Raw genomic sequence first — 537,662 nt, 5'->3', positions numbered from 1 at the left:
CTCTGAGGCTAATTCTTTCTCCATATGCTTGCTATTAGTCCTACTCTGTCATTATTTTGGGAATGAGTAACTAATGATGGAATTTCTGGCATCTCTTGAAGATGGATTATAGGGGAGTTTCCCTTCCATCACCCTTTACCTTTCTACTTGGCAGACTGCACTCATCTGCCATTAACCTAAGCCAGGAGGTGAGGCTGGCTTTCCCATCATTATGCACTGGCCTTGAGGTGTATGCTTAACTGAATGAAATGAAACCAGCCAGCACTTCGTGCCATTCTACGAGTGAACCCTACTCCCAGTGTAGTCCCCCAAGCATGAAAGATTAGGAATGGTCAATCAGGCTGCCTCAGGGGGCTTATCGTGTTCCTTCCTTTCTGTGCTGCTAGCCAGAGGAGTTTGTCTAATGGGATCTGTGACATTTGTGGTTTTAAATGATGCGATTTAAAGAGCTACATCAATGGGCCGGGCAGAAGGCCAGGATGCAAAGTATTCTCACCAAATCCCAGCCCAGATCGTTGCCCAGCTCAGGACTTTGTCTGTGAGAAGGAAAGCCTGGCTTCCCATGTAACTAAAAAAATGGACATGGGATCTGTGTGTGGCTTGCCCTCTGTGCCATGAGGATTGAGTTTGAATGGTGAAACCCTTGTGACGTCTTGCCCTTATCCAAGCTTATCTGTCTCCTTGTCCATCTCTTCAGAGTCCTTTAAGGAAAGTCAGTTTAATTTGATAAACTTGTACAATCTCAAGTGGATAATAAACATTCAATGAATGTGTACCAGGCACTGTGATAGAAGACGATGATAACAGCTAGGTTGCTTAAAGCCATACCTCATCTAGTAAAAAATTACATTTGAACAAGAACCTTGAATGCCCAATCCAATGAGTGACTAAAGTGGAAACTTCATGCACGTAGCCACAGGGGTGGGCTGGTCAGAGGAAGATTATGTGTAGGTACGTGTGTGTGTGTGTGTGTGTGTGTGTGTGTGTGTGTGTGTTGATTTCGAGAGCATTTTGACTCCTTTAAGAATACCACTTTTAGAACTTCCTAATTTTAATGTAGTAACACTAATCTTTCCCAGAAAGGTCCAGATCTTGAGCCTCCTGCAAGGGACCTCAAAGGTCATCTAGAATAATCCCCTGTCCAGTGAAAAAGCCCCCTTGACAATATCCTTGTTAAGTGATTGTTCACTTCATGAGCACCTCCACTGATGAGAAACTCACCACTTTCTCACCTTCATGGTGAGTGCTGACATTCAGCAAACGCTGGTTTATGTCCCGCTGAAATCACCCATCTACAGCTTCTATTCCATGGCCCTAGATCTGCTCTCTAGAGCAGTATTGAGCAAAGCTCTCCTTTCTTCTATATAACAGTCCTTCACGTGTTTGATTTCAGCTCTCAGGTTTCTCTCTGCCCCCAGGAGTCACCCCTTCTCTAGAATTATAAGCATCCTAGTGGTCTGATTCTAGTTATACTGTACTTCGTTCTTCTTAAAGTTTGCTGCTCAGAAATGAACACGGTTCTCTAGAATGGTCAGGCCAAGACAGATTACACTGTCGCTGATTTTTTCTTCATTTCTCATTCAGCAAGATCAAGACACCATAATATCTTGTTTCAAAAGGCACTTTAGACCATCCTGCGTAGTGGTGTGTTTGTAGTATTATGCTTTTCATTTGTATAAATCTTATCAATCCAATAATTTCATTAATTTAGAAATAATAAATTAACATGAAGCACTTATCATGTGCCAGATATTGTGTGTGCTTCACATACATTATTTAAATTATTCCTCACTTTCAGGCAGTTACCATTATTATCTCCCACCTCACAGATAAGGAACCTGAGGCACAGAGAGGTTAAGTAATTTGCTTAAGTTCACATAGCTAGGAAGTGTTGGGAAGGGGTTAAGAGCCAAGCTTCTGACTCTAGAGTCCACATTCTGAACTGCTTCAATGAAGGTAGATTATTTTGTATGCTCCATGATGCTTATAATAGTGCCAAGAATAGTAGATATTCGATGTTTCAGTTTAATACTTGTTATGCAACTAGTATTTGTCATGGCCAGAACACTTGGCGGTAGGGAATACAGATATACATATATAAATGACATAGCCCTTGTCTTTAAACATTTCCAAGTCCAGAGGGAGGGATAAGAATGAAAATAAGTTAAATGTACTATGGTCTGATACGGAGTCTAATATATAGTAGGCACACTATATAGTAGGAGGAAGTGTTTAACTCTACCTGGGGAGAAAATTGAAGAGAAATATTTGAGCTATGTCTTAAAGGGTTGGTAAGAGTTTGCTAGACAGCAACGTAAGGATGGTCATTCTAGATGACGGACACAGCAGGTGCTCAGGTGTGGGTATATAAAACACAATGGTATTTTATTTTTATTGGAGTATAATTGCTTTACAATGGTGTGTTAGTTTCTGCTGTATAACAAAGTGAATCAGATAAACATATATCCCCATATCTCCTCCCTCTTGCGTCTCCCTCCCACCCTCCCTATCCCACCCCTCTAGGTGGACACAAAGCACCGAGCTGATCTCCCTGTGCTATGTGGCTGCTTCCCACTAGCTATCTGTTTTACATTTGGTGGTGTATATAAGTCCATGCCACTCACATCGTCCCAGCTTACCCTTCCCCCTCCCTGTGTCCTCAAGTCCGTTCTCTACGTCTGCGTCTTTATTCCTGTCCTGCCCCTAGGTTCTTCAGAACCATTTTTTTTTTTTAGATTCCATATATATGTGTTGGCATACGGTATTTGTTTTTCTCTTTCTGACTTACTTCACTCTGTATGACGGTCTCTAGGTCCATTTACCTCATTTTAATAGAACATTGGCTGTCTTTCTATTCTTCAAAACTCTCAAGCACGTGATCACCTTGGGACCTTAGCGCATGTGGTTGGTTCACTGCCTATAATACTCTTCTACTAGACCTTCAGTTTCCTTCTTATCATGTAGATTTCAGATCAAATGTCATCTTTTCAGTAAGCCTCCCAAGAACACATTTCTAATGGAGCAAGTCCCTTCATGTCACCCTCTTCTTATCATACAGACTTGATTTTCTTGAAGAACTTATTACTATTTGAAATACTCACATTTTTGTTTATTGTTTTAACATCTAGTTCCCCCAAACAAAATGTAAACTCCATAGTAGCAAGAACCTTATCTGTCATGTTTACTACTCTATATACAAAACCTGGCACGTAGTAGGCTCTCAATAGATACGTATTAAATTACTACATGAAACAGTGGTAAGGATAGAGATGGGGGAATGCTCTGTCAGTAGAGCTCTGCTTTTTCTTTTCTGTTTTTTTTTTTTCCACAACACACGGCATGCGGGATCTTAGTTCCCTAACCAAGGACTGAACCCATACCCGCTGCGTTGGAAGCATGAAGTCTTAACCACTGGACCGCCAGAGAAGTCCCAAGCTCTACTTTTTCTTGTATGTTTAACCTCCTCCCCTCCATGCAGCCAAGTGCTTAGGCAAGAAGCCACCCTTTCACCTCAAGGAAAGAGACTTAATTAGTCTAAGACTAAGTCAATATTGGTAATTCCATTTCTTTGGGCAGTGATTTACCTAGATTTGAGCAGTTGGTACAATTCTACCCAATGAGATGTACTAGAGGGCTTCTGGGAAAAGTTACTTTGTTCTTAAAAAGAGATGTAAAAAAAAGAAATATTTCCCCTTTTTGCCTCTGAATGTTGTCATTTGCATGTGACACCAAAGACTTTGGTAGCCATCTGGGGACTATGAAGAGAGCCAACCTAAAAGATGCAGCCTCCACATTGAGAATGGCATAAATTGGGTCCTTTGTGATGTCTTTGAGCTATTGAATTAACCAATCTGGGAGCTGCTCAACCTCTAGACTTCTAGTTGTGTGAGATGAAAACCCCTTTTGTTAACCCACTTTTAGGCATGCTTTTCTCTTACAAGAAGCTGAACACAACCTAAGTGATAGCATTTTCTGGAAAATTACCAAAATTAAACCACAAACAAATAGAAAACCTGAGCATATTAATAACCATAGAGGATATTAAAATAGTTTGAAATATCTACCAATTAAAAGTCATTCGCCTCAAGAGACACCAAGGAAAGCACAGCAGAGGGAAGGAAATAAACGGGTCCTTGATGACATATTGTGTTGTAGGATCAAGCTTCACCTGAAGCCAGTCAGCCTGTGGACTTCTCATTCATGCATACTTTGGAGATATTGTGGGTTTGGTTCCAGGATTCCACAGTAAAACGAATATTGCAATAAAAGATACTGAAGAGATGAGACCTTAAGCCTTGAGAAGAGTGAGCAAATGTAGGACCTGTGGACTAATGACTGGAGATTGGTTCAAGATGGCAAAGTAGAACTCCCTCTTTCGAGAACACCGGAATCACAACTAACTGCTGAACAATCATCAACAGGAAGACACTGGAACTCACCAAAAAAGATACCCCACATGCAAAGACAAAGGAGAGGCTTCAGTGAGACAGTAGGAGGGGCACAATCACAATAATATCAAATCCCATAACTGCTGGGTGGGTGACTCAGAAACTGGAGAACACTTATATCACAGAAGTCCACCCACTGGAGTGAAGGTTCTGAGCCCCATGTCAGGCTTCTGAGCCTGGGGGTCTGGCAATGGGAGGAGGAATTCCTAGAGATTCAGACTTTGAAGGCTAGTGGGATTTGACTGCAGGACTTTGACAGGACTGGGGGAAACAGAGACTCCACTCTTGGAGGGCACACACAAAGTAGTGTGTGCATTGGGACCCAGGGGAAGGAGCAGTGACCCCATAGGAGACTGAACCAGATCTACCTACTAGTGTTGGAGGTCTCCTGCAGAGGTGGGGGGTGGCTGTGCCTCGCCGTGAGGACAAGGACACTGGCAGCAGAAGTTCTGGGAAGTACTCCTTGACATGAGCCCTCCCAGAGTCCACCATTAGCTCCACCAAAGAGCCCAGCTAGGCTCCAGTGTTGGGTTGCCTCAGGCCAAACAACCAACAGGGAGGGAACCCAGCCCCACCCATCAGCAGACAAGCGGATTAAAGTTTTACTGAGCTCTGCCCACCACCAGTTCCTCCCATCAGGAAACTTCCACAAGCCTCTTAGCCTCATCCACGAGAGGGCAGACAGCAGAAGCAAGAAGAACTACAATCCTGCAGCCTGTGGAACAAAAACCACATTCACAGAAAGATAGACAAGGCATAAAGGCAGAGGGCTATGTACCAGATGAAGGTACAAGATAAAACCCCAGAAAAACAACTAAATGAAATGGAGATAGGCAATCTTCCAGAAAGAGAATTGAGAATTATGAGAGTGCATATGATCCAGGACCTCGGAAAAACAATGGAACCAAAGATCGAGAAGATGCAAGAAATGTTTAACAAAGACCTAGAAGACTTAAAGAACAAACAAACACAGATGAACAATACAATAAGTGAAATGAAAACTACACTAGAAGGAATCAATAGCAGAATAACTGAGGCAGAAGAACGGATAAGTGACCTGGAAGACAGAATGGTGGAATTCACTGCTGCGCAACAGAATAAAGAAAAAAGAATCATAAGAAATGAAGACAGCCTAAGAGACCTCTGGGACAACATTAAACTCAACAACGTTCACATTATAGGGGTCCCAGAAGGAGAAGAGAGAGAGAAAGGACCCGAGAAAATATTTGAAGAGATAATAGACGAAAACTTCCCTAACATGGGAAAGGAAATAGGCACCCAGGTACAGAAAGCACAGAGAGTCCCATACAGGATAAACCCAAGGAGAAACACACTGAGACACACAGTAATCAAATTGGCAAAAATTAAAGACAAAGGAAAATTATTGAAAGCAGCAAGGGAAAAACAACAAATAACATACAAGGGAACTCCCATAAAGTTAACAGGTGATTTCTCAGCAGAAACTCTACAAGCCAGAAGGGAGTGGCATGATATACTTAAAGTGATGAAAGGGAAGAACCTACAACCAAGATTACTCTACCAGGCAAGGTTCTCATTCAGATTCAATGGAGAAACCAAAAGCTTTACAGACAAGCCAAAGCTAAGAGAATTCAGCACCACCAAACCAGCTCTACAACAAATGCTAAAGGAACTTCTCTAAGTGGGAAACACAAGAGAAGAAAAGTCCCTACAATAACAAAAACAAAACAATTAAGAAAATGGTCATAGGAAGATACATATTGATAATTACCTTAAACGTGAATGGATTAAATGCTCCAACCAAAAGATACAGGCTTGCTGAATGGATACAAAAACAAGGCCCATATATATGCTGACTACAAGAGACCCACTTCAGACCTAGGGACACATACAGACTGAAAGTGAGGGGATGGAAAAAGATATTCCATGCAAATGGAAATCAAAAGAAAGCTGGAGTAGCAATACTCATATCAGATAAAATAGACTTTAAAATAAAGAATGTTACAAGAGACAAGGAAGGACATTATGTAATGATCAAGGGATCAATCCAAGAAGAAGATATAACAATTATAAATATATATGCAACCAACATAGGAGCACCTCAATACATAAGGCAACTGCTAACAGCTCTAAAAGAGGAAATCAACAGTAACACAATAATGGTGGGGGACTTTAACACCTCATTAACACCAATGGACAGATCATCCAAACAGAAAACTAGTAAGGAAACATAAGCTTTAAATGACACAAGAGACCAGATAGACTTAATTGATATTTATAGGGCATTCCATCCAAAAACATCAGATTACACTTTCTTCTCAAGTGTGCATGGAACATTCTCCAGGATAGATCACATCTTGGGTCACAAATCAAGCCTCAGTAAATTTAAGAAAATTGAAATTATACCAAGCATCTTTTCTGACCACAACACTATGAGATTAGAAATGAATTACAGGGGAAAAACATAAAAAAAACACAAACACATGGAGTTTAAACAGTACATTACTGATTAACCAAGAGATCACTGAGGAAATCAAAGAGGAAATCAAAAAATACCTAGAGACAAATGACAATGAAAGCACCATGACCCAAAACCGATGGGTTGCAGGAAAGCAGTTCTAAGAGGGAAGTTTATAGCCATACAAGCCTACTTCAAGAAACTAGAAAGATCTCAAGTAAACAATCTAACCTTACACCTAAAGGAACTAGAAAAGAAGAACAAACAAAACCCAAAGTTAGCAGAAGGAAAGAAATCATCAAGATCAGAGCAGAAGTAAATGAAATAGAAACAAAGAAAACAATAGCAAAGAACAATAAAACTAAAAGCTGATTCTTTGAGAAGATAAACAAAACTGATAAACCATTAGCCAGACGGATCAAGAAAAAGAGGGAGAGGACTCAAATCAATAAAATTAGAAATGAAAAAGGAAAAGTTACAACAGACACCGCAGAAATACAAAGCATCCTAAGAGACTGCTACAAGCATCTCTATGCCAATAAAATGGACAACCTGGAAGAAATGAACAAATTCTTAGAAAGGTATAAGCTTCCAAGACTGAACCAGGAAGAAATAGAAAATATGAACAGACAAATCACAGGTAATGAAATTGAAACTGTGATTAAAAATCTTCCAACAAACAAAAGTCCAGGACCAGATGGCTTTACAGGTGAATTCTATCAAACATTTAGAGAAGAGCTAACACCCATCCTTCTCAAACTCTTCCAAAAAATTGCAGAGGAAAGAAAACTCCCAAACTCATTCTATGAGGCCACCATCACCCTGAATACCAAAAGCAAAGATACTACAAAAAAAGAAAATTACAGACCAATATCACTGATGAATATAGATGCAAAAATCCTCAACAAAATACTAGCAAACAGAATCCAACAACACATTAAAAGGATGATACACCACGATCAAGTGGGATTTATCTCAGAGATGCAAGGATTCTTCAATATATGCAAGTCAATCAATGTGATACACCATATTAACAAATTGAGGAATCAAAACCACATGATCACCTCGATACATGCAGAAAAAGCTTTTGACAAAATTCAACACCATTTATGATAAAAACTCTCCAGATAGTGGGCATAGAGGCAACCTACCTCAACATAATAAAGGCCATATACGACAAACCCACAGCAAACATCTTTCTCAATGGTGAAAAACTGAAAGTATTTCCTCTAAGATCAGGAACAAGACAAGGAGGTCCACTCTCACCACTATGATTCAACATAGTTTTGGAAGTCCTAGCCATGGCAATCAGGGAAGAAAAAGAAATAAAAGGAATACAAATTGGAAAAGAAGAAGTAAAACTGTCACTGTTTGCAGATGACATGATACTATACATAGAGAATCCTAAAGATGCCACCAGAAAACTACTAGAGCTAATCAATGAATTTGGTAGTGTTGCAGGATACAAAATTAATGCACAGAAATCTCTTGCATTCCTGTACACTAATGATGAAAAATCTGAAAGGGAAATTAAGGAAACACTTCCATTTACCATTGCCAGAAAAATAATAAAATACCTAGGAATAAACCTACCTAGGGAGACAAAAGACCTGTATGCAGAAAACTATAAGACACTGATGAAAGAAATTAAAGATGATACCAACAGATGGAGAGATATACCATGTTCTTGGATTGGAAGAATCAATATTGTGAAAATGACTCTACTACCCAAAGCAATCTACCAATTCAATGCAATCCCTATCAAATTAGCAATGGTATTTTTTACGGAACTAGAACAAAAAATCTTAAAATTTGTATGGAGATACAAAAGACCCTGAATAGCCAAAGCAGTATTGAGGGGAAAAAACAGAACTGGAGGAATGAGACTCCCTGACTTCAGACTATACTACAAAGCTACAGTAATCAAGACAATATGGTACTGGCACAAAAACAGAAATACAGATCAATGGAAAAGGATAGAAAGCCCAGAGATAAACCCATGCACCTATGGTCAACTAATCTATGGCAAAGGAGGCAAGGATATAAAATGGAGAAAAGACACTCTCTTCAATAAGTGGTGCTGGGAAAACTGTACAGCTACCTGTAGAAGAATGAAATTAGGACACTCCCTAACACCATACACAAAAATAAAGACAAAATGGATTAGAGACCTAAATATAAGACCGGGCACTGTAAAACTCTTAGAGGAAAACATAGGAAGAACACTCTTTGACATAAATCACAGCAAGTTCTTTTTTCATCCATCTCCTAGAGTAATGGAAATAAAAACAAAAATAAACAAATGGGACCTAATGAAACTTCAAAGCTTTTGCACAGCAAAGGAAACCATAAACAAGATGAAAAGACAACCCTCAGAATGGGAGAAAATATTTGCAAACGAATCAATGGACAAAGGATTAATCTGCAAAATATATACACAGCTCATGCAGGTCAATATTAAAGAAACAAACAACCCAATCCAAAAATGGGCAGAAGACCTAAGTAGACATTTCTCCAAGAAGACATACAGATAGCCAAGAAGCACATGAAAAGCTGCTCAACATCACTAATCATTAGAGATATGCAAATCAAAACTACAATGAGGTATCACCGTATACCGGTTAGAATGGGTGTCATCAGAAAATCTACAAACAACAAATCCTGGAGAGGGTTTGGAGAAAAGGGAATCCTCTTGCACTGTTGGTGGGAATGTAAATTGATACAGCCACTATGGAGAACAGTATCGAGGTTCCTTAAGAAACTTAAAATAGAATTACCATATGACCCAGCAATCCCACTATTGGGCATATACCCAGAGAAAACCATAATTCAGAAAGATACAGGCACCCCAATATTCATTGCAGCACTATTTACAATAGCCAGTTCTTGGAAGCAACCTAAATGCGCATTGACAGATGAATGGTAAAGAAGATGTGGTACATATATACAATGGAATATTACTCAGCCATAAAAAGGAACGAAATTGGGTCATTTGTAGAGACGTGGATGCATGTAGAGACTGTCATACAGAGTGAATTAAGTCAGGAGGAGAAAAACAAATATCGTATATTAATGCATATATGTGGAACCTAGAAAATGGTACAGATGAACTGGTTTGCAGAGCAGAAATTGAGACACAGAAGTAGAGAAAAACTTATGGACACCAAGGGGGGAAAGCGGCAGTCATGGGTGGTGGTGGTGTGATGAATTGGGAGATTGGGATTGACATGTATACACTGATGTGTATAAAATGGATGACTAATAAGAACCTGCTGTAAAAAAAAATAAGTTAAAAAAAATTACGTAAAAGTCATTCACCTCAAGTGGTTTCATATTTGTATATAGAATTTAAAAAATGTAAATGGTTATCTTGATATTAAAACTATTTTCAGATTATAGAAAAAGGAAGAACACTCCTCAATTAATTCTACAGAGCTAGCATAATCTTTTATTTTTTACATCTTTATTGGAGTATAATTGCTTTACAATGGTGTGTTAGTTTCTGCTTTATAACAAAGTGAATCAATTATATATATACATATGTTCCCATATCTCTTCCCTCTTGCGTCTCCCTCCCTCCCACCCTCCCTATCCCACCCCTCCAGGTGGTCACAAAGCACCAAGCTGATCTCCCTGTGCTATGCAGCTGCTTCCCACTAGCTATCTATTTTACATGTGGTAGTGTATATATGTCCATGCCACTCTCTCACTTTGTCCCAGCTTACCCTTCCCCCTCCCCATATCCTCATGTCCATTCTCCAGTAGGGTCTGTGTCTTTATTCCCGTCTTACCCCTAGGTTCTTCATGACATTTTTTTTTCTTAGATTTCATATATATGTGTTAGCATACGGTATTTGTCTTTCTCTTTCTGACTTACTTTACTCGTAGGATAATCTTAGTGCCAAAACCTGATAATGATACTCCAAAATGAAAACTATAGACCAATTTCAACCCTGAAAATAATTCTAAAAATTCTAAATAAAATATTGGCAAATGAAAAGCAGAAGTGAATTGAAGAATAATACATTATGACCAAGTGGAACTTATCCTAAGCGTGCAAGCAGGGTTCAATATGAGAAAATTTCCAATACATTTAGTAAATAAGTCAACCACTTAAAGGAATGAAAACATGATTATATCAGCAGATGAAAAAAATTGATATAATTCAGCACCTATTTATTTAAAAAACTAAGTAAAATTGGAACAGAAGTAAACTACCTATACACAAAAGACTATTTACCTCAAATCAATAATAAATATCATAATAAATTGTGAAATACTGGACCCACTACCATTAAAATCAAGAATGCCATTATCAGCTCTATTATTCAGTTTTAAGGTTATGACTAATGTAATAAGAGAAGGATGTGAAAATATTATAAACATTTAATACAGGAGACAAAATTACCTTTATATGCAGATAATATAATGTATAATAGAACACCCAAGAAAGTTTACAAAAACCTGTTAAAACTAAGAAGAGACTTTGGTAAGGTCACATATGCAAGAAAAAAATACAAATATCAATAGCTTTAAAATTTTATAGCAGTAATAATCATCATCACTCAGAAAGTAAAAAGGAAAAATTCAGTGCAGAATAGTGACAACATCTTAAGACATCCAGGAATAAATTTACCTAGAAAGGAACAGGATTCACGTAAAAGAAGTTAATGAAGGATAGAATAGGGAAGTACACTATGTTGCTGAATAGAAAGGTTCAACCTAATAAAAGTATAACTTCTTCCCAAATTAAGAGATAAATTACAAAAACTATCCCATTTGGGTTTTATATGCACTTGGGAAAAAATTAAAGTTAAATGAAAGGATAAATTATAAAAAATTCTACAAAAATTTTGATTAAGAAAAAAGGGACATTATAAAAATTGGCAGAGTAGGGAATTTCAAAAACCCATCTCTCCACTAATGCAACGATTAACCTAGCAAAACCCATCAGTTCAACCTTTTCTGAACTCTGGAATCTAATAAAAACTTATAATAAGTAGTGCTAAATGAAGAAAGAAGCTACTACATTTTGGTAAGAGAGTTTGTGGCATTTTTACTGAACTGCCTACCATCCCCCACTCCTTAGCTTGGGGATAGCCATGGGGACAGTGGCTCAATATATTCCTAGTGTGGCTTGCTGGTGCTGGGAGGGGGAAAATATGGATTTTGTTCTCAAAGAATTGTGATTGTATGTTTTGACTGGTCAGTACATAGGTATTGAATTTCTTTGTGGAAAAAGAGGAATCAGCTCAGAGGATTGCCTTTTTTTTTTTTTTTACACCTCTTGGAATTTTCTCAGAGTTGGAGTAGCCTCCCCAGCAGTGTTAGCCAAATGCAGAACAGCAGATTTGAGAAAGTAGAAGAAAGAATTAATGAAACTGAAGATATATACATTGAAATTTTCTAGTCTGAGGATCAGAAAATAAAAAAGAATGAAGAGAAATGAATAGGACATCATAAGTATGTGAGACACTATCAAGTATACCAACAGATGCATAATGGGAGTCCTAGAAGGAGAGGAGAAAGAGAAAGTGGCAGAAAGTATATTTGAGGAAATAATGGCCAAATACTTCCAAAATTTGAGGAAATACATGAATCTACATCTCAAAGAAGGTGAACAAATTCCAAGAAGGTTAAACTCAAAGAAATTCCACACCAAGACACATAATCAAACTGTCAAATGACAAAGATAAAGAGAGAATCAGGAAAGCAGAGAGAGAAGCAACTGGTCACAGACAAGGGATCCTAATAAAAATTAACAGCCAATTTCTCTTCAGAAACCATGGAGGCCAGGAGGCAGTGGGTTGATATATTTAAAGTGTTGAAAGAAAAAAAGAAAAACCTCTCAACCAAAATTTGATATCCTGCAAAACTACCCTTTAAAAATTAAGGTGAACTTAAGACATTCCCAGATAAACAAAAGCTGAGGAAGTTCATTGCCAGTAAACCTGTCTTATAAGAAATCCTAAATGGAATCCTTCAGGCTAGATAGTAATTCAAAGTCATATGAAGAAATAAAGAACACGGGTAGAGGTAACTACATAGCTAAGTATAAAAGCCACTATTATTGTACTTTTGGTTTGGAAGTTTTCTTTTTTTTCTTTATGATTTAGAATACAAATACATAGAACAAAAATTATAATTCCATGTTAATGGGCACACAATATATAGAGATGTAAGTTGTGACAATAACAACATAGAGGAGGAGGGATGGAGCTGCATAGGAAAAGAATTTTTTATATTATTGAAGCTAAGTTATTATTAATTCAAACTAGCTTGCTATAAACTGAAGATGTTAATTGTAATCCCCAAAGTAACCACTAAGAAAATAACTAAAAACATATATAGAATAAGAAATGAGAAGTGAATCAAAATGATACACTACAAAAAATCAGACACAAAAAAAGGCCATAATGAATTGAGGAACAAAAACTATATATAAGACATATGGAAAACAAATAGCAAAATGTCAGAAGTAAGTCCAGTAATTATAGTTTGAAGGATTTGGGGGAGGGCAATGGACGTAATGGTGTCCTATTTTGATATGTTGGTGTTTGAGGTGTTTATTATTTTTCTGGACATCAGGAAGGAGAGATCCAGTCAGCATGTGGAGCACAGCATTGGGATCTGGTGATATAGAATTGGGAGTCATCAGCATATTGATCAAAGGTTCTCCACACTGGCTGCACATTAGAATCACTTGAGGAGCTTTTAAAAACCACTCATGCTTCGGTCACAATACCCCCCACCTCTCCCCACATACACACTGACATTTAAAACAGATCCCCAGGTGAATGCAACATGCAGCCAAGATTGAGTACCATCATTATAAGTGGTAACTGGAGCTGTTAGGAGTGGATGTGATTATCAGGGAAAGTGCACTAAGATGAGGGGAACTACTTAGAGTGATAAAGGGTCTAGATCTCCACTGTCCGGTACAGTAGTCACTAGCTACATGTGGCTCTTTAAATTTAGATGAATTAAAATGAAATAAAATTAAAATTCAGTTCTATAGTTGCATCAGGTACATTTCGAGCACTTAATAACCAGAGGTGACTCATGGCTACCATATTGGACAGCACAGATATAGAACATCTTCATCATTACAGGAAGTTCTATTGCACAGTGCTGGATGACCCAAATATCTCTTCCACCTCTAAAATATCTGTAATACAGAGAATTCTTCCAAATTCTGGATAGAAATATACAATATCTATGTTAAAATATGGGTACTTTCATTTGCATAATGCATTTTGATGGCTATGGGCACATGGTGTTTTTATTTTTGTAAGGTCTTCAACTCTTTTTCACTTCTCTTCAAAGTCCAGGGAAGTTATGTAGATCCGCTGGCAGCTGGATTAAATCAATGCTTTTCATTTTCTCTAGAGTGAAGACACAAGCGAAAAATATATATTTGTCTCCCTCAAGTCACTGAGCTACATGGGAGAGTTTAAATCTGTTGTTCAACACTCTATCACATTGTCTGCATGATGTTCCTTGAAGTAGTCAAGGGAAAGGAAGAATGGGATGACACTGATTACAGCAAATAATATGCAGCGTAATTGGTTAAAAGTCTTGCATCTGATTATTAGTCTTGGGGTTGGCTTTCATCCCAGATCCCATAGGCTATGAGAAATGAGTGTCCCCTTTCTGTTACCCCTGCACTTTGGAATCTAAAGTGGCAATGTTCACATAGGAGCTTATTGACCAAATCCTCTTAAAATGGGGCAGAGGGACTTCTTTACAAGTTTTTTATGCTAACAATTAGGGAATATAGGTGAAGAGTACACAGGAGTTCATTGGACTGTTCTTACAACTTTTCTATGTGTCTGAAATTATTTTAAAATAGAAATTGCAAAAAATTTACTTAAACCAGCAAATCATGAATTCTCATAAAAAATCAAACAATGTGGCTTAAGATAAGGAAAAATTTCCAGTCTTCCCCCTCATGCATTTTAAATGAGTTCATCTTTTATGTACATTTTCTATCCAGTTTTCTTCAGTTAATATTTTGTAAGAATTCCCCACACATCATTATCTGTAATAACACTTTTTAAAACTCCTGCCCTTCCCACCACCAATTTCCCTCATGGGGAAGTGGCTCTGCTAGGTGACACTGACACAGTATGTTTCATGCCATCATATGTTAAAATATCATGTTAAATGGCTACATAATATTTCATTGGGTCAGATCAGGTATACCATAGTCTCCAGTTGGGGATACTTAGGTTTCTTCCATTTATCTCTACTGTTATAAATAAAGTGGTGATAGATACTTTTGTACATAAAGATTTATATATATATATTCAAGGTTATTTGCTCAACTTCTCAGAAGTCAAATTACTGGGTCAAAAGCCAGGAGCATTTTTAAAGATACATACTGCTGAACTTCTTTCTAAAATTGTTTTAGTAATTTATCATCAGTGGTTTTCTAAAGGGAAAGAAAACATCAGAAAGCACAAGAAATAGAAATGGACCTCAGATTTCTCATGTATAATGTATAATTGATGATCCAAAGTTACCTCTCACATATTCTAAAATTCTCACATAGTGTAACAAATGGGTAATGTGTCATGAATGAAGTGCAGTTTGGATGTTCCAATAGATGTTACTTTCATTTTGGAAGGAAGAAAGTTTGGGGAACCCTTCAACTGATGGTTTGGCATTCTCCATAGTAACAGACATCAAAGGCTATATGAACATTTGTCCATCTCTCTGTTTCAGAGCAGGACTTTATTAAATGGGTCCAAATTTTACCTGTTAGTTTTTTTTTTCATTTCTTAAGAAGCGAGGAGATCAGTGCCTTGAGTATAGCTGGTACTAATTAAAATTGTAAAGATCAAGTTTAACTGGAATTATTGTGAGGTGGTTAGGAAAGATATGCAGAAGAGGTAGAACCCGAGCTGAATCTTAAAGGCTGGGTGGGATTTAGACAGGCAGATGTGGGAGGCGGGAGAATACCTCTGTTATATATCGGGTGGGGATAGAAGCCAAGGGTGGGAATTGGCACTGTCTTGGGCATGGCCGTATTTGGGAGGAGAAAGAAGTATGTAGGAGTAGGTAAACTGGACTCGTTTGTTGGCGGATATGAATATATGGTTGAGAAGCTAGGACTTGATCTTATGGGCATTGGGGAGTCAGTCTAGGTTCTTAAACAGAATGTGATCAAGAAAGCTGTATGTTATAAGGTGACTCCTATGGCTGTACAAATGGTAAATTAGAGTAGGAGAGAATGGGACTATTTCCATAAGATAATGGAGTCCCATGTATCAATAGATTGCTGGCAGTCAAATGGAGAAGAAGAGAAGAATTTTAGAGTTATTTCAAAGGAAGGAAAAACAGGACTTGGTAATGGATAGACTTTAGGAGGTGAGGTATAGAAAAACCTCAAGATGAGATCCAAGTTTAAGCCTTAGTGACTAGAAAAGTGGCAGTGCTGCTATCCATGTGATTGAGGAAGGCTCTTCACTAGGCTGGTTACTAGGGCCGTGACATTTTCATGGTAAACTGAGTTTCTGTCAAACATATCCTATTTCTTCATGACTTCCATTTTACTTCAAAGATGCTTATTTTGCCTTCTTCTTGGTCTTCATCTGGCACTGGCTCTTATTTTAACTTTCTCTGTCCCAGAAGGTTTTGCCAAGTAATCTTAAGTGCATAAATGTACTCAAGAAGTTCTGCTGAGTATCCCCTTATAATGCAATCTCCTTCAGTGTGACTGTTTTGTAACTTTCTCCTTTTGCATATTGGGATCTATAAGACCAAGTCACCCTTGTTGTTACCGAGAGGGTTTTACTTTTGTACAAGGATCTATTTCCTGAAAAGTTGATTAGTTCTCCACCTCCCTGCTTGTCCCAGCATACAAGATTAGGACTTGAAATGTTACAAGAGTACAATTTCAAAACAAAAGATGAAAATTGTCAGGGAACTTACCTGGAAATAATGGTACATACCTATATGTGTAAAATGGTGCCGTTTAAAGAGTAGTGTCCTGGGAATTAGGAGACCTGGATTCTAATCTCAGCTCTTCCACTAATTTGAAGTATGAACTTGAACAAGTCACATTTCCTCTTCTTTGTGTCTGTTTCCTTTTCTGTGAAATAAGGAAGACAAAGACAAAAAAAGTGATTTCTAAGATCAATGCCAGCCCTAAAATCAACTATGTATTAAAACAATAAATGTTTACATAGTATTAGCCACATTTATGATACTTAGAGACCACTGGGTTAGATACAGCGTCAAGTGAGGGGCACATTTATCAGTTAACCATGTGTTTACTCCATAAAGATAGGACAAGAGGATGATTCAGGCTAAAAGAAAGGAAGTTTGAGAAAATTACTAGTTTGGTCTGTTTTTATAGATGAAATAAACTAGATAATCCAGATTGAATCACCTCTTCCTTTGACATTCGGGTCAGCCCAATACTATATGTCTGTATGCCTAAGGTAGAATAGAATAGGACCCAAAGATGGGGTTCCTCTGATTTTCTGAGGTCTGTGCCCACAGCGTCTTGAGGGCTGATTCCCAGAAATAACAGTTATACTGCTGAGAGCCATCTTAATGAGTCCTCATGGTTTCCATCATAAGGGAACCAGCCCAAGACCGTTCTTCTAATAGAGATTCCAAAGACTGTGTTGTTAGAAGAGGGTTTTCCTCCATTGTGCCCCTTCCAAGAACTGACTATTGCCAGAGTATCTCTATTGCCTGTTAATGATCCCCTATGGCTTTGTCATTTACAATTTAACCTTAGTGCTCCTCAGATCTGGATAGCAGATCACCTGGAAATCAGGATGCTCTCTGTGAACCCTATAAAATATTTCCATAAATTTAATCTAACTTCTTAAAGAATTTGCATCCATTACCTCAAGATGCTCTGAGCACCATGTAAATAGAGGAACATGCTAACACATACTAAAGCTCTGCTCAGCAAATCCTTCATCTCCTTACTCAGCTCAAGCCCTGTTCTCTCGTGCTGTCTGTTCTCCCAGCTACCCATTCTATCCACACCTTGCTCTCTGGATTAAATGCTAATGTGAACTGTGTTCTTTTTGGCTGCCAACTTCTTTTCAGAATTTTCTGCCTCCAAGACTGCCTCAGGTTGCAATTACCCTGTCTTACATCTCCTGCCCTTTCCCCCACCTATTTCCCTAGTGGGAAAGTGGCTTTTACAGGTGGGATTGAGACAGTGTGCTTCATACCATCATATGACTACAGGGAATTTTTGCTAGCAGTTTAAAGTGCAGACCTAATTATATGAGCACAAATGGATAAAAGCAAGCCATTGATGACACCTGATATGCTTTCCTAGGTGTTCTTTTGCTACAGGTTAATTTGTTATGCTATCTGCCAGCAGTCACTAAAGGATTAAGAGGAATTTGTGACTGAAAAACTTGAAATGGAGAAAATTCTCCCCATGGATTAAATTGTTTCTGCAAATCAATAAATGACTGCCACAGATTGATTTTTGTAGCATAACACCTTGGTGCCACCTAAAGAACATCAGTGATTTGTGGAACCATAGTGTGATGAACATCAGTTGATCAGAACACTTTTTTAGTGTTATTTGTGTAACTAGTCATCCTATACTACTTATACTAAGCAGTTCTGTAAGTTATATTTTCAACTTACTGTGCAGTGTGGGACTTTTATTTATCCTCAAATTTCCTCTAATACTAGTATCCTGATTAAAAAGGTCCCTCTTGGCATTATCTCTCTGAGATGAAATGTGTCTCTGAGTCAGGAGGCTATTAAGCTCTCCCTTTAGTTTAATGGTCCCTGACATCTATCTAAGGTTTTATGATTACAAAGTTCTTTTACATACATTATCTCATTCAATTCTTTCACTTACCCTTGCCTATTTCACAGAGCTGTTACCTTTTTAACTAGATGAATATTTTCTAACACCACAGAAATTAATAATTTGCTCTAAAACCCATGGATTAGTAAATGGCAGAGACAGGATTATAACCCAAGTCCTCTGATTCCATGTTCTGTGCTTTCCCCACTTCTTGGTCCATTCAGTGTAAAATGGAGAAATGAAGGAATACTCTATGAAATACATTGATTAAAGCAAGACCCTTCATGTGAATTTTACCTCTGCATTCCATCCCAGGGCTGTACTTCACATTGTTTTTGAGAACAGAGCCACCATGTTTCAGTTGAGCTTCATAGAGGATTCTGCCCTTGGGCTCTTTATCAAGTTGGACCATGTTTATAAACCTTTTTAGTGACAGAAACCTTCCTCTTTGCTGTGGACTGAATTATGTTCCCCCAAATTCATATATTGAAGCCCTAACCCCCAAGGTGACTGTATTTGGAGTAAGGAAGTAGTTCAGGTTAAATGGGGTCATGAGGGTGGGACCCTGATAGGATTGGTGCCCTTATAACAAGAGACATCAGGGAGTTCTCTTGCTGTCTCCACTGTCAGGATACAGTGAGAAGGCACCACCTGCAAGCCAAAAAGAAAGCTTTTGCCAGACACCCAACTGGCCAACCCCTTGATCTTGGACTTTTCAGCCTCCAAAGCTGTGAGAAATAAATTTCTGTTGTTTAAGTCACCCAGTCTGTGGTATTTTGTTATGGCTGCCCGAGCTGACTAAGACATCCACTTTGGTTTCTTCTTAACTCGGAAAAAATTTAAAAATCTCAAAAAGACATTCACATTCCAATAGCTGTGCAGATGGGGATAGGTAGATTCTACGTATTTCTTTCTGGAGTCATACATCTAATACTAGACTCCACTCATGGTAGGCATTGACAAGTTGCCCTGGGTATAGGGTTAGGAGGAAATGAGGAGGCTTTATTGGGTGACTTAGGGGAGTGATACTTTATTTTTTTTATTGTGGGAGGGAGTCAGTACTGTCTGTCCCTTGAAACTCCATGTAGTTGACTGGGAATTTGCAAGGCATGCTTGGTGGAAGGGCCTAATAGCTTTGTACAGGAATTGTTGATTTATAGTGAGAGGGGCTTGATCTTGCTTTCAGCACTTTTTTTAAAAATTAAAGTATAGTTGAGGTACAATATTATATTAGTTTCAGGTATATAACTTAGTGATTCAGTATTTTTATAGATTATATTCCATTAAAAGTTATTATAACAAAATAATGGCTATAATTTCCTGTGCTGTACAATATATCCTTGTTGCTTATCTATCTTATACATAATAGTGTATCTCTTAATCCCATACCCCTATCTTGCCCCTTTCCCTTTCCCTCTCCCTGATGGTAACCTCTAGTTTGTTTTCTATACCTGTGAGTCTGTTTCTGTTTCCTATATACATTTGTTTGTTTTATTTTTTAGATTCCACATATAAGTGATATCATACAGTATTTGTCTTTCTCTGTCTGACTTATTTAACTGAGCATAATATTCTCTAAGTCCATCCATGTTGCTGCAAATGGTAGAATGTCATTATTTTTTATGGCTGAGTAATATTCCATTATATATATATATATATATATATATATATATATATATATATATATATATATATAGCACATCTTCTTTATCCATTCATCTGTTGATGGGCACTTGGGTTGCTTCCATGTCTTGGCTATTGTAAATAGTGCTGCTATGAACATTGGGGTACATATATCTTTTTGAATTAATGTTTTTGTTTTCTTTGGATATATACCCAGGAGTGGAATTTCTGGATCATATGGTAGTTCTATCTTTAGTTTTTTTAGGAACTCCATACTGTTTTCCACATTGGCTGCACCGCTTTACATTCCTACCAACAGTGTACAAGGGTTTTGCTTCTTCTACATCCTCACTGACATTTGTTATTTGTGGTCTTTTTGATGATAGCCATTCTGACAGGTGTGGGGTGGTATCTCATTATGATTTTAATTTGCATTTCTCTGATTAATAGCAATGTTGAACATCTTTTCATGTACATGTTGGCCATATGTATGTGTTCTTTGGAAAAATGTCTGTTCGGGTTTTCTGCCCATTTTTAAATTGGGTTGTTTTGTTTCCTTGATGTTGAATTGTATGAGCTGTTTATGTATTTTTTTAACATCTTTATTGGAGTATAATTGCTTTACATTGGTGTGTTAGTTTCTGCTTTATAACAAAATGAATCAGCTATACATATATCCCCATATTTCCTCCCTCTTGCATCTCCCTTGTTTATGTGTTTTGGATATTAACCCCTTTTTGGTCATATCATTTGCAAATATTTTCTTCCATTCCCTAGGTCATCTTTTCATTTTGTCGATGGTCTTCTTTCCTGTGCAAAAGCTTTTAAGTTTAATTCAGCCCCATTTGTTTATTTTTGCTTTTATTTCTTTTGCCTTAGGAAACAGATTCAAAAAATATTGCTACGATTTATGTCAAAGAGTGTTCTGCCTATGTTCTCCTCTAGGAGTTTCAGGGTTTCAGGTCTGGTTTTGGTATCATATTTTACATCTTCATGTCTGTTCCTTCACTCTTTATTATAGTTATAGATGCTTTACAATTTTTCCTTTAGTCTTCCTACTACCATATTTAAGCAGTTGATCCTCAGCCTTTATATTTGTCTTTATGAGTGGGATTTTTCCTTTCCTATAGTCTCTTACTTTTTTTTAAATTAATTTATTTAATTTATTTACTTTTGGCTGCATTGGGTCTTCATTGCTGCACAGTGGCTTTCTCTAGTTGCAGCGAGCAGGGGCTACTCTTCATTGTGGTTTGCGGGCTTCTCATTGCAGTGGCTTCTCTTGTTGAGGAGCATGGGCTCTAGGCGTATGGGCTCAGTAGTTGTGGCACGTAGGCTTCAGTAGTTGTGGCTCGTGGGCTCTAGAGTGCAGGCTCAGTAGTTGTGGCACATGGGCTTCATTGCTCTTCAGCATGTGGGATCTTCCCGGACCAGGGCTCGAACCTGTGTCCCCTGCATTGGCAGGCGGATTCTTAACCACTGCACCACCAGGGAAGGCCCTATAGTCTCTTCTTATTATAGCCTTTTCTTTTCCATGTAGTGAAGACTCTAACATTTCTTTTAGAGTAGGTTAATATTAACTCTTAGTTTTTGTTTCTCTGAGAAGTTCTTTATCTCTCTTTCAATTCTAAATTATAATCATGCTGGGTAGAGATTCCCAAGTTGCAGGTTTTTCCCTTTCAACACTTTACATATATCATGCCACTCCCTTCCATCCTGAAAAGCTTCTGCAGAAAAAATCAGCTGATAACCTTATGGGAATTCCCTTGTATATGACTGTGTTTCTCTTGCTGCCTTTAGAATCCTTTCTATATCTTTAACGTTGCCATTTTAATTATGATATGTCTTGGTGTGGGTCTGTTTGGGTTCATCTTGTTTGGGACTCTCTGTGATTCCTGTACCTGGATATCTGTTTCCTTCTTCAGGTTTGGGGAGTTTTCACACATAATTTCCTCAAATACATTTTAATCCCCTTCTCTCTCTCTTCTCCTTTGGGACCCCTATAAGGTGAATGTTGGTAGACTCAATTTTTCCCAGAGATTTCTTAAACTGTTTTCATTTTTAAGATTTGTTTTTTTCTTTTTGCTGTTCTGATCGGGTGATTTCCATCATTCTGTCTTCCAGATCACTTATGCATTCTGCTGTATCACTTAGTGTGCTATTCATTCCTTCTAATGTGTTTTTTTTCGGTTATTGAATTCTTCATTTCTGATTGGCTCTTTTTTATAGTTTCTAGTTTCTTGTTAAAATTCTCACTGTGTTCATCTATTCTTTTTCCTAATTCAGTTAACATTCATATTACCAATGCTTTGAATTCTTTATCAGGTAAATTGTTTGTTTCTGTTTCATTATTTGTATTTTCAGGGAGTTTTTCTCTTGCTCCTTCATTTAAGAGCAGTTCTTCTGTCTTTTCATTTTGCTTAAGTTTCTCTGCCTCTATGAATTTAGGTAAAACAGTTACCTATTGTGGTCCTATGTGGGATCATCCTTATACACATTTGGTTGTACAGGAGTGTTTTTGCCAGTTTCCAGTTAGCTTTCATTGAGAATTGTTCCACGTGTGGATATAGTTTTGATATGTTCAAGGGTGGGAGGTGAGCTCCATATCCTCTTACTCTGCCAACTTGATTGAACCTCTGCTCTTAGTACTCTTCCTCCTCAAAGGTGTTAAAAAGATTGCATATATTCTACATGTTTATTAGTGAGCTATTGTACATCAATAATTTATAATTTTATTTTTTAATCCTGAGAAAAAATATTATTTTGAACTGAAATAAAAAATGATAATTTCATGACAAACCTGGTTTCTGATAGCAAATTCTTCCTCATTTTTCTCTGGCTTCTCATTACAGTATTTCTTTTCTTCACTTACATGAACCACTGGACATTCCTAGCTTTGATATATGGTTACTATTGTAAAGGTATTTTATTTTATTTTGTAAAGGTATTTTAAACGTTTGAAGTTTATGGATGGTTTTGTTGTCATTTTCTTCTTTCATTTGTTTTCCCTAATATAAGAATGTTCTTTAGGGGATGGGCAATACAGACTGGTCAGCAGCTCATATAGTGTTCTCTGCTAGTATTGTAGGTAGTCAGTCCAAGATAGGAGAAGCTACTGGCTAGTCTTTTATGCAGTCCCACATGCAGATACACTGGAGCTGACCTTCTGAAAGACTGAAAAAGGCAGTTTGGGAGGATATTTGTACTTTCCCTTTTTTATTTCTCTCTCAAATCTAACCCCACTACCTGTGCTAAGCACAGAGCCTATGGGCCAATGTCACAGAGCCTTTTTCTCACTTAGCTGCCTGACATCCATAAAGGTGTTAGCTGATTAAAAGGCTTAATGTATTACCACTAACAGGAAATACCTTGCCATTTTGAAAGGGGATTCTTAGAAATTGAAAAGACTTTAAGACCCATACTAATGAACTTTTAATGATGTAATTTTGAGGATAGCTGTTTTTATTCTTGAGAGGAAAAGGTTTGCTTTATGTACAATATTTGTTAGGGTGGCCTAACACCCTTGGTGAGCAGGGAGGTTGCACACCTGTTCCTAGGTAGATGAATTCTGCTCCTTGCACACCGCTTTATAGTGATGCTTTCACAGTGATTCTAATCTGTCTTTTTCATAGTGATAGAGGCAGTAGTGTACTGCAGATGGCTCATACTATCTCACTAGAACTGATTGTTAAATTATCAGGAATTTTTAAAGCTGGTTTTTAAATATAGCTATTATTAAAAGTTAAATTATATCAACTTACAATTAAATAAATTATTTTAAAAACAAATTATTACTTAAAACTCATCACTTCTTAGTTACTTTACTATATTTTAGTGTAATCTATACTCTTGAGGATATTTATATCTATTTTATCTCAATGGTGGAACTATTACACATTAGTAGCTTAAAATTGGCCATAGTGAGAGTATTTACACCACCACGCAAATTGGCAAAATGCTATAAAACAGGGCTAGATTTATTGTTTTGTTGATGGTCTAAATTTAAATGATAACTAATTATACTTCAAGTAACTGGAAAGAAAAAGAAATGATGGAGAAAATGTTAATAATGCAGATTAAACTTAAAAATATGTCATGCAGGGACATCTACTTCTGGCCAAAATGTAATAACAGGGGCTGAATTTGACCTTGCACTTGAAGCAACCAAAAGATGAGATGAAACATATGACACAATGGTTTTCAGGTCTCTGGACATCAGCAGTGAAGGACAGTTATCTCTGAAGATAAGAAACAAGTGAGGAGAATTCTATGATTGTCCAAGATTACTGCCTTCAGAGAGTTTCCAGTCCATAGTATAGGGAGAGGAAACTGAGGCAGAGCCTGGTAGACTCCCTGTGATGAGATAGAGATAAGAGTACAGGGAAAGCAAGGCAGCTAGAGATCACAGGATAGAGTACTGGTCAAGAGAGAGAGTTCCAGAGAAAGAGAACTCCAAATATATGCATAGGGTTCTCCATAGGTATTGAGGAGAACACTGATCAGTACATGTATATAAGAAGACAATTCAAGGCTGGAGAAAGAACCACCCGAAAGGTTGATGGAACATTACCTGGTGTTCACACAGAGAGGGGAATAGATCCTATTGCTACTATCCAGACTGGAAACCTTCATATATTATGGGGCACTGAGGAGAAAGGTCTTACCTTGGTAATGAGAAATAATTAGCCCTAGACTAAACAAGTCTCCGATACCATATAACAAATTTTAAAAGCAGGACTAGAAAGGATCATTCTGTTTCGGTGTATACTACCTGTGTCCCTAACAAAGCGGAAGAATATTTATAGGAGTATGATAATAGCCAGCATGGGAGAAGCACTTCTGGCATGATGGTGTAAGAACCTCTGAAAATATGATCATCCATAAAATCAATGAGAACACTGGCAAAAAAAAAATGTTAAAAGTGACATGCTCTAGAAATTAATCAAAGGCTTGCAACAATTTGAGGAGTATTTATTCCAGAAAAACAGCTAAATCTCGATAGGAACAGAGAGCATTTTACTTGTTCTAGTCCCATTGCCCATTCTCCACATTTACAGTAGCCTTGAAAACCTGCAACCTCAGAACTGCAGTAACTGAAAAAGTCAGCAGTATAGTAGTCATTACAGATGACAGAAGGGGTTTGGAGCTCACCAAATGCCCATCCCCAGAGAATTGTCACTATTTGATCTGCCTGGCAAATCTCTGGGAAAACTCCATTCTCAGGATTTGCCTTTATCTGACCTTACTTCAGGGCTTTCTCAGTGAGGAAAGCCCTATCCCCAGGCTGTCAAAAAGATATCAGCTGCGATTGTTTAACACTATATTTCCCTGAGTTAGTTCGGGCAAACAAAAGACTGATCAAAAACTCAAATGTAAAATACGGGGAATGAGATGTCCATCGGGGTCTTTGAAGATCTCCGAAATTTTTCTCAGAATCTAAAAGGTGATACACATTCAGTGATGTGTGTATGCCCAGAAAAGACCTGAGAAAAGCCTACCCACTCACATAAGACTGACCTTGAGGCTCTGCACAACTAGGAAGTAAAGGTTAAGGCATAATTGTTAACTGCCTCCCATGGCATTGAAGGCTTGCCCCAGCACACACAGAGCCCTATGGCAAAAGCTGGGAGAATTAGTAGTTCAAAGCGTTTAAGGAAACCTCTAATTATTAACTGACCACTAAGCTAACTGAGCATAGACTTCAGTGGACACATACAACATAGAATACAAACTTTACAGAATTAGTCCAGGAAATTCACTAAATAAACAAACAACAGCAACAAAAAAACAAGAAAAAACAACAGCATCAGACACTGGATAGGGGAGTAATATAATTTTCACAGCTGTCGAAAAATATTATTTGAAATGTCCTGTTTTCAAAAAAAATTTCTAGACACGCACAGGAACAGGACAGTATGGCCCATATATAGGAAAAAAACTACTCAATAGAAAATATCCCAAAGGAAGCCCCATAATTGGACTCCTAGACACAGACTTAAGTTGGCTATTATAAACATGTTAAATACACTAAAGGAAAACATGTCTAAAAATTAAAGTATGATAACACTGTCTTACCAAACAATATCAATAATGAGATAGAAATTAAAAAAAAAACAGAAAATTTGAAGTTGAAAAGTATAGTAACTGAAATGAAAAGTCCACTAAAGGGGCTTAACAGCAGATTTTGAGCTGACCAAAGAAGAATCAGTGAACTTGAAGGATAGGTCAATTGAAATTATCCAGTATGGAGAACAGAAAGAAAATAAAACATGTGGAAAAGTGAACAGAGCCTCAGAGACTTGTGGGACACCATCCAGTGCACCAACTTACACATAATGATAGTCTCAGAAAGAGAAGAGAGAGAAAGGGGCAGAAGAAATATTTTAAAATAATGACCAAAAATTTCAGAAATTTTATGGGAAAACATCACCCACATATCCAAGAACCTCAACAAAATTCACATAGAATAAACTGAAAGAACCTAGACACACCACAGTCAGAGATCAAAAAACAAAGAGAATCTTGAAAGCTACAAGAGAGAAGCAATCCATTATATAAAGTTCCCTCAATAGGATTAACAACTAAAGTATCATCAGAAAGAACTGAGGGACCTCCCTGGTGGCACAGTGGTTAAGAATCCACCTGCCAATGCAGGGGACATGGGTTCAATCTCTGGTCCAGGAAGATCCCATGTGCCACGGAGCAACTAAGCCTGTGTGCCGCAACTACTGAGCCTGCACTCTAGAGACTGCAAGCCACGACTACTGAGCCTGCATGCCACAACTACTGAAGCCCATGTGCCCTAGAGCCCACGTGCTGCAACAAAAGAAGCCACCGCAATGAGAAGCCCACGCACCGCAACGAAGAGTAGCCCCCGCTCACTGCAACTAGAGAAAGCGTGCACACAGCAATGAAGACTCAACACAGCCAAAAAAAAAAAAAAAAGAGTTGAGGTCAGAAGGTAGTGGGAGATATACTCAAGGTGCTGAAAGAAAAAGACTGTCAACAAAGAATGCTATATACGGCAAAACTATCCTTCAAAAATGAAGGAGATATGAAGACATTCCCAGATGAACAAAGACTGACTAGACTTGCTCTAGAAGAAGTAATAAAGGGATTCCTTCAGGCTGAAATAAAAGGATACTACACAATAACTAGAATGCTTATGAAAAAAATAAAGAACGCCAGTAAAGGAACTATATAGGTAACTTAAAAAGATACTACAAATGTAGGTTGGTTGTAACTCTTTTCTTCTCCTTTTTGATTTATAACATAAGTTCATAAATCAATGATTTAAAAATGTGTCCATGAACATTCTCCAGGATACATCTATCTTGGGTCACAGATCAAGCCTTGGTAAATTTAAGAAAATTGAAATTGTATCAAGTATCTTTTCCAACCACAACGCTATGAGACTAGATATCAATTACAGGAAAAGATCTGTAAAAAATACAAACACATGAAGGCTAAACAATACACTACTTAATAACGAAGTGATCACTGAAGAAATCAAAGAGGAAATAAAAAAATACCGAAAAACAAATGACAATGGAGACACGACGACCCAAAACCTATGGGATGCAGAAAAAGCAGTTCTAAGACGGAAGTTTATAGCAACACAATCCTACCTTAAGAAACAGGAAACATCTCAAATAAACAACCTAGCCTTGCACCTAAAGCAATTAGAGAAAGAAGAACAAAAACCCCCAAAGTTAGCAGAAGGAAAGAAATCATAAAGATCAGATCAGAAATAAATGAAAAAGAAATAAAGGAAATGATAGCAAAGATCAATAAAACTAAAAGCTGGTTCCTTGAGAAGATAAACAAAATTTATAAACCATTAGCCAGACTCATCAAGAAAAAAAGAGAGAAGACTCAAATCAATAGAATTAGAAATGAAAAAGGAGAAGTAACAACTGACACTGCAGAAATACAAAAGATCATTAGAGATTACTACAAGCAACTCTATGCCAATAAAATGGACAAATTCTTAGAAAGGCACAACCTGCCAAGACTGAACCAGGAAGAAATAGAAAATATGAACAGACCAATCACAAGCACTGAAATTGAAACTGTGATTAAAAATCTTCCAACAAACAAAAGCCCAGGACCAGATGGCTTCACAGGCGAATTCTATCAAACATTTAGAGAAGAGCTAACACCTATCCTTCTCAAACTCTTCCAAAATATAGCAGAGCGAGGAACACTCCCAAACTCATTCTACAAGGCCACCATCACCCTAATACCAAAACCAGACGAAGACGTCACAAAGAAATAAAACTACAGGCCAATGTCACTGATGAACATAGATGCAAAAGTCCTCAACAAAATACTAGGAAACAGAATCCAACAGCACATTAAAAGGATCATACACCGCGATCAAGTGAGGCTTATTCCAGGAATGCAAGGATTATTCAATATATGCAAATCAATCAACGTGATACACCATATTAACAAATTGAAGGAGAAAAACCATATGATCATCTCAATAGATGTAGAGAAAGCTTTCAACGAAATTCAACACTTATTTATGATAAAAACCCTGCAGAAAGTAGTCATAGAGGAAATTTTCCTCAACATAATAAAGGCCATATATGACAAACCCACAGCCAACATCGTCCTCAATGGTGAAAAACTGAAAGCATTTCTACTAAGATCAGGAACAAGACAAGGTTGCCCACTCTCACCAATCTTACTCAAGATAGTTTTGGAAGTTTTAGCCACAGCAATCAGAGAAGAAAAAGAAATAAAAGGAATCCAAATCGGAAAGAAGTAAAGCTGTCGCTGTTTGCAGATGACATGATACTATACATAGAGAATCCTAAAGATGCTACCAGAAAACTACTAGAGCTAATCAATGAATTTGGTAAAGTAGCAGGATACAAAATTAATGCACAGAAATCTCTGGCATTCCTATACACTAATGATGAAAAATCTGAAAGTGAAGTCAAGAAAACACTCCCATTTACCATTGCAACAAAAAGAATAAAATATCTAGGAATAAACCTACCTAGGGAGACAAAAGACCTGTATGCAGAAAATTATAAGACACTGATGAAAGAAATTAAAGATGATACAAATAGATGGAGAGATATACCATGTTCTTGGATTGGAAGAATCAACATTGTGAAAATGACTCTACTACTCAAAGCAATCTATAGATTCAATGCAATCCCTATCAAACTACCACTGTCATTTTTCACAGAACTAGAACAAAAAATTTCACAATTTGTATGCAAACACAAAAGACCCTGAATAGCCAAAGCAATCTTGAAAATGAAAAATGGAGCTGGAGGTATCAGGCTCCCTGACTTCAGACTATACTACAAAGTTACAGTAATCAACACAGTATGGTACTGGCAGAAAACCAGAAATATAGATCAATGGAACAGAATAGAAAGCCCAGAGATAAACCCATGCACATATGGTCACCTTATCTTTGATAAAGGAGGCAAGAATATACAGTGGAGAAAAGACAGCCTCTTTGATAAGTGGTGCTGGGAAAACTGGACAGGTACATATAAAAGTATGAAATTAGAACACTTCCTAACACCATACACAAAAATAAGCTCAAAATGGATTAAAGACCTAAATGTAAGGCCAGAAACTATCAAACTCTTAGAGGAAAACATAAGCAGAACCCTCTATGATGTAAGTCACAGCAAGATCCTTTTTGACCCACCTCCTAGAGAAATGGAAATAAAACCAAAAATAAACAAATGGGACCTAATGAAACTTCAAAGCTTTTGCACAGCAAAGGAAACCATAAACAAGACCAAAAGACAACCCTCAGAATGGGAGAAAATATTTGCAAATGAAGCAACTGACAAAGGATTATCCCTAAAATATACAAGGAGCTCATGCAGCTCAATAACAAAAAATCAAACAACCCAATCCAAAAATGGGCAGAAAACCTTAATAAACATTTCTCCAAAGAAGATATACAGATTGCCAACAAACACATGAAAGAATGCTCAACATCATTAATCATTAGAGAAATGCAAATCAAAAGTACAATGAGATATCATCTCACACCGGTCAGAATGGCCATCATAAAAAAAATCTAGAGACAATAAATGCTGGAGAGGGTATGGAGAAAAGGGAACCCTCTTGCACTGTTGGTGGGAATGTAGATTGATACAGCCACTATGGAGAACAGTGTGAAGTTCTACTTGTAGTTCTACAAGTAGAACTATGATATGACCCAGCAATCCCACTACTGGGCATATACCCTGAGAAAACCATAATTCAAAGAGAGTCATGTACCAAAATGTTCACTGCAGCTCTGTTTACAATAGCCCGGAGATGGAAACAACCTAAGTGCCCATCATCGGATGAATGGATAAAGAAGGTGTGACACATATATACAATGGAATATTACTCAGCCATAAAAAGAAACGAAATTGAGTTATTTGTAGTGAGGTGTATGGACCTAGAGTGTGTCATATAGAGTGAAGTAAGTCAGATAGAGAAAAACAAATACTGTATGCTAACACATATATATATAGAATTTAAGAAAAAAAAATAAAGGTCATGAAGAACCTGGGGTAAGACGGGAATAAAGACACAGACCTACTAGAGAATGGACTTGAGGATATGGGGAGGGGGAAGGGTAAGTTGTGACAAAATGAGAGAGTGGCATGGACATATATACACTACCAAATGTAAGGTAGATAGCTAGTGGGAAGCAGCCGCATAGCACAGGGAGATCAGCTTGGTGCTTTGTGACCACCTAGAGGGGGTGGGATAGGGAGGGTGGGAGGGAGGGAGATGCAAGAAGGAAGAGATATGGGAACATATGTATATGTATAACTGATTCACTTTGTTATAAAGCAGAAACTAACATACACACACACACACACAAATGTGTTCATGGCTTAATAACATATACATATGTATTTTGTTTGACAATAATAATGAAAAGGAGAGTGGAGGGAACAGAAGTATGTTGGAAGAAAGTTTGTATTACTGTTGAAATTAAGTTGCTACTAATCCACGTTAATTTTTTAAAGTTAAGATTTAAATCCCTTATAGCAGCCACCAATAAAATAACTCAAAAATATAGTAAAAGACACAAAAGAGAATTTAAGTGGTAGACTAGAAAATATCTATTTAACACAGAAAAGGCAATACTGGAGGAATAGAGGAATAAAAAAGGTATGACATGTGGAAAACAAATAGAAAAATGACGGACATAAACTCTACTTTATCAGTAAATACATTAAATGTAAATGCATTAAATATTTCAAATAAAAGGCAGTGATTGGAAGAATGGAAAAAATCTAACCATATGCATTTTAGATTCAAAGACACAAATAGATGAAAAATAAAGGGTTAAAAAAGATATACCATTGCAAATAATTATGAAAACCAGCTGGAATGGTTTTACTTATATTAGATAAAATAGGCTTTAAAACAAAACATGTTACTAGAGAGAAAGTGGGACATTTTTTAATGAAAGGGTCATAAAGATAGAGCAGTTATAAACATATATATGCCTAATAACAGAGCACCAAAATACATGAAATAACAATTGTCAGAAATGAAGAGAGAAATATAAAATTCAACAATCATAGAGTTATTAATACTATACGCCACATTCAATAATGAATAGGTCAAGGAGGAAGAATATCAACAGAGAAATAGAACATTTGAATAAGCCTAAAGACAAACTAAACCTAAAATAACAACAACAGCAGAATGCACATTTTCACAAATGCGTATGGAGCATTATCCAGGACAGACCATATACTTGGCCATAAAACAAGACTCAATAGATTTAAAAGGATTGAAATCATAAAAACTATGTTCTCCAAGCACAATGGAATTCAATTAGACATCAATAGAAAAGGAAATTTGGGAAATTCACAAATATGTTGATACTTAACAAAACATTCCTAAGTAACCTATGGGTCAAAGAATAAATCATAAGGGAAATAAAATATCTTGAAATGAATGAAAATGAAAATATAACATGCTGAGATAAATGTAATACTCAAAGGAAATTTATAGCTATAAGCAACAATATTATAAAAGAAGAAAGATCTCAAATCAATAACCTAAACTTCTACCATAAGGAACTAGAAAAATAAGAGGAAATAAACACAAAGGAAGCAGAAGGAAGAGAATAATAAATATTAGAGTGGATATAAATAGACAATGGAAAATCCATTGAGAAAACAAACAAAACCAAAAGTTGATTCTGTGAAAACTTTAACAAAATTGACAAACCAAACATTTTGAGAATAATTAACACCAATTCTTCACAAAAATAGAAGAGGGAACACTTTACAACTCATTTTATGAGGTCACTATTAACCTGATACCAACACCAGACAAAGACATCACAAGAAAGGACACTACATAATAATATCCCTTAGGAATATGAAATACTAAGAAAGTGAATTCAGCAACATAGAAAAAGGATTATATACCATAACCAAATGGGATTTATCCCAGGGATGTAAGGTTAGTCTAACATATAAAAATCAATAAATGTAGTATACCATATTCATAAAATGAAGATCAAAAGGCACATGAACATCTCATTAGTTGCAGAAAAAGCATTTGACAAAATCCAACACACTCTTATGATAACAACACTCAACAAACTAGGAATAGAATAGAATGTGCTCAGCTTGGATTGGGTGTCTACAAAAACCAACCAACCATGGCTAACACCACATTTAATGATGAAACGCTGATGGCTTTCTCCCTAAGGTCAGAAAAAAGACAAGATTTTTTTTCACTTCTATTTCACATCATACTGGAGGTTCCAGCCAGGGCAATTAATTAAGCAAGAAAAAGAAAAAATAGATTGTAAAGGAAAATGTAAAACTATCTATATTCATAGATGACATGATCTTATATTAAAAAACTCATAAGGAAGCCTCACACACAAAATTATTAGAACTAATAAACAAAACCTGCAAGTCTGCAGGATGTAAGATCAATACACAAAATCAATTGTATTTCTATACATTAGCAATGAACATTCTGAAAAATGAAATTAAGAACACAATTCCATTTATAATAACATCAAAATAATAAAATACTTAGGAATAAATTTAACAAAACCTCAAGAAGTGTACACTAAAAAACACCTCTGAAATAAAGACCTACATGAAAGGAAATATATACCATGTTCATAGACAAGAAAACTTTATATTAAGATGCCAATGCTTCCCAAAATGATCAACAGATTCAATGCAATGCCTATCCAATCCCAGTTGGCTCTTTGTAGAAAATGATGAACTCATTCTGAAGTTTATGTGGAATTGCAAGGGACCTAGAATACCCAAAAACATCTTGAAAAAGAAGAACAAAGTTTGAGGACTCACTCTTCTTTATTTCAAGCCTTACTACCAGGCAACGATAATTAGAATTATTGTTACCATAATTGTGGTACCAGCAAAAGGATGGACATATAAATCAATGGAAAAGAGTTGTAACTCCAGAAATAAACCATGTGTCTCTGGTAAATTAATTTTTGACAGAGATGTCAAGACCATTCTATATGGATAGAATAGTCTTTTTTAAAATGACTTTGGGACAACTGGAAATTAAAAAAAAAACAGCTCAAAATGAACCAAAGACCTAAATGTAAAGGCTAAAAGCATAAAATTCACAGAACATAAAATAGGGGTAAATCTATATAGCCTCGAATTTGGCAAAGGATTGCAGAACAAGCAACAGCAGGAAAAATAGATAAGTTAGACTTTGTCAAAGTTGAAAATTTCTATGCTTCAAAGGCTGCTACCAAGAAAGTGAAAAGATAACCCACAGAATGGGAGAAAATATTTGCAAATCATATATCTGGTAAGTGATTTGTATCTAAAATATATAGACCACAAAACTCACTAATAAAAAGACAAATAACCCATTTAAAAAATGGGCAAAAGACTTAAATAGATATTTTTCCAAAGAGGACATGCAAATGGCCAATAAGCACATGAATAGATGCTCAACATCACTAGTCATCAGGAAATGCAAATCAAAAGAACAATGAGATACCACTTCCCATCCACTATGATGGCTATAATCAAAAAGTAATATAATAAGAAGTGTTGATCAGGATGTGGAAAATTCAGAATCTTCATACACTGCTGTTGGGAATGTAAAATGGAGCAGCCACTTTGGAAAACAATCTGACAGTTCCTCAAAGGGTTAAAAATAGAGTTACCATATGATCTAGCAATTTTACTCCCAGGTATACACTCAAGAAAAATGAAAACATATGTTCACACAAAAACTTGTACACGAACATTCATAGCCGCATTACTCATCATAGCTGAAATGTGGAAACCACCTACATGTCCATCAACTAATGAGTGGATAAACAAAATATGGTTATAGCTGTACTATAAAATATTATTCGGCCATAAAATGAATGAAGTACTGATACATGCAACAACATGGATGAACCTTGAAACATTATGCCAAGCAAAAGAACCCAGTCAAAAAATACCACATAATATATGATCCCATTTTTATGAAATGTTCCGAAGAGGCAAATCTACAGAGCCAGAAAGTAGATTAATGGTTGCTTAGGGCTGAGAGAGATGGGGGACTTGGCAGATGGTAGCTAAAGTGTATGTGGTTGCTTTTTGAAGTGAAGAAAATATTCTAAAATTTACTGTAGTGATGGTTGTACATATTTGTGAATATATTAAAAAACAGTTAATTGAATACTTTAAATGAGCGATTTGTATGCATACCATATATTAATTATATCTCAGGAAAGCTATTTTAAGATATAAGTTAAGTATAGATATTGCAGATATAAAAAAGAAACAAATTGAACTTCTAGCAATGAGAAGTACAGTGTCTCAGGTGAGTACTACACTGTATGAGATAAATGGTGAAGAAGAAGGGATAAGATTATGAAGAAGAAAACATTAGTTAAATTGAATACACAGCAATAAAACTATCCAAACTAAGACTGTCATCAATGAGCCTGGACAGACAACTGTTGAGAAATTCATCTGCCCCTCACCTAAGACGTGGCTTCTCGTTCCAATTGTGCAGAAACATATATTGGGCCAATCTTCTAACTTCTCTGACCCTCAGTTCTCTCTGTATAAAGAAGACTTGTAAATGTCCATCAAGAGAGAAGTAGATAAAGAACATGAGGTACTTTCACACAATGGAATATTGAACTGCAGTTAAGAGGAATGATGTAGATCTCAAAACAATGCTGAATGAAGAAAGTCAGATGCATACTGTATGATACTTTTTAAACAAGTTAAAACACACAAAAATAATACTACATGTTTTTATGTATGTAGAAGTATCAAAAATGGTCTGAAAGGAAAATCCATAAACTAGTAATAGTTCATTCCTTTGAGGGGAAAGGGAGGGCACAAGGAGGTGTCCCAGATTGGGAGGAGGTCATCAGTTTTATCTGTAATGTTCTCTAAATTTTAAAAAAAATTAATTATTAATTTTTTATATTTGCTAAATAATTTTCTGAAATAAAATATATATATATATATATATATATATTTTAAGTGGAGAGGGTTAGACTAGGTAGTCCCTAAGGTCCATTTAAGCTCTAAATTCTGTGGCTGTAAGATAAAAGGAGGAATTCAGTAGTGGAAGGTTGCAACACTCAAAATTCTCATGGGATGGGGCTTCACACTTTTCTCTGGGATAAATGGTTTATATTTAAATGGCCCTGAGACAGGGAGATAAACAAGATGACCTCTCGGACCTCACTTTAGCTAAAATTTCCCCTGGGAGATCAGAGCAGACCACCTTTAAGATTTATTCCAACACTGAGTATCTATGAAAACAAGTGAAGATGGACTCAGCTCTCTTAAATGATTCATCGCTTTCTGGACTCCTGCATAAACTATGTCCTGCCTTTAATGTAGGAGTTGAGGATCAGAAGTGCTTGACTACCAGATGTCCTGTTACAGAGAGGTCAAATTGTCTTGGATATTTCCCCACCATGGAATACTTCTATCTTTTGAAAGGAAAATCAAGGGAAAATGTTTTCCCTGCACAATTTCCTTCTTTTGCTTACTTTTCCTTTTACACTAACTGTTGCTGCTAATAGAAACTGCTCTAAGCTGAATTTCTTTATCTTTGATGAGTAGACGAGGGCTTGTCTGAAATTAAAAGACCCAGACATCTGATTGCCACTTACTGTGGTAAAAAGACAGAAGAACTAATTGGCAACTACTCTCTCACTCCCATCACTTGTCTGTCTCTTTCCTCTTTCTTGTGTCTCTATCTCTTCTAGGTCGGAAGTGCAGGGCCGTTAGATACCTTCAACCCTGAACACTGGGGATACTCTCTTTTCCTGTATACCCACTGAATTTGCTACACTCATTCCTGCCTCTAACCCAGTAGTCATCCCAGCGACTAGATGCATTTGGAATACTTCTTCCTTCTCTGGGCCCATGCCCAGTTGCTCCTTCAAAAAGCCTTTTCTGACCACTTCAGTGCACAGTGACCTCTCTTTCCTGTACTCCTGTGGCATAACAGCTGTACTATTTAAATTAATCCTTATGTTACACTGTTTCGAATTATCTCACCACTTAAACAATATTTATTAATCTTCTTTGCTCATCATCCCATTTCATCAATAGGGCTGGGAATTGGATGGATGGGTGATAGTGAACAAGGGCAGTGGTCTATTAGGGCCCAGACGTTCACATAATCCTCCATCACTCCCAGTATTTTCTTCCCATTTAGAGTGGAAATGTTAGGTTAACATATGGGTGGAGGACACACATGAGCAAATGAGCAAAGCTGATAGATAAGTCGAGTTGATAAAGAAAAGCCCTTTAGGGCTACTATGCATCATTTTCTAAGAACTTGGTGGCAATCTATCACTTCTAGATTCATTCATCAAATAAATAGGTAGGGTATGTTTTATTTAAAAAGTGAATTTAGCTGCTGACTGGCTCTGCTACCTTTGTCATAGCCTAGGAATGTCTCTACTGGGTAAATTAGAGATTTTTCAAAAGCTTATAAATGCCAAACTTATTTTTCCTAATACACAGAAGCCCAAAAGGATGCCTAGGGTTTCTGTCTATCTGATGAATAATCTGCATCTTTTGGGTCTAAAAAAGAAGAAATCAATCAATACAGCTGATTTCTTAGATTAGCTGTCTAACTCAGAGAATTTACCATAACTCTTCTTAGTTTAGTTAGCCCGGATGTCAGCCTGAAGTTGAAGTTGAGCATTGAGAATCCCAAGTCACAGGTCAGCAAATTGCGACACTAATCAAATTAACCTAGTATATTAGGGACAGAGATAGTATGATCATTGGGCAAGGAGAGCCTTTCCTAAGTTACTGCCTTGAACATTCAAAAAATAATTTGTGCTTGGGGATGGGGTAGAGGGCTGATAGGAGTTGGGATGAAGGCTTACAAAGGGCATGGAAACTTTAGGGGGTGATGGATATGTTCATTATCTTCATTGTGGTGATGGTTTCACATGTGCATGCATATGTCAAAACTAATCTAGTTGTACACTTTAAATATGTGGTATTTACTGTATTTAAATTATACTTCAATAAAGCTGTTAAAGATAATTTGATGATAATAAATTTTTAAAAATTGTACACTCATTGAGATAAATTCTTATAGGGCATAATTTCCACTTTAACCCCTATGGTTAATAAAGTTGGCTTTGGAGTTGGAGAGGCCTGTGGCTTTGTCATTTATTAGCTGAGTGACTTTGAGGAGTTTTTCTAAACCTCTCTGAGTCTCAGTTTCCCATCTGAAAAATACAGATTGTAATGAGAGCATTTAATTCATACTTTAAGGATTAAATGAGATAATGCACGGAAAACATTTAGTACAGTATTGAGCATTAATTAAGCCTTAAAGAAATGACAATGGTTAGTTTACCTGTAAATGTGATATTAATCTGGTCTTGGGTGAAAGCATACAAAATCACCAACAGATTCCTAAAGCAGTTTATTGATGGCAGTCGATCAGCTACTTTTATTAGATCCTCACTTGTGGGCAGATCCTCATAAATGAAACTGCTGGGAAGTGAAAAGGTAATCAAATCAGGCCCCCTGACCTCAGTGAGCTGATACAATGAATGGGAGAGATGGGATACGTGCTTGAATGAGATTGTACCAAAGATTAGATGAGATAATGCATTTTTACAATATAGTAAGCATTGAACAAAAATGTAAGCAAGTTCTATCGTTAGATCTCTAAATCTCAGGGTTCTTTTTTGCTTTTGTTCCCACACATTTCTTTCCACTATATCGATGGGAGATTTCCATAGAAGAATCCTAGGGCAATTTCACTAACCAAAATGCTCCTGATTTGCCTGGCAGTGTGTCAGGTTCTCAGCAGTCCTGATGATTTCTGCCCTTTTGAATTCCACTTAACCATTCTAGTGGGTAATTAGACCTAACACTTACATGGTGCTTATAACACAATACTTTGTGTCAAACAATACAGGACATTTTAGAGAGTACTCCCTGCCCCAAATCTTGCTGTGCCTGGGTGTATTAGCTTGGGCTGCTATAACATAATACCACAGATTGGGTGGCTTAAACAATAGACATTTATTCTCTCAAATTTCTGGAGACTGGAAGTCCAAGATCAAGATGCTGGCTGATTCAGTTCCTGGTGAGGACCCTCTCCCTGATTTTCTAGGCAGCCACCTTCTCACTGGGTCCTCACATAATGGAGAAAGGAAGCAAGCTCTCCAGTATCTCCTCTCATAAGGACAGTAGTCCTGTCATGAGGGTTACCCCTTCATGATCTCATCTAACCTTAATCACCTCCTAAATGCCTCATCTCCAAATATCACAGTGGGGGTTAGGGCTTCAATATATGAATTTGGGGGGGCACAGTTCTGTCCATAGCACCAGGCTACCAATTTATGTTCAGTATCAAGTAAATGGAAAGAGCAATCTTGCAGGTTTTCTGGGCCAAATCTTTGAGTCATCTAGCAGTTAGGATTCCTGCTTTGCATGCATGTGGTCCAGCTTTGACTCTTGGTGTTGGAATACTGGCCTGGTAGAGAGGCTGTGGAGTGGAGCTGTTTGAGCTCAGACTCTTGAGCAGAACTTCCTGAGTTTGAAATATAGCTTTGCTACTTATCAGCTGTGAGACTTCAAAGAACTTAATTATCCCCTCTGTTTACTCATCTGTGGGATGGAGATAATACCATACAAACATATCTTATTGGATTGTGGTGAGGATTCAATGAGTTCAGAAAGTGAAGAGCTTAGAACATAGGAAGCATTTCATAAATGTTAGCTATTCTTATCCATTAGAAGGCAACCTTGAGAGCAACAGCGAGCTCTACCCACCACCAGTCATCCCCATCAGGAAACTTGCACAAGCCTCTTAGATAGCCTCATCCACGAGAGGGCAGACAGCAGAAGCAGGAAGCACTAAAATCCCACAGCCTGTGGAAAAAACCCCACATACACAGAGAGATAGATAAGACAAGATGAAGGCAGAGGGCTATTACCAGATGAAGGAACAAGATAAAACCCCAGAAAAACAACTAAATGAAGCGGAGATAGGCAATCTTCCAGAAAAAGAATTCAGAATAATGATAGTGAAGATGATCCAGGATCTCGGAAAAAGAATGGAGTCGAAGATGGAGAATATGCAAGAAATGTTTAACAAAGGCCTAGAAGAATTAAAGAACAAACAATCAAAGATGAACAATACAATAACTGAAATGAAAACTACACTAGAAGGACTCAATAGCAGAATAACTGAGGCAGAAGAACTGATAAGTGACCGGGAAGACAGATGGTGGAATTCACTGCTGCGCAACAGAATAAAGAAAGAATGAAAAGAAATGAAGACAGCCTAAGAGACCTCTGGGACAACATTAAATGTAGCAACATTCGCATTATAGGGGTCCCAGAAGAAGAAGAAGAGAGAGAAAGGACCCGAGAAAATATTTGAAGAGAAGATAGACGAAAACTACCCTAACATGGGAAAGGAAATAGCCACCCAAGTCCAGGAAGCACAGAGAGTCCCAGGCAGGGTAAACCCAAGGAGAAACATGCTGAAACACATAGTAATCAAATTGGTAAAAATTAAAGATGAAGAAAAATTATTGAAAGCAGCAAGGGAAAAACAACAAATAACATAAAAGGGAACTCCCATAAGGTTAACAGCTGATTTCTCAGCAGAAACTCTACAAGCCAGAAGGGAGTGACATGATATACTTAAAGTGATGAAAGGGAAGAACCTACAACCAAGATTACTATACCTGGCAAGGATCTCATTCAGATTCGATGGAGAAATCAAAAGCTTTACAGATAAGCAAAAGCTAAGAGAATTCAGCACTACCAAACCAGCTCTACAACAAATGCTAAAGGAACTTCTCTAAGTGGGAAACACAAGAGAATAAAAGGACCTACAAAAAAACACCAAAACAATTAAGAAAATGGTCATAGGAACATACATATCAATAATTACCTTAAACGTGAATGGATTAAATGCTCCAACCAAAAGACACAGTTTTCCTGAGGGATACAAAAAAAAGACCCATATATATGCTGTCTACAAGAGACCCACTTCAGACCTAGGGACACATACAAACTGAAAGTGAAGTGATGGATAAAGATATTCCATGCAAATGGAAATCAAAAGAAAGCTGGAGTAGCAATACTCATATCAGATAAAATAGACTTTAAAATAAAGAATGTTACAAGAGACAAGGAAGGACACTACATAATGATCAAGGGATCAATCCAAGAAGAAGATATAACAATGGTAAATATTTAGGCACCCAACATAGGAGCACCTCAATACATAAGGCAACTGCTAACAGTCTAAAAGAGGAAATCGACAGTAACAAAATAATAGTGGGAGACTATGACACCTCATTACACCAATGGACAGATCATCCAAACAGAAAATTAATAAGGAAACACAAGCTTTAAATGACACAATAGACCAGATAGATTTAATGGATGTTTATAGGGCATTCCATCCAAAAACATCAGATTACACTTTCTTCTCAAGTGCACACGGAACATTCCCCAGGATAGATCATATCTTGGGTCACAAATCAAGCCTCAGTAAATTTACGAAAATTGAAATCATATCAAGCATCTTTTCTGACCACAGCACTATGAGATTAGAAGTGAATTACATGGAAAAAAACGTAAATAACACAAACACATGGAGGCTAAACAGTACGTTACTAAATAACCAAGAGATCACTGAGAAAATCGAAGAGGAAATCAAAAAATACCTAGAGACAAATGACAATGAAAACACGACGATCCAAAACCTATGGGATGCAGCAAAAGCAGTTCTAAGAGGGAAGTTTATAGCCATACAAGCCTACCTCAAGAAACAAGAAAAATCTCAAATAAACAATCTAACCTTACACCTAAAGGAAGTAGAGAAAGAAGAACAAACAAAACCCAAAGTTAGCAGAAGGAAAGAAATGATGAAGATCAGAGCAGAAATAAATGAAATAGAAACAAAGAGAACAATAGCAAAGATCAATAAAACTAAAAGCTGGTTCTTTGAGAAGATAAACAAAATTGATAAACCATTAGCCAGACTGATCAGAAAAAGAGGGAGAGGACTCAAATCAATAAAATTAGAAATGAAAAAGGAAAAGTTACAACAGACACTGCAGAAATACAAAGCATCCTAAGAGACTACTACAAGCAACTCTATGTCAATAAAATGGACAACCTGGAAGAAATGGACAAACTCTTAGAAAGGTGTAACCTTCCAAGACTGAACCAGGAAGAAATAGAAAATAGGAACAGAGGAATCACAAGTAATGAAATTGAAACTGTGATTTAAAAATCTTCCAACAACCAAAAGTCCAGCACCAGATGGCTTCACAGGTGAATTCTATCAAACATTTAGAGAAGAGCTAGCACCCATCCTTCTCAAACTCTTCCAAAATATAGCAGAGGGAGGAAAACTCCCAAACTCATTTTATGAGGCCACCATCACCCTGATCTGATACCAAAACCAGACAAAGATACTACAAAAAAAGAAAATTACAGACGAATATCACTGATGAATATAGATGCAAAAATCCTCAACAAAATACTAGCAAATAGAATCCAACAGCACATTAAAAGGATCATACACCATGATCAAGTGGGATTTATCCCAGGGATGCAAAGATTCTTCAATATATGCAAATCAATCAGTGTGATATACCATATTAACAAATTGAAGAATCAAAACCACATGATCATCTCAATACATGCAGAAAAAGCTTTTGACAAAATTCAACACCCATTTATGATAAAAACTCTCCAGATAGTGGGCATAGAGGCAACCTACCTCAACATAATAAAGGCCATATATGACAAACCCACAGCAAACATCATTCTCAATGGTGAAAAACTGAAAGTATTTCCTCTGAGATCAGGAACAAGACAAGGAGGTCCACTCTCACCACTATTATTCAACATAGTTTTGGAAGTCCTAGCCATGGCAATCAGAGTAGAAAAAGAAATAAAAGGAATACAAATTGGAAAAGAAGAAGTAAAACTGTCACTGTTTGCAGATGACATGATACTATACATAGAGAATCCTAAAGATGCCACCAGAAAACTACTAGAGCTAATCAATGAATTTGGGAAAGTTGCAGGATACAAAATTAATGCACAGAAATCTCTTGCATTCCTATACACTAATGATGAAAAATATGAAAGAGAAATTAAGGAAACACTTCCATTTACCATTGCCAGAAAAATAATAAAATACCTAGGAATAAACCTACCTAGGGAGACAAAAGACCTGTATGCAGAAAACTATAAGATACTGATGAAAGAAATTAAAGATGATACCAACAGATGGAGAGATATACCATGTTCTTGGATTGGAAGAATCAATATTGTGAAAATGACTATACTACCCAAAGCAATCTACCGATTCAATGCAATCCCTATCAAATTACCAATTGCATTTTTTACAGAACTAGAACAAAAAATCTTAAAATTTATATGGAGACACAAAAGACCCCCAATAGCCAAAGCAGTCTTGAGGGAGAAAAGCAGAGCTGGAGGAATGAGACTCCCTGACTTCAGACTACACTACAAAGCTACAGTAATCAAGACAATAATATAGTGGCACAAAAACAGAAATATAGATCAATGGAAAAGGATAGAAAGCCCAGAGATAAACCCATGTACCTATGGTCAACTAATCTATGAAAAGGAGGCAAGGATATACAATGGAGAAAAGGCAGTCTCTTTAATAAGTGGTGATGGGGAAACTAGACAGCTACATGTAAAAGAATGAAATTAGAACACTCCCTAATACCATACACAAAAATAAACTCAAAATTGACTAAAGACCTAAATGTAAGACTGGACACCATAAAACTCTTAGAGGAAAACATAGGGAGAACACTCTCTGACATAAATCACAGGAAGATCTTTTTTGATCCACCTCCTAGAGTAATGGAAATAAAAACAAAAGTGAACAAATGGGACCTAATGAAACTTCAAAGCTTTTGCACAGCAAAGGAAACCATAAACAAGATGAAAAGACAATCCTCAGAATGGGAGAAAATATTTGCCAACGAATCAATGGACAAAGGATTCGTCTCCTAAATATATAAACAGCTCATGCAGGTCAATATTTAAAAAAACAAATAACCCAATCCAAAAATGGGCAGAAGTCCTAAATAGACATTTCTCCAAAGAAGACATACAGCTGGCCAAGAAGCACATGGAAAGCTGCTCAACATCACTAATTATTAGAGAAATGCAAATCAAAACTACAATGAGGTATCACCTCACACCAGTCAGAATGGCCATCATCAAAAAATCTACAAACAACAAATGCTGGAGAGGGTGTGGAGAAAAGGGAACCCTCTTGCACTGTTGGTGGGAATGTAAATTGATACAGCCACTATGGAGAACAGTATGGAGGTACCTTAAAAAACTTAAAATAGAATTACCATATGACCCAGCAATCCCACTGCTGGGCGTATGCCCAGAGAAAACCATAATTCGAAAAGATACATGCACCCCAATGTTCAGTGCAGCACTATTTACAAAAGCCAGGTCATAGTAGCAACCTAAATGCACACTGACAGATGAATGGATAAAGAAGATGTGGTACATATATACAATGGAGTATTACTCAGCCGTAAAAAGGAATGAAATTGGGTCATTTGTTGAGACATGGATGGATCTAGAGACTGTCATATAGAGTGAAGTAAGTCAGAAAGAGAAAAACAAATATCGTATATTAACGCATATATGTGGAACCTCGAAATGGTACAGATGAACCAGTTTGCAGAGCAGAAATTGAGACACAGATGTAGTGAACAAACGTATGGACACTAACAAGGGAGAGCCGTGGTGGGGTGGTGGTGATGGTGTGATGAATTGGGCGATTGGGATTGACATGTATACACTGATGTGTATAAAATGGATGACTAATAAGAACCTGCTGTATAAAAAAATAAATAAAATTCAAAAAAAATAATAAGAAGGCAAGCTCCATGAAGGTAGGGATTTTTTTTTTGCTTTGTTCACTGCTCTGTCTTAAGCACACCGAAGAGCACCTGGTACATAGAAGGTGCTCAGTAAATATTTGTTGAATAAATGAATAAATTTTTACTTCCTTTCTTTCACACCTCATATTCAATCTATTCTACTTTCATAATATAGCTACAATTTAACCAGTTTTCACTGCCTTCTCTGCTACCATCTGGTTAATATCTTCCACTTCCTTTCACTTGAATGATCACAACAGCATTCTAACTTGAATTTTAACAGCATTCTAATTCACTTTTTTTTTCTTTACCCTCCAAAACCTGCCTCCTTGCTCCCTGCCCAGAATCTTGTCTTCAAACAGCACTCAATGTGATCCCTTTTAAACATGCTGCTCCTCTCCTCAAAACCCTCCCGTGACTCCCAGTTCATTCACAGCAAAGGGCAAAATTTTTACCTGATCTGCTCTTACCTACCTCTCTGATCTCATCTTCTACTACTTTCCCTCTTGCTTGTTGTATTCCAGGCACATTGCAATAGAATAGAATTTCTGTAACACACCAGGCACATGCTCCTGCCTCAGCATCCTCGTACTTGCTGTTCCTCCTGCCAGGAATGCTCTTCTCCAAGATATGCCCTTAGTTTAGTTCCTCACTTCCTTCAGCTCTCTGCTTAAATATTGCCACTAGAGAGACCATTTCTGATCATTCTATATAAAGCAGCATCCCAATCCCTAGCATGCCCTAACCACCTTACTCTGATTTAGTTTTCTCCATAGCATTTATCATCACCTGACATATTTAGTATGTGTTGATTAGTCATTGTCTGTCTCGCCTCATCAAAATGTCATCTCTAACATGGAAGGTACTTGGACAGTTTTGTTCACTGCTACATCACCAGTGCCTGGACAGTGCTTGGAATATTTTGATTCTTCAATAATTATTTGTTGAATGAATGGATAATTGGTCTTTAAAAAGTAATGCCCCTCGCTGGAGTCTTCTTACTCTAAGGAACAGTTTATATTCTATATAACCGCATTCCAGGGCCAGCTATATTTGCCTTTGGTTACTGGAGAGTGGGAAAAATAAATCTTTTCTTGATAAGATCAGTTTGGTAGGCAAAATATAGGAAAACATGGGGTTCATGGGGGGAGGAAATATTAACAAAAGGCCTTGGGGATGAAAATTTGGAGGGGCAATGATCCTACTGTGGCACCACTCTTCCTAACTATGAGCCTAGTTAAAACCTTGCCAGCATGAGGCCAGAAGTACTGAGGGTCAGCTCCCTTTGGCTGTATTTAAAAATCATTCTGAAGAGTCTGTTCCATTATTTTTATAAAATCACATCTTTCAAAAGACTCAAACTGTTAATGGTGCTTTCTGGGAAATTTTTTTTTTTTTGACAGAGGAGTATGGGTGCAAAGGAAGGGACAAGCAGGCGTGTATATAACTCTGTATTACTAATTACATAGAGCAACAATTAGCTTTTTAAACAAGAATGCTTTTCTATTCTGACTTTTTTCCCCTTGGGGGTGAAACCTTGGAAAATAACAATTGATGACAACTCTTTCTATTGTATTTTAAAAAATTGATGGCATTCTAACTTAAAAAAAATCTTTATGGTGGGCAAGCGGCAGGAAAATTTTAAACCTAAAAGCTATTGGCGAGGTTACTGAAGCTTCAGATTATTTAAGTTTGTTGCAGCTTCAAATAAAATGTTTGATTCATAGATCTTTGCTTGGGGCTGTGAATTTATGCTCTGGAGAGGAGGGGACTTAAAAATTAGGAAGTCTCTGGTCTTCCCATCTATGTTAAATCCATAGAATCAGATGAGTCACAATGAGCTGTGGGGAGAAGGGGGAAGCTCTCTGCTTTTAGAAAGCACAAGTCCACCAGAACTCTCTGAGCCTCTTCTTGGGGTTTTGCACACAGTGGCTAACAGTCAGGGAGCAGCGCTAAGCTGCCAGACTGAGCAATTCAGGGCAGAGCCTTCAGCTTCTTTGCTTTTGACCCAAATTGTAACTACTGAGGAGGAGAGGCAAGTTGCGGCTGCCCAGAACTCAGGCTTGGGGGTGAGGATGGGGAAAGCAAATAGGGCCAACTGTTTTCTAAACCTGACCTCACCTGAATGCTACTTCCTAGATGTCCAGGAAATGTCCTTGAGTAGTAGACATCCCATAACGCAGATACAGCTTCCCCTGCATCCGGCAAGACTGTCAGTGTGCCTTGTGTCACCATTTTCTCCACTGATTGGCACCACTGTTCTTTAGGCCCAGTGCCTATAAAGTGTGTTTCTGCTCTTCTCAGCAGCTCCTTTCCCATTGTACACCCAAATATACCTCCTGCTCTTTCTTTCTGATTGCCTAGACCATGGAATTAAAAAGACAAACAAACCAACCCAAACCACTTAGCTTTGAAGCCGCCTGTTGCTTTGATTTTCAACACAGAGCTCACTAGAGAGTTGAGGTGTACGTGGTTCCACTACTTGTAGTACCATGTTTCAAGACTCTTAGACTCTTGTCAGCGTGTTTTTCAAATCTTCCCCCAATTAGACAGGTACACGGCATGTCTTGAAAACGTCAAAAAGTGAGTAGACAACATGCTTTAAATACTCCTTCATTTGTTTTAATATAATTAGGTTTGGGAGCCAGCAGTCAATCAGAGTGTCTATGTGTAGCATTTTGGAAGCAGGAAGAAATTGGAAATAGAACCATTGTGACTCCATTCTAATCAGCTTGAATGCAAGCATAATAATTCCTCTACTGCAAAGAGCTCAGTGGGAACCAGTTGTTCTAAGACCCCTACAAACAGAGGATGTTGATAGCTGCTCCGTCTCCCTTAGGACATGAGTGAGACTAGGGACTAATTATGTGCACGTTCATTTCAGAGAGAGTGTATGGGTGCCTACTATTAGTCAAGCAAGCACTGGGCAAGGTGCTGGCATATAGTGGTGAGCAAAAACAGATGTGAGGCCTGCTTTCTTGGAGCTTCTGATCTCACGGGTGAGATAGACATTAATTACATAATTACATAAATGAGTATATAATTATAAACTGAGATAAATATTCTGAAGGCTAGAAACACAGTTCTAAGGAAATATACACTCTAGCAGGGAGTTAATGAAGGCCTCCTTGAAGAAATAGCGCTTAAACTGAGATTTGAAGGGTCCGTCGGCACGAATGAGACAGAAAAAAATTGTATTCCAGTAGAAAGAATACCAGGCTCAAGGTGCTGTGACGGACTAGAAACGAGGTCAGGGTGGCTGCAGTCCAGACTGCAAGGGAGAGGTGGGAGATGAAGCTGGAGAGTTTGATGGGGCTGTTTCTCAATGGAGGTGCCATTGGCTTTGGGGCAGGACAATTCTACATGGGGGTGGGAGGTGCTAGTTTGCATATGCAAGGTTGCAGGAAGTTTAGCCTCCCTGGTCCCTGCCTACTAAATGCCAAACTGTCACCTTGGTATTTATGACAACCCCAAATTCCCTAAACTTCCAAACACCTCCTAGTTAAGAACTGCTGAATGAAGGGCCTTCTCGATCATTTAAGGATTTAGGGTTTTGTCCTACAAGCAAGGGGAAAACAATGGGAAACAGTTTAAGCAGAGGAAGAAACGAAAGTGATTCAATTTATATTCTGAAAAGATCATTCTGTAAATGCATATTACTAAGTGAAAGTAGCCAATCTGAAAAGGCTACCTCCGGTATAATTCCAGCTATATGGCATTCTCGAAAAGACAGAACTCTGGAGATAGTAAAAAGATCAGTGATTGCCAGAGGTTAGTGGGGAGTGTTTCAACAGAACACAAGATTTTTCGTATGATAATATAATGATAGGTACACGTTATTATACATTTGTCTAAATCTACAGAATGTACGGCACTGAGAGTGAACCCTAATGTAAACTATGGACTTGGGTGGTTATAATGTGTCAACGTAGGGTCATCAATTGGGGGATGTTGGTTATAGGGGAGGCTGTACGTGAGTCAGGGGCGTATGGGAAATCTTCGTACCTTCCACTCAATTTTGACGTGAACCTAAAACTGCTTTAAAAAATAAAGTCTATTTTTTTTTAAAAAAAGCAAAGGAAGCCCAGAGGATCACTGTCATAATACTGAAGGTAGGACATGAAGATTTGATTCAGATATACACTTGGGATTTAAAAGGAGAAAGTCAGTCCCTTTAAAAACAGATTATTCTGGCTGAAGTGCAAAAAATGGAGGGTTTTCCCAGAGACCCTCTCTGACAAGGTTGTTGTTAGAATGCAAAGGCTGCCTGGGGTGGGTGGTAGAGGGGATAATTGGGCAAGATCTCACCAGATATTAATAGTAAAGTTTGAATGCATTTGTAATAGCAACTATTTATTGAGCACTTAATACATGCCAGGTTTATGATTTACATACATTATTTTATTTCATTGTGATAACCCTGCGAAGTGTTATGAGATTCATATATTACAGATGAGAAAATGCAGCGTCAGAGTTTAGTGACTGACAGCATGCAGATTATGATGATCTACAACCAGAGGAGGGTAATTGAAGTGTACATAGCGGGAGGAAGAAGAACACGGCAGGTCACTGTGAGATACCTGAAACCGAGTCAGCAATATGGCTGAGTAGACTGGAACAAAGGCATGGTGACTTTTAGAACCACTCAGCTCTGTCTGTAATAATTACAACAAACAACATTAGTAGCTAGTATTGATTGAGAGCTTTAGGCCAGGCACTGTGCTTAGAGATTTGTTTCTATTATCTCATTTAGTTCTTACGCCGGCCTTATGAGACAGGCACTGTTGGTATTCGCTCTTTACAGATGAGTATACTGAGGATCAGAGAGGTTAAGACATTTGCCCAGAGTCATACAGCCAGTAAGTATAGAATCAGGACCCTAAGCCAGGTCTGTCTGACTCTAAAATGTGAGCTGTTAACCATTCTGCTACAGTTAGTTAATGGTAAAGCCATCCCCAATTCTGGAATGGGTGGAATTTGTATGGGATGTATGGACGCTTAGACAGAGGCCAGATAACAGTAGGCCAGGCTGAGGAGTTTGAGTCTGATTCTAGAGACACTGGAGAGCCAGTAGACATATTAAGGCATTATTATTGATATTAGCAAAAAATCTCTGGCAATAAATATTCTGTGTGAGATGCGTCTAGATGGGGAGAGACAGACAGGACTGGCTACTTAATTGGCAGGTCCACTGCAGAATGAAAGCGTACAGGTAGCATGCTCATGAGGCCAGCCCTGGAGATGGGAAGATAGTCAAGAAGGTAGTGCATAGCAGAGGGGGCGGGGTACGGATAAAGTCAGGGACTGGGGTGGTGGTAGAGGGGATAGAAAGAAAAGAACGAGTGCAAGCCTCATTAGGAAGGAGAAGCAACACAATTTCATGAATGGTCCTCTCTCTTTCACACCCCCATATTCAGTGACAACTCTGACATCAAGTCTGGATGACTGAATGGAAGGATCAGGATAGAGGAGCTGATTTGAGACAGAGATTGATAAACTTGCTTTGGAAACCTACGCAGTTCCACCTGCACGCTTGGTGTTTAGGTGAGTATGAATGTTCTTAATTCACGCTAGATGTTGTCCCGTAAGGGACTTGGTTTCTCGCTGAGTCATGAAGCTATGTTTTGCTTCCCTCCTGAGAGAGGTTTATTTAAAGTTTGTTCCTGGGAGCTAGAGGTGGGCAAAGTAAACTCTCCTCCAATCTGCTTTCTTGGGACTAGAAAGGGAGTTCCTTCATGGATTAGAGTGAGAGGGTACACAGCAGAACTTCTCCCTCCTTCCATGCCTAAGAGTCTGTGTGGATCCTGAAGGTCATTCCAAGTACAAGAGGATGAGGCAGTGTAAGATTTGTGACCTTGACGCACAGCATCCCCTATGTTCTCAGCATTTACTTGGCCCTGTTCCCCTTACTCTGCCCCTTAGGACACAGAGGCACTCTAGGTGATCCTTGTCCCAAATGAAAGCCTTTGAATGGTTCCATAGCTGGTAGCCTTGCTCTCCAACCAAGTCACTCTGACCAAGGGACAGTCTGGATCCACAGAAATGAGAGAGGTCTCAGTCTCAGTGTAGCCTGGCAGGTTTACCTGTTGACTAGTGCTCGGGCAGCTCCACATTAAAGAACCAGAATGGAGGAGTCCACTCAGCATGGCCTAATCATCTGGGTGGTAGGGAGACCTAAGGGGAGAGGAATTTCAACAAATAACCACTGTACGTCCTACTATTCATTCCCTGCCTGTCTCCTGTTCATGAAGTGTCTGGCAAATGGTACCCTACAAAGAAAGTAGGCCCTCCACTCCATCCAAGGTGAAACCCACCAAACACATGGTCATGTATGAGTTTATCCTGGTGAGGAGGGCCTGGGTTGGACATAAGTGAGGAGATGGGTGCCTTGGTGATGATGTGAGTGGCAGTGGCCCACCTCCTCCGTGATCCCCAACCTGCTAGGTCCTTGGCCTGCCAAGTAACTCACAATCCTTTATACCTACTTCCAAATGAGAGATAAAAGATTGATGGGGACATGCAAAAGTCACCTCCTTTTGCATGGACCCCACTGTATTTTAGGTACAGAGAAGATAGCTTTGGGGACAAACAGAAAGTCCCCCATTTGCCACTTAGTGGTTATGTGACCTTTAAGCAGTTACTTAACTTCTCGGAGTCTCAGTTTTCTTCATAATAATAAATACATAATAAAGTCACTATGAAGATTAAATGAGTTAATACATGTAAAACACCTATAATGGCGTCCGGTACAAATCAGATGTTTGATAAAGGGGAGATTCATCTTCATGTTAATGATAGAAGCTGCGTGGTTAGGGTGTGTGCTTAGTACAGTCACCACAAGCTGAGAGTCTGGGCTGTAAGCCTTCCCAGGGGACCTGCCTGTCACTGCCACAGTCAATGACCTTGGCTCATTCAGACCTTTAAAGGGCTTTCTTGTTCCTTCCGATCTGGATGCTTTGCTGTCACCTTGTTCTCTCAAGTGATGCCGCAAGGTGGGTGAGCTGAACACAGACTTCACTGACTGGTGTCAGAGCCACGATGGGGGCAACTTTGAGTCTGGACACCCACTCACCAGGGGCCTCGCTCGTTAATGGGGGAGCCTCTGCTCTGGCGGAAGAGGGCCTTGCTGCTGCCCATCAGCTTTGACTTGGGGTTAAAGAAGTCAGATTGGGGGCCAAACCAGGGAGGAGGTAACGACTATCTTCAATGTAGGCTTGTTTGTTCTTGTGGGGCCTTGCCGCCCCCAGGTAGCCAGTATTTTCACATGAAATCCCTGGCTACTTAGGGGTCCTCCTCATGGTCATTCTCAGGCCTGTCTCTCCTGGGCAACTCTGGCAGCCATAGACAGTTCCTAAACTCCCTCCCTCACCTTCACAACTTGCCTGTTTAGGGAGCCAAACTCTCAGGGCTCTTCTTTGACTATGATAACGTGCTTTGGGCCTGGGTGTTCATGACCAATGGTAACTATATTACCCCTGCCAAGTTTTATTCACAACTCAGGAAGGGCTTTGGATACCTCAGAAGAGGGATCAGAGTATGAACTCTGACTCAGCAGGGCAAGGGGGAGACATTTTAGAGCAGATGTCTTTAGTGCCCCCCAATGCAAGCCTTACTGCAAGTGGCTGTACCTTTAAGTAAGACCTCTGACCTTCCCTCTGCCCCAATTCACCCCTTAGAAAGGTCTTACTTCCAGAGGCATGATATTCTAGTAGTTCAGGGAGTAGGCTGTGGAGCCAGACTGCCTGGTTGAATCTCAGCTGTCCCACTTACCAGCTCTGTGACCTTGGGTGGGTTACATCATCTTTCTGTGCCTCAGGTTCCTCATCTGTAAAATGGGTTTAATAACTCTACAGATTGCACAGGGTTGTTATGAGAATAATGGATGCGTTACTATGTGCATAGCGCCTAGAACAGCGCCTGCCACATGGTGAGTGTTACATAAATGTTTGTGAAATAAACGTGGAACCAGAGAAGCCTGGCAGCCAAACTTCCTACCTGGGAGAGGGCCAGCCAGCCACCCACTTCCCTCAGGGGAGAGCATGAAGAGTGTCCAGGCTGGAAACAGAGTGGCCTTAGTCCTCTACAGCAGGGATGTGCCACTGTCCCCAATTTGACGAGGGTAAAAGACAGGCTCCGTCTAAGGAGGCAGTGGGGGGAAAACGATGAGTCTGATTCTAACATCAGCTGAGATGAGGCTGCCTTTGGGAAACCTCCACCTGGGAAGGTGCCTCCAATTTCTCCTTTGATTCAGCGGCCGTTAATCCCCTTGGCTTCCGGGACCAAGGGACCTAAACTACCGGTGTCTGAACAAGTCAGAATGTATCTAATCTGGTGGGTGTAAAACCCAGCAGCCACTCAAGGAAGGTGGAAGTGGTAGGGCCCTGTGGGATATGCATATATTTTTATAATGAAAGGGTTGCAGGTGTCATGATGACAGAGATCAGCTCTATGAAACAGCCCGTTGCCGTCGGTCGGAGGCTCGTGGAATCTCAAGGAGCATTCTGTTCCGCACGTCGGCCTCCCTTTGGCTGTGCTGAGCTCCTTCAACATGCCAGGCTCCTCCAGGGAGGGTTGAGTGTGCCACTGGCCTCCTATCCATGAGCTGGCTGGAAGGAAGGGAGCAGGGCCAGGTGGGTGGTATTTTGAAAAAAAAGGAAGGTAGTATTTTGAAAAAGCAACTCAGAAAGTATGGGGATCTCAGTAGGTCACTCAGCCAGGAAAAGCTCATTTTACATTATATTCAATTTAGCACTTGCTTAAACATTGGGGGATTGCTGTTGTTTTCCTGTGCAAATCAGTCATTTCTCCACAGTATCAGACCTTCCATGAAATGAGGCACAGGCTCGTATATTAGGTTGAATCATATAACTTTGGTGGGTTTATTGGTTAAATGGTCAAATGTTGCAATTTTGTATGATTCCGCCTGCCATTTCTGGGCTATGCCTCACAGTACCTGGTACAGAGCTCTGTATGTAGCAGGTACTTGTCAAACCCGTTATTTTGTTTGATTAAGTTGCAGGCTGCCAGGATCTCACAACTCCCTTGAATTTCACATGCAAAGGTAAATCAGGATAATAATATCCCCACTCATTGACTGAGCACTTAAGATTGTGTTGGGTTCGAAACTGGGTGCTTTACATAGTCCATTGTCCTATTTTTTTAAAACTTTTTATTTTATATTGCATTGTCGTATTTAGTGAGGAGAACAACTTTATGAAGCCGGTGTTATGGTCTCCCTTTCACACATGAGTCTGTGGCTCAGAGATGTTAAGTGGCCTAAGTCCACACAGCTACTGTGGAGCAGGGATTCGCATCCCTGGCCAGCTTCTTCCCACTGCCCTAGCTCTTTTCACTATTTTCCTTCCTTCCTATGATGTTTTCCTTGACCCTTTGTTATATTTTTCACCTTCTAATGTTTAAGGGCCATTGAGGGGTTCACCCAGCCCTGCAAGCCTAATGAGCTCAGTGGCTTCCCCAGTCATTTGCGCATGTCTCCCAGCTACTCCAAGCAGCTTCCTGCCACAATGAGAGACCGCTGTGTACTACGCAGACAATGGAAAGCGATAAGTGGGTTGGGGTAATGTTTAATCAGGTGGTTGCTTGCCCCATATTAATGAGTAAACCACCTCCTATAGTAGCAGTGGTAGTGTTGGTAGAAGTAGTCATTTACTGGGTACTGGAAATTGATCAGCATATAGAGGCTACAGAAGAGTTTGTGTTTGTATGGTTGTATCTTTACAGAAACTGTCTGGGTCACTAAACGCTCTCAATATCGAAGTGCAGATCTTTAAACAAAATATTTTAGATGTCAACAGAGCCCTTGGAGAGCTTGTAATCAGAATCCCTCTCCTCCATTTCATAGCTGAGAAATCCGAGGCTAAAGTGGGAAGTGCTTTGCTCCAGGTCAAGAGGCTAGTTTAAAGGCAGAGCCAGGACCCAAACTCAGATATGTCTGACTTCACAGTACCCTGCCTCCTCCAGCACTATTACCCTTGGTTTACAGGTACCCAGATAAATATTTATCGAGCACCTGACGTGTGCCAGATTTTGAGTCAGAGACGTTAGTTGGTTTCCGTGGGGTCACACTGCAAGCACACATCAGGGTTTAGAAGCCCAGTCTCCAGTGTATCCTCCCAGCCACAATGCCAGCTCTCATCGCAGCCCTGCACCTCAGCATTTTCCAGCGCAGTTCTGAGAAGGGGGTGATTGAGGGCTAGATAGGCAAGCTCCTTGGTGAATACTTATTGATGTGATAAAAAGGAAAAGTCGACTCTTCCTTTGAGGATCAGTTGAACGAACTCACTAGAGCTGTGCTTCTCAAACTTGAGCCTGCAACAGGGTTACCTGGAGAGCTTGTTACAACACAGATTGCAGGGCCCCACCCCTAGAGTTTCTCATTTACTAAGACTAGAATTACATTTCTAATAAGTTTTAGGGGCCACAGATCGAGAACCACTGTTCTAGTCTATAAAATGGGTATGATAATGCTTGACTTGGTTCCTCTCTAAGGGTCATCTCAAAGTTTTAGTTGAGAATGGTTTTGGACATCAGACCTCAGTTTTCTCCATCATTTTGAACGTGCAGGAACAACTTCCAAATCATATCTGCCCTTATCCTTTTTCAGAGCGTTGTGGAAGAAGTTGGAAAGAAATATGAGGTCATTTAGTCTAGCCTTCTGCATCTAAGCTGGAATGTGCCTAACCTAATCCAGATACGTGCCTGGAGCCTCCTACTTCTTTTGTTCATTTATTCCTTGAATGACTATGACCAGCACCTCTCTGTCTGGTCCTGTGAACTAATCATCTCTTTATCTTAATTCTTCCCCTTGGATGTTTGCCGGTGGTTGTTCCCAGGGGATTTACCTGCTCTGGGCTGTGTGGGCCTAATGCCTATTGTAGTGCTTGACGCATAACAGCACTCAATGTGCATTAGCTTCCTTGCCTACAAACTGGTAATACGTCCCCATTACACAGGAGCCATCCTGGCTCCAAACCAGGGCATTGACCAGGAGAGAACTGAAAAGGGAAAGTCCTCCAGGTGACAGTCTACCATATATTTCTGTAAATGGTGGTTCTCAGCCCTGGTTGTACATTAGAATCATCCGGATAACTTTTAAAACATTATGTTGCCTGGGCCCTACATCAGACCATCTGAGTTCAAACCTCTGCAGCCAGGGTCCAGCCTTCAGTAACTTTAGAGCTCTCCAGATGATTCTAATGTGCATCTAAGGCTGAGAACCTCTGTTAAAACCAAAGCCACTTTTCCCTTCACTCGGCCTTCTTGCCTTTTTAAGCAGAGTTTCAGAAGGGATTCAGTAAAGGAGTGGTTCTGAAACATTAGTGAGTGGGCATCAGAGTTACTGAGTCCCACAGACTTCTGACCTCACTCCCAGAGATTCTGATTGTGTAGCAGCGGGGTGCCCCCTGGGAATCTGGATTTCTAAGATCCCCCGTGGTGTGGGTGCTGCAGACCATTGGTGTTCAGGGAAGTGACACAATTCTCTTCATCTAGTACCCCTTACCAGACAGTTGTGATGTGTGATTTTTTCTTTACCCTCAATCTCCATGATAATTTTCCAGCACTGTAAGCGTGTGCACACCCACACAGCTGTGTTGGGGAGCGCGACACCAAAGTTACCAAGTGTCCGCTTGCAAAGACAAGTGAAAGACAAAGGAGCACATGTACTCTTGGGTAATGCGAGGCAGCTAGCAGCTGAGGAAAGAGTTAAATCATTAGGTTGTTTATCTTGATTCAGTTGCCTCCATCTCCACCTGCCATGGTTAGAACTGTCTTCTACCATTTAAAGAGAAACAGGTTCATTGTTAAAGCATGAGGGTAAATTAGAGATCACAGGCAGCAAGAAAGCAGAACAAAACAAATCATAAGCCATTCCTAATCCAGGGCAGCAGACCAGAAAGAAGAATGTTTTGGGTTGTTTTTGAATATCTCAGTCAGCTTTAGCTAACACTGCCCAGTGCTTACAAGCTTAATTATTTGCCACAAAGATGGGGGAGGGGTGGATAGCTAGCTAGGGATGATGAGGTTGGGAGGGAATTGGTTAGTCACTCTGTTGGCTCAGAATGACTGGCAACACAGCTCCCGCATTTGCCATCCATTCCCTCTTCTCTCCTGGATCAGAGACAAGAACAGAGGCGACAAATTAGTCCAACAGCCTCGAGACACCAATTAGATTATACCTTGCAGGGAAGCACCTCTGGGAGGTTGGAGTGTGTGTGTGTGCACGCATGTGTCTCCCCCAACAATAACAACTTTATTAGATATTCAGTCTTTCTTACTAAATATTCTCTTGCACAGCCCAGAGTAGGGATGAGTGGGCATAACTGCTGGCCTAGCTAGGGGTACTCAGAATTCAGGGTTGGAGGCTCAATCCTGATACCTTTTCTCTTCCTGGCTCCACATCCTCGCAGGTCCCTTCCCTCAGAATGACCACCAGCTCACCATTTTGAGAGCTTGGTCCAACCTAACCATGTACTTCTCAGGGCTAAGCTTTTGCTGTGTGTGCATGTGCGTGTGTGTCTGTGTGTGTGTGGAGAGGGAGGTGAAGATGTACTACAGCTTGTCGACCCTCTAAATTCAGACTCCTTGGATTTAAATCCCAACTGTACATTCTATTAGCTGTATTACCTTGAACAAATCACTTCACCACTCTAAGCCTCAGTTCTTACCTTTAAACAAGGGATAACAAAAAGAGCCTAATATAGAGAGTTGTTGTGAGAGTTAAGAAGTAATCCATGTAAAGCACTTAGCTTGGCACATTATAAGGACTTAATACATGTCACCTGTTGTTATCATTATCATTACTTTTATGGAAGAAAAGAGAGACTTCTGGGGCAAGCAGAGAAGCCCACAGCGGTTGGCAACATGACCTAAATGTCTGGGGCACTGTAAAACCAGTATTTTGGCGCCCCAGGATAGACTTTTCCTTGGGTGATTGCTGTTAACACTATGGCCGAATGAAGCTGACTATTTAACAGGGTCTGACGTGTAAGATACTCTTGGGAAAAGGGGTTTAGAGAGTAACAATTCCAAGCAGAGAAAGGACTGGGCAGGATTTGCTTATGAGTGACCCTAAGTAGGGAGAGGCAGAGCTGACAGAGTGGATCAGTAGACAGTGAGCCTAATTCCATGGGCCTTTCTTCTTTCCCTGTCCACACTCCAGCAGTGTCTGAAATACCTGCAGTTCTCTGGGAATGGTCCACTTTCCTCTCTCTGGCCTTTGAGCAAACTCATTCTTCTCACACTGCCTGTTCTTTGCTTATGCTAGCCCCTCATCCTGGAACACCCTTGTACCCACCATTCACCTGGTTAACATGATTGTCTCCCTTGTTTTCTCCCTTTCCCAATCTAAGTTCAATGCCTTGCCTTCACGTTTCCACAGCCTAACAAGTTATCACTGTGCATCATAGTATCAAGTAGATGTGCTGTCCAGTACAGTAGCCATGAGCCACATGTGCTTACTGAGCACTTGAAATGTGGCTAGTCTGGAATGAGATATGTTGTAAGTGTAAAATACAAACATTAATAATTCTGTATATTGATTACATGTGGAAATCATATTTTGGATACCTTGGGTCAAATAAAATATATTAAAATTAATTTCATCTGTTTTTTATCTGCTCTTCTAAAGGTGGATACTAGAAAATTTAAGATGACAAATGTGGCTCACATAATACTTCTGTTGGACCACCCTGCACTGGACTGTCAGGTCCATGAGGGCAGATGCCTTGTCTGTCTTGCTTATCATGGAATCCCCATTGCCTGCCACAGAGTAGTGCTCCCTAGATATTTCTAAATAACCAAATGAAGGAATTGATCTTGTATCTGGATTTGCATTGAACCCCGGAACTTTAGCTAGATGCGTGGAATCATCTTGGATTTATTTTTCCATTCCTCCGGATGACCAGGTATTTAATTCACATTACTGGATTTCATGTCTTTAATTTCACTGATGACAGGAAGTTGTGGCTGTGGCTAAGTGATGTAATGTTGCTCCACTTACAGATTTATTATCTGTAAATCCTGCTCACGTCTGTTCAGAGAAAGTGATGTGAAGAAGAGGAAATAATTCACAAGCTAAGGGAAATTTAAAGCAAAAAAATTAATGGAGAGGTCAACAGGAGCCAAGACTATGTGGCTAAAAGAACTTGTATTAGTGTTGTACTGCTGTATTAAAACTTACTACGAACTTAATGGCTTAAAACAACATAAGCTTATTAGGCAACAGTTTTTGTGGGCCAAAAGCCTGGGCACAGCATGGTTGGATCCTCTGCTCAGGGTCTCACTGCACTGAAATCAAGGTATCCAGTCAGGGCTGCCATTTCTCATCTGGGCTAAGGGCCTCTTGTAATTCCATTCAGGTTGTTGGAAGAATTTGGTTTTCTTCTGGGTGTTGCTGGTTGGGGGCTGCTCTCAGTTCCTAGAGGCTGCCCACAGTTCTTTGCCATGTAGCCCCCAAAGGCAATTCACAAGATGAATGTTTGCTTTCTTCCAAGCCAGCTGGAGCATATCTCTCTTCTTTCTCATCAGCCAGAGAAAAGGCTGCTTTTAAAGGGCTCATGCAATTAAGTCAGCACTACCCAGATAATCATCCTATCTTAAGGTCAGCTGATTTGGGACCTTAATTACATCTGCAATACCTTCACAGCAGTACCTACTGATAGATTAGTGTTTTATTGAATAATTGGGGGAAGGTGTGTATGCACCAGTGGGGAATCTTGGGAGCCCATCTTAGAATTCTGCCTACCGCAAGACCTCAGACAAGATCCTCCGCTGCTTCAGTGAGAATAAAATTGTGAGCAGAAACTTTGAGTTTACAGAAGAAGCCAATGCCTTTAGAGCTGGAGAAGGCCTATTTAGGAAGTGGCCACAGGACCTGTGGAAGGGACTCTGAAATCAGGAAATGTCGGCACTGGAAGGCGTGTTGAAGATAATATAAAATAACCCTCCTGTTTTACAGTTGAGGATACAGAGGCCCAGAGAGTGGAAGCCTTTTGGGAGCCGTCACTGCAGCTACCTCATGTCCCCTCCGTAAAATCTGTTGACTGTCGGAAGGGCTGGCAGATGGAACATTTGAAATCCGGTAAGATTAAAACCTCTCCTCCAAACTAACTTTCTCCCTTTTCCCGTGATTACCTGTATTCTGAAACAACTGACAGCCTAAAAACACTTGTATTTTTTGGGTTTTAGATAAATAAGTTTACTTTGTATTTAACAATGCAGTCCTCCTCTCATTCATATCTAACACTGAATGTACTGGTTGTTAATGTTATGAATTGTGCTAAATTTCCTGATTTTCAGATGTATATTTTTCTTTAAACCAATTGTTTAAGAGATGAGGAATTTGGGCAAAGAAGTGACTATTTCTCATTCAGAACAAAGTACAGTGATGATGGAATTATTTGAGAGCAGACTTTTAAGGGGAGGGATGTAGAGGCTCTGGGCCATTGAGGGCAAACAGTCTTGACAGCTTCGGATGGAAATAACCTTTGAGCCTCAAAGTCCTCTGTTCAGCTCCTTCCCCTGCCCCCAGCCAAAGGATCTGATAAGGAACACAGAAGGGAATGTAAAACCCCTGGGATCTCAAAGGAACATTACCTGAGTGACATTCTTAGGCCCAAATTTTAAAAATTCACACATACCATTTGTTCCTCCAGTGCTGACAGTACACTATCAATGTGATGAGATGAGCAAGTATTACTTTTGCAGAGGCAGAAAAAAATAAAAATGGAGTCTCTTGGGACTTTGTCAAGGACTGAATTTAAAGGTACAGCTGCCTCCTTTATTTCTTACCTTTGGATTTGGGCTGGAGCCCGATTCAGATCCCTGTCAAATCAGCTTAGGTTATTTATTGAAAATGTTTCCTTCTCATTGTTCATGTTTCCAGGGGTTCAGGCACTGAGGATAATTTTTCTACTGCAAAATAATCAGTAACCTGACTGCAGCTGACTTTTCCCACTCGTAACAGCAGTCAATTCTCAACTCTCCAGGGGATGTTTATCTAGTTGCCTGATGCTTTGGGCTACTTGCTTGATGACTTCCATTGGCTTCAGGTCTTCGCAGTCTTTATCCTCCCTATTACCATCTCCACCACAGGGTCACAAGAGGATAGAAGGAACTGGCAGAAAATCAGTTTACTTTCTTTTTGTTTGAAGCTTTAAGGAAAGGACTAGTAGGAGCTGGGCTAGAAACAAAGTATTGATTCTAATGGTCTGTGGGGAATTATGTCACGTCTCGCTTTCTCTTGTTCTCCTGTCTGTCCCATCCTTACATATAAATGAGAACTGACTTAGTGAATTCAAGAAACCCTTTGGATCTGCAATATTAAAGGGTGTCCGCTGTGCCAACCCACACAGCAAAGGTGATAGGCAGGTAAAAAACAATAAGAAGAAAACAAACAAAAAACAATACCGAAAAACCTCCAGGTGATCAGTATAGGTGCTTCTATCTAATTAACTCCTTATAGGCAAGTCAAAACTGAAGGTTCTCCACCAACCAATGGTAAAGTAGAATATTCATAAATGTCACCACTCATACAGATATGAATGAATTTTTGCATTCATCTTTTTTTGCATTAATGTTTTTGCATTCATCTGTACTGTGAAACTGCCCAGACCTCAGGGTTCCCAATTCCAAACTGAGTAGGGATAGAAGTGCAGACTCTCAGTCATATGCTATTGAATGAATCTTTCACTACCACCACTATCCTCCTGTCCCCTCTTGGTGCCTCCATGCAGATGTGGAATCTAAAGGGAATATGAGCTACTGAAGAGTCAAGATGATTGAATATACCTGCTCCAAGGACCAAGGCTACTGCATATGCTGTGCTTGTGACCATGTTTCATGCACATAGGATGATTAATAAAGAAAAAGAGTCCCCCATAAGGACACTAGGGGACAAGGGCCATGGAGTCAAAAGAATGATTTTCATATTTTAAAGAACTACTTACTAACTTATTGACCTTGCGTAAGTCATTGACACATCTTGCTGGGAAAACTGAAGTCTACGAAGGTTAGGAATACCTATTCTGCATCTCCCATAGGGTTGTTGTGAGGAATAAGTGAAATAATTATGTGAGCATGCCTGGAACTTAATGACTATTCAATAAATATTTGTAGATTCTGAATGATGGACCTCAGGGGTCTGGCTTCACGAGGCCCAGGAGCTTGATGAATAGAGCTTAGGTGTACATTTTGGAGTAGATAGAAGTCCAAGAAATTAGTGAGGGAAGATACTGTATTTATACTGTAAGAATTGGATGTTCTAAGCCACACTCAGATTTCCATTTATCCCAGTCCTCAGTCATATTTGATGGAGAATAGAAATAATTTTCTAAGACTCAGATGCTCCATTAAACCATTAAAGTGCAGGCAGAGAAGAAAGAACTTCTGGTTACAGTGAAAAGCTGATTCTTCACGTGTGTATGAGGAAAGATCGAAAGTCCTACTTACCAGGCTCTCCCAAAAGCACGTTAGGAATCTCACAGAAAACAAGCTTTATGAGAAAGGGGATTTTTGTGTGGTTTTCTCACTGCTGTATATCTAGTGCATAGAAAAATAGCTGGCACGTAGTAGGAACTCAATACATGTGTTGAATGAATGAATAAGTACTCTCATTCATCATTCAAGATAGGACATTGTAACCAATACCTATATATTACTTTGTATTGTAATTGTCATGGAGTGGGACTGTGGAATCTAGAAAAGGCATGGGGATGAGAGAAAGAGAAGTTTATGGTAGTCCCAAAATTATAACCACAAAAAGAAATTAGGTTGGTAAGGCTTTCCAACTTGGCTCAAGTTTTCAGGAAAAGAGAAAAAAGTGTTAATTGCCATGGGATTTACTGGAAGTAATATTTCACTGGAGCAACATTAACGATGAAATTTACCAACAGCAAGACTAGCATTTTCTACCATTTGTGTAGTCTGATTTCAACACAGTGAAGCCCTCCATGAAACCCATCCTTGGGGGCTGAGGAAGATTTGTTACAAACAGGACTTAGATACTTAAAAATTCTTTACTATCTTCTTTCTTCTTGGCCTTGTCTTTGCAGTTCTCCTACCTGTCCCTGAAACCTGTTCCCAACCTCCAGCCTCTGGTGGGTTTCTCACAGTCCTTGGCAGGCGCTTCTGACAAGGATCCTGGTTCTGTGACATATGGCCATATTGGTACTAGAACGGCCAGATCCTGGTGAGCAGGTCCTAGGCTCCTGTGAAAAAGTCTAAAAGGTTTCCTGTCAGAGACAGAAGTTGTCTGGTTTCTTCTTGTCTCTGGATCCTTGTGTCAGCCTCTCCTATTCTGACTCCTTCCTTGGACTTGCCTTGCCATCTAGCTTCTGGACTCTTCTGTTGATTACTTTCCTGGCTCCGCTCTGTTATTTTATTCTGACCTTCAGTTTCCGTAAACTCCCTGGAAGTGGACTATTTTCTTGACGTGTCCCTATATTTTGGTTCTACAATCTACCTTAATCTACAGCTATAGTTCCATGTTTTTCTGTAGATCATGGCTCCTTTGCCTGATAACCCTTGATACCCCAAACCCTGCCTAAGCTCCAACAGAGGGGAAAATGCAAGGTAGGACCAGTCCGAATAAAAGATAATTTGCAAAGGGAGTGAGGGCAGTTTCAACTAGTGATTTGACATCTTCCCCCTATTTAAAGACCTAGGGACATGGTTTCCTCAATCTCTAGAAATCTCTTCCATAGGAATTCTGGTCTCGGAAACGTCATTCAATCTAGAAGTTCTTAAAAAAATGAACCCTCCTTTATTGGAGATGCTGGTCCATCTCTGAGCAGAAAGGAACTGATGAATCCCCAAGTCCTATTTCCCCAGATGAGGTAAGAGTTTCCCCCATCCCTGCTGTGATGGTTAATTTTGTGTCAACTTGACTGGACCACGGGTGCCCAGGTATTTGGTCAAATATTATTCTGAGTGTATCCGTAAGGGTATTTTTGAATGAGATTAACATTTGAATCGGTAGACTGAGTAAAGCAGATTGTCTTCCCTAATGTGAGTGGCCCTCATCCAATCCGTCGAAGGCCTGAACAGAATAAAAAGGCTGACCCTCCCCTGAGGAGGAGAGAACCCCTCCTGCCCAACTACTTGAGCAGGACGTAGGCCTTTACCTGCCTTTAGACTTAAACTGAAACGTTGGCTCTTCTTGTGTCTCAAGACTGCCCAGCTTTTGGACCAGAACTTAAACATTGGCTCTTCTGGTTCTCAGGCCTTTGGACTTGGATTGGAACTATACCATTGGCTTTCCTAGGTTTCCACCTTGCTGACCCATCCTGCAGATGTTGGAACTTCTCAGGCTCTATAATTATGTGACCCAATTTCTCATAACCTCCCTCTCTCTCCCGTCTCTCTCCCGTCTCTCTCCCGTCTCTCTCCCGTCTCTCTCCCGTCTCTCTCCCGTCTCTCTCCCGTCTCTCTCCCGTCTCTCTCCCGTCTCTCTCCTGTCTCTCTCCCGTCTCTCTCTCTCTCTCTCTCCCCCCTCCTCCCTCTTCCCCCCTCCCCTCTCCCCCTCTCCCCCTCTACACACACACACACACACACACACACACACACACACACACCCTTAATTATCTTACTGTGTTTCTTTCTCTGGAGAACCCTGACTAATATATCTGCCCTTCCACATTGGCTGCTCCATGAAGAACAAGAGAAAAGATGGAAGAAAATTTCAAGCAGTATTATCATACTTGAGAAAATATTTCAAATCAGGGTGATTTTGGAGAAAGGAAGCCTTATTAAGAATTAAGAGACCGAAGTTGTAATCCTGATTCAAATAATTTATTTGTGGCGTGACTTTCAATACGTCATCTCCCTTGTATTACTCCCATTTTATAGTGAGATAAACTGTTGTAATGAACACGCACCCTACACCTATACTATAGGTTGTTCTAATGAATGCTCAGTGCATACCGATGCCATGGTTATGCTATAAAAAGTCAAGCAACTCAATCATTGTTACTGAGCAATAATATCAACTCCCAATATATTTTTTTACTTTTAACCAAGAACAATTGGTTATAATCTTTTCTGATGCTAATTATACCAAAGGCAACGTGAATCCCTTGCTTTGTTTTGTGTCCTTTAAATAGAAATAGAGATACAATGTCTCCTAGGAAGAATGGTTTTTGTGACCATGACAATTCAACAGAATTACGTGCAGGAAATGGGTACCCAGATATTATGAAAAAAGTCTAGCCACACATAATCAAAAAGCCCTGTAAATTATGGTATATCAGTATATGGGCTAAGATTTGATATTTTATTTCCGAGCTTGCTGTTGGAGATAAAAGCAAGAATTAGCTGATCGTGCCAATTGTCGAAACGGCAGCTTATTAGGGCTCATATCAAAGCTGAATCCTCCAGTACTGATGCCAGTATGAAAGGACCAATAGGAAAAGATTCTGTCAGAATAGGAATAAAAAAGTTTTCTGAGTAGGAGACATAGGTCCACAAGGAATGGCTGGAAAAACATTCCTGATGCATCCGTGTCCCTTCACCTTTACTCACGACTGTACCTCTGCCAGGATGCCCTCCTCCTTCCAACTCATGAAACCCTCCCCAAAGGCCATAACCCAGTTTAAGTCCAACCTCCCTTAGGAAGCAGCCCCATATGTACCACAGGCCCCTGTGATTGTGCCCACCCACATAATTTTTCTCCAGCACTTATTTGGCATTTAGCAACAGCAGAAATACCGCAAGGCAAAATGTATTCTCCTCTCTTCAGTACTTCATGACTTGGCTAAACACTTGCAGCAAAACCTTGGACGGATTGCTGGATGCATCTGGACCTCCATTTCTTCATCTTTGAAATGAAAAATTTGGATCCGAGCTGTGGTTTTCAGTCTTTCTTTTACTTATGAAACCCTTTCTACTAATAAAATCTGTAGAACTCCAATATACAACATTGAGACAAAAAAGGGAGTTTCTTTCAAAAAAATAAGCCTGTGGATCTAGAGCCTTCTGTGTGCAAAAAATCCCCCTATGGTCCTTCTTAATGTCAGTTTGAGGCCCTTCTGTGGAACCCTTGAAAGCTCTATGAAAGAGTGTGAAAACCACTGAACTGTATGACCGCTAAAGAACCTTTCCAGCCTCTGTAGTGTATGTTTCTATGTGCACATGTGGAGTCTTGGCTGGACTGCAAGCATCTTGAGGGCAGTGATCATGTACGTCATTGGGTCTCTAGATTTCACATTGTCTGTGGAGAGAAGGTGCTACATTAAGATATGTAGGCCAAAGAGGAGCATGAACTCCCCTGGAGGCATTTGGTCTTCTGTTCAGTAGTCTGAAGAAGTTTTTGCCTATTTCTTGGACTAGGGAGATGGACTCAGTAAGCTACCACACTCTGTCCTTAACCTTGAGACTTTGAATCTGCCCTTTAAATAAGCTTCCCTAAGTTTTGGCCTCCTAGAAGCTCTACCCGTGGTAGTATTCATAGATTGCTTGATTTACTAGGTAACGACAATTCAAGGCTCCTTGGACTCACATCTAACTGATGTAATTTGAGAGGTAGATAGATCTTATTTCCTTTAGGAGAAGAGGAGTGTATGTATGTGTATGTACCACACGTATACACATATGTGAAGTTTTTTGTTATGTTTCATCTTTCAAAGCAAAGGGATCAAAGCTTAACTAAGTTGCTTTGAAAATAGGAGAAAATGCCCTCAGCCCTGAAAGTAGACTATGTTGATATTTCAGACCAAATAACAAAATTCTCTTTTCTAGGTCCCCTTTTATGATTACTTTAAAAATATTCCATACCAAAGAATTCATCATCGTATCTCTGAATATAGGTTGATTCATTGTATCAATATAGTGACTACTGTATACTCATGTTACTTGCATAGTCTAATTATTCTATACATATAAAATCAGAGGCTTACTCTCAGAGAGAATAAACCTTAGAAAATGCCAACAAGGGGGACTTCCCTGGTGGTCCAGTGGCTAAGACTCCGTGCTCCCAATGCAGGGGGCCCAGGTTCGATCCCTGGTCAGGGAACTATATCCCACATGCATGCTGTAACTAAAGATCCTGTATGCTGCAACTAAAGAGCCCGCATGCAGCAAGGAAGATCCTGCACACGGCAACGAAGATCTTGCATGCCACAACTAAGACCCAGCGCAGCCTAAATAAATAAATATTTAAGAAAATGCCAACAAGGAATTATATAGAATCTCCATCCTAGGTGCTGGGCTTAAGTCATTCTAACATTAAATAAACTAGTTGACCTCTTGAAGTCTCTCAAATAGCCTAATGTCCATGACTCTTCTTACTAGCAAAGGCTGTGACTTGTCCTTCAGCTTTAGTGATTAGTTTCATGTAAGTTTAAAACTGGAAGGGATAGTCGAGCCCACACTCCTCCATTCACTATATGGGAACAGGCCCAGAAAGATGGTGTGCTAGTTAGCAGAAAAGCTAGGGCTAAACTCAGTGTTTCTAACTTTTAATTTGTATTTTCCACTGACAAAAGCCTCTTATCTTTCAACTTTTAAATTGAGCCATATTGATAGGAGCCTACATAATGTAATGTAGGGGACCCTTAAATGGTAATTTGAATGAAAAGAAATGTAGAATAATGATTCATTTTCATGACAGTCTCAGCTTTAAAAGGAGTCCCTTTCTGTAAAATAGGGTAGAATTTTATGTAATAGGAAGAGGGAGGGAATGAACATTTATGAGTTGTTGACTATGTGCTTGGCATTGTGCTAAGCACTTTACATGTATTTATCTTGCATAATACACATAACAACCCTACAAGGTAAGTATTATTCATTATAAGTGAGAATTCCAATTCTCAGAAGGAAAGTGACTTGCCTAAGGTCCATAGCTAGTGAGATCTGGGCATTGAACAAACATCTGTATGGATCTATACCCACATTCTGTTTTTTTTTTTTTTGCGGTATGCGGGCCTCTCACTGTTGTGGCCTCTCCCATTGCGGAGCACAGGCTCCAGACACGCAGGCTCAGCGGCCATGGCTCACGGGCCCAGCTGCTCCGCGGCATGTGGGATCTTCCCGGACCGGGGAACGAACCCGTGTCCCCTGCATTGGCAGGCGGACTCTCAACCACTGCGCCACCAGGGAAGCCCTATACCCACATTCTTATTAGTCACTATAGCATTCTGAACCCTAGAACCTCCTGAGGAGGATAAGAAAACCATTACTCTTCTTGTTCAAATGATTTCATTGTTATTCATTCCCCAGCTGAGCTTCCTTTTGCTCATGGGATGTGGATACCTTTGGTTTCTTATGGGGCCAATAGAAAGGGCAAGGATTCTGGGATGAAATTGTTCAGCATCCTTTCTGTCATTCTGCTGATCTCTCTGCGAGGAATAAGCTTTTATCCCTCCTCATGCAGGATGTTTTACCAGGTGAAAAAGCATTGCTTTGAATACTCGTCTTCATCACCTGGTATAGTTGTTTTGGTATCTTTTGTAATTGAAGGTTTGGTTTATTATCCTTCTTCATCAACCAACTCTAATTACTTTTTTTGGAGGGGGAGTGAAGTGGGAGGGAGAAGTCATCTGTAATTTGATTGAAAAAAAATAACTAGCATCAAGTATCTACTGTGTGCTGGCATGTGCTGGGTACTTTGTATCTACCTCACTTAATCTTCACAATAATCTTTCAGAGTTATATATTCACATTTAAGAGAAAGGAAAACCGTGGTTTGAAATGGCTAAGTAAATAACATGAGGTCACATGGCTATTAAGGGGCAGAGTTGGGATTTGAACTCAGGTCTATTTCACTCTAAAATCCAAGGTCTTGGACTTCCCTGGTGGCACAGTGGTTAAGAATCCGCCTGCCCATGCAGGGGACACGGGTTCAAGCCCTGGTCCGGGAAGATCCCACATGCTGCGGAGCAACAAAGCCCGTGTGCCACAACTACTGAAGCCCACAAGCCCTAGAGCCTGTGCACCGCAACTACTGAGCCCACGTGCCATAACTACTGAAGCTTGTGTGCCTAGAGCCTGTGCTCTGCAACAAGAGAAGCCACCACAAATAAGAAGCCCGCACACCGCAACGAAGAGTAGCCCCCGCTCGCTGCAACTAGAGAAAGCCCACGTACAGCAACAAAGACCCAGTGCAGCTAAATAAATAAATAAAGTCCAAGGTCTATTCTACTATAATACTCAACCTTCATTTAAAACACAGTTATTGCCTTCTACAAGTATCTAGGCAAGCTGAGAAATCTCAGTCTTGCTCAATTATCTCTCAGTCCTGGCTCCCCATCTCTGAAGTTTTCCCTGCAGTCGAATGAACACAATCTACCACCTTTTTCAGAAAGAAAAAAAATGCAGAAAGCACAGCTTCCTGACATGGACTTGAAGGATTATTTCCTGTTTCTTCCTGCCCCTGCCCTGAATGAAAGGTCTGGATATACCTCTCCTGCCTCTAGTCAAGTCAAGGACAGGCACCTGGGTGTGTCATCTTGGCTACAAAAAGTCGATGGCATTTTTATTGTCATTTTAACTACAAGCATTTCCTCTAACCTCCTGTTTCCAATTCCTGCATCTGCTAATTGACTAATTTTGTTTTCAGTTTTCTGAAGCTTGTATATTCTTAATTATGTTAATAGGGTTAAACTATTTAGAAGATTAACATTTAAAACACATACTGGGCACCAGCAAAGTTTTAAAAAAATAATTTATTGAGGTACAATTCACATAACATAAAATTAACCATTTTAATGTGAGCAATTCAGTGGCATTTAACACATTCTCAATGTTGGGCAACTAACACTTCTACCTAGTTCTGAAACATTTCCATCACTACAGAGTAAAACCCCTAATCCGTAAAGCAATTTCTCGTCATTTGCACGCTGCCACCTCCACCCCAGCCCCTGGCAAATACCAGTCTGCGTTCTGTCTCAATGGATTTACGTATTCTGGATATTTCATACAAATGGAATCATAAAATATGTGACCTTATTTTTGTCTGGCTTCTTTCACATAGCATAATGTTTTCAAGGTTCATCCACACTGTAGCATTTATTAGTACTTCATTGCTTTTCTATGGACAAGTGATATTCCATTGTATGTATATACCACAATTTCTTTATCCATAAATTCCGTTGGTGGACATTTGGGCTGTTAACACCTTTTGACTGTTGTGACTAGTGCTGTTATGAACATGTGTGTACATATACTTGCTTTGGGACCTGTTTTCGATTATTTTAGGTATATACCTAAGGATGGAATGTAGGTTTATATAGCCATTCTGTTCTCTGTTTAACTTTTAGAGGAAACACCAAACTATTTTCCAAAATGGCTGAAACATTTTACATTCTCATCAACAGTGTACAAGAGTTCCAATTTCTCCACATTTGCCAACACTTCTGATTCTCCTTTTTATATTATGAGGTATCCTAATGGCTGTGAAGTTCCTTATTGTGGTTTTGAATTTCGTTTCCCTAATGACTAATGATGTTAAGCATCTTTTCATGTGCTTGTTGTCCGTTTGTTTATCTTCTTTGGAGAAATGTATATTCAAGTCCTTTGCTCATTTTAAATTGGGTTTTTATCTTTTTCTTGTTGACTTGCAATAGTTCTCTATATATTCTGGATACAAACTCTTATTTGGTATATGATTTGCAAACACTTTCTCTAATTTTGTAGGTTATCTTGTCCACTTTTTGATAATGGCCTTTGATGACATAAGTCTTTAATTTTGATGAAATCCAGTTTATCCATTTTTTCTTTTGTTGCTTATATTTTTTGTATAATATCTAAAAATCTTTGTGAAAGTCAAGGTCATGAAGATCTACCCATATTATTTCTTCTATGAATTTTTATGGTTTTAGCTCTTATATTTAGATTGTTGATCTATGTTGAGTTAATTTCTATATATGGTGTGAAATAAGGATCCAGTTTCATTCTTTTGCATGTGGATATCTAGCTGTCCCAGCACCATTTGTCGAAGAGACTATTCTTTTTCCATTGAATGGTCTTGACATCATGTCAAAAATCAGTTGGCCATAGATGGTTTATTTATTTATTCATGTTTGATAATTAAAACAAACAATTTATTGTGAAGGGTTATAACATGTATCAGTAATGACAGTACTATGTAACATATGATAATAATAGCACAAAACAGGGCCAAGGTATAAATGGAATTGTATTGCTGCAAGATACTTACTTTATCCATGAAGTAGTACAATATGTTTTTAATTTGCATTTTTTGCAGTTTTTATTGAAGTATAGTTGATTTACAATGTTATATTAGTTTCAGGTATACAACACAGTAGTTCATTATTTTTATAGATTATATTCTATTTAAAGTTATTATAGAATATTGGCTATATCCCCTTTGCTGTATATTATATCCTTGTATCTTATTTATTTTATACCTAGTAGTTTGTACCTCATAATCCCCTTCCCCTATCATGACCCTCCCCTCACCACTCTCCCACTGGTAACCACTAGTTTGTTCTCTGTATCTATGAGTCTGTTTCTGTTTTGTTATATTCATTTGTTTTATTTTTTAGATTCCACATGTAAGTGAAACACAATATTTGTCTTTCTCTGTCTGACTTACTTCACTAAGCATGATACAGGTACATACATGTTGGAAATGGCAAATTTTCATTCTTTTTTATGGCTGAGTAATATTCCATTGTATGTTTGTGTGTATGTATTTATCATATATCAATCACATCTTCTTTATCCATACACCTATTGATAGACACTTAGGTTGCTTCCACATCTTAGCTATTATAAATAATTCTGCTATGAACATTGCATTGCATGTATCTTTTTGTATTAGTGTTTTCATTTTCTTCAGATACATACCCAGGAGTGGAATTGCTGGATCATATTGTAGTTTTATTTTTAATTTCTTGAGGAAACTTTATACTGTTTTCCACAGTGGCTGTACCAATTTACATTCCCCCAACAGTGAACTAAATTTTCCCTTTCTCTACTTTCTCACTAATATTTATTATATTTATTTTCTTTTTGATAATAGCCATTCTGAAAGGTGTGAGGTGATATTTCATTGAGGTTTTGATTTGCCTTTCCCTGATGATTAGTGATGTTGAGCATCTTTTCATGTGCCTGTTAGCTATCTGTATGTCTTCTTTGGAAAAAATGTCTATTCAGGTCTTTTGTCCATTTTTTAATCGCATTGTTTGGTTTTTTAATATTGAGTTGTATGTGCTCTTTATATATTTTGGATATTAACTCTTTATCAGATAAATCATTGGGAAATAACTTCTCTTGTTTAGTAGGTTGTCATTTTATTTTTTTGATGGTTTCCTTCACTGTGCAATGCTTTTAAATATAATTAGGTCCCATTTGTTTATTTTTGCTTTTGTTTCCTTTGCCTGAAGCAATAGATCCAAAAAATATCGATAAGACATGTCAAAGAGTGTACTGCCTGTGTTTTATTCAAGGAATTTTATGGTTTCCAGTCTTACATTTAGGTCTTTAATGCATTTTGAGTTTATTTTTGTATATGGTATGAGAAAATGTTCTAATTTCATTCTATTATATGTAGCTGTCCAGTTTTCTCAACAGTACATATTGAAGAGACTGTCTTTTCCCCAATTGTATATTTTTGCATCCTTTGTCATAGATTAATTGATAATATGTGAGGGGGGTTATTTCTGAGCTCTCTATTTTGTTTCCTTGATCTATGTCTGTTTTTGTGTCAGTTCCACACTGTTTTGATTACTGTGGCTTTGTAGTATAGTTTGAAGTCAGGGAGCATGATATCTCCAGCTTTGTTCTTTTTTTTCTCAAGATTGCTTTGGCTATTTTCAGTCTTCTGTGGTTTCATACAAATTTTAGGATTATTTGTTCTAGTTCTGTGAAAAATGTCATGGGTATTTTGTTAGGGATTGCATTAACTTTGTAGATTGCTTTGGATAGTATTTTTTAATGCATGTTCCTTTATATTTTATTTACCGTAAACATTAAGAGAATACAGCAAACACTGGAGAAAGACTTTTTAATAATTTTTGATATAAAGTTTAAGATTTAAAATTATGATTGCTACACCCACCCACCCCAATTCAACATGCAGGTATCATTTATTTCCAGATACAGAGATTCTAGAGCATTGCACTCACTTGATAGTTTTATAACAGTATCCTTGCCCTGTAACTTAAAACAATTTCACAAACTGTGTACAATCGTGGTATACTACCATCATTCAGAGAGTTCCCCCAAATGAATATATTCACGCAATATTACATTAACATTTAAGTTTTTACAACATCATCTTCATAAGCCAAACCACAAAAACCCAGGTTCTAGTTTTAAATGTGTTTATGAAGACTGCTGCTGAGCTCAAAGCATGCAGATGTTCATGACCACCTAGATGACGCTGGATATTGAAACTTCTTCAGTAGGTCCAATGATGCAATTTTTCACTCATCCCAGGTATCTCCATATTTGTTTACTTTGACTTGGGCAATATGATCAGTAATACCAGTGGGAGTAGATTCATTCATAGAAGCACTGAATGGAGTTGGCTCATAATGAGGAAGCATCTCTTTTTCTATGTTGTCTGCTGCTGGCGTTGTCACAAAAGATAAATGACCCCTCATGTTTGAGTCATATTTTGACTTCTGAGAATAGTGCCCAGTTGGTGGAGATCGTCATGCCTGTCCTGATCGTAAAGCTTCTCCAAGAGGGGAATTCTCAAGATTCTTTAACTTCTCTTGGCAAGTTTTCACATAGGAAAGCTTTCCAGCAAAGTATCCCATGATGCAAGCAAATATGTTTAGGAATGGAACCATATTTGGGATGACCTGAAAGGATTCATCTGGACCAGAAGCTTTCATCATTGCCTTCTGCAAAGACTCTTCTTTCTTCCTCTGTTGGAATGTAATCAGCCCTTATGTGGGGAATTGGTCTTGGAACTTCTGCATTTGTCTCTTGAAAATCAGCCCTCCCATTCATCTTTCCTCCAAATGACACCAGTGGGTGAGAGCACAGCAAACCTTGGTGACCAGGGGCAGAAGGCCCAGAGGGGACCCGAGAGGGCTCAGTGGGGATGGGAGGGCAGGAGACACGCAGGACCACAGCGGAGTTGGGGGGTGGGGAGCAGTCAATGACACGACCGCCTAGAAGTCACCCAGATACAGGCTCAAAATGACCATGACCCAGAAGCACTGGTGATGTATGGGAGGAAATCGCTTTGGATAGTATTAACAATATTAATTCTTCCAATCCATGAACATGGGATATCCTTCCATTTATATGTATCATCTTCCATTTCCTTCATCAATGTCTTATAGTTTTTGAAGTATAGGTCTTTTACCTCCTTGGCTAAGTTTATTGCTAGGTATTTTATTCTTTTTGATGGGATTGTAAATGGGATTGTTTTCTTGCATTTTCTTTCTGATAGTTTATTATTAGTGTATAGAGTACCTTGCAACTTTACTGAATTCATTTATTAATTCTAATAGTTTTTTGGTGGAGACTTTATAGCTTTATATATATCACATTACTTTTAGGGTAGGTTTAGTATATTTATCTTTCCTTCAATTCTGAATGATAACCTTGCTGTGTAGAGTAACTTAGGTTGTAGGCTTTTTCTTTTCAGTGCTTTAAATATATATGACACTACATTCTGGCCTGCAAAATTTCTACTGAACAATCATCTGATAACCTTATCAGGGGGTGTTCCCTTATATGTGAGTCTTTGTTTTTCTCTTGCTGCCTTTAAAATTCTCTTTATCTTTAACTTTTGCCATTTTAATGATGATATATCTTGGTGTGGGTCTCTTTTGGTTCATCTTGTTTGAGACTCACTGTGTCTCCTGTACCTAGATATCTGGTTCAAGAAGTTTTCAGCCATAATTTCATCAAATACATTTTCTACCCCTTTCACTCTTCTCCTTCTGGGACCCCTATAATGCAAATGTTAGTACACTTGATGTTGTCTCAGAGATCCCTTAAACTATTCTCATTTTTTCAAAATTTGTTTTTCTTTTTGCCCTTCTGATTGGGTGATTTCCACTATTCTATCGTTCATATCACACGTTTTATTCTGTATCATCTAATCTGTTAATTCCCTCCTGTGTATTTTTCTTTTCAGTTATTGTATTCTTCAGCTCTGACAGTTTCATTTTTATATTTTCTAGTTCTTTGTTAAAATTCTCACTGTAAGCATCTATCTAGCATTCTTCTTCTTTTTTTTTAAATTTTTGGCTGCGTTGGGTCTTCGTTGCTGCATGCAGGCTTTCTCTAGTTGCCGTGAACAGGGGCTGTTCTTCGTTGTGGTGCGTGGGCTTCTTATTGCGGTGGCTTCTCTTGTTGCGGAGCACGGGCTGTAGGCGCATGGACTTCAGTAGTTGTGGCACACAGGCTCAGTAGTTGTGGCACATGGGCTTAGTTGCTCCATGGCATGTAGGATGTTCCCGGACCAGAGCTTGAACCCATGTCCCCTGCATTGGCAGGCAGATTCTTAACCACTGTGCTACCAGGGAAGGTCCCTATTTAGCATTCTTATTACTATTGTTTTGAACTCTTTATCTGGCTAATCTGGGCTGCCCAATATATAGCTTGAATCTCTTGCTCTGCAGGGAGGAGCCTTGAGTCCGTGATATCCCTTCCTCTTCTGGGTCCCCCACTAGGGGTGTGGGCCCCGACCAGATCACTTCTCCCTTCCTACCAGACTCCATGTGGATCTTTCTTCACAGCCTTGGCTTAGAAAAGACAGCCTGCTAGCCAGGTCTATTTCAGCGAGAGTCACTCTACACATAATTGTAATCTTCATGTGTTTGTGAGGGGAGGTGAGCCCAGCATCCTCCTATTCTTTCATCTTGATCTTGAAGTCTACATGGTCTGTTCTGGACTCTTAATTCTATTCCATCGATTTGTATGTTAGCTCTTATGCCAGTGACATGCTGTATTGATTACTGTAGATTTGTAGGGAGTTTTGAAATCAGAAGTGTGAGTCCTCTAACTTTGTTCTTCCTTTTCAAGATTGTTTTGGCTATTTAGGACCCCTTGCAAATCCACATGAACTTGAGAATTGGCTTTTCCATTTCTGCAAAAAAAAAAAAAAAAAGGCTGCTGGAGTTTTGATAGAGATTGCACTGAATCTGTATATCCCGTTAAGGCAGAACTGACATATTAACAATATTAAATCTTGTAAACCATGAACACAGAATGTATAGAATGTCTTCCCATTTATTGAGGTTTCTTTTAATTTCTTTCAGCATTTTTAAAAAAAGTTTTCAGTATATGTCTTTCACCTCCTTGGGTAAATTTATTCCTGGATATTTTATTCTCTTGACCAATATGGTAAATGGGGTTATTTAAATAATTTCCTTTTTGGATTCTTCATTGTTGGTGTATGTCGATTTTGCATCCTGACATTTTGCTTAATTTCTTTATTAGCTTTTCTGCATCAATTGAGATGATGATGTGGTTTTTCTCCTGCTTTCTTTTAAGTTATGTTTACACTGATGGATTTTCTTGTGTTGAACCATTCTTGCATTTCTGGGATAAATCCCACCTGGTCATGGTATATAATCCTTTTAATATGCTGTGTATTCAATTGGCTAGTATTTTGGTGAGGATATTTGAATGTATATTCATAAGATATATTGTTCTGTAGTTTTCTTGTGATGTCTTTATCAGAGTAATGCTAGCCTCATAAAATGAGTTAGGGAGCTTTCTCCTATTTTTTTTTTGAGAAGTTTGAATTAGTGTTAATTATGCTCTAAATGTTTGGCAGAGTTCACCAGTGAAGCCATCAGGTCCTGAATTTTTCTTTGCTGAGATGTTTTGCTTTATTAGAAATTCAATATATTTACTGTTCAGAATTTCTATTTCTTCTTCAGTCAGTTTTGGTAATTTGTAAGTTCCTAGGAATTTGTCCATTTCATCCAGGTCATTTTATTTGCTGTGATATAGTTGTTCATGGCATTCTCTAATAATCCTTGTTATTTCCGTAAGGTTGGTAGTAATGTTCCCATTTTCATTTCTGATTTTAGTTCTTTGTATTATTTCAACTTTTTCTTTGTCAGTCTACCTAAAGGTTTGTCAATATTGTTCTTCTTTTCAAAGAACCAACTTTTGGGCTCTTTGATTCTGTTATTTTTCTGTTCTCTATTTTGTTTATCTCTACTCTAATCATTATTATTTCCTTTTCTCTGCCAGATAGGCATTTACTTTGCTCTTATTTCTCTAGTTCTTTAAGGCATAAATTTATGTTATTGATTTGAGGTTTTTCTTTTTTTTAATGTAGGAGCTTAGAACTATGATTTTCTCTCTTAACAATAGATTCCCTCAGAGGTGGTTTCTGTCTACTTCTTTTCTCCTGTGAATGGGCCATACTTTCCTCTTTCTTTGTGTATGCTGTAACTTTTTGTTGAAAATTAGACATTGAATATTATAATGTTATGCATCTCAAGAAACCAAATTATTCCCCTTCTCTAGGATTTGCTCTTTTTGACTGTGGAAGGCTGTAGTTGTCCATTTGTTTAATTACTTTTCCAAACTATTTTTGCAAAGACTGTATTCCTTGTCATGTGGGTTCAGTGAAGTCTCTGTTCCTTCAGTTAGTGTTCAACTAATGTTTTGACAGAGATTTCCTTTAACTCCAGAATACACACACATGGGGCACACACCCCAATAGTTAAAAAAGCCAAAAACCCACCTTTCCCAGTCTATGAAGATTGGTTCTATGCTGGGACACTCTTTCAAAACTTAGCTAGACTGTTTATAACTCTGGCTTAGCCTTCACTTCCTGCTTACACTGAGCTCAGAGATCAGCCAGAGGTGAAAACTTAGGGTCTTCTTAGGTCTTTTCTGAATGTGTGTCCCACTCTGGGAATGTGTATGGCTTTCTAGATTCCCCAGTGTACATGGGTGCTTTTGAATGTCCTACTTCCCAAAAAAATCTCTCTCCCCAAATATCCTTTCAGGCTTTAGGCAGTCTATTGTTTTTCAGACTACAATCTTTTGCCCCAGGTGTGTGCAGGGTTTTCATTTGCCTTACAGTGTTTTGGGGCAAAGTCCACCATTTTACTGTCCTGAGTGATTTCTGAGTTAGGTGAAACAGAGACGAGTGCCTTGCATCAGTCCTTTCAGGAAGCCCATAGACAGTTTAGAACAGATAAACATAATAAGTCTCAGATAAGGTCTGCTCTGCTCCCTCTAGAACCAGGGATTAGGGTCTCACACAAGAAATGGGAGTTGCTGTCTTCAAAACCACTGCTGAGCTAGGGAGGGGGTGGAGCAAGGGCAGTAAAAATGCCACATAGCTTTCTTACCATATGGAAGTTGATTTTTTCCCTTGATTCAGTGCATTCTTGGTTTCTGTAAATCTTTGACTGTTTTCCAGATTTCTGACAAAGTTGATTATGACTTTCTGCTGGTTTTCAATGTTTCTGAGAAGGGACAGGAGTTTGGAGCTGCCTACCCTGACAATTTGCTGATGTCACTCTCACCAATGAAGTTTTAACTGGGTCACTGAATCCAGGGCTTGTCCTGGAATCTTGGCTTAAGACACTTCTCTCCAGAGAGCCTTAAAAAGAACCCTGACCTCTGTATGTCTTCCCCACATAGGACTTCTTGCTTAGACTTAGGCCTAGTGGATACCCATGGGCATTTGAATGTTGATGGGTGGTAGGAAAAGATTCCCACCATGCTATGTAATACCTCTGGTATCTAGGTTTACCTTAGTGGTCCTTTTCTCTCAGTCCATACTTACCACTTTCTGCAGTTCACCTACTGTCCTAGTCTGGACTCCTTAATACTGAAGGCTGAGATCCCTCAAAGGCTACTACTCCTGTTGCTTCTCTAATTCCCCTCCCCACCCCTGCCACCAAAGTCTAAATAAAGAAAAAAAAAAGAATCAGATTTGCTTTATCTGGCTTGCACTGGCTACTTCCTCTGGAATCTGACCTTTTTACTTACTGGGAAATTCATGCCAACTTTCTTTTGCCATCTTGACTTTATCATTTTTCCCCCTAAATCTTTCCTGCAGTATTGCCCTCCCTTAGAGGTACTTTTTTAGTCACGATAGTAGCTCTTAGAATTCAGCCATACAATTTCCTCTCCATCTCAATTCTCTCTCCCTCTGCTCTGGGCCCATTATTCTCACCCTTTTCCAAAATCTCTGAACTATACCTTACAAATACAGGTAGCTTCCATTTCTTTGGCATTTTCAGAAATGTATGTTGTGGACCTGTCAGATAAATTGTCAAAGCTGCAGTTGCTGCAGGCAAAATGGAAACTAAGTACTGAGTATACAGATGAGTAATCATACCAATTGCCTTGCAATCTAATTGGATGAACATTCTACTGCAAAGATGCATTGTGGGTAATTTGCTTTTACTTTGGAGGGGGGGTATCTATATTTGCACCAGAATTTTTATTGGAAATTTACTGCTAATATAAGAATGAGGGCACTTTATGACTCCTTAGAAGCATACAAAATATGCAATTAAAAATAAAGATCCCCCTTTCTTTCCAAGAGTTGTAAAACTTGGCAAAAATAGGAACATGTATTTTTCCACTGCAAAAAGGAGCGTAAGATGCAAAATCATCATCTTTCACCAAGAGGTGACCAAGGCTGTAAAAGATAAGGTCAGAATGATATAGAGTGAAACCACAACACATGGAACTCTTAAAAAAGGATCTTTCTGGATGGTAGAGTTTTCTGGAGTTCAAAAGTTACTCTTTGCATCGCAATGATTTTAAGTTAATCATTTTGGATAAAACGTTTTCTAACGTGTATTGCACACTTCTTTGCCTCCTTAAGCAGAATATACTGAATATAATTTCATCTTTTCTCTATGACTCTGGGTGCATGCTATGATTTTCATCTTCTCACTGTGCTGTATCCAGTGATACCCTCAGGGCCTATTACAGGCTATAAGAATATTTGCTCCAACACTAAATGTTCCCAGACTGCAGAGAATTATTTTGTCAGCTTTTTCCTAGTTTTTTTTTCCTCTCTGTCCCCTTGCTCTAAGTATTCTCTTGTCTTTGTTTGAACATCCACTGTCTAGCATTTGACATGACGTTCCTAATCTTTGGTAGCACCGGAGATATCCAAACTTGGTTAGAATTATACGAAAAATACAGGTGTATAGATTCTGAATCAAATCCTATCTAGGTTCGCCTTAAGGGAAGCACACACATTAAAATGCATGGATATGATGCTCAGATATCCTCTTTGTTTTGTTCCTGGTTCTTAGCTGCGTTATAGGTAAGTGATGTTGCTGAGGTTGTAAGGTGAGGTTGGGAAAGGTGAAGGGTCACTTTTTACAGTAACATTCAAGTTACTACAAAGCCAGGAGGTAGTTGACAGTGTGCTTCCCGTTGCACTCCACTGTTCTAAAATGATACCCCTATTATTGCACCTTTCAGAGAAATATATTAAAGTCATAGCTGAGGTCCATAATTTAAGCATATCATTGGGTTGTACCTCATTCCCACAACCTCAGTTTCTGATCTCATGAACACCTTATACCTAATGCCCAGGACTCTGAAGGCTTTAACCCATGGGTCCTGCAGATGCAGGAGTTAAGGTAGACAGCAAGGGTCAGGGTAGAGCCCCTTTTATTGTTTACTTTTGCATGAAAAGACACAATTCTGGTTTGATCACATCCATAGATTTGAACATTGCAACAGAGATGATTTCTAACTCGGCAACTCCTCTTTGGGAGATTGGATGAAGAATAACTGTGATAGGAGTTTTCACTTATGTTTGTAGTGAAAAAGACATGTGCAGATCCTTTTGACAAAGCCAAGGGGCTTGTTCAATTCTTTTATCTATCCCAAAGCTGCAGGGAGCCTCTGTTACTGTCACGCAGAGCTTAAAATCAACTGGAAAAAACAGGGACAGTGAAAACAGCAGATCTGTGCTGAATCACGTTTGGTAAGGAGCATTCAGATGTTAGTAAGTCCTGTGTCTGCCACTTAATTGGATCAGTGATTTATTTTATCCCAGCCTCTAGACCCAAATCATTTTTTATGAAAAATAAAAATAGCCCAATGTGACCTTGCCATTCACCTGAGTCCGGAGTATCTTGGAGGGAAGGCAAGCACAGGCAAGGTTTTCACTGATGTATCTGCTCATACACTGCTTCCCTAATTACAATCCTTTATGGGGGACCAGATGGCCATTAATTAAAGAGGCTCTCCAAATAAGAGACCCCAACGTACAGAACCTTCTTGTGCTCTACATCTAGCAGATGCTCAGTCTAACTAGCCTCAGTTATAGAATCCAGGGTTATAGGGTACTTCCCTTTTGGGTAGGAGATACAGAACATAGAGATGGCCCAGAAAGGAGGGCACATCACATAAATAAATCCTTATTACCCAGTGGGGCATCCACTGAGGAACCGTCAGCACCCAGCTCTTTTGTATGTCTTCCGATGTAATGAGAATTCATATGTATTGATATGTACACACATGATCCTGAGGCAAAGTTGGTTCCCCAGTTTCCTTCTAAATCATCAAAGGAAGCTTAATTTACATTCAGTGTGACAACTGTGCTAAATGTTACTTTAAAAAATCAGTTTCAGCTAATTCACAACTTCTTTATTAGCTAGACTCTTTGATGAACTAGAACAATCCATTTCCAGACTCTGACAGATAATTCTATTTTCATTAGGTAGATGGCTAGTTAAGATCAGACACTTAAAGAACAAACTGATAAATATTCCTTTCACACGTGGAAAAGTTCAATGATATCAGTCGGTTGGAATGTGACCCTTTCTTGCCTTGTCCAGACATACTTTTGGGAGATCAACTGATATGCAATGAGGAGAAGGATAATGGGGGATTACTGACATTATTAGTCTGTCTGTGCACAGCTGGAGAAAGCTATGATATATACTCTGGTAACAGAAAAAGAATATATATGGTGACAAGAGACTTGGTTCCAGGCCCAGCTCTTCCATTAAATACCCACATGACCCACAACTCAGTTTACCTACCGCAAAATTATGATGTCTACCCTTATATATCTCACAGGTTTATGAGAAGATCTTAGTTTGGGCTTCCCAAGCTAAACAAGGATTCAAGTATAAGTAGTTTGTTTGAGAATAGAAGAATGGGGCGGTGAAACAAGGAAGGGAAGAAAGCAGCGATTAAAGGTAGCATGATCAAACTAGCTACCACAGAGAGTGACTAGGGCTTCAGCCTTGAGGGGAAAGTCTGGGAGGCAGTGTAAGACATCTGCTTCAGAGTGATCCCACCTGAGGGGTGAGGCGACACCAACTCCTGTCAGTCTTTGGTTGAGGGCTGTTAACACCTCGGTACGTCCTACCTGACACACAGGTTGGTAAAGTGGGCTTCACTATCCAGAGAAAATCCTCAGTGAAAGAAATGCAGGTGCTGGCAGTAGGGGAGTTGGGGTAGGGTAGCATGCTCTGAAGTGGTAAGAGTAAAGAAGTGTAGGCATGATAGCATCTGCTACATTTGGTACAAGGGTATAAGTGAATGTATTTTTTTTAACATCTTTATTGGAGTATAATTGCTTTACAATGGTGTGTTAGTTTCTGCTTTATAACAAAGTGAATCAGTTATACATATGTTCCCATATCTCTTCCCTCTTGCGTCTCCCTCCCTCCCACCCTCCCTATCCCACCCCTCCAGGCGGTCACAAAGCACGGAGCTGATATCCCTGTGCTATGCAGCTGCTTCCCACTAGCTATCTATTTTACGTTTAGTAGTGTATATATGTCCATGCCACTCTCTCACTTCGTCCCAGTTTACCCTTCCCCCTCACCGTGTCCTCAAGTCCGTTCTCTACATCTGCGTCTTTAAGTGAATGTATTTTGTATTAATAAAAGTTCTTAGTAATTATAAGCGTTAGAGTTCTAGGTACCTGCTAATACCCATGAAAGTGATGACAAAAAGCCATATGGCTGGAAAAAATGGAAATGATTGTAATCATAACTTCTATCGAACACTTACTATATGTCAGATATCATGACATGTTTTAAATACGTTGATTCATTTAATCCTCTTTATGAGCTAAATATTGTTATTATCTCTATCTTATAAGACTGAAGTTCAGACAGCTGACATAACTCACTCAAGGTCACAGAGCTATTAAACTGCAGATCTGGGATCTGAACCCTGGCAGTCAAACTATGAAGTCCATACTCTTTTTTTCTTTTTAACAAATTTATTTATTTTCACTTTTGGCTGTGTTGTGTCTTCTTTGCTGTGCATGGGCTTTCTCTAGTTGTGGCGAGCGGGGGCTACTCTTCGCTGCGGTGCGCGGGCTTCTCATTGCGGTGGCTTCTCTTGTTGTGGAGCGTGGGCTCTAGGCGCACAGGCTTCAGTAGTTGTGGCACGCCAGCTCAGTAGTTGTGGCTTGCAGGCGCTAGAGCGCAGGCTCAGTAGTTGTGGTGCAGGGGCTTAGTTGCTCTGAGGCATGAGGGGTCTTCCCCGACCAGGGCTCGAACCCATGTCCCCTGCATTGGCAGGCGGATTCTTTTTTTTTTCATCTTTATTGGAGTATAATTGCTTTACAATGGTGTGTTAGTTTCTGCTTTATAACAAAGTGAATCAGTTATACATATACATATGTTCCCATATCTCTTCCCTCTTGCGTCTCCCTCCCTCTCACCCTCCCTGTCCCACCCCTCTGTGTGGTCACAAAGCACGGAGCTGATCTCCCTGTGCTTTGTGGCTGCTTCCCACTAGCTATCTATTTTACATTTGGTAGTGTATATATGTCCATGCCACTCTCTCGCTTTGTCACAGCTTACCCTTCTCCCTCCCCATATCCTCAAGTCCATTCTCCAGTAGGTCTGTGTCTTTATTCCTGCCTTACGCCTAGGTTCTTCATGACATTTTTTTTCTTAAATTCCATATATATGTGTTAGCATACGGTATTTGTCTTTCTCTTTCTGACTTACTTCACTCTGTATGACAGACTCTAGGTTGGCAGGTGGATTCTTAACCACTGCGCCACCAAGGGGAGCCTCTGAAGTCCGTACTCTTAAAAGACTATATCCTACCTACAACCCTTGGGATAAGGGGCAGAGCAGCCTCTCTGGTGACATTTAAGATACCGTTTCCTTTAATTTTTCATTTATAACCAACTGCCTCAGCTGGTAAAGAGGATTTAAGATATCTTGCTGACGTTTTGTTTGCTGGTTTCTGGACCAGTGCCTTGAATATGACAGGAACCTCTGATCTATTTTTTACAGGTTACATTGCATAGAGCTCTGTAAAGGGAAAGAAATCAACTTGTTTTATGAACATGGCTCTCCTTACTGCAAGAAGATATTTTATAGCTTGACTCTTTCTCTAGTTCTCAATGGTCTTAGGCAAGCTGACCAATTTGGAAAATACTTTTTGTTTCACCTGTCACTTTATGGACAGTGGGGTGATTACATAAATACAATCAAATAAACTAAGCTTAATTTGAATGTCTCAATCCACTCAGGAGAAGCAGCATGGGGAAACCAGAGTGTTAAGGATTAGAAAATAATTCTCTATGTGCAGCCTATGGTGAAGCTGACAGATGCTCACTGAAGGTATGACAAGTGCATATCTTATCTTAAAATTGTCTTCTGCAAGGACTTTGGTATAAGCCTTCTTACTGCTGCCCATGAAATGACAGTGTTGCAGTCAAGTTTCCCAAACGATGTGACAGCCATTAAATGCATGATCCATGGGAGGGGAAGGTAAATGGCATTGAACATTTGGAGGAACAGTAGAAGGTGCCGCATTGGGCCTGGGTACTCTGATGTTATTGACGGGCTGTGCTCAGTTGCTCCAAGAGGTAAGAATACTGTTCCTTTAACTCTCTTCCCCACCTGAAACAGCATCTTCAGTTGTCTCTTCTGTGCATGTATCTATCATCCTCTGAGACTAACCATACCAAACAGAACTCACCATCCTCCAACTCTTTTTGGGCTGCTGTTAGTGCTTTCTTCTCCTTGGCTCAAGGTCATGGTCCCTCCTTTTTCTCCTCTTCTCATGGCTTGACTCTCTTCAATTCCCCACACCTGGCTTCTTCTCTGTAACTAATCCTAATTGCAGACCTTCTCTGACCTAAGCCTTCATTCTTACTTCGAGAGCCCAGTCTGCATACTGAGACAGCGAAAAGTATTATAAGCCAAACATCTTTTCTAAACTCTCTGCCTTTAAGACCATACATGATATAACTTGGCTATATTTCTCCATCCTGATTTCTGCTTTATCCAGGCAAGTCCCTATTCTGACCTGCAATCCTACCAGGTTCTCACCTCTCTGCCTTTGTGAGCCTTATTCATTCCACCTGAACTATTCTTGCCTCTTGTATCAATGCACGCTCATGTAAAACCTATCCAACTTTTAAGTTCTTCTCCATGAGACCTGCCTGTCTATCATAATCCACGATGCTTCATACTATCTGCAATCACTCTTTTCAATAGGTACTTATGTATACATTATATTTATATTATAGATACGCTTCATTTACGAATCTCATCTCAAGTGAATTGTAAACCTCCTGAAACAGGAACTGTAGCTTACATTTCTCCTGAGTTCTCACAATTCCTAGCAGAGTGGCAAGTCTAGACAGCCTCACCATTAAGGTTGGTGAGAACCTGGACGTTGTTTACTACGATGTGCCAGTATATCTGTGATGCAGCCATTGAATATTTCTTTATAAAAAACACTTAGGGCTTCCCTGGTGGCGCAGTGGTTGAGAGTCCGCCTGCCGATGCAGGGGACACAGGTTCGTGCCCCGGTCCGGGAAGATCCCACATGCCGCGGAGCGGCTGCGCCCGTGGACCATGGCCGCTGAGCCTGCGCGTCTGGAGCCTGTGCTCCGCAACGGGAGAGGCCACAACAGTGAGAGGCCCGCGTACCACAAAAAAAAAAAACAAAAACAAAACACTTAAATGTGTGGGGTTTTTGATTTGCTGTTTTGGTGTGACCTTAAGTTTGTATCACTTGGCTTGGGAAAAAAAAGACCCCATCTGTGGCAGAAGGTAATATGTGGTTGTTGCCGGTAGTTAGAGATTTGCTAAGGAAACTCATCACATGTAAATTTTAAGTTACACTAAGCCAGAGGTTAGTTACCATTGGAAATATCTGCTAGGAGGACGGATGTTGTTGTTTTCCATAGACTGAATATTTGTGTCCCTCCAAATATTGAAACCTAATGCCCAATGTGACAATATTAGGAGGTGGGGAGTTTGGGAAATCATTAGGTCATGACAGTAAAACCCTCATGAATGGGATTAGTGTTCTTATAAAGGAGACCCCATAGAGCTCTCTAGCCCCTTCTGCCATGTGAGGACACAGTCTAATGTCTGTGGATGTTTTGTTGGATGCCTATGAGCCAGGAAGTAGATCTTCACTAGACTCAGGATCTGCTGATGCCTTGATCTTGGACTTCCTGGCTTACAGAACTGTGAAAAATAAATGTCTGTTTATAAGCTACCCATCTATGGTATTTTGTTATAGCAGCCCTAACAGACTAAAACAGTATATTTTTAGGACTAGATTGAAAATTTACCTCATTCTTATAGTAAGAAAAGCTATGGGGCTCTATGCTTTCAGTAATAACACATTGTTGTTTGATTTTCTGCTAAGAAGCGGAAAAGATAGAGATAGGAAACTCAAAAGGAGAAACTGTCTTGCCTACTCTTTTCTCATTCGAGAAGTTCTTTCCTTGAAATCTTAGAAAGTGCAAAAGAATAAAAGCTGTTTCCACCTGAGAAAAAGAGCCCGTAACTCTTTTATTGGTAAGGCAAAGAGAAATCCTGAAGCCCTGTACTAGTCAGGAAGGAAATTTGATTTAAAAATAAAGATTCAGAGTGAAGTAAAGTGGAAAATTCTAATTATGTCTGAGAATAAGACCAAGATTTAGTTAAACTGTAGTTGATAACAGGGATTATTTCAAAAGACAAGAAATTATATATATAGATATATTTCATTTTATTTAAATGATTTTGTGTACCTGATCTTTAAGCATATCTGAACATACTACTTAAAATAAAATAGACCAGCAAAGTGTAATATTTTTTCTAAAATGTAAAGTCCTAGAAATCAACAATTTTTGTTGTAGTCTAAGGTAAGCATACCTAACAGTTTAAATTTGATCATTCAAACCACTTACCCAAGGGTCTTACTGCCACCTGTTGTTCATGAATGTAAATTACATGAAAAGTGCCTGAAGGGTATTTGAGTCTCTTGAGGGTTGAACTTACATGTAAAGTGACATTGGCCATCTATATTGACATCTCAGTAGCTATGGGTCCTAACTTTATAAGAGATCTGGATATGTAATTCTCAAATGAGATAATATTTAGACGAGACAATTGTGGCAAGAGGATGAAGGCTTAGATTTTATCCAGCTTGGGAAAATCACTTCTCAAACCTCAGTTTCCTCATCTATAAAATGAAATGACGATAATGCCCTTGCGTACAGAGGTGTTGTGAGAATCCAACTGGAGACTATTGTGTGAGAAAGTTTTATAAAACTGTATATAGCATATGCCTACTCAGTGCTGCCTATGTGTAATGGTGAATAGCAGGTGAAACAATGTTGTCATGGGCTCAATGAATATTAAAAGGCTACAGTTTGCCTTCTCATGCTGGATTGTCTCCTTTTGTTTCCCTTGTGCTGTTCCAGTATCTTGGGAGACTCTATGTGTTTGCCTACCCCAAACCTCTCAGCATGATATGAGATTTTTCCCAGAATCCTCCCTAACCTAGAAACTCCACCTAATCCCTCATGATTATACAGAGTCCACAGGGCCTTTCACTATGTTTTCTGGAGGAAGGGGAAACAGGTCTCTATCCTTCCAGGCCATAGTTAATTAAAAAGAGGAGTTAGAAGCCCTGGATTCTTGCCCCACCTCTACCAGTCTCTCACCATGCAACCTCTTATAAGTGACTGATTTAACTTCTTTATGCCAGTATTTCCTCATCTATAAAATGGAAATAATAATTTTTACCTGCTTCACAAGGGTGGTAGGCTGATAATAGCCCTCCCCCCTCCAAAAAATATCCATACCCTAAACTCTGGAACTTGTGAATGTTACCTTATATGGCCAAAAACCAGGGGAAAAAAAACCAACAAAACACCACCACCAACAAAAAGAAGAGTCAGATGTGATCAAATTAAGGATTCGAAGAAATTATCCTGGATTATTTGGCCCTAAATATAATCATACATATCCTTATAAGAGGGAGATTTAATAATACACACAGAAAAGGAAGAGGTAATGTGACCACAGAGGCAGAGATTAAAGTGATGTGGTTAAAAGTCAAGGGATTCTGGCAGCTTCCAGAAGCTGGGAGAGTCAAGGAATAGAAGATTCTCCCCTAGACCCTCTAGAGGAAGTGTAACCCTGTCAACACCTCGATTTCAGCCCAGTGATTTTGATTTCAGACTTCTGGTCTCCAGAGCTGAGAGAGAATAAATTTATGTTGTTTTAAACCACCAAGTATGTGGTAATTTGTTATAGCAGCCACAGTAAACTAAAATAGGGAGTATGAAGATTAAAAGCTCCTGGTGCATAGAAAACAACCAATGAATGTTGAACTGAATTCAAATAAAGTGACAGATGTGGAAAACACGAAGTGCTATACATCTGTAAAGGGTAGTCATCATAATTTGATTTTGGGTCCCCTAAATGTTGGCCCTCAGGAATTCATATTTAGTGAGTGAAGACATTGCTCCAATGATGCTGGGTTGTTTAAAATCAATGGAGGCAGTTGAGAAAATATAGGTAGAAGGCAGTTAACTATCCAAATTATTGATGTGAACCCTGGAGTGGTGTCCTGTGTATTTAGACTCATCTGATCCATTAGGTTTGGAAAATATAGTCTGTGTGGTCTCCCAAGAGTTAATGTCCAGGATCTCTAACTGCTCTAATTTCTAGGGCAGTGGTTCTCAATTGGAGGTGATTTTTTGCACCCCGCCCCCCCAGCCCCGCTCAGAGAACATTGGTAATATCACAATATATTTTTGGTTGTCACAATTTTGGTGGGGGAAGCTACTGGCATCTAGTGGCTGGGGGCCAAGGATGGCTAAACATCTTACAATGTACAGGACAGTCCTCTACAACAAATACTTATCTGGCCTAAAACTTTAAGAGTGCCGAGGTTGAGAAATCCTGCTCTGGGGGGAGAGAAAACTAGTAGCAGCCTAACTCATTCCCTCTGTTTTTTGATTTATTTCTTCTCGGTTAGAAAAGAGGAATTTTAAAACAGTTTGTTCAGGACTTCCCTGGTGGTGCAGTGGTTGGGAGTCCGCCTGCCAATGCAGGGGACACAGGTTCAAGCCCTGGTCCAGGAAGATCCCACATGCCGTGGAGCAACTAAGCCCGTGCGCCACAACTACTGAGCCTGCGCTCTAGAGCCAGCGAGCCACAACTACTGAGCCCACGTGCCACAGCTGCTAAAGCCCATGCACCTGGAGCCCGTGCTCCGCAACAAGAGAAGCCACCGCAAGGAGAGGCCTGCACACCACAACGAAGAGTGGCCCCCGCTCGCCGCAACTAGAGGAGGACCGTGTGTAGCAATGAAGACCCAACGCAGCCAAAAATAAATAAATAAATTTATTTAAAAAATACAGTTTGTTCAAGGCTGTGGGATTTGGTGGGATAGTGAGCCCATCAGACCCCTTCTCTGGATGGCTTTGCTTCTCTGGACGGTTTACAGTCAGAAGAAGGAGAAGTTTTGGAGCTCTTTGCAAAGCTCTTAGTGCAAGGAGCAGTTCTCCTGGGAAGAGGAGCTGAGCCAGAGCTTGGTATTTCCCTCCATACCAGGGCTTGGATCAGTAGCTTAATTCCTGACGGCCTGCAGGTGATCATGCTCTCACAGTCACCAGGGCCCCCATATATTATTTAGAATCAGAATGTTTGTTTATGTTCCTAGACAAAATGGATCTGGCAGTCCTGTTGCACTGCAGTAAAAGGTTAGAGCTTACATAAGCCAGATAAAGGCAAAGTCAAGGTGACTCTATTTTATGTATCACATTAACATAGAACTGTAAATCCTCGGGGCACACTTCAGGAATCCAAGGAAGTCGTGGCTATCTGCCTAGAAAAGGGAAAAGATGCATGCAATTTAGAGAAATAACGTAGATAACGAGAACTGTGTAGAGCCTTGGCATCTCTCCCATCTGGAGTTTACCTCTGTTGTGGAGCAATCTGTAAAGGAATTGCGGCAGGACCAAGTTGGATGGACCAACTGTGTCCACTTCTCTCTTTCTGCTTTTGGTTCCCCTATACTAACCAGAAGGTACTTATATTATCATTGCTCCATTTTTCCTGATGTTCGAGAGTTCAAAAAAAGTGCAAGCTAGGTCTTTCCTTGGCTATCCAACCCACTTTGACAATGAATTGCTCCACTAGACAATTAGCTTTGTGAGGGCAGGGACCCTTGTCTTACTTCTTTATTGAATCTTCAGTGCCTAGCATGGTGTCTGGTGCATAGTAGGTAATACAAAAAATACTTGTTGGATAAATGGATGAATGAACTCTCAAGTTTTTTTTTTTTTTTTCCTTTCTGCAACTGAGGTCCATATTCTCTGATTTGCATCTTTGGTGGAGTGATTGGCCAGATGACCTATATCCATTCACAAATATCTGTTGAGTGTCTCCTTGAAAGTGTGTTTTAAACTTAATCATACATCAGAATCTTGTGGCAGGCTTGTTAAAACACAGATTGCTGGGCCCCAGCCCCAGAGTTTCTGATTTACTTGATCTTGGCTTGAGAATTTATATTTCTAACAAGTTCCCAGGTGATGCCAGTGTACTCTAAAGTTTCCAGAGGTGGGGAGGTACTTTGAGAACCACTGCCCCTAGGTTTATGGTATGGTTATGTGTAGCTGACCCGATCTGGTCACAGCTGAGAACACAATGCTATTGATTAGCTCTTCTGGTGGAGAGGAAACAGCATGAAGTAACAATAAATGTTCAACCTTACAAATAATGTTTTAAATGCTAACTAAAAAATAATGTGAGCCCCCTGGCCCAAGCAGATTGGTAAAGAAAAAGGAGACTATTCAATATAAGCAAGAGAGTGGGTACTTCATACTTTACTTGGGGGAATCTACTTTGGCGCAGCCTTCTCCTCATTGGCTATTTTCTTTCTTATCCTTCAGATCTGAGCTTAATTGCCCCTTCCTTAGAGAAGCCTTCCATGCTTGCCTAATCCCAAGAAAGATTTTTCTTTTCCTTCATAGTGTTTGATGTTATAAATCCCTATAAGTATTTATTAATGTTTTTACTGGTTTAATGCCTCCTGTCCCTACTATACTATCAATCCCTGGAAGATTGGGTCCATATCTATTTTGTTCATTGCTCTACCTCTAGCACCTAGCACTATGTCTGGCACCTAGTAGGACCTCACTTCCTCAATTAATATCTGTTGCTCAGTGCTGTTTGTAGTTGAGGAACATTGTAAACAATTTAAATGGCCAGCAATAGGTAGGTGGTTAAAAACATAAGGTACATCCAGTCAGTGGAGTGTTTAGCATCCACTAAATATATTATAGAAATTTATCTGTTGACATGTAATGATGTCAAGAAATATGGGGGATGATAAAAGCAGGTTTCAAAACAGCAATCTGGCATAATTTGGGGAAAAGAAAGATTTCTCTTTGACTCTAAGATGCCATGACTGTAAGACACATCATCTATATGATAACCCTAACCATGTTCATGAGGGAGGCACTACCACATCAACTGTGAACATCCATTGGGAGATAGGGCCAAAGTCTGGAAACATTAGCGTGTGAAATGTCTCGACCTGCTTTTGAGTCCTGGCTCTGCTGAGTAACCTTGGAAGATACACATAATCTTGCTCTTTTTCATTTGTAAAATGGAGATGGTCATACCTACCTCAATTGTTCAGAAATGGCATGGTGCATGTGAAAGTTCTTTGCAACTGTGAACTGCTCTTCAAATGTGAATTGTTATTATTAGTGCACGTTCAGCAGCCACATTTCATCTTGCTTAAATAGTGCCAGGTACCAAGGGACTGCCTTGTATTAATGTCATTCTTGAGTGCTTTTTCTGATTTGAGTTAGAAATTATGCCTTTCTTTGTATGGTGTGTAATCTATAAAAATATCGAATCACTATGTTGTATACTAGCAAATAATATAATATTATTCATATTATAAAAAAGAATAAATACCATAAAAAGGAAAAAGAGAATAAATAAATTTAAAAAGGAAAAATAAAAAATAGAAAAAGAATAAATGCCATACAAGGAATCTTGAAAAAACAAAACAAAAAGAAATTATGCCTTTTGATGCCCCCTAATCCCTGCAAAAATCTATCTGGAAGCACCACCAACTGCAGGGGTCACCAGAGCAGGAACTGAGAGAGAGAGAGCATATGTTATGGGCTAAAAAATATTTTTAATTGTGAATATAGCATTATTGGGGACTGAAGTATAAGTGTACAAAGAGGTTGTCTGGATATATGACTTGGTTTAGCGATTCAGATCATTCCAAAAGAACTTGAGATGCTGTGGGCACAACGGTCAAATAAATTGAACAAAAGAAAAAGGAAAATGCCATATATTTTACTACTAGAGTACTCAGAAATTCACAACATATATTCGAACATTAAAGGCTATGGGAAGTCCTGCAGTAAAGGTGCCTGTTTATGTTTGTTTATTCCAGCATTTTCCAGACAAATTTGACTTTTTCCCCCTTGTAACACTTGTTAACATTCTAGATGAACACATACTGGGCAATATTGCCTTAGGTGATTATCCCAGGAATAACTGGTCTCCCGTTAATGATACGATGTAAAAGAAACAAAGTAACAATTAATGCCCTGGCTCTGACTCTCATGAGTGGCAATATTGGTTTTATGAAAGCAAAAACAAATGACTGGGTCTGAGCAAATGTATGTGTGTGAATTGAGGCAGAGGGAGAACAAGGACCGTGTGTGGGTTTGTACATATTACTGAAAAATCTCTGGAATTAGCAGGGGCATTGATAAGAACATATAGTTCAGATATTTATATTGCTACATGCAAAAACTGAGACCAGAGAGGAAAAGTCACTCGCTTGAGACCAACATATATCCCACCTACCACCTACCACTTTAGTTTTTCCTACTATGCCATGTTGCTTTCTGATGTTCCCAGGTGGAGAAGAAAAGGGTTACAAAAGAGTGGAAGAAACATTATTTTTCCGTGTTTAACAGTACTTTGTAGGGTAAAAAAGAGTTTGTCATTTGCTATTTGAGTTTCATAGAGCCCCCATTAGGGAGCAAGACAGGGGTTACTCTGTACAAATTCCTAAGTGGGTCAAAAATCTGAATAGGTGAACTGACTTGCCTAAGAGCCCATGGTTAGTAACAGGCCTAGGACTAGGACCCAAGTGGGCTGCTTATTCTGTTTGCCACCTCAGCCCATATACCCCATATCCATTCTCTGCCCTGCGCTGTGCATTTACAGACTAACTCCAGCAGAATATATAGCGTAGGTCCTTTGCTGGCTGGTTTCCGGTTGGATCAGCCAATGGGAGGTTGCTGCAGAATACTTCAAGGTGGGAGGAGATAGAGCTCAGGATATTCCTTCTCTGCTTCTTCTCTATTTGGTGCCATGACCCCAGCTTCTGGCAGGCAGCTCCCCCTTCAAGTTTCTAGTACTATTTCCTCCTCTTATTTCTTCACCTTTAGGGGTGACAGTGGAGTTCTGGTGTTGCTAGTCTCTGGGTACCTCATCATCCCTTTATCCACTCTCTTTATTAGAATTTCTCTGAATATCTGGGGTGAATTTTGTTTCCTGCTGAGACCCTGTCTGACACAGTGTGTCGTGTCAACTCAACATCCACTGTTTTTCCCCTCCACCTTCTGCCTCAGTAACATGGGAGCAGGGACTAGAGATATTTTCTAAAGCAATATTCATGTGCTCCAAAGATGATAGAAATAGACACAGAAACTGAACACTCAGGAGAAAGTATGCTTTTGCATTGCCCCACCTGATCTTGGAGCCAGTTTTGCCAGGGAAGCATTTTTTTAAAAATTGTGGCTAAATACATGTAACATAAAATTTACCATATTAACCTTTATAGATGTACAGTTCAGTAGTGTTAAGTACATTAACCTTGTTATGCAACCGATCTCCAGAACTCTTTTCATCTTGTAAAACCAAAACTCTATACCCATTAAACAATTCCCCATTTTCCCCTCCCCCAGCCCCTGGCAACCACCACCATTTTAGTGTCCCCATGAATTTGACCGCTCTAGGTACCTCTTATAACTGGAATCATACCATATTTGTCCTTTTGTATCTGGCTTATTTCATTTAGCATAATGCCCTCAAGGTTCTTCAATGTTGTAGTATGTGTCAGAGTTTCCTTTTTTTTTTAAGGCTGAATAATATTCCACTGTATGTATATATCACATTTTGTTTACACATTTATCTGTTGATGGACACTTGGGTTGTTTCTACCTTTTGGCTGTTATGAGTAATGTTGCTATGAACATGGATGAAAAAAATATCTTTTCAATACCTTGCTTTCAATTCTTTTGGTAATATACCCAGAAGTGGACTTGCTGAGTCATATGGTAGTTCTATTTTTAATTTTTTGAGGAACCTGCATATTGTTTTCCATAGTGGCTGCACCATTTTGTATTCCCACCAACATTTCACAAGGATTCCAGTTTCTCCACATCCTTTGCAATACTTGTTATGTATGTATTTATTTATTTGATAATAGCCATCCTACTGGGTGTGAGGTGGTAACTCATGGTGGTTTTGACGAACATTTCTCTAATAATTAGTGATGTTGTGCATCTTTGCATGTGCTTGTTGGTCATTTGTTTACCTTTAGAGAAATGTCTATTCAAGTCGTTTGCCCAATTTTTTTTTTTTTTTTTTTTGCGGTATGCGGGCCTCTCACTGTTGTGGCCTCTCCCGTTGCGGAGCATGGGCTCCGGACGCGCAGGCTCAGCAGCCATGGCTCACGGGCCCAGCCGCTCCGTGGCATGCGGGATCCTCCCAGACCGGGGCACGAACCCCTGTCCCCTGCATCGGCAGGCGGACTCTCAACCACTGCGCCACCAGGGAAGCCCTGCCCAATTTTTAATAGGATTGTTAGTTTATTTTTATTATTGAGTTGTAGGAGCTCTGTATTCTGTATATTAATCCCTTAACAGGTATATTACTTGCAGATATTCTCTCCCATTCTGTAGGTTGCCTTTTCACTGTTGATTGCATCTTTTAGATGCATAGAAGTTTTAAATTTTGATGTAATCCAGTTTATCTCTACTTTTGTTGCTTGTGCTCTTGGTGTCATATCCAAGTAATCATTGCCAAATCCAATGTCATGAAGTTTTCGATGTTTTCTTCTAAGAGTTTTATAATTTTAACTCTTACATGTTTAGGTCTTTGATCCATTTTAAGTTAATTTTTGTATGTAGCATAAGGTAAAGTTTCAATTTCATTTTTTGCATGTTGATATTGAGTTTTCTCAGTGCCACTTGTTGAAAGACTGTCCTTTCCCCATTGAATGGTCTTGACAGCCTTGTCAGAAATCATTTGAGCATATATATGAAGGTTTATCTTTGGGCTTTCTATTCTATTCAATTGGTTTATGTCTTTCTTTATGTGCCAGCGAAACTTTTATGGAGAGCTCTAAATAATTTTTATTTTTTTAGTATGGTGCTGGCTTCCCTCACCGTTTGAGGTATGGGGTGGGGTAGCAGCAACTGAGTCAGGGGAGGAATCAGGTGGTAATACCAGGGAATGTGAAGAAAACCTGTTAGCTAATGGCAACATTAACAGTAGTGTACTCAAGCAGAAAGCAGTCTAACTGGAGAAACAAAATGGGCAACTTTGCAAAGGAGCTCACTCATGGGTACAAATCCTTTAATGGTTCAAATTCCAGAAGCTGACATTTAAATCAACTTTGGAAACTTGGTTTGCATTTTCCTGTAGAAAGAAGGCATGCATGGTGCCTTCCTTCTAAAGCCAGATCATAAAAGACAATTTAACCCAGGATATGTTTGAAATAGTGGCTATTAGTAATAAAAAATATGATAGGCTGGAATACCATTTTACTCTTTGAAAGACAGTAAATGGAGATAATACTTTGTTTGGTGTATTTTGAAGGCTAGTCCTGGAGTAAAAACAACTTGAGTTTGAGGATCAAAGAGGAGATTGGTGAAGACTTGGAGAGTCTGAATGAACCTTGCCAGACTGTGGAGCAGAGTGATAAGGGAAGGACTTTGAGGTGAGGTAAGTGTCCTTCTTTCTAGCTTGTATGACTTAGATTCTTTGAGCTTCTACTTCCTTATCTATAAAATGGTAATAGTAGTACCTGTGTTTTGGGAGATTAAATGAAATTCTGTATGCTTAGCACGTATCATAGTACTTGGTCCATAGTAGGCACTTAATAAACACTGTTCCCTTACATTTAAAGGGCTTTAGAAGTTAATGGCACCAGTTCTGATGCTGATGTATCCATAGCGCCATCCCTTGACCCCATTATTTAAAGTTATTAGAGGAATGACTAGTTAGAGCTATATGGCTGAGTGGTGGAGAGGTTTTTTTTCTGGTATAACAGATCAAGAGCTGGCCTAGAGAGGAGATATAGGAAGGGGGTGGAAGATAGTGTATGTGTGTATGAAAGAATTTCCTGGTGAGACTACGTGGAGGAAAATGGGGAGTACTTTAAGCGCACACTTTCCCTGAGGTTGGAGAAAGGATATGGCAGGTGAGGGGACATAGCACCAGGTATGTGTCTTTCCATATATGAGAGTGCTTAATGTACTTAATAAAACTGTTTTTAAGTAACCCATTAGCTCACATGTACTGAATTAGCTCACATGTATCTAACTTATAATGTATCTAATTGTTGTACTAGTTACAATTTTACCCAAATCTTAATAAAGCAGACCTGGCCTGGCTGCCATTTGGTAGTACTCTATGAGTAAACGGTTTAGGTGGATACATGCACTTAAAAAGTATTGCAAGTTCCACATTCTTCAAATTTGATTTTTGTTTTCATTCACTGGAATGCTGAGCTGATCTAAAATAGGTGAGGTTTGACTGTGGTACAAAGAGATTACAGCTGGAGGTGATGCGGGACTATAAGGTAAGCAGGGTGGGGAAGAAGAATATGGGGAATACCTCCTGGAGGCTATGTGTTTTGAGCTGGGCCTTGAAGAGAGTGATGGGGGATGAATCATCAAGGGATTGGAATGTCCTGTTAAAAAATGCTAATGGGAGATGTGTGGGTTGGCTCAATAAAATATCTTAGCACACCAAGATGAGATGGGTGAGGTGAGGGTGCTAGAGGCTGGACTAAGGCACATGGATTTAACTCAGAAGGCCATAGGGTACCACTATGCAATATTGCAATAGGGAGTGACAGGATGTGGGTAAAAATACCATATAACCATGGTCATGGCCATGGTTTACTTTGGTGATTCTCAAACCTAGCTTGAGAAATACAGATGCCCAGGTGGCATCCCCAAAAATTCTGATTCAAGGGATAGGTCTGAGAAAGGTGGGCATAGGGAGTCAATGGTGACATGTGAGACGGACGAGGTTCATGGCCAGAACTAGGGATCAAAGTCCAGAAACCTGCTTGTGTCCAAAGTCTATGAACATAACCACCACTCGTGTTGACAGTTCTCATATTGTTGCCTCTTCCTGGGATACCTTTTCTCTCCATCTCCTTGAAAATTCTGCCCATTATTCAAGGCCCAACTCAGCTGTACCTTTCCCTGAGAAGCCCTCCCTGGTCCATGTCTCCCTCCCAACTGCTGTGACCTCTCCTGTGATTAGTATGAGACAGGATATGAAGAGACCATAGGACTAGATTTCAGAAGGGAATTGGAGGAACTCAGCCAATCACAGGACATGATAATAAGGGAAGGATCTGAAGGGCAGAATGGAAGTTACAGAACAAGAAGAGGTTGATGATATCATCCTCATTCCTTCATTTATTCTTCACATTCTTGAAATGTATTGGAGCTTGTGTGTGTCTGCTTATGTGGAATTACAGATTATGTTTTCTAGTTTTAATCAACCTAAAACAAAAAGAGCAAATAGTTTAAAATTTTTCCTGCAAATAAACCAGGGATTAAGGAGAAACATACTGTACACACAAGAGAACAATAAGAAAATGGCAGAACTAAAGCCATTCTGCTCCTAGAAGGTTCTATTCCTAGAATAAGCTTGTTGTCAGTCATATCACCAAATCAAAACAGCAACAATCTATAATTAATAAACTGATGAGAAGTGGGCCAAAAAAATTTGCCAAAAGTCTTTGTGAAGTATCTTTTTTTGGGTTATGACAGCCATTAATACCAAGAATTGAAATAATTGAACTTAGAATTGGAACTTCAGATAGCTAGAGAATGAAGAATCAAACTAAGATTTAACAAAGTTTATTAAATCACTTGCTCTCTGTAAAGGCATGATTTTACTACTTTTTTTGGGGGGCAGAGCAAAAAGATTTTGGAGTATATTTATACAGTATTTTAAAACATGGTCAATTTCATCTTTTTTTGGTACACTTTCAGATTTCTTTTTTGTGTTGTTTTATAAGATACACAATGTAGTAGTACAGTAGCACATTTAATTATAAATATAACTTGAAAACCATTGCATTAAGCAACTACATAGTTTCAGTGAGGAGCACGGGGAAAGGTTACTACCCATTGAAAGGGCTTTTTCTGCCCAGAGACACAGAAGAGGCAACCACCAAACTGAGCCTATTTTAGGATTGGGAGAGGGTTCAAGAATATTGGGGTAGAGCAGGGAGTGGTAGTAATACCTGAGAGAGGTGGGAGCCATGGAGATGGGGCTGATGCTAATCCGTATTGTGTCTTTGTATAAATTTTAGAAAAAGGTACACCTTCCTCCAAGCAGACGCAGCCCATACCAGGGTTCATGGCCCCCACCGGTGGGCACTCTCGTGCAATGCATAACCTGCACAACTGTATACAGTGGCCCTGCATGAGAATACTTAATAAGTGGCAGATTCACTTAAAAAGCCTCCCCAAGTGATCCTTTTATTTTTATTTTATTTTTTACTGACATATAGCTGATTTACAATGTTGTCTTACTTTCTGGTATACAGCAAAGTGATTCAGTTTTTTATATATATATATACACACACACATATATATTCTTTTTCATTATAGTTTATTACAGGATATTGAATATAGTCCCTTGTGCTATACGGTAGGACTTTGTTGTTTATTTGTTTTACATTGTAATTTGTATCTGCTAATTCCAAACTCCTAATTTATCCTGCCCCCACGTTTCTTCTTTGGTAACCAAAAGTTTGTTTTCTGTGAGTCTGTTTCTGTTCTGTAAATAAGTTCATTTGTATCATTTTTTTTAATTCCATATATAAGCGATATCATATGATATTTGTCTTTGTCTGGCTTACTTCACTTAGTTTGATAATCTTTAGGTCCACCCACGTTGCTGCAAATGGCACTATTCTTTTTAATGGCTGAGTAATATTCCATCGTGTATATGTACCACATCGTCTTTATCCATTCATCCGTTGCTGGGCATTTAGGTTGCTTCCATGTCTTGGTGATTGTAGATAGTGCTGCTGTGAACATTGCGGTGCATATATCTTTTCAAATTAGGGTTTTCTCTGGCTATATGCCCAGGAGTCTTCCCAAATGATTCTGATGACCAGCCGAAGTTATGAACTACTAGCTTACATAATACTATGTTTACTTATTTATTGTATAAACTTTGTAGGATTCTTAAGAGAAATGCATTTTAAAAACTGGTCTATAATTCTGACATCTCACTAAACTTGCCTTGCCACCAATGCGTTTGATTTAGGGAATGTTTATAACCAATGATCTGGCTGTGTGACCCTGGTTTAATCACTTTCCTTCTCTGAGCCTCAGTTTCTTCAGTTATAAAATGAAAGAGTTGAACTAGATGATCTAGAAGGTCCTTTCCAGCCATAGCACCGTATGTTCAATGCATTTTGCTGCTTATCGATGCATGAAAATTCTCTGACAGGCAGCCTGTGTAGCTACATTTTACTGGCTGGCTTTGGCTCATTTTCCTGAGGGCTGAAGGCATATGTTCACTTTAACTCTGTTTTTAGAGAGGGGCCATTTTTACCATTAACTGCACTGTCTTCCTCTTGCAAGCGTCTAGCAGGCATCTCTAAAGTAGGGTTGCAGTACAGGCAGCATTTACAGCCAACCAGAACGGCAAGTACAATTGTTTGATTATCCTTCATATAACTATACGCTTAATTGAATACCATATTTACTCCTATATCTTGTAAATTATTCAAAAACTTTTCTTTCCTGCCTGCTCCAGTAGAAAGCTGTGAAGCCGAAGGTCTAGCTTCAACAATTTGGAAGCTTGATCAGAGCAGCTAAAGATCTGTGAAAAGTGGTTTTTGAGCTTTTTCGCTTTCAGTCACAAAGTGTCATCAGATCTCCTTTAGATGCTCTGCCCAAACTCTCAGAAGAGTCTCTGCTTCAGCTGACAAGCAATAAACCCTAATTGGAAGGCAAAAATATAGTGGGAGAAATAGTGCTTTCTTCTCAAAACTGGGGGAGGGGAGGGAAATGTGGGCAGATAGGCAAACAAGCCAAGGAAGTTTGGTCTTCCCAACAGTGACATCTAATACTTATAACCAATTAACTAGTTGTGTGATCTTGGAAAAATGACTTCCACGCTCTAAGCCCCAGTTTCCTTAGTTGTAAAATAAGTTCATTTGAGTTCAAGGAGCTCAAGAAATGTACAGAGCACAATCAGAGGAATTTTTTCACTTATTTTATTATTATTCCTGGAGACAGAAACATGACCCTCTCTTCAGGTAATTCAGGCTTCATATGGTTCAAGCTTTTCCCTGAACTACCAAACCTAGTCACCTTATTTTAAAAACAGAAATATATGCTAAGATTTACATAGCTTATATTGGTTTCATATTCCTATGTGCCTAACCACTTTGCCAGAAATTCAATTCTCTTCAGCAACAATTAACACCTATTTCCAGTCCATAACTAACTTGTCCATAATTGAGATGCCCCCCACAAATAGCTAATCAGTCTTTCAAGGTGTATTCAGGGAGCTAGTGATTGGTTAGACCAGAGGCTTTAAAGCAAGTTTAGTGGACAACTGAATCAGTTGGGGAGCTTATTAAAATTGAAATTCCCGGGCCCCACTACCACAGATTCAGCTCCAGGGGGTTTGGGTAGCACTTAGGAATCTAATATTTTAACATGCACTCCAGATGACTTCACTACAAGTGATCAGTGGTCCAAAATTGGAGAAACACTTCACTTGAAAGATGGTAATGGAGAGAGGCTATCACCTAATGGTAGTCCCTGCTTTCCATTTCTCTGGCCCCTGGACTATCTTGTTTCTGCCCCTCATGCAGTGTCTTTGTGAGAGAAGCAGGGACGGTGATAGCAAATTCTGTTTTCTTCAGGTTCAAAGAGGTGATGTGACTTCTCCAGAGGCCGCAGCCAGTGGAGAAGGAACAGTACTGGAGTTTCCTCTCCCAGCTTGGAGCTGATCTCCTAGGCCAGACTTCTTAGAGCAATCTTACCCTAAGATTGCTTCTTACGTTCTTCAGCATAAGAACAGGCCAGGATGGAAAGCAAGCCAATGCAATAACGTTAGTCCTTTTACCTACTAGCTGGCCTGGGTAATTCCATTGACCAGTTAGGTTTGATGGGGAACAAAATGGAACCATTGATAAATAACACATTGCCCTCAGATGCTGGCTGCAGCTTTCACTGCTAAAGGATGATCTCTACTGTCCTCTGGCAGCTGGCGTGAGCAGATGAACTGGGGGCAGGAGCCTTTGATTCCACAATTTTGGTCTCGTGGAGTTAAGGCAGCATGGAAAGGATGACTCTTAGTCTTGGGCACTAAGAGAACCTAAGGCATATGTTGGATACCATACCCATATACCAAGATTTAGGTAAAAAAGAAGCATCAACTGATCTTGAATAAAAGTTGTGCTACCAAAAAATGCTTGAAAAATCTATGATATCATCCCACCGCCTCATTTTACAGATGAGCCAACTAAGATCTAGAGAGCAGACATGACTTGTTTAAGATCTCTTCAAACTTTTAAATATTCAGCATTGATTTCAATTGTTACTCTTAAAATAGCTTTTAAGAGGAAAGTGTATTAATAATAGCTAATCTATTTGAGTATTCATTGCATATTCTATGTGCTTCGTATTTAATCCCGACAGCAAAACTGTAGGGTAGATAGTGTTATTACCATCCTCATTTTATAGATGAAGGAACTAGGCACAGGGAAATTAAGCACATTGCCCAAGGCCTCACAGATAGCCTTAGAGTTGTGATTAGAATGCTGAGAGTCTGACTCCAGAAACTATGAGCTTAACCAGTACACATCCTGCCTCTCAAACACAAGCGGTAGGATTACCAAAATAATCTTCATCAAACTCTCCCCATCCTGTCAATTCCCGGCTCAAAACCCACATTGGATTCTGCTTGCAACAATACTGAATCCTGACTAGCTTCACTGCTGTTTGAGGAATTCCAACCATGTTGAAATGAGAACCTCAACTCACCAACCACAGCTTGCATTACTACTCATGGACTCCATCATCTCTCAAACCCATTTTGTTTTCCTGGGTGGTTTTTTTTTAAATTTTTATTGGAGTAGAGTTGATTTACAATGTTGTGTTAGTTTCAGGTGTACAGCAAAGTGAATCAGTCATACATATATGAATACATATATCCACTCTTTTTCAGATTCTTTTCCCGTATAGGTTATTACAGAGTATTGAGTAGAGTTCCCTGTGCTATACAGTAGGTCCCTATTAGTTATCCATTTTATATATAGTAGTGTGTATATGCCAATCCCAATCTTCCAATTCATCCCTCCCCCCTCCCCAGCTGGTTTTTTTTTAGCATTACTAAAATGTGTTTGGTACTATTCTATGCACAACACCTGGAATGACCTCTGGCCTCTAAGAAACGTTACATCTAAAGCATCTCTGCAGCTGCCCTGGGCAGCACAGCTTCTCGTTGCATACTATTATTTTAGTCGCTACGGCCTCTGCCACATGATGCAGTTCCATTTCTAGGACTGTTCAAATTAGTGATGTAAAACCCATTTAAAGACTGTGGTTCAGGGTATTCACCCAGTGGACAAGGTACCTATCTGGACTTCCTGAATTATCTCATGCTGTAGTTTAAAGGATGGAAGGCTAAGAAGGTGAGAAAAGAGAGCCCCACGACCATGCCAGTGATTTATTTTGCTAACTCTAAAGCTCCACACCCATCCCTACCATCAGAAGCTCAGCCTAAAGTGACTGTTTCTTGGAGTTTTCACGTGTGTTGATCTCAGAACAGGGCCAAGCTAGGGCAGTAGCTCCATACTGTCCAAAATGCCAGAATCGCTCTCCAGAAAATAGCTAGAGACAATGTTGATGGTGAATGAAAGAAATTTTATGGAGAAGTTTCAGTTAAAGGAGAACCATGCAAAACTTTTGTCCTGGAGGACAGAATAAGGAGAGTGGTATTAAGGTGTGAAAATTAACTTTTACTGAACCTCATTAAGAATCTGATCCTTAGGGACTTCCCTGGTGGTCCAGTAGTAAAGAATCCGCCTTACAATGCAGGGGACGTGGGTTCAGTCTCTGGTCAGGGAACTAAGATCCCACATGCTGCACGGCCGCATGCCACAAATACTGAGCTTGCGCACCTCAACTAGGGAGCCCGTGTGCCACAAACTACAGAGCCCACACAATCTGGAACCCGAGTGCCACAACTAGAGAAGAGAAAACCCACACGCCACAACTGGAGAGAAGCCCATGCACCACAATGAAGAACCCTTGTGCCACAACGAAAGATCCCACATGCCTCAAGGAAGATCCTGTGCGCCGCAACTAAGACTCGACACAGCCGAAAATAAATAAAATAAATAAATAATAAATCTATACTGGGAAAACTGGACAGCTACATGTAAAAGAATCAAATTAGAACACTCCCTAACACCATACACAAAAATAAACTCAAAACGGATTCGAGACCTAAATGTAACACTGGACACTATAAAACTCTTAGAGGAAAACATAGGAAGGACACTGTTTGACATAAATCACAGCAAGATCTTTTTTGATCCACCTCCTAGAGTAATGAAAATAAAAACAAAAATAAACAAATGGGACCTAATGAAACTTCAAAGCTTTTGCACAGCAAAGGAAACCATAAACAAGACGAAAAGACAACCCTCAGAATGGGAGAAAATATTTGCAAACGAATCAACGGACAAAGGATTCATCTCCAAAATATATAAACAGCTCATGCAGCTCAATATTAAAAAAAAACCCAATCCAAAAATGGGCAGAAGACCTAAATAGACATTTCTCCAAAGAAGACGTACAGGTGGCCAAGAAGCACATGAAAAGCTGCTCAACATCACTAATTATTAGAGAAATGCAAATCAAAACTACAATGAGGTATCACCTCACACCAGTTAGAATGGGCATCATCAGAAAATCTACAAACAACAAATGCTGGAAAGGGTGGGAATGTAAGTTGATACAGCCACTGTGGAGAACAGTATGGAGGTTCCTTAAAAAACTAAAAATACAATTACCATATGACCCAGCAATCCCACTACTGGGCATATACCCAGAGAAAACCATAATCCAAAAAGACACATGCACCCCAATGTTCATTGCAGCACTATTTACAATAGCCAGGTCATGGAAGCAACCTAAATGCCCATCGACAGATGAATGGATAAAGAAGATGTGGTACCTATATATAATGGAATATTACTCAGCCATAGGAAGGAACAAAATTGGGTCATTTTTTAGACGTGGATGGATCTAGAGACTGTCATACAGAGTGAAGTAAGTCAGAAAGAGAAAAACAAATATATTAACGCATATATGTGGAACCTAGAAAAATGGTACAGATGAATCGGTTTGCAGGGCTGAAATTGAGACACAGATGTAGAGAACAAACGTATGGACACCAAGGGGGGAAAGCAGTGGGGGGATGGGGATGGTGGTTGATTGGGATTGACATGTATACACTGATGTGTATACAATTGATGACTAATAAGAACCTGCTGTATAAAAAAAACCCCTGACATCTATGTTGATAAAAGAAAACAAATGTCAAATAAAGAAAGGGCAACCTGACTTTTCCGTGAACCTATTACAAACTGTACCGTGTGAGACGTACAAATCAAATTGCTCCTGATACTATGTTTCTTCTCCTTTTGGCTTCTTAGTGTTGTGACAGTACCAGGGAGATAGAGACTAGTTTGACTTTCAGAATCCTATGCAATTTTACTGGCCTCATGTTATTTATATAGATGTTGCTATCACAGAAGTAGGTGATATCTAATTAAACCTTAAAGCAAAGTGGAAAAAAAAGAAAAGAAAAATAATAAATCTAAAAAATAAATAAATAAAAAGTAAGTGACCATAAAATTAAAAAAAAAAAAGTATCTGATCCTTAAAGAGTTCTGGTTGATTTGCAACATTAAGTACAGCATGACCAAATACTCTACTTGAAAGCCATTGAGGACTCATCAAGCCCATCCCACTTCCCTTCTAGTCCTAACTAGGGGCAGGAAATGAGGTACCCAAAAGTTGAGTCCCAACCTTAGAAACCTATGTTTAGCCAGCGTGTAGTTTTACAAAGTTTTGAATTTAAGTCCTTTGGTTGAGCACATCCTTTCCCGATCACCACAATTCTCACCACTCCCAATTGTCCTGTATCCAACCATTCTACACACTTAACGTTATCTGCCTCTGGCCCCTGAAGACATTTAAATTTACAACCCCTGCCAAACTACTTCAGAGTGATGAAATTATATACTGTATAGGGAGGGGCATCCACCCAGAGCCATATACAACCATTCAGAATTTGAAGCAAGAGGGAATAAAAGATATTACTTTTACAAATTCAGGCAAGATTGTGAATAATACTCATAATATGTCTTTTGAAGGATTTAAGATCTAACATTTTCCAATGTTGATACACTGAGGGTGTTCCTATCAGTGTAATATATTTAGCAGAATCAATTACTTGGACATTAATATATTTGAAATAAAGAACCTTATCTGAGGCCCTGTGTCAAAGACATTGGTGCTTTCTGATTCCTGTGTTTAGATGAATTGATCACCCTAGTTTAGCTCAGTGGTTCTCCACTGGGGGTGCCCATAAACATATTAGAACTTCCCAGGGGAAGTTCCCACAGTAAATTATGCTGTGCAATGAGATGTGTTGCTGATGGGAGGATGTTGTTTGTATGAATGGTATAGGGGTAAAAAAAAAATGGTTGTGAATCAGTGACAAAGCCTATTTTGAAAGGCTTCACAAGAAAGAGTTAGTTTGTTAGCTGCAATTTGCTTTCTCTCTAAGTTCATGCCTCTATAGTTCCCCTGTGAAGTGGAGAAGGTGAAAACCTGTCTTTCTTGGTTTTCTTACTTTGTGGACTCAGATGAAGATGCTTGATGACTTAATCTTGGTTTTCCCTGGACTCTCCAACAATGGACCATTTCCCAGACCTTAATGTTCTATTTCCTCTTTAGAAACCTCCTTCCATTAGTGAGAAAACATTTGTTGGGTTAACTCCATCCTGATTTGTGTCTGATTCAGCTTGTAAGCCATCAAAGCTGCTCTACAACTGTTTATTAATTAAGCACCCACAGGGTTTCTTGGACTGTACTGAGTAAGGCAGAGCGGTTCAGGAAGCAGGCTCCGGAGTCTCTGGCATTTGGTTTCAGGTTAGGACTGTAGTCCCACACTCACCAATTTAATCTGAGTCTTCCAAGGAGGCCAGGGAGGAGCAACATTTCCTAAGGCAGCTAATAAATGGCTCTCTCTCTTTCTCTTTCTCTCTCTTTCTCTCTCTCTCTCTCTCTCTCTCTCTCGCACACATACCCACACTCTAATGTTCGAAACCTGAGTGTGTGTGTCTGTGTGTGTGTGTGCACGTGTGTGCATATATGGGCTCTAGTGGTGGTTAGGACCCCAACAGGGATGAAATAACAGGAGAGGGAGGGAAAGACAGAGTAAAGGAAAAAGTCCAGAAGCACGTTCTTCTTGTGCCAGGCCATCTCCGTGTTTTTTCTCTGCACTAATCCACGGTCTGTAAGGAAGCCGAAAACTAACTCCTAACTGGAAGTTACTGAGAGTTTTGAATTAGTTCTTCTGACTAAAACCAGGAACAGTTTATCCCAATGATATAATGGTTTGATTTTCCTTTGTAAGTTACAGTCATCTTTCTCTTTCTCCTATATATCTTTCTCCTAAATGTTTTTTATAGGCGTTCTTTATATCTCCAGGCCATTCCATTTAATCAGCAAGATATATCTGCCTTCTAGACTTGGAATTCAATTGTATTGTGGCTGAGATAACCAACTTGTTTTACTTTTGCCCTGCTTCATTTAGACTGCTTCGATGCTGCCTGACAGAATTTCCCTCCCAGAGCAATAAGATTTCTGATTGTAAATACGCTGTTATAAAAATAACTGAAAGAAATGTTTATTGCCTTCCTATCCTATACAAGGCAATGTGTTATTTGCAGGGTGTGGAGTGAGGGTTGGATAGAAAGAAATACAGAACTGAGTCCCTGCTCTCAAGGAGCTTAATCTACTTGGGAAGAGAAAAAAATGTATAGACAGAAAACCATGGCTAATACTAATGTAAGGGAATTATTTAGACTCAGGGAAGGGAGCAGTCATCAAAGACTACAAAGGCTAGCAAAGGCTTTAAAATGTCTGGTACATACTAGACATGCAATATATTGGGTTGGCCAACCCAATATATTTGTTGGGTGAGGTAGACTTTGAGCTAGATCTCGAAGGATGGGTAATATTTAGAGAGGTAGTTTAGAGCAGGAACTATATATTTTTTAAATTTTATTTTTTTATACAGCAGGTTCTTATTAGTTATCCATTTTATACATATTAGTGTATACGTGTCAGTACCAGTCTCCCAATATATTCTTGATTGAATACATGGTACAGGCAAATGTGGGGGAAGCATAGGTTGTGCCGGGGGAAACTGCAAGTAGCTGTTTTTCTAGAGTGAAGGGTTTATGGAGGAGATAACACTGAAAATGTGGTTAGGGCCACCTAAGGAAAGGCCTAGGAGGCCTGGGAGAGGAGTTTGAGCTTTATCCTGTACACCTTGAGGAAGCACTGGAGGTTTTGAGCAAAGGATAATGTCGAGGGAGGATGAATCTGGTGACAGTGTGCAGGATGGAGAGACTGGAGGCAGTTGGACCAGCCAGGAGGCTACCGCATGGTCTGGACAGGAAGTGATAAGGGCTGTAACTAGGCTAATAGTGGGAAAATGCAGTAAGATATGCAGCAACACCACGTAGAAGATAAATAAACTGGGCTTATTGACTCGATTTCACCATGTGGGGCAAAGGAAGGGTGGAAGGTAAGATGACCCAGGCTTTTAGTCCATGAGACTGAAGAACGGTGGTGGCATCACCGGAAATGTTTTCTCTGCTTAGAAGTTGTTTATTGATGTCTTAGGCTAGTTTGCAAAAGGACAAGTCTCAGGCTGTTTAAGTCCATTTCATTTTGTTGTATTGTGGGAATCTGGGGCTTGAGGAGACCTAGAGATTCTAGACTGGCATGTTTGAACTCTGGACTGTAGGCAGGGCCAACCAAAATTATGACATTAATTTCACTGTGTCCTGATTCACCTTTCTTGCTATTTCATTCAGATCGCAAGTCTGTTGGCTTTATCCAGGCTTACCTTTTATGGGCTGAAGAACTCTTATTCATTGGCATGTCTTCCTCCTTCCTCACCTGTGCAGTACTGTCTCTGCTTGATATTAGCACGTCTTCATGCTCATTTTTGGCTTTTGAGAACTATAGACATCTCAGGGATTGATGCTTGCTCCTTTTTTAAAATGCACCTGAAGGCAGCAGCCCTAGAAAATTAATGACGCCTTAATTTTTATTTTATTAATTTAAATAAAGGAGCCCTTCTGCCTGTAGAGCAGGCACAGAGGCACAGGGAGATTGGGTTTTTTTTTTTCCCTTTCCTTACAGGGGCTTGGGTTCAGTAGTGTATGCCTGAATGAATTCCTTGTAGCAAAAGAGATACTGGAGGAAGATATATGAAAGATTAAAAGAATAATGTCAGGTAGTGTAAAAAATAGACTTAGCATTTTAAGTGCTTACTTATGCCAAAGCCATTTATAAAAATTTAGTTTGTTGACAAGCCAACATACTCCCCACCCTACCCCAAATATACAAACACTTCAAAATAACAAAGTTCCACGGTCACTTCTTTCATATATAGGAAAGTAAATGGAGGCGGAGTAAAAATATCACTTTTGATTGGAACAATGATAGATTGTAAAGTACAGTCCAAGGATCTGGGTGCTTGAAATTATGATCTATTTCACCTACAATGCAATATATTTTTAAAGACATTTTCATACTCTTTAGCTCATTTCATTCTCAAAGCTTTCTGGTGAAATACGTCAGCTAAATACCATTATTTCCCAGGCAACAGAGAGGATAAATTACTCAAAGTCACCAAGCAATTTACCATCAACGCCCTTTTTCTTTCTTTCTTTTTTTTTTTTATTTTCCTCAGAAGAGAAAAAGCTATTGCCAGGCTTTGCTCTGGGCCTCTAGTCAATGAGTCATCAGGGGCAGGGGACAACTGGAAGAAAGATGAAGCCCCTTCTGTAATGGAGAGTCCATGGAGCACTATGGGCTTCCACTATGGCAGCCCATACATCTCAGACAGCTAGCTTTGGAAATGGGAAGGAAGTGCCCAGGGTCTCTGGCTCAATGCCCTCAGAATGGGAGCCAACCCTCTGCTTTGTCCATATCAGTGATTGATTTTCCTTAATCATCTAGAAATGTTGTATGGGAATAATCCCCCTACTGAAAAGTTTAGATAATGGGGTCATAGAAAAGCAAGCCGTATCTTTTCATCTGAAGACCTAGAGAGTTCCCTTTCAACATAGGATGGATCAAGTTATGTTCTGGGTCATTTTAAAAAAGATCAGTCACACTCACACACATAGTTTCTATGACTGAATTGTATAGCCATGAATAGCAAATCTAATCTCTTTCTACTTTCCTCCTGAACTTAGGTGTCCAACTGCCGACTGGGCATCACCACTGGTATGTAATCCCTTTACACATACCTCAAACGTAACAGATCTAATACCAAATTCATCACTACTCCCATCTTCATCTACCACACATATTTTATATTAGTCTTTGGCAACACCATCTATGCAGTTTCCCAGGCCAGGAAAGTGGGAGTCATCCTTGAATCCCCCTTTTCCATCACTCTCCCACATCCCATCACCAAGTGCTGTCAATACAGCCTCGAAAACGTTTCTCACGTCCATTCCCTTCTCTCTATTCCTATAGATGTTGTCTGAGTTTGGGACATTGCCATCACTCTATTGGACTCTTGTAACCTCCTATTGTGTGATCTCCCTGACTTCATGCTCTTCTCTGTCATTCACTCAGTGATTATGAGGTTTCCAGAACACAAATCTGATCATATCTTTCCCATACTTAAGAGTTTGCTGATTTTCCTCTGGCTATAGGATCAAGTTTGAATTGATCAGTAGGCCTCTACCTAGCTATCCAGAGGTATCTTTCTGCTACTCCCACTCACATATCCTAGACTCCAGCCACACCAGACGACTTGTCCCCAGCACATTGCTAACTTCCCTCATGCTTTTTCTTTGCCTGGGATGCTGCCACCTGACACCTGTTCTCTGCTTGTGAATACCTACTTCTCCTTCAAGTTGCAGCTCAAATGTTACCTCCCCTCTCAGTAGCTCTCCCTGTCTTCGCCAGGCAGAACGAAACAGTCCTGCTTCTGTGCTTTCCTGGTCCCAGAGTTGTCTGTAATTCTGTCCATACATTGAAAATAGCTGCTGTCTCAAGGTATTGCAGTTATTTGTTTTTCCACAAATAAAACAAGCTTGGGGGTAAGGAGATGGGTCTTATCTACTTCTCCCCCAACCTAAACATTTGCATAGTATTTGGCATTTAGTTGGTTTTCAGAGAATACTTATTGAATCTGTAATTCATGAATAACTTCATTTAATCATTGAGCCCCTATGTTAGGCCCTAGGAATTTGGCAGTGACCCAGCAACGCCTGGCCTGGCCCTTATGGAACCCACCATCAATGCTTAGACTGGTAGAGGATGCCCACAAACAACTATAGAATTCCAGCAAAACATAGCAGGTGTACAGTTTGAATTTCAGCTGTCAGGAAGCATAACACAGAGGTTAAGAGCATGGTCTCTTCTCTGGAATTGGGCTAGCCTGGGTTCAAATCCTGATTTTTTTTTAAACATCTTTATTGGAGTATAATTGATTTACAATGGTGTGTTAGTTTCTGCTTTATAACAAAGTGAATCAGTTAGACATATACATATATCCCCATATGTCTTCCCTCTTGCGTCTCGTCTCCCTCCCTCCTGGAGTATAATTGCTTTACAATGGTGTGTTAGTTTCTGCTTTATAACAAAGTGAATCAGCTATACATATACATACATCCCCATATCCCCTCCCTCTTGCGTCTCCCTCCCACCCTCCCTATCCCACCCCTCTAGGTGGTCACAGAGTACCCATGTGATCTTCCTGTGCTATGCGGCTGCTCCCCACTAGCTATCTATTTTACATTTGGTAGTGTATATATGTCCATGCCACTCTCTCACTTCCTCTCAGTTTACCCTTCCCCCTCCCTGTGTCCTCAAGTCCATTCTGTACATCTGCATCTTTATTCCTGTCCTGCCCCTAGGTTCTTCATAACCATTTTTTTAAGATTCCATATATAAGTGTTAGCATATGGTATTTGTTTTTCTCCTTCTGACTTACTTCACTCTGTATGACAGACTCTAGGTCCATCCACCTCACTACAAATAACTCAATTTCGTTTCTTTTTATGGCTGAGTAATATTGTATTGTATATATGTGCCACATCTTCTTTATCCATTCATCCAGTGATGGACACTTAGGTTGTTTCCATCTCCGGGCTATTGTAAATAGAGCTGCAATGAACATTGTGGTACATGACTCTTTTTGGATTATGGTTTTCTCAGGGTATATGCCCAGTAGTGGGATTGCTGGGTCATATGGTAGTTCTATTTGTAGTTTTTTAAGGAACCTCCATGCTGTTTTCCATAGTGGCTGTATCAATTTACATTCCCACCAACAGCGCAAGAGGGTTCCCTTTTCTCCACACCCTCGCCAGCATTTGTTGTTTGTAGATTTTTTGATGATGGCTATTCTGACCGGTGTGAGATGATATCTCATTGTAGTTTTGTTAAATCCTGAGTTTACCATATACTAGCTGTGTTGCTTTAGGCAATTTATCTAATATCCTGCTTTCCTCATCTGTAAAATGGGAAGTATCATAGTCTTTACATTACAGGGCTGTTATGAAGATTATATGAGTTAATATTTGTATAATAGTATCTGGCATAAAGCAAGTGTTTAATAAAATAAATTAAACAAATTCTAGTGGAGAGTACAAAGAACTTTAAATTGCTTGGCTTGAGGGCCAATGTGGCCGGCTTGTTCCCTCTTTACCAAGTGTGATTTTTACCTCTGTGTAATGACTGTCCCCATTCCTGTCACTTTAGGTGCAGGGCTTATTTGGGAAAAGAAAAGAGGAAGGTATGGTGGGAATGCCCGTGCAGGGTGGAATGCACAGCCCAGCATCCTGCCACTCTCTCTACTTCCCTACCTCACACACTGGGAAGCTCAGCCTTGCTTGGGGCCAGTCACCTCTCTGGGGCTGGGGCTGAGTCATGGGGTCCTGAAAAGCGGGCCTTAGGTACCTCTCTGTCCTATCACCAGTCTCACCTCTTTTCCATCTCTTACTGGAGGTAGCTCATCCCTGCCTGCTGTCCTCACAGAGAAGACTGTGGCGCCCCTTGGGGCTTTGCAGGCAGACATTTTTGCAGGGTTCTCAGCCTCTGGCCAAATGGAGTCCTTGGCCCCAGCTATTCCTTCCGCTGTCACCTCTGTTCCTCTGACTGTCACCCTCGTGGGGCCTTTGATCCCAGTAGTGTCAGGGATGGGGAAGGGAGAGAGAGAAAAAATAGCTAATAGTCTCAGTAATTATTTATATATTGCTTTATTTCCTGAGACAGCTGTTTTGCCATGTTGCTGGAATGTGTGTCTGTGGTCTCAGATTTGGCAGGCTAATTATGTCACTGCTTCAATGACTCCAGAGCCATGTCTCAGAGGTCGACCTAATTGTTTCTGCCTCCCTAGCTTGTGCCAGGGGTGTTATGTCTGTCTGGAGGTTGTGGCCAGAAAGACATGTAGTCTCAAGAACCTCTGCCCATTGCCCACCTCCTCTGCTCTGGGATCAGAGATCTTAAGACCTACTGCTGGCCCCTGGGAGAGCTGGTAAACTCCCCTTTTGCTGGAGAAAGACTGAGAGATGAAGCATGGCAGGTGCATGACATGCTCCACTTAACAGCAGAGGGGCTGGGAGGCACGCCAGTTGCATCTCGTCTGGTCATTAGCTGTCAAGGTCACTGCACCCTTAAGCCTCCCTTGGGAGGTTCACTGGGTGCCTTTGGTGCTGGAGTCCTAATAATCCCTTATGTCTGGGTAGGGATTTCTAAGCATGTTCATACACATTATTTCTTCTTACAGTATAATCCGGTGAGGTAGATGGTATTATCCTCCCATTTTACAGGTGAAAAAACTGAGGCTTAGAGAGGTTAAGAAGTTAGCTGATAGCATGGGAACCCTGACCTTTGCATTCAAATCCGTGCTCTTTTTAACCTTCTAGGGATGTCTCTTCAGTCCTTCCTGTCCCTCCATCCCCAGACAGGGTACAGATGAGTTGCTTTATCAGCCTACCCTTTTTGTGTCCCTCTCTCTGTTTATCATGTCTTCTCTGCTGTTCCCAGTGCTCTCTAGCTGTACAGGAGGCCTGAGCAGTGTCCTGTAGTTTAAATCTCCCTCTTCCCCCCTCCCAGAGAGAGAAAGAGCTGGAGAATCTGATTCCTACTACTGAGCTGATGCCTGATCCTTGGTAGCAGGCCTTGTAGGCAGGTCCTAGGGAGTTCATCTTTGGAATAAGGACTGAGGCTTACAGGAACAATGCTGACCTGCTGGAGGTTCAGATGCCAAGGTCGGCTGGTAGTGGGGATAGGAAAGTATTTCGAGTATGAGGACAGCTGGAGCCCGCTATTTCCAAATACTGTTCGGTTGCTACAGGAGTTAGGAGAAGGCTGTGAAGTTCTCGCTTCTGACATCTGCCTGAAAGGGGCTCAGTCTGTGCTGCTGCCTTTCTGGCTGGTGAGCAGCAGGGAAGCACACACATCAGCAGTCTCCACTGCTGGGACCAGATGGGACCCTCTCTTCTGGGTAGAGGACCTACTGCTCCCAGAGGACATGAGTGGGAAGAGCCCTGGCTTGGGAGTAGAGGGGTCTTGGGTTCTCATCCCTGGTTTGCCATTGCTTCATTGGATAAAACGCCTTTACCTCTCAGGTCCCTTTTCCTGTCTGTAAAAATGGGGTGATGCTCTTTCAAACAGAAAATGAGCATCTGGGTGGTACTGTATACTTTCCACACACTGTATTTTGTTTAATCGGCAAGTTTGCTTTAAACTGAGGATGAGGAAGCAGGCTCAGGGAGGTATGTGACTTGCCCAAGGTCTTATGACCTGTAAGTGGTAAAGCCGAGGTTCAGGCTTAATTTTGTCGGCAGTCACACTTCAAATCTTTATATGTTACATGGGGATGAGGATGATGGGGGAGGAGGCGGAGGAAGCTAACGAATGCTTATCACAAGCCAGGCTCTGTGCTAAGCACCGTTATTTCATCCTTACAACAACTCTGTAAGAACAGTACTACTCTTATCTTCATTTTACAAATGCTAAGAGCTGAGGCCCGGAGTGGTTAAGTGTCCTCTTTAAGGTCATAGTGCTGGTAAGTGGCAGAGCTAGTGCTTAAATTCCTGACCCCTAGGGTAGTGCTCTTCACACTATACTAGTCTACTTAAAAGGCTAGATAAGAAAGTGCTCTGGAAATATACGGTGCTATCTGAAGGCCAGCTGGTCCCCTCCATCATGTTATCAGACCCACCGATGTGCCTGGCAGCCTCTAGGGGAACACATACTTGTCTGGGCCCCAGGCCAGAAGGTCAAGGTAGGATGGGGACGTGCCTTCAGGAGACTCACTTTCTCCAGGCTCGAGCTCTCTGAAGGTAGTGTGGCACAGAATCTTGAGAACTACCCTGTTGTAGTGTCAGCTGACTGCACATCTCAAGGGGGCCTAGTGGGCACCTGTTTGGGAGCACGCGTTGTTCCATTTCTTCCTTGCCACCTTGACTCCTGGCCAAAGCATTTGTTTCCTGTATCTCCGGCCTCTTCCAGCAAGTAGGGACACACGTCTCCTTCCCCGACCCCTGCTCTGTCTTTAGTTTGTCCAGACAGGAGTTGGTCTGTGAGCCCTGTCACTTTACCTCTGGAGTCTCAAGGGAACCAAACCTAACTGCTGTAGTATTTTATTTGGATCCATGTCAGGACACCATAAAGCTTGCATCCTGCCTCTTGCAAATTAAAAGGGATTCTATCGCTGGGCTCTTGGAGTCCTGATCGGTACTCAAGCTACCTCTGGCACTAGCCCTCACCCTTCAGCAGTACCACTCCCTCTCCGAAAAGTCACAGTTTACGTTCCTCCTCCGAGTTTCCAGCCTACCGTCTGTCTCTTATCACGTTGCAAAGAGATTTCAGGGAAGAAAATCTAGAAATGTCTGGGGAGGCCGTGCCATTGTGCAAATTCGATGCCAAACCAGGCAGGATGAAGTTGAGCAAGCTGCAGGGCCTGCTAATAAGATAGTGGTTCCGAGGACAGGCTGGTGCGGGATCAAGTGGTTGCCAGGGGTGGTGCCGCATTTTCCAAGTCTTTCAACCCATCTGCAAATCCTGACCCAACTCAACTCTTCCTTTCCTAGATCTCTTCTCCCAGACTTTGAAATACCTCTAGAGAAAGTTACATGACTGTGCAGATTGGTGCCGCCACGTTCTGATTTTCCGAGCTAGGCCGAGCCTCCAGTGCCATTCCACACACACCTCCCTTTTGCATCTCCTGAGTCTACTTCCTTTTGAAAGTCCCACATCCAGGGATCCATCCTGTCCCACTGCCCCCTGCCTCACAGCAGGAGAGCTTGTCTCCTGCCTCACAGAAGAAAGGGTCTTTGAGATATGAACTTCCACCACTCCACGGCAAATCTTATATTTGTATCTAACTTTATTTTCGTTTTTCAGCTGTTCCCACGCCTTTCTAAGGCTAATCTCCCCACCCCTGCTTTTGGTCCTCCACCTCCTACCTCCACAGTGTGTTGTTCCATTTCTTTTCTCCCATATGCTCAGTCTTCTTCACCCAATTCTCCCCTTCTCAGCCCTTGAATGTGTTTGCGTCTCTCCATCAAAAATAAGAATCCCCCCCCCACCCCAGCTACTTCCTTCCCCATTCTCAACTCTGCTGTGAAAATTCTCAAAATCATAGCTTCCATTTGTTTAGTCTTCATCTCCAGTTTGGCTTCTGTCTCCGTGACGGATTTCTACCACATCACAACATTAACAGCAGCTCACATTAAGTTCTAAATATGAACCAGGCACTGTTAGGTACTTTATACAAATTGTCTTATTTGATCCTCGCAACAATCCTATGAGGTCAGTACTATTATAATCTCCATTTTACAGACGGTGTTGGTTAGAGCTTCTAAGTGACTTGTACAAGGTCACATAGCCTAGTGAGTGGTAGAGCTGGGATTTAAATAGAGGTGATTTGACATTAGAGCCCATTCTTTAACTCAGGGGCCCACAAACTTGTTCTGTAAAGGCTTAGATAATAAAGGTTTTAGGGTTTGCATGCCATATAGTCTACTGTTCAGCCCTGCCATTGTGGTCTGAAAGCAGCATAGAGGATATATAAAAGAATGAGAGTGACTGCATTCCCAATAAAACTTTATTTATGGACACTGAAGTTGAGTTGCCTATAATTTTTACATGTCATGAAATCTTCTTCTTCTTTTGACTTTTCCCCAGGCATTTAAAAATGTGAAGATCATTTTTAGTTTGCAGCCCATACACAAACATGTGGTAGGCCAGATTTGTCCCATGGTTGTGGTTCGCTGACCTCAGCTCTAGCCATTACATTATTCAGCGCTCCTCAAACTGTCAAATCCAATGGTTACAGCTCTCAGTGCTGATAATACACACCCCCTTTCTTTCTCCCCCCATGATTTTGAAGGCAACACTTACTTCCAGTTCTCCTACCTTTATGATCTCTTAGCCTCTTCGGAAAGCTTCCTTTCTCCCACCTACCTCTCAAATGTTGGCATTTCCAAGGATTAGTAGTTAACTTATTTCTTTGTTTACGCTACTCTGCTAGAATAATTGATTCTAGTTCCATGACTAACACCTGCTGTTAACATAGTAGCTCAGCGCATGGGCTTTGGAGTTTTGCTTGCCTGGGTTTAAATCCTGGCTCTAATAGATACTGCTTGTGGTACCTCATAGGTTTGTCATGAAGGTTAAATGATTCATTATTAGGAAAACTCTCGCAACCATGCCTTTAATGTAGTGTATATTTAATAAAATAGTTGTCATCATCATCGTTATCACTATGATGGGATGTTGATTTCCTAATCTATGTCTCCAGCTCAGACTTCTATTTTGAGTCCTAGACCCACATATCTAACATCTGTACTTGGATGTCCGCTGGCACCTTGACCTCAACATGTCCCACACCTAACTCATCATCTCTCTCCTACCCCTGTATCCCCTCACCCTAACCTGCTCTTTTCCCTCCATCATTCCTTGTTCTTCTTAACAGCAACACTGTTCACTCAGTCGCTTAATTGAGAAAACTGGAAGTCCAGTTTCATGTTAGAAAAAAATGACATGAAACATCTAGCTTTAAAGTGAAGATGAGACTGAACATTTTAAATCTCTCCTTAGTTGGGACTGGAGATTAACTATGTGGTTGATTTGAAAAAAGTTTTCCTCTCTTCCCTTTCCTAATCTTCTCTTCACTCCTGTCAGATGTATCTCCTCTCTCTCCCTTAACCTTGATGTGCCAATTTCTAACTCCTCACTTTGATCACATGATTCCTCTCATCTGAAATGCATCCCCCCATATATCTCCAAATGTCATCCATCGTTCAAGGGCTAAAACACCCAAGAAAATTTCTTCACCTCTCTAGTCAATAAAATAAGGTATATTTTGGAACCAAGAGCTTATATTTTTAAATCGAATGTCATTATTACATATTCCATACTTTATAATGCTCTCTGTCACAAGTCTCAAAATCATATTGTTTCATCGGGATTATAAGCATCTTAAGTTCACAAGGCATAGAATGTTCTTCCTCTGAATTGTCCATGATGCTTGGCACAGTTATCCTTTTGCCTTCCACCACTCTTTCTCTGGCGCCTCTCCTTCCAGTTAACGTGGACCATCAGGTTCTACTTTATCTGCTTTTCCCCCTCTTCTGACTTTCTTCCTTAGACATTGTAAATCTACTTTTTAGAGATAAAATTTTTATATGTATATCTATGACTTCCCAGATTTTCATCTCATTTCCTAACCTCTCTCTTGAGCTCCATTCCCACATCTAAATTTCTTGGTGGACATTTTTACAAGGATGCCTTGTCTGGCTTCAAACTTAATACTATATCAAAATCTCAATTCATCATCTTCCCATCTCACCCCACCTTCACATTTCCTTATGGCATCATCATTCTCTGTTACCTGGACAAAACTTGCAGTCATCTTTGACTACCTTCATCGCGTATATACAACAGTTCACCATAATATATTTACTGTTCCTTATGGTGTCTTTCACTGCCCCGCCTTTCCAGGCCCACTACTACAGTAACAATAACAGTAATAAAATCTATAACCGTTAACATGGATCAAGTGCTTGCTGTGGCCAGGTACTGGGCTAAGTACTTTATATGTATTAACTCATTTTATCCTCATATCATTCCTATGAGGTAGGTCTTCTTAGTATCCTCTTCATAGACGAGAAAACTAAGGCTCAGTGTGGCAGAGCTAGAATCACATCACACTGGGTTTGGACTCAGATTCAATACTCAACCACAGTGTCACTTACTCCTCATGCCTGGATTTCTATAATTGCTTCCTAACCAGTATGCCTGCCGTTGCTTGCTCCTCCACCAATCCTTCCTGTATACGATTTCCAGGATAATCATCCCCAAACATTGCTATCATTATTTCATTTCTTATCTCAAAATCCATTGCTATCTCTGTTTCATACATTAAATTAAATCTAGCCACATCCTAACGTATAAAGCTCTCCACAGACCTACCACAACCTAATTTCCCAGTTCTGTCTCTTAGATGTGCCTGCGTAGATTTCCATGAATGGATTAAACCACAGCATCCTACTCAGCCATACCACAGTTTTACTTCATCCAACTCACTCCTGATCATGTTGTAAGCTCCTAGAGGGAAAGGGTGGGCATGCGCATTTGTATCCCACAGTGCCTTCCACCTAGTCCACACTCAGTGAACATCTGTCAAGTGATTTGACAGTAGGGGCTCAGTTAACCCTTGGAGGATTTGACTGTTTAATTACTACTTAACACTCTCCTCTTTCTTTCCTCCCCATTCGCTCTCTCAGTTTTCTCTTCGCTGCTGTAATTATCCTATGACAAACGTGAAAATCCTCTTTCCTGCGGTGCTAGGAAAACCTTTACTTATCCATTACCACTTCATCAGCTCTTTCCTTGATTTAGCCCCAAACGTACCTTTCTTTATTGCTTGGTATTTATTAGACTAAATGGTACCAATCTAGGAAATGTTTCTGGGGATGACCACTTTGTGAAGATGTCAGCACAGTCTATAGCATCAAGTGGCTTTTGAGGTATAATATTTTATGTAAGCTGCAGACTTTCAGGTGATGTTCAGTACTGGCCAGGGCCCCTGAGCCACTGTATCTAAGAGATGGCAATGGAAGTGCCAACTGGGAAGCTCAGTTCCAAATCCAGATGTCATAAATCCCCAGATGTTCTTGCATCACAGAGAGAAAGCATTCCCATTTTTATTGGATTTTTAAGTTTTTCTTTGGATCCCTGTTGCTTTCCGGGCATTGCCACAGATTTGGTACTACAATGCCAAAGGGTAGCATAGAGTTCCCTAATAGTTCAGGAAGACCAAGGTTTTTATGTTTAGGCAGAGATTCATTTCTTTATAAGGATTATTTATAATATCTGGCCAGTGGTTCCAATAATTCAAAGCACTGTTTATCAAACTTTTTGACAGTAACCCACAGCCAAAAAAAAATTTACATAGGATCCAACAGACACACAAACGTGCACATACTCACACATACATTCACCACACACTCACACGCACAGACTCACACACATACGGTACTGAACAAAAGTTTCATGAAACAATGTTTACTCTTACTACATGTGATTCACATTTCTCTCTTTTAATCTATTTTATTTAAAAATAGTGGTGATGAACTACTAAACTGATTTCACAGTATATTAATGAATCATTGCCCACATTTTGAAAAACACTGGTTTAAACAAAAAAAGGATGATAAGATGTTCCATTTTGTGCTATGAGAAGGCAAGTATATACTGCATGCAACTGATATGTTGGGAAGAAGCAGTTCTTAAGTTACAATGTCCATAGCAGGGATAACAGAAATAACTAACTGTGGCGTATTGATTTTGTTATCAGTTTTACTCAATTCTTTGTTTAAACCAAACTTGTCATCTTTTTCTCTGCCTGTTGATATATTACATTCCACCCAGCTATATGGTAGTCTGTTTCAGTGTTTACAACTATGCAAAAGTTCCACGTTCTTTTGCAAGTTAGATGGAAAGCTGTGTCAATTTTTAAAAGATTATTTATAAATAAGACATTGGGCTTATTTATACTAAAATATGATCCCCTTGTTACTCTGTGGGGTAATGATAACTATATTTCACGAATTTTTAATGCTTTTTCTCCCAGTGTGCACTGTGAACACTTCTCTCCTTTCTCTATCTCCCTCCCCCACCCCTCCCCTCTTGTGTTTGTGCTTCCTGGAATTCCAGGATTCTGGAATGTTCAGATAAAATTGGTGGGATATACAAAAATATTGAGGCATTAGGGTTATATGATGTACAGAGTATTCAGGTGAGCACCATAGGGTCAGTGGGACTATAAAGCGGTATAGAAAGTGGGCGTGGTCACCAATTGCTTGCATAACTGATTGGCCCGAAGATTTGTCCCTTAACACAGGTGTTAGTTCTTCCAAAGTTGTGTTGTGTTGAGAATGCAGCAAAAGGACAAAATGGATTTGGGCTGTAGCTTGAGAGGTTTTGTTATGATGTAGAAACCTTTCTGCACGTCAATTCATAGTTTCTTACATTTTCATTCAGAAGTTCTAGAGGGGAAAACATAAAATGAGGCAGGGGTGATGGCAACCAAGTAGATGGGAAACAGTGGAAGCGAGGCTTGTCACTGAATACCCTTTTATATATTTTGATTTTCAAACAATGGGCATAAATTATCTATTCAAAAATTTAAATAAAAAAGAGAAAACACGAACCAAAATAACAACAAACAGCAACAAGGAAAACAAAAATAACAATCGAAAGAGCTTTCTGATAATGAGCAGGCATTATAACGCAAGCCAAGGGGAAAATGCAGGATTTGGAGGAAGAGACACCTATGTTCCCATTGTGCCTCCACCGTTTACTAGCTGTACAATATCAGGCATACCACTTAACTTGCCTGATCCTGTTTCCCCATCTGTTAAATGGGAGTAATAACACCTATCATTTAGAGACTGTAGTGAAGATTACTTAAGATAATGTATTTGTAGCACTCAACACATAGAAGATTATGGTAGGCAACGTAATGGCCCTGTAAATATGTCAGCACATCCCCAGAACCTGACAATGTGTTAGGTTAAGGTTGCTAATTAGAATGCCTTAAAATAAGGAGATTATCCCGGATGATCCAGGTAGGCCCAGTATGATCACGTGGGCTCTTAAAAGCAGAAGAGGAAAACAGACAGAGATGCAAAGGAAGAAGAGGCAGGAGAGATTCAACTTAAGGCTTTTACACTGAATACAGAGAGAAGTGGACATGGGGAAAGTTCATATGTTTAGTTTTTTAAATGATAAGCTGCATGAATTGTCCCTACATGCCCAGTAGGTAGTTGTTTATTTTCAAATGACTTTCTGATGCTTTTTGGGATAAGCTCTAGCCAGTGCCTCTCAAACTTTAGCATACAAAAAAAAATCACTGGGGGATATTCTTAAATGTCAGATTCTAATTCGGTAGGTCTGAGGAAGGGTCTGAGATTCTGTATTTATAAATAGCTACCAGGGGATGGTGGTGCTACCACTGTGGGGACCACACTTGGAATAGCAAGGCCTTAGCCCACTCATTCTAGCCTCTTTCCTGTCCTTGTGGTATTCTCCCTATAATGTGAAAGTTTTTCATATCATTCTTCTGGGCTGTAATAGACATGTCTTCATTGGTATCTTTTCTCAGATCCTAAAAGAAACTATGGTGGGATTAATGGAAACCAGGCATCAGGGCTATAGAATGGAGGCAGGAAACAGCCTCCCTGCAAACCTTCCTCCTTCTCATACTTTACTATGAAAATCATCTGCCTTCTCTTTTCTATTTCCTTTGTTTTAATTTTTCAGGAAGTGTGTGTGTGTGTGTGTATGCATACATATTTGTGGGTGCCGATTCTGAGTATACAAAGCCTAGACCATAGTTACTAGATTCTACCAGCTTCCGTTCCTCAAAGCTAAAAGCGAGCAGCAGAGACTGGGTTTTGTAGATGTCTTGCTGTTGGTGGTGGGAGCCATATCAATCAGATAGGTGTGAGCAGCTAAATCTTTGTCATGTTTAATTCTGCCCTCCACCTGAATATACTGGCTATAGGCATATGCCATGTTTTCTTAGCAAGATAGGTGTGTGTGTGTGTGTGTGTGTGTGTGTGTGTGCGTGCGTGCGTGTGTGCGTGCACACGCGCACACGCGCTGGGGGCAGATGGTGGGTGAGAAGGCAAGGCACAGAGATATGGCAATAAACATATAAGTATGAATATATAAATACGGGATGGAAGTAGAGGTCTGTGATCTTGATAAACTTGGCCTTTGTTACCTCTTAATTTTTTGGAAAGATCTTCAGAGAGCTTTAGGAAATATATTCAGTACCAGCAGGCAGCCCTGGGTTGGTTCTGTCACTAGCTGGTTCTATGTTTTGGGGAAGTCATTTCTACTCTCTGGGCCTCAATTTCTTTATAGGAGATATGAGGGGATTGGACCCTGCCAAGATCCCTGCTTATTTCCTACCATCAGCTCTTTCCTTGCCCTTGCTAAGGCAAAAAGCTGGGGCAATTGCGTGGGCTACCAGCATCAACTCCACACTGAGTGATGGACAACCAAACCTAGGGAACTTGCAGAGTTCCCTGACCCAGCGAACTGCAATTTTTGCTTTGTCCCACCAGCTTTTATTATTGTTATTTTTTAAATGATCTCTTCTTGCTCAGTTGAGTATGGTATACATGTTTGCTCATGAGACCACAGCTGGGTCATTCAGGACTCCTTCCTTGCTATTGGGATGGGTTGGTTGGTCTCACTGGACAAAGGGCTTGAGAGATCCACCAACAGAAGTGAAGCTATGTGAGTTTAGAAAGGATGATACTATGGAAACCTCAGCTACTAAGCTCTGGACTCAGTGGCGAGCCTCAGCTTAGCCCTGGTCTGGGGTTGATTAGCTACAACTTCTGCCTAGAATGAGGCATCATTTCTGTCTGCAGGCTGCAAACTTTGTCGTACCCCTCCCCAGAAATCTGGAAACTAGCCAGGCCGGATCAGGCCGGTGGCACAGGGCACTCTGGGGAGAAAGGTCCTGCTCCTCTTATTCCCCACCAGCTCACAGGAGGCTTCTGAACGACTTTGTGTACTTAGCTGAAAACAAGAAACTTTGGCAGAAGTAAAGCAGGCAGAAATATTTTGGTCCCTCTCTTTCAGTGATGGAGTCATGGCAAAAGACAAAGTAGAATATTTGGAAGCAGGCTGGAGGGCAATAGCATGACATGTTTGAAATTATCCATTCGATCATTAAGCACCTGAATGGCTCATAGATTGGAATTGAATATGCCAAGGAGTGAAATGCGATGGCAAAAGTGAAAATGTACTTCAGTGCTCCCCATTCTCAGGTTCTAAGGAATTCTCTCACTGTTTGCAGTGTTTACAAGGCAAATTGTAGGCAATTTTAGGGTGCTTCACTTCTTAATCAATTTCCTGGACTAATTCCATCCCCAGCCGAAGCAAAAGAAAGCAAACACCTGGATGGTTTTCTTTCCGTGTTTCAAAACATCTTTGGGTTCTGTCCTATCCTTTTCCTCTTCATCCCCACTGCATCTGTAATTTTCTGGCCTGGCCTTCTCTAAGCACTGTGGTTCTATGTGTCATTCTGGTTTCAGTTGTTAATTCTAGAAAGAATGGACTCATAGTGCTATAGCTCTTATAGCTGGTAGAAATGGCAGATGTTATCTGGTCCAGGTCTCTGCGTTAGAGCATACACTAAAGCCAGGTGAATGTGTGTCAACACAGCTGAGGACTACATGGCTCTGTATCCCTGAACTGCCCATCTCCTTGTCCCCTGAGGAACCGTGGACCAGGACCCACTGCAGCAGCCAGATACTCACATCACCAAGAACAGAGCAAAGACCTATACTTTAGGCTTCATGCCTGTTGACACTTTCAGTCCTTCCCCTAGTATGAAGCTGCTGATTCTTTCCTACCTGTCTGCAACCTGGTCTTTGCTATTTATGGGAAAGTGTAATTTTAACCTAAGAAGATATTTGCTTATGACTGCCTAAAAAAGTAACAGAACAGGCACCTTTTCAGTTCCTATTGAGTAATCCTTGTTCTCTCCTCTCGGCAGTGAGCATTAGAACGAATTGCCTGATGCAACATAAACAGTTCGCTTAATGCAAAATCTGTTTCTCTCATTTGCTGAGTTGGAAAGAGGTAATTCATTGTATTTTGGTAACATAATAATAAATAGGAAGTTTAACAGAGGGGCCTGGATGCTTTGGAAACACAAATTCAAATACTCCCCACTCGGCTACAGCAGCACAGAGCCCAGATTGTATGGAGTTGATCTGAGTTCTAGAAAAAATACATACACACCACATATATTACAACTTTATGAAAGCAGTGTCACACTCTATCTATCTGCCTCTCTGTCTATCTATCTATCTATGGTAAAACTTATCTATCTATCTATCTATCTATGGTAAAACTTCATGAAAACATCATCTTCCAGGGACCAAAACAGATTTCAAGTGGCATTCAGTTTTTCCTTCAACCTGGCAGATAGAGCTTGACCCTTTGGGTTTCCTTTATCCTGGTCTAAACATTTGCTTTGAGACCAACTTGGTACTATGCAAATGTATTTCCATGCCTTCTGGTTTAGAATAAGCAGATGTTAAAGACTGGGTGAAAGGTACCATTTGACATCATTTATCTCAGCTTTTTAAGAGTCTGTAGGAAAGGAAACATCACATAACACCAAACACCAACATCTGTAGAACACCAAAAAAATGCCCGAGACCGACAATAGACAATTACAAACGCTACTATATAAACTTGCCCTATTTGCTAAATGCCATGAAGATAAATATATAGCAATAGACAAGTGGATCTGGGTGCCATGTCAATGTAGTAAATATTTTTTCCTTTGAAGCCAAGGCTGACGTGCACAATCTCTAAAGGGAGCATTACTGATTAGCCTGTGTCTCTCCTACTCATATGATAAACTCAGGTAAAGTTCAGAGATCCTGTCTTCCAGACCGCTTTCCTGGCTTCCTGCGGTAGCCATCACCACATACTTGACTATGGCAAGAAGATCCCAAACTGGCAAAGGGGTAAAGAGCCCTTTTCCTAGTTTCACTCTTAGAGACCATGGAGAAAGATCAGGATCTGGAAATACAGCTCAGTACCTGTGTGTGTGGGGGAACAATCATGATCATGACTGTCCAAGTCAGTGTGTGTGTTTGGGGAGCGAGGGGGTGTCCACTTTGGAGCAGAGATCTGACTGATGTCCCCCTATTTGTATTTCCTGGTTCCTTTAAGGATCCAGGGAAATGAATCTGGCCATTTCATAAGTTTGAAGGATACAAAACAGAAAGAAGGTCAATGGGGGCTCTGGTCCCTGAGTCCTTGTGAGCTCACCTCCGGCTCTCGGCATCTTAAAGTGGCTTTTGGCCAAAGGGCCAGTGTCCTTATTCCATGCCCATCTCCCAGGTCAATATTGATCTCAGATCACTGTCCAGGGGTAGGGCAAAGCTCTGGTTTAGGAGAACATCCCAAACGAAAAGGATGTTTTTGGACATTGCCAAGAGCCACCTTGTCCTGACACCCCTAGAGCCCCAGCATATCTCTCTCCCTGTGTCCAAAAAACAATCTGTTGCTTGCTTCGCTCTGCTCCCCACCACCCTAGCCCACAGCCAGCCAGCGCCTCCCAGCCCTCAGCATCCCGGCATCTTCACTCAGCCCGCACCTCGCCGCCTTTTGGCTGCGCTCCGGCAGCAAAGCAGAGGGCTCTGGGCCGCCTGTCGACTTACCCCAGGCCAAGCGATTTGTTCGGATGTGCGTCGTCTGGCGTCCGAGAGCCAAGGAGCTCGGTGCTGCCGCCTTACCGGTTCTTCCGCGGCGCGCCAACAGCAACCGCCTGGGACAGCCCAGCCGGGGCCTCAAGGCTGCCTGGCCGGTGGGCGGATGGGCACCGGGAAAGGGGCGGGGCGTGGCAAGAAGCGCAAGTGCCGGCTCCTACCGTGATTTCTCCCTTTGCTTCTCAGTCATTCCCAAACTTCCCTGTGGCCGGCCGGCTCTGCTCACCTTTCGCCTTCGTCAGCACCCCGAAACTCTCTGCTCTACCCGCGCCCCTGCCTTGTCCTCGCTCGCTTCTCCCGGCTCTCTGACCCAACGTGGGCCGCTTCAAAGGCACACACTCCTTCCCGCAGCCTGACACACAATAAGAGCAGGGGAAGAAACTGACACGGGGAACTGACAGAGGTAGCTGATGCGGGAGTGTGAGGAGGAGAGAGAGGAGACACGGGGAGAGACAGAGAGACCCGCATCCGCGCTCTCACATGCACACACACACACTCCAGCTCCAGCTGCTAGGTAGTGGCTGGCGGGAGCCCTGGCCACCCTTCCAAATCTTTCTAGACTAGAGGTTTCTGTCCCCTTCCGCTGCCGCTTCTGGAAAATGCTATACAACGAAGGGGAGAGAAAAGCAAAGAGGGGTGGGGAGGGGAAAATCGAGGAGGCGCGCTCCTTTTCTCCTCCGCACCCCAGCTCCAAAAATGTCCAACCCTGAGCTCTTCCCTTTCCCTTCTATCTGCTCCCCGCTTCCCTCTGCTCCTTTTCTCTTCCTCCTCTCCTTTGGGTGGCTGCGAGCTGGGAGAACCCGTTGCGGTTGTGAGGTGTGTGTATGTGTGTGTGTGGGGGGGGGGCGTTGGGGGAGACCGCTGCTGTTGGCGAAAGCACCTCTCACCTCCCCCAACCTGGACCGGCTGCCTCACACACTCTGAGCTCAAGGCAGGGCGGGCGGGGCAGGGCGGGGGAGGCGGGGAGGGGGAGGGAAAGAGCGAGAGGGAGGATGGGGCAGCAGCTCCTGCCTTCTCTGCAGCTCCGTAGCCAGGGGTGGAAGGAAGCCGCAGATGAAACCCCAAGTCAGCCCCCGCGCTGCCCTGTCCCACCGTCTCATCTCTCCCCCCTCGGTACGGAATTTTCTGTTTCATTCGTTTGCTCTCCCCGGGCCTCCCCCTCCCCTAGGTGGTGACAGAGACTGGGGGGCTGAGCGCGGTTTCGGGTAGAGGGGACCGGAGAAGCTCGGAGCGCCTGGCCGGCAGACTCTATTTGCCCTTTGTCCTGAGTGCCCCTCCTTTGGACTGTGACCCCCCCCCCGCCCCCCGTCAGACCGGGCTCTGAGCCGCTGGTGGCGGGGCTGCATGGGCAGCCACGGGTCATCCCGAGGGAAGGGGAGTTGAGCCAGCGAGAGCGCGGGCGAGCGGCCGGTGGACAGCAGGCCCTCGGCACCGAGCGCGGGACCCTGAGTCGCCAGGAGCTGACGTGGGGGTCTTGGATCCCTGACCCTTCTAGTGTAACCCAGTGCAGGCAGCCTCGGGGCGCAGCCCAATTCTCACATCCTTGCCCCTCTCACCCATAGGGTTAGGGTCGGTCATCCAAGACCCAACCTAGATAGAAGAGGAGTGGGGATGGATAGCGGTATTTTAGGAGGGAGTAAGTTGCTTAGCGGTGGCAGTGGCGACTGTGTGTGTGTGGAGGGGTGGATGTCACCGGCCACTTGGACCCCTCCTTGATCTTTGCACCTTCGGGTCACGTGAGGCACCTCCCCAGCCGCCACCACTCACGCTGTACTCGGGCGCCCTGAACCCTCTTGAAACTTCCTGGGAAGAAATGGCTTAGATTCATACCTGCAACCTGCAGGCGCTTAGGTCCGCTAGCTGGCAGCATCTCCTGGCCCGGCCACAGAGCCCCAAAGCTCGGCTTTGTCTTTTATCTCCCTCACTACCTCTCTCCGGAAAGGCGGGTGCGGGGGCTCTGCCTCTCTGGCCGCTGGGCTGGTACCTGAAACCCTTTTCCCTGCCCGTTCTCAGAACAACCTAGAGCTCGGAGAAAGCTCTGCTGTGCTTGCCGCTGTCGCCTTAACGCCCTGAGCACGAACTGCGAGCTTGAGTCGAGCTCCAGAAAGAACCGTCTGCCCTAAATGGCCGAGTGTTCCCATTGCTGTGCCGGTGAAGCTGGCTTACTTATGTTCAGCGGGAGCCCTAGCAATTCTCCTAGGCTACCCTGAGAAAGTCCCTCGAGGCACCAAGCAAGACAAGTTTATCTGTTGTCCTCGGTTCCCTAAGCCCCGGGTGGCCCAGTGTTCTGGAGAGTATTAAGCTTTTGTGTGGGAGCAAGGCGCTGGAGAAAAGTATTGCTTTGGGGAACGAAGAGTTTGTGTTTCTGGCTGAGGGGGTTTGGGGGGCAGGGGTGAGGGTGGAGTCTCCGTTTCCATACTCTTTAAACAACTTGAAGAAGTGTTTCTAAAGATTGGCCCATGATATAGATTAAAAAAAAAAAATCACTCGATTCTGGAACCTTGCTGCCTTTCTCCCATTCAAATGCAGTTCTGCTGTGGTCAGCCAGCTCGAATGTACAGCCTCCCAAACAAAAGAGGTCTGTGTTGTGATTAAGCTGGTCCCTCTTTTGGCATGAGGAGTGAGGAGGAAATGTGACTCTGGACAAGACTCTGGGGCATCTCCCTTTCTCTGACTAAACTGCAGCTCAGTTGACGCTTCTACTTCAAGCCTGGGATGCAGTCAGGAGCGATGCCCAGGGAGAAGGAAAGAAAGCGCTATGCTTGTGCGCTGTCTCCTTCAAAGGCCCTATGTGTATAATGCAATTGTCTCTAACGTAGGGGTATTCTGGGTGTTTTTGAATTTGGGGGCTTTCCCAGTGCATGGTGGATAAGACCCATTTCTTTTTCTGCGTGTTCCTGCCTCTTCAAGAGCTTGAGGTTGTATAAAGGAAAACCCTTTCCAAGGCTAAAAGCACCATGAAGATGTGAGGCATTACCATACGAGTTCCAGGACAAACCTATTAGTGGATCTCCTAGTGCAATTAAGAAGCTGACTTCTGTAGGAGCCTAAGCTTGCCTGGGTTGCTTGTCAGCCTTGTGGGCTGGGGGAACTCATCTTCTCTGTGTATATGGAAATATTCAGGTTTTCTACTTGGTGGCTAAGAGTGTGTGTTTGCTTGAACTCTCCCAGGGCACATTGCAACCAGAGGCCACATCTGCAAAAGTGGTTCAAAGCCAAAAATGGAAGTGACTGTGGATAATTTAAGTCCAAATCTATTTGGCTTCTAGGCGAGCTTTATTCACATGCCCTGGCCCTATCCAAACACCATCCAGATAACGACTGTCAAAATGCAATTGAGACAGAAGCATTCAGGGGCCCTGTCTCTTCTCTGTTCTTAACAGCCTTGACCAGAGTAGTAAGTGGGATGTGTAGACTGAAGTTTAGTGTAATAGGCAAAGAGAGACTGATATGACGAACCCAGAGAGGAAAGGTGTTGCAGGAAGTGGGACCCCTTCCAGGGCCCGAGAGTGGGCTCTTGTCTAACACTCAGAAATGAATTGTCTGAGGAGACACACACATTGACGAAGCAAGGAGACTTCATTGGAAAGGGGCGCCTGGGAGGAGAGCAGCAGGGTCAGGGAACCCAGGAGAACTGCTCTGCCACGTGGCTGGCAGTCTTGGGTTTTATGGTAATGGGGTTAATTTCCGGATTGTCTCTGGCCAGTCATTCTGACTCAGGGTCCTTCCTGGTGGCCTGCACATGGCTCAGCCAAGATGGATTTCACCGAGAAGGATTCTGGGAGGTTGGTAGGACATACAGACTGGCGTCTCCTCTCTCCTTTTGACCTTTCCCGAATTCTTCTGGTGGTAGCTTGTTAGTTCTGCATTCCTTGCCAGGACCTTCCGTCGTAAGATAACTCATGCAAGTGGTTACTGTCGGGCCTGGCCAGAGCAGGTGGTTTCCGTCAGTGGTTCCCCTAACAAAGGCATTTTCTTTTCCCCATGAAGCAGGATTTCTCAACCTGGGTGCTATTGACATTTTGGGCCAGATGATTCCGTATTGTGGGGGGCTGTCCTGTGCATTGCAGGATGTTTAACAGCATCCCTGCCCTCTATTCACTTAAATGCCAGCAACACCCCTTATTACAGGACTCGAGTTCACGTGCCCGACTCACATGAGGCCAAAAAAACTGAAACGTCGGAGTTTGGAGCAGAAAAAGTTTTACTGCAGGGCCAAGCAAGGAGAGTGGTTGGCTCATGCTCAAAACCCCCAAACTCTGATGGTTTTCAGGGAGAAGTTTTTATAGGCAAAATTTGGGGTGAGGGTTGCAGGGTGTGTGACTTTCTTTTGATTGCCTGGTGTTGAGGTAACAGGGCAGTGCTCCAGGGATCTTGAGCTCAGCCTGAAATTACCATCCTCCACTTCTTCCTGCAGAAGAACTCAAAGATATAGTTATGTATATCCTTTCAGGAGAACCAGGACGCTGCCCTGAGGCTGTACTATTGTTTCTTGATTGCTCCTCCTTTGTCTCTGCATCCCTCTTACTTCCCTGATTAGCAACTGTGAATCTGCCCTTTGGAACTCACGGAAGTTCTAGGAGGCTGAATGAAGCCCATTTTTCCTACAAACAAGAATGGGGGTGGGGGTTAGTGGAGTGCACAGAAAGGATTTGTACCTGGGAGGGCCCCACAGGGTGCTGCTTGGTTTCACCCCCATCTTGGGACAACCAAACAGGTCTGCAGACATTGCTAAATGCCCCCTGTGGTGCAGAATCACCCTCCCCATTGAGAACCACTGCCATTTAATGTAGTGTCACATTTCAAAGATGGGATGTTCTCTTAACTTTACCCACCTGGGATTGTCCAGGTGTCTTATGGAACAGAATCTCAGAAAATATGAAGTATTTTGTGAGGAAACAACATGAAAAGGAGTCCTCACAAATTAATAAATTTTGACAAGTGATTGAATTCATTCTTATAATCATTGCTACTTCCCTATCACCATCTAACTTGTGGTGAGCACTCGCTGTGAGTAGGGTGTTGATTATAGCAAAGATCTACAAGGCATAATACCAGCTTTCAATACACTAAGAAACCATTGACTTTTTCATCCCCGAAGGGAAAGGTTTGCAGGTTTTCATGGAAAACCAGTTTCTGGATTGAATCTAGCCTTCTACCTCTTATTTCTCATTTGTCCCCAAACAGTGACTTATTCTTTAAGGTTCTGCCTTAGGGAGATTGCCCTTTGTATTGCTAATTACCATAGCTCTATGTTGAGATTTTTTGTGACTTCTCTATATGAGGCACTCATGCCATAACAATGTGTCCAGTGTCGAAGTGACCACAACATCATAAAGGCTTTAACAAATTGAGCAGTTTGAAGGCAGGTTTTTATTTACTGCTGACTAAAAAAAAAAGCACAACCTAAAAGTTGAGAATTATTTTTTGTTTGGCAGACTGGAGGCAGCCTCTCAGATAGCTCTGAGGGACTGGCTCCAAAGAGGTAAGGGAGGGGCCAGGATACATAGGGGTTTTTGCAACAAACACCAGGTAGTTGGAACAGCAAAATATTACTGTTAATTAAAGAAACCCAGATATCTCAAGTTGATGAATTTAGTGCTTTTCTACGTATGGGAATATGCAAGAATCTGGGCTCATTGAAATCATTCCTTTGATATGCACCTTAGCTATCTAGGGCCAGTATCCTGTTCTTTCCCATCCTGAGTCCCCTCAGGGTGCACCACTGGGGCGTGGCTGAGGGCTTGGCAGTGGTAGCAGCCCGTTTGTCTCCATCCTGAGTTCCCTCAGGGCTAACTGTTGGGGCCGTGGTAGTGGCTGATGGCTTGATGGCGGAAGCATCCTTTGTTTGCTGATCTGGCGGGCAACATTTTTCATTCACAGTACAAAGGAAGGGACTTCTAGTTACCTGCATGTTAGAGAAATACTCAACAATGGCAAAGGAAATGGAATGAACTGGAATGGAATGGAACAAGAGATGATTCTTAAAATACTGCGGAGTGTTGAAAAAATGTCTTGGTGTGATTGTGGGTTTTAACACTCAGCAGTATCTCTGCCCCAGGAAGTCAAACAACACTAATGTGAGTTGTGGGATCCTGATCAGGAATTCAGCAAAGGAAATGCAGGAGGAAGTGTGGAATATCTGTTTGAAAGCAGCAGAGTAAACTCCTGCCTTAGAAAATAAGTTACCAGTGAGCCAGACTTACATCAGTGTCACTTACTTTGAATAACTCCTAACCCAACACCATGCATATGTATAGCAACATGCCACTTATAAAGGCCAACGCAGGGACCAACAAATCAGTACATTAAAACTTTGTGTATTCATAAATTATGATTTTCTTGTCAAGGCTAATGATTTATTTAAATAAAAGTTTGTCTGAATTGGGACCATGAGTGGCTGTAACTGAAAACATGTTTCATATTTCAAAAGTAAGTTTAAGTTCTCACACAGCAACAGAATCCCTGTAATCAAGGCATAAGGCCTTAAATGGTGATTAATCTTAATAAAAGAAGTGTAAACAAAGTCACACATCATGGATTAGCTAAGGACTTGGCTGTGCTTACCACTAATAAGAATACAAATGGGGCTGGCCCTGGGCAAATTTATTAAGTGGGATTTCAGAATCACAGAAGATTAGAGAACATTGGGCCAGTGAGAAGGGCCTTGCCCGAGGCCGCATAACGGTTAGTGACAGAGACAAGCGACCGAGACAAGTCTTGCTGCTCTGTGACTGACTCTTTATGTGGCCTAAGGAAGGGAAGGTTTAGTCTTTATTCTGTCTGCTCCCTCCTCAGCTTATTAAAATCTGCCCTCATGAAATGATGTGATCTGCCCTAATCAAAATACCAGTGTGTTTCCTCTCCCAGGAGTAGTTCTGTCTTCGGCCTTTTTTCTAATTGTGAACCCAAGACTCTATCTCCTTAGTAAAGAGCATTAAAGTATGAGGGGGCAGGTATTTCTTTGGGATAAAGACTTCCCAAGCCCCCGAAATCAGCCCAGTTACAGGTCAGGCCTTGTAAATCTGTGAAGGCTGTTTGTTTCTCCTGCCTTTTCAAGAATGGACAGGTTTTTTTAATTTCAGGGAGGGCTTGATACAAAAATAAAATTTTAATTTGAATATTTTTCTCTTCAGGGTTGGTTGGTGTGAAGGAATATCCGGTGAGCTGTGCTTTATTCTTGGTCAATAACACAGGTCCTTACGGACGGAGTACTGAGGGGCTAGCTGTGGAAGGTTCTTGGAGAGTGGGCTGTGCTAGAGAGTGTAGGCTTTGGAGTCAGACAGGCCTGGGTTTGAATTACAGCTCCATGTATTATTAGCTATGGATATTAACTTACGTGAACCTTGGTTTGCTGTTCTGTGAAATGGCGATAATGACTCACAGAGTTGTTTAGTGCGTTTAATTGGATAATACCTAATCTTAGCACAGAGCCTAACATATGGCGTAGCCCAGCAATTGCTAATTTCCTTTCTTTTCCCTCTCTGCCCTTTTTGGATTGAGGTGACACATATAGCATAAAATTAACGATCTTAAACTGTATAATTCAGTGCCATTTAGTCCATGCACATGTTGTGCAACCTTCATCTCAATCTAGTTCCAAAACACTGTCATCACCACAAAAGGAGACCCTGTACCCATTAATCAGTCACCCCATTCCTCCCTCCCCTAGCTACTGACAACAGCTAATTTGCTTTCTGTCTCTATGGATTCAGCTATTCTAGATATTTTGTGTAAATGGAATCATGCGATATCTAAACTCTTCTGTCTGGCTTGTTCACTTAGCATAATGTTTTCAAGGTTTATCCATATTCTAGTATGTGTAGGTACTTCACTCCATTTTATGACCAACTAATATTCCATTATGTGGATATCATTATATGGACTGTCTTAGTTTAGGCTGTTATAACAATACCATAGATTGAGTGACTTAAGCAATAAATATTTATTTGTCATAGTGTCAACGTCAGGATTTCCAAGACCAAGATGCCAGCAGATTCTATGTCTAGTGAGGACCCTCTTCCTGGTTTGCAGATGGCTGTCTTCTTGCTGTGTCCTCACATGGCAAGGGGTGGGGGAGGGAGGGAAAGAGAGCGAGAGCGAGCGCGCGCGCGCGCGCGCGCGCGCGAGAGAGAGAGAGAGAGAGAGAGAGAGAGAGAGAGAGAGAGAGCGCGCGCGCGCGCAAGCGTACAAGCGTGCTAGCTCTCTGGTTTCTTCTTATAAGGGCATTAATCCCTCCCTGGGGGCTCCACTCTCATGACCTCATCTAAACCTAATTACCTCCCAAAGGCTCTACCTGCAAATACCATCACATTGGGGATGAATCTTGGGGGGATACAAATTCAGTCCATAGCAACCACATTTTGTTTTATCCATTCATCAAGTGATGGACATTTAGTTGTTTCTACCTTTTGGCTATTATGAATAATGCTGCTCTGAATTTTTGTGTACAAATATTTGTTTGAATAACTGTCTTCAGTTATTTTGGCTTTGTACCTAGGAGTGGAATTTCTGGGTCATAAGGTAATTCTTTGTTTGTTTGAGGAACCACCAAATTGTTTTCCACAGTGGCTGCACCATTTTACATTCCCACCAGTAGGGTACAGTGGTTCCAATTTCCCTACATCTTGGCCAACACTTGTTATTTTCCTTTTTTTTTCTTTTTTTTTTGCATTACAACCATCCTAGTGGTGTGAAGTGGTATCTTATTTGGATTTGAATTTCTCTAATGATTAGTGATGTTGAACATCTTTGCATGTGCTTGTTGGCCAATGTATATCTTTTTTGGAGAAATGTCTATTTAAGTTCTTTGCCCTTTGTTTTTTTTTTTTTTTTGGTTTACGTGGGCCTCTCACTGTTGTGGCCTCTCCCGTTGCAGAGTGCAGGCTCAGCGGCCATGGCTCACAGGCCCAGCCGCTCCACGGCATGTGGGATCCTCCCGGACTGGGGCATGAACCCGTGTCCCCTGCATCGGCAGGCGGACTCTGAACCACTGCGCCACCAGGGAAGCCCCCCCCCCATTTTTAAATTGAGTCAATTTTCTGTTGTTTGTTGAGTTGTAAGATTTCTTTATATATTCTGGATACTAGACCCTTATCAATGTATGATTTGCAAATATTTTATCTCATTCCGTAGGTTGTCTTTTTGCTTCCTTGGTAAGTATCCTCTGATTCACAAAAGGTTTTAATTTTGATGAAGTCTAATTTATCTATTTTTTTCTTGTTCTTGTTGCTTGTGCTTTTAGTGTCATATTTAAGAAACTATCACATAAATTCAAGGTCATGAAGATTGCCCCTATATATTCTTCCAGACAGCTTATGGTTTTAGCTCTTATGCTTAGGTCTTTGATTCATTATGAGTTAATTTTTTTATGTGAGATAGGGGTCCAACTTCATTCTTTTGCATGTGGATATCTAGTTGTTCCAGCACCGTTTGTTGAAGACACTGTTCTTTCTCCATTGGATGGTCTTGGCACCCTGTCAAAAATCAACTTGCCCTAGATGTATGGGTTTATTTCCGGACCCTCAATTCTATTCCACTGATACAGTTTGTCTATCTATGTGCCAGTACCACACTCTTTTGATTACTGTAGCTTTGTATTACGTTTTGAAATAGGAAAGTATGAGGCCTCCAACATTGTTCTGCTTTCTCAAGATTGATTTGGCTATTCAGGTTCCCCCAATTCCATATAAATTTCCATTTCCATTTTTTCAAAAAAGGCCAGCATTTCCATTTCTTCAAAAAAGGCCATTAGGATTTTGATAGTGATTATATTGAATCTGTAGATCACTTTGGGGAGTACTTCAATCTTAACAATATTGTCTTCCAGTCTATGACACTTGATGTCTTTCTTTTCATTTAGGTTTTCTTTAATTTCCTTCAGCAGTGTTTTGTAGTTTTTGGTGTATATGACTTATACCTCCTTGGTTAAAGTATCAATATTTTATTTTTTTGATGCTGTTGAAAATTAAGTTGTTTTCTTAATTTTATTTTTGGATTGCCCATTCCTAATGTATAGAAGTGTGAATGATTTTTGCACATTGACCTTGTACAACCCGCAACTTGTCAAATTCATCTAATGGCCCTAGTTGTTTTGTGTATTCTTTAGGATTTTATCTGTATATAAGATCATGTCATATGTGAATAGAGATAGTTTTACTTCTTCCTTTCCAATTTGGATGCTTTTTATTTCTTTTTCCTGCCTAATTACACTGGCTAGAACTTTTGTTCCAATGTTGAATAGAAGTAAAACAAACAAACAAAAAAGTGGCATCCTTATCTTCTTTCTGATCTTAGGAGGATAGCATTCAGTTTTTCGTAATTGAGTATAATGTTATCTGTGGGTATTTCATAAATGTCCTTTTTCAGGTTGACGAAATTCCTTTCTATTGCTAGTTTGTTGAGTGGTTTTATCATGAAAGGTGTTGAAATTTGTCAAATGCTCTTTTTCTTCATTAACAGAGATAATCATGTAGTTTTTCTTTCATTCTGTTAATTGGTGTATTACATTGATAATTTTCTTGAACCAGTCTTACGTTCCTCAGATAAATCCTACTTAGTCATGGTGTATATTCCTTTAATATACTGCTGAATTCAGTTTACTAATATATTGCTGAGGATTTTTGCATCTATATTCAAAAGGGATACTGGTCTGTAGCTTTGTTTTTATGTCTTGGTCTGGCTTTCGTATCAGAGTAATGCTGCCTTCATAGAACGAGTTAGGAAAGACTTCCAAAAATATTTTGGAAGAGTTTACCAAGGATTGGTTTTCATTCTTCTTTAAATATTCATAGAATTCAGCAGTGAAGTCATCTGGTGCAGAGCTTGTCCTTGAGACCTTTTTGATTACTGATTCAATCCCTTTGCCTGTTATACGTCTGTTCAAAATTTCTATTTCTTCTTGAGTCAGTTTTGATAGTTTGTGTGTTCTAGGAATTTTTCCATTTCATCTTGGTTTTCTAATGTCTTGGTATACAGATGCTTAATTTTTTTTTTGCGGTACGCGGGCCTCTCACTGCTGTGGCCTCTCCCATTGCGGAGCACAGGCTCTGGACGCACAGGCTCAGCGGCCATGGCTCATGGGCCCAGCCGCTCCGCGGCATGTGGGATCCTCCTGGACCGGGGCACGAACCTGTGTACCCTGCATTGGCAGGTGGACTCTCAACCCCTGCGCCACCAGGGAAGCCCCCAGATGCTTAATTTTTCTTATAATCTTTTAAATTTCTGTAATGTTGGTTGTAACGTAGCCACTTTCATTTTTGATTTTAGTAATTTGAGCTTTCATTTTGTTCTTTCCTAGTCAATCTAAGTAAATGTCGTTAATCTTGTTGGTTGATCTTTTCCAAAAAATAACTTTTTATTTGATTGATTTCCTCTCTTGTTTTTCTATTCTCTGATTTATTTATCTCTTCTCTAATCTTTATTAATTCTTTCCTTCTACTAGATTTGGGTTTAGTTTGTTCTTTTTCTAGTTCTTCAAAGTGTAAAGTTAGGTTACTGATTTATGTTTTAACATAGTTGTTTACAGTATAAATGTACCTTGGAGCCCTGCTTTTGCTGTATCACATAAGCTTTGGTATGTTGAATTTTCATTTTCATTCTTCTCAAAGTATTTTGAAATTTTCTCTTGTGATTTCTTCTTTAAGACTTTTGTTGTTTAAGGTTTGCTGTTTAGTTTCTGTTTATGAAATTTCCTGTCTTCCTTCTGTTATTGATTTCTATTCTTAGCTCCTCTACATTTTGGTTGATGAAGATACTTTGTACGGTTTTAATATTTTAAAATGTATTGAGGGACTTCCCTGGCTGTCCAATGGTTAAGACTCTGTGCTTTCACTGCAGGGGGCAGAGGTTCAATCTCTGGTTAGGGAACTAAGATCCCACATGCTGTGCAGCATGGCCAAAAAATAAATAAATAAACAAAATAAAATAAAATTTAATGAGAATTATTTTGTGGTCTAAACTATGGTCTGTTCTGAAGAAGGTTCCTTGTGCACTTGAGAATAATGTTTATTCTGCTGTTTTGGGATGGAGTGCTCTGCATATACCTGTTACATCTAGTTGGCTTATAGTGTTTTTCAAGTCCTCTGTTTCATTAACCTTTTCTGTCTCATTGTTCTATTCATTATTGGAAGTTGGGTATTGAAGCCTCCAACTATTATTGTAGAACTATCTATAACTCCCTTCAATTCTTGAATCATATATTTTGAGTCCCTGTTGTTTGGTGTATATATGTCTATATTGTTATACCTTCTTGAATTGGCCCTTTTATCAGTATATACTATTCTTCTTTGTCCCTTATAACAATTTTTGGCTTAAAGTCTGTTTTGTCTGTTAGTAGTATATTCATCCCAGTTCTTTTTGTTGCTATTTGCATCAAATCTCTTTTCCATCCTTTTACTTTCAACCTATTTGTATATTTGAGTCTAAAGTGAGTCTGTTGTATACAGCAGATACTTGGATCATGCTTTTTGTTAAATCTATTCTGCCCGTCTCTGTCTTTGAATTAAAAATTTTAATAATTTACATTTAAAGCAATTACTGCTAAGGAAGAACTTACTTCTGCCATGTTGCTATTCTTTTTCTATACATCGTATGTTTTTTGTCCCCCACTTTCTCTATTTCTGTCTTCTTTTGTGTTTGATGGATTTCCCCTTCAACTTTGGGATTCTTCCTGGTAAAGGACCAGTATGGGAAAGCTATAAACCTATTCTTCATACATTTGTGCAATGACTATAAAATAGAAGACCCTCACCTCCCTCTATACCAACTTCTTCATCTTCTCTCATAGGCATACAAATGAGCCTCTCTGGTCCCTACCACTCACTCCCATACCTATCCACTTAAATGTTCAGCCATCACTTCAAACTCAGTGGTTCTGAAGTTGACTACCTCTCCCCATAAAATCCATTTTGTTTTAATAAGTAAAATATAATCAGGACTTTTATTATCCCAGTCTTCTGGACTTAAGATTATCCTGGCTTCTCCAGTCTCCTTTAGTCCCCCTTCCATAAAGTCACTAAGGTTTTTATGCAATTTCTCCTTGTCCCTTGAATGTGGGAGATTTTGAGGGCAAAATTCCAGGCAAAAGTGATAGCATGTGAAGACTCCTGGGCAAAAGCATGATATGTTCTAGGAAGTGAAAGAAAATAAAAACAGCTGTCACGTAGATTCCAAGGAGAAAGAGTGGTGAGAACAGTCAGGGACTAGATTATGCAGTTATGTGAAATCATGTGAGGACTTGTCATGCTAGGGACTTTGAATTTCATCCTATGAAAAATGAAAAGCCATTGAAGAAGGAGAGTTACATGACCAGCAATCCATGTTAGAAGGATCACTCTGTCTATGGAAAATGGGTTAGAGGGGAAAAGACTAGAAGCAGGGAGACGAGCTAAGAGTGTGTTGAAATAATATAGGAAAGAAGTAATGGTGGCCTAGAATAAGGTAGTCACAGTCAGGATGTAGAAAAGAGGACAGAACCATGAGATAGTTAAGAAATATAGTTAATGAGACAGTGATAGATTGAGTGTGGTTGATGAGAAAGAGAGATGTATCTAAGATAACTTCTAAGTTTCTGGCTTGAACAAGTAGGTGAATAATGATACCATTTTACTGAAATGGGGAAAGTGAAGACTGCATATTTGATGGGAAGAACATGAGTTCAGGTAGGATAGGAAGAGTATAAGATGCCTGTGAGACATCCAAGGGGAGATGTTAGAGTAGGTCATATAAATCTGGAGGTCAAAAGAGAGCTCAAGGTTGGTGACAGGATTTGGAAGTTGTCAGCATGTAGATGGTATTTAAAAACACGTGATTGAATGATATCACCCAGGGAGAGAGTATAAATAGAAGAGGGCAGAGGGCTGAGCTGTGGAGTCCTCCAAAATTTATAAATACATCAGAAAGTGAAGTAAAGGCCATCAAAGAAGACTGAAAGTACTAGAGAGAGAGGAAAAAATATAGGAGTAGTGTGGTATTCCAGACAGCTGAAGATGGTGGCCAAGGGATAAATATTTCAAGAGGGAATAATCAACATTTTCTGATGCTGCCGTGAAAGGCAAAACAAATGACTAGTGAGGTTAATGACATGATAGTCATGGCTTCCTTGATTTTAGTTAGAATGCACTGGATTGATGAGTAAGAGAGAAGCGAGGAAATGGAAACAGTACAGAAAACTTGTTCAAGGTATTTGGAAGAAAAGAGGAAATGAAAGGAGTGACTAGTTGGTAGGGCATGTGGCATCAAGTGAGGTTGGGTTTCTTTTTATTTTCAAGATGGGAGAGGCTTTGAGATGTTTAAATACTGACAAGAAAGGAGAGTGGATGGCTGAGCTACAGTGGAGTAGGAGAAGAGAATTGGAAATAGGACTGAAAGGTCAGGGTGCTGTTTGGATCATCCATACAGCCATGGATGTCACCCAAGTTGATGGCAGGAGTTGGTATGTGGAGGAAGTTGAGGACCTAAAGTTTTCAGTGAACGGCAGAGGATGGAGATGGTGGTGGAGAGCAGTGGTGAGAAAGTGACTGGAAAGTTGGTACCTGAAAATAAGAATGGTTAGAAAGCTATTTAGCTAAATGGTGTGAGCTTTAAAGTAGCAGGGGTTATATGGAATCCGGAGCCAGATTGCCTGAACTTGAATTCTGATTCCACCAGAGTGATGACTGTCAAGTTACTTGACCTCTGTGCCTCAATTTTTTATCTGTAAAATGGGTACGATAATAATACCTCATAGGCTTGTTAAGAATATCAAATGAGTTAATAGCTGAAGAATATTTAGAACAGCACCTGGTCCATAGTAATTGCTATTAAGTGTAAATTTTTATGTAGTGTCCTTTTTTAAAAATTTTTTTTTTTGCGGGACGCGGGCCTCTCACTGTTGTGGCCTCTCCCATTGCGGAGCACAGGCTCCGGATGCGCAGGCTCAGTGGCCATGGCTCGCGGGCCCAGCCGCTCTGCGGCATGTGGGATCCTCCCAGACCGGGGCACGAACCCGTGTCCCCTGCATCGGCAGGCGGACTCTCAACCACTGCGCCACCAGGGAAGCCCTGTAGTGTCCTTTTTTAGAGAAGGCTGGGTGCCCATCTATGATTATATTCATAAGTAAGATCTCAACCAACTATAGATATCCCATTTATCTGCTTGAGGGGTTTTATTCCTATCATCTGTGATCTATTAGTAGTTAGGTTCTTGGACTCAGCTGGGTCATCAGCAGGGAAGCCAGTTTGTTGAGAAAAAGACTAATGGGAAATAGATCAGCAGTGTCCTGAAAGGCTGTAACAGTAATGAGGGATATTAGACTTACTGAAAGCAGAGTGACCTGGCAAGAGCTTCATGAGCACCTTTAGAGTCACATTAAAGAATGTGGTATAACCATTCCCAGTAGCCGTTTTCCTATTTGGAAACCACAGCCAGTCCCACAGTGTGAGAACCTTGCCTTACATAGCAAGGAAAGGATGTGAGTAGGGAGGTAAGAGGGTGGATGGTTTCTGCATGTTTTCTCTTTTCCTCCATTTCCACAGTAAGTGCCTAGCACTGAAAATGCACTTTTTATAACCCCTCTTTCACAATGTGTTCTCTGGAAAAGATCTGATAAAATGATTATGAGTACTTATGGCCCATTCCCAGAGACACATTGTTCAATGGTGAGTGCCTTACGTCAAAGGTGGAAAGGTGGAATTTTAAGCATTAGTGAGCTGAGAGGGGGTAGATGTTTTGAGGATCAGGAACTTTCTCTTCAATCTGGCCCTGACTATTGGTCCATTTTTTGAGCCATACACTGTGCTACATCCTAGATCTGAATAAGACAGTTCCTGACTTCAAGAAGCTCAAGATCTATAGGAGGGAAATAGACACTGTAAAACGCAATCACAACATGATTAGTACCGTTATCAGTGGTGTGGGCAAAATGGCAATCTAGAGGAAAAAGATTGACTAATTCCTAACCCTCTCTGTGGGACTTGGGGAAGACTTCGTGGACGAGGTGATATTTTAAATGGGACTTGAAGGATGAATGAATGTCCTGGAGGAAGAATATAGGGAAGGGAAGATATTCTATGCAGGGAGCACAACATGTGCAAAAACATGGATCCATAAAAGGATTTACTAAAAGCGTATTTTCTAGTGGTGTGAGAACTCTACTATAGCTACAGCATAGAAAGTGTGTGGGGAAGGTGTGGCAGGAGATGAAGTAGAAGAGGGAGTGTCTCAGATTGCTAAGGAAGTTTTACAGCATACTAAGGAGTTTGGCAGTAGAGAATCAATAGAGATTTTTAAAAGCAAAGTGGATATGTGATCAAGTATATTTGTTTTTATTTTTCAGAGCCTGGGATTGGTAGCTTTATGGAGGATGAGGTAGAGACTAGAGAGGCATAGAGCTAGGAAGCTGTTGAAATAGTCCAAGCAAGAGACAGTGAGCATCTGAACTGAAGCTGTGTCTGTGATAGAACTGAAGAGACATTTCTGAAGTAAGATTGACAGGATTTGGTAACTAATTGGAAATACAGAGTGAGGCAGAAAGAAGCATGAAGGATCATATTAAGGTTGGCTGTCTAGATATTAACCAACATGAGGTAGACCGAAGGATGCAGCCTTAAGGGGGAATAAGATTAATTCAGTTTTGAGATGGTTGTAGGGCATTCAGCTAGATAGAAATATGGCTCTGGGCTTCAGGAAGAAAACCAGAAGAAAACAGTATCCTGAAAAACAAAAGTGTGAAACTTTCCAAAAGGATAAATTAGAGTGAAGATGGAAAACCATAGTTTTCAGTGTATAGCTCTTTCACTTTCTTGATTAAATATATTCCTGAGTATTTTAATCTTGTTGATGCTATTGTAAATGGAATTGTTTTCTTCATGTATTTTTTGGATAGTCTCTGTTAGTGTATAGAAACACAACTAATTTTGTGTATTGATATCATATCCTACAACTTTACCAAACTCATTTATAAGTTCTAACAGTTTTTGATGGAGTCTTTAGATTTTCTATATATAATATCATGTCACTGCAAATTGAGACAATTTAACTTCTTTCTTTATTTGGTTGCCTTTTATTTCTTTTCCTTGCCTACTTTCTCTAGCTAGGACTTCCAGTACTGTGTTGAATAAGAGCAGTGAGAGTGGGCATCCCTGTCTTCTCTAGATCTTGGAGAAAAACTTTTCAGCCTTTCACCATTGAATATAATGTTAGCTGTGATCTTATCATATATAGAAATACAGCTGACCCTTGAACAACACAGGGGTTAATCCATGCATAATTTATAGTCAGCCCTCAGTATCTGTGGTTTCTCTGCATCTGTGGATTCAATCAACCATGGACTGTGTAGTACTGTAGTACTTACTACTGAAAAAATGTCCAAGTATAGGTATACCTGCACAGTTCAAACACACGTTGTTCAATGGTCAACTGTATATTCTTGATAGAAGCTGCTTCCAGAACACTATTGTATTAATTATCTGTTGCTATCTAACAAACTACACCGAAATTTAGCAGTTTCAAACAGCGAACATTTATTATGTCATACAGGTTTTGAGACTCATGAATCTGGAGGTGGCTTACCTGGGTGGTTCTGAGTCAGAGTCCCTCATGCATTTTCTGACAAGACATTGGCCAGGGCTATGGTTTTCTTAAGGCTTGACGGGGACTGAAGAATTCACTTCCAGGTTTACTCACATGGTTTTTTGGCATGCCTCAGTTTCTTCCTGGGAGTTGGCCAGAGGCTTCTTTTTCTTATCCTATGGGCAAACCAATAGGCTACCTGAGTGTCCTCATGACATGACAGCTGGCTTCTCCTAGAGAAAGTGATTCAAAGGAGAGTAGAGACAAAGACAAGGAAGTCACAGTCTTCTGTAACCTAATCTCAGAAATGTCATACCATCACTTCTGTCATCTGATACTTGTCACACCGACCAACTGTGTTAATGTAGGAAGGAGCTACACAAGGGTGTGAATACCAGGGGTTAGGAATCATTGGGGACCATCTTGAAGGCTGGCTCCAAGAACAAATACGCTCAACAAATATGCATATATTTGTGTATAGGGAGATACTGATGAAAAATACAGACATCAAAGTACCAAGAATGTTTATCTCTGGGAGGTAAGATTACAGGTATTTTTAAAATATATTTTTCTTTTTTATCTGTTTTGCAATTTTTATAGGGAACTCAATTACTGATATTTGATAAAATCAGAAACCAATCAATATATTTTATTAAAGGAATGAATGGGAGTTGAGGAAATAGAGAAACTGTATATAGACTATTCCTTCGACAATTTTGGTAGTCAAAGTAACGTAGAGAGATTAGTTTTAGGAATAGGCGTAATTGAGGAATGTGGGGTTTTTTTTTTAATAGGAAAATATGTTTGTAGACTGAGAGGAAGAATCTGGAGGAAAGGTCAAGATCAGAGGCACAGGAGAGAGAAGGGACTATTGATGAAGCTCTAGTGGATGTGGAAGGAAGTGAGCTGCAATGTGGAGGTGGAGGTCATTGTCACAATGACAGTGAATGATAATGGAAGTGTAGATATGTGAAAGAGTTGGCCTTGGACGTGAGAATGTGTAAGCCTTGGACAAAATATATTAGCTTTGGCTAAGAATAAAGTTGAGTTGGAGTGGGGAAACATTGACCTCTGAAACATGAGAGGAGGAAAAGATGGGTGCCATTATTAGAAATTAATTAGAGTATTAAGACAAGAAATTCTGTGGAGTTCACACTTAATGGTAGGTTTTATTCCTCTGATAAAGGCAGCAAGACATTCTGCTGAGTCTGTCTGTGATAGGGTAAAAGGCCTGGAGAGGGTTATACAAGTTTAAAACATCTGTTGTTTGGAATGAGAAAGGGCCAACCAGGGAAAAGGATTGTGGAGAAAGATTGAGAGCCCAGATGATACTATCTGTGGTCTCTTGTGTCATCTTTAAACACAAAGAATGGCATTACCAGCTCTGATGTGTAATAATGTTTATCTGTTGATCATTAAAATGCTGCCTTTCATGTTAAAGGAAAATGTTTCTCTACTCACAACACTCTTACATAAAATATATGGCTTTTTCTTTGACATCAACCAATTTTCCAATTCTCTGGACAGTAAGTGGATATCGTATAATTTAACTCAATTCTGAGTTAAATTAATCAATTCTAATTACCCAGGGTTAGTGTCAGACTTCATATGCTTAAGAGTTCATTTCCACAAGAATGCCCTCACTTTGGATGCGATTGGCAAGTAATGTAGGTCCCTACAGTACCTGCACTTCTGTTTGACTTGGCTACAAAGTTGGGGGTTCCCACAGAACCCTCCACAGATCTGATAATTCGTTGGAATGGCTCAAAACTCAGGGAAATATTTATTTACATTTACTGGTTGATTATAAAGGATACAGATGGAAAGCCAAATGAAGAGGTACGGTAGGGCAAGGTCTAGAAGGGTCCTGAGTGCAGGAGCTTCTGTCTCCCGGAGAGTTTACCACACTCTTGGCACATGGATGTCTTCAGCAACCTGGAAGCTCTTCAAACCCCATGGTTTGGGGATTTTTATGGAGGCTTCATCATGTAGGCATGATCAATTATTAACTTAATCTCTACTCCCTCTCCCCTCCCAAGAGGATGAGGATGGAGCTGAAAGTTCCATGTTTCTAATCATGGCTTAGTCTTTCTGGTGATCAGTTCCCATCCTGAAACTATCTGGGAGCCCATGAAAAGTCTCCTTATTAGAAAAAAAATGCTCCTATCACTCAGGAAATTCCAAGGGATTTAGGAGCTCTTTGTAAGATACTCCTATCACCCCCATCAGTCAGGAAATTACAAGTTGCAAGAGCTCTGTGTCAGAAACAGAGGGCAGAGACCAAATATGTATCTTCTTTTGTCACACGTTATTGGCCAGCCTCTTACATAGTTTACATCTCTTTAAAACTAATGAGTTAGGGCTTCCCTGGTGGCGCAGTGGTTGAGAGTCCGCCTGCCTATGCAGGGGACACGGGTTCGTGTCCCGGTCTGGGAAGATCCCACGTGCCGCGGAGCGGCTGGGCCCGTGAGCCATGGTCGCTGAGCATGCGCGTCCGGAGCCTGTGCTCTGCAACGGGAGAGATCACAACAGTGAGAGGCCTGCGTACCGCAAAAAAAAAAAATTAAAAAATAATGAGTTTGTTTTCACAGCATTTCTCCTTACTTCTTGTTAAGTTAGCTTGCTTGAATTATGTTTATAGAAATCCCATGATGTACCTGGCTTCAGTTTTAGGGTGACAGTTATCAGTCCCTATTTATGGGCCAAACCAAAAGCAAAATTTTGGTCTTCTTTCTGAAATGGCTACCGCCATCAAAATGCGATGTTTGCAAGGATATTTTATCTAGGTAATATGAATGATTTTTAGGTAGAAAAATTATATAGGTCAAGAGTTTGCACATAGATACATAAAGCTTAGGGTTTTTAGAACTTGGAAGTTCATTAACATTTAAGAGAAGCCCTCTGTATTAGCAGTTTCCCTTTTTCTGAAGAAAACCCCCAAAACCCCATTTACTGGAGAACACAAAAAAACACTATATACCTGAGCACAGGAGCTGAAAAGTGCATTAAAAACACCTTTCAGCAAATTGAAATGAAACTCTTTTCATCCTACATACAGACGGAGAATTTGGTATACACAAAAAATTATATTCACATTCCAGTCCCTCTGTAAAACCTGTTGACTGATGCCTAGGACTCACTGAATGCTTGCAGCTAATAGCCTCCTCTTTCTTAAGTTAGAATACTCTTGCTGCCACCAGTTGAGAGGTATAAGAGTCAAGACAGGGTTGTATTTGTTTTCATACCTGTTTAGGCCAATCGAACTTGCTATTGTAATTCCATAGTTTAACTTTTATATTATGAAAACCAGTCAGAGCATGACTACAAAAATAAAATTATTGTTTCTATAAAAACCAAGTTGGCTGAACAATATTAGGAATAAAGCACGGGACTTAACTAGAGATATAACAGAGATTAAGAAGCATATATTAAAGTATTTTGTGCTAATACTGTTGAAGAATTAGATGAAATGAATAGATTTCTAGAAAAATATAAATTACCAAAGGTGACTCAATAAAACAAAAGAGATGCCTTAATTAACTGTGATAATATTCAAGGAACTTACTCCAGTAGTTGAAAATCTCTACTGGAAAACACCAGACCCAGGCAGTTTTACCATCTCACACAAAGTATTTTAGGGGAGGAAAAAAGAGGAAACAATCCCTAAATTATTTTATCAGATAAGTATATAACTATGATACCAAACCAGACAATAATATGTGGAAGGGGAATTAGAGGTCAAATTCACTCATGAATATAGATACAAAATTTTAGTAAATATATTTAAAAATATATTCTAGCAATATTTAAAAACATAATTCATTAAGATCCAGATGGGTTTATTTCAGACACGCAAGGGTTTATTTCAGAAATGCTATGAAAATAAACTTTAGGTACCTCTGTGAGAATTTTTAAGCAATAATAGATTAGAAAATCTGTTAATGTAATTCAGCACATTAACATATCTCAGTAGATACAGGAAAAGCATTTAATAAAACTTTAACATGTATTCATGATAAAAATAAACACTTAGCAAATCAGGTATAGAAGGAAATTAATTTGATAAAGAAGACCTAAAAATGCCCCTAATGCAAACATCATACTTCAGGTTGAAATTTTAAAAGCGTCCCTTTGAAATTAGAGATAGGAATACCTATGAACACCATATCTATTTATTATTTATAGAATATCTAAGCCGGAAGACTGGGACAAGGTAAAGAAATGGAACTTATAAGGATTTAAAAGGAAGAAAAAAACGATAATTTTTTCTAAGGTGTTATGACTTTGTGTCACTTTCTCAGATTATATGCCTGTGTATTATTATGTGACACTTTTTAAAAAAATTTATTTTATTGAGGTAGGTTGATTTACAGTGTTGTGTTAATTTCTGCTGTATATATATATATATATATATATACACACATCCTTTTTCATATTCTTTTCCATGATGGTTTATCACAGAATATTGAATACAGTTCCCTGTGCTATAGGAAGGGTTAATTTACTTAAAACAACCCCCTCTCCATTCGAAGAACTAACAATTGTGAATAAAATATTGTTTAACATCTTCTTAAAGGCAAACAAGAGATTACTAGATATTAATAAATTACAAGGCCAAAGTCTAAGATAATAGTGGGAAAAGGGAGATATTAGCTGAGCACCAAAGCCATTTTTTATCCTTTAGGAATTTGCCAAGATAGGTGACAGTCTCAGGGTAACAGGTGGGGCAGAAGTTATTATCCAGGGCATGCCTAAGGTGAGGAGACTACTAGGTGACTTTTCCTATAAAAGTGAACCTCAAAGGACTATACTCTTGAGTAAGGGTAAATCAGAAGGAAATACCACCAATTCCACCTGCTGAGAAAAAGTGCATGAGAAGTTGCCTTGGCACTGAGCAAAATATGGGGATAAGAGGACTAGTCCCTAAGAAATTGTTAACACAAGGTGGACCTCACATACATTTATAGTCAACATTTATCACCTGGTTGGACAAACATCTTCAAGAAATGAATGTAATTAAGGTTATGCTTAATAGACAGGTCCCTAGGTGCTTGGCAGAAGCAAACACAAATACTCTTTGGAGGAAAGTACCTTCATCTTAACCCCAAAATAATGTCAACAAATGAAAACACAACATAACAAAACTTATGGGATGCAGCAAAAACAGTCCTCAGTGGAAAATTTATAGCTGTAAAAACTTACATTAAAAAATATGTCAAATAAATAAACTAACTTCATGCCTCAAGGAATCAGAAAAAAAGAAGAGCAAACTAAATCCAAAGATAGCAGAAAGAAGGGAATAATAAAGATTAGAGCAGAGATTAAATAAAAAAGAATAGAAAAACAGTGAAATCAATGAAGCCAGAAATCGCTTTGAAAAGATCAACACAGTTGACAGACATTTAAGTAGACTAAGAAAAACAGAGAAGATGGAGATAACTGAAATCAGAAATGCAAGTGGAGGCAATACTACTGACTTTAAATAACTAAAAAGAATTATAAAAGAACACTGTAAACAGTTGTAACACCAACAAATTAGATAACCTAGATGATATAGGAAAATTCCTAGAAACACATAAACTACCAATTCTAACTCAAGAAAAATATAAATTCTGAACAGACCTATAAAAAGTAGATTGGAAGAGTTATCAAAAATGTCCCCCAGAAGGAAAGTCCAGGAACAGATTGATTCACCGGTGAATATACCAAACATTTAAAGAAGAATTAACACCAATCCTTGTTAAAATCTTCTAAAAAATATAAAGGAAGGGGGAAACACTTCAGTTTATTCTATGATACCAGCATTACCCTCCTACCAATGCCAAAGATATCACACACAAAAAAAATTACAGGCCAGTACCCCTTATAAATATAGATGTAAAAATCCTCAGCAAAAAGTAGCAGACCAAATATAACAGCATACTGAAAGGATTATTCACTATGGTTAAGTGGAATTTATCCCAGGAATGCAAGGGTAGTTCAATCTAAGAAAATCAATGTAATGTACCACATTAATAGAATGAAGGGGGAAAAAACCACATGGTCATTTCAACTGATGCAGGAAAAGCATTTGTCAAAATCCAATACCCATTGATGATAAAAAAAAAAAAACACTCAACAAAAAGTGGAAAGGAATTCCCTCAACATGATAAAAAATATTTATGAAAATCCAAAGTTGAAATTATACTCAGTGGTAAATGACTGTAAATTTTCTTCCTATGATCAAGAACAAGATAAAAATTGCTGCTTTCACTGCTTCTATTCTATTGTGATACATGTTCTAGACAGAGCAATTAGGCAAGACAAAAAATAATAGGCATTCAAACTGGAAAGAAGTGAAGCCATCCCTATTCAGATGACTTGATTGTATATGTAGAAAATCCCAAAGAATCCATAAAAAATTGCTAGAGCTAATAAAAAAAATCAACAGTGTGTTTCTGTATACCAGCAATGAGCAATATGAAAGTAATTTAAGAAACCAATTTAAAATACCAACCAAACAATAGAATATGTAGGAATAAAATTTAACCAGGAAAGTGAAACACTTGTATACTAAAAACTATAAAATATTGCTTAGGAAATTAAAAAAGGCTTAAATAAATAGAAAGACATCACATGTTCATGGATTGGGAGACTTAATATTGTTAAAATGTTAGTACAAACCAAAACTGTCTACAGATTCAATGCAGTGAATATAAAAATTTTATTGGCCTTTTCTTTTTTCTTTCAGAAATAGAAAAGGTGATCATCAAGTTGTTAAGGAATAACAAGGGTCCTTGATTAGCCTAAGCACTCTTGCATAGAAGAAAAGTATTGGAGAATTAACATTCCCAATTTCAAACCTTCTACAAATCTATAGTAATAAAAAAATATGGCACTGGCCTAAGGACAAATACATAGGTAGATATAATAGAATTGAGCATCCAGAAATAAATCTTAACATCTATGACAAATTAATTTTTGGCAAGAATGCCTAGGTCATCAGTGGGGAAAGAATACTCTCTTCAGCAAGAAGGGGTGGGGTGTCTGGATACCCACATGCAAAGTTCTTAGAATAAAACTTAGGGGTAATTCTTCATGACCTTTGATTTGGCAATGATTTCTTAGAGATGATACCAAAAGCATGGACAACAGAAAAATAGATAAATTGGACTTCATCAAAATTAAAGACTTTTGTGCACCAAAGAACATTATTAAGAAGAGGAAGAGATAATGTATATAATGGGAAAATTTTCTGTAAATCATGTCTAATAAGGGTCAAGAATTTATAAAGAACTCTTAACAACTCAACAACAAAATGACAATCCAATTAAAAAACACCATTAACCATTAGAGAATACATGTCAAAACCATGAGATACCACTTCACAACCATTAGGATAACTATTTTTTTAATGCAAAATAATTATTGGTGAGGATATGGAGAAACTGGAACTCTTGTACATTGTTGGTGGGAATATAAACTGATTCAGCACTGTGGAAAACAATTTGGTATTTCCTCAAAAATTAAACAACCTCAGTATATATATATGTATTTGGGATCTCCAGGAGAGAGAAGGAGGGTCAAAAATATTTGAATACATAATGGCTGAAAGTTTCAAATTTGAAGAAAGTTATACAAGAAGCTCAACAAAACCCAAGCACAAGAGACATGAAGAAAACTACAAGTATGGTAAGCAGTCTTCTGAAATATATACCACAATGACTTCCACCTCCTGATATAAATGCCCTTGTATAATCTCAACCTCTTGAATGTAAGTTGGGCCAAATGAATAGAATATAAAAAAAGTGATGGGGTGTCATTTCTGACATTCAGTTATGAATGACCATGATTTCTAACTTGCTGGTACTTTCTTGTTGACGTTGATGAACCCAGATGCAGTGTTGTAAACTGCCCTATAGAGATACCCATATGGCAAGGAACTGAGGGTATCTTCTGACCAACAACCAGTGAGGAACTGAATGAAGTCCTCAGCTTAACAATCCACAAGGATATGAATCCTGCCAAGAATTACTAAGTGATCTTGGAATCAGAACTTGGCCCACCTGAACCTTGATATGACTGTAGCCCCAGCCAACCACTTGATTGTAGTTTGGTGGGCAGTCTGAGACACAGATGCAGACAAGCAACATCCAAATTCTGGGTGCACAGAAATCATGAGATAATAAACCATTTTTTTAGCTCCTGAGTTTGGGAGGTAATTTTTTTAATGTAATAATAAGTAATACACAAAATATTACAGTTAATTGTTTAAACTAGTGATATTATAAAGAGAAAATCTTAAAAGTAGCAACAGAGAAAAAGAGAAATTACACACAGAGAACAAAGAACGGAAGACAAAGATTTCTTACCAGAAAAAAATGCAAACAAGATAACAGTAGAAAAACATCCTGAAAGTACTGAAAGAAAAAAAATGGATGAACTTGGAATCCTATAATGTACAAATATCACATTAAATGTAAATTATCTGAACATCACATTTAAAAGGGAGAGATTATCAGCTTGGGTAAATTTGCTATACCTGTCAGTTTGTTTCTGTTTTGTTATATTCATTCATGTGTTTGTTCTTTATATTCCACATGTAAGTAATAACATACAGTATGTGTCTTTATCTGACTTATTTCACTAAGCATAATACCCTTCAGGTCCATCCATGTTGTTGCAAAAGGCAGAATTTCTTTCTTATGGCTGAGTAATATTCATTTTTATATATACCCATCCTTTTTTATCCATCTGTATCTTGCTGGACACTTAGGTTGCTTCCATATCTTGACTATTGTAAATAATGCTGCTATGACACTGGGGTGCATGCATCTTTTCAAATTAGTGTTTACATTTTTTTTCAGATATGTACCCAGGAGTGGAATTGCTGGATCATATGGTAGTTCTATTTTTAGTTTTTTGGGAAACTTCCATACTGTTTTTCATAATAGCTGCACCAATATACATTCCCACCAACAGTGTACAAAGGTTCTCATTTCTCCACATCCTCACCAATGTTTATTAGTGGTCTTTTTGATGATAGCCATTCTGACAAGTGTGAGGTGATGCCTCACTGAGGTTTTGATTTGCATTTCTCTGATGATTAGTGATGCTGAGCATCTTTTCATGTGCCTGTTGCCCATCTGTATGTATTCTTTGGAAAAATGTCTGTTCAGTTCTTCTGCTAAGTTTTTAGTCGAGATGTTTGGTCTTTTGCTATTGAGTTTTATGAGCTCTTTCTATATTTTGGATATTAACTTCTTATTAATCATATAATTTGCAAATATTTTCTCCCATTCAATAGATTGTTTTTCCATTTTGTTGATGATTTCCTTTGCTGTGCAAAGGTGTTTTTTCGTTTTGTTTTGGTTTTTGGGTTCTTTTGCTTTTGCTTCCTTTGCCTTAGGAGACAGAGTTAAAAATATTTCTAAGAATTATGTCAAAGACTGTTCTGCCTCTTTTCTTCTAGGAGTTTTATAGTTTCTGGTCTTACATTTAGGTATTTAATCATTTTGAGTTTATTTTTATACATGGTTTGAGAAAATGTTTTAATTTCATTCTTTTATGTGTAGCTGTCTTGTATTCCCAGGATGACTTATTGAAGAAACTGTCTTTTCCCAATTTTATATTCTTGACTCCTTTGCTGTAGATTAATTGACCATATTTTGTGTGGGTTTATTTCTTGGCTCTCTATTTTGTTTTATTATCTATGTGTCTGTTTTTGTGCCAGTAGCATACTGTTTTGATTACTGTGGCTTTGTAGTATAGTCTGAAGTCAGGGAGCATGATATCTCCAGCTTTTTTTTTTTTTTCCTGAAGATTGCTTTGGCTATTCTCTGTCTGTTGTAGTTTTGTACACATTTTAGGATTCTTTGTTCTAGTTCTGTGAAAATTGCCATGGGTATTCTGATAGGGATTGCATTAAGTCTGTAGATTACTCAGGGTACTATGGACATTTTAACAATATTAACTCTTCTAATCCGTGAACGTGAGATGTCTTTCCATTTCTTTGTATCATCTTACTTTACTTGATTAATGTCTTATAGTTTTTAGAGTATAGGTCTTTAATCTCCTTGGTTAAGTTTATTCCTAGGTATTTTGTTATTTATTTTAACTGAACTATAGTTGATTTACAACATTGTGTTAGTTTCAGGTGTACAGCAAAATGATTTGGAAATATATATATATATTTCAAAGAATATATATATTTATGTTTATATTTTTTTTATTTTTTTGTTTCTTTTCCATTATACATTATTATAAGATATGGAATATAGTTACCTGTGCTATACAGTAAATCCTTGTTGTTTATCTATTTTATATATAGAAGTGTGTATCTGTTAATCCCATACTCCTAGTTTATCCATTCACCACCCTTCCCCTTTGATAATCTTAAGTTTGTTTTTTATGTCTGTTTGTCTCTTTCTGTTTTGTAAATAAGTTCATTTGTACTATTCTTTGGATTCCACATATAAGTGATATCATATGATATTTGTCTTTCTCTGTCTGACTTCATTTAGTATGATAACCTCTAGGTCCACCCATGTTGCTGCAAATGGAAAAAATTTATTCCTTTTTATGGCTGAGTAACAGTCTGTTGTGTGTGTATATATATATATATATATATATATACACACCATCTTTCTCCATTCATCTGTTGATGGATACTTAGGTTGCTTTTATCTCTTGGCTATTGTAAACGGTGCTGCTATGAACATTGGGGTGCGTGTATCTGTTTGAATGAAAGTTTTCATCTCTTCCAGATACATGCCCAGGAGTGGGATTGCTGGATCATATTTTAACTCTATTCTAAATTTTTAAGAAAAACCTTCACAGTGTTTTCTATAGTGGCTGCACCAATTTATATTCCCACCAACAGTATAGGAGGGTTCCCTTTACTCCACACCCTCTCCAGCATTTATTATTTAAAGACTTTTTTTTTTCTTTTTTCCGGTATGCGGGCCTCTCACTGTTGTGGCCTCTCCCTTTGCGGAGCACAGGCTCTGGACAGGCAGGCTCAGCGGCCATGGCTCACGGGCCCAGCCGCTCCGCGGCATATGGGATCTTCCCAGACCGGGGCACGAACCTGTGTCCCCTGCATTGGCAGGCGGACTCTGAACCACTGCGCCACCAGGGAAGCCCTTAAAGACTTTTTGATGATGGCCATTTTGACTTGTGTGAGGTGATACCTCATTGTATCACCTCATTGTATCAGTTTTGGTTTGCATTTCTCTAATAATTAGCAATGTTGAGCATCTTTTCATGTACCTATTGTCCATCTGTATGTCTTCTTTGGAGAAATAATTATTTAGGTCTGCTGTCTATTTTATTCATGGGGTTGTTTGGGTTTTTTTGATATTGAGTTGTATTTGTACACTTTGAAAATAAAGCCCTTGTTGGTCTCATCGTTTGCAAATATTTTTTCCCCAGTCCATAGGTTGTCTTTTCATTTTGTTTACAGTTTCCTTTGCTGTGTAAAAGCTTGTAAGTTTTATTATGTACCATTTGTTTATTTTTGCTGTTTTTTTTTTCCATGGGAGACTGACCTAAGAAAACATTGCTATGATTTATGTCTGAGAATATTTTGCCTATGTTCTCTTCTAGGAGTTTTATGGTGTCATGTCTTATGTTTAAGTCTTTAAGCTGTTTTGAGTTTATTTTTGTGAATGGTATGAGGGAGTGTCCTAACTTCATTGATTTATATGCAGCTGCCCAGCTTTCCCAGCACTGCTTGTTGAAGAGACTGTCTTTTCTCCATTGTACATTTTTGCCTCCTTTGTCAACAATTAGTTGACCATAGGTGTGTGAGTTTATTTTTGGCTCTCTATTGTGTTCCATTGATCTATATGTCTGTTCTTATGCCAGTATCATGCTGTTTTGATTACTGTACCTTAGTAGTATTGTCTGAAGTCTGGAAGGGTTAGGCCTCCAGCTTTGTTCTTTTTCCTCAGGATCACTTTTGCAATTCTGCATCTTTTGGGGTTCCATATAAATTTTAGGATTACTTGTTCTAGTTCTGTGAAAAATGTCATAGGAAATTTGATAGGGATTGCATTAAATGTGTAGATTGCTTTGGTTAGTATTGCCATTTTACCTTTATTAATTCTTCCAATCAAAGAGCATGGGATATCTTTCCATTTCTTTCAGTCATCTTCTATTTACTTTATCAGTGTTTTAGAGTTCTCAGCATATATAGCTTTCATCTCCTTGATGAGGTTTATTCCTCGATAGTATTTTTAATTTGATTTTAAACTGGATTGTTTATTTACTTTCTCTTATATTTCATTGTTAGTGTAAAATTTCTGTATATTAATCTTGTGTCCTGCTATCTTGCTGAATTCATTTATCAGTACTAATAGCTTTTATGTGGAGTATTTACTGTTTTCTGTATAGAATATCATGTCATCTGCATATAGTAAAAATTTTACCTTTTCACTTCCAATTTGGAAACCTTTTATTTCTTTTTCTTGTCTGATTGCTGTGGCTAGTACTTCTAACACTAAGTTGAATAGAAGTGGTGAGAGTGGGCATCCTTGTCTTATTCCTGAATTTAGGGGGAAGGCTTTCAGCTTTTCACCTTTGAGTATCATGTTGGCTGTGGGTTTGTCATAAATGGCTTTTATTATGTTGAGATATGTTCCCTCTATACCCACTTTAGTGAGAGTTTTTATCAAGAATGGATGTTTAATTTTATCAAATGCTTTTTCTGCATCAATTGAGATAATCATGTAATTTTTGTCTTTTGTTGATGTGGTGTGTAACACCAATTGATTTGAGTATGTTGAACCATCCTTGTGATCCTGGAATGAATCCAACTTGATCATGGTGTATGATCCTCTTTATGTAATGCTGGATTTGATTTGTTCATATTTTGGTGAGGATTTTTACATCTATATTTATCAAACATACTGGCCTATATTTTTCTTTTCTTGGTAGTGTCTTTGTCTGGTTTTGATATCAAGGTGATGGTGGTTTGATAGAATGAATTTGGGAGTTTCCCCTCATCTTCAATCTTTTGAAAGAGTTTGAGAAGGATAGGTATAAGTTCTTCTTTGTGTGTTTGGTAGATTTCCCCAGTGAAGCCATCCTGTCCTGGAGTTTTGTTTGCAGGGAGTTTGTTCAATTATTGATTCTGTTTCACTTATATTGACTGGTCTGTTCAAATTATCTGTTTCTTCTTGATTCAGTTTTGGCAGTCTGTATGTTACTAGAAACTTGTCAATTTCTTCTAGTTTGTCCATTCTGTTGGCATATGACATATGTTCGTAGTATTCTCTTATGATTTTTTTGTATTTCTGTAGTATAGATTATTATTTCTCCTCTTTTATTTTTTATTTTGTTTATTTGAGTCCTATGTCTTCTTCTTGGTGAGCATGGCCAGCCAGAGGTTTGTCAATTTTTTTTATCTTTTCAAAAATCTACTTCTTCGTTTTATTGATTTTTTTCTATTTTTAAAAAATCTTTCTTTTATCTGTTTTCTCTCTGATCTTTATTATTTCCTTTCTTTTGCTCACTTTAAGTTTGGTTTTTTCTTCTTTTTCTAAACCCTTTAGGTGGTAAGTTAGGTTGTTTATTTGGGATTTTTCTTATTTTTTGAGGAAGGCCTGTATCACTATGTACTTCCCTCTTAGAACTATTTTTTAGCATTCCATAGATTTTAGAAAATTGTGCTTTTATTTTCATTTGTCTCAACCTATTTTCATTACCTTTTTTTTTAAGGGCTGGGAAGATGCTGAGATAATCTAATTAGAAACATGAGGAACTCAATCCGTTTTCTGATTTCCACTTTGATTCGTTCATTGACCCAATTGTGTTTTAGTAGGATGTTGTTCAGTCTCTGTGTTTGTATTTTTCCCATTTTTCTTCTTCTGATTGATTTCTAGTCTCATACCATTGTGGTTGGAAAAAATGCCTTATACAATTTTTGGCCTCTTAAATTTTTTGAGACTTGTTTTGTGGCCTAGCATGTGGTCTATCCTGGAGAATGTTCATTGTACACTTAAAGAGGAGGTGCATTCTGCTGTATATGGGTGAATTTCCTGTAAACATCTATTAAGTCCAACAGTTCTAATGTATCATTTAAGACCCTTGTTTCCTTTTTGATTTTATGTCTGGATGATCTGTCCATATAGCTGATTCACTTTGTTATACAGCAGAAACTAACACAACATTGTAAAGCAATTATACTCCAATAAAGATGTTTAAAAAAAAAGTGGACTGTTGAAGTCCCCTACTATTACTGTATTATTGTCAATTTCTCCCTTTATAACCGTTAATAATTGCCTTATATATTTAGGTGCTCATATATTAGGTTCATACATATTAACAATGTTATATTCTCTTGTATTGATCCCTTTATCATTATAAAATGCCCTTCTTTGTCTTTGGTTATAGACTCTGTTTTAAAGTCTACTTTGTCTGATATGAGGGTTGCTCCCCCATCTTTCTTTTCATTTCCATTGCATGAAATACCTCTTTCCATCTCCTCACTTTCAGTCTGTGTGTGTCTTTAGCTCTCAAGTGTGTCTTTTAAGCAGCATATTGATGGGTGTTTTTTTTTTTTTTAATCCAATCAGCCACCCTTTGTCTTTTGATCAGAGCATTTAGTCCATTGCCATTTACAGTGATTATAGGTATGCAGTTATTGCCATTTTATTATTTTTTTTCTGGTAGTTTTGTAGTTCTTCGCTGTTCTTTCCTTTTTTTCTTGTTGTTTGATGATTTTCTTTAGTGTTACAGTTGTGTTCCTTTCTCTCTAGTTTTTGCATTTCTGTATTTTAGGTTTTTGATTAGTGGTTACCTGTGGGCTTCATATATGTTGACTTATAACTATATCTACTTATTTTAAATGGATATTCATTTAAGTCAAAAACATTCTAAAAGATCTACATTTTTACTCCCCTCCCCCTCATTTTGTGTTTTTGATGTCATATTTTACATCTTCATGTTTATTCCTTTACTATTTATTATAGTTATAGTTGATTCTATAATCTTTGTCTTTTAATGTTTGTACTAGCTTATTTAAGTGGGTAAACCACAGCCTTCATCATATATTTTTCTTTATGTATGGGATTTTTTCCTCTCCTGTAAGTTGTACATCTCTTTGTAGTCTTTGCTTTTCCAGTTTGAAAAGATCCTTTAACACTTTTTTTAAGATGTGACTTAGTATTGATGAACTCTTTTAGTTTTTGCTTTTCTGAGAAGTTTTTTATGTCTCCTATAATTCTAAATGATAATCTGCCTAGGTAAAATATCCTAGGTTGAAGGTTTTCCACATTCAGCACTTTATATCATGCCACTCCCTTCTTGCTTGCAAATTTTCTGCAGAAAAGTCAGTTGATAGCCTTTTGGGGTTCCTTTGTGTCTGAGTTTTTGTTGTTTTCTTGCTGCCTTTAGAATTCTCTCTTTAACTTTTACTATTTCAATTGTGGTATATATAGGTTTGGATCTCTTTGAGTTTATCTTTTTTGGGACTTTCTGATTCCTATACCTGAATATCTCTTTTCTTCTTTGATATGTTTTCAGCCATGATTTCATCAAGCTTATTTCTACCGCTTTATCTCTCTCTTCTCATTCTGGGACTTCTATAATGCAAATGTTAGTATACTTGATGTTGGCTCCAAAGTACCTTAAACTATTCTCAATTTAAAAAAAAATTGTTGTTCTTTTTGCTCTTCTGATTCATTGATTTCCATTATTCTATCTTCCAGATCACTTGTGCATTCTTCTCTATCACCTAGTCTGATGTTAATTCCTACTAGTTTGTTTTTAATTTCGGTTATTGTATTCGTTAGCTGTGACTTGTTCATTTTTCTATTTTTAGTTCTTTGTTAAATTTTTCACTGTGTTCATTTATTCTTTTCCCAAGTTTAGCTATCATTCTTATTACTAATGCTTTGAACTTGTTATGTGGTAAATTATTTATCTTTGTTTCATTAGTTGTTTTGACAGGGTTTTTTTCTTGTTCTTTAGTTTGCAACAAATGCCTCTGTTTTCTTATTTTGCTTAACTTTCTCTTTCACTGTGACATTAGGTGAAGCAATTACTTATCTCAGTCTTGAAGGGGTATTCTTGTTTGGGAGCATCTCTATTCAGTCTGTGTGTGTCTGTTGGCTTTTGTGGGAGAGCTAGATTTGAAGTGAGCATGGTTCGCATCTTCATCGGGATGTGCTGTTGTCTATCACCTTGGTGGGAGGTGGGTCTGGAGATGGAGGAACCAGAGCTACGTGTGTGCTGGGGTTTCTCCTATGCTCAGTGGCTGTCTTTGACCTATCAGGGACAGGTTAAGGTCCCAAGATGCTGGAGCAGAATCTTTGAAGGTCTGATCTGAGCTCCCTTTATTTCCTCTAAGTGTACTCTCTCTCCTCTTCTAGCAACAGCATCTTTACCACAGAGGGGAGCAGCACTGGAGCAAAATGGGGCCAGAGTAGGCATTTGGCATAGGCTGGGGCATGTGCTGGGGTGATCCCAGCACAGCAGTCAGAGTTTCAGACTGCACCCCATCTGTTGCCTCCGTGAACACTATTAATGGCTGCCCTCACCCCCTTTGGATGCCATACTGGGTTAGAGCTGACTCTGCTACCGCCCCCTCCCCACCAAGTGCACACTCTCCTCAGCAATGGTAGCCTTCTCCCTTTGTGGAGCTGCTCCATAGCTAGAGATGCTGGATTGGGCACTGGGCATGGGTTGGGCTATGTGCTGTGATGGTCATGGGAAACTGGCCAGAGTCCCAGGCAGTTCCATATGCTTCTTCCTCCTTGTTCCTGGGAGTTAGCAAGTATGTGTGTGCTCTTCACAAGTGGAGTCTATGTTTCTTACAGCCATCCTGTAAGTCCCACTGGTTTTTAAACCAGTTAAGGGAACTCGTCTTCCCAGTGTCAGACCCCAGGGCTGGGGTGCCCAATATGTGGTTTGAACTGCTTACTACCCAGGGAGGATCTCTGAGCTTGTGTAATCCCCCTGCTCTTCTGTGTCCCTGCCTATGGGCATAGTTCCTGACCTGATCAATTCTCTTCCCATCCTACCTGACTCGGTGTGTATCTTTCTTTACAGCCTTGGTTGTATAAGAGTCTTTCTGCCAGTCTCCAGTTTATTCTCTGTAGAATTGTTCCACATGTAGATGTATTTTTGATGTGTTCATGGGGGGAGTTGAGCTAAATGTCCTCCTACTCTGCCATCTCGATCTCTTCCCTCCACAATTCTATCTACAGATTCTGCACAATCCCAATCAAAATGCTGGTATGATTTTTTTGGAAATTAACAACCTGATTCTCACATTTACATGGAAATATAAATAACCTAGATCAGCCAAAACAACTTCAAAAAAGAACAAGGTTGGAGGACTTGCACTAGCTGATTTTCAAGTCTTATAATGCTACTGTAATCAAAACAGTGTGGTATTGGCATAAAGATAGATAACTAGATTGAGTTTTTTCAGCATCCATGAAACTGGCAGGCCAAGCTGTCAGCTTGCAAGTAGGGTAAAATCTCAGACACTTCACAGTTCTTGACACAAGGGCTTTCGAAGCTATCTGTAATGATGTATTTGTTAAACTGGTTGTAAGTACATGGATGCTCTTTTAATGTTTGTCCTTTACATCTTACATATACATTATATATAATTTTTGTATGATATATTTAATAATAAAAGTTAAAAATACTAAAATGATTTGGGAAAATTCAGTAAATCCATGTCACTAGAAATGTTGCTGTCAACCCAAACTGGGTTATTACAACCAGTATCATTTAATCCATACAACAATATTATGAAGTAGCTCCTATTATTCTCATTTTATAAATGAGGTAACAGAGGCTTAAAGAAGTTAGGTAACGCCCCAGAATGGTAGAGTCTGCATTTGAATCCAGGTCTCTTTGTCCCTAGAACCAATACTTGCCCCCACTGTATCTGGCTACCTCTGTATGAAACAGGTTAAAATGCAAAAGCTTGTATTCAACAGGTTATTTGGCATCATATAAACAGAACACACAGCACAAAATACCTAACATTTTTCTCTTCGTCACCTCTCCTCATGCTCCCTATAAGATTAGCAGGCAGATAAGCAGGCAGGCAGAAAAATAAAGCCCTAGCCTCAGTTTTCACTTTTACTGGGGCTTTCAGGTCAAGCAGACAGCTTACCTCCCTCTGATCTCACAAATGGCCTAATGCCCAGTTCAGTCATAAAAACTTCGTCCAAACCAGAGTTTCCTAACCTGATGGGGGTTGTGAGCTCCTTTGAGATTCTAAAGAAAGCTAGACTCACTGTCCAGAAATCTGCACATACCTGCAGAATTTTGCACAAAAATGGAAGAGTTTCATAGGGCCCTTTAAAGTTCTGAGGTTTGCATCTGAGATGAAAATATTAGGGTCTGGCACTGCAAAGAAAGTGACAGTGAAATCTGAGACACAGGGTGAGCACCAAGCCTAGCACCCTGGCTCTGACAGAAATTTGATGAGTCCTTTTCAAATGTGGGGTTGCCTGTGGTTGTCTTCTCTTCCATATTAAGGCATATTACTATAAAAAGTTTGATGCAAGAAGCTTAAGCTTAAATTCCTACCTGGACTCCTACCTGATTTGCGCTAAGAAAGATAAGTTCCATCATAGCATTATGTATTTTGTACACTCCACTGTCCACTGGTGGTCAAGGAGAAATCTTTTTTCTTGAGTATTTGGATATTGAAGATGACTGTTACTTCCTGGAGGAGGATAGCTCACTCTGAATTTCAGAATAGGGTCTTCTCTCTAGGCATTGTTTACTTTCAATTTTGATTTTTCAAAACTCATGTATTCCACTAAAATTTTGATGAAATCTTTTTGGGGTTCATGGTGAAGCAGTGGCCTACAGGGAAGAATACTAGACAAAGAGTCAGGACCTGCCACTAACTTGCTGTTATTGTTACTGAAGGTAAAGCACATTCCCTTTGTGTTCTCTGTAATTTCATCTGCAACATGAAGGGATTGTACTGTTATCAGAGCTTTTCAAACCTCTTACATTTTTTTTTTTAGTAGTGAAAACTTTTTGCATTAAAATCTTGTGCAGAATGTGGATATGTAAACAAATAAAAGTAGAGCTGCTGTGATCAAAAAAGTGAGGATAGTGATGATGAGGGGTCAGACTTCCTCCCACCTTCTCACCCTCTACACCACCAACACATCCATGAAACATTTCCACAGAGTGTAGTTTGAAAACATTTGATCTAGAGAGCAACAGCATGTGATGGTCAAGAGCACGTGCTTTGGAGTCAAGCACCTATGGGTTCCAATATAGGCTTTACCACTTAATAGCTCTGTGCCCTTGGGCAAACCACTTAACCTCTCTATTCCCCAGTTTCCTTGTCTGACAAGTGAGGATGATAAATAGCTCTTACCCCATAGGGTGATTGTAAAGATTTAATGAGTTAATACATGTAAAGTGATTAGTCCAGTGCCTGGCACACAGTAAGTGCTCAATAAATGTTTGCTTTTATTACTATTATTGATCTATATGATTTTAAAGAAAGGTGTGGCTCATGAAAAATTAGGCCATCCAAATTTCCCATTCTGCTCTCTTGCTCAATAACACCTTTCTTCCTATTCCATGCTAGAGCTGATGTAACGAGATTGGTAAAAAGGACTTCCCAATCTCTCTAATGTTTTAGCTAAACTATAATAACTATAATAAATGGATGTAGTGAAAAATTAGTCACATAGCAGACTGAGCTATAACTGTAGACTTTCCTTTTTTTTTTAAGTTGTGGAGTGCTTTTACTTTTGTAAATGAAATATTACTCTGAAATTCAGTATATAGCAAATGAGTGGAGGTACTCTAATTGAAGCAGAATGGAAGAGGAACCATTAACTTCTATGTCTTCTCAACACTGACAACACCATCCCCCTCATATACACATATACTCTGGAGAACTCAGAGGAACTCCAGTGTCCTGTGGAGCAATGTCTGAAAACCGCTGAAACACTAAGAGACTTCCAAAACTTAGGTTCTCTGGAACTAATTTATTTTAGACTTGGACATACAATTTGAGGTTTTTCATATGCCCATCATTTCAAGGAAAGTACAGATTCTAGACAATACAGACCATTTTTACACCCATTGAATGAGAAAGTGAGGGCTCCCTGTCCTACTACTGTGATCTCTCTTGTCTCTCTACTCTGAACTCCCATAATACTTTAAAAAATAACAGATTTGTGGATGTGTATGTGGCATACAATAAAGTGTACATATTAAAAGTGTACAGTTTAATATGTTTTCACATATGTCTACACTCGTGAAACCATTACTGCCATAAAGATAGTGAACATATCCATCATCGCCCAAAGTTTCAACAGGCCCCTTTGGTATACCCTCCCAGTCCTTGGAAACTGATTTTGGTCAATATACATTAGTTTACATTTCCGAAATTTGTATATAAATGGAATCATACAGTATGTACTCTTTTTTTCTGTGGGGGGAGTCTGGATTCTTTAACTCGATTGTCATTATTTTGAGATACATCTAAATGTCGTTTAGTGTGTATCAACAATTTATTACCTTCCTGTAAAAATTTTTTTAATTTAATTTTTATTTTATATTGGGGTACAGTTGATTTACAATGTTGTGTTAGTTTTAGGTGTATATCAAAGTGATTCAGTTATACATATACATATATCAATTCTTTTTCAGATTCTTTTGCCATATAAGTTATTACAAAATATTGAGTAGAGTTCTCTGTGCTGTAGAGTCAGTAGGTCCTTGTTTTTTTGTTTCTTGCTTTGAATTTTATTTTTATTCTTTTATACAGCAGGTTCTTATTAGTTATCCATTTTTATACATATTAGTGTATATATGTCAATCCCAAGCTCCCAGTTCATCACACCACCACCACCAACCCCCACCACTTTCCCCCCTTGGTGTCCATACGTTTGTTGTCTACACTTGTGTCCCTATTTCTGTCCTGCAAACTGGTTCATCTGTACCATTTTTCTAGGTTCCACATATATGCATTAATATACGATATTTGTTTCTCTCTTTCTGACTTACTTCACTCTGTATAACAGTCTCTAGATCGATCCACGTCTCTAAAATGACCCAATTTTGTTCCTTTTTATGGCTGAATAATATTCCATTGTATATATGTACCACATCTTCTTTACCATTTGTCTGTCGATGGGCATTTAGGTTGCTTCCATGACCTGGCTATTGTAAATAGTGCTGCAATGAACATTGGGGTTCATGTGTCTTTTTGAATTATGGTTTTCTCAGGGTATATGCCCAGTAGTGGGATTGATGGGTCATATGGAAATTCTATTTTTAGTTTTTTAGGGAACCTCCATACTGTTCTCCATAGTGGCTGTATCAACTTACATTCCCACCAACAGTGTAAGAGGGTTCCCTTTTCTCCACACCCTCTCCAGCATTTGTTGTTTGTAGATTTTCTGATGATGCCCATTCTAACTGGTGTGAGGTGATACCTCATTGTAGTTTTGATTTGCATTTCTCTAATAATTAGTGATGTTGAGCAGATTTTCATGTGCTTCTTGGCCATTTATATGTCTTCTTTGGAAAAATGTCTATTTAGGTCTTCTACCCATTTTTGGATTGGGTTGTTTGTTTTTTTAATATTGAGCTGCATGAGCTGTTTATATATTTTGGAGATTAATCCTTTGTTCATTCATTTGCAAATATTTTCTCCCATTCTGAGGGTTGTCTTTTCATCTTTTTTACAGTTTCCTTTGCTTTACAAAAGATTTTAAGTTTCATTAGGTCCTATTTGTTTATTTTTGGTTTTATTTCCATTACTCTAGGAGGTGGATCATAGAAGATCTTGCTGTGATTTATGTCAAAGAGTGTTCTGCCTATGTTTTCCTCTAAGAGTTTTATGGTGTCCAGTCTTACATTTAGGTCTTGAATCCATTTTGAGTTTATTTTTGTGTATGGTGTTAGGGAGTGTTCTAATTTCATTCTTTTACATGCAGCTGTCTGGTTTTCCCAGCACCACTTATTGAAGAGACTCTTTTTTCTCCATTGTATATCCTTCCCTCCTTTGTCATATTAGTTGACCATAGGTGTGTGGGTTTATCTCTGGGCTTTCTATCCTGTTCCATTGATCTACATTTCTGTTTTTGTGCCAGTACCATATTGCCTTGATTACTGTAGCTTTGTAGCATAGTCTGAAGTAAGGGAGTCTGATTCCTCCAGCTCAGTTTTTTCCCCTGAAGACTGCTTTGGCTACTTGGGGTTTTTGTGTCTCCATACAAATTTTAAGATTTTTTGTTCTAGTTCCATAAAAAATGCCATTGGTAATTTGATAGGGATTGCATTGAATACGTAGATTGCTTTGGGTAGTATAGTCATTTTAACAGTACTGATTCTTCCAATCCAAGAACGTAGTATATCTCTCCATCTGTTGGTATCATCTTTAATTTCTTTCATTGGTGTCTTATAGTTTTCTGCATACAGGTCTTCTGTCTCCCTAGGTAGGTTTATTCCTAGGTCTTCCATTCTTTTTGTTGCATTGGTAAATGGGAGTGTTTCCTTAATTTCTCTTTCATATTTTTCAACATTAGTGTATAGGAATGCAAGAGATTTCTGTGCATTAATTTTGTATCCTGCAACTTTCCCAAATTCACTGATTAGCTCTAGTAGTTTTCTGATGGCATCTTTAGGATTTTCTATGTATGGTATCATGTCATCTGCAAACAGTGACAGTTGTACTTCTTCTTTTTCAATTTGTATTCTTTTTATTTCATTTTCTTCTCTGATTGCCGTGGCTAGGACTTCCAAAACTATGTTGAATAATAGTGGTGAGAGTGGACCTCCTTGTCTTGTTCCTGATCTTAGAGGAAATGCTTTCAGTTTTTCACCATTGAGAATGATGTTTGCTGTGGGTTTGTCGTATATGGCCTTTATTATGTTGAGGTAGGTTCCCTCTATGCCCACTTTCTGGAGAGTTTTTATCATAAATGGGTGTTGAATATTGTCAAAGCTTTTTCTGCATCTATTGAGATGATCATATAGTTTTTATTTTTCAATTTGTTAATATGGTATATCACATTGATTGATTTGCATATATTGAAGAATCCTTGCATCCTTGAGCTAAATCCCACTTGGTCATGGTGTATGATCCTTTAAATGTGTTGTTGGATTCTGTTTGCTAGTATTTTGCTGAGGATTTTTGCATTTATATTCAGCAGTGATATTGGTCTGTAATTTCCTTTTTTGTAGTATCTTTGTCTGGTTTTGGTATGAGGGTGATGGTGGCCTCATAGAATGAGTTTGGGAGTGTTCCTTCCTCTGCAGTTTTTGGAAGAGTTTGAGAAGGATGGGTGTTAGCTCTTCTATAAATGTTTGATAGAATTCATCTGTGAAACCATCTGGTCCTGGACTTTTGTTTATTGGAAGATTTCTAATCTCAGTTTCAATTTCATTACTTGTGATTGGTCTGTTCATATTTTCTATTTCTTCCTGGTCCAGTCTTGGGAGATTATACCTTTCTAAGAATTTGTCCATTTCTTCCAGGTTGTCCATTTTATTGGCATAGAGATGCTTGTAGTAGTCTCTTAGGATGCTTTGTATTTCTGCGGTGTCTGTTGTAACTTCTCCTTTTTCATTTCTAATTTTATTGATTTGAATCCTTTCCCTCTTTTTCTTGATGAGTCTTGCTAATGGTTTATCAATTTTGTTTATCTTCTCAAAGAACCAGCTTTTAGTTTTATTGATCTTTGCTATTTTTTTCTTTGTTTCTATTTCATTTATTTCTGCTCTGATCTTTATGATTTCTTTCCTTCTACTAACTTTGGGTTTTGTTTGTTCTTCTTTCTCTCGTTCTTTTAGGTGTAAGGTTAGATTGTTTATTTGAGATGTTTGTTGTTTCTTGAGGTAAGAGTTTTTGCTAAAAATTTCCCTCTCAGAACTGATTTTGCTGCATCCCATACGTTTTGTATTGTCGTGGTTTCACTGTTATTTGTCTCTAGGTATTTTTTGATTTCCTCTTTGATTTCTTCAGTAATCTCTTGGTTAGTTAGTAACGTATTGTTTAACCTCCATGTGTTTGTGTTTTGTATGTTTATTTCCCTGTAATTGATTTCTAATCTCATAGCATTGTAGTCAGAAAAGATGCTTGATATGATTTCAATTTTCTTAAATTTACTGAGGCTTGATTTGTGACCCAAGATGTGATCTGTCCTGGAGAATGTTCCATGTGCACTTGAGAAGAAAGTGGAATCTGCTGCTTTTGGTTGGAATGTCCTATAGATATCAATTAAATCTATCTGTTCTATTGTGTCATTTAAAGCTTGTGTTTCCTTTTTAATTTTCTCTTTGGGTGATGTGTCCATTGGTGTTCGTGAGGTGTTAAAGTCCCCCGCTATTATTGTGTTACTGTCGATTTCCTCTTTTAGAGCTGTTAGCAGTTGCCTTATGTATTGAGGTGCTCCTATGTTGGGTGCATATATATTTATAATTGTTATATCTTCTTCTTGGATTGATCCCTTGATCATTATGTAGTGTCCTTCCTTGTCTCTTGTAACATTCTTTATTATAAAGTCTGTTTTATCTGGTATGAGTCTTGTTACTCCAGCTTTCTTTTGATTTCCATTTGCATGGAATATCTTTTTCCATCCCCTCACTTTCAGTCTGTATGTGTCCGTAGGTCTGAAGTGGGTGTCTTGTAGACAGCATATATATGGGCCTTGTTTTTGTATTCATTCTGCGAGCCTGTGTCTTTTGGTTGGAGCATTTAATCCATTCACGTTTAAAGTAATTATCGAGATGTTTGTTCCTGTTACCATTTTCTTAATTGTTGTGGGTTTGTTTTTGTAGGTCCTTTTATTCTCTTGTGTTTCCCACTAGAGAAGTTTCTTTAGCATTTGTTGTAGAGCTGGTTTGGTGGTGCTGAATTCTCTTAGCTTTTGCTTATCTGTAAAGCTTTTGATTTTTCTGTCAAATCTGAATGAAATCCTTGCCAGGTAGAGTAATCTTGGTTGTAGGTTGTTCCCTTTCATCACGTTAAATATACCATGCCACTCCCTCTGGCTTGTAGAGTTTCTGCTGAGAAATCAGCTGTTAACCTTATGGGAGTTCCCTTGTATGTTATTTGTCATTTTTCCCTTGTTGCTTTCAATAATTTTTCTTTGTCTTTAATTTTTGTCAGTTTGATTACTTTGTGTCTCTGTGTGTTTCTCCTTGGGTTTATCTTGCCTGGGACTCTGCACTTCCTGGAGTTGGGAGGCTATTTCCTTTCCCATGTTAGGGAAGTTTTCGTCTATCATCTCTTCAAATATTTTCTCGGGTCCTTCCTCTCTCTCTTCTCCTTCTGACACCCCTATAATGAGAATGTTGGTGCGTTTAGTGTTGTCCCAGAGGTCTCTTAGGCTGTCTTCATTTCTCTTCATTCTTTTCTCTTTATTCTGTTCCATGGCAGTGAATTCCACCATTCTGTTTTCCAGGTCACTTATCCGTTCTTCTGCCTCAGTTTTTCTGCTATTGATTCCTTCTAGTGTAGTTTTCATTTCAGGTATTGTATTGTTCATCTCTGTTTGTTTTTTCTTTAATTCTTCTAGGTCTTTGTTAAACGTTTCTTGTATGTTCTCGATCTTTGCCTCCATTCTTTTTTCCAGGTCCTGTTTCATCTTCACTGTCATTTTTCTGAATTCTTTTTCTGGAAGGTTGCCTATATCCACTTCATTTAGTTGTTTTTCTGGGGTCTTATCTTGTTCCTTCATCTGGTACATAGCCCTCTGCCTTTTCATCTTGCCTGTCTTTTGTGAATGTGGTTTTTGTTCCACAGGCTGCAGGATTGTAGTTCTTACCTCAGCTGTCTGCCCTCTGGTGGATGAGGCTATCTAAGAGGCTTGTATACTTTTTGTGATGGGAGAGCCTGGTGGTGGGTAGAGCTGGATGTTGCTCTGGTGGGCAGTGCTCAGTAAAATTTTAATCTACTTGTCTGCTGATGGGATGGGTAGGGCTGGGTTCCCTCACTGTTGGCTCTTTGGCCTGAGGTGACCCAACACTGGAGTCTGCCCGGCTCTTTGGTGGGGCTAAAGGTGGGCTCTGGGAGGGCTCACACCAAGGAGTACTTTCCAGAACTTCTGCCACCAGTGTCCTTGTCCTCACAGTGAGCCACAGCCCCCCCCACCATAGGACACCCTCCAACATTAGCAGGTAGGTCTAGTTCAGTCTCCTATGGGGTCACTGCTCCTTCCCCCTGGGTCCTGATGTGCACACTACTTTGTGTGTGCTCTCTAAGAGTGGAGTCTCTGTTTCCCCCAGTCCTGTCGAAGTCGTGCAATCAAATCCTGCTAGCCTTCAAAATCTGTTTCTCTAGGAATTCCTCCTCCAGTTGCTGGACCCCCAGCTTGGGGAGCCTGACGTGGGGCTCAGAACCGTCACTCCAGTGGGTGGACTTCTGTGGTATAAGTGTTCTCCAGTTTGTGAGTCACCCACCCAGCAGTTATGGGATTTGGTTTTATTGTGATTGCGCCCCTCCTACCATCTCATTGTGGCTTCTCCTTTGTCTTTGGATGTGGGGTATGTCTTTTGGTGATTTCCAGTGTGTTCTTTTCAATGATTGTTCAGCAGTTAGTTGTGATTCCCGTGCTCTTGCAAGAGGGTGTGAGCGCACGTCCTTCTACTCTGTCATCTTGAACCAATCTCAGTCAGCAATTTATTACTCTTATTTATGAGCAGTATTCCGTTGTATGGCTATACCAGTTTGTTAATCCACTCGCATGTGGATGGACAGTTGAGTCATTTCCACTATTTAACTATCACATATATAGTTGTTATGAGGATTTATATACAAATTTTTATATGGACACTTGCTGTCATTTCTCTTGGGTAGATACCTGGGAATAAAATGGCTGAATTGTATCATAGTTGTATACTTAACTTTTTACATTTTAAGAAATTGCCAAAGTATCCTCAAAAGTATTAAGACTTTAAATTTCCAGCAACATTGTATGAGAGTTCCAATTGTTTGAAATCACCACCGACACTTGGTAAGGTCAACCTTTTTAATTTTAAGCATTCTAATATGTGTGAAATTGTATCTTATTAATCTGCATTTCCCTAGTGATTAATGTTGTTGAGCATCTTTTCGTATGCTTATTGGTCATTTGTATATTTTCTTTGTTGAACTGCTGGTTCAATTTTTTGATCATTTAAAAAATTGAGTCAATGTTTTCCTCGTTATGGAGTTTTGAGGGTTATTTATCATATATGCTTTGCAATGATTTTCTGCCAGTTTATAGCTTGTCTTTTCATCCCCTTACCAGTATCTTTTTAAGAAGGAGAGGTATAATTTTGATGAAATCTAATTTATCAGTTGTTTAGTGTGGACTGTCGTTTTGGTATTGTATCCAAGATATCTTTGCCTAACCCATGGTCAAAAAAAAATATTCTCCTATGTTTTTTCTAGAAGTTTTAAAGGTTTTTACATTTAAGTCTCTGATCCATTTTGAGTTAATTTTTGTATACGGTATGCGATAGGGATGGATGTTCCTTTTTTTTTGCATATAGACATTCAGTTATATGAGGACTATTTACTGAAAACACTATCTTTCTCCATTGAATTGCTCTTGAACCTTTGTCAAAAATCATTGAACATATATGTGTGGGTCTATTTCTTGGTTTTATATTTTGCTCCATTGACCCATTTATGCATTCTTACATGAATATCACACTGTCTTGATAACTGTATAAAACGTCTTACAGTTACACAGTGTTTATTCTCCAACTTAGCTCTTTTTTTCCAAAGTCTTTTTGTTATTCTAAGTTTTCATTTGCAAATTAACTTTAGAATCAGCTCTATCTACAATAAATATTACAAGAATATTCCAACTATTAAAAAAATACTTCTAAACTTACTAAAAGAGTTGCAAAAATGGCTCATAATATGCCCATTTATGCTTTGCCCAGGTTCTACTAGTATCTTACATAACTATGATACAATGGTCAAAACTAAGAAATTAATGTGAGTACAATACTATTAACTATAGACTTTATTTAGATTTATCCTGTTTTCTACTTATGTCCATTTATTGTTTCAGAATCCCAACCAGGATATCATATTGCATTTTGTTGTCTTTCCAGTCCATGGTAGTTCCTCAGTCTTTCTTGTCTCTTACGGCCTTCACACTTTTGAAGAGTACTTCTCAAGTATTTTGTTGAATGTCCCCTCAGTTTGAGTTTGTATGATATTTTCACATTATTAGACCAAGGTAATAGATTTGGGGAAAGAATACCAGAGAGGTAAAGTGCTTTTCTCATCATGCAATACCAAGGGTTACATGATATCAAAATGACTTATCATTGGTGATGTTAACCTTGATCATTTGGGTAAGGTGGTGTCTGATAGATTTCTCCACTGAAAGGTACTTTTTTTCTGTTTCCATACTTTGTTAATTAAAAGAAAAACATTAATTCCAGCCAACACTCAAGGGTATAGGAATTAAGCTCCTTCTATCTCCAGGAGGGAGGAGTATCAAAAAATTATGGGCATATGTTAAAACCAACACAGTAATTAATAAATATTACTTGGAGGCTATGTAAATATCTTGTTTCTCAAAGTTTTACCCACTAATTAATCAGTAGATTTTGCCTGCAGAAGTTGTTACCGTTGTGTTATAATTGTTATTTTCTATTTCCCTTATCACTTCTACATTTTTAATTTAAATTATTCAGTAAGGAAGAGCCGTTACTTCTCTTCCATTTACTTTTTCAGTCATTTATATATTTTAGTCTGGACTCATAGATATTTATTGTATTCTTTGGGCTATAATCCGACACTATCATTACTTAGCTTGTTGCTCAAGTTGTCCAAATTTTGGCCATTGAAAGCTCTTTCGTGTCATCTCCTGTGTCCTTTTGACATGGCCCTATCTTTTGTTTTTCTAAGCACTTTGTTACTTTTTTTGCACAATAAGATGACCCAGGCACCTTGTATTTTCCCTGTCCCAGCCCTAAAATCAGACACTTCTCCAAGGAGCCCTGGTTCCTTTGACTGGGGAATATTAGAAATGAATATTTGGGCTCTAGGTGTGCTCATTGCTGATTGGGTGTCACTTCTTCTAGTTCCTCTGAGCAAACAGAGTTGGGAGATGTGTTCACTCTTTGTGATGTACAGTTCTATGAGGTTTGAGAAATGCATAGTTATATATTCACCCCCACAGTATGATATAGAACAGTCATAGCACAGTGTTGTGTCTTTGTAGTAAATTCCTTCTCCACACGTGCAATCTCATACTGGGGTTTTGATTGTGATTGCATGTACTCTATAGATCAATTTAGGGAGAATCAACATCTAAATATTGAATCTTCTAACCCATATACGGAGTATATGTTTCTATTTATTTAGGTCTTTGTTTTCTCTCAGCAATGTTTTGCAGTTTTTGGTGTACAGCTCTTACACATACATTGTCAGATTTATCCCTAAGTATTTAATATATTTTGATGCTTTTGCAAATGGTATTTCTACTTTTATTTCAATTTTTGTGTGTTAATTGTTAATCTATGAAAAGGCAATTTCTATATTGATATTTTATTTGCAATCTTACTAAACCCACACATTGGTTCTAGTTGCTTTTTTGTAGATTCCATCAAAATTTCTACATAGGTAATCAGGTCATTCACAAATAAAAGATGGTTTTGCATCTTTCTTTCCAATCTTGATAACTTTTATTGCATTTTTTCTAATTGTAGTTAATAAAACCGCCAGTACACTGTTTAAAAGAAGCAGAGAGTATGAATATGCTTTTCTTATTGCTGATCTCAGGGAAAAAATATCAGTCTTTCACCATTAAGTATGATGTTAGTTGTAAGTTTTACACTGATGTCCTTATCAGGTTGAGGAGTTGGGTAAGTTTTCCTTTTATTCTGAACTTGTTGAGACTTTTCCTCAGTATAGATGTTGAAATTTTGTAAATATTTTTGCATTGATTAAGATGATCATATGGTTTTACTTTTTTTGGTTTGTCTTATATAATACAGCCACTCCAGCTTTGACTATTGTTAGCAAGGTGTATCCATCATTGTACTTTTATCTTATTTGTGGGTTTTTTTAATTTGAAGAGTTTTTCTTGAAGACAGCATACAGTTGGGTCTTGTTACTGTATCCAATCTTATAATCGCAGCCTTTTAATTGGGATGTTTAGACAATCTACATTTAATGTGATTATTGATATGGCTAAGTTTAAACCTCTCCTCTTACTCTTTGTTTTTCATTTGTCATATGTATTCTTTGTTTCCTTTCCTGTTTTTTCTCTGTTTGTTTTTTGGCTTTCTTTTGGATTACTTGAAATTTTAAAATTCAATTTAATCTTCTTTATTGGCTTACTTTAACTCTTTGTAATTTTATTCATTTCTTTGGGGTTTATAGGATACATCTTTAACTAATCACAGTCCTTTCTTTTCCTTTTTTACAATTGAAGTATAGTTATTTACAATGTTTTGCTAGTTTCTGGTGTAAGGCAAAGTGATTCAGATATATATATATGTGTGCATATATATATATTCTTTTTCATATTCTTTTCCATTATGCTATATTATAAGATATTGTATACAGTTCCCTGTGCTATACAGTAGGACCTTGTTGTTTATCTATTTTTAATTAATTAATTAATTAATTTTGGTGGGGCTGTGTTGAGGCTTTGTTGCTGCGCACGGGCTTTCTCTAGTTGTGCCGAGTGGGGGTTACTCTTTGTTGCAGTATGCAGGCTTCTCATTGCGGTGGCTTCTCTTGTTGTGGAGCATGGGCTCTAGGCATGTGGGCTCCAGTAGTTGTGGCACACATGCTCAGCAGTTGTGGTTCATGGGCTTAGTTGCTCCGTGGCATGTGGAATCATGGACCAGGACAGGGCTCGAACTGGACCAGGGCTCAAACCCATGTCCCCTGCGTTGGCAGGTGGATTCTTAACCACTGCGCCACCAGGGAAGTCCCTGTTTATCTATTTTCTATGTAGTAGGGTGTATCTGCTAATTCCAAACTCCTAATTTAACCCTCCTCCACTTTCCCCTTTAGTAACTATAAGTTTCTTTTTTATGTCTGTGGGTCTATTTCTGTTTTGTAGATAAGTTCATTTGTATCATTTTTTTAGATTCCACATATAAGTGATATCATATGATATTTGTCTTTCTCTGACTTCACTTAGTATGATAAGCTGTAGGTCCATCCATGTTGCTGCAAATAGCATTATTTCATTCTTTTTATGGCTGAGTAATATTTCATTGTATTTATATACCACATCTTCTTTTCCATTCATCTGTGGAGGGACATTTATATTGCTTCCATGTCTTGGCTATTGTAAATAGTGCTGCTATGTACATTGGGGTGCATGTATCTTTTCAAATTAGAGTTTTCTTCAGATATGTGCCCAGGAGTGGGATTTCTGGATCATGTGGTAACTCTGTTTTTAGTTTTTTTTTTATGGAACCTCCATACTGTTCTCCATAGTTGCTGCACCAATTTACATTCCCACCAACAGTGTGGGGGGATTCCCTTTTATTCAAACCCTCTCCAGCATTTCTTACTTGTAGACTTTTTGATGATAGCCATTCTGACCAGTGTGGGGTGTGGTGCTCTTTATTTCTTTGTGTAGATCCAGATATCCATCTAGTATAGCTTTTCTTCTACCTGACAGACTTTCTTTAACATTACTTGTAGTGTGGGTCTGCTGGTGATGAGTTGTGTCAGCTTTCGTGTGCATGAAAACATCTTTGTTTTCCCCTCATTTTAAGATTTTTTTATTGTGATAAAACATACATAATGTAAAATTTACCATTTTAACCATTTTTAACTATACAGTTCAGTGGCACTGAGTACATTCACATTGTTGTGCAACCGTCATCCCCATCCATATCCAGAATTTTTTCATCTTTTTCAACTGAAACTCTGCACCCATTAAACACTAAATTTCCACTCCCTCCATCTGCCCCTGGAAGCCACGATTCACCTTTCTGTCTCTATGAATTTGACTACTTTAGATACTTCATGTAAGTGGTATCATACAATATTTGCCTTTTTGTGAGTGACTTATTTCACTCAGCATAATGTCCTCAATGTTCATCGTGTTGTATAGTATGTATCAGAATTACCTTACTTTTTAAAGCTGAATAATATTCCATTTTATATGTATATATATAATGTTGCTATGAACCTGGGTGTACAAAAATCTGTTCAATTCTCTGCTTTTGTTTCTTTTGCGTACATACCCAGGAGTATATGGATTTGTTCCTTTTATTTTTGGAAGATATTTTCTTTTTCCTTTTTTTTTTTTTTTTTTTTGTATTTTAAAGATGACACTCCACTGTTTGGCTGTCATTGTTTTTTTTGTTTCTCTACATAACGTGTCTTTTTTTCCCCTGACAATCTGATTATGATGTATTTTGGTCTGGTATTTTTGTTTTTTTTTGGTTTGAGTTTCCCTGAGGTTCTTGGATATATGGTGTTATGTTTTCGACAAATGTGGAAAGTTTTTGGTTGTTACCTTCAAATGTTTTCTCTACACTTCCTCTCTCTCCTCTACTCTTTTTGTGTTTTATTTTGGATACTTTATATTGCTGTGTATTCAGATTTACTAATCTTTTTGTATTCAGTATCTAGTCTGCCATTAATTATATCTAGTAAAATATTCTGTGTAGCACATTGTAGTTTTCATCTCTACAAATTTGATTTAGGTCTTTTTTATATCTTCCATATCTTTATTTAACTTTAATATATATAGAATACGGTTATTATAATTTTTTAAATGTCCTTTTCTGCTAATTCTAAGGTCTGTTTCAGTAGTGGGTCAGTTTTGGTGAGTTGATTTATTTTCTCATTATGGGTCATCTTTCCCTGCTACTTTGCATACCTGGTAATTTTTTATTGGATGCCAGATTGTGAGTTTTACTTTGCGGGTGTTGGATACATACATACATATATATATTTGTATTCTTATACATATTCTTCAGCTTTGATTTGGAATGTAGTTACATCACTTAGGAAGAAAATGATACTTGCAGGTCTGTCTTTTAGGATTTGTTAGGCAGAACTGGAGTTATATTCAGTCTAGGACTAATTGTTTCCCACTACTAAAGATAGACCCTTCTGTCAGTAAAAGATCAGGGTCTGCGCAATTGCCTGGATTGGCCATGCCCAAGGCAGGGTTCTGAGGAGACTAAACAATGGCCCTGTTTTAAGGCAATGAATGAGTTTTCCTTGTTCTAATCAGTTCAACCAGACCATGGAATAGGAGACTAAAAAGCTATTGGAGTTTGAAAGTGATTAGTGTGTGTTTCTGTGTATGTATGTATATAATTGGTGTGTAAGCACTGTATCTTGTTTAAGCTGAATAGTAGATGACTTCATCTTCCAATTATGGCTTATGTTAACATACATGAAGGCATATTCTGGCAATAGAGGAGAATGCTTTAGATGTTATTACCATTATTGAATATTTAGTGGTTATGATGGGATGTGTGGTATGGGGCTGATGCAGGATAAGTCAGTCAGAAAGCTGTGAACTCTCTATGACTTTACATGCCAAGATTGGTGGTTAAAGACACCCCAAAATTATTCTGAGATAAACTTGGGAAATTTGTTTACAGATTTAAAACAATTCAGTCCCAAACAAGAATTAAGTAGAAAATATAAAACAGGCTGCGGTCAGCTTCCACATGTCTACTTTTTAGGTCTTGCTTTTGCCATTATTGTTGTTACTCTGTAATTCTGTATGTGTGGATTCAGCACCCAAGAGGCTATTATCTCCTGTCATCCTCAGAATGATCTAAAAAGGTAATTAAAAATGTAAACTTACAGGCCTCACTCCATACCTACTAAATCAAAATCTCTGGGTGTGGGGCATAGGAATCTACATTTTTAACAAGCTGCCCAGAGGTTTCCATGGCACTCTGATAATTTTTTTTTTAAAGTACTTCTACAGAACTAATATTATTTAAAGGAAAGAATTTCCTAAGTACAAATCAGTACCTTTAGTGTTAATCCTTAAATGTTCCCAGATATAGAATCTTCTAACCTTGGATTTCATCTTATATTTGTATTTTGGTTCAGTGCTTGTGTTTAACTCACTAACATCTTCTCTTGGGGATGAGAGTCCTACAAAAACAGTATCAGCTTTAGTGTTTCTGTTCAGTTGGGATTCAAAGTATATCTAGTTTGCTTCTTGCACCTCCTAATTAACTCTTTTATAGTCGGAGGGGGTATATTCACTTTTCTTAATATGTCACCTGGAGGGCTTGTTAAACCACACATCACTGGGCCTCACCCCCAGAGCTTCTGATTCCCTAGACCTGATTTGGAGGCCCATAATTTGCATTTCTAACAGGTTCCTGGGTGATACTGTTGCTGCAGGTCTAGTGATCACACTTGGAGAACCAGAGTTAAAAAAACCGACTTAGGATTTGGATCAGCTAAAAATGGTTCTGAAACCTCGCTGCACATTGCAATCACATGGGAAGCTTAAACAACATACTAGTGCCTGGAACTTACTCCAGATTAATTAAATCAGAATTCTGGGAGTGATGCCTAGGTATGTCTTAATATTCACAGTTGATTCTAATGTGAATCATTGTGCTACAAAGTACAGGCCAAATTCCCTTCTATTCCTCCACTTCTTCTCTCCTGTGTAGCTGAATAACGAATGGAACTAGTGAAAATCCCTTTCACTTATTGCTTCCTCCATTGGACAACTTCTCTCATTGTACAGTGTTGCCCAGGGCCAATCCTGCTCTTTAATGCCTCCTTTGACCTATTTCCAGGGTTCCCCATCCTGACTTGGAGCGAGTTTGCACATCAGCATGCTCTTCCCTTTCTTTCCTGTGTCTCTGGTTCTACAAGTCAGTATCTTTCTGTAGCAATAAGCCATTCATAATCAGAACTATTATCCTGAAGGGCTCTGAGCAGTTGTTCTTCTCCTATACAGTATTTGCAACAGGTGATGTTTTTAACCTCTTTATTTATAGCATCCTCCTTAACTGGAATGTGCCAATCAAGTGACACTAGTTGGAATATCTTAATTATTGTACGTTCATCACAACCATGGTTAGGAACAGTAGTTTTGATCATGATGGATCCTTTCTCATTAAAGTATTGTAGACTGGAGAAACCACAGTTTTGCCCTTAAAATAAGATTTTCAGGGCTTCCCTGGTGGCGCAGTGGTTGAGAGTCCGCCTGCCGATGCAGGGGACACGGGTTTGTGCCCCGGTCCGGGAGGATCCCACATGCCGCGGAGCGGCTGGGCCCGTCCATGGCCGCTGAGCCTGCGTGTCCGGAGCCTGTGCTCCGCAACGGGAGAGGCCACAACAGTGAGAGGCCCGCGTACCACACACAAAAAAAGACTTTCAGAGAGCTATATGGATGCTTAATTTACCTGTTAAGGTCAAGGTGGGGTGAAAAGCAGTTTCTTCACAGACTCCCTATGGTCTTATCTAGGATGTGGACTTTATTTTGGAAGGAGACTTCACAGAGACAGGCAGGACATGTTGGGACCCAGTCAAGTCTCCAGTGAGATTTCCATTTTCATTCATGTACTTAACAAATATTTGTTGAGGGCTTACTGTGACAGGTACTCTTTTAAGTGCTAGGGATAGAGCAGTGGCTAAGGTAAAGTTACTGCCTCATGGAAATGACATTCCACTGGCTAGTGTGCGTGTGTGTGTAAGACATTTAAAATTGTAAACAAGTAAAAATATATACGCACATACAGTTTCAAATAGTGAAAAGTGCTATGAAGGAAAGAAGTGGGTTGGCGGGATAGAAAGTGCACTGGCAGGGCTATGCTGCTTTACCCAGGGATGTCCAATGAGAAGTCATTGCAGGAAGTTTTAATCAGAGGAATCACATTATCTGAATGATGATTTTAAAATGCTCACTCTGGCTGCTGCATAAAGAATGGTCTATAAGGCAGCAAGAGTGAATGCAGGGAGATCAGACTGGAGGTTTTTGTGGTAATTTAGGCCAAAGATAATGGTAGCTTAGCCTAGGCTTTCAGCAATGCAGGGTTGAGAAGTGGATGAGTTTGTGAATATCATGAATGTCATGAATTTTAGAGGCATAGCCAACAGGACTTGCTGATGGATTAGATATGGGATCGGAGGCAAAGAAAGGAGGTTCCTGGGTTTTTGGTTTGAACAACTGGGAGGATGTTGGAGGCATTCAATGAAATGGAGAATAGTGGGAGTAAGAGCAAACCTGGTAAGAAAATCATTTACTTTGAGAAGTCTACATTGAAATGGAGATGCTGGATTTGTATCATGACTCTGGAGCCCAGGGGAGAGAGGTCTGAGCTGGCCATACGAATTTGTGAGTCATCAACAGACAGAGGGAATTTAAAGCCCTGGGCCTGAATGAGATGCCCTAGGGAATGAGTGTAGAAGACAAAAGAGATCTGCAGCCTAAGTGCCATGGCAATCTAAAGGTCAGGGAAATGAGGCGGCAGCAGAGGAGGCTAAGAAGGGGCAACTAGTGAAGTAAGAGGGCAAACCCAGTGAGGGAGCGCCTTTCTCAGAAACCCAAATGAAAAAAGTGAATCCAGGAGGGAGGAATGGTCAACTGTGTCAACTGTGTCAAGTCACACTGACCAGTGCCTGTCCTGAGCCAGTGTAATACAGTGTAATACAGAGAACAGAATGCTGGTTTGCAAAGCAGGAAACTTGAGTTTTAAGAAGTAACTGGAACTGACTGCATCATCATCATTATAATAGTAGTAGTCAATATTTTTCCTATATCTAGTATGTTTCAGGTACTGGCCTAAGTATATGAATGCATTAGCTCAATGAATCCTCAAAGCAACCATATAGATATACATTATTATCATTCCCATTTCAGAGATGGAGAAACTGAGGCTCATAGAGGTAAAATCATTTGCTTCACATCTCTTCTTTTCTCTCTTCTAAATCATTTGCTCAGTGTGACACAGTGTCACCTGGGGTGAATTATTTTCCTTCTTTGCACTTTAATTTCCCTCATCTCTAAAATGAGTGAGTGGATCAGTTTAAATTCTTTTCAGCAACAGGACCCTCATCTCAAACAAAAGCAGACACAGAAATTCAATATATAAAACAGCAGAGGTGCATTGTTTCAAGCTTGGGTATAGAGTCTGTAGGCCCATACGCTGGGCTTCTGCCCACCCGCTACTCTCTGCCCTGTGGTTTTGCAAACCACTCAACTGGATGGATTCTATATGTCCTTCGGCTTTTAAAACTTCAGAATTCGGATTCTCACCTGTCCCCCTTGTGACCAAGGGTTGACATTACAGGTTTATTGGTCAGTGTTAGAAATTCTGTGTCTCTGGGCCACACATCACGGAGCCATCAGTACACGTGGGATGAAGTCATGACCACTTGCACTTCAGTGAACTGGCCATGATGAAAGCTCCTCACTTACTTTACAGAAGTAAACATCTGGATGGTTAAGTCCTAACACCATACCTAGAAAAAATTCGTTGTTCAATATGTGGTTGATTTAAAAAGAATTGAGTGGTTCTTTGTAATGTCGTCAGGAAAACCTTTCTCTACATCCTCTAGTGAAAGTCAGATTTCCCCCTCTTTATGTGTCTCCTGAACCCTCTTCCTACACCCCATTATAGTCTTTGCCACATTGGGTGGTCATTTATCATCTGATTACATATCTCTCTCCCCTGCTAGATGGAATCACAATCACCTTTCTGTCCTTGGCACCTAGCACAGGGCCTGGTCGCTGTGCTCATCTAACGTCCATTGAATGTATAACAGACCCTCCTTTTTGGGAAAGGGTGGCTATAAGAAAGGGAAGAAAAATTGTTTGGCAGGGAAACCTGGTGCCTTCCACTCATCTGGTGTTCAGTGGAATGTTTTGTCTCTGGGAACTTGCTCTGTACAGAGGCATAGGCTTGGAATTCCTTAGAGCCCATTAGTATGCCATAAACAAGGAGGACTACATGTGTTCCACTTCTCCCAATGTGATCAGACTGCTATGTGACAATTACAGTGCAAAATTCTGGTTTTGGTCTTCTAGCTCTAGGTCTGCTAATGGAAATGAAATATAGTCAGGGAAATACAGGCAAATATAGTCAGTACTGCAAATGCCAAGTCATTTCAAGTCTGAGGGTTTTGACCTGTTTGTCAGAATGAAAACTTTGGATGAGGGTACATTCCCTCCCCTCAGCTAGAGTAGTATGGTGGTACAGAAAGAGCAGAGTCTCTGCGTGCTATTGACCTGGTTTTGAAAACCAGTTCTGTGTATTTCTACTCATGTGACTTTTGGCACATTACTCAATTTCTCTAAGTCTTAGTCTCCTCTTCTATAAAATAGGGGTAATGATATGTGCTTTGATGTGTTTGTGTGAGGATTTTAGGTGGTTATATAAAGGGCCTGGCACGTAGTAAATTCTCAATACACAGTAGCTTAAAAAATTAAACTATTGATAGTTTTACTTGTGCCAGAAATTGTTCTTGCATCTCATCCTATTGATGTGTCTTATCCGCTAAGCACTTCAGGTAGGGAGTGGGGGGTGGGGATGGCACGTCTGAGGGCAGGTAGGGAAGGCAGTCTCTCTGCCCTCAAGCATCTCAGTATCTCCTGCATCTGTCTGCAAATAGATGCATATGTATTTTCATGTTTAAGCCATTCGGTCCTTTTTTTTAATTAAAAAAAATTATTTTTGGCTGCATTGGGTCTTCATTGCTGCACGTGGGCTTTCTCTAGTTGCGGCGAGTGTGGGGCTACTCTTCCTTGTGGTGCACGGGCTTCTCATCGCAGTGACTTCTCTTGTTGCAGAGCATGGGCTCTAGGCACACGGGCTTCAGTAGTTGTGCCACACGGACTCAGTAGTTGTGGCTCGCAGACTCTAGAGTGCAGGCTCAGTAGTTGTGGTGCACAGGCTTAGCTGCTCCATGGCAAGTGGGATCTTCCCAGACCAGGGCTCGAACCTGTGTCCCCTGCATTGGTAGGTGGATTCTTAACCACTGCCCAACCAGGGAAGCCCCATTCAGTCATTCTTTTCTCCTGGAAAGAAAAAAACAAAACAAAACAAAACAGAAAAAGCTCAACTGATGATTACTTTAGCACAATTTACCCTATAAGATTAATCTTTTTCATTCATTCACTCACTTCCTAGTTCTTTAACAGATATTTAAATGTTTAACAAGTGCCTGCTAGGAGTGAGGTGCTTTCCTAGGTGCTAGGGATACAGGACAGACAGAAATCCTCTCTTTCATAGAGTTTACAATCTTTCTGAGGGAGACAGACAATAAAAAAATAAGTAAAATATGTCATCATATGTTAGATAATGCTGAGTACCAGGAAGAAAAATAAAGGAGGAGAAGTTGATAAGAAGTATTAGAGGTATCTTAAGTGACAGAGTTTCAGTTTGAGACAGAGAAACCAGGGAAAGGATCACTGAGAAGTTGACATTGCGGAAAAGGGCTGAAGAAACACAAATATCTGGGGGAAATCATTCTAGGCAGAGGGTACAGGACAAGTGCCAAGGCCCTCAAGCAGGGGAATGGCTGATGTGGGCACAGGGTAGGAAAGGGGCCAGGACAGCAGGAGTTGAGCAACCAAGAAGAACAGTAGTAGGAAATGAGGTGAGAGACGTAACTGGGGTATTAGAGGGCAGATAGTGAGGGCCTTGTGCTTTGCCTTTGGCTCAGTATGAGATGGAGAGCTATGGAGGAGTTTGAAGGATCTCTCTGGATGCTGTGTGAGGATTAGACTTCTGTGACGGAGCAAAAATCAGGCCAGGATATCAATTTGGGAGGTTATTGCCCATTTTACTCACTGTCATCAACAACGAAGGTGGTAGAAAGAAAAAGGTTTTCTTGCTCTTGCAAGAGCACCAGAATCACAACTAACTGCTGAACAGTCATTGACAGATACCCCACATCCAAAGACAAAGCAGAAGCCGCAATGAGAGGGTAGGAAGGGCGCAATCACAATAAAATCAAATCCCATAACTGCTGGGTGGGTGACTCACAAACTGGAGAACACTTATACGAAAGAAGTCCACCCACTGGAGTGAAGGTTCTGAGACCCACGTCAGGCTTCCGAACCTGGGGGTCCAGCAACGGGAGGAGGAATTCCTGGAGAATCAGACTTTGAAGGCCAGCAGAATTTGATTGCACGACTTCGACAGGACTAAGGGAAACAGAGACTCCACTCTTGAAGGGCACACATAAAGTAGTGTGTGTATCGGGACCCAGGGGAAGGAGCAGTGACCCCATAGGAGACTGAACCAGACCTACCTGCTAGTGTTGGAGGGTCTCCTGCAGAGGCGGGGGATGGCTGTGTCTCACCATGAGGACAAGGACACTGGCAGCAGAAGTTCTGGGAAGTACTCCTTGGTGTGAGCCCTCCCAGAGTCTGCCATTAGCCCCACCAAAGAGCCCAGGTAGGCTCCAGTGTTGGGTTGCCCCAGGCCAAACAACCAACACGGAGGGAACCCAGCCCCACCCATCAGCAGTCAAGGAGATGAAAGTTTTACTGAGCTCTGCCCACCAGAGCAACACCCAGCTCTACCCATCACCAGTCCCTCCCATCAGGAAAATTGCACAAGCCTCTTAGATAGCCTCATCTACGAGAGAGAAGACAGCAGAAACAAGAAGAACTACAGTCCTGCAGCCTGTGGAACAAAAACCACATTCACAGAAAGATAGACAAGATGAAAAGGCAGGGGGTTATGTGCCAGATGAAGGAACAAGATAAAACCCCAGGAAAACAACTAAATGAAGTGGAGATAGGCAACCTTCCAGAAAAAGAATTCAGAATAATGATAGTGAAGATGATCCAGGACCTCGGAAAAAGAATGGAGCCAAAGATCATGAAGATGCAAGAAAAGTTTAACAATGACCTAGAAGATTTAAAGAACAAATAAACAGAAATGAACAATACAATAACTGAAATGAAAACTACACTAGAAGGACTCAATAGCAGAATAACTGAGGCAGAAGAACGGATAAGTGACCTGGAAGACAGAATGGTGGAATTCACTGCTGCGGAACAGAATAAAGAAAAAAGAATGAAAAGAAATGACGACAGCCTAAGGGACCTCTGGGACAACATTAAATGCAACAACATTCGCATTATAGGGGTCCCAGAAGGAGAAGAGAGAGAGAAAGGGCCAAAGAAAATTTTTGAAGAGATTATGGTAGAAAACTTCCCTAACATGGGAAAGGAAATAGCCACCCAAGTCCAGGCAGCACAGAGAATCCCATACAGGATAAACCCAAGGAGAAACAGGCCGAGACACATAGTAATCAAGTTGGCAAAAATCAAATACAAAGAAAAATTATTGAAAGCAGCAAGGGAAAGACAACAAATAACATACAAGGGAACTCCCATAAGGTTAACAGCTGATTTCTCAGCAGAAACTCTACAAGCCAGAAGGGAGTGGCATGATATACTTAAAGTGATGAAAGGGAAGAACCTACAACCAAGATTACTCTACCCAGCAAGGATCTCATTCAGATTCCATGGAGAAATCAAAAGCTTTACAGACAAGCAAAAACTAAGAGAAGTCAGCACTACCAAACAGGCTCTACAACAAATACTAAAAGAACTTCTGTAAGTGGGAAACACAAGAGAAGAAAAGGACCTATAAAAACAAACGCAAAACAATTAAGAAAGTGGTAATAGGAACATACATATCGATAATTACCTTAAACGTGAATGGATTAAATGCTCCAACCAAAAGACACAGGTTTGCTGAATGGATACAAAAACAAGGCCCATATATATATGCTGTCTACAAGAGACCCACTTCACACCTAGGGACACATACAGACTGAAGGTGAGGGGATGGAACAAGTTATTCCATGCAAATGGAAATCAAAAGAAAGCTGGAGTAGCAATACTCATATCAGATAAAATAGACTTTAAAATAAAGAATGTTACAAGAGACAAGGAAGGACACTACGTAATGATCAAGGGATCCATCCAAGAAGAAGATATAACAATTATAAATATATATGCACTCAGCATAGGAGCATCTCAGTACATAAGGCAACTGCTAACAGCTCTAAAAGAGGAAATCGACAGTAACACAGTAATAGCGGGGGACTTTAACACCTCACTTACACCAATGGACAGATCATCCAAAATGAAAATAAATAAGGAAACAGAAGCTTTAAATGATGCAATAGACCAGATAGATTTAAGTGGTATTTATAGGATATTCCATCCAAAAATAGCAGATTACACTTTCTTCTCAACTGTGCATGGAACATTCTCCAGGATAGATCACATCTTGGGTCACAAATCAAGCCTCAGTAAATTTAAGAAAATTGAAATCATATCAAGCATCTTTTCTGACCGCAACGCTATGAGATTAGAAACGAATTACAGGGGAAAAAAACGTAAAAAAACACAAACACATGGAGGTTAAACAATACATTACTAAATAACCAAGAGATCACTGAAGAAATCAAAGAGGGAATCAAAAAACACCTAGGGACAAATGACAATGAAAACATGACGATCCAAAACCTACGGGATGCAGCAGAAGCAGTTCTAAGAGGGAAGTTTATAGCTATACAAGCCTACCTCAAGAAACAAGAAAAATCTCAAATAAACAGTCTAACCTTACACCTAAAGGAACTTACACCTAAAGGAAAGAACAAACAAAACCCAAAGTTAGCAGAAGGAAAGAAATCATAAAGATCAGATTAGAAATAAATGAAATAGAAACAAAGGAAACAATAGCAAAGATCAATGAAACTAAAAGCTGGTTCTTTGAAAAGATAAACAAAATTGATTAGCCAGACTCATCAAGAAAAAGAGGGAGAACACTCAAATCAATAAAATTAGAAATGAAAGAGGAGAAGTTACAACAGACACTGCAGAAATACAAAGCCTCCTAAGAGACTACTACAAGCTACTCTATGCCAATAAAATGGACAACCTGGAAGAAATGGACAAATTCTTAGAAAGTTATAATCTCCCAAGACTGAACCAGGAAGAAATAGAAAATTTGAACAGACCAGTAATAAGTAGTGGAATTGAAACTGTGATTAAAAATCTTCCAACTAACAGAAGTCCAGGACCAGATGGCTTCACAGGTGAATTCTGTCAAACATTTAGAGATGAGCTAACACCCATCCTTCTCAAACTCTTCCAAAATATTGCAGAGGAAGGAACACTCCCAAACTCATTCTATGAGGCCACCATCACCCTGATACCAAAACCAGACAAAGATACTACAAAAAAAGAAAATTACAGACCAATATCACTGATGAATATAGGTGCAAAAATCCTCAACAAAATACTAGCAAACAGAATCCAACATCACAGTTAAAGGATCATACACCATGATCAAGTGGGATTTATCCCAGAGATGCAAGGATTCTTCAATATATGCAAATCAATCAATGTGATACACCATATTAACAAATTGAAGAATAAAAACCATATGATCATCTCCATAGATATAGAAAAAGCTTTTGACAAACTTCAACACCCGTTTATGATAAAACCTCTCCAGAAAGTGGGCATAGAGGGAACCTACCTCAACATAATAAAGGCCGTATACGACAGACCCACAGGAAACATTATTCTCAATGGTGAAAACCTGAAAGCATTTCCTCTAAGATAAGGAACAAGAAAAGGATGTCCACTCTCACCACTATTATTCAGTATAGTTTTGGAAGTCCTAGCCATGGCAATCAGAGAAGAAAAAGAAATAAGAGGAATACAAAAAAACAAAAAAACGAAAAAGAAAAAGGTTTTTTTGAGAGGAGGCCCCTGGCCAGTCAGTCAGTCTGAAACAATCACTGCTTGAGGATGTAGCTGGGGAGCATGAAAATGGAAGGTGGAAATGTATCAAAGCCCCAACTGGTTTAACAGTTGTTCTGTTATCTGTTTTTTCCTGGCCATCGTGTATTGGGAGGGCTCACCAACCTCAAGGCACTGCCTCAGCTCAGCTGTCATGGTCACCGTGACAACAGGCTCATCTTGGGTCTCACTCTGGCTCTGGAAGAAGGCCCAAACTCACGGTGAAATGCCAAACTGCAATTGCCTCTTCCTCGGTATGTCTCTTTTTCATCATGTTTTTTTTTCCCGCCCCCCTCAGGTTTAACCTTATGCTTTTGCCAGGCACTCAGCACCAGCTTCCTTAGTATAAGCAACTGGGTGTCTGGGAAAGTGATTACATACGTCATTTCCTCTTCGGATGAGGAAATCATGGGTGACATGCTCTCTAAGGTTCAAGACTTTAATACTGTCAGTTTTCTGAAATGACATTTACTTTGAATATCTAGAAAAGTGAGCATGGGGCTATTTCTAAGTTTCCTGTCATTCAAGAAGTGGTCTAGGTACTAATGGCAGAATGTCACATCCTGCCTGTTGCTGGTTGAACCCAGAGGCAGAGAACACATTTGGCAAATTTAGCAAATAAGTAAATAGGCTCCAGGAGGGATGAAAGAGGGCTATGGTCTTAGCCATTAGGTGGCCATAATAAGGGAAAAGCTAAGGCCAAATGATGTGATTGTGGCAGAGCTAATCTGTTGATTTCCACTGCCTTAATGATGCACTGCCTGCCTCGCAGCGCAGTGTTGAGTACAAAACTGCTGACTTGAATCAGGCTGTTCTCCCACACAGTACAGTGATGCTAGGCTCATTATCTGCCTCCAGCTTTCTGATACAATGTTACTAATATACTTAGCCCTTTCCAGGTTATTTTCATATATATCTTATTGCATCATTATGGGATGGGCAAGTCAGGGATTATTATACCTACTTTCAGATGAGGAAATTGAGATCCAGAAGAGGGGAAAGCTTTTGCCTGTGACCAAAGAGCAGACCCATACCTTGAATCCAGTCTTTATTGCTCCTTCCTAAACATGAATCACAGTGCCTGTCACAGAATTAGTAACCAGACTTTATTAAGTGCCTGTTTATACTGGATGCTGAATTAGGCATGAAACAAAACCAAAAAGTACATAAACTTGTTTTCTCTAAATCTTTGTTCTCATATGACAAATAAGAGCACAGGGATAAAACAAATACCAAATTTGGTGATATCAGATTTGGGTTGAAGTATGGATATTGTAGGGTAGAAAGAAGGATGAGTTTATAGATATGGTCTGAGTGACAACGAGGGTGATGAACCATCCCGGTTTACCTGGGACTGAGAGGGTTCCTGAGAGACAGAACTTTCAGTGCTAAAACCAGGAAAGACCTAGGCAAACCAGGACAAGTTTGTCACCCTGGACAACCAATCTTTCCTGGGGGCAAACTATGGAAACAGAAGGATGTCATGGAAGGAGCACTGGACTTGAAGTTAAAAATCTAGGTTAAAATCCTGACTCATGTACCACCTGTGTAACCTGGGAAATGTCATTGCTTCTCTCTAGGTCATAGCTTACTCATGTGGAAAATGGTGATATTAATAGTACCTATCTCCCAGTGCAGTAAGGATTAAATGAAATAATCCACATAGGTAAAAATGCTAAATTGTGGCCAGCTCTACAAATGTGAGGTTTTATTTGATGGTGGCTTCAAAGAAAACTCAAGAAAACAACGAGAGCAAGTTTTATGTTTGTTCTCATGCATCTGCTCTATATATGAAAATAAAGTTTCAATGAGCCTTGAGTGATTTGAAGAGCCAAGTCATTCAGCAAAATTGTCAAATCCAAAACAAATTGGAGACTGTACTACATGTCTGCTTCTTTCATAGATCTGGAGACTAGAACATAAGCAATTTTAGATGGTACTTATCTTTTCTCCTGTACCAAATCTAATATGAGAAAGCATCCTTCTCCCACTTCCTTCTGTTCACCAATTTTCTCAAAATCTGTGGTCAGATACCATATGAATAGTGACCACACAATGTCAAAAATGGAAAGTAGAATATTCATGTTAACTGGGGTTTTACTTTCCTTTATGTCCCTATTTCTACTTCAAATCCTCAAATAGTGGTTTTGAGGGAGTTATTCATTTTTTAAACTGCATCCCTGGCGTTGGTATTGGGATAGTGTAGTTGAGAACAAAGAGGACTTAACTTCTATAAAGGTCTTCTTGTTTGTTCATTTACTCATTCAATGCGTTTATTGAGTCCATCAGGTCCCCATTAGTGCACTTGGGCACTAGCTACAGGTAGCCAACGAGGCCAGCCTGGTCCCAGACCCCTCATAAGCTTTCATTCTAATGGAAGGAAGCATATGTTAAACATCTTTTAAAAAATAAATGCATGATCATTACACATGTTGAATGGTGCTGTGAAAGAAAAGGGCAGGGAGCTTTGACGAAGAAGAATAACGAATATTGTAATTTAGATTGAAGGACTTGGCAATGAAACTTATACTTCAAGGTCTCATCTGACTTTGGAATAGAAATGAAGTGCATGGTTAATATAGATTATTTTCTTTTTACCTGAATTGCCGATGAGAAACTCAGTATGGGAGCTTTGATACTGAGCTCTCTGCTCATCATTCTCTGCTCATTGTTCACTCAACAGATATTTACTGAGTACCTACTATGCATTAGACATTGTGCTAGGTGCTGGGATAAGGTCCAGGGAGCAAGGTAGGTGGAGTTCCTGCCTTCATGGAGCTTACAGTCTAGCGGAGGGGAGAAAATAAATATATCTCAGATGGTGAGAATATACTAAGAAAAATAAAACAGAGTAAAGGGGAAAGAGAAAGATGAAGTGGGGGTTAGTCACTCTTTTAAATGAGGTGATCAGAAAAGACCTTTCTGAGAAGGTGATATTTGAGCAGAGACCTGAAGAAAGCAAGGGAGCCAGCTTTGGTGGTTTCTAGTAGGAGATTGTTTCTAGATAGAGGGAACAACCAGTCCACAGGATATGAGGCTAGAGTGTGCTTGTGTGTTTGAGGAACAGTGAGGAGGCCGGTGTGGCTGGAGCAACATCAGAGAGGAGGAGAATGGCAGATGAGGCCAGTGAAGTAGTGAGATTGGTGGCAGGGTGGATGGGGCTGGTGGATGCAATCATGTAAACCTTGTGGTCCATTGCTAGGAGTCTGGTTCTTATTTATCTTCTTGAGAGAAATGACGGTGATCCTTTAAGAAAATACTATATCCAAAACTTGGCAGGACCATTCTACTGTCCCTATGAAGCAAAGGGTATGTGCACTACCCAGGCGGCTAGAATGATGCTAGGCCAGAACTAAGTCATCCATGTTTTAGAAGTTGTCAGAATATAGGTTGGTAGCTTTTCTTATGGAAATTCCAATTTGACACATGAAAAAGAATATAAAGACCATGAAACGAGAAGAATTCCAAGTGTGGACAGTGTCTTGGTAAATGACTTAAAAAATCTTGAGGCCCAGGATGAGGTTCTTAGAAGAGATTTTTTAATCAGGTAGCATTTTTCAAATTGGAGTTTGAGGTTTCTTCACTTCCGGAAGGAGCAGTGGCATGGAGAAAGCAGGTATAATCTTGAAGAGATTAAAGGACATGGGCAGAGACCTAGGCAGTGGAGCTCCTTTTAGCTCTTCCAACCAATTTCTCCTGACTGAAATGATTTGTCCCCCACCACCTGCCCAGACATAGCCACTTTTCTTTTACCTCTCTCTTCCCTTTGAATCTGCTGAAATTCAAGAGGGCAGACATACAGATGTTCAGTAGCGGCAACATCAAAAACAGTGATGTTTAACCTTTTAGAGTAAAAGGTCCGATGAGAGTCTGATAAAAGCTATGAAATATCTTTTTAAAAAGTTCTCTAGACACATGAATGTGAAATTCTGCATATTTCCATAGGCTCCTGGGCTCCCTGGTAACCATCCATGGGTGCTCGAGGGGAACATGAGTTCAGGTTAACCAGGGCTTTTGTTTTGATAAAGGCAAATGTGGGACGTGGAGGATTACGAGAGGAAAGAGTGGAGAACCATTACTCTGATAGCATTAATTGAGGTTATTTTCCCACCTACTCATTTTCTCTGGACTCTGAAAAGCACTCTTTGTTTCTGCCCTTCTCAGTGCTAACCATCTGGTGGACACAAGGGATTCAGAGGGACATCAGGCAGGGACTTCTGAGTATCCCTCTGCTTTCTCACCCTCCCATGGGAAAGGGTTCTGGCCACTATGTTCGAAATAAAGTCAGAAAAAAGAGGAGCAGTCAGGTACATTAAGGGGTCCAAATCTCCTTTCATTTTTAATTCTTCCAAAAGGAAGAATGTTCTTTTCAACCAGGTTTAGGCTGGCTGTGAATGCTGATGTCAGTGCGTGGTCTCACAGAGATTTGTCCCATTGGGGATATTTTTCTTTGTCTGGAAGCTTCCTTTTTTTGTTCATGATTTTTAAGCCTTTCAGCAGATATTCAATGGAAAAAGCTCAGGGCTGAGCCAAACGCAATTATGAAGCACTTATAGAGTTGGAGACTGGCAAGTGGTAATTATTTGGAGATGCTTTGCTTTCTTTTCTTCTTCACCGCTCTCTCCAGCCCCACCCCACAACCTGGTGTGGACTGTCTTTTCAGTTGATCTTCGCTTATTATCAAGGTTTGCCTTTATCACTTCTACATTAGGTAGAGAAATATCAGTAATGAAGCCATTTACGCTACTTCTCCAGCACTGAAGTTAGAAGTCTGGTGATTTCATGTCAATGCTGAATGTCTTTTCACTGTTTCCTTTTATTAGCTGCTGGGAAAAGGAAGAAACAGATTTGATGGTGTATGCCCTATACTGTCCCCTGGAAGCAAATTATTTTAATTCATTTCTACAGTCTCACCTTTTGTCCTCCTCAGCAAGGCAGGTGTTCATGCTGCTTTAGTCTATTCAGAGCAATGACTAATCAAACCATTTTGCAGCAATTCTGTTCTAAGCCCTGACCCTATAGCTCCTCTGATCACAAAATCTCCACGTTAACAGCCATGCAGGTTTATAAATGGAATGCTGGAGGGAAACAAAGGAGAAGGAAGTAGACCCTGTGGGTCAACGCAGTTTTTAATGTGCTTATTGAGCATTTGACTAAATCCATAAAACAAAACACCATTTGGGAGGGGGTTGTTCTTCCTTTCAGACTTCTAGGCTTCCAAGGACCAGTTAGAAACAAAGAGATAAGGTTATAGTATCAGTATATTTTTTATACTATATAAAAATATAGTATATATTTTTTTAAATAATTTTTTTGGGGTAGAGTTGATTTACAATGTTGTGTTAGTTTCAGGTGTACAGCAAAATGAATCTGTTATACCAGGGGTCCCCAACCCCCAGGCCACGGACCAGACTGGTCCATGGCCTGTTAGGAACCAGGCCGCACAGCAGGAGGTGAGCCGCAGGCAAGTGAGCGAAGCTTCATCTATATTTACAGCTGCTCCCCATCGCTCACATTACTGCCTGAGCTCCGCCTCCTGTCTGATCAGTGGCAGCAGTAGATTCTCATAGGAGCGTGAACCCTACTGTGAACTGCACATGCGAGGGATCTAGGTTGCACACTCCTTATGAGAATCTAATGCCTGATGATCTGAGGTGCAGCTGAGGCGGTGATGCTAGCGCTGGGGAGTGGCTGCAAATACAGATTATCATTAGCAGAGAGGTTTGACTGCACAGAGACCATAATAAATCAATTGCTTGCAGACTCATATCAAAAACCTATCAGTGAGTGGCAAGGGAAAACAAGCTCAGGGCTCCCACTGATTCTGCATTATGGTGAGTTGTATAATTATTTCATTGTATATTACAGTGTAATAATAATAGAAATAAAGGGCACAGTAAATGTAATGCGCTTGAATCATCCTGAAATCATCCTCCCACCCCTGCCCCCGGTCCATGGAAAAATTGTCTTCCACGAAACCAGTCCCTGTTGCCAAAAAGGTTGGGGACCTCTGTGTTATACATATACATATATCCACTCTTTTTTAGATTCTTTTCCTATATGGGCCATTACAGAGTATTGAGTAGAGTTCCCTGTGCTATACAGTAGGTTCTTATTAGTTATCTATTTTATATATAGTATTTTGTATGTGTCAATTCCAATCTTCCAATTTATCCCTCTCTCCTTACCCCCCAGTAACCATGTTTATTTTCTACATCTGTAACTCTATTTCTGTTTCGTAGATAAGTTCATTTGTAGCCTTTTTTTACATTACAAATAAAAGCGATATTATACGATATTTATCTTTCTATCTTGCTCAGGGTATTTCCTTTTTTGTTTGGAATGAGAATGCTATCTTCAGACTGGGCCTAAGAAGAACAAACACAACAGAAAAGGCCATAGGTGCCACTACCAGCTTTGCAGGAGATAGTTCTGTGGTCTTTAGGGCTGTAAATGGGGCCTGGGTAGGGGTAGAGAATTCTAATTTTTGCCCAATGTTCTGCAATTTGGAATATGCTGAAAAAATTATTCTTTGGCGTGGACTTTGAAAGACACTTAAGAACTCTTATTGGAAGTTTGTATAATTGGGAACTTGGACAAGAAAAATTACTCCTCACCTGACTAACCACTGTAAGGGTGGCACCTGTGTCAATTTATGTTCACTATTATATTTCCAGGGCCTATTACAGTGCCTGGTCCATGATAGCTTTCTATTATATATTTGTTGAATGAATGAATGACTTACTGCCCTGGTAGCAGCTTGACCTTATCTCCTCTCCTGCACAGCCATACAGGCATTTAGGAAAGAAAGCTACTGCTCTGTAGATTAACCCAGCTAGGTAGCAGGCTTGTGAAAGAAGTTTGGAAGAAGTAGCCTCTGCCCCCTTCCATGTCCTGTAAACTTTCTGAAGTCTTTTCGCAACACGTTTATACTACTCTTATCGCCACTAGAGAGTTAGAGTAAATGAAAACAAGACTTTGGCTCTTTATTGTATTTTTCTTCAGTCAAGTTCATAGTCCTTTCAAACTGTTTGAGGCAGATTCTTCTGTTACATCAAAGTCTTACTGGCTTTAAGAAAGATACCTTAGGGGGCTTCCCTGGTGGCGCAGTGGTTGAGAGTCCGCCTGCTGATGCAGGGGACGCGGGTTCGTGCCCCGGTCTGGGAAGAGCCCACATGCCGCGGAGCGGCTAAGCCTGTGAGCCATGGTCGCTGAACCTGCGCATCTGGAGCCTGTGCTCCGCAATGGGAGAGGCCACAACAGTGAGAGGCCCGCGTACCGAAAGAAAAAAAAAAAAAAAAAAAAAGAAAGATACCTTAGGAAGTTGGATTAACTTATTCATGTCCTTAGAGATCCTTAAAGATCCTATGAAAAAGCCTACTAAACATTGCCCCAGTCTTCCAAAAGCATTCAATAGCTTCCAGAGTACTTAATTTACAGTCAGGTGCAAAATTTGTTTATGTATCTGAAGCCCAGACTATGGAAAAGATCAAATAAACAGATTTCTTTGGCATTTTCTGCCCACTATCTGATGAGAAAGGATAAGCAAACCAACATAAGGAATTGACTTTTTTTAAAGCAACATAAAAGGACTGGTTAAGACTTGGTGTGTATTCAGCCCAAGTTTTCCAAAACCAGTTATATCTCTAGGACTGGATGATGAGATATCATATTCTCCATGGGGACATTAAAGCTGTAAACAAGGTTCAATCACTGAAGAAAACATGGTTATTCTCACTAGAGTAGATTTTCTGTTTTTCATATTGTTATGTCCTCATTATTTGAAAAATGGCAATTTATGTAAAGTAGAAAAGGGCTGACAACTTTTAGTTGCCCAGAGTGATCAATTAAGAAATACGCCATTTCCCCAATCAAACTGAATAAATGAAAGTTGATGGTTGAGATATTTCTCTAATGGTTTCTATATTTTGATTTATTTAATCAAGGTTTTTTTTTCCTCTGAGATAATTTGCCTGCAAGTATTTTGATTATGGATCCTAGGTCCAAACAATCAGGCTTTCTGTAAGCTAATATAATAACAGAAAATAGTACAATTTCCCATACAAGTATTCATTTCCATAAAAATGAAGATCTAATTCATGTGTTTGGCTGTTTGAATATAGGGTGACATAGATAGTCCTAAAGCATACATTTTAAAACAAAAAATAGAGACAACTAGGTACCATACTTTCAAGATTTTCTTTTTTTCATTGACTTTCAAACAGCTTGATTATGATGTGTTGTCACAAATCCAGAAATATCAAAATTAAAATCACCAAATCAATAAGTAGTATTTAGTAAGTATTTATTGCGCCTATCAGAACAGTTCACAAGCTAGGAGCTTTTAAATCCAAAGACTGATACGAAGGTCAGAGGCATGATGTTATAGGATGGCTTATAAAGTGAAAATGACGAAGTTGTTTAAACTTTATAATGATTGGTTATTACAGTGGGGGTTTCCAGACGGCAAGTCTTGATTAAAAGTGATAATCTTATACTATTTTTAGGAAGATGACTTAATTGTCTTTCATGATTATCAGAGGCATTTACAACAAGTGGCCCAAGTTAAGTTTCACCTACGTGGCTTAAGTGGTTTTGTCTGCTCAGGGAATTTTCAAGTTCGGTCTCCATTTTTTATTTAATTTTAACAGTGTCTAGTTATGGATCTCTTTAACTTTATCCTACCTAGAATTTATTGAGCTTTTTGTATGTATAGATTAAGGTTTTTCATAGACTTGGCAAAGTTTTAGTCATTACTTCTTCAAATATTCTTTCTGCCCCTTTTTCTTTCTCCTCTCCTAGAACTCCTATTAGGTATATTTTGGTATACTTAATAATGTCCACAGGTGTCTGAGGCTCTGTTCACTTTTCTTTCTTCTCTCTCTGTTCCTCAGACTGGATAGTTTCAATGGACCTACCTATCAGGTTGTTGATTCTTTCTGCCTTCTCAGAAAGAGTCGTTCTAGTGAACGTCTCATTTCAATTATTGTACTTTTATTAAATTCCGGAATTTCTACTTGGTTATTTTTATAATCTCTAATTCTTTATTGATGTTCTTTCTATTGATGGCATCATTCTCATATTTTCCTTTAGTTCTCTGGACATGTTTTTCTTTAGTTATTTTTTAAAAACATTTAAAATAGCCGATTTAAAGTTTTTGTCTAATAAATCCAACACCTGAGCTTCCTCAGGGATACTTTTTACCAACTGCTTCTTATCCTATGAATAGGTTATAATTTCTTGTTTCTTTGCATATACTGGTAATTTTTTGTTGAAAACTGCACATTTAAAATAATATGTCAAATTTGGATATCAGATTCCCACTGCCCCAGGGTTTACTGTTGCCATTTGTTTTTGTTGTGGCCATGTTGTTTTTGTTTGCTTATTTAATGACTTTCCTGGATTAACTCTGTAAAGTCTGTATTCTTTGTCATGTATGGTCGCTGCAGTCTCTGCTTGGTTATCTTAGTGGTCAACTAATTATTGGACAAAGATTTCCTTAAACGAATTGAACCAAAAAGTCTTTCACCTTTTGCAGAGGGTCTCTGTGTGATCGTTGGGGCATGCCTTCAGCCCTCCAGCAGTTTATAACTCTGCCTTACCCTTTACCTCCTATTTGCAAATGCAGAGCCTCAAGGTCATGTAGAGGTGGGAGATTACAGCCTTAAGTCTTTCCTGGGCAAGCATACAGTCCTACCCATTTGCATGACTTTTTTTTTTAACATCTTTATTGGAGTATAATTGCTGTACAATGGTGTGTTAGTTTCTGCTTTATAACAAAGTGAATCAGTTATACATATACATATGTTCCCATATCTCTTCCTTCTTGCATCTCCCTCCCTCCCACCCTCCCTATCCCACCCCTCTAGGTGGTCACAAAGCACCGAGCTGATCTCCCTGTGCTATGCAGCTGCTTCCCACTAGCTATCTATTTTACGTTTGGTAGTGTATATATGTCCATGCCACTCTCTCACTTTGTCACAGCTTACCCTTCCCACTCCCCATATCCTCAATGCATGACTTTTTAAATCCCTAGAAATGTGTTGGAGCTTTTCAACCCCCTCTATGTGCATCTCATTCCCTAGTTTTTCCTTGTAAGTTTTTAGGTTACCTTCTTATTTGCCCCAAGTTTTATTGCTGTCTTAGGCAGATATGATATTAAATGATTACCACTGATTGTTTTCAAAACTCCAGGAAAAGGCTGTTCACACTGAGAAATGTCTGAGTTAGGTCAAATAAAGACAAGCACTGTGAATTGAGGTTTTAATGGAACTGCAAGACAGGTCAAATAATGACAGTGTTGCAAATCATAGTTTTGGGAAGCTTCAAAACCATTCTGCCCTGACGAATGGCTACTAGACTGCTGGTTTTCACCATGATTGTGGGGCTGTTGGTTGTTAAGGTTACTGTGGGGATGTGAGTTGGGGGTTATGAACAGGGCAAGTACAGTACCACAAAGCTCACTGTTCTTTCCAAGATTCAACCATTTTTCTTGAGTAAATGTTGGTCAGGTTGTTGCAAACCTGTGATTAATTTAAAGAGTTCTGAAAAAGTTGATTTTGCCTCCTTTTTTTGCCATTGTTCTCATTGGTTTTATGGAGGAGTAGCTTTTTGTAGGTCCTTACTCCGCATTCTCACTGACATCATTCCCCCTAGGGACCATAATTACTAATCCTGTTATGAATATCTGGTTAACATATCTAGAGTTTTAAGTTCAAACTTCAGAAAAATGCACCTTTTAATTTATTCTGGATGGCTCTGGGAGTTCTAGGCCAAATTTCCAGCAGTTCAGCATTTCATTTTGCTTATAAGATTTGTGGCTGTTGGTCATTGGGTTGGCTACTATGTTTCAGTCCAAGAAATCTGGATATTGCCCTCATGTAAAGACTATTCTGAAATAATTTCTCAATGGTTTAAGCTCCCTTGTTTTCAGGCATTCTTTTCAATCTGTTTAACTTTTCCTGAAAAGAGAGGCAGCAATGTCACCCTCTCTGGAAAAAACTCCAAGTGAATTTTTTTCTTTGAGTTATTTGATATATCACCTGTGACTTGCAAGTCAAAGAGCTAAATTATTTTAAAATCAAGTAACATAAATAAAAAGTAAACGAAAGACACGTGAAGAGTCATTCAATCAAAATGGCATGGTTAGTTCATGCTTAGAGAATCCTTCCTTTTCTAACACACAGCAATGACAGATAAAATATAGACAGAGGAAATGTAGAATACACAGCTATACTCAAAATAATATAAACATCTTCACGGATAGGAAAATGGACAGAAACACGAAAAACGGAAAACAAGTTTAGTATCGTGTGTCTGTTGCACTCCTGGTTTAGATGTAGGCAGAGGTGGATGGGTGTTCAACTATTTTGGAATAACAAAGACTAAAAGTTCTTCATTGGAGAATGAAGAACTAGAACTATGTTTGCTACTCAGAATCAGGGTCTGGTATTAATCTTTTCTGCGTTGAGGGTGTGGTGGTGGTTAGATTTTTCTGCATTTGAAAGAGCATTGCAGGGAATTCCCTGGTGGTCCAGTGGTTAGAACTCAGTGCTTTCACTGCCGAGGGCCCTGGTTCAATCCCTGGTCAGGGAACTAAGGATCCCACAAGCTGTGTGGGGTGGCCAAAAAAAAAAAAAAGAAAGAAAGAAAAAGAAAAGGAGGGTTGCAAAACAGCTTCAGGTTATGACTTGTGTATGCCAAGGAAGTGGGAGGACGGAGACACATTCTAGCATCTAGGACTTGAGTGAAATCCATAGCTAGCTCAAAAATTATGTCTGCATTATCACCAATATCATATCAGGATGGGGGTCTAAGCCACCTGGTTCTGAACTGCAGGGCAAAAGTGGGTGGTTTTGTGAGCAGAGGCAACTAAAAATGTATTAGACAGAGACGGTTGATAAAAGAGAAAGCTTGATCTCACTCAAGTTGATCCTGCAAACTAATATTCTAAAACTAAAGAAAAATAAGTGTAAGGAAGGTAACTAATAAAAATCAGGAAATGAATTGAATGCAGACCAAATGAAAATAACAGTAATCAGAAAATGATATTAAAATGTTTTTTAATGCTCTGTATATTTGAGATATCCATTAAAAAAAACAATAAAAACTAGACCAGGTATAAACTAAACAGAAACACACATAATTAGAAATCTTGGAGATAAAAAAAAATACATAAGTTAAAATAAAAAAGCTAAATAAATGGAATAAATTCTAGGCTGCAAATAGTAGCAGAAGGCAGATTTCCACTCAAATGGCTGAAGAAAGTACCAATCTAGAGTTCTATAACCTGATGAACCATCATTCATGAGTGAGGGACAAATAAAGACATTTTGTGATGTCAAAAGACTAAGAGAATTTACCACTTACAAAACCTCTTTAAACTACTTAATCACAAGCCATACAAGCATGAGTGGAGTAAAATATTTAAACTGTTGAAGAAAGAAAACCCCAACAGCCTAGAATTCTGTATTCTGTGAAATTATCCTTCAAAAGTAAAGACATATTTTCTCTGACCTACAAAAATTGAAGGAGTTTGTAGCCAGTAGCCTTACCTTGCAGGAAATGTTAAAAGAAATTCTTTCAAGAGAATAAAATAATATAGGTCAGACAGAAATAAAGACACAGACGTAGAGAATGGACTTGACATGGGAGGGGGAAGGGTAAGCTGGGACGAAGTGAGAGAGTGGCATGGACTACCAGATGTAAAATATACACTACCAAATGTAAAATAGGTAGCTAGTGGGAAGCAGCTGCATGGTACAGGGAGATCAGCTCAGTGCTTTGTGACCACCTAGAGGGGTGGGATAGGGAGGGTGGGAGGGAGAGGCAAGAGGGAGGAGATATGGGGATATATGTATATTTATAGTTGATTCACTTTGTTACAAAGCAGAAACTAACACACCATTGTAAAGCAATTATACTCCAATAAAGATGTTAAAAAATATATAGGTCAGAAACTCAGATCTACATATAGAAATGAAAAATATTGAAGAAGGAATAAGAGAGGGTAAAATAAAAACCTTTTATTTTTATCATTCTTAATTGATCTAACAAAAAAGATAGTTCAAAACAATAAAAGCAACAAAGTATATGATTATGTATGCTTATGGATATATCTGTATACGTATGTATATATAAGCTTATGTATGCTTATATATAAGTGAAATGAATGACAGCAATGATACAAGGGAAGTGAGAGAGAAATTAGGATTATTTTGTTATTATAAAGCACTCACCAGTGAAGTGGTACAGAGTTATTTAAAAGTGGACTTGGATTAGTTGTAATTGTATATTGCAGACTCTAGAGTAAACACTAGAAAAAAAAAGAAGTATAACCGGTACATTAAGGAAGGAGACAGAATGGAATCATACAAAATGTTCAGTTAAAATCTCAAAAGGCAAAACAGAGCAGAAGACAAAAACAAGAACAGAGGCAACAAATAGAAAACTATAGTATAAATATGACATAAGTTGAACTATCTCAATAATTATTTCGAATGCCAGTGGTTTAAATTCATTAATCAAAAGACAAAGATTGTCAGAGTGGATAAAAAGACACCCATCTATATGTTGTCCACAAAAACTTTAAGGACATATAGGTTATGAGTAAATGGATGGAAAAAGATACACCATGTTAATACTAATCAAAAGAAATCAGGGGTAGCTATATTAATTTCAGCACAGACTTCAAAGCAAGGAAAATTATCAGGGATAAAGAGGGTCAATTCTCCAGAAAGACATAATAAACCTTAGTGTGTATGCATCTAACAAAAGAACACCAAATATGTGACACAAAAACTGTTAGAGCTGCAAGAAATAGATTAGTCCACTATATTCTTGGTGACTTCAATACCCCTCTGTCAGAAATGGACAGAGCCAGCAGGAAGAAAATCATTAAGAACAGTTGAATTCAACCACACCATCAATCAATTCAATATAATGCACATCTATAGACTACTTCATCCGATAACAGCAGAATACACATTCTTCTCAAGCTCACGTTGGAACATTCAGCGAGATAGACCATACTCTGGGCCATAAAATACTCCTGCACAAATGTAAAAGAATAGGAATCATATAATGTCTGCTCTCAGACTACAGTACAATCAAACAAGAAATAAACAACAGAAAGATACTTGGAAAATCCCCCAATACATGGAGATTAAACAACTCACTTTTAAATAACACATGGGTCAAAGAAGTAATCTCAAAAGAAATTAAGAATTAACTTTAACTAAATAAAATTGAAAACACAACTTATCAATTGGTGGGATGCAGTGAAAACAATGCTTAGAGGGAAATTTAGAGCATCAAATGCATATTTTAGAAAAGGAGAAAGAGCTAAAAATCAAACATATAAGCTTCCTCCTCAGGAAATTAGAGAAAGAAAAGCAAACTAAATCCAAAGTAAGCAGAAGAAAAGAAATAACAAAAATTTGAGCAGAAATCAATGAAATTAAAAAGAAATCAATAGAGAAAATCAGTAAAACCAAAACTGGTTCTTTGAACATATCAGTAAAGTCAAAAAGCCTCTAGGCAGACTAACTAGGGAAAAAAGAGAGATGATAAAAATTACTAATATCAGAAATGAAAGAGAGGGCATTTCATTTCTGAGATCTAGAGATCTCATTGGCATTAAAAGGATAAAAAAAAAAGATACGCTATGAATACCTCTATACCCATAAATTTGATAACCTAGATGACATGGGCCTATTCCTTGAAAGGCACAACCTGCCAAAACTCACACAAGAAGAAATAGATAATCAACATAGGTCTATATCTATTAAAGAAGTTGAATCAATAATTATCATATTCCAAAACAGAAAGTACCAGGTCCAGATGTGTTTACTGGTGAATTCTATGAAACATTTAAGGAACAAATTGTACCAGTTTTCTACAATCTCTTTCACAAGGTAGAAGCAGAGGGAATACTTCCTAACTATTTCTATGAGGCCAGCATTACCCTAATACTAAAATCAGACAAAGACATTTTAAGAAAAGAAAACTACAGACCAATATCTCTCAAAAACATACATACAAATATTCTCAACAAGATATTGTCATATGAAAAGAGGCTCCACATCAGACGTCATCAGGGAAATGCAAATTAAAACAATGACATATCACTACTCACTGAATAGAATGGCCAAAATCCAGAGTACTGACAGCACAAAATGCTGGTGAGGATGTGGAGCAACAGGAACTCTCATTCACTGCTTGTGGAAATGCAAAATGGTATAGCCACTTTGGTAGACAGTTTGGTGGTTTCTTGTAAAACAAAGCATACTCTTAGCACGTGATCTAGTAATTGCACTCTTTGGTATTTATCCAAACAACTTGAAAACTTATACCCACACATAAACCTGCACACAAATGTTTATAGCAGCTTTATTCATAATTGCCAAGAACTTGGAAACAACCAAGATGTCCTTCGGTAGGTGAATGGATAAATAAACTATGACATATCCAGACAGTGGAATATTATTTAGCACTACAAAGAAATGAGTTATCAAGCTATGAAAAGACATGGAGAAAACTTAAATGCATATTACTAATTGAAAGAAGCCAATCTGAAAAGTTTGCACCTTATGTGATTGCAAGTATATGACATTCTGGACAAGGCAAAACTATGGAAATAGTAGAAAGATTAGTGGTTGGTAAGAGTTAGAGGGAAGAGAGGCATAGGCAGAACACAGAGGATATTTAGGACAGTGAAAATATCATGTATTATATTTAATACATACATGATTCTAGTTAATCATGATACATATCATTATATATTTGTCCAAACCCATAGAATGTACACCACCAAGAGTGAACCCTAATGTAAACTATGGACTTTGTGTCAATCATTGTAGGTTCATCAGTTGTAATAAATGTACCACTCTGGTGGGGGATGTTGATAATGGGGGAGGCTATACATGTGTGGGGAGCACAGGGGAATATGGGGAAATCTCTGTACCTTCCTCTCAATTTTTCTCTGAACCAAGATGTTCTAAAAAAATAAAGTCTTAAAATACACACACATTCGCTGTACAGCAGAAGCTAGCACAACATTGTGAAGCAACTATATCCCAATTAATAAAAAAGGTAAATTAGATCAGCCTCTTATAAATTGTGAAAAAAAAATACACACACAAACAAGAACTACTTAAGGTTGTATTTTAACAAAAATGAAGTGAACCCAGAAGGAAGGAGTGGGGTACAAGAAATTATGGTAAGGACAGAAACAATAAAACATTCTGAGTATTAAATTAACTATAAACTTTATAAAATAATTGTATTTATGCATTTATAACAGAAGATATAACTAAAATTCTAGAAGGCAATCACAGGAAATATGTAGATATTCAGTATTAATGAAGATAGCGAGGTCTTTGCCTTGTTTGAGAGGAAGACAGGAACCCTGGATAACTTCAGACTCTGTTAGAGAAGTATGTAGTTAATATTTATTAAAAATTTAAAGTTGGGGGCTTCCCTGGTGGCGCAGTGGTTGAGAGTCCGCCTGCCAATGCAGAGGACACGGACTTGTGTCCTGGTCTGGGAAGATCCCACATGCCGCGGAGCGGCTGGGACCGTGAGCCATGGCCGCTGAGCTTGCGCGTCCGGAGCTTGTGCTCCGCAACGGGAGAGGCCACAACAGTGAGAGGCCCGCGTACCGAAAAAAAAAAAAAATTTAAAGTTACTCACCAAAAAATAAATAAATGAAACATAATTCCAACCAGCAGGGGGAAAATGGAATGAAGGAAACTTTGTCAACTCAACAAAAAAGTAGGAGTGGACAAAAACAAAAGCCAAATAAAAAAAGTTCTGTTAAAAAAAAAAAGATGGCAGAAGGAAGTGAAAAGAAAGCACAATTGATGTAAATTAAACAAACTTTTTCTGAGACAGGACCCATCAGTTTGGATTAAAAATAACAAAATACAGCTGTATACACATTATGAGACACATCTAAAAGAAAAATAGAGAAAATGAAAATAAAGGAATAAAGAAAAATGAATGAGGCAAATACTAGGAAAAGAAAAGCTGGTGTGACAAAATTAATATCAGACAAAAATAGAATTTAAGCCAAATAGCATCAAAAAGGATAAAAAGGATACCACCTAGTAATATAAGGAACAATATGTTTTACAGATGAATTATTATTACTAACAAGAGGGTGCAGCCAGTTAATCTAGATATAAGGTAAATATTTTAAAAATTGAAGGCATACTTCTACAACAGTAATTAAATTTAGAAAAATATAATGGGAAAAATCCACTCATAAAAGTAGCAGAAACTATAAGATTATAAAACATTTAATGAAGGAAATAAAAGTAATCCTAAAGAAAAAGACATGATATACTATTTTTGTAACCAGAAGACTTGGCATCATATAAAGACCTAAATAGAGCAAAACTACAATTTTTGTATAGGTGAATATATAATCTCAGAGCAGGGAAGGATTTCAAAAACATGACAGCACGAGAAGAAACCATAAAGGAAACTACTGATAAATACATTAAAATGAAATCTGTGCATCAAAAGACAGTTCTCAGAATCAGATGTTTGTAGTTCATTCAGGTAGCAAATGATCCAGAATATATTAGGAACATATACACACATAAGAAAAAGGCTAACAGCCCAATTAGAAAAATTGGAAATGTATATGCAGGCAATTCACAGAATAGAAACCTGAATGGTCAGAAAACTTGCCCATCTTCACTAGTTAGAAGGGAAATGCAAATTAAAACAATCAAGTACCACTCAGCTATCACATTGGCATGTTTTAACAAATCTGACTATTACAAATGTTGTGAATGTGGGGAAAATGATACTAAGGAGGTGCAGATTGGCACAGACATTTTTGGTGAGCAGTTTGCCAGTATCAGTCAAATTGAAGACATTTATTATCATAACGTGTTGCTGATACTCCTCCCCAGGGGAGAGAAATAATTGATTTTTATTGGTGAGTTTGGAAGGAGGAACTGAGTCTGTGGAGGCTGAGCACCTGTTCTCCTATACTCCTCTGTGTTTTGTTTTTGTTTTTGTTTTTGTTTTTGTTTTTGCGGTACGCGGGCCTCTCACTGTTGTGGCCTCTCCCTTTGCGGAGCACAGGCTCCGGACGTGCAGGCCCAGCGGCCATGGCTCACGGGCCCAGCCGCTCCGCGGCATGTGGGATCTTCTCGGACCGGGGCACGAACCCATGTCCCCTGCATCGGCAGGCGGACTCTCAACCACTACACCACCAGGGAAGCCCCTCCTCTGTGTTTTAAATTTTGCTGTCCAATGGTGCTTGTGACTTGAGTGGGAGTAAATTTGGTTCTAGAATTTAAAAATATACCTGGCTGCAGATATAAACGCATTCTCTAACATTAGCTTTATTTGTTAATAATAATCTACTTTACTCTTAAAATGAATTAAAGAAAAAACCAAACTCCTCAATTGATAACCTGAGTGAGGAAGGGAGAGGCTATCTATTGGAATCTTCTCAAAACCCAACACTCATCATTCTAGTTTTATGCATATACACTAGAGAAACAACCACATGTGTACCCGAGGGGATATTTACAAGAATATTTATGACAGGTTTGTTTGTAAGAGTGAAATGAGCAACCACCGAAATTTCTCTCCACAGAAGAAAGGATAAGTACAATGAAGTCGACCTACATGTGTCAAAATGTCAACAAAACATGTGTAGTGAAAACAATAAGTTTACATAAGGATGATATGTACTGTGTGAGACCATTTATAAAAATGTTTAGAACATATAAAATGATACCATATACTGTACATAGGGTGATGAAAAGTATGAAGACATCTTTTTGAATGATCATACCAATTTGAGAGCATTGTCACCTCTTGTGGGGTCATGTAGGAATGAAGTGAGATTGGGGAAGCATGCAAAGAAAATTTCAACTGTCTACGTAAAGCTGTGTTTCCTAAAAAGATCTAGAGCAGCAAAGCTGGCAGGGTATTAAAATTTGTTAGATCTGGCTAGTGGGTATATGGCTGTCTGTTATATTGTTTTCTGTACTTTTCTCTGTGCTTTAATAATAAAAAAAAATCCCAGAATATTAGCTTAATATACTGACCTCAATTTCTCACTGAAAATATTTTTAAAATATCTTTTAACCCTGAATGCAGAACATGGGGCTGTTGAATGAACTTGATTACTTTCTCCCTGTTTTGTTTTTAAAGTGAAGCCTAAAGCATATTCCTTCCTTTTTCTTGGGCCTGAATTTCCTCATTTATAAATCAAAAGAGGTTGGGCTAAATGATCCCTAAGTATAGTTCTCTGTAGTTTCTCGCTCTGATGTTCTGTAAGATTGGGATGTTTTCCACAAGGCAGATATTGAAAGAAAGGGAAAAGTTATATAGTGGCAGCCTAAGGCCTGTGATTTTTGGGAGAACCTATAACGTCCCTCCACTCCACCCTAGGCTTTTCAGCTGTTCTGCTCTTTTTTCTTCTTTTCGCTCCACCCTCTTTGTGATCAGTGCCTTAGCTGGTCTAGTACAGGTGGGTAATTGTAGACAGGTGCCATGCATTTGCCTATGCAGCGATGACCTTCCATGCATATACAGCAAGTGCTGCAGTCCTTAAACAAGCAGGTTGCATGTATGGCAATCTTTTTCTGCGAGTGCAGAGAAGGCTGCTCAAATTCAACACAGAAAGCCTCAACGCTCATGCCCTCCTGTGCTGCTTCCTGAGCTGCTGTCCTGTTCTCTCTGACTAGTTCCTTTTCTTCAGTTATTCCTTTTTGACTGATTTGAAGCTTCAGCCCTGGTCCTCCTATAAAAGGCAGACCCTGCTTCCACCCAGGCACTTCAGCCCGGTCTGGCACTGTAAAAACTGACCTTTGCCAGGCTCACTTGCTGAGATCTTGCCTTTAGCCTGTTCTCTGGATCCATGGGACCCTATTGACAGCCACGGACCCTGCCCTTGCCTCCCTGGGACCCTAGTGCCTTTACCACACTGGCCCCAGCTGCCCTGACTCATTGTTTCCTAGGTGGCTGCCTTGAAAGGCAATTTGAATATCATTGGACTCCAGCCTTCAACACTGAAAGGAAACTGCCTGCCTGCCTGTGATAAAATAAGGCGTCATAGCAACGTCAGCCTAGACCAGAAACCCTTCTAAGCAAGTGAATATCTTTTAAAGAATAAGCTATTTTTAATAAATTATTGATAGTAGACACCTAAAGTGATTTTTTAAATTATCTTTTTAAAATATAAAAGTAAAAAAAAAAATAAAATAAAATATAAAAGCAATGTTTATTATGTAAAATATAGAATAAATACAAACAAAAAGAAGAAAATAAAGTACTTGCAATTACAACGATGAGGGGTGACAACTAACATGGTGCATATCCTTTTTGATTGTCTCTCCCTCTTCATATATATATGAGAACCATTATTTATGTGTGTATGTATGTATATATGCACACATATATGTATAACCACACATATGTGTGTATACACATACTACACACATGCATACATATACACAGACACACAGAATTAGAACTTTTTTTACAAAACATGATTAGATTGTATGTGATGTTTTCCTTTTAATGATATCGTATCATTTTAATGGCTGCATAATATCTATTATGGACGTACTAAGATATAATTTAACCGTTCTTTAATTGTTATACATATAAATTATTTGCAGTTATTTTTGTTATTATAAGTAATATGTAATTAATCTCTCTGTGGCTACGTCTTTATGTCATTATCTGATAATTTCCTGAGGATCGATCCCTAGAAATGAAAACACTGGATCAAAGAGAATGCATATTTTGAAGGCCTTTGAAATGTATAGCCTGGCTGGCTTTCAAAAAGTTTGCACAAATATATACTCTAACCAGCATATAAGAGAAAGTCTGTTTCTGGAAATCTTGTCAAACTGGATATTACCGATCTTTTCAATCTTTAACCATTTGTTAGGAAAAAATTACTATTTCATTCTTACTTTAACTCGCATCCTTTGATTACCACTGAGATTTTTATTTTACCACATGCTTCTTGGCCACTTGTATTTCTTTTTTATGAATTGCCTTTTTGTGTCCTCTGCTCATGTTTCTATTAGTGTGTTTGTCTTTGTCACATTGATTTGTAACATCTTCTAATGACATTATTTTAAAGCAGAGATGTGAAGTGGCTTCACTGCAACCTTCCTAGGCAATTTTAGTTACAGGCAGGAATAGAATCTTTTGCTCATTTATTGTTTCAGCATCATTGTACGTCAGGACTGGAGCCCAGGGGCAGGATAGACATGTTTGGGAGCATGAAAGTAAGTCCTAGAGAGGTTCAGTGGCTTACCCAGCACCTGAGATGTGATGCCCAACTTCCCAAATACTGTCATGTTGTTACTGATCTCACGTTCCAAAGTGATCCAGAGGGGAAATAGTGAAAATACCTCTCTTGATGCCAATGTCTTTAGATTCAAATAAATCCAGAAGCTCAGTTTTACATGGGCTATTTAATAATTGACTGGGCAAGGTAAGGCAAACATTTTATCACTGCATTAATTTTATCACTTTATTCCTTATCACATAAACCTCCGGTGGCTCTCCGTTGTCTCCAGGCACGTCTAGACTCCCCAGCTTGGCACCTAAGACCCTTGGTAATCTGCTTCTGCACAGCTCCGTGCCCTTCTCTCTCCCCAAATACAGTCCATTCAGATTGGTCTCCTCGGTGATGTCACATGTGACATTCTATGTAGCAATCCCTGTGATACTGCTGTTCTCCACATCTGCACTGCTCTTCTTCCTTCCCTTTCTTGTACCTATGTATATACATCCTGTCCTCTGGAGTCCAGATAGAGAACAACTTCCATGGAGCCTTCCCATCTCAGCTTTTATATACATGTATGTAGGTTTCCCTCTCACAATTTTTTTTTTGGCTGTGCCATGCAGCTTGTGGGATCTTAGTTACCGAACCAGGGATTGAACCCGGGTCCTCAGCAGTGAGAGCGTGAGGTCCTAACCACTGGACCACCAGGGAATTCCCTCCTTCTCACATATTTTAAAGCCTGACCACATACACTTGATTTACTGTAGTCTTTCCTGTACTGTCCTATCTCTTAAAGCTGCATGTGGTTTTGTCTCCTGTCCCCCAAACGGAAGAACGTATCTGGGGCGGGGGAGTATGTGGGACAGAACCTGAATACATCTTGCCTATCATTATGTATATAATCTGGAATAATCTGGAACAGAGGCTTATAAATTGATAGGTGCCAATTGGTATTTGTGGAGTTGACCTTTTCATTGAAACCTATATTAAGCACTTATTGTGTGCCTCTACTTGGCTAAGTGCTGAAAGGTGTGTGCTTTTGAGGAAGTCACAGTCCACTGGGGGAGGTAGACCTAGGTTCTAAATCTGTCTCTGCCAGCAATTTAATAGTTTACCTTGGGAATGTCACATAACCATCTCATCTATTCATTCCACAGGCATTTCCCTATGTGTCAGGCAGTGTGCTTGGTGCTCAGAAATACAGAGTTGAACGAGATCAATCTCTGCCTCCCAAAGCACCTGTGTTCCCAGTTCCTTATAACACAGTGTGAGAAGTGCTGTAGTTAAAGTATGTACAAAGTGCTGTGGGAACTGGAACAGGAGGGAAAGTCACACTTACGGGCTTGCTAGGTGGCAAGTACTATCTATGTAAGTGCTCTCAGCTTAGGTAGGGGTGGGGCACAGAGGCAGGGAGTTTAAGGGAAGGCTTTGAAGAACTGGACATTTGAACTGGATAAGTTTGTTACCGACTTTTAGAGGGTAGAGGGAGAGAGAGAGCAGGACTGTTAAGAATATGTTATAGGAACTAAGGGGTGTATGTCTATGTGTGTCTTGTGATGTATGTTGGGAGGCGGTGAGAGAGGGGAAGAAGAGCTTGGAGAGTTAGGTTAGGAATGGGTTACAAAGGGCTTTGAATGCCATGCTAAAGAATTTGAGGAAAGAGACAAAGGTTTGCTATGTTCACTGTGTGGAAGGAGAAAAGAAATGAGAAATAGGAGTGAATAAGAACGCATGTTCTCTTTAAGAAATTTCAATATAAGTGGAACGGCCATATCGCATGGTGCCTCTGTGGAGTGTGTATGTAAAGGAGCTTGGTAAACTGTAAAGGCTTACAGTAGTATTGTCCTTGTTGTATAATTTTATTTATTTTCAAATTTTTATTGGAGTATAATTGCTTTACAATGGTGTGTTAGTTTCTGCTTTATAACAAAGTTAATCAGTTATACATATACATATATCACAATATCTCCTCCTCCTTTCATCTCCCTTCCACCCTCCCTATCCCACCCTTATAGCTGGTCACAAAGCACCGAGCTGATCTCCCTCTGCTATGCGACTGCTTCCCACTAGCTATCTATTTTACATTTGGTAGTGTATATATGTCCATATATACACTACCACTCTCTCACTTTGTCCCAGTTTACCCTTCCCCCACCCCGTGTCCTCAAGTCCATTCTCTAGTAGGTCTGCGTCTTTATTCCCATCTTGCCCCTGGGTACTTCATGACCATTTTTTTTTTCTTTTTAGATTCCATATATATGTGTTAGCATATGGTATTTGTTTTTCTCTTTCTGACTTCACTCTGTATGACAGACTCTAGGTCAATCCACCTCGCTACAAATAACTCAATTTCGTTTCTTTTTATGGCTGAGTAATATTCCATTGTATATATGTGCCACATCTTATTTACCCATTCATCTGATGATGGACACTTAAGTTGTTTCCATCTCCGGGCTATTGTAAATAGAGCTGCAATGAACATTTTGGTACATGACTATTTTTGAATTATGTTTTTCTCAGGGTATATGCCCAGTAGTGGGATTGCTGGGTCATATGGTAGTTCTATTTGTAGTTTTTTAAGGAACCTCCATACTGTTCTCTATAGTGGCTGTACCAATTCACATTCCCACCAGCAATGCAAGAGTGTTCCCATTTCTCCACACCCTCTCCAGCATTTATTGTTTCTAGATTTTTTGATGATGGCCGTTCTGACCACTGTGAGATGATATCGCATTGTAGTTTTGATTTGCATTTCTCTAATGATTAATGATGTTGAGCATTCTTTCATGTGTTTGTTGGCAATCTGTATCTCTTCTTTGGAGAAATGTCTATTTAGGACTTTAGCCAATTTTTGGATTGGGTTTTTTTTTTGATATTGAGCTGCATGAGCTGCTTGTATATTTTGGAGACTAATCCTTGGTCAGTTGCTTCATTTGCAAATATTTTCTCCCATTCTGAGGGTTGTCTTTTCATCTTGTTTATGGTTTCCTTTGCTATGCAAAAATTTTAAGTTTAATTAGGTCCCATTTGTTTATTTTTGTTTTTATTTCCCTTTCTCTAGGAGGTGGGTCCAAAAGGATCTTTCTGTGATTTATGTAAAAGAGTGTTGTGCCTACGTTTTCTTCTAAGAGTTTTATAGTGTCTGGCCTTACATTTAGGTCTTCGATCCATTTTTAGTTTGTTTTGCAGTATGGTATTAGGGAGTGTTCTAATTTCATTCTTTTACATGTAGCTGTCCAGTTTTCCCAGGACCACTTATTGAAGAGGCTGTCTTTTCTCCATTGTATATTCTTGCCTCCTTTATCAAAGACAAGCTGACCATATGTGCATGTGTTTAACTCTGGTCTTTCTATGCTGTTCCATTGATCTATATTTCTTTTTTTGTGCCAGTACCATACTGTGTTGATTACTGTAGCTTTGTAGTATAGTCTGAAGTCAGGGATCCGGATTCCTCCAGCTCCATTTTTTGTTCTCAAGACTGCTTTGGCTATTCGGGGTCTTCTGTGCTTCCATACAAATTGTGAAATTTTTTTCTTCTAGTTCTGTGAAAATTGCCATTGGTAGTTTGATGGGGATTGCATTGAATCTGTAGATTGCTTTGGGTAGTATAGTCATTTTCACTATATTGGTTCTTCCAATCCAAGAACATGGAATATCTCTCCATCTGCTTGTGTCATCTTTAGTTTCTTTCATCAGTGTCATAATGTTTTCTGCATACAGGTCTTTTGTCTCTTTAGGTAGGTTTATTCCTAGGTATTTTATTCCTTTTGTTGCAAAGGTAAATGGGAATCTTTCCTGAATTTCTCTTTCAGATTTTTCATCCTTAGTGTATAGGAATGCAACAGATTTCTGTGCATTAATTTTGTATCCTGCTACTTTACCAAATTCATTGATTAGCTCTAGTAGTTTTCTGGTAGTATCTTTAGGATTCTCTATGTATAGCATCATGTCATCTGCAAACAGTGACAGTTTTTAAAATTTTTATTTTATTATTATTTTTTGAGGTATGCGGGCCTCTCACTGTTGTGGCCTCTCCCTTTGCGGAGCACAGGCTCCGGACGCACAGGCTCAGCAGCCATGGCTCATGGGCCCAGCCAGTCCACGGCATGTGGGATCTTCCTGGACCGGGGCACGAGCCCGTGTCCCCTGCATCGGCAGGCAGACTCTCAACCACTGTGGCACCAGGGAAGCCCAAACAGTGACAGTTTTACTTCTCTTTTCCGATTTGGATTCCTTTTATTTCTCTTTCTTCTCTGATTGCTGTGGCTAAAACTTCCAAAACTATGTTGAATCATAGCAGTGAGAGTGGGCAACCTTGTGTTCTTCCTGATCTTAGAGGAAATGCTTTCAGTTTTTCACCATTGAGAACGATGTTGGCTGTGGGTTTGTTATATATGGCCCTATTATGCTGAGGTAGGTTCCCTCTATGCCTAATTTCTGGGGAGTTTTTATCATAAATGGGTGTTGAATTTTGTCAAAAGCTTCTTCTGCATCTGTTGAGATTATCAGATGGTTTTTATCGTTCAGTTTGTTAATATGGTGTATCACATTGATAGATTTGCATATATTGAAAAATCCTTGCATTCCTGAGATAAACCCCACTTGATTATGGTGTATGATCCTTTTAATGTGCTCGTGGATTCTGTTTGCTAGTATTTTGTTGAGGATTTTTGCCTCTATGTTCATCAGTGATATTGGCCTGTAGTTTTCTTCCTCTGTGACAGCTTTGTCTGGTTTGGTATCAGGGTGATGGTGGCCTCGTAGAATGAGTTTGGGAATGTTCCTCCCTCTGCCATATTTTGGAAGAGTTTGAGAAGGATAGGTGTTGACTCTTGTCTAAATGTTTGATAGAAGTCACCTATGAAGCCATCTGGTCCTGGGCTTCTGTTTGTTGGGAGATTTTAAATCACAGTTTCAATTTCAGTGCTTGTGATTGGTCTGTTTATATTTTCTATTTCTTCCTGATTCAGTCTCAGAAGGTTGTGCTTTTCTATGAATTGGTACATTTCTTCCAGGTTGTCCATTTTATTGGCATATAGTTGTTTGTAGTAATCTCTCATGATCCTTTGTATTTCTGCAGTGTCAGTTGTTACTTCTCCTTTTTCATTTCTAATTCTGTTTATTTTAGTCTTCTCCCTTTTTTTCTTGATGAGTCTGCCTAATGGTTTATCAATTTTGTTTATATTCTCAAAGCACCAGCTTTTAGTTTTGTTGATCTTTGCTATTGTTTTCATCATTTCTTTTTTAATTTATTTTTGGCTGTGTTGGGTCTTCGTTGGTGGGTGCGGGCTTTCTCTAGTTGCAGCGAGTGGGGGCTACTCTTCGTTGTGGTGTGTGGGCTTGTCATTCCAGTGGCTTCTCTCATGGTGGAGCATGGGCTCTAGGCGTGTGGGCTTCAGTAGTTGTGGCACACGGACTCAGTAGTTGTGGCTCACGGGCTCTAGAGCACAGGCTCAGTAGTTGTGGCACACGAGCTTAGTTGCTTCGCAGCATGTGGGATCTTCCTGGACCAGGGATTGAACCCGTGTCCCCTGCATTGGCAGGCTGGTTCTCAACCACTGCACCACTGGGGAAGCCCCTTTTTCATTTATTTCTGATCTGAACTTTATGATTTCTTTCCTTCTGCTAACTTTGTTTTTTTTTTCTTCTTTCTCTAATTGCTTTAGGTGTAAGATTAGGTTTTTTATTTGAGTTTTTTCTTGTTTCTTGAGGTAGGATTGTATTGTTATAAACTTCCCTCTTAGAACTTCTTTTGTTGTAGCCCATAAGTTTTGTGTCATTGTGTTTCCATTGTCATTTGTTTCTAGGTATTTTTTTGATTTCCTCTTTGATATCTTCAGTGATTCCTTGGTTATTTAGTAGTGTATTGTTTAGTTTCCATGTGTTTTTATTTTTTACAGATTTTTTTCCTGTACTTGTTATCTAGTTTCATAGTGTTGTGGTTGGAAGAGATACTTGCTATGATTTCAGTTTTCTTAAATTTACCAAGACTTGATTTTTGACCCAAGATATGATCTATCCTGGACAATGTTCCATGAGCACTTGAGAAGAAAGTGTATTCTGTTGTTTTTGGATGGAGTCCTATAAATATCAATTAAGTCCATCTTGTCTAATGTGTCATTTAAAGCTTGTGTTTCCTTATTTATGTTCCTTTTGGATGACCTGTCCATTGGTGAAAGTGGGGTGTTAAAGTCCCCTACTATTATTGTGTTACTGTCGATTTCCCCTTTATGGCTGTTAGTATTTGCCTTATGTATTGAGGTCCTCCTATGTTGGATGCATAAATATTTACAATTGTTATATCTTCTTCTTGGATTGATGTCTTGATCATTATGTAGTGTCCTTCTTTGTCTCTTGTGGAAGTCTTTATTTTAAAGTCTATTTTGTCTGATATGAGAATTGCTACTCCAGCTTTCTTTTGATTTCTATTTGCATGGAATATCTTTTTCCATCCCCTCACTCTCAGTCTGTATGTGTCCCTAGGTCTGAAGTGGTGGGCCTCTTGTAGACAGCATATATATGGGTCTTGTTTTTTTATCCATTCAGCCAGTCTATGTCTTTTGTTTGGAGCATTTAATCCATTTTCATATTTTTAAAATAAATTTCTTTATTTTTACTTTTGGCTGTGTTGGGTCTTTATTGCTGTGCACAGGCTTTCTCTGTTTGAGGTGAGTGGGGACTACCCTTCATTGCGGTGTGCAGGCTTCTCATTGCAGTGGCTTCTCTTGTTGCAGAGCACGGGCTCTAGGTGTGTGGGCTTCAGTAGTTGTGGCATGCAGCCTCAGTAGTTGTGGCATTGAGGCTCAGTAGTTGTGGCACACAAGCTCTAGAGTGCCGGCTCAGTAGTTGTGGTGCATGGGCTTAGTTGCTCCATGGCATGTGGTTCCTTCCCGGGCCAGGGCTCGAACTCATGTCACCGGCATTGGCAGCCAGATTTTTAACCACTGCACCACCAGGGAAGCCCCTAAACCATTTACATTTAAGGTAATTTTCGATATGTATGTTCCTGTTATCATTTTCTTAACTGTTTTAGGTGTGCTCTTGCCAGCCTTAAGGTAATAGATTAAAGCGTAAGAGTGGGAGAGCATTGTTGACAACCACCCTACTCCCTTGTTTCCCAAAGGAACTACCATTTAGTGAGCCTAGCATCTGCTAGGTACTTGGCAGACTTCATCTCATTCAGACCTCCTAGAAACGCTATGAAAGTATGTACTACTGCTCATCTCCACTTTGCAGTTGAAGAACTAGAGGCTCAGAGATGTTATGCATCTTTTCCAGGATCACAGAGTTAGTAACTGAATGGGTCTGGCTCCAAAGTTCAAATACACACTTTCCACTCTACATGGGACCACTGTTTGAAGCAGACCTCTGATTGTGTAATGAAAGGTTTTATCCTCAAGTAAAAGAAATGTAGGCCTCAAGGGTTCCATGGTAGATGTATTGGGAGGTACTTCATGAAGCAATGAGGATGCTGCCCACTATAGCTATGGTAAGGGCTGTCCTTGGCCTTCAACATGCAGGGACACACCACCTTTTGCAGAACTCTACCCCAAGTAATAACACATTGGAACCTCACATCAACCTCTAAGTAATATAGGACAGCTATTATTACTCTCATTTTAGAGTTAAGGACAGTGAATCTAAGGAAAGTTAAGTAATTTGCCCAAGGTCACCAAGCTGGGAGCTTCACAGAGCTAGCATTCAAATGCAGGATTCCTGGCTGGATTCTACACACTTATGTTTTTCCTACAGTTCCGTGCTGTGCTTTGTACAGTTCCCCATGTGGTATGGATGCTCAACAAATAATCAGTGACATCTACTGCTTGGCTCCCAACCCAGAGTAGAGCACAGTGAAAATGTGCTACATGCATCTTTAAGCACCGGAATATGAAGAACAGATAAATGAAGAGAAGCACAAATTGTGTGCCAGGTGCTTAGTATTCATCATTTAGCATCAGCAGCAGGCGTCAACGCTGAGGCAATTCTATTTTCAGATGCTGCTAAATAAATTCATCTCCTTTCCCTGGTATGACAATAATAGTAATAAATTCTCCTGACTTTTCAAGATGAAACTTTATCTCCTTAGGATCCTCCAGAGCAGAAAATACTGAGCAAAATTGCAGAAAACAAGTCAGCAGTAGGAATTCCCGAGTAAACTACATCTAGGGGAGGTTTGTCTACTTTAGAAGGCAAAGGAGATGAAGTGAACCCATGAATTTCTGAGGTGGGGTCAATGACAATTAACTGTAATAAAGGTCTTCTAGTGGCTTAGTGCTAGGGTCACTTCTTGCCCTGAGGTTTGCCCTCTCCCATATAATTTTGTCTGAAGAACTATTTCAGAGTTGGGCCAGGTCTGCTTGGAAATATAGTGTTAGTGTAATATACCATGGTCAGCGGTTCTAAACCAAATTCTATCACTAATGATATCAGGCAAATCCTTTCTCTTTTCCTTAATGGAAATATGTGAAAGGCTAATATCTTCTCAACTGAAAAAGGATATCTCACAGTTTTTGTTAGTGTTATAACCAATCATGCAAACATTGCCCTACAACATCCATACCAAACACCAATCTACCAGTGAGAAGAGTGAGAAAAATGGAAAGGAGAGTTTTTGTACATATTATAAGAAAGTGTGTCTCCTTGGAGGCCAGTTTTTGACTGAAAAAGATTTTCTTTAGTCAGCACTGACTCCAAGTGAAACAAATGTTTCATGCAGTTTTATTGTTGTTTTTTGTCATTGTTATTGTTAAACCAGGTTGATTTGGTTAACCATAGACTATATACCGACACTCCCTGTGATACAACTGTCTAAAATTTCTTTCTAAAACCCTCTTTTGTAAACAGCAAATGTAATTATGTTTAATTAGAAGAAATACAAGTTATCTCTAAAAATCTATCCTGTTGAAGCCAGTTATAAAAGTTGCTGTTTATAAGGGTATGACTTTGGCAAGTCATGGTTTGCATGTGAAAAAAAGGTAGTATTGATCAGAAAGGAGAGGGACATTAAATAGATTTTTCCTCAAAATAAAAAAGGGAGAAGTGTAAACTGAAAGAGTAGTCCTGGCAAGAACAATGCCTGATGGTGATCTGAGCCACACCAACCAGACTCTCCATCACTCTGCCTTCTTCCCCCCATAAGAAGGAGAGAGACGAAAGGTGAAATGTACAGGGAATACATTTGACAACAAGCTGTGTGATGGATGATTCCTTAAGCTGAAGTACTCTAGTTGGCAACTGTAAAACTCTAAAATGGTTTTTGAAATTCAACTGTTATAAGTTCCCAGCACTGAAGTTCCAAACAATCCTTCATGTGAATTAACATGAAGATAGAACTCAGAATAGGTTCTAAATTGAATCGATGGCTGGGGCAAATTTCAGGGTAGATTAAATTGGAACTAAGTATGGTGAAGAGTTGTCACAGTATTTGAGTTTCAAGGTCAGGTTTAGAGAGTTGGATAGCCTTTTTAATATTACAATTTTCAAGCTTTAGATGAAAACAGAAATGCTACACTCACAATTTGTATTTACTCTCTAAATTTGAAGTGTAAAAATCAGTTGAACTGGGGGACCTTCAAGATGTTGGAGGAGTAAGATGTGGAAATCACCTTCCTCCCCACAATTACATTAAAAATACATCTACATGTGGAACAACACCTACAGAACACCTACTGAACACTGGCAGAAGACCTCAGACTTCTCAAAAGGCAAGAAAGTCCCCACATACCTGGGTAGGGCAAAAGGAAAAAGAAAAAACAGAGGCAAAAGAATAGGGATGGGACCTGCACTTCTGGGAGGGAGCTGTGAAGGAGGAAAAGTTTCCACACACTAGGAAACCCCTTCACTGGCGCAGATGGGGGGTGGGGGGGGTGGGGGAAGCTTTGGAGCCACAGAGGAGAGCAAAGCAACAACAGTGCAGAGGGCAAAGTGTAGAGATTCCTACACAGAGGATCGGTTCTGACCAGCACTCACCAGCCTGAGAGGCTTGTCAGCTCACTCACCAGGGCTGGTGGGGGCTGGGAGCTGAGGCTCGGGCTTCAGAGGTCAGACCCAAGGGAGAGGACTGGGGTTGGCTGCATGAAGACAGCCTGAGGGGGCTGGTGTGCCCCAGCTAGCTGGGAGGGAGTCTAGGAAAAAGTCTAGGCCTGCTGAAGAGACAAGAGACCATTGTTTCAGGGTGCACAAAGAGAGGGGATTCCTTCCCCTCATGCCCACACAAGGCAGAGCACTGCCTAAGCAAGCTCCAGAGACAGGCATGAGCCACAGCTATCATCTCAGACCCCAGAGACTGGCATGAAACGCTAATGCTAATGCTGCCACCAAGAATCCTGTGTGCAAGCACAGGTCACTATCCACACACACATACCCCTCCCCAGGAGCCTGTGCAGCTCGTCACTGCCAGGGTCCTGTGATCTAGGGACAACATCCCCAGGCAAACCCATGGCACACCTCAGGGTGTTGCAAAGTCATGTCAGCCTCTGCCACTGCAGGCTCACCCCGCATTCCAATTATGACTACCATACCCCTCCCTCCCAAGGGCCAGAGTGAGCAAGAGCATCCTAATCAGCTGCTGCTTTAATCCCTTAACTGTCTGGGTAGGGAACAGACACCTGAGGGCGACCTACAAGCAGAGGTGGGCCAAAACCAAAGCTGAGCCCTAGGAGCTGTGCAAACAAAGAAGAGAAAGGGAAATCTCTCCCAGCAGCCTTAGGAAGAGCAGATTAAATGCCCACAATCAACTTGATATACCCTGCATCTGTGGAATACCTGAAGAGACAAAAAATCATCCCAAAATTGAGGCGGTAGACTTTGGGAGCAACTGTAGACTTCGGATTTGCTGTCTGTGACTGATTTGTTTCTGATTTTTATGTTTATCTTAGTATAGGTTTTAGCATTTGTTACCATTGGTGGATTTGTTTATTGGTTTGGTTGCTCTCTTCTTTTTTCTTTTTTTATCATTTTAATAATTTTTATTTTATTTGTTATTTACTTTAAAAAAGTTTTTCTTTCTTTTTTTTCTCCCTTTTCTTCTGAGCTGTGTGGCCGATAGGGTCTTGGTGCTCCAGCCTGGTGTCAGGTCTGAGCCTCCAGGGTAGGAGAGCCAAGTTCAGGACATTGGACCACCAGACACCTCCTGACCCCACATAATATCAATCAGCGAGAGCTCTCCCAGAGACCTCTGTCTCAATGCTAAGACCTAGCTCCACCCAATGGCCAGCAAGCCTTAGTGCTGGACACCCCATGCCAAACAACTAGCAATACAGGAACACAACCCTGCCCATTAGCAGAGAGGCTGCATAAAATCATACTAAGTTCACAGACAGCCCAAAACACACCACCAGACACAGCCTTCCCCCAAGAAAGACAAGATCCAGCCCCACCCACCAGAACACACGCACCAGTCCCCTCCACCAGGAAGCCTAAACAAGCCACTGAACCAACCTCACCCACTGGGGGCAGACACCAAAAACAAAGGCAACTATGAACCTGCAGGCTGCGAAAAGGAGACCCCAAACAAAGTAAGTTAAACAACATTAGAAGACAGAAATATGCGGCAGATGAAGGAGCAAAGTAAAAACCCACCAGAGCAAACAAATTAAGAGGAAATAGGCAGTCTACCTGAAAAAGATTTCAGAGTAATGATGGTAAAATGATCCAAACTCCTGGAAATAGAATGGAGAAAATACAAGAAACGTTTAAAAAGCACCTAGAAGAACTAAAGAGCAAACAAACAATGATGAACAACACAATAAGTGAAATTAAAAATTCTCTAGAAGGAATCAACAGCAGAATAACTGAGGCAGAAGAAGGTATAGGTGACCTGGAAGATAAAATAGTTGAAATAACTACTGCAGAGCAGAATAAAGAAAAAAGAATGAAAAGAATTGAGGACAGTCTTAGAGACCTCTGGGACAACATTAAATGCACCAACATTCAAATTATAGGGGTCCCAGAAAAAGAAAAGAAAAAGAAAGGCTCTGAGAAAGTATTTGAAGAGATTATAGTCAAAAACTTCCCTAACATGGGAAAGGAAATAGTCAATCAAGTCCAGGAAGCACAGAGAGTCCCATACAGGATAAATCCAAGGAGAAACACATGAACACATATTAATCAAACTATAAAAAATTAAAGACAGAGAAAAAATATTAAAAGCAGCAAGGGAAAAGCAACAAATAACATACAAGGGAATCCCCATAAGGCTAACAGCTGATCTTTCAGCAGAAACTCTGCAAGCCAGAAATGAGTGGCAGGACATATTTAAAGTGATGAAAGGGAAAAACCTACAGCCAAGATTACTCTGCCCAGCAAGGATCTCATTCAGACTTGACAGAGAAAATCAAACCCTTACAGACAAGCAAAACTTAAGAGAATTCAGCACCACCAAACCAGCTCTACAGCAAATGCTAAAGGAACTTCTCTAGGCAGGAAACACAAGAGAAGGAAAAGACCTACAAAAGCAAACCGAAAACAATGAGGAAAATGGTAAGAGGAACATACATATCTATAATTATCTTACATATAAATGGGTTAAATGCTCCAACTGAAAGACATAGACTGGCAAAATGGATACAAAAACAAGACCCGTATATATGCTGTCCTCAAGAGACCCCCTTCAGACCTAGGGACACATGCAGACGGAAAGCGAGGGGATGGAAAAAGAGATTCCATGCAAATGGAAATCAAAGAAAAGCTGGAGTAGCAATTCTCATATCAGACAAAATAGACTTTAAAATAAAGACTATTACAGAAGACAAAGAAGGACACAATCATCAAGGGACCAATCCAAGAAGATATAACAGTTGTAAATATTTATGCACCCACCATAGGAGCACCTCAGTACATAAGGAAAATGCTAACAGCCATGAAAGGGGAAATTGACAGTAACACAGTAACAGTACGGAATTTTAACACCCGACTTTCACCAATGAACAGATCATGCAAAATGAAAATAAATAAGTAAACACAAGCTTTAAATGACACATTAGACAAGATGGACTTACCTGATATTTTAGGACTCCATTCAAAAACAACAGAATACCCTTTGCTCTCAAGCACTCATGGAACATTCTCCAGGAAAGATCATATCTTGGGTCACAAATCAAACCTTGGTAAATTTAAGAAAGTTGAAATCATATCAAGTATCTTTTCCAACAACAGTGCTATGAAAGTAGATATCAATTACAGGAAAAAAACTTAAAAATACAAACACATGGAAGCTAAACAAAATGCTACAAAATAACCAAGAGATCACTGAAGGGATCAAAATGGAAATCAAAAAATACCTAAAAGAAATGACAATGAAAACACAATGACCCAAAACCTATGGGATGCAGCAAAAGCAGTTCTAAGAGGGAAGTTTATAGCAATACAATCCTACCTCAAGAAACAAGAAACCTCTCAAACAACCTAACCTTACACCTAAAGCAATTAGAGAAAGAAGAACAAAAAAACCCCGAAGTTAGCAGAAGGAAAGAAATCATAAAGATCAGATCAGAAAGAAATGAAGGAAACAATAGCAAAGATCAATAAAACTAAAAGCTTTGTCTTTGAGAAGATAAACAAAATTGATAAAACATTAGTTAGACTCATCAAGAAAAAAAGGGAGAAAACTCACATAAACAGAATTAGACATGAAAAAGGAGAAGTAACAACTGACACTGCAGAAATACAAAGGATCATGAGAGATTGCTACAGGTAACTCTGTGCCAATAAAATGGACAACCTGGGAGAAATGGACAAATTCGTAGAAAAGCACATCCTTCCAAGACTGAACCAGGAAGAAATAGAAAATATAAACGACCAATCACAAGGACTGAAGATGAGACTGTGATTAAAAATCTTCCAACAAACAAAAGCCCAGGACCAGATGGCTTCACAGGCAAATTTTATCAAACATTTAGAGAAGAGCTAACACCTATCCTTCTCAAACTCTTCCAAAATATGGCAGAGGGAGGAACACTCCCAAACTCATTCTACAAGGGCACCATCACCCTGATACCAAAACCAGAGAAAGATGTCACAAAGGAAGAAAACGACAGGCCAATATCACTGATGAACATAGATGCAAAAATCCTCAACAAAATCCTAGCAAATAGAATCCAGGAGCACATTAAAAGGATCATACGCCATGATCAAGTGAGGTTTATCTCAGGAATGCAAGGATTCTTCAATATACTCAAATCAATCAATATGATACACCATATTAACAAACTGAAGAATCAAAACCACATGATCATCTCAATAGATGCAGAAAAAACTTTTGACAAAATTCAACACCCATTTATGATAACAACTCCCCAGAAAGTAGGCATAGAGGGAAGCTACCTCAACATAATTAGGGCCATATATGAGAACTCCACAGCCAACATCATTCTCAATGGTGAAAAACTAAAACCATTTCCTCTCAGATCAGAAACAAGACAAGGATGTCCATTCTCACCACTATTATTCAAAATAGTTAAAGAAGGTTTAGCCACAGCAATCAGAGAAGAAAAGGAAATTAAGAGAATCCAAATCAGAGAAGAAGTAAAACTGTCACTGTTTGCAGATGACATGATGCTGTACATAGAGAATCCTAAAGATGCTACCAGAAAACTACTAGAGCTAATCAATGAATTTGGTAAAGTAGCAGGATACAAAATTAATGCACAGAAATCTCTTGCATTCCTATACACTAATGATGAAAAATCTGAACGAGAAATTCAGTAAACACTCCCATTTACCATTGCAACAAAAAGAATAAAATACCTAGGAATAAGCCTACCTAAGGAGACAAAAGACCTGTATGTAGAAAACTATAAGACACTGATGAAAGAAATAAAGACGATACAAACAGATGGAGGGATATACCATGTTCTTGGATTGGAAGAACCAATATAGTGAAAATGACTATACTACCCAAAGTAACCTGCAGATTCAATGCAATCCCTATCAAACTACCAATGGCAATTTTCACAGAACTAGAACAAAAAATTTCACAATTTGTATGGGAATACCAAAGACCCCGAATAGCCAAAGCAATCTTGAAAAAGAAAAATGGAGCTGGAGGAATCAGGATCCCTGACTTCAGGCTATACTACAAAGCTACAGTAATCAACACAGTATGGTACTGGCACAAAAATAGAAATATAGATCAATGGAACAGCATAGAAAGACCAGAGTTAAACACATGCACATATGGTCAGCTTGTCTTTGATAAAGGAGGCAAGAATATACAATGGAGACAAGACAGCCTCTTCAGTAAGTGGTCCTGGGAAAACTGGACAGCTACATGTAAAAGAATGAAATTAGAACACTCCCTAACACCATACTGAAAAATAAACTAAAAATGGATCGAAGACCTAAATGTAAGGCCAGACACTATCAAACTCTTAGAGGAAAACATAGGCAGAACACTCTATGACATACATCACAGCGAGATCCTTTTTGACCCACCTCCTAGAGAAATGGAAATAAAAACAAAAATAAACAAATGGGACCGAATAAAACTTCAAAGCTTTTGCACAGCAAAGGAAACCATAAAGAATATGGAAGGACAACCCTCAGAATGGGAGAAAATCTGTGCAAACAAAGCACCTTACAAGGGATTAGTCTCCAAAATATGCAAGCAGCTCATGCAGCTCAATATCAAAAAAACAGCCCAATCCAAAAATGGGCAGAAGACCTAAATAGACATTTCTCCAAGGAATATATACAGGTTGCCAATAAACACATGAAAGGATCCTAATCATCACTAATCATTAGAGAAATGCAAATCAAAAGTACAATGAGGTATCACCTCACACCAGCCAGAATGGCCATCATCAAAAAATCTACAAACAGTAAATGCTGGAGAGGGTGTGGAGAAAAGGGAACACTCTTACACTGTTGGTGGGAATGTAAGTTGATACAGCCACTATGGAGAACTGCATGGAGGTTCCTTACAAAACTAAAAGTAGAGCTACCATATGACACAGCAATCTCAGTACTGGGAATATACCCTGAGAAAACCATAATTCAGAAATAGTTATGGGGCTTCCCTGGTGGCGCAGTGGTTGAGAGTCTGCCTGCCGATGCAGGGGATATGGGTTCGTGCCCCTGTCTGGGAGGATCCCACATGCCACGGAGCGGCTGCTCCCATGAGCCATGGCCGCTGAGCTTGCGCATCCAGAGCCTGTACTCCGCAACGGAAGAGGCCACAGCAGTGAGAGGCCCGCGTACCGCAAAAAAAAAAAAAAAAAAAAAAGTTATGTACCACAGTGTTCATTGCAACTCTATTTACAATAGCCAGGATATGGAAGCAACCTATCCCTTCATAAAGGTATTTCAGCAGGACATTGTTTCAGCAGGTCCTGAAAATTAACTACTTACATGTTCCCTGCCTTGTCATTCATCTAAGCTCACTGGCTCTTGTCCCGTTCGTAGTTGCCAGTATACAAAAAATGATCGTCTACTGCACACTTAACTGCTCTCTCACCTCCTGCCAATTCAGGTCATTGAAGAACATGGTCTTTTATAGGAAATGAGAAAGGGAGCTGGAAGAATTAAATACCCAAAGAATGTACTGCACCCTGTCTTCATGTTCGCAATTAGTGGACACAGTTTTTAGTAAACACAGGGGTGTTTAAAAAAAATTAAACATTGAAGCACTACATGATATGTACACAGCAACTGTAAAACATGTTTCATTTTCAGAACCATTAAAATTCAAAAGGAATCACATAGGTCTTAGCCTTGAGAAACTATGGCACATGTACCATCTTATTCTACACTTGCTTATAGATTCAGTGAACTGTTCTCTGTCTCCTGTCAATGTGTCTTGTCTCCCAAATTAAGTGGTTCATCCATTGGAGGGAAGGACTTCTTATTTCTTCTTATTTTTTAATCCTCCCTTCAGATCAACTCTCACTCTTCCCTCCTGTCTTGGTTTTGAGCACAAAGCTAGGCACACAGTAGTTTCTCAGCAAATCCTTGGAGAAGTGGATTGAGTAAATCCATACACCTTGAATCATCTGTCTCCTGCTGGGCCAAGACCAGTATGAAATTGAATTCCCTGCAGACAGAGGTCACTGGCTTAAATCTGTTCTCTTTTATTTTTAATATTGTTGACTCTAATTTATTTTCTGCACTTTGCCTTACTTTGGCTTTGTGTTCATATTACTCCTCCTCCAGTCAGGTAACAACCAAGAAAGCCCCTTCAGAGAGGACTGTGAATGAGCTGCCGCAATCACTATATCCTTGCTTGGCCTTTAGGTGCCCTTCCAGCCCCAAGATGGCAGGGTCCTGCAGGTGTATTATCAGGGACCTCCTAAGGTTTCCTTTCTGGCCGGTATTGTAGCATTTTGCTTTCCACTCAAATGCCATTAGTGGAGAACATGTTCTTTAGAAATGGAAAATATCTTCGTTAAAATCAGTTCGTATAGAAAAATACAGTACTCTTCACAAAGAAGGAAATTAAGCATACTTGCAACCTGAGGAATAAGTGACTTGTTGAAATCACCTCCTTCCAAAGGATCAGCCATTTCTTAAAAGCTCTAGAGGATAATTAATATTGTGTTCTTGACAAAGTGCTGAGTAGTAATGGCTTACAGATCCGTATTATTCAGCAATGTCTTTCAGAGGCTCTGTCCAACGAAAACATTCCCAGTGCCAGTGTAGCTGCTGTCCACTAATTGCGAACATGAAGACAGGGTGCAGTACATTCTTTGGGTATTTAATTCTTCCAGCTCCCTTTCTCATTTCCTATAAAAGACCATGTTCTTGAATGACCTGAATTGGCAGGAGGTGGGAGAGTAGTTAAGTGTGCAGTAGACGATCATTTTTTGTACACTGGCAACTACGAACGGGACAAGAGCCAGTGAGCTCAGATGAATGACAAGGCAGGGAAGAGGTAAGTAGTTAATTTTCAGGACCTGCCGAAACAATGTCCTGCTGAAATACCTTTTTGAAGATCTTAATTTTCAGTAAGTGTGGGTGACAATGACTGCAGGCTAGAGGAGGTGAATAAATAGGGATAAAGATGGATGTTTGAACATTTTCTTAAAGACAAATACCATATGCTAACTCATATATATGGAATCTAAGAAAAAAAATGTCATGAAGAACCTAGGGGTAAGACAGGAATAAAGACACAGACCTACTAGAGAATGGACTTGAGGATATGGGGAGGGGGAAGGGTAAGCTGTGACAAAGTGAGAGAGTGGCATGGACATATATACACTACCAAATGTAAAATAGATAGCTAGTGGGAAGCAGCCGCATAGCACAGGGAGATCAGCTCGGTGCTTTGTGACCACCTAGAGGGGTGGGATAGGGAGGGTGGGAGGGAGGGAGACGCAAGAGGGGAGAGATATGGGAACATATGTATATGTATAACTGATTCACTTTGTTATAAAGCAGAAACTAACACACCATTGTAAAGCAATTATACTCCAATAAAGATGTAAAAAAAAAAAAAAGATGGATGTTTGAAAAGAAAAACTGCCTGGAGAAATAGAGAAGGAACACTTAGGGGGTTTATCTTTTACTTGGGTTAATTGCAGCCTGTGCTTGAAAGTGCTTTGTTTCCTAGAGGGACAACATAGCAATGGGTTTACAAGCAGAGACCCGGGAGTTGGGCTGGTTCTACCACTTACTAGCTGGGTACATGAGTGAGTCTGTGCCTCAGCTTCTTTATCTGTAAAATGGGATAGTAAAAGTACCTATCTCATGAGGTTGTGTGAAAATTAAATGAGTTGATATATGTGAAGTATTAAGAACAGGGCCGGATGCACAGTATTACATAAGTAATTTTGAATTTGTGTTTGGTTTAGGATGATTTTTTGAGTCTAATCTCCTTCTGCTACGGCTGCCCATCTTCTGCTTTAAGCTTGGCAGGCAGTCCCTACTCTGTTCTCTTACTTGATTTCTTGTTTTTAAACGTAAACATACTGAAAGTCTCTATCTATGTGTACTTGACAGAAAGTAATGAGATGAGACAAAAGCTTCCTTAGAGCAAAAATATATACCACAGACCACAAGTTTGTGGGTGCAGTGAGTCAGATTGGCTTGAGCTGAATCATGTGTCCATTTAGAAAATCTCAGATCATTATGGTCCATGACAGAAGGGACACATTTCCATCCATGGGTTAGGTTTACATCTAAGAATATGTGTCTTCCAGTAACATGCTTGGGGACCCTGATAGGTTTATTAAGACTTTCATATCACTAGGGAAAGGAAAACTAGAGGAGTTAAAGCAAGAGAGGCGTGAACAATGGGACAGCAGTGTGTTAGTAGATTTTGGGTAAGTTTCTTCCTTGGCAATAAGGTTCCTCATTCTACTTAACTTGCTTCATGTGTTGCTTTTTCTTGACCTCTAGAGGCACAAAAGCTAAGCAGTCTGACCCTGAATTCAAAGTCTTCTGTTGTTTTCATTTTTTGCAGAATTAACCTCATATTTATATCGCTGACATCCTGCTTTCAGAAGGCTTGTTTGTTTTTTAAAGAAATATGCATTGAGTTCCTGCTACATGTCTGCTAATTTTTCTGTTGAGCATTGTAACAACCTGTAACACACTGGTATTTGCTTTATAGGGGAACTGAGTTTAAGTGAGGTTTGGATGTATCCAAGGTCATGTAGTACTTTGTAGTAGTGGCATTTTCCAAAATGGTAATAGCTTTATTGCTATTATTTTTTATGGTAGGAAAAATGCATACACAATGTTGAAATAAATGAGAATATACAGAAAGGCCTAACAAAATGAGAAAAAAAACCCACTATCAACATTTTGGTATATAGCCTTCCAAGACTGTTTCCCTTTATCTACATATCTATTTCTTTTTTTTTCTTTTCTATTATGGTTTATTATTAAATATTGAACATAGTTTCCTGTGCTATACAGTAGGACCTTGTTGTTTGTCTATTTTATATATAGTAGCTTGTATCTGCTAATCCTAAACTCCTGATTTATTCCTCCCTGCCCCTTTCCCCTTTGGTAACCATGAGTTTGTTTGCTTTGTTTGTGAGTCTATTTCTGTTGTATAAATAAGTTCATTTGGATCATATTTTAGATTCCACATATATAATTGTACATATCTATTTCTCTATCACTTCATTTGTATTTGGGGAATTGCCAAGATATCAGTTCATATCTAATCAGGGCTGATCTGACTGACACAATTATTGCAAAAAGGTTCACCTGTTTGTCAGTAGGCCATTTCTGCTGTGCGTCTATCTTGCATGCTAAGCAAAAGATTTATCAGGCGAGTTGGACTTGTTCTAAAAGGCCAGACACCACTTCACCTTGAATGCCATGAGTTCCTCTCACTCTGGGTGGACTCTGCTTCTCTTCCACACTTCCTCTCATATCCTACTCTCCCAAGGCCTCTGAAAGTCACCCTGAATCTCTGACATCATAGCAGACCAGGAGGAAAGAAGAGGTTCCACATTAGGTATAAGGCATGAAATCTTTGGTGGCCAGAACGTCAATTTTCATCATCTTCAAGGTCTGTGCTTTCCAAACCCCTGCACTGCAACTGTGACATAAGTGGAAAACATTTCTATGGAACTCTGGTGTAAAAAGGTGAGACTTGTAGCTCCCAGAGGCGATCAGCGCTGGGACCTTGAGACTGAGTGGGTCAATATATCATCAATGCATAGACAAATCTGTAGCTTGCAGCACACCAGAGTGCTGGGGCAGACTGATTAGGAAGCACTGCTAGTTAACAGCATTCTCTCCACCTCTCCTCACATAGTTCTCCTGATTATATCTCTTTCAAACTCTCCTGGTTCTAACTTCCTCATGCCTTCTGGCAGATGTTCTATCAGATAAGAATTGGCCTACAGACTATTAGTTTGCTGGTGACAATGTTTTGGCTCCAGGAAAGAAGAGTGGGTGGGTAACAGGTACTGCAAGAACGTAAAGTGAGCCTGTGAAATCCCTACTGCCCCTACAGAAACATCAGGTAATACATCAGGTGCTCTAGGAAAGTACCTGATCCAAAAAAAATTTTTTTAAAGTCTATTGTTTTTCTGATGTTTCACTTTCAGCAACAAGTGATGATGGAGGATTATAGAGGATATGAAATGCTGTCTAGTATGGTAAAGAGCATGGTGCTCCAATCATTTCAAGCTGGGTTCCGATCCCAGCTCTGCCACTTACTGTCTGTGTGACCTCGGGCAAGTTACTTGGCCTGTTTTCTCATCTCTGAAATGAAGACAACAAAAGCAGTATGGTTGTATGATTTCTGAAGTGTAGGGGAATGAGCAGCCTGCATTTTTTTTTTCTAAGTATAGATCTCAGCCTGCTCTTGAGAGAGCTTGTGGGGAAGCAGGGGGCTTGTGGTAGAGCCAGATTTCAGTTAAGGAAACAAGTGTTATGTGAAGAAGTTGGGCGTGTTGGAGAGTTTGCTTATCTTGAAATGCTGATTCCAGAGAGCACAGGTGGAAAAGGTTGGAAGGAGGATATAGGGAAAGGAAGTGCAGAGCAGTCCTAGAAGTGAAAGGAAATTGGGACTAAATGAAGGCGTTTAGACATTTTGATCCTTTCTGTATTGTACTTTTATTAGAAGTGGTTGGGTGCATGTCTTTTCTCCCTCACTAAAATCATAGGGGGATAACTCCTCTTTGTAATCCCGTAGTCCATGCAGTAAGTATTCAATAAAGACTTGAGTGATAAAAATACTCTTTTATCTGATGGTAATCTAATGTTTTAGTCATCCTGAAGTTACAACCTTGTGAAAGGAAAACATTAAAATATTTAAATAGATTCTACCCAAGGATTTCCCTTATTCCTGTTTCTCAATATCACTGTACTGATGCAAAGCTCTCCCAGAGCATTGGTCAGAATTGATTTCCCCCTTCCCACTACCATGCCATTCCAGCCTTTCGATGGTTGTGATCTATACCTAATTTGAGATTCCAGCAGCTGGGGCCTGGAGTGGAAGACAGGCTCAGCAGTCCAATATTCCCAGAGTCTCCAGGGAAGCCTCACTCATGGCTGAATATGCCCTTGGTCATGCACTAGACCTCTGATGTAGGTTGTGCATTCTGACTAATTGCTGCACGCTAATAGCTTCCACTTGGTAAAGACCATTTAGCCTCTTATTTCTCTACCTGTTGATTCAATCTAGATCACTTTCCATAAAGGGCCAGCTAGTAAATCTTCTAGGCTTTGTGGGCCTGTTGCAACTAATCAACTCTCTCTTTGTAGTGCAAAAGCAGCCACAGACCATACTTAAACAAATGGAAGTAGCTAAGTGTTCCAATAAAACTTTATTGACAAAAACAGGTAGCAGATTTGGCCCACAGAACTGTAGTTTGCAACATCTAGAGCGTTCCATGTGTTTGACACACTTTGATTTAGTAACCCTAACATGGCTACTTGATCATACCACTTTGCCATTCTTAATAGAGTTGGAGGCAGGGAACTCATTCAGTGTGTCAGCCTGAATGCCTGACCATAATGCCTTTTTACCCCTGAGCACGCTTCTGCCACTGTGGTCGTCATGGAGTCCTACTGAGTTCCTGGTGGCTTCTTCTCCTTGCTGAATTTTCAGAAACTCTGATTAGTGACTTTGAAGTTTCTGGGAGAATGGCCATCAAATTCCTTTTTGTCTACCTAATCTCTACTTGGCACCTGAGGTTGTTTTCTTTCTTTTCCTTCATGCTTTTCCATTATCTGAAAGATGTCCTTCTCCTTGCAACATCCTTTTTTGATTTTGCTGTTTAGCCAAACTCCGCCTGACTGTACCATGCAGTGCGGGCTAACCAGGATTCGTAGTCAGTAAAAGAGAGGCCCGAGGGAGCAGCTTTCCCTTAATGAGCTTGGCCTAGGCTTGGCCTCTTGATTAGATCTTCTCACATTGTACCAAAAAGCCATCTGTTAAATGAAATGTGGAATCCTAGATTGGACCCTGAAACAGTAAAAGGACATTAGTGGAAAAACTGATGAAATCCAATAGTTTAGTTAATAGGAATATATCAATATTAATTTCTTACTTTTGACAAATGTGTTATAGTTACACAAGATGTTGACATCAGGGGAAACTGAGTGAACAGTATGAAATAGACAATTGATGGGAACATACTGTATAGCACAGGGAACTCTGCCTAATGCACCGTGCTAACCTAAATGGAAGAGAAGTCCAGAAGGGAGGAGATATCTGTATGTGTATGGCTGACTCATTTTGTTGTGCAGTGGAGGCTAACATAGCATTGTAAAGCAACCCTACTCCAATAAAAATTAATTAAAAAATAAGAGTATATGAGAGCTCACTGTATTATTATCTCTGCAACTTTTCTGTGAATCTAAAATTATTACAGGGCTTCCCTGGTGGCGCACTGGTTGAGAGTCCGCCTGCCGATGCAGGGGACGCGGGTTCGTGCCCCAGACTGGGAAGATCCCACATGCCGCGGAGCGGCTGGGCCTCATGAGCCATGGCCACTGAGCCTGCGCGTCCGGAGCCTGGGATCCACAACGAAAGAGGCCACAACAGTGAGAGGCCCGCGTACCACAAAAAATATATATATATATTACAAAAGACATAGTTTATTTTTTTAAAAAACTGCCTGCTTAATTGATTTCTTACCCTCACCCCTCTTACTTCATTACTAGGTATTATGACAATCTCATCCGTGACAGCAGGTGCGAAGTGCAACTCCCCAAACCCAATCCCCACATTGATTCCCTGGGGTAACATAACATACACCAAGGACACTTCTGGAGTAGTTGGGAATGCGCTTCAGTCATATTTCTCCCCTCTGGCTATGTACTTCTTTGAAAATAGATCCTTAATACACAGTGAGAGCAAAGAGAGTGTGAAGAGTCTCTTGAATTGTCAATAGAAAAAAGAATCCTTTTGGGTTCTTGGTCTAGAGGACATAAGCTATAACAGTTGGCAAAGAAAAAAGTGGTTGGTTGGATTGATTCCCTCCTTAGGGAACAGATTCCCAATACTCAGTGTTTTCTAAATTCTTTTTCAAGGATTGCCTATCCAGTGTGCTGGTGGAAGAGGGGGCCAGATAGAGTGACTTGAGAGGAGGTTAAAAAGGTCCCCAGTTTCTGTTGCCCCCTAATTAATGTGGCCCAGAGTTCTTCACTCCTGTGAGCTAGGCCTAGGGCTTTAAAATGTTCCCTATTAAAATGCAAATGTTGCCTAGGAGGGGTATGAGGACCTGCAGGGGAGCTGTGGTGTGTAGTTATGTTTCTGCTTCATATGTTCCGGTCAAAACTATTTTAAGTACTCACATGTACAGTAACATAAAGATAGCCTTAAGGAAAGATGAATAAATGGTTTTGTGGTTGGGCCCTTTTATATGCAAAAATGCTTGATTTAGCTATTTTCTTCCCTGGGTTAAATGTGGGTCCAGTTCACCACCCATATACCAGGTAGGGCAAGCAAAGGATTGATGCCCTAGGAACAGGAAAATTAGGTTGATTCAGAAGACCTAAGACATGGAGATTGAGGCGGAGAGAGTGAGCTGTGGCAAAAAGGAACAGGCAAGTCTCACTCATTCATTAGTTAATTAAACACATTTTTTGGAGTGCTCAACTATGAACCAGGTACTATTCTAGGTACTGAGGGAACAGACAGACACAGTTCACTGTCTTCTTAGGGCTTGTAAACAAATATATAATATGTTAAGAGGTAGTAAGTGCTATGAAATTTAAAAAAATCAGGATAAGGGAATAGTGATGATGGGAGGTCGGGGTGCTGTCCCAGAACTAGGTGAGCATGATATAGAGGCTGAAAAATCCAGTGTAGCAGCAAGCCAGCACTAGTGAGCAAGAGATGCTAAAGACAAATGCTAACGCTTGGGCAGAACTGTTTGTTCTCTACTTTGGTTTTTCCTTTGTTGGAGGTGGCAGACTTCGCTCCACAGGTATTGATCAGAATCCTAAAGGAGTCTGAAGAACAGGGGCATATCTTGCCTCTGATTGAGGGTGGGGTAGAGTTTTATATATCATCATTAAAATGTCTTGACATTTGGAAACATTCCTTTATAGGCCAACTGTGGCTTGCACTTATGCTATCTTGCATGCCACACCCACTTTCCACTTTCCTGATAGCCTACAGCTTGGATTAAAGGGGTGGGTTGGAGTAAAATGAGAAAGGGAAGAAATTCCAAAGAAAGGTGGAAAATCTTAAAATTGGCATTAAAATCTTGGCCTTGGAGGCTTAACATCTGAACAGTTCTTAAAAGCCAAAAAATATGACAATGTACTTTGACAGTGCCGAAGTACAATAATACAGTACTTGATGTAAAATCTGTGCTTAGTAGATCTTTGAATGTATGAATGAATGAATTGAACAAATGCCATAACAAAAGGAAAAACTGGAAGCAAAAGGATGAAAAATGGCTTCTTGTGATGGGAGAGAGACGTTTTCTCCAAACATAAGTTCCTCTGTGGATTTGCATCTTTTGAAATAGGGCCATTTATAAGCAGTTAATGAAACCTCTTTTTTTGCCTTTAAAAACCACTCCATGCTAATTAAATGAGGTCAGTTCATTTCTCTTATTTAGAGAACTAGTTAATGTACCTTATGGACTTGTAGCTCAGAGCACTGTGATCTCATCGTATCCACGTAATTTCGGGACCTTTATATTCATGGACCTAAGAGCAATCTCTTAATCACCTCATTCTCTTTAAAGGTAGAAGGAAGATCCCCCCTGCCTGCCAGTATTTCACTTATCCTATTCAGATGCCTCAGAATATGATGTTAAATCTGTAGTTGTTATCTTTCTCTCTTTCTTCATTTAATGATGGCTGCTTAAATGATAATCTTAGCCATAGTACTTGAACTGCTCATTTACTTAAAAATGCTATCATTTTAAAATTTAATCAGAAAAATGTATTCTGTTCAAATTGCAGAACAACAAACATAATTGAACAGGAGAAGTATTTTCTCTCTCTTAACTCCCACATATCAAGAAAATACAAAGATTTGAATCTAGGCTCTTCAAAATGGAATTTCTAATGCCCTCACTCCCACTTTCTCCCGAGAGAAGAGAACAAATCAATTCTAGTTCATGTTTTCCTTCCTGGCCAAGGCAGAAGGTATTCATCATTCTCTGGGCAGAAGGTCATGTGGTTTCCTTGAGTCATGCTTTGCTTTCACATTCAGCTATTTGATAAAAGTTTCCCTGGAGACTTTTTGGATGAAGAGATCACCTCTCCAGAATGAACGTGTTCATCTTTTTTTATCGCAACACAAGAACTCATTTGAGATCTTGGTGGGAGAAATGGCTTAGAGACTATAGCCAGGGACGGCAAGACTGGTTTGTGACCAGGTAAGCTGGCCAAGCCATCCCTTCTTTCGCTTCAGGAGCTCCGGCAAAACTACCTAAGTGTTAACTATCTTGTTTTCGATTAAGAGCCTGCAAATAATCACGCAGGAATCCCAAGCTCATTACCCAAGTGCTTTCTTAACTGTGCTGAAAACCTGGACAGACTCTAATTTCATAGGCTAATGGTTATAGAATCCTAGAACTAGAAGGAATCTTAGAGATTATGAAGTCCAACCATACGATCCTTAGAGAGGGAAAACTGAGGCCCAGAGCAGGGAAGTTGCACAGTTATACAACAGCCAGTGGTAGAGCTAGGATTATAAGGCAATTTTTCTTGACTCCCAATCTAGTGCACTTTAAACTATCCTCTCATCAGTTCAGCACTGTAAACATCGTCTGCATGGTTATGCTCCCGGTAGGCTGCTTGCTCTGTAGTGCATTCGACGGCCACTGTATCCCAGTGGTGATGTTAGGAGAAGGGACGTGCCCCTGCCTTTTCTTCACCTTTGCCCAAATTTTAGTCACCTTCCCTCCTGCATCAGCTATTTTGTTGAACACATATTTTTCTCAGTAGATAGACTGCTCAGATGGATAAGTAAACAGAGAGATATATAATCTCATTCAGGCTCCTTTGTTAAGTGCTGTCATAGAATTGTGTTCTTTTTATCACAGTACTTATTTACCTCTGTGTGCATAATTTCAGACTGAGGTTTGAGAGGAAGATAGCATGGTGGTTAATCGCATACATACTCTTAAGCCAAAGTGCTTGGGTTCAAAACTTGGCTCTCCCCATTTGTGAACTGTTTGACTTTGGGCAAGATGCTTAATGTCTTCATGCTTTAGTATCCTCATCTTTAAAACAGGGATAACAGTAGTACCCACCTCAGTGTCAATAAAGGTTCAATCAGAGAAGCAGAACCACTAGAGGTGACAGAGAATAAGGAATTTTATTATAAGGGTTAGACATGATGTAATTGTGAGATCTAATTAGTTTCCATAAGACTCATTTCAGCATTTAATGTTGAGCCTAAAGTCAGCAGGGGAAGTGGGAGAACAAATTGGAACCTAAGAGGACATAATCAATCCTGCAAGGACAGTCTAGAACCTGTGCCTATCTTGTACTGCCTCCAGCCTTGGTGATGTGGAGCTGTGCATGTACCTGGTCCAGAATTCAGAGGAGCTGAAGGAGGATATCCTGCAGGAGCTTGGGGAGCTGCAGGTCTGCTTCCTGTTCCATGCCAATGAGATGGGCCCCAAAATGCCATTCAGAGTGTTAAAAATGTCTGCTCCTTCACTTTCACCTTTCAAAATTTACGTGCAAATTCCTCTTATGGCCAACCCTAAATTGGAACCATACAGGAAAGTAATTCTGGGAAGCATAGCTCTAGATTATAACTAATTCGACATAATATAAAGCCACCAGACAGTGCCTGGTATATTATAAACACTTACTAGATATTAGCTGTTATACTTGCTAGTGTGGTTCTTTGATGAGTGTTTTTCTCTTCTACGAGATTGCAAGTGTCATGGGAGGAGAGAATGTATGTTTTTGTGTACTGTTGTATCCTACCGCATAGCATAGTTGTTGATACAGGGTGGGAACTCATAAAATATTTGTTGAATGAATAGAAAGTCAGGCAGAAAGAAAACAATTTGGAGAAAATGTAACACTTGCAAAACAATCTATCAGGAAGTAGTGTGATGTTATGGGGAATGCAAATATATGTATAAGGTCTGGTCTCTATCATAACTTGCAGTTGAAGAGTGGAAAATTGGACATTGGGGTTGCAGGAACCTCAGTAGCATAAGGAAGTTTGAGTAAGGCAGGGCTAGTGATAGCAGAAACTCGTCCACCTGTTAGTGTAGTCCACCTATGCAGAGTATTCTCCATTTTTTCCTACAGTCCTTATCCTTTGCACTCTGTTCTTTACTCCAGGAGGCTGACCTTTATGATATATTCACTAGGTTATTTTGCCTTTTGACTTCTCAGTTGGGTACAGCCAGTGAAAGACAGCAGCAGAAGATGGGAAGAGATGGAGATCAGGATATTTAGTCCCCGAGGTTGATACTGGTGTCAGTGGCTGAATACTTCCCTCAAAGGCCACAATTTGTTGGGGGAGGGGGAGCTTCAATCTCCTAGTCGTAGCTGTGGGTCTCTCTCTAGGTCCTAGTAACTGCTCCCTCTACTTGTTCCTTTAGGTTTCAAGATGGTAAAGGCTCCATTGCTATTGTTAACTTTAGGGTCCCCCATCATCCTTTGTTGGTTTCTCTTAACCTTTCCCACACCATTTAAATAGCCCCTTCATTAAACTCTTCTCAGTTACCCTTCTGAATGTGCCTTATGTTTCCTTCTATAACCCTATAACAACTTCTATAACAAAGGAGTTTGGATTTGGAACTGTAGGGGATAATGAGATTGATGGCTTTTTAGCATTTAATGTCAATAACCTTTGAAAAATGATTTGTTGTGTTAATGATTTAGGGATGTCTTTACTGACGGTATGAGAGAAATTGATGATAATGATAGCATTTGTCATTTATTGAGCACATACTGGGTGTCAGGCACATGCCCCCCACTTTATAGACAATGTCTTATTTAATCTTTGAAATAATTCTTGTATAGTCAGTATTATTATTATCCTTATCGTACATATGAAGTTACTGAGGCTCAAAAAATGTTAAACATTTTGCTTAGAGTACCAGAGCTAGAGTTGAGCCTAGGACTGAATGGCCTCAAACCCTGTGCTTATAATCTCTAAAATAGACCATCCCAGTTTCCCTTTCTGTTGTCTTCTCCTTATCTCCAGTCCACCTATGGCCTTTTTATGTTGAAGTTGGCACTGTCCCCTCAGCAATATTACAAAGGATACTAATTTACCAGCTTTATTCATGAGCACCAAATACTGCGTTCATTCTCAGGCAGATACTGGGCTCTCTGCCAAAGTAATGACCCTGATAGAAATCTTCGTCCAATCCTCCTACATTTGGATAGCAGATGATGAGAAAGGAGAGTCTGGAAACTTTAAAGCTGACTTTGGAATTGCCCTCTACAGATGCCCTGAGGAGGTCTTAGAATGAGTCACTAACTTTCCTGACTGCATTTACTGATCTTTGGAGAGGAAATATTATCTAGCTCTGGCAAGGGACATTTATGAACCTTAGCTTCCAGTGACCCCAAAGCTTTGGGAAGATACCTTGTGCCTTTGGAATAGAAAAGAAACTCATCTTCAGAAAAACTAAACCCTCATTAGCATGGGGTGTTCAATTATCTTCTCCCCACTTTCATATACTCACATGTTATTTCTTATTTATTTATTTATTTATTTATTTATTTATTGACCACTCCACACAGTTTGTGGGATCTTAGTTCCTTGACCAGGGATTGAACCTGGGCCCTCAGCAGTGAAAGCGTGGAGGCCTAACCACTGGACCGCCAGGGAATTGCCCTCACTTGTTATTTTTAAGTAAATGTTTGAGTTAGAAAGGCCCTTGAGTATCTAGTCCAACCTCTTCAGCTTACACATGGGAAAACTGAGGCCCATAGAGCAGAAAGGACTTGCCCGTGGTCATATAGTAAGTTAATGTTAGAGCCGAGACTAGAGCCCGTGTCTCCTGGCCTCTTGGTCAGTCGCCCCTTCCTGATCTTTTTTAGTATCTATTCATGGTTTATTTTTTACAGCTAGTATGTAAGCTCTTGAAGAAAGTAATCCATTCTACATTTCTTTTGTATGCTTATGAAATGCTTAAAGGTACTTGGAATACAGTGGGTTCTCTGTGAATGTCTGTTAATTAAACTTTTTTTTCTTCTGTTGACCATAGTTGGAGCAAAACAGATCTGTCACAGGTTTGGGGCATTGGGTCAGTTTGAAATCATCTTTAGCATTTTAATTTCATCTTGGTCCAATGGAAAGGCAAGTTCAATCTTTTCACTGGACAAAAGGCCTATCAAACAGGCCCAGCTCCCCAAAGGACATTGTCTAATCCTAATCCTTAGAAAAACTCCTCAGAAACAAACTTTCTAAGAAAGCCTGATTTCATTTTTTTCTTTTAGACCTAAGAGTTGATAAAGTCTCATTGGAGAATCATTCGCATAAATTATATACCACAGGAAGCTCTCCTTATTTTTCCTTTCATGTGGGAAATTCATGAATGCTAACACTTCACAACTCAACTTCTCTGTCTTTTCTCATCAGGATACATGATTAGATATGATATCAGTGTGTTTCTCTTTTCCTGGGGCTAGAAAGTCTGAGAGTGGTTTAGAAGCACTGCCAGAGTCATTGGAAATGAAATAGCTGCATCTCATGGGAGGAGCTCTCTTGCCTTTTTGAGATCAACTTTCTCTATGTGGTTAGTCCCTCTGATATGGTCATTGATGATGGATAACTCAGTGCTATCTATGGCTGTAGTGTCCATGCATTGATTTTCGGGCAGGGTTCCTAAGCTAGAGGGTCACAACTCACCTTCTAACAAAGTAGAGAAATCCCTTTCCCCACACTCTAAGAATGTGCTGGTAAGACCACCTGGAGCAGGCTAAGCAAAATGCCATAATGCCCAGTCCCTCGATTGGGAAGGGGGATGTCTTGGAAGGTAGGGATGGTACATGATGGTGAACTATTAGGTAGAAAAATTGCAAGAAAAAAAATAAGTGAAATGTGGACTTCATGGTCTACTGATTGCTGTTTCTGCCTCCTTGTAACCTCTATTTAATCTCCAAGTGCCCCATCTTGGACTGTTCTATTGGAAAATTGCATGTGTCCTTTCCTAATACTTCTTTCCCATCAAAATAGTCTTGATCTCTGACACATTCACATTAGAAGGTATATGAATGCTGTGGAAAGAGCAATGCACTTGGATTCAGCATATCTAGGTTCTTCATTAACTTTAAAGCCTAGTAAATTATATGGCTACTAGAAACCCTTTTCTTTCCTGCCACCCTCTCCCTTTCCTCTCACCATTTTGGTATCTGTGGATTTCCTAGAATTCTAGGGAATCATAGAGAAAAGCCTAGACCAGTTTTGATTGAAAGAATTTTAGAAACATTGTAGATTTAATGCATTGCTGTAACCACGGGATTAGGCATTAATGTATCTTAAGCACAAATCAAAGTAGAACTCTTTGGCTGCATTTTATAAGGTTAATCTTTCTTTCATTACCGCTGTTTAAGATTTTCAGGATCTCCTTCCAATTCAGCTCTTTCCTCCTGTCAACAAAGAAAAGGGGCACAGGCAATTTGAAAGACCAGTGGAAGGGGTAAACCTGCAAATGTGACCTTCACCTCCAATTCAGACATGCTATCATCAGTGATCTCATCAAGTGATTACTGAATGGTTTTTAGCATCTTGTGGCATAGAGCTGCCTCTCATTGCCTTCTCTTCTCATGGAAAAAGAGAGAGAAGGTGCTGAGTGCTCCATAGATTTTGGTACTAGGGATATTATTTAGCTTCATGTGTGTCTTCCCAAATATTCAGCATAAATTGATAAGAAGAACTCAAGATGGTGCTAATCTTACCAATAAAATGGGGGAAGAAAAAAGAAAGCAGGTTGTTGGTGAGCAGCCACATCCATGGATAAGAAAATGCAGTGTGTTAGAAAATTAGAAACATATGCTTCAGGGAGAACAAAAAGAGAGGATATACTCATCAAGGTAGGCTAGATGCAGATTGCAACATCTTAAACTTGGGGGGTGGGGAGTATAACTTATCCTCACTCTACTAGCAAACAATAATAATTATTATGATGATAATAGTAATAACACAATGGATGATCACTATAAATCAGGCACTATGTTAGGGGACTTAGATTTTTATCCTCATTTATTCCTAAGAACAGCCCTATGAGGTATCCACTACTACTATCACTATTTTTTTTTTTTTTTGGCCTCGCCGTGAGGCATGGAGGATCTTAGTTCCCTGACCAGGGATCAAACCGGTGCCCCCTGCAGTGGAAGCACAGAGTCCTAACCACTGGACCACCAGGGAATTCCCTAATATCCCTATTTTATACTTGAGGAAACGAAATAGACACAGAAGTAGATTAAGTAATTTGTCAAAGATCATAAAGACACAAAATGAGGCAATTTGGATTCTTTCTTTTTTAATTCACATATAATTTACATACAATAAATGTCACCATTTTAAGGTGTACAAATCAGAGCCTTTTAGTACATTCACAATGTTGTGCAATCATTACCACTGTCTAATTCCAGAATATATTAATCAAGCCCAAAAGAAATCCCATACCCATTAAGCAGTCATTACCCATTTTCCTTTGCCCCCCAGCCCCTAGCAATCCATAGTCTTCTTTTTTATTTATTTTTTATTATTATTTTTTTTTTGTGGTACGTGGGCCTCTCACTGTTGTGGGCCCTCCCGTTGCGGAGCACAGGCTCCGGTGCGCAGGCTCAGCAGCCATGGCTCACGGGCCTAGCTGCTCCACGGCATGTAGGATCTTCCTGGACCGGGGCACGAACCCGTGTCCCCTGCATCAGCAGGCAGACTCTCAACTACTGCGCCACCAGGGAAGCCCCATAGTCTGCTTTTTTAAAAAAATTATTGAAGTATAGCTGATTTACAATATTTTGTTAATTTCAGGTATACAGCATACTGATTAAGTTATTTTTTCTGATTATATTCCGTTATAGGTTGTTACAGAATATTGAATATATTGAATATTGAATAAATCCTTGTTGCTTATCAAATCCTTGTTGCTTATCTATTTTATACATAAGTAGTTTATATTTGTTAATTACATACTCCTAATTTGTCCCTCCCCCCTCCCTCTCCCATTTGGTAACCATAAGTTTGTTTTCTATGTCTGTGAGTCTGTTTCTGCTTTGTATATAGATTCATTTGTATTATTTGTTTAGATTCCACATATAAGTGATATTATATAGTATTTTTCTTTCTCTTACATACTTCACTAAGTATAATATTCCTAGGTCCATTCATGTTTCTGCAAGTGACGATATTTCATTCTTTTTCATGGCTGAGTAATATTCCTGTGTGTGTGTGTGTGTGTGTGTGTGTGTGTGGTGTGTTTGTGTGTGTGTATGATTGTGTGTATGTGTACACCCCATGTCTTCTTAAACCAGTCATCTGTTGATGGGCACTTGAGTTGTTTCCATGTCTTGGCTATTATAAATGGTGCTGCTGTGAACATTGGAGTGTGTGTACCTTTTTGAATTAGAGTTTTCATTTTTTCTGGATCTATAACCAGGAGTGGAATTGCTGAATCATATGGTAGCTCTATTTTTAGTTTTTTAAGGAACCTCCATGCTGTTTTCCACAGTGGCTGTACCAATTTACATTCCCACCAACAGTGCATGAAGGTTCCCTTTTTTGCTCAGCCTTTCCAGCATTTATTATTTGTACACTTTTTGATGATAGCCATTCTGACTGTTGTGAGGTGATACCACATTGTGGTTTTGATTTGCATTTCTCTAATACTTAGCGATTTTGAGCATTTTTTCTTGTGCTTCTTGGCCATCTGTATGTCTTCTTTGGAAAAATGTTGATTTAGATCTTCCTCCCATTTTTTGGTTGGGTTGTTTGTTTTTTTGAAATTGAATTGTATGAGCTGTTTGTATATTTTGGATCTTAATTCCTTGTTGTTTGCATCATTTGCCAATATTTTGTCCCATTCTGTAGGTTGACTTTTCGTTTTGCTGATGATTTCCTTTGCCATGCAAAAACTTTTAAGTTTGATAAGGTTCCATGGGTTTATTTTTGCTTTTATTTATTTTGCCTTGGGAGAATGATCTAAGAAAATATTGATATGATTTATATCAGAGAGTGTTTTGCCTGTGTTATCTTCTAGGAGTTTTATGGTATTGTCTTATATTTAGGCCTTTAAACAACTTTGGGTTTATTTTTGTATGTGGTGTGAGGGGGTGTTCTAATTACATTGATTTACATGTAGCTGTCCAGCTTTCCCAACACTACTTGTAGAAAAGACTGTCTTTTCTCCATTGTATATTCTTGCCTCCTTTGTTGTAGATTAATTGACTGTAGGAGCATGGGTTTATTTCTGGACTCTGTTCTGTTCCATTGATCTATATGTCTGTTTTTGTGCCAGTACCATGATGTTTTGATTACTAAAGCTTTGTAGTATAGTCTGAAGTCTGGAAGGCTTATATCTCCAGCTTTGTTCTTTTTCCTCAGGATTGCTTTGACAATTATGGATCTTTTGTGGTTCCATATAAACTTTAGGATTATTTGTTTTAGTTCTGTGAAAAATGTCATGGGTAATTTGATAGGAATTGCATTAAATCTATAGATTGCTTTGGGTAGTATGGACATTTTAACAATATTAATTCTTCCAATCCAAGAGCACAGGATATCTGTTTCTTTTAATCATCTTCAATTTTCTTTATCAATGTCTTATAGTTTTCAGCATATAGGTCTTTCATTTCCTTGGATAAGTTTATTCCTAGGTATTTTCTTTTTTTATGCAAGTTTAAATGGGATTGTTTTTTGACTTTCTCTTTGTGGTATTTCATTGTTAATACAAAGACATGCAACAGATTTCTGTATTCTAATTAGTTCTAATAGTTTTTGCATGGAGACTTTAGGATTCTCTGTATAGAGTAGCATGTCATCTGCAAATAGTGACAGTTTTACATCTTCCTTTCCAATTTGGATAACCTTTATTTCTTTTTCTTTTCTGATTGCTGTGTCTATGACTTCCAATACTATGTTGAATATGAGTGGTGAGAGTTGGTATCATTGTCTTGTTCCTGAATTCAGTGGGAAGGTTTTTGGCTTTTGCCCAGTAAGTATTATGTTTGCTGTGGATTTGTCAAAACTGACCTTTATTATGTTGAGATATGTTCCCTTATACCCACATTGGTGACAGTTTTTATCATGAATGGATGTTGAATTTTGTCAAATGCTTTTTCTGCATCTGCTGTCTGGTCCTGGACTTTTGTTTGCAGTGATTTTTAAAATTACAGATTCAAATTCACTTTTGATCATCTGTTCAAATTATCTGTTTCTTCTTGATTCAGTTTTGGCATGCTGTATGTTTCTAGAAACTTGTCCATTTCTTCTAGGTTGTCTATTTTGTTGGCATATAACTTTTTATAGTATTCTCTTATGATTTTTTTGTATTTCTGTGGTATCAGTTGTTATTTCTACTCTTTCATTTATTATATTGTTTATTTGAGTCCTCTCTTTTCTTCTTGGTGAGCCTGGCTAGAGGCTTGTTGATTTTGTTTATCTTTTCAAAACAACAGCTCTTGATTTTATTGATCTTTTCTATTGTTTTTATCACTATTTTATTTATTGATTACCTCTTGATCTTTATTATTTCCTTCCTTCTGCTAACTTTGGGGGTTTTTTTCTTCTTCTTTTTCCGATTCCTTTAGGTGGTAGGTTAGGTTGTTTGAGATTTTACTTGTTTCTTGAGGAAGATCTGTATCACTATGAACTTGCCTCTTAGAACTGCTTTTGCTGTATCCCATAGATTTTGTGAGGTTGTGCTTTCATTTTCATTTCTTCTGAGGTATTTTCTGATTTCTTCTTTGATTTCATCATTGACCCACTGGTTTTTTAGTAGCATGAAGTTTAGTCTCCATGTGTTCATTCTTTTTCTTTTTTTAACATCTTTATTGGAGTATAATTGCTTTACAATGGTGTGTTAGTTTCTGCTTTATAACAAAGTGAATCAGTTATACATATACATATGTTCCCATATCTCTTCCCTCTTGCATCTCCCTCCCTCCCACCCTCCCTATCCCACCCCTCTAGGTAGTCACAAAGCACTGAGCTGATCTCCCTGTGCTATGCAGCTGCTTCCCACTAGCTATCTATTTTATGTTTGGTAGTGTATATATGTCCATGCCACTCTCTCGCTTTGTCACAGCTTACCCTTCCCCCTCCCCATATCCTCAAGTCCATTCTCTAGTAGGTCTTTTCCCATTTTTCTTTTTTGTGGTTGATTTCTACTTTCATACCAAATGTTGTCAGCAAAATGCTTGAAATAATTTCTATCTTCTTAAATTTGTTAAGGCTTGTTTTCTGACCTAATATGTGGTCTGTCCTAGAGAACATTCCATTTGCACTTGAAAAAATATGTATTCTGGTTTTCTTTTTAGTTTTGTTTTTTGTTTTTGCACGTAGTGTCTTATAGATGTCAATTAACTCCAACTGGTCTAATGTGTCATTTAGGACCTGTGTTGCCTTATTGATTTTCTGTCTGAATGATCTGTCCTTTGATGTCACTGGTTATTAAACCTCCTACTGTTATTGTATTCCTGTCAGTTTCTCCCTTTATACCTGTATTTGTTTTATATATTTAGGTGCTCCTATATTAGGTGCATATTGGTTGAGTGTAATATCTTCTTCTTCTATTGATCGCTTTATCTTTATATAATTCCCTTCTTTGTCTTTCTTTATGGCCTTTGTTTCAAAGTCTATTTTGTCTGATATGAGTATTGCTACCCACTCTTTCTTGTCATTGCCATTTGCATGAAATATATTTTTCCAACCCCTCATTTTTAGTCTGTGTGTGTCTTTGACCCTGAAGTAAGTCTTGTGTAGGCAGCTTATTGCTTTTTTTAAATCCAATCTGCCTGTGTCTTTTGATCAGAGCATTTGTCCATTGACATTTGAAGTAATTATTGATAGGTAGATAGGTGTGTACTTATTGCCATTTCTCAGTTCCTTTGTGTGTGCGTGTTTCTTCTTTGTTCATTTCTTCTTTATGTTTTTTCTTTTGTGGTTTGATGATTTTCTTTTGTATTATGCTTGAGTTCCTTTCTTTTCAGTTTTTGTGACTCTGTTGTATGTTTTTGATTTGTGGTTACCATGGAGTTCAAGTATGTTGACCCATGAATACATCTACTTCCTTTAAACTAGTAGATGAGAGGCATACAAATTCAAACACATTTTAAAAGATCTAAATTTTTATACTCCCTCTCCCACAATTTGTGATTTTAATGTCCAATTTTACATCTTTGTACTTAACTTTTTGTTATAGTTATAATCACTTTTACATTATTTTTTATTGTTTTTAAATCTACATGCTGGCTTATTTAAGTGATCTTAATCCTTTTATATATTTACCTTTCTTATTGTGATTTTCCCTTTCCTATAGAGTCTTGCTTCTTTTTTATTTAGAGAAAACCCTTAAATATAGAGAGGAAGTGTAGGTTTAGTATTGCTGAATTCTTTTAGTTTTTGCTTGTCTGAGAAATTCTTTATCTCTCCTTCTATTCTAAATGATAATTTTTCTGGGTAGAATATCCTCAGTTTCACGTTTTTCCCTTTCAGGGCTTTGAATTTATCATACCCACTCCCTTTTGGCCTACAAAGTTTCTGCAGAGAAATCAGCTAATAGCCTTATGGGTGTTCCCTTGTAACTGACTCTTTGTTTTTCTCTTGTTGCCTTTAGAATCCTCTCTTTAACTTTTGCTGTTTGAATTATGATATGTCTTGGTATGGGTCTGTTTTGGTTTTTCTTGTTTGGGACTCTCTGTTCTTCCTGAACTTGAATATCTGTTTTCTTCTTTAGATTTGGGAAGTTTTTAGCCATAATTTCTTCAAATACATTTTTGATCCCCTTCTCTCTCTTCTCCTTCTGGAACCCCTATTATGGATAGGCTGGTACATTTTATATTATTCCATGGCTCTCATATGTTGCTTTCATTTTTTTCATTTATCTTTCTGTCTGCTGTTCAGATTGGGTCATTTCCATTATTCTGCATTCCAGATCACTTATTCATTATTCTGTGTCATTTAGTCAGCTATTCATTGCTTCTAGATTGTTTTTTTTTTTTTTTTTTTTTTTTTTTTTTTTTTTTTTTTTTTTTGCGGTACATGGGCCTCTCAGTGTTGTGGCCTCTCCCGTTGCGGAGCACAGGCTCCGGACGCGCAGGCCCAGCGGCCATGGCTCACGAGCCCAGCCGCTCCGTGGCATGTGGGATCCTCCCGGACTGGGGCATGAACCCGTGTCCCCTGCATCGGCAGGCAGACTCTCAACCACTGCGCCACCAGGGAAGCCCTAGATTGGTTTTTATGTCAGCAGTTGAATCATCTATTTTTGATTGGTTTGTCTTTACAGTTTCTAGTTCTTGTTACAGTGATTTGCATTTCTATCAATAATCTGTCTTAGTTCAGTTAGCATTTTTATTACCTCCTTTTTAAACTTAGGTTCTAGTAGACAGGTAAGCTCTGTTTTATTATTTGTTCTTTCAGTGGATTTCTCTTGTTCTTTTAATTGAGAATGATTCCTCTGCCTTTTCATTTTACTTAATTTTCTCTGTCTCTATGAATTTAGGAGGAACAGTTACCTACTGTGGTCTTGAAGGGGTGTTTTTATGTGGGAGCATCTCTGTGTAGACTGTGTGTGTCCTGTGTTTTTGGTGTGAGGGCTGGGCTGGTTTTGGTATCGATACCAGCCATGTCTTTCCTCAGGGTGTGCTGACCATTATCTCCTTGATATGGGGTATGGTTGGTGTTGGGGGATTTAAAGCCCGTGTAGGGTGTGAGGTGGGGCTTCCTCTCTATGGCTGTCACCACCCAGTCAGGGATGGGGTCTGCTCCCCAGCTGTTGGAGTAGAAGCCCTGAGGGTTGGTTTGATCAGGCTCCATTGCCCTTGAGTGAGTGCCCTTCCCCAAAGGAGGTGGTTGCTAAAGCAAATGAGGCCCGTGTGGTCACAGAGGACCTAGGTACTGCCTGTGTAGGCATCTGCAATTCTACTCAGCAGCTGCCCAAGGTCACAACCCTTTTTCTGTTGTGTTCGTCCTAGGTCTAGTGCAAGGCTGTGGTGTGGTGTAGGCTGGGGCTGAGGGTCGGGGTGTTGTGGCTACAGGAATTGAGGTGGCTGTGCTGCTGCCTGGATCCTGGCCTCCCTCTGTGGCAGACTTCTCCCAGGACCTATCTGCCCCAGATCTAGCACGAAGCTGTGGTGTGGAGTGGGTGGAGCCGGGGTGCTCTTGCTGGGAGATGTACTGCTGTGTACTCCTGAGCATGCTGATAATGGCAGCTGTAGCCCAACCTGCTGCCCTATGTGCTTGCTGACCATGGCTGCTGCAGAACCACTAGGACCACACCTCAGGCCCTCTGGACTCTCTCTACATAGCTAAATCAAGCCCTCTCCCAGTGCCTTGCTGCCTGAGATTCAGGTCTTAGCAGAGGCGTGCTTTTGTGTTACTGCCTCACATGCATGCTGACAGTGACTGCTGTGGCTCCACCCACCACCCTGTTTGTGTGCTGACAATGGCCATCACAGCTCCACCTGGCTCATACTCTGGATGCCCCAATTTGTCTCTATATAGCTAGACTGAGTCTTTTCCCAGGGCTCAGTTGGCCCAGATCTCATGCCAGGCTGTGGTGTGGAGTGAGCAGGGTTAGGGTGTTCGCCCCTTTAGATTTGAGATTACAGTGAAGTGGCAGCCACCAGTACATGACTCTTTCCACCTTGACTGTTGGCAAGCCAGAACATGCACACTCCTTGTGAGTATTCTAGACTTCTTCAGCCCTGCTGTCGATCTCAGCAGATTTCCCAGCAAGCAAGAGGGCTTGTTTCCTCTGCATAGGACCCCAGGACTTGGATTCCCAGATTGTGTCTCACCCTGCTCCCTCTCCAGGGCAAAGGTTTACCTATGCAAATATTCTTTTCCTTACATATCCCTTCCTGGGGTGCAAGTCCCAACCCAATGCCTTTTTTTCCCCATTTTACCTGGTTACGTGGAGATCTTTCTTGCAGCTTTGGTTGTATAGGAGTTCTTCTGCCACGTTCCAGTTAGTTTTCCATGAGAACTGTTCCACATTTAGATGTATTTTTGATATGTTTGTGGAGGAAGGTGAGCTCCATGTCATCCTACTTCACCATCTTGATCCCAGCCCACAGTCTCCTTTTTATGGATTTATCTATTCTGAATGTTTCATATAAATGGAATCATACGATATGAGTCTTTTTGTGTCTGGCTTCTTTCACTTAGCATAACATTTTCAAGGTTCATCCATGTTGTGGCTTGCCTCACTACTTCATTTATTTTTATGGCCAAATAATATTCTGTTGTATAGATATACCACATTTTGTTTATCTGTCCACCGTTTGATAGACATTTGGGTTTCTGTCTTTTGGCTATTGTGTTTAGTCCTGCTATGAACATTGACATTCCTGTATTTATTTGAATACCTATATCCACTTCTTTTCAGTATATACTTAGGAGTGAAATTGTTGAGTCTTATAATTCTATGTTTAACTTTTTGAGGAACAACCAAATTGTTTTCCATAGAAGTTATAATATTTTACATTTCTACCAACAGTGTACCCCAGGGTTCTGATTTCTCCACATCCTCACCAAGACTTGTTATTGTCTATATTTTTTATTATAGTGTGCTTGGTGGTTACTGCAGTGGAATTTCATTGTGGTTTGATTTGCATTTACCTAATGACTAATAACGTAAAGCATCTTTTCATGTTTGTCTTGGCCATTTGTGTAACTTATTAAGGGAAATAGCTATTCAAATCCTTTGTCCATTTTTAAAATTAGATTGTCTTTATATTTTTTTCAATTAAAACATTTTTATTTTATATTGGACTATAGTTGATTTACAATATTGTGTTAGTTTCAGGTGTAATATTGAGTTGCAAGAGTACTTTATATACTTTGGATACTAGGCCCTTATCGGATATATGAATTGCAAATATCTTCTCCCATTCCTTGCATTGTTTTTTTTTAACCTTCTTTATAACGTTCTTTGAAGCACAAAAGTTTTAAATCTTTATGAAGTACAGTTTATTTTCCCTTTGATTACTTGTGCCTTTGATGTCATATCTAAGAAACCATAGCTAACGCAAAGTCACAAAGATTTACAACTATGTTTTTCTTCAATTATTTTATAGTTTTAACTCTTATATTTACGTCATTGATCCACTTCGAGTTAATTTTCATAAATAATGTGAGGTAGAAGTCCAACATTATGTTTCTTTGTATGTGGATATTCATTAGTCCCAGCAACATTTGTTGAAAAGACTGTCCATCCACAAATTGTTCTGGCATCATTTACATTTAATGTAATTGCTGATAAGGTAGATTTATGTCTGATATTTCGCTCTTTGTTTTCTATGTGCTTCATGTCTATTTTATTCCTCAGTTCCTCCAGTACTGCCTTCTTCTGTGTTTAGTAGATATTTTCTGGTGTACCATTTTCATTCTTTGTAGTTTCTATTGCTGCTTATTTTCGTGTTATTTTCTTAGTGGTTGAGTTGGGAACAGCCATTATCACTTTAATTGTAACAATCTATTTCAGATTAATACTAAGTTAATCTCAATAGTATATGAAATTTTGCTTCTCCATAGCTTTGTTCCCCCCTCCATTATGCCAGTATTGTCACAACTTACATCTTTAAACATTGTGTCCTCATCAACATAGATTTATAATTACTTTATGTGCTTAATTGCCATATGTATATCCTCTTCAGTGAAATATCTCTTCACATCATTTTTCCATGTTCTAATGGTCTTATTTGTTTATTTTTACTGTTGAATTTTGAGATTTCTTTATATAGTCCAGATACTAGCCCTTTGCCAAATATTTTATCTCCATTTCTAAACTGTCATTTTGTTCTCTTAACAGTGTCTTTAACAGAGCAGAAGTTTTTAGTTTTGATGAGTTCAAATTAATTGATAATTTCTTTTATGGATTTTGCCTTTAGTATCAAGTCTAAGAACTCTTTGCCCACTCCTAAATTCTGAAGTGTCCATCTTCTTTTAAATATCATTTTAGGTTTTACATTTAAATCAGTGATCCATTTTGAGACTTTTTGGGGGGGGGGTGTAAGTTGTGCAGGAGATTTAGATCAAGGCTTTTTTGTTTGTTTTTGTTTAGTTGGTTTTTGCCTATCACTGTCAAAGTGCTCCACTACCATTTGTTGAAAAAGCTATCTTTCCTCCACTGAATTCTTTTACACCTTTGTAAAAATAAAATAATTTGGGCATATTTGGGATCTATTTCTGGATTCCCTATTATGTTCCATTGATTTATGTGTATCTCTCTGCTAATACAATTCTGTCTTGATTATTATAGCTACGTAGTAATTCTTGAAACCAGGTAGAATAATTCTTACCACTTTTCTCTGATTCTTATTACTTTGCTTTTTTTTTTTCAAAATTGCTTTAGATACTCTAGTTCCTTTGCCTTTCCATAAAATTTTAGAATAATCTTGTCTGTATCTATAAGACATCTTGATGACATTTTGATAAGAGGTTGATAGGAATTAAACCCCTTTGGCAACCTGGGAAGAACTGCCATCTTTTTACTATGCCAAATTATTGTTCTTCCAGTTCATGAACATGGTATATCTCTCCATTTATTTTGATCTTCTTTGACTTCCTTCATCAGTTATGTATTTTTCAGCATACAAGTCTTGTATATGTTTGTTAGATTAAACCTAAGTAGTTCATATTTTGCACAAATTATATTTTTAATTTATCATCCATATTTTCATCACTAGTGTAAAGAAATACAATTTAAAAAAATGTTTATCTTGTATTCTGCAATCTTGCTGAACTCACTTATTAGTTCTAGACAGTCCTTTACAGATTTTATAGATTCCTTGGAATTTTCTCCATAGACAATCTTCTCATATGTAAATAGGGATAGTTCTATTTCTTTCTGTGCTATATGTCTGCCTTTTATTTACTTTTCTTGTTATTTTTGCACTGGCTAGAACTTCCCAGAACTGCGTTGAATAAAAATAGTGTGAGCATAAATCCTTGGCTTGTTCCCAGTCTTGGGAATAAAAACATTCAGTCTTCCACCATTAATTATAGCATTAGCTGTAGATGTTTTGTAGATTATCTTTATCAAGTTGAGGAAGTTCCTGTCTATCCCTATTTTTCTGAGAGATTTTGTCATGAAGGAGTGTTCAATTTTTTCAAATGCTTTTCCTGCATCATTGATATGATTATCTGATTTCTCTTCATTATCCTGTTAATGTGGTGGATTATATTGAATGATTTTTGAATATTGAACCAGTCTTGAATCCCTGGAATAAACCTTACTGGGTCATCATTTATAATTTATTTCATGTATTGCTGAATGCTAAATGCTAATATGTTGTGAAGGATTATTGTGTCTGTGTTCATGAGGAATATTGGTCTGAAATTTTCTCTTTTTTGTGCTGTCTTTGCCTGGTTTTGGTATCAGGTTAATACTAGCTTCATAACATGAATTAAAAAGTATTCCTTCTTCTTCTGTTTCCTGGAATAGAGTGTGTAGAATTGGTGTTAATTTTTTAAATGTTTGGGGAGAATTCTTCAGTGAAAGCATCTGGGCTTGGAGATTTCCTTTTTGGCAGTTTTAAACGTACAACGTCAATTTCCATAATAGTTCTATACTTGTTCATATTATCTGTTTCATATTGGTTAAATTATAGTAGATTTTGTGTCTTCAGGAACTGTTCCATTTCATCTAAGTTCTCAAATTTATGTGTGTAGGATTTTTCATAGTATTCCCTTGTTATCCTTATGAGGTCTGCAGGGTCTGTAGTGATAAACTTTCTTTTCGTCCCCTGTGGTAATTTGTGACTTCTCTCTCTTTTTCCTCCTCAGTTTTTTTAGAGGGTGGTCAATTTCATTGATCTTTTCAAAGAGTTAGCTCTTTTACTGCATTGATTTTTCTCTATTGTTTTTCTGTTTTCAATTTCATTGGTTTCTGTTCTTATCTTTATGACTTCCTTCCTTCTGCTTACTTTGGATTTGTTTTGCTCTTTTATTTTCCTGGCTCTTAAGGTGAGTGCTTATATTATTATTTTGAGGTTTCCTCTTTCTTAATGGGTACATTATCACTATAAAATTTCCTCCTAGTACAGCTTTGGCTGTTTCCCACAAATTTTGATATGTTGTATTTTCCTTTTCATTCATTTCTATGTATTTTTTTAACCCTTTGGGACTTTTTCTTTCAGCTATGGATTATTTAGAAGGTTGTTATTTAGTTACCAAGATGTTCAGATATTTTCCTTTTATCTGCCTGTTATTCAGTTCCAGTTTGATTACATTGTGATCTGAGCACACATTACGTGTGATTTCGAGGTCTGTTTTATAACTCACGATATGGTCTATCTTCCCATATGTACATGGATACTTGGAAAGAATGTGTTTTCTGCAGTTGTTAGTTGGAGTGTGGACAGGGACGGGCCCCTGCTAATGCTGGGTAGTGGTGGAAATCCAGGTTCCCCACCAGGCCTCCACTAACACTGTGGAGGTGTAAGCTCATTCTTGGTCATACAGTGATGAAAGTATCAGCTTCTTGCTTAGCCTTATCTGGTCCCACCCCAGCATAGAGGTTTGGCTGCCTCATTACAATGTTGTGACTGTGGAAGTCTAAGCTGTCCACTCTGGCCTTACTCTTGGGGGTGGGGTCACACTTTTTTCTGTAGGGTATAGGTGGAGTACAGCAGTAATGCAGTATTGTATTGCAGTATTGTTTTAAAGTTTTCTTTCTTGTTAGGCTTCTTCTTTCCTGATCCTCTGGCTAGAGAGAGCAGGATTTGTTGGGGCTTTTTTTGTCTGCACCTATTGGCACTACCAGGTTATCAGCTTCTTCAGCTACAAGTCTGAGTTATAGGATGCAAAATAAAAACACAGGAACCTCATGTCCCCATTGTTCCCTGGGTCCTGAGGTCCCTAGATGGTGTGCTTTTTTCCCTCTTCACCCTTCAGAATCTTCTTATGCTTGTTTTTTAATGTAATTTTCATGATTTTAGTTGTCCTTAGTGGGAGAAGTAGGGAGAAGTATGTCTGTCACATATTCCTGGAAGCAGAAGTCCCAAATTAGTTTCTGTAAATGTCAATTTTATGACCGTTTCTCTCCACAGCCTCATAAATAGCTAATCCCTAACTGCTTTTCCATGGTACAGAGAAGCAGAAGAAGAGAATTTCAGAGCAGAAGGCCTTATCTGAGGGTCTGATGCTGAGCACATGGTGGGGGATTAGGACTCAGTGAAAAATGTGGCTTGCCAGAAAATGAAGTACTAAAGAGATCTAGTGTTGTGATGGTCCACAGGGAAGGGAGAATGCTCTGAACAAGATATGTGCATGTGTAGAAAAACGGGGCAGAAGGAAAGAACCTCGGATATGCTACTTTCTTTTTAAAAAAATTCTTAAAGAATAGCAGATGAATAAAAAAATGAGCTCAGTGTGTGTTCAAGGAACAGATATGGATATGCTACTTTCAAAAACATAATTTACTTACTAACCTTATTTATTGTCTCTCTCTCCCCACTAGTATATAAGCTCCAAGAGGGTAGGAATTTTTGTCTGATTTGTTTACTAACATACCCACAGAGCCTGGAGTGGCATCTGGCATGTATTGGCTCTCAATAGATATGTGTTGAATATTCATTCAACAAATTCAACAATATCTTGGAGTTGGGAGACCTAGATTCTTGTCCTGACTTTGCCACTAACTAGAGATCTTAACCAGGCCACATTCCTTTTTCTTGGCTCAGTTTCTAAATTTATGAAAGATGAAAATTGCACTAAAAGTTCATTCAGGTTCTTTTGTCCTCTATTATTCAGTAGTTCTGTAAATATTTCTATTATTTTCTGTAACATATCTATGATGTCTATTCATCCATTTTCTCATCCATTCATTCATTCATCCATCCCCCCTTCCATTCTTCCATCCATCCATCCATCCAACATTTCTTGAATAATGACTGTGTGATGAGGACTTCAGGATATACAAGGATTTGTGTCAGAGGTAAAGAGGCAATTAAAGTTGTGCAGTATGTTACCATGGATAACTGTGGAGTACCATGGAGTGTATAACTGTGTATAACCTCTAAGCTAAGGGGCTAGGTGGGGCTCTGTGCTGAAACTAGGTGAGAGCATGGGTTGCAGAAGTGGATATAGCATTACCAGCAGAAGGAGCAATAGATACAAAGGCCCTGAGGCAGAAAAGAGCTTTACCTATGTCAGGGGAAGAAAGAACTGTTCATGGAGTTTAGTGAGCTAAGGGCATGGTGGGTGCAAGATAAAATTCAAGAAGTAAACAGGTACATGTGAGTCCTTAAAAGAGTGCTCAGAGACCACCTATGTGTATATCTTGTCTCCTTTCAGCCCCTTGAGGAAGAATGGATGGGTAGTGGGTGGGGGAGGCTCCATTAACCTCCTCTCAGCTCCCCTCTCTGCATTTATATTTCTTTCTTGGAGACTTTTTATAGAATGAAAGAGTAGTTAATAACATTGTTAGGTTAGAATCAAAAAAGGAATATCTAGTTAAAATTATTATACTTGACACGAGACTGACTACTATGTAGGTCATTTCTCATAAGGCCATTTGGATGGATCTAACTTCACAGAAGAGCCCTTAGGCTCATCAAACTCTACCAAAAATTTGCTCAAACATTTAAAAATAAATGCTGTATACTTCCCAGAAAGGGTTGTTAATCACATTGCACAGAAAAGTTCTATTTCAGATCATCTTTCCTCAGATTTTTAAAAAAAATTCCTGTCTTAATTATAAGAAGAGTAGTGTAGTAGTAGTAGTGGTAATAGTTAAAATTTATGGAGCATTTACTAGTGGCAAGCGCATAAGTAATGACTTTCCATGCATTATTTCATTTATTATGTGCCAGGCACTATTCTAGTGCTTTACATAACTCATTGAATCCTCACCACAACCTAGAAGTAAGAACCATTATTATGCCCATTTTACAGGTGAAACTAAAATCTAGAGGAGTCAGTTTGCTATTCAACGTCCCCCAGATATCAAGTAGGAAGTTAATAATTTAAATTTAGGCAGTCTAACTCCAGAGATTGGGCATTCAACTATTTTGCTGTGTGATGAGTTAAGCCAACATGAGCTGCCAGTGCCAAGATACAAGGGGATCAAAAATGGCAGAAGCCAACAGACAGACACCAGAATCCAGTTAGTGAATTAGGAATTGGAAAGAAAGACAAGCTCAGATATTGGGTTCAGTTACCCACCACATACAAACCTGAGTGGAATTAATTTGAGCACCAAAGTTTGTGGGGTGATCCTGAGTCAAAAACCAACAGGAGCAAACCAGAAATTAGGGAGGGAACATCATTTATGAGTCTGCAGTCATTCTGATTGGCTCTGGTGGTTGGAACATATGCTCCCTTTGAAAGCCTGTTGTCTCTTCCCCTCAACAAACTGCCCAACTTAAAGGTAGGCTTTTGCATTTTTCAGGTATAGCATGGAGACTCAAGAGTGGTAGAATAGAGAGAGTATTCAAAGTAAGAGAAGGGAAAGGCATAATGAAAAAGGATCTCTTCCATTATCATTATTGTTTTTTATTTTTAAAATTTATTTATTTACTTTTGGCTGTGTTGGGTCTTTGTTGCTGTGTTCAGGCTTTCTCTAGTTGCCGTAAGCGGGAGCTACTCTTCGTTGCAGTGCGTGGGCTTCTCATTGCAGCGGCTTCTCTTGTTGCAGAGCACGGGCTCTAGGCACGTGGGCTCAGTAGTTGTGGCTCATGGGCGCTAGAGTGCAGGCTTGGTAGTTGTGGCACACGGGCTTTGTTGTTCCGTGGCTTGTGGGATCTTCCCAGGCCAGGGATCGAACCCGTGTCCCCTGCATTGGCAGGCAGATTCTTAATCACTGCACCACGAGGGAAGTCCCAATTATCATTATTTGAGTCTCACCATCTCCTTGTGGTACCATTGTAATATCTCTACTTTGTTGTAAAAATCATTTGCGTGCACTCCCAGTTTCCTCAAAAGGAATCCTCCACTCACCTGCATCCCACAGGCATCTTTCATCAGTGGTTATAATGCACTCGAAACATGTCAAGGACCAGAGAAATACAAGTAATACACAGAAAGAAGGAGAGGAGACTGAAAATCACCTAACCTATTGGGAGCACAGTTGAGATCCAGGCAATAAGGAGGAAAAGAGCCTCTGAAAAATCAAATTAGGTTGAAACAAGAGCCTGCAGTAGAGCCACCTTCTGTGTGAGAAATGCATTCATTTCAGGACATTGATTTTGCATTACCTGTTTACTTTTTAAAACGTGCATTGACTTTTTTTTTTTAACATCTTTCTTGGAGTATAATTGCTTTACAATGGTGAGTTAGTTTCTGCTTTATAACAAAGTGAATCAGCAATACATATACATATATCCCCATATGTCTTCCCTCTTGCGTCTCCCTCCGACCCTCCCTATCCCACCCCTCTAGGTGGTCACAAAACACCAAGCTGATCTCCCTGTGCTATGCAGCTGCTTCCCACTAGCTACCTATTTTACATTTGCAGTGTATATATGTCAATGCCACTCTCTCACTTCATCTCAGCTTACCCTTCCACTCCCCGTGTCCTCAAGTCCATTCTCTACGTCTGCGTCTTTATTCCTGTCCTGCCTCTAGGTTCGTGAGAAACATTTTTTTTTTTAGATTCCATATATATGTGTTAGCATACAGTATTTGTTTTTCTCTTTCTGACTTACTTCACCCTGTATGACAGACTCTACGTCCATCCACCTCACTACAAATAACTCAATTTCATTTCTTTTAATGGCTGAGTAGTATTCCACTGTATATATGTGCCACATCTTCTTTATCCATTGATCTGTTGATGGACATTTAGGTTGCTTCCACATCCTGGCTGTTGTAAATAGAGCTGCAGTGAACATTGTGGTACCGGACTCTTTGAATTATGGTTTTCTGATGGTATACGCCCACTAGTGGGATTGCTAGGTCATATGGTAGTTCTATTTTCAGTTTTCTAAGGAACCTCCATACTGTTCTCCATAGTGGCTGTGTCAATTTACATTCGCACCAACAGTGCAAGAGGGTTCCCTTTTCTCTACATCCTCTCCAGCATTTATTGTTTGTAGATTTTTTGATGATGGCCATTCTGACTGGTGTGAGGTGATACCTCATTGTGGTTTTGATTTGCACTTCTCTAATGATTAGTGATGTTGAGCATCCTTTCATGTGTATGTTGGCAATCTGTATATCTTCTTTGGAGAAATGTCTATGTAGGTCTTCTGCCCATTTTTGGATTGGGTTGTTTGTTTTTTTGATATTGAGCTTCATGAGCTGCTTATAAATTTTGGAGATTAATCCTTTGTCAGCTTCTTCATCTGCAAATATTTTCTCCAATTCTGCGGGCTGTCTTTTCATCTTGTTTATGGTTTCCTTTGCTGTGCAAAAGCTTCTAAGTGTCATTAGGTCCTATTTGTTTATTTTTGTTTTTATTTCCCTTTCTCTAGGAGGTGGGTCAAAAAGGATCTTGCTGTGATTTATGTCATAGAGTGTTCTGCCTATGTTTTCCTCTAAGAGTTTGATAGTTTCTGGCCTTACATTTAGGTCTTTAAAGAATTTTGAGTTTATTTTTGTGTATGATGTTAGGGAGTGTTCTAATTTCATTCTTTTACATGTAGCTGCCCCGTTTTCCCAGCACCACTTATTGAAGAGGCTGTCTTTTCTCCAGTGTATATTCTTGCCTCCTTTATCAAAAATAAGGTGACCATATGTGCGTGGGTTTATCTCTGGGCTTTCTATGCTGTTCCATTGATCTTTATTTCTGTTTTTGTGCCAGTACCATATACTCTCTTGATTACTGTAGCTTTGTAGCATAGTCTGAAGTCAGGGAGCCTGATTCCTCCAGCTCCGATTTTCTTTCTCAAGACTGCTTTGGCTATTTGGGGTCTTTTGTGATTCCATACAAATTGTGAGATTTTTTGTTCTAGTTCTGTAAAAAATGCCATTGGTAGTTTAATAAGGATTGCATTGAATCTGTAGATTGCTTTGGGTAGTATGGTCATTTTCACAATGTTGATTCTTCCAATCCAAGAACGTGGTATATCTCTCCGTCTGTTTGTATCCTCTTTAATTTCTTTCATCAGTGTCTTATAATTTTCTGCATACACGTCTTTTGTGTCCTTAGGTAGGTTTATTCCTAGGTGTTTTATTCTTTTGGTTGCGGTGGTGAATGGGAGTGTTTCCTTAATTTCTCTTTCAGATTTTTCATCATTAGTGTATAGGAATGCAAGAGATTTCTGTGCATTAATTTTCTATCCTGTTACTTTACCGAATTCGTTGATTAGCTCTAGTAGTTTTCTGGTAGCATCTTTAAGATTTTCTATGTATAGTATTATGTCATCTGCAAACAGTGGCAGCTTTACTTCTTCTTTTCTGATTTGGATTCTTCTTATTTCTTTTTCTTCTCTGATTGCCGGGGCTAAAGCTTCTAAAACTATGTTGAACAATAGTGATGAGAGTGGACAACCTTGTCTTGTTCCTGATCTTAGTGGAGATGCTTTCAGATTTTCAACTCTGAGAAAGATGTTGCCTGTGGGTTTGTCATATATGGCCTTTATTATGTTGCAGTAGGTTCCCTCTGTGCCTACATTCTGGAGTGTTTTTATCTTAAATGGGTGTTGAATTTTGTCAAAAGATTTTTCTGCATCTGTTGAGTTGATCATATGGTTTTTCTCCTTCAGTTTGCTAATACGGGGTATCACATTGATGGATTTGCGTATATTGTAGAATCCTTGCATTCCTGGGTTAAAGCCCACTTGATCATGGTGTATGATTCTTTTAAGGTGCTGTTGGACTCCGTTTGCTAGTATTTTGTTGAGGATTTTTGCACCTATGTTCATCAGTGATATTGGCCTGTAGTCTTCTTTCTTTGTGACATCTGTCTGGTTTTGGAATCAGGGTGATGGTGGCCTCGTAGAATGAGTTTGGGAGTGTTCCACCCTCTGCTATATTTTGGAAGAGTTTGAGAAAGGTAGGTATTAGCTTTTCTCTAAATGTTTGGTAGACTTCGGCTGTGAAGCCGTCAGGTCCTGGGCCTTTGTTCGTTGGAAGATTTTTAATCACAGTTTCAATTTCAGTGCTTGTGATTGTTCTGTTTATATTTTCTATTTCTTCCTGGTTCAGTCTCAGAAGGTTGTGCTTTTCTAAGAATTTGTACATTTCTTCCAGGTTGTCCACTTTATTGGCATAGAGTTGCTTGTAGTAATCTCTCATGATCCTTTGTATTTCTGCAGTGTCAGTTGTTACTTCTCCATTTTCATTTCTAATTCTATTGGTATGAGTCTTCTCCCTTTTTTTGTTGATGAGTCTGGTTAATGGTTTATCAATTTTGTTTATCTTCTCAAAGAACCAGCTTTTAGTTTTATTGATCTTTGCTATTGTTTCCTTCATTTCTTTTTCCTTTATTTCTGATCTGATCTTTATGATTTCTTTCCTTCTGCTAACTTTTTGGGTTTTTTTGTTCTTCTATCTCTAATTGCTTTAGGTGTAAGGTTAGGTTGTTTACTTGAGATGTTTGTTGTTCCTTGAGGTAGGATTGTTTTGCTTTATACTTCTCTCTTAGAACTGCTTTTGCTGCATCCCATAGGTTTTGGGTTGTCGTGTTTTCATTGTCATTTGTTTCTAGGTATTTTTTGATTTCCTCTTTGATTTCTTCAGTGATCTCTTGGTTATTAAGTAGCATATTGTTTAGCCTCCATGTGTTTTATTTTTTACAGACTTTTTTCTGTAACTGATATCTAGTCTCATAGTGTTGTGGTTGGAAAAGATCCGTGATACGATTTAAATTTTCTTAAATTTACCAAGGCTTGATTTGTGACCCACAGTATGATCTATCCTGGAGGATGTTCCATGAGCACTTGAGAAGAAAGTGTATTCTCTTGTTTTTGGATGGAATGTCGTATAAATATCAGTTAAGTGCATCTTGTTGAATGTATCATTTACAGCTTGTGTTTCCTTATTTATTTTCATTTTGGATGGTCTGTCCATTGGTGAAAGTGGGGTATTAACATCCCCTACTGATTGTGTTACTGTCGATTTCCCCTTTATGGCTGTTAGCATTTTCCTTATGTATTGAGGTGCTCCTATGGTGGGTGCATAAATATTTACAATTGTTATATCTTCTCCTTGGATTGATCCATTGATCATTATGTAGTGTCCTTCTTTGTCTCTTGTAATAGTCTTTATTTTATTTTATTTTTTTGTCATACGTGGGCCTCTCACTGTTGTGGCCTCTCCCTTTGCAGAGCACAGGCTCCGGACGCATAGGTTCAGTGGCCATGGCTCACGGGCCCAGCTGCTCCGTGGCATGTGGGATCCTCCTGGACCGGGGCATGAACCCACATCCCCTGCATTGGCAGGAGGACCCTCAACCACTGCACCACCAGGGAAGCCCTAGTCTTTATTTTAAAGTCTATTTTTTTCTGATATGGGAATTGCTACTCCAGCTTTCTTCTGATTTCCATTTGCATGGAATATCTTTTTCCATCCCCTCACTTTCAGTCTGTATGTGTGCCTAGGTCTGAAGTGGGTCCCTTGTAGACAGGATACATACAGGTCTTGTTTTTTCTTTTTTTTTTGTGGTACGCGGGCTTCTCACCACTGCAGCCTCTCCCATCGTGGAGCGCAGGCTCCTGACACGCAGGCTCAGCGGCCATGGCTCATGGGCCTAGCTGCTCTGCGGCATGTGGGATCCTCCTGGACTAGGGCATGAACCTGTGTCCCCTGCATCGGCAATTGGACTCTCAACCACTGCGCCACCAGGGAAGCCCCAGGTCTTGTTTTTGTATCCATTCAGCCAGTCTGTGTCTTCTGGTTGGAGCATTTAGTCCATTTACATTTAAGGTAATTTTTGATATGTAAGTTCCTATTTCCAGTTTTCTTGTTTTGGCTTTGTTATTGTAGGTCTTTTTCGTCTCTTGTGTTTCCTGCCTAGAGAAGTTCCTTTAGCATTTGTTGTAAAGCTGGTTTGGTGGTTCTGAATTCTCTTAGCTTTTGCTTGTATATAAAGATTTTAATTTCTCCATCCAATCTAAATGAGACCCTTGCTTGGTAGAGTAATCTTGGTTGTAGTTTTTTTCCTTTCATCACCTTAAATATGTCCTGCCACTCCCCTTCTGGATTGCAGAGTTTCTGCTGAAAGGTCAGCTGTTAACCTTATGGGGATTCCCTTGTATGTTATTTGTTGTTTTTCTCTTGCTGGTTTTAATATATATTTTTTTGTATTTAACTTTTGATAGCTTGATTAATATGTGTCCTGGCGTGTTTCTCCTTGGATTTATCCTATATGGGACTCTCTGCACTTCCTGGACTTGATTAACTACTTCCTTCCCCATATTAGGGAAGTTTTCAACTATAATCTTTTCAAATATTTTCTCAGTCCCTTTCTTTTTCTCTTCTTCTTCTGGAACCCCTATAATTCGAATGTTGGTGCATTTAATGTTGTCCCAGAGGTCTCTAAGAATGTCCTCAATTCTTTTTATATATTTTTTCTTTATTATGCTCTGCAGTAGTTATTTCCACTCTTTTGTCTTTCAGGTCACTTATCCATTCTTCTGCCTCAGTTATCCTGCTATTGATTTCTTCTAGAGAATTTTTAATTTCATTTATTGTGTTGTTCATCATTGTTTGTTTGCTCTTTTGTTCTTCTAGGTGCTTGTTAAACATTTCTTGCATTTTCTCCACTCTATTTCCAAGATTTTGGATCATCTTTTCTATCATTACTCTGATTTCTTTTTCAGGCATACTTCCTATTTCTTATTCATTTGTTTGCTCTGGTGGACTTTTACCTTGTTCCTTCATCTGCTGTGTGTTTCTCTGTCTTCTCATTTTGCTTAACTTACTGTGTTTGGGGTCTCCTTTTTGCAGGCTGCAGGTTTGTAGTTCCCGTTGTTTTTGGTGTCTGCCCCCAGTGGCTAAAGTTGATTCAGTGTGTTCTGTAGGCTTCCTGGTGGGGGGTGCTTGTGCCTGTGTTCTGGTGGATGAGTCTGGATCTTGTGTTTCTGGTGGGCAGGCCCATGTCTAGTGGTGTGTTTTGGGGTGTCTGTGACCTTATTATGATTTTAGGCAGCCTCTCTGCTAATGGGTGGGGTTGTGTTACTGCCTTACTGGTTGTTTGGCATAGGCTGTCCAGCACTGTAGCTTGCTGGTCGTTGAATGGAGCTGGGTCTTAGTGTTGAGATGGAGGTCTCTGGGAGAGCCTTCGTCATTTGATATTATGTGGAGCCGGGAGGTCTCTGGTTGACCAGTGTGCTGAACTCGGCTCTCCCACCTCAGAGGCACAGTCCTGACACCCGGCTGGAGCACCAAGACTGTGTCAGCCACATGGCTCATAAGAAAAGGGAGAAAGAAAGAAAGGAGGAAAGAAAAAAATAAAATAAAATAAAGTTATTAAAATAAAAATTAATTATTAAAAATTAAAAAAATAAGAAAAAAGCAAAGAAAGAAAGAAAGAAGAGAGCAACCAAACCAAAAAACAAATGCACCAATGATAACAAGCGCTAAAAACTAAACTAAAAAAAAAAAAGACAGAACCCTAGGACAAATGGTAAAATTAAAGCTATACAGAGAATCACACAAAGTAGCATACACATACATATTCACAAAAAGAGATAAGGAAAAAATATATTTATGTATATATAAAAGAAACGGAGGAAGCGACCAACCAAATCAATAAACAAATCTACCAATGATAAACTCTAAATACTAAACTAATATAACCATAAAACCAGAAACAAATTAGATGCAGAAAGCAAACCCCACGTCTCCTGTTGGTCCTAAAATCCACCACCTCAATTTTGGCCTGATTCGTTGTCTATTCAGGTATTCCACAGATGCAGTGTACATCAAATTGATTGTGGAGATTTAATCCGCTGTTCCTGGGGCTGCTGGGAGAAATTTCCCTTTCTCTTCTTTGTTCGAACAGCTCCTGGGGTTCAGCTTTGGCTTTGGCCCCGCCCCTGTGTGTAGGTCGCCGGAGGGCGTCTGTTGTTTGCTCAGACAGGATGGGGTTAAAGGAGCAGGTGAATAGGGGGCTCTGGCTCACTCAGGCCATGGGGAGGGAGGCGTATGGAATGCGGCGCGAGTCTGCAGAGGCAGAGGCTGGCGTGACCTTGCAACAGCCTGAGGCGCACCAGTGTTCTCCCGGGGAAGTTGTCCCTGGATCACGGGACCCTGGCAGTGGCGGGATGCACAGGCTCCCGGGAATGGAGGTGTGGATAGTGACCTGTGCTCGCACACAGGTTTCTTGGTGGCGGCAGTAGCAGCCTTAGCGTTTCATGCCCGTCTCTGGTGTCCGCACTGGTAGCCGCGGCTCGCGCCCGTCTCTGGAGCTCATTTAGGCGGTGCTCTGAATCCCCTCTCCTCCCGCACGCTGAAACAATGATCTCTTGCCTCTTATTTAGGTCCAGACTTTTTCCCATAATCCCTCCTGGCTAGCTGTGGTGCACTAGCCCCCTTCAGGCTGTGTTCACGCCACCAACCCCAGTCCTCTCCCTGGGATCTGACCTCCGAAGCCAGAGCCTCAGCTCCCAGCCCCTGCCCACCCTGGCAGGTGAGCAGACAAGCCTCTTGGGCTGGTGAGTGCTGGTCGGCACTGATCCTCTGTGCAGGAATCTCTCCACTTTGCCCTCCGCACGCCTGTTGCTGCACTCTCCTCCGTGGCTCTGAAGCTCCCCCGCATCTGCCACCCGCAGTCTCCGCCCGTGAAGGGGCTTCCTAGTGTGTGGAAACTTTTCCTCCTTCACAGCTCCCTCCCAGAGGTGCCGGTCCCGTCCCTATTCTTTTGTCTCTGTTTTTTCTTTTTTCTTTTGCCTTACCCAGGTACGTGGGGAGTTTCTTGCCTTTTGGGAAGTCTGAGGTCTTCTGCCAGCATTCAGTAGGTGTTCTGTGGGAGTTGTTCCACATGTAGATGTATTTCTGATGTATTTGTGGGGAGGAAGGTAATCTCCATGTCTTACTCCTCCGCCATCTTAAAGGTCTCCCTGCACTGACTTTTAAAACATTTTATTTTGAGCTAATTTTGCTACATGCAGTTGTATGAAATATCACAGAGATATCCTAAGTATGCTCTACCTAGGTTATCCCAATGATGACAGCTATATATGACTATGGAGCACATCACACCAAGAAATTAATATTGTTACAAACCTATTATCCTATTCAGATTGCCCCAATTTTACTGGTTGTATGTATGTATGTGTGTTGTCACGTGAGCAGATTTGTGTGACCACTGCCACAGACAAGATACATAACCATTCAGTAACCACAGGGGTCCTCTGTGTTGCCCTTTATAAGCAAACTCACCTCCCTACAGAACCCCCCCCCCCAAACCTGTCCTTAACCCCTGGCAATCACAAATCTATTCTCCATTTCTGTAACTTTATCATTTTTAAAAGTTATATAAATGGAATCATGCAGTATGTTAAACTTTAGTGATTGGCTTTTTTTTTCCACTCAGCATAATTTTCTAGAGATTTATCCAAGCCATTGCTTCTACAAATGGTCTTTCCCTTTTTACTGCTGAGTAGTTTTCCATGGTATGGATGTAACATGGTTTGTTTAATCATTTAATCGTTTACTGTTCAAGGACCTCTGGGTTGAATCCAGTTTTTGGCAATTGAATATAACTGCTATTGATATCTGTGTACATGTTTTTGTGTACATGGAAATTTTAGTTCTCTGGGATAAATGCTCAGATGTGCAACTGCTGGGGTCATATGGTAGTAGCATGTTTAGTTTTATAAATAACTGCCAGACTTTTTTCCAGAGTGGCTGTACCATTTAAATTCCCAGTGACAGGGGCTTCCCTGGTGGCGCAGTGGTTGAGAGTCCGCCTGCCGATGCAGGGGACACAGGTTCGTGCCCCGGTCCGGGAAGATCCCACATGAAAAAAAAAAAAAAAAAAAATTCCCAGTGATAGTATATGAATGATCTTATTCCTCTGCATACTCTCCAGCATTTGGTGTTGTCTCTATTTTTTATTTTAGCATTTCTAATAGGTGTGTCATAATATATCATTGTGGTTTTAAGTTTCATCTCTCTGATGGTAAATGATGCTAAATATAGGTAGATTTCAGAGATACTACAGGTTCGGTTCCAGACCACCACAATAAAGCAAAAATTAAAATAAAGTGAGTCACATGATTTTTTGGTTTCCCAGTGCATATAAAAGTTATGTTTACACTGTACTGTAGGCTACTGAGTGTGTAATAGCATTATGTCTGAAAAAACAATGTACATACCCAAAAAGATTTTATTGCTAAAAAATGCTAACCATTATCTGAGACTTCAATAGTCGTAATCTTTTTTCTGGTGGAAGGTCTTGCCTCTATGTTGATGGCTGCTGACTGATCAGGATGGTGGTTGCTCAAGGTTGGGGTGGCTCTGGCAATTTCTTAAAATAAGACAACAATGAAGTTTGCCACATTGATTGATTCTTCCTTTCATGAATGATTTCTCTGTAGTATGCAGTACTATTTACTAGCATTTTACCCACATAGAACTTCTTTCAAAATTACAGTCAATCCTCTCAAACCCTGCTGCTGCTTTACCAACTAAGTTTATGTAATATTCTAAATCTTTTGTTGTCATTTCAACAGTCTTCAAAACGTCTTCACTAGGAGTAGATTCCATCTCAAGAAACCACTTTCTTTGCTCATCCATAAAAAGCAACTCCTCATCCATTGAAGTTTTATCATAAAATTGCAGACATTCAGTCACATCTTCAGGCTCCCCTTCCAATGCTAGTTCTCTTGCTATTTCCACCACATCTGCAGTGACTTCCTCCACTGAAGTCTTGAACTCCTCAAAGTCATCTGTGAGGGTTGGAATCAGCTTCTTCCAAACTCTTGTTAATGTTGATATTTTGCCCTCTTCCCATGAATCACCAAAGTTCTTAATGGCTTCTGGAATGGTGAATCCTTTTCAGAAAGTTTCAATTTACTTTGCCCAGATCCGTCAGAGGAATCACTGTCTATGGCAGCTATCACCTTATGAAATGCCTTTCTTAAATAATAAGACTTGAAAGTTGAAAGGACTCCTCGATCCATGGGGTGCAGTATGGATGCTGTATTAGCAGGCAGGAAAACAACATTGATCTCATTGCACATTTCCATCAGAGCTCTTGGGTAACCTGGTGCATTGTCAATAGCAGTAATATTTTGAAAGGAATCTTTTTTTTCTGAGCAGTATCTCTCAACAGTGGACTTAAAATATTAGATAAACTACGTTGTAAAGAGATGTGCTTTCATCCAGGCTTTGTTGTTCCTTTTATAGAGCACAGGCAGAGTAGAGTTAGCATATTTTTTAAGGGCCCTAGGGTTTTCAGAATGGTAAATGAGCATTGGCTTTTCAAGTTTAAGTCCCCAGCTGCATTAACCCCTAAAAAGAGAGTCAACGTGTCCTTTGAAGCTTTGAAACCAGGCATTGACTTCTTCTTTCTAGCTATGAAAGTCCTAGATGGTATCCTCTTCCAATATTAGACTGTTGCACCTACATCAAAAATCTGTTGTTTAGTGTAGCTGTCTTCATAAATTTTCTTAGCTAGATCTTCTGGATAACTTGCTGTATCTTCTACATCATTCTACACCAGCACTTGCTGCTTCACTTTGCACTTTTATGTTATGGAAACACCTTCTTTCCTCAAACCTCATGAACCAACCTCTGCTAGGTTTGAACTTTTCTTCTGCAGCTTCCTCACCTCTCTCAGCCTTCATAGAATTGAAGAGAGTTAGGGCCATTAAAGGACCTAAAATTTGGCCTTGCTCTGGATCGGGCTTTGGCTTAAGGGAATGTTGTGGTAGGTTTAATCTATATAGACCACTAAAGCTTTATATCAGCAATAAGGCTGTTTCACTTTCTTATCATTCATGTGTTCACTGGAACTTTTAACATCTTTCAAGAACTTTTCCTTTGCATCTACAACTTAGCTAACTAGCACAAGAGGCCTAGATTTGGGCTATCTCGGCTTTCAACATGCCTTCCTCACTAAGCTTAATCATTTCTAGCTTTTGAATTAAGGTGAGAGATGTGACTTTTCCTTTCACTTGAAAACTTAGAGGCCACTGTAGTGTTATTAATTAGCCTAATTTTAATATTTATAGGGAGGAATGGGGAGGCCTGGAGAAGAAGGAGAGTAATGGGGGAATGGCCTGTCAGTGTAGTGGTCAGAACACACACAACAATTGTCAGTTAAGTTCACCTACTTACATGAGTGTGGTTTGTGGCACCCCAAAACAACTACAATAGTAACATCAAATATCACTGATCACAGATCAGCATAATAAGTATAATAATAATAATAAAAGGTTGAAATAAATGTTGGGAATTACCAAAATGTGACACAGAGTCACAAAATGAGCAAATGCTGTTGGAAAACGGTGCCTATAGACTTGTTTGATGCAGGGTTGCCACAAACCTTCGATTTGTAAAAATCATAGCATCTGTGAAGTGCATTAAAATGAAGTATGCCTGTGTCTTTTTCTGTGCCTATTTGACATCCTTATATCCCCTTTATGGAAATATCTCTTCATGTTTTTTGCCTATTTTGTACTTGGATTTTTTTTTCTAATGAGTTTTGAGAGTACTTTATGCATTCTAGATATTAACCCTTTGTCAGATATATGTGTTGCAAATATTTTCTCCTTGTCTATAACTTGCCTTTTTCATTCACTTAACAGAGTCTTTCATGGATCAGATGTTTTAAATTTTAGACAAGTCTAGTTATTCAGTTTTCCTTTTCTGGATCATGTTTTTAGTATCAAGGCTAAGAAATTTTTGCCTATCCCTAGAACCTAAAAGTTTTCTTCTATTTTTTTCTTTAAAAAGTAGCTATAGTTTGATGTTTAAGTCCATCATTCATTTTGAGAAATCTTCTGTATAAGGTGTGATGTTTAGGTCAAGGTTCATTTTTATGCCTACAAGTGTCCAAGTACTTTAGTACCATTTGTTGAAAAGACTACTCTTCCTCTATTGATTTGCTTTTGTATCTCTGTCAAAAATCATTTGGGCATATTTGTATGGGTGTATTTTTAGCTTCTATGTTATGGTCCATTGATTGATATGTCTATCCCTCCACCAGTACAACACCATCTTGATTACTTTAGCTATATAGTAAGCCTTAATATCAGGTAGGATGATTTCTCTCACTTTATTATTCTTTGTCAAGGTTGTTTTAGCTATTCTAGGATTTGTGCCTTTCCATATAAATTTTAGAATAACCTTGTCTATGTCTCAGATAATCTTGCTATGATTTTGATTGGAGTTTCTTAAACCCAACTTAATGTGGGGAAAATCTTTACTATGTTGAGTCTTTCAATCCATGAACATGGTATGTCTCTCCATTTAGTAGGTTTTCTTTGATTTTTCATCAGCATTTTGTAAATTTTAGTATGCATATCATGCACATATTTTTTTAAGTGTATACCTTAGTATCTCATTTTCACTGGGGCAATGGTAAACGGCATTGTGTTTTTAATTTTAGTTTCTATGTGTTCATTGTTAGTATAAAAAATGTGATGGATTTTTCTGTATTGCTCTTGTATCCTACAACCTCGCTGATATTTATTTACTTATATTTTTCTCATAGTTCTAACAGCTTCCTGAACCTGGTTTCCAAGATTGTTACTAATTAAGAGGGAGAGGGATTTCCTCAGGCACATGCACTTACAGCAGTACAATATGAAAGTTGACATGAGGGGAGGAGGGATACAATTTAATTAGTGGACATAACTCCCAAAGCACAGGACTCTAGGGGCCCTTTGGCAAAGAGGCATACAAATTATACTCCCTCAAAACATCCTTGTATAATTGAGGTTCTTGATGACCTAAGAGGTCATTAAGAAGCCATGTCTGTCCTAAGAGGTCATGAAATGACATTCTTAATATACTTAAGGAAAAAAATGTTGAAACTATACAAATGTATTTTACTTAAAAAAAAGAACACGATAATTTTCAAAAAATATTTTTACAAAATAAAGTTTAAATCACATTCTAGGTCCTTTAATGGAGGTAAATACAATTGAATTAATAATCCTGAATAACTCATTTCGTAAATATACCATGTGCTTAGATTCATAGATGCACATGTACGTGCATACACACACGCACACACAAAACCCCTTCACACTGCAAAGAGTGAATTGGTCTGCATTAACTTTAACATGAGGGACTTAGATCAACAGTTATAGAAGGACCATTTATTTTTAAACTAGCCAGTATTGAATGTCCAGTGGTAGTATAAGTCTATTTCACCAGTTTGGATCAGAAGCCCTATCTCTACCATGTGTTAAAAGATATATACTGGTGAAACAACCACATCAATGGAGAAAGAGCTGGTTAAACATGGGCCAGCAAGATAGGCAGTGCATCAAAGGAGGGTGTGATGATTATATGTTGCAATATTCATTAGGGACTGGGACTTGTAGGATTTCTTCTTTAAATTTAGATAGTGGTTTTAAATTCCCTACACATCTTTCTGCTGAAATGATTTAAATGTTTTTTGCACAGGGTTAATATTGGCAGTTCCCTCTGCACATTTGGAATCTCTCTTTATTGACTCTTGGTCTTCTCCTGGGGTGGTAGAGGAAGTACATCTTTCTCTAGGCACATCTGTGGTCATGTTTTTGCCTTTATTCCCCACCACCGCCAAATCAAAGACTTGATCTGTTAAATTTTATTGGGCCAGATCTCATTCCCAGCAAGAGTTTTAAGCAACAGTTGGCAAGAAGATGTTTGTTTGCAATGGTTTCTCTTGATAACTTCCTCTCTAGTTCTTTTATGTGGTCTTCTTTGGCCTGTGGCTGTTCTTATACCTCTACAAAGTAGGCGACTAGCCTAGTGACAGTATTTCAGAAAGAGTAGCAAGACTGTAATGACTTGCTCCTCCCTAAATCTTTCTATTTATTGGCTGAAGACTGAAATTCCACCATCAGTTCTCTGTCTTTATCTTACTCTATCCCTCAGAAACCTTTGACACAGGCGACCACACCCTGCTTTCAGAAACACTCTTTTCTCCAGACTTTCATGATACCACACTCTCCTGGTTTTGCTCCTACCTGACAGAGTGCTTTTTCTGTTATTTTGTTAGCTCCCTTTTTCTCTGTCTTCTAAAATTCAGGGTTCCCCAGAATTGAATTGTGTCATGCCTTCTCTTTTCTATCTATATTCATTAAGTAGGTAATCTCATTTAGTTTTATGGCTTTTATATTGTCTCTGTGCTGATGACTCCCAAAGTTATATCTCCCTAGTAGTTCAGACACCCATCTCCAACTGGCTTCTTGATATCTCTTGGATGTCTAATAGGTATAGCAAACATAATATGCTCAAAAAATAATTCAGTTGATTCTGTCCCCTAGTCCCCTCCTCTGCCCTGGTCAAACATATGTGTTCATTACATAGTATTTTTCATCTCACTTAATGGTACTACAATTCACCCAAATGTCTAACCCTAAAGCACAAGAATCATCCTTGATTTCTCTTTTTCATTCATAACTCACATTCAATTCAATATCACATGCTCTCACCTTTACCTCTAAAAGTATATCCCACATATATCTGTTTCTCAGTCATCCCTATTACCACTCTAGTTAGTAATCATCATCGCTCAACTGAACTATTATAATAGTCTCCTTAATACTTTTCCCTATTTCTCTCCTGCCCTCCTCTACAACCAGCCCCAGGACTAATCTTCTGCAAAAATTTTTTTAACATCTTTATAGGAATATAATTGCTTTACAATGGTGTGTTAGTTTCTGCTTTATAACAAAGTGAATCACCTATACATATACATATATCCCCATATCTCTTCCCTCTTGCATCTCCCTCCCTTGCACCCTCCCTATCCCACCCCTCTTGGTGGTCACAAAGCACTGAGCTGATCTACCTGTACTATGTGGCTGCTTCCCACTAGTTATCTATTTTATATTTGGTAGTATATATAAGTCCATGCCACTCTCTCACTTCGTCCCAGCTTACCCTTCCCCCTCCCCATGTCCTCAAGTCCATTCTCTAGTAGGTCTGCATCTTTATTCCGGTCCTGCCCCTAGGTTCTTGATAACCGTTTTTTTTTTTTTAGATTCCATATATATGTGTTAGCATACGGTACTTGTTTTTCTCCTTCTGACTTACTTCACTCTGTATGACAGACTCTAGGTACATCCACCTCACTACAAATAACTCAATTTCGTTTCTTTTTATGGCTGAGTAATATTGCATTGTACATATGTGCCACATCTTCTTTATCTGTTCATCTCTCAATGGACACTTAGGTTGCTTCCATGTCCTGGCTATTGTAAATAGAGTTGCAATGAACACTGTAGTACACGACTCTTTTTCAATTATGGTTTTCTCAGGGTATATGCCCAGTAGTGGGATTGCTGGGTTGTATGGTAGTTCTATTTTCAGTTTTTAAAGGAACCTCCATACTGTTCTCCATAGTGACTGTATCAACTTACATTCCCGCCCACAAGGCAAGAGGGTTCCCTTTTCTCCACACCCTCTTGAGCACTTATTGTTTGTAGATTTTCTGATGATGGCCATTCTTACTGGTGTGAGGTGATACTTCATTGTACTTTTGATTTGCATTTCTCTAATAATTAGTGATGTTGAGCAGCTTTCCATGTGCTTCTTGGCCATCTATATGTCTTCTTTGGAGAAATGTCTATTTAGATTTTCTGCCCATTTTTGGATTGGGTTGTTTTTTTTAATACTGAGCTGCATGAGCTGTTTATATATTTTGGAGATTAATCCTTTGTCCATTGATTTGTTTGTAAATATTTTCTCCCATTCTGAGGGTGGTCTTTTCATCTTGTTTGTAGCTTCCTTTCTTGTGCAAAAGCTTTGAAGTTTCATTAGGTCCCATTTGTTTATTTTTGTTTTTATTTACATTTCTTTAGGAGGTGGATCAAAAAAGATCTTGCTGTGATTTATGTCAAAGAGTGTTCTTCCTGTATTTTCCTCTAAGAGTTTTATAGTGTCCACTCTTACATTTAGGTATCTAATCGATTTTGAGTTTATTTTTGTGTATGGTGTTAGGGAGTGTTCTAATTTCATTCTTTTACATGCAGCTGTCTGGTTTTCCCAGCACCACTTATTGAAGAGACTCTTTTTTCTCCATTGTATATCCTTCCTTCCTTTGTCATATTAGTTGACCATAGGTGTGTGGGTTTATCTCTGGGCTTTCTATCCTGTTCCATTGATCTACATTTCTTGTTTTTGTGCCAGTACCATATTGCCTTGATTACTGTAGCTTTGTAGTATAGTCTGAAGTCAGGGAGTCTGATTCCTCCAGCTCTGTTTTTTTCCCTCAAGACTGCTTTGGCTATTCGAGGTCTTCTGTGTCTCCATTCAAATTTTAAGATTTTTTGTTCTGTTCTGTAAAAAATGCCATTGGTAATTTGATAGGGATTGCATTAAATATGTAGATTGCTTTGGGTAGTATAGTCATTTTCACAATATTGAATCTTCCAATCCAAGAATGTGGCATATCTCTCCATCTGTTTGTATCATCTTTAATTTCTTTCATCAGTGTCTTATAGTTTTCTGCATACAGGTCTTTTGTCTCTCTTGGTAGGTTTATTCCTAGGTCTTTTATTCTTTTTGTTGCAGTGATAAAATGGGAGTGTTTCCTTAATTTCTCTTTCAGATTTTTCATCATTAGTGTATAGGAATGTAAGAGATTTCTGTGCATTAATTTTGTATCCTGCAACTTTCCCAAATTCATTGATTAGCTCTAGTAGTTTTCTGGTGGCATCTTTTGGATTCTCTATGTATAGTATCATGTCCTCTGCAAACAGTGACAGCTTTACTTCTTTTCTGATTTGGATTCCTTCTATTTCTTTTACTTCTCTGATTGCTGTGGCTAGGACTTCCAAAACTATGTTAAATAATAATGGTGAGAGTGGACATCCTGTCTTGTTCCTGATCTTAGAGGAAATGCTTTCAGTTTTTCACCATTGAGAATGATGTTTGCTGTGGATTTGTCATATATGGCCTTTATTATGTTGAGGTAGGTTCCTTCTTTGCCCACTTTCTGGAGAGTTTTTATCATGAATGGGTGTTTAATTTTGTCAAAAGCTTTTTCTGCATCATTGAGATGATGATATGGTTTTTATTTTTCAGGTTGTTAATATGGTATATCACATTGATTGATTTGCATATATTGAAGAATCCTTGCATCCCTGGGATAAATCCCACTTGATCATGGTGTATGATCCTTTAAATGTGCTGTTGGATTCTGTTTGCCAGTATTTGGTTGACGATTTTTGCATCTATATTCATCAGTGATATTGGTCTGTAATTTTCTTTTTATTTTAGTATCTTTGTCAGGTTTTGGTATCAGGGTGATGGTGGACTTATAGAATAGGTTTGGGAGTATTCCTTCCTCCGCAATTTTTTGGAAGAGTTTGAGAAGGATGGGCATTATCTCTTCTCTAAATGTTTGATAGAATTCACCTGTGAAGCCATCTGGTCCTGGACTTTTGTTTGTTGGAAGATTTTTAATCACAGTTTCAGTTTCATTACTTGTGATTAGTCTGTTCATGTTTTCTATTTCTTCCTGATTCAGTCTTGGAAGGTTATACCTTTTGTAAGAATTTGTCCATTTCTTCCAGGTTGTCCATTTTATTGGCATAGAGTTGCTTATAGTAGTCTCTTAGGATGCTTTGTATTTCTGCAGTGTCTGTTGTAACTTCTCCTTTTTTCATTTCTAATTTTATTGATTTGAGTCCTCTCCCTCTTTTTCTTGATCAGTCTGGCTAATGGTTTATCAATTTTGCTTCTCTTCTCAAAGAACCAGCTTTTAGTTTTATTGATCTTTGCTATTGTTTTGTTTCTATTTCATTTATTTCTGATCTGATCTTTATGATTTCTTTCCTTCTGCTAACTTTGGGTTTTGTTTGTTCTTCTTTCTCTGGTTCATTTAGGTGTAAGGTTAGGTTTTTTATTTGAGATTTTTCTTGTTTCTTGAGATAGGATTGTATTGCTATAAACTTCCCTCTTAGAACTGCTTTTGCTGCGTCCCATAGGCTTTGGATCGTCATGTTTTCATTGTCATTTGTCTCTTGGTGTTTTTTGATTTCCTCTTTGATTTCTTCAGTGATCTCTTGGTTATTTAGTAGTGTATTGTTTAGCCTACATGTGTTTGTGTTTTTTTCACTTTTTTCCCTTAATTGATTTCTAATCTCATAGCGTTGTGGTCAGAAAACATGCTTGATATGATTTCAATTTTCTTAAATTTACTGAAGCTTGATTTGTCACTCAAGATGTGATCTATCCTGGAGAATGTTCCATGTGCCCTTGAGAAGAAAGTGTAATCTGCTATTTTTGGATGAAATGTCCTATAAATATCAATTAAATCTGTCTGGTCTATTGTGTCATTTAAAGCTTGTGTTTCCTTATTAATATTCCGTTTGGATGATCTGTCCATTGGTGTAAGTGAGGTGTTAAAGTCCCCCACTATTATTGTGTTACTGTCAATTTCCTCTTTTATAGCTATTAGCAGTTGCCTTATGTATTGTGGTGCTCCTATGTTGGGTGCATATATATTTATAAGTGTTATATCTTCTTTTTGGATTGGTCCCTTGATCATTATGTAGTGTCCTTCCTTGTCTCTTGTAACATTCTTTATTTTAAAGTCTATTTTATCTGATAAGTGTAGTGCTCCTCCAGCTTTCTTTTGATTTCCATTTGCATGGAATATCTTTTTCCATCCCCTCACTTTCAGTCTGTATGTGTCCCTATGTCTGAAGTAGGTCTCTTGTAGACAGCATATATGGGTCTTGTTTTTGTATCCATTCAGTGAGCCTGTGTCTTTTGGTTGAAGCATTTAATCCACTCACATTTAAGGTAATTATCGGTATGTATGTTTCTGTTACCATTTTTTTTTATTGTTTTTGGTATGTTTTTGTAGGTCCTTTTCTTCTCTTGTGTTTCCCACTTAGAGAAGTTCCTTTAGCATTTGTTGTAGAGCCTGTTTGGTGGTGCTGAATTCTCTTAGCTTTTGCTTGTCTGTAAAGCTTTTGATTTCTCTATTGAATCTGAATGAGATCCTTGCTGGGTAGAGTAATCTTGGTTGTAGGTTCTTCCCTTTCATCACTTTAAATATGTCATGCTACTCCCTTCTAGCCTGTAGAACTTCTGCTGAGAACTCAGCTGTTAACCTTATGGAAGTTTCCTTGTATGTTATTTGTCGTTTTTCCCTTGCTGCTTTCAATAATTTTTCTTTGTCTTTAATTTTTGTCAATTTGATTACTGTGTGTCACAGCATGTTTCTCCTTGAGTTTATTCTGTATGGGACTCTCTGCGCTTCCTGGACTTGGGTGGCCATTTCCTTTCCCATGTTAGGGAAATTTTCGCATGTAACCTCTTCAAATATTTTCTCTCTCTCTTCTCCTTCTGGGACCCCTATAATGCGAATGTTGGTACATTTAATGTTGTCCCAGAAGTCTCTTAGGTTGTCTTCATTTCTTTTCATACTTTTTTTCTTTATTCTGTTCCATAGTAGTAAATTCCACCATTCTGTCTTCCAGGTCACTTATCAGTTCTTCTGCCTCAGTTATTCTGCTATTGAGTCCTTCTAGTGTAGTTTTCATTTCAGTTATTGTATTGTTCACCTCTGTTTGTTTGTTCTTTAATTCTTCTTGGTCTTTTTTAAACATCTCTTGCATATTCTTGATCTTTGCCTCTGTTCTTTTTCCGAGGTCCTGGATCATGTTCACTATCTTTATTCTGAATTATTTTTTCTGGAAGTTTGCCTAACTCCACTTCATTTAGTTGTTTTTCCAGGATTTTTTCTTGTTCCTTCATCTGGTACATAGCTTTCTGCCTTTTTATCTTGTCTATCTTTCTGTGAATGTGGTCTTCGTTCCACAGGCTACAGGATTGTAGTTCTTCTTGCTTCTGCTGTCTGTCCTCTGGTGGATGAGGCTATCTAAGAGGCTTGTGCAAGTTTCCTGATGGGAGGGACTGGTGGTGGGTAGAGCTGGCTGTTGCTCTGGTGGGTAGAGCTCAGTAAAACTTTAGTCCACTGCTGATGGGTGGGGCTGGGTTCCCTCCCTTTTGGTTATTTGGCCTGAGGCGACCCAACACTGGAGCCTACCTGGGCTATTTGGTGGGGCTAATGGCAGACTCTGGGAGGGCTCACACCAAGGAGTACTTCCCAGAACTTCTGCTGCCAGTGTCCTTGTCCTCACAGTGAGACACAGCCACTCCCCGCTTCTGCAGGGGACCCTCCAACACTAGCAGGTAGGTCTGGTTCAGTCTCCTATGGTGTTACTGCTCCTTCTTCTGGGCCCCGATGCACACACTGCTGTGTGTGTGCCCTCCAAGAGTGGAGTCTCTGTTTCCCTTAGTCCTGTCGAACTCCTGCAATCAAATCCTGCTAGCCTCCAAAGTCTTATTCTCTAGGAATTCCTCCTCCTGTTGCCAGACCCCCAGGTTGGGAAGCCTGATGTGGGGCTCAGAACCTTCACTGCGGTGGGTGGACTTCTGTCGTATAAGTGTTCTCCAGTTTGTGAGTCACCCACCCAGCAGTTATGGGATTTGATTTTATTTTGATTTCAACCCTCCTGCCATCTCATTTTGGCTTCTCCTTTGTCTTTGGATGTGGGGTATCTTTTCTGGTGAGTTCCAGTTTTTTCCTGTTGATGATTGTTCAGCAGTTAGTTGTGATTCCCGTGCTCTTGCAAGAGGGAGTGAGAGCACATCCTTCTACGCTGCCATCTTAAACCAATCTCCAGAATAAGTAGATTCTTAGAGTTTGTTTTACTGTTGAAACAGCCCAATCATGATCATTTCATGCTATTTATTTTTCATCTAGCCCTCTTAAACCCTACTCCTTGTCTTATCTGAGAGATATTATAGGATAGTGGCTAAGAGAGTGATATTTGGAAAAAGACAGACCTGTGTTGTAATCTCAGCTCTGTCAGTTATGAGCTCTGTGATCATGGAGCATGTTAGTTACTTCTCTGTACCTCAGCTTCCCCATGTATAAAATGAGAATAATAGTAGTACCTGTGTTGTATAGTTGTTGTGAAGATCGAATAATTGAAAAAATGAAAACACAAGGCATAGTGCCTGACATATATTAAGTGCTTTTTAATGATAGCTTTTATTATATCTAAGCTATAGTATATGAAGTAACTCGGATTGTGTTACAAACATGCAGTCATGACAGATTCTGTATGAGTTAGTTCAGCGATAACAAGAACATTGAAGATATTGACATACAGAGCTAATATTTTAGTTTCTTGTACATTACTACATTTTCATTATATCTTATCCAAAATTCATGTTGATAACTTTCCTAAAGATCTAAAATCCCTGTGTCTTTTCTTCCCAGATTCAACTGAGGTCTCCTAAGCCAGTGGGGATTTCACAAAGAGAGCAACACAAACCACTGACCTAGTCAGTTGATTTGCATTTGCTAAAGTTTCAATTGACATTTTCAGATAGGTTTCAGGGTATCACATCCAAGGAGGAAAAAGCCTTTTGGTAGCAGGTCTTCGATTTTTCAGCTCCTGGGAGGACTTGAGAAAAAAAATTTGCATTTTAGCTTGGATTTCACCAAGTCCTAGAGAACATCAAGTCTTCCCCGAAGGAGAGTTATTTTTCCTTGAGAACTGCCTTCACTATGTCATGGGATATACATTCACTTTTCACCATTAGAAACCAGTGATATGAATGGCAAGGACATAAGGGAGCTATTTCTTCAAAACAGTTGGTTTATATATTCTAAAACTCTGTAAAAAAAGAATAGGAAGGCCTTGGAGACGAGACTTCACCCCCTTCAGAAAATGACACCACATGGAATGCTGAATACATCTTTCTCTCTGCATGAGATGATATTAGTGGCCTAGAAATAGAACTTGGTAAAATGAATCTCACAGTCATAAATAGACAACTGAAGGTTTGGAAGTGCAGGGAGGGGATTTAATCATGAAAACGTTCTTTTAATTTTAACGGTTTTTCATAGCAAAGCCACTGAGGAGCTTAGAAAGAGGACTAATTAAAACAGGGGGACAGAGGGTGAAATAGATGATTCTTGTACCGAGGTTGCTGCAGTGCGGGAAAAGTGCATTGGCATATTTGCTTCTCAAGAAAATTGTGGAGCTGCTCGTGTGAACCACAACCCGGGTCAGCCCTACATGGTAGGACGATTTGTTAGAATGTGTATTCCAGTTAGAACAGTGCTGCCTAGAATTGGACCATGGGGGTGGCAAACAGAGTAAGACAGCATTTAATAGACTGTCTGATGAGCTGTGCCTGCTGTTGATTTGGCTGCTTTGATACAGCACATGGATCTGGGTTTATTGTGAACTTTGCAGATGACTGAACCAGAGTATTGGCCAAAATTTGGTGCTGGCAGCCTACAACAATTCAGCAGTGTCATTTAGTAGTTAAGAGCACAGGCTCTGGAGTTAAATCTGCCTGGGTTTTAGTTGCTCCCTTCTTCTTTGCTTCCCTCCTTCCCGTAAGTGTTTATTGAGTGCTAAGTAATATATAGGCACCATGCTAGTCTGTGGAGATGTAATGTGGAATAATACTAGATATGGTTCTTGTCCTTTTAAAGTTTAGCATCTAGTTAGGGAATGGACAACAACAAAATACAAATTGTAGGAATTACTGTGAAAGAAACAAACAAGGTTTGGTGATAGCGGTGAACAGGGAGTATATAATCAGGTAGTGTGGTAAACTTTACTACCTACTCACTGTGTTAACTTACCCTCTCTTAACCTAAAATTATCTCACCTGTAAACTAAGGATAACAATAATACCTTCTTTATGGAGTTTCTGTGAAGATTAAATGAAGTGATGTGTAGGCAGGGCTTATTAGATCAGTTCTTGGCATTGAGTACAACCATTGCTACTGCTCTTCTATTAGAAACAAGGCTTAGTGGCACTAAACGTTCTCTTCTCCAAACTAACGTCCCAGGTCCTTTGGGCATTCTTCATTTAAAATACTTCCCTGATCTCTTGCTGTTTTGGTTCTTCTTTCCAGACACCGATGCTGGGGTTTTGAGTAATCTCTCCATAATCTCATAAACTAGCACTGGGAGAGGACTCAGCTGAGGTTCTGAGAGTTGGTTGCTAGTGGCAAAGTTGAAGTGCAAACAATTTGGCAAGGGGTGAGGGGGCTGAGGCAGAATAGCTAGTGAGATATTCAGTGTTCAGTACTTCCACTAGTCACCTTTCAGTGTCCCTCATTTGATCAGTGGATGTTTTCCTTTCCAAGTTCAACCAAGATTATCTCTACCTACTGAAATCTACTTACATAGGAGCTGCTACATTTAATTACAGTGATGCATAAGTGAACAAATTGGCCTACAATGTGGGTTTAAACCGGCTGACCACACCCCAACCCCTATCCCAATGTTGGCTTTAGGTGCCAAATGACCCTGGAGTGGGGATAAATTAGCTATGTGAGTAGCAATATTTGCTGGCTTCAGTAAGTTTGTCCTATAGGAAAACCTGATAAGCTCACTTCTATGTCTTTATTCCAAGTTGGGAGAAATAGCCAGTAAAACAGAAAACAGAATAATCATGGCAGTGGGGGAAAACTGACTATGCATAAGTACATGGAAAGGAAAAACATATCTGGAAGTTTGTAGTGGACCACAATCTTACTATGTATTGAATGTTTTAGAAACCACATAATGCTGTTGGCAGGCTTCAGTTTCTTCCTCAATAAAATAAGGCTAATAAAAATCACTTCACAGGATTGTTGGGAGGATTAAATGAGTTAATAAATGAATGGTGCTTGGAGCAATTCCTTTCATAGTGTAACACTGAGAAAGTGTTATCGTCTTAGTATGAGAATAAGTCTGTGCTTATTAAAAATCCCTGATCTAGATCAAGAGAGGTGATAAAGTCTATTATACTTGGTGCTGGCTAGGCCTCAGTTAGACACCTGGGTCCAGTTCTGGTGCCATGTAGACATGTTTTACTTGTACAATTGAGTATTTTTTACTATTAAGCTTCATATTTGTTCAGATTTCACCATTTTTTAAAGTGGTAAATCTATATTACATAAAATTTACCGTTTTAACCATTTTTAAGTGTACACTTCAGTGACATAAAGGATATTCACATTGTTGGGCAACCATCACCACCGTCCATCTCCAGAACTTTCTCATCTTCGAAAAGTGAAACTCTGTACCCATTAAAAAATAGCTCCGCATTCCCCACTCCCTACAGCCCCTGGCAACTACCGTTCTGCATCTATGAATTTGATTACTCTAGGTACCTCATATAAGTGATATAATAAAATATCTGTCCTGTTGTCTCTGGTATATTTCTCTTACCTTAATGTTTTCAAAGTTCATCCGTGTTGTAGCATGTGTTAGAATTTCCTTCCTTATTAAGGCTGATTAATATTCCATTGTATGGATATACCACATTTTGTTCATCCACTCATCTGTTGATGAACATTTGGGTTATTTCCACCTTTTGGCTATTGTGAATAATGCTCCTATGAACATGGGTGTACAAATATATCTTTGAATCCCTACTTTAAATTCTTTCGGGTATACACTCAGAGGTGGAATTGCTGGATCATATGGTAATTATATGCTAAATTTTTTTAGGAACTGCTATACAGTTTTCCACAGTGGCTGTACCATTTTACACCTTACCAGTAATGCATAGAGTTACAATTTCTCTCCACTGAGTAGTTTGCAGACTTTCAAATTGGTTGCCAACACTTAAAAATTAGGAGATTTCACCTGTCAACACTATTTTCCTTTATGTAAAAGGCTAGAGAGAGGGGGTATTATTTGCTTTAATTTCAGATTGAGGGTCTAGGGGACTGCACCAATGCTAAGGAGTAGAGCTTCTAGAGAGGTCAATCTGGACTCAATTTGAAACACTTGTGGCAAAGTGGGCTGCCTTGGAAAGTAAAGAGTTCCCAGTCATCTCTTGCAACCCTATCTGTCAGGGACGTTGTAGAGAAGATTTCACCAATCACTAGCGGTGATTTCACTCACCGCTGAGTGAAAGATTGAAATAGAAGGCCTCTTTGGACATATCCACATCAAATATTCCACCATATTAAACACTACAATTAAGCAACAAGAGTGATTGCCATGAACGCCTTAGAACATCATGACTTTATAATCACCATACTCCTAACCATAGGATATTTGTATTTTAATAGCTGCTGTAGCCTTAAATAAACCCCCCAATAATGAACCTATCTCTAAAGGAAGAGTTTTTAGGTATTAGTATCAGGACTCAGAGGAATATTTTGTCTGCCTTAGCCCGTTACTTATTTTGGCTATAAGTTCTGGTTGCAGGAGCTTATATGAAACCTATCTGAAAATTCCAGGTTAAATTTGGAATCTGTGTTCTCCACTTCCTCTGCTTCCTTTGCTTCTCCATGAATAGCTTTCCTACAGTGATGGATGGCCCCTATTTTTAATGGACTTGTAAAGATGGGAAGTATGATTGGCTGAGAGAGATTTGAGATAGAATTTCTTGAGTATGTTTATATTAGTACAAAGGGGATAAGAAGTCCTCTCCAGCATCTGTAGGATGATAAATTGGTCCATTTCCCCCAGTGGCAATGGAACAGTCCGTTAACATCCATCCATATATTGAGGGCATCTTGTTGCTTATTCCAAAGTCTTTGACCTCTGCATACTTAATGAGAAATTTAATCTAGCAGTCCTTCACTAGATATGTGAAGAGTTAATGATCCATTCTTGACAACAGGGATCCTCCAGGACTTTATGAGCCTTGGAATCAATAGCTCTCATAACATTAGAAAAATTGACATTATTTGGCCAAAGGTTAACACTGGTCAATGCTACCATGCGTGAAAGGAGATTAGAGAATGAGATGGGGAGAGAGAGGAGAATAGATACAAAATTCTCATTGCTTGTGATCTCAGGGAAGCTGAGCAATGTATGCACTAACCCTGCAGATCTGTCCTGCCATTCTGCCCTTCTGCAAGGGTCTGGAACAGTGGCAATAGGAAGTGTCCTGAGTATTCTTAGAAAGTAAGATGTCGGGTGCCCTCAGTCCATGGTGCACATGAATACAGGAGATGGTGACCGGAGAAAGCATAATACTTCATGAACCCAGGAAGGACCCTGCCTTTTCCATTATAAGTGGCTTGAGGTCAACGACACTCACAACCCTTTTTCATTTCTACTTCCCAATAGGCAGTTGAAAGTAGTTTTAAGAATACCAACTCCAGAGACAACCTGGGTTTCAGTGTCAGCTCTGCCAATTACTATCTTTATGCTCTCATCTAATTCCTTAACCTTTTCAGATTTTAATTTACTCATCTATTAATGGGGGAAGTCATAACAGCACAGGCCACGTATGATTGTTTTGAGTATTAAATGTGATAATGCACATAACAAACAACCAGATGTTGGATAAGGAGAAAAGAATATGCCAATAGTATTTCCTGCCAATAGTATATATACAATAAATGTCTAACTGCTCTGCTTAACACAGAGCTGGCCTTAAAGGAGCCTAGGTAGTATGATTAAAAAGTATTGGGTGAGTCCCTTACATGAAATATTTCCTTCATTCCCTTTCATGGCATCTGAAATTTCATTTAAGATTTAATTTACTTGTCTATGGAAGACTTTCTAGTCTTCAGGAGTGTCTTGCAAAAATGGAAAGGAAAAAAGGGGAGGAAAGAACCTCTGTGTAAGGGAATGCTGTAAGCCATTACTAGACAATTCGGCAATTAATAGACAATTCTTATTGAGAGTTCATTGACAGCCAACTGGCACTAGCTTTTTGAGGACAACATCTAGGTTAAGTGTAGGATGAATCAGGAGTACCAGGAAAGGGGCAAGGGAAACTAAAAGAGAAGTGAGGGGGGTTACTAAAAACCAATATTGCCAAAGGTACAATTTACCCAGTAGTTCATCAGGAGTTAAGGATACTTAGCAAAGGTGGTAATTTTGGTAGGGGTCAAACTAAACAACAAACTGTGTATAAGCAAGGGATAAAACTTCCGACCCTGTGTCTATTTCTTGGCTGAGATGAACTAACTTCGCAGTGTCTGTTTCCCTGTCTCTGTGATGCTGGTCTGCATTAGGCCATCTACCAAGCTGCCAACTTGTGTTGCTAGCTGGTACCAAAAATAGTGTCTTTTCATGTTTCTCCATCTGGGCAAAGAAGGAGGTAGTTGTCCCAAGACCACATTGCAAAGCCCAAGACTCAGTCTATAATTAGGCTGCCTGAGGGCTTCACCTCATAGGGTGTCTTTCTGTGAACATTGTTGTCCTTTACTTCTTCCCCAGTTTTCCATTGTCTGCCTACTGGCAGCTGGCATTCCAAGTCCCTCTGCACCCAATTCCGTTCCCGTCAGATGAAGATCAAGTAGTTCAAGCCATTTAAGTCCTCAGCGAACTTTTCCTGCTAGTTTCTGTTCCCTCACCACACTCTCAAACACAACTCTGGGTGTGGTGTGATTAGCACTTTCTAGTTCTTGGTTGGTAATAGGGCCAGGACTTCCCTGGAGGTCCAGTGGTTAAGACTCCGTGCTTCCACTGCAGCGGGCGCGAGTTTGATCCCTGGTCAGGGAACTAAGATCCCGCATGCTACGCGGTGCGGTGCGGCCAAAAAAAAAAAAAAAAAAAGTCCACAGGGCTATTGGTTTCTGATCATATATTCTACCGGCAATTTAAGTAGCCGCAACTGTATAGACATTAGTGCTGCTTGGCTGTCAGCTATGGTATGAAGACCTAAGCGCTTGGAAGTTGCCATAGTCAGACTTGATGATGATTGACAGCATCTGAAATTTAGTTTGCTTCTACCAGCATTTACATTATAAGTCCTTTATCAACAAATAAGAAAAGAAAATCAGTTTTTAAAATTCATTTTAGGAGTCACAAAGACTAAAGGGCGGTTTTGGCTCTATAATGCTGGCATGATAACTCCTGATACCACATAAGACCCATCCAGTAGATAATAAATGAAACATGACTTGGGTCTTTTATGATGGCCCATGTCTATGTGTTGTGCTGAAGAGGGTTCTAGAGTGGTAGAGTCTCCAAAATGGCATGCTGGAAGAAAATATTAGAAATTCTAGTGTTATCTTAACTTGCATTATATGAAAGGAATTAGGTTGTGTTTACATTTGATATTCAGATTGACATTTGTACCCTTATTTAGTATATATGTTAGAGGGTTTCATTCCACCTGATTCACAAGATATCCTGAGGGAAGGGTAAGAATTTCACAACTAGAAACTCATTGATCTGCCTTCAGAACATTGCAATGCATTGCAGTTTATGTATTCCAGATCAGTGAATTTATGAATTATATTATCTGATTTTAATTAAATAAACTCACAAAACGAACACTTGGCTTAATAAATATTTCTTCGAAGCAACTGTGGATTGAAGATCATACGCATCATGTAAGCACAAATGAACAACAATAAAATGGCAGAGCTGACCCCTCTCCTGTTTTGCGGTATGAGCTATTCATCAGCTATTGAATTATCAGGTAAAAACAGTGGTGATCTAATTAATTTAGAAAAGCAGTTTTCCAAGCAAAACAAAACAAAATTATTGAGAAGACAATTTAAAAAAAACCTCTTTATGTCCATTATTATTGTTGATTATATCTCATCCTAAGTGTATATTTTGCCTTGAGATATTAGTGAATTATAATAGATTATGTACATAATTTAGAGATAAGTAAATTTACATATATTTAGACATTTTCTCCAAAATTTTTTTGTAATGTGGTACATGATCTCTGCCCTTATGCTAGGTATAACTCTGGTTAGATTATTGGGGGCTTAATCCTAAGGATAACTTAGGATAGAGAAATTCTTATTTCTCCACACCTTCTCTCCTTCTATTCCTTAGCCTTCACTCTACCTCTTCCCTCTCTGATTGTTTCCCCAGTTCCTAAAATCCAAATCATTCCAATATTCCTATCCCTACCTCCACCTGTACTGTCAAATCAGTAATTCTCTCTCTATATAATCAGTTATGTTTACTCATTGAAAACTCTCAGCAGATTTATAGCCTGCCTCTTGACACTAATATTTCTCTTCAGAGAGACACTGCCCCTCTTTCCAGGAACGTAATCAGATTTTAAAATAATCCTATAAAATAGTGACTTCTTGAACTAAGAAGTAGGTCAAGTTGTTTTGCTAGTCTAGATTGTATCTGCTGAATAGAAAGATATTTTTTCTTGTGGGCTCACTGTATAATTTTTTTAAAGGAGTCTAGTCAAATTCAAGCAATGGCACAATTGCGGGAATAGTGACACTGTTAACAGTAAAGGCGGTAATCATGCAATTAATTGGATTCCAAAGGACTCCAAAGTGCTCTCCAAATAACAGATATCATAGTTTGGTTGTACATGAATTAGGACTGTTTTAGTTGTGTATAAGAAAGGAAATAACTCAAAGTGGTTTTGGAAGAAAAATTGACTCATGTAAGTAAACAATCCAGAGAGGTATTTAGCATCAGGCATGGCTGGATCAAAGTATTACAGCCAGATCATTAGGAATCTGTTTCTATCACCTGGTTCTGCTTTTCTCTAATTCGGTGTTATTATCAGCCAAGATGGATACCGACAGCTCTAGATTTACATCCTATTAGCTTAGCAGTCCTAGTAGGAAAACTCTCTTTTCCAATAATTTCAGTTAATATCTTGAGATTTATTCACCAGGACTGAGTCACCTGCTTTTCTGTGAAGTCGGGGGGATGAGGTCAGCCACGTGAACTGAGAGTGGTGAAGGAGTTGTTTTCCAAAGGAGATTTAGGGTATTATCAAAGGAAGGCGCAGTGGCCTACCAAAAGCAAAGATTTGACTTTCCTATTATGGCATCTCTTGGGCTGAATGTAACTCCTTTGGGGTTAGTCAATTGCTTTCATTATTCAGATGGTCCTGTTTCCTGTGAGATTCTGAGCTTTTGTTGAAAATAGAGCCTTGCTCTTCTTGCTTCCATTGTGTCCTAGACAACAAAAACAATGAGTGTGAAACAATAAAACATCTTGAGCTCGTCTTGCATTCATTCTGTACTCCTCATTCTCTTACTCTTTACAAGATAAATATTAAAGGAAACAGCTTATTTGTCATAATGGAGGGTGAGTTCTAAGATTATCACTGTGGCAACTGTATAGTATCCTAAGTAGTCAAGGACTTAATTTTTTTTTTGAATATATAGAGGCTCATCAGACCCATGAGATCTGTAGTCATGACTGGAAAAAAAAATTATGGGAAGACAATACTCTCCTATGTTGCCTTGGAGACAAAAAATATTATTTTTACCATCTCTCCAGAAATTCCCCATCTCTCCTCCCACCCCACACATTACAGTAGGTCCTCTTACAACTAGGGACAGGAAATAACGTTCTAAAGTCTAGATCAGCTAGCACTGCAGAAATAGGCCCAGCTTTAATAGTCCAGTCAGTGGGCTTTTTAAATCAGCTTTAATAGTAAGGATTTTCCTGTCATTCAGTAGGATCCAGTCAAAGAAATGCTGAATGGGGTTGATGCCATGTAATTGACAAGAAGGTCCCTTTGCCCTGGTATACTAGTGACAACTGTCTTGGGCTTTCCAACTAGTCACCAGTAAAAGAAGTGAGCATTGGGGGAGGGAAATCATTACCAATGTTTTCACCCTCATCTAGTCCGGGTTGAACATATTATGAGACAAGTGTTAAGGTATCACGAAAACAGAATTATTGACAATTCTCAGCAGTGACTGAAGTGTGCACAGGATGCTGAACACCGCTCCTTTGGCTGACATTTTGCAAACAGCCTGAACTGGGTGCAGGAAAGAGGAAGAAGGGTCAGGAGATGAGATTATCATCACAAGGATTTTTTTCTTCCTGTTCAAGCTGTCACCTGTTAATTGTATTCAGTTCTCGTCACTGTTGGTAAAGGAGGGTGACTGGAATTATGAATATGAAACCTTCCAGCTTTTAATTCATTTGTAACCAATGACTGATTGACTAGCATTTTAAATAGCTTTTTGGCATCCTTCCACCCCCTAATACAATACAGATAATTCCCTGACAGTGTGCCAGAGATAATGCAATTATCATTGAGTTTCCTTAGACATGTTTTATATTATCTACTTAAAAGAATCCTATTTCCTTGCTGTAATCTAATCTAACTTGGACCTGACTATCTTAAATGAGACAGATAGTTTAAAGACAAAAGGATAAACTGGGGATGGGCTAAGGTGCTTTCTTCCTTTGCCTCCCCTGTGAGACCACATCTTCTGTGTAATCTGTGTCAATAAAGAGGCCACAGCCCCCAGCTCTGCATCCTCATATCCCTAGGGACATCGGTGGTGGCTTCAGGATATTCCCATGGATATTTCCAGTTACATACTCTTAGGAAGAGATCTTGAGGCAACGTTTAGTTCATTGCCATCCCTCTAGGAGGAACTACATTGGGACTATTCCAGGAGACCCTGTTAAAAACTGCTTGAAATAAGAACCTGCTGTATAAAAAAATAAATAAAATTCAAATATTCAAAAAAAGATCCTGCTGTATAATAAATAAATAAATAAAATTAAACAAAGAAAATTAAAAAAGAAAACTGCTTGAGCCAGGTCCTTTGGCCTTTCTCTGCCCTACCCAATAATCCACAGCAGTGCCTATTACCCTTTTCTCTCAGGAAGTTCTTTATATCTGGTCTAAGTTACTGACAGTATAACTTCGCTCTCATTTTTCCTTAACGGAGATTTACGATACCATCTTCCTCTTCATTTAGCGATGCCTTACAGTTCCTAGAAACCAGTCAAATCACTCTTTGGTCTTCCCTGATAAAATTGTTCCATTTCCTTTATTTTTTTTCTTTTAGGCCTCAGATATTAACAATATCTGTTAATTAGCTATCTGCTCTCCTTGGCCACCACTTAGGTCTCCACACGTGCTGAATTTGTGGAGCCCAGACCTGGTCCCTATTGTTACCACCAGAATAGGTGTGCACTGGGACCGCTGGGCAGTAAGGGATAAATAGTCTGACTAAGAAAAATGCCAGGAGAGACGTGGCCCACAAAGTGAAATCGTGCAACTCCGTGTTTTAGGTAACACCAAATGAGCTTGGAGAACTGCATTATTTATATGATGAATTATGAAAATAATTACATATCTTCCACATTCTTTCAGAAAAAGAGTTTAGCCACGCAGAGCAGAGATGTTTATGTTTCCCCTCACTCATATGTCACCTCAATGTCAGGCAAGCTCTCACATTAAACAATCCCAGTGGTTTCCATTCCCAGGCAAGTGAGAGTTTAATGGAGGGGATCCATGTTGCACTTCCCACCCATTTTATTTTCATTAAGCAAGTGGGCAGACTCTAATTCAGCCGTGAAAACAACGTCTGGCTCATAGCCCTCAGGAACGTATTCCTTTCTAACTGGCCATTTATTTGTTTAACAAATACATATTGTACTTCTTATGTGCCAGGCAGTGTTCTAAGCACTTTACAAATATTAATTCTTGTAATTTTCATGACAATCCCGGGAGGTAGTTACTAACGATAACCTTGTTTTACACATAAGGAATGTGTGGCACAGAGTAAATATATAACTTGAGGTCACACCATGAATAAGTGGCAGGACAGAGATTTAAACCCAGGCAGTTTGATTCCAGAACCTGCCTGCTTACCTACTATCTCTTTTTGCCTTTTTGACTTTCTTCTCCATTCCACCCTCCAAACCTCATCCTTTTTCCAAGATGGGACTTTGATGTCTCCCAAACTGTCGTTTTTCCAGTAATTTTCTCAGGTATATTACATATGTACATAGTGCATGATTTGGGGAGAGAGATGGCCAAGAGAAATCGCCCTGCCTAGATGGTAAGCTCTCTTTTACTTTGTGCATTTTGTTCCTGTGCTTTTTTGCCACCTGCATTATGATGAGAGTTTTGTCTCCAGATGCTTAATCAATTACTTTCTCAATGGTAAAAAGGGAAAAGCTGGCAAGAAATTTTGGTGATTCTCTTAATTTCTCAGATGTCTGTGATTCACACAGGCGGAGAGTCCTGCATTTTGCTCTTTCTTCCTCTATTACCTGCAGTGCCTGTTAACTTGAGGTGAAACGAAATGCCCTAGATCACCTCCAACAGAATCATGGGGAGTGGGAGATTCCTGGGCTTCACTCGACCCACTGAATTAGAATTTTAGGAAGGCGATCCAGGAATAGCACAGACTAGCACACATATTAGCAAGCCCCCCCCTTCAGTGATTCTGATGCATAGCTAAGGTTGAGATCTACTACCCCAAGAAGCTTTGTGAGTGGCCAGCCTGCAGAGTTAATGTGGAGCTTTTGAGAAAATGCAAATACCCTGGCTCCACCGCTGGAGAGTTTATGCAGTGGTGTGCTGGCTAATGTTTAACAACCATCTCTCTAAAAGAAAAATAAAATCTGATTTGTGGCGTTTGCCCATTTCCATGGTGTAAATATTCCCACCAGGTTTTATTTCCAGCTGCATATGTGAGGGCACTGACCTCAGAGTTGGGAAGACATGTGCACAATCGGTTCTTGCAAGCCAGTGCAAGCTGGCACCCGCACACTGGATGGGTGAATGCGAGAGGGTGTGAGTAGGAAGTTGGCGGGTAACATAGGAAGGCGGAGGCTATTAAATGCAGTTAGTACATGGCAGAGCTCGATTTAAACCCAGCTCTTTCTCACTCCAAAGTCCATGCCTTTAACCCTGCCATTTTCTATGTCTTTGTGCACACTATAGCCAGTTTCAGGAATATTCTTTCCTTCCAGCTCTGTCTATGAAAATTCCACCCATCCTTCAAGGCCCAGTTCAGCTGCAGCCACCTCCTTGAAGCCTTCCCTGTATCATTTCCCCACTCCCAGCAGACGTGTCCTCCCCCGTTGCTATGGGATGGGTAATGGAGAGACATCGTTATTGGAGGCATGCTCTTTCAGCAGACCCACCCTGATTAAACAGAGCAGCACGGTGCAGGAAAGCAATGGGGCATAGTGACAAGAGCATGGGGTTTTGGAGCTAGACATAGACGAATTCAAACCCCAGCTCCAATATTAGTCACCCCTCTAAGCCTCAGTTTACATAGATGTAAAATGGGAATAAGAGTGACCCTGCAGGATCATTATAAATATTAGTAATAATTTATGGGAAACACTTACAAATTGTGGCTATTATTATTCATGTATTTGCCCTATACCAACAAATGCTACTCCTGACTTTGCATCATCAATTATTTGATACCAGAGGCACAGACTACAGTGTAGCTTTCCCTTTATCAACTCTGAATACCACTCTCCAACACACCCAACAAAAAGAATAGTATTTGAGATTGTCTTTGGTGACTCTCAGCCTCGCCCTGAGCTTTGGTCAGGGCTGCCAATCCACGCAAAAGCTATGTCCTTTGTTGCCCTGCACCTGTAAATGGCTGGCTTGCCTGATACCCATCTCTCCCCTCCTGCCTCATCTTCTTTATGGCTTTCAGTGCTATGAGTGAGTCAGGAGGGATAAAGTTGGGGTTGCGATGGAGCCCATGTACTACAGTATCAGGGTATCAAAACTCACTCTCCGTGCACTGCTTGAGTGGCAGCCAGGCTCAGTGGGCTGATGAAGTGATGAAGTGGTTGTCGGAGAAACAGCCGATACCAATCCATCAAGTCAGCCTTTGGCCTACAGACAGGAGAGAGCCAAATGTGTCTGGAGTTCACAGGCTTAGGCCTGGATCCTACAAGATGATTGCCGCCAGGCTGGCGTGCTGGAGAATATCCAGCTCTACACAACTCTGTGGTGTCTAAAGACTTTCTGGAATGTTCTTTTTTAAACTAAAGGCATTATTGAAGGCTGATTTCAAAGTGTCATTATTGTGAGTGGGGCCACTATCTGATATGGACACCCGTGCAGAAATCAGTTTATCAGTTTAGTCAGTCATTCAGTAACGCTGAGTAAGATTCAGGCAAGTGAGGTTTACAGTTGTGGCCAGGATGGGCTGATTCACTATCAAAACTGGTCAGGGGTTAACAGAGCACTTGAATAGTAGGGTGTGAGAGGAGGGGGAATGTTGGAGTAGTTTTGAAAGTAAACTTAGCCAGTCAGAAATGGGAGTTTTGCGGTTTAGGAACAAATTCGCCAGACTTTGCCATCTTGCTCAGGCTGATTCTGGGTCCCAGACTTAGAGCAGCTCCCTGAGTTGCCAAGCAGCAAATGACTTCACTCACTGTTATCCTGCACTGAGAAACAGAAGATAGTGCAGTGACGATACCTGGACATACTTGTATGCACTTGCTGACAGCCCAGGGACTCCGGTTGCAGAGCTATATTTCGACAGCCTTTTTCACTGCTCACTCTCCCTACCTGTGGATGCAGGGATCCTGGGGAATCTCAGTCTGTCAGAAGTAAGGATTTGAATAGCAATGAGGGGAGCCAGTGCTGATTGCATTTCTTGGAAGATTCCTAGTTGAGGAGAAGGGTAGCCAGTGAGGACAAGGGCCCAGGATCAGGATTGGCTTTGGTCTGACTTCCTCCCGGCCATACCCAGACGTTTAAAGGCACCGTTTTTATTTTAATTGTAGCACAGTGAATTCTGTGAGGGATGTGGGGTTTTTTTCCATATAATTATAATTTTGTCTCAAGATCTGGTTAGCTGGGAATTATCTCAGAAGAAAATTTCAAATCAATTTACTAAAACCAAGCAACCACGCTCAGTCTTTCCTCGCTGACTTCCTAATAAAGACAAAACACCAGACACCCAAACCCTCTATGAGATGAGTGATGCTTGACATTTATGCCAAAGAAGGTGTCCCCTCTAGGGGCAAAAGTACCTCCACAAGGATTCAACATCATTAATCCTCATTCAGCCCACTAATTATCTTGTCCACTCCTATCCAGTCTCTCGAGGGATGATGTTTTGTTTCTTTTGTCCCTCCTGTTGCAAATGCTAGGCTGTTTATTTCCACTCCATAAATATTGACTGAGTGTCTATTATGTATCAGGCACCATGCCAGGCATTGAGGCTGAAAATATAAATAATTACAATAGTTACCGCTTGCTGAGTACTGAATATGTACCAGATACTTTAGATGGGTTTTCTCTTAAATCCTCCCAGTTACTCTAGTAGATACGTACTATTATTGCTCCCATTTTACAGATGAGCAAACTGATACACAGAGCGGTTAAGCAACTTGTTCATGGTCACGAGTGGTAGAAGTAAAACTTTAAACCTAGTTTTCTCTGGTTCAACAGTGAAAGCTTTTATTCTATCATGTATATTACTGTGATAAGGTCTTTACCTTATCTCATGTGATACTCATAAAAACCCTGTAAGGTAAGTAGTATTATTCCCAGTTTACAGATGAGGGGACTGAGACTGAGAGGGATTATTTAACTTGCCCGAGTTCATATGAGGAATAAGTGGTGGGGACAAGATTTAAGTCTTGGTAGTCAGACTCCAGAGCACATGTACTTAACTGCTATGTTCTACTGCCTCCTTGAAAGCAATCTGTGATTATCACATGAAGACAAAGAGGTCAAGAAGACATATCAGTGGCAATAAGACAGGGAAAACTAGAACTAGAAGCCCAGGAGATAACTTGGAATTGGCAGGTATTTTAATTCAGGTGGACCAATGGAATACCAGCAAGATTACAAGGAGCAAAAAACCAGGTAACTTAGGTTCAGGTACAGGAGATGAAGCCTAGAAATGTCAGCTAAGGCAGGTAGTAGCACAACTGTATTCAGCAAAGGGGTCATATCTGTTTTTTTCACAGAAGTCTGGAGATTTGCACACTAGTCTGAGCCCTACTCTCACTTCCCTGGGTGATAGTGGGCAAGCTAGGTCTCTTTGAGCTTCAGTAAAATCCAAATTAGAGTCCCTACTCTGTCTATCTTACAGGGATAGTGTGAGGATAAAAGAAAATAATAGGCTGTTCAAATGTTTTCATTTCTATTAAATTCATTTTTGGAGTAATTAGGTGCATTTTTCTATGTCTTTGCATCATGTAAGCACCACCTGAATTTGACTCTTGGTGATTAACTGATTCCAAATGAACCGTCCAATTGCTTTTATTTTATTTTATTTTATTTTATTTTTGGCTGTGTCAGGTCTTAGTTGCAGCACGCGGGATCTTCACTGTGGTGCGTGGGCTTCTCTCTAGCTGTGGCATGCAGGTTTTCTCCTCTCTAGTTGTGGCGTGCAGGCTCCAGGGTGCATGGGCTCTGTAGTTGTGGTGCGTGGGCTCTGTAGTTTGCCGCATGCAGGCTCTAGCTGAGGCACACAAGCTCAGTAGTTGTGGCGCGTGGGCTTAGTTGCCCCACGGCATGTAGGATCTTAGTTCCCTGAACAGGGGTCGAACCCACGTCCCCTGCATTGTAAGGTGGATTCTTTACCACTGGACCACCAGGCAAGTCCCCCCAATTGCTTTTAGACATATCTAAAAATGAGAGTCAACTATTATTCCATAGGTGTTTCCCTGGGATCTCACACTGAGAGATCTGGGCATGGGCCCAAGCTGATTTCCAGTCACTTTTACTATCGACTTTTTAGCTTTTCAACTTGCTCATTTGATGAAGGCAGAGGACACTGGAGTGGGCTTCCCTGAATTTGACAGAAAATCCCCCACCCTTTCTTTGTTTCTTGAACCATTAGCTGGGATTTTCCTGCGACCTCCTCCAGTTTACAAATTTTAAGACACTAGGAAATTTCCCTGTGTCTTAATCCCCTACCCTCTTCCCCACCTTCCTTACTCCTTGAGGGGAACTAAGCTAAGGCCTAAAATCCTTTCCCTATTTTGAACCTGATTCTCAGGAAAGGGGGGTGTGGTATTGAAACCGTGCATCTCAGATTGGTACTTAAACCCACAGCCCGGGACTAGAACCCAGCCAAATCCCAGACTGGGACTTGAACCCACGGTCTTTCAACTGAGATCACACACCTGGTCTCAGGACTTAATGAGGCTCAGGTTCTTGATATCTCATTGCAGAAAGAATTCAGTGAGAGACAAAGTGATAGGTACGAAGTGGATTTATTTAGAGAGAAACACACTCCACAGACAGAGAGTGGGCCATCTCAGAAGGCCAGTGCAGCCCAAGGGTATGGGGTTGTCAGTTTTTATAGGGGTGCGTAATTTCATAGACTAATGAGTGGGAGGAGTATTCCAGCTATTTTGGAGAAGGGGTGGGGATTTCCAGGAATTGGACCACTGCCCACTTGTTGACCTTTATGGTTAGCCTTGGAACGGTCATGGCACCTGTGGGTGTGTCATTTAGCTTGTTAATGTGTCACAGTGAGCACATACTGAAGCTCAAGGACTAGTGGAAGTGACTCGTCTGCCATTTTGGACCTATTTGGTTCTAATCAGTTTATGTCATGTCCTCGGGCTATGTCATTCTTTTAAAGGTTGTGCCCTGACCCCTTCCCTCCCGTTTCAGTATTACAGCCATTGTTACCACTATTCATAGGGCAGCAGGAAGCATGGTCAGCCAGCCATATGGTCCTCAGCTTCTTTGGGACCAAGAAGTAGTAACAGTAGTAGTACTGAATCACCCATTTTGACTCAGAAGAACATTAATGCATCTTGGTGGGCACAGAGGGGAGAAACAGGCTTTACCCCTTCTTCTCACTGGTCATCTCAGTCACTCACCAACCATGTACCTGCCAACAGAGTGTGAACTCACAGGAAGGTCACAGTGGGCATAGGGGAACATGTGGCAGAAAGGAAGCCCAAGGAACAGCCAACAGCATCCGTCTCCTTCAAATCGGTTAGTTGATTTATCCTGTGGTTATAACTGAGTTGAACCTGTCTTTGGGGCTGTGTTTTTTTCATGCTGGGGAGAGCTCAGGAGAAGCTAAAACACATGGTCGTGGCCCAGAGTCAACTGATTTTGGAGCTGAGTTCTATTATAGCCCTTGAGGCAAAGAGATCTCAGTCTGGGCATGACTGAGCTCTTAGACACCTCATAGGGAGTCAGTTGTTTGTTACTGAAGGAGTAGCAGCAAAAAGAATGCCGTTGGACTTTCTAAATCTTTCTATTGTCACTGTAGAACTTTGATTTTATTTATTGGAAGATTTTTCTCAAAAGTCATGATGAACCATTGATTTTGACTTTGGAGTCAGATAAAACCCTTACTGGCTGTGTGACCTTGGGCAATTCACCTAATCTTTCTGAACTGTAGTATCGTTTTTGCCCTGTCCACAGGGCTAGTGACGCTCTCCTCACAGGTAGGCAATGAGGATTAAGTGAGATACCATAGTTGAAGCAGCCAGCGTAGCAACCTGTCACATAGTAGACATGAAACAAGTACCAATTCCATGGCCCTCATTGTTTTGGCACTATTTGGCAAGGAGACATGGGTACTGATTCGCCTTAAAAAAAATTTCTGCCACAAATAGTAAGTGGTTGGTTTGTTAACCAATAAATTCTTTATCTTCCAGAACTTAAGGGCCAGAGTGTCGCCTTATATATACTTACCCCTTTGTTCCTTCTGTTGGGTCATCAGCCCTGTACAAGTAGGACATAGCCATGAAAAACAGAAACCAGTAAGTCTGAAACCCTAACCTGGGTTGATGTAAGAGTTGATTTGCCTGGGGCCCTCCACTGCAGTGATACCATCATTCACACCATATATTCTAGGGACTGGGAACCCCTGGGTCTTTGATCTAAATATAGGAGTGCTGTCTCCATGGTTACAGTCAGCTCTAGAACTAGTGGTCAACTTGCCAAAGTTTGTGATTTCCACAGGCTGCAGTTGGGACAAAGGCTGCAAGCCATGAGTCATCCTTGAATCCCACCCACCCACCTGTACTCACTCCTCCTTTTCCTCTCCCACTGCCAGAGCAAATGAGTGGCTGGAGAGAAGCCAGATTGATGACCTCCTTTCTGTACTCCAGAAAAATCTGATTTTGAATCTCTACTTCAGGCACGTGGGGTCAACATCACTGCCTCCCGTAAATATAAACATGGATGACTTGATTTCTCTCTCTCCAACAGTTTCATTAAGATCACTTTATGCTTCATGGAGCAAAAAGGTGGGGGGTGGTACTCAGTAGAGCTTTATGATTCTGGCCTGGTAGCTGATTATATTCACCCTGGCCTTGAGTTTGGCTAGTATTTACCAAGGGGGAGGGTAGGCTTGGCTTCTTAGATGTGTTTGCTTCTGCTTTTGGAGTTTATGATTCAGACTTGCCTTTTTCAGGATTCAGGTAACTTTCCTTCCCTTTTTCTACTCTTAAGTTGTTTCTGGCAGCAAAACTGAGAAATATCGTCAAGGTCTGCTTATAGAATTATTTGCCACAGATGGTATCAAACTTGAATAAAGATGTGTTCAGTTTGGGCTTCTTTAAAACCTACCACTTATCCCGGCAGCCAACTTGTATTAGTGGATTCAGTCAAGGACAAATGACAAATAGCTACCCTAGGCCAGAATATGGTCTTCTTAGCAGCAAGTGACATGACCACAGTCCGAATGTGAGTCAGACCTGAGCCTGCAGCCTACTTGATAAAGGAAAGTGGACTTCAGTATCTAGGTCTGAAGTTCTAGGTTACCTCTGCTAAGTCTCCAGAATGACTTAATGCTTCACAACAGCTATGTTCCTTTGCTTCTGGCCCAAAGCAATGCCCGTAATTGGCATCACTGCCAGGACTGTTGTTTGCCTTAGAGGCAGATTGTCTGCCTGACTGTGTCTTTTGTGAAGGCGGGGTTTGGTCACACAGCCTGTCATAGAATTGAGTCCCAGAGCTCTAAAACATTTCTTCTCTAATTATTGGGCAATATCGTTTTCGTTATTATGACTTAAGAAAAAGTATAAATATTAGTTGCATCCAATAAAAATGCCAAGCCAGTTCAGAACTCTGTAAGGTCTAGTCAAGGTCTCACTGAAAAGTTGGGCCTGGCATCCTTCCCAGAAGGTCAACAGACTGGCTTTATTGATGCATCATGGAAGGAGTCATTCCCAAGGCAAGGATTCTGACTTGCTCCCACCCTGTCCTTGGCTGTTTAAATCTGAGAAATATTATCAGGAGCATATTGGGAAATCTCAGCTCCCAAGAGTCTACTCATGAGTAAGGCTGAGGAAATGATCCATTTTAAGGCTGTAAATGTTTGTGGAAATAGCTCCTTACAAGTACTCATACAGAGTCACGCATCCCAGGCTGTACCAAATGTTTTTGGCAGTGGAGGAAGCTATTGCTTTGGAGGCGGGGTGGAAAGAGATGAAGAGAGGAGGGAAAGTGTGAAACAGTTTAGACTGCAGAGTTGGCTCAAGTGCCATGGAAGGGAAGAGAATGGTTTGAATGAACCTAGTAGCTCACCTATCAGGTTATTTTTGCCTAATTTTGATGAATTGGTTCAGGGAACCCAGTGTCACCACAGCATTCTCTCATCTATGGTTTGCCACTTCCTATCTGTGTGATCTAAGTAGGTGATGTAACCCCTTTGAGCCTATTTCCTCATTTACATATGGGGAAAATAGTATCTACCTTATAAGTTCATTGTAAGGATGAAATGTCCTTCCTTTCCCCTCTCTATGGTATAGTGGCTACTCCTCATTCTCCCAGGTACTCGCTTATATATATTATCCTTTCAGAGTAACCAAAAGATAGGGAAATTCACACTGTCCAGACTCAAACCAGGGTCAACACCAGAAATCAGTAGACACCAGAGACAAATTTTGGATCAGGAGTCCAGACCACAAGGTGGATAAAGAAGCAAAGCAGAATACTGCCCCACCTCAGCCAAAGATATCTACATCCTAATCCCTGGAATCCATAAATACGTTACTTTACATGGCAAAAGGGGTTTTACACATGTGATTAAATTAAGGATCTTGAGATGGAGAGATTATCCTGGATGACCTGGGTTGGGCCAATATAATTACACGTGTTCTTATAAGCAAGAGCCAGAGGATCAAAGGTAGAAGAAGGCAATATGATGACAGAAGCAGAGGTTGGAGGGATGCCACTGCTGGCTTTGAAATGGAAGGGGGTGATGATCCGAGACAAGTGCGTATCCCCTAGAAGGTGGAAAAATCAAGGAAAGAGATTCTCCCTTAGAGCCTCCAGAAAGGAACCAAAGAGCCCCAGAATTAAGTGGTCTCTAGTAAATAATCCTAGATTTCAGAACAGTCTCCTCTTCTTTTGATCAGGACTAACATTCTGTAGTGTGAGGTCAGCTGCCAAGATGGTTTTATGTCAGGGGCATCTAAAAGGGCTGCCTTGCTCATAAGAATTCACATTAGAATCATGGAGGGAAGACTTGTGTGTTTTATTGAGGAAGTAGGACAATTAGATAGCAGCCGATGGGAGTAGAATGGTTTGCCACACAGCAACTCCACTCATACACTTCACAGGGCCTAGACCTTTGCCTTGGAAATTCCCTGAGGATCAAGGTAGTGACCTCCATCTTGATCTCCTTTGAAGTGGCCTCCAAAGGTCAAGTTCACAAATGAATAATTGGAGCTAGCAGCAGAACAGATGGCTACAGTTTACTACCTGGCAAATTCTCTAGGGATTAGGTCCTACATTATGCTAGTTTAAGTACAAAATAAGGAAAGGAAACAGATTTTTCCTCCTTCCAATTTTTAAAGCTCAATTATTATATCTTACCGAACTCTAAGGGAAAATTAGTCTGAACATTTCTATAATGGAGGTATATACTCTGTATACATTTCTATTATAGCTCTTGTATAATATATTTTGTTTCTAAATGCTGCCTTTGTATTATTCACCAGTGTATGCTCAGCACTTAGCATAGAGGGCAGCACTTACTACATTGTTTGAATGAATGCGGAGCAGTTTGTTCAGTGAGTCAAATGAGGCTGAGTCGGTCTCAATAAGTTTGGGACATGAGAAAGACTAAATGTCATGATCTATTAGAGTATGTCGTGCTTTTCTAGAGTAAGGAAGGTGGACTCACTACAGACTGCGTGATGACCACTTCAGAGGAAGTTCTATTTCCCTAACATGGCTCCTACAACAAAGCAAATGTATCCTTTGCCTTCTATTGAGACATATTAAAACACAGAAAAGTGCAAAGAAAAATAACACCCATATCCCCCAGCCCAGTCCTATAATTAACTATGAGCATTTTATCTTATTTCCTTCTATTTTCTTCCTTATTTCACTCTCACTGCTATTGCAAAGGGCATTGGAATGTCTTTTTTCAGACGAGATGGAGCAGCCTCATTCCTCCCACTTTCTCTCTCTTACAAATAAAAAAACATCGTCTTAACACATCAAACAAACAAGAAATATCCAAAAGGATGAAATAAGAAGGCACACTGCTTTAGAAACCTCAGGACTTGAGTAACAACACAGCAATAATTCTGCTGGGCTTTCTTTTTTACCTCTCATCTATCCCAGACAGGGTACTATATTAGCCTCCAACCTGGAACCAACAGGTACAGCCAAAAAAAGCCTGTTACTCCTATTCAAAGCACTGGGAAAAAGGTGACCTAACAACGAAAAATCTTTTTGGCAATACCTGTCCTACTCTAGCTAAACACCAATGGAAAAACTGTACCATTTCCACACCCCCCCCCCCATCTTACAGAAATAGGTGATTATATTCCAATTCCCCCACTGGGAAGCAGATCTTCCAACCTGTCTCCACCTACTGAAAGCAGATGGTGGTACTCTGAGTACCTCACCCAGGTGGTATTGATAGGCAGAGTAGGGAGCTGAACTTCCACTCTCCTACTCCTTCTCTCTGTTACCTCTTGCTCCATGGAAGTAGGTGATATTCTGATTCCCTTCCTGGGATGGTGTTGGCAGGGCTAAGCATTAGGGAGCTTATTTTACATCCCCCCACCTGGCAGGAGCAGGTAATACTCAAAGTCCTTACTTTGAGAGTCAGTGGGGCTCAGTGAGGAGGTAGGCTTCTACTCCTGCCCAACATCAACAAGGTAGGATGAAGAGGAGCAAGATGGGTCTAGTAAGGTAGGCACTCCCACCCCCCACCGCCCCGACCCACGTCAGCCTAGTAGGGGGACCAGTGGAGAGCTGAGTTTCCATCCCCAGGCAGCAAAAATGATACTGAATGACAGGGCATAAGGCAGGAAAAATGAACACTGTGCTTTTCCCCTTGTTGGTGTCAGCTAGGCCCAGAGGGGAGCTGAGAGCTGAACTTCCACTCACACATGGCAGCAACTAGGCAGAACATGGCTGTGCAAGGTGGTAAGAGTTGGCCCTCTGTTTCTTCCCCCATCCTTGGTGTCAGTACAGCCCAGAGAGGTGCTGAGCTTACGCATCCACTTGGTGTGAGTTGGTACCCCACATTCACTAAGACAATGGCAAGAAGAAGGGAACTGAACTTCCACTTGACCATCTACAACGGGACAGTATGATTTAGCATCCACTTTTCCCAAGGTGGTATTAACAGGCCAAGACAGAGGCTAAACATCCACTTCCACCCATGCCCACAAATTACGATTAAACATGGTGACTGCCTGCAATAAAGAGATTAACTGGGATCCAGAGACTCACAACATGATACCCAAATCTTCTGGAATACAATTAAAAATCACTTGTTATATACCAAGAATCAGGAAAGCCATAACTTGAATAAGAAAAGATAATTAACAGACATCAACAATGGGATGACTCAGATTTTGGAATTATCTGACATTTTAAAACAGCAATAACAAACACTCTTAAAACAAATGAAACATTAAATATCTTGGTAAGGAAATAGAAAATATAAAGAATCAAAGGAATATTATAGAACTGAAAAATATAATAACTGAAATTAAAAATAAAAACTTCCTATGCAGGCTCAGTAGTAGATCAGATGCCAGAGGAAAGAATCAGTGAACTTGACAACAGATCAATGGAAATTACCCACTGTGAACAACAGAGAGAAAGTAGGCTGACAAAATAATGAGCAGAGCCTTGGGGACAATGGACAATACCAAAAAAATTAACATTTGTGTTATCAGAGTCTGGGACAGGGAGAAAAAATAGTGAGGACTGAAAAATTATTTGAAGAAATAGTGGCCAAAAACTTCACAGATTTGGCAAGAGACATAAACCTACAGATTTAAGAAGCTAAGTGAATCACAAACAGGATAAACCCAAAGAAACCCGTGCCAAGATTTCATGATAATCAAAATTCTGAAAACTTAAGACAATAAAAAATATTGAAAGAGGCTAGAGAGAAACAACACACTATCAATACCTATAGGGGACCAATGATACAAATATCAGTGAATTTATCATCTGAAGCCATGGAAACCAGAAGTAAGTGGCACTAAAGTAACTGTCAACACCAAATTCTATATGCAGCAAAAATACCCTTCTGGAATAAAGGGGAAAGTACAACAGTCTCAAATTAAGAAAAACTAAGAATTGGTTACCAGCATACCTACCCTGAAAGAATAGCTAAGGGAAGTTTTCTAAAAAGAAATAAAATGATAACAAAAGAAGGCTGTGACTCCAGAAAGGAATAAAACAAGGACTGGGTAAAAATAGGAGTAAATATAGATTTGTTTCCTCCTCATCAGGTTTTTAATTGTTTGATGGTTGAAGCAAAAGTTATAACATTATCTGATTGTGGTGCCCAATGTATGTAGAGGAAGTACTTCAGATATTTATATTTTAAAAGTGGTGAGAGTAAAGGGACTTACATGGATGTAAAGCTTCTTCACTTAAAGTGGTAAAACATCGGTACAAGTAGACTCTGATATATTCAGCATATGTATTGTAATACCTAGAGCAACCACTATAAAGCCTATACAAATACACTATAAATTATAAAATTCAAATACATTAAGTATAAATCAAAATGGAGTTCTGGTAAATGTTCAAGTGACCCAAAAGAAGGCCTGGAAAAGGAAACAGAGGAATAAGAAATAGAACAAACAAATAGAAAATGCATAATACAATAGCAGACTTAAGCCCTACATATGAATAATTACTTTAGATGTAAATGGTCCAAATATAGCATTTAAAAGACTGCGATTTTCATCACCTCAAAAAGAAACCTGTACCCATTAACAGTCATTCCCTATTTCCTCCCTCCCCATCCCCAGCCCTAGGTAAACACCAGTCGACTTTTTGTCTCTATAGATTTGCCTATTCTGGACGTTTCCTATAAATATAGGAATCATATAACATATGCTCTTTTGTTACTGGCTTCTTCCATTTAGCATTATGTTTTCAAGGTTCATCCATGTTGTAGCATGCCCCCCTCATTTTTTAAGTTATCATTTATTGGACACATAACATGGTGCCAGGCTCAATGAGTGCTTTATTTTGTTTGATCTTCAAAACAATCCTTTGAAGATAAATAAGATTATCTCTATTATAGATGAGAAATGTGAAATCCAGAAAAGTTTAATAATTTGCTCAATGTCCCACAGCTAGTAAATGACTGAACCAGAAATTAAACAAGATCTGATGCCAAAGCCCATGTCCTTTACACTATGCCATGTCATTTCACTGTTCAAGAAAAGGTGGATCTATATCAGAAGACAACTTGGAATATGCTCAATGACCAGTGATTATTATGGCTTGGCCATAACAATAATATTTAAGGATTCTATTGGCCTTGACTTGAGTTGGTGCCTTTGAGAACAGGACAGACTTGTTCCCTCCAGCCATGAAAGCTGGTCTTGAAGAACTGGTCCTCCCACATCTTTCATTTGTGACCAATTCCGCTGTATGTAAACAGATTTGGCCAATATTATTCCCCATTTATAACAAAGGGTTAAGCATCTTTGAACCTTTCAGGTTTTAGATGAAAGAATATATATTTATTTTATACTATAGTGAGCACTGATTTATCTAGGTTATCATGCTTAATCAATATAAGTGGAAGACACTGTTTGCTACAGATAACTATAATTATTTCCAAGAGAAACTTGCAAGTTCCGGGGAAATTTGGTATTTCATTCTCTAGATCCTTTCTATAGTCACTTCAAAAAATATCTATTTCTCTTTAGTGGTGAAAAGAGCATTTTGAAATTTCCTCTCAGAGACTTGCAAGAAGAAAATTTGTTGAGCAAATAATGTGCAGTTGGGAAAAGCCGCTTAGGTAGCCAGATTTTTCAGTGGCTAATTTGATATTCTTAGATTGTCAGATACTGTAAGCCATCCAGGTAATTTGCTGCTTTGAACCAAAACACAATTTCCTCCCCAAGCCCCCACAACTTATTTTTGTTGTTTGAAATGTTGCCTAACAATGGCTTTCTCCCTTCAACTCACCATTCTGAGCCATCTGTTAGGAGAGTGCCTATTTTGAACGCAGTATCTCCCTATCATTCTTATAGCTCCTGGAGGAGCCAGGCTGTTTGGAGAAGGAATCCTGACGTTAGGAAAGGGAAGAAGGAAAGAAGGTAGAACTAGAGTCTTCAATATATTTCTACAAAGTTTCTCTGCTGTAGCGGGATAACTGTCCCATGGCAGTCCGTTCTTTGAATATGTGGAGTGATGTTAAAAATGGATTAAGGTGTAGTCAAAGCCAGACCCAAATCAAGTAGAGAGTTTAAAGGGCCAAGCACCAATGAGTGCTTATTGGGTGCTTTATTTTATTTGCTCTTCAAAGCAATGATTTGCAGATCAGGAGGGTATTTTAGCTGTGTAGAGTTAATATCGGAGGTGGAGTCATGAATAAGAACCTAGGTTATCTATAAAGGTAGCAATAGAATCGTAGTGGAAAATCAGGTAAAGCCCGTCTAACTTTATCCTGCCTGATAGCCTATTGCTGGCACAGGCTTATTTTTAAAGTCCTGGGAGCATCCCTTGTATGCTGAACTGCTGTTTGTCTTTAAGGCATTAACCAGAGCCCAGCATTATCAAGTGGTTAGGAAGAGAAACAAAGTTGGGAGACTCAGCAGTTTTCAGTGCAGCCGGTCAGAGTGAGGTTAGTGAGTGGGTTAAGGAAACAGCCTTATCTTCTCACCCTCCTAACCTTAAATAATCTATTTATGGACACTTGCTGGGGGAAACAGAAAGTGCTGATAGTTGGCAAGCCTTGTGTTATACTGATGCCAATGGATAAAGATTTGGGGAGTTGGGGAATGGAGGTCAGTGTGTGAGCATGTGAGCAGCTTACTCTTTCATCTGACCATTTGGGTCAACCTTAGACCCTGTGATGGTTAATTTTATGTGTCAACTTGACTGGGCCACGTGGTGCCTAGATATCTGATTAAATTTTGTTTCTGGTTGTGTCTATGAGGGTGTTTTGGATGAGGTTAACATTTGAATCAGTAGACTGAGTAAAACAGGTTGCCCTTCCCAATGTGGGTAGGTTGAGTTAGAAAGAATACTTTCTCTCTGCCTCATTGTCTTCAAGCTGGACTTTGGTCTTCTCCTGTCTTTAGACTTGGCTTTCCCAGGTCTGGATTTCTCAGCTTCCATAATGGTGTGAGCCAATTTCTTATAATCAATCAATCAGTCTCTTTCTCTGTGTCTCTCTACGCGCGCGCGCGCGCGCGCACACACGCACACGCACGCACACACACACACACACACACACACACACACACACACACACACCCCCTTGGTTCTGTTTCTCTGGAGAACCTTAATATAATACCAAATTCCCATTGCTTGCCCCGGACTTCACATATGATCAGTCCAATTTTCCTACAGGTAACCTTCTTGGGATAACAGAGAGGAATGTTCTTTCACTGTTTCTATAAGAGGAAGAAATAATTCTCTCCTGCCTAAACCCACAGCCATCTTCTTCCATATAATTACAAAGATGCATGTGTAGACCTAAAATTTGAGATCTGAGATAAAGTTGTGTGGTTGTTGGTTTATTTAGTCCTGTGCTTGCTTGATTGTCTATAGCTATAACTGTATGGGATCAGCTCTTCTGGCTGAATTGACTGGCCAAATGGAAATGTTAAGTAGACCCAAGACTGTACATTACCTATGTCTGGGGATGTTACCTCTCTAAGTATTCACAAGGCAGAGACTGCATTGCTGTTTTGTCTGTACAATGTCCAGAGTAGTGCCACATGCACATGGAGGCTTCATTGGAGTTATTTGATGATACAATAATTGATAATTTGCCCTCTGTATGCAGATCTCTCAGGGGAAAGACTAACCAGAAGCACTGTTACATCTACGTGACAAAACATATTTAAAGTCAAAAAGAAAAATGCGATTGGTCTTCAGAATGTTTGATTGTTATCAGGAGTGGGGAACATTTAGCCCTCAGAGGGGGAAGATCAGATATGTGGCTTATTTTCATTTAGCCCACAGGTCAGACTTTAGGATATGATCCCATTTATGTGTGTAGCTGGGAACATAAACATGACATTTAAAGTATTTTGTGGATATATTTAAAAAACAATGAGAGGAATCGTTTTCTGGGCAAGATCTTTATCTTGGTCAAAATGTAAGGACTACGATGACTGTAAGGTTGACTATGATGATGGTGATGATAGTAGCTACCATGTACTGAGTATTTACTAAGTACTTGACACTGTTTTAAGTGCTTTACATATAACAACTCATTTACTCTTCAGAAAACTACCTTCAGCTACAGACCTTCATTTAGGGATGCTCCTTAAATGAGAAAAAGGAAGCATTTTAGAAGTGCCTGTACTGCTAAACTTTAAATAGAAATTAAATTCTGTCCATTTTTACTTACTGTTAAAATATAAAAGATTGTATTATTTTCTTTTAAAAAGTCAATGTGTTAGATCTCTGCTTCTTGGTGCTTTGACCAACATCAAGCTCTTTCTGTCTTTTATGTCCTTGCCTCCTCCCCTCTGCCCATTCCTTCTTTCCTTTCATCCTCCACTTCCTTCCTTCCTTCCTTCCTTCCTTCCTTGGCCATCTATAGAAAGATAAAAGACATTCCTTATTTGTTGTGGGCACTGTTTATATCCTGCAAAACGTAACACTGCACATCAGGCCATCTGAAAATTTCTGGATTACTGAGGGAATTTTTCAATGTTCACAATGTTCAGAGTAAATAAGTCTTGACCAACCAAGTTATGTATCAGATTAGTTTTGACTATCTTTGACTATTTTTCACACTTACGTAGACAATATATAATGTGTGTGTGGGTGTATGTGTTCGAATTGAGGATAAAAGATTAGAAATGACTCTATATTGAACTTGCAGGCTGGCACTCCACTTACAACGCTTTACAGCCATAGCTCCTAGTCTCTAGCCCTCAAATACCTAGTGATGTTAAGCCAGGATGAAATAGCTTTTCATTTTAAAGCAGATATACAGCTTTACTTATTTTTTTTAAAAAATGCCCCACGCCTAAGAGGAAAACAGGTGCACTTTGACTTCAAAGGATTTACTTGGTAAAGTTGTAAGCATTTTAATAAAAAAAATGTGTCTTTGAACCTTACGAAAATGAGATACACTGAAGCATGGAAAGTGGATATAAACCAAAGTGCACACAGAAAGAAAGATCAGTCTCTGAGCTTTCTGCCATCCAAGGTCTGGGAGATGATTTAAGTGGAACTTTTTCCATACTATCAGCTGCTGCCCTGTTTGTCCTAAAAGATAAACAAAGAGCATCTCTAAGTGCAATGAAATTTACCTAAAATGAACTGAGTCTAAAGTAAACTGGTTCATAACTTCTTACCTGGCCCAAATTGTTTCAGGTGTCTTATTAGGAGTCACATTATTACATAAAATGAGGCAATTAAAAAAAACACCCTTCTCCTAAGCTATGAGCTCATTTTTTCTCTGAGCTCAGTCTCCTAACAAGTACTGCTATGATAACATGAGCTTGGGAAATATTTGTTTTATAACCTCCAATGCCAGGTTGGTTACTGAAATAAAGGTAGAATCAATTGTGAACTATTGTATTTGGAGAGACAGAGTGTGTGTGTGAGAAAGAGAGTGACAGAGAGAGAGAGAGTGTGTGTATACATGGGTCTGTGTGTGAATATGGAGGATTGGGCCTGAGCACTAAGAAATTATGAAGTAAGTACATTTTGTGATTTAGTAAACGCTATACGCCAACAACGGTGGGTGTCCCAGTTTTCCTGCTGGCTCTGTCCCATAGCTGTCCGAGTCCCCTGGCTCTCGTGCACCTACCAGACTTGGCCCCGTGCAGTGCCTCCTGCCCTGTATATTTCTCTCTCCCTGTTCTATCACAATTTGCCTATTCTGAACCTTGCTAATTAGGTAGCATTTACTAGCTGATAATGAGTACCCTTCTGGGCTGAAGAAATATAGAAGCATAGAAGATCAGAGCTGGATGAGACTTGGTCTAAACCCCTCATTTTTACCTTGGTGATCCTGGAGCCCAGAGATGGAAATTACCTCAACCAAAGTCACACAGCTGGTTATTGAAAGCTGACAGGTTACCCTTCCCATGTGTTATTTTAACTGTCAGCTTCTGGAGTTAATGCTTCAGTTCAAAGGTTTGACTCTAATGGTGAAAGTACTCCACGGTTGGTGTGGAACAATAAGATAAGAAAAGGTTTTGAGCCATTTTGAGGCTTTCGGTGAGAAGTCTTTTCCTCTTTTCTGCTACTGATTTGGCTCCTATCTCCTGAGGTGCAAAGCATGGGCCCCTGTGCTAGGTGAGCATGTCATCCTAGCTGGTTGCTTCTATGCTGTTTGCCATAGGGACTGCCTCTGGTACCTTCTCTGACGGACGTCAAAGAAGTGGCTCCTGGGGAAGATATGAGTCCATTGCGAACTGCTTTCACCATTTCATTGAGCTCATTTCCATCCTCTCTCTTTTTCAAATCGCTGATATGACTTGCCCACATAAATAGAAGCAGCTCCAATTAAACATGCATGGGGCTGTTTCCTAAGAATTTCACAGTGGGAAGCCAACGAGGAACACTCTAGAAAACACAGCCATCTTTATGCTTTGCTTCCTAGATTCTACTTGGAACTGAATATGCCCAAAACAAAAAGGTCAGGTGGGCTGGTATCAGGGGCCTGTGGGTGACGCACAGAGGTAGAGCTGTTTTTGTCCTAGGCTCCCTTTCTCTTGAAGTGTTCAAAGATTTATGATGTAGGTCTTGGCTCTAGTATATTACATCTCAGTGACCATAGAGTTGGAAAAAACCATAGAGATTATCTATTACAACCTACCTGTTGACAAAGACTCTTCCCTTGACCAGTCTTTAGTCGGAATACTCTGAGACCTCTCCTCAGCTAGACCTTGATCTTGGCCCCTGCCCTCTCTTTGGCCTGCCCAGCCCAGTCTTAGCAAAACATCCTGCTAAGTAATTCCCCCCCTTGATATCTGATCATCCTTGATATATGATCAATTTCCTCATCCCCCATCTTTGATGTCTAAGCCCTTGGCCTGCTTTTAGCAGGAATCTTATTAGGCCAGTTTAGTAAGAATGCCTCCTACCATTGATATTTCCTCTTAGTAATTTTCCAGCCATTGACCCCCTCACCCTGCACATTGACTATAAATCCCCAGCTGTCTTTGCTGTATTCGGAGATGAGCCCAATCTCTCTTCCCTTTTTCAGTACCTCTATTGCAGCAGTTTTGGGGTAAAGTTTGCCTTACTGTTTAAGCAAGTATCAAAATATTTTTTTCTTTAACATTCCCAGTGTCAGAATCCCACCTTACTGCACCCCTAATGGGATGATAACTCAGGCTTTACTTGAATACTTCCAGTGACATGGAGTTCATTACTCTGAGGTAGACCATTCTCTTGTTTAGATAACGTGAAAGATGGAAAAGGCAGCAACTTATTGGAAAGAGCATAGGCTTTGGTGTCAGACGGGCCTGATTTGATTAGTTGGTTTCTTCCTTGTAACCTTCCTTTTACCTTCATTCAACAAACATTTTATGAACCTTTTGCTGGCAACAGGGGAAGATGGGGTAAGGAATCTGTTCTAGATAGAAGGAATAGGCTATGTGAAGGCCAAGAGGGAAGAAATAGGCAAGAAAGAAGAGAGCATGGCATAGGTTAAAAAGTAATTTTCAGAAAGAGGTAAAATCATGATACTTACACATGTATAAAAATGAATATGTGTTAAAGAATTTATTTTACTCATAAGATATAAGTGAACCAGCCAGATGTTATAACTGGTTCAAAACCTGCCTCCTCCTGGTCAGCCTGGAAGACGCCATGTCAAGGCAGCTTCCTTTTGCCTGCCGATGCCCTGCAGGACTGGGCACCATGGGCCAAAATTTTGTGTCCAGGGAAGAGGCAAGAAGTGCAACCTCTGTTTCACTTTATGGTCAGGCTGTGTCTTCATGCTGCGACGGCATCGCCTTTATGGAGTGTAGAAGTTGGCATTTATGTACAATTTTATTTGTGTCCTAGTTTATTTTACCTTAAAAGAAAAACACTATCAAAAACCAAGGAAGTCTGTGGTGTTCTCCACAAGTGGTTGACGTTTGACTACTTGTTTGAATTATGTCTGGAAAGTCATTGACAGTGTAGGTTGTTCCAGGGGTTCGCTTGTTTTGTGTTTTTGTTTTTATTTTTGATTCTGAGTCATTGCATCCTCTACCAGCTGTTAATCCATCACTTTGTGGGGGGGGGGGGAATGTTGCATTGCTGTTTGTAAGCTTTTTTATTTTTTTTATTATAATTATTAAAGGCCTGACTTTCTCCTCTCATCACTGTGAGATTACAGATCTATCTGAATGAAATGTAACATTGAAAAGACTTGTTTGTTGCTTTCTGTGCAGTTGCAGTATTGGGGTGGGGGGCGTTGGGGGGGTTGGGAACTGGAAATGGAGGGGCTGCTGAGGTCCTGTGAATGTTTCAGTCATTGTACTTTCTGCCAGAAGCCTGCAGAGAATGGAAGCATCTTCTTTACTGTCCTGGCATGTTCATCTCTATTGTCACTAAGTTGCAACTGGAGTTTCATTTGGATCTAGTTAAAAAATTTCTTCTGTGCAATAGGTGGGTTCGAGGATGTAGCTGCCCTGGTGTCTTGATCATATCCTGATAAGAATGTCCACGCTGAGGAGTCAGGTGCTGTATTGCAGGAGCGATGCAGGACAGGGCACGAGCCTGGCCGAGTTCCTGGGAAATCAGGGAAGAGGATAGAGACCCTTTCCTGCTGTTACCATGTGTTCCCTTCGGGGAAGTCAGAGGTTAAGGAGGGAGCTTTGTTCCCATGTAGGATTCCTTGCTTCTCCCTAGTTCCTCGCTTCAGTCAGTCCAGCTCTCACTTCCACGCCTCAGAGCCCCGTGGGGAAGGCGTTAGCAGGAATGAAGCAGGCAGGGGCTGCAGCACCAGTGAGGCTCCCCACTTCTTTCTGAACATTGTTCTGTACGTAGCAGGGGACAGGAACAGGGACAGTGGCCTCCCCCGTCCCCACACCATCCCAGCAGCTCAGCTAAGCCCCTGATTTGAAGAGGGCAGCAGGAGGTCTCTGAGGTGTGCTGAGAGGCTGGCCACACAAGAAGCCTTTGCCTTTGCCTTTGCAGGAGGTTCTGGTGTGCTTTTTCTTAAAAAGGTAAGGAGCTGAGATTTTTGTTTTTTAATATTAAGAATCTATTAAGAAAAAATACAGGACTGACCGACACTCAGGCATCTTCCCCTACTCCCCAACAAATCCCCAGAAGAGAGTGTGGAAGGCAGTGCAGAAGGCGGATTGAGCTTTGGTTCTGTAGCCAAGAAGAGGTCAGCTGCTGAGAACACCAGTGGGTGCTCGGACCCGCCTGCCCCGGGGCCTGCGCTCTGCCCTGGCCACACAGGCGCCCCACTTGCCTTTGTACCTTGGTTATTTCCCCTATTTAGATCTTACCACACATTCGCTTTTCTAGAAGATGAACTCTATTTCTTAACTGCGGGCAATGAAAAGTGCAATGCTGGAACTCCCGCTGCCCTGCTAGCTGGTCACGGAGGATAGTGCCAGGCCGGATTCTGGAAACCCAGTGCACTTAAACTGATCCTGAAAAGAGCACTCAGAGCACTCTGGACACCAGGAGGGCTAGATTCCCCAGAAACTGTCTTACCTTTTGCCCGAAGAAACATGCTCGGTATTCGGGATCCCATGAACCCTGGTACTTCTGTTACCTCAGGGCCTTAGTACATGGATACTGTCACAGAACTGGGGTGGGAGGAGGGGCCTATTTTTAAATAACTGTTCAAAGTTGGGGGATTTTTTAAAATTAAGAAAAAGGAAAGCTATTCTGTATTGCACCTTTTCACGGTTTAATACATTTTCCCGTGATTTTTGAAATTAAACCATTGTGTGTCGTGTAATGTCCTAGTTGAGCTGCTAACCAGCAGCTTCCTTCAGAAGGCTTTGGAGCAAATGTGTCTGTTGCTTTGTCGCCTGCTGGAAGGGGACCTGGAGGGCTGCTGGGGACTAGTTTCTGTACACACTTGTTTGGCCTTTTCTGTAGTTGATGCTGTAAACTCTGTGGCTTTTTAAAAAACAATTTCATGTTTTTATTTAGTATTGGAAATCCAACACACTTTTTTTTAATCCAAAAAAAAAGAAGAAAAGTCAAAACAGCACAGATTTATATGGAGTAAAGGAATATTGAGATGAATATAAATAAATATATAATATAATATATATAATATATATAAATAAATATATATATAAATATATATATATATTTATTTAATATAAATAAATAAAGACAAAACTGGTTTTTCACAAGGGTGGGGAGGAATCAACTAAATCACCACTGGGTAGGACATAACTTACATATCTCTCAGTTATCTACAACTTACAAAGAATTGTAAAATGGCTCAATGACAATGAAGAAATAGAATCTGATAACCTAGAAAAGTGGGCTATAGAGGATGCATAGTTTTCCATTGAAACGCAATTTTCTTCTATGTATATTTGAGTAATTCAAAGATATTCAATGTGGCCATGGTATAGTTCCAAGTGGTGAGTGGTTATAGAGAAGTAAGCTATGGCCAGATCATGAAGGGCTTCATAAAAACTTTAAGTAGAGAAGTAACATGATCAGATTTATGTTTTAAAAAGAGCATTCTGGCTACATTGGTATTGGAGGGACAGGATTGGGTGTATGGAAACCAATTTAGGAGCCTGTTGTAAGCTTGGATTCAAATCCTTGCTCTGCTTCTGCTAGCTGTAGAGACTTAGGTGAAGCTACTCAACCATTCTGAGACTCCACTTTCTCCTCTGGAAAGTGAAGAATAATATCTTCCTTGCAGGATTGCTGTGAGGTATGCAATGGGTTTGGCATGTTGTAGACAGTAAATATTAATTTCCTTTTACTCTGCTCCTGCTCTGCAGAGTAACCAAATGTTACCAAATTGTTAGAACATTTTTATAATGAGCCCAAACTTGTTTCCCTTAACCCTTGTGATTGTGGAGATCCTAGCTGTGCTATTTGAAAGAATATAAATTAAGGATAACCCCTCTTGCCTTCACATATTTGAAGATAGATTTCTTATTTCCCTTAAGTCTTCCTTTTTGAAACTAATCTTTCTCAACTACTTCATAGTTCTTTCTCTCTCTCCCTGCTATTCTCCCCTACATGAAATATCCCTCCTAACTTATGGCATGCAGAAGTGAAATTAACATAATACTCCAAGTATGCTTGAGATAGTATATAGTAAAGTGGAACAATCAGTTCTCTTGGCCTGGATAATAAAACTCTGTTATATTGCCTAAAATTGCATTAGCCTTTTTAAGCAACCATGTCATATGATTGGTTCATTTTTAGCCTACGGATAACTAAAGTGCCCAGGTATTTTTATTTTTCATATGAACAGTTGTTTAAGTGAATTTTCCTTTATTTAGAATATATTCAACGGCATTTTTAACTTACAGATAGGGTTTTGTTTCATCCACTAAATTTCATTTTTGTTAATCTTGAACTAGCCTTCTAGCATATATATACATATATATATATATATATATATACACATACACACATAGCATATACACATTCAAACATCACAGAACTGTATACCAATGAGCAATATGTTTTCTTCCATTGATATACTGTCTCTTATTCTCCTTCCCCTGAAGCAACCACGATTGCCATTTTCTTGTAAATCCTTTCAAAAATCTATTTCTATACAAGTAAATGTACAACTAAAAATACTAAAGACAGCATACTATACACGGTAGTCTGCACTTTGTCCTTTACATTAATAATTCCAATAGAATGTAAGCTCTAGGGAGGCAGGATTTTGTTTGTTTTTAGCATCTAGAAAAATATTTGACATGTACTAGAGGCTTCATAAATATTTGTTGAATGCTGAGCAATATTTGGAGATTTTCCATATCAGCATATATCAGGGATCAGCAAACTTTTTCTATGAAGGACTAGATAGTAAATATTTTAAACTTTGCAGGCCATATGGTATCTGTCACAATTACTCAAGCAGCCACAGATAATACATAAACAAATAGGTGTGACTGTATTCCAATAAAATTTTATTTACAAAAGCATATGGTGAATCAGATTTGTTTTGTGGGCTATAGTTTGCTGGCCCCTGGTATATACAAATCAATCTAGCCTTTTTCACAGTTGCATACTATTCCATCATATGGGTGTACTATAAATTTGTTAATGAGACCCCTGTTTATGTTCATCTAGACTAATAGTCTTTTGCTATTATAATCAATGCTGTAACAGTGTTTCAATGAGCAACATTTTTCTTTGTGCACCTGTCTAAAAACATCTTCCTAAATTGTAATGGCCAAGTAAAAGAGAACAGGGGTTCTTAATTAAACAGGAACTGCACAATTGCCATCTCAAGAGATTGCATTAATTTGTGCTCCCACCTCTAGTGTATGACATTGCCTGCTTCTCTACACTCTCTCAGTGCTGTGCATTATTAAATTTTCATTTCTGCTAATCTAGGAGGTGAAAACTAGGTGATCATTCATTTTCATTTTTATTTTTAAAATCATCCAAACATACAAAAAGCCCAGAAAATCGTATAACAGACACAGCAAAAATTAAATAGATGCTAATATTTTACTTGATGTCTGCACATCTCTCCCTCTTCTTTCTTTTTAAAGAGGAAATAAAATGTTATTCATATAGCTAGAATCCCACTTCCTACCCTTTCCCTCTCCCTCCGTCCTCAGAGGTAACTTCTACATTGAAGTTGATGTGTATCACTACATATATGTATATTATATAATAATATGCAATATATATAACAAATATGTATATGGATAGTGGTATATAATAATATAGAAAGTTATATATCATTCCATATATGTGTGTATGCATATATATAATATGTATACCCACATTAATATATGTATCTCTGTGTTTTTAAGTTTCACATAAGTGGTATCATACTGTCTTTTTGCAACTTGCTTTTTCAGTTTAAAATTATTTTTGAGGTTTATTCAGCTTGCTTTTATGTATTCAAAATTATGTTTGAGATTTATATGGCTATATGTAGATCTAGTTCATTCATTTTAGCTATTATGTACTATTCCATTGTACAAAGAAACCACAGTTTAATTATCCATTCCCCTCCTGTGGGACAGTTAAAAGATGTCAAAGATTAACAAAGCTGGTCACTAATTAAAGTGGAAAAGACAGAGTTTAATCAGTAATATACTATCACAACAGGGACAAGAATCCAGTGTGAACTGAACTCAACTTTGATTTGTATAGAGGTGACTGGAAGATTTAAAGGGAGAATGAGGGAATAGGAAGGGGAGTGAGTAGGGACTCAGTAGAGTCAGGGAAGTGAAAAATTACAAAAAGTGGGAAGAAGGTCTTGGTCCATGTGAAACCCATCTGGATTTGCTAACTAGCCCTTACTGAAGTTAGATTCCTATCCTCCCACAGAGACTGGGAGACAGGGGTGCTATCTTCAGATGTTGGCTGGAACAAACTGAATTCTTATGGCAGACTTGAGTTTTCTCAGGCAGGCACTTTAAGGGGATCTAGGGTCATCCTAGGGATTTGACTTTGTGCTGTTAGAAATGATGTTAATGTTTTCTTCAAGCCTTCATAGGCCAAGGTTGAGGTGTGGTCAAGAAAGGGCTCAGAGAAGCCTGGATAGAGTTTGGTCAAGGAGAGAATCTTTGTCAACGATCACCTCCTTTTTTGCAAGAAGAGTGCTGCAGAGCAAACCCTTGTACGTTTGTGTACTGGTGTGAGAGTTTCTTTAAGATAGAATCTTTTAGAATTTATCTAGCAGGTTTTCCTGTCCACACCAGAAACTGTCCCCCGACCATAAAAAAAAAGGATAGAATCTTAGAACTGGAATTACTATGATGTAAGGTGTGGCATCTTCAGTGTCATCAAATGACTCTCCAAAATAGTTGTACAAATTTTTTATATTCCTACAAGAAATGCATAAATGATCCAATTTCCCCAAATCCTTACCAGGGCTTTGATCCAACAGACCCAGATTAGAGTCAAGGCAAATAAGATGAGTCATGCGAGTGTATGGTGAGATTCTATCTTTGCTTAAAAGTTTGATACTTTGTTCATCATGGATTTTTTTGGCATAAATTTTGAGTTTTGAAAATATTGCATTAAAATATTGTTTATCTTGACTGCTGAGATTTTTTGGCGTCCCCTTACATTTTGTGCCTAAGGAAAGAGTGCCTCACTCACCTCACCCTAGTCCTAGCCCTGCTCAATGTTAGTTAAATTTATTCCTTTTTGCCATACTGATGGGTACAAAATGGTCCCTCATTATCCTAACTTGCATTTGCCTGATTCTTAGTGAACTCAAGTATGTTTTCCTATGTTTATTAACCGTCTGTGAAGTACCTGTACATATCCTTTAATCAATTTTCTGTTGGGTAGTTTGCCTTCTCTTTATTAATTTATAGAATATATATTCTTCATTAAAAAAAGAAAAACCTCTGTTGGCTGTATGCATTGCAAATATCTTCTCAGTCTGTGTCTGGCCTCTTCGTTTGGTTTATGGTGTCTTTTAGTCACATAGAAATTTATAATATAATTTTAATGTGGTCAAATTCATCCATCTCTTCATTTCTAATCTGTGCTTTTCAGTGTGTTTTATTTAAAACATTTTCTCTACCCCACTATCAAAGCTCTTCTCCCCTCTTTCCTTCTGAAAGTTTTGAAGTTTTGCTTTTCATACTTAACTCTTTAATTCAGCAGGATGAAGCATGAATCTAATTTTTGTCTTTTTTTCATATAGCTAGCTCGTTGCCCCCCAAATTTATTGAATAGTTCATCCCATTTTTTCTTAATTGATTTATAACGAAATCTATTCAGAGATAAAGCTCAGATATGTAAAGTGGGTCTGTTTCTGGGTTTTCTCTTACATTCTATTAGTCTATCCATGTAATGATACTACACTTAAAAAATGATAGTTTTTGTTACAATTGTTCTATTTTATTATGTTATTGCTGTTAATCTCTTGCAATACCTTAATTTATAAATAAACTTTAACATAGGTCTGTATTATAGGAACAAACATCATATATATAGGGTTCATTATCTGCAGTTTCATGCATCCCCTGGGGGTCTTGGAACACATCCCTCACAGATAAAGGGGGACCACTGTACAAAACCCTGCTTTATAATCAATATTTATTTCATAGTAGGTAAATCCTCCATTTATCATCATTATCATCATCATCATCTTCATCATTATTATCCTGACTGCTCTTGGCCTTTTATTCTTTAATATACATTTTAGGACAAACTTTTGAAGGAAAAATTTTGTTGGAATTGTATTTTGGGTTTATAGATTAACTTGGAGGAAATTATAATTTTTGTGATATTGATTTTCCCATCCATGAACATGGCACATGAACATCGACAATTCTCCATCTATTTATATATTTTTTATGCTTTTAATAATATTTTATAATTTTCTCCATAAAAGTCTTATACTTCTGTTGTCAGATTTATTGTTTAATACTTGTAGCCTTCTTTTTCTGTTGTAAATAGTGTCTATATTTGTTATTTTACTTTTAAATTATTTGTTCCTGATATATAAAAACACAACCTTTGTACATTAATTGTATACCCAGCAATATTTTAGTTTTAAAGACTTGTAGTTTTTTCTTGGGTTTTCTGTGTAGGCAATCATATTATCTCTAAATAACGTCAGTTTTATTTTTTCTTTTCTATACTGAAATACTAGATTTTTTTTCCTTGTGTAGTTGTGTTGGACAGGTCTCCCAATATAATATTGAATAAAAACAGTGGTACTAGGCATTCTTTATTTATTCTTGACTTTAAGGCAAATAAGTATTTCAAAGGTATCATCAATTATAGTTGTTATACATTTTCCAGTAGTTAACTTTTATCAAGTTCAGCAAATAAACTTTTTAAAAGACTATTTTTTTAGAGCAGTTTTAAATTTACAGCAAAATTGAGAGGGAGACACAGAGATATACCCCACACATGCATAGCCTCCCCCGTTATCAACATCATTCACCAGAATGGTACATTTTTTTGTTTTTACCAAGGATGGACTTACACTGACACATCATAATCACCCAAAGTCCATAGTTTACCTTAGAATGCACTCTTGGTGTTGTACATTTTATGGGTTTGATCAAATGCATAGTGGCATATATTCATCATTATAATATTATACAGAGCATTTTCACTGCCTTAAAAGTCCTCTGTGCTCTGCCTTTTCATCCCCATCCCCGACGGGCAGTCACTGATCTTTTCATCGCCATAGTTTTGACTTTGAGGAAATTAATTTTTATTTTCAGTTTTCTGAGTGTTTTTATGCTGAAAAGGTGTTGATTTTTATCAAAAGCTTTTCCTGCATTTCATCAAATTAGTTTTCTGTTTGCTCTTATAGCATTAACAGACATTAAATACTTTTTTTTCTTGAATGCTAAACCATTCTTTCACTTTTCAGATATACCACACTTGGTCATGATGTAATACACAGATGGATTCATTTTGTAATATTTTCTTTAGTGTTTATGTGTCTATGTTCATAATTCAGTTTGGCTTATACTTGTTCATATTCATTCTCTCCTTTTCTGCTTTTGATGTCAAACTAAATATTTCTGTCAAAACTAAACTAGGCTCATTAGAGAACTGAGTACTTTTTCTGTAACATTTATGTAAATTAGAGATGATATGTTCTTTGAAAGTTTGTTTTTTGAAATTTGGTTGAAGGAATAGATTTTTAACTGTTCAAATTTTAAACAATAATTGTAGGGCTTGTTCGGTCTGTTTCTCTATGGGTTGGTTTGAAGAGAATTTTCCCTAAATTTAATTTGATTAGCATAAAGCTCTTCATAATCTTCTCTTCTGATGGTTTAAAATATTCTCACTAAAAGATGCATTTAATTACAATGGTGGGTACATGTTATTATGTATCTGTCTAATGCAAAGGCATTCTGTATAATGAGAAAAGCCGAGCTTTGGAGACAGTGAAAAGATCAGTGGTTACTGGGGGTTGAGGAGGCGGGAGTGAGTATGAACAGGCAGAGCACAGAGGATTTTTAAGGCAGTGAAAATACTCTATGATACCATAATGATGGATACACGTCACTACACATTTTCCCAAGCCCATAGATTGTACAACAGGAAGCGGGAACCCTAATGTAAACTGTGGACTTTGAGTGATTATGACAGCTCAGTGTGGTCTCATTGATTGTAACACATGTGCCACTCCAGTGGAGGATGGCAGTCAATAATGGGGGAGGCTGTGTATGTGTCGGGGGACAGGAGGTATATGGGAAGTTTCTGTAGCTTCCGTTCAATTTTGCTGTGATCCGAAAACTGCTCTGAAAAATAAAATATATTATGCATGTAATTATGGGTGAGGTTAAGCATTCATATATTTAAAAGCTACTTTTAAATATTTCTGGGAACTGCATGTCCATGTTGTTTGTCCATTTTTAATGGAGTTGTTTGTGTTTTCTGACAGATTTCTCAGAACTCTTTTTTTGTTTTTTTTGTTTTTTTGGCCTCGCTGCATGGCCTGTGAGATCTTTGGTACCCCACCAGTTCGGTTCCCCTGCACTGGAAGCGTGGAGTCCTAACTACTGGACCTCCAGGGAATTCCCTTAGAACTCTTTACATATAAATGGAATTAGGCCTTTGCCCTATGTTGTAAATATTGCTTCACTTTTCTTTTGATGTTTAGGATAGTTTGTGCTGTCAGAAGTTTAACATTTTTCTGTATTCAAATCTATCAGTCTTTTCCTGCATGACTCCTAGGTTTTGTGTGTTATTTAGAAAGGCCTTACTCAATATTAGATTATTTTATAAATACTCTGCCATATTTCCATCTAGTATTTTTATTATCTTATTTTTTATATTTAAATCTTCTATCTGGAATGTATTTTTGGTTAGGGAGAGCCAATTTAATAACAATCGATAACGTGAGTTATCAATCAGTTATCAATTCAGTAACATCAGTTACTGAATAACTCATTTGCTGACAGATTTTAAATACCGTCCATAGAGTATAAAACTCCTATGTGTATAGGGGCTCTTCTGGGCACTCTGTTCTGTTACATTGACGAGTTTGTTTTCTTATTAGCCAATCCTGTATTGTTGTAATTACCAGAGTTTTATAGTATTTTTTTCAGTACTTTTCTGGCCAGTCTTGCGTGTTTATTTTTCCACATGAACTTAATACCTTTATGTCTAAATCCAAAAAGTCCTGTTAGTATTTTCATTTGGATCACATTTAAGTTAATAGACTAAATTTTAGACTAATATGTAAATTGCTTTTTTACAATATTGAGTTTTTATATTCAAGAGCACTGTATCTTTCTATTTGCACAAATTTTGTTTTATTCCTCTCAGCAATAAAGTGGTCTTCATAGAAATCTTTTATGTTTTTCTTTAATATGTTCTAACTGGAATTTTTATTCCATTAGAATTTCCAATGATATGAAAGTTAATGGTTTCTTCATTTGTAAATTAGTGATGATAATAATAGTTGCTACTTCCTGGAGATGTTACAATGATTGAAGGAAATAACGTATTAAAGCACTTTGCACAGTGACTGATACATGATAACCACTCAATATTTGTTTGAGAATTTATTCCTTGACATTATGTAATGAACCTACCAGGGGTATACAGTACAGTGCTACCCAGATATCTGCTTCCTTGCCATAGTATCTAGAGTCTGTATGCCTTGGTACCCCCACTGGAAATTGGGGCAAGCAATTCCAATCTCCATTTCAAGAAAAAGTGATGAGAATGACTAATTCTCTAACCACCAGCAATCAAAGCAATTTTCAGGAACTCTCTTCTCTGTGTTTCTTTCTGTCCTGAGTGCCTAATAAAATACCAGATAGTATATTTTCTCCATACCCACCCCAAACTTCCCTGATTACTGAGAAGATAATAGTGTGGAATCTCTAGCTATGGTTGGGAAACAAGATAATAGTGTGGAATCTCTAGCTATGGTTGGGAAACATTTTCTAGGGTGGTTAGCATTAGTTGATAATAAAAGGAATTTTGGTGAGCTGGGCAGATGCTTTCTGCCTTGGAATACCTTGTCAGTTATTCCTAGTGGTCTGAGCTTTTGGCTCTGATGAGGCCAATTCTTGAAGTTTGAGATAGATAAAATCTCAACTTTTGACCCACCTGGATGGAAAGCTCTGGGGCTTTTACAGTAGGATACAGGATCATAATTGGCTGGAAGGAGGAACAATTTATCTAGGACTGTTGGCTGCAGTATCCAACCCATTCATGCATATCAGCACCAGCTCATAGGAGTCCCTTACAGGAAATGGATCTGGGTCTTGGAAGCAAGTATAGCTTTTAAGACTGGTACATGTTCTGTGATTTGGGGGGTTCCAAGCTGGTCCCACCACCCTTTGGAATCCTTCTCTGTCAGATCATGTTGGCCCTTTATTCTGCAATTGAGAAGTAAGTCCATGGGAAAAAGATTGCGGTGACGTGCTATTAATTCAAAAGGAAAGACTTGTGTTAGCTGGCTAACTTTTATAAGAGGAAGGCCTTGAATGTCTGGAGAAGGGGGTATTATATTGGGGAAATGTTACTACAGAGTGTTGATAGTGGTTCTGAAAGGGAGAGTTCGGTCTTCTAAAGGCAAATTTCCTTATTGCCAAACTTCATACACTAATAGCCAAATTAACACAATCGCCATCCTTCTTATATCCTGACTTCAGTGTTACTAGCTTTATATATACATCTAAATGACCACCTGCAAGTCTGAAGGAAATGAGCATCTATATATAAGGCCTCTCCTTTCCCATTTATCTAAGCTCCGTCCTTCTTGCCTCAATACAACTATACATATACATTATCTCACTTACATTGTACAGAATCTAAGCACAATCTCAGAAAGCTTTTGCAGATTTGTGCCTCAGGAGCATAAAGAACCCCATGAATATCTATTGATACTTTTAGGTAAGGAACTTTGTTTTGGGGCATGAGCAGGCTAATGGGCTTATATAGCTTCATTCAGAATATCGAGTGGTTACTTGATCTAAAGTATAAGTTGTATCCCTGGCAACTGATCCTGGGGGACTTACAATTTGATAAGGCATAACTAAGGTCAAGCCTTAGTTTTAATTCATTTATGAAACAGATAGTAATGGAATGTCCATAACATATCAGGCACTGTGCAAAGCACTGAGGATACAAGAATGAACAGGGCATGGGCTCTGCTCTCAAGAAGATTGCAGATGAATAGGAAGATGGGGCTAAATGCAGTGGTAGAGAGAAGCACAGGGTCTGAGGCCTTGGGTACAGAGGTGATCACCCAGGGAGTGGTAAAGTAGAAACCTTGGAGCACAACAACATTTGAGGTTTGAGCAGAGAAAGAGATTCCAGACTAGGAGACCAGGGATGAATGGCAAGAAAAGGAGAGAAATGGGGAGAGAATGATTTCAAAGAAGTCAAAGAAAGAGAGGAGTTTTCCAGGGAATAGTCAGTAATGTCAAAGGGAACATAGAGATCAATTTAAGAAAATGACCGAAGCGTATCCATTGAATTTGGAATTATGGAGATCATTGGTGACTTCAGGGAGAGCAGTTTTAGTGGAATTATGAGAGAGGAAGACAATTCGCAGTAAGTAGAGGTATTAATGAGAGATCAGAGAGTTAAAATGGTGAGTGTAGGCTATCGTTTCAAAGATTTTGGCTGGGAAGGAAAAGGAATAAGAGGATGCCAGCTAAAAAGGATTGCAAGTTTAAGAATGTTTATAATTTTGTTTAAGGTAGGAGAGCCTTGAGCACGTTCCTATGCTGTGGAAGAAGAATCAGTAGGAGAAAGTGAAGTTGAGGATAAGGAGAGGGAGAGGATGCTTTAAACAATCAGTGTCCCTGAGAAGAGGTGGCAATAGGATCCAAGTAGGTGAGTTAGCCTTGAACAGGAAGAGTGACAGCTCACTCTTTGGGACTAGAGAAAAAGAGGCAACAGTGGGGTTGGTTGCTGCATGGGAAAGTCTCCCTTGATGGCCTTGATTTTCTCAGTGAAGCAAGAGGCTTAAGCATCTGTAGACAGTGATAGGAGAGGTGGCAGAGTAAGATTTATGGCTGTCAGGTGTCTGGCTGAAACTATGGTGCCCAGGAGAGAATATGGGGAAAAATAAAAACTACTACTAATACTATTAAATATTTGGAATTTCATCAACCCTAACAGTTTGGGATTTTTAGGCTAGTGTGTAGAGAGATGCAGTATCACCAAGCAAAGCTCAGCAATTTCTTTAGCTCCGGGTCTCAGCTGGGTTATTGAGGTAGCTCCGATTCATGTTCAGAGCCTTCCTGTCTTCCTCTGTAAACAGCTTTATACATACTACAAGTCCCCAAACTTTGAAATATGCCTGAAGATAATAATGATGATGATAAGGGACATTATCATTCATTCAGTGTTTCGTAAGTTTCATAAGTGCCAGACACTGTTTTAAGCTCTTTACGTGGATGAGAGTTAGCTAAGAAGGTTAATCCATGGAAATTGTTTGTGCGTGTGTGTGTGTGTAAAATAAACATCATATAGCTGACATATGTATAACATATATATTCCGCACTGTGTCTGACACCCAGCGGAAACTCTAGTTTTTCGTTTCTTCCCAATATTCCCCATCCTTCACCCTTAGCCCTTGCTACCCATCATTCCACAGGGCTGGGGCAGGAGAAAGGTGAACGCAGAAGGTGTCTCTGCATCATGGTCCCTGGTAACAGACTGGTTAGTGGAAAAGAGTGAAGCCCTTGAATTGCCTTTGGACTTTGTGTCTCAGCTTAGTCTCTCCATTCAGGTTGTCATGTTTTTGAGGGCAGGGGCTATGCTGGACCCCTGTTCAAGGCCCCCATAAGCACCGGCTCAGCGGTAGGCACACGGCTTAGTCTGGGCTCAGCTCCAGAGGTCCTAGTTTTCAGCAATTGCCAAAGCAGGTCTTGGAGGCAGGGCTCCCGGCTTCTCCGGAGCACAGAGAGCAGCAGCCCAAGCCACCCCGTAGCAGCCCTCTCGGCAGCGCCCTGCTGGGAACGGGGCACCTGCATCCCGGATGCAGTTCTGCCACCAACTGGCCAGATGACCCCGTGCCAGCCTCCCTGATTGACTGGGCCTCAGGGTTTTCACCTGGGGAGCGAAGGTCATAAGTTTTGTTCTGCCTACTTCACAGAGGCTCTCTAAGGAACAGTTTGGATGACAATCGTGAAAGCTCTTTGCAAAGTGAAAAGCGTGCAGATGTGAAGGGATGTTAATTCCCAGGGCCAGACCTTGACTCAGAAGAAGACAGAAAGGGAGGGACCCTCTGAAACCTGGACATATGGGGGCTTTAATTGGTTTTCCTCCTCTTTACCCAGCATCCGTGATGCAAGCTGGTACTGCATGTGGAACGCTCTGTCCTTTGAGATCCTCAGGGACAGGAGAATTTGTCAAGCAGTGAGGCAGCAACCAGCTCATGGCAGAGTGAAAAATAGATGAAATATGGTGGAGTTCTACTTGTGTTTCTTCAAACATTGCCTGGCTAATGGCAGTCAGGTGAAAGGCAGGACACTTGTCCTCTGTTCACTTCCCTAGTAAACCTTCCTCTCCTTGCAGTGTAGTCAGTCCCCACAGCTCTATTCTGAACGCTCTCTCCTTCCTTTATCTTCCCTTCTTCCCCTGCATAACCTCATCCATTCTCTCAGCCTTGAGTGGTACTTCTCAAATCTGTGCCTGCAGTCAAGAGCTCTGACCCAAGCTCTGGATCTGAAACCACTTGGATGTCCTATAGGTGCTGCACATTCACCCTGTCCACAATCTGACTTCCCACTTCAAACCCGCTGCTTCTCTTTCAGCTTGAGCCATGCGGAAGAGATAACCTAAGAAGCAGAAAGGGAGATGGTTTGGATTTGAGGATACGAACCAGGCCTCTCTCTTGTGAAGCTGAGGAGAAAGGAATAAGGGTGAAGCCTAGACAGCTGGATGGAATATAGAGGAAGCTTTGTGTTAACTGATTTCACTTCATATTCACAACCACTAATCTCGGCTGGGCCCTTGGTGCTGACTGCCACTCCTATACATTCCCATGGTTCATTTACTCTCTCACTCTTTATAATTTTCTTTCTTGTTCAACATCCCAACACTCCCTCCCTCAAGCCCCCTCACAGCAGCTGACCTTCTGAAGCAGTCAGAAGAGAACTCCCACATCTACCCACCTACTTGCAAATATACCCATATTGTTTCTCTTCTCTCTTGTTACTGTGGGAGAACAATCTCTGCTCCTATCTAAGGCCAACTACCCCATTTCTACACTACATCCCAACTCCTCTAGGTTACTCAAGGCTATTGCTCTAGCATTTCTCCCCTTGATCTTCTGCATCAGTGGTTTTCACTCTCTACTGGTTCATTCCTACCACTGTATAGACATACTGTTACTGCTTACATCTTAAAAAAAAAAAGAATCCTCCTGTTGACTCCACCTGACTCTATATCTATGGCCTCATTTTTCAGCTCACCTTCTTAGCAAAACTCCTCAAAAGAGTTGTCTCTCCTTATTGTCCCCTATGCTCTTTTGAGCTCACTCCAATCAGACTTTTGCCTCCATCACTCCACCAAAATTGTTCTTTGTAAAAGTCACCAGTGACCTCTAGTTTGTTAGATAAATGACAGTTCCTATTCCTTACCTTGCTAGACCAATCAGCAGCAATTAATACAATGAATATACTTCCTGAAATGCTTTCCTTTTTAAAAAAGTTGAAGTATAGGTGATATATTTATTTTTTAACTTTAGTATTTTTTAATTGAAGTATAGTTGATGTACAGTATTATATATGTTACCGTGTACAAGATAGTGATTCCCAATTTTTAAAGGTTATACTCCATTTATAGTTATTGTAAAGTACTGGCTGTATTCCCTGTGCTGTACAATATATGCTTGCAACTTATTTATTTTATACATATTAATTTGTACCTCTAACTCCCCTACTCCTATTTTGACCCTCCCCCTTCCCTCTCCCCATTGGTAATCACTATTTTGTTCTCTATATCTGTGAGTCTGTTTTTTGTTGTTATAGTCACTAGTTTGTTGTATTTTCTAGAGTCCACATGTAAGTGATAACATACAGTACTTGTCTTTCTCTGACTTATTTCAGTTGACAAAACGCCTTCCAAGTCCATCCATGTTGTTGCAAATGGCAAAATTTCATTCTTTTTTATGGCTGAGTAGTATTCCAGTGTGTTTGTTTGTGTGTGTCATATCTTCTTTATCCATTCATCTGTTGATGGACACTTAGATTGCTTCAATTATCTTGGCAGTTGTAAATAATGCTGCTATGCACATTGGGCTATGTGGATCTTTTCGAATTAGTGTTTTTGGTTTTTTGGGGATATATACACAGGAGTGGAATTGCTAGGTCATATGGTAGTTCGATTTTTAGTCTTTTGAGAAACCTCCATACTGTTTTCCATAGTGGCTGTATCAATTTACATTCCCATCAACTGTGTACTAGGGTTCCCTTTTCTCCACATCCTTGCCAGCATTTGTTATTTGTATTCTTTTTGATGATAGCCATTCTGATAGGTGTGAGGTGATATCTCACTTTGGTTTTGATTTGCATTTCCTTGATGATTAGCAATATTGAGCATCTTTTCATGTGCTTGTTGGCCATCTGAACTCCTCTTTGGAAAAATGTCTATTCAGGTCTTCTGTCCAATTTTTTTAAACATCTTTATTGGAGTATAATTGCTTTACAATGGTGTGTTAGTTTCTGCTTTATAACAAAGTGAATCAGCTATACATATACATATATCCCCATATCTCCTCCCTCTTGCGTCTCCCTCCCACACTCCCTATCCCACCTCTCCAGGTGGTCACAAAATACCGAGCTGATCTCCCTGTGCTGTGTGGCTGCTTCCCACTAGCTATCTTTTTTTTTGCAGTACACGGGCCTTTCACTGCTGTGGCCTCTCCCGTTGCGGAGCACAGGCTCCAGACGTGCAGGCTCAGCGGCCATGGCTCACGGGCCTAGCCGCTCTGCGGCATGTGGGATCTTCCTGGACCGGGGCACAAACCCATGTCCCCTGCATCGGCAGGCGGACTCTCAACCACTGCACCACCAGGGAAGCCCTAGCTATCTATTTTTAATCAGGTTTTTTTTTTATGTTGAGTTGTATGAGCTGTTTATATATTTTGGATATTAACCCCTTATCAGTCATATCATTTGCAAATATTTTCTCCCATTCAGTAGGTTGTCTTTTTGTTTTGTCAATGGTTTCCTTTGCTGTGCAAAAGCTTTTAAGTTTAATTTGGTCCCATTTGTTTATTTTTGCTTTTATTTATTTTGACTTGGGAGACTGATCTAAGAAAATATTGCTACAACTTATGTCAAAGAATGTTCTGCCTATGTTTTCCTCTAGGAGTTTTATGGTTTCTGGTCTTACATTTAGGTCTTTAATCCACTGTAAGTTTATTTTTGTATATGGTGTTAGAGAATGTTCTAATATCATTCTTTCACATGTAGCTGTCCAGTTTTCCCAGCACCACTTATTGAAGAGATGGTCTTTTCTCCATCGTATATTCTTGCCTCCTTTGTCATATAATAGATTAATTGGCCATATGTGCATGGGTTTATTTCGGGGCTCTCTATCCTGTTCCATTGGTCTATATTTCTGTTTTGTGCCAGTACCATACTATTTTGATGACTGTAGCTTTATAGCATAGTCTGAAGTCAGGGAGCCTGATTCTTCCAGCTCTGTTCTTCTTTTTCAAGATTTTTCTGGTTAATCTGGTTAGCTATTTGGTTAATCAATTTACTTCATCAGTATATTACAGTTTTCAGAGTACAGGTCTTTTACCTCCTTAGGTAGGTTTATTCCTAGGTATTTTATTCTTTTTGATGTGATAGTAAATGGGATTGTTTCCTTAATTTCTGTTTCTGATAGTTCATTGTTAGTGTACAGAAATGCAAGTGATTTCTGTATATTAATTTTGTATCCTGCAACTTTACTGAATTCATTGATGAGCTCTAGTAGTTTTCTGTTGGTGTCTTTAGGATTTTCTATATATGGTATCATGTTATCCACAAGGAGTGACAGTTTTACTTCTTCCTTCCTTTGTATTCCTTTTATTTCTTTTTCTTGTCTGACTGCTGTGGCTAGGACTTCCAATACTGTGTTGAATAAAAGTAACAAGGGTGGGCATCTTTGTCTTGTTACTGATCTTAGAGAAAATACTTTCAGCTTTTCACTGTTGAATATGATGTTAACTGTGGGTTTGCCATATATGGCCTTTATTTATGTTGAGGTAGGTTCCCTCTGTGCCCACTCTCTGGAGAGTTTTTATCATAAATCGATGTTGAATTTTGTCAAAAGCCTTTTCTGCATCTATTGAGATGATCATATGGTTTTTATTCTTCAATTTATTAATGTGGTGTATCACAATGATTGATTTGAGATATTGAAAAATTCTTGCATCCCTAGGATAAATCCCACTTGATCATGGAGTATGATCCTTTTAATGTGTTGTTTGATTCAGTTTGCTAACATTTTGTTGAGGATTTTTGCATCTGTGTTCATCAGTGATATTGGCCTGTAATTTTCTTTCTCTGTGATATTTTTGTCTGGTTTGGGTATCAGGGTGATGGTGGCCTCATAGCACGAGTTCATAAGTGTTCCTTCCTCTGCAATTTTTTGGAATAGTTTCAGAAGGATAGGTGTTAACTCTTCTCTAATTGTTTGGTAGAATTTACGTGTGAAGCCATCTGGTCCTGGACTTTTGTTTGTTGGGAGTTTTAAAATTACTGATTCAATTTCAATACTGGTAATTGGTCTATTCATATTTTATATTTCTTCCTGGTTCAATCTAGGTAGATTGTCCTTTTTAAGAATTTGTCTGTTTCTTCTAGGTTGTCCAATTTATTGGCATATAGTTGCTCGTAGTAGTCTCTTATGATCCTTTGTATTTCTGTGGTGTTGGTTATAACTTCTCATTTTTCATTTCTGATTTTATTGATTGGGCCCTCTCCTTTTTTTTTCTTGATGAGTCTGGCTAAAGGTTTATCAATTTTGTTTATCTTTTCAAAGAACTAGCTTTTAGTTTCATTGATCTTTTCTGTTTTTCTTTTGTCTCTATTTCATTTATTTCTGCTCTGGTCTTTATGCTTTCTTTCCTTCTACTAACTTTGGGTTTTGTTTGTTCTTCTTTCTCTAGTTCCTTGGAATACTTTCTTTACTTGACTTCCAGGACTTGGAGCTCTTCTGGTTATCCTCCTACCTCACTGGCTGCTCCTTCTCTGTCTCCTTTACTGATTCCTCTTCCTCTGTTTCCTCTAATCTCTGTGATCCACAGGGTTACATCTCACAACTCTTTTCTGTCTCTACTCATTCCCTGAGTGATCTCATCCAGATTCATGGCTTTAAATACTAAGTATAAAATTATGACCCCCAATTTGATATCCCCAGCCCAGACCTCTTCTCTAACTTGAAGACTCATACTTCCAAAACAGAGTTCCTTTTCTTCACCTCCAAACCTGTTTCTTCCATAGCCTTTCCCATCTCAGTAAATGTCAACTCCATCCTCGAATCTCCTCTCTCTCTTTTGTTCTCCCTCTACATGCAATATTTAAGGAAACCATGTTAGCATTACCTTCAGAATATATACAGAATTTAACCACTTCTCATCATTTCCATTGCCATCCTGGTCCAGGCAACATGATTTCAAGCCTGGATCATTACAGAAGCCTCGTCTAACTAGACTCCCTGCTTCTGCCCTATACCCCTACATTTTATTTTCCACACAGAAGTATGAGTGAACCTTTTGAAACCGAAGTCAAGTCATATCACTCCTCCATTCAACACCCTCCAATGGCTCCCATTTCACTTAGAGGAGAAGCAAAGCTTTTATCATGGCCTGTAAGATCCTATCTAACATGGCAGTGATCCCCATCCTTTACCTACTCTGATCTCATCTCCAGCCATTCTCCCCTTTTGTTTACTTTGCTCTAGCCACACAAGTCCCCTGGCTCTTTCTAGAACATGTCAGTCATATTCCTGCTTATGGGTCTTTTTCCTTGTTGTTACTTCTGCCTGGAAGGATTTTCCCCCATGTATACATATGACTTGTTCTGTCAATGAAGGAAAGAACCAAAACAATTAGTGAATGATAAACAACCTCCTGAAACCCTCAAACACCCAAGGCTGTAAGACCATTCTTCTTTGTCTTTATATATACTCTCTTTGAGCAGAGAGTCAGCTCTCACCTATAAGGTCATGACTCCCAAATCTCTCTATCCAGTCCAGATATGTCCCCTGAACTTCAGACTCACATCTTCAGTTGGCTACTGGCAGAGCAACTGCAAATGGTTCTGGAGGAAGTGGGGCCTTAATCTAGCTTGGTGCTCTGCTCACCAAGTCCTGTACCAGGCTGCATTAGACTGAGTAAAGGGGTGCTTTTTGTTCACATGAAGGTGCTAACTGTCCACTGACCAAGTCTTGTGCTCAGGACTGTCTACCTGGAGAGATCGCCTTGTTAAATATTCACACAAAAGCTCCAAAAAGACTAGCTGTAACTCTGCCTCCCAGGCATCACTGCCTAAATGTTCCACTGGCACCTCAAACACAACATGTCCAAAAATGAACTCATCTTCTCTATCTCCACTGTGAATCCACTCCTGTTCTCGACTTCCAAATGTCTGTTAGCATCATCATTTTCCCAGTCATTTAAGCTCCAAACCTCAGACATCTTCCTCCCACTACCTTCTGCCACTTGAAGGCAGTTTCAGGTTCTGTCAGTTCCATTTCCATGATATTTCCTGTCTCTGGAATCCTGAGACCTCACTGTATCCACTTGAGTCTAATCCTGTCCTAAGTAATTCTAAGAGCTGTTTAGGAAATTTACTTAGCAAATAGCTATGGAATTTGTGAGTTGCAGATGAGTAATTATCCATTTAAACTATAAACCTGGTTTAAGTAGAAAATCTAAGAAAAGATTGGAGAAGAATACCTCCTTTCCATGTTCCTGATCTGGACAGGAATGGTTAATGCAGAGGGAATTATAGACTTCCTCAGTATATTGAGGTGGGAATTCATAGCCCCATTCCTATTTTATAATACAACCCACTATGGCATACTCAAATATTCTGAACTTTTGTTTTCTCGTCTGCAAAAATGAGGTAATTGAATAAGATGAACTCTCAATTTCCCCTTGCTCTAATAGTCCAAGTTTCCAAGACTCTTGCTGAAACAGACACTTCATGTCAGGGAAAAAGAAGAGGGGGATTAGTCCTTATTAAGTACTTCCCATATGTACCAGACTTGTTATATCCATTATGCAATTTAATACTCAGTAATAATTAATAATTCTGTGAGGTAGATACTGTTATGCCTGTTTTTCAGTTGAAAAAACTGAGGTTCAACCAAGTTAAATAAAAATTTTAGGGTCACACACTTGATAGAGGCTGGGCTTGACCTCAGGTGTCTTTGCCTTGAAAGCCTATCTCCCAGATATAGACATAGAATTTGCTCCTGTGATTTTTCACTTAGTTGCCTTACTTTAATCCCAAGCTGGAAGACAATTTGTTTTCAAACCAAGTGCACTCAAGTCCATTCTCTACATCTGTGTCTTTATTCCTGTCCTGCCCCTAGGCTTTGTGACCACCTAGAGGAGTGGGATAGGGAGGGTGGGAGGGAGACACAAGAGGGAGGAGATATGGGGATATATGTATATTGATGTATAGCTGACTCACTTTGTTATAAATCAGAAACTAACACACCATTGTAAAGCAATTATACTTCAATAAAGATGTTAAAAAAAAAAAGAAAAAACAAGTGCATTGAACCAATCGTCTAAGCATCATTTACAGTCAGTTGAACTCTGGAGCTCACTCTTCTCTTCCTCTGATTGTCCAGTTCACTTCTAGCTACATATTGCAGTAATCCTGAAGCATGGTGTTCCTCCAGGGAAAAACATAATCATGCATAGTTTTGTGGCGTGAGCAAGATTAGTTATGAAGAAGCATAATTAGAATGCTAGGCGAGATCATTTATAATATCATTCAAGTCAAATTCTTGGCAGTATCCTTAGAGAGGACCCACTCCCTTCCCTCTTTTGCTCTAATCAAGTCCCCTTTTTCTGATACTCTGGAAGAACTCTGTTGGGAAAGTCCACCTTTAGGTGAGAAAGTTTAACCACATCCATTGGGATCACATCTACCAGTTGGAAAGTGAAAGAATCAACCTGTTGGGTAGGCACATTGGAATCTCTTGAGGTGCCATGACTGATTTGGATGATTTTTTTTTAATTACCAATGATGAATTAAAGTTCTTTCTACAATATTGCAAAACCACAAAACATTTACTAGTTTAAAAATGTAGTTACGTATCTGGAGTTCGGTTTTTCAATTCTGTTGAAAACAAATGACTATTTTGATAAACATAAGCAGGAGTGGAGTACTTTAAGAGATATTAGCCATTAGTGCTTTTGCACAGATTAATTTTTATGACAGCAACATTATCCAGCAGGACTCCTAGGGAGAGAGACATAGAACAGGTAAATTTTGATGGGAAGAAGAGAGGTTATAGAGTTTGGGCAACGGTTTCAGTTGCTATAACTGAATTAGCCTATAATTTCGTTCTTTTTTCTGTCTTTCGAGGGCTAAGTCCTCATCTAGACAGCTAGCAGGCAGGCCTGTGCCATTCATTGAAGAGAAAATGGATTGGCAGTTAGGAGGTGGCATGATGATGTTTGGTGCCTGCTTGGAGGAAGTAGGGTATACCTGAAGAGAATGGGGCTCTCTCGAGGCTTAATTTAGAGAAGTGAGTAATGTGGAATGCCACTTCCTTTCTGTATCCCAGGCTGTAAAGAAGGAGCATTTGAGGGGCAGTGAGCTTTTTATAAAAGGCCCTTCAGTAACACAGAGGTAACCAATGCATAGGCCAGCTGTGTCTATCAGCGATCATAGTTCCTCAGGGGTAAAGAAGTAGAATCAAGAATCAGTGAGGCACCCACTCTAAGCCGTGGAACTGCTGTGAAATATGTGGTCCAAGAGAGAGCAGAAACCAGAATGGAACAACAGTAGTCCACATCAGTTAGGGTTTGCAGAAAAGAGATAAGAACAGCACAGTGGGAGCTAACTTGCTACTCTGATGAGATTAAGGAGAACAAAGCAGGGCTTTCAGAGACAAAAGGATAAGGTGGAAGAATTGAGTGATTTATGTATAGGAGAGAGCGTGAGATTAGCAATGACTAAAAAATTGTCAGAAGCCTGAGCTGTTTTGAGATCAATCTTTTGAAAGGAGCAAGATCAGAAAATAAATCCTTGAAAGTTTGAACATTTTGAAGGTTTGGCAGGAATTGGTATAGACCAAATTGCCCCCAGCCAACTGCTTAATTTACTTCGTTTGTTCTGAGACTACTCATCCATCTGATTAATTGCTTTTGACTGTGCCTTTTAGATGTTTGCACATAGCAGTACTTTGTTCCATTCATTTATTCATTAAGCATTTAATAAAAACCTCTTGTGTACCTAGAACTGAGGTTGAAGCTATAAACACTTAAGAAGAAAAAAAAAAGAATTGGAGACATACATGTTTCCTGCCCATGAGGAGTTTATGATATTGTTTGGGGGGCAAGATTTTCAATCATTAAACAATTTAAAAATCATGATTATGCAGACATGTTCTTGAAAGAAGTCAAGAAATTCACAATTTGTGAGTTAAATAGTTTGTTTGGTACGCTAGCCCTGAATGAATGATCATGTCTAACGTTATTTTCTGTAGGGAAATTGACTCCAAGCTGTAAATTTAGAAGCAAAGGGGTCGTTGTGAGTTGGGGTTCATCAGGGACACGGATGTTAAGCTGGGCCTGGATGGATGACCACGGAGGAGGGGGAAAGCAATAGGCACAGATCCAGAGGCCAGAGTTGCAAAGGTGCACTCAGTGGCAGTAAATAGTAAGGTTTGATTGGAATCTAGGTTTCATGTTGAGGAGATAAGTCAGGCTGTTAAGGTGAAGTCTCTTGAACGTCAATCTGAAAGTATTGATTTGAATTCTATAGGGCTTTTGAGTAGAAGAATGGCATGATTGCTTCTAATTTCTTCTTTGGTCACTTAAAAGTATAGCATGTCTATTTCACACACCATAGAGTCTTTGAAAAGAGTGTACTTTAAGCTGAAGCAGTTAAGTAAGAATAAGGTATTAAGGACTGTTTCCCAGACTTTTGTCTTCCAGGATCCATGTGGCCATTTAGAGCCTAAAATTAATATTCACAGTTGAAGGCATTAGGTGTGATGCTCTCCCGGACCTAAGTGTGCCACCCTGGCATTTCTGTACCCAGGTGAAATCTCATGACAAAAGAACCATTCCATTTAACAAAATCAGTTTCAACATCTATGGACAATCACCATCTGGTTATAACAAACTACACAATAACCTTAAAAATGGGAACACTCTTTTCCCCCTATCATATAAGGAATGAGCTTTCAGGAAGGTGAATAGTAGTGCCTAGGAGCACAGGGTTTTTAAAGCCACACAGATCTAGGGTTGGAATCTGACTGTCACTTCCTAGCTGGGTCACTTTAAGTAAGTTTCTTTACCTCTCTGAGCCTCAGTTTCTTCATCTCTAGAATGGAAACAAGCATTCATATCTCAAAAGGTTTAGGATTAATTAACATCGTGCATTCAAAGCTTTCAGTACAGAGTCTCTGGCACATGGCCTTCAGCATTCACTAAGTGTCATCATTTGTTGAAAGTGGTGTTGAGGCTTCTGAGTACAGACAGCATGGAAGGTGGAGGAGTGGGGTGGTTAAGATAAGGGCGTGGCTTCTGGAGCTAAGCTGCCTTGACTTGAACACCAGTTCTGCTCTGTGACCTTGTGCAAATAACTTAAGCTTTCTATGTCTGAATCTTCTCATCCGCAAAATGAGTATAATAATGATGGCTGAGTAATATTCCATTGTGTATATGTGCCACATCTTCTATGCCATAGAATTATGAGGATTAAATAAGTAAATACATGTAAAAAGCGCTAGAACACTGCCTGGCACATAGCAAACCTCAAAAAATGTTAGCTACTATTATGTGCCAGGCACTATATGCTGAAAGTTTTTCATGCTTCATCTCCTTTAACCCTCAGATGCCTTACGAGGAGGGAGATATTATTATCCCCATTTCATAGAAGAGGAAATTGAGGCTCAGATGAGTTCTAGTTAGTAATGGGTCAAAGGTCACACCACTAGTAAATAACTCAAATCCAGGTCTGTCTGACTCTAAAGCCCTGTAAGCCTCTTAACCACTGCTCCATAGTAAGGCTTGCTTTTTTCAGGAGCAGTTCAGATGTGGTATGCCAGGGGCCAGTGAGAAGGGAAGGGGACTCATCTGGCAGGAAGGTAAATTTGATGTGATAATCGTTGAATTTGCAAGGCTGGAGGGGACTTTCACAGGAGGATGTCTTGCTATTTTCTGTAGAAAGACGTGTCCCCTTTAGAAGCAAGCAGTCTGTTCTGAGACCATGCTGTAAAACACTTCGGGAGATTTGTGGTGCTTAATTAGAAAACTTGGGCCTATTTTAAAATAGCAATAATGCAAACTTGCTACTTTAAAGGGCAAAAAGCTAATGAAGAGTAGCTGTAGAATGAAGAGCCACCCTCCTAACTGAGAAAGGTCAGTTATGCCAAGTGAATAAAGTATTAAGAATCAAACAGGAAGCAAGGTTAAGAACACAAAAGAGCTGAGGTGGGTGGAAAAAAATCTCGTTAAGTCACATCCACAGCTACAGAGTAGGACTCAAGAAGCAGGGCAGCAGCAGAAACGAAAGATCCTAGAGTATTAACCACTTGACAGTACTTGGTTAGGGTCTCCCTTTCCACATGGTCTTTAATTACAGAGTAATTCCTGTTTTTCTGCTTTCCTTTAGAGGGCTTGCAATCTGAAATTCTACTTTTTGAGATTTATTTCTTTAGCTCTATAAGTTTCCCATAATCAAATAATGATAGCCCTGATAGTGGGATAATAATCATAGCTAAAACTAATAGAGCGTGTATCATGAGCAGGACACTGTTCTAAGTGCTTTACATATGTTAACTCATTTAATCCTTACAACAATCTTGTGAGAAAGATCCTATTATTATCCCCATTTCATAGATGAGAAAACTGAGGCATAGAGAAATTAAGGAATTTATGAAAATCATATAGCTGATAAATAGCAGAGCCATGATTCAAACCCAGGTACTTTGGCATCAGCATCTGCATGTTACTCATCACATTATACTGCTTCATTGGACCATTATTTGCCACTAACGTGTTAGTTTGATCTAGTTTTTCTGCTTTTTTTCCAATATGATCACTGTCCAAGAGCTAGGTAGAAAAAATTCCTGAAGTCACCAAATTCATATGTGGGAACCAGACACAGAGCTGAATAAAGTTCTGGGTCTCCCTCCAGGGGAGGATGTGTTGTGGCTAAAGATGGGAGTATGCCAGTTAGACCAGCCTTGGACTAACCCTAAAGTTAATTGTGGCCCTTCCCCTGGAATTGTCATGATACTCTTTTAATAGCTTCTTCAATGAGAGAATTGAATACGGTGTTTAAAATCACCACCCATGGAGGCATACAAACGGGTTCAAATGCAGGCTCTGAAATTTGCTAACCGTGTGACTTTGTGTAAATTAAGTTTTCTGTGTATTGGTAAAACTGGTAAATGAGGAGAAAACTAGGACCAATCTCACATGATTGTTGGAAGGAGAAATGAAATGATCAATGTTTGAAAAAAAAAAAAAAGAGTAAGCACTCAGTTCATTTGGCAGTTATTCCCTCTGGGGAGCTTTTGGGAGCCTGAGTAGTTCATTCTGAGCCTAACTCAAGGCATTTTTGCCTTTTCAGGTCGTCTTTCAGAAGGTCTCTGAGGTCTTCATTCATTAGTCTTTATGGATTTTCTTTCCCCTACATTTGGCTTTTGATTTAAAGGAAGAGGACATTTATTCAAAGCAGTCAACCTTTTGACAGCCTCGACCATATTCTTTGCTAAAATGTGTCAGTAAATCCAATCATTTTGCTCAGGGGCAGAAGTGAAAAGAAACATGAACAAGAGATTGATGTTGAAAAGGCACCAAGATGGCAGGACCTTTTTTTTAATGAAGCCTTTTCCAAAGTGTGGTCTGTGGAACGTTAGTCTCATGAGATGCTCCTGGGAGAATAAAAAAAAAAAAAAAAAAACAAGGTTTGCATTGTCAAAAAGTTTGGGAAATAGAGCATACTATATCTGCTTCTTAGAGAGCCATACTCCACACTAGTCTGTTAAAAGCTCTAAATAATTTTATAATATTTAAATCTGTTTAACTTTGTCGTATCCAACACTTAAACATTAATTTGACCTCAGAACCTTTCAGAGTGGGAAATTACCTTGATTCAATGGTCATCTCCAAGTATGCTACCAGGCAAGGTATCCTAGAGGTCATGGGGCAGAAAGCCTCATAGACTGAATTAAGATGTTTGAATCATATGATTTATTAAATCAATTTAAAATGTACATTGAGGGCTTCCCTGGTGGCGCAGGGGTTGAGAGTCCACCTGCCGATGCAGGGGACGCAGGTTCGTGCCCTGGTCCGGGAAGATCCCACATGCCGCGGAGTGGCTGGGCCCGTGAGCCATGGCCGCTGAACCTGCGTGTCCGGAGCCTGTGCTCCGCAACAGGAGAGGCCACAACAGTGGGAGGCCCGCGTACTGAAAAAAAAAAAAAAAGTACATTGAAAAGCAAAGGAAAATAGATGGATGTCTTAATGCATAGGATATGGGGCTGCTGATACAGCTCATCAGTTCATTAAAATTTGCCTATTAAACTAGTTATTTTCAGATAATAGTAACATTTTAAAAATTGTTTTATTGGCATATACTTGATTTACAATGTTGTGTTACTTTCTGCTGTACAGCAAAATGAATCAATTATACATATACGTATATCAACGCTTTTTTAGATTCTTTTCCCATATAGGTCATTACAGAGTATTGAGTAGAGTTCCCTGTGCTATACAGTAGGTCCTTATTAGTTGTCTATTTTATATAGTAGTGTGTATATGTCAATCCCAATCTCCCAATTTATCCCTTCCTCCCTCACCATCCCCCCTCAGATTACAGTAACATAATTGACACATTGAGTGTTAGACGCTGTACTATTGTTTGTATATATACTTAACACAGCCTTAGTTTTGCATATTTTGTGGTGGGGAAGTGAACAAAATGTTCAGTTCACAAAACGCACACTTGGTTTTGTCCTACGTCAATGATTGGAGTACCTAAATTTTCTTATTTACAGCCATCGCTATAGATTTTAATAAAAAGGAAATAAATGATCAGACTTTGGGTGTCAAGCTGGTGGTGGATTGAACACATGCATTTAATTTCACTCCAAAAGTTTTCCCCATTTCTTGGGTCCAGTGAAAACTTCTGGTGTAATTCAGACAAGGGCAAGGGTACTGTATTAAAACCAGGGGAAATGAGTGAATCTATGCATACTAAAGTCAGAAGCCACCTGCCTTTTCCCTCTACTCAACTCTTAGAATGTTAGCAGCCAGAGCTTTACTCTGCAGACAGCAGATTGGAGTCATATTTTCTGGGAAATCTCAGCAGCTTAGGAAGAAAGGCCCAAAGATACTGACATTGGAAAGTTCACCAGACCTCCTGAAATGCCTCTAAACTACAATAAAAATTACCTTTTAGAGGTGTAAAGCCCACTGGGATAGAGAGAAATACAAGGAAGATAACAATAATATTTTGGAAGATGGAAAACAGATAGATCAAGGTTAACTGAATTAGCAAATCTAAGAAAGACAAATTCTAGACTGGCAGTGGGGAAAGCTTAGAGTCCACCTGGTTTACCCTGCAGAGTCATCAAAATGATAACAGTTGGAGGCACCCTGTAGCTCTGGAACTGGCCATAAAGTAGAAGCTATTAAAGGAAGATTGATGGAAAGCTGTTAAAGAAGTAGAACACTAGATCTGTTCCCTCGCCTCGAAACTTCTAGGTCATTGCCCCGCCTCTACCTCAGCAGAAACTAGAGATTTATTCTCTAGAGATGGTGAAACATTGGGTCTCTGGACTGGGTGATACCATGAACAGCTGACAGCTTGAATATCATAGGTAACATGGGATTATGTGAAATGAATCCTGAATGCTGAAACCCTGGGCTTTTCCTCCCTCTAGGTCTGTTCAAAAAAATTATCCAAAAGTTGGAAAGAAGAATAAAAGAGTATAGCATGTTCTTTTGATGTCATGGGAACATTGTTTAATAAGCCCACCCAATGATGATTTAATTATCTAGGGAAATATACATATATTTGACTTTGCTATTTATATTAAGGGCTCTGACTCTGTGGAGTTTTATGTTAACTTGCAGATCTTACCCAGTAGAAACACAAATAATTTTTGTCCAGAAGAAAATATAACTTCAAAATTATAGTTTTTATTGCCTTGTTAGATATTAATCAGTTGTGTATCTAATCTAGCAGTCTTATTCTAAAATTGCTTCTTCTATGACTCTAAGTAACGTCTAGTTCCTCAAAATGTTCTTTGAATCTGCTTGACCCTAGCTTTGTACGAGACTCATGTTTTTAATTTTATTAACATTTTATTTGGCAGTTTCTCAAATGTTGGCAGTCAGACCTTTACCTCTAGGTAGGAAAATGAAAGAGTATTACCCGGGAAATTTGACTAGCCAAAGAGAAAAAACCTAAAGATACTGACATCCAGTTTCCTAGCAAATGACCCAGGCAGACCACCTGTGTTTAGGATGACCATATATATTATCATACAAAATAGGACATTTTTGAGAGTAAGGGGAGGCTTTACTTTTCAAATTAATTTTATATTGAAACATAGTTGATTTACAAAGTTTTTTTAACATCTTTATTGGAGTATAATTGCTTTACAATGTTGAGTTACTTTCTGCTGTATAACAAACTGAATCAGCTATACATATACATATATCCTCATATACCCCCCTCTTATGTCTCCCTCCCACCCTCCCTATCCCACCCCTCTAGGTGGTCACAGAGCACTGAACTGATCTCCCTGTGCTATGTGGCTGCTTCCCACTAGCTATCTATTTTACATTTGGTAGTGTATATATGTCCATGCCACTCTCTCACTTCATCCAAGCTTACCCTTCCCCCTCCCCGTGTCCTCAAGTCCATTCTCTACATCTGCGTCTTTATTCCTGTGCTACCCCTAGGTTCTTCAGAACCATTTTTTTTTAGATTCCTCATATGTGTGTTAGCATATGGTATTTATTTTTCTCTTTCTGACTTACTTCACTCTGTATGACAGATTCTAGGTCCATCCACCTGACTAAAAAAACTCAGTTTTGTTTCCTTTTAAGGCTGAGTAATATTCCATTGTATATATGTGCCACATCTTCTTTATCCATTCATCTGATGATGGACACATAGTTTGCTTCCATGTCTTGGCTATTGTAAATAGAGCTGCAGTGAACATTGTGGTACATGACTCTTTTTGAATTATGGTTTTCTCAGGGTATATGCCCAGTAGTGGGATTGCTGGGTCATATGGTAGTTCTATTTTTAATTTTTTAAGGAACCTCCATACTGTTCTCCATAGTGGCTGTATCAATTTACATTCCCACCAACAGTGCAAGAGGGTTCACTTTTCTCCACACTCTCTCCAGCATTTATTGTTTGTAGATTTTTTGATGATGGCCATTCTGACTGGTGTGAAGTGTTACCTCATTGTAGTTTTGAATTGCATTTCTCTAATAATTAGTGATTTTGAATATCCTTTCATGTGTTTGTTGGCAATCTGTATATCTTCTTTGGAGAAATGTCTGTTTAGGTCTTCTGCCCATTTTTGGATTGGATTGTTTGTTTTCTTGGTACTGAGCTGCATGAGCTGCTTGTATATTTTGGAGATTAATCCTTTGTCAGTGGCTTCATTTGGAAATATTTTCTCCCATTCTGAGGGTTGTCTTTTCGTCTTGTTTATGGTTTCCTCTGCTGTGCAAAAGCTTTGAAGTTTCATTAGATCCCATTTGTTTATTTTTGGTTTTATTTCCATTTCTATAGGAGGTGGGTCAAAAGGATCTTGCTGTGATTTATGTCATAGAGTGTTCTGCCTATTTTCTCCTCTAAGAGTTTTATAGTGTCTGACCTTATATTTAGGTCTTTAATCCATTTTGAGTTTATTTTTGTGTATGGTGTTAGGGAGTGTTCTAATTTCATTCTTTTACATGTAGCCATCCAGTTTTCCCAGCACCACTTACTGAAGAGGTTGTCTTTTCTCCATGGTATATTCTTACCTCCTTTATCAGAGATAAGTTGACCATATATGTGTGGGTTTATCTCTGGGCTTTCTATCCTGTTCCATTGATCTATATTTCTGCTTTTGTGTCAGTACCACAGTATATTGATTACTGTAGCTTTGTAATATAGTCTGAAGTCACGGATCCTGATTCCTCCAGCTCTGTTTTACTTTATCACGATTGCTTTGGCTATTTGGGGTCTTTTGTGTTTCCATACAAATTGTGAAATTTTTTGCTCTAGTTCTGTGAAAAATGCCATTGATAGTTTGATAGGGATTTCATTGAATCTGTAGATTGCTTTGGGTAGTATAGTCATTTTCACAATGCTGATTCTTCCAGTCTAAGAACATGGTATATCTCTCCATCTGTTTGTATCATCTTTAATTTCTTCCATCAGTGTCTTATAGTTTTCTGCATACAGGTCTTTTGTGTCCTTAGGTAGGTTTATTCCTAGGTATTTTATTCTTTTGGTTGCAGTGGTAAATGGGAGTGTTTCCTTAAGTTCTCTTTCCGATTTTTCATCATTAGTGTATAAGAATGCAAGAGATTTCTGTGCATTAATTTTGTATCCTGCTGCTTTACACAATTCATTGATTAGGTCTAGTAGTTTTCGAGTAGCCTCTTTAGGATTTTCTATTTATAGTATCATGTCATCTGCAAACAGTGACAATTTTACTTTTCTTTTACGATTTGGATTTCTTTTATTTCTTTTTTTTCTCTGATTGCTTTGGCTAAAACTTCAAAACTATGTTGAATAATAGTGGTGAGAGCGGGCAACCTTGTCTTGTTCCTGTTCTTAGTGGAAATGGTTTCATTTTCTCGCCATTGACAATGATGTTGGCTGTGGGTTTGTCATATATGGCCTTTATTGTTAGGGTAACTTCCCTGTATACGTACTTTCTGGTGGGTTTTTATCATAAATAGGTGTTGAATTTTGTTGAAAACTTTTTCTTCATCTATTGAGATGATCATATGGTTTTTATCTTTAAATTTGTTAATATGGTGTATCACATTGATTGATTTGTGTATGTTGAAGTATCCTTGCATTCCTGGGATAAACCCCACTTGATCATGGTGTATGATCCTTTTAATGTGCTGTTAGACTCTGTTTGCTAGTATTTTATTGAGGATTTTCCCATCTATGTTCATCAGCGATATTGGCCTGTAGTTTTCTTTTGTGTGTCATCTTTGTCTGGTTTTGGTATCAGGGTGATGGTGGCCTTGCAGGATGAATTTGGGAGTATTCCTCCCTCTGCTGTATTTTGGAAGAGTTTGAGAAGGATACATGTTAGCTCTTCTCTAAATGTTTGATAGAATTCGCCTGTGAATCCATCTGGTCCTGGGCTTTTGTTTGTTGGAAGATTTTTAATCACAGTTTCAATTTCAGTGCTTGTGACTGTTCTGTTTATATTTTCTATTTCTTCCTGGTTCAGTCTCAGAAGGTTGTGCTTTTCTACGAATTTGTCCATTTCTTCCAGGTTGTCCATTTTAGTGGTATATAGTTGCTTGTAGTAATCTTTCATGATCGTTTGTATTACTGCAGTGTCAGTTGTTACATCTCCTTTTGCATTTCTAATTCTGTTGATTTGAGTCTTCTTTTTTTTTTTTTGATGAGTCTGACTAATGTTTTATCAATTTTGTTTATCTTCTCAAAGAACCAGCTTTTAGTCTTATTGATCTTTGCTATCGTTTCCTTCATTTCCTTTTCATTTATCTCTGATCTGATCCTTATGATTTCTTTCCTTCTGCTAACTTTGAGGGTTTTTTGTTCTTCTTTCTCTAATTGCTTTAGGTGTAAGGTTAGGCTGTTTTTTGAGATTTTTCTTATTTTTTGAGGTAGGATTGTATTGCTATAAACTTCCCTCTTATAACTGCTTTTGCTGCATCCCATAGGTTTTGTGTTGTTGTGTTTTCATTGTCATTTGTTTCTATGTATTTTTTATTTCCTCTTTGATTTCTTCAGTGATCTCTTGGTTATTAAGTAGTGTATTGTTTAGCCTCCTTGTGTTTGTATTTTTTTACACTTTTTTCCTGGAATTGATATCTAGTCTCCTAGCATTGTGGTCGGAAAAGATACTTGAAATGATTTCAGTTTTCTTAAATTTACCAAGGCTTGATTTGTAACCCAAGATATGATCTATCCTGCAGAGTGTTCCATGAGCACTTGAGACGAAAGTGTATTCTGTTGTTTTTGGATGGAATGTCCTGTAAATATCAATGAAGTCCATTGTGTTTATTGTATCATTTAAAGTTCGTGTTGCCTTATTTATTTTCATTTTGGATGATCTGTTCATTGGTGAAAGTGGTGTGTTAAAGTCCCCTACTCTCATTATGTTACTGTCAATTTCCCCTTTTATGGCTGTTAGTATTTACCTTATGTATTGAGGTGCTCCTATGTTGGGTGCATATGTATTTACAATTGTTATATCTTCTTCTTGGATTGATCCCTTGGTCATTATGTAGTGTCCTTCTTTGTCTCTTGTAATAGCCTTTATTTTAAAGTCTATTTTGTCTGATATGATGATATGAGAATTGCTACTCCAGCTTTCTTTTGATTTCCATTTGCATGGAATATGTTTTTCCATCCCCTCACTTTAGTCTGTATGTGTCCCTAAGTCTGAAGTGGGTCTCTTGCGGACAGCATATATACAGCTCTTGTTTTTGTATCCATTCAGCCAGTCTATGTCTTTTGGTGGGAGCATTTAATCCATTTACATTTAAGGTAATTATCGATATGTATGTTCCTATTACCATTTTCTTAATTGTTTTGGGTTTGTCATTGTAGGTCTTTTTCTTCTCTTGTGTTTCCTGCTTAGAGAACTTCCTTTAGCATTTGTTGTAAAGCTGGTTTTGTGGTGCTGAATTCTCTTAGCTTTTGCTTGTCTATAAAGGTTTTAACTTCTCTGTCGAATCTGAGTGAGATCCTTGCTGGTAGAGTAATCTTGGTTGTAGGTTTTTCCATTTTCCAACTTTAAATATGTCCTGCCAGTCCCTTGTGGCTTGCAGAGCTTCTGCTGAAAGCTCAGCTGTTAACCTTGTGGGGATTTCCTTGTGTGTGATTTGTTGTTTTCTCTTGCTGCTTTTAATTTTTTTTCTTTGTATTTAATTTTTGATAATTTGATTAATATATGTCTTGGCATGTTTCTCTTTGGATTCATACTGTGTGGGACTCTCTGCACTTCCTGGACTTTATTGACTATTTCCTTTACCATATTAGGGAAGTTTTCAACTGTAATCTCCAAATATTTTCTCAGTCCCTTTCTTTTTCTCTTCTTCTGGGAACCCTGTAATTCGAACATTGGTGCATTTAATGTTGTCCCAGAGGTCTCAGACTGCCCTCAATTCTTTTCATTCTTTTTTCTTTATTCTGGTCTGTGATAGTTATTTCCACTATTTTATCTTCCAGGTCACTTATCTGTTCTTCTGCCTCAGTTACTCTGCTGTTGATTCCTTCTAGAGAATTTTTAATTTCATTTGTTGTGTTGTTCATGATTGTTTCTTTGCTCTTTAGTTCTTCTAGGTACTTGTTAAATGTTTCTTGTACTTTCTCCGTTCTATTTCCTAGATTTTGGATCATCTTTACTGTCATTACTCTGAATTCTTTTTCTTTTCTTTTTTATTTTTGGCGGTACACGGGCCTCTCATTGCTGTGGCCTCTCCCGTTGTGGAGCACAGGCTCCGGACGTGCAGGCTCAGAGGCCATGGCTCACGGGCCCAGCCACTCCGCGGCATGTGGGATCTTCCCGGACTGGGGCACGAACCCGTGTCCCCTGCATCGGCAGGCAGACTCTCAACCACTGTGCCACCAGTGAAGCCCTGAATTCTTTTTCAAGTAGACTGCCTATTTCCTCTTCATTTGTTTGGTCTGGTGGGTTTTTACCTTGCTCCTTCATCTCCTGCGTATTTCTCTGTCTTCTCATTTTGCTTAACTTACTGTGTTTGGGGTCTCCTTTTCACAGGCTGCATGTTTGTAGTTTCCATTTTATTTGGTGTCTGCCCCCAGTGGCTAAGGTTTGTTCAGTGTATGTAGGCTTCCTGGTGGAGGGAACTGGTGCCTGTGTCCTGGTGGATGAGGCTGGATCTTGTCTTTCTGGTGGGCAGGACCACATCCGGTGGTGTGTTTTGGGGTGTCTGTGAACTTAGTTGATTTTAGGCAACCTCTCTGGTAATGGGTGGGGTTGTGTTCCTGTCTTGCTAGTTGTTTAGCATGGAGTGTGCAGCACTGGAGCTTGCTGGTCGTTGAGTGGAGCTGGGTCTTAGTGTTGAGGCAGAGATCTCTGGGAGAGCTCTTGCCAACTGGTATTATGTGGGACGCGGAGGTCTCTGATGGTCCAGTGTCCTGAATGCAGCTCTCCCACCTCAGAGGCTCAGGCCTGACACCCAGCCAGAGCACCAGGATCTTGTCAGCCACACGGCCAGCCTCCTGCACTCTGTTGAGTCCTCTAGCCAGTGTTGTCCTCCAGGCCTGGTCTATATGGTGAGCCTTCTTTGGATCCAGGTCTAGCTGCATTCCCTAGCTCTAGAAGAAGCAGCTGTTACTGCCATCCTCCCCAAGATTTACAGTGTTTTGTTAGTTTCTGGTGTACAGCAAAGTGATTCATATACATACATATATATATATTCATATATATATATTCTTTTTCATATTCTTTTGCATTATGGTTTACCACAAGATATTGAATATAGTTCCCTCTGCTATACAGTAGGACCTTGTTGTTTATCCATTCTATATATAATAGTTTGCATCTGCTAGTCCAAAACTTCCAATCCATCCTTCTCCTGCCCTCACTCCCCCTTGGCAACCACAAGTCTGTTCTCTATGTCTATGAGTCTGTTTCTGTTTTGTAAATAAGTTCATGTGTGTCATATTTTAGATTCCACATAGAAGTGATATCATATGGTATTTGACTTTCTGTTTTCGACTTACTTCACTTAGTGTGATAATCTCTAGGTCCCCTCACGTTGCTGTAAATGGCATTATTTCAGTCTTTTTTATGGCTGAGTAGTATTCCATTGTATGTGTGAGTGTGTGTGTGTGTTGTGTATACACATACACAGACACATTACATCTTCTTTATCCATTCATCTGTTGATGGACATTTAGTTTGCTTCCATGTCTTGGTTATTGTAAATAGTGTTGCTATGAACATAGGGGTACATATATCTTTTCAAATTACAGTTTTTTTCTGGATATGTGCCCAGGAGTGGGATTGCTGGATCATATGGCAACTCTATTTTTAGTTTTTTGAGGAACCTCCATACTGTTTTCCATAGTGGCTACACCAATTTACATTCTCACCAACAGTGTAGGAGGGTTCCCTTTTCTCCACATCCTTTTCAGCATTTGTTATTTGTAGATTTTTTAATGATGGCCATTCTGACCAGTGTGAGGTGGTCCCTCAATGTAGTTTTGATTTGCATTTCTCTAATTATTAGCAATGCTGAGCATCTTTTCATGTGCCTATTGGCCATCTATATGTCATCTTTAGAGACATGTCTGTTTATGTCTTCTGCCCATTTTTTGATCGGTTTGTTTGTTTTTTTGTTGTCAAGTTGTATAAGCTGTTTGTATATTTTGGAAATTAAGCCCTTGTCGACCCCATCATTTCCAAATATTTAGAATGGGGTAGAGAAAATTCACAAACAAAGCATCTAGAGTGCAACCTAAGTGTCCATCGACAGATGAATGGATAAAGAAGATGTGGCACATATATACAATGCAATATTACTCAGCCATAAAAAGAAACGAAATTGAGTTATTTGTAGTGAGGTGGATGGACCTAGAATCTGTCATACAGAGTGAAGTAAGTCAGAAAGAGGAAAACAAATACCGTATGCTAACACTATATATGGAACCTAAAAAGAAAAAAAAAAAGCTACCGATGAACCTAGGGGCAGGGCAGGAATAGAGACATAGACATAGAGAATGGACTTGAGGACACTGAGGGGGAGGGGGAAGCTGGGGTGAAGTGTGAGAGTAGCATCCACATATATACGCTACCAAATGTAAAATAGATAGCTAGTGGGAAGCAGCAGCATAGTACAGGAAGATCAGCTTGGTGCTTTGGGATGACCTAGTGGGGTGGGATAGGGAGGGTGGGAGGGAATATGGGGATATATGTGTGCATGTGGCTGGTTCACTTCGTTGTACAACAGAAACTAACACAGTATTGTGAAACAGTTATACTCCAATGAAGATGTATTAAAAAAAAAAGAGTGTTTTTGGACTTTCTAACAATAAAACAGGAAACCAGAAAATAATGGAGCCATGCTTTCAAAAATCCGAAGAAAAAAATATTTCTAACTTAGAAACCTCAATTATTAATTCCAGGGAATATGAAAAGTTGGATGGCAAAGGAAAAATATCAAAGATTACTATATGGTTATAATAATGTAAACACTGATCTAGACTAAATATAATTATCTTGGGAATTTGGAGAGATTGGGGGATGCCTATGTTTGTGGTAGGTAAGAAAAAGAAAGAGTACCAGATCTTCATCCTCCAAACAGGCACATCAATAGATATGGCTAAAACTGAAAATTCATGAGTTAGCAATACAAGCATGTAAATTTAGAGATATTGAGATATGCAGCAAAAGAATCATTGAAAATATTTGAAGTGCTTTCCTAATGGGAAGGATAAATAGAGTAAGGGAAGAGGAATAGGGACTGTTGTCTGGTCTAACAAGTCTTGTAGGATTAGTTGACTTATTATAATAGGTGCATGTGTGACTTCTGTTTTAAAAATGAAAAGAAATGAATAATAATTTTGTTTGGGTCATGGTTCAGGAAACAGTACTAGAGTTTGGAAAATTAAGTACTTGGTTCAGGTTCAAGTTCTTTTTTTTTTTTTTTTTTTTTTTGCGGTACGCGGGCCTCTCACTGTTGTGGCCTCTTCCGTTGCGGAGCACAGGCTCCGGATGCACAGGCTCAGCGGCCATGGCTCACGGGCCCAGCCGCTCCGCGGCATGTGGGATCTTCCCGGACCCGGGCACGAACCCGTGTCCCCTGCATCGGCAGGTGGAGTCTCAACCACTGCGCCACCAGGGAAGCCCTGAAGATCATATTTTGGTTAAAGATTCTGGCTCATGGACTTAATTCAAAAGAACAGTATATCAATAGAAAAGGTTTTCTCTTTCATAGAACCTTTTTTGGCTACTAAAATGCTTAAATTATTTTTTATCATATATGGACAAAATGGAATTGTTTTGAGGTAGTGCTTCTGTAGGTAATGAGTACTTAAGAATCAGGAGATTTTAATTTGAGTATCTGTTCTACCACTGAGTGCTGTATTATGTTGAATAAGTCATTCACCTTTTTTGGACAGCAGTTTCCCCAGCTGTAAAATGGATGTAGTAAGAGAATTTATGTCTACTGTCATGCAGTAGCTTAATAGTTCTCTCCTCCAGAACCCTGATTCCTATGTCAGAGGGATCTAGAACTCTTAGAGGAAAAGACTGATGAAGGGGCAACAAAGAATACCAGTGGATAGCCAATTTTTGAGTTGGAATGAAATCTTAACCCTACAGAAAGGACCCAAACCCACCCCCAGGGATGTAGTAATCCCAACAGGATCAGAAGCTTCTTGAATAGGTAAAGGATACAGCTGTTGACAGGAAACAAAGCTCCTATAGCAAGCCTATTGCCCTTTAAGGTTACATAGGCTCCATTTAGTGGCAGAGCTCTCCAGACCACAACTATCTCCAAATTGAGTAAAAAAATGCTTCTTTTGCTTTACATCTAATTAATGAGTTTTTTTTCTGTGTGTATGCCTTCCCTATGCCTTTCGTCCACTGTCTTTTTGTCCTGGAACACAATTTCTCTTATTGTCCTGCCGACCCTACTCTGACTATTCTTTCATCACCCTGACCTTTAGATACGTCATAACCTGTTCCTGTGACCATTTTTTTTTCTAGAACTTGGCGTTCATTTCTAATCTTAATTCTCTACCAAACTAGTACATATCTCAAAATGGTGAGCAAATCCTCAAGTGAAACCATTCCATATTTTGTTTGGTTTTCTGTATATTTGAAAATCCTAGGTTCATAGTGATGTCTCAGAATCCAAAAGGTGGCTGCAGTGGGGATTGAGGGGCAGGACTTAGGCCTAGTTCTTAGAGCTCCAGGCATCCTTCACTTTTAACATGATAATCTCCACTTTTATATATCTATATATAAAAGTGGGGATGAATATATATGGCCTTTCAGCAAAATTTTGGGAGAAAGGAGTTCTTCAAAAAAATTAATTAAATTTGAAAGTTTCTGACTTGATAGATGTGAAAAATATTCCTTGGATTCAATTTCACTCACTGGTTGTGGTCGTATGACTGTGCATAAGTTACTTAGTCCTCTCTGAGTCTCAGTTTTACCAACTGGAACATGCTATAGTTTATGAAAAAACAGAATCCAAAGGTAAGGGGTTATTATTTTTTCATTCTCCCTGAACTTTCTCGTGCCAATATCTCAGGTGGTTGTAAACTTCCAATAATCTTCTGTCCTCTGCCCATACTAAATTTGGGGATCAGTGAGCAAGGTTCTTTAAAATATGAAAAGCCAAAGTACCATTCTGTGGCCTTGGGTGGTTCTATGTGGCCCAAAGGAATCTTTGTCTGGGTCAGGCTGTAATCATTATTTAATGGGAAGGTGCCCTCCTTCCTTCTTTCCTTTAGGACGTGACTCATAAGCACCTGGCATCCACACCTCTATGACTTCTCTGCTCTCACTGCTTAGTTCCTGACAGCTCCTTGTGCCTCTAACACAAAAGAGGCATACTGTCCCAGGCGTCATCCATGTAGCATGTTTCAGTTGCCCACTCTGATCACAGAGCCACTCCAGAACCTTAATTCTTAACTGTTGAAAATTAATCTGACACTTTGTGCACTCTTAGATGGAGACAAATGGACCTTGAATAATTTAAAGGACATTTTCTCAAAGCATCCAACAGAGTTGAAGGCTCCTGATTTTTCATTTCTCCTACAACCTAAGGCACACAAGCTAAATGACAAATATGGATGCTTCAGTTCCTCTAAAAACAATGGCTCAGTGAGCATGCCAGGTGATCAGAATGTATCTGCTTATCAAAGTTGAAAATCCATCTTGAGGAGCTTGTATCTTTGGATCTGCCTCCAGCTGGGTTCCTGACACTGAAGAATGAGAATTGGTTCAGCTTCTCCTAAAGTGTTTTACCTGTGCTGTGGTTAAAAAGAAGGAGAGGCAAGCACAGGAAGCAAACTAAATGAAGGCCAAGGATGATCTACTAGTTATAGTAACATATGCTTGCATTTTAATATTAAGGGGATTTTCAGTAACAGTTATATTAATAGATTTCTTAAGTAACTCTAAATCATGAACCATAATAAACATTATTCAGACATATTTTCAACGGATAGATCCTTCCTAAATATGGCTCATCCCTTAGAAGATCCAGAAAAATACTGCTGTCTGAGAGTGGGTTTTATTTTGTACGTAGAGGAGTATTTGCGTCTTTTTTAACCCAGCATCCTGCCAAATCAGGACAAACCTGCTGAAAATGGACATTTAAGAGCCAAGGGATAATTGAGAGAGCCTGAAGGAAAAAAATTAAGGAAGAATGTTATTCATCATCCTGGTCTTTACTATTGTTGGTTGCTATAACCCAGTCCTGGGTCCTCTCCTCTTTTCACTGTATACTCCTTTCCAGTTTACCTTGTCCTCTTCCAGTCTTGTGGCTTTAAATACCATCTCTATGCTTATGGCTCTCAAATTTCTATCTCCAACTTGATCTGAGCTCCAGACTCCACTATGCAACTGCCTACTGGGCATCCTAACTTGGATGTCCCCAAATCATCTCCAGACCAACACATCCAAAGCTAAACTCATTGTCTTCTCCCACCAGTGCTCCTACCTATTAGGTAGCAAACACAATTCTAGGTACTCGTGATATAGCAGTAAACAGGTTTCTGACTACCAGAATTTACATTTTACTGGTAGAGAGTAACAATAAAAAACAAACAAATAAATAATGGGTGTGTGTGAATATATATATACACATAGAGAGAGAATACTGAAGCAAAGTATACTAAGGAGATAATGATGGGGAGGTTAATGTATTTGATAAGAGTGATTAAGGAAGTTCCCTCTGAGAAGACATGTTAAGGAAAACCTGAACAAAAAGAAGTAACACATCATGCAAATATCTGGGGGAACATTTCACATAGTGGAAACAGCAAGTGTGAATGCCCTGAGGTGGGAATATGCTTGGTATGTTTGAGAAAAAGCATAATGGCTAGAGAGCTGTAAGCGAAAAGAAAAGTTTTAGGAAATGGAGTCAGAGAGGTAGTCAGGAATCAGATCATATATATGCTTGGAGGCCATGATAAGGAGAATTTGATTTTTGTTCCAAGTATGATAAAAAGTCATTGTAGGGTTTTGAGGAGAGAAGTAGCATAATGTGATTTATAGAGTTTGAAAAAATCAAAATCTATAGATGGTAGGGGCCCGAGTGGAAGCAGGGAGACCTGTCAAGGTGCTATTGCAAAAGTCCAGGGGAGAGAGGGTGGTAAGTGGAATCAAGTGATAGCAATAGATATACTAAGATGTGTTTAGAGGCACGATGTATTTTGTAGGTAGAACTAATGAATTTGTCTATCTAAGGGAAACGCAACACCACCATCTATCCAGTCAGCAAGCCAGAAACCTAGGAGTCATTCTTGATTCTTTTCTTTTACTTCACCCCCAGCTATAATCCATTGCTAGAGTCTGTTGATTCTCCTCAGGTGAAGACTGGAAAGAAGAGCATTTCTGGCAGAAAGAGAGGCATGTTAGTTGAAATAAAATGCATAGTAGGATCAATTAGACCACAGACTATTTCTCAAGGAAACTAATTGAAGAAATTGGATCCAATTAAATATCAGTACATGGAATAACCTTGTCTGACTCCTCCCTCAACCTAAATTATGTTAACCCTGTTTCATGCTCCCATAATTCCTTGTTATTTTCCTTCATGACACTTATCACAAGTTGTGGGTACATATTTTTTCATTTGACTATTTATTTAATGTTTATTTATCTCACTAGGCTGAAAGCTGAGATCAATGCAGGGACCGAATCTTACTTATCTTTGTATCTCTAGTGCCTAGTACTTGGTTCATAGAATGTACTAAATGTTTGATAAATGAATAACTGAGTGAATATAAACATAAAAATAGATTATTATAAAGAGAATACCAACGAAGTTCTACAAGTGATTTAGAGCACCGACAAAGAATAAGGTTAGGCATAAGAAAAAACAGCTTGACCAAAATATTTTTAAATCCTAGAATGAGGTATAAGAGTAATACCATCTCATTTCTTATATTCAGCAAACAGGAGATTTCCAGGTACTGGATATAAAAGAGGTTTGTTTCCACATGGGCTAAATGGTCTACAAATTCCCTTCTAGAATTGTAAGATTCTTAGAAGTATAATTGACAAACCATGAATCTAGGGAACGTTCATTGACTTGTTGATTTGACAAAAACATATTGAGTGACTATACTAGGCACTGGGCTGGGCATTGTGGACTCAACATTGATTCACATTCCCTACTCAAGGGGTCTGCATACTAGTAAGGGCATTCATTTGAGAGATATGTGTGGTATAAGTAGACATAATTTCCTGCTTCCAGGTCCCAAGTATGACATCTTAAGGAATGTCAACAAATTGGCCTATGTGGTTGTCAAGGTTCTCTGAGAAAGAGATACCAAGATGGAATTTAATGTCCATGGTTTTTATTAGGGGAAATACCTGTGAGAGAAAATGGGGCGAGGGCCCATAAAGGCTCGGAGAGCTATCAGACCACAAATTAAGTCTGACCTTGAATAAAGGAGAGAGTGAAGGAAAGTCCAGTGAAGTGTTCTAGACTTCTGAGCAGTCTAAAGAAGGTTGGGTGAGGCCTTGGGGGAGTCAGCCATCAGAGAAGTCCTTTGTCTCCCAGGGATGGGGCTTCCTTCATTTCTCTGCTATACTTAGTTGGGAGTCGCCTGCAGGGAGTGTGACTTTGGAGCAAATGTTGTGATGGATTTCAGAGCACAGCAGCTAGGGCCCTTGGTCAGTTATTCTCATTGTAGTTGGGGGTGTGTGTGTATGTGTAAGACTCATTCTCATGACCGCCACAGCCCACTATCAAGTTATGATGACTTATGCAAACCAGAAACATGTACTTGGAGGCTGTACCATGAATAGTTTACCAGGGAGAACATTAGAAGTCTACTTTTATGAAAAACAACCAAAAGAAATAGTGCAACATAAGAAATTGACTACCAGGTTTTTAGTGAGAGAAGCATTCAAGGTTAGCTCTCCTGGTTTATGTGTTCACCAGATCCATGCAGATATATGTATACAGTTTCACTGTACTGGTGTTTGTTTTTATTGACACTCTATAAGGAAGGTGCTAACTACTTTGGTATTGCCATAGCCGTGACTGATTTATAGCATTGTTTCCCCTCAAGTATGCTCATATTCAGCTTTCTAAACACCATTAGTCAATTAGACAGCTACCAGTAAATCCATAGCAATGGTTGTAAAGGGGAGTGGGATGCTGTTTTCTTTATTTTCCTCCTTTTACTCTGTATCAATCATGGTATTCTAGATTATGCTGCAGTAAGAAGTAACCTGAAAAATGACAGTGACTTGAATTGGCAGAAGTTTATTTTTCATTCCCCTTGTAGATTGGCTGGGGCTTTTCTCTATATCATCTTTATTCTGGGGCCCAGGCTAATGGGATAGCCACCATCAGTAATATTGCTGCTCATTGCTATAGAGGGGAAATAGCAGGTAACCAAGCATGCAGTGTTAGAGCTTTTGCCCGGAAATAATATGTGTCTCATTTTACTGACCCAAACGAGTCAAATGCCCAAGCCCTGACTTCTGGGGGTGGGAAGCATTATCCCTCCCCAGGGAGGTGATCCTCATGTTAGTGAACACTAATACATAGCAGGCATTTCCAGTCTGGACAGTCTTGTCTGTAGCCCTGGTACCTAGAAAGGTACCTGGCACATAGTCGGTGCTCTGTATAGATTTGTTGAATGAATGAATGGAACTTAAACCTGAATGTGCAAGACACGTTCGAGTCCCTAGCATCTCCTCATTTCATGTCTTGAAATAAGGATGATCCAGCCTGATAAGTACAAAGGGAAAGAGGTGTAAGAAACTTAGAGGCAGGATTGGTAGGTAATGATCAAGGGGCCTGATGAGTCTTAGGCAGGAAACCCCATCTGTGAGTTCAGCAATAAGAGAAGTGATACCCCTGCGCTTGAGGGGTTATAGTGTCTAGACTTTACTCCAAAAGTGCTCTCCAAGTCAGTGAATGTTTATTAAAAACCAACTTCATTGGAAACAAAAACTGAGGATTACAGTGGAGAGAGCAGGGGATCTGTCTCTAAGTATTATAAGACATAGATTCTACCCTTGGAAGTTTATAGTCCTATTGGGAAGACAAGGTATATTATAATAAAAACAACTTGAGGGCTTCCCTGGTGGCGCAGTGGTTGAGAGTCCACCTGCCGATGCAGGGGACACGGGTTTGTGCCCCGGTCCGGGAAGATCCCACATGCCGCGGAGCAGCTGGGCCCGTGAGCCATGGCCGCTGAGCCTGCGCGTCCGGAGCCTGTGCTCCGCAACGGGAGAGGCCACAACAGTGAGAGGCTAGTGTACCGCAAAAAAACAAAACAAAACAAAACAAAACCCAAAACAAAACAACTTGAATCAGCACTGTGTAATGGAAAGAACATTGACTTGGAGCAAGATCAATCTGGATTTGAATCCTGGAATTATCACTTTGTTTTGTATGATTTTAGAAATGTGTTTTAACCTTCCTGAGTTTTATTTTACTCATCAGTGAAATGGGCGTAATAACAGAGCCTATGTCACAGGGTTGTTGTGTATATTAAATGGGATAATGTGTGTCACAAACCTAGCACAGAGTGAGCAGGCAGGAAATAATACCTAATATTTACTGAACACTTATTACGTGATTGTACAATTCTAAGTTCTCTGTGTGTATGTATGTTCCAATGTTCATTCCAAGGTGGTGTGTGTGTGTGTGTGTGTGTGTGTGTGTGTGTGTGTATTCCTTTAATCTTTACCACAACCCTGTGAAGTAGGTGAGTTAGGTGCTATTATTATCCCCATTTTATAAATGAGAAAGCCGAGGCACAGAGAGGTTATGTAGCTTACTCAACGTATATAGCTAGTAAGTGGGAGATGACTTGTGAAGTCACACAACCTGGTCCCAGTGGCTGTACTCTTAATCACCATGCTGTGCTGGAGGTAAGCATGGAACATGCAGACAACATTAAGACAAGACCATACATGGCATAAGTGTATATGTCAGAGAGAAGTAGGTTATAGAGCTGGAAGCAGGTCAAGTGAAGTTTTGGAAGTAGACAAACTTTGATTATTGAAATTATTGTCTTGGAATAGAGTAGAGACTGAAAAACGAGGGCTATTATAAATTGTAATGAGTAACCAGAGAATGATTTGAGAGTATTCATAAACAAGGACTGAATTTCTTGGTAGAGATGTGAACGTCATAGGCCTTCAAAGAAGGAAGCTGTTGAGTCAGGGTGAAATAATGAGGGACAGCTTCATGAAAGAAGCAGAATCTGAAGATTTAAAATTTTCAGATAGAAAGATGAACCAAGGCATGGCATATGGAGAGGTGATGACAAACAAGACAGACAGTCCTGACCGAAGAGGAAGGGTTATCTTAAGGAATCACGATACAAGTTGATAATACAGTAATAAAATAAGGACAGTGGCATTAATACTTTTCCTGAGCATTGCACATTCCCCTTTGTACAGCTCAGTCCTGTGTGGTAGAAAGAGCACTGGATGGAGTCTGTGGACCTAGGTTCACACACCACTGCTGTCACATACTAGCTGAATATCATTGGGCACATAGCTAACCTTTTGTAATTCTTAATTTTGCCATTTCTAATGTGAGTATAGGAATACAATATTTAGCACAGAGTTTTTGTTTTGGGAATTAAATTATATAGTAGCTATGAAAATAGTGAAAGGACTCCGCAAATGTTCTTTTTTTCTACGTCTCATTGGATCCTCCTGTGAAGAGGATAGTGCAAGTTTCATTACTCAAACATTTTTTTTCAGAGAAAGACACTGAGATTCAGAGAAACTGAGGTTTAGAGAAATTAAGTGATTCGTTCCCAAAACTACATGGCCATTCAGTGATATAGGGTCATTCTGACTTCCAGTCTAAAATACATCCCTTTGTCATTACATGTCCAGTAAGGCAGTTAGGTGACAGCATGATTTTGTGGTAACAGGACCCAAGATAGGGACATTCTGTGTAGGAAAAAAGGAGGCAGGATCAGGGCTGAGTGAGTCCTTGCATGGGAAAAGGGGATTGAAAAAGAGCCCTAAGTAGCCCAGAGGCAGCATGAAGGTCCTGGGGGTGGGATAAGGAACCTAAGTTGGTAGCGGGATACAGGAAGTGTGGAGAGCACCACTGACTGACATATCTTCCCTCTGAGTTTGACCAGGACCAGTTTGACTAGGATGAGCATTGGCCCTGTCTCTTATAATGTGCATTTTGCAAAGAGAATTGAACCAGATTCATGAGCATAGATACGTGTATATGGGCACATGTATGCACACGCGCACACAGGCACACAATGATGGGGTGGTGGGAGGAAAGGGAAAAAGTGATGTTTGAGTTTGTTTTCAACAGAAACACTGGCATCTAAAAAGGGGGTCCATAGATGAATTGAGACACCACAAGGCAAAAGCCAGAATAAACACCATTCGCCCCTATGTACTTGACCTGATTAGACACCACCTAGTTCCATCAACTATCTCCCTGTCTCTTTCCCTCCCTAAGAGCTGGATTGCCTCCTCTCCTTACTTCTCCTACACTCACCAGTTGCAGCAAGGTGATTTCTGGAGAAATTGAATTCATTAGGATTTTTATGGATAATTATAGTTGCAATATGCTTGGAGTCATTTTATTAAAGCAGTTATGAGGTAATTAATCTTGTCAGTAACCTCTGGAGTGAATGTGCATTTTCTGTATTCTCCACACTTTTTGCCTCTGTTCAAGTCTCTGAAGATATCCAAATGTGTTTGCCACTTAAGATGCTCTCATCCCGACCACCCCTCCAGAGCTGAGAGCCAGCTGGGAGCCCAGACCAGAATTATTTTCTTAGCCAAGGAGAGATATAAGACAGAAGACCTTTAGTTGTCCTTCGTTGTTTTCTTTTTTTTCTTTTTTTTTTTTTTTTGCGGTATGCGGACCTCTCACTGCTGTGGCCTCTCCCGTTGCGGAGCACAGGCTCTGGACGCTCAGGCTCAGCGGCCATGGCTCACTGGCCCAACCACTCCGTGGCATGTGGGATCCTCCCGGACCGGGTCACGAACCTGCGTCCCCTGCATCGGCAGGTGGACTCTCAACCACTGCGCCACCAGGGAAGCCCAGTTGTCCTTTGTTTCTTTTCTGTTCTTTGCTATTTAAGAATGAATCACTACCTGTGGTCAGGTATCTCCCTGTAGCCCCTTCTCCCCAGATTAGGAGAATTGACAGTGCTGCTAGAGAATGACTAGCAATGCAAGGGCCTCTGAATCCTGTTCCCCGCATTGAATACCCATGTGCTTCAATTTCCAAGACCACCTGATAAGCAAAAAGCTGAATATACAGTACCATGAAATTTGGGCGCTTAGCACTACAGTTGTCAAAAGATGATTCCTTGCACAGAGGTTTCCTTTAAATAGGCACTTAATATAGGATCTAGTTTACAAAACCAATTAAACAAAAAATTCTATAAGCTGAAAATTTTAGAAAATGCTGGTTTGCTAAACTCAGAACCTAACTGCACCTCAGTATTTTTTTTAAAATATGACTGAACTAACCTAAAGAAAAATATATAAATATGTTATATATATGTGTGTGTGTGTGCGTGTGCATGTGTGCCTGCATTTTTTTAAAGTAAGGACCATACTAGAAAATTGAAACATTCTTTTTTTTTTAACATCTTTGTTGGAGTATAATTGCTTTACAATAGTGTGTTAGTTTCTGCTTTATAACAAAGTGAATCAGTTATACATATACATATGTTCCCATATCTCTTCCCTCTTGTGTCTCCCTCCCTCCCACCCTCCCTATCCCACCCGTCTAGGTGGACACAAAGCACCGAGCTGATCTCCCTGTGCTGTGCGGCTGCAATCGAAATATTCTTTTTATGGAACCAACTGTTCATTGACTCGTTGACTTTCAGTCCCCAAGTTACAGCTGACTTTCCAAGAGCACATCTACTGTGTAAAGAGGGCACCTTTGTTCTTCCTATTGTGCTTTTGAAAGCTTCTGTCCTAAGAATTGCTAATCAAAGGACAAGGCAATCTGGACCTCCAGCCACTCTTTGATCTTCTTCTTATGGCTCGTTCTCTAACTCAAAGATAATGCCAGGGATGGTCATTATTCTCCATGTAGGCAAGATGGCTGAAGAGATAGATGTGACAAGCTGTCCTCTCTGTTAGGAGAACTTTTATCTTCCTTCTGGCTGAGTCAGAGAGAGCCTGCATTCAGTGCCCCCATCTATAGACCCAATTCTGAAAGCCTACATCCCAGTAATAGACACATCTTCCCCAATTTTTTAATTTTGCATTATTCTTGCCCTTTAGCTGCCGACTCTTTGTAGAACACAGTATCTATTATCCGTTCAGTTTTTTAAATGAATCATACACTTCCAATGAGAATTTTGGAATGCTATGATTATCTGCTAATATTACCTGAAGATTATCTGCTAATAACTTTGATAATCTTAATAAGAATGGGGTAACAGTCTCCATGCAGTCGCCTGGGACAGAACAAAGGGAGTTGAGATGGTTCTTGGCTAAAATTAATTCCCTTTCTGGCGCTAAAATAAATCTAACTAAAACTGCAATAGCTATTGTATTGTGTGAGAGTGTGTGTGTGTGTGTGTGTGTGTGTGTGTGCGCGTGCGCGCACATATGTATATACACACACAATATATTATAATAGTTCGTGGTCACAAAACTGTTGCTAAGGTTACATTGTTTACAAGATAGCCTCCCGGTTTTGGGACATGGAAGTAGTATCCACAGTGAAGTTGGTGGTTGTTCAGCATATTAGACAACAAGCAAAATTGTGACGCGCAAATTCCGTAACTCCAACAGTTTGAGCAGTTTGGGGGTTTGCACACTCTAAACTAGGTTTCCAGATGTGTTGCTTGATTGGCCAGTGTCTAGAACTGAATGATAGATATAAAATAGCAAGTACTAATACTCGGGAAACCTCACTGGGACTATTCTTTATAAATAAAACTTGTCTAGTAGTGGTCTTTCATTCCTGGGGGGGGTCTTTGACCATGTTGGGAATCAGATGAAAGCCATTTATTCTCTCCAGAGAAATACCTATATGCACATATTTTGTCGATAATTATGGGAGGTACGGTGATCTTAAAAATTCTGGTCTAGATAACTCTTACACTAAATTGCTGAGTGGGTAAGCCTAAGCCGCCTTTGGACCCACAACATAGGCAGAGCTTTGGTTGATGAGGGTAGTGGATCAAATGTTTGCAGTGTGTCCTAGGGCTACTTGAAATAATAACCATTTTTCCCTCCGAACTTTTCTGTATCTGTTACAGAGTTTGTCATCTCACACTACCTTTAACCCTAATATTTTGAGTCAGCCTTAGTCTTTGGGGAATATATAGCATGTTCTTTGTAATTTCTCTGGTGTTTTTACATGGCTAACACCGTAGGAAGTTCATTTCATTAGTAACTAGTAAGCTCAATACCTGATCTGACTGCTGAATAATAGATGACCTCTTTTTAATGCTCTGTGTACATTCCCCTATTCCTATCAATGTACCATTCAAGGACAGGAAAGACCAATCTTTGAGCAGGCCTTGGTTTGCCTACTGTAATTAGATATTGCTACAAATATATTTTCTTATAATTTAACTTTACAACACACTTTCTCTTTGTCTCCAAGGGTTGCTCCCCAAAGCTAAGGGCTTTTGATTCATAGCATGTTCATGAGTTTCAGTATGTTTATACTCCACTCTGGAAGGTTTTATGGAAGTAACATAAGCGCTACTTGCTTTTCGAAAATGATTTTATTACGTCTAAGTGCACCCAAAATAAGTTTTGGCCTCATAGAGACCTTGAATGAAACGTCTCCAGGCAACAGCTGGTGTGTTCTTCCATCTCACTTCTCACAGTCTCCTGCCACTGAGACCTTCCGCTCTCCATTTGTTATTGTTGCCTTCTCCATCCCCCTTTCTCCCTGGCTTCTAGGACATTATGCGTTTTGGTATTTGCCATGAGCTTCCTTTCTTCATGTCCACTTGAAGTGTAGAAATTCCACTGCTTCTCTTCTCTTCACTTATTGTCCTCAAGTGGTTCCTGTAAGCCATTGTCCTCAAAGGGCCAAACCATACCAGAGCTTTTCCCACTTCTCCTCTTGCCCTTCTGAGACTTTAAGCCTCAGAGCCAAATTCAGTACCTTGAGCCTCTAGGATGTTATAGCCAATCATTTTCAGCTATAGCTGATGGGAGGGATCCTGGAAAGACGTGAGGTTAATGTGTCTCTTTCCATTCCTGCCCTCATCATGTATAATGCCAACTTCATCAAACACTCTAAGTACCACTCATTAAGTTTGCATTTCCTTTTTTTTTCCCCATTGGAATTACTGTGCAATTTGTATAGTGTGTTTTTATATTGAAGTACATGAAGATTGTACCCAAATGTCCCAATTCCAAAAAAAATCAGGTTAGTGACAATAATCAGTTGTATTTTATGTTGCTGAAATATATTACTGAAAAATATTGCTGAAATGTATTCCTTGATACTGGAATGAACTCTCTGGCCATTTCTTCGCATGTCCTTTACCACATTACAGAGAGGGGGAAGGATCAAAAGTGCTTTTCCTCCAGAGAAGTCAAGGCTCTGTGGAGACAGATGCCAAGGTCCGCCTTAAAGTACATAAGACCCTTTATCACTTGCCCTTGGGACTTCCTCTCTATCCAGCTTCCTCTTTCCTCACTTTCCCCTAAAACCCTGGACCCACCAAAGGACCTGGAGTTCAGCAACCCTACTATTCTCTGGGTTGCCTTAGTGCTTTAGTTCATGCTATTGTCCCCTTTCCCCTCTTTACCTGGCTAATTCCTACAGATATTTTAAGACTCAGCCCAAATATTGGTTCTACTCTAGAATTCCTGGGTGAATCTTAGGAGTTATCACAGAATTAAATGTCTCCTTTAGCTGTACTACACTCTGTATCTCACTGCCTCCCGCAAACTCATAGAGATCCTGTGACCTCCTCCTAGAACCCCCCTGTTCCCCAGCTCTCAGTATGACTTCAGAGTATCCTGTTCCAGTCTCTTGTTTTCCCTTCCTTATGAGTTTTCCTCTCTTAAGAATCCCTTTTCCTGGCCATCTCTTTCTTGGCCTCTTTTCTTCCTAAGTTATTCTTAGGTCTAAAAGATAAAAGTCAGGAGAAATGGGAAGACCGATTGTATCCATCTTTGTCCCTTTTCCACTGCTGACTGCCTTTTCCTGTATTCCAGGGAGCTCTATCTCACCTACCATAAGATTCAAGAAGAGAAGATAATGCTCTCCATGCTACCCATCCCCATTTTCTATCTTTTCTCAGCAACAAGTGGAATTAATGGTTCCCTCCTGTGTGTGCCTACAGCATATTACAGAGGCCAGATTGCAGTTACTGGTTTTTAGGTCTGTCTGCCCACCAGACAGTGGATACCAACTTTTAAAAAATGTGATACATTTGTTCATTTACCTTAGATTTCCCATGGGCCTACTTCACTTGGACAATATAGAAAAGATAGACTGTGGGTTCTGGGACACTCATGTCAGGGAAGCTCTAGCTGTAATGCTGTCTCTTCTCACGAGAGCTGGCGGAAAACTGCTATAATATATTAGACTTAGGATTTCTTTTCTTTTTTTTAAATAAATTTATTTATTTTTGGCTACATTGGGTCTTCGTTGCTGTGTGCGGGCTTTATCTAGTTGTGGCGAGCTGGGGCTACTCTTCATTATGGTGCACGAGCTTCTCATTGCGGTGGCTTCTCTTGTTGCAGAGCACGGGCTCTAGGCATGTGGGCTTCAGTAGTTGTGGCATGCGGGCTTAGTGGTTCCACGGCATGTGGGATCTTCCCGGACCAGGGCTCAAAACCGTGTCCCCTGCATTGGCAGGCAGATTCTTAACCACTGCGCCACCAGGGAAGCCCATAGACTTAGGATTTCTTTAGGACCAGGCCTGGGCCTTAATCTGTGTCCAAAGTACTTGAGACTGAGTAGGTATCTAGAAACATGTTGCTTGGTCGATTGGTTGGTTGGCTGCTTGGCTGGTTGGGTAGATGAGATAACATAGTATAGTATTGATACGATATGAATACTGTATAGTGAGAATGCCTGCATCCCAGATTTGCAGTTACACTTTTGACTTGACCTTAGGCAAGTTATCTTACCTCTCTGGGTGTGAGTTGCCCCAAGCATTAAGCATGGATAATATATCCACCTCAGAGCACTTTTTGTTTTAGCTGAGATTTATTGAGCGTCTGTTATACGCTAGACACTGTCATCACTGCTTTACATGGATTAACTCATTTAAACCTCCCTGTGAGGATTAAATGAAATTAATCATGTAAACTGTATAGCATATAGTAAATGCTCATAAATGTTAGTTATTATAAAAGAGAAACAGCCTGGGTATAGCTATGAAATTCTGCCTCTAAAACACAGGTCTTAGGTTCCTATTCTTGAGTTTTCTTTCTACAGGGTCCCCCCATATTCCTTATTCCCCAGGAACTTGAGCCTTCTGTTGGGGCAGAAGGATGTATGATCTGGGTCTTAATAATTACTCCTCTGCTTAATGGTCGGTTTAGTGTTCCTGTCCCCAGACTTTGCCTGACTTGGATGAGTCCAGCCACTGTGGCCCCAGTGACTGAGTACAGACCCCTCCTGTGGGGGATTGGGATTCTTCAAAGACCCATTTCTCTGCTGATCCCAGAAACAAGGTGAGCTTTAACTTTCGCTCAGGTGCATGGTGCCAATGACAGAAGAAGCTCTTTAACTGGCCTTTATTTAAACTGACTTGCTGGCTTAACCAACCCTCTGTAAAACTGACTGATGCCCTGGCACTCTTTCTGATTGAGTCATGTAAGTGGGCTCAGCTGTCTTGGAGCCAGTTAGCTCCCAAGACCCTTGTGTCCTTTTCCCCTTTGCAGGCTGTTCTTGCTAAAGGCCAATCAACACTGGCGTTTAGCTTTAACTCTTGAGTTTTGAGGGTTGATTCCTTCAGTCCTTTGAACAATGCTTTCCAACTGCTAAGCTGAGGCATACTGATGTGCCCTGAGTGAGTTACAGTTGCGCTGAGCTATTGATCCTTCCAGGTGGTCTGCTAGATAGGCAGCCAGAGTCCATGGGCAGTTTTTGCCTCTGGCCATGAATAAACTTGTCATTCCACTTTGATGTACCATGTAAATGTTGTCATTTCTCACCTGTGTTGTACCCTGGAAAAATCAAGAAGTATGTTTAGAGCATTCGTTATCAAATGTCTTCTAACTATGGAGCCACGATATATGAATCAGGTTAAAAGTGAATCTGATTTCTTAATACCACTCAACTGTATGCTGTAAAATGTTTAAGATGGTGAATTTTATGGTATGTATATTTTACTACAATTAAAAAAATTTTTTTTAATGAATCTGCTTTGAGTAAAATGACAGCTAGGCCCTGAAACCTTGGCATCCCTTTCAGCAGACTCTGAGGGCTTCAGGGAACACAGCTGAGAAAACACTGCTTTAGAGCAGGAATTGGAAGCCTCACTCTCCCCTTGGGCTCTGATGTCTGCAGTTAGTGCATAGCTCTGTGAAAGCCAGCCTTCAGCAACTCTGCAACGGGGCAGAGGGCCTCCTAGGCCTTCCCATGGGACATGTTGACTCTTCCTAACAGTGTGTCCTCTGTTAACTACCTCGGGCACTCAGTGCCAATATAACTCATCCCTGCCTTTCACTTTCCCAGCACATTGAAAAATCACCTGTCATAAACATATATAAATATGTACTGAGAAGGTTTCTCATCACCCTACTCTATATGTGTATATTTATCACCTAGCTAAAATATTCAGTCCTTCTGAAGGGTGTAAAATAAAAAGAAAACCTCTTCCTGCCCATTTTTAGTCCCACATCTCCCCAGGTAAAACCATTGCTGACAGTTATGTATTTTTTTAATGAGGTATAGTTGATTTACATTATTATATTAGTTTCAGGTGTACAACATAGTGATTCAAAATTTTTATAGATTATACTGTATTTAAATTTATTATAAAATATTGGCTACATTCCCTGTGCTGTACAATATCCTTGTAGCTTATTTATTTTATACATAGTAGTTCATATCTCTTAATCCCATACCCCCCTAACTTGCCCCTCCCCACTGGTAACCACTAGTTTGTTTTCTATATCTGTGAGTATGTTTCTATTTTGCTATATACATTCGTTTTCTTTTTTAGATTCCACATATAAGTGATAACATACAGTGTTTGTCTTTCTCTGACTTCTTTCACTAAGCATAATACCCTCCAGGTCCATGCATGTTGCTGCAAATGGCAAAATTTCATTCTTTCCTATGGCTGAAGAGTATTCCATTGTATATATGTGCCACATCTTCTTTATCCATTCATTTGTCGATGGACACTTAGGTTGCTTCTGTATCTCAGCTATTGTAAATAATGCTGCTATGAACATTGGGGTGCAGGTACCTTTTTGAATTAGTGTTTTTGTTTTCTGTGAATATATACCCAGGCGTGGAATTGCTGGGTCATATGGTAGTTCTATTTTTAGTTTTTTAAGGAACGTCCATGCTGTTCTCCATAGTGGCTGCACCAATTTACATTCCCACCAACAGTGCACAAGGGTCCCCTTTTCTCCACACCCTCTCCAGCATTTGTTATTTGTGGTCTTTTTGATGATGGCCATTCTGGCAGGTGTGAGGTGATATCTCATTGTGGTTTTGATTTGCATGTCTCTGATGATTGGTGATGGTGAGCAAATTTTGTATTTTTTGTGTCTGTGTATCCTTCCAGAAAAATCTTTGCACACAAAACCATCTATCTGTAATATAAACAGGCCATTTTACACGTGTAATTTTACACTTTTCTCGTTTTACTTAATAGGATATCTTGGTAATTACTCCATATCATCACTTAGCATCCTATATCAAGCTTTAAAACAGCTGCATAGTATTCCATTGACTGGTTGTACCATACTTTATTTAATTACTCCTCTAATGATAATATTTAGGTTGCTTCCAGTGTGTCTGAAGAGCAAAGAATTTGAAACAATCTAAATGTTCAAGGAATTCATTAAATCAACTCTAGTGTATGATATATTATAGTGTAGTCTTTTAAAAATGATGTAAAAGTACATTCAATGCTATAACAAGCGTTCCCTATGTCTTTTTACAGGAAAAACGAGTTACAAATTAGTTTGAATAGTTGACTTCTGATGCTTAAAAAAAATAGGAGCAGGCATGCATAAACTAGGTGTGAAAGGATGTGCACTAAACTGTTAACAAAGCTTCTCTCTAGGTGGTTGCATAATAGGGTTTTCAGTCGTTTTCTCCATTTTGCTTATGCATATTTTCTAAATTCTCAAAAATAAATGTATATTGCTTCAATAATAGGAGAAATAATACAATAATGGTTACTTTCTTTAAGACAAGTTCACGTGCACCCTGTGCCACGGCAGCCACACTCTCCTGTCCCTACCGTGCTTATGGCATTCTACTTATGGTGGGGGAATAGCTGTAGGGGAGGAAGAATAATTTTCCCTCTACCCTTCTGGGAAGACATGTTGGGGATGGAGGTGGGACACAGGTGCCCAGCTTCACACACAGTTATCAGCAGCACACGCCTCACACTGAGGATCCAGCCAGGCAGTGTCTCCAAGAACTTTCTAGGTTCTTGGCTGAGATCGCTCCTCTAATAGAAGACATTGATGGGAGAAAAACAAACAGAAGTTTAATAACATGTATACCTCCTGTATATATGAGAGAGACCCAGGAAAACTGAGTAACTCTCCAAAATGGCCTAAGCCATCTCCTTAAATAGTATCTCCAGCTGTCATTGCCTTCTTCACGGATAAGAGTTTCTAGAGGTTGGGTCATCCTCTTCCTGGTGCAAAGAGGGAGATACCCTTACAAATGGAGATTTCCTTTATAAATGTAAATGTCCCTCACAAAAGGGTAACTTCTATTCATTTTCAAAGCTTTTCCTGTGTCTGCTCTTTCCTAAAAATAGTCAGCTTAAGATAATCCTTATGCCAAAGACGCACATTTTCAGGTGACATATTCTGCTCCCCTTCACAACGAACCTGGGCCTTGCACTGTGTGAGCTCCCAGTCCAACCAGTGAGAGCAGGGAAGGCAGCTACACCAGAGAAGCCTGAGACTAGTGTAGGGAAGTAGGAACTGACCACTCTTTGAGGCTCACACGTGGAGTGCTGAGGGGGACCAAGCAGAGGGAGCAATCCCTAAGGAGTGAAACAACAGTAGTCAGGGCGGGCTTCACAGAGGAAGTGGAAACTGGAAGAACAGTAGGATTTGCAAAGGTTAAGAGGAGGAGGGTGCGATTCCTTCAGGCCCTGGCAGTATTTGATAAGGCAGGAGCAGTAAGGTCTGCTGTTCTGTCACATCAGCTGATTGGTCGACTGGTCACCAAAGAGGTGTGGTGAGTGACTGAGATCATTTGCTTTGCAATCTGACACATGAGTTTAAATTTCAGCTCTGTCATTTACTGGATATTTGCCTAGGGAAGTTAACTTTTCCAAAGCCCGGTTTCCTTGTCTCTAAAATGGGAATTATAACAGTACCTACCTCATCAGGTTACTGTGAAGGTTAAGTGAAATAATGGATATAATATGACATAGCACAGTGCCTGACTGGCACATAGGAAAGGCTTAACATATGGTAGCTGTAATTATTAATCCAAATAAAGAAAACAAAATATGTCATAGTATTTAAAGATTTGACTTAATAATAATGAACTCATGTGAAAGGGATTCATAATTCTTAGAAGTAGATGGATTTTCTGAAGGCCTCTGAGGTGAGGTGGCAGAAAATTCTATAGCATATAGAACCCAAGCAGGTGTCTGAATTTCTAAGTGAGAGAAGAGAATCGTACATAGGATGGTGGTTAAAAATATTGGCTTTGGACTCAGGAAGACAGAGGTTCATGTTTCTGGCTCTGACATATGCACTGTGTAATGTTGGCCAAGTTCTGCTTTAATTCTAGGCCTCAGTTTCCTCATCTGAAAAATGGGAGTAATGACACTGTCTACCCCTAGGGTTGTTAATATTAGGATTCAATGAGATAACATGGGTGAATTGCTTAGTGCTTGGTACTCAATTTGTGCTCGGTTCATTCATTGAACAGATGTTTGTAGAGCACTTACAATGTGCTGAACTTTGTGCTTAGGCACTGGGAATATATTGGTGAATGAGACAAATGGGGACCTTGCTTTTAAGTAAAGTTTTCAGTAAATGAGAACTACCATTATGGCTGCCATTACTGCTGTACAGATATTCCTCACTATCTAAAGTCTCACTATCTAGACATTCATTACAATAACTTAAAAAAATGTTTATCCCAAATTCACTATTCAAATTGAAAGCCCTCAGGTGAAAACGTTTGAGTTGCATGGGAGTCCCATCCAGAGGACATAGAATGTACCCCTCTCTGGATAGGACAGCATCTTGAGTTCCAACTGATTAAAAGCATTGTATATCATCACTGTCATCTCCCCCACCATTTTCCTAAGAGTTTAGCCTTTCATGAGTCCCAGTATTTGCTTATTTCAAGTACCTGGGGGCACTATCAACCAAGGTCCACGTGGACCACATCTTGAGAATCTCTAACTTATTATTTCATTGTTTATTTATATTACAGTTTGTGTTCATTGGAGTTCAGGAAGAAAATATACTTTGTTTCTGAGGTTGTAAATTATTGCATCCCAAACATAAAAATACCTATTTATGAGTTTCTTAAGTGTTAAATAATTAGATATCAACATTTTAAATGCTTTATGTTACTAACACATACTTCATGGATGGATGTATATAGTTGTTTAAGAGTGTTTTAGTAATATTTAGGAAAATTGGTTGGGGTTTGTGGATGTTTTGTTATTTTCCCATTCAAAATAATGGAACATAGGGTTCCATTTTATGTTAATTCACTATATAACATATTCTCAGTAATGTTTTATATTTCAATATGCAGAGGCACCTGTACTAGAACCACTACTACAATATTACTTCCACTCACTACCTAGTGCTTGCGAACTAAGAATCTCTATCTACTGACTTCCACCAGCTACTGACCTCAGCATTACATTTCCAGTCTTTACAGAAGCTAATGTTGCCCTTTTCCTCTTCTTTATTTGAGTATGGTCATGTGGTTGGGGGTGGGGCCTCGTCCTCAAAGTAAAAGGCCGGAACCTTGTTGACCTTGTTGTGGCTGATGTCCAAGGAAGACTGCCTAAGGGTAAAGTGTACAACTTCAGTCACATCTTTTTGTGGCTCTGAAGCCAAGCCAGGAAGACAGTGATCCCCAGAGCCACGGCTGTTGGCAATGAGGAAGGAGACTTCACATGGAAAGGTGGCTAGGATGACCTTCTCCAGGGCACCAGCCACTGCCTGCTGTGTGTGTATGCACGTGTGTTTGTCTAAGCACGTTGTCCCCTAGGGTACTGCAAAGGCACATGGTTGTTTTGGCAGGTATTGATAAGTACCTGAATGGGTAGATATAGAACAGAATTCTAGTTTTATTACTGATTCAAAATGTTTTAAAGGACCTGTTCCTGGTGAAAGGACCAAGAGCATGTTCCTTAGTGGAAAGAGTTTAGGGGAACACTGTCTGCAGTATCTCCTGGGGATGTGGTCAACATATAAAAGGCTCCAAGTAGTCCTACAGTAAAGAAACTGATTACTCTTTGCATACCAGGATTTTCCCACACGCTTTTTCTTGGCTCACAAATCTTTTCTGTGTGGCAGCCCGCTGAACACTATTCCACAACACGTGTTTTGAGAAACCCTCTTGTATATTGTTGTAGAATGCGGTATAACAAATGCTAATGCACTTCCTGACCCACCCATTATCTTCCCACTCCCTCCTGCCCCATCTTTACTTATGTTTCTCTCCTCCCACCCCATTCTTCTCTCCATTCCTATCTTTCTTCTCTTCCCTTCCATGTTTATTGACACATTATTAAGAGATCTGATCATCACCAAAAGCATTTCAGTAGTCCCCTTTGCATTGATACAATGCTGAGGGCTGTCAAAAGGTGAAAAACAAAATACTCTCTGCCCCTTCCACTCAGGAGCTGTCAGTAGCTCACAGATCTGGGCTGGGTGAATATGCAGCTTCTTATAACGTAAGTAATCTACATGTGAGCAAATGGCTGAACACATGGCATGTTCATGGAGGGGATGGGAGTAATCATAGTGAATTACAGCTACACCTTTATCAGTACCAACAACTTGCCAAACACAGCTCAGCAGGGAGAGAAGAAACAGTTGTTTTTCGCTGTATAATATATGCCATCGTACAGCCAGTGCTGTATTCTCAGAGGGACATTGTGCAATTTTCAGATTCTGCCACATGCTGCCTCCCTTGCGAAGCTACACAAGAATTAGGAGGTTTGGTTTCTAATGCCAGCTCAGCCGCGGACTTGCTGTGGGACCTGGAGCAAGCCACTTGGCCTCTCTGGGCCTCAGAGGAGGTTTCATTAGATGAGCTGGGAGTGGCCCTTCCCTTCCTGGTCTGATATTCTGTGATTGGTCTGATGGAATTGATGTCCCTTGGTGGTGGCTTGGGGTGAGGAGGGAGATGAAGAGGAGGTACTTCCTCCCAAAACCTATTTCTGGTTTTGAAAAGTTCCTTCCCAAATGTCTCTTGTGAGGGGGGAGACTGACAGCTTTGTAAGTGGGAGCCAATTGCTGGTGGGTGTTTGTGTGTCCATCTCCATATCTTGTTCCCCTCCCCCAAACTCCAGCACTGCTTTGTGCAATCAATATTGATTTTAAAGCACATTTGTTCATATGCCATTTACATTCTGAGAGTAAGCTATGGTGTGCTAGTCAAGAGAACAACGTGTGATATTTACCTGGCACGGGAGATACCATGATCACAAAGAGAACGATGTGTAACAGTCGAATAACCATAGCAATCACTTATCTAGAATTTAGACATAGGCAGAGCTCCAGGAGAACCTAACATGTATTATCTCACTTTAAGCCTCACAACAATCCTGTAATGAATGTCAATTCGAATTATCCCCATTTTACAAGCAAGAAAACGAAGCCTTGGAAAGATTCCATGACCTGCCCAAAGTCACACAGGTAACTGGAGAAGCCAGCTTTCAAACCTAGCCAGGCTGACTCCAGAGCTCTTAACTAGTATGCTTTTCTTTTAACTGGATAAAACAGGTGCCCTGGGAAGTAATCAGTTATGGAGAGGGGAGGGGTAGAAGGGGGGAAACACAGCCCAGGCTGAGGGAGCCCCGGGCTGACAAACATTCTCTGTCACAAACTGGCTTTTTGTAGAAGCATTGGATGCAGTGGTCTGCCACCTCTACTGGAAACTCTGTTCTCTGGGAGGCTGGTGGGAGCAAAGTGGAAGGGCTCTGCAGTGGCCACATCAGGAAGCTTTCCCAGTGCTGTCTGTACACATGACTGGCCAAGAGCTAAACCCTGAAAGATAACGAGCTTGTCCTTGGCACTTCCTATCCTCCTTTCAGGGCCCTTGTCCCTCTCTGCTCAGCATCTGTCGGGAACCTTGTGTGCGTATGCCCCCTCTGGGATCCCAGGTCCCTTCATGCTGGCACTCAACCCATCAACGTGCCATCCTCAATAGTTCCCTGTGCTCCAGATCTTTCCATCCTAATTCCTCCAGTTAAAAATCTCCCGATCCTACATCTGTCATTGACTAAGGTGATAATAGCAGTGGCTAACATTTATTAATCATTTTCTATGTGTGGGGCTCTGCTTTAGGCATTTCCATGCAGTATCTAATTTAATTCTTATAATCCTATGGGCAGGCAGTCTTATTGTGTCCATTTGACAGTGGAAGTCACTCAAGTTCAGAGAGGTTACTTGTCCAAGGTCAACCAGTCAGTAAGTGGCGGAGAAAGACTCACATCCAGGTCTTTCTAACACCAAAACCCATGTCGTGTCCATGTCTGTTAGTCTATATTACCTCAGAAGTACTGTCAATAACCAGAATACCGTCTGCCTGGTTGGATGTTACTTTCCTATACAGGATATACATGATACAATTCCTCAAGATTGAAAAAAAAAACCCTCATTTTTTTCTCCATTCCTTCCTTCAACTCATTTGATCCAAACTTAACACATTTTTCTATTTGCCTCCAGAGTTTACACTCACGTGTGATACTTTCTGTGCCCTAGCTTGGTTAATTCAAACTTTGAGTACTGCTAAGTTTTCTTAATCTTGCCCTGATATTCTTTCTGTTGCTCTTTCATATTTTTTTTTCTCTCAAGAACTGCCTGGCATCTGCCCTCATAATTCTCCTACTGGCTTTTCCTCGTCGCCACTCACTCACAGGTGGAATTCATTTGCTGTCATGCTATTCTTGCGAGGCAGGCAGTACTATTGATATTGGCCCCATTTGATAGATGAGAAAACTGAGGCTCAAGTGGCTTAAGTGACTTGCTCCAGTTGGAAGGTCTTCCCTAGTACTATGAGGTATAAGCAAAAGTAGGGGTTGAGAGCGCCTGAGATATATGGGGGCTTCTAAAATATAAATCTGACTTAAAATCACACCATTTTCTGGGTGTTTTCGCTAAAGCACCAGGACTAGAATGGGATAAGCTGGGTTAGAGGCCTCTAACGGGCCGCAAATCTGCTATTCAACTGAGTGAAGGTGAGTTTGATACTTTAGGCATCATTCAAATATAGCAAAGTAAATCGCCTGCCACTCTGAGACAAAGCCAGGATGAGACTTGGTAGTTTTTTAAAACAATGATCTTCTTATTCCTGGGCTGGATCATCCTGATACCCTAATGAATGCAAATGTCAAAGGAAAACACAAGGCTAACAAACATAGACGTTGGTGCTATGAAGGAAGAGCTGCTTTGGGTAAGACCCTACCTTTTTCTCAGTACTTAGCTTCACAATATTCTAGAAGTAGCAATTTTAGTTCTCCGAGTAGATAAAGGGCTAGTAAGTAGGAAATCTGAGAACAGGTCGGGCCTAGGAGAAAAAAGAGCAGCTTTCATTTTCATCTGACCTTCCTGGTCAGATTTCTCCATTTAAGATTTTATTGGAATTCTCTCTATACATACTTGTCCTATTGCTTGGCAGGTAGTAGACGTTTGGTAAACAATGGCTGTCTGGGTGGATGAGTGGATTTGAGCAGCTGTTGTATGTTGATGGCTTGTTCTGGATAATCATTCAATGTGCTAGCGTATGCTGTCCTTATCAGGGACACCATAGAGCCCACAGTGCCCAAACCCTAGACATAGTAAACCACTTCACATGGTATGGAAAGGCAGGAGGTTTAGGGTGATTCTAATAAACAAAAAATAAAACTTCCTCCTATTACTGAGTACCTTTCAAATAAGGACTTGGCTTCCTGTTGAAATGCAAATGTTCCTGAATGAGATGCAAAGTGTGGGCAAAAGAGCCTTCCCTGCCCGTGCTTCTCAGATTGACTTCAGAAGCAGGGAGACTCAAAGCAATAGGTTAAATAAGGCACATCTTCCTGGAGTGTCCATTTTTACTCCAAGATTTGAGGGAAAAGAAGGGGAAGAACTGAGAAGCTGTGGCCCTTTATCATTATCTTCCCCTGTTTTAATTTGTTTGGGGGAGGGCTGGCCTTCCTGGGACCTCTTTCCCATCTAATTCCCTGATAATTTCATAGGATGTCAGCTGTACTTCTAAGATGGCCCTCTGATGAGTCCTAGGGAAATAGGTTAATCACTAGATCCCAACAGGTTTTGTTTCTGGGGCTGGGAATGAGGGGTATTGGACAAGAATCCCAATGCAATACTCTTTAAACTTTCTACAAAGCACATGTGGCCAAGATCACTGAGACTCCCACCCCCACCCATATTCAGTAAGCGGTATCCAATAAGCACATATTTCTTCCTTTACTCCATGCAAGTCAGAATTAAATGCAACTTATTAAATGGTATCCTCCACTTATTAGTGTATTTAGGATTTCCTGAGTTTTGCTTTAAAATCTTCCTCGTAGGTGCTCTGGCCTGCCTAACTCATGCTGCTTCCTTGATTTGTACAGTTTTCACGTTTACTTCCTTTCAGTCCCTTTACCCCATCCTCTACTTTCAGAGACACCTTCCCCTTTGGTACCGCCGTGCACTTAGAAAGGCCTCTTGCTCCCCTCAAAGTGTCTGCTCTGACTTTTCCAGGTTAAACCACTGTTTCTTATTAATTTCATTCACTACAAGTAATTGACACAAGACCTATGGTATCCTGTCCACAACCAAGGCTACTTTAGTTCACTTGAAAGAACTGCTTCCTTTATAAAAATCCATTCATTCTCTTAGCAATAATATTAACAATAGCAACATTAGCCACCATTCAGTGAGCACTTGTGTTATATTTCTTTTCACATTTAATCTTGCAAACAACCTTATGTGGCAGGTATTAGTGTTCTCATTTTAGAGTTGAGGAAACTGAGGCTCAGAAGAAATTTGCCCAAGGTTTCTGCTAGAAATAGTCCCCTATTCAAAAATACCTCTGCTGCTAACTTGGTACAGTGCCATTCCTTGGGTATGTAACTAAAATATTTATATTCCTGGGATAGGTAACCCATTAGCCTCTTTCTGGGCAGCAAAATGTCATCATTGAAAGCACAGGTCATGGCATTGGACAGATTTGGGTTTGAATTATGGCTGTGCTGGGTGACTTTGGAAAAGTCACTTTATCTCTCTTGATCTATTTCTTTTTCTGTAAAACAGGGACAATAATTCCCATGTAATAGAGTTATTATAAGAACTCGGTGAGATGGTATCCATAAAGTACTAACAGAGTAAGTTCAATAAATGACAGCTTGTCATTAAAAATCTAAGATTCAGATTGGAAATAATACAGATCCTGCCAAATAAGGAGTAGAGCTTGACTTCCAGCTGTTAAAGAAGTTAATGTCTTTTGGAGAAAATACCTCAGAATTCCTGGGAGAACTTTGGAAAGATTTCACAGTTAAAGACTGTTCTTTCCCTTAAGGAATGAGGCACTATATTTAGAAAACAATTTGACCTGGTTTAAGAGGTCTTGCTCTATAATTTGAATAAAGCCCAGCTGTGTCATGGCCCCATCTATCACAGTGTTATGATCAAAGGAAAACAAGTCCCACGTCCAAACTAATCAAAGTACAGTTAAAATCTACACAGCAGGCTCTTTCTAAAGTGCCAAAGACAGAGTACATTCATAAGGAACAGAAAGAGTTCTTCAAAAATCCCGTTTGCCATTTCCTGTACTCTCAGTTTTTTCCACACACCACAGCTGCGCCCAGGTCCCATTTCTCCCCAGCTGTGTCTCCCTAAACCTTTCTTACAAATGTAGCCCAAGGAGACACACATCTTTCTCCCGACCCCCACCCCTCTTCCCTAGATCAGCTCTTTATTTTGTAGTTCCACTTACCTAGATTCTACATCGACAAGGAGAGCTTAGAAGATACACTCAGTGGCCTGACCACTACCAGGGAATGTGAGTTTGTATGTGGGTAGGGGATGGAGGGGAGTGTAGATTAGGAGGTAGATTGCAAACCTTATCATTTAATGGCTTCTAGATTTGTAGCAATTTAAGTCAATTGAAATTTTACACGTACTACTTAAGATATGGCTCCCTAGACTAGAAAGTACCTTTTTTCTCTTTTGGATAGGAATTTAGCAATTAACAGATATAATACCAACCTTTGGGACTATTCTCGTTGGTAGCTATTTATGTTTTTTAGAAAAGAATGTATATATTTTAGTAAAAACTAATCTCAAAACCCAGTCGTGGTGGTTGGGGAAGATGATAAGATGGGCTTTGAGTGGTGACAAGTTTGGAAACCTGTGATTTGGTGCTCCCCACCATACACATGATCTCATGTAGTCCTCACAACACCCTGCGAGGTGGATGCCATTATTTCCATTCTGCAGGTGAAGAAACTGAGACTTATGGAAAGAAATGAAGTATGTTGCCTAATGTCACTCAGTTTACAAGCAATGAAGTTGGGGCTTGGTCCCAGAGCTGTATAACTCCAAAGTGGCAAGAGGAATAAAGCAACGTTGCCCATATAGTTCCTTCACCCTCACACCCACACTTTTCTCTCTATCTCAATTCCCCGCCCCAATAAAGATGTTAAAAAAAAAAAAGAAAATGTATATCCAATCTGAGAGGAGTAGGCTGAAAATAGGTATGGTAATATGAAGGCCAAACCCAGTTATAGAGCTTGCAGATGACATAAGTCTGGCAAGAATTGGAGGAAGAGGAGGTTGATTAAGGTATGTTGGAACTAGCAAAGGTCATCCAAATGACGAAGTCATAAAGATGGATGCCACAATAACAATCATTTCTGTATCCACCACCTAGTGCAAGAAATTAAACATTAACAATACATTGGAAATCCCTGTGTAACCCATTTTAGGAATAAAAACTATACTGAATTTGTCTTTTTCTATCATTCCCCTCCCCCCAAGAAAAAGATGGACGCCAATGGGAAATTTGAAAGTACCAAAGAGAAAGGGCAGCGAGGCCCAGTAGTAGGTGAATATTCTCAGCATTGAATTTAGAAAGGAAGGAGATACCAAAAGGAAAGTGAGCAAATTTTGAATGCCTTCCATGCACCAAGCACTATAATATACTTAAGTAAAGCTTACATTATACTAATAGCTTATCTACATATTGCTTATCTCACGAAAGTCCTGTGAGAAAGAAATTTATCATCATTTTACAGATTTGCATTCAACTCTCCAGACATACAAATGCCAATCACTGGCTAGGGTAAAGAAACTGAGATTTGGAGAGATTAGGTACCTTGTTAATCCCTGGTAGAGCCTTGAACCCAAGTCTAAGTAGCGCTAAAAGCCACTTTCCAACACCACACTGGGAATTTTAGAAGTTGAGAAAATAAGAGAAAACTAATCAGGCAATTCCCAGCACTAGTTTTCCTGAAGTTATATAGAACTCCCTAACACCATATGTAATCCTAGTGTGGGGACTTTTAGGCCCTGGTTGGCAGGAGCTCATCTCCTTTCACTGTTTTGTTGGTGGTTAGGATAAATACTGTGGAACAACAGAGATGCTGACACCTAAAAGGTGGGCAAAAGGGACAAAGAAGTAGATGATTCAGTAGTGATGAGGAAGGTGATCCGGGTGGAGAGTATATAAGGGACTTCTGAGATTCTTGTGTTACTGAGAAATTGGTAGGTTGTGTATGTTGGAAATTTTATGAGCTTTGGCAACTGGACAGATTGTCAATGTGAAAATATTTAAAATGATACAGTTAGTTTAAAACTTATTACTCTTTCCGTGTGTGCTCTTTCATTGGAGCCTCACAAATTGTTCTTTTGTTTTCCTCATCTATGTGCTCTTTATAAATATAGGACATTATTACTGAGGAACCTGTCCCACCAGCCCAGTTTTTCTCCCACTCTCCTACAAATTTTCAGGCCTTCCCAAGTTTTTCTCCTGTTCCATGCACACTCCACTTCTGACCAAGATCCTTAGGGTGATCTTGAAGGAGAGGAATCCTTGTTTCTTCTGTCTTCCTTGTACACCTTCAGACTCTTAATTCCATGTCCCCAAGATTCTGGGCTCTGCAGCTTTAAGAACATTTCTTTTTATCGTGAAACTTGGAAGTTGTAAAATAATCGTGGACTATCATCGGCTGTGATAAATGTTTTCCTGTTACATGGAAAGTAAATGTGGAGTGGCAGCCCTTACGGCAAAGCCTCCTGGGGAGAAGCCAGCAGGAAAACAGAAGACTTCCTTCTGCTGGGGTGAGAAAGCTCCAGAAGACAGGGCAGGAGTGGGGGCAGAGGTGATCAAGTCAGGGAGCTCTCACTTCAGGAACCAACTGACTAGGAGTCGAAAATGAAAATGGTGCACAGTAGGTCCAGCAGGCTCCTTTGGCCTAGATATCTCTTCAGGGAGTGCTGAAGAGAAGGTTATTAGTGAAGGGGCCAATGTGGAGCAGTTTGATCCATAAATGAAGTCCATGGTTTCCCTGAGTGGTTCAGGGCCTCTCAAATTCTTCCACCATGGTACCCTAAAGGGCAGAACCAGTAACCTTCCTTCCCCCTCCCCCCTCCCCCACTACTACAGTCTACAAGACTGGGGACAAAGTACAAAGCCAGTCTCACGTAGAAAATTTATTTGAAGTCTGCTGTTTTCTTTTAAAAATTTATGTGAATCTCGTACTCTATCTCTTGTTTATTTCACTTTAATTTTATTACCCTTTAGCCTCCTACCCCCCTTCCCATTTGCTTCCCCCAACATAGGAACCATGCTCATGTGTTTTAGTGTATCTTTTTATTTGAATTATTCCAAAATGTATTGTTTTACGTGCATGCATTTTAATTCACGTAAATGGTATTTATTATATATCTCTTTTCACTTCTTACATTTTTATTTCTCAGCACTGTGTATGTGAGAGCTTCCCATGCTCTTTGTATACATCTAACCTGATGCTACTCACGGAGGCATTACACTCCAGTGTGTATATCCACCACATTTTACCTGTCTACTTACCCAGAGATGAACACTCAGATAGCTGTCAACTCCCTACCTCCCCGGGCAGAGATGCAGGGAACATCTTTGTACATGTCCCCATACGGACCCATATGAAAATTTATTTGGGGTATATACCAAGAAGAGAATTGCTGGCCCACAGAGTATATGTGTTTTCTTCATTAGACTAAGTCCTGCCGGACTGTGCTCCAGAACGGCTGCACCAGCTTTGACTCTCACCAGCACTGGAGGAGAGGTTGTTCCTCTTTTCCTTCATCCCTTCCAACCTTTTAGCAGTATCCAAATTTCTGATTTTTGTCAGCCTGAAAGGTGTAAAGTGATAGTCCAGTGAATATTTTAATTTGCATATTTCTGACTATGAACGCTTCATGTTTATATTAAATGACCAATCCATAGTAAAGCTGATACACCGAGAATCAAGAAGGGTCAAGTTGATCTTGTTTCCAGTTCCCCTCACATACCCAGGATCTGCTCCCTGGGTTAGGCATATATCATTTGGGGGAGTACAGTTACTAGCTATGTCATCTTGAGAAAGTTGCCTTCTTTCTCTGGATCTCCATTTCCTCCTCTATAAAGGAAGATTGGACTAGATAATCGCACAGAGCCCTTCAAGGTCTAACATTTTGTGATTCAAGTGATGTCATCTTGAACCATCAAACACTGCATTACCCCTTCTGTATTAAAAGCTCCCTCAACCAAAAACATCCATTCAGTTCATTTTTCTATGCAGTAGCAATTTACTCTCCACTAACTGTCCATTTCTTTCTCTCCCACTTCTCCCAACAAGGGAAGTAAACTGCCTCTACATTTTCTCACTAGCATGCGAACAGAATCATGCCAATTTGTTCCTGCTATTCTTTAGTCTCCTGCACAGCATTTGCCCAAATTGCAGACCTATCAAACTTGGCTGCCCCCAGTCAGAACAAGGGGAAGATTAAAAGATAGACTTGCGCTCAGCCACATGCCGCTGTAAATATGAAATGCAAAGGGGGCTAATGATATGACATTATAGTCTGACAATCACATGGTACTCATCATTCTTGGCACGAAATAAATGCTATTTATGCCCCTATTTTGCAAGGGGGTGAGGAGGAACAAGTCATTTCTAAACCTTCCCTGATTCGGGGAAAGAAAATAAATTTTAAAAAACTAAACAAAGTCTCTCAAAAATTCAGTAATGAAATATTGGGTTGAAGCATATGACACTGCACATTTTGTAGGTAAAAGCCACTTAAATATCAGCAAATTCATATGGTTCAACCTAGTAGGTGTGGAATAGTCAAAATGCCTCTTAAAAATTCTGGAGGGGTCATTATCAATGACTTCATTAATACTACCCTCATCCTTTTCTAAGTAAGACCAACATATATTCTTTGACTCATAGACAGGGCATAAACAGAGCAAACTGTTGCTTTCTTGATGTTGAAAGACTGTAGTGGAGAAGAAAAGTCATCCTTCTTCTCCAGCTAGACCATGGGCTCTCCCTTTCCTAGAATATTTTGAGTATTTGCCGTCCATGTCACTCACTGTAGTCCTGCCCCCAGGGCTTGTTGTCTCAGGTAAATTTGTTTATCTAGTTTTTTAAAATTGAAGTATAGTTAATTTACAATGTTGTTCTAGTTTCAAGTGTACGGCAAAGTGATTCAGCTATACATATATATGTGTATTCTTTTTTAGATTCTTTTCCATTATAAGTTATTACAAAATATTGAGTATAGTTTCCTGTGTTATGCAGTAGGACTTTGTTGTTTACCTGTTTTATATATAGAAGTGTGTATCTTTTAATCCCAAACTCCTAATTTATCCCTCCCCCTCCTCTTTCCCTTTGGCAACTGTAAGTTTGTTTTCTATGTCTGTGAGTCTGTTTCTGTTTTGTAAATAAGTTCATTTGTTTATCTAGTTTTAAAGCACCAGGCATGTCAAGGATTTGGGAGGAGCTACTATTTGTTAAGTATGTGTCAGACATGGTACTCGGCATTTCACATATACCGTCTATTCTAATCTTAACAAATGCCCGAGAAAATCACTTTTATATCCATTGTATAAATGAGGAGGTTCAGGCACAGAGGTTAAATAACTTGCTAAAGGTCACACAGCTAGTAAGAGGGAGCATTGAGGCTCATACTCAGGTTTGTCTGATTCCAAAGCTTATACTCTCTTCGATGTTTCATTTTGCTTTTTATCATGGTCTTGAATAATTTCTAACAACTTTATTTGTGAACAGTGCTTCAACAATGACATAGGAAGTTGCTAAAAGGCGAGAGCTCTTGTACCTGAATCAGCTGACCATCAGTGCCCATTGTAATTACATTCAGCTCTTATCTTACAAGTATTAATTGAGCATCTGTGTATGTCAAACAAAGCACCACCACCAACACTTCTACAAGCAACCCTCATTTACAAGTAGCTTTTTGACTTGGGTTTCACTTTACCCCTACCCCCCAGGTTGCCTTCTGCCATGTATGCCAGAACCTATCACAATCTTTCTCAATCCTGTATATCAGAGACTTGGAACATGCTCTTACTCTCTCTGGAATATTCTTCCCCTCAGGCCAAATGTCACCTCATCATAGAGCCCTTCCTTAACCACCTGATCCAATATAGAAGTCCCTGTCACTCCCTGTGTCCTATCCTTTGTTTTTCTTCATTGCACTTATCACCATCAGATTTGTTTAATGTCTATTTTGTTCAACATGTATTCCCAGCTATCTAGAACAATCCCTGGCACATAGTAGGTGTTCAATATTTGTTGAATGAATGAGGAAATAATTTCCACAGTTAAAGGAGATTACATGTACCTATGTTCATTATGCCATCATCATTTTGATGAGTGAAACAAAATATGTATGATTGGGTTATTACATAAAATTAGTAATAATAATGTCAGATTGCTTTTGTTAAGAGCTATTTTTTCCTTACTGAAGTACCTATCCTCCAGTTTCTACTTATTCTTTATATGGCTTCTCATTTACCAGCTTCTCAAAAGTAAGACACTTGAATTACATGGTATACACATTATAGCTGATGGGATCTCAACATCTCCCCCCAACTCAGGCAATGTTACCTTAATTACTCTTTATAAAAGCTCACCTTTTAATATCTACAAAAGATATTTCTCTTTCAGAAACTTTCAAGCCCTGAGTTATTGATTACTGACAGCCAGATTTCATAACAACCTATAAATAGGGACCTGAATGAACTCAATACAGTTATAATCAGCCCAAGAACAAAAAATGAGAGGGGAGGGAGAGGGAGAGAAGATTCTAAAGTCTTCTTGGTTCTTCCAAAGGTCAGCACCGTAGACCAACAGTGAGATTTCCTACGTGGGAGCTCAGGAAAGATCTACTGCAGGCTTGGTCTGAGCTAGGCATGCCCAGGACCTATGTGTAGGGCCTTTGTTGTGAGGGCAAGGATCTAAAAGTCAGATTTTGCAGCCAGATTCAACCTTCACAGACTAACAGTTTATTATAAGGATACCTAATCTTTGAATGTCTCTTCTGGCCCCAGTAGTGAGAATATTGAAAGTCCTAGACTTTGTAAATTCTAGTTCTCTGGCCTCTTCATACGTGACCAAGTACCTGCTGTTTAGTCAGATAATGGATTCCCTTCCTTGTTCTCTCCCTTGCTTTTACTTCAACTTTTCTTCCTTGTCTTCAGTTGAAAGACAATTCAAAATTTCAACAGCATAGACAAGGTCAATGGACATACTGAAGTAGCCGTACACTGTGCCCTTTCCTTCATGTGTAGAATATTCTCCGTGGTGATAGAAAGGTTAGGCAGCAAAACTTTAGGAAAAGCATTAAGTAATTTGCTTTCTGGGGAACAAAATGGTATCTTAGAGAGATAAACAGCAGATGTGATTAATGGTGGAGGTAGAGAAAAAGAAATAGTGAGGTGATTAGGGGCATAGAAGTGACCAAAAGCTGTTAGCTGGAATGTATCTGGAATTGGAGTTTAAGGAAGATATCTTCTTGACTCTAACTATAGCTAGTATGTTTATTAACTATAAGCTTCAGCTTATGGCATCAAGCTTACATTAACACAATTGTCTTAAATTTCAGTTTTCTTACCCACCCCCTGAACTAGTATCAATGAAAATCAAACCTTCTCACATGTACTTGTCTTTAAACATCTCCAAGTATTTAATTGCATAGGAAGGAATTTACCATTGTTCCTAAAAGAGAGTGGGAAGTAGTGGCATTAGTGCAGCCCAGGAAAGGTAATGGTTATTATTAATTATTTATTATTATTATTATTAAATTATTATTAATTATTTATTATTAATTATACATTAAACAATAGAGGAAGACTGAGGTTTCTATCAGAACAACATTCACCTCATTGTCCAAGTTTTGTAAGACCTATTTTCAAGGAGCTATTGCTTCTCTCTACGTACCATGATGACCATTTGCTGGATGGTATTTTCTGGGGTTATGGACTCACAAATTGAATAGGGAAGCTTCCCTAGATATAATGAAAAAAATAAAAATGATCTGTATGATTTGCCACTCACCTATTTCTTCTGAACCTCTTGCCTCCATATAGCATTTTATTAAAATATGAAAGGAAACTAACATTTACTGAATGCCTACAAAGAGAAAGGCATTGGGCTAACTACTTTTATATATGGTATCTTATTTAATTCGCCAGTAACTCTAGGAGTTACTATTAGGCCCATTTTGGAATGAGGAAACTCATGGACAGAGAGATTAGTCACTTGCTCAAAGTCAAACATGTAGGTAACATCAGAATTGGGAGTGAATCCAGGTATTTTGAGTCTAAATCCCACATATTGGTTTTCTTATACACTCCCTTGCTAACCATATGTTTCAATAAGAGTGAACATTTGAAATATTATTTAAATGAATAAAAGCTCCCAGCCACAATCAGAAAGTGTATCAAATTATCAATGACTGTTTAATCCAACCATGTTTTGTCTTCCAGGTTAGACTATAATACTTCTTCCAACCCTTAATTTTATGGGCATATGCAGGATTCTGAGGGACGGCCCGTAGTTTGAAATCAGAAGATCTTGAACGTATAGCTTTTTCCACCTAATAGCTTTGTGGCATTTGTAGTGACTAAATAAGTCTAAATTTGCTAGGTGAATTCTATATGAAGCTTCTTATTGTCTCTATAATCCCACCTAATCAAAGTCATTCTTCCCCAACCGATTTCAATATCATACATCAAAGTAAAATAAGGACATAACATTTTCACTAATGACTTGCCTGAAGTTAAGCTGTTTTCAGTTTTTTGTTGTAGGAAGTTTCTAAGAATGATTATATATGTATTCCTATTTCCTATTACTAGAGTCTTATAGTCTTATATAATTTATTTTTATTCTTATGATCTTTTCAGTTCACAAAGCAAAGCACATTCAAATAAGCTTTCTCATTTGACCCTTAAGCTAGCTGTGGTGAAAAGTTGATTTATCCAAGGTAACAGTCAGGTCCCCTGATTCTCAGTCTCTTGGTATAGTTCTCCTACCACGTATCAGAAAATGAAGACTCTACAGGTAATGTTAGTGGATATATGTTGAGGGCTCACTATATACTTGGCACTTTTTTCTTAGCAATTTATGTGTGGTATCTCATTTAATCCTCAAATATGAGGTACTTTCATCTTCCTTGTTTTAGAGGTAACAACTAAGGCACAGAGAGGATAGGTAACTTAATTATGATCACAGAGCAAATGAGCAGCAGTGGTTGGATTTCAACCCAGGGTGACTGATTATAGCACCCAAACTCTTAACCAGCATCTGCAGCTATACCCCTAACACACTGAATGCTTACTAAGACAGAAAGGTATAATTAAACATTTTAGTAAGATTTTCTTATTGCCTGGTTTGATTTTCAAAATTAATTTTTAATTGGATTTGTTAATGTCTTTATATAGTTTTATATGTTATACATATAGATGCAATATATAATTTTATATTAATGTGATCATAATTTGCAGGTTTATTTTTCCCTGTTTCTTTTTGCTTAGTTCTACCTTCTCCTGTTGTTTCCTTTCCATCACATAACCCATGTTACCCTTAGAATATATTGTTCTGTGTTTTCTTATGCTCATATACACACACACACACACACACAGGACTTTGTCACTATTTAATGGGATCATATTGTACACACTTCTTTGCAGCTTGCTTTTGTAAATCAAGAATACTTTTTGGAATTCTCTCCCAGTCATCTGGGATAACATTACCACATTAGTTTTAATTGCTATATATTATTCTATGGAGTGGATATGTGATAATTTATTCAGCCTTCCCTATAGCAGGAGGAATTCTCTAATTTGTTTTTATTTTTGTCGGTTTGAACAATGCTGCAATAAACATGCTTGTGCATACGCATTTATTACAACGGAATAAGCTATAAGGAATGGGACTGACTGCTGAGTTCAGTAACGTTTTCTTTTAATAGATGTCTCCAGATTGCTTTCCAAAATAGTTGTAACACTTCACATTTCCACCAGCAATATATGAGTATTATTGGTCTTTAAACTTTGCCAGTATGATGGATTTAAAGTACTACCTCATTTTTACTTTAATTTGCATGTCCCTGAATGCTAGTGAACTTTTTTGTCTTTATTCTTCTATGAATTGATTATTCATTACCTTTGCCCATTTTTCTATTTGGCATTTTTCTTCCAGTTTAAAAGAGCTCTTTGTTTATGGATAGTAATCTTCTGTCTTTCATCAGGAGTTTTAGTTTATGGTATTTTTGTTTATATTTTACTATATAGAAGTTTTAATTTTAAATGATCAAATGTGTCTATCTTTTGATCTAAAATTTTTAGATTTCTCATATACTCTATAGATTATAACATACAGTACCCTAGATTTCTCACAAGATTTTAATTGTATTATTATTTTTTAATATCAAAGAAGTTTAATATGCTGCGATAAAATAAGCGCCCAGGAAAAGCTCATGGAATAGACGTCAATGTTAGAGAAATCCCTCCCACACATCATTTAGCTCCACACCCCATCCCTCAAAACCAAACCAGAAAATCTGAAACAACAAAGGAAATCCTTCCAAGCTTGGGTTTCAGTGAGGGCCCCTTTACCAATAACAAGAACACAGTTTCCTACATGGTCTAATAGGAAAGTAAAACACAGAAGCACAAAAAGTCCACAAGATGTCAATATTTAAGAGACTTGGTACATATTCCAAGTTAAAATAACTCCAACTTTTATAGCTATACATATTGTTTTAAAGCAACTTAATATATTTTAAATTTCATATATATACTCTCAAAGGTTCTTCAGCTGAGGTATGTAAACATTGTCTAATGAAAAATTTTCAGTGTTTCAAACCAACAAATTCACAGCATACATTGAATTTTCATCCATAAAAAACACAGTATTTTCCTACACTCACTACCATAGTGGAAAGCCAGGCCCAAGGGATACATGCTGATCATCCAGATTACCATTTGCAGTATTATTGTTGTTATTAATATTTTATTGAGATAGAATTCACATTCCATAAAATTCTTTTAAACTGCACATATATAATGATTTCAAAGTTCATCTCTATTGTAGTTCATTTCTTTTCATGGCTGAATTAATTAATATTCCATTGCATGGATTTTGTTAATATATGTATACAAGTTTTTCTGTGAACATGTTTTCAATTTTTGTGGGTATATACCTAGAAGTAGAATTGCTGGGTCATATGGTAACTCTATGTTTAATGTTTTGAGGAATTGCAAAACTTTTCCAGAGAAGCAGGGTATGTGTCACCACCCACCAGCAGTGTATAAGGGTTCCAGTTTCTTCACATCTTTGTCAACATTTGTTATTGTCTGTCTTTTTGATAGGCACACCTAGTGGATGTGAAGTGGAATCTCATTGCGATTTTGATTTGCATTTCCCTGAAGACAAATGATGTTGAGCATCTTTTCATGTATTTGTTGGCCATTTCTATATCTTCTTTGGATAAATGTCTGTTCAAATCCTTTGACGATTTTTAATTCTGTTATTTGTCTTTTTATTATTGAGTTTTTTTACCCCATCCCCCAGCCCCTGGTAACTACTTTTCTACTCCATTTCTATGAGTTTAACTTATTTTTTTTTTAGATTCTACATATAAGTGATACCATGCAGTATTTTTCTTTCTCTATCTGGCTCATTTCAATTAGCATAATGCCCTCAAGGTCCATCCAGGTTGTCACAAATGGCAGGAGTTCCTTCTTTCTTATGGATGAATAATATACCATTGTATGTATGTGTGTGTGTGTGTGTGTGTGTGTGTATACATACATCACATTTTATTTATCCATTCATCTGTTGATGGACACAGGTTGTTCCTATATCTTGGCTATTGTAAATAATGCTGCAGTGAACATGGGGGTGCAGATATCTCTTTGATAGTTTGTACTGTATTCATTTCCTTTGGAAATATATGCAGAAGTGGGATTACTGGATCACATGATAGTTCTATTTTTAATTTCTTGAGAAACCTCCACATTGTTTTTCATAGTGGCTGCACCAGTCTGCAGTCCCACTAACAATGTACAAGGGTCCTCTTTTCTCCACATCCTCACCAGCATTTATCTCTTGTCTTTTTGATGATAGCCTTTCTAACAGGTAGGAGATGATATCTCGTTGTTGTTTTGATTTGCATTTCACTGATGATTAGTGATACTGAGCACCTTTTCATGTACCTAATAGCCATTTGTATGTCTTTTTTTATTATTATTGTGTTTTAAGAGCTCTCTGTATATTCTGTATACTAGAATCTTAGTAGATACATGATTTGTAAATATTTTTCCCATTCTATAGGTGGTTTTTTCACTTTCTTGATAGTAAGCTTTAATTTTGATGAAGTCCAATTTATCTAGTTTTTTTGTTGTTTTTGCATACTTTTGGTATCATAGCTAAGAAACCATTGCCAAATCCAAGGCACAAAAATTTACACCTATATTTCCTTCTAAGAGTTTTATCATTTTAGTGCTTGCATTTAGGCCTTTGAATCATTTTCAGTTAATCTCAGTATATGGTACAGAGTAGTTAATCTAAGTTCATTCTGCTACATGTGGATATCCAGTTGTCTCAGCACCATTTGTTGAAAAGACTAATCTTTCTTCCACTGAGTAGTCTTGGTATCCATGCCAAAATCAATTGATGATAAATGTTAGGGTTTACTTCTAGACTTTTCAGATATATTCCTTTTATTTGTATATCTATCCTATGTCAAAACACAAAGTCTTAATCACTATAGATTTGTAGTAAGCTTTCATATACAGAAGTAGCTTTATAGTGAGTTCTCCAACTTTGTCCTTTTTCAAGATTGTTTTGGCTATTCTGGGTCTCATATGAATTTTAAGATCAGCTTGTCCATTTCTACAAAAACAAACAAAAAGGCTTTGAGAGGGACTGAGTTAAATCTGTAGGTAAATTTGGTAATATTGCCATCTTATTAAAATAGTGTTCCAATCCATGAACATAGACTATCTTCCCATTTATTTATATCTTCTTTAATTTCCTTGAACAGTGTTTTGTAATTTTCAGTGTACAAATCTTGTACTTCTTTGGTTAAATTTATTACTAAATATTTTATTATTTTTGATGCCATTGTAAATGGAATTGTTTTCTTAATTCCATTTTTGTGTTGCCTGTTTCTAGTGTGTAAAAAACAATTGATTTTTGTGTGTTGATCTTGTATCTTGCAATTTTGCTGAATTCATTATTAGCTTTAATATTTGTGGATTCTTTAGGATTTTCTACATACAAGATGATGTCATCTGCAAATAGAAATAGTTTCATTTCTTCCTTTCCAATCTGGATACCTTTTATTTTTTTTTACTTGTCTTATTATTCTGACTACAACTTCCAGTACAATGTAGAATAGAAGTGATAGTGGACATCCTTGTCTTAGTCCTGTACTTAGGAGGAAAGTTTTCAGTCTTTCACCATTAACTAGGATGTAAGCTGTGGGGTTTTTGTAGCTGGCATTCTTTTAGGTTGAAGAAGTTCTCTTCTATTTCTAGTTTGTTGAGTGTTGTTATCATGAAAAGATGTTGGATTTTTTTCAAATTTTTTTGTGTGTGTGCCTTTTGAAATGATCATGTGAGGTTTTACCTTTATTGTATTAACAAAGTATATTACATTGATTGATTTTCATATGTTGGACCAACCTTCCATATTTGAGATAAATGCAGCTTGGTCATGATGTATCAGAGTAATACTGGCCTAACAGAATAAGTTACGATGTGTTTTTTTTACGTTCTTTTTTTTGGAGGGGGCGGGGAAGAGCTTGTTTTAATTCGTTAAATCTTTGATAGAATTCAAAAGTGAAACCATCCAGTCCTAGGTTTTACTTTGTGGGAAATTTATTGATTACTATTTCTATCTCTTTACTTGTTATTGGTATATCCAGATATTCCATTTCTTCTTTATAGACAGTTTCAGTAGTTGTGTCTTTCTAGTAATTTGTTCATTTCATCTAGGTTATCTAATTTTTTGTTGTACAGTTATTTGTAGATTTCCCTTATAATTCTCTTATTTCTTTACAGTTGGTAATAATGTCTTCTATTTAATTCCTGATTTTAGTAACCTGAGTCTTCTCTCTTTTTGTCTTGGTCAATCTAGCTAAAGGTTTTTCAATATTTCATCTTTTCAAAGAACCAACTTTTGGTTTTGTTGATTATTGCTATTGTTTTTCTATTCTCTATTCCTTTTTTTATGTTTTGTTTATAGTTAACTTCTCTCTGCTTGTGTTGGGTTTAATTAGTTCTTGTTTTCCTAGTTTTCTAAGGTAGAAGGTTAGGTTATTGATTTGTGAGCTTACATTTTCTTTTTTAATATAGGCATTGATAGCTATAATTTTCCCTCTGAACACTCCTTTAGTTCTATACCAAAAGTTTTGGCATGTTGTGCTTTCATTTTCATTCATCTCAAATTAGCTTCTGATCTTCTTTGTGTTTTTTCCTGTTGTGGTCAGAAAATGTACTTTGTATGATTTCACTCCTTTAAAATTTATTGAGATTAGTTTCATAGCCTAACATTTGGTCTAGCTTGGAGGATGTTCCATGTGCACTTGAGAAGACTGTGAATTCTGCTGTTGTTAGGTAGAGTGTTCTATAGATGTCTGTTAGTTCTACTGTAGTTGATTTACTGTGTTGTTCAAATACTCTTTCCTTGTTGATCTGTCTAGTTGCTATACATTATTGAAAGTAGGTTATTGAAGTCTCCTACTAATTATTGCTCAGTTGTTTGTTTCTTCCTTCAGTTCTGTCAGTTTTTGCTTCATGAGTTTTGGCACTTTGTTAAGTGTGTATATGTTTACAATTGTTATGTTTTTTGATGGATTAATCCTGTTATTATTATAAAATGTATTTCTTTGTCTATAGTAACCATTTTTGCCTTAAAGCCTGTTTGATATTTTATAGCCACTTTCCCTCTCTTTAATTACTGTTTTAATGGCATATCCTTTTTCCATCCTTTCACTCACAAACTGTTTGTGTCCTAAAATCTAAAGTATCTCTTATGATAGCATATAATTGGATATTTTTATCCATTATCCCAATTTCTGCCTCTAATTTGAGTGTTTAATCCATTAACATTTGATGTAATTATTAATAAAGCAGGATTCACATTTGCCATTTTGTGATTTGTTTTCTATATGACATATCTTTTTTGTTCCTATTTCTTCTATGAATACACATTTTTACCTTAAATTGATATTTTCTAATATATTATTTTAATTCCCTTGTCATTTATTTTAGCATATTTTTTTAGTTATTATCTTAGAGATTCCCCAGTTTTCTTAATTCACAAGAATTTTGTTTGGATTAATGCCAACTTAGCTTCAATTGTATGCAAAATCTTTTTGAATACCATTTTTATCAGATTTTTAAATTAAAGTTTTGCTGATATTATAAAATGAATTGGAGAGCCTCCCATTGTTTTCTATGGCCTGGAATCATTTACATAACATAGGACTATTTAATCTTTAAAGGTCATATAAAACTTGGTTGTAACCCCTGTTTCCTGGATGAAGTTATTTTCAATGGTAACACATTTACCTTTCTGATATTCTTCTCTGATAGTTGGTCTAGTCAAGTTTCTCACTTCTTTTTGGGTCAATTTTGGAAAGGTTTTCAATGTTGTGTCATAGAGTTTCATCATTTCTCTTCTCATGATTATGTTTATTTCTTATTCCTACACATGTCTATTTTGGTTCTCTCTCTCTCTCTCTTTTCCTGAAACAGAAACATCAAAAATTCATTTCCCCCACTCCCCAAAAAACACCTTTGGATTTATTTGCCCTTTCAATTTAAAAAGATTCATTCATTTCTTCCTGTTTTCTTAAACTTTATTTTTCTACATCTTGAAGATGATTAAATTTATTTTTTTCTTCTTCTATGATGAAGACATTTAATACTACATATTTTCCTGTGACTATAGTTTTCAGTGTCTTATAAATTTTAGTATAAAGTGTTCTCCTTTCCATGCCTTTTAGGTATTTTTAAATTTCCTTTTATATCATCTTTGATCCAAGGGTTATCTAGGAATGTTTCTCAATTTAGTTTCCAAGTCATTAAGATTTTTATGCCCAAAATTTTATCTCTAATATTTTTGGATTATGATCAGAGACTTCAACCAATAAAATCCTTATTTTTTCATTGTTTTATGGTTTTGCTTGTGGCCAAGTACCTGATTAATTTTGTTAATGTTCTATGGACATAACAAAGAGTGTATGTCCTCTGTTTGAGGAATGTAGGCTCCTATATATAGTTAATCAAGTTTGGTTGATTGTTTTCTTCTATTCCTCTATATTATTTTTTGTTTACTGGAGCAGTCTGATCTGAGAAAGGTGTATATGCTCTCCAACTACAATTTAATTTTATAAAGTTTTCCTTTTATTTCTAATAGTTATTGTTTTGTGTAGTTTTGTATATACAAGCATGTGATTTTAAAAAAATCTTACATAGAGCTTGTGTTTGTTTATTTATTTATTTATTTTTGGCCGCACCGTGCTGCATGCGGGATCTTAGTTCCATGACCAGGGATCAAAGCCATGCCCCCTGCAATGGAAGCATGAAGTTTTAACCGCTAGACAGCCAGGGAAGTCCCGGCAAGCATGTGATTTTTAGCATTACTTTAATATCCCTCTTATTCTCTTTTGTGCTTTAAACCTTACATTCACTTTGGTGTCATGATTGCCAGTTCTGCTTTTTCATTTTATCACTACCACCACTACCGTTATAACTCCTAGATTTTGCTTAAATTATTTAGTACTTTTTGTTCTAAACTTGTGTTGCACAATATAGTAGCCACTAGCCACAAGCCGCATGTGACTATTTAAATTCAACATAATAAAAGTAAATCAAAATAAAAATTCAGTAACTCAGTTGTTCTAGTCACATACCAACTGCTCAATAGCCACACATGGCTAATGGCTACTGTATTGAACAGCACATATATGGAGCATTTCTCTCATCACAGGAAGTTCTATTAGATAGCACTGCTCTAGACCAGGGATTAGCAAACTTTCTGTAAAGGGCAAGGTAGTAAACATGTTAGGCTTGGCAGGCCTTGTTGTCTTTATTGCAGCTGTCCAGCTCTGCTTTTCATGTAAATCAGAGATAATACGTAAATGAATGTGTATGGCTGTGTTCCAATAAAACTTTTTTTATGGATACCAAAACTTAATTTCCTATAATTTTTACGTCATGAAATATTCTTCTTTTGATATTTTTCAACAATCTAAGAATGTAAAATCATTCTTAGCTCACAGGCTATACAAAAATAGGTGGCAGGTCAGATTTGACATGTGGGCGGTAGTTTGCCAGCCCCTGCTCTAGACTCTTATAGAGTTTCTCTTAAAGTATGTCCCTTTTAGGTTGAGTCCTTATTAAACATCTTAAACATTCCCAGGCTATCTATCCTAATGTATGTATACCAATTCATCTCTTAATAATGACCATCTTCTGTTTCAACTTATTTACAGAATTGGATAGATGGAAAATCATTCTTTTTTATTCCAGAAAATGTTTTCTGTACTGCACTTGAACATCCTTCAGTGCTGTTATTTTTTATTTAAGTTTTTATCTGTCCCTTCCAGCAACTCTATTTCACTGAACATATATTCAGTTTGTTCCGCTTGATCTTCCTCTCTCTAGCTGCTGGGTACCTGCGATGAGGTTGTTACTTTTTACTGTCATCTCTTTGGGATTCTGGTAGGCAGCATGTCCTATAGGTCAGCAGTCCTGTGGTGAATGCAAAGTGCTCTTTAACCCTGTAAGCCAGGAATAGAGAAGTAGGTAGGGAATATGGAAGTGCTTACTGAGGCACTTGGAAGAATTCTCTTTCCTCTCTTGTTTTCTTCATACTCTCCTAGACTCAGGAGGAAAGGAAGGACTTGGATCACTTCTTCAGTTTCTTCTTGGAATTTTAGGAGGCAGGGTGACCTGCCAATCTCATGTAAGGCCAATATCGACCCTCTCCACAAGGATTCATAGCTTTGCAAAATCAAGATCTAGCAATTTACAGCCTTCACCTTAGGGGATCCATGATGCTGGTCTTCATACACTTATATAGTATTCAGGGGAGGGAGAAAGTCCTGTATCAACTTTCTCACTAGGACCTAACAAGGCCTTGCTAATACCCAGCTGCCCATGGTACCCATTTTGCTAAGTACCCATATAGTACCTATTTTGCTCAGAAGAAGCATATAACTTGTAGTTAGGAATTGAGGAGAAAGGTGCTATATATTCAGTTCACCCTGTTTCCAGAATCCCCCTCTTCTAAAAATTAATTAAGCAGATCAGTTTGTTATCAGAACATATGTGTTTTACTGTAACACAGTCACTACACTCTAAATGAAATTTTTCTCTGTCTCAGGAACACAGTTCAAAGTAATTAAATTAAACATGGCTAACAGAAAGTCAATTTATGTTGATAACTTAATTGAAGATGAATTCAGATGTCCTATGAAATATATTACTTAACATCCTAATCCATATTGTACAACTCATCTGTTGATTTCATTAATTAATTTTTTGAATATAATAGAATGTTAGCTATTAGAAGTCATCTAGTCCAGTCTTATTTCTTTGGCAGATGAGGAAACTGAGACCTGAAGAGTTTAAGTGATTGTGATGGAGCCAAGAATATAAACCTCAATCCCACGGTTCCTATTGTAATGTCCTTTATATTATATCCCTCTGAGAATGAAAACTTTCAAGCTGCTTTAGCTAAATGAGTCAGCCTCAAAATCATTTGAAAATTAAAGATTTTTCAATAGAGTGATCCTGGTAATGGCAGGGAAGCGTTAATAGGACTGTCTATTCTATTATCATTTTAGATTTTAAAGAATATAGCTCCTTCCTCCAAGATATGTTTCCTATGTCATGATTGTAGATAATATCTATAAATCAATCAATAAATCAATATATAAATATAAACCAATTTATGTATATGAGAGATGGTCTAGGAGCTGAAAAGGTACAAAATATACAACATAACCACCAGGCAGCCAAACAACTACAGTGAGGCAAAGGGATAAAATATTGGTGGAGCCTAGAAGCTGGATCTGTGCCCAGCTGACCCTTCTTCCATGAAGCTCTCTTTGATTTGCCTCTGCTGGAAGTAAGCAGTGAGATCTTCTGGTGTCCCATATGGCTTATCACTGCCTCCCCCCATCAGCTATGGGCGTGTGTACTCACCTTATCTTCCTGGCTCTTTGGGGCAGGGCTGGTCTTATCTGTACAGCTCCAGTGACAGGAATATAAGGGGTGCTCAACAAATGTCTGTCGAATGCATAAATGGGATTTAATTCCTGATTTTCCCTGGAAGCAGGTCCCACCTGTGGACACATAGAAAGTATTCAATGAACATGTGTGTAATGAAAAAATATATATATATATATGGCATGGCTCTTAAGAGAGCTTATATTCGAATTGAGGGTCAATATTATGAAAGAAAAAAATATATCTAGTGTAAGACTTCATACTAAGTAACATATGAGTATTCTAGATACTAAGAAATCTTGAAAGAGAGAAAGACCTCTGTGGGTTGAAGACATCAAAGGCTTCATGGGAGCAATAGAGTTTGAAGTCATCTTCGAAGGAAGAATATGATTCATAGCTAGGATAACTATATAATATGTTGTCCAAACCAGGACACTTAGAGAGTGAAAGAAGTCACCTTTAATTATTATATCAGGATAATATGTATAAACTGAGATTGTCTGAGGTAAATGTGGACAAACGTTCTCCATATTCATAAAAGGAGAAAGGGGAGTTCAGGGCATTCTAAATGAAGGGGATAGTTTAAAGGAAAAGGGAAAGATAAGGATGAACTGGGTGTGTTCTAGATTAAAAAAAAAAAAGTTCGTATAAGGCACAAGTAAGAAAGAAGATTGAAAAGGGCCTTGAATGCTAGGCTTAGGAGCTTGATTTTATTCCATGAAAATAAGAACCATTTAAGCAAAGGCAATTTTCAAAATATTTAACAATCAGCATGGCATGGGCCCTAACGATGAGAAGAGTAAGGACATAGCAGTGCATACCAGCTGAATAGCAGTTGTGCATTTAAGATGTGGAGGCAAGAGAGTGACATGATGAAGTTGGTGTCTCAGAAAAATGAATGTGACAGTGGTGTGCAGGATCAATGAGGAAGAGAGCAGGGACCAGCAAATGTGTTTTGTGAATGGCCAGGTAGTATATCTTTTAGACCATATGATCTCTGTTGCAACTATTCAACTCTGTCATTGTAGTCTGAAATCAGCATTAGTTCATACGTAAACAAATAAGTGTGGCTGTATGTGAATAAAATTTCATTTACAGAAATGGAGAGCAGCATGGATCTTGTCTGTGGGCTGTAGTTTGCCAACCTGTGAACGGTAGGTAGAGAGACTGGTTAAATGACAGTTGCAATATCTCAGGCCCTTAGCCTGGGCTAGGGTTGTAATAGAGGGAATCAAAATTAAAAATATATACATATTCAAAATCAAAAAATATTAAATAGTTATATGGATAATTTAGGTAAAAATCCATCTTTAGCAGTCTGAAAGAGCCAAATAATTCAGGATAAAGTGTTTTCACCTGTATTATCCAGATCACTTCTCCCCTTTGCTTTCTGTCCATGAACATAGTCCTAACCTTCAGAAAGTATGTGCCTATTCACATACCAAAGGGATTGAATGGATAAAAGCAACCAATGAACTCACTTAAACAGATGCCATATCCCAAGTTTGACTAAAATTTTCACTAAACTGCATTATGAATCCACTGAAGATTATGAAGAGATAGCTACAAACCGAATGAACCATATGTTGAGGGATTATCAAGTACCAAACATTAGCCAGAGAAGATGGAAGAAAGAACTGAGACGCTAGAGCACCTTTGAAACAAAGACTCAGGGGAATAGTAATTCAGTCTTCTTGAGGGGGACAGAAAACTTTTAGGATATTAGTAAAGAAGCAAATAAGAACATTTTAAATGGCCTTAATTGAGCATTGTGTTATATGAATTGAAATAAAGTACACACTGATTTCTTAAATACTTGATGTGGGCATTTAGAGAGCAGAAAGAGACGCTATTATTGAGATGTGATTGTGTGCAAAAAAATGCAATTGTCCAATGACAGCCACGTGTAGCTGATAGAGTTAGGGGTAGGAGGAAGGGGTGACACAGTAGACTCTGGCAATAAAAGAAGTTTACTGATCATCTCTATCTAACCTGTATCCCCTGGAAATCTAAAACTGTCTGCTAAGAAGTTAGAATGTCAAATCCCTATCCAGTGGTTTAGTCAGTGGTCAGGCAAAAGGATAAGGAAATGTCAATGAAATTATACCATCCTGGTACTAGAATTTCTGGTCAGTTTGGTCAGGTCCCTCAAATTGCTTGTCTTTTTGTGAGTGGGGCTGAGGGATGAAACTGCAATTTTTTGTTGTTTTTGCTAAAATTCACCAGGTTGATTTCATTAAATTGGCTGACCATGCAATCAGTTTGGTAATTGGGTAATTTGGTGGCCTATATAGACACAACCTGCATTACTTGCTATTCTGACTGCGTTGTTTAGAGGAGGAAAAGACTGGAAGAAATTGTTAACATAAAAAAGGAGCTCCCTTATACCAGTTCCTTATAGGATACCAAATATGCTATCACCAACAGGGACAAAATGGATAAAAATGACTCACAGTTCACAAGATGCAAATATAGAGGGTCAGATGAGTAATCTTAAAACTGAAAGGGGAGGGCATTGGAGGAAGACAGGGAAAGAAGACAGTAGGGGGCTTCCCTGGTGGCGCAGTGGTTGAGAGTCCGCCTGCTGATGCAGGGGACACGAGTTCGTGCCCCGGTCCGGGAGGATCCCACATGCCGCGGAGCGGCTGGGCCCGTGAGCCGTGGCCGCTGAGCCTGCGCGTCCGGAGCCTGTGCTCTGCAAAGGGAGAGGCCACAACAGTGAGAGGCCCGCGTACCGCAAAAAAAAAAAAAAAAAAAAAAAAAGGGACGCTAAGGCCGCTGCTGCCGCCGCCAGGAGGCCTGTGTGCGAACACGGGTCACTGGCCACACGCCCTTCCGGGGAGCCTGTGCAGCCCGCCACTGCCAGGGTCCCGGGATCCAGGGACGGCTCCCCGGGAGAGCGCACGGCGCGCCTCAGGCTGCAGCGTCACGCCGGCCTCTGCCGCTGCAGGCCCGCCCCGCACTCCGTGACCCTCCCTACCCCCCCGGCCTGGGTGAGCCAGAGCCTCCGAATCAGCGGCTCCTTTAACCTCGTCCTGTCTGAGCAAATAACAGACGCCCTCCGGCGACCTACACGCACAGGCGGGGCCAAATCCAAAGCTGAGCCCCTGGGAACTGTCAGAACAAAGAAGAGAAAGGGAAATCTCTCCCAGCAGCCTCAGAAGCAGCGGATTAAAGCTCCACAATCAACTTGATATACCCTGCATCTGTGGAATACCTGAATAGACAACGAATCATCCCAAATTAAGGAGCCCTGTGGATGAAAGGCTCTTGGTGCTGCAGCCAGGACTCAGTGCTGTGCCTCTGAGGTGGGAGAGCCAACTTCAGGACACTGGTCCACAAGAGGCCTCCCAGCTGCACATAATATCAAACAGCAAAAATCTCCGAGAGATCTCCATCTCAACGCCAGCACCCAGCTTCACTCAACGACCAGCAAGCTACAGTGCTGGACATCCTATGCCAAACAACTAGCAAGACAGGAACACAACCCCACCCATTAGCAGAGAGGCTGCCCAAAATCATAGTAAGTCTACAGACACCCCAAAACACACCACCAGACGTGGACCTGCCCACCAGAAAGACAAGATCCAGCCTCATCCACCAGAACACAGGCACTAGTACCCTCCACCAGGAAGCCTACACAACCCACTGAACCAACCTTAGCCACTGGGGACAGACACCAAAAACAACAGGAACTACGAACCTTCAGCCTGCAAAAAAGGAGACCCCAAACACAGTAAGATAAGCAAAATGAAAAGACAGAAAAACACACAGCAGATGAAGGAGCAAGATAAAAACCCACCAGACCTAACAAATGAAGAGGAAATAGGCAGTCTACCTGAAAAAGAATTCAGAATAATGATAGTAAGGTTGATCCGAAATCTTGGAGATAGAATGGACAATAGAATGGACAAATTGCAAGAATCAGTTAACAAGGACCTAGAAGAACTAAAGATGAAGCAAGCAACGATGAACAACACAATAAATGAAATTAAAAGTACTCTAGATGGGATCAATAGCAGAATAACTGAGGCAGAAGAACGGATAAGTGACCTGGAAGATAAAATAGTGGAAATAACTACTGCAGAGCAGAATAAAGAAAAAAGAATGAAAAGAACTGAGGACAGCCTCAGAGACCTCTGGGACAACATTAAACGCACCAACATTCGAATTATAGGGGTTCCAGAAGAAGAAGAGAAAAAGAAAGGGACTGAGAAAATATTTGAAGAGATTATAGTTGAAAACTTCCCTAATATGGGAAAAGAAATCGTTAATCAAGTCCAGGAAGCACAGAGAGTCCCATACAGGATAAATCCAAGGAGAAATACGCCAAGACACATATTAATCAAATTGTCAAAAATTAAATACAAAGAAAACATATTAAAAGCAGCAAGGGAAAAACAACAAATAACACACAAGGGAATCCCCATAAGGTTAACAGCTGATCTTTCAGCAGAAACTCTGCAAGCCAGAAGGGAGTGGCAGGACATATTGAAAGTGTTGAAGGAGAAAAACCTGCAACCAAGATTACTCTACCCAGCAAGGATCTCATTCAGATTTGATGGAGAAATTAAAACCTTTACAGACAAGCAAAAGCTGAGAGAGTTCAGCACCACCAAACCAGCTCTACAACAACTGCTAAAGGAACTTCTCTAGGCAAGAAACACAAAAGAAGGAAAGGACCTACAATAACGAACCCAAAACAATTAAGAAAATGGGAATAGGAATACACATATCAATAATTACCTTAAATGTAAATGGACTAAATGCTCCCACCAAAAGACACAGATTGGCTGAATGGATACAAAAACAAGACCCATATATTTGCTGTCTACAAGAGACCCACTTCAGACCTAGAGACACATACAGACTGAAAGTAAGGGGATGGAAAAAGGTATTTCATGCAAATGGAAACCAAAAGAAAGCTGGAGTAGCAATTCTCATATCAGACAAAATAGACTTTAAAACAAAGACTATTAGAAGAGACAAAGAAGGACACTACATAATGATCAAGGGATCGATCCAAGAGGAAGATATAACAATTGTAAATATTTATGCACCCAACATAGGTGCACCTCAATACATAAGGCAAATACTGACAACCATAAAAGGGGAAATCGACAGTAACACATTCATAGTAGGGGACTTTAACACCCCACTTTCACCAATGGACAGATCATCCAAAATGAAAATAAATAAGGAAACACAAGCTTTAAATGATACATTAAACGAGATGGAGTTAATTGATATTTATAGGACATTCCATCCAAAAACAACAGAATACACATTTTTCTCAAGTGCTCATGGAACATTCTCCAGGATAGATCATATCTTGGGTCACAAATCAAGCCTTGGTAAATTTAAGAAAATTGAAATTGTATCAAGTATCTTTTCTGATCACAACGCCATGAGACTAGATATCAATTACAGGAAAAGATCTGTAAAAAATGCAAACACATGGAGGCTAAACAATACACTACTTAATAATGAAGTGATCACTGAAGAAATCAAAGAGGAAATCAAAAAATACCTAGAAACAAATGACAATGGAGACACAACGACCCAAAACCTGTGGGATGCAGCAAAAGCAGTTCTAAGGGGGAAGTTTATAGCAATACAAGCCCACCTTAAGAAGCAGGAAACATCTCGAATAAACAACCTAACCTTGCACCTCAAGCAATTAGAGAAAGAAGAACAAAAAAACCCCAAAGCTAGCAGAAGGAAAGAAATCATAAAAATCAGATCAGAAATAAATGAAAAAGAAATGAAGGAAACAATAGCAAAGATCAATAAAACTAAAAGCTGGTTCTTTGAGAAGATAAACAAAATAGATAAACCACTAGCCAGACTCATTAAGAAAAAAAGGGAGAAGACTCAAATCAATAGAATTAGAAATGAAAAAGGAGAGGTAACAACTGACACTGCAGAAATAAAAGAGATCATGAGAGATTACTACAAGCAACTCTATGCCAATAAAATGGACAATCTGGAAGAAATGGACAAATTCTTAGAAATGCACAACCTGCCAAGACTGAATCAGGAAGAAATAGAAAATATGAACAGACCAATCACAAGCACTGAAATTGAAACTGTGATTAAAAATCTTCCAACAAAGAAAAGCCCAGGACCAGATGGCTTCACAGGCGAATTCTATCAAACATTTAGAGAAGAGCTAACACCTATCCTTCTCAAACTCTTCCAAAATATAGCAGAGGGAGGAACACTCCCAAACTCCTTCTACGAGGCCACCATCACCTTGATACCAAAACCAGACAAGGATGTCACAAAGAAAGAAAACTACAGGCCAATATCACTGATGAACATAGATGCAAAAATCCTCAACAAAATACTAGCAAACAGAATCCAACAGCACATTAAAAGGATCATACACCATGATCAAGTGGGGTTTATTCCAGGAATGCAAGGATTCTTCAATATACGCAAATCTATCAATGTGATAAACCATATTAACAAACTGAAGGAGAAAAACCATATGATCATCTCAATAGATGCAGAGAAAGCTTTTGACAAAATTCAACACCCATTTATGATAAAAACCCTGCAGAAAGTAGGCACAGAGGGAACTTTCCTCAACATAATAAAGGCCATATATGACAAGCCCACAGCAAACATCATCCTCAATGGTGAAAAACTGAAAGCATTTCCACTAAGATCAGGAACAAGACAAGGTTGCCCACTCTCACCACTCTTATTCAACATAGTTTTGGAAGTTTTAGCCACAGCAATCAGAGAAGAAAAGGAAATAAAAGGAATCCAAATCGGAAAAGAAGAAGTAAAGCTGTCACTGTTTGCAGATGACATGATCCTATACATAGAGAACCCTAAAGATGCTACCAGAAAACTACTAGAGCTAATCAATGAATTTGGTAAAGTGGCAGGATACAAAATTAATACACAGAAATCTCTGGCATTCCTATATACTAATGACGAAAAATCTGAAAGTGAAATCAAGAAAACACTCCCATTTACCATTGCAACAAAAAGAATAAAATATCTAGGAATAAACCTACCTAAGGAGACAAAAGATCTGTATGCAGAAAATTATAAGACACTGATGAAAGAAATTAAAGATGATACAAATAGATGGAGACATATACCATGTTCTTGGATTGGAAGAATCAACATTGTGAAAATGACTCTACTACCGAAAGCAATCTATAGATTCAATGCAATCCCTATCAAACTACCACTGGCATTTTTCACAGAACTAGAACAAAAAATTTTGCAATTTGTATGGAAACACAAAAGACCCCGAATAGCCAAAGCAATCTTGAGAACGAAAGAAGGAACTGGAGGAATCAGGCTCCCAGACTTCAGACTATACTACAAAGCTACAGTTATCAAAACGGTATGGTACTGGCACAAAAACAGAAAGATAGATCAATGGAACAGGATAGAAAGCCCAGAGATAAACCCACGCACATATGGTCAACTTATCTTTGACAAAGGAGGCAGAAATGTACCGTGGAGAAAGGACAGCCTATTCAATAAGTGGTGCTGGGAAAACTGGACAGCTACATGTAAAAGTATGAAGTTAGATCACTCCCTAACACCATACACAAAAATAAGCTCAAAATGGATTAAAGACCTAAATGTAAGGCCAGAAACTATCAAACTCTTAGAGGAAAACATAGGCAGAACACTCTATGACATAAATCACAGCAAGATTCTTTCTGACCCACCTCCTAGAGTAATGGAAATAAAAACAAGAGTAAACAAATGGGACCTAATGAAACTTAAAAGCTTTTGCGCAGCAAAGGAAACCATAAAGAAGACCAAAAGACAACCCTCAGAATGGGAGAAAATATTTGCAAATGAAGCAACTGACAAAGGATTGATCTCCAAAATTTATAAGCAGCTCATGCAGCTTAATAACAAAAAAACAAACAACCCAATCCAAAAATGGGCAGAAGACCTAAATAGACATTTCTCCAAAGAAGATATACAGAGTGCCAACAAACACATGAAAGAATGCTCAACATCACTAATCATGAGAGAAATGCAAATCAAAACTACAATGAGATATCATCTCACACCAGTCAGAATGGCCATCATCAAAAAATCTAGAAACAATAAATGCTGGAGAGGGTGTGGAGAAAAGGGAACCCTCTTACACTGTTGGTGGGAATGTAAATTGATACAGCCACTGTGGAGAACAGTATGGAGGTTCCTTAAAAAGCTACAAATAGAACTACCATATGACCCAGCAATCCCACTACTGGGCATATACCCTGAGAAAACCATAATTCAAAAAGAGTCATGTACCAAAATGTTCATTGCAGCTCTATTTACAATAGCCCAGAGATGGAAACAACCTAAGTGTCCATCATCGGATGAATGGATAAAGAAGATGTGGCACATATATACAATGGAATATTACTCAGCCATAAAAAGAGACGAAATTGAGCTATTTGTAGTGAGGTGGATGGACCTAGAGTCTGTCATACAGAGTGAAGTAAGTCAGAAAGAGAGAGACAAATACCGTATGCTAACACATATATATGGAATTTAAAAAAAAAAAAAAATGTCATGAAAAACCTAGGGGTGAAACAGGAATAAAGACACAGACTTACTAGAGAATGGACTTGAGGCTATGGGGAGGGGGAAGTGTAAACGGTGACAAAGCGATAAAGAGGCATGGACATATATACACTACCAAACGTAAGGTAGATAGCTAGTGGGAAGCAGCCGCATAGCACAGGGAGATCAGCTCGGTGCTTTGTGACCGCCTGGAGGGGTGGGATAGGGAGGGTGGGAGGGAGGGAGACGCAAGCGGGAAGAGATATGGGAATATATGTATATATATAACTGATTCATTTTGTTGTGAAGCTGAAACTAACATACCATTGTAAAGCAATTATACTCCAATAAAGATGTTAAAAAAAAAAAAAAAAAAAAAAAAAAAAAAGAATGTTATTCGGGCTTCCCTGGTGGCACAGTGGTTGGGAGTCCGCCTGCCGATGCAGGGGACACGGGTTCGTGCCCCGGTCCGGGAGGATCCCACATGCCGCGGAGCGGCTGGGCCTGTGGGCCATGGCCACTGAGCCTGCGCGTCTGGAGCCTGTGCTCCGCAAAGGGAGAGGCCACAACAGTGAGAGGCCCGCGAACCGCAAAAAAAAAAAAAAAAAAAGAAGACAGTAAAGTTTTGATACAGTTCTTGGCACACTCTCTAAGTAATGTTTCTCTTCCTATACCCTACCTATTCCCTCCTGGCCTTGGCAGATGACGAGCTGATCCATTAAATGACACGGTGCCAGTGACTAATAATAGCTTTAATGTACTCCTTCTCCAGAGAGTATTTGCATTTTAAGAGGGGACCCTGGAGGCCCGATATAAAAGGACACATCTCTAATAGGAAAAATGTCTAGCATAGTGGTTAGCCTGAAGGGAATTTGGGGACTCATGGGGGGTAAATATACCCAGTGCCCCTCAAATTATCCCATGTTGGCAGACACCTACTCTTACTGAATACAATAATGGAATGGAATAACGGAATCACAGGATCTACCGTATTAGAGTCAGCAGTATGGGTTAAAAATATCTAATCCAGCTATTCTCAACTCTGGGTGCATACTAGAATCATTTGGGGGTCTTTAAACAATAAAATGTCCGGAACCCATGTCCACAGATTGTGATTTTATTGCTCTGGAGTGAAGCCTAGCCACTGGCATTTTCAAAAAACTTCCCAGGAAATTTTTATGTGCAAAGTATTTAAAAAACCTTCCACCCAATCCTATACTGTTAGAGTTGGAAGAGCCCTTATAAGTCATAAAGACCAATCTCTACCTCTTGACAATCTTGTCAAATGACTACTAACTTCTGCTTGCACATCTCCAGGGAAAGAATTCCTCCAAGACGTTACCCATCTCTGAACATGATTTCCCCATCAGCTACAGCCAAGATACTCTTCTGGGAGGCAAGAGAAACTATGGAAATGTCTCTGTTTTCTAAGGCCAATGACATACCCCAATCCTTTGTAACCAGGACTCAAACAAATTCAAAACTAATCCCATAACAAAAGCACAGTTCCCAGAAAAGACAGAGAGAGTGCTTTAACATCAGGAGGTCCAATGAAAAAAGTACTTTCATGTCTGCCTATTCTCACCCTGCAGGGGAAATGGTTATTAAAAGGATTAAAAATGGGTAGTGGCTTAGAACAGTGTCTTCCAAACCATCTGTAGGCAAACCATTTTTTATTTATTTATATTTTTGCGGTACGTGGGCCTCTCACTGTTGTGGCCTCTCCCGTTGCGGAGCACAGGCTTCCGGGCGCGCAGGCTCAGCGGCCATGGCTCACGGGCCCAGCCGCTCCGCGGCATGTGGGATCTTCCCGGACTGGGGCACGAACCCGCGTCCCCTGCATCGGCAGGCGGACTCTCAACCACTGCGCCACCAGGGAAGCCTGACAAACCATTTTTTAAAATGCTTTGTGCCCATTTCTTCTCCCTTTCCTTCTTTAATGGCAACAGTTGGTGCTTAACTTTTGATACCCGTAGCCTGTTTTCCTTTCTTATTATCCCTCATTTTTGGAGATTTTGATAGAGAATTTAAATTGTTTACTTTTCTATAGTGGTGTCTTTTACAGTGTATTCTGTAGCACACTAGCACCATGGAATGTTTACAAGCATTTATTGAAACAAATGTTTCCATAGTCAAATTATATTAAGAAATGCTGGATTCAACAAAGTTAAAACTGATTTCCTATTGCAGCACTTTTCAGAGAATTTATTATGCTCGTATGCATTATGAATCTCTGAGAGGAAATTGTAGCACTTCCCAAATTTGACCATGAGAATCTTTTAAAGTGAAGAATCTCAGGACTAGTGTATTGCAGAACAATCTTTAGGACAGATGAATTGGTCATCATTGAAATCTAGGCCGAGGAATACTAGTTTTTGGAAAGCATGGTCAGAAGTGGTAGGAAAATTGGTGATGAGAGGTACCTTGTTCCTTTGCTTATATTTTGTATCCAAACCTTCCCTATTTTCAAGTTTTCCCTCTAACTGGAAACCTTCTTCAGCCCCTCTAGCCAATACTGATTTCTAACATTTCTTCCTTGAACTCCTACACGTTTACCTATTATGGTAATCTAGTCCTCAGTATTAAGAAAATGAGTATCCTTTCCTCTCAAGTTGTTTCATTTTTCTTTTTTTTTAACACCTTTATTGGAGTATAATTGCTTTACAATTGTGTGTTAGTTTCTGCTTCATAACAAAGTGAATCAGCTATACATATACATATATCCCCATATCTCCTCCCTCTTGCGTCTCCCTTCCACCCTCCCTATCCCACCCCTCTAGGTGGTCACAAAGCACCGAGCTGATCTCCCTGTGCTATGTGACTGCTTCCCACTAGCTATCTATTTTCCATTTGGTAGTGTATATATGTCCATGTCACTCTCTCACTTCGTCCCAGCTTACCCTTCCCTATCCCCATGTCCTCAAGTCCATTCTCTATATCTATGTCTTTATTCTTGTCCTGCCCCTAGGTTCTTCAGAACCATTTTTTTTCTTTTGTTTAGATTCCATATATATGTGTTAGCATACGGTATGTGTTTTTCTCTTTCTGACTGACTTCAATCTGTATGACAGTCTCTAGGTCCATACACCTCACTACAAATAACTCAGTTTCATTTCTTTTTATGGCCAAGTAATATTCCATTGTATATATGTGCTGCATCTTCTTTATCCATTCATCTGTCGATGGACACTTAGGTTGCTTCCATGTCCCGGCTATTGTAAATAGTGCTGCAATGAACACTGTGGTACATGACTCTTTTTGAATTATAGTTTTTTCAGGATATATGCCCAGTAGTGGGATTGCTGGGTCGTATGGTAGTTCTACTTATAGTTTTTTAAGGAACCTCCATACTGTTCTCCATAGTGGCTGTATCAATTTACATTCCCACCAGCAGTGCAAGAGGGTTCCCTTTTCTCCACACTCTCTCAGCATTTATTGTTTGTAGATTTTTTGATAATGGCCATTCTGACTGGTATGAGGTGATACCTCATTGTAGTTTTGATTTGCATTTCTCTAATGATTAGTGATTTTGAGCATCCTTTCATATGTTTGTTAGCAATCTGTATATCTTCTTTGAAGAAATGTCTATTTAGGTCTTCTGCCCATTTTTTGATTGGGTTGTTTGTTTTTTGATATTGAGCTTCATGAGCTGCTCGTAAATTTTGGAGATTAATCCTTTGTCAGTTGCTTCATTTGCAAATACTTTCTTCCATTCTGAGGGTTGTCTTTTTGTCTTGTTTATGGTTTCCTTTGCTGTGCAAAAGCTTTTAAGTTTCATTAGGTCCCATTTGTTTATTTTTGGTTTTATTTCCATCTCTCTAGGAGGTGGGTCCAAAAGGATCTTGCTCTGATTTATGTCATAGAGTGTTCTGCCTATGTTTTCCTCTAAGAGTTTTCTAGCTTCTGGCCTTACTTTAGGTCTTTAATTAATTTTGAGTTTATTTTTGTGTATGGTATTAGGGAGTGTTCTAATTTCATTCTTTTACATGTAGCTGTCCAGTTTTCCCAGCACCACTTATTGAAGAGGCTCTCTTTTCTCCATTGTATATTCTGGCCTCTTTTATCAAAAATAAGGTGACCATATGTGCATGGGTTTATCTCTGGGCTTTCTATCCTGTTCCATTGATCTATATTTCTGGTTTTCTGCCAGTACCATACTGTTTGATTACTGTAGCTTTGTAGTATAGTCGGAAGTCAGGGAGTCTGATTCCTCCAGCTCCGTTTTTCTTTCTCAAGATTGCTTTGGCTATTCAGGGTCTTTTGTGTTTCCATACAAATTGTGAAATTTTTTGTTCTAATTCTGTGAAAAATGCCATTGGTAGTTTGATAAGGATTGCATTGAATCTGTAGATTGCTTTGGGTAGTATAGTCATTTTCACAATGTTGATTCTTCCAATCCAAGAACATGGTATATGTCTCCATCTATTTGTATTGTCTTTAATTTCTTTCATCAGTGTCTTATAGTTTTCTGCATACAAGTTTTTGTCTCCTTAGGTAGGTTTATTCCTAGGTATTTTATTCTTATTTTTGTAGTGGTAAATGGGAGTGTTTCCTTAATTTCTCTTTCAGATTTTTCATCATTAGTGTATAGGAATGCCAGAGATTTCTGTGCATTAATTTTGTATCCTGCTACTTTACCAAATTAATTGATTGCCTCTAGTAGTTTTCTGGTAGCCTCTTTAGGATTCTCTATGTATAGTATCATGTCATCTGCAAACAGTGACAGATTTACTACTTCTTTTGCAATTTGGATTCCTTTTTTTTCTTTTTCTTCTTTGATTGCTGTGGCTAAAACTTCTAAAACTATGTTGAATAATAGTGGTGAGAGTGGACAACCTTGTCCTGTTCCTGATATTAGAGGAAATGGTTTCAGTTTTTCACCATTGAGAACGATGTTGGCTGTGGGTTTGTCATATATTATTTATTATGTTGAGTAGGTTCCCTCTTTGCCTATTTTCTGGAGGGTTTTTATCATAACTGGGTGTTGATTTTGTTGAAAGCTTTTTCTTCATCTATCGAGATTATCATATGGTTTTTATCCTTCAATTTGTTAATATGGTGTATCACATTGATTGATTTGCGTATATTAAAGAATCCTTGCATTCCTGGCATAAACCCCACTTGATCATGGTGTATGATCCTTTTAATGTGCTGTTGGATTCTGTTTGCTAGTATTTTGTTGAGGATTTTTGCATCTATGTTCATCAGTGATATTGGCCTGTAGTTTTCTTTTTTTGTGACATCTTTGTCTGGTTTTGGTATCAGGGTGATGGTGGCCTCGTAGAATGAGTTTGGGAGTGTTCCTCCCTCTGCTATATTTTGGAAGAGTTTGAGAAGGACAGGTGTTGACTCTTCTCTAAATATTTGATGGAATTCACCTGTGAAGCCATCAGGTCCTGGGCTTTTGTTTGTTGGAAGATTTTAAATCATGGTTTCAATTTCAGTGCTAGTGATTGGTCTGTTTATATTATCTATTTCTTCCTGGTTCAGTCTCGGAAGGTTGTGTTTTCTAAGAATTTGTCCATTTCTTCCAGGTTTTCCATTTTATTGGCATAGAGTTGCTTGTAGTAATCTCTCATGGTCCTTTGTATTTCTGCAGTGTCAGTTGTTACTTCTCCTTTTTCATTTCTCAGTCTGTTGATTTGAGTCTTCTACCTTTTTTTATTGATGAGTCTGGCTAATGGTTTATCAATTATGTTTATATTCTCAAAGCACCAGATTTTAGTTTTATTGATCTTTGCTATTGTTTCCTTCATTTCTTTTTCATTTATTTCTGATCTGATCTTTATGATTTCTTTCCTTCTACTAACTTTGGGGCTTTTTGATTCTTCTTTCTCTAAGTGCTTTAGGTGTAAGGTTAGGTTGTTTAGTTGAGTTGTTTCTTGTTTCTTTTTTGTTTTGTTTTGTTTGCGATACGCGGGCCTCTTACTGTTGTGGCCTCTCCCGTTGCGGAGCACAGGCTCTGGATGCGCAGACTCAGTGGCCATGGCTCACAGGCCCAGCCGCTGCGCAGCGTGCGGTATCTTCCCAGACCGGGGCCCGAGCCCATGTCCCCTGCTTCGGCAGGTGGACTCTCAATCACTGCGCCACCAGGGAAGCCCTGTTTCTTGTTTCTTGAGGTAGGGTTGTATTGCTATAAATCTCCCTCTTAGAACTGCTTTTGCGGCATCCCATAGGTTATGGGTCGTCGTGTTTTCATTGTCATTTATTTCTAGGTATTTTTTGATTTCCTCTTTGATTTCTTCAGTGATCTCTTTGTTATTTAGTAGTGTATTGTTTAGCTTCCATGTGTTTGTATTTTTTATAGGTTTTTACCTGTAATTGATATCTAGTCTCATAGTGTTGTGGGTGGAAAAGTTACCTGATACGATTTCAACCTTCTTAAATGTACCAAGGCTTGATTTGTGACCCAAGATACGATCTACCCTGGAAAACGTTCCATGAGCACTTGAGAAGAAAGTGTATTCTGTTGTTTTTGGATGGAATGTCCTATAAATATCAATTAACTCCATCTTGTTTAATGTATCATTTAAAGCTTGTGTTTCCTTATTTATTTTCATTTTGGATCATCTGTCCATTGGTGAAAGTGGGTTGTTAAAGTCCCCTACTGTGATTGTGTTACTGTCAATTTCCCCTTTTATGGCTGTTAGCATTTGCCTTGTGTATTGAGGTGCTCCTCTGTTGGGTAATATGTTGGGCATAAATATTTACAATTGTTATATCTTCTTCTTGTATTAATCCCTTGATCATTATGTAGTGTCCTTCTTTGTCTCTTGTGGAAGTCTTTATTTTTTTTTATTTTTTTATTTTTTTGCTGTACTTGGGCCTCTCACTGTTGTGGCCTCTCCCGCCGCGGAGCACAAGCTCCGGACGCGCAGGCCCAGCGGCCATGGCTCACGGGCCCAGCCGCTCCGCGGCACGCGGGATCTTCCCGGACCGGGACACGAACCCATGTCCCCTGCATCAGCAGGCGGACCCTCAACCACTGCACCACCAGGGAAGCCCCTGGAAGTCTTTATTTTAAAGTCTATTTTGTCTGATATGAGAATTACTACTCCAGCTTTCTTTTGATAACCATTTGCATGGAATATCTTTTTCCATCCCCTCACTTTCAGTTTGTATGTGTCCCTAGGTATGAAGTGGGTCTCTTGTAGACAGCATACATACAGGTCTTGTTTTTGTATCCATTCAGCCAGTCTATGACTTTTGGTTGTAGCATTTAATCTATTTACATTTAAGGTAATTATTGATATGTATGTTCCTATTACCATTTTCTTAATTGTTTTGTGCTTGTTTTTCTAGGTCTTTTCCTTTTCTTGTTTTTCCTGCCTAGAGAAGTTCCTTTAGCATTTGTTGTAAAGGTAGTTTGGTGGTGCTGAATTCTCTTAGCTTTTGCTTGTCTATAAAGGTTTTAATTTCTCCGTCAAATCTGAATGAGATCCTTGCTGGGTAGAGTAATCTTGGTTGTAAGATTTTCCCTTTCATCACTGTAAATATGTCCTGCCACTGTCTTCTGGCTTGCAGAGTTTCTGTTGAAAGGTCAGCTGTTAACCTTATGGGGCTTCCCTTGTATGTTATTTGTTGTTTTTCCCTTGCTGCTTTTAATATTTTTTCCTTGTATTTAATTTTTGGTAGTTTGATTAATATTTGTCTTGACATGTTTCTCCTTGGGTTTATCCTGTATGGGACTCTCTGTGCTTCCTGGACTTGATTGACTATTTCCTTTCCCTTATTAGGGATGTTTTCAACTATAATCTCTTCAAATATTTTCTCAGTCCCTTCCTTTTTCTCTTCTTCTTCTGGGACCCGTATAATTAGAATGTTGGTGCATTTAATGTTGTCCCAGGGGTCTCTGAGACTGTCCTCAATTCTTTTCATTCTTTTTTCTTTTTTCTGCTCTGTGGTAGTTATTTCCACTGTTTTATCTTCCAGGTCACTTATTCGTTCTTCTGCCTCAGTTATTCTGCTATTGATTCCTTCTAGAGAATTTTAAATTTCATTTATTGTGTTGTTCATCGTTGTTTGTTTGCTGTTTCGTTCTTCTCGGTGCTTGTTAAATGTTTCTTGTTTTTTCTCCATTCTATTTCCAAGATTTTGGATCATCTTTACTATCATTACTCCGATTTCTTTTTCAGGTAGACAGCCTATTTCCTCTTCATTTGTTTCGCCTGGTGAGTTTTTACCTTGCTCCTTCATCTGCTGTGTGTTTCTCTGTCCTGTCATTTTGCTTAACTGTGTTTGGGGTCTCCTGTTTGCAGGCTGCCAGTTCGTAGTTCCCATTGTTTTTGGTGTCTGCCCCCAGTGGCTAAGGTTGGTTCAGTGTGTTGTGTAGGCTTCCTGGTGGAGGGGACTGGTGCCTGTGTTCTGGTGGAGGAGGCTGGATCTTGTCTTTCTGGTGGGCCAGACCGCATCCAGTGGTGTGTTTTAGGGTGTCTGTGAACTTATTATGATTTTAGGCAGCCTCTCTGCTAATGGGTGGGGTTGTGTTCCTGTCTTGCTAGATGTTTGGTATAGGGTGTCCAGCACTGTAGCTTGCCGGTCATTGAGTGGAGCTGGGTCTTAGCATTGAGATGGAGATCTCTGAGTGAGCTTTTGCCGTTTGATATTATGTGGAGCAGGGAGGTCTCTGGTGGACCAATGTCCTGTACTCAGTTCTCCCACCTCAGAGGCACAGGCCTGACACCTGGCCGGAGCACTAAGGCCCTGTCAGCCACAAGGCTCAGAAGAAAAGTGAGAGAAAAAAAGAAAGAAAGAAAAAAATAATAAAATAAAATAAAGTTATTAAAATAAAAAAATTATTTAAAATAAAAAACTGAAAAGTCATAAAAAATGAAAGATAGCAACCAAAGCAGTAAAGAAATGCACCAAGGATAACATGCACTAAATACTATACCCCCCCAAAAAAATGGACAGACAGAACCCTAGGGAAGATGCTAAAAGCAAAACTATACAGACAAAATCACACAAAGAAGCATACACGTAAACAGTCACAAAAAGAGAAAAAGGGAAATATATATATAAAAGGGAAGAAAGCATCCAAATCAGTGAAAAAATCTGCCAAGGATAATAAACTGTAAATACTAAACTACGATAAACATAAAACCAGAAACAAATGCAGAAAGCAAACCCCAAGTCTACAGTTGCTCCCAAAGTCCACCGCCTCAATGTTGTGATGATTCGTTGTCTATTCAGGTATTCCACAGATGCAGGTACATCAAATTGATTGTGGAGATTTAATCCGCTGCTTCTGAGGCTGCTGGGAGAGATTTCCCTTTCTCTTCTTTGTTCACACAGGTCCTGGGGTTCATTTTTGGATTTGGCCCACCTCTGCATGTAGGTTGCCCTCTGGCATCTGTTCTTTGCTCAGACAGGACAGGGTTAAAGGAGCGGCTGATTTTTGGGCTCTGGCTCACTCAGGCCGGGGGGAGGGAGGGGTACGGGGTGTGGGTGAGCCTGCAGCGGCAGAGGCCAGCATGATGTTGTACCAGCCTGAGGCGCGCCGTGTGTTCTCCCGGGGAAGTTGTCCCTGGATCATGGGACCCTGGCAGTGGTGGGCTGCACAGGCTCCCAGGAGGGGAGGTGTGGGAAGTGACCTGTGCTTGCACACAGGCTTCTTGGTGGCTGCAGCAGCAGCCTTAGTGTTTCATGCCCATCTCTGGTGTCCGTGCTGGTAGCTGCGGTCACGCCCTTCTCTGGAGCTCATTTAGGTGGTGCTCTGAATCCCCTCTCCTCGTGCACCCCAAAACAATGGTCTCTTGCCTCTTCGGCAGCTCCAGACTTTTTCCTAGACTCCCTCCCTGCCAGCTGTGGTGCACTAGCCCCCTTCAGGCTGTGTTCTCGCCACCAACCCCATTCCTCTCCCTGAGATCTGACCTCCGAAGCCGGAGCCTCAGCTCCCAGCCCCCGCCCACCCCGGCGGGTGAGCAGACAAGCCTCTCGCTCTCCTCCATAGCTCCAAAGCTCTCCCCCTGCCACCCCCCATCTCCGCCAGTGAAGGGGCTTTCTAATGTGTGGAAACTTTTACTCCTTCACAGCTCCCTCCCAGAGATGCAGGTCCCATCCCTATTCTTTTTTCTCTGTTTTTTCTTTTTTCTTTTGCCCTACCCAGGTACATGGGGAGTTTCTTGCCTTTTGGGAAGTCTGGGGTCTTCTGCCGGCATTCAGTAGGTGTTCTGTAGGAGTTGTTCTACATGTAGATGTATTTCTTATGTATTTGTGGGGAGGAAGTTGATCTCCACGTCTTACTCCTCTGCCATCTTGAAGGTCTCCCTTGTTTTATTTTTCTTAAAAAAAAAGATAAGCTCTTTTAGAGAACAACGGCACATTCTTCTTTCGTGTGTTCCGCTGTGATTAGCCCAATGCTGGCCTTAACAGTTCTTAAATTATTTAAACTAATGTTTACTGAACATCTACCATATGCCAGGCTTGAAAGTTAGTGTTTTTTTGTACCTTAAAACTGTATTTCATTGTCATCCACACAACCAAACTCCTCAATTAATCCACATTCCACCACTCTACCAACCCCACCTCCCCTCACCCTGAAACCAACCTCTTATACCAAGGATTTATATGATTTGAACTGTACAAAAGCACTGTTTGATGATTTTTGGCCACAAAGATGGAAATTTCTATTTTCATTTTTTTTTAAGTAACCATGGAAAAGTATCCTGCATTCTCAGCCCTGCCTCCTACCCTTCTCTTCTGTCCATTGCCAGCTAGTGATTGCTGATGGTCCCAGTGATTATCTGAATCCTCTCACCCTCAATCAACAAGTAGAGCTTCTATGGAAGTCAGTGCTACAACTCTAAGGGCACTCTGGACTGTGTAGGGTTCTTACTGTGCTCTTATTTTCCCTCACCAAGACTACTAATATCCGGACAGCCCCTCTCCAAGGACTGGTTGTCACATTATTGTGTTGATCTGCTTCTGATCCAGATCCTGAGTTCCTGTGTTCAGTTCCCTGCTGTTCCGCAACTGTTTGTTCATCTCTGTCTTGAATCCCCAATCCAGACCTGTCTTTGTACACTCAGAGTCTATGCTGCCCTCCTGCTTGCAGTTAGTTTTCTGGGCGTGATCCCTGACCCAGACTCTTACCTATGCTGGGCCTCCAACTCATCTGGATCTCTCTGATTATTACTGTCAACCCACATCCTGTAATTTAGAACTTTGCTTATGCTCTTTCTGTTTCTTCTGATCCCCTGGATACTATTCCCAGCTTCATCCTTATGATTTACTTTGATGTGTGAACCAAGTCCCCATTGGGCCTCTACTCAGACTATTAGCCACAGACTCACCAGTCCAACTTGATCCCTAGTTCTGGTTCTTCTTTGATTGCCTTATTTTTCAATAATCCTTGACCCAGGCATGGCAGTCATTAGACTTTTTTGAAAAGCAAGACAATAATTTAACCACTTTACAAAGTTTTCCAACATTATATTTTACATAAGGATATTTAATGAAATAGGAAAAATGTTCATGGTATATTCTTGACATTATAAAAGTCATGATCTAAAACCTTGTATATAGTATCATTCCATATTTTTTTAATGCCTGTGTCACATACACACACACACCCATGAATGCTTGCATAGAAAAGAGACTGAAAGACTATATATAAAAATGTCGACAGTGGTTTTGTTTGAATGATAGGGTAACCAATACATGTTTTTTTGCCTTTTTCTCTATTTTCCAAGTAATCTATAATGAGCATTTTGTACTTAAAAATACATTATTTTTAAACAAAATTTTCTAACAAAAGTGTTAAAACTATAGTTATCATCTTAATGTTTGATCACTGTGGCCAAAGGCATGCTCCTCCCACCTGTAATCTTACATGGTATTCCTTGTGTGGCCCAGCATGTATCAGGCTACCACTATCTTCAACTTCTTCTATAAGCACGCTTCTCCCAGGGAGATGGTGGCAAGGAGCCAGTGATGAGGGAAGGACATCCAGGAAGGGAAGAGAAATCTTAGCAATGGACTCAAATGCTTCTCTTCCTGTGCAGAGAGAAAGGTCATACCGTTGTGATGTCCTCTGTTTTAATGGGATGGGCATGACGTAAAAGTGCTTGAAATTCGAGCCACTCTTTGTGGCTGCTGTGGAGGGGTTTAGGGGTGAAAATACCCCTTTTAGTATGAAACATAGATTGATGTCTTCTGTGAAGCAGCAGAGACCATTTGGCAATCACAGTGGAAGAGTAGGCTTACTGAAAACTAGTAATGTGTACAAAATTCTGAGGTATGCAGTGAGCAGGTGATACAGAGTGAAACTGTGTCTCTTAAACTATAGTCAGGAGACACAAGATGTAAACACATATTAGGGGTCATATATAGAAATAGCCAGTAAGTAATAATTAATATCAAGGAGCTTTGTGAGCATGAAAACCTATATAAACTCAAGGAAGTTGCTACCAGTAGACTTTTTAGTGCAGTGGTTCTCACAAACTTCAGTGGGGATCTGAACCTCCAATGAGCTAGAAAACATTCAGGTTCCCAGACTTCCTTCTCAGAGATTGTCCTTCAGAAGGTTTAAGGTAGAGCCCAGAAACCTATGTTTGTGTGATTTTTATGCCCGTCGTCTATGGACTGCACCCTGAGAAAGCATGGTATAGTGGTTAAGAACCTGGAAGCTGGAGACAGAAAAAAACCTGTTTGAATTGTGGCTCTGCCATTTACTAGCTGTGTGACCATGGGCAAGTTACCTAAAAACTCTGAGCCTGTTTCTTCATCTTCAAATACAGATGACAAGAACCTACTTCATAGAGTGCCAGAGAGGAGTGCAATCATTCATGAAAAGCTGCTAGTACAAGGAAGCAATCAAAAACTTTTAGCTACCATGACCAACCACCACTATCACCACTGTTAAGGTGTATGGTAAATGTTAAAAGGCGGCAAAGATACTATATGCTATAGGTATTGGAAGAGGTGAGAGGTCACGTCTTTCCAGAATGGTCAAGGAACTCTTCACCAGGAAGATGCAACTTGAACTGAGCCTTGAAAAGATAAGAAAGATTTGACCAGGTAGGGCTAAGAGAAGATGCACAAGAAGAGAGTAGAAGTCAAACTTCACCTGCTCCCTAACTGTTCCAAGGTCTAGGCCTGGAGAAAAGCAGACCACATAGTCCTGATAGATCTAGATACAGTCAAGACAAAATCCTGGGCAAATCTGTAGTTGAGGTGAGATGGGGAACAGGAACTCTGAGACCTTCTATTCCTTTGACTGGAAATTGTCTCTAGGACCAATTGGACTATTTAGGCAGACCTGAAAGTAAAATTCTGTGCTATATAACTGAGTGGTTCATTACTCACTAAATAAAAAGCCGTAGAATCTGACCTCCTTTGAGATGTTTTCACCCTAATGGTGTGGTGGGGTCACAGGGTTCGTCTAACTCTTAGCTTTGCTGCTAACCAGCTGTGGGACTTATGGACAGCTTCTTAGCCAATCTTCAAACTGTTTCCTCAAGTGCAAACTATGGCTGTAATATCTGTCATGATTTTGTACTTTTGAGTTTACAGGTTTGGCAGCTAAGGCTCTTTTCTCCCCTAATTATTCTCCTGTAATTAGGGTAATTTTGTAGCATACTCCTTGATTCATATGGTCTCGTGAACTAAATTCTAAAGCATATGTTTTATATGATATACAGATAGGAACCAGGAAATGTTTTGAGACGTTTACTTTTTGATCAGTATATAACTTACCTGCATTCTAAATATAATCTTACAGAGCAGGCATAAACAAACAATCAACATGTAGGGACACTTTGGTATGTCTCTCACTAGTTGATATTAAGCTGTTTGTTGTTGTTGTTGTTAAGTCCTAGTCTTATGTTTTTATTAAAATGCTCCATGTCTGATTGGACATGGTTCCACAATTAGTTCAGGAGCTAGGATTTTGTTGGTTGACTCGTGATTGATTCCTTTAGCAGTTAGGACTTCTCTTCCTCTCTCCTTGATGAGTAATATAATTATCATGCTTTGACTGTTAAAATTAATTAAAGGGATGACTTTAGTTTGTGTTTTTAGTGTTCCAGATCAGTTAGGTGGTCCCTGCTATTCCTTTAGTCTCCTTTTCCCTGTTTTTCCCACAAGACAAAAAGTAAAAATTGACAAGCAAACAAGCAGACAATCCAAAAAGACTCAGAGAAAGAACAGACCACATAGCTTTATCTCTCCTCATAGTAAAATAAACCTATCATGACTGGAGTGTTGCCATCAGAAAGTGGTACTTTTCCCCTCTTCAGACAGACCCTGAATTTGAATGTACTGTGTTCCTAGAGACTGTGTCTTAATGTCCCATATGGCAAAATCCTGTCTCCACATGTGCCAAAATCTGACTGTATGAGCTGTTGCCTTTTTTCTGTTTGGTCACAGACAGAAACCAAGGAACAATTGGGTAAAGACAATTAGAAGTGAAGTTAGTGTCCTGAATAAATAGTATGGTGGAGAGTTTGGGAATATAAGGACAGTTAAAAACTCCCTGTGTTGTTTTTAAATGCTATTATTATTGATAACAATAGCTAATATATAATGCTTGTTACTGCTAGACACTTTTATAATATCTTTAAATACATTTACTTGTTTAATCCTCACAGCAATCCTATTAGTAAGTACTATTGTTGTCCCCATTTTAGAAATGAGGAGACGGAGGCATAAGATGGTTGAATGACTGGCTCAAAGTAACGGCTGAGCAAAGCACAGGTAGCAACACTGAGATTAATTAAAGGAATTAGATCTGAACACAGGAAGTCTGGCTCCAGAGTCCATGTGCTTAAATACTACACTATTTTTTTACAAAAAGAAATTACATTCAGTTTAAACGTTTAGATACAATGAACTATAAAGGATGTATAATGGGTTTTGATATCAACTTGTAGTTTTCCTTCTCTAGAGAAGGAGTGTGACTTCATCTGTTCTGTGTGCCTGACATTACTCTAGCCGCTCTCTAACTTCATAAGGATGCCCTCTTTCTGCTTCAGGATTCATAATCAAGTGGCTTAACCTGTTAAAAATGGAGCATACAGCCTTTAGAAAGAAAGAGCTCCCCCCTTCTATTTTTTTTAATTCAAGCAAAGAAAGTGACTGGCTAATCAAGGAGAACTTTGTTGTGTTGTGGAATAGATGTCCAGGAAAGGGAAGACAGGTGATTTTTTAAAAATTCATCAGTTACAGGGATAGAAGATAGTGGCTTAGAGTTCAAGCTAAACTCATTCCCATTGCTCTGGCTACTACCTTTGCAGCACCATGGGCAACTGTGGAATTGTTCCACACCTCTCTTAGGCCAGCAGTTTTATCTCTTAGATAGGGCAGTAGACTAAGGTATACATAGCTTGCTACCTGAAGCTTTCTTTCCAGAAGTCTACAGATGCTGAGAAGGTGGTACTGAGAGGGGAGTTAACTTGAGAAAGTTTTGGCTCATGGCCTCTCAAGAGGATGCAGTTGCATTGGGGAGGCAGCAAGCATTATGCTGTGAAGCTTAGACTGGAGTCAGGTTGCTTAGGTTTGACACCAGACTCTACTACACAGTGGCTTCATCGTGGTGGGCTATTTGCATAGCCCAAATTTGCCTTGAGTTTCTCAGCAGTAAAATGGTGATGGCCACATAGTAGTACCTAACCTACTGCACTGCTTTGTTTTGAAGATAAATGGATTAATAGTTGTACAATTTTTATATGCCTGTCACACAATTAGTGCCATGTGTTTATTAAAATAGAAATAGGGCCCCATAAAGTTGGTTTCTACACTTATTACTCAATTTTTGTTTGGTACTTAAAGAGTTGTCTTTCTTCACTGATAAAAGTGAAAATCTTTGTGTCTCTCTGACATTGCAAATGATGCTGTTCAGTGCTTTTAAGGAGGGAAACCTTTTTCTCGGCATTTTCTTCCTGCAATGGTAATGGATGACTTGGCTACAATAGCATTTTACTCTGGTAACTGTTCTAGCTAGAAAACTGTCTTTTGTTTTCAACTTCCATTTATAAATCCAAACTTGTGTCAGAACAAAAGCGAGATAATAAATGTGAAAGCACTTTAAAAAGTTAAGAGGGCCTGAGATTCTGTGCTTAAAGCCTCTTTGAGATTGACTCTTTGGGATGACCAGTGTTCAAGGGGATCTTGTCCAGAAATAAAATTTGAGCACTTAAGACTAAGGATAATACTAATAATAACACGAATAATGAACACTTACTGAGTGTTGTGAAATAAAATTCATATTTTATGGCAAGACAAGAAAAATTTAAACATAAACCTTTTTCTCTGCCATTGACCACACCTCGCCCATTAGCAGAAGTACCTGCTTAACCATAAAGAACAACATTCTCCTAGCATCAACAAAACAACTCCTTAAAATATAGCATTTCTTCTTGATCTTGTAAGGGGTCACATGTCCCACCAGGATGACGCTCAGATCTGGATCACATAAACTGTCAATAATACATCATTTAATGTACAGCCTTCTGTCTCCAAAAACTTCTATAACTGTGCCTTGACTTCTAACAGGAGGAAGAGTTCTCAGAGCTTTCTGAGATGCTCTTCCAGGTTATAATCCTCAAATTTGGCTTGAATAAAATTTTCCATTTCTTTTTTAGATCAACTGATTAATTTTTCATCAACAGTCCTCACAGTGTGCCAGGAACCATGCTAATGTATCACATGCAGTATTTCATGTAAATGCTTCTTGGTGCTACTGCTTCTGCTGTTGTGTCTCTGAGAACTGGTTTATTCCTTTTCTTCATCTAGAAGGAAACAACTAAGACTTCACAAGAGGAAATCAAGTTGGGTTTTATTTTTCTGACAATGAGGGGAAAAATATTCACTTCCTCCTTCTCTGCCTCTAAGTTGTTTTTAACAGCGCTTTGAATTATTAATTCCTTATGTCACCTTGTTAGAGCAGGCATTTTTAAGGACAACAAACTTATTTTAATGACAAAGGAAAAGCATCGTCCTCAGAGAAAAGGAAGTGATGCTCAAAGAAGGGAGAGAACAAAAGGAAAGGAGGGAGGAAGGAGTGGTGAGGAAGAGAAGACAACCCTGCACCCAAACGATTAGAATCACAGGCTAGAAAATAATATCACCAATATAGGACATCTGTACTTTCTGTCTCTCTTTCTCTCTCTCCTCATTTTGAGTCATGAAGAGAGAGAGGCAGGGAGGTACGTAGGGAGGGAGGGAGAGAGAGAGAGAGAGAGAGAGAGAGAGAGAGAGAGAGAGAGAGAAACTAACTTCTTTTCAAGTCAAAGAGAAAGACTAGAAGCTTTCTTTCATGCCAACCAAAGTCACCCTTTTAAGGTTCTTGCTACTTCTCCAAGAACTGAGCTTCTGGGGAATCTTATATACACTGTTAAAAAAGAGACAACAGTCTCAAAATAGTCACTTATGCTAAGCCCCACATCACCGACCAAGACTTAATACCTAACTTAATTACAGTTTCAGCCTCCCCTAGGAATGGAATGAATCTTAAACCAGTCAATCTGGAATGACCTGGTCAGTACTAGTGAGGTAATCTGCCTGATGAACCCCTGCCATCTCCTAAAGGAAGGTGACCCTGCCACAAATAATCAGCTCTTTGCTAATGTAACTTCCTTGTCCTGCCCCCTTCTGCCTATAAAAGTCTTTCATTTTGTACAGCTCTTTGAAGGTCCCTTCTATCTGCTAGACGGGATGCTGCCCAATTCATGAATCACTGAATAAAGCAATAAGATCTTTAAAATTTACTCAGTTGAATTTTTTTTGACAACACTAAACCCTCTCATTATTTCCAAACAGTCTCTCACTGGCCCCATGGGCCACTTCAGAAAAGAATTTAAGAGAAACAGTGAGCAAGATGCAGCCAGGACCCCATTATGTTTAGTTTTTTTCTGCACTGGGGTGGAATTATTCTACCCCAGTATGGTGGGTACTTGTGTAGTAGCCTGGAGGATGACCTTGAACTAGTTGGGGAACCAGAATTCCATAGAAGGTGACTGCCTGCTTTGCCAAAACGTTGTGATCCCACGCTGCCAGGTATCTCTAGGTCTTTTTTTTATCCCCAGGAGCATTTTGGCCTGCTTATATTCTATACAGCTGGAGAACAGACTAGGAACAGAATAATACCATGTTTTAGGGCATTCATTTTCAAGTTTAAATTTACATCATGCAGGACAATGAGAATCATCTGTTCTCCCTTAAATCTCCAGTATAATCCCCTAAACCATTTAAAACTAGCTGGGAAGGTGCCCATCAAATGAGAACTGGATCTACATGTTGCTGTTACCACAGTAGCCTTCTGAATACACACAGAGTTCATTTATTGATATGCAGAGTGCTCACTGATGTGTACACAGAGAGTAATTGAGATGATAATTTAAACATTGTTATAAACACTTGTGGGGGAGATCTTCCCTAGCTCCATGCACAGGGAAGCCAGTCCACAGATTTCAGGCTTTAAATTGAGTCAGGGAATTGAGACCTAGCAGACAGTCTTCTTCATGTTCAAAATTCATGCTCCAGAGCAAACCATAGTCTTCTGCCTTTAGCCATAATTCCTCTAGTCCAGGTAATAAACTTTGTAATAAACTTTCCTCATCCTTTGGCATAGTGCTGGGATCTGTGATTGAAAGGTCCAGTTGGCTGTATAGGATAGAAGCCCACTCAGGCTAGTTTAAATCACAAAGAAGGATAAATGTGGGGCATGGTTCTAGGAGGAGTGACATGAAGAAAAACACCATGTTGTTTGTAGAAAATCATCAGGCAGCTCTATCTTCCTTTTTTGTTTCTTTGTGCCATATGGTTTCTTCTTTGTGTATATTTGCTCTATTCTTCCACTTTATCTTTGCAGATTAGCTTTCTCTGTTGATTCATATTTTCTATGTTTTCCCATAACTATGGCTTGTAAGTGACTTTGTCTTGCCATGGCACCAACTCTGACCCAACTCAAGATGACCTTAGCTAATTCATTCAGTCACTGTGTCCAAATGATTGTCTCAGCATAGCTTATGGATTGATAACTCCTGGGTCAGGTGTTCACCCCAATCTAAAACATGACCTTTTGTCAGGGACTAAGACTATGTGGACAGTTTCAAAGAAGGAGGCTTGGGCTAGGTGACGACTCTCATCTACAGTATGTGCTATCTGTGGATGTGTGAAAGATAAAAGTCTGCATTACTCACGGTTCTTTTGGTAACAGAACACACAGTTCAAACTAGTTTAATCAAGAAAGGGGAACACATCAGGTTATGTATCTGAAAGTTTCAGGAGTAAGGCTGACTGCAGCAGGAAATTCAAACGATCTATTATCGTTTGACAATAGAGAGATTTCTTTAGAAATCTCTTTAGAAATCTCTATCGTCTCTCAGATCTACTTCCCTTGTGCTGGAAGCTATTCCCAACAAAGTGATAAAGAAGAGCTTCAGCAACTCTAAACTTACATTCTACTAGCGTAAAAACTTCAGCAAAATCAAACAAAACAGTAAGCTCCTCATCTCTAATAATTTCCACAAGTGTCCCAAGATTTTCTCTGATTCAACTGATTGGGATATCCACTCACTCCTAAGCTGATCACTGTGGCCAGGAGGATGTTGTCCTTTTATTGGCTAATCCCAGGTTATTTGACCATTTCTAGACCTGGGAGGGGTGATTAAGCCAAAATGAAGAGGTGTGCTCTTTAACTAGAAAAAAAAAATAAAGATGTTAGACAAGTGAAAATAGCATGCCTACCTCACGGGCACAGACGGGATTAAAAAAGATGCCCTTAACCTCATCTGCATTCTGCTCAATTCAATAGTCACCTAGCTTCAAGGGCAGCATGTAGGTTAAAACATCAAGCATGCCGCACTGATGGCAAATTTCCTAGTAAACTGTCTATATACACAAGGCGCTTATATGTGGCTATACAAACAACATTGAGGTTGTACGTTGATATATAAACCGTACTACATAATCAGAGTGTGGTGTTTAGCTATTAATTCTGTGTGATAATCATCTTCTCTCTGGACTTCAGTTTATCCATGTGCAAATTAAAGTGCTTATACTAGACAAGCTTGCTAAGAACCTTTCAAACGCTGACATAAAACTTAACTTCAGGTGCTCAGACAGCAACGACCAGGAAGACTCTTAGGTAAGCATTTAAACAGGAACAGATCCTCATGTCCAGGGACCCAAAATAATAGAAAGTAATTAGATCTTGTGTTATACTATCGATACTATTCATATGTCTTGAACATGGGCCTTGTGCTTTAAATTTTTCTTTGTAGTTATAGAAATGGGTTTCCACTGAGTCATCCAAACTCATCTTCATCCAATTCTAGGATACATCTCTGAAAGAGCTGATCACACTTACATGGCAGATATAACATGGTCAAAGACAAATGGCCCATTTTGTAGAAAGAGACCAAAACAAAACTAATTTATCCATTAGAACCCTTAATGTTTTAGGTGACTGAAACCCAGCACAAAGTAATTTATATAGTAAAGGGATATGTGGAGGGGACTCATATAACTTAAAACTCTAGAGATAAACAGAGCTCAATCCAGTAGCTCAAGCAATGTCACTCACAACCCAGTGTCCTTACATCTTTCTTCTCTAATTTCTGCATGAGTGGATTCATCCTCATATTCCACTTGGTAGATACTTGGCAGCTCTAATCTCTCCTACCTCACGGTAGCAAAACGGCTACTGCAATTCCAGACCTCTCACTATTCTTGTACTACATAGAGGGAAGTCAGAATTTCTTCCAGTGGTTTCTACACTAGTCCTATTCATTCTCCATACTTCGCATGTATTAAGTCAAGTACTCATCTTTAAATGAATCACTTTGGCCAAGGGGATATTTGCTGATTTGTTTGGGCCAATCCATACCCATCTCTGGTTTTAGGAGTGGAATCAACCCCACCTAAGCTATATTAACTGAAAATCAAGTAAGAGTGAATTCCTTGAAGGGCAATCAATGTATCACTGCTGAAAGAATGGAGTATGGCTGCCGGAGATGAAACAACAAATGTCTATTTTTAGGTAATGAAAATAGTAGGTCCACAATAATATCAAACCTACAGAAGTATACCTTTTAGTCAAATATTAGAAATAGCTTATTTTTCTATGAAGATAATTAGATTCTCTAACCAGCTCATTAGCAAACAATTACCAGGACTTGAAGAGGTCTGAACAGGAAATAGCTTTATCTTTTCACTCCTTATTTTCTTAAATTATGCTATTGAGATTTTCCCTTTCTTGCCCCACAATGATCCTTGGGAAGAGTATATAGATTTTCAGGTACTTTCAGTTATACAGACAGCTTCATTTTGATCATTTAGACTTTTTTTAGTTAATAAAAATCTAACCAATGTAAAGTGAAACTTCAGTTTCCAGTGTTCTCCCTCTCCCTAGCCCAAGGATATGCAGTTAGAAAGAGGGTTCTCTCCTGACTAACACTGACTGGCCATTGTGACAGGCTTTGAAATTCAGGCTCTATAATGAAGCATGTTTTTGGGTTCTCTGAAGCTACTTTCCTAGATGCCATAACATTGCATAGTTTCCTAATGCAGGCAATACGTGCTCTCCCTGACCAGAACTAATGCACATTTTGAAAGCTACAATTTTTCAAATGGGAGCAGTAATTTACTAAATCAGAGTGAAGTTCTTACAGGAACATGGAAAAGTCCAGAGGGTCTTATGCACAGTTAATGCAGAATAATCACAATAGCGATTGCGAGAAAGAAATATTTACGTAAGCATCCTGTTTTAGCCCTTTTTCACATGAGTTGTATACATAAGCTTCTTCTGTCTAAGCCTCACTGTCTGAATCTCATTCTCTCTTCTTTCATATTTCCCATCCCTTACTCACTGCTCAGCCTTTTGCAGATACAGTTCTATTACTGATTCTCTTCATCTTTTGTTTTCTTTCAATACTGACTCCACCCTTTCCACTTCCAGGTCCATTTTAATCAAGTTGTGGATTGTTAACACAAGGATGTTCTTAAGTTTCAGACCCAGTCCTCCTTCCCTGCCTCAGGTCTCTAGTGTTAAATTGCATTTACGGACCCAGTATCAAGACCCAAATCCATAGTATAAGGATTCACACAAAGGGTATGTTCTTTTGGGTTTAAAGTGTAAGATAACAAGACATAGAGAAGAAACTTTAGAAACCCTACAGCAACCATTGTTGCTCCAATCAACCATTGGTTTTGATTTTTTTAACCAAAGGACCTAGATCAGAATAGTGCTAACAGGAAATCTTGCAGAGCATAAAATCTCCAGTTTAAGTTGTTACTTTGACTCTTTTTTTGTATTCATTTGACAGGTCTTTGAACTTTTTGTCCTCCTTCCTCCATCCTCATACTATAGTACTATATATATCTGACTTCTTTGATTTCCTTTCCTAAATTCATTTCAGCACTTGTCTTTGGACTTTTGTTCACAAGAATATTATGATAAGTGAGTTCCCTCATTCCATTCCTCTCCTGGTAATTTTGTGGCATTTTTCCTACTCTATGCTTATAAAAAAAAATGGAGAAGAAGCATTTCTTTAAATCTGATAGGCACAATGAGTCATTTAAGATAGTTACGAAACCCAATTCATAATAGTATGTCTTATTCCAATGTCGCTGGAGTTATTTATGGCCTAGGGAGGCAGAGTACTTTCTGTGTTCCAGAGGAGAAACAAAAAAGGAAAGAAAGAAAACCTTTAGTTGTTCTAAATCAAATTAACTTTGAATTAGCCGGCACATAACAAAGGGAGAAAATATTCACCACACTTAAACACATACACACATATAATCTCACACAAAAACTGACTCCAAAAGTTGCCTGAGAGCTTATTTTCCCGATTGCATAGCTGTCTCTTTCTCTAAGGACAAAATTTTTCCCCAGATAAGCTGCTATTTCAATTGGAGAAAAATAACACACGTGGTATACACTAACACACACACACACACACACACACACACACACAATTAACAACCGTTTTAGTTTATAGGTTTAGAAGATCACCTAATAGTTTCCCCGCTCCTCTTCTTGTCTCTAGGGTCTCTGTTTTTAGCCATTCCCTGCTTCTTTCTCTCTCACTGTCCCCCGCCCCCATCTTACTCATGGAGATAGATAACTTTTACAGTTTACTTGTTGGTTTCAATCTCCAAAAAGTTCAAAACCCAACTTTATAATTTGCTTTTTATCCTTTTTACTGAGTGCTCTGGACTGCGTTATTATTCCAATCGAATAGATCCCTCTTCAGAGGCAGCTCCAAGAGTCTTCTATAAGCAACCCCGCAGTGCCTTTGGCTTTCTCCTGACCCTGCCTTGTAATCCAACCTTTACACCCTACCTTCTCCATCCAGAGGAGAGGTTCCTCTGCTAAATCTAGGCAGTCTCATGGAATATCTTCCATGATAAGAGTTCTGGCCTCTTGAATGTGCTTAACACTCTTGTTAAGTTCCTGATTTCTCTCTCTTGATCTCTCTCTAATTATATTCTCATTTTGGTTAATATCAGGAGGTTCTATCCTTAATCCTGATGAATTTACATTCCTTCATGGCAACTACCAATTCCAATCGAAGGGCCAGTCTTTTTGCTGAACCATTCACTCCAAGGAGGCTAAATTCACTTTCTCTATTTCCCAGATTTAACTATAGATTCCTTTTATATATATAAAAGGAATCTATATCGATAGATAGATAGATAGATTCCTTTTTTATCCTCCATACCTACTCTCAAAGATGCAGAGAATACTTGCAAGACATATATATTCAGATCCCGTTTGTGTAAATGTCCCTCTAGGAAGTTACTCATATATGACGCTGAAACTAGAGATATGATAGCTTAGCTGGTAATTCTGTAATGGCCCCAGCAGAGATGTGGATCTTGCAGTACACAAGCACTTGGATTTGTTCATTCACTCAGGAGATAGAAAGCGAGCTGTTGCTACTCTTCTGGGTGGTGGTGATAGAAAAGTGAACAAGAAAGGGCATGGTTCCTGCCATCATGGAGCCTTCATTTAGTGGTGGACACACACAATAGACTAGTGAACAGATTAATAAGATCATTTGCAGTAGTGCTAAACATTAGGATGAAGAGAAAAGAGGATAACATACAAGAGACTGGGCAGAAGTAGAGAGCTACTTTTCAGTGAATGGTTAAGGAAGGTCTCTCTCTCTTTTTTTTTTTTTTTTTTTTTTGCGGTTCATGGGCCTCTCACTGTTGTGGCCTCTCCCGTTGTGGAGCACAGGCTCTGGACGCACAGGCTCAGCGGCCACGGCTCACGGGCCCAGCCGCTCCGCGGCATGTGGGATCCTCCCGAACTGGGGCACGAACCCGTGTCCCCTGCATCGGCAGGCGGACTCTCAACCACTGCGCCACCAGGGAAGCCCAGGAAGGTCTCTTTGATGATGTAAAAATTGAGGCAAGACCTGAAAGATGAGAAGGAACAAGCCATGTGAAGATCTGGAGAAAGACTGTTTTCAGGCAGAGAGAACATCCCCAGCATGGGCGAAGTTTGAGGTGTTCGAGAAACAGAAAGAAGGTCAGTGTGGCTGGAACAGAATGAGCAAAGGGGAGAGTGGTAAGAAATGAGATCACAGAGATAGACAAGGGAAGCTTCTGCTAAGGAAAGCTTTGGATAAGCTTTATTATAATACACATAGCTTAAGGGTCCAGGCAGGCCAGGGTTGCTTTTACGGTGCCTTCCCCAGTAGGCTCTCTCAGCCTCTTACCCACATCTAAGGATAACTAGGCATCCTGGTTTTCCTGGGACTGTCCTGGTTTTAGCACTGAAAGTTCATGTCCAAGGAAACACCTTCATCTCAGGCAAATCAGGATGGTTAATCATCCTATCACATCTCAGGTCTCTTGTCTCAAACATGCAGAAATACCTTCCCAAGGCCTGAACTGTGTCTCTACCAAGGTTACATGACAGTCTCACAAAGTGTACTCTGCAACCCATCCTTCCTACGTTCTTTTATCTCAAACTTCAGTTCCCATTCTTTTTTCTCCCCCGAAGGAAGAGGCAAAGTTATCTCTTCCGGGAAGGGTGGAGGTGGGAGAGAAATGAGTTTGAGACTTAAGGAGAGATAAGCTCTGAAACAGACTTTGTGATGGAAACACTTGGAAGTCAAGGAAAACAATGAAAGACTTGCAGATTGGCAGCAAAGACCCAGTCGATGCCAGACAGCGTGACTTGGAAATGAACCAGCTTTGCAAAATTCTGTGACCCTTCCTATCTGCAAGGAAACCAAGAGATACATCATTATTTCTTCCTATTAAATGCTTGGAGGGTCTCCAGGGGAAGGTGCTGGCTGTATTGAAATTAGCCCCAAGAGGACAACTGCTTTTAAATCAAGGGCAAGAGGGGAATGAATTGGGAAGTGGTGGGGTCACCTGTGAGATAAACTCCCTGCTTATTACGGTGTCATCTCCAGGAGTACACAGCAGTTTGCCAATTGACCGTGGATGCAGGAAGCCCTATACTCACACTTATGCCAGAGTAGGACCAATAAGTAGCAAGCCTCTGATATTTGCATCCTAAGTGTAATCATTCAGAAGATAAACAAGCAAAAGATAGAAGTTGAATCACAATTTCACTGTAAAAATAGACACCTGCTCCCTGTTCAATTGCACTTTGTGAAATGCCCTTTAATTTCAAATGCTCCTGTTTTTGCTGCTGCATTTTTTTTTAAAAATAAAGCTCATTATCTGAAGCACCATTAACCTTCAGCACCATTGACATAAATATGATGCACTCTCCATATTAAACACAATCTGTTCAGCAGTTTGAGGACTGACCCATAAGCAGGGCATTCAGGAGGTGACCACAGTGAGATACACAGCTAGACGGGAAGCCAGAGGCACTGATGGGGGATATTTTGGGGGGAGGTAAGTGAGGAGGGAGGGGCGCAAAATCATTTCCGATTAGTGAGGGGCTTTGCTATAGTTAACCATTAGAGAAACATGAATATTTGTTGTTTTGGAAATACTTGATCAACTCACTCAGTACCATGGACATTACAGGCAGACACTCAGTAGAACTGATTGAATTGAATGGAACAGGAAGAACATGGGTAACAGAAATCCACTTTACCCAATAGTTGCAAAGTTACTTTTAGCAGAGTTTTTAAGCTCCTCCCAAAGAAGTAAATGTGGTTGACTTGAATTTTCTCTTTCATGGTGTCCCCAGCCCAAGACCGTAATCACAGTGGGACCATGTTGGTCATTGCTTAGGTCACCGTGTGGCTGGGATGGCACTCCCTCTTCAACATACCCACCAGTCCCCACCAGCATCCGTTCACAAACATGAGGGCTAACCGAAATCCCAATATCACAGATTTCTCTCTCTGGTTTATGGCACTGGGGCTTCAGAAAGGGACCGTTTATATATAGTCACTTTGGAGATCCTAAAACTTAGAGCAGTTGTTGCGTTGGGCTTCAGCATCTTGGCATGACTTTATAACTTTGAACTGATTTCCAGTATATAGCTGAATATAAATCTATCTGAGATCTGGGGAAGAGGATGGATCTGTTTTTTGATTAGGGGGGATGGTAGTGTGAGTACAATGGGTAAAGTTCAGTCTCAGAGCATGGATTGTGGGGGAGGGCAGGAGGAATGACAGAGGCATCTCTGAGCAGCTATGGGACCAGAGGTTGGGACGCAGTAGAGAGGAGAAAGTGATATAAAAAGAGAGGTAAGAGCATGAAGAAGAAATATAAATGATGAAAGAGCCAGCTGATGGGGAAAAGAGAATGAACTGGGTTACACAAAGTCTAGATGATTTACCAGAATGGACTAGTATCCTACTGCCATGAATGCTTTATGACACGACACATTTTCTGAGACTGAATTGGTGTTGATATTAATTCAATTAAAAATTTTATTATATACTTTATGTCATGCACTGTGCTAGGTATACAGCAGTGACAGAGACCCTCATGGAGCTTCCAGTCTGGTAAAGGTTACCTGGACTTGCAATCAGTGTATGGGATATAAGATAGTGGGGAGGTCATTGTGTAAAGGAGTATGGGGAAGGTGCCTAATCCAGTCTTGGGTAGAGGCAGGGAAAGCTTAGAGGAAAAAACTTTTAAATTGATGCCTGAAGGATCAGTAGAAGCATGCCAAGGGAATATGGTGGAGGTGGGAAGAGAGTTACAGGCAGAAGAAATAGCATACACACAAGTCCAGAGGCAAAAGGTTTATATTTCAAGGAACTGAAAAGAATAATAGTCTGGTTGGAACACACAGTGCAGGTGGAGGGAGATGAGAGATTAGGTTGGAGAAATAGGCTGGGGGGACTTCCCTGGTGACGCAGTGGATAAGAATCTGCCTGCTAAAGCAGGGGACATGGGTTTGAACCCTGCTCTGGGAAGATCTCATGGGAGCAAGTAAGCCCGTGCGCCACAGCTACTGAGCCTACGCTCTAGAGCCCGCGAACCACAACTACTGAGCCTGTGTGCCAAAACTACTGAAGCCCGCGTGCCTAGAGCCCATGCTCTGCAACAAGAGAAGCCACCACAGCGAGAGGCCTGCGCACTGCAGCGAAGAGTAGCCCCTGCTCGCTGCAACTGGAGAAAGCCTGCACGCATCAAGCAAGACCCAATGCAGCCAAAAATAAATAAATAAATTTATTTTTTAAAAAAAGACTCAAAGCAAATATCCTATATTAAAAAAAAAAGAAATAGGCTGGGGTCAGATCATGTTAATTTATTTATGCTTTATCTTGAGAACTATAGAAGTTCTTTCACGTCAGCCTTCCCAGGCCAATATACTGGGGTCAGACCCTTCCAACTTATTTCTGCCGGTTATCATTCCTCTGGCTAGGAGACACTCAGTTGTGTAGAGGTTTAGCCATCATGGGTTAAAGTCTTCAAACCACCAATGTGAAATACTTTTTGGTACCTGTTCAAGATAATATGAGAAGTTTATAGACTCCCTGGGAAGATCACCTGACTCAAGGTAGAAAGAATTACCCAGTGAGTTTAATACTGATATCAGTGATCTGTCTGACCCACAAATAGGACAATTTGACCTCTAATGTCCCTTCTGACTTAAGTGCCCATGATTTTTTTTTTTTTTTTTTTTTTTTGCGGTACGCGGGCCTCTCACTGTTGTGGCCTCTCCTGTTGCGGAGCACAGGCTCCAGACGCGCAGGCTCAGCGGCCATGGCTCACGGGCCCAGCCGCTCTGCAGCATGTGGGATCTTCCCGGACCGGGGCACGAACCCGTGTCCCCTGCATCGGCAGGCGGACTCTCAACAACTGCGCCACCAGGGAAGCCTGAGTGCCCATGATTTTTGGCTTAGATCTTCTGCCTTTCACCTCTATGCTCTTTCTGTCACCCCCGGCTACCTACCTAAGTGTAAAGCTAGTAGGAAGGCACAAACTACAACCACATAGGCATTAGGCCCAGCTTCATCCAACTCGGGAAAATGACTTACTCTGTCCTCTCAGTTATGACTGTCTTTGAACCCAAGTTAAGATCCTCCTTCCCTGTTTATTCAAGCCAGATGCCTCTTCTGATTCCAGTCTGTACTCCTAGCTAAGCTCCTCTGGTTGTTCAGGAAGGTTCTGTCTCCTCTGGTGCAGAGAACCTACTGAATTAAAGACCCTCCTTCTTTCCTTCACCTCTGATGCTGTCCTGGAAACTGAGATTCTGCTTTGAGCTGTGGTTTGCAGTAATCCACAGGCATTTTCAACTTTCTGGAGGAGCCAGAAAGCCTTCTTTCATTTGGCCATTAAATAATCTTATTTAAATAAGTTTTGACCGTTGAGGTGATATAATTGAATAGAAAGCAAATGAGCATCAGCAGACCTGAGTCTTAGTTCAGCTCTTCTCTGCCCTGGCTGTGGGATCTTGAGTAAGTCACTTATTTATTTTTCTGTGTCTTGGTTTCCTCTTGAAAAAGAAATAATGGATATGACAGTACTCTGAAACATAAAATATTCAGAAAAGGTGAGGTAATAATTATATAATCACCACCATCATCATCACCATATACAGACCTGCTCTCCAGAGTTAACTATTTATTCAGTGGCTTTTTTCATCAATATGCCAGGCTGCCTTCTGAGGCTGTCTGACACACATTCTTCATGTGCCTATGCCTGCCAAATTATTCTTTTGAAGGCCACCCTCCCTTTTCTTTGTATCCACACTCCATAAACTTGTGCGAATTTCAAATTTGTTCGCATTTGCAGCATTCACAAATAATACCTATAATTTTTTTCCGTGTGTACCTGATAGGGACAGAATCAAAATGACAAGTCTTTCTTCCTTGGTTGAGGACCCGAAGTGTCAAATGGCAAGGTTGGAAGTCTGGTCTGAGGTAACTTTGGCCAGCCCTGAAATGTAATCCTGAGAGACCTATTCTGACTCCAACAAACAGGGTATGCGCTCCCAGCTAGGGGGGTAATGGAGGTGGTTAGAGAGTTGCCTTTCAGGCCACTTGTCCTGCCAGGATCATAGCTGAAAAGCAAGGAAGCTGTACAAAGGGCTACTAGTGGTCAAAACAGCTGCTACATACCCTAATACTCATATTCTTTACACAGGAAAAATACGTCTTCATCCTTACACTATGCCAATATAGTTTTATTCTTTATACAGTTCTAGCAGAATTGAACATTTTATTTCCCTGTCTATAGTAGATTAGAAGCAGCAAAATAGAAAGGGAACAGAGAATAGGACTCCCCCATTCCTAGGGCTAGGTTATTAGTGTCAGTCATGCTGACAGCTGCAAGGAATGACATACAAGTGGAAACTGATAACTAAAAAACCCAAGAATGGAAAAAACTTCAGTTTGGGACCTTTGAGTGCCAAGGAAAATAGTAATACCTGTCTTCAGAGTCCCTAAAGACATCATTACATGAAAGCACCATACTATGCTTAATGATGACACTAAGTCATCAGGAAGAAAAAAACCAAATTACATTAGATATCTTTCTCTTTAAGTAATCATAGACCTCTATTTGTGTGTAATTTTAAAGGAAGATAGAATGTTGTAATAAAAAACACTGAAATTCAAAAATATAATTTCTTCCATTCTTTCATTCATGAAATATGAATTGAGCACTCTGCTATGTACCAGGCACTGGGGATAGAATGGTGCCCATGCCACCTTGAAGATCACATACTAGTGGGAAAAACTGACAAGGAAACAGGTGATTAACATGCAGAGTGAAAAGGGGATTAACAAGGTCCTAAGAGATCACACAGAAGGGACACAACTTGGACATGAGCATTCAGGGAAGGCTTACTGGAGGATATGATGTTTAAGTTAATAAATAAGCCAGACAAAAATAAGTGGAGATGAATAGTTCTATTCAGAGGCAACATCATATATGATAGACTGAAAATGAAAGAGAATATGGCGTATTTGTGGAAATACAGTAGTTTAGTGGGAAGGGAAAGATGAGCAAGTGCCAAGCAAGAGGTTAGGATGTTTAACGTTTTTCATAAAAACAGTGGGAAGCCACCGAAGAGTTTTAAGTTCCTGAGTAACATGAATTTTTAAAATTTAAAATGTTTACTCTGGCTACAGTATAGATAATAGATTGTAGGGAGCAAGACTAGAGATGGGGAGTAGAGTTGGGTGGCTGTTTTAGTGATTCAGGTGAAAGAAAATGGAAGCCTGGACTAAGACAGTGTCTGTATCAATGGAGAGAAGATGGATTTGAAAGAGACTTAGAAATGGTGTTGATATGACTTTGTAAGGGAGAGAGAGGAGACAAGGATCACGCCTAACACGGGCAACAGGTAGATGGTGGCATTTTCTTTAGTAGTCCCTACTTAGCTACCCACTAGCTTTGAAATCAAATTCAGCTTCCTCATTTTTAAACTGAGGAATTTAGACTAGATTATTGGTTCTCAATAGGGGAGATTTTTGTCCCTCACCCAGGATACATTTGGCAATGTCTGGAGACAATTTGGCTGTCGTATCCAAGGGGGGAGAGGTGTTAATGGCATTGAGTGGGTAGAGGCTAGACATGCTGCTAAAGATCCTACAGTGCACAGGAGAGCCCTCTTCCCTCAACAAAGAATTATTTGGCCCCAAATGTCAATAGTGCCAAAGTTGTGAAACCCGGGGCTAGATAATATAAAAGGATTTGGATCAGATAAACTCAAAGGTCTAGTCAAAGCTTTTGAGTTTACAAGCTAGAGTGGTTGTGTATACTTTGACACTTTAGGGGATCAGCTTTTAGTGACTTTCTTCTGGAAGGCTGGAAGACTCTCTTCTGTGGACCAGGTGGATAAATGAGGCATTACTAGAATTATATGACTGATAATAACTGGACATTGGTGAATGGGGTCTCAGTAATTTAAGCCAATTTTCAGGAGGATCCGGGTGAATCATGTGCTGCGGGTATTTGGAGTATATGTGCACGTGGCACTTAGAGGGTGTCTGCAAACTTACTCCAATCTTCCAGAGACCTAGAGTGCCTCCTATCTGTATTCATTTTTTTCCAAAATGTGATGTGCTCAATTACACTTTAGGGCAAAGGAACAAGAAAGAAATGATGGGGCTATGCAGCTGCTGCCTGAGCTATATATCTTCTAGAACTATCCTTGGCATCAGAAGCCCTGTTTGTACAGATTTTAGCCCCATGTATGGGACCACAGGCAGAGCCCCACAGAGTGTCTACCCCAGGCCAAGATATTTTATTACCTTTTCTCTTTAGGGTGTAGCTCAAATTTTGATAGCAGGTGCTTTTCTCCATTCTATATTAAGAAACACCCTTCCTGAAGGCATGTCTCCCACTCTTAGGGGCTTCCTCATAGAAAGGGAATAAAACTCAGACCATCTGTATAAGGCTATGGAGCTCCTAGTCAGAGTCTTCCAAAGTCACCTCGGCAATGGGGTCCTTACTTAAGGCCTTCACAGCACATAGTAAGCATTCAATCAATAAATAAATGCTTCTTGAGCGAATTAATGAGGTCAAATCTGAATGCTATAGACTGAATATTTGTATCCCTCCTCAAAAAAAATTCATATGTACAAACCTATTCCCCAGTGTGATGGTATTAGGAGGTAGAGCGTTTGGAAGGTGCTTAGATCAGGAGGACAGAGCCCTCATAAATGGAATTAGTACCCTTATAAAAGAGGCCCAGAAGGCTCCCCAACCCCAGTCACTATGTGAGGACATAGTGAAAAGTCAGCTGTCTATGAACCAGGAAGTAGGGCCTCACCAGACACTGAATATGTTAGAACATTTTTTTTCTTTTTGGCCACACCGGTATCTTAGTTCCCCAACCAGGGATCAAACCCGTGCCCCCTGCATTGGGAGCACGGAGCCTTAACCACTGGACCACCACGGAAGTCCCATGAATTTGCTGGAACACTTATCTTGGACTTCCCAGAGTCCAGAACTGTGAGAAATAAGTTTCTGTTGTTTATAAGCCACATAGTCAATGATATTTTTGTCATAGCAGCCCAAATGGACTACGACACTAACTTATGCTTTAATATTTTTAGCTAGAAGGCCACCTAGGAGTCTATTGCAGTAATCAGAGGCAAATAATAATGCTGGTCAAATCCAGCATGGCAGCAGTGAATGTGGTAAGAAATGAGTGGGTTCTGAATATATTTTGAAGGTAGAGTCAACAGGGCTTCCTGATAGGTTAGATGTGGCTGCAAGAGAAGAGAGGACTCCAGGATGAACCTGAGCAATAGGAAGTACGGAGTTTCCAACAACTGAGATGAGGAACACTGTGCATGAGTTGAGATTCAGTTTTGGACTAGTGAGTTTGAGATATGTATTAGACATCTAAAGGAAGATGTCAAGAAGGCAGTTGGTTGTATCATCAGATTTGGAGAGAGGTGTAAGATGAAGATATGAAAGCCATGAGACTGGATGAGATCATCAAGGAAGGGTGTATAGACAGAGAAAAGAATCAAGATCTAGACCCAATATTAATAGACCCTTGTCATTTGACCTGGGGGCTAACTCTGCCTGCTTACTTTTTGTTGAGTGAACATTGTAGCAGCCACCCTGCCCCCAGCAGCCTCCAGAAAGGGGCTTGGAACTTTAGAATCTTAGCTCTCTATGTCCCATTGTGCATTCATCTCACAGAAACAATAGCTAAGTCATCCATGTGATGTTTAAACCTCTAAGAGGTTACTTGGTTATAAATATTTATCATTTCCTCCAGGCTAATATAATGATTATTAATCCTAGCTGAATAAGAATCCATTCTTACCAGGGTGAGGAGATTTTTTTTCTCTGTATAATTCATATGCAAATATTTTGAAAAGCAGTTTGAAATGCAAGCTGCCACCTGTCAGTTTCCTTTTTGCAAGGGAGAAGAAGGCACCAATGTCTCTGAATTCTACGAAGAGCAAGCATTTTCCTTGCTCCACGAATCTTCAGCTTATTGTTTGCAGGCTGAAAAGTTCATATGATAGGTGTTACTTTAGGTAGGCCATCCATTCCCAACGCTGTTGCTCAGTATTTATCATCATTTCAAAGAACACTTCTCTTCCTTTGAAGGCACTCATCTTAACTCCCCTTGGGATACAGGCAAGAGATAGAAACATTGATTTATAAAGGAGGAATGAAAAAAGAAGAGTCAGCAAATACTGGGCTGAGGCATTACTCTAAGGTCACCATGTTCCTTGTTCTGCCTCTTAGACAGGAATGCATCCAGCATTGGTCCTAATTCCCTTGAAACTGTTTAGGTATATTTCACATTGTAATCAGCGTAAATCAGTCTTGATTTCTAAGTTTTCTGGTTCTGGTTACAACGGTCATTCACACATCCAGGCTCTTGGTGCAGGGGCACACATACTGTCTAAGGTAACAGTTTTCATACCGGGATGTATGTACCCTTGCGGGTACATGAAGACTTCCTAGGTGACACACAGATACAATTTTAGGAATATCAGTTGCCAGATTCTCAATTTTCATAAGTAGTTTTTCCTAAAATAGATGTATAGTTGGAGTGTCATGCTAGTTCTCCTTTTGTACCTCGTCTTTCAAAGTCATTCTTCTGCTCTACAAAAGAAAGGCATACCCCTCACCCATCTGAATTACTACGATCTATTCCATCCTCTGACTATTGTTAAAGAGTGCAGTATTCTGGACAGGGGGTCTAGTGAGAGTAAACAGAGAACCTTGGTAAGAAATGCCTTTTGTAAGTTCTGCATTTACTATTAGCCAAAACCTATCCTCTTCTTGCTGTTAATTTCCACAAAGTACATTAAACTGAAGTCTTAAAAGCATAACATTTACTTATATATAGAAGTAGGACAAAATGTTCCCAAATGTACAATCTAGTATGTAATGACTTGAACTTTAGAATATCAGGTTCATTTCATTAGGGTTAACTTCTCCCTCTCAGACATGTTCTATTTCTGTCAAATTGTTTTCAACCATAAAATGAAAGTATTGACCTATCTATGTATAATAATTCTCAAATATCCATCTCTGTATTCATGCGTCACACCATTTAAAGGCACTTTGAAACCATCTGTGTTAGAAATTGAAATCTAACATTAAATATTTAGATCCTAATTCACAGCCTATGGGTAAAAACATAATATGCACACTTACAAATTTTATTAGTTGTTCATTCTCCAATTTTGTCTAACTTCATAGACAAGGTGCCTCTAAGTGAAAGAGTTACATATATGGCTAATATGTTTTTATTTTTAGAAATAAATTGCTTTTGTTGATTCATAAAATATATATAGAAAAGTATGCAAACAATAAATGTACATCTTTATGAGTTATCACAAAGTGAAGGGACCCATGTAACCAGTCAGGAATTAAAAACACTTCCGGCACTACAGAAAGCCCCTTGAGCTTTCCAATCAGTATCTCATTCTTCCTCCCTATAGGTAACCATGCTCCTGACTTCTACCAGAATAGATTTATCTGTTTTTTAAAAACTTTTTATTTAAGTTGAATCATACAGAATGTATTCTAGTGTGCCTGGTTTCTTTTATTCAACATTACATTTGAGGTATTCATCCATGTTATTTAGTGAGGCAGTATCCGTTTATTTCCATTGCTATATAATATTCTATTATATGAATATAACAAAATGTTTTCATCATTTCTACTATTTTTAAAAAAAATTTATTGGAGTATAGTTGCTTTACAATGTTGTATTAATTTCTACTCTACAGCGGAGTGAATCATCTATACGTATACATATATCCCCTCCTTTTTTGGATTTCCTTCCCATTTAGGTCACCACAGAGCATTGAGTAGAGTTCCCTGTGCTATACAGTAGATTCTCATTAGGTATCTATTTTATACATAGTATCAATAGTGTATATATGTCAATCCCAATCTCCCAATTCATCCCCCACATCCCCCTTGGTATCCATACTTTTGTTCTCTACGTCTGTGTCTCTGTATCTGCTTTGTAAATAAGATCGCCTATGCCAATATTTTCAGAATCCATATATATGCGTTAGTATACAATATTTGTTTTTCTCTCTCTGACTTACTTCACTCCATATGACAGTCTGTAGGTCCATCCATGTGTCTACAAATGACCCAATTCCATTCCTTTTATGGCTAAGTAATATTCCATTGTATACATGTACCACTTCTTCTTTATCCATTTATCTGTCATGGACATTTACGTTATTTCCATGTCCTGGCTATTGGAAATAGTGCTGCAATGAATATTGGGTGCATGTGTCTTTTTGAATTATGGTTTTCTCTGGGTATATGCCCAATGGTGGGATTATGGGGTCATATGGTAGTTCTATTTTTAGTTTTTTAAGGAATTTCCATACTGTTCTCCATATTGGCTGTATCAATTTACATTCCCACCAACAATGCAAGAGGGTTCCCTTTTCTCCACACCCTCTCCAACATTTGTTGTTTGTAGATTTTCTGATGATGCCCATTCTAACCGCTGTGAGGTGATAACTCTTTATAGTTTTGTTTTGCATTTCTCTAATACTTAGTGATGTTGAGCAGCTTTTCATGTGGCTCTTGGCCATCTGTATGCCTTCTTTGGAGAAGTGTCCGTTTATGTCTTCTGCCCATTTTTTGATTGGTTTTTTTTTTTTTAACATTGAGCTGCCTGAGCTGTTTATATATATTGGAGATTAATCCTTTGTCCGTTGATTCATTGGCAAATATTTTCTCCCATTCTGAGGGTTGTCTTTTCATCTTGTTTATAGTTTCCTTTGCTGTGCAAAAGCTTTTAAGTTTCATTAGGCCCCATTTGCTTATTTTTGTTTTTATTAAAATTACTCTAGGAGGTGGGTCAGAAAAGATCTTGCTGCGATTTATGTCAAAGAGTGTTCTGTCTGTTTTCCTCTAAGAGTTTTATAGGGTCTGGCCTTACATTTAGGTCTTTAATCCATTTTCAGTTTATTTTTGGGTATGGTGTTAGGGATTGTTCTAGTTTCATTCTTTACAGGTAGCTGTCCAGTTTTCCCAGCACCACTTATTGAAGACAGTCTTTATTCCATTGTATATTCTTGCCTCCTTTGTCATAGATTAGGTGACCATAGGTGCATGGGTTTACCTCTGGACTTTCTCTCCTCTTCCACTAGTCTATATTTCTGTTTTGGGGCCAGTACCATACTGTTTTGATGACTGTAGCCTTGTAATATAGTCTGAAGCCAGGGGGCCTGATTCCTCCAGCTCCATTTTTCTTTCTTTAGATTGCTTTTCCTATTCGAGGTCTTTTGTGTTTCCACACAAATTGTAAAAATTTTTTGTTCTAGTTCTGTGAAAAATACCATTGGTAATTTGATGGGGATGCATTGAATCTGTGGATTGCTTTTGGTAGTATAGTCATTTTCACAATATTGATTCTTCCAATCCAAGAACATGGTATATCTCTCCATCTGTTTGTGTCGTCTTTGATTTCTTTCATCAGTATCTGATAGTTTTCTGAGTACAGGTATTTTGCCTCCTTAGGTAGGTTTATTCCTAGGTATTTTATTCTTTTTGTTGTAGTGGTTAATGGGATTGTTTCCTTAATTTCTCTTTCTGATCTTTAATTGTTAGTGTATAGGAATGCAAGATATTTCTTTGTATTAACTTTGTATCCTGTGACTTTACTAAATTCATTGATTAGCTCTAATAGTTTTCTGCTGGCATCTTTAGGATTTTCTATGTATAGTATCATGTCATCTGCAAACCGTGACAGTTTTATTTTTCTTCTCTAATTTGGATTCTTTTTTTTCTTTTTCTTCTCTGATTGCCGTGGCTAGGACTTCCAAAACTATGTTGAATAATAGTGGCGAGAGTGGACACTATTGTCTTTTTCCTGATCTTAGAGGAAATGCTTTCAGTATTTCACCATTGAGAATGATGTTTGCTGTGGGTTTGTAATATATGGCCTTTATTATGTTGAGGTAGGTTACCTGTATGCCCACTTTCTGAAGAGTTTTTTTATCTCAAATGGGTGTTAAATTTTGTCAAAAGCTTTTTCTGCATCTATTGAGATGATCATGTGATTTTTATTCTTCAATTTGTTAATATGGTGTATCACACTGATTGATTTGCGTATATTGAAGAATCCTTGCATCCCTGGGATAAATCCCACTTGATCTTGGTGTATGATGCTTTTAATGTGTTCTTGGATTCTGTTTGCTAGTGTTTCATTGAGGATTTTTGGGTCTGTGTTCATCAGTGATATTGGCCTGTAATTTTTTTTTTGTGACACCTTTCTCTGGTTTTGGTATCAGGGTGATGGTGGCCTCGTAGAATGAGTTTGGGAGTCTTCCTCCCTGTGCACATTTCTGTAAGAGTTTGAGAAGGCTGGATGTTAGCTCTTCTCTAAATGTTTGATAGAATTCACCTGTGAAGCCATCTGGTCCTGGACTTTTGTTTGTTGGAAGATTTTTCATCAGAATTTCAATTTCATTACTTGTGATTGGTCTGTTCATATTTTCTATTTCTTCCTGGCTCTTGGAAGGTTATAGCTTTCTAAGAATTTGTCCATTTCTTCCAGGTTGATCTTTGCTATTGTTTTTTCATTTCTATTTCATTTATTTCTGCTCTGAACTTTATAATTTCTTTCCTTCTACTAACTTTGGGTTTTGTTTGTTCTTCTTTCTCTAGTTGCTTTAGGTGTAAGGTTAGGTTGTTTATTTGAGGCTTTTCTTGTTTCTTGAGGTAGGATTGTATTCCTATAAAATTCCCTCTTAGAACTGCTTTTCCTGCATCCCATAGGTTTTGGGTCATCATGTTTTCATTGTCATTTTTTCTAGGTATATTTTGATTTCCTCTTTGATTTCTTCAGTCATCTCTTGGTTATTTAGTAGCACATTGTTTAGCCTCCATGTGTTTGTGTTTTTTTACAGTTTTTTCCTGTAATTGATTTGTAGTCTCATAGTGTTGTGGTCAGAAAAGATGCTTGATATGATTTCAATTTTCTTAAATTTACTGAGGCTTGATTTTTGACCCAAGATGTGATCTATCCTGGAGAATGTTCCACATGCACTTGAGAAGAAAGCGTGTTCTGCTGCTTTCAGATGGAATGTCCTATAAATATCACAATTATGTCTATCTGGTCTAATGTGTCATTTAAGGCTTGTGCTTCCTTATTACTTTTCTGTCTGATGATCTATCCATTGGTGTTAGTGGAGTGTTAAAGCCCCCCACTATTGTGTTACTGTCAATTTCCCCTTTTATGGTTGTTAGCATTTGCCTTATGTACTGAGGTGCTCCTCTGTTGGGTGACCAAATATTTACAAGTGTTATAGCTTCTTCTTGGATTGATCCCTTGATCATTATGTAGTCTCCTTCCTTGTCTCTTGTGACAGTCTTTATTTTGGAGTCTATTTTTTCTGACCTGAGTATTGCTACTCCAGCTTTCTTTTGATTTCCATTTGCATGGACTACCTCTTTCCATCGCCTCACTTTCAGTATGTATGTGTACCTAGGTCTGAAGTGGGTCTCGTGTAGACAACATACGTATGGGTCTTGTTTTTGTATCCATTCAGCCAGTCTGTGTCTTTTGGTTGTAGCATTTAATCCATTTACATTTAAGGTAATTATCAACATGTATGTTCCTACTACCATTTTCTTAATTATGTTTTAATCTATTTATTTTATTTATTTTTATTTTTGGCTGTGTTGGGTCTTCATTGCTATGCATGGGCTTTCTCTAGTTGCAGTGAGTGGGGGTTACTCTTCATTGCGGTGCATGGGCTTCTCATTGCAGTGGCTTCTCTTGTGGAGCACGGGCTCTAGGCACATGGGCTTCGGTAGTTGTGGCACGTGGGCTCAGTAGTTGTGGCTTGCAGGCTCTAGAGCCCAGGCTCAGTAGTTGTGGCACACCAGCTTTGTTGCTCCATGGCATGTGGGATCTTCCTGGACCAGGGCTCAAACCTGTTTCCCCTGCATTGGCAGGCAGATTCTTAACCTCTGTGCCACCAGGGAAGCCCTGAGAGTTGTTTATCATGAAAGGATGTTGAATTTTGTCAAATAATTTTTCGGCATCTATTGAGATGGTCATTTGGTTTTTATCCTTCATTTTATTAATTTTATGTATCATGTTGGTTGATTTGTAGCTGGTGAATTATTTTGCATCCCTGGAATAAATGCCACTTGATCATGGTGTATAATCCTTCTAGTATATTGTTGAATTCAGTTTGCTAATATTTTGTTGAGGATTTCTGCATCTATGTTCATCAGGAGTATTGGCCTCTAATTTTTTTTTTTTTGTGGGTGGTGTTGTCTGCCTTTGGTATCAGGATAGTGCTGGCCTTGTAAAATTAGTTTCGAAGTATTTCCTCATTTTAATTTTTTTGGAAAAGGTTGAGAGGGATAGGTACTAAATCTTCTTTGAATGCTTGGTAGAATTCACCAGTGATGCAGTGTGATTCTGAGCTTTTGTTTGTTGGGAGGTTTTTGAGTAATGCTTCAGTCTCCTTTCTAGTAATTGATCTATTCAGGTTTTCATTTTCTTAATGATTAAGACTTAGAAATTTGTATGTTTCTGAAAATTTATCCATTTATTTTACGTTGTCTAATTTGTTGGCCTATACAGTAAGTTCCCTACATATGAATGAGTTCCATTCTGAGAGGGCATTTGTAAGTCCAATTTGTTTGTAAGTCCAACAAAGTTAGCCTAGGTACTCAACTAACACAATCAGCTATATAGTACTGTACTGTAATAGGTTTATAATACTTTTCACACGAATAATACATAAAAAACAGAAAAATAAAGAATACATTTTTAATCTTACAGTACAGTACCTTGAAAAGTACAGTAGTACTGTACAACACCTGGCATACAGGGGCTGGCATTGAGTGAACAGGCAAGAAGAGTTACTGACTGGAGGAAGGAGAGCAGGTTGGAAATAGTAGAGCTGAAGGATCCTCAGAAATAAAAGATGGAAGGACAGCTGCAATTTCACTCATGCCTGATGTTTATGGCACAGGTTCTGATTCGATGGAACCAGATGCACGTTCGCATCTTTGAAAGTTTACAACTTGAAGGTTTGTATGTAGGGGACTAACTGTAATTGTTCATAGCAGTCTCTTATGATTCTTTGCATTTCTTTGGTATCAGTTGTAACTTCCCCTCTTTCATTTCTGATTTTACTTATCTGAGCCCTCTCTTTTTTCCTTAGTGAGTCTAGATAAATGTTTATCTATTTTATCTTTTCACAGGACCAGCTTTTAGTATCATTGATTTTTTCTATTGTCTTTTGAGTCTCTATTTCATTTTCTTCTTCTCTGATCTTTATTAGTTTCTTCCTTCTACTAACTTTGGGCTGCTTTTTACCTCCTTTTCTAGTTCCTTTATATGTAGTGTTAGACTGCATGTTAGAGATTTTCCTTATTTCTTGATCTAGGACTGTACTGCTATCACATTTCCTGTTAGAACTGCTTTTGCTACATCCTGTAGCTTTTGGTATGTTGTATTTTTATTTTCATTTGTCTCAGGTATTTTTGAAGTTCTCCTTTCTTTCTTGACCCATTGGTTGTTTAGTAATATATTGTTTAATCTCCACAAATTTGTGATTTTTCCAGTTTTCTTTTTTTTTGAGTGATTTCAAATTTCATACCATTGTGGTCTAAAAAGATGCTTGATATGATTTCAATCTTAAATTTATTGAGACTTGTTTTCAGGCCTATCATATGATCTATCCTGTAGAATGTTCCATGTGCACTTGAGAAGAATGTGTATTCTGTTGCTTTGGGATGGAACATTGTGTATGTATCTGTTAAGACCATCTGATTTGTGTCATTTAAAGCTCATGTTTCCTTATTGATTTTCTGTCTGGATGATCTGTCCATTGATTTATGTGGATTATTAACATCCCCTACTATTATTGTATTGCTGTCAATTTCTCCCTTTACCTCTATTAATCTTTGCTATATATATTTTTATATTCTATATTGGGTGCATAATATTTACAAATGTTCATCTTCTTGTTCATTGTATTCCCTTATTATTTTTAATATCTATAGAATCTTTAGTGATGTCACCTCTCATTCCTGATGTTGATTATGTGTTCTCTCTCTCTCTCTCTCTCTCTCTCTCTCTCTTTCTCTCTTCTGTCTTTATCTGTCTCTTGAGAGTCTGGTTAAAGGATTACCAATTCTATTGATACTATCAATAAACCAGTTTTTGGCTTTACTAATTTTCCTTATTTTTTCTGTTTTCTATTTTATTGATTTCTGGCCTGCTCTCTATTATTTCCTTTCTTCATATTTTAGGTTGCATTTGCTCTTCCTTTTCTAGTTTTTAAGGTGGAAGCTGAGGTTATTGATTTTATTTCTTTGTACTTTTTAAATATAAACATTTTAATGCTATAAATCTCTCTTTAGGCGCTTATTTAGTTGCATCCCTTAAATTTTAATATAGCATAACTTTAATTTCATTCAGCTCAAATTACTGTCCCTTTCGATTTCTTCTTTGACCTATAATTTTTAAAATAATTTTAACATTTATTTTCCAAATATTTGCAGATTCCCAGAGATCTTTCTGTTATTGGTTTCTAGTTTAATTCCATTATGGTCATATGGCAAACTTTATATGGCTTGAATCTTTAAAAATTTTTGTTACTTGTTTTATGGCCCAGAATAGAGTCCATCTTGGTAAATGTTCCATGTGTACTTGGAAAGAATGGTTTTCTGCTGTTGTTGGGTGGAGTATTTTATAACTGCTAATTTAGTCAAGTTGGTTAATAGTATTATTCAAGCCTTCTATATCCTTACTGATTTTCTGTCTACTTGTTCTATCAATTATTGATAGAAGGGTCTCTAAATCTCTGGCTATAACTGTGGATTTGTTTTATTCTCCCTGTACATTTATCAGTATTTTTTAATGTATTCTGAAGCTCTGTTACTGAATCCTAAGGCATAAACACTTAGGATCCTTATGTCTTGTTGAATTGGCCCCATTAAATGACTAAATGGTGCTCTTTTTCTGTGAGTGTATTCTTTGCTCTAAAATCTACTTTGTCTGATACAGACATACTAGCTTTCTTTTGATTAGTGTTACATCTATTTCTATCATTTTACTTTCATTTTTGTCTTTATATTTAAAGTGGGTTTCTTGTGGGCAACATATAGTTGAATTTTACCTTTTTAAATCCAATCTGATATTCTCTGTCATTTAATTTGGGTATTTAGACCATTAACATTTAATATGATTATTGATGTGGTTGATTTTAAATCTTTCTGTTTGTTTTCTATTTTCTCCATCTATTGTTTGTTCCTATTTTCAACTTTTTCTGCCTTCTTTTAAATTGGATAATTTTTATCATTCAATTTCATATCCTTTGGTCTTATTAGCTATAACCCTTTGTTGCATTTAGTGTTTATAATATACATCTTTAACTTGTTAGTCTGTCTTCAAGTGTTTTTATACCACTTTACACATAGTATAGGAACCTTATAACAGTATCCTTCATTTTCTCCCCTTCCAATCTTTCTGCTATTTGTGTCATACATATTACTTCTATATATGTTATAGACTCCAAAGTACATGTTTTTATTTTTGCTTCAAACAGCTGGTTATGCTTGAAAGTGATTTAAATTATAAGAAAATGTCTTTGTATTTACCTATGTTGTTACTATTAACAATAGTAATAGTAATAGAATAGAATGTTGTTACTATTCCTGGGGTTCTTCATTAATTTGTGTAAATCTGTATTTCCATTAGTATCATTTTTCTCCCACACAAAAGACTTCCTTTTACATTTCTTATTGTATGGGTTTGTTGCAGATTATTTGGTTTTGCACATCTGAAAAAGTCTCAATTTCTGATTTGTTTTTGGGAGATATTTTCTTCAGGTAAAGTATTCTAGTTTGACAGTTTTTTCCTTCTAATACTAAAATGGTGTTACTCTCCTGTGTTCTTTTTGCTTTTTGAGGATACATCTGCTGTAATTCTTATCTTTGATCCTCTGTAGGTAATGTGTCCTTTTTTTTTTTTTCTGTTTGTAAGATTTTTTCTTTATCACTTGTTTCAAGCAAGTTAATTCTGATATGACTTACTGTAATTATCCCTGTGTTTATTGTTTTTAAAGGATGTTTGAGCTTCTTAGATCTGTGGGTTTATAGTTTTCATCAAACTTTGAAAAAATTGGCCAATATTTCTTTAAATATATTTTCTGTTTATCCCCTTTCTCTTCTCCTTCAGGGACCACAATTATACTTATATCAAACCAGTTATTGTTGTCCCATAGCTCTCTCTGATGTTCTATTTTATCCCAGTATTTTTTTCTGTTTATGTTTCATTTTTTATCATTTCTATTGTTATATATTCAAGTTCACTAACCGTTTGTAATATCTACTCTGCCATTAATCCTGTGCAGTGCATTTTAAAAAAATCTTAGACATTGTAGTTTTCATACCTACGTACCTACATATCTTTTTTCTTATATTTCATATTTTTTAATGTGTTTCATCTTCTAGTTTTTCAACATATGAAATGCAGTTATGTTAATTTTAAATGTCCTTGTCTAATAATTTGGTTGTCTTTATTCTTTCTGTGTTGATTTTGACTAATTGATTTTTTTCCCTCCTCGTTAAGAGTTATATTTACCTGGTGCTTTGCATGCCTGGCAATCTTCCTTTGGAAGACAAACATTGTGAATTTTACTTTGTTGGGTGTTGAACATTTTTGTATTCCTATAAATATTCTTGAGCTTTGTTCTCAGATATGTACTTTGAAACAGAATAATCCCTTTGGGTTTGTTTTGGAGATTTGGTAGTTGCGATTGCAGCCGTGCTTAGTCTAGGGCTAATTATTCCCATTACTAGGGTAAGACTTTTCTGTGTGTTCTACCCAATGATCTGTGAATCCTGAGTTTTTGTAGTCTGACGAGTGGCAACAGATACTATTCTCAGCCTGTTTGAGCATTAAGCACTCTTATGCCTAATCATTTCAGATGGTTCAGCACACACATATGCTGATCAGTACTTAGCTGAACACTTGAGGAGACCATCCGTAGATCCGCATGGTTCTCTTTTTGTGTAGGTCTCTTCTCTTTGGTACTCTGTGCTGCAAACCCAAGTTGCCTTGGTCTCCCCAGATCCTTAGCTTTGTCTCTTCAAATCAAGGGGACTCAAACTTTGCCTGGCTTCCTGCTCCTTGTACTGTAGCTTGGAAATACTCCAAAGGCAGTAAGCTGGGGCAATCATAGAGCTCCCCTTGTTTGTCCTCCATCTCTCAGGGATCACTGCATTTTATTCCCTGATGTCTAATATCTTGAGAACTGTTTTATGTTTTGTCTATGGTTTTAGTTGTTTCAGTCAGGAGAGTAAATCCAGTTCCCTTTATTTCATCTTGACTCAAAGTGAAAGTTTCCCATTCTTTATTCTGAAAAATCTCCTTTCTCTTGGTTTCTGTGACATCCTCTTGATTATCCCCCTACTCTTGTTCCACACACCCCTTAATTTGGGTATCTCTGTTCTTGTCTTTACATTCTCCCTCTCAGAGCTCATGTGTGATTTTGAGTCCGGGTACCATCCCTTCTGATAACATCTTAAGTATTTAGTTTCTTGAATGTCTGTATCATATCTACTACTGCCTAGGGAGAATTCCACTTAGATATCTTGCTCTCATTTAAAATTCAGAAGTTTGGTGTTTTGTAAAGTGCACCTGTTACAGTGTCAAAAGGCCTAGATTCTAGTCCCTACTTTGCTGCTACCTGACTAGGTAACCTTAGAGAAATTACTTACACTTTCTTAGCTTTAATTTCATCATGTATAAATTGAAGAAGTTTGATTAGATAACTTCTGAACTTTTTTTCTAGTTGTAATATTCTTTTATTCTAGGTAACTCTTAATTATCCTCTTTTTCTGAAAGCTAATTGCCTTCACCCCACATCTGCATTAATACCACATCCTCCTAACAAGCTTTCTTTCTTCCATCTAACCCTGCTGGACATTACAGCCAAAATATTATTCCTTAAATACTCTTATCAACTCATATCCTTGTGTAAGAACTTACAATAACTCTTTGTTGCCTGACACATTAAATACAGTCTTCTGCCTGACTTTTAAGATACTTATCCTATCTTTTTTTATGTACTCTTTATGTCTTGCTACTCACCTATATGAACTTTTAGCCTCATTCTGGATGATCTCTTCTCTATATTCTATCTTCCTGTTCCTGCTCCTATGCCTACTGTTCTAGCTTGGTGTATCCTCTTTTCCACCCATCCAAGTCCTCACTATCCCTCAAGGTCCAGCTCAAGCCTCTCTTCCTCCATGAAGCCTTTGCCTACTGCTTCAGAACACACTGACCTCTCTACCTTGTAAGCTCCTTTTGTACTTCTTCAGTACACCTCATGGTTTAATTGCTAAATATCTGATTATTTCATGCTTGGTAATTTTTCATTTTCTCATACAGAAGGTAAGGTCTTTAGAGACACAAAACATACCTTCTCATTCTCTAGGTATGATTTCTTCCAAATATATGTTATTTATCAAGAAATCATTGATTGATTAAGCCATTCAACTGAGGTTTAGCTCATCTCCTTCCTGAATTATCATTGTGAGTGTCTGTTTGTATGTGTGTGGGTGTGTGTAAAAAATGCTGGCTCCTAAGACAGTTTGTGCTTATGTTTATTCATATTATACTGACATTTGCATGTGCTTTCTGACCACTGTCCATTCCTAAGTTTTCAGAGGCAAGTCCTTGATTAGTGAGTCTGAGCTGGGATTTTGGAGCACAGATCTGTCTTGATGGCAGGAGCTATGCTTGCATCACATTATCCATTCCTTAGTGAACTTGCAGCTCGTTGTTGGGAAATCTGTGAGTGAATCATTGTGACAAAGAGGAAGAGAAAAACTCTAGACCTTGATGGCTTAAGAATAAATAACCTCTATTAGCAAAAAAAGAGAGAGACAGATGACAGTACTATGTAATGGTACCTCTAGGATAAGGAATCAGATAATGGCCAGGATTTGAAGAATGAGATAGCTTTAAGGAAGGGTGGAGAAAAAATTTTGCAGCAGGCTTTCTTGAAAATGAAAGTGTGCTAAATAAAGGAAAGGAAGCAGGGAGCTGTGAAAGGATTTCACAGAAGAAAACGTCTTGAATTTGTTTTGAGTAACTTAGTATGTGGCATGAACAGTATTTTAAGGCTTCTGAAATCACACTTTACCCTGTTCAACTCAGAACTCATTCTTAGGCTTCTGAAGTACTTAAGTGGAAGAGACTCAGCTTCTTGGTTTCATATAGATATGGTTGGAATAAAGGCATTCCACCCCTTTGCAGCCATCACCTCATTCCCAGCCAAAACTGAATGCTCAGAATTTTACTCTTAGGGACATTTTTTCATTTACTTGCCCCACCAAGTTGGCTTTAGAGTACAATTCATATAGCTGTCTCTTGTGCCCGGGGACCACAAAGTTTAGTCACAGTCAGGTGTTTCACAGCCATCTACATAAAGAAAAACAAAGACATGTCAGTTGAATTGCTGAGAGACATTCATCATTTCTTTTCCCAAAGTTGGTTTATTAACAGGTTCACTGAACTGACCCTCTAAAGAAAGCATGGTTTAGTAGAAAGAGTACTATATTGAGAATCATGAGATCAAACAGAACTAGCTGGCTGTTTGACTTTGAGCAACCCACTTAACCTCTGTATTTTAAGTGTGTCATCTGTTAAATTAAGAGGTTGAACTATACAATCTCTCAAGTACCATTCAGGGATGATGTTTGATGTATTTGTGACTATTTTCTTTCATACAGTGCTTCTCATATGTCTTTTCCTTGATGCTCTGTCCACTCTTGGATTCTGAGAAATCTTTTCTCTTCTCACTTCCTGGACCAATACTTGTTTTGTTTTGTTTTTCCCCTGGGTCTTGTTTGTTTGTTTGTTCCATCTCTTCTGATGGGTGAAAGCCAGAACTGTGTTAAATGTAACTCGATTCAGAGGTCACAAATAGCCCAAGCGTCAACCCAGCTTATAATTATGTCTGTCTGATCAGGACAGTGTTTGTTTAATATTTTTTTCTTTTTCAGTACTTGTTTTTTTAAAAATTGAATTAGTTACCAGCATTTGAAAATCAAGAGATCTCACACAAATATCCATATTTCCAGCTTCTCTAAAAGAATCATAATATCAGAAAGCAAGAGCCCCTCATTTCCACAAGGGATCAACAAGCTGGTACGAAAGAGTGACACTCCCTTTTAGGCTGGGCTCTCCCCTTTACCACTCCCATCGTTACCTCTTCCCATTGTCTTCCTGGCACTGAGGCCAAAAGTAACTGCCATTTATTATCATGCCTTGTGTGGCTGGTTTACTCTTTATGTGGGGCATTGACTCTCCAGTTTATGAGGCCCCCTCTACTTCCTATAGCATTGAGGTGAACGTCAGTTACCATTTATCATCCTATTTGTACTGCTGTTGTTCTTTTACAGTTTTAAAAGGAAAGTGAAATTTTTGTACCTGTATCTCTATCAAAAATAAGAAAACATATCAAAGCCAAAGAGTCAAGAGTTTTATTTGTCTCACCCAACTTACTGTTTTATTTTACCTTCCTGATCTCTGTTGGTCTTTGTATCTGTAACCCCTGTTCTAAGTTGAACATATTTTTAATATATTCCTCATTCATAAGGATAGTTTCTTCAACAAATGGTGTTAGGAAAACTGGATATTCACACACAAGAGAATGAAAGTGGACCACTGTCTTACACTACACACAAAAATCAACTCAATATGTATGAAAGACTTAAATGTAAGACCTACAACTGTAAAACTCCTACAAGAAAACAAACATAGGAGGAAAGATTCATAACATTGGTCTTGGTAATGATTTCATGGATATGACACTAAAGGCATAGGCAACAACAAAAACAAAAATATGTGACTACATCAAGCTAAAAAACTTCTTCAAAGGAAAGCAAATCAAATAAAAGGAAAGGAAAATAATCAATGCAGCAAAGGAAATAATCAACAGTGAAAAGGTAACCTACACAATGGAAGAAAATATTTGTAAACCATATGTCTAAATAAGGGGTTAATATCCAAAATATATAAGGAACTCATACAACTCAATAGCAAAAAACTAATAACCTGATTTTAAAATGGGGGAAAGGCTTAAATAGACATTTCTCAAGACTTAAAAGTGGCCAAAAGGAATATGAAAAAATGCTCAATGTCACTAATCATCAGGGAAATATAAATCAAAATCACAATGAGATATTACCTCACACCTATCAGTATGGCCATTATTAAAAAAAATGACAATAAGTGTTGGCAAGGATGTGGAGAAATTGGAACACTTGCACACTGTTGGTGGTAATGCAAAATAGTGTAGGCACTATAGAAAATAGTGTGGAAGTTACTCAAAAAAATAAAAACTAGAACTTCCATTTGATCTAGCAATCCCACTTCTGGGTGTTTATCCAAAATAACTGAAATCAGGATCTCAAAGAAATATCTGCACTCCCATGTCATTGCAGCATTATTCACAATGACCAAGATGTGGAAACAATCTAAATGTCCATCATAAGATGAATGGATAAAGAAAATGTGGCATATACGTAAAATGGAAAACTCTTTAGCATTAAAAAAGAAGGAAATTCTGCAATATGCAGCAACCTGGATAAACCTTGGGTACTTTATGCTAAGTGAAATAAGCCAGTCAGAAAGACAAATACTGCGTTATTCCACTTATATTAGGTATCTAAAATTATCAAATTCACAAAATCAGGGAGTGGAATGGTGGTTGCCAGGGATCAGGGGTGGGTGGAGGAAGAGGGGAGTTACTAATCAATGGATAGATATTGAATAATTTAAGTTAAGCTTGATCAATAAACTTGAGAGATCTGCTCTATAACATTGTACCAATAGTTGATAATGCATTGTACACCTAAAAATTCATTACGAAGATGAATCTGTTAAGTCTTCTTACCATAATAAAATTTTTTAAAAGAACAATGGGAACCATTGAGGGGTTTTCATCTTGGGGTAGGGTTGCCAGGTAAAATATAGAACATCCAGTCATATTTGAATTTCAGAAAACAACATAAATTTTAATATAAATATGTCCCAAATATTGCATGATACCTACATATGCTAAAACACTGTTTGTTGTTTATCTGAAATCCAAATTTAACAGGAAATTCTGTAATTTTATTTGCTAAATCTAACAGCCCTATCCTGGGAGCAACCTGATTGTTTTTTTTCATTTAAAAAGATCACTTCGGTTGCAAGTAGAGAACAGAATTGATGGGTGTAAGGCTGGAGGAAGGGAGACACTTTAGAAGGCTGAATTGCACTAACTAGATGACAGATAATTGGTAACTTAGGCTAAGGTTGTAGCAGTGAAGATAAAGGGGATAATCAAAATAAACAGGTCTTGGTGAAAAATAAAGAGGATGGAGGCATTATAGAGAATATTCTACATTAAGGTACCCTTTTGATTTCTGATTTCTAGTATTTGCAGGATGACCATAATTTATCATCCAGAATTGAATATTTTTGCAAATGAAAGAGGATGCTAAACCAGGAATGTATGGTCACTCTAGTAATTTGTAGCTTCTTTCTTTTTTTTCTTGATCATTATTACCAATGCATATCGATTTTATTAATCTTTTCAAAGAACAAAATTTTGGCTTTGTTTATCCTTCTAATTATATACTTTTATTCATTTAATCTTTGCTGTTGTCTTTATTATTTCCTTCCTCTTTCTTTGACCTAACTATTCTGTTTATAGTTTCTTGACATGGATACTTAGATCACTCATTCTCAACATTTCCTCTTTTCTAATACATATATGCTTTCTAAGACTATACATTTTTCCCATAAGAATGGATTTACCTGCATCCCAGATGTTAAGATATGTAGAATTTTCACTGTCATTTAATTAAGAATGTCTTCTATTTTTCATTGTTATGTTTTCTTTGACCCTTGTGTTATTTAGAAGTGTATTTCTTAATTTTCTATCATATGGAAACATTCTAGTTATCTTTTTGTTAGTCATTACTTATTTCTACTGTGTCAGAACCTATCCTGTATGATTTCAATCTTTGAAATATTTGAGATTTACGTTTTGCTTCAACATAGTGTCGATTTTGGTGGATGGCCCACGTGGACTTGGAAAGAATGTGTATTCTGCAGTTGATGGGTAGTGATCTATAAATGTCAGATTAATTTGGTTAATACTGTTGTTCAAATATTCCACAACCTTGCTACTTTTTTAAAAAATTCCATGTCTTTGCTGATTTTTTGCTTGTTCTATCATTTTATAGGAAAGGTGTGTTAAAACTCACTCTATTTGTGAAGTTGGTTTTTATTAACCTTTTATAATTTTGAAATGCAGCTGTATCTTTAATAATTCTTATTTCCTTAAAGTTTACTTTTGTGACATTAATATAGCTAACCAACTTTTATTTGGTTAGTGTTTGCATGCTATAGCATGTTCTGTCATTTAACTTTTAACCTTTCTGTATCATTATAATTTAGATGGGTCTCTTGTTAGGAACTTACACTTGTTTTGTTTTCTTTCAAATCCAGTTTGATAATTCTTATATTTTAATAGGATTATAGTCCATTTATTTTTGGTATGACTTCTGATTTATTTGGGTATAAATCTAGTATCAAATTTTCTTTCTTATATCTAATCTGTTTCAAGTTTGTTGTTGTTGCTTCTTGTCTTCTTTTGGAGTTTTTTTTTTCATTTTTTCCCCTCTATTATTGTTATCACATATTGTTTTAATGGCTCACCTAGAGATTACAACATTTTTTTCTTGACTTATCAAAGTCTAATATTAGTGAGCTCTTCTATCTTTTAACAGAAAATGCAAGGATGTTAGAACACTTTAAAGAGTTGTAGAGAATGATTCCCAGCTATTATTATCCCCATATTACAGATGAAAATACTGAGGTTCAGAAGAGTTAAGTGACTTGCTTATGCTCTCAGAGCTAATAAGTAGCAGAGGGATTTGAACTATGACAGCCACAGGTTGCACCCTCTAGAGTCCTTTATGGTCCATTGCTAATACATACTTTTATAGTGCTCGTGAGTCCACAGTCTACCCTCCCAGTCCCCACCCACCACCCACCACCAGTACATACTTTTATTTTTAATTTGTATAGCATATCCTTTACTGTGCATCCTCATGTACATTATCTTATTTGATACTCTCAATAATTCTATTAAGTAGGTGGGAACAACAATATTACCACTTTTTGAAAAATAAAACTGGGCTCAGAGAGCTTAAGTTGCGAGGACACAGGCCTTAAGTGGTAAGTGCTGTCCTAAAACCAAATTCTTCTGATGTCTGCTCCATGCCATTTCCATTGTAAGTGTACTGGGCCCTGTTGTTGCCAATATTTTTATGAAATGTCTTTGATGACATAGAAGGAACTTCTGGAAAATCTGGAGGTGATAAAGAAGGAATAGCTAGTTGCTAATGTAACAGGTGAAAATGATTGCTCAGAACTAATAAAATGAAGCTCAACAAGGATAAGTGTAAAGTTGAACAAAATTACATTAAAAAATAATTTACTCAAGTTAAAGGATGGGGGAGAACTAGCTTGCCAAGAGTTCAGTTGAAGAAAGTTCTGGATTTCTTTAATTGTTGTTTATTTGTTGATTTATTAAAGGCTTATAGTTGCCTATAAGCTTAATATGAGCTAACTATGGTACGTGTCTGGGTAAAACCCCTCGTTGGCTTCAGTAGTTATATATAGATTAATAATGTGGAGCATGGGCTTTGGAATCAGACTTGGCTCACATCCCAGCTCTAGCATTTACCAGCTGTGTGACCTTAGGTAATTCACGTTTTTTCTGTCTCAGTTTCTTCATGTGTAAAGTTAGATAATAACAGCACCTATTTTATGGAAAAACTGGAAGATTAAATCAAATAATGCATATATATATATATATTTATTTATATATATGGCTTAATACTATATCTGACACTTAGTAACATTCAAAAAGTATCAGCTATTGGTAATTTGATTTCATCTGGAGTAAAACAACCAATTCTGCTTAACAAATACATAATAAATGTGGCCATAGCCAGGATTGGAAAGGCAATGGAAACTATTTCATATGGGGAATGACTGAATATACAGAATCTTTAGTCTGGAGGAGATAAAGCAAGAAAGATAGAATGCACTTTTTCAAAGACTTTTTTTTAACCTTGAAGAAGAGGAATTATGCTTATTCTGTGTGGCTCCATGAGAAACAACCAGAGCCAATAGGCAGAGAGTAGGGAGGTTACAGGAGGCATATTTTGGCTCAATGTAAGCCAAAAAAAAATTCTTGCAAGAAGAGGGGTATGAGATATTCAATGAAATATTGAGTCTCTCATAATAGGAGATAATGAAAGACTTCTGTCAAGGCTGATGAAAAAATGATTTCTCCAACAGGGAAGAAGCAGGCTTGATGAATTCTAAGATTTCTTTGACTCTGAGATTTGATTATATACCACTGGGAGGCAAGAGTCTCTGGATCCCAACAGGCCAAAGTAACATAAAGGATCCCATCTCCCCAAAAAGCCTACTGTTTTACCCTCTCAATATCAGTGCCTATCCTAAATTTCTCCTGCTTCCGTGTGAAGCCATTCCAGACCAAGCCTTCAGTTAAAAACGAGAAAACAACATCTCACTAATTCTCAATACAATATACTTTCCTAAGCTCTAAAGATGGTGACTACAAACTCCATCAGTCCTTTCATCTTACTTCTTTGTTGACTCTTGTCCTCTGTAATTACATCTGCACCTATGGAAAATAAGTAGCTTTGGAGGGAGAAGCAGTATTTTTGGTAGGAAAAAAATAATGGCTATTTCTCCTCAGTGCAAACTCAATAACTCCTAGAGCTACTCCTAGAGCTTTTAAGTCTGTCTGGCTTTTCATTCCAACATCTGGAAGAGGATGTGGCAGGAAGAGGTATATCAGGAAGGGGAAACAAGGTGAATGGACAGTGGGCTAGGAGCAGTGGTTGGACTACAATTCCAAGTCTCAACTGCCACTTCCTAAGACTCATGGTCATGTTTGTGGATGTGGCCTTGGGAAAATATGCAACTCCCCACCCCCCGCTCCCTGCCACAGTAAAGTATCACAGTAGAAATGAATTCTCTGGGCAAAAAAATATAGGCATAAAAATAATAGTATAGCTAATAGCCTATGGCAAACTATGGTCTGCAAGCCAAAACCAGTCTACTGCTTGTTTTTGTAAATAAAGTTTTATTATGGCAGCCATGCCCATTTATTTACATATTGTCTATGGCTGCTTTTATGCTACAATGGCAGACTTAAGTATTTACAGTAGAGACTGTATAGACCATAAAGTCTAATATATTCACTCTACAGCTCTTCACAAGAAAAGTTTGCTGACCCTGGTCTACCATACTATTCTCCAAAGTAGGAGTCAACCCAAGGACTGCATGAGACAATGAGTTGGGATATGGAAAGAAAGTTTTAGAACTTATTATTGTTGAATTTTTTTCATCTCATCCTTTTTTACTTCTCTTCATATATATATATATATATATATATGTATATAATTAGTACTAAATTCGTTTACAGATTTGGGTACACAATCCATGAAGTTCAGAGACCACTGGTCTACTGTTGTGTTCCTACATCAGAATCACCTGCAGAATGTTAAAATGCAGATTCTTGGGACTTACCTGCGGTAGGCAGAATAATGCACCCCCAGCCCAAAGATGTCCACATCCTAATCTCCAGAACCTGGGAATATGTTACCTTATGTGGTAAAAGGGGCTTTGCAGATATGATTACATTAAGGATGAGATGGGGATTATCCAGGTGGGCCCAGTGTAACCACAAAGGTCCTTTAAAGTAAAAGAAGGATGCAAGAGACTCAGAATCAGAGAAGGAGATGTGATGACAGAATCAGAGATCAGAATGATGCAATTTCTGGCTTTGATGATGGAAGAAGGGGCCATGAGCTAAGGAATATAGGCAGCCTCTCTAAACTGGAAAAGGCAAGGAAACATTATACCCTAGAGCTTCCAAAAGGAACACAGCCCTGCTGACATCTTGATTTTTAGCCCACTGAGACTCATTTTACACTTCTGACCGCCAGAACTGTGAGATAATAAATTTGTGTTAAATCACTGAGTTTGTAATAATTTGTTATAGCGGTAATAGAAAATTAGTAAAAAACTCATAGAGATTCTAATTCAGTATGCTGGATTTAGGAGTTTTGATCCCTACCAATAAAATGTGTTCCCTCAGACAAGTTGCTAATCATCATTTTTTTTAACACCTTTTTTGGAGTGTAATTGCTTTACATTGTTGTGTTAGTTTCTGCTGTATAACAAAGTGAATCAGCTATATGTATACATATATCCCCATATCCCCTCCCTCTTGCGTCTCCCTCCCACCCTCCCTATCCCACCCCTCTAGGTGGTCACAAAGCACGGAGCTGATCTCCCTGTGCTATGCAGCTGCTTCCCACTAGCTAGCTATTTCACATTTGGTAGTGTATATATGTCCATGTCACTCTCTCACTTCGTCTCAAGTTACCCTTCCCCCTCCCCATGTCCTCAAATCCATTCTCTACGTCGCTAATCATCATTTTTAAAAAGAATACTTCCAAAGGTTAATACCTACTTAGCTCATAAGGTTGTTTTGTGGATCAAGTGAGGTAATGGCTGAGAAGGTGCTTTGAAAAAAGTAAAAACACCATGCATATGTGAGCTATTACTGTTTGTCCTTGTGTTAGCCCACCTACATTTTATTTAATGTCACTTTACTTTTGTTATATTTTCAAGAGATAGCCAGCATGATTTTTCCCTCTAAAAGCTGAGAACACGGAGACTTACATGCAAACATTCTAGGGGCTTTGTCACTTATTATAACAATACACTTGGTATTTGGCATTATGGTTTATGGAACACTTTTATTTATATTATATCACTTGATCTGAACAGCAAACTTGTAGTCCACTCAAGTATTTATGTTAATAGCAGTAAAGGGGGTGGTTCATATATTTGTATATGCTTGCAGAGGTGGATAATGTAGTGTGATGATTAGATACATGTATATATTGTAAATGCTTACCAAAATAAAGTTAGTTAACACATCCCTTACCTCTATAATTACCATTTTATTATTATTGTTATAGTGACAACATTAAAGCTCTACTCTCATAGCAACTTTCAAGTATACAATAACAGTATTGTTAATTATAGTCATCATACTCTACATTAGATCACGGTAACTTATTCATCTTATAACTGGAAGTGTGTACACTTTGACCAACATATTCCCATATCCCCCAACTCTCAGCCCCTGATAACCACCAGTCTGGTCTCTTTCTATGAATTTCATGTTTTTGAATTCCATGTGTAAGTGAGATCATACGTATTTGCCTTCCTCTGTCTGACTTATTTCACTTAGCATAGTGCCCTCAAGGTTCATTCATGTTGCTGTAAATGGCAGAGATTTCCTTCTATTTTCTGGCTGAATAATATTTCATTGCATATATATACCACATTTTAAAAAATCCATTCATCCACCAGTGAATGCTTAGGTTATTTTCATGTCTTAGTAATGCTGCAGTGAACCTGGGAGTGCAGATATCTTTTCAAGATAGTGATTTCATCTTCGAATATATACCCAGATGTGCGATTGCTGGATCATATGGTAGTTCTACTTTTAATTTTTTGAGGAACCTCCATTCTTTTTTCCAAAGTGGCTATCTCGAGACTTCCCTGGTGGTCCAGTGGTTGGGACTTCATGCTTCCACTGCAGGGGACACGGGTTTGATCCCTGGTCAGGGAACTAAGATCCTGCATGCCGTGTGGGACAGCCAAAAAAAAAAAAAAAAAAAAAGACAAAGTGGCTATATCGATTTACATTTCTACCAACAGTGCACCAGGGTGCCATTTTCTCCACATCCTTGCCAGCATTTTTTATCTCTTGTCTTTTTGATAATAGCCATTCTAACAAGTGTTAGGTGATATCCCATTGTGGTTTTGATTTGAATTTCCCTGATGATTAGTGATATGGAACACCTTTTCATGTACCTGATTACTATAGCTTTGTAATATATTTTGAAATCAGGAAGTATGATGGCTTCAGCTTTGTTCTTCTTTGTCAGGATTGCTTTGGCTATTCAGGGTCTTTTGTGGTTTCATATAAATTTTATTTATTTATTTTTATTTGTTTGGTTGTGCCCGGTCTTAGTTGGGACAGGCGGGCTCCTTAGTTGCGGCTCACCAGCTCCTTAGTTGTGGCATGCAAACTCTTAGTTGTGGCATGCATGTGGGATCTAGTTCCCTGAGCAGGGATTGAACCTGGACCCCCAGCATTGGGAGCATGGAGTCTTAACCATTGTGCCACCAGGGAGGTCCCTCATATAAATTTTCGGATTTTTTTTTTCTACTTCTGTGAAAGATGCTATTGGAGTTTTTTTGTTTTTGTTTTTGTTTTTTTTTCTGGTACACGGGCCTCTCACTGTTATGGCCTCTCCTGTTGCGGAGCACAGGCTCCGGCCGCACAGGCTCAGCGGCCATGGCTCACGGGCCCAGCCACTCCACGGCATGTGGGATCTTCCTGGACCGGGGCATGAACCTGTGTCCCCTGCATCAGCAGGCAGACTCTCAACTACTGCGCCACCAGGGAAGCCCGCTATTGGAGTTTTGATAGGGATTATATTGAATCTATAGATGGCTCTGGGTAGGATGAACATTTTAACAATTTTAACTCTTCTGATTAATGAACATGAGATTTCTCTCTATTCATGTCTCCCTTCTTTCATGAATGTCTTATAGTTTTGATGTACATATAGATTTTTCACTTCTTTGGTTAAATTTATCCTAAGTATTTTATTGTTTTTGATGCTATTGTAAAATGGAATTGCTTTATTTCTTTTCCAAATAGTTCATTATTAGTGTATAGAAATGTAACTGATTTTTGTATGTTGATTTTGTATCCTGAAACCTTACTGAATTTGTTAATTAGGTCTAACAGTTTTTTGGTGGAGTCTTTAGGATATTTTATATACAAGATCATGTTGTTAGCAAACAGAGACAATTTTACTTCCCCTTTTCTGATTTGGATGCCTTTTACTTTTTTTTCTTGCCTAGTTGCTGTGGCTAGGGCTTCCAGTACTATGTTGAATAGGTTTGGTGAAAACAGCACCCTTGTCTTGTAATTTATTTTAGAGGGAAAGCTTTCAGCCTTTTACTGTTGAGTATAATGTTAGCTATAGGTTTGTCATATGTGGCCTTTACCATGTTGAGATATGTTCCTTCTGTATCGAATTTATTGAGAGTTTTTATCATGAAATAATGTTGAATTTTGTCAAATGCTTGTTCTGCATCTATTGAGATGATCATATGATTTTTGCCTTTTATTCCATTAATGTGGTGTATCACATTAATTGATTTGCATATATTGAGCCATCCTTGCATCCTAGAGATAAATTCCACTTGATCATAGTGTATGATCCTTTTAATGTGCTGTTAAATTAGGTTTGCTTGCATTGTGTTGAGAAATTTTGCATTATATTTATCATGGATATTGGCCTATAGTTTTATTTTCTTATACTACCCTTATCTTTAATATCAGCGTAATGCTGGCCTCATAAAATGGGTTTGGGAGTATTCCCCCCTCTTCAATTTTTTTGGAAGAGTTTCAGAATATTTGACATTAATTCTTTAAATGTTTGATAGAATTTGCTTGTGAAGCCATTTGATCATTATCTTTGTTGAGGTTTTTGATTACTGATTTAATCTCCTTGTTATTGGTCTGTTCAAATTTTCTATTTCTTCATGACTCACACTTTGTAGGTTTTATGTTTCAAGGACAGTATCCATTTCTTGTAGACTGTTTAATTTGTTAGCATATAATTGTTTATAGTAGTCTTTTATGATCCTCTGCATTTCTATGGTTATCATTTGTAATGTTTCCTTTATCCTTTATAATTTTGAGTCCTTTTTTTTAATTGATAAGTCTAGCTAAAGGTTTGTCAATTTTATCTTCTTAAAAAACTGACTCTTAGTTTTGTTGATCTTTTCTATTGTTTTTCTAGTTTCTATTTCATTTATTTCTGCATGATGTTCCTTCTGCTACCTTTGGGCTTAGTTTTTTCTTGTTTGTTAGTTCCTTGAGGCATAAAGTGAGGTTGTTTGTTTGAGATCTTTCTCTTTTTTTTATATAGTCATTTATCACTTTAAACTTCCTGCTAAGCACTGCTTTTTCTGCAATCCATAAGTTTTGGTTTGTTGTACTTCCATTTTTGTTTGTTGCAATATATTTTTTAAATGTACCTTTCAATTCCTTTTTTGATCTATTGGTTGTTCAAGAGTGTGTTGTTTAATTTCCATCAAATTGTGAATTTTCCAGTTTTCTTCCTGGTATTAATTTCTAGTTTCATAACATTGTGGTTGGAAAATATACTTGGTATAATTTCAGTCTTTTTGAATTTACTGAGATTTGTTTTGTAAATCTTGGAAAATATACTTGGTATAATTTCAGTCTTTTTGAATTTACTGAGATTTGTTTTGTAACCTAACATATGATCTATCCTGGCGAATGTTCCATATGCCCTTGAGAAGAATGTGTATTCTGCTACTCTTGGATGGAATGTTCTCTATATCTCTGTTAGAACTATTTGGTTTAAATATAGTTCAAGTTCAATGTTTTCTTATTGATTTTCTGTCTAGATGATCTAACCATTGTTGAAAGAGGGGTTTTGAAATGCCTATTTCAAATGCCTATTATTACTGTATTGTTGTCTTGCAGATCTGTTATTATTTGCTTAATATATTTAGGTTCTCCAATGTTGGGAACATATTTATTTATAACTGTTATGTCTTCTTGATGAATTTACCCCTTTATCATTATATAATGGCCTCCTTTATCTCTTGTTAACAGTTTTTGACTTAACTTCTATTTTGTCTGATATAAGTATAGCTACCCTTGCTCTCTTTTGGTTTATATTGTGTGGAATATCTTTTTCTATCCCTTCACTTTGAGTCTGTGTGTGTCCTTGAAGCTGAAGTGAGTCTCTTGTAGGCAGCATACAGTTTGATCTTTTTTTAAAAAATTTATTCAGTCATTCTATCAGGCTGTATGATGTAGATTAAAGAACACAAAGTTTAAGCCATACAGATAACCCTGTTCAAACCCTGCCTATTTCACTTATTAGCTGAATAATTGTAGACATGTCACTCTGCTTCAGTTCATTTATCTCTCAAAAGGAATAACAATAGTTGTTATGCTACCTCATGGGGTTATTATGAACATTAAATGCAATAATTCGTGTAAAGTGTTTAGTACCATTCAAAGAAGATAGTAAGCTCCCCATTAAATGGTACCTGTTATTTCTTTTCCCTAAAATTAGGAATGTAAAATCATATAGTAGTTATTATTAGGGGTTTATAAACAAATAGACCTGGGTTGTGTCCTTGAGTAAATTACTTAATTTCTCTGAGGCTTAGAGCTCTCTTCTACAAGTAAAGGTTAGAATAGTGTCTGCCTCATAGGGTTGTTAGTATTAAATAGGAATCATAAATTGCAGCATTTGACACAAAGTAGGAACTTCGTAAATGGTAGCTGTTACAATTGTTGAGAAAAAATGAAATAGGGAGTTGTATCAACAACAAAGAACTATATCAACTATTCTTCTGCAATCTAATAGCAAATAAGAAAGTGTGGGTTTTCTCCTATAGCTATTGAGCAAAAGACATAAAAATACACTTTATTGAGTCTGCCTTCCCAATTTACCCAGTTCATAGAATAGATGTTTATGATAGTGCTTAGAATAAAACCTCATTCGTATTATGTTGTAATAACTATTAGTTAAATCTGAATCTGGACTCATTCATTTAGATCATATTGAATAATTCAACATTCCATGTAATTTCTTGTTAGTGGCATTATTTTTAATTGAAAAATAATATATGCGTGCACATGGTAAAAATATCCAACAGTAAAAGGGTATGTACAATTAAATATAAGTTCAAACTCCAGCACTATTATTTATCAACTGTATGGCCTCTGTGTCTCAGTTTCCTTGGCTATGAGAATCATGTCAGTACCTACTTTTAGGGTTGCTGTGAGACTCAAATGTGTAAATCACTTAGAATAGTACTTGGCCTATGATAAGTTCTATTATGAGTTTAGCTTTTTGTCATGTGTCATTTGTATTTTTCTGTGAATTTCTCATTCATTTCCTGTCCCCATTTAAAAAAATCGGGTTGTGATAGTTTCTTTGGATTTGTAAAAGCTCTTTATTATTAAGGTAATTTGTCCTCTACCATATTTTTAAACCTTTTTTTCCTCAGATTTTAATTTGTCTATGGATTTTTCTCATAGTATTAATTTTTGCATAAAGAAATTTTAAATTTTTTATAGTCGAATTTATCAGTCTTTTGCCTTAAGTTTTCAGGGGTTTGAGTCTTATTTACAGGGCCCTTCCACATTCCAAAACTATTTTTTAAATTCTCCCATGTTCTCTTCTACTGCTTTTACAGTTATCCTCTTTGGTCTATCTGGACTTTATTCTGTTGTAAGAAGTAAAATAGTGATCTACCTGTATTTCTTTTCCAAATGGGTAGCCAGTTTTTCTAGCACCATTTATTGAATATTCTATGTAAGTTAAAATTCTTGCTATCGCCCAGATGACTGGATGCTCTATTTTTCTTCAAGTCCAAATAGAATGTAGCCCAATCCTAATTCACTCCACTTTAATTTTTCGTCTGGTCTTGATTTGAATACAAGTTGACTTAGGGAGACACATTTCTTAGGCAAATTACTTTCTCTCCTTATAAATTAAAAAAAATAAAAAACAGGCACAAAGTAAGAGGTTGCACCTATCTTTAAGATTCCTTTAACTACCAGCCTATGAGAATTGTGAAAAAAGTAAGACTTCCCCATTGAAGGACTGGATATAAAACTCTTTGTCACCTAATATTCTGTTATGTGGGTAAATCATAATTGATTAAACCATGACTCTTCTATCTGATATTAGCATAATTTTCCCTGTACTATCTATCTATTACATGTATTACTATGCTGACTATTCTCAGACATATATTTTTTTTTCTCTTAGGATATCTTTTTAAATGTGCAGTTACTAGTTCAAATGATATAAATTTTGAAACATTTTTATTGACGTGTAATGTACATACAGAAAAATGCACATAAGTGTACAACTTGACAAATTTTCACAAAGTGAACACACCCATATAACCAACAACAACAAGACCTAGAAATAGAATGTTACCAGCACCTCAAAATCCTCCCACATACCTCTTTCAATTACTACTTCCTCCCAAGGGTAAGCACTATCAGGACTTCCAACAGTCTATATTAGTTTTGCCAGATTTAAAAATTATTTGGAATCATAGAGTATGTAGTTATTTGGGGGGCCTCTTTCATTCAACGCTTGTAATATTTATAGTTACAGAGCATTGATTTTAATTGCTGTATAGTATTTTATTGTGTGAATATATCACAATTTACTTATTCACTTTACTGTTAATGGGCATGTGACTATAACTTTTTCAATCATGAATGTTGCTGCTATGAACACTTTATGCATTTCTGTTGGGTATATGCTTAGGAGTAGGCATATACTTTCGAAATGACTATTGCATATATACCTTAGAAATCAGTGGATTGTAGGGTATGCACATGTGAAGCTTTTATGTATTTTTATACCAAATTGCTTTCCAGAAATATATATTTATAATGATAGAAAACAATAATCACTCTTAAGTGATAGACCCTTTCAACTTTAAGTATTTTATTTAATGCTCATTATAACCCTATGAGGTAGTGTTTGTTATTCTTTTTTATTGATGAGTAAACAGAGATTCAGAGATGTTAAATAATCTGCCCAAGTCCACAGTTAGAAAGTGGATGAGTCAGAATTTGAACACAGATTTGTCTGACTTTCAAGGGCATGCTCCTTCTACTATACTTCCTGTATTAGATTCCTAGGGCTGTTGTAATAAGGTACCACAAACTGCATACCTTAAAACAATAGAAATTTACTCTCTTACAATCTTGGAGGCTTGGAGTCCAAAGTTAAGGTGTTGGCAGGGCCAGGCTCTCCTAGCTTCTGGTTGTCACCAGCAATCCTTGGTGTTCCTTGGCTTGCAGCTACAAAACTCCGATGTCTGCATTCCTAGTCACATGGTAGCCTTCCCTCTGCGCATCATTGTCTTCACATGGCTGTCTTCCATCTGTGTATGTCTATCTCTGTGTCTTTTCTCCTTTTCTTACAAGGACACCAGTCATACTGGATTAAAGGCCCACCCTACTCCAGTATGACCTCATTTTAACTTGATTACATTTTCAAAGACCTTATTTCCAAATATGACTGAATTCACAGGTACCAAGGCTTATGACTTCAACATATCTCTTGCGGGGGACAAAATTTAACCCACAACACCTTCCTGTCTATCTTATTTCAATCATTCAGCATTGAACATAGTGGGTAAAAAGGTCCATGCTTTTGTTTAAAATTACAGTTTTTATTGCTGCAGAGCTGATGTCTGTGGGGTATGTACCTTCAGGAACAGCACTTGTATATGACTTGCCAGGAGGATGGATGCAGTGGCTGGGCTGAGTTCAGTGCCAGGCTAATGTTCTTTCCACCAGGTGGGCTTAGCAACCCAAACATTCATAACACTAGCTAGTATTCTAATTGGAGCCATGTGTTCTCATGTGTGCTAGGAAAAAGGGATATAGGGGCCAGGTGAGGCCCAGGTTGAGGAAGGGCCATACCTATTTACTTATTTCTGCAGATGGGCACTGGCATTTCAGAAACTGCATTTCTGTTGTTGGCAGGGCAGGCTGTCCAAAAGCTCCTATTTTTTCCTCTCACCAGAAATCCCTGTTTTCTCTCAAACCTCAGGAGGATTATAATCAGTACTTGTGTTTTTTAATGAACACCTGCCAAGGGCCACAAACTATGCTAGGGATTTTGTGCACACTATTTCTAATTCTTAACATTTAAGGTAGGTTTTATATAAATGCATCCCCTGGAATTAACCGCCATGGTGAAAAGCAGGTGATAGCACCTGGTTGACAGCATGATCCAAAGGAGGAGGACACATGTCAGTGCCAGATGCTCTGTAGCAAATCAGGTTGTCCTGATGTTAGAAACACAATCAGAGGCTGAAAGACCTATAAGCACTTTGCTTCAGAATGACTCCTAGGGACATCTGGAGTCTGGGCATCAGGTTAGGATCCCCAAAAGGATAAACCTATTAGAGTCTTTCTTTCTTGAAAATCACGAGGGATATACCATTCAGGTCTCTTTTCAGAGAGATGAGCACAGATATAAAATGGACCTGTAGGAAGGAAAGGTTACTTCTGTGGCACTCCAAGAAGCTATCTTTTCCATATCCTTACAACAGGGCAAAACCATACTCAAATCAAATCCCTAAGGCCAGAGAACTTTAATTACAATTTGATAGATGGGCAAGTGGTAGGAGAGGATAGTGTCAAGAAGACTGAAACCGGAGGGTTTCCTTGTTTCTCGAATGCAGAGGTCACAAACCAGTAACCCAGGATTTGAATCCGGCCCACAGATATTTTTTGTTTTTCCCACATAGTTATTTTTTTAATTCAATTTCAGTTGCTGTCATGCAAAAAAAATAATCAGGAAATTTTATATAAAATTCCATATTTCTGACTTATTGAAATGTAACTGAGTCCACATTCCAACGTGGCTCAGTTGCAGCTGCTCCCTTTTAGAAGGCAGGCTCCTGATTTGCCATGGTCCCCTCCAGTGTTGATGCTGGGTCACTTTTTGATGTTGTCTACTTGGTCCCTGAAGCTTTTGAGTTTGTGACCCCCCCCCACCCCCACTCTAGATCTTTGGCCAGGATGGATTTGGAATGAGGCCAGATCCAACTCTCTACTAAAAATAAAATAAATAAAATACCATCAAATTGAGAGATCAGTTATTTTGGAGGTGATGGAAGTATTCTAAAATTGATGGTTGAACAACTTTGTGAATATACTAAAAGAGAACCCATTGAATTTTATACTTTAAATGGCTGAATTATATTGTGTGACTTATATCTCAATAAAGCTGTTTTAAAAAATAGAAATCAGATAAGAGGGAGGAAAACACAAATGAATCAACTTCTCAATACTAGTCTTTGTCACTGAACTCTTAGAAAGTCTCTAATATTGTAATACTGGGGTGGCAGTAGACTCGAGTGGTTAAGAGCATGAAAAATAAAGATTAGAAATACTACCTACCTCATGGGGTTATTGGGAGGAGTAAATGAGGCACATGGCACTCTGCCTGGTATGTGGTAAGTAACAGATAAAGGTGAGGTATTATTGGCTACTATGGCACAGAAGAGACCCAAGAAAACTTAACAACACTGACATTGTGTTACCCAGATAGTTCCCTGAACCCTGGAGCAGCTCTTCCTGTGGCCTCTCCAAATGTCCAGTTGTTTCTAGGTGGCTACAGTTCCTCAGCCAGAACTCTAGGAGCCTCAGAGTCTCTTAATTGATAAAGAAAAAAATAGTATACTAATACTGCAATGTCTAGGGAAGTGGGGACAACCTGTTTGTACCTTATTCAAGCAATATGATGTAGTAGAGTCTCCACAATGTTAAGAGTAGGGAGACCTGAATTCTAATATTGCTTCCACTCCAAACTGGATTCCCTTTAAAGAATACTATACAATGGTATTTACCCTGCTTACTTTATGCTTCCAAAGGAAGCATATAACTACTTGGAATAGTACAAAATTACACATAAGGTAAGGTATGTTTATTCAAATACATAAATCAGTGACCCCAATCAGGTGACAAGCATACTCCCAGAGAAAGTCTAAGGGTATGAAATTCTTGTAATAAGAGGGACTCAGGGATGGTTTTATAGTTATAGACCCATTGTCTTTGTAAAGAGTCCCCAGAGGATGATGAAGCTGTTGGCAATCAGAGCAGATGTAGCATGGGCTACCATATACCATGAAATAAAAAGAGCTTCTGGCAAAAGAAAATCATCAAACCAATGTCTTCACCCTATTACAGAATGGAAAATGTCAGCTTCCCTAGATTAGAGGGTAGGGCTCCAAAGCAGAGAAAATTACATTCACACCCAGAAATGGGAAATTTCTTCTCTGGGAAGAGCTAGGCTGTCATTAGGAGAGTGGGTAGGTAGCTGTGATTTTCTTCTTCTGAAGTTCTTTATGACTCTCCATAAAATTCTAAGAAAGAGTTTAGAAATTGATTAACCCTGTTATATCTCCCCTCACACACAGAGCTGTCCAGATAACTTCAGATACGTCATCCAGCGGATATGGGATAAGCAGGGGCATTTTGCCAATGCAGCAGTTGGTAGGTCACCTTAATGAACCAAGGGCAGGCACATTCAGCTCCGGTAGGGTCTGGTGAGGGACAGCTGATCTCTAATGTTCCCCAACACAACCTTCCAGTTGGAACTGGTGGACTAAGGAAGTAGTAGTCACCAGCAGCTCCTTCTAACACATTTTGTTATGTCAAGAGATATTTTAATATTAGAGAGTCAAGGACGGAGCTGAGAGAGAGGGAGTAAGGTGGGAGTATTCATGGGACTTGAAGGGAGGGGTGTCCTTTCAACATGGAAATACGTATGTTAGGTAGTGATCCAGAGTGGTTAAGAGCATGGGTTGTGGCATCAAATAGACCTGATTTATATCCTGGCTCTGCCACTTATATTCTCAGCTAATTATAAAATGGGATGAATACAATACTGATCTTAAGTAGCTCTTATGAGGAGAAAATGAGATTACATACTTAAAGCATGTAGCACATTTCCTGGTACATAGGAAGTGCTAAAAGTTAGTATTAAAGATTCATGCACCCCAATGTTCATAGCAGCATTATTTACAATTGCCAGCATGTGGAAGCAACCTAAGTGTCCATGAAATAATATTCAGCCATAAAAAAGAATGAAATTTTGCCACTTGCAGCAACATGGATGGACTTGGAGGGCATTATGCTAAGTTCTGAAATAACTCAGACAGAGAAAGACAAATACTGTGTGACATCACTTATATGTGGAACCTAAAAAAACTACAACAAACTAGTGAGTAAAACAAAAAAGAAGCAGACACAGAGAACAAACTAGTGGTTGTTTACCAGTGGGGAAAAGAAAGGGGAGAGGGGCAATATAGGGGTTGGAGGTAAAAAGAGTTGGAAAGTTAGCAGCCTCACAACAGCGCCTATAGTGAAGGCTGACATGATGCCTTGAATGACATAAGGACACTCCTTTTGGAGCATATACTATAATTCCTGTCTGTAATACACATATTTGATGATGATGTTCAATTTGGAATTTCATACACCCTTTCATTCTTGTACATGGCTTTGTGCATGCATATGATCTTGCCTTTAATTCTATAAGCTCCCTAAGTTCAGGGACTTGGTTTTCTATTTATATGTTATCTACAACAGTGCTTAGCATAGTTGCTGGAAGCATTGGGAACTCTTAGTAAGTAGTGATTGAATGTCACTGAGTTTAGGGAAATATGTAAAGAAGTTAATACATAGAATAAATCGATTAAAAGGCAGTTTTAGACCCAACAAAACATTAAGTACCTAGATGGATCAATCTCAGAACCAATTTTATCAAATACAGTAATAACATCACAGTTTTATTACTAGGAGCATTTTTTTTTTTTCCTGTATGTGGGCCTCTCACTGTCGTGGCCTCTCCCGTTGCGGAGCATAGGCTCTGGACGCGCAGGCCCAGCAGCCATGGCTCACGGGCCCAGTCGCTCCGCGGCATGTGGGATCTTCCCGGACCAGGGCACGAACCCATGTCCCCTGCATCAGCAGGCGGACTCTCAACCACTGTGCCACCAGGGAAGCCCACTAGGAGCATTTTTATAATGCTTTGTCATTTATGAATTGTTCTCCTATTCTCTTTCTCTCAAAATAGCAAATCTGAATGGAAATAGAACTTAGGTGTTCAGCTGTCAATTAAATAATTAGGGTAAAAGTATTATTCCCAGGAAATGGAATAGCAAAAATTAACATGTATAGAGCAACTACTATAAGATAGGCAAAATTCTAAGTGATTTCCATGTACTCTCTTATTTAATCCTCTCAACAAACCTGTGGAAGAGGTATGGCATTATTCCAATTTTATAGATGAAAAAGCTGAGACTTAGGTGAATTTATTTGCCTAAAGTCACATAGCTAGGAATTGAATGAAGATGACTCTTCACGAAAAAGACTGAGTCAACGAACCTGCAATAAAGTTTTACCATAGGAAGAACTAGACAGAGCTGATTGAGAAGACTCTTTACAGCCTCATATCTAGAAAACAAATTGTGATGAGAAAAACATTAGCCAACTCACAATAGAATAATCAGAATAATGAATGATGTCTTCGCTAACAAAAACTAATCCAAAGTTTAAATGACATATTGGATCCAAAGGAAAAGCTTCACACTCGTAAGTATTTTTTCCAAAGGAACATGATATACAGAGAGGGGATAGGTCTTTGTGTGGAACTGAAGAGAACTTTATAGAAAAACATAGGTTCTCTATAACAAGAAGAATAATTTTTAAAAGGCCCAAACAAGGAGTCAAGAAAACACAATATGTAAAGTAACTAGAGTTGTTCAGTATGGGAATATTTTTTAACATCTTGATTGGAGTATAATTGCTTTACAATGTTGTGTTAGTTTCTGCTGTGTAACAAAGTGAATCAGCTATATGTATACATATATCCCCATATCCCCTCCCTCTTGTGTCTCTCTCCCACCCTCCCTATCCCACCCCTCTAGGTGATCACAAAGCACAGAGCTGATCTCCCCATGTGATGCAGCTGCTTCCCAGTAGTTATTTTACATTTGGTAGTGTATATATGTATATATGTCAATGCTACTCTCTCACTTCGTCTCAGCTTACCCTTCCCCCTCCCCATGTCCTCAAATCCATTCTCTACATCTGCGTCTTTATTCCTGTCCTGCCCCTAGGTTCATCAGAACCATTTTGGTTTTTTTTAGATTCCATATATATGTGTTAGCATACGGTATTTGTCTTTCTCTTTCTGACTTACTTCACTCTGTATGACAGACTCTAGGTCCATCCACCTCACTACAAATAACTCAGTTTCGTTTCTTTTTATGGCTGAGTAATATTCCATTGTATATATGTGCCACCTCTTCTTTATCCATTCATCTGTCTATGGACACTTAGGTTGCTTCCATGTCCTGGCTATTGTAAATAGTGCTGCAGTGAACATTGTGGTACATGACTCTTTTTGAATTATGGTTTTCTCAGGGTATATGCCCAGTAGTGGGATTGCTGGGTCATATGGTAGTTATATTTGTAGTTTTTTAAGGAACCTCTATACTGTTCTCCATAGTGGCTGTATCAATTTACATTCACAAAAATAAACAAATGGGACCTAATGAAACTTAAAAGCTTTTGCACAGCAAAGGAAACCATAAACAAGATGAAAAGGCAACCCTCAGTATGGGATTTATTGAGCACAAACTTGTAGGCTTATTGCAAAATGAGATCTTTACCTAAATGTAAAGGGGCGATTTTAAGGGGATAGCCCAGAACTGTCTTTCTTAAAGGATCCCTGTTTTCAGCCCAGCCTAATGGTCTGAGTGGGTTGACTGTGTCTTCTGTAAAACTGCCTTATTATGTGATCTTTTTGCATGGGTTCATGCCCATTCAAAGACTGCAAATACTTGGCACAGCCATGTGTCTGGCTTGATCAGGACTTGGTCAATGGATGTGGACCATAGACTTATAAAAGTAAAGCAACTTACTGACTGGCCCAAGTCCTTAGCTCAAACTAGTGGTCAATCTGACAGGAAAGGAAGCAGAGTTTCTTAGAATCTACTGGTCAACACCACCTCCCTAAAGCGCCTTGGTCATCTAGCCCAGTGGTTTTCAAACTATAATTTTCAGTTTCAGAGGGCTCCACAGGGATGCCTCAGGGGGTTCCTTAAATGCTTTTTAAAATGACCTTTCTATGAATGAATGAATACAAAGTTGTAAAAATACAGTACATGGCTTATCTTCTCTGGTTTCTGACCCCAATTTGATTAAATCTAGTGCATTCATTAATTGATATCTTGCCCAGGCTGTAAGGCTGTGCTTATCTAATATCCTTATCTAATATACCAAAACTCAGAAATGGGCCTTTATGTATTTGGCTTGGACTTTCCTATGTTTTCTCTCTCTGCCCATGTTCATTTTCTAAATCTGGATGCTCAGTACCCATTGCTGAAAACTGTCTTTAGTTCATGTGCACAGTGTCTGGGATGATTTTGCAAAGTCACTTCATGGATTAATGAGAATCAGTCATGTAAATCTAAAAGGAAAATTCTTTCCATTTGGGACTTGATACTTCTAAATTTAATGTAAATAAAAATAATAAATTAGCTCAAGTACAGTTATAACAATCCCAGTACATGGTATAGAGGGTGTTGATGAAAAATCCCTAATATACTATTTACAAGGCAGCAGATACATAGACTTTGTTAATATCCTTGGGGAGCTTGACTTTGACAGAATTATTTCCATCAAAAATTCTCTTTGGTCTAGCTCCACTCAATCTGATTTATCTTATGGACTTTGAGCTATAGAAAAGTTAACAGGCACTTCAAAACACTCATTGAAAACACAAAGGTTGATTATTATTGTGTGAACAGGTTGAAAAATAAAGCTTTTGGCAACTGCTACATCTGGGGGTTGTAGTTAATGACCTTTTTGGATCAGTGCCCAGGACATGGATCTTCCACGTGCATGGCTCTGTTAAGGTTGCAACCAATCTGAAGCAGGCAGGGTAACAATATAATAAAACAGCCTGAGATCCTCCAGATTGCAGTGCCAAGCACAGCACATCTCCACGCACCCACGGAGTTGAGGTATTGGCCAGCCATTTCACACTAGGAACTCTGGTCTGAAGTGCTGGGGGCAAGGCCTCTGCGGCACCCTAGGAGCAAGTGAAACTAGATGAAGCACAAAGGAAAAGGAAAATAAAATGTATCCACCACTTTTTGAAAGTTTGCTTTACACTGCTTCACTGTTAAGAAAGGTCTACTTTAGTACCTGTTTTCACTAACTGAAAGAAATCCAAAGAAGCTCCTCCAAGCTCCTTCCTGGGAACTACAATAGCATCTCAGCATCAAGCTGCCATAGCTTTGAACTATGTCTGTGGCATCTGTGCTTTGTCTGGATTTATTTTACGCATCCATTAGCAAGATGTGTCAAAAGTGCTTTAGAGATTGGTTCAAGGTGGCAGAGTAGAATGACATGTGTTCACTCCCTCTTGCGAGAGTACGGGAATCACAACTAACTGCTGAACAATCATCGACAGGAAGACACTAGAACTCACCAAGAAAGATACCCTATATCCAAAGACAAAGGAGAAGCCATAATGAGACGATAGGGACAAAATCACAATAAAATCAAATCCTATAACGTCCGAGTGGGTGACTCAAAAACTGGAGAACAATTTTACCCAATGGAGAACAGAAGTCCACCCACTGGAATGAAGGTTCTGAGCCCAACGTCAGGCTTCCCACTTGGGAGTCCAGCAAAGGAGGAGGAATTCCCAGAGACTCAGACTTTAAAGGCTAGTGGGATTTGACTGCAGGACTTTGACAGGACTGGGGGAAAACAGAGACTCCACTCTTGGAGGGTACACACAAATTAGTGTGTGCATCAGGACCCAGGGGGAAGGAGCAGTGACCCCATAGGAGACAGAACTAGACCTACCTGCTAGTGTTGGAGGGTCTCCTGCAGAGGTGGGGGATGGCTGTGGCTCACCACGGGGACAAGGACATTGGCAGCAGGAGTTCTGGGAAGTACTCCTTGGCATGAACCCTCCCGGAGTCTGCCACTAGCCCCACCAAAGAGCCTGTAGGTGCCAGTGCTGGGTTGCCTCAGGCCAAACAACCAATAGGGATGGAACTCAGCCCTATCCATCAGCAGACGAGTGTATTAAAGCTTTACTGAGCTCTACCCAACAGAGCAACATCCAGCTCTAACCACCACTAGTTCCTCCCATCAGGAAGCTTGCACAAGCCTCTAAGATAGCCTCATCCACCAGAGGGCAGACAGCAAAAGCAAGAACTACAATCCTGCAGCCTGTGGAATGAAAACCACATTCACAGAAAGTTAGACAAAATGAAAAGGTAGAGGACGATATACCAGATGAAGGAAAAAGCTAAAACCCCAGAAAAACAACTAAATGAAGTGGAGATAGGCAGCCTTCCAGAAAAAGAATTCAGAATAATGATAGTGAAGATGATCCAGGACCTTGGAAAAAGAATGGAGGAAAGATCGAGAAGATGCAAGAAATGTTTAACAAAGACCTAGAAGAATTAAAGAGGAAACACCTACAAGAATTAAAGAACAAAAAACCAGAGATGAACAATACAATAACTGAAATGAAAAATACACTAGAAGGAGTCAGTAGCAGAAAAACTGAGGCAGAAGAACAGATAAGTGACCTGGAAGAAAGAATGGTGGAATTCACTGCCACAGAAAAGAATAAAGAAAAACAAATGAAAAGAAATGAAGACAACCTGAGACCACTGGGACAACATTAAATGAACCAACATTTGAATTATAGGGGTCCAAGAAGGAGAATATAGAGAGAAAGGACCCAAGAAAATATTTGAAAAGATTATAGTCAAAAACTTCCCTCACATGGGAAAGGAAATACCCACCCAAGTCCAAGAAGTGGAGAGAGTCCCAGGCAGGATAAACCCAAGGAGAAACAGGCTGAGACACAGTAATCAAACTGACAAAAATTAAAGACAAAGAAAAATTATTAAAAGCAACAAGGGTAAAACGACAAATAACATACAAGGGAACTCCCATAAAGTTAACAGGTGATTTCTCAGCAGAAACTCTACAAACCAGAAGGGAGTGGCACAATATATTTAAAGGGATGAAAGGGAAGAACCTAAAACCAAGATTACTCTACCTGGCAAAGATCTCATTCAGATTCAATGGAGAAATCAAAAGCTTTAAAGACAAGCAAAAGCTAAGAGAACTCAGCACCACCAAACCAGCTAGCTCTACAACAAATGCTAAACGAATTTCTCTAAGGGGGAAACAGAAGAGAAGAAAAGGACCTACAAAAACAAACCCAAAACAATTAAGAAAATGGTAATAGGAACATACACATTGATAATTACCTTAAATGTGAATAGATTAAATGCTCCAAGCAAAAGAAACAGGCTTGCTGAATGGATACAAAAACATGATCCATATATATGCTGTCTACAAGAGACCAGCTTCAGACCTAGGGACACATACAGAATGAAAGTGAGGGGACAGAAAAAGATTTTCCATGCAAATGGAAATCAAAAGAAATCTGGAGTAGCAATACTTATATCACATAAAATAGACTTTAGAATGTTACAAGAGAAAAGGAAGGACACTACGTAATGATCAAGGGATCACCCAAGAAGAAGATATAACAATTATAAATATACATGCACCCAACATAGGAATACCTCAATACATAAGGCAAATGATAACAGCTATGAAAGAGGAAATTGACAGTAACACAATAATAGTGGGGGACTTTAACACCTCACTTACACCAATGGACAGATCACCCAGACGGAAAATTAATAAGGACACACAAGCTTTAAATGACACAATAGACCACATAGATTTGATATTTATAGGACATTCCATCTGAAAATAGCAGATTACACTTTCTTCTCAAGTGCACATGGAACATTCTCCAGGGTAGATTGCATCTTGTGTCACAAATCAAGCCTCAGTAAATTTAAGAAAATTGAAATCATATCAAGCATCTTATCAAACCACAACACTATGAGATTAGAAATCAAATACTGGGAAAAAAAATGTAAAAAACACAAACACAGGGAGGCTAAACAATACGTTACTAAATAACCAAGAGATCACTGAAGAAATCAAAGAGGAAATAAAAAAACACGGAAAGACAAATGACACTGAAATCACGATGACCCAAAAGCTATGGAATGCAGCAAAATCAGTTCTAAGACAGAAGTTTATAGCAATGTAATCCTACCTCAAGAAAAAAGAAAATCTCAAATAAACAATCTAACCTTACACCTAAAGGAACTAGAGAAAGAAGAACAAACAAAACCCAAAGTTACTATAAGGAAAGAATTCATAAAGAGCAGAGCAGAAATAAATGAAAGAGAAACAAAGAAAACAACAGCAAAGATCAATAAAACTAAAAGCTGGTTCTTTGAGAAGATAAACAAAATGGATAAACCTTTAGAGAGACTCACCAGGAAAAAGAGGGAGAGGACCCAAATCAATAAAATTAGAAATGAAAAAGGAGAAGTTACAACAGACACAGCAGAAATACAAACATCATAAGAGAATACTACAAACAACTCTATGCAAATAAAACGGACAACCTGGAAGAAATGGACAAATTCTTAGAAAGGTATAACCTCCTAAGACTAAACCAGGAAGAAATAGAAAATATGAACAGAGCAATCACAAGTAATGAAATTGACACTGTGATTAAAAATCTTCCAACAACCAAAAGTCCAGGACCAGATGGCTTCACAGGTGAATTCTATCAAACATTTAGAGAAGAGCTAACACCCATCCTTCTCAAACTCTTCCAAAAAATTGCAGAGGAAGGAATACTCCCAAACTCATTCTATAACACCACCATCACCCTGATACCAAAACCAGACAAAGATACTAAAAAAAGAAAATTACAGACCAATATCACTGATGAATATAGATGCAAAAATCCTCAACAAAATACTAGCAAACAGAATCCAACAACACATTAAAAGGATCATACACCGTGAACAAGGGGCATTTATCCCAGGGATGCAAGGATTCTTCACTATACGCAAATCAATCAATATGATACACCATATTAACAAATTGAACAATAAAAACTATATAATCATCTCAGTAGATGCAGAAAAAGCTTTTGACAAAATTCAAGACCGATTTATGATAAAAACTCTCCAGAAAGTGGGCATAGAGGGAACCTACTTCAACATAATAAAGGCCATATACGACAAACCCACAGCAAACATCATTCTCAATGGTGAAAAACTGAAAGCATTTCCTCTAAGATCAGGAAAAAGACAAGGATGTCCACTCTCACCACTATTATTCAACATAGTTTCAGAAATCCTAGCCACAGCAATTAGAGAAGAAAAAGAAATAAAAGGAATACAAATTGGAAAAGAAGATGTAAAACTGTCACTGTTTGCAGATGACATGATATTATACATAGATAGTCCTAAAAGATGCCACCGGATAAGTACTAGAGCTAATCAATGAATTTGGTAAAATTAGAGGATACAAAATTAATGCACAGAAATCTCTTGCATTCCTATACACTAACAAGAAAAATCAGAAAGAGAAATTAAGGAAACAATCCCATTCACCACTGCAACAAAAAGAATAAAATACCTAGGAATAAACCTACCTAAGGAGGCAAAAGACCTGTACTCAGAAAACTATAAGACACTGATGAAAGAAATCAAAGATGACACAAACAGATGGAGAGATATACCATGTTCTTGGATTGGAAGAATCAATATTGTGAAAATGACTATACTACCCAACACAATCTACAGATTTAATGCAATCCTTATCAAAATACCAATGGCATGTTTTACAGAACTAGAACAAAAAGTCTTAAAGTTTGTATGGAGACACAGAAGACCCCGAATAGCCAAAGCAAACTTGAGGGTAAAAAAATCCAAGCTGGAGGAATCAGACTCCCTGACTTCAGACTATACTGCAAAGCTACAGTAATCAAGACATTATGGTACTGGCACAAAAACAGAAATATAGATCAATGGAACAGGATAGAAAGCCCAGAGATAAATCCATGCACCTATGGTCAACTAATCTATGACAAAGGAGGCAAGGATATACAATGGAGAAAAGACAGTCTCTTCAATGAGTGGTGCTGGGAAAACTGGACAGCTACATGTAAAAAAATGAAATTAGATCACTCCCTAACACCATACATAAAAATAAACTCAAAATGGATTAAAGACCTAAATGTAAGACAGGACACTAAAATTCTCAGAGGAAAACATAGGAAGCACACTCTTTGACATAAATCACAGAAAGATCTTTTTTGACCCACCTCCTAGAGTAATGCAAATAAAAACAAAAATAAATAAATGGAACCTAATGAAATTTAAAAGCTTTTGAATAGCAAAGGAAACTGTAAACAAGATGAAAAGACAACCCTCAGAATGGAAGAAAATATTTGCAAATGAATTTTCTGTTTTCAGTATTTTGTATTTGGGGGTCATTCTAACCAGCATGTAGTGATATCTGTTTTAATTTGACATTCTCTAATCATATATAATGTTGAATATATATTCATATACTCACCATCTGTATGTCTTCTTTGGTGAAATGTCTGTTCAGGTCTTCAAGCCATTTTGTAATTAGGTTGTTTGTTTTCTTATTGTTTAATTTTAAGAGTTCTTTGTATATTTTGGATAATTGTCCATCAGATGTGTCTTTTGCAGATTGTTTTCCCAGTCTAGGCTTCTCTTCTCATTCTCTTGACATTGTCATCCACAAAGTAGAAGTTTTTAGTTTTAATAAAGTCCAGCTTATCAATTCTTTCTTTAATGCATCATGCTTTTGCTGTTATATTTAAAAAGTGATCACCATGCCCAAAGTCATCTAGGTTTTCTCCTAGGAGTTTTCCAATTTTGGGTTTTACATTTAGGTCTATGATCCATCTTGAGTTAATTTTTGTGAGGGATGAAAGGTCTGTGTCTCTATTCATTTTTTGCATATGGATGGCCAGTTGTTCCAGAACCATTTATTGAAGAGACTAACTGTGCTCCATTTTGCTTGTCATCTTTGCTTGTTGTCAAAGATCAGTTGACCATATTTATATGGGTCTATTTCTGGACTATCTATTATCTTCCATTGATCTGTTTTTCTATTCTTTCCCTGACACCACACTATCTTGATCACTGTAGCTGTATAGTAAGTGTTGTAGTTGGGTAGTGTCAGTCCTCTAACTTTATTCTTTTTCAATATTGAGTTGGCTATTTTGGGTATTTTGCCTCTCCATATAAACTTTAGAATCTGTTTATCAATGTCCACAAAATAACTTGCTGGTATTTTAATAGGGATTGCATTGAAACTATATATCAAGTAGGGAAGAACTGACAACTTGAAAGTATTTAGTCTTCCTGTCTATGACTATGGAATACCTTCCATTTATTTATTTCTTCTTTGATACCTTTCATCAGAGTTTTCTGTTTTTCTTCACATATTGTACATATTGTGTAAAATTTATGCCTACTTCATCTTTGAGTGTAAATGTAAATGGTAATGTGTTTTTAACCTTTCAAATTTAATGAAATATAACTGACATATGACATTGTGTAAGTTTAAGGTGTACAGTGTGATGATTTGATACATGTATATATATATATATATATATATATATATATATATATATAGTGAAACGTTTATCACAATATGGTTAGTTAACACATTCCTCACATCATATAATTACCATTTTGTTGTTATTACAGTGAGAACATTAAAAAACTACTCTCATAGCAACTTTTAAGTATACAATAGAGTATTGATAACTAGACCCAACATATTGTATATTAAATCCCTGGAACTTATTCACCTTATAACTGAACGTTTGTACCCTATGAATGACATGTCCCTATTTCTCCCACCCCTCAGTCTTTGGCAACCACCATTCTAATCTATGTTTTTATGAGAGTTATGTTTTTAGATTCCACATCTAAGTGAGATCATACAGTATTTGTCTTTCTCTATCTGACTTATTTCACTTAGCATAATGCCCTCAAGGTCCATCCATGTTGTTCAAATGGCAGGGATTTATGTTTTATGGCTGAATACTATTCTATTGGAGATATATATATATATATATATATATATATATATGCCACATCTTCTTTATCCATTCATCTGTTGATGAACATTTAGGTTTTTTCCATGTCTTGGCTATTGTGAATCATGCTGCAATGAACATGGGAGTCTACATATCTCTTTGAGATGGTGATTTCATCTTCTTTGGATTAGATGCCCAAAAGTTGGGATTGTTGGATTTATGTAGTGGTTCTATTTTTAATTTTTGAGGAACCTCCATACTGGTTTCCATAGGGGCTATAACACTGTACATTCCCACCAAGCATGCAGTAGGCTTCCCTTTTCTCTACATCCTTGACAGCATTTGTTAGCTCTTGTCTTTTTGATAATAGCTTTTCTAACAGATGTGAGGTGATATTTCATTGTGGTTTTGCTTTGCATTTTCCTGATGATTAGTGATATGGAGAATCTTTTTCTGAACCTGTTGGCTATTTGGATATCTTCTTTGGAAAAATGTCTATTCAGCTTTGCCATTTTTAAATTGGATTATTTGTTATTTTGCTATTGAGTTGTATGAGTTCCTTATATTTTGGTTATTAAACACTTATCAGATATGTGATTTGCAAATATTTTCTCCTATTCATAGGTTGCCTTTTCATTGTATTTATCATTTCTTTTGCTGTGCAGAAGCTTTTTAGTTTGATATAGTCCCACTTGTTGATTTTTTTCTTTTGTTGCTTGTACATTTGGTGTCATATCCAAAATGTCACTGCCAAGACCAATGTCAATAAGTTTTTTTTTAATATTTTCTTCTAGGAGTTTTATGGTTTCAGGTCTTATACTTAAGTCTTTAATCCATTTCAGGTTAATTTTTGTTGGTTGTGTAAGGGTCCAATTTCATTCTTTTGCATGTGTATATCAAATTTTCCCAGCACCATTTGTTGAAGAGATTATCCTTTTCTCCTTGAGTATTCTTGGCTCTCTTGTCAAATATTAGTTCAAGATATCTGCATGAGTTTATTTCTGGGCTCTTGATTCTGTTCCATTGATCTATATGTCTTTTTATACCAGTAACCTACTATTTTAATTACTATTGTTTTGTAATACAGTTTGAAGTCAGAGTGTGATGCCTCCAGCTTTGCTCTTCTTTTTAGGATTAAATAGCTATTTGGGGTCTTTTGTGGGTCCAAGCTAATTTTAGGATTTAAAAACAAATTCAGTGAAAAATGCCATTGGAATCTTGATAGGGATTGCATTGAATATATAGATGGCTTTGGGTAGTATGGACATTTTGACAATATTCTTTCAATCCATGAGTATGGTATATATTTCCATTTATCTATGTCTTCAATTTCATTCATCAATATCTTACAGTTTTCAGTGAACAGATCTTTAAATTCCTTAGTTAGATGTATTGCTAAGTATCTTATTGTTTTTGATACTATTGTAAATGGGATTGTTTCTTTCTTTTTCAGATAGTTCATTGTTTGTGTATACAAATGAGACTGATTTTTGTATGTTGATTTTGTATCCTGAAACATTACTGAATTTCTTGATTGGCTCTAAGAGTTTTTAGGTAGATTCTTTAGGATTTTCTGCATATAAAGTCATGTCATCTGCAAACAGACAGTTTTACTTATTCCTTTCTGATTTGAATGCTTTTTATTTCCTTTTCTTGCTAATTGCTTTGTCTAGGACTTTTAGTACTGTGTTGAATAGGAATGGTGAGAGTGGTCACCCTTGTCTTGTTCCTGATATTAGAGAAAAAGATTTCAACCTTTTACCGTTAAGTAAGATGTTAGCTGCGGACTTGTTTATGTGGCCTTAATATGTTCAAGTTTGTTCCTTTTATACCCAATCTGTTGATAGTTTTTATTATGAATGCATGTTGAATTTTGTCAAATGCTTTTTCTGCATCTGTTTAGATGGTCATATGATTTTTATCATTTATTAAGCGATTTATCACATTTATTGATTTGCATATGTTGAACTATCCTTGCATCCCAGGGTTGAAGCCCACTTAACTGTGCTGTATAATCTTTTTAATGGGCTGTTTGAATTAATTTTGCTTTTATTTTGTTGAGAATTTTTGCCTCAATATTCATCAGTGATATTGGCCTGTAGTTTTTTTCTTGTGGTGTCCTTATCTGGCTTTGGTATCAGGGTAATGCTGGCCTTGTAAAATAAGCTTGGCAGTGTTCCTTCCTCTTGAAATTTTTGGAAGAGTTTGAGTAGAATTGGTATTAATCATGTTTTTTTAAATTGGAGTATAGTTTCTTTATTGGGTGGGCCAAAACGTTCATTTGTTTTTTTTCCGTAAGATGACTCTAGTAGCACTTAGTTGTCTTTAACTTCATTGGAAACAATTTTGTTATGTGTAACAAAAGATTGTATGTGACAGCTATCATATCAGCATGCATTTATAAAAAGACTTATCAAAATTGCTGAATTTTTGTGTAGACATTTTAATATTGAAGATGGAAGACATCCAGTCCATCCATGATGGACATTTAGGTTGCTTCCATGTCCTGGCTATTGTAAATAGTGCTTCAATGAACATTGGGGTGCATGTGTCTTTTTTAAAAAATTAATTAATTTATTTTTGGCTGTGTTGGGTTTTCATTGCTGTGTGCGGGCTTTCTCTAGTTGCAGCAAGCAGGGGCTACTCTTCATTGCAGTGCGCAGGCTTCTCATTGTGGTGGCTTCTCTTGTTGCAGAGTATAGGCTCTAGGTGAGCGGGCTTCAGTAGTTGTGGTGCACAGGCTCTAGAGTGCAGGCTCAGTAGTTGTGGTGCATGGACTTAGTTGCTCCTCTGCGTGTGGGATCTTCCTGGACCAGGGATCAAACCCGTGTCCCCTGCATTGGCAGGCAGATTCTTAACCACTGTGCCTCCAGGGAAGTCCTGGTGCATGAATCTTTTTGAATTATTGTTTTCTCTGGGTATATGCCCAGTAATGGGTTGCTGGGTCATATGGTAGTTCTATTTGTAGTTTTTTAAGGAACCTCCATACTGTTCTCCATAGTGGTTTTATCAATTTACATTCCCACCAAAAGTGAAAGAGGGTTCCTTTTTCTCCACACCCTCTCCAGCATTTATTGTTTGTAGATTTTTTGATGATGGCCATTCTGACCAGTGTGAGAGGAGGTATTAATTCTTTGAATGTTTGGTAAAATTCACCAGTAAAACCATCTGGTTGTGGACTATTTTTGTTGGGAGGTTTTGGATTACTGACTCAATCTCCTTACTCATTATTGGTCTACTCATTATTGGTTCAGATTTTCTATTTCTTCATGCTTCTGTCTTGGTAGGTGGTATGTTTCTAGGAATTTATTCATTTTTTTAGGATGTCCAATCTGTTGATGTTTAGTTGTTCATAGTACCCTAATATAATCCTTTGTATTTCTGTGGTATCAGTTATAATGTCTCCTCTTTCATTTAAAATGCTATTCATTTGGGTCCTCTCTTTTTTTCTTGGTTAGTCTAGCTAAAGGTTTGTCAATTTTGCTTATCTTTTCAAAGAACCAATTCTTGTTTCATAACAGTTTCTCTTGTTTTGTTATTCTCTATTTCATTTATTTTTGCTCTAATCTTTATTATTTCATTCCTTCTAGCTTTAGCCTTAGTTTCTCCCTCCTTTCCCACAGTTCCTTGAGGTGTAAGGTGAGGTTGTTTATTTGAGATATTTTTATTGATGTATGCATTTATCTCCATAAAATTCCTTCTTAGAACTGCTTTTGCTGCATCCTGCAAAGTTTGATAAGTTGTATTTTCACTTTAGTTAAAAATTTCTCTTGAGATTTCTTATTTGATCTGTGTTATTTAGAAATACGTTTAATCTCCAAGCATTTGGGGACTTTCTTGTATCTTTTTGTTGTTGATTTCTAGTTTAATTTCATTGTGGTCTGAGAGGATACACTGTTTGAGTCCCATTTTTCAAAAAATTTTAAAGTACATTTTATTGCCCAGGATGTAGTCTATCTGGGTGTTTCATGTGCACTTGAGAAGAATGTGTATTCTGCTGTTGTTTGATGAAGTATTCTATAGATTCCTTTATATCCAGTTGTTTGATGGTGTGGTTGAGTTCACCTGTGTCCTTTTGATTTTTTGCCTGCTGGGTCTGTCCATTTCTTATAGAGTGATGTTGAAGTCTCCAACTATTATAGTGGATTAATCTATTTCTCCTTACAGTTCTATCTGTATAAGGAGGCAAGTCTACTGGCAATAAGTTTCCTCAATTTTTGTTTGTCTGTGAAAGTCTTTATTTTTCCTTCACTTTTGAAAGATAATTTCACAGGGTACAGAATTCTAAGTTGGTGTTTTCCCTCAGCACATTAAATAATTCACTCTACTCTCTTCTTGTTTGCATGGTTTCTGAAGAGAAGTTGGATGTAATTCTCATTGTTGCTCCTCTATTGGTAAGGTGTTTTTCTCCTCTGGCTCCTTTCAAGATATTTTCTTTGTCTGATTTTCTGAAGTTTGAAAATGATATGTCTAGGTATAGTGTTTTGTTTATTTGTTTTGGGTTTTTATTTATTTGTTTGCAAATATCCTGCTTAGTGTTCTCTGAGCTTCCTGGATCTTTGGTTTGGTGTCTAACATTAATTCTGGGGAAATTCTCAGGCATTATTGCTGCAAATGTTGCTTCTTTTTCTCTTTCTTTCCTTGGTATTGCCATTACATATATATTACACCTTTTGTATTTATCTCACAGTTCTTGGATATTCTGTTCTGTTTTTTGCAGGTTTTTTTCCTGTGCTTTTCAGTTTTGGAAGTTTGGAAGTTTCTGTTGTCATATCCTCAAACTCAAAGATTCTTTCCTCAGTCATGTTTAGTCTACTAATGAGCCCATCAAAGATACTCTTCATTTCTTTTAGAGAGCTTCTGTTCCCTCACATTTCTATTTGATTCTTTCTTAGACTTTCCATCTCTCTGCTTACATTTTCCATTTATTTGTGCATGCTATCTACATTTTTTTCCCATTAAAGCCCTGACCATATTAATTATAGTTTAAAAAACTTCCTCTTCTGAGAAGTCCAACAATCCTGCCATACCTGACTCTGGTTCTGATGCTTTTTCAGTGTCATCAAACTGTGTTTTTTGCCTTTTTAGTATGCTTTGAAATTTTTTGTTGAAAGGCAGACATGATGTGCTGGGTAAAAGGAACTGCAGTAAATAGGCTTTCAGTAATGTAGTGGTAAGCTGTGAGGCAAGAAGAGTTTCATAATCCTATGATTAGGTTTCAGTCTTTTGAAGACCCTATGCCTCTGGACTGTGAAATTCACCAGTGCTTCTTAGTTTTGTTTTTCTCTCCTTAGTTGGGGCAGGATGGCTAGAGAGAGCTAGAGTTGTATATTTTCCTTCCTCCATGTGGAAGACTAGAGGGGGTTGGCATTGATTATTTCACTTCTCCCAGGCTGATTAGGCTCTCATAAAACCCCAGCAGGTGAGGTTCTGGTAAAATAGTTTCTCCCGAGGGTAGGCCTTATTAAGTAGAATGTTCTGACATACATACTTACTTAATAATGGTTCCTTTTACTCTCCTGCTGGAAGCATGAAGGAATTTTTTCTCCAATATTCACTATAAGAACCAAGTTGAGCTCCTGGAGGTAAAACTCAAAAAATGTGATTCTCCCTGAGTTGGGTCCTCCAGTTTTTAACTCAGAGTTGTCCAGATTGAGCCTCTAGCAATTTGTCATTATAGTCCAGGTTTTTCTACCTGGAACTGGTTCCCACAGAGATTTCTGTTTGGGGTTTCTGCTCTGACAAATTATGATTCTCTGAATTCCCCTTGTAACTCTCCAATTTTGGAGGCAGTGGTTCGCCCTGTGACCTTACGTCTTTGTCAGACCTTGATTTTTTTTGCAGTTTGTTCAGCTTTTTACTTTTGTTAGAATGGAGTGGCAACTTATAAGCTCCTTACATGCTGAACTAGAAACCAAAAGTAAAGCTAAGAATTTTAGGTACAAAATTACTGTTGTCTTCTGGGCCCTCCAGATCCATCATGGATCTCCTGTACCATCTTAATGAATCCTTAGGTAAAGCCACACCACTACTCACCCACCAGTAACACTACCAAGCATCCCATAATCCCTTGCACATGTTTGAGTTGTTCTTCAAAACGTACTCAGATTGAATATCAGCTATGTATTCATCTGCTTTTTTCTCAAGAAGGCAGTTCCATGTGTTTGGAGCCTCTGCATGATTGTCTATAATTTATGGTACAACTTTTGTGTAGTTACTATTATTATCTCCTTGAGAGGTTTATGAAATAGCATTACATTCTTTTGGGAATAGTTTTTCATTTTAGGAAAACATATTTCATAAAAGAAACAATTTGGAAAGAAGTGATTGCTAACAAACCCCCATGCCCTCATGGCACATCTCTAGTAATTGGCTTCCCTTAGGTTCGAGCTCATTTTTGGTAGGAGTAATGGAAGTAGAAGGGAAGCAAAAGGTTCAGAAGGTTCCAGAGAGGAGGCTGAAGGAAAACTCAGTGTGAGGGGCAGGCTAGAAAGAATCCAAAATTAGCCAAGGGATGTTATCTTGAGAACTATTGACAAAGCATAAACAAAGACTTTTAAAATGTCTTTTTTAAGCCTTTTTTCCCTTAAGGATATGATAATGTAATTGATAGTCTGTTAAATCCAAGCACACATACCTTATTTCTCTCTTTTAGCTCTTTAAGGAGGATATTTATCAGATGGCCCTGTTCAAACTTTTCATGTTTTTTCTTTTATTATAAATATCATACCAGAGGTTTCTTCTAAATTAACATTGCTTCATTTCTTCTTTATCAAAGTTGATTTTCCAGGGATGTTTAATGAGGAAATATGAAAATGGGATAGAATGGGTATGATGGAGAAGTCACAGATATTTGAAAAAACCTAATCTCCACCTCACAATGGAAAAAAATCTTCTTGATAATTGAAAATGCCAGGCTCTCGTCTTCTCAGCTGTGAGTATGGGAGTTAAAGACTAAATCATGTTGTTTTAGGAAAATCAATAGGTCTCATAAAATTACCAGCCTCTTCATGAACACAGAACAGTTTTTCTGAAAGCAAATGTGATTTGTTCTGTTCTATGTGTACACTTATAGAAATCGATGAGAGATGTGGAATAATCAGATAATTCCTTGGCAGTCCCTGATAAATCACTTTTCCTTCAATTGTGAGAGGAGAAAGAAAGAATTTTTTTCATCATGGAAATTCCAGAGTAAATTTCCACTGGCTTCTCTAGCACCCCAGCTGTGAGAAGTATAACCTAAGCTCTGTTGTTCAGCATAACTTTCAGTCTGTCCCTTTAGGCTGCTAGACACAAAACAGGACACAAACATTAATTCTTCTGCACAGGCCATTTCCACACCACTCAGACAAAGGCAGCAATCAACCAGGAGCCACAATGGCAGTCACAGAATAGCCTATTAAATAAGAAACATTGAACTGCTGTTGAGGGTATTTGAACCTGTAGTGGATAATCTATCCTTTAGATTTGACATCTAAATTAGGAACAATCAATCAATGTCTTTCACATACTAATTATAATACATGGAGATGATGAACAAATTCCACAGAAAATCCTCCAAATTTATATTACACATTGGCTTCTGCCTACTTTCTTATCTCAGCCATCACAGCTTTCTACATCTTTGCCCTGAGGAAATTACCAGGAAACAATGGAATGGCAGACAATGGATGGAGGGATGCAGAAGCAATAAGTTAGGAACTCAAGGGTTTCCACCAACTAAGAAATTGATGCTTCACTCAACTCCAGCATATTTGTTACCAGGTCATCTCTACCAGGCAGTTCAACATAATTAGTTAAGAATATAGGGCTTTTGTGTCAGGTAGACTTGGGTCTGAATCTTGGCTCTCCCACTTACTCAGTGTGGGGTCTTGGGCAAGCTACCTACTCTTTCAGGTTCAATTTCTTCATCAGTAAAATGAAGCTAAGAATGCCTTCATTAACTTACTTTCATGATTAAATGAAATTACTGATGTAAACGGAGTGTAGTGTTCAGCCCCAAATAAGTACTCTGCAAGTGGAGGTTGTGGTGATGGTGTTTATGTGTTGCCTTTCTTTGGAACCCATATCCTTCAGATGTTTGGTTTCTTTTTTTTGTTTGTTTGGTTTCTTTTAACATTATTGTTGAGGGCAGGCTCAGTACACATTTTGTAAGCTGGTACAAAAGGCCATGGGTCTGCAGCAATTGAATACCTGTTTTGGTCATTTTTCAAACATGATCTTTGTCTTTGTAAAGTTTCTACTCATCTTTATGAACACAAGTTGACTTTAAGTCATGACTCTGGAGCCTAGAGAATTCCCAGGGGGTCAATAAAAAGTCATGATTAGCTGGTTTTCATTACTAACTACCCAGAGCTTTAAGCAAAAGTTCCATCTTAACTGATAGAACCAGAGGAACCATTCAATTAAACTCAACCTAGAGCTTGTGTTTCACAACCCACACCCTTCACTAAGTGGTAAGACCTGCGAGAGGGAGTGTTAAACTATGGGTCCTGAAACCAGCAAACTTCAGTCACTTGAGAGACATGGAAGCCACTAAGCTTTAAAATAACGAATTCTGGAAGGGAGGAGTCAAGATGGTGGAGTAGGAGGACGTGGAGTTCACCTCTCCCCACAAATACATCAAGAATACATCTGCAAGGATTTCCCTGGTGGTGCAGTGGTTAAGACTCTGAGCTCCCAATGCAGGCGGCCCAGGTTCAATCCCTGGTCAGGGAACTAGATCCCGGATGCATGCTGCAACTAAGAATTTGTGTGCCACCACTAAGACCAGCGCAACCAAAAAAAAGAAAAAAAAAAGAATACATCTTCAAATGGAATAATTCTCACAGAGAACCTGCTGAACACTAGCAGAGGACCTTGGACACCTAAAAGGACAAGAAAGATCCCTGCATAATTGGGTAGGATGAAAGAAAGAAAGAAAAAAAAAGAAAAGAGGAAGCAGGACAGAACCTGTGCTTCTGGGGCAGGGGGGAGCTGAAGAAGAGGAGAGTTTCCCATATGTGGGGTAGTCCCCTCACCAGTGGGAAGATAGGCTGGGACAGAAGGGGAGCTTTGAGGGCTCAGAGGAGAGAACAGAAACCAGGTCTGTGGCAGGCAGGACAGAGTGAGACCTACACAGATGGTCCATGCCACAGCCCTGCACACCCAAGCCTGAGATGTGTGTCTGCCAGTGCAGACAGGGGCTGGGAGCTGGAACATGGGGTTTGGAGAGCAGACCGAGGGAGAGAGGACTGCTGTTGGCTGTGAGGAGACAGCCTGAAGGGATGAGAGTGAGGAGCTCTGCAACCAGGAATGTTTGCAGAAGAAGCCCTGACTGCCATAGAAGTGAAGCACCATTGTTGAATGGGCCACCATTGCAGCCTCTTTTCCCACGTGCTGGCCCCTTCCTCTGCGGGCACTAGGAGGGGCTCCAGCCTAGGTGGGCTCATGAGCCATGGTCGGTTGCTGCCTCAGCCAAACCAGCTTTACAACAAATGCTAAAAGAACATCTCTAGGCAGAAAAGAAAAGGCCCTACTAGAAACAAGAAAATGTAAATGGGAAAGCTCACCAGTAAAGGGAAACATACAGTAAAGGTAGGAAATCATCCACACACAAATTTGATATCAAAACCAGCAATTGTGAGAAGAGGAGAATACAAATGCAGCAAGTGGGAATTGCATTTGAAATTAAGAGGCCAGCAACTTAAAACAACCTTGTATATATAAAGACTGCTGTATCAAAACCTCATGGGAACTGCAAACTAAAAATCTACAATAGACACACACAAAAAAGAAAAAGCAATCCAAACACAGCACTAAATTTAGTCATCAAATCACAAGAGAAGAGAACAAAAGAGGAAGGGAAGAAAAAAGACCTACAAAAACAAACACAAAACAATTAAGAAAATGGCAATAGAAACATACATATCGATAATTACTTTAAATGTAAATGGATTAAATGCTCCAACCAAAAGATATAGACTGGTTGAATGGATACAAAAACGAGACCCATATATATGCTGTTTACAAGAGACCCACTTCAGACCTAGGGACACATACAGACTGAAAGTGAGGGGATGGAAGAAGGTATTCCATGCAAATAGAAATCAGAAGAAAGCTGGAGTAGCAATACTCATATCAGACAAAATAGACTTTAAAATAAAGACTATTACAAGAGACAAGGAAGGACACTACATAATGATCAAGGGATCAATCCAAGAAGAAGATATAATTATAAATATATATGCACCCAACACAGGAGCACCTCAATATATAAGGCAAATGCTAACTGCCATAAAAGGCAAAATCAACAGTAACACAATAATAGTGGGGGACTTCAACACCCCACTTACACCAATGGATAGATCATACAGACAGAAAATCAATATGGAAACAGAAGCCTTAAATGACACATTCGACCAGATGGACTTAATTGATATTTATAGAACAGTCCATCCCAATGCAGGAGAATACACTTTCTTCTCAAGGGCACATGGAACATTCTCCAGGGTAGATCATGTCTTAGGTCACAAATCAAGCCTTGGTAAATTTAAGAAAATTGAAATCATATCAAGCATCTTTTCTGACCACAACGCTATGAGATTAGAAATCACTTACAGGGGAAAAAATAAACAACCCCACAAACACGTGCAGGTTAAACAATATGCTACTAAACAACCAATTGATCACTGAAGACATCAAAGAGGAAATAAAAAAATACCTAGAGACAAACGACAACACAAAAACCATGATCCAAGACCTATGGGATACAGCAAAAGCAATTCTAAGAGGGGAGTTTATAGCAATACAATCTTACCTCAGGAAACAAGAAAAATATCAAATAAACAACCTAACCTTACACCTAAAACAAGTAGATAAAAAAGAGCAAACGAAACCCAAAGTTAGTAGAAGGAAAGAAATCATAAAGATCAGAGCAGAAACAAATGAAATAGAGACAAAGAAAACAATAGAAAAGGTCAATGAAACTAAAAGCTGGTTCTTTGAAAAGATAAACGAAATCAATAAACCTTTAGCCAGACTTATTAGGGAAAAAAAGGGAGAGGGCTCAAATCAATAAAATTAGAAATGAAAAGGGAGAAGTTATAAATGACACCACAGAAATACAAAGGATCATAAGAGACTCCTACAAGCAACTATATGCCAACAAAATGGACAACCTAGAAGAAATGGACAAATTCTTAGAAAGGTACAACCTCCAAAACTGAACCAGGAAAAAATAGAGAATATGAACAGACTAATCACAAGTACTGAAATTGAAACTGTTACTTAAAAACTTCTAACAAACAGGCAAATTCTATCAAACACTTAGAGAAAAGTTAACACGTATCCTTCTGAAACTATTCCAAAATATTGCAGAGGAAGAAACACTCCCAAGCTCATTCTATGAGGCCACCATCACCCTGATACCCGAAAAAGAAAATTAGAGGCCAATATCACTGATGAACATAGATACAGAATTCCTCAACAAATACTACCAAACCAAATCCAACAATACATTGAAAGGATCATACACCATGATCAAATGGGATTTATCCCAGGGATGCAATGATTTTTCGATATATGCAAATCAATCAATATGATACACCACATTAACAAACTGAAGAATAAAAACTGTATGATTATCTCAGTAGATGCAGAAAAAGCTTTTGACAAAATTCAACACCACTTATGATAATAAGTCACCAAAAGCGGGTATAGAGAAAACACACATCAACATAATAAAAGCCATATACGACAAACCTACAGCTAACATCATTCTCAATGGTGAAAATCTAAAAGTATTTCCCCTAAGATCAGGAAAAAGACAAGGATGTCCAATCTTGCCACTTTTATTCAACATAGTTTTGGAAGTCCTAGCCATGGCAATCAGAGAAGAAATAAAAGGAATCCAAATTGGAAAAGAAAAAGTAAAACTGTCACTCTTTGCAGATTACATGATACTATACATAGAAAATCCTAAAGATGCTACCAGAAAACTACTAGAACTCATCAAAGAATTTGGTAAAGTTGCAGGATACAAAAGTAATACACAGAAATCTGTTGCATTTCTATACACTAACAACTAAAGATCAGAAAGAGGAATTAAAAACAATCTCATTTACCATCACATCAAAAAGAATAAAATACCTAGGAATAAACCTACCTAAGGAGGCAGAAGACCTGTGCTCAGAAAACTATAAGATTCTGATGAAAGATATCAAAGACAACACAAACAGATGGAGATATATACTGTATTCTTGGATTGGAAGAATGAATATTGTCAAAATAACTATACTACCCAAAGCAATCTACAGACTTCCCAGAATTAGAACAAAGAATTTTACAATTTGTATGGAAACACAAAGACCACAAATAGCCAAAGGAATCTTGAGAAAGAAAAATGGGGCTGGAGGAATCAGGCCCCCTGGCTTCAGACTATACTACAAGACTATAGTCATCAAAAGAGTATGGTGCTGGCCCCCAAACAGAAATATAGACCAATGGAACAGGATAGAAAGTCCAGAGATAAACCCATGCACCTATGGTCATCTAATCTATAACAAAGGAGGCAAGAATATACAATGGAAAAAATACAGTCTCTTCAATAAGTGGTGCTGGGAAAACTGGACAGCTACCTATAAAAGAATGAAACTAGAACACTCCATAATACCATACCCAAAAATAAACTCAAAATGGATTAAAGACCTAAATGTAAGGTCAGATAATATAAAACTCTTAAAGGAAAACATAGGCAGAATACTCTCTGACATAAATTGCAGCAATATCTTTTTGGATCCACCTCCTAGAGTAATGAAAATAAAAACGAAAATAACAAATGGGACTTAATTAAACTTAAAAGATTTGCACAGCAAAGGAGACCAAAAACAAAACAAAAAGACAACCCACAGAATGGGAGAAAATATTTACAAACAATGAGATTGACAAGGGATTAATCTCCAAAATATATAAACAGAGGGTGTGGAGAAAAGATAACCCTCTTGCACTGTTGGTGGGAATGTAAACTGGTACAGCTACTATGCGGAACAGTATGGAGGTTCCTTAAAAAACTAAAAATGGAGCTACCATATGATCCAGCAATCCCACTCCTGGACATATATCCAGAGAAAACCATAACTGGAAAAAATACATGCACCCCAATGTTCATTGCAGCACTATTTACAATAGCCAAGACATGGAAGCAACCTAAATGTCCATTGACAGAGGAATGGATAAAGAAGCTGTGGTACATATATACAATGCACTATTACTCAGCTATAAAAAAGAATGAAATAATGACATTTGTAGCAACATGGATGGACTTAGAGACTGTCATACTAAGAGAAATAAGTCAGACAGAGAAAGACAAATATTATATGATATCGCTTATTTGTGAAATCTAAAATAAATGGTACAAATTAACTTTACAAAACAGAAATAGAGTCACAGATGTAGAAAACAAATTTATGGTTACCAAAGGGAAAGGGGGGGGATAAATTACGAGATTGGGATTAACATATCCACACTACTGTAGGTAAAACAGATAACTAATAAGGACCTACTGTATAGCACATGGAACTCTACTCAATATTCTATAATAACCTATATAGGAAAACAATCTAAAAAAGAATGGATACATGTATATGTATAACTGATTCTCTTTGCTGTACCCCTGAAACTAACAACAAGGTAAATCAACTATATGCCAATAAAATTTTTAAAAATAAATAAAATAATGAATTCAGGGTGGGGTCATGTCCATATAGAGCCCAGAACCAGGAAAGTAAGCCTATCAGCTTTCTCCGGTTCCTCATAGCTCCATCTCCTTATAGGCTTCACTAGTAGGCCTCAACTCACACTGGTTCTTGAGCCAATACTGGTAGAGTCATGGGGGCTTTAAGCTGATTAAACTCCCACCTACACCATCAAATCAAAGGTAGGGAGTATGGGCATCTGAATGGCTGATTTTCAGCATTCCTTTATCCTCTGCAATGATGGCCAAACTTGACTGAGTTAATCAAAACTATGGTTTCTGCCATTATTGATATTTGGGCTCTCAGTCCTTTCTCTGGGGCTTGGGGTTGGATGTGATAAAGAGTTAAGAGCTCCTCTCCTTTCTTCTAGAATCACTGAGAGTCAATCATTTCCCTCTGTGGGTCTCAATATTCCTGGAATAACCTAGAACAGGGGACTTCATGTTTCATGGTGATGCTACCCATATCCTGGAGACTTATCTCATGACTTTGAAAAAAATCTGCCGATACACTTATAAACAATATTTTCATATGAGAATGATTAAAAGCCACCTGGATAGAAAAAAATGGAAGGAAGAGGAAAGCAAGTGTCCTCTACACATCTGCCACTATCTATGACAAATACACTTGAGGCCACCTAGCCCAGTGCACTGCCTCCACTATAAGTCAACTCAAATCCATTTCCTGGCTGTTGCTTCAGCCATCTCTGAGTATACTGATTCCATGTTTTGTTCACTCATGTATACAAGTTCATCTCCAGATCTAATGAACATTTCCTTGATACAGTTTCATTCTATTTCTTTCTTGATTTATTTTTTATGAAGACAGAGATCATTGGGAACATTTTACTCTGGCACTGCTCTTCAGGGTCTCCCTGCAGACTGAATAACTGAGGCCTGCTGGCAGGTCACAACCAGTTTCCTTTATGACACATTCTTACAGAAGACAGGAAGACTTGACAGTCTGACAGACACTTAAAATGTGAAGATGAATAAAAGATACATCACTCCTGATGGATATATATAAAAAAAGCTGTCAGTCGATGTAAGCAGTATTCTAAAAACATACAGTACCATATCAGTGCTAGAGGGTGCTGGATACAAAAAAGAGTTGGCAGATGGACAATTTTTGATAGTCAGGTCTATGTGGATGTGAAAACCAAGCTGAGAAGGAGTTTGTTAGTCCTCATTTGTTACCCTGCTTTGAAAATCACATTTGGAAGCTTTGCTTTCTTTCTCTTTGACTTCCTTCAAGAGCTACATTATCAGCCAGTAGGTAGACTGGATGATGATCTAGATGCTATGTTTAATGTGAGTGGTGTCAGGCAGGAAATTCTAGCCAAAACATCTTACTCACTGGCTGTTGCTTTGCCTGAAATTCTACCATTAGAGATTCTTATTTGGGAATATACTACAACTCAGACGCTCTGAAAAAGGGAAATCTGTAGCTTACTCTAGTGAAGATTGATTTCCAGCCATTTGTGGTACCAGGGCATTAAGGATTGGGGGTTAACTGGAAGTCAGGTGAAAGGGCAGAGAACAGAAAGGAAGAATCAGAAGTCACAGAATTTCGATATTATCTACTTCACATTGTCATAGAAATATCTGAGTATATTCATCTAACCTTTATCTGGTACATGAATCTGCTTCAGCACATCCCCATGAGGTGTTCATCCAATTGCTACTTAAATACTTTTAGTGATAGGGGGCACCTTTCTTATTGACGTTCACTCTATTATAAGGCAGTTCTAAACTCTAGAAAGTTCTATGTTATAGGAATTCCAAATCTGTCTCCTTGCATCTTCCATACTGTTGATGTTTGTTCTTCATAGAATTAGATTGCCTCCCTCCCTGGATAGGTACAGGCAGCTTTACTGATTCCCTACCCTCAGGCAAAAAATGAAGTCTCTCCTCCCATTTCTTACCACATTCCTCAAAGGACATGGGGATAGGATGATAGTGAGCAGCCAATAGGGGAATGATCTAATGGCTCAGGGCCCTTCAGGAGCTTCTGTAAAACTCCATACAAATAAAATGTAAAAGACTGACAATGCCAAGTGTTGGCAAGAATGTATGACTGGAACACTCATGTACTGTTGGTGAGAATGAAAAATAGTATAGCCATTTTGGGAAAGAGTTTTCAGTATCTTGTAAAGTTAAACAGTCTTACCATATGACCTACGCCTAGGTATTTAACCCAAGAGAAATGAAAATACATTTGTACACAAATGCTCATAGTAGCTTTACATGTAATGACCCCAAACTGGAAACAACCTAAATGTCCATCAATAAGGTGAAACAAGATGTGTTATATCCATACAATAGAATATTTCTGGCAATAAAAAGGAATGAGGTACTGATACATGCCACAACATGGATGAACCCCAAAAACATGCTAAGTGAAGGAAGCCAATCACAAAAGACGACATATTGTATGATTACATTTATATGAAATGTCTAGAAAGGGCAAATCTATAGAAAGTAGATTCATGATTACCTGGGGCCAGGGATGGGGAAACTGACTGCAAAGGAATATGACAGAATTTTGAAGTAATGGACATATTTTATATCTCAAATGTGGTGGTGGTTTTATATATATGTATATACATATATATATATATATATATACACACACATATATATTTGTCAAAACTCATTAACTCTACATACTAAATTGATGAATTTTTTAATATGTAAATTATATCCCCAATATACTTTGAGATTTTTTAAAAGTCAGGCAGAGGCCAGCTTTCTGCAGAATCATGTTACCGCTGGTACCTTTGCATCCCCAGTTATCCTTTGGGAACTCCAAGTGCCAATGGCAGCAGCATCCTCAATGCAGAGGTCACCAAGAACACAGATACACAAGTAGGTGGAAAGAGCTGTCTTATTGGAAATATGATCCAATGAGAAAAGATGGAGAAGTAGACATGACCTTACTGAAATCTGGGGCTCAAGACAGAAGGGCTTTGCAAAGAGGGCATTTTGAGTCTATTATAAGCAAAGGCCATAAATAAAATGAGGTTGCTGCTGCAACTTGAGATGCTAGAGACTCCCACTCCTTCTCATTTGGTCTTTTCCCATCCCCCAGAATCTGCCCCACTGCTGAAGCTTGTGGCCCGATTATGCTTGGGGCATGACACGTGAGAGGTAAATAATTCCTCTGTCTTCACTTAAGGGTGGTTGAAAATACCATATCTTTAAACAACTCTTGTCTGGATTATTTTGTGCTCATTTTCTTTCCAAATCTGATAGATAAATTTTCTGACCAAGGGCCTGGGCATATCTGAAACTCTTATAAGAAGAGAGTAGCCACAAACTAAATGACCCATTTGTCCTAGCATAGTACATTCTCAAGGGTCTTCAAGGTTTCTCACTGCTCTGGCTAAGGTCACCATAAGTCTAGGGCTGGGACATCTGCCTCCTGAGCATTAGTTTTACTGCCACAAGTCTTTATCTATATTTCTATCTGGTTAACTCAGGCATTTGTAATGCAAAAACATGCTGATATGCTCTGCAACCGGGCTGAGTTTTTCACTCACTTCAGGGAATAATAATAGAAGAGTTATATTGGGAAGGGGAAACAGTAAGACCACTTGGCTACTATCTAGTTTTAACTATTATATGTCTGTCATGGGCAGATATTATAAATTCAACAAAGAATTACTGAACACCTCTATGTGTAAGGAAGTATGCTAGGACTTAGGGATATAGAAATGAAATTGGATGATGCCTGTCTTGATTAGCTCATAATCTAGTAGGAAGAATGAGCATATAATAATTTATTACAAGTGATATGAGTGTTTCAAAGGAGAAACACTAAGACATGTTATATGCTAAGTGAATTAGCTTAAGCCACTTGCTCCACATCAAGAATCACCTTCCTCCAAATTCCCAGATAGACACTGGAGCAGGTGACAAGGACGTTTGGTAGGTAACCTTCCAGTGTCTACAGAAAATATGCTATCAGTGGCTTCTATCATTGCTGTCTTCTGGATGCCAGGAACTTTACATATAGTATCTCAACTCATCACAGCTACTTTGCAATACAGATTTTACAGATGTGAAAACTAAGGTTCAGAGAGGTAACTTGCCCAAGGTCTCAGAGCTTTGGCTTAACTCAGATTGGGATTTTAATCTAAATTCTTTCTAACTCCCAAGCCCATGATTCTTCCACTGTTTCAAACTACTTTCAGGATGTAGTGTTTTTAGGAGCAAGAGTTGAGGATGCTATTCCCAGATCTAATACTAAATAGTTGTATGTCCTTAGACAATTCTTTCTTTATCTGTTGGTGGGAGTGTTGAAGACACGCCTTGCCTACTTCATATTTTATCAAAATGATAAATGACACAGTAGGAGAAGACTTAGATCACATAAAATGCTCTGCGTATGGGTGGGATGTTACCAATTACTGAATAACATTAAAAGGTTGCTTCTTCACCATACTCTATAATCACCGCATTGCTTGTTCACTCATAGTCAAGGCTGGGAGAGGAAAGAAAGGCTAACTGGAAAGGGTTTGGGATTGGAACATAGCAAAGAGAGTCATAACATGACCTGAATAATTTTCCATTTCTTGAGCCTTAAATTCTTCACCTCTAAAGTTGGAACATTAATCTGTGGCTTTAGGAGACTTTTTTTTTTAACATCTTTATTGGAGTATAATTGCTTTACAATGGTGTGTTAGTTTCTGCTGTATAACAAAGTGAATCAGCTATACATATACATATATCCCCATATCCCCTCCCTCTTGCGTCTCCCTCCCTCCCACCCTCCATATCCCACCCCTCTAGGTGGTCACAAAGCAATGAGCCGATCTCCCTGTGCTATGCGGCTGCTTCCCACGAGCTGTTTTACGTTTGGTAGTGTATATATGTCCATGCCACTCTCTCACTTCGTCCCAGCTTACCCTTCCCCATCCCCGTGTCTTCAAGTCCATTCTCTACATCTGCGTCTTTATTCCTGTCCTGCCCCTAGGTTCTTCAGAACCATTTTTCTTTTATTCCGTATATATGTGTTAGCATACGATATTTGTTTTTCTCTTTCTGACTTACTTCACTCTGTATGACAGACTCCAGGTCCATCCACCTCACTACAAATAACTCAATTTCGTTTCTTCTTATGGCTGAGTAATATTCCATTGTATATATGTGCCACCTCTTCTTTATCCATTCATCTGTCGATGGACACTTATGTTGCTTCCATGTCTTGGCTATTGTAAGTAGATCTGCAATGAACATTGCGGTACATGACTCTTTGAATTGTGGTTTTCTCAGGGTATATGCCCAGTAGTGGGATTGCTGGGTCGTATGGTAGTTCTATTTTTAGTTTTTTAAGGAACCTCCATATTGTTCTCCATAGTGGCTATATCAATTTACATTCCCACCAACAGTGCAAGAGGGTTCCCTTTTCTCCACACTCTCTCCAGCATTTACTGTTTGTAGATTTTTGATGATGGCCATTCTGACTGGTGTGAGGTGATACCTCATTGTAGTTTTGATTTGCATTTCTCTAATGATTAGTGATGTTGAGCATCCTTTCATGTGTTTGTTGGCAATCTGTATATCTTCTTTGGAGAAATGTCTATTTAGGTCTTCTGCCCATTTTTGGATTGGGTTGGTTTTTTTGTTTTTGATATTGAGCTGCATGAGCTGCTTGTAAATTTTGGAGATTAATCCTTTGTCAGTGGCTTCATTTGCAAATATTTTCTAGGAGACATCTGATAATTGAAAAACATGATATGGACTAAGTTGTTTATATTAAGTTTTCTCCACCTTGAGCAGGGCCACAGGTTGCCTGCATACCACAGGGACATGGCAAAGCAAAAAAAAAAGTTTAAATCTAAGTGGGCTAGGCTCTGTCAGCTCATCAGTTGCAAGTGGTGTTCATCACTAAGTGAATTGCACTTAATGAATTAAAGATGAAAGAGGCAGCAGGGAGCACAAATGCAGGAGAAGACCTTTCACTTCAAATTTAAAGGGCTCATTTTATGACTCTTTAAGATCTGCAGGTCAGAATTTTTCCATTCTTCCTCTAATTGTTTACTTGAAACAGCATATACTGTTTGAAATGACGGGGGCATTGGGAATGGACAGAGGAACAAAGATAAATCCTCAAATTGGTAAACAAAGTCTGCTGTAGCTTAGTCAGAGTCTCCTCTAGGAACAGGAGCTCTGAGGTAGGTGGGCAAGGTGGGTAAGGTTCAGGTTGGCTGTAGATCTGAGGATCAGATTCTAGATTGCATACAACTAGTGGTCAGTTTCATCACCTGTATTTTACTCCTCACCAAGTAGTAATGCTAACTCTGCTTGCATTCTTCCAATGATATGGAACTCATAAATTACTTCATGGAGACAATCATCCCATCTCCACCTCTACCCTCCCAAACGTCTTCAGATAGTGCCTTACTTGTCTCTGAGAACAAGTATTCCACACAGGAGTCCTCCAGAGACAGTTACACATGTATCAAGTTTCCCCTTTGACCCTTGACTTTACTTAAAATCTCAGTGCCTTGGTTTTCTGACCTGAAAAATGACAAAATTGTGGTCAAGATTGAATGAGGTAATGAATATTAAAGTGATTTTTAAGATACTTAAATTTCTGTACACATAGACAGTGAAACTCAATGGGGATAAGAACCTAATCATTCCTTTCTGGTTGTTCTTTTAATATTTTCACATATTGATTAGATGGGTATGGTGATAGCTCAACCCAGATTTATTGAGATGGTCCCAATTTAGAATGTTATCTCACTGTTCTTATAAAACATGACAAGGTGCACACTCAGTTATGTAAAGCACTCTCCCAGACTGCTTCCTTGAACCTAGAAGTAGTAAAGAAGTCTTTGTCAGACATGATCATTTGTTTTGCCTTGCCAAAAAATAAAAATCATTGAATTTATGGGGCTTAAGGAAGAAAGGAAGATAGTGGATAGAACGCCAAAAACTGGTGATACCAATGCCTGCTGGGCTTTCCTTCAAGCTCAGACCACTTCTACAGAGCTCCCATCCCCCTGCTTGCTTACTCAGCTTCCTCCCATTTTGATCAGATTTTCATGACTGGATTCCAGGTCTTATTTTTCTTGTCACAGTTTTAACCTCAGGCTACTACTGGTAGGGATTCTTTTGCTTGTCCTTCCCCTAGCCCTTTATCATCTTAATGTATCCATCAACACAGATTTACATAAGGCCCATGGAACCAGCCCTGTGCAAGGTATTGTGGGAGTTTAAAAGAAAGAGGCTTCCTCCAGGAGGGAACATAAAATCATGTGTCCTTCCACACGGTTCAGGGAATGGAGAAGTTAGTAAGGGTCTGAGTAGTCAGAGGAGGCAGCAACGAGGAGGCTGAACTTAAGCTGAGCATAGGAAGAAGAGGGCTTTTAGGTGAGGGGAGAAAGAGATTAAAAGCAGGAGTGGGCATGATTACATGTTCTGAAGTGCAGGTAGGGGCTTGGCTTCCTTATATGTAAAATGCAAATAATCATACCTACTTCATAAGACTACTGTGAGGATCATACAGTCTACAAGAGAGGCAACAAACGCATGTTCAGCATGTTGCAGTTATCCCTCCAGACCCCATGGCAGACACTGACAATCCTTCACAACATTCTACCAGTGAGGCCAGTTACAGGTCCAGAATCCTCTTACATACAGCTCCAGGCAGCCAGTACCAATCAGAGTATGTAAGCTGGCATAAATTAGGTACTCAAGAAATCACAAGTGTTGTTACCAAAGACCTACAAAAATGGTGGATACAACTGAAGGAAAACAGGACTTTTCTTTCCTATTCTTACCAAATACAAATGAAAATCTCTGCATTTACAGTGTGTCAGAGGCCTGCCATGTCTTCAGCACTTGCAGGTCTGAAATGAGACTTCGACCCAATCCTGCTGCAAAGGTTATCTGCCATATGTTATAACATCTCTTATGAGCTGTAAGTAGCAGCACACTTGATCTTCAGGAGTTGACAAACCTCCAAAACGTGGCTACTTTCCCTGAAGTCTTCATTTCACCACCCATATAACGTTGGTACCCCTCAATTGAAATCAAATTGGCAAGTACAGCAAAGAAGCAATAGAGTCTATCTTTGGGGTTTTTCCTTGACTCCACACAATACTCTGTGTTCAACCCTAGTGCTATCATGTCCACCTAATGGCAGATCACCTTGCCTTCCATCCAGTGTCCAGATCCTTGCCTTCCTAGAAAAACTCTCCCATTCCTTCTAGGCATTTTTCTTTATTGGATTGAGAGAAAAGAACAGTGTAAATGGGTCATGTATTGCTGGGATGAGGTTATCGGTCATGATTCTGGCTGGTGACTGAGCAGAATCATTCAGACATGTGCTGTGGTTGCCAGCAGAGACAGTAGGCAAAGGAGAGAAGGTAGGTGAAGGAGGAGACTGGGAAACATGACCTTAGGAGGAATGTTAAATAGACCCAAGGAGCAGGAAGGCTGATAGGGCTCCTTAATAGAGTTGTGCACATTCGAAAGGAAAACTGGGAGACTGACAGGGAATACTTGTAGATAGTGTTCATGACATGTTGAACTTCATAAGCAGCTAGGCCATGGGTCCAGCTGAGCCAGAAGGAAGGTTGACGCTTAGAGGAAGGTATGAGGTCTGAGTCATAGCAATAGGCATTTTGATCCCAGCTGGGCTGCTCTGTCTATGATATGGGGATAAGAGAACGATTTTTCTACCTCATTCACAGGCAGAGCAGAGCAGAATAGTACATAACTCCCAGCAGGAACTACAGAGTCCTGAGAGCAGGGTCAACTCAATTGCTACTCTCTCTCTTGTCTCCGAGCCAGCTACATCTCACATGCCTGAGCCAGGTCTGCACTAGCCCACTGTTTAGAGGTGACCATGCAGCCTCAAGCAGAGTCTAGGAAGGAAGCAATCTACATATCACACACTTCAGGGGCCACTTTTGGAGTCAAATATTTTCTACTTTCAAAAAAGTAGATAGTGCCGAAGCAGAAAGGGCCTTTTGAGATTACTCAGCCTACAGTTTTTTGAAAGTGTTGCTGGGGAAACTTCTGCATCAGCATCACTGACAGAGCTTGATTAAAATGCAAATTACTGGCCTCATCCCAGACCCACTGAATCACACTGTCTAGGGGTGAGGCCCCAAAATCTGTATGTTAAAATTCCAGGGGATTCTGAAGTATCCTGAAATTTGAGAACCTCTGACAAATACAGTTTTGTGTGGGCAGTCACCCAATATTCCCAAGGTAACATCTGAAGACTTCTTAACACAGAATAATTTGGGGTGCCTGTAAAAACTTCATATTCCTAGGTCTCCTGTTAACCTTCCTGAATCAGAATTTCTTATCTTAATAAACTTCAAGAAACCCAATCCCTTCATTATACAGATATAGAAACTGACCCAGAGAGAGGAAGTGACTTGCCCAAGGTTGTCAGTATAGATAGTGGCAGAGCTGGGGTCACACCCAAGTCTTCAGACAAGTTCAAACAGTATGCCCCTGTGGTCACCTTATCAGGGTTATTTATCTATCAGTTTAGCTCCTATGACCACAGCATTCCTTAGAAGATCTGGAGAACAAGAGTAAGAATGCAGCTGCTTTGGGTAGTTGCATGACCCTAGTTCAATCTTCTCCAATGAGTTATGTAGAACAGCTTGAAAATAAAGCAGTGTAAGGTCACAAAGCTCCCTTACAGGCAGCAGGATACTGCAGGCCCTTCTCCAAATGGGGTCTTAGGGGACTCCAGAGTGGAGTAGTTTTATATCTGGGGAAACTCTTAACTATGGCTTCGGTTCAAACTGAACACAAACATCAAAGTGACCTGCAATAGTTTACTAAACCTATTTTTGTGTTGTTTTTGTAGTTGAAGCACATACTGATTAAGGAAAAGCTTAAGCATATGCAGTTTTCTATCAGACCTGGTCCAAGCTCACTAGTCTGATCCCTCAAGCCTGTGCATTTGAGTTATGAGCTCTGTCTCTACTTTGTCTCCGAAGGACTGTGGTCTGGAACTCCTCCAGACTGTCAGCTCTTCCCCCAGGATCTGCTGGAACAATCCAATAGAAGGCCATTGACCTCTAAAAGGAGAGCAATTTCCAAAATGATAAGGCAAGGTAGATTTTCTTTGAGGGATTAAGCCACTGCCATTGACAACAGTGCCATTGTATGATTTGCATTTGGGCTAATGCTTATAATTTTAGCAAGTGTTTCACCAGTGCTACATAATTAGAAAAATTAAATGATCTGCCACTTTGAATACATAATTCTGTAAAGAAACTGGAGACCTCTACAGATATTCTGGAACTTCTGAGAGTGGAGTCAAAGGGCAGAAAGCAGGGACAGAGAAGGAAAAGTTATAATTGCACCCCAGAAAAAAGAGTTTGGTAGAGGTCCACAAACCCTTAGCTTCAATTCTGAAATCAAAAGGCTCTGTACAACAGAAGCTTTTTTTTTTTTTTTAAATTTGGTGCCAAAACTTATTTGGCAGAAAAACCTGACCTGAACTGACATGAACTTAGTCTTTATCTCTTTTAGTATGAATATTCAGACATTTTTTTTCCTGCAGAAATGTTAATGGCTTAATTATGGGATGTTTTCCCAGACATTACTGGGAGTGTTATGTAATAAACAGTACATACTCTATGTTACTTTTCTTAAATCTGAAAATAATTTAAATTCTAAAACACAGACTGTGGACCTAGAATAATGATAGCTAACATTTATGGAGCATTTGCCATCTGCATGAAGCTGTGCTCATCTCTTTTCATCTCATTTAATCTTCATGACACCAAGAGGCACGTATTAATATCATCTCCATTTTAAAGTTTGGATTCTCACAGAGGTTAAGTAACTTGTCCAGAGTCACACAACTTTTGGCCAAGCCAGGGTTTGGACCCAGGTCAGTCTGACTCTAGAACCTACATGCTGAACTCTTGCTTTCTATTACCTGGGAGAGATGAGCAGTTGTTAAGAACAGTGTGGGCAATTTGTGGCTTTATATGGAGGTAGAATAGGCTACCACCTATTCTACCTCATTTGAGGGTCAGCCTCCTACCCCCAAATATGTCTCCTCCCCATCCCTACTTCTCTGAGATGCTACTAATATGGCTTTATTGCATGATATTTGTATGGATGGTTTTTCTCACAAGGACCACCATCATCAGAAATCTGCCAGCCAACCTGTACAGGTTCCTGGCATCCATTCCAGACTTACTGAATCAGAATTGCTAGAGATTGGGACCAAGTGGATTTTTGTACACATTAAAGTTTGAGGAAACAAAAATGAATACCCTGAGAAAGGCCAATCATTAACACTCAATAATTAACATATTAGCTATCAGTTGACACCTAGCTGGGTTGACAGGAATAAACTCATGGATGGGCACCTGTAAAGTGAAAGATGTCTGAAAGGTAAATAGTAGACTAGATGGGTGAGGTATGGAAAGGAAGAATGAAAGGAGGTATGACAGTATCTTTCTACTTTGGCGTTATGCACTGAGGGTAGAGCCTCACCACTGGCATTGTTCAGCTGCACTGGAACAATCTTGGAAGCAAATCTCTCATTTTTTGTTGCTACTCAGAGCACCTATCTATTGTCTCATTGATACTCACAGCAACCCTTTGAGGTAGACCAGATAGTCATCCTCATTAGATAAAAAGAAATTGAGAAGCAAATGAGTTCTTCAAATCATCCAACTGATAGTGTTTGGGCAAGTCTCTGGCCCCCCATCGTACACTATTTCATTCTTCCAATAATTTCTTCCATAGGTTTCGAGAGGAGGTACCATCAAATAAAACCTAGGGAATCAAATCTTGCTTTCAGTGATACATATTTTTCTGCCCACTGATGGCCGATTTAAATACATTTAAATACTACACAAGGAAAGGACAGTGAGAGGAATTACATAGCAGAATAGTTCAACCAACGTACAATATGTTTGGGGTTTGTTTTAAACTTTTACTGGTTGCTATATTCTTGTTATCAACGCAGGGAAGACTGCTGAACATTTTGATCTTTATAATTTAAGAATGTTCTGTTCTTCTTTGCTAGGTCCTCAATCTCACCTCTTCATCTTGCCTGTGATGTCTTAATCATGTCCATGGCAACCAAATGTGACCTCAGACACAGACTAGAAAGCCAGAAAAAATGAATTAACTACCACCACAGCAATCAGATCCTCACAGCACTGCAGGCTATGATTGGAGCACTGAGGGTCAAGTCCAACCAGTGAGTATTCCAATTCTGGCTAAGTGCTCTCTAGAGCAACACTTCTCGAACTTCAATGCACATTCGAATCACCTGGAGAATCTTGTTAAAATGGAACACTGATTCAGTAGGTCTGGGGTGGGACCTTAGAGTCTGCATTTCCAACAACCTCCCTGGTGATGCCAAAACTGCTGATTCCCTGATCGTTTGGAGTAGCAAAGGGCAAGAACCATCATTATGCCCAAGTAGTGTAAGCAAATGAGCACATTTGTAGTCCTGGAGGAAGTGCTGTTTTGGACAGCAGTTCTGATGAACAGGCCAGCTCTGATATTAACTAGTTGTATGACCTTGGGCAAACATTTTTACTTCTCTAGGTCTCTGTTTTCTCATCTGTGAAATCGCAAATTTGGCCTGGATGATTTCTACGATCACTTTGGATTGTAAAATTCTTTGATTCTCTGATAAAGAAAGATACTTTAGAATCAAAGGCTTAGTCTGAGGGCAAATTGCCTCCATATTACCAAGAAGGGGAGTGGGGAGAGAAATCTACTGTAACTTTTGTATTTATCTTCTTAATTCCAAATCTTCTATGTGTCCTAAGGTAATTTATTTCTTCTGAATGTGCAGAACATTGGCATTCTCCATGAAGAAGAGGCAACACTGAGTAGTGGACAACAGTTTTTGGCATTTCTCAGCTCTCAGCATACCCTTGTGACTTCTTCATAGTTAACAGATTTGGCTACTTGCTCATGACACCGTCTGTCTGATCACAGAGCAAAACCACTGTCTGCTCATTGGTATCCAATATTGGTACTCAATTCTGCTTAGTCTCACTTGATTCCAGAAGATACAGTAGAGAATTACACAGAATCACCACCTACCAGAGTGCTCTGTTGAAGCAATATGAGAACTTTGTTCTTGAGTTACAGCAGTCATTTGGTGAGCCCACAAAACAGGAAATGAACCCCTTGATGAATGCTAAGGTTGACAAAAGGGACAACTTCTCTCAGCAGGATGCCACTACTTTCCAGCTCCTTGCTCAAAATCTGAGATATAATGAAACCAATCAGAGTGATCACTTCCAGGAGGAACTAGCTGACTCCATTCAGGCTGAAGTAAATGGCACAGATCTGATGGACAATCTCCCAGACCTTATCACTCAGTGTATTCAGTTGGATAAGCAACGTAGTGACAGGCCAGAGCTCCTGCAGCCAGAGGCCCAGATCCCAGTGTTGGCTTCCCTGATCTCCAACCCCACAGGTCCACCACCCAAGGAAGACCCTATACAGCTTCGAGGAAGCCAGCTGCCTCTTACTCCAGCCAAACGAGCCCGCCAGCAAGAAACTCAGTCATGCCTCTACTGCAGCCAGGCCGGTCACTTCACAAGAGATTGCCTTGCCAAACGTTCTCGAGCCCCAGCAAGGATAAATAACCCAGCTCACCAGTAAGAGGAGCCCAGGCAGGTCACATTGTAAACTTATACCCCTCTCACCTCCAGCCTCGTTGATTTATATCCTGCATTAACATGTAAAATACAGATGGGGAACTGGGATACCACTTTACAGTCATGAACTCCTAGGCTTCTGAGAATTTAAACAACCAGATCTTGTTCATTTGGTGACCCATCACCAAACTTGATAAAGCAATGATGAAAACAATTCCCAGGCACTTTATACAGTTGGGACTAATTTCCCAAGTGTACTGAAAGCCTGCAGGAAAAACTCTGCCCAGTCTGACCAGTGGAAACCACCCTGGAAATACATTGGGAACTCCATCCCCACCGATAGGTGATAGATACCTGGGTTGAGTTTGTTGGCCCAAGGCCTTCACCCCTACTCTCATTGGTCTGTATCCTAGTCCCCTGTTGGTTTAGGACTCTTGGCTGAAGTCCCAGTTGCATTTCCATATCCTACCAACATTTTCCTACTAGAGGCTGAATCCTGCTCCACCTACTGACTAGAGTCCAGCTTAACACAAACCAACCTTCATGGAAACACAGCTATGCCACCTTTTCATACAGCTATATATTTTGCTACTATTTAAAGACTGCTGCTTGCTCAAAAGTAATCTCTTGGCTATTGACAAACTAGATGGTATGGCCCTTTGAGCAGTCTGCTTGGAACTTTGGGTCCACTTCTTTGAGAGTTAGCCCTTCAGGCAGGTATATGTTTTTAGCCAAGCCCTAGCTTTTCTCCAACAACCTACTTCAGGTTCCAGCATGCCTTATGGCCAAGTCAAAATGCTCTAGGATAATGACCTCTAACAAGTATTTAGTGTGTCCCATCATAATTACTGTGTCTGAAGCATGTCCCTGCTGCCTTAGACAGGGAACCTGGCTAACTAAATCTCCACTGAAGACTGAGGATCAAGCCCTTCAGTAGTTTCTGACTCTAGAGGCCTCAGTGTGGTCACCATCTAGGATCACTGCTCATTGATGCTAAGCTCTACCCTTATGGACCACCTCTGGGGACCTTCATCTAGTTGAGGCTCTTGAAGAGCAATTAATGGCAGACAATTTTCTGAACCATCTCACATTTCAAATCCTGGGGCATATACATCAACACCATCTGTACATAAAACTCACGAAATGGGGGTATGATTGCTTGTGTTGTACTTTTGGCATACATTAACTCTGTGTATGGATTCCTAATGCTTCTGAGCAAAAGTAGTGCTATGCTGAAAAGGTAAAAATCCCTAAAATGTTAAGGATATGCAGTGATAATTGGTGTTTTCCGGTAATTACCTGCTCTTTGTTCCCTGCTTCTTAGGGCTGATGTATGTCCCCATAATGGATTTCCTGAAGTAAAATCAGTAATTCCATATTTCCTAGCAGCCATCAAGGCCTCTCAGAACACGAAGCGCCACTGTAGTTTGGCCTGGAGAATTATGCTTTGACAATACCTAAACTCAGCTAGGACCTTATTACTCTTATCCTATAGCACTAACAAACAGATATCTTTTCACCCATCAGTGCCTCACTAACCACTGTGCTAATTCTTATTTGTATTCGCGAGGAGTCTCCTTTATTAACAGCTTGCTATACATCCACCTTACTCCATATGCTCTGACAACTAGGAGACCTGAATGCACATATTTCAATTGTGGTAAGAAGTTCCCACTAGTGTACTGGGATTGCATGAGATCCTCTAACGGATCTCTATTTGAACTTTAAGTGACTCTGGTATTACCTGCAGGTATCCTGATCTAGTACCACCAATTCTATAATAAAGGACTAACCCAATGGCCTCCGGTCACTTTCCTTACGAACACCAATATCGTCCTGGAATGTTGACAGGAGCATTCAGTTGGCTTAATCACCAATCTTTCTTTATCTTAGGGCCACAATTTATCATTGCGTACTCCTTATGCACATGTACTTTTTACATATAAAGATATGTCACTTTATTTTCTGCAGAGGACTTTCCCTCTGCAGCAACATTACCTTCTTCCCCAAGAAATCTTCAGATTCCATAGCCTCTCAGAACAGATCATTAATCCTGGGCTATGTAGTTCAGTTCACCTCCTACTTCTAGAAGCTCCTTGTTGAGAAATTCCAAATCAAGGGCCTCTTGTGCTCTATGTGATACAATCCAACAGCCAGGCTGACCATATGAATAGGATGCTGGGATAATGCTTTACTGCCTACTAGCTAGCAACCATTTTGTTTACCACTTTAAAATATTGTTATAGTGATACCATCCACTTCAATTGGAATGAATTAATTACTAAGCATAAAGAGAGTTACATGGATGAGTCCTCAGAACTTACACCTAAGTGAATTTCTCTGAGAGTGAAACTAATTAAAATCTACAGAGAACAAATGAGATGTACCCTACTCAAAGATGTAGTCTGCAGTTGCAAAGGCTTGGGGAACCCCCAGGTATAACCAAGGTTGTAGTTTTAGGGAGGCAGATCTGCTACATGATTGATGCCACCAAGCAAGAGGGAATTTAATCATTTTACAAGTCTGAAGAACGAACTGTTAACAAAAGAATGATTTGCATGGAATCTAGAAAAGGGGGCAATTAAAGAGCCGTAAGGCATCAGTAATCTCCCTAGAGTCAGAGAGGGGATTTTGATCAGCAGACCCTGCCAGGGTCTACCTGCAATGGGATAGAGGCACCAGGCCATCCCAATTTGTGTCATTAGCCATTAAGATTGTCACCTAACTCCCCTTGCTCTGACTCCATGCTCTAAGAAATAATCTGATTTTAATTACTCTCCCATATAAACTTTGTTATGGGAAGAAAATTTGCTAACCAGCTGACATGAAGTGTTCTAGCCTACTTGGCAGTTAATTCTCATTATAAGTGAATAAATTGGTGTTTGGCTTATACATCAATTTTGTGGTTTTAATAGCATCCGTTCTCCAGACCCTAATCACCTCTGAGCACACTGGAAACAAAATAAGATTCTCACCATGCAAAGTCAGCATCACAGTGTGAACCATAGTGAATCCACTGAAGACTGTCCTCCCTGGGAGCCTTGCCTCAACAGTCAGTCAGTATCCCTCTTTATCTCTCTCATTTGTCTACAGCTATAATAACATTCCTAAATACCTATGGTCTGCACTTCCTACGTTTACTTCTACTCACACCCAGCACCATGGTACCTGGCATAAGTAATTGCTTCTTACAATACCACATAGTTCAGTCTAACCATCAGAATATACTGCCGTGGATGAAGACATAACACATGACTGTAGACATGAGCCCCTGACAAACACCTTTAGAGAGAGAAGAGTGTATGATTGACCTAATTCTCACTACCTCCATTCTGTCCAGATGGCAGCACATGGGACCCATGTGACTCTCATTATTCAATCAGACCCATAGAACCTTCACTTCTATCCATGATGGTTAAAACATATCACCCTTTTTTTGGACTCTGGAAGATCTTCTCCACCCAGCACCATCTTGCCTATGATAATAGTCATCTCTGAAACAAAACAGAAAATTTAAGATATACCAGCCTCTGGGCAAAAGGTAAAACCTCATGCCCTTGGGAGAGCCCTGGAAGCTTGTGTTACATATAGAAAGCCTTTTATTGATACACTGGTGGCCATGCTTTATTGCCTCCCTATGAAGCTTCAGGTCTCACTTGGCCAGGAAAATGGAAAAACATTCAAGGGAATATAGTGTCATGAATCTTCAATGTCACCTTCATGCAGGCGTCACTGCCCACGCTTTACAAACAAAAGTCCTGGAAGTGAGTTACACCATTTAGTAGAATCAGTAGAACTATCTTGGTATTTGAACCACACTTTCCAGTCATTGATTTCCACTATAACTTTGAGCATTCATGCACTAAATTATTGGTATTACTTCCTGGTATTGGCTTTGATTCTGCAGTCTATTTGAACCTGCTTCCTGCTCATTGACTTCTAGTACATACCTTACATGGCACTGGTACTCTTATCCATCCAGCTCAGTGATAAGCCAATTGTGACTGTATTCCACCCACTCCATTTACTTTTACATGGAGAACCCTGTAGAATTTCAGTTTTCCCTATGCATAGAAGACTCATCCCTTTGGACAAAAAATCTGGCTTTGTGTGCGTCTAGAGAAAGGGAACTAATAGTTGGTTTATGCCAGGCACTGTGCTCAGTGCTTTGTTTTTTTTAAACATCTTTATTGGAGTATAATTGCTTTACATTGTTGTATTAGTCGCTGCTGTATAACAAAGTGAATCAGCTATATGTATACATATAGCCCCATATCCCCTCCCTATTGCATCTCCCTCCACCCTCCCTATCCCACCTCTCTAGGTGGTCACAAAGCACTGAGCTGGTCTCCCTCTGCTATGCAGCTGCTTCCCACTAGCTACCTGTTTTACATTTGTAGTGTATATATGTCCATGCCACTCTCTCACTTTGTCTCAGCTTACCCTTCCCCCTCCCCGTGTCCTCAAGTCCATTCTCTACATCTGCGTCTTTATTCCTGTCCTGCCACTAGGTTCTTCAGAACCTTTTTTTTTTTGATTCCGTATATATGTGTTAGCATACGGTATTTGTTTTTTCTCTTTCTGACTTACTTCATTCTGTATGACAGACTCCAGGTCCATCCACCTCACTACAAATAACTCAATTTTGTTTCATTTTATGGCTGATTAATATTCCATTGTATATCTGTGCCACATCTTCTTTATCCATTCATCTGTCAATGGACACTTAGGTTGCTTCTATGTCCTGGCTATTGTAAATAGTACTGCAATGAACATTGTGGTACATGACTCTTTTTGAATTATGGTTTTCTCAGGGTATATGCCCAGTAGTGGCATTGCTGGGTCATAGATGCTTTGTTAATGATACTCATTTAATTTCACACTACTAAAATATATTGATAGAATATCCATTTCTGACATTTAATGCTTACCACGCCTTTATGGGGCAGGTGTTATTAATTCAATTTAAAGAGGATGAAATGAAAGTTCAGAGCAGTTAACTTCTCTGCCCTAAATTCACACACCAAGTAAGTGGCAGGGCTAGGGTTTGAAACCAGTATCTTGCTAATGCCAGAGCTGATCTCTGATAGAAGAGGAAAACACTCTAAGTCACACCCCTCCTGACCAGCCTAACTGACCCTATTACACCTCCCAAGACCACTCAGTAGAGAAAGGCCACTCTAGTAACTGGTATTCACATAGCCACTGGTTGAAATACATGTTCTGGACAACAGTCTATAAAAGAAGCACATAGCAAATCAGTGCCTTCTAGGACTTTGAGATTTCATTTGTGTTTCTAATAGTTGTAGAAAATTCCTTGACAAATCTAAACATGTACTGTGTCTGCTTTATCTGACTGGGTAGGCTCTTGCTTGTTGAGTCAGGATTCTAACAAAAGTTTCTGGCTATCACAAAGCCCTCATATTTCTGTAGCTCTTCATTCAAAGCTATTGGGTCTTTTTGAATAATAGCTCAATGATGTTTACAGTGTTTTCACAATGCCAAGAGACAACAGGGACTTTGAAGGCTCCTGATGGTTGTTACCTGCCACTGTCATAGGAATATCAAGATTAAAACAAGAATTTGATTTAGTCTGACAACAGTTAGTTGGTCATTGAAATTTGAGATCTGCCACCACTATATCAACCTCAGGGAATTTCCAGTTCAACAATCTGTCTCTTAGGAGCATTTGTAGGAAGATAGCCATGTTCTTTTTTACAATAACCATAAGGTTAGCAACAACTATCAAACTTCATGTTCCCTTAGTTACCCATGATGAGTCTACCATGCATGTATCCTTTATTAAATATGTTTTCAGTCTGTAATGCTTCATGGGGGCAATGGATACCATTGGCTTACTATCTGCCATTTACATCAGACTTCCCCTTACTTGCATTAGCTTCATCTATGTATAATTTAAAGACATTCCCCTCCCCATTAAATTGTTCCAGGATATGAAAGAGTCTGTCTTGATGCTGATCACTTCACACATGATTTTAGAGGCTTCAAATAATAATAATAGTCACTGAGTACTTACTGTGTGCCGAGCACAAGACTCTCCGATTCATGGGCATAATCCCCACAGTAACACTATTAGTATTTGCATTTTACAGGTGAAAACAAGTAAACTCATAAGGTTTAAGTAATTTATCTAAGGACTCAAGCTAATAAGTCATGTAGCCAGGATTCATCTCCAGGTCTATCTATCTGACAGAAAAGGCCATGTTCTTGACTACTATCCTACCTGTCCTTCCCAGATTGATGTCCCAGACTGAAAAGTCTTAATCTTTTATGTGGGCCCTCACACATATAGGCCAGTAATCTCTTCAGCACACCCTTTCCAAATCTTATCCATCTCTACTCTGTCTTTAGCGAAAATAATTATTCCAAACTTACCCAGAATTCCAGGTGTGGACACAAAACAAATTTGAACAAGATAACCTCGTCTCTTTTGTAACTAAAGCTTTTAAAAATAATATCCAGTAATTTTTTGGCCTTTTTGGGTTTCATCAGCATCTTGAGGAAAGAGTCATTGTAGACCTTTCCCTGAAGCCTACTATTCTCTTTCCTGAGATGTAATTGATGACACAAATTCCACTACCCTAAAAATGTAGTTGGAATGTTTTAATAAATAGATATCCTTAACACTGAAGCTCATCTTTCTTCCCTTTCATAAGTTTTTCTTATAGTTTTTCCCCATTGGCTTTAATAATAATAATAATAGCTACCATGTACTGACCACTTACTACATGCCAGGCATTGTGCTTTATGTGTATTTTCTTTTAATTCTTAAAACAACACTCTTAGACATCTGTTATTATTATCCCTATTAGGCAGGTGAGGAAATTGAGGCTTAGAGTAGTGAAGGAAATTATGCATAGAGCTAGTAAGTAAACAGCAAGACTCAAATCTAGATACTTCTAACAGCAAGAGTCCATACTCCTACATAGTACCTTACTATCCATCTACAACCAGATTCAACAAACTACCACCTGTGGGCCAAATCCAACCTACTGCCTGTTTTTAAAAATAAAATTTTATTGGAACTCAGTCATACCCATTCATTTACATGTTTTTGGGTGCTTTCATGCTAAGACATGTATGGGCTACAAAGCCAAAAACATTAACTATCTGTTCCTTTACAGAAAAAGTTTCCTGACCCCGGATCTAAAACATATTAAAGTATTAAATCAGACCAGCCCATGGACATCTCATTGTTTATATTTCTCCTTTCAAAAGGCCCATTTATCCCTATTTTTTGTTTCTTGCCTCTAAATTAGTCTCATCCATATGATGAAACAATGGGATTTTTGTAGAGGCTTGAATAGGATGTTTTGGTAGTCCATATAAATTTCATTGGTGGTTCTTTATTGAATGCATGCTTTCTGCATCAAACAACCCTAATGGATTGTCCAGGTGTGGTTGTAGGGGACATTTGCTGTTTGCCTCCCCAGTAAGCATTATACTTTTTTTTTCTGCGGTATGCAGGCCTCTCCCTGTTGTGGCCTCTCCCGTTGCGGAGCACAGGCTCCAGACGCGCAGGCTCAGTGGCCATGGCTCACGGGCCCAGCCGCTCCGCGGAATGTGGGATCTTCCTGGACCGGGGCACGAACCCGTGTCCCCTGCATCGGCAGGCGGACTCTCAACTACTGCGCCACCAGGGAAGCCCTGTGATGATACTTTTAAGTATAAATTTTTTATTGAAATATAGTTGATTTACAACATTATATTAGTTTCAAGTGTATGCCATAGTGATTCAATATTTTTATAGGTTTTATTATACTTAAAGTTATTAGAAAATAATAGGTATATTTCCCTGTACTGTACTTTACATCCTTCTAGTTTATTTATTTTATACATAGTAGTTGGTACCTGTTAATCCTCTACCCCTATCTTGCCCCTCCTCCCTTTCCTCTCCCCACTGGTAACCACTAGTTTGTTCTCTATATCTGTCAGTCTTTCTGTTTTGTTATATTCATTCATGTGTTTTATTTTTTAGATTCCACATATAAGTGATAACATATAGTGTTTGTCTTCCTCTGACTTTTTTCACTAATACCCTCCAGGTCCATCCATGTTGTTGCGAATGGCAAAACATTTCACTCTTTTTTATGGCTAATATTCCATTATAGATATATACCACATCTTTATCCATTCATCTGTTCATGGACACTTAGGTTGCTTCCATATCTTGGCTATTGTAAATAATGCTGCTATGAACATTGGGGTGCATGTAGCTGATAATAGTTTTTGAATCACTGAATCCTGCTATGCCTGAAGATGTTTAGCCTTGAAGCTAATAAAATCCTTTTATAGAGGTGCAAAGAGTCCTGATACAATGACTTTCCCTACTGAAACTACACTATTTTTAGCTCAATCTCTTATATCAGCTTGAGGAGTCAATGCCTAGTAACAGCAAAAAAAAAAAAAAAAAAAGAAAGAAAGAAAGAAAGAGCAAAAGAAAAAAAATATTCCTACATTGTAGTGGTGGTATTGGGCAAAGAAAAACAGATTTATGTATTCTGTTCCAAGTTTAACCCTCTAATAAATACAGAAATTCCCAGCTTTTCTGCCAGAAGCTTTGTAGAGTCTTCTGGATTCATGAGTTTTGTTTGTCCTACTGGGCAGATACAGACTGATCCTGTGTAAACCCATCACCTTCCAAAAGGAATACAAGCTTCTGCCCCAAAGTCCTGCCATTACTTAGTAAACAAATGTGAGATGGCTACTTAAGGTTTTGGGGACAGGTTGTGGCCTAGAACTTCTTTTCCCATCTTCAACACCTGCACCTTTGCCAAGTACAAAGCAAGACAGCAAAGTATAGTGGATTAAGAGTGGGGAACTCTGCCTGGGTTCAAATGCTGGGCTCTACCTCTCACTACCTAGATGACCTTTTCAGTTTCCTTAACCTCTCTGTGCCTCAATTTCCTACTCTGTATAGTATTATGAAGACTAAATTAACGTTTATATAAAAAACTTAAAGTAGTACCTGGTACACAGTAACCACTATACAAGTGTTTGTTAAACAAACAAACAAACAAAATGAATAAATAGCATACAAATACTACAAACATTTGAAAGATACTTGCAGAGGGTCTGTCAAAATACACATGGTCCCAAACCAATATAATTCATGATGGAAACAACAAAGATACCTTTGGATGAGAAAGGATATTTAAATCTTAAATATGATACATAAGATAGGTTATTCTATCCTATCCTACTCCCAAACCCATATCATGAATTCTTTTTTTAATCCATTGGGACAATTGCAGAATTGGTCTTGCCTGAAAGCTACATATGGACAGAAGTCAATAGTGAACTCAACCTACAGTCTCCCTTTCCAACCAGGGAAGCATTTATGCTTCTCTCCCTTTACCTAATCCCCAAAATGACACAGGTCAATTTCAGAGATGTGCTTTTGTTTCATTTTAGTAACTTAGGAAAGACTCAGTTAAAGATTCTCAAATTTCTTCTGCTGTCTCCCACATTCCCTAAACTCCCTCTAGCCTACAACAAATCTCAATTCAAATAATCATTGAAGACTTAACTCTATGCCTAGCACAATGCCATGAGGTGTCAAGTGATTCCAAGGAGCAGAAGACAAGGTTTTAGCACTTAAATATCTTAAAATGTTGTTGAGGAGATAAGTAGGAAACAAAGTAAACAATGCAAGAGGATAGCTGACTTGGTTCTAAACTTTCAAGTCTGTCAAGGTCCCTTGTCAGGCCTTGCCTACTTCCCAGGCACTGCAGCCCTTGGCCCTCCTCCTGCTGGTTTCCCTTGCCCTCACATATTCAAGCCTGCATTAGTGAATACTGACCACCAGCAAGAGGAGAGGTTTAAAGAGATCTATTTTAATGCCACAGTTTATTCAATAGCAGAGTTTGCTATATAATCTGTGGCAAACAGTGCAAAATGAAGATGTGAAGCCTCTGGTTTAAAATGCAGAAAAGTGCCATTAAAGGTACTAAACTATAACACTTTTTGTTTCTTGTGCAGTCTCTCTGTCATGATGATATTTTTAATTTTTTTTTTTTGGAAAAATTTAAAACCTACAGAAAACCTGAAAGAAAGTATGGTGCAAAACTGGTATACCCTTGTATTAATTTCCTGGGGCTGCTGCAACAATTTATCACAAACTCAGTGTCTTAAAACAACAGAAGTTTATTCTGTCATAGTTCTGAAGGCTAAAAATCTGAAATCAAGGTGCCAGCCAGGCCAAGCACCCTCTGTAGAAGAATATTTCTTTGCCACTTGCAGCTTCTGGTGGCTCCTGGTGATCTTTAGCTTGAGGTAACTCCAATCTCTGCCTCCATCTTTGTAGGACAGTATACTTTGTACCCACTATGACCTCTCCATTCTCTTACAAGGGCATGAGACATTGGGTTTAGGGCCCACACTAAACCTAGTATGATATCATCTTGAGATCCTTGACCTAAGTATATCTGTGAAGACTCTTTTTTCAAAATAAGGTCACATTCACAAGTATCAGGAGTTAGGACTTGGACATATTTTTGAAGGGTGAACCATTCAAACAACTACAACCCTTTAAGTAGATTCACCAATTTTTAACATTTTGCCAACTGTCATTCTCTCCCTTTCTCTCTGTCATTCTCTCTCTCCCTTTCCCTCTCCCTTTCTGTGTAAATTGCAAAAAGCATAGCACTTAGCTCTAAATACTTCAGCAGACATCTCTTAAGAATAAAAAATTATTCTACATGACAATTAGAAAATTTAACATGAATTCAATAGTATCATATATTATCTAGTCCAAATTTAATTCTTCCATTTCTCCTAAAATTGTCTTTTATAGCTTTATTTATGACTGAGAATTCAATCAACGTCCCCTATTACATTTGGGTTGTAACATCTCTTTAGTTTCTTTTAATCTTGAATAGTTCCTTGCTATTTTTGTTGCCAGTGTTTTTTTTTTTTATCACATTGATATTTTCAAAGAGTCCAGGTCATGTCTATCATGTAGAGTGTCCCACATTCTAGAGTTTTCTAATAGTTTGTTCAAGATTATATTCAGGTTAAACATTTTGAAAAAGACCAACGTATAGGTGATGTTGCAGACTTCCCAATGCATCATCAGCAGGCATGTTAGTTTGTGCCTATACTGATAATGCTGGGTTTGATCCTATGGTTACATTAGAGTCTATCAGCTCTCCACACTGTAAGTGTACCTTTTTTCCTTTATATTTAGAATTAACTGTACAGTGATATCCTGAGACCTTTTGACTATCAGCTCCCAAAACCTTTTTACCCAATGGTTCTAGCCTCCAATAATAATCTATGCTTGCACTCCTTATTACACTGGAGGAGGTTAAATAATACATTTATTGGCTAGCATTCTTCTATAAAGAACCTCCAGGGCTTCCCTGGTGGCGCAGTGGTTGAGAGTCCGCCTGCCGATGCAGGGGACATGGGTTCGTGCCCCGGTCTGGGAAGATCCCACATGCCACAGAGTGGCTAGGCCCATGGGCCATGGCCGCTGAGCCTGCATGTCCGGAGCCGGTGCTCCACAACGGGAGAGGCCACAACAGTGAGAGGCCTGCGTACTGGAAAAAAAAAAAAAAAAAAGAAGAACCTCCAGGCTTTCCTTCTCTCCCCTCTCCCCCTCCCCTTTCATTATAAACTCAGTGATTTTTTTAGTGTCAAATGTAATATGAAATTTCTTTCTTCCTGATATTTCAAGATTCTTTATTTTATCATTTCCTTTCTCCTCCAAGAACTTCTTTAGCTTTCTTTTAAGGTAGGTCTGCTCGCAATGACTGTTCTCAGTTTGCCTTCAATGAAGAATGTTCTTTTGTTGTTGTTGTTTGTTTTTTTTTGCAGTACACAGGCCTCTCACTGTTGTGGCCCCTCCCATTGCGGAGCACAGGCTCTGGACATGCAGGCTCAGGGGCCATGGCTCAAGGGCCCAGCCACTCCGTGGCATGTGGGATCTTCCCGGACCGGGGCATGAACCCGTGTCCCCTGCATCGGCAGGCGGACTCTCAACCACTGCGCCACCAGGGAAGCCCAATGAAGAATGTTTTGATTCACTGTCATATGACACAGCAATCACAACCCTGGGCATATATCTGGACAAAACACTAATTCAAAAAGGTACATGCGCCCTATGTTCATAGCAGCACTATTTATGATAGCCAAGACATGGAAACAACCTAAATGTCCATCAACAGATGAATGGATAAAGATGTGGTACTTATGTAAAATGTACTACTACTCAGCCATAAAAAAGAATGAGAGACACCTTCAAGGTGGCGAAAACTAAGACGTGGAGATCACCTTACTCCACACAAATACATCAGAAATACATCTACATGTGGAACAACTCCTACAGAACACCTACTGAACACTGACAGAAGACCTCAGACTTCCCAAAAGATATTTTTTTTCGTTTTTCTCTTTCTGTGAGTGTGTATGTGTATGATTCTTTGTGTGACTTTGTCTGTATAGCTTTGCTTTTACAATTTGTCCTGCGGCTCTGTCTGTCCATTTTTTTTTTTAGTATAGATTTTAGTGCTTGTTATCATTGGTGGATTTCTTTTTAGGTTTGGTTGCTCTCTTCTTTCTTTCGTTTTTTTTTCCTTTCTTTCCTACTTCTTAATTTTTTTGATTTTTAATAATATTTTTATTTTAATAACTTATTCTTTTTCTTTCCCTCTTTCTTTCTTGCTTGCTTTCTTGCTTGCTTTTCTTCTTTCTTTCCTTCTCCATTTTCTTCTGAACTTTGTGGCTGATAGGGTCTTTGTGCTCTGGCTGGGTGTCAGGCCTGTGCCTCTGATGTGGGAGAGCCGAGTTCAGGACACTGGTCCACCAAAGACCTCTCAGCTCCACATAATATCAAATGGCGAAGGCTCCCCCAGAGATCTTCATCTCAATGCTAAGACCCAGCTCCCCTAAATGACCAGCAAGCTACAGTGCCAGACACCCTATGCCAAAAAACTAGCAAGACAGGAACACAAACCCATCCATTAGCACAGAGGCTGCCTACAATCTTAATAAGGTCACAGACACCCCAAAACACACCACTGGACACAGTCCTGCCCACCAGAAAGACAAGATGCAGCCTCATTCACCAGAAAACAGGCACCAGTCCTCTCCACCAGGAAGCCTACACAGCCCACTGAACCAACCTTAGCCACTGGGGGCAGGCACCAAAAACAACAGGAACTGTGAACTGGCAGCCAGTGAAAAAGAGACCCCAAACACAATAAGTTAAGCAAAATAAGAAGACAGAGAAACACACAGCAGATGAAGGAGAAGGCAAAAACCCACCAGACCAAACAAATGAAGAGGAAATAGGCAGTCTACCTGAAAAAGAAATCAGAGTAATGATAGTAAAGATGATCCAAAATCTTGGAAATAGAATGGAAAAAATACAAGAAACGATTAACAAGCACCAAGAAGAACTAACGAGCAAACAAACAATGATGAACAGCACAATAAATGAAATTAAAAATTCTCTAGAAGGAATCAATAGCAGAATAACTGAGGCAGAAGAATGGATAAGTGACCTGGAAAATAAAATAGTGGAAATAACTACCACAGAGCAGAATAAAGAAAAAAGAATGAAAAGAATTGAGGACCGTCTCAGAGACATCTGGGAAAACATTAAACACAGCAACATTTGAATTATAGGGGTCCCAGAAGAAGAAGAGAAAAAGAAAGGGACTGAGAAAATATTTGAAGAGATTATAGTTGAAAACTTCCCTAATATGGGAAAGGAAATAGTTAATCAAGTCCAGGAAGCACAGAGAGTCCCATACAGGATAAATCCAAGGAGAAACACGCCAAGGCATATATCACTCAAACTACCAAAAATTAAATACAAAGGAAAAATATTAAAAGCAGAAGGGAAAAGCAACAAATAACATACAAGAAAATCCCCATAAGGTTAACAGCTGATTGTTCAGCAGAAACTCTACAAGCCAGAAGGGAGTGGCAGGATATATTTAAAGTGATGAAAGGGAAAAACCTAAAACCAAGATTACTCTACCCAGCAAGGAACACATTCAGATTCAATGGAGAAATTAAAAACTATACAGACAAGAAAAAGCTAAGAGAATTCCGAACCACCAAACCAGCTTTACAATAAATGCTAAAGGAACTTCTCTAGGCAGGAAACCCAAGAGAAGGAAAAGACCTACAATAACAAACCTAAAAAAATTAAGAAAATGGTAATAGGAACATACATATCGATAATTACCTTAAATGTAAATGGATTAAATGCTCCCACCAAAAGGCATAGACTGGCTGAATGGATACAAACACAAGAGCCATATATATGCTGTCCACAAGAGACCCGCTTCAGACCTAGGGACACATACAGACTAAAGTGAGGGGATGGAAAAAGATATTCCATGCAAATGGAAATCAAAAGAAAGCTGGAGTAGCAATTCTCATATCAGACAAAATAGACTTTAAAATAAAGACTATTACAAGAGACAAAGAAGGACACTACATAATAATCAAGGGATCAATCCAAAAGGAAGATATAACAATTGTAAATATTTATGCCCCAACATAGGAGCACCTCAATATATAAGGCAAATGCTAATGGCCATAAAAGGGGAAATCAACAGTAACACAATAATAGTAGGGGACTTTAACCACTCATTTTCACCAATGGACAGATCATCTAAAATGAAAAATAAATAAGGAAACACAAGCTTTAAGTGATATATTAAACAAGATGGATTTAATTGATATTTATAGGACATTCCTTCCAAAAACAACAGAATACACTTTCTTCACAAGTACTCATGGAACATTCTCCAGGTTATATCATATCATAGTTCACAAATCAAGCCTTGGTAAATTTAAGAAAATTGAAATCATATCAAGCATCTCTTCCAACCACAACGCTATGAGACTAGATATCAAGTACAGGAAAAAAGTCTGTAAAAAAAATACAAACACATGGAGACTAAACAATACACTACTAAGTAACCAAGAGATCCCTGAAGAAATCAAAGAGGAAATAAAAAAACACCTAGAAACAAATGACAATGAAAACACGATGACCCAAAACCTATGGGATGCAGCATAAGCAGTTCTAAGAGGAAAGTTTACAGCAATAAAATCCTACCTCAAGAAACGAGAAACATCTCAAATAAACAACCTAACCTTAAACCAAAAGCAATTAGGGAAAGGAAAACAAAGAAACCCCAAAGTTAGCAGAAGGAAAGGAATCATAAACATCAGATCAGAAAGAAATGAAAAAGAAATGAAGTAAACAATAGCAAGGATCAATAAAACTAAAAGCTGGTGCTTTGAGAAGATAAACAAAATTGATAAACCATGAGCCATACTCATCAAGAAAAAAAGGGAGAAGACTCAAATCAATAGGCTTAGAAATGAAAAAGGAGGAGTAACAACGGACACTTCAGAAATACAAAGGATCATGAGAGATTAATACAAGCAGCTATATGCCAATAAAATGGACAACCTGGAAGAAATGGAAAAATTCTTAGAAAAGCACAACCTTCCAAGACTGAACCAGGGAGAAATAGAAAATATAAACGACCAGTCACAAGGACTGAAAATGAGACTGTGATTAAAAATTTTCCAACAAACAAAAGCCCAGGACAGATAGCTTCACAGGTGAATTCTATCAAACATTTAGAGAAGAGTCAACACCTATCCTTCTCAAACTTCCAAAATATAGCAGAGGGAGGAAAACTCCCAAACTCATTCTATGAGGCCACCATCACCCTGATATGAAAACGAGACAAAGATGTCACAAAGAAAGAAAACTACAGGCCAATATCACTGATGTACATATATGTAAAACACCTCAACAAAATACTAGCAAACAGAATCCAGCAGCACATTAAAAGGATCATACACCATGATCAAGTGGGGTTTTCCCAGGAATGCAAGGATTCTTCAATATAGGCAAATCAATCAATGTGATAAACCATAGTAACAAATTGAAGGAGAAAACCATATATATGATCATCTCAATAAATGCAGAAACAGCTTTTGACAAAATTCAACACCCATTTATAATAAAAATCCTCCAGAAAATAGGCAGAGGGAACCTATCTCAACATAATAAAGGCCATATATGACAAATCCACAGCCAACATCGTTCTCAATGGTAAAAAACGGAAACCATTTCCTCTAAGAGCAAGAACAAGAAAAGGTTGTCCACTCTCACCACTATTATTCAACATACTTTTGGAAGTTTTAGCCACAGCAATCAGAGAAGAAAAAGAAGTAAAAGAAATCCAAATCAGAAAAGAAGAAATAAAGCTGTCACTGTTTGCAGATGACATAATACTATACCTAGAGAATCCTAAAGATGCTACCAGAAAACTACTAGAGCTAATCAATGAATTTGGTAAAGTAGCAGGATACAAAATTAATGCACAGAAATCTCTTGCATTCCTATACGCTAATGATGAAGAATCTGTAAGAGAAATTCAGGAAACACTCCCATTTACCATTGCAACAAAAAGAATAAAATACCTAGGAATAGACCTACCTAAGGAGACAAAAGACCTGTATGCAGAAAACTATAAGACACTGATGAAAGAAATTAAAGGTGATAAAAACAGATGGAGAGATATACCATGTTCTTGGATGGGAAGAATCAACAATGTGAAAATGACTATACTACCCAAAGCAATCTACAGATTCAATGCAATCCCTATCAAAATACCAATGGCATTTTTCACAGAACTAGGACAAAAAATTTCACAATTTGTATGGAAACACAAAAGACCCCAAATAGCCAAAGCAATCTTGAGAAAGAAAAATGGAGCTGGAGGAATCAGGCTCCCAGACTTCAGACTATACTACAAAGCTACAGTAATCAAGACAGTACGGTACTGGCACAGAAACAGAAATATAGATCAATGGAACAGGATAGAAAGCCCAGAGATAAACCCACGCACATATGGTCACGTTATTTTTGATAAAGGAGGCAAGAATATACAATGGAGAAAAGACAGCCTCTTCAATAAGTGGTGATGTGAAACTGGACAGCTACATGTAAAAGAATAAAATTAGAACACTCCCTAACACCATAAACAAAAATAAACTCAAAGTTCATTAAAGACCTAAATGTAAGGCCAGAAACTATCAAACTCTTAGAGGAAAACATAGGCAGAGCACTCTATAACATAAATCACAGCAAGATCCTTTCTGATGCCCCCCTCCTAGAGAAATCGAAAAAAAAACAAAAATAAAAAAATGGGATCTAATGAAACTTAAAAGCCTTTGCACAGGAAAAGAAAACATAAACAAGATGAAAAGACAACCCTCAGAATGGGAGAAAATAATTGCAAATGAATCAACTGACAAAGGATTAATCTCCAAAAATTTCAAGCAGCTCAATATCAAAAAAAACAAACAACCCAATCCAAAAATGGGCAGAAGAACTAAATAGACATTTCTCCAAAGAAGATATACAGATTGCCAACAAACACATGAAAGGATGCTCACATCACTAATCATTAGAGAAATGCAAATCAAAACTACAATGAGGTATTACCTCACAGCCGTCAGAATGGCCATCATCAAAAAATCTACAAAGAATAAATGCTGGAGAGGGTGTGGAGAAAAGTCTACTCTCTTGTACTGTTGGTAGGAATGTAAATTGATACAGCCACTATGGAGAACAATATGGAGGTTCCTTAAGAAACTAAAAATAGAACTACCATATGACTCAGCAATCCCACTGCTGGGCATTTACCCTGAGAAAACCATAATTCAAAAAGAGTCATGTATCACAGTGTTCATTACAGCACTGTTTACAATAGCCAGGACATGGAAGCAACCTAAGTGTCCTATGACAGATGAATGGATAAAGAAGATATGGCACATATACACAATGGAATAGTGCTCAGCCATAAAGAGAAATGAAATTGAGTTATTTGTAGTGAGGTGTTGGACCTAGAGTCTGTCATACAGAGTGAAGTAAGTCAGAAAGAGAAAAACAAACACAGTATGCTAACACATATATATGGAATCTAAAGGAAAAAAAAGGTTCTGAAGAACCAAGGGGCAGGACATTAATAAAGATGCAGATGTAGAGAATGGACTTGAGGACAAGGGGAGGGGGAACTGTAAGCTGGGACGAAGTAAGAGAGTGGCACAGACATATATACGCTACCAAATGTAAAATAGATAGCTAGTTGGAAGGAATTGCATAGCACAGGGAGATCAGCTCAGTGCTTTGTGACCACCTAGAGGGGTGGGATAGGGAGCATGAGAGGGAGATACAAGAGGGAAGAGATATGGGGATATATGTATATGTATAGCTGATTCACTTTGGTATAAGGCAGAAACTAACACACCATTGTAAAGCAATTATACTCCAATAAAGATTTAAAAAAAAAAGAATGAAATAATGCCATTTGCAGCAACATGGATGGACCTAGAGATTATCTGACTAAGTGAAGTAAGTCACAAAGGGAAAGACAAATACAATATGGTATCACTTATATGTGGAATCTAAAATATAACACAAATGCACCTATCTATGGAACAGAAACAGACTCACGGACATGGAGAATAGACTGGCTGTTGTCATGGGGGAAGGGGTTGAGGAGGAATGGAGTGGGAGTTTGGAGTTAGCAGATGTAAGTTTTTATATATAGAATGGATAAACAACAAGGTCCTACTCTATAGCACAGAGAACTATATTCAATATCCTGTAATAAACCATGATGGAAAAGAATATATATATATATATATATATATATATGTGTGTGTGTGTGTGTGTGTGTGTGTGTGTGTATATAATCATTGAATCACTTTGCTATAACCAGAAACTAATACAACATTGTAAATCAACTATTCTTCAATAAAATAAACATTTTAAATGTGTTTAAATTAAAAATAGAAATAAATAAAAATAATTAAATTAAAAATATAAATAAATAAAAGAACTCACCCATGGGGGAAAAAATGGCTTGATTGCCCTTTAATTCCTGGAGGATATTTTTGCTGGATTTTGGACTCATGGTTTACAGTTCTGTTTTTTGATACTGTAACAATCTTGTGCCTCTTCCATCTGGCCCCCATGGTTTCTGATAAAAAATCCACTGTAAGTTGAATTATGTTTTTCTACTCTAGGCAAGATATTACTTGTCTCATTGCTTTCAATATTTTCTTCTGTCTTTAGTTTTCAGAAGTTTGACTAAGATGTGTCTTAGCATGCATCTCTTTAGGTTTATTTACTACTAGCATGTCATTCTTTTATTTTGAGTCCAATGACCTCTATATAAATGCAAAACCCCTTGGGAAGGGTCCACATTAAAATTTGCCATTAATTTAAGATGAGTGTAAAGAAATGTACCACCCACTGTGGGATTGTGGTGGTAGTCAGGCAAAGGGCACAGAAAGAGGAAGCAGGAGCTAGGAAAAGTAAACTCCCCTCTTCCCCCGTGGGTTTTGCTGTTGGCCTTGAATACCCAGAGGCTTGACATTTAATGAGGACCCCATATCTTGTGCTTTTTGCTGTTGAACTGACAAGGGTTTTGACACTGCCCCACAGGAATCTCTCACTGGCCTTGATTAACACGCAGATGCCTAGGGATGCAGGCAGTGGAGAGTTTGAGGTAAGGTAGAGATTGACATCTGCATCATTGCCATAAGCTTTATTTGGGGTGACAGAATACAATTCAAACAACTGATGCACATTGAGAGCCCACTGTGTATGTACAGGTGTGGCAGGAATGCAGAATTGGCTACGATATGGTCCCTGCCTATAAGGGGCTTATAACGTGGCAGGGTCTATGAGACCTCTGTTTGGTGATGATAGCTATGATGAAAATGGTAACAGCTAACTTTAACTGTGTGCTTACTATTTGCCCAGTACTGTGCTTAGTGTTTTACAGTCATTAACTCATTTATTCCAAGAACCCTGGGAGGTATGTACTGCTGTGCCCATTTTATAGCTGCAGACACAGAGGCTCAGAGCCACTAAATGGTGAGACCAGAGTCACACAGCCAAGATTCACACCCGGGTTTGCCTGACTCTAAAGCCTCAACTTCTAACCACTGTGACATAAATAATTAAACCACAAGACAGCCCATAAGACATATTTGGAAGAGATCTTCAAAAGTCAGTCAATTCAAGTATTTCTCAAACTGGAAAGACTTGGGAGAAATGTAAGCCAATTAGAGATCCTAAAAATGAAGAAGGCTTAGGACAAGGAGGCCAGCGCTATGCTCTGAGAATCCGTGCAGGCAGCAAGGCAAGCTAGATCCCCTAACTTCCTGTTTCTAGTGCTCTCTCCAGGTCGTCATCTCCCAACCAACAAAGGAGACTGGAATTCACATACTTCAAAATACAGTTGACTTTTGAACAACAGAGGTCCACTTATATGTGGATTTTCTTCAATAAATACATCCAGTATTACACCATGTGCAGTTCATTGAATCTGTGGATGTGGAACCATGGGTGTGAAAGGCCGACTATGGGACTTGAGCATCTATGGATTTTGGTATATCCAGAGGTTCCTGGATCGAATCCCCTGCAGATACTAAGGGACAACTGCAGAGGCTGGTGTCAGTGCTACTAGAAAAATAAAACTCAGTCTTGAATTTGTCAGACAGGACCTTCCGCCTTATTTCTATCTGTTCCTTGGACAATCATTTACTAAGTGATTATGGGCAAGGCACTGTGCTGGGCATATGTAGACAAAGGAGAGATGAATAAGACATGGTCCCTATACTCAGTGAGATTATTTTCTAAGGCAGGAATCAACAAACTTTTTCTGCAATGATCCAGATAGTAAATGATTCAGGCTTTGAGGGCCTCTGTTACAGCTACTCAACTCTCCTATTGTAGTGTGAAATTACCCATAGATAATACATAAACAAATAGACCAATATAATTTATTTACAGAAATAGGCAGTGATCTGGATTTGACCTATGGGCCAGAGTTTGCCAACTCATGCCCTAAGGCATGGAACTTAACCTTGGATACACATTAGAATCACCTGGAGACCTTTAAAAAATGCTTACATCTGTGTCTCACTCTCAGAAATTCTCATTCAGTTGGTCTGGCACAGGCCTTAGATCAGGACTCTTTTAAAAGTTCCCAGATGGTTTTAATGTGCTGATAATATTAACAACTACTGCTTTAAAGGGAAACAGACTTATTAATAGTACTAGTACAAAACATGGGCCAGAATGAAGGTGTGAATAGGTACCATGGGAATGTTCAGAAAATAATTTGTTTCAACTGAGGAAATCCGGTTAGTCTTCCTGGGGGGAGTGGCACATGAGCTAGCAAAGGAATAAGAAGTATTACTATTACTACTGCTGCTACTGCTACTACTACTACTACCACCACTACCCGTAATCATATGCCAAGTGCTTCTCTAGAGGCTTTCTAGCATTAAGGCACTGAACTCTCACAACCCTCTGAGTTAGGTATTATCATTATCGTCATTTTATGGAAGAGGAAACTGAAACCTAAAGACATTGAGAAACTTGCCTTAGGTCACACAGCTCACTCATGCAATTCTCTCTCTCTCTCTCTCTCTCTCCATATATATATATATATATATATATATATACACACTCCTTACAATGCTCCCCACTCACCCTTGGTCCCCAACAACTCTTCACCAACCCTACCTGTCCTACACAATCACCCCAAAAGTAGGATTATCAGGGGCTCAGGTGGGCTTTATGTTTTGGGGAGGCCCTTGTGCCTTTCATATATATATGAAAATGAAAATCATGGAAACAATAAACACAGAATACAAGATAATTACATAGTTATAAGACATGACATCATAAAACTCCTAGAAGAGAAAAACATAGGCAAAACATTCATCAGACATAATCATAGCAATATTTTCCTAGATCAGTCTCCCAAGGCAAAAGAAAGAAAAGCAAAACTAAACAAATGGGACCTAATCAAACTTACAAGATTTTGCACAGCAAAGGAAACCATCAACAAAACAAAAAGATAACCTACAGAATGGGACAAAATATTTGCAAAGGATGTGACTGACAAGGGGTTAATAACCAAAATATATAAACAGCTCATACAACTCAATATCAAAAATAAAAACCCAATTAAAATATGCACAGAAGGGCTTCCCTGGTGGCGCAGTGGTTGAGAGTCCGCCTGCCGATGCAGGGGACGCAGGTTCGTGCCCCAGTCTGGGAAGATCCCACATGCCGTGGAGCAGCTGGGCCCGTGAGCCATGGCCGCTGAGCCTGCGTGTCCAGAGCCTGTGCTCCGCGACGGAAGAGGCCACAACAGTGAGAGGCCTGCGTACCGCAAAAAAAAAAAGCACAGAAAACCTAAATTGACATTTCTCCAGGAGACGACATACAGATGGCCAACAGGCACATGAAAAGGTGCTCAACATCACTAATTATTAGAGAAATGCAAATCAAGATCACAATGAGTTATCACCTGACACCAGTCAGAATGGCCATCATCAAAAAGTCTATAAATAATAAATGCTGGAAAGGGTATGGAGAAAAGGGAACCCTCCTACACTGTTGGTGGGAAAGTAAACTGGTGTAGCCACTATGGAAAACAGTATGGAGGTTCCTTAAAAAACTAAAAACAGAGCTACCATATAATCCAGCAATCCCACTCCTGGGCATATATCTGGAAAAGATGAAAACTCTAATTCAAAAGGATATATGCACCCCAATGCTCATAGCAGCACTATTTACAATAGCCAGGAGGTGGAAACAGCTGAAGTGCCCATCAAGAGATGATTGGCTTAAGAAGACATGGTATGTATATACAATGAAATATTACTCAGCCATAAAAACGAATGAAATATTGCCAATTGCAGCAACATGAATGGACCTAGAGAATATCATACTAAGTGAAGTAAGTCAGAGAAAAAAATACTATATGATACCACTTATCATATAGTAAAACATAATACAGAATCTAAAACTAAAACATAATACAGAATCAGACTCAGACATAGAAAACAAACTTATGTTACCAAAGGGGAAAGGGTGGAGAGGAGGGATAAATTAGGAATATGGGATCAACAGATACAAACTACTATACAGAAAGTAGATAAGCAACAAGGATTTACTGTAATAACCTATAATGGATAATAATCTGAAAAAATATATATGTACATATAACTGAATCACTTTGCTGTACACCTGAAACTAACACAATACTGTAAATCAACTATCCTTTAAATTAAAAAGAGAAACAAGATAGTTTTTACCTTTGGTAGCAAGAAAGAGGTAAAGGGATAGGACAGAGTAGGTGCACATGAGTAGATGTAAATGTGTGAGTAACGTTCTAGTCCCCCCCCACACACCCCAGCTCACTGGGCAGTACTTTCACAGGTTTATCATATTACATTTATAAATAAATATATAAAGTCATGTGTGGGCCAATGATGATAATATATCATGAACCAAGGAGTATATAAATATATAAATAATCCAACCGTATGAGATGTAAAAAAAAAATGAGAGAGGAAAGAGAGGGAGAAGGAGGGAGAGGGATAAGGAGGGAGACAGAAAATGTTGGAGAATTGGGAAGATTTAGGAGGAGTTATTTACCTTACAATGCTCCCCACTCACCCTTGGTCCCCAACAACTTTTCACTGACCCTACCTGTCCTACAGTCACCCCAAAAGTAGGATTATCAGGGGCTCAGGTGGGCTGTGTTTTGGGGAAGCCCTTGTGCCTTGAGGAGTTGGCATTAACATTGGGAGGCTGCAGGTCCAGAGCAAGGCAGAGGAGAAGGAGTGGGTCTCTCAGGCTTTCCAAATTGACATGTGCTTCCTCTTTGCTGCCAGCATCATCAAGAGGAGGTCTGGAATGGGTGGCTCACATGGCTCCCTGTGGTATCCTGGCTCTATCTTTCCTCTCCTCTTCTTCGTGGTATTACTTTGTCCTAAATGATCACAGTTATCTGAGCCCCTTGGAGGAACAAGGGAGACATTGAAGTGGATGGCAATTTGACCTAGAACCCCTTCTATACCTGTTAATTTCCTTCAGTGTTCCCTTCTTTCATTCACTATTGTCTTGAGAGCAGAGCCAAAATCTAGGACCCCAAAGCAAAGAATGGGGAAGAGCAGTGGCCAGGGACAATTATTTTTCTTATTTGCTCATTTGAACCAGCACCCGTAACAGATATCAAGTGAGATAAACCTGCAGCAAGCTTGTGATGGGGCCTTTAAAATATCTGAGAACACTCCAGAAATGGTCCCAGGTGAGTCAGTGTAGCCTTAGAGTGGGCTCACAATCTAGCGGGCTTACAACCCTGCCACAGCAGGGTTGGCCTTTCTCCTCTGGCACTATCTGGCCTTGCCTGAGCTCTTTGAGGCACAAGCCATGCCACCACTCCTCCACCCACTGCCCCCAATGCCTCCTGGGTTGTCACTTTCTCATTCCCCGACTGCTACATCTCAAAATTTTTCCTTCTCACATCTCTATTTATGTTTTCCCTTCTTTTTGTGTCCTGAAGTTTTGCTTTCCTGCTTTTTATTTTTCTCTTTTTTGCTTTCTTTTTTCTTTTCTATTTCCATTCTCATACATTGTAGTACCCCCCACTCCTTTCTATCTTGGGTTTCTTATCCCCTGGCATCACAGTATCTCTTCTCTTCCTTTCCCTTCCCATTCTCTGTCTTTCTGTCTGTCTGTCTGTCTGTCTGTCTCTCTCTCTCTCTCTCTCATAATTAACATTATTTTTCCTCTTCTTTCCTCTTCCCAGTGCCCAGTTTCTCTTATTCAAAACTAAAATGGATGGGAGCCCAATCCCTTAGATTACTAATATGATGTGGGAAGTTAGAACAGTCTAGGAAGTACCTCTACTGGAATCCTCGGGGCGGGGGGTTATATTTTAGCAACAGGCACATGAAGCACTGTATGCAGAGGGGTGTGCTCGGACCATGTGGTGGGTGGAGAGTGCTAGACTGGTAGAGCTCCCTATGTTTGCTTCATCACCAGCCCCGAAATGCTGGATGTGGAGCCCATTCCAAGGCCAAATCTGGCCATTGAACAGATGTCCATGAGATAGAGACAGCCAGTGAGCCAAAGCAAAGGGCAAGTTAATTCCCCAAAGGAATCACGGCAGACCATCTTTATGGAGAGGTTGGGACAGGTCAGCCAGTTCAGCAAAGGGAAGTAGCTGGTGGAGATGGAGTACACGCAGGCTCCTTTTGTCTGCTTAGCAAGTAAGGGTTAGCCATGAAAATCGCATGGGTTTCCAAATAAAGTTTCTTTGGGCTTGTAGCCATAGCTCTCCCATTTAAGGAACTCATGGGCATATGTGTCCTAGCACACACAGATGCCAAGGAATGACCAGAAGAGCTGGAGGGAAGCAGTCGTGGGAGCAGGGAATTACTGAAGATGTGAGCAAAGGAATTCACTCATTCTCCTCTGCAATTTTGAGAATAACAATAGTACCACTTATTGTGCACTATGAACCAGGTACTCTTCTTTTCAGAAGAGGAAATTGAGGCCCAGAGAAGCCAATTAACTTGCTTCCAGTAACAGTGAATTACTGCTAAATCAGCTTTCAGGAAGATGCCTGGCTTAGAATCAGAGTTAGGAAGTGGGGCAGCATATAGGGTGACGTCACTACTAGGGGCACTGGGATGCAGGATCAAGATTAGGGTGAGGCAAGTGAGGCACCTAGGGTGCCAACGTTAAGGAGCCATCATTCTTAGGTGTTGACCCCACACTTGCACAATGCTGGGAGTAAGCACCTCCTTAAAGTGTGAGCCCTAGACACCTCACTTGCTTCATCATCATCCTAGCCCTGATTGGATGGATCAGTTTGTACAGAACTGAAGAAAAGACCCTAGGTTGGAAATGAACTTTACACCTGAATTTGTGCATTTCAGTTGAGGTTTCTATAATTTTAATCTAGTTGAGCACTGAGCATGCAAATTAGAGGATTATTATATCAGTCTTAAAGGTTAATTGCTGTAAGAAACAACCTCAACATCTCAGGGACTTAACATAGTAAAGGGTTTATTTCTCACTCACTCCATAATCCAATAACATGTTTGGCAGGTAGACCCAGTCTCCTCCCATCATCTTCTAGTGGCTTAGTGTCCTCTACTATAGACTCCACATGCATCCAAGAGATGAAGGGAGAGGAATGTGAGGAGGACTTCAGGCGAGATTTTATGGACCAGACCTGGGAATCATGCACACCCCTTCCATCCACATTCCACTGACCAGAATGTAGTCACAAGGCCCCAGCTAACTGCAATCCTGTCTTACGGGATACCAAAGGAGAGAATACAGATGACAGTTGGTGGTGAAAAATTAGCCTGTCTCTGTCACAGAGATGTAACACAGGAGCCTGCACCTGTGTATACATGTGTGTACTGTAAGCAAAAAGCTTGCAATGACAGAGCATGCAAGTGGGAGCAATACATATTGTTAATCATTGACAGAGCTGAGATTTGAACTCAGTTCCACCTGACCCTAAATACTATTACCACTACTACTACTACCACTACTACTACTACTACTACTACTGCTACTACTACTACCACCACCACCTAATATTTGCTGAGTACTTACCATGTCCCAGGCACTATTCTAAAGGACTTACATATGTGTTAAGTCATTTGTCCTCACAAAACTCCAATGAGATAGATGCTACTATTATCCTCAGTTTATGCATGAGGAAACCAAGACTCAGATGGGTTAAGCAAAAACTTGTTCAAGGTCACACAGCTGGTGAGTGATGAAGTTGGTACAGAAACTCATGTTCTTACCCAATATTTTGAGTAAGATATTTTCTATGTGCATCTGAGGACATATGAGAGATAAGAAAATTAGTTCTGGCCATGGAAGGAATTGATTGGCTTCTAGTTTGAGAAGGTAGGCATCCACATATGATATATTTAAATAAAAATATGATACACCATGCTTAGGGATAAGAATGTGTGGGGTGTATGTTAGTACTATGGGAGGAGGATTCATGGAACTGGTAAGACTAGAATAGTATTTAGAAGGTAGTGGGTAATGATTATCATAGTTTTACTTTAAATTGGCTTATAGAATTACCTTCTTAAAAGCATGTGCTGGAGAATCCCATTGGGGACATAGTAGCAACTATCCTGAGAGTGAAAGGATGTAGAAAGTTATACAGCTTCCTAGCAAGGCAGTCAGGAAAAATATCCCCTAATAAAATGTCATAACTGTCAGATATATACCATAAAGAATTGAAAAAAGGTGTTCAAAAAAATCTTGTACACAAATGTTCACAGCAACACTATATACTATAGACAAAACGTGGAAACAACCCAAATGTCCATCAACTGGTAAGTGAATAAACAAAATGTGATATATCCATACAATGGAATATTAACTTGCCATAAAAAGGAAGGAAATTCTGACACATGCTACAATACGGCTGAAACTTGAAAACATTATGCTAAGTAAAAGAAGCCAGACCCCAAAGACCACATATATATGATTTCATTTATACAAAATATCCTGAATAGGTAAATCCATAGAGACAGAAAGCTGATTAGTGGTTGTGAGGATTTAGGGTGAGGGAGGAATGGAGACTGACTGCTTAATGGATATGGGGTTTTCTTTTGCAGTGGTGAAATATTCTGGAAGTAGATAGTGGTGATAATTCACAACATTGTGAATATACTAAATGTCACTAATGTTAAATTTTATATTAGAGGTACTTCACTACTATGAAAAAAAGTCATAACTCATACAAGGAGGGCCTTCAAGAGGTTTTAAAATAGGATCTAAATGAACGTTGAGGATATTATGGTAAGTGACTTAAACCAGTCACAAAAAGACAAAAACTGTATGATGCCACTTATATGAAGTATCTTAACTAGTCAAACACATAGAGACAAAAGGTAAAATAATGATTACCAGGGTCTGGGGGCAGGGAGACATAGGGAATTGCTGTTTAGTGCATATAGAGTTTCAATTTTGCAAGATGAAAAAGTTCCAGAGATCTGATGTATAGCAATGTGAATATACTTAACACTACAGAACTGTACACTTAACATGGTTAAGATAGTAAATTTTTTATGTTATACTTATTATATATTGTATTCTTACAGTAAAGTAAAAAAAGAAAATGTTATTAAGAAAATCACTAAGGAAAAGAAAATACATTTGTACATATTATGTACTTATTGAAAAAATCCACATATAAGCGGACCCTCACAGTTCAAACCTGTGATATTCAAGGGTTAACTATATTATAAATTTCAAATTTGCTCAGAGACTAGATAAGATGGTAAATATTATGTGCTTTCACCACATTTAAACAACATATATATGGGATCTGAGAGGTGGAATCCTAGGGATTCTGCCTCTCCTAGAGACTCCTATTAAAAAACAGACATATTTATTTTTAAAAAAAGAACCATCTGACCTAGTCTCTTAGAAGAAAAGTCAATTGTATCACCCCATTTTACTAATGTTATCTGGAACCAGGTGGTACCCCAAATTTTCTAGATCTATGTTTATATTTTCCTGTAGCTAATGGGGAGCCACGGATGAATTCATGTGTTAATTGCCTAGTGGAAGCTTAATAGCCGGAAGGCCTCTTTTATTTCCCTTCCTTCTTCCTGTTTTCTGTTTGTCAACTGATTTATTGCACATATATTCTTCCACCAAGAGAAATGATGAGCAAAAATCAATCAGTATTATTCTTTATGAGTCAGCCTGATAAGAAGTTTAATAGTGTAGAGAGGAGAGTGATGCTATTACTACAGATTATGTGTGGATTTCAATAATAGAGGCAGGTGAAGCAAAGATTGGAGCCAGGGTTCAAGATGGCAGAGTAGAAGGACATGTGCTCACTCCATCTTGCAAGAGCACCGGAATCACAACTAACTGCTGAACAATCATTGACACGAAGACCCTGGAACTCACCAAAAAAGATACCCCACAGCCAAAGACAAAGGAGAAGCCACAATGAGATGGTAGAAGGGGCACAATCACAATAAAATCAAATCCCATAACCACTGGGTGGGTGACTCACAAACCGGAGAACAATTATACCATAGAAGTCCACCCACTGGAGTGAAGGTTCTGAGCCCAATGTCAGGTTTTCCAACCAGGGGGTCTGGCAACAGGAGGAGGAATTCCCAGAGAATCAGACTTTGAAGGCTAGCGTGATTTGATTACAGGACTTCGACAGGACTGGGGGAAACAGAGACTCCCTTCTTGGAGGGCACACACAAAGTAGTGTGTGCATCAGGACCCAGGGAGAAGGAGCAGGGACCCCATAGGAGACTGAGCCAGACCTACCTGCTAGTGTTGGAGGGTCTCCTGCAGAGGAGAGAGGTGGCTGTGGCTCACCACAGGGACAAGGACACTGGCAGCAGGAGTTCTGGGAAGTACTCCTTAGCATGAGCCCTCCCGGAGTCCACCATTAGCTACACCAGGGAGCCTGAAGGCACCAGTGCTGGGTCACCTCAGGCCAAACAACCAATAGGGAGGGAACTCAGCCCTACCCATCAGCAGACAAGCAGCTTAAAGTTCTACTAAGCTCTGCCCACAGAGTAAAACCCAGCTCTACACACCACCAGTCCCTCCCATCAGGAAACTTGCACAAGCCTCTTAGCCTCATCCACCAGAAGGCAGACAACAGAAGCAAGAAAAACTACAATCCTGCAGCCTGTGGAATGATAACGACATTCACAGAAAGGCAGACAAAATTAAAAGGCAGAAGCCGATGTACCAGATGAAGGAAAAAGCTAAAACCCCAGAAAAATAACTAAACGAAGTGGAGATAGGCAACCTTCCAGAAAAAGATTTCAGAGTAATGATAGTGAAGATGATCCAGGACCTTGGAAAAGAATGGAGGCAAAGATCGAGAAGATGCAAGAAATGATTAACAAAGAACTAGAAGAATTAAAGAACAAACAAACAGTGATGAGCAATACAATAACTGAAATGAAAAATACACTAGAAGGAATCAATAGCAGAATAACTGAGGCAGAAGAATGGATCAGTGACCTGGAAGGCAGAATGGTGGAATTCACTGCCACAGAACAGAAAAAAGAATGAAAAGAAATGAAGACAGCCTAAGAGACCTCTGGGACAATGTTAAATGCAAAAACATTCTCATTATAGGGGTCTCAGAAGGAGAAGAGAGAGAGAAAGGACCCAAGAAAATATTTGAAGAGATTATAGTTACCAACTTCCCTAACATGGGAAAGGAAATAGCCACCCAATTCCAGGAAGCACAGAAAGTCCCAGGCAGGACAAACCCAAGGAGAAATATGCCAAGACACATAGTAATCAAACTGACAAAAATTAAGGAAAAAGAAAAATTATTAAAAGAAACAAGGGAAAAACAACAAATAACATACAAGGGAACTCCCATAAGGTTAACAACTGATTTCTCAGCAGAAATTCTACAAGCCAGAAGGGAGTGGCACAATATATTTAAAGTGATGAAAGGGAAGAACCTACAACCAAGATTACTCTAGCTGGCAAGGATCTTATTCAGATTCAACGGAGAAATCAAAAGCTTCACAAACAAGCAAAACCTAAGAGAATTCAACACCGCCAAACCAGCTCTACAAAAAATGTTAAAGGAACTTATCTAAGTGGGAAACACAAGAGAAGAAAAGGACCTAAAAAAAAGCAAATCCAAAACAATGAATAAAATGGTAATAGGAATATACATATTGATAATTACCTTAAATGTGAATGGATTAAATGCTCCAAGCAAAAGATACAGGCTCACTGAATTGATACAAAAACAAGACCCATATATATGCTGTCTGTAAGAAACCCACTTCAGACCTAGGGACACATACAGACTGA

The 537,662-nt window shown here is 39.1% G+C and overlaps 1 protein-coding gene, 1 long non-coding RNA gene and 1 pseudogene across 2 annotated transcripts; 2 read left to right on the top strand and 1 right to left on the bottom strand.

Annotated features, from left to right (window-relative positions):
* Nucleotides 1–59,722: 59,722 nt before the first annotated feature.
* Nucleotides 59,723–505,467, top strand: LOC141277553 (uncharacterized). The gene is made up of 3 exons (XR_012329126.1): nucleotides 59,723–59,847; nucleotides 95,801–95,926; nucleotides 505,297–505,467. It is a non-coding gene; the product is annotated as an uncharacterized lncRNA (long non-coding RNA).
* On the bottom strand, nucleotides 72,979–73,685 carry LOC109552466 (OCIA domain-containing protein 1 pseudogene; annotated as a pseudogene).
* A 574-nt stretch (nucleotides 505,468–506,041) lies between the features above and the next one.
* On the top strand, nucleotides 506,042–508,786 carry RTL4 (retrotransposon Gag like 4). Its single transcript, XM_073798876.1, has 2 exons — nucleotides 506,042–506,053; nucleotides 506,226–508,786. The coding sequence occupies exons 1-2, from the start codon at nucleotides 506,042–506,044 to the stop codon at nucleotides 506,898–506,900; spliced, it is 687 nt and encodes a 228-aa protein (XP_073654977.1). The 3' UTR covers nucleotides 506,901–508,786.
* The last annotated feature ends 28,876 nt before the right edge of the window (nucleotides 508,787–537,662 follow it).

The sequence above is a fragment of the Tursiops truncatus genome, chromosome X (genome assembly GCF_011762595.2).
Source record: "Tursiops truncatus isolate mTurTru1 chromosome X, mTurTru1.mat.Y, whole genome shotgun sequence".
Taxonomy (NCBI): domain Eukaryota; kingdom Metazoa; phylum Chordata; class Mammalia; order Artiodactyla; family Delphinidae; genus Tursiops; species Tursiops truncatus.
This window is presented reverse-complemented; position numbering and strand designations above follow the sequence as displayed.